General features: G+C 45.0%; 1 protein-coding gene across 2 annotated transcripts; it reads right to left on the bottom strand.

Moving 5' to 3' along the window:
* Positions 1–2,665: 2,665 nt before the first annotated feature.
* ARHGAP22 (Rho GTPase activating protein 22) lies at positions 2,666–443,688 on the bottom strand. Of its 2 annotated transcripts, XM_086921793.1 has the most exons (10): positions 443,359–443,688; positions 328,700–328,902; positions 298,860–298,947; positions 108,199–108,327; positions 99,215–99,422; positions 71,037–71,169; positions 66,682–66,755; positions 63,270–63,391; positions 40,358–41,228; positions 2,666–3,812 (listed from the first exon to the last, which is right to left on the bottom strand). In XM_086921793.1, the coding sequence occupies exons 1-10, from the start codon at positions 443,390–443,392 to the stop codon at positions 3,590–3,592; spliced, it is 2,085 nt and encodes a 694-aa protein (XP_086777919.1). In that variant the 5' UTR covers positions 443,393–443,688; the 3' UTR covers positions 2,666–3,589. The 2 variants fall into 2 exon arrangements, with proteins under 2 accessions (XP_086777919.1, XP_086777921.1); XM_086921795.1 differs by lacking the exons at positions 298,860–298,947; positions 328,700–328,902; positions 443,359–443,688 and adding an exon at positions 170,306–170,694.
* Between the last annotated feature and the right edge of the window lie 133,028 nt (positions 443,689–576,716).

Consider the following 576,716-nt stretch of genomic DNA (forward strand, 5'->3'; position numbering starts at 1 on the left):
AACAAAGGCCTTTATATGTAAACAGGACGTTTTTTGTTCAGGAATGTCTAGTTACATCGTTCTTAGGGATGGGCATGGCAGGTTTTATCTTTTAATGCTGCAATTATGCTGTTGAATTTGGGGTTACGGAGCCTCTGTGGGAAGGAGGGAGTGGATGTTCGGACCGTAGGATGGGTTGCATGGAATGATGCAATAGTGTTGACCAAATTATGTGGCAAGAAAAAAACTAATTATGCGACGTAATGTGGCACAGTTTGTGGTAACTTTACTTCACTATTTTGTCATTTTGACAAGTTAACACTCTCTGGGCAAACGATTCACCTTATTAGAACTAATTTAACACCCAAATAGAACAATAGGTACCTGAGAGGTCAACCAATGCAAAGCCCCGACCAGTGCGTGGGCACCTGTATCACAGTTCAGTGCTTTAATTTGAGCCAGTGGTTTCCGGTGCTCGGCACCAGCACTGAATTTGCGGACACAGCGCTTGCGACAATCCGCCACAAAGTGGTGCTGTCTGGCCAATTTAGGGATGACCACAATAACAGGTAAATATTAATTTTAGTATAAACTAGAAATTACTATTTCCTCCTGCTAAAGCCCTTCTCATAGATTTGGGGGGCCTGAGATAATCCCAACTGGCACACCTGTAAGAGTGTGATGATTAGTAGTTGTGTTGGTACTTTAATTGGCAGCATAGCAGGGGCAATGTGTGGTGCAACCTCCTCTCACTTATGTTTTTTTTTTTACAAATTAAGCACTGGTCACTGCGTTTTTAGTAACTTTGACGCGTTTCTGCTTAGAACAACATGCAGGTTAAGCACCAGATGAATGAAGGATTATGGGGCAAATGCAGCAAATCTATACTTACGTGGAAAACACCGCTGCAACAACGATTCCATTACCCCTGCCATTAATTCACTTACTGGGTAACAGATTTGCAACATACATACATACTCTTTCTTCTATGTGCTTCTATGTACTTTCTTAGGTTCAGAGTTGGATGCTTGGAGTTGTCACATAGCAACTAATCGATTTCACCTACCATAGTTCTTTAATTGAGACTCACACAACATATATATCAATTAATCTGAGGAGATGAACATAATGTAGGAGGAAGAAGGTTCTGACTTGGGCTACGTGGATGGAAGGGATGGTCTACATTTATAGCAGATGAATCTCTATAGCAGATGCATCTCTATAAACAAGAGCATGGTGTACTGGAGGAGTCATGGCCTGGGAAGTCCTCCTCTCCATGAACACTTCAAAAAGGAGGGTTCTCATTCCCACTTTCAGTCGGCAAAATTGACTTTGCATTTCACTGCAAAGGTAGCATTCTCATCTAGGGTCAGAGCTTCTGGTTTCTCTGTCCTTTGCCCACTGTTCGTTGAGTTCTCACCCTCCTTAACCTCTTCGCAGCAGGGGCAATTCCCCCGCTTGGCAGAGGGGCGTGCACAGCGCCCCCGTGCTCATGACGAGCTCAGCTTGTCATGAGGCACAGTGCTTATGTGCTCATGACCAGCTGAGCTCGTCATGACCACACCCGTTCCCGTGGAATGCTCAGCACAGCAGGGGAATTATCCCCACATGTGAGCGATGAGCACCGGAGCACCGTGCCTCATGACGAGCTCAGCTCGTCATGAGCACGGAAAAGGTTAACCTCTCAGAGATGTCATATTCGTCTGCAGTCAGCAGTTGTTCTGTCCAATATGCCTACATTGGCCTTCAGATAGCACACATTTTGCCTTTGGTGTGGCACTGTAGCCCTTTCTGGTGACTTCCCACATTGGTCCAGAGTAGCCACTTTAGCAGATTGAAATCTAACTCCGCTTGGAATGATGCGTTTTAGGTGGGTGCGCTGGTCATATTTTTGATTTGATGGCTTAGAGTTATTACGTGATCTGTGTGTGTGCAATTTTAGGGGCATATTTACGAAAAGAATTCGGAGTGCAGTGCTACAACAAATTGGCAACGCCACGCTCCAACATTGTGTAAACATAGGGATGTGCCATATTCACAAGAATACAGCGCAAAAAAGACTGCCCAGCGCAGGCACCCTGCTGTCATGTTACAAAGGTGCCTGCGATCATTTATGTGCAGGAAGGGACACCTTGCTGCACATACACAATCAATAATGGCAGTTTGCTCGTTCTATATGTACTGCAGAAAATCTGGGGCAGCGTCAAAAAGCAATGGGTGTGTGGTGAAACTCCCATTGAACAACCCTTTGCCGCAGAGCACTGCAGTGGAAAGGGACATATTTACATAGTGGCTTTAAACCACGTTAAGTGGCCACCTTGTAAATATGGAAAATGGCGGTAGGCCACAGGAGTGTAAAAAAAGTGCCGGAGATAGGGGCTTATACATATGCCCCTTGGCGTTTAAGCATTAATGCTAGAGGGATTTTCCCATGAACTTATAGATAGAAATGGTGTTGAGATTATGACAACATTATTTATGCATATAGACAGATGAGATAAAATTGTCGAGTTATTCGCAGTAAAGCTAATGGTAGGATAGGCAATGGTGTCCGAGGTAATGGCAGGACAGGTATCCTTAGACAAAGCTGTGGTTACGGAGCCTTGCCTCACACATAAACCTGTGCATAAGTACCATGTGAAGAGAGGCACAGTGCCGACAAACATCACCCCGCCACAAAAGCAAGCTAGGCCCATCGCCCAGTCGTTTATTATGAATCACGTACAATTGGAATAAGCTACATGATGCTCAGTGCAAATACGGTCAGGGCAACCAGTCCTCAAGAGGGGATATAGCAACAGGGAAACACACTTCATCTTTCATGTCATTCTTGAGGCTAGTTTCTTCCCCATTTATCATGTTTTTCTTCCTCTATGAGTCCATGTTCATCACAATGTCACTGTGCTGTTTGGGAGCAACCAGTGCCGGGTGCATCCTGGTACAGCTCCATTTGGAACACTGCAACGTAGGAAAAAAGATCACTCTGATTGAAGAATGACCACCAGAAAAGGCGATTACAAAAACATTTTCAGATTCCTTGGACATAAAATAATGGGGAAATGAGAGGATGCATCTTAGGAACAGTTAATAAAAAAAATTGAGGATTTTCAACGGGCACATTATACCGATAATGTAAACACGTAACACGCTGTACAAATCTATTCTGTCCATCTTGCCGGCTTCTTTAAATAAAATTAATCTGAATATAAACGAAGGACCGATTTAAAATAATATTGTTAGGCTTTAGAGTTTTCAATGAATTATAAAAAAAAAAAACCATTAGATCAAATGGCTTGCTATCGTCGGATCCAGCCGTGGAAATGCTAAGGTGCATAGAATGCTGGGTCCATGGAAGTCATCCTAACTTCAAAAGACTTTGGAAAATGTAAATTATACTTGGAATGGATTTTTTCCAGGTGTAAACTGAGTTTCGCCTTAGCCTCTGGAGGCCTGTACATTCTCCCTAGAGCATTTTAAGGGAGGTCAGCTTGGAAAGAGTGCCTCATTTTCAACACTTGATGCATAGATTGATAAAGGAATGCTTGGACCAGCCACTCTCCACTCCTCACTTGTCTTGCCCAGGCTTGTCCTTTTCTCATAGACATTGGGCTCAGACGTCCTCTTCCTTTGATCCGAGTGACAGGTTTCCCAGTGTGGCGAAAAACTGCTCCATTTCTCGCTGGAGCAACTGATTGCGTCCTTCAGCGTCCTCTCGCGCACGCTCAGAATTCCGCAGCTTGATCTCCAACATGGCGTACTTTCTCCTTCCTTGGTCCATGTCATCCTCCAGGCGGTTGACTTTGGCTCGCAGCTCTGCACTTGTCTTTTCTAGCCTTGAGGAAGAAGGAAAGATAATAGTTTTTATTATAGAGTATAAAGCACAAAGCTCCAAGGTTCATTGAGATTTATCGAGCCAAGAATAAGTGCCAAATTACCCACGTACAAGGCTAATCAAAGCAAATAGGGACATCTGAGTCTCCATCCTTTTCACCATCAGACACATAGGTACAATTGTTGATCAAGATGACCTCTTGCTACAGTAGGCAGCAAACGGAGCAGTTCATAAAGGGGTATTGTGATCCACTTCTACCATGATCATGCCTTTCGATCCCAAGATCATTGGGATGTCTACATTGTCAACAACAAATGGCCAATGGGGCCATCATCGACTACGTAGAAATAACCATGAGTATGAGTAGAGCTTCCATTCAAATCACATGGCAGAACATTCACAAACACTAAGGGCCTAATTACAAGGTGGTTGGAAAGTCTCTGACTAGACATGGTAGGTTTAAACTTCGAATGCCGCATTAGGATTGCGGCGGTCGGAGTTTAAACCTGCCGGGGAATCCTACTCGGTTTACACAGGCTCAAGGAGCCCGTCGGCCAGTCAGAACTGCACCATAATCCCTCATGGATGGTGAATCCGTCGTGGGGATTATGATGGCACTTTCCAACAGCCTTTTCATGTTGGGCTTTCAGACATGAAAAGGCTGTCAGCAAGTGTTTTCAGCCCCCGAGCAGGGTCCCCTCTCCCTGGGCCTCCATATTTGGGACTCAACGTCCCTGCACCATGTGGTAGGCACCTTGAGGCACCTGCCACACACGGTGCAGAGATGTGTACAAACTTCCATTTTTCAATGGGAGCTTGTGCTGACCACAGTGTCAGCCCGCCCCACAAGCTCCCATTGAAAAATGTAAGTTGGGGACCGCACTATGTTCAGTCGCATCCTAATGGAGAATGTGGAACCACAGACCCATGGTCGGTTGGTTTCTTTCCCTCAATGGTGTCCACCCGACATCATAATTAGGGCCGAAATACAATGTTTTGACAACTTTGTGCTTAAACCTAGACAGGAACCCTGCTGCATCCCTTTGGAGCTTAGGTCTTCAGTTGTTCTTGTTGCCATAGGAGAGATGCACACCAACGTGGATTTGACAGCCCCTCAAGAGACTGAACTTACAATCCGAGTTATCTTTGAAAGGAATTGGTCTTTCTCAGAACCCTGAGAGACCAACACTCTTGTTCATTACACAGAAAAAGTAGCTTTTATATCCTTAACTTCACCGCCCTAAAAATGTTGTTACTCATATGATCTGGCCTCAGGCCTTACTACAGGTTTCTGAGCCTCAAGCCAGCTAGGAGATAGATGTGTGGCTGTTGGAAGGGTGTGAAAATGCAGAGGATGGCCATTCAGGACTGAGTGTCATGTTAGGGGGGTGGGATATTGTTAGGTGTACCTACCCATTTAGAAGCTAAGAGAAAAGTTGCTTACAGTAGTTCTGTTTGCCACACAACAACATAGTAACAGAAAAACATAACACAATGATAGTACTGTTTCTTTGTACTAACAAATAAACTAGGATTTTTTTGAGAAAATCCTGAGGCAGACTAACCAGCAGCCTATTTGCTGCACTGAATGGAAGGTAACACTAGTGTCTTTCCATCCCAAGCTCTGATTTACTTAATCAGAGCATTGATTACAGCAGGGTCAGATCCATGTATTTACATTCCAGCAAACATTAAATTGTGAAGGTGACTCAACCATCCTTTTAGAGCATTTTCTGAAATGGACATTAAAGCTGGACGACAATCCCTTCTAATACATGGGAAAGAAAAATCGTCCAAAGAAGGCTTTTGTACTAATATAATGCAGGCCAAAATTGACATCGGCAAACTCCTACCTCTCTGACAGTTCCGTCTCCCTCGGCCTGTCTGCTCTTACAAATAAAAAATAAAAAAAATCTGAAAGTGAGATGAGAGGAAAGTGGCCCATCAGACAGGAGGTCCTTTGCTTTCACTTTACTGAGACTGGATGGTTCAGCTAGAGCCACTTATCTAAAGAACAAGCTTTAGCAAAGCCAATAGGCTTCACCTATGTAAAACTATTGGCTTTGCCAAAGTCTATGTTGCATAGCAGTGTGGCAAATAGTTCTATTAAAAAAAGGCCTATTAAAGTTATTTAAAAAAAAAAAAACAATATGACACACGGCTAGTGACTTTTCCTTCTTACAGTAGGGGTGGGTAACAGACAACGGGAGAGTAGGGGGGTTGGAAAGAAAAGAGAAGATTAAACAATCAATCAATCAGGTGGCTTGTAAAGTGCGGCTACTCACCGTAACCGTCTTAAGGTGGTTGAGGGAGGGGAATCGATCAGGAGTGTAAGTTAAGAGGCAACGCAGACAACAGGAGGAGGCAACACCGACAACAGGAGTGTGGAAGGAAAGAGGAAACGGTGACAACGGGGACTTGGAGGGTGGAAGGAATGAAGCAACACAGACAACAGGAGGGTGGATGAGGGAGGGAAGATACAAAATGGATAAGTGGGACTGCTGGACTGGGAGAGAAGAAGCAGCACTGACAAGGGGTGTAGGAGGGAAGAAGCAACACAATGAGAAGAAGAATATAAAAAAGAAGGAACAAGACAGGGAGAAGAGGAACAAGAAAAATAGCATCTCAATCAAAGCGTCAACAGTGGAAGGACCCTAATTAACCCTTTGCGTGCGTCAGACGGCCCCCGCCGTCTGACGTTACAGTGGGCATGTGCAAAGGACGGCCGGGGGCCGTCCTGACCAGGCCTAGTCATAAATCACCCGCACCGCGGCGGAATTCCAGCCGCGGTCAACGGGTTAAGATGAAGCAATCAGTACTTGGCCCATGCTCTAGATGAAAGAAGAGGAAGTGGAGCCATCGCGCACTGTCCAGTTTGGAGGCAGCAAGTAGCAAATAATATTAGTAATCAACAAGTCATGACAAGCCCACATATATCCATTCCATTCTTTGCTAATGTTTGTGTAACTCCAAACTGCACTTTTTAATGTAAAATGAATACATTTAAAAGCAGGAACCTGAATGCCCAAAAAAACACAACTTTTGTGTCCTGCCTGCCGTGCTCAGTTCAGAGAGGCTAGGTGTGAGGATATTTGTGTCCAAAATACACACTAGATGAAAAGTGAAGGAACAGCTACGTTTTGTAAACATACATATACATACATTTCTGTATGGGTAACAAATGCACTTAACAAAAATATGCCAATGCGACCTAAACATGAAATGTTTAGGGAGTTTGTTTGGCACTGTTTAAGAGATTCTGAAACAGTCAGCAGTTCCTGAAAACATTGAGTTGCCTTTGTGTTTGGAATCTTTTTTATTGTTTTTATATGAGCCATGCAAAAGACAGGAAATATAGATGTTCTCCTTTCCCAGTACACCCAGTGGGAACTTTGACCGTCAAGTACAAAGACCCTCAAACAGTATCCACTGCAGTCATCCTCCTTTACAGATATGGATCTAGGGTGACCACCCTTACTGGAATGCTATTGGCAGAGGCAAGGTATAGAGGTTTTTATCCATTACTTTAAGTTCACCTGGTCTTCTGGGCAACTGTACTGTTTAAGGGGGCATGAGTGATGTACCACTTGGCCCAAGGTAAGGAGAGAGGGCCCACATGCAAACCACTCTGCTAAGCTTAGTCGAATACTTGGAGTGCCTTCAGCTGAGGAGGTGAAAAACAAGGAGGTCCCAGTTCAGAAATCTACTGAATCCGATAAGACCACCTCACTGTGAATAGTTTAATCTAGCATTCAATTGTTTTGCAGCACATAAGATATCTAATACGGCCATTCACATGTTTTCATCCCCTAAAGTTGTGCCAGTCTAATGCCCAGAATTGCGAGTGCTGGGTCGGTCGGGACTGGGGGCTCTAAAACCCCTTTTATGTGCCCCAGGATCTCCTCCGAGTAGATCTGGATGCCCCTACATGACTACCATAACTTAAGGTAAGGCCATTCTTCTCTCACATCTCCAGCAGGAGGCATAGGTGGATGGAAAAAGGCAGTGCAGGTGTGTTTGCATCATGTGCCACCTGTACATTACCTTATAGGCCGACTGCATGTTGGAGATGCTTCTGTTAACCATGGGAATATCAGACCAGAGGCTTTCCTATACCTCATCTAGAAGCGGATCTTGAAGGTCTCCCTATCAACTCAATTGATCTGGCCATCGTACGATGGGCTTCTTGAGTTGCAGGGCCCAATAGATGTTGTAGGCTAGACCTTTGGTACCTGAATGGGCTCGAATAAGCTTTTGAAAGTGGTTCAGCAGTCTAGTGGCTGTCTTTGAATTAGTAGGGTGGGGAGTGCAGTGCTGACATTGGCAATACTAGAGTCTGTTTGCCAATGCCAAACTAAGGACCTACACTGAGTGAAGGGCTTAGGGCTTTATCTGGCTTTGTGGATAAAGAAAGCCAACATTCCACATTTCCCCTTCTCTTATTGATAAAAGTTTTCCCCTCTCATGCCCGGTGTGAATGTACACTTGTGTTCAGAGATGCAAAAGTGGTCACGGCTCCAATCTCTGCTATAATGTCCCACACCTCCAGGACTGTATTAACTGGGATCAGCAGGAGTGTGTATTGATGGGGCAGGGCTCTTCCTAGAGGGACGACGACCCACAATGACCGACCAACTACTGCCCTGTCCAGGAAGAGCCATTTTTTCTTGCTCTCTCTGACAGTCTATTCAGAGATTATGTGGAGGTGTGCAGCCCAGTGGTACAGGATAAAATCTGGGCAAGCCAGGAACAACCTTTCCCTGGGTGCCCTAAAGATCTTTTTTGAGATTATAGGGTCTTCTGCTCATGAGAGACAAACTCAATTAGGTGGTTTGTAAGGTATACATGTCCTGTGTCAGGATACTCACTAGAGGTGATTGGAAAACATACCGGATCTGTGGCAGTATGGTAATCATGTTTATGTGCCTACCATGATCGGTGTAAGGGCTTCCACCTTCTCAAGTCCACATAAATTTGCTTCTGGAATGGCCAGCCAATTGACTGTTCACCATCTGTTAAACCTAAGCAGTAATGTTAAGTCACAGATATCAAAGAAATATTTCTACCATGGAAATGGGAAATTTGCTTGCAGTTAGGTTTCCATCTCAAGAGAGATCAATAGATTCAAAAGGAATAATTCGGTCTGCTGACTTTACAGCCCAACAATGCTTCAAGTTTCTCTAACTCCAACAGCTGTCCTCAATTGGGGTTCTGTAACAGAGACTAAAAGTACACGGTTATGTGTGACTATTGACCCTGCAGAGACTCAAACCCACATAGTTGCAGATCCCCAGAACCAACCAAATGGTTCACATTATATACAAAGTTGCATCACAAAGATGCTACAATATGTGTGGAAAATCAATCCTACAACCACAAAATTGTTAACTTTTTTGTACAAATGTAAAATAAGTTTAGTTTTCTAAATTAATCAATTAAAAACAATAATATTATTAATATTTTATACTATTTTGTAAATCTATGTGCATTGTACAAAATCAGAAAGGTTACATTTCTTTCCAACTGATTGAATTCTGTACCCGCAAAGATTTTCAAGGAACAGCCCAAAATGTTTTCGCAGCAGTAGTCCACTGCTTCTTTATGGCTAACTGTAATTCCAAGAAAGGATATGCTACTTTTCACAACTTCTTCCTAATCGGTTTCACCATTCTCACCTTCAGAGTAGTAACCTATTCATATACCTTCAACCTTGATTTCCAAGCATCTCCAATTTTTTGCTATTTTAACTAAAATGTATGGGTGGCAGTTTTACAGTGTTTTCAAAGATTCAGTCAATATATCCCCATCATGAGGCAAAACCTTTACACATGGCAAAGATTGGTTCCTTGAAACATATAGCATGGCGGAGGAGAGGTCGTTTCAGGTATAGGTTTTTCATGCATCCAACAGACGTATGTTAACTTCCCCGTTTTACTATCAATACCCCTGCTCCCTTCTATGTTTTATGATCTCTCGCTAGGCAGGGGTCAAATCCAGACTGAAATTGTTCCCTGCCACAATCTCCCCCTCAATGTTTGCCAACATGACACGTATCCTCTCATGAATGAATGATTCCAGAGCTGTGTTCAGGGAACATAGATTGGAAACATAGGGGATATTGTGAGCAGAATGAGAAGGATACTATTGTATTATCCCGACTTGCCCTTTTTGACTTTGATCTTCTTCCACCCATGAGTTTCTTGCATAAGTTTGCCACCCTTGCCCGCTGAAACCCACTATTGATTTGGATTATTGCTATGCTGTATTTTGAACTGATCCCATTGCTGCAGATGTGTCTTGTAGAAACATAACATTAGGTTGTGTTTGCCAAAGCAGTTCAAGAATTTACATCACTTAATAGGGGAGTTTAGGGTCTTTTATGTTAATGGATAATAAATGGAGCGGTTGCTTCATGACTAGTGCTGCTTCCCGGTCCATCAGGAATCTCAGTTGCCACTCCATGTCTACAGCAAGCCTTACCTTGGAAGAACATGGGGAATAATAAAGGACATAGGTCCATTGAACTTAACAACCTAATTCCGGTCTCCACCTGTTGAAGAGGTAGGTAGTTAACTATCTCACTCTTCTCCCGCTCTCATTGGTGGGCCCAGCCAATCAGGGTTGTCCTAAACGGAGGTAGAAATACCACTCCCCCAACCATCAACCAAAAGTCCTGGTCTATGACTTGCCTCCACTCCACTGAGGCATACATGTGCCCTCCCCTTCAACCACCACACAATTCATCATCATGTGTCACAAACTGGAGTCCTCCAGAGGGTTCCCAACATGTACAGTGACTGTAGGTTTAGAGTGGTCTTCTTTTGATCTTACTTACCTGTTGTACCACTTCCTCTCTCACTTTTGCCAAGCTTTTTTTGTGTGTTGCTAAATGTGTCTCTTCCTGGTCTGTACCATCTGTCAAATGGGACAGGAGAAACTGTTGCATTGCGAAGCAGTATTGCTTTTCTGACCCTCCTCATTGTCTCCCAGAACCAAGAGGATTGTTGTTACCATAGGGAGAGCAGGTCAATTTCTTTGCCTTTCCATGAAACTGAAGAAGGAAGAGATGCCCCCCTTGTAGGAGACTTGCTGCTCCTTCATGTGTTCAGTCACCGGTTGGAAGCGTCATCATTTTCAGAATGTTATTGCCGAACAGTGCTTAAAGAGCTGTAGTTAATGGCCTGAAAGGTCACTTTGTCTTTCGGTCTCATTCTCTGCATGATCATATCCTTGTCCTCAAAGTAGTCTACCCTAGTCAGTGAATCCTCGTTGTTTTTCATATTGACTCAGTGGGTGCAATCAAGCTTTGAGGGGTAAGCACCTGGCATACCTTGGACCAAGTGCAGTAGATCTCTCAGGAAGTCTTGGATGTTGTTGCCTTCAGCTGTCATGGGACCCTCCTTAATTCTGAGGTTGTTTCACCAGAAGTGGTTCCTCCTTGCCTTGAAGTTCAATTGTTTTTTCTTCAAGGTATTGGACTCTTGCTCATTGTTGTGCATATTCTTCTGATCTATCATTCACCACTTGCTCACTTTCTCCTAGTTTAGAGACTTCACCTCTTTGAGCTGATCTGGGCTGGTTTTCAGGTCCAATTTGACTGAGCTCACCTGCAAGGCTATTTCTTTCGAGAAATTCTCTAGATATGGTTGGGAGATGACAGAGCAACTGGGGTTTGATGCAATCCTGCATGGGAGCCTCTGCTCTCCTCCATGTTTCTCCTTTCTCTGTGCTGAGTGGGTCCATGTGTTTCACCGTGTATTCTTTCTGCTCTTTACTCCAAATATGCTGCTGCCGTTGCGGTACAAAAGGGGGTGGTGCTGGACGGAGCATATGAACCAATCAAACACTCACACCCAGTCAACAGATCTGGGTTTAATCCATCACCGTTCTTTAGGCCACTCTGCCACCCCAGTTCAGACATGGCTATATGCAAATCAGTCTGACCCTGTGCCTCATGGGAACAGTCCAGCCCGAACTGCCAAGCCATGTCTTCCCTGGACCAAAAACAAGCTTCCGAGGACCGGTTTCTGGCATTCCAGCCGTCTTCAGCCCGGCTTGCTTGAATCCAGTGGTAAAGTGAGCAAGGATTCAAGTCTGAGCAAACCCTGCCAACTTATGGCGAACAAAGCGGTACAAAAGGGGGTGGTGCTGGACGGAGCATATGAATCAATCAAACACTCCCACCCAGTCAACAGATCTGAGTTTAATCCATCACCATTCTTTAGCCCACTCTGTCACCTCAGTTCAGACATGGTCATATGCAAATCAGTCTGACCCTGTGCCTCATGGGAACAGTCCAGCCCGAACTGCCAAGCCATGCATTCCCTGGACCGGAAACAAGCTTCCGAGGACCGGTTTCTGGCATTTCAGCCGTCTTCAGCCTGGCTTGCTTGAATCCAGTGGCAAAGTGAGCAAGGGTCCAAGAGCACACAATTTGGTTTTGAGGAAGTGTTCCAGCATTCACAGTTCCTTATGAGGGCCATGGCTTTTACTGCTCTTAATGGTGTGCTCCACCTACCACACTTCCTTACCACCTTTTGCCAGTTAAGGCCCCCTTTTCAGCAAGAGGAGGGCCTCTGCAATTTCCTTGTTGAGGCCCTACAGCACCTATGTCAAACCCAGCTCCCCACTGCTTGTTTGTTCATAGCAATCCATGCCCCTAATTGCTTGTTGTGTGTTGGGCAAGACTTGACTCGCCAGTAAGCTGCTTCAGGGGACTCTCTAGGCAAAACTCTACCACCCACAGCCTATTAAATGACATGCTCTCACCCTCAGCGTGGCTTTTCTCCAAAATGGCTGTTCCCAAAGCCGTGACTGGGGAACCTCTTCAAACTCTCTCTCCAGCCTGCGAACTACACAGCCTCCTATTTTGTGCACTCACTTCTCTTCCATTCTGTGGTTATCCTGGCGGCCACGCATCAGGCCTATTCGATATGTGGGATTAAGTTCTGTAGTTTTACAGATAGGGGGTGGGGTGCATGCATCCCTCCTAGGCTTTCCGTTCTCCCCACACTTCCAGATTCTTGTCCCTTTCCTGGTTAGGGAGCCAGTCATGTACCTCAATCAAGGCCCCTGGGAGGTCTGACACCAACCAAGCTCCATCTGTGGGCATCTTCACCCAAGTCTTTTATGCTCCCCAAGTTATCTCAGTCAGTGGTTGCTGTGCAATCCCTGACTCGCTCCTGTAGGCCATCTGATAATATGCCCAGCCACAGTAGCCTACATGTGGCTAACTTCACTATTTGGCCAAGTGCGTCCATCTGATCTTTTTGCATTTGCTAAGTGGGAAGGGGATCCCTAGACGCAGGTCCAGTGCCGGGTACGCCACCAAATTCAAATGGACTGGCTGATGAGGGGTGAAACCCTGAAACCGGACCCAAGATGCTTATTTATGGTCCGGTTGGACTGCTCCCATGGGGAACAGGGTCAGGACTGATTTGCATATGGCTGGGTCTAAACTGGAATGGTGTGGCATGCACAAAACAATGGATTTAACCTAGGGGGGTGAATGTTTGATTGACTCAGCATTCCGTCCATCATCTGTTTTTTTAAATATGGCACAGGTCGCTACAGGTCCTCGGTTGGCATGACCCTTAGTTCTCCTATGCATCTAGTGTCCACATCATCAAAATTGCATTCCACCTCCTGAGGGCCTTTCTATAGAGCTTTCTGCGTATGCCAGTCTCCTGGGAGCACTTCTGCCCTCGCTGCACCAGGGGTCGTTCAGAGCCAGGTCCCTCTCTTCTGTATTTTGAGCAAGCCTAGGCAGTCAGGTGTGCCTAACCAGACGGGTGTATGTATAAGGGGGTTTACCCAAACATAGTCACTGGGACCTGGATTCAATAAGTACTAGGAGGAAGGGGTCCCAGTGTGAACATAGAACAATATACACAATTCAAAGAATTAATCGTTAAAACAACAAATTGATCCACAATGTTTTAATTCACAAAGGGATAGAGTGTAGTAATTATACACAACAAAATATCAAACGTATTGGCGGTTATACAGTGCCCCGAGGAGGAAGGGAGGAAGTGATCAAGTGAGGATGAGGAGGTGATAGGTGTGAAGTGACAGTAAAATCAATCAATTGAGCAAAACAATATTGGCAGTTTCATACACAACCAAAAAAGGCCAAAGATTTTGGCAAATTTCATTAAATGAACATACTTCACAAAATACAATTAATGTTTAAATGGTGGCGTGAAGTTGACACGAGAGGAGTAGTTGTCGACGTTTCGACCCTCTTATCAGTGCAGGGAATATTTGCACCATTGCTGCGGGGTCTTCATCAGGACCAAAAAAGGGGGGGGGGGCGGATAACCTAATCAGGGTAGGTAAAAGGAAATGTTGTTACTGGAGGGGTATTAATCCAGCCTCATAAGTAATCACATCGGTAGACGTACATTAATGAGGAGAGCGTTATAAACATTCATAAATCGAATTGTAAGTCAAGTATTATTATGTCAGTACAATCGTAATATTATCCTATTCGTACCCTAGAAGTGAGGGTATCATTAGTAACATAGATTAGACTAATGTGTTGTTAAGTCTGCATTCAAAAGGACATATGAGACATATTGCCCATTGAACGTGAGGCACAGTGGGATCAATTCTCACAAAATTAGAAACAGACCCGAGCGTAAGGGTCAGAGAACTGGCACGTGGGGTGGGGAAGCCATTGAGTCAAGGTAATAGACACACATAGGTGATCAAACAGGGGTACCTGAGATTAGTCGAGGTTGGACTAGATTGACAAGGTTCTGTGAACAGCGAAATTCCTCTAGGATGTGTCTGAAACAGAACACATACATTAAAAAATGTGTACAGCCAAATAATTCAGATCTAGCACAACGGCTGGGGAGGAACAGGCTTACCTGTTGGCAAATGTTATCAATTTGATCGTGATTTGTGGCGTAGCCAGTAGATGGACCTTGCCTGAAAATAGGACAGGCGGACTGATTAATATCAAAACGCGCCAAATGGTTACGTGTTGAACAGCACATTTAAAGATGCGAGCATTCTAAAATCAACAAGCTGTCGCTTACCAGTAAGGTAGACAGTGTGGCCGTGGGTCCGTACCAAGCCGTATTCCTTCCAGATTCGGAAACGCAGGATTGAATCCACAATACTATCTATAATGGGGAAATAGGGAAACCTTTGGGTAATTGTCCAACGTGGGGACTCACAGGTAGGTAAGGCAGGGTGTGAAAGAGGACCACTACTTACTAATGCCGAATGAATCGGGAGTCTCCGTTCGACGACCTAGACGCGAGCCAGGTTTCCTGTTACTGTTATCACCATAGCAATGGTGCCACGTGACGTCTGGGCCGCGTATAGAGCTCGAAAAAAGACTATGAATGTGAATAGAGCTAAGTGCAAGGCTCGTAGTAACCAAGGACGGGTCAACAAACCAGGACCTGGACGATTTCTTAAAGAAATTTATAAAGAGGGCAGGGTGTATAGACCTGTATCTATGTGCAGTTAATGACATAATCGTGTGATTAGTACAAGTCATGTTGTAAAATACAATAAGATCAACACCATAGCTTGTGCAAAATTGCTATATCATAATCTATTACTAAAGTAGAGATGGAGCAGACATGTATTGCCTATTCAGTCTATGGCGTAAAGATCAAGCAAACGCATAGACAATACTTATTTACATGGATATGGCGTACCTCTCAGACATGAGGGTAAAGGCCATTAGACTGGTAAAGGGACTTATAGAAAATATTTATAGAGAAGGCAAGGTGTGTATTATCAATAATGCGAGCACCTGCATCGATGTACAAGCAATGACAATCATATGAATAGTGCAAATGATGTATATAAAAAAACAAAAACAAAAAAAAACCTTGAATAATGTACAATAAATTCAACAACATTACTGTGCTTTTATCATTTTCTATCTCTAGAGTAGAGATAGAGCAGACATGTTATTGCCTGTTCAGTCTATGGCGTAAAGATTAAACGAACGCTTGGACAATATCTATTTACATGGATCTGGCGTACCTCTCAGACATGAGGGTAAAGGCCATTTAGCTGGTAGTATGGTAGACCATCTGATTGATACAAAGGCAGAGGATGTGGTGTGTCTCAAATGAGTGATGTTAATAAATCCACAATTGAGTGTGGTCTCGGGATTTAATACAGGTGGGGACACACTATAATGGGCCTAATATAATGATGAAAAGGACCTCAAGGTAATGTGGCCAGTTGTGAAAAGGAACTGTCATGTTCATTGAGGCCAGTGTCGATTGAATCAAAAAAATAAATCCATTTGAGTTCGCGTGTATTGAGGATATCAGAGATATCCCCCCCACGTGGTCCCAATGTTGCCTTTTCAATTACCACCCATCTCAAGCTTTCTGGGGGATGAGATTTCAGCTTAAAATGGTCCACGAGTGGTGCACCCAGTACCTCACATCGGATCCTACTCATGTGTTGAAGAATCCTCGCTTTTGCCTTTTGTTGAGTTTGTCCAATGTAGATTTTTTGACAAGGGCAAACAATCGCATATATGATGTTATTGGAGTTACAATTACTCAGAGTTTTTAGCTGGATAGTAAGATGATGGTGTTGAAATTCTTTGGTCTGAATTGCGGAGTCACAGGCTTTGCAATGGCCACACTTGAAATGGCCAATAACTGGTGGTAAGACCCACATAGAGCTAATGGTGGGTTGATTGAGTGTGGGTAGAAATGAGCATACCACAAAGTTCTTAATGCTCTTAGCTTTTTTGAACGCATGTAAGGGCATTTAATCTTCTTGCTTTTGGTGTTGAAGGTAGTTACGCAAACAATGCGGTTCTCCAAGGGAAGAATTACTTTCACCCAAAGACAGAAATACTCAACAAGAGAACCGCATTGTCTGCGTAACTACCTTCAACACCAAAAGCAACAAGATTAAACGCACTATTAATCACCATTGGCAATTGATATCAGATGATGTCCAACAACCGGAGACACCCTTACATGCGTTCAAAAAAGCTAAGAGCATTAAGAACTTTGTGGTATGCTCATTTCTACCCACACTCAATCAACCCACCATTAGCTCTATGTGGGACTTACCACTAGTTATTGGCCATTTCAAGTGTGGCCATTGCAAAGCCTGTGACTCCGCAATTCAGACCAAAGAATTTCAACACCATCATCTTACCATCCAGCTAAAAACTCTGAGTAATTGTAACTCCAATAACATCATATATGCCATCGTTTGCCCGTGTCAAAAAATCTACATTGGACAAACTCAACAAAAGGCAAAAAAAGAGGATTCTTCAACACATGAGTAGGATCCGATGTGAGGTACTGGGTGCACCACTCGTGGACCATTTTAAGCTGAAATTTCATCCCCCAGAAAGCTTGAGATGTGTGGTAATTGAAAAGGCAACATTGGGACCACGTGGGGGGGATATCTCTGATATCCTCAATACACGCGAACTCAAATGGATTTATTTTTTTGATTCAATCGACACTGGCCTCAATGAACATGACAGTTCCTTTTCACAACTGGCCACATTACCTTGAGGTCCTTTTCATCATTATATTAGGCCCATCATAGTGTGTCCCCACCTGTATTAAATCCCGAGACCACACTCAATTGTGGATTTATTAACATCACTCATTTGAGACACACCACATCCTCTGCCTTTGTATCAATCAGATGCCCTACCATACTACCAGCTAAATGGCCTTTACCCTCATGTCTGAGAGGTACGCCAGATCCATGTAAATAGATATTGTCCAAGCGTTCGTTTAATCTTTACGCCATAGACTGAACAGGCAATAACATGTCTGCTCTATCTCTACTCTAGTGATAGAATATGATAAAAGCACAGTAATGTTGTTGAATTTATTGTACATTATTCAAGGTTTTTTTTTTTTATATACATCATTTGCACTATTCATATGATTATGTCATTGCTTGTACATCGATGCAGGTGCTCACATTATTGATAATACACACCTTGCCTTCTCTATAAATATTTTCTATAAGTCCCTTTACCAGTCTAATGGCCTTTACCCTCATGTCTGAGAGGTACGCCATATCCATGTAAATAAGTATTGTCTATGCGTTTGCTTGATCTTTACGCCATAGACTGAATAGGCAATACATGTCTGCTCCATCTCTACTTTAGTAATAGATTATGATATAGCAATTTTGCACAAGCTATGGTGTTGATCTTATTGTATTTTACAACATGACTTGTACTAATCACACGATTATGTCATTAACTGCACATCGATACAGGTCTATACACCCTGCCCTCTTTATAAATTTCTTTAAGAAATCGTCCAGGTCCTGGTTTGTTGACCCGTCCTTGGTTACTACGAGCCTTGCACTTAGCTCTATTCACATTCATAGTCTTTTTTCGAGCTCTATACGCGGCCCAGACGTCACGTGACACCATTGCTATGGTGATATCAGTAACAGGGAACCTGGCTCGCGTCTTGGTCGTCGAACGGAGCCTCCCGATTCATTCGGCATTAGTGAGTAGTGGTCCTCTTTCACACCCTGCCTTACCTACCTGTGAGTCCCCACGTTGGACAATTACCCAAAGGTTTCCCTATTTCCCCATTATAGATAGTATTGTGGATTCAATCCCGCGTTTCCGAATCTGGAAGGAATACAGCTTGGTACGGACCCACGGCCACACTGTCTACCTTACTGGTAAGCGACAGCTTGTTGATTTTAGAATGCTCGCATCTTTAAATGTGCTGCTCAACACGTAACCATTTGGCGCGTTTTGATATTAATCAGTCCGCCTGTCCTATTTTCAGGCAAGGTCCATCTACTGGCTACGCCACAAATCGCGATCAAATTGATAACATTTGCCAACAGGTAAGCCTGTTCCTCCCCAGCCGTTGTGCTAGATCTGAATTATTTAGCTGTACACATTTTTTAATGTATGTGTTCTGTTTCAGACACATCCTAGAGGAATTTCGCTGTTCACAGAACCTTGTCAATCTAGTCCAACCTCGACCAATCTCAGGTACCCCTGTTTGATCACCTATGTGTGTCTATTACCTGGACTCAATGGCTTCCCCACCCCACGTGCCAGTTCTCTGACCCTTACGCTCGGGTCTGTTTCTAATTTTGTGAGGATTGATCCCACTGTGCCTCACGTTCAATGGGCAATATGTCTCATATGTCCTTTTGAATGCAGACTTAACAACACATTAGTCTAATCTATGTTACTAATGATACCCTCATTTCTAGGGTTCGAATAGGATAATATTATGATCGTACTGACATAATAATACTTGACTTACAATTCGATTTATGAATGTTTATAACGCTCTCCTCATTAATGTACGTCTACCGATGTGATTACTTATGAGGCTGGATTAATACCCCTCAAGTAACAACATTTCCTTTTACCTACCCTGATTAGGTTATCCGCCCCCCCCCTTTTTTTTGGTCCTGATGAAGACCCCGCAGCAAGGGTGCAACTATTCCCTGCACTGATAAGAGGGTCGAAACGTCGACAACTACTCCTCTCGTGTCAACTTCACGCCACCATTTAAACATTAATTGTATTTTGTGAAGTATGTTCATTTAATGAAATTTGCCAAAATCTTTGGCCTTTTTTGGTTGTGTATGAAACTGCCAATATTGTTTTGCTCGATTGATTGATTTTACTGTCACTTCATACCTATCACCTCCTCATCCTCACTTGATCACTTCCTCCCTTCCTCCTCGGGGAACTGTATAACCGCCAATACATTTGATATTTTGTTGTGTATAATTACTATACTCTATCCCTTTGTGAATTAAAACATTGTGGATCAATTTGTTGTTTTAACGATTAATTCTTTGAGTTGTGTATATTGTTCTAACCAGACGGGTGTCAGCAACCACCAGAGCCTCATCGCAGGCCTCAGCCTCTCTCTTGCTGTGGTCCACAACGTGTCAACTGGTTCTACTTTGTTTGCCACTGTGCACCTGATCCTCCGGTGCTGCTTTCTGGCTCCCGTAGCGGGGGAGGCCACATACAGACACTGATGCTGGGCTTAATTTTATGGACCGGAGAGGACCTGCAAGGAGACACATTCTGCTCCATGCCTGGCTTGGCCAAGGATTTTCTTGAATTAAATAGAGGACATGCTAATGTCACAGACCCTAGTAAACTTTTACATTGCTTACGTTTGTGGCCTGATTGTGCAGCTACAAGTAGCTCCTTTCATATAATCTGAAATACCTTATAAGGCTCGGTCTTCATAGATCATTTGTTTGATAAAGTACAGATTAATTTTAAAACATTTTTCTCATTAGACATCGATATTTTAGCTTTGGTTCCAGTGGCGGCTGGTGACTGCAAAGAGTGATGTGGGGTAAGTCCATACACAGAATTGATCTACACAATTTAGCATAGCAAGCAACCCGATGCCTGATTTTCTCAGGCAAAGTCTGGCTGGGAAGAGAGAATGAACAGAGATGTTCTTTTTTACACAAGTCAGTAGTTTTCTTTTATCGACCTAGAGAGGGTGAAAGGCTGAGTGGAGAACATCTGTCATGTTGGAAGGCCTAATGAATGCATTCGTCCAAAGAGCCTTCAGCCCTGCTAAGAGGAAAGAGGCAAATGGCCAGAGACTGAGCAGATTCCATTCAAACCTTCACCAGTCTTACCACCATATGTTCAATCAATCATCTTGTTTATAGAGCGTGCTACTCATCCGTGAGGCTCTCAAGGCGTATGTTCAACACAATTTCTCATCAACTTACATTCATCCATCTACCCATACTCTCATTCCCCAACTAAACCATATACTCCCACAGACACACTCACCCATTCTGCTCTTCACCCACTCACTCATACTCATTCACGCACTCAATCATACATGCTCATTTAACTACCCTCCCACTCATTCACTTAATTCACATTGCCTTACCCTCTCACTGATATATTCTCAGTTATTTAAATAGGTTATTGAAAGCAGCAGGTTGCATTTCAGTCAACTCATGGTGTTTTAACAAGCTTTCGTCTACCCGCCTTATCATTCTCTCAGTCATCCACTTTGTCACTTACTCAACTACTCACTTAAGATCATTCCCCTACCTAACCACAGTCAAAAATTATTTCATTTTCTCCCACCTTAAATCATTCACTTACTCACTCATATTCACCCATCCACATCAATCTTCCCACTGTCATTCACTGAATTCATATAGCAGGCATCACATTTACCTAACCACACAGCCAACCCCCCACATTCAACGACTCATTGAGTAGCCAGCAATGTCATTAATAAAAAGCTACACTAAGTTGGATTGTTAGTGCTTGTTTTATTCTCCACTGCCACAACAATAAGCACATTTGACCTGCAAGGGAGATAAAAGAACCATATATAGTAGTAACAGTAAAGAGATTTGCACCGACCCCATGGGTGCTGCAGAGGAGACAGCACAGCAGTTCGAAAGGAACAGATTTTTACTTTTTTCTCCAACTTATTTGTGCAGTTTTTTTGAGGCAGCTGCTGACCCGGTCATCTTTCTTGAGAAGATTACGTTAGGTCACACTCATCAGGATTTAATTTTTTACAGTTTTATTTAATACTAAATTGACCCAAAGTGAGGTTCTGTGAATTCTGAACCTGGGTCATAAAGGTCGTCGTATCGTGACGATTTTGGTATCAGCGAACCACAAATGACGAGTGCGGTATGCATGAGTGTTTTCGTCATGTTACACCAATGGATTCACTGTGTATTTGACAATTTCATCCTGAACCCTTGGGTTCCATTTTGTGCACGGCAGTCATTTTGTTGATTGCCCTCACATATGCTTATGACTGTGGCTTAACAAGTCTTTAGGACACATACACCTTAGCTTGAGTTTGTGCTGACTTCTGTTTGACCTGAGTGAACTGACCCTGTTGCCTGAGGCTAAACTTGCTGAGCCAGTTCCTTGTTAGGCAGCTGGTCAGATAAAGATCAAAGAGCAGGACATTGCTGAGTTTATGGTACACGGACACACCCCTCTATCTTACTTCTCATCTGTTTCTGTTCCTTCTTTATGGCCTATTTTATGACATGGGTTGAGGTCCTTTTATTATGGGTTCGTTTGGCCTGTCCGAGCAAGAATGTTGGTTTTTGCCTTGTCATTTCTGGTGGGCTGGACAGCTGAAAGTGGGTTTGTCGTTATGTGATACCTTTGAAATGTCATTACGCGATTGGTCAGTTTGTAAGTAATTGATGCTAGCCAGGAATGTGATTTTTGGCATAAAATACGATGTCTCGCTCCATGAATTTGAGCAGTCTCCTGAGAACATACACCGTGTTGTAATTCTAGGACCTCTGTTACTGGCTGCAGCCAATAAATTTGATCTTTGACGTCACCAAGAAGTATCCCGTGTCTCTGTTTGCGAAGACAGGTGAATCCGAAGACTTTGGGCGTGCCCCTGGCGCCGCTGGGTTTAAAACCCGGTTCTTCAGTTGGCGCTTCCGACGTGGGGCGACTTCAGCGGTACCGGTCGAAGCCTGAAGATCGTGAGGAGCTTCGTGTGAAAATTCTGGAGGGAGGCCTACCACTTCATCGACCCCTGTATGTCGTCGTGGTCCGAAAGTCTTTGCTGCGAAGTTCCCCGCTTTCCGACGGCTACGAAGGACTGCTGCCCTGACTGTCGCCCTGTCTTGGAGCCCTTTGATGATTTGTAAAGCGAGACAATAGACGGGTCTTCTGGTAACGCCATCGACATTTCAGTTAAGTATGAATGGAGCGACTCCCAGTCCTTAGTTTTGTTTTGGTATCCCATCGGGATCGCTTTGATTTGGTACCTGCAGGCCCCAAAGCCGAGGGACTCGTGTATTCACGAGACTATCGTTTTGAGATTTCCCTTGAAGTTTGAAGCTAGACTAGTGAGCGAAGATGCCTGGTCTTAGCAGACTTGGAAAGATATTTTGTTGTGGTTGTAATAGGGATTCCCGATTGGAGGACTCGTGTCCGGTGCCTCCGATTGGAACTCCGACCTATGAGCTCTATTTAAAACATGGCGTGGGCCCTATCACGTATAATGAAGTATGGATTAGGTATACTAGGAAGGATGGTGTCCTACAGTGGCCCCGTTATGGTAGCTTTGAAACAGAGATTTTAGACAATCTCGAAGTTAAACTGTTCAAGAAGAAAGCCCGCCTGGCAATGTTTGACTCTTTCCGCCTATGGCGAAAGGAAGCCAAACAGAAAGAAATTAAGTTAGCGAAGCGAAATAAGCGAGAACGAGGTATGTCAATGGTGCAAGCTGCTATACAGTTTAGGGATAATGAGGAAGAACAAGAAGGCGAACAGATGCTTAGGCAACGTAAACTAGCGGTAGACAAGTGCTATCCAGCTTTGCCACCTCAACAACAAGAAGAGAAGAAAGACCTTGTGAAAGATCCTTTAATGTCGCATCTATTGAATTCGCCACCCCCTTATGTGTAGAGTGCTACAGCACCTACACAAGTTGTAGTTGCGCAACCTACGGTTGCTTTGCCACCTGCGATTCCTCAACAGCCAGCCCCTCTTCCACTGGCTCCTATTGCTTTGGCGCAGCCTTCTCAAGGGCCGCCGATTTTGCTGCCTCCTTCGTCTGCTACTCCTACACCTGTGTTGTCTGTTCCTTCTGTTACTGTTCCGACTTCTGTTTCTTCTCATTCTGCTCCGTCTCCTGTTCTTTTGTCAACTTCTCCTTCTGCTCAACAGAGAATGACTGATGCCGTTGCTGGTCTCTTTTCTCCTTTGTTGGGTTCATTGGGTATATCTCCTGTTGTAGAGCGTAAGTAATTGCGTAGCCAATTGCCTGGTCCTGATGAACGGACAGTGTTAGATCACTTAGCGCGTAAATGGGTTACGTATCCTTCGCACTATGACCTTGAGGGTGTTATGGATGTTTTCCATCAATGGGAAGCACCGAAACAAAGATATGTTTTTGATATGATGTGTTCTTTCTTTCGCGAACAATGGGAAGATGGTGAGGTAGGACAAACTCCGCCTGAGTTGTACCGTGTACGTTCTGAGTTTGCGAAAGGGACTGTTGTGGGTCTTGGAGTTGAGAAAGCAGGTGCGACATTGTTGTCATTTCGGAGTGAATCTCCTTCTCAGCGTCTGTTTGAGCCTGATTCGTCGGTTAGGAGAAAGGCGCGACAATATCCGATGCGAGAGGTTCCTCCAGTTTGGAGACCTGGTGATGCAAATGCTGTTCCGATCATTCCGCCACATTTTCAGCGTGTCTGGGTACACGTTCCATTGAAGCGCGCTGAAGTTTTAGCTCTTAAGCAGACTTCGCCTGATCCGCGTAAAAATCCAGCAGGGTATTATAAGGAGCTATCTCAAACTGCGGATTCATGTATTATGAATCTAGCCGATATAGACATGTTGTTTGGGAATGTTGTTCCACAGCCTATTTGGGGAAAGATTCATCACACGGATCATGCACAGGAATTAGGTGATACATGGAATAATCTTAGAGCTGCAGATGATAGACAAGTAGGTGGTGCTAAACCTGAGGATGTGATTGCTGAACTCCCTGGTAGGATTATTGATTATATGAAGACTTTAATGCCGGCTTTGCGTGTTAATTGGGACAAGTTGTCTGCATGCAAGCAGAAAAAAGACGAAACTGTGTCCGAATTTCACTAGATTTGAAGAGACATTTGTAGACCACAGTGGTCAGGACATGAGTACAGAAGCTGGTCAACGGTTGTTCGTTGACAAATTTGTTCATAATTTGCTTCCAGAATTATGCAATAGGTTGAAGGATTCTGAGAGTGCTTGGCTGTTTCCACGTCAGCACAGATTTTGGCTACTGCCCAGTACTATGAGAATAGGAATAAGGATGAGATAGAGAAAGCGGATAGGAAGACTAATGAATTGAAGACTAAAGTTTTTCTACAGCAAGCTTATCCGCCTCGTAATAATCAGCGCGATTATCAGCAACCTCAGCAATATCAGAGAAACTCGCAAAGGTTCGAGTCTTCTCAACAGCGTTTTCCTATAGGCCCTAATCAGTGAGCGTACTGTAAAGAAGAGGGTCACTTCAAGAATAGTTGTCCGGTTCTGTTACAGCGCACGAATGGTGCCTCTGGTGTGAGAGGTCGAGGTGTTCAGCAAGCTCCTAGAGGTAGAGGACGTGGTGTGTTTTCTCAGAATGCGCGTTCTTTGCCTCCACAGAATTCTATGAATAGCTTTGATCAGCAGAATGGTGCGTCTGGTAGGACGGCACAGTACTATGCGGATGATTATTATGCTGAAGGTGAGAATGTGGATGGTAATGATTGCTAGGACAGCCATGGACAAAGAGAGGGAGTTGTTTCGGTTCCAGTAGATCAGAGTGGACCTTATGTTGAAGTGATTGCATCAGGTGTGTCAGAGCCTTTTCTGTTGGATACTGGTGCTGCGAAGAGTTCTATCATGCACTCTAAACTCCCTGGCGCACCTTTGTCTGGCTTAACGAATGTTTCAGTAGGTTTTTCTGGCGCCCCAGTTAGTAATCCGATTTCTAGTCCTTTGTCTCTTTCTGTTGGACCGTGTGATTTCGAAGCACCCCTTATTTTGACGATGGGTTGTGGTGAGAACTTGTTGGGATTGGATTTGTTGAAAAGATTGTATGCAACGCTTTATTGTTCTCCTTCAGGAGTACAGCTTACATTAGGTAAGAGAGTGATCTCTCCGATGTATTTATCTAAAGATAAACTTCCAGCTGAATTGTCTTCTCTCCCCGATTCTCTTTGGGCTACTGGTCCTAATGACATGGGTCTTTTAGAGATTCCGCCATATGTTGTGACGTTGAAAGCGAATGCTAGATTGCCACGTGTTCCGCAATATCGCATTTCCAGTGATGGTGAAAGAGCACTTTTGGCGATCATCTATGATCTGATTGAGAAAGGTGTGATTGAGGAAATGAGAGGTAATGTGTGCAATAGTCCGGTTTTGCCAGTTCTGAAAAGAACTGATTCTTCACAGCCTCCTGTGTATAGGTTTGTGATCGATCTTCGCGAGGTAAATAAGATCGTTGTTCTGCAATTTCCTGTTGTACCGGATATCACTGCTTTACTGACTTTGATTCCGGTTTCAGCCACGTGGTTTTCGGTGATTGACTTGAAGAATGCTTTCTTCAGCATCCCGATTGCCGTGGAGAGTAGAGATATCTTTGGCTTCTCTTTAGGAGGACAAAGTTTCCGGTTTAAACGCGCTCATCAAGGCTATTGCGAGAGTCCATCGATCTATAGTCAGGCTTTGAAGACACAACTTGATTTGCTGATTTTACCTGATGGTGCTGCTCTTATTCAGTATGTCGACGATCTGTTAGTTGCTGCCGACAATGAAGAGATCTGTAAAGAGGCTACTTTGTCGTTGTTACGTCATTTGTCTGACTTCCATCATAAGGTTTCTCTTTCGAAGTTGCAATATTGTCAACAAGAATTTACCTATTTAGGGCACCTCTTATCAAAGGAGGGAAGGAAACTGACCCCAGAAAGAATTCAGGCAATTGCGAAAATGAGTGTGCCTACGACACAGAGAGAAGTACGTGCTTTTCTAGGTATTACGTCATACTGTAGACAGTGGATCCCTAATTTTTCGTTTCTTGCGAAGCCTTTGATAGCTCTTACTGTTAAGGATACCCCAAATCCTATTCCTTGGACTGACGAATGTCAGGAGAGCTTTTCAGAATTACGAGATGCGTTGTGTTCGGCTCCTGTGTTGGGTACCCCCGACTACAGTAAGCCTTTCACATTGTATGTCCATGAGAGAGAGGGATGTGAATTGTCAGTTTTGACTCAACAATTTGGCGATAAGCAGCGTCCATGTGCTTATTTTTCGTCGACTTTGGATCCGGTAGCTAGAGCATTGCCGAGTTGTTTGAGAGCTACAGCGGCAGCGGCTGTTTCTATTCGACAGTCTGCTGGTTTGGTAATGCACAATACACGGATTGTAATGGTTCCACATGCAGTGGATACCTTGTTGAATCGTACCAAGACACAGCACTTAACTAGTGCTCGGTTGTCGGGTTATGAATTGACCTTGTTAGCGAGTCATGTGCATATAAAGAGATGCAATACGTTGAATCCAGCTGCGTTGTTGCCGATTTCAGTTGAGACAGACGATACTGAACAATATGATTGTTTCCTTAGGACTGAGGAAGAAACGAAAGGGAGGATAGACCTTAGGGATACTCCTCTTCCAGAGTGTGATGGTACCTTATGGGTTGATGGTTCGTGCTTTAAGCTTCCGAATGGTGATACGACTGCGGCATATGCTGTTACGACTTTGCATACGATTGTTGAAGCTGCACGTATCCCACATAATTCAGCACAAGCAGCAGAGTTGATTGCATTGACGAGAGCGTGTGTGTTGGCGAAAGGAAAACGAGTGACTGTGTATACCACTAGCCAGTATGCGTTCGGCGTGGCTCATAGTTTTGGACGTTTGTGGAGAGAGCATGGGTTCCTGACTTCGCACGGAACCAAGATCCAGCATGGTCAGTTGGTGAATGAACTTCTTGAATCTCTTACTTTGCCGTTGCAAGTTGCGATTGTGAAATGCAGTGCGCATAAGAAAGTTACGGATGATGTTGGTCGTGGTAATGCGTTTGCAGATGAAGTTGCGAAAGAAACTGCGAGAGATGTGATGAATTGAATGTATGTTGCGGGTCCTGCGAGATGGGTTCCAGATGGAAGTATGTGTGAAGATACGATTGAGAGTGTGAAATCCATCCAAGCTGAAGCTACAGAGAAAGAGTTGAATAAATGGAGAGAGAGCAAGGGTAAATTGGATTCGAATGGTTGTTGGATTGATTTGTCAGAGCATCAGAGGTGGTTGTTACCCGATGCGTATGTACTTCCAGTGGTTACAATGGCTCATGGATTGGCTCATATTAGCGTGAAAGGGATTTGCAAGTTGTTGGCTCCGGTTTGGCAGAATGTTGGTATTCCTAAGTGTGCAGAGAATCTGGTTAAGAACTGTATGGTGTGTTTGATGTACAATCCTGGTAAGGGAACTCCAACTCCAGCTGGTCATTTTGCTCCTCCAACATATCCGTTTGAGGCTTTGCAGCTAGATTTCATCCACATGGAGAGGTGCAACAACCTGAAGTACATGTTAGTGGTTGTTTGCTCTTTTTCTAGATGGGTGGAAGCCTACCCTTTGAAGGATAACACTGCCTTGTCCACAGTGAAAACCCTTATTAAAGAGTTTTTCCCTAGGTATGGTTTGCCGAGAATGATCTGGAGTGACAATGTGAGTGAATTTGTGGGTCAAGTAATGAAGAGAGTATGTGATGGATTAGGTATTAGGCAGAAGTTCCATGCTGCAAATCACCCCCAATCAGCTGGTCTAGTCGAGTGCTACAATGGCACTCTTAAACTGAAATTAGCCAAAATTCAAGCGAGCTCTGGTTTACAATGGCCAGATGCTTTGCCATTAGCTTTTTTGTCCACTAGAATGACTGTGCATTCACAAATGGGTTTGAGTCCATACGAGGTGGTTTTTGGTCGCCCGGCAAATATTTGGGGACTGCAGCGGCCGACAAAGTTTAGTGAAATAGAACATCCTGTGTTGCTTGACTACCTGTACGAATTGACGGCTAAATTGCGTGTTTTGCATCAACAGGTTCATGATACATTACCACAAGCTTCTGAAGATCCAGGACACGCCATCAAACCTGGATCCTGGGTCCTTGTCAAAAACTTTCAGCGGGCCAAGAACGAGCAGCCCCGCTGGAATGGACCATATCTTGTGTTGTTATCTACCCGTTCTGCAGTACGAGTGCACGGTAAAAAGAACTGGATCCATGGTGTACATTGTAAGAGGGCCCCTTTGCCTCTGCCGTACAACCGGTGGGTCCAGAATGGACTTCCTGATTCTGAGACTGAGACCGTGCCTCGTTTTCTGCCTTTCAGCGATGCCCGTTTGATTGGAACGAACACTGAGCAAGAAAGTGATGATCTTCTTCAAGAAGCTGTGCCTCCATTGAACACTTTGAACACTGTTGAACCTGAGTTACTGTTCCGTGAACAGACATTGCCTGGCAAAGAGCTTTATAATTTGCGACCAAGAGTCGTTGGACTAATAAAATAGATTCTTTCTTTTACTGATTTTTTTGAAGGTTAGCTCTCCTCCGAGGAACTATTTAGATTTTTGTTTTTCGTACCGCCATCCGGGTTCAGCTGTAGGGTCGCGGTTGTCAAGTCTTTGGAGTGCAAGCCGAAGACGTTAGGTCGACGGTTCTGGTTGGTCTAAGGGAGTTGCCCTGGACTGACAGAAGCATTCCTTAGCATAGAACACCCTACCACCGCGAGCAGCAATTAGAGAGTTTTTCGAGATGGAGAGACCTGTTGAAAGAATAAGCTTTAAGAGCAAAATTTGTAAATTGATGAGCCGAAAACGATTTTTAATAATGTGTTTGTTTATGTTGCTTAGCTTAATGATGTTTTTAATTGGATATGTGACATTTTCTTTTCAAATGACGTTCATGCCCACTACGCAACCTATACCTCCTCCTACTGTTTCTTCTCATTCTTTTCAACCTTTGCCTGAACATGAAATTGTTAGAAGACTGGAATTTGCTAATAATTCTTTTGTTCAGCTTCTGCACCAACACCAGCTAGTAATCAACACGACAAATTGTTGGGTTTGTGGCCTTATGCCCCATACTACCGATAAAGGTATTCCTTACCTGGTTTTGCCTTTCAGCTATAATGGTTCTATTTGGGCATACAGAACGATGTTCATTTATGCTCATGGAGTCTATCCCCAAGTTCCGTGACAGATAGTCCGAAGACCAGTGCTCTGGTCAAGGGTATAGTCGACATGATTAGAGGAATTAGTTCCTATGAGACTATCCCGAGAGATGAGACACAAGCATACATTGGTTGGAACGTTACTGGATATGGAGTTAGTCTGAGTGTTAACTAGCGAGCGAAAAGATCCTCTCCGATTTGGATTGTACCCCATCAGGTAATGGCAAGAATCCGAGAGCTCAGTTAGGGAAGAGTGTTTGCACTGAGACGTATGTTTTTGCGTCCCAGACTTCCCCAGAGTTTCTAGCAGCTAAGGGTACCTATTCCATCTGTTACGATAAAGCATACACATGGTTGCCCCCTGACTTCTCGGGCACATGTTTTGTTTCGTTCCTGTTGCCTCCCACTTTCACAGCTGCGGCAGATTACCATAAAATGAGAGTTGCTAGAGGTGTCTTCAGTAAGGAAGATACCGTAGGGCAAGAATTGGGAGATTTCTTTAAGGGTTTTCTGCCGTTCTGGGGACCTATGGCTAACAGCAGGAACACTCGACAGTTGACGAGAGTGGTTGAATCCACCATAGTCGAAACTGCCGGTGCCCTTAGTAACTTGACTTCTGAGTTCCAGTCGGATCGACTTATGACACTTCAGAACAGAGTTGCGTTAGATGTCATACTTGCAGATAAGAGGTGGAGTGTGTAAACTGATTCAATCGAGCTGCTGTGCTTTCATTCCAGACAACACTCCGACAGTCTTCCAAGCCATTTCCAAGCTACATAAGATCTCCGAGTCAGTGCATATGGACGAAGGAGATTGGTCGTTGATGGGATGGTTTTGGGAATTGTTCTCCACTTGAGGTTGGAAGATTCTTATGATCATTGGGATGGTATTAGCTATCCTTTTCCTGTTCTGTCTTTGCGTACAGTGTGCTCCTGCTATATGTGGCCTTTGTGCCACTTCGTGTTCGAGGAGACCTGTCCAGAGAGAGTTACTAAGTACTAGAATGATGCTGCAGCAACATCTTGATGATCTGATGAATATAGACCTGGATTCAGATTAACGTGAGTTTAGGTTATTGCCTATGTAAGGGCAAAAGGAGGGGCTGAGGTTCCGTGAATTCTGAACCTGGGTCATAAAGGTCGTCGTATCGTGACGATTTTGGTATCGGCGAACCGCAAATGACGAGTGCGGTATGCATGAGTGTTTTCGTCATGTTACACCGATGGATTCACTGTGTATTTGACGATTTCGTCCTGAACCCTTGGGTTCCATTTTGTGCATGGCAATCATTTTGTGGATTGCCCTCACATAGGCTTATGACTGTGGCTGAACAAGTCTTTAGGACACATACACCTTAGATTGAGTTTGTGCTGACTTCTGTTTGACCTGAGTGAACTGACCCTGTTGCCCGAGGCTAAACTTGCTGAGCCAGTTCCTTGTTAGACAGCTGGTCAGATAAAGATCAAAGAGCAGGACATTGCTGAGTTTATGGTACACGCACACACCCCTCTATCTTACTTCTCATCTGTTTCTGTTCCTTCTTTATGGCCTATTTTATGACATGGGTTGAGGTCCTTTTTATTATGGGTTCGTTTGGCCTGTCCGAGCAAGAATGTTGGTTTTTGCCTTGTCATTTCTGGTGGGCTGGATGACTGAAAGTGGGTTTGTTGTTATGTGATACCTTTGAAATGTCAGTACGCGATTGGTCAGTTTGTAAGTAATTGATGCTAGCCAGGAATGTGATTTTTGGCATAAAAGACGATGTCTCGCTCCATGAATTTGAGCAGTCTCCTGAGAACATACACCGTGTTGTACTTCTAGGACCTCTGTTACTGGCTGCAGCTAATAAATTTGATCTTTGACGTCAACAAGAAGTATCCCGTGTCTCTGTTTGCCAAGACAGGTGAATCCGAAGACTTTGGGCGTGCCCCTGGCGCAGCTGGGTTTAAAACCCGGTTCTTCAAAAGGCATTTTTTAGCCCTTTACGTGAACACCAGTTACATTACACAAAAGCACATTCGTATTTGTTTTTAAGGCATGGGGTGACTAAGTGATTTGCCCAGAATCACAGGATGTTAAGCTGACCCCAAGACTCTAACCTGGCCCCACAGTTCAACAGTCCTCACACCACACCTTTAATTATATTTCCAAGCGTCACATCTTTTCGTGTGGCACGGTATAAAGTTGAAAACCTGTTTAAAGCCCGTCTAATGTCACTAAACTAAGACGTCCAGAATGCAGGTTTGTAACTCACTGAGAGCACATGTCTGAGGTGAGAAATGTGCATTCATACCTATATAACAAATGTTCTAGGGCCTTTCCCGCTTCACAAAATGAAACTCTACTCAACGAGCGGAGATGCTTGTACTGTCTAACTGTGCATTCCATACCTTATGTGACGCAGCTCCCACATTTATTTCTCATGTTGTGTGTTGCCCCTGCTGCTCAGCAGGTGTTAGTGTGGTGTGAAATGTTGGTGTGGATGATGCTGTGGAATGTTGGGTGAGTGAGGCTGGCAGTTGGAGGATGGGCTGAGCAGCAGGAAGGCTGCCCCTGATGGGACTCTCTGTAACTTTTATCTTGAACCTACTATCTGAATAAAATACCATCATAAGTTTACCTGGAACTGGATTTTCGTTTCATTACAACATTGTGCCAGCTCGCAGTGCAGGATCGGATCACAGGTTCTCTTACATGCGGTGTATGAATGGGCTCATCCTGGCTGTAAAGTTTAACCCATAAAATCTAGAGACTCTTGACACCAAAGACTAACAAAATAGGTTTGTCTGTGGCGTCTTTTGCATACTTCCTGATCCCACCCTTTCACATCTCGTTGCGGGGTGTGGTCAGTGAAGCTTGCTGCTTCACTTCACCCGGTGACGAGATATTAAAGGGTGGGGTAAACTGCTGCTGAGTGGCATGCAAACTTGTAAAGCCCAGGCTTGGAAGCTAAATGCCCGAGGCTGTTTTTATTGGACGCTCTAGAAGAAGGTGGAGAAACTAAAGTGATGTCTCGGCGCTGTGAGGAAAGACCACGGCTGTGCGTGGGTAAGCCCTCCAAGTGCTGAATCAGGCACATTCTCATGAAGGGGCATGCCTGCAACAATACCTACTAATATAACCTTCGTTTTAATTGTGTATATTTACTTAACCTTTTATACAAGGAAGCTCCCCTGCGCCCTTATACAGGATCGGCTGCTGTTTGGTTCTCTGAAGATAAACATTATTTGGCAATGATTAAGACTTGTTTTGAGATATATATATATATATATATATATATATATATATATATATCACTTAAAATGTAAGCCTAAAGCATGTGGTGAAGATCAAAGACGGGAATGTTTATAGACATTTAGGTGCGTCAATCACATTAAAAAATACCTTGCTGCAGAAGGCTTAAATATGAAGGGAGGTACGTAGCCCGTAAATTTTTTTTCACAAATACAATATCATGTCATTAACCCCTTCGATGCGGGGGTAATTCCCCCGCTGTGCTGGGGGGGCGCGCACAGCGCCCGCATGCTCATGACGAGCTCAGCCGCCATGAGGCACGGCACTCCGGTGCTCATGGCGAGCTGAGCTCGTCACAGGTGCGCCCGTTCCCGTGGATTGCTCAGCACAGCAGGGGAATTATCCCCGCGTGTGAGCGTTCCACGGCTCATGACGAGCTGAGCTCGTCATGAGCACCAGAGCGCCGTGCCTCATGCCTCGTCATGAGCATCGATGGTGTTAAAAACCTCTTGGAAGCAGACAATAGCTGAGAGTGCCTTATGTAGCACCTTACGATTTACAACTGAGCAGGATCAGGGGGAAGTATAACTATGCCTAGACGCATGGAACACGCTTCTTTTAAGCACCTCCCCTCCAGGGTTATTTTAAGGATTTTGGGGTTCCTGGGCCAAGCATATTTGGCAGGGGCCTGTTCTGAACAGCTTTGAATTTATGATCCAATTTCAGCTCTTTCATACCCTCTTTGGCCAGGTCACTGAAAGTGCACAGGCACAATCGTCCAAATTGTAAATGCGTGTTTTTAATATTGGAACACAGAGCAGCAGCTCGCTAATATTACTGCAAATAATCTCTGTGGCACCCTCCCATTTCTCACATGTAAGTTCCTGTTATGATCTAAAAGAAACATTGTTAAGGGTATTGCATAAAACAAACGCATGTCTCTGCGAAATGTCTGTAATAGAAGCTTACACATCCCCCATACAGGAAAACGTTATTTATTTTTTTTTTTTTATTTTTTTTTATTGATTCAGTTCAAAACCGACATCTTTTCACATTCAAAACTTCCAGAAAGAAAAAACATTTAACCTATATAGATAAATGAGAAACAATACATTAAATGAATATTACGAAATATAAGACAGTGTTAATGTTACGCTACAGTGAAAACCTTCCTTGATCTAACTTTATACAGACATCACTCATCAACCCCCATATGATCAATCATCGCCTGCCAGACCTTAATCCCCCTTTGCTTTTTCTTAATTGACTTAGTGCAATATAGATTGTACTCCAGATAGAACACATTGTAAAATTTCGCTCTCCACATCTCATAAGCTGGAGCTTCCGGTTTCAGCCACATTGAGGCAATACAGAGGCGAGCCACTGCCGTCGCCATAAATAGCAAGTATCTATACTTGCGATATGATACAAACACATCTAAGTCACTAGATAGGCCAAAGATAATCATTTCCTTGGAAATTATGACATCAACTTTTAGCATACTTGAAAGAAATTGTACAATGCATGTGAAGAATGAGTTTAACACATTACAATCGACAAATATATGAACAATGTCAGCCATATTAGTTTGGCATCTAAAACACTTCCCATTGTAGCTGTTGCCCCACTTTGCCATTTTTGCAGGAGTGTGGTAAAGATTAAATAAAGTTTTGTAGTGCTGAGCACGTAAATTCGCTGATAGCATAATATCGGCCGCAATATTAATAGACTCTTGTAAGGGTACAGAACTCGTAGCAAGCCTCGCCAGCCATTTGGACTCCTGCAGTGCAAGGTCATCATGATGTAATTCAAGTAGATAATTATATATAATCCCGATCCGTGTCGGTCTCTTAAGTATTGTCAATAGACCGTTAGGCAGAATAGATATTGAATTTAAATGTTTAAAAATAAAATCTCGTAACTGTACTTAAAGTACTTAAAGAAATCATTCTGTTGGATTGCATAGGTGTCTTTAAGCTCTTGAAAAGATAGCACTACACCATCTTTAAACAATGATCCAACCATTTTTACGCCTTTTTCCCCCCAGATTTGCATTCTATAATCCCAAAATATAGATGGTAGTAATGCCGGGGAGTCGCATGGAGTATGATAATTAATGCGACGTAACTGCATAATTTTGCTAACTATGCGCCAACTCTTAAAAGCAGTGTACACCAACTTAAATTTTGTTCTCTTGTAATAACTAGGTTCGTAAAAACGAAGAAGCATCTGTCGTGCTTGTGGGCCAAGTAATAAGTAAAAAATATCAGGGTCCTCAAATTGAGGTGGGTCATTTCCATTTACAGCAAACTTTATGTTCTGTAACAAACAAGACAAATAATATAATATAAAGTTAGGAACGGCCCAGCCTCCCCTCAACATAGGAAGTGTCATGAATTTAGATGCCCGACGTGGGGATTTCCATCCCCATATGAATCTTTCAATCGTTGCTTGAAGTTTCCGCACTTCCAAGGGTGGTACCTCAAGTGGTACTGACCTAAAGAAGTACAGCACTTTAGGAAGTATGGACATTTTAAGCACATTGCGTCGTCCCACCATCGATAAGTGTAAACATTCAATTTTTTCTAGTTGTTGTTTTATTGAGCGTATAAGATCAGTCCAGTTGACCATGACCAGATCATAAAGGGATAGTCTAATTTTAATACCAAGGTACTTGGCTTCTGGGGTCACTCGATTATCATTAGAGCATAATCCTGCCGTACATACAATTTGTGTTTTTGAAATATTAAGTTTGTATCCTGCTACCCGGCCAAACTCTTTAGTTATATCTTCAATCTCGGGGGCTGCAGTGTCCGGGTCTGATGTTACAACTGCAATGTCATCTGCATATGCTAACACACGCATGCTACCCCCCGGAAGGATCATAGATGGTATATGTGTTGATGTAGTTAACGCCTGTAGCAGTGGGTCGATGTAAATAGCAAATAAGAGTGGCGAGCAGGGACATCCCTGACGTGTACCACGGCTAATATCTACATACCCTGACAGCTGTCCTGACATAGAAATATGTGCCCTTGGATGCCGATACATAACCTGAATGGCCTGCAGATAGCAAGGTCCAAACCCGAGTTTAGTCATAACGGCCCATAAATACGGCCATGAGACGCGATCGAACGCCTTTTCTGCGTCTAGGAATACTAGACCTATATTCTTATGCGTCGTCTCTGCGTATTCCAAGGCTGCAATGACTCGAGAAACATGATTAGTTGTGCCCCGCCCAGGTAGGAATCCATGCTGTTGGTTGGAAACCAATCCCGGGACCACATAGATCAGCCGGTTCGCTAGAATTTTAGAGTAGACTTTGACATCAACATTAATAAGCGATATAGGTCGATATGAGCCGGGCAGATAAGAAGGCTTGTCTTTTTTCTTAAAAACTGCAATAGTGGCGTCATCCCACGATGGCGGTGGATGTCCTGACTGGGCGGCTATGAATGTCTCCAGCATGTCTTTTTTAATAATTGGAAATAATTTAAGATATAACTCTAATGGCAATTTATCAGGGCCCGAAGCTTTACCCAAAGCTAAGCTTGTAATAGCTGTCTCAAGTTCTAACATCGTAATTGGAGCTTCCAATTCCTCTCTTTGTGTATCCTCCACCGCATGTCCAGGATAACAACTGTTGACAAACTGCTCTATTAGCTCTGGGGATGCATTATCTTGAGTATAGAGCTCAGTATAGAATTCTTGGAAAACTCTCATAATACCTTCAGGTGTCTCTATCCTCAAACCTTGCCTATTTTCAATAGAGGATATATGTTGCATCATCTGTCTTTGTCGCATTCTTTGAGCAAGACATCTCCCTACCGTCTCACCATACTCATACCTTTCAGCCTTATACAATTTATGTTGAGCGGCAATTTTCTGACTCCAGACCCCTGTAATTTTTGCCTTGCATTTTGCCACTTTATCTTGAGTATTACAACAGTCCTGTCCTCTCCTTATATCACCTATCAACTCACATTCTGCATTGGCCAGATCTTGCAATAACTGCTTCATTACTTCTTTTTCCTTACGTTGCATTGCCCAGCCATAACTGCATGTCTCACCACGCAGCCCCGCTTTGAAGCAATCCCATACCATTGCACTTGTTGAGGATCCTCTATTGATATTGAAAAACTGTTGGGACCATTCTAGTATTTGAGAGACATACAGCGTGTCTTCCAAAAGTTTTTTATTAAATGTAAAGAGTCTTTGCATGCGAGGTAGGCTAAGTATTGTCATATCCAACACTACGGGTGCGTGGTCTGATGTAATACGAGGCATTAAGGACATCCGAGCACCTACTAACAAGTCTCGGGTTGAAAAAATATAATCGAGACGAACACATTTTTTATGGGGGGAAGAAAAGAAGGTATAGCCAGGGTCTAGTGGATTTGAAAGTGGCCAGCAGTCTACCAAGCCATGTTGGAGCAGTAATTGTCTCAGCCCCCTGAATACCTTCGGTTTTCTACCCCTATAATCTTTAAAGGTTGGGTCCCACGTATTTATATCCCCATGGATGTTGAAATCTCCCATTACCAACGCGGGGGTGCCCCAGAGTGCTAATTCGACATTCAGAAATTCAAGTATAGCAGGGTCGTCACTGTTTGAGCCATATACATTACATATAGTCACAGGGGTATTCCCTATCACACATTCACAAATTGCCCAGCGGCCCATGTTATCTGCTTTAACTCTTGTAGATACAATACCTGATTGGCGCCCCAGAATAGCAACACCCCGGTTCATAGTAGACTGTTGTGATGCTACTAGAACAGTGTACCCTAATTCGTTCAATACTTTACGGTTTCCCCATGATATGTGTGTCTCTTGGAGACAGATAATGTCTGGTTGTATCAAACGTATTTCGTGCATCACTTTCCTACGTTTTACCACATTATTCAACCCACAGACGTTAAAGGAACATATTCAAAAATTAGTACCAGCCATTTTTTTTACTTAAAATAATGAATAACAGCCATCTCTTAAGTCCAGAGTGTTTCACCTCATATCTCATGTCTTATTGGTCTTGAACTGAAATTTTCTCTTTATTTACCCCCCACCACCGTGAACCCCCCCCCACCCGTCAACCCCCAGAGCGCCCCCTCCCCCACCCCAGTGACCCTCCCCCAACAATGAGGCAGTAGGGCCTATTGCCCCTTGATGTGTGTGAGAGTACCTCCATTGGCTTTGGAGATCGTTATCGAAACTAGAAACAAAGAACCCTGAGATTCCAAAGTATAGGAAAAAAAAAAATAGTCACATGGTAGTCAAGTCTATGTCATCTCAGGGTAATGAGTTCAGATATTCTTTGGCTGAAACTTCCGTTGTGAAAAATCTATTATGCCCTTTATAAATCGTTTTCAAAGTAGCAGGTTGCAGAAGGAACACTTGCACCTCTTTTGCTTGAAATGCAGGAATTAATTGTCGAAGTCGCCACCGGTTCTCAACTGTAGCATGGCAATAATCGGGGCGGACAAAAAATTCCACCCCAAGTCCTGATCTCTTTTTGTCCGGTCGTGCAAGGTCATAAAGAAGCTGTCTAGCCAAGAAATTATTTAAGGAAATCAAAATAGCCCGTGGATATCGAGCGCCTTGGTTTGCCCGTGCTGGTTGTGACCAAAATGGAAAACGATGAGCCCGCTGAATTTCTTGCACCCATTGCCATTCCTTGACCTCAGGAAATGCATCATTAAGTAGGTCTATAGCAAACTGACGCACGTCTTGACCTTCACGACCCTCGGGCACACCCAAAATGCATAAATTATTACGCCGTAGCCTATTTTCTAGGTCAATCAGTTTTGCGTTTACATCAAACTTTTGCGCCTTGATTTCCTTAATCTCGCTTTGGGTTTGGGTCATTTGATCTTCAAGTGTAGAGATACGTCCTTCTGCTTCAATCATTCTATCCGTAAAGTCATTGCAGGTTTTTGCTAAACGGCGAACAGTATTCTGTAGCTTTTTACAGGCGTTATGAGTTTTTTGATGATCCGCTTTGGCCTCTACACGTTGATCAGAAAACGTTATTTAAAACAATCTGTTTAAGAATTATTCAAAGTCATCAGGGAAAGACTGTCTGCAGAACAAAGCTGGCTCTGTCCTGGGGCCCATGAAAGGCTGGAGCCCTGAGACAGAGTGCACTTTGCCCATGCCTTAAAACGTCTCTGTTCCCCTCAGATATCAGCTTGTTCCAATATGTCTTTAGAGAGCTTGTTGTACCTGCCATTGTATAAAGGCCATGTACGAATGTACACCCCTTTTCTGTCTGGCACTTTAGCGTACAGTTAATGCTCACTGTCGAGGAAGTAAGACCGGGGCTAAAGCAAGTGCTTCGTATTAAGTCTGCGAGGGTCGTGTGGTTCCCCTTCATCAAAAACACTGCTTTTCACATGCCTTAACGGTTTACAGTAGAGTGCAGGGGTTGAAGGTGTTAAAAGTGCACAGAGATTTATTACAGTGATTTATGGAAAACCAATGCTTGCTCTTTACCAATGTTTGCAGATGGGGGATGAGACTAATTTTCTATCCTCAAAGTGTAGAAGAGTGGAGGAAGCAAAAATAAGAATATAGTGACACAGGATGAAAACCACGATGAAAAGTAACCAGCAAGTGAGATGAAGGGTCAAGGAATATAGGGTGGTGGAAGAAATATGCATGAGGTGGAATCAGGTTTAGGCTACCGGCCTCTGTATTTGGCTGCCCTTCATTCAGGCGGGCACCTAAGAAAAACTTAAAGAGTGTAAATTAAGGGGAGGGGAGAGTGTGAACCATCTGGCATGGTCAGTGAAATCAGAAAACCTATGAATGGGCAGATGTTAACGTGGGAGGGTGCTGGCTGGCCACCCATCACTTGAATTGTTTTTATAATCAACTGTAAACACAACACACAGAAACATTAACCTAGCGTTGAATCCCATCATGAAAAATATGGCAGCCTGTATTAAGGATCTCAGAATACAGCGTGGCACACATATATAACCAGTTTGTTTCACAGGGTCATCAATTGCAAGATAATCTATGCAATATTTTCTCAACCTAAAGCCATGCTTCAGAATTTGTCAGAATCTCGGTGCTTCTTATCACACTAGATAAATAACAATACCCTGGGATATGTTGTTAGTCGAGTGCAATAAATAGAATCTATTACGAGTTTCTGTGGAATAAAATTCCAATGTTGCTGCTTACCGCCCCAAAATCGGCAGGGTAAGGTAAATAAATAATGTACACTTTTAGTCTGTTAAATTCCGGCAGGTTTGAACTGTCAAAATTTAACGAAGAGTTGGATATTTAATATACTGGATACATTTCAGATGCTGTACACACCACTCAACTAATAATTCCGACCCCTGTAAAGATGGGTTTACTCAACGGTCCGCAAACACCGATCCACTTGTGATCACGGCCTAAGTAGACAAATGCTGATGGAATTATTTTCTCACCTGTACTCCTTCCAACTGTTTCTCATTTGGATGGTTTTGAGAACTACAAACATACTTCCTTATTATGTAAAAAATCACTTTATGTCTTACATTCCAATTACACATAGGAAAATCATTAGGAATTAATAAAATAGTGAATTGTATCTTGTCTTCTTACCTTTGTATCCTGGATTCATACTCGGATCTCTGTCTTTCAAGCTCATTTTTTAACTCCGATACCAGGCCCTGCAGAGCTCGGGAGTAGCGTGCTGGGTCTTTTGTTGCGGTCACTGGGTGGCTTTGTTCAATGCTGCTGTCACTGCTGAAGCACACCTGTAACCTCTCAAAGCTGCTGTCCATGCTTTTCACCTCACTCTGAGACACAGAAGACAGCCCGGGCCAGTCAGCCTTTGTGCCCAGGAAGGCAGAAGAGTCGCTGCCGCGGCAGGCGGGGCAGCTACTGATTGAGTCAGAAATGGAAAGTTCACAAGATGAAGAAGACCACGTGCTGCAGCCCACGCTGTGTGCGCTCAGGGACAGGCTAGAAGAAGGAACATTATCATACGTTGAGAACCTTTGGGATGAGCCAGAGTCTTTAACTCGCTCAACAGATGATGTCCTACGATGTCCCCTCAAAGAGGACAATCCATTCATCAACCAGTTTCCACTAGGCGACAGGCTTGGAATATCCAAGTTGGAGTTGCCAAACTTGGGACTTGGGGATCTTCCCCCTGTTGGTTTAAGAGCACATTTCCAACTTTGCAAAGTTTGCACCTTCTTATTCGGAGTAGTCGCAGACTGAGGCGTGGCTCTGTTGACTGTCCTGGCATTGGCAGCTTCCATGGTAGGAGCTCTAGAGATTAACATATCTGGTTGGTCCGCAACAATGTCTTCAGTTATGGAACTGTCTCTTTCTGAAACCCCATTGATGTGCTGAATCCCAGACCTTGAGTCAATGATGAGTTCTGAGGGATCAGCCCTGGTGGTAGCAAAAATCCGCCTGTGTTCCCGGATCAACACTGTCATCAGGTGCTGAACTTGGGAGGTACCTGCAGTAGAAAGATATGGACATTGAGGTCATATCTGAGCTGACTCTTACAGAAATACATGTCAGTATTGAATTAATATACATAATACAACAGATTACGAGGAAGCTCAGGCAACAAGAGGCGGAGTGATTAAAATAAAGGACATAAATCAAAAAGGTTTCCAGAATAAGGTAAAAGGTAAAAGATAACAAGAAGGAAGAAAACAATGATGGAATTAAAAAGAGTGAAACTGATGGATGGACTAATCTAGGGTAGAAACAAAAATTTGTCAGGAAGAGAAAGTTGAAAGGTGCGAGAGTAAGGAAACTAAGGAACTAGCCCCTAGATGCATCAAGCACCCATTTTGCTATTCCTTATTAGAGAAAAATAAGGATTCGCTAATAAGGAATAGCAAAAGGCTATGCATGAAGAACTTGCTAAAAAAATAGCTATTTCTTAAAATTCCTTAATTGCGACTCGCAAATTGCGAGTCGCAATTAAGGAATACCTCTCAATTCATTCCTATGGACCTAGAGGCCCATAGGAATGAATGGGAAGACAATCTCAATTTGCGATTCTCAATTAGAGAATCGCAAATTGAGATTGCAATTTCAAGGGTGCCAGGGTGTCAAAAGGACACCCTGTTGCACCCCTGAAATTTGCATATGGGTACATCTTGCACACACACACACCCTAAAGGCATGTTTGCGTGTAAAATGGAACTTTGAAAAATATACTTTAGTTCATTTTTCAAAGTTTTTGCCAATTACCATGAAGTTCAACTTCATGGTAATTTGCTCCCCCTATTAGCGAAAATCGCTAATTTTTTAACTTTAATGCATTGCAATTAAGGAATCTTAATTTGAGATTCCTTAAAAGCAATCACTATTTCAGTAATCGCAATTTTGCGATTTCTTAACTTGCGATTTTCTTATTTGGATGATGCATCCCAAATGCAAAAATACAGGTTGCAAAGGGGCAGATTCTGAGAATCTGCCCCTTTGCGAGTGGTTTTTAGCTTGATGCATCTATGCCCCTGTTGCACCCCTGATATCTGTATATGGGTACATCTTGCACACACACATGCCCTAAGGGCATGTTTGTATGTAAAATGGAACTTTGAAAAATGCACTTTAGGGCATTTTTCAAAGTTTTTGCAAATTATCACGAAGTTCAACTTCATGGTAATTTGCTCCCCCTATTAGCGAAATTGCTATTTTTTTTAACTTTAATGCATTGCAATTAAGGAATCTCAATTTGAGATTCCTTAAATGCAATCGCAATTTCAGTAATCGCAATTTTGCGATTTCTTAACTTGCGATTTTTGCATTTGGGGTGATGCATCCCAAATGCAAAAAAACGGTCATAAAGGGGCTGATTCTGAGAATCTGCCCCTTTACGAGCCGTTTTTAGCTTGATGCATCTATGCCTAGGAATATAAAGTATAGATGCTGGGTAGCAGATTCTGAGTCTATCTGAAATACATTGATATAAAGGGCAAAAGAAGTTGAACAAGAAGAAAATAAATCGCCTTGACCTTTCTGTCCTGGTGATAAATCCAAGTTTGAACCCTGCTTAGGAAGATTAAATGAGTGGCTTTGAGGTAGGTAACAGTAAAATATTTTGTTTATTGTGCTACACCACCATAATCTGCACCAGAAATCATGGCATAACAAGTAATTATCATCATTTTGAATATATTGATTTTTAGATGGCTTGCCTGATGCTTGGATAAAAAAATGTCGTGTTAGTTTCCGAACCTCTCGATTTTCTTGTCAAGGTGCTCTGCTCTTGTTTTAAGCTTTTTTAGTAGAAACTCTGTTTCAATTCTAAAAATGTAATTTAAAGAACCTAAGGGGCAAGACCAGACTGCTTTTATGACACTCTGGCATTTTTCCTGTGGGCTGCAGACTAGAGGGCTACTTTCAAATCAGGTTGGGCTTGCATGAGCTACTCATTCCTGACAGCCCAATTCTAGACTCGGCGTCAAGCAGTGAGGGTGGGACATTTTTGCCAGGGTTGATTATTTTATTTTTTTACATATTTTTATTGATTTTGTACAACAATTACCCATTTAAGACAAAGGCGATAAGTCCGCATTCTATTCGTACGAGTCAAGTCTTGTGCATTTAAATCGGTTATATAGCGGATCCCAACAGTGTCCTGAAGGATCTTATACGGTGCACAATTAAAGTTGTTACATTCCATAAGCACAATAGAGTGGGTACATGGCTACAACAATGTGCAGTCTTGCAACTCCCGCTCAACCACCAAAAAACTGCTACTATACAACATTTTAAATTTGCAAATTCAAATCTCACTTTATAATTAACTTAGAAGAACAAACTTCCCCGACCTTTCCTCCTCCCGTGAACTCGGCCGACACTGCCTATAAAGAGTATATTCATAGGCCCATATCATGTTTCTGGGTGCACAGTTGTCTCTGTACGCATTCCTGATTGCACCCCCTATCGTTCTGTAATTGAAAGCACCAACATTGTTGACATGTGTAATGACCCCCATTGGTCCGGGGCCTGGCTAGTTGCAACTATACTTTCTCAGTATGATAGTATGTCAATCACAACATATTCCTCCATTAGTGTGTTCCAAGCCATAGATATTGGTGTTTTTCTCACCCCATGTTCTTCTCTTTGTAGTTCAGCCCCCTCTGCTCTACCCATCTGACCTTTTCCGCATGCCAGTCCTGTAAGGTCGGCGCCCTAGGGGCTTTCCAAAGTGTTGTAATGTTCTTTATAGCTTGGAGAAGCGCAAGATTAGCGACCTTATGTGTTGGATTACCCTTCTTCCCACAGCGCACCAGGCCCAGTATACAATATTCCATTGAATCATTATTGCACACTGGGGCAATGTCCTTTAATATCTGAGATATAGACGCCCAGTAATGCACTAATCTCAGGCAGTCCCATACCATGTGTAGCAGTCCTGTGTTGGGTGTGTGACATCGCTGGCAGGGTCCCTTGTTCCCAGGAACATGGTGCATAGTCTACGTGGAGTCACATAGGCTCTGTACAACAGAATCAATTGGATGAATTTAAATTAGGGGTTTCAAGACACCTTCTTGGGATAACCTATTATGGTGTCCCATTCTTTATCTGTAAAGTCATGGCCCACGTCTCTCACCCATTTGTCACGGAGTGGTTGCAACGAGATCGCTGCTTTGGTACAGATACCCTTTTACCAGGTTGCAACGAGATCGCTGCTTTGGTACGGATACCCTTTTACCAGGGCTGATATTGGTTTCCAGTCCAACTTTGACTATAAGTATATCTGTGTACTTCATTTACAATTTGCTAAACTGCAGCCCTGAATGGAATTATCAGGTATGATGTTAATACACAATAAATGCTCTGATTCGAGCACTTTTGTGTCATGGCCCTAAAAGCCCTTATGTGTGTGACAGAGTCTGTAGGGACAATAAGAGTTTTCTGGTGCAACTTTAATTTGTCAGGCTATGTAATTGTTTTTTTTAATTTCAGGTTCCTCTTATTTTCTATCAAACACATGGTTTCTAAATGCCAGAATCGTATCTCTATAAATTTCAAATAGTATGTGCAGGTGATATTCAATATAATTGGTCTTCCAGTAAATTGCCATCCATTTTACTAAGCATTTATTGCAAACCCACCTTTTATTGTATAGGTTGCACCCTTTGCCAGGCCCCATTTCCTTCTCATAGTGCAGAGCAGAGTTGATTTTGTTCTAGTCATATGTTGCAGACGTTCAGTGTTTGTATAGAGTCTAAATGTTTTTCCCAGCATGCATTCAGATATCTGCTAGGCTGTGAATGGTATACATGCTAAAGTGTTTCTTGAATTACAAAAGTGATCAATTTTATCATTCTCTTGTTGTTCTCAGAGAGATACTTGGTGAGTGGATGTAATTGGCTGCACAATCTGGATGGATCCCGGGCAGAATATTGGGAACAGAAATATTGTGAGAAATAATATTGTGCCAAAAATATCGAGGATCAAAATATCGAGAAGGCAAGTGCAAATAGGCAAGTATAGATTTACGATTCTTAACTCCACATCTATGCACCTTGAAGATATCTATATCGGCAAGGTACATATATGTGAAGTAATATATAGTAAAACCTGGCTTAAATATAGAAACTTACCTTCACGATATTTGTGTCCTCAATATTCCTGACACAATATTTTGATCCACGATATTTCTGTTTCCAATATTCTGTCTAAATACCATTTGGATCTGGTCAAAGCGAGCAAGCCTGCTAGCTGCCCCTCTGACCTTTGTCCACCTCACATATTTAAAAACACTCCACTATCCACCTCAGTGGCCATCCAAGTCGGCACACCCATCAACATCTGATACCAACAGATTTTTTTCCAGAAGACTTAAAAAAGGCACACATACACTCATTATTTAAAAAACCTACTCTGGACAACCAAAACTCCGACAACTACAGACTCAGAGCAAGCAGGACATTCCAAAGCAAAGAAAGAGCAGCCTTCGTCGTCAAGTCATGTTTTATTGAAGACAATTCCATTTTCTCTGACATCCAAACTGGATTCTGTCCAGGAAGAGGCACCAAATCAGCCCAAATCTCTATCATAAATGGACTTAAAAATATTGTAGACCAGAATAGGGTTGAGGCCCTTCTTCTCTTGGACCTTTCAGCTGCCTTTGACACAGTCACAATACTTAAGGAAGCTGGAATAGAGGGCACAGTGCACCTACATAATAGAACAAATATTGTACATACTCCTCCGTTCTCTTCTAAACCATACAGTATTAAAGCAAGAGACCCTCAAGGCTCAATCATCTCACCAATGCTTTTCAACATCAGCATATAATCATTACCACACCTGATCAATGGTTTTGATTTCACCTGCTATAACACCGCAGATGGTACACAGATACTTATGAAATTGAAAAGCCCAAAGGACACTGGAACATCAAAAATCTTCAGTTGCACTCTGGCCAAGCTGCTGACAAGGTGGGAGGAAGACATAGGGGACTTGGAGGAGGGAGAGTAGCCGGAAGCTCTGGCCTCCCGTAGGGGAGGTGAAAATACGCTCCAGATTTTGTTTGGTGCAACTGAAAATTCTTTAGCAGCTATTATGCATGTACTACCCTGGTTAAAATGGGCAAATCGGATCAATCTTAGTGTCCTAGAAGTGTGGTCAGGAAGGCTCATCCTTCATTTGCTGTGAACTTGCCCTGCGTTTTATCATTATTGGGGGAGGGTACTGGCTTGCGTCAATGAAGTAGTGGGAAGTGATCTGGCACTGTCGGCCAAATGCTACTTTCTCAACGCTCGGGCTGAAACCGACCATAATTGCATGAACCGACACTGGCGTATCTTGGGACTGATGGTGGCTAAGTGAAACATAACTTTCATGTGGCGATCCGATTTGAGCCAGAGTTTGGGGGACTGGAAGAGAGACATGAAGTGTTGCATGCTGGCTGAGAGGGTGATATGGGCAGGAGGGGTTTTGTCCTCCAAATAAATAGATTAATATATGGGGTAAGTGGAATGCGTATAGGGGGCACCTCTATGGGCCCCTGAATGGTACTGAAGATTATGTTTTCTAATATTTCTGATGTGGATTTCGCCCGTGATCAGTGTAATTTTGCTGCATTGGTCTAATGTCAATATGTAGTGGTCCGTAAGGGTCTTTCTAAATTGCTGCTGCTGTCTTTATTTTCTGATCTGCAATTTCTACTGTTACCACAGTTTTTGTTTTGATTTTTTTTGTTTAACTGTTCATTAAAAATAACTTTTAAAAAATCCTCCGTTGTCTCTGGGCTGTAGACAGTGGATGACATGGAGCCACCTCATATTGAATTACCCCAAAACCAAAATACTCACCTGTGGTGACTGAAAAACCTACAACCCTGCCTGTGCTTGGCCTCAAGATCTAGAACCACCACCAAAAATATCTAAAGAGGTAAGAAACCTTCAAATTATCGTTAGACGCCAAGCTGTCAATGAACGCGCAAGTGAATAAGGTAGCCAAATCCTTCTTTCTCACAATGAAAACACTGTAATGCATTTTCCTATACCAAAGATTTGGCCTCAAGGTTCAAGCTACCATTTCTCTTGTCTTATCGAAACTGGGCTACGCTAATGGTCTATATCACAACACCTTTATCAACTATAAGAATATTACAGAGAATTCAGAATGCTGCTGCTGGACTACTCATACATGCAAAGACGCAAGCACACATTTCCCCTGACTTCAGGGCCCTGCATGGGTTACCACTTGCCAGACGATCCACCTTCAAGCTGCTTTGAATCTCACACACCACAATACATGGCAAAGGGCCACTCTTTATCAGGAAGAAAATCAACAGATACATACAACAAAGGAACCTACACTTGAGAATGTCTCTCAAAATTCCTACATACAAGAAAAAAAAACAGCCAAACTTTGGGGTTCGCTTCCCACAAATATAAGATCCTCTGACAACAATCTATGTTTCAGAAGATCTGTCAAGAGATAGCTTTTCCCCACATGACAATTATACTCACAACTCAACAGTGCACCACAATAGTATAGTAAGACATGACAAACTATGATTCTCATGATATGGATATGAGGTTGTTGTTTTACATGTGTCATTGTACATTGTTACACGCAGATACAATTATATAAGGGAAACAAATTGTATATTACACCACAAGATGCATGTGTTTATCAGACCATGTCAATATTGTGATGTCTAGGTACATATAAATGCATACATAGAGGGGTTTATGCCTGCTATAAACCTTTAAGAAGTGCATGTATATATAAGTTAATTATAGTTATTTGATACAAAAAAATGCATAATTCACCACAAGATAAATTTTGCACCACAGACCATGAAAATATTGCTGCTTCTATGTACATATGGGCATTTGTATACAGGGGTGCACTTCAGGCACTAAACCTTTACCAAGTGTCATATATGTATGTGTGAGTTCATTTCAGTTTTCTCATGATAAATACTCCCTTCCATCTGTGTACCATCTCGCCTCTTCTTGACTCATCCTAAATCCTTCTGACTACTATCAACTCCGAAACATCCTTCTCAAACTCCCCCCCCCTTAAGCCCATTCACTCAACTAACATGCACACATGACCACTACTTACAAAAACAATTTACTACTTTCCCTTTTCAAATTCAGTCCAATCATTCTAACCCTACTCTAAACACTACCAAACAGGCAAGGAATAAAGAGCACAATCTTAAAACAATTAATGCACAAGGAAAAAAGAGAGCACTCATTACTAATGCACTAAATATTAAACTCTAGTCTATGGTTCCGGAGTAGCGTGCAGCTCGCAACAAAGCACTTCAACACCTCGACAGGGGTAGTAAGCACTATATAAATACAATTTACAATCACAATGTTGATGCATGGAGGACTGTGCAGCGGCGAGGGTAGGGTTTTGATGTCCGTGTGACGGTTGTATGATGGGGCACGCATGGCTAAACCTTGCATGCCTCTACGACACAATCCCGAAAAATGAATAAGTCTTAACAGCGCATTCCTTTAGCACACATGCCTTCACCACACAATTTTGTGGTAAAGGCATGTTTAGTAAATAGATGTGTGGTAAAGATCACACCCCAGCCACTCCTCCTTGAGCCCTAAAACCCAGGCCCACATTCTTAAAACAACCCCATCCCCAAACCCGCCTATACACCCAAAAACCGCCCAAGCCTTGAAAACTGTCCCTTCCCTCTCCAAGCCCTGAACCCTAAAAATCGCCCCATGTCCTAAAACAAGCATTTACAATGCAATGGTCTCGGCATTATTAAAGGTAGAGCTATTGGTACTGTTTATTATTTTTTAAGTTTTTTTCTAAATCATAAATAAATAGCATTGTCTTTTTAATTTGCAATAGCGTAATCGTTAAATAAATGACATTGTCATTCACAATGCTAATAGATTAATCGTTTGCATATGCATGACCTATTGAATTTACATATACATAGCCACGCACACATACACATACAGAGCCACCTAGATCGAGTTGTTCACAGTCACCTACACACACAGAGGCACTTACACAGAGCCCCCCTCACACAGACATTGGCACTTAAACATAGAGTAACCTACCAAAAATGCTATTTACACAGAGTTACATACCTACACAGAGGCACACATTCACACACACATAGTCACACACACAGACAGAGCCACACACAAAGACAGAGCTACACACAGAGCGACACACACAGAGCCACACACACACGACTTGACTTGACCACTATTTACAGTGGCTATCATCTCGTTTTTCCTGCCACCATGTGATATTGCCTCGTCTGGAGACCCTGTGATGGGAGCCGATATCACACGGTGGCACCGTGTGAGCTGGCAGGTATGTTAACCCAGTCCAAATTGGCCAATCCCTTCTCGCTGTACCTCAGCCCCTGATCACTCACACCTTCCCTCTTAGCCTCCTGGCCCATTCTTACTCACCTATTCACCTTGTGATTCGGGTCCCTCGTCACGTGCATCGGTTTTCTTTGCTCACCCCCAGTCCCTTCTCCTTGACCCCAGTAATCACGACCTTGTCAGATCTCATTCTCAGCACTCCCAGAGCCCGCTAACCATTTTATGATCTGCCTTCTTCGTAATAGCCCAGAGTTCACTGTCCGTTTTCTCAAGGGTGCTATGGGCCATGGTACAGGAAATGCCCCATCGCCTTTATTTTGGCTGAACTAGACGAGTGATTTTTGAAGCTACTGCCTGCAAGGAACAACTATCAAATGTGCATCTAAGTTATGTTGGTCTTATTGGCCGACAGCAGTTTTTGTTGAGAGGCAAAAAGGGAGGATAGACCTCGTTTGTTAATGATGGTCTGTGAATTTAATAGGTGCTTTTGGCAATGAGATATCATTACAACCACGGAGTGGACTGCGGGTGTCTACAAAAGGCTGTGATGAGGTCTTCTGGTGGCGCCATCTCAATTTTACAAGTCTCGCCAAAGTTAATCATTTTGAAAACAGAAGTGCAGGTTCATAGGCTCATAATTCTGTGGAACATGAATTGCTAAAGCAAGCGGGTCAAGGAAAGTAAAAGTTTGAGAAACCCTGGTGTAGTGAGCTACTCAAATGACAGGCGGCATCGAACCTGCCCTGTGAGGTGCACTGGGTCACCTTAAGTGCCCATGCCAAAGGCTTCTTTGGAAAGACTTGGCCCCGCAAGGTGTAAATCCTCAAAAACTACTTGCACCGCATGAGCCCATGGAAACAGTCTAGGAGCCCTGCTGAACTACACATCCCAGAGTTCCAGGGTTGCTGCACGCAGCACACCATGACATGCTCGACCAGCAGCGAGGCCGACAGGCCAGCCAATAATAGCCACGGACACAGATTCAGAACTGGTGCCACACAACTCAAATCACTCGTTACTCACCTTGCTCTCACCCCGAGTTACATTATGTTCGCCCATTGTCCTCTTTACACCTATGGCCAGTGCTTAATTCTTGGCACCATACACTCTTCTGCGAAATATAGCAGCATTCAGTTCTAGTTACTCGGTAAATACTCCGTTTTTTTTCTTAGATAGCCCGTTTTCGGCTGTGTGGCGCTGTATGTGTGGCCTGTGTTATTGCCCACCTCAGTGGCATCCAGAAGACTAACTTTAGAGTGGGGAAGTCACCCCCCCCTTGTGGAATCAAATATGCACACCTGGTTTATACATATCTCTAGCAGGCAAGGGAACCTACTGGGTCCACCCGTCCGGCTTATGTCACAAGCCACTTATAACACATTAGATACTTGTTTTTATTATTTATCAACAGCAAGCTATAAGTAACATCAAATGAAATACCACGTCATATGCAGGCATGCTGATACTAACAGAAATGCCCCAGTGCAGTACATGGGATAAACGCTGCACAGCCAACCTTAAAATGTCAGTGTCACAGAGCCCAAGTCGATGCCTGCTTGTCCCCTCTTCCTATTTTAGCACCAAGAGCCAATGAACTTAGTGGTGGGCGCTACATAAAATGCCCAATGTTGTATTTTTTCTTACCAGGTATTGTAGAAGTACTTGGCGCTCTATAGCGACAATACAATACGTTAGGCAGTGTACTGGAATACTGTGCTTAGTATTATCGGAAATCACTTTTCAGCAAAGTGCAAATCGATTTAAACGAGGTAATAAAAAGGCCGGTCTGCTGCATTACATCTCTTTTGTGTTCTAAATCCACTGGGCTCGCTGCCACCCCTCCCCCTTCCCTCAGCTCAGCGCAAGGAAGGGGGGTTCACGGAAGGCATCCCCGCTGCTTCACAGCACCCCCTCCAAGCATCGCGGGACCCCCCACAATCGGTCCTCGCTTTCTAGACACAAACGTGCAGGCATGACTCTATCGCTAACTAATCAGTGGCGTAAAGTGAAAGAATGCCCCCCATCTGCCAAAGGTGAAGAGGGCCCCCCCCCACCCCGAGTCTCCAATATCTCAGAGATATTAGTTGCCCTTGGGCGGAATAACCCTCCCCTTTTGAAGGTTTGCACTCCCACCCCCACACCGCTGAAAGGTTGGGGTCCCCCTGCCACTGACGCGTTAAAATTCCACGAGTGAATTAAAAAAATCGCCGTAGGGCCGTGACAGATGGAGCAGGGAAGTATGCACTACAAAAGCCCCCGTACGAAGGAAATGTGCTGTACATAGCGTGATATACGCTACTAAAAAACAAATATTTGCCACATTGCGTTTATTATCCCAGCTTTCCAACGTAAAATGTGTAAACGCATGTTACCTATTACAAGCCTTAGGGTTACCATTCAGCCAGCCACGCGGGTGAACGGATGGGGCAGCGAACCGCTTTCAAAACCTAAAGATATGTAATGGGTCGGTTAGAAAGGGATTCACAAGAAACACCATACTAAATTCCCTAAAAGGGCACACAATTCAGTACAGCTTATATCTAATGTTTAGCTGGGATTCATGATTTGATAGATTGCGGTGCTCCTTGTAAAGGGTCAGCGGGACATAGACCGCGTGCAACTCTGTGGCTGAACATTGCCTCACCCGACTCCCCGCAGATCGATAAGTAGAAAAATAGCCGAGGGTTGTCTGCAACAGGACACATCGAACGGGACAAACAGCTCACAGGACACAGGAAACACAGAAAGCAAACACAAACAAATCGGACGGGACAAACAGGCTACATCGGACGGGACAAACAGCTCACAGGACACAGGGAAACACAGAAAGCAAACACAAAAAAAGAGAGAATGTAAGCAAAAAAACCAATATGGCCTACCTGCCGGTACTTGCATCACGGAAAAAGTGAGACGATCCTCATGGGAAGACAAAACAAATATTGGCGGACACAACGTTCCAAATTTTTCGGATTGGGGGCGTGTTCTGTGTTCTCAGAATGGGCGTGGCCTAAAAGTGGAAAGAAGAACACCGAACACACCTCCAAATCCGATAAGGATGGAGCCTATTCGGAGGGACAGCTCTCTCCTCCAATGGCTGGCCTCCGTTTAGGAAGCCAGCCAATGGGAGAGTGGCAAAAACAGAGGCGGGACAAATAGTCCACACTAAGAAACATTAAATCTCGGTACTTCCGGTTCGGCAGACCGGATATTACCTCGACCTAAACATCCCGACCCAGCCTCCTATCACTGAGCCCTAAAACTTCCCCCAGCCCTGAAAACTGTCCCTTCTCCACCTGAGCCCAAAAAACTAACCCACTCCTAAAAACGACCCCGACCTCTGCCCCTCTGCCCTGAGCCCTTAAAAAACTACCCCCAGCCCTGAAAACTACCCCGACCCCCTTGACCTGAGCCCTAAAACTCAGCCACCTGCCCTATAAACAACCAGACCCTCCATGAGCCCTAAAAACGACCCCACAACTAATAACTACCCCCAGCCCACAAAACCATGCCCCAGCCCCAATTACCAGACTGTATCCTCTCGTGATTCTTCCTCTTCCTGTGCCCACCCATTTGGGCATCTAGACTGTGCGCTGCTTTAACCATGCACATGCGCGGTTAAGGTAAGCGTGGTTCCGCTGGTGGGGAAACGGCACGCGTGACTCAGCCAGCGTCATAAAGGCTGTTCCCCCCCACGTGACTCTCTGATGCACGCAACTCAAAGCCAGACAAAAACCATCAGAAATTGCAAAACTTCGAACTCGAATTATTTGGTGAATGCAGGCACAGTGCCAGTAAGAGATGCTCTAAACACAAGGGCAGTGGGCAGGGTAGCAGAGAGGTAGAATACATCAGATGAGTCTCGGAGTGATGGAGAAAGCTGAAAGACAGCACTTGAGTAAGGTTGCTGCTACAGCACAAAGCCCAGAGCCGGATTCGAGTGAGGAGGACAGTGAAAGAGTCCAAACATTACACTTAGTGGTTCACAAAACTTCCTGGGACTGGTGTCAGAGGCCTGGGAACAATTGTTTGGAGTGGGGGTGCTGGCCAGTGTTGTCAGCTGTTCAAAAACCCTCTGAAAAATGCTAGGTACGAGGATTAAAAAATTAAACCCAACACAAACTAAGAGTGTAGATTATTGAAATGGTATGTCAATAATGATAAATGACACCTTTCCTTATATAGTGCTTCACACCTCATTTGTTGGCACGAGACCTGCTTTCCTTTTCACAGCCTCAACTCATTCTTAATCTCGAGTCTACATTTGCAACATTTGTAACTGGAAACAGATTAAACTGTGTGCGCATCACACAAAAAAGTCAAATGAATGCATATGTTTTTATCGACCCTTTTTAAAATCTTTGTTTCCATCCTCTACTAAGAAGCCAGTGTACTTGTATTTAAAAATGTGTAAATATTAAAAAGCACTTGGAGAATGTCTTCCTGTTCAATCTATGTCCGCCATGCACTCTGCTCACTTCTGCAGGAATCCTGCCATAACACCACTTAAATTCAAGGTGACCTTATTTTACATGAGGACAATTGTAAACAATGTGCTACATGATAATTTGTGTTGTTGCTGCAGTTTTATATAGCGTGAACTCGACCCGAAGGTATTGGAGTGCTTTACGTGAGCACCAATTACGTTTTACAAGGACACATTCATATTTTGTAGACAAGGGAGGGGAGATTAAATAATTTGCCAAGAATCACAGGATGTTGAGTGGACTCCGGGATTAGAACCTGATTCCCAACTCCGAAGTCGGCAGCTCTGGCCATTACACCACAATATAAATAAGCAGTAGTTTGTCATGAGTTGTCTCTTTGCTCTGCTTAATTATATTTGAAATGTGACTCTCTTCAAAACACAGATAACAAGAAACAGGCACTTTAAAAGTCTGCTTTAATGTGAATTCTTCTTACCAACTTCCTCCTGGTCCCAGCGTCACGGCAGGACATTCTCAGTAACCTTGCAAGTGTAAAGACACTTCAAAGCAGATGTCATGGTAATGAGACCATATGTGGTGCATAATGAATGCTTGTTACAGTTCCGTGCTGTCTTTGACCTCTCAGTCTGACAGGCCTGGTGCCTCTACAACAGTGGGCTCCATGTGATAGCGGACAGGTCTGCACTGTCTCCCTCCTGGTACTCCCCGACTGCTCTGGAGAAGGAGGTGGTCAGTTTAGACTCGTTGGTCGAGCATCACCATCACCGAAGCAATCCAAGGTCAGCCTGAGAAATGTCCCAGATTCACATCAATTGTTCGTGTGTCACGGACTACGACTGCTGGTCTCTCTTTAGACCAGTGCCGTCTTCATGCATGGGCCCACTGGGCAGCTGTCCCAGGGCCCCACGAGTGCAGAGGTCCATAATTAAACACAACATTTTAAGTTAAACATTTTGATTCCTGGGAGTGGTTGTGTCGGCCGGGCCCATGGGGGCCTATATTGCTGTTAAGACGACCCTGTTATGTTATGTTATGTTAAATTAACTTATTGAGCGCGCTAACACCATTAGGTTTCTTGGCGCTATACAGAGGGAGCAGGGAGGAGAGACAGAAGATAACATAACACAGAATGACGGCTAGTAATAAGCTACAGTGAAAAGGTGAGTTTTGAGGGAGGATCTGAATGTGGTGTAGAGGGAGGGCAACCTAAGAGAAAGAGGTAAGGTGTTCCAAAAAGACGGGGCTAAGAAAGAAAACCTGAGGCCACCGTGTTTCTTCCGCTTGAATCTGGGGACAGAAAGTAAGGCCAATTGAGATGACCGAAGAGTGCGGGAGGGAACATAAGGATGAAGCAAAGAAGAAATGAAGGAGGGACCATGACCAGTGAGGGATTTAAAAATGATGCAACCAAGCTTAAAGTTGCAGCGGGCAGAAACCGGAAGCCAGTGGAGACTTTTTAGGAGAGGTTGGACGTGCTGATCTCTAGGTTGATGATAGATCAAGCGGGCAGCTTGATTTTGGATCAGCTGGAGTCTCCTAAGTTGGTATGCAGGAATGCCTACGTAAAGAGCATTTGCGTAGTCAAGCCTAGACATGACTAACGCAAGCAGGGCCAAAGTGAGGGCATCGGTGGTAAGTAGGCGGGAGATTTTGCGTATTTTCCTGAGCTGGAAATGGCTGGAGGAGACTACAGCGCTGATCTGGGGTGTCATAGAAAGGTCGTTGCTTATGACAACTCCCAGACTTTTTGCTGAGTTGACAGGGCAAGGGGGGCTGCCCAGACTGGCAGGCCAAAAGGAAGAGTGCCAGGGATTAGAGGGCCCCCCGACAAGCACCAGCTCAGTCTTGTCGGGGTTAAGTTTCAGATGGTTTGTGCCCATCCAATCGCTGATGAAGCAGAGGGTGTTTTGGAAAGTGGAGATGGATTGGTCACTGGAGTCGATAGTGAAGACCAGTTGAATGTCATCCGCGTAGTTGAACGCGGAGACATTGAATTGGCGGAGGGAACGGATAAGCGGGGCTAGGTATAAATTAAAAAGGAGAGGGGATAAGGAGGATCCCTGCGGGACACCACAGGTCAGCTCGACTTGAGAGGCAGAAAACTGGGACAGTCTGACAGCTTGATGGCGGTGAGTCAGAAAAGAGCGCACCCAATCCAGGGCAGTGCCCTGGATGCCAGCCTCTCTGACACGGTCGACCAAAATATCGTGGTCGACCGTGTCAAAGGCGGCTGACAGGTCTAGAAGAAGCAGGGCCTGACAGGTGTTAGAGTCGGCGCCCCTGCGTAGTTCGTCCATCACAGAGAGGATGACTGCTTCTGTGGAATGCGCAGGTCTGAACCCAGCCTGCTGGGGGTCCAAAACACAAGAGTCCTCAATAAAAGAAGTAAGGGTTTGAGTGACATGGGACTCCAGGACTTTGCTAAGGAAGGGAAGGAAGGAGATAGGGCGATAGTTGCTCATGGTGGACGGGTCAGCCGTGGGTTTTTTCAGGATGGCGACCACCTCTGCCCGTTTGAAGGAACCCGGGACCACCCCCGAGGTTAAAGAGTTGTTTAAGAGGGCTAAAGGGGGGTCCGGGCAGGAAGTAAAAGCTTCTCGCAGGGCAGAGGGGGGGGCAACAGTCGCTAGGGGAGCCAGAAGAAACTTTGAGCAAAAGGGAGAGAAACATCTCTTCTGGAATGAGGGGGAGCTGGGATAGGGTGTGGGTGATGGGGTGAAAGGAAGTGCTGGGGGGGAAAGAAGTGGATGAAACGTGAGCAGAAATGCTGGTTTTGATTTTAACAATTTTGTCCACGAAGAACTGATTCAGGGAGTCACACAGAGGCTGGGAGGGAAGCGGGGCAATGGTGACTCTCGCCGGGTTAGATAATTCCTCAACAATAGAAAAAATGTCTTTAGATTTGTTAGTAGAGTTCAAAATCTTATTGGAGAAATAGCTGGATTTAGCCCGGGCTATAGCAGACTTGTATTCCCTCAGCTGAGAAGAGAAGACAGCTTTTGTCTCGGGAGTATATCCTCGACGCCAGCGTCTTTCGGCCTGGCGGAGACTAAGTTTCAGTGCCTTGAGTTCCTCGGTGAACCACCTATGGGTGTCGTGACTGCGCCGCATCTTAACAGGTTTTAGAGGTGCCACCGAGTCAGCGGCGGAGACAAGCCATTGGATAAGATTATCAGACTGAGAGTCAATGGAAGTGGGGGGTCCCGTAGTAGAAGGGGCTGATGAGCTCAGGAGGGAAGTGAATTTGTTGAGGTCGGCCTTGTTCCAATTACATGCCAGGAAATTAGATTCTCGGGTAATATTGGTCGGGGGAGGCTTAGCAAGGGAGAAAGTGATAAGTAGATGATCTGACCAGGGGCAGGGGAGGACAAGGGGAGTGGCGATGTCTAAAGAAGAAGTCCATACCTGGTCCAAAATATGACCTTTAGCATGTGTGGGTGTATGTATGTGTTGAATACAATTGAGGCCAAGCATAAGGTCGGAAAAGGCGAGAGAACCCGGGGTTTCGTGAGGGTCCGATGGCCAATAATTGAAGTCGCCGAGAACCAAAACATTAGTGTTGTTGATAGTCAGCTGGGAGATGAGCTCCCCAAACTGAACTGAGAAGGTTGGCATGGGTTGAGGGGGACGGTAAACTAGGACACATACAAGAGAGGACCCAGGTTGCTCCAGCCTGAGAGCAAGACAGTCGGTCATAGGAATGCTGGGGATAGGACCCTGCTTTAGACAACTAGGAGAGTAAATGGGTATTTAAGTGGAGGTGCCCAACAGACACACGAGGAGCCGTTATTCCGCACAAGGGGTTTGCTCCTTTATATATTGAGCTCGCTACAGTGACTGTTGTGCATGTGTTAGGCTGCACTACCCCGTCCTTCAGGGTTTCTGGGAGTCCTTCTGTATACATGGTTCTGGTAAATTCATGCATTTCACGTGGAGAAGAATTAATAAATAACCGCGTTTAACTGTCACTGGTTCAGAAGACTGTTTACAATTAAAGCACTCAGCTTGCAGAAGCTATTGTTACAGGCGTTTCAAGTCATTCTCCAAAAGTGTCTCCCTAGTATTGTTTTTTTGGCGGGGAGGGGGATGTCCCGTATCATCAGTGATGCATGTCCAGACCTGACCTCCCAGCAAGGGTGGGGAAGAGAATGCTGGGAAATCAGGCAGCCAATCCACTCTAGGCAAAGCTTGAGGAGGAGAGAGGCTGGCCGTGTACCCTGAGCCCTGGTGAAACATCGCCCTTCCAAGTACAGGTGAAATGAGCTTGTGTGTCCGACTGTCCGTCTTAGAAAAGGGCTGTTGTTCATCTGAACTCAGGAGGCCGTGGCTGAACAGAATGCCAGCTGAAAGGATGATCAGAGCTGAAAATGGGCTTGCAGCTTTTGGTAAGAATGGCATGGGCAACATTAAGCTAACAGTGCCATCAGCTCCTTAACCCCTTACAAGTGTTAGCGAAAGGCTCCTTGTAAGAGGCCAATGACGAGCAAGGCTGCTGAACTGCTAAAGTGCTAGGGGAAGGTGGTGTGTGAAATGTTGTGCCAAGAAGGGATTCGAGTCCACCCCTTACATTTAAAGTGGTTTGTATGCATTTCATGGAACAGGACTTAAAGCATTTTTATGAAGCATTTTTCCATTTGAAAATGGGCCGAATCACAGAATAGGCCCGTTTGCAACCCACATTTTTTTTTTCGGTAGCTGAGTGGAGAGCAGGCACAGGCCCCCAGTGCCTGAGGGAACGTTGAGGAAGGCCACTCCACCCAATCCTGGTGCTTCTCTCATGCTGCTTATCAATATCAGTATTATATTACCTTGGTGCAAAAGCATTGAACAGTCTACCGTCTTCGCTGAGAGCCACTGCTGACTTTTCAACCTTCAGGAAACACCTTAAAACATGGCTTTTTAAGAACTAACTTTTTACTGACCTGCCTACTGTCCGCTCTCAGCGCCAGGACACTCTAGTTTGAGTAGCTGTGCGCTATACCAAATTCATTCATTCATTAATTCATGAGAGAAGCGTCTGGAGTGGTTAAGGGTGTTGGCTCTGAAACCAAGTGCTCCCCGACGAACTGAAGAACACCGAGAAGGACCGGAGAAGGCACACCAGTGGCACACCAGTGGGTAAGCATATATTTTATTTTTAATTTTATGATCCACTGGCAGGCCCTGTGAGAAACTCTCACTGCCTTCAGCCTCAACTCCAAAGCTCTCAGTCGCAGTCTGTGATAAACACTGTTTATAATGAGCCACGATTGAGAGTTTTTGCTTTGACTGACTCTAAAGGCATTCTCACTGTCGCACAGGGCCTGTCGGTGGGTCAAAATGAATTATGTGCTTAGTCCTCCACTTAAACTTGTTACCAGCCGCCACTGGGATACAGGAAAAATTCTAGTATTCAGCCACTGGCATGAGGTTGGAGATTGTCCTTTCAATACAGTCTTGGGAAGGGCTTTGCTCTACAGTATATGAGCGACCATTAATAATCGGTGCAAACCAGTAAACCTAAACTGATAGGTTAGGAGCTGCAGATATTTAACTATTTATTTTAAAGACTTTCAGTCCAGCCAAAAATAAAAGCCTATCAAAAGAAGCAGCTATCAATTTACTTGATGTGTAGCAGATATTACTATATTTCGTTTTCAGGGGCAGAATTTAGATTTTGAGGGCCAATTGGGTTCATGTATTGTTGCAGTAGATTACTTATGCAAAAGGTTGTATGTCACAAAACTGAGTGACAAAACGTCGTTCCACAGTAATATTACATCCAGAATATCAACTACACAATATCTAGAAGGTAAGTATATAAAGGCATTATGATATTCTCGACTCCACATCTAAGTACCATGAGGATATATATTTATCTCTATATTTATTTATTTTTAGCTGAGTGAAAGCCGAATGACATCGCCGTTGGCTTTGTGGAGCCTTTGAAGCAGACTTACTGAGGAGATTATATATATATATATATTACACACATCTTCTAGGTACTTAGATGTGGAGTTAAGAATAGCACATCCATGTTGGTGAAAACATACATGTAATGTAATACAATATACTGTACAATAATGCAGTAGTCGATATTCTGGATATGAGGTTTTGAAAGGGCGATGCCATGCACAGTGGTAAAAGAAAATTAAAATAAGTGGTCAAAGCCCATATAATTTAGCAAAATTGTATGCTTGAATAAGCCATGCTATATTTTAATAATTGATTTGTCTAAGTGTGAATACAGTGGCAGTTGCTCATGTATATTTAACTTGGTACAAACTACAAAACAGCTCTAAATCAAGAGACTAATTCAATCATGAAAATAATTAACAAATGCTACTTCTCAAAGACTACGATCAATGTTAACTAATTCGAGGGCCTAAACTAAGTAAAAACAAAACCAAGAAAAAATTGATCACGCTTGCAAAAGCTGTGTGCAATACTGCTGAGCGATAACACACTATAACTTGAACACAGGATGCACAATTTGGACAGAGATAAAATCTTAGCCCACAGACGTACCACTAGAAGTGGTATAAAAGGCCCATCCTAGAAGCCTAAACTGTGGTGCCGTAGAAACAGAAGTGTCCCCTTCGTCTATGTTATTTTGGGAGAATGAAGCTAGGTCATTGGGAGTGGGGGATGTGATGCAATGGGATGATTGCTAGAATCCACAGCAATGCTCGTTTTCCAGTGTGGTAGGCTTCTCAAAGCTTCATGCACTAAGCAGCCTTCACCTGCAACAAGCCAAAGGTCAAAGGGCCTGCAATGGAAATAATAGAGTTGGAGTCTGGAGACCAAGGTAAAGTCCAGACCACGATGGACCAGCAAGTCATACATGGATCTGGGAAGCCTGGTGTCGACAAGACTCAGTGAATTAAACTACTTAGGGCTGGGGGACCTCTTTATATCTTAAAGTTTCATAAGGCATCTATAGGACGAGAAGGATACAATTAAGACAATCCAAGCTGAATCCACGAAATTTTAAGAAGATGAAACTTACAAATGGAAAGGAAATAAAATAAAGTGGTTGCAACCTAAAAGCATGTGAACATGGCACGGTGGAGATTAGAATTTGAATTTGTAAATATTTAGTTGCAAAATGTACTACTAATAATGATAATGTCCACATTACAATATATTTTAATTATTTGCTGAATATATGACTGATGTTTTGCAGATGAGGTACTGGGAATATAATATGAACCAATCAAAAATAACGTTATACGACATCACCTAGCTGTGAGTCAAATGGAGGTTTGTCACATTATTGTCAATGATGCACACACATTCCATACCTGACGTTTATTCAAAAATACAGAGAATTCTGGGATTTGTAGTACTGATTCAATTCAATGTAGTGTAACACAGAGGAAACAAGGATTTGTAAAAGGAAATTTTCTAGGGCTGGCTGTGTCCCGTTGACATGATGTTATCTGGAACTCCATCTAAGACTTAAGCATGCCCCAAGACCACTGAATGTCAACATCAACTCGGAAAGAAGATCTGAGCCTGCTTCTGTTATTCTCCTTGTCAATCAAATTTCTCAATAAAATTGGGAAGCTACAGTGGCCCCTTTCTTAAAAGCTGAATGTGCCCTAGGCGCAGACTCTAGTGTGTGTGTTTGGCTTTGGCGCAGCAATTTGCATGCATTGGACGATCCATCTGGAAGGGCCTACTTTTCGAAACTGGATTTCCTAGTTGGGGCTTGCTAAAAGCAACAAACAGCTGCTCCTTTTTCTCTACATGGTTCAATATAGTCAATGTAATTCATAAGGGCTTTATTATCCGGTCAGTGTAGAACCAACTACACATCCGACTGTAGTGGGGGGTGGGGGGGTGGGGGCGGGACAAATTGATCGATTGTGGTAGAAAGGAGAAACGATTTTTGGCAGAAAACAAGGGTATGTTCTAGAGACAACCCAATCTTTGTGCACTTGGTAAAACGGATCCTCGACTGTTGAGGCTTGCAGTTCTCTAACGCTCCTGAGAGAAGTAATTACGATGAGGACGAACACTTTCCAGAAAAGGAACTGTACTGGACAAGAACGTAGAAGACCCATAAGTCATGTAAGGAAGGCCTTCTCCAAACCCAAAAGGCTTTACAGGCCACATAAGCACACATGTTGTTGTTCCTTGGGAGGCAGAGGTTACAGACTTGATGCCAGTCCAACTTCAGGTACTTGTCATAGTTGGGGCAAAACCTACAATATGTTTTCTCCATAACCTCCTCCACACAAGTAATTTTCATACAACCTTATCCTGGGATTCCGATATTATACGACTCCGAAACACTAAATGGCTACATGAGACAGTCGTGTGATGAAAGTGGGTATTCCAGCGACTCAGTACTGACGTTTTGAACTTCTGTAGTGCTATGGTACCAGATAACTTGAATATACATCTGAAATAAAAGTTGCAACATCCGCGTCCAACAGAAGATGATAGGAGTGTAGACAGGATATGATATACAGCAGCACATGCTGCAAATATATGTTGCATTATCATCTTTTTCCTCATTATTACCTAAAATTAATAAACGTAATTAATAATGTTCTACACTTCCCTTCTTCATTAGGATTGTCTTCATTTTAATCCTTAATTTTCACAAAATGCATACATATGCAGAGAGGCTTGACTTCTATGGTGCAAGGAGTTCTATTGCATTCCAACTGTAAAGGGCAGGGTCCACCTTTATGGAATATTATGTGGCATCTAAGATCTCTGTATTGGGTGGATAGGGCTTGAGACTATCTCTCACATAAATAGAGCCACTCAGCTAGGGGTATTTGTTTCTAAGTGAGGAGAAATCAGTTTCTTAAGTGGTACAATATTCAGTTGTCAGTGGAGCTGTCCGCTTTGATAAAAGCGTCACCATCATTTTATATTAGGAGAGCGAGGACTATCAAGGTTCTATTTTGAGTCAGGTCTTCCTGCATCCATGTCTGAGATGCTGATTTGATGGTATCACATACCGATGTGGACGCTGGGTGTTGGCCAATTCGGGCTGCTTTTGAATACCAAATAGGTCCCCCTATTTTTAATAACAGTGGAGGAGATTTTTCACATAAAGACCAGAAATTCCCCTAACTTTTCAAAAGCGCAAACATATTCTTTTTATTGAATTGTTCTGATGTGAACATATTTTCTGCTTACTTTATCTCATAAGGTTTATTAACGGTCACGTCTTCAGGTAAAAGAGAGCTAGACAGGACTTCTTGGCTGCATAAGCCATCACTCTGCTCAGAATTGACGTACCTTCCATAATGGTCACTGGATCTTCCATCGCTGGGCGCAGAATGTTCGGCCCAAACACTGTGGCCAGATTTTGAACACTCATTTTGTTCACATTCGAGTGAGACTGAACTTCATCTAGAAATCTGTAAAAGGAGACAATACTGAAATCATTTTTAAGTAACACCAATAAGCTAAGAGTGGACACGTGAATTGGGGTTAGGGGTTCAGTGTTGTCACAATCTGACAACAAAGACACCTATGAGCCCAGAGAAAAAGGAAACCCCATTTGGATGTTAAATCAAACTTGCACTTCCAATGGCTTGCATTGCTCTATATTGTGTGTAAATAAGTGAACTACAAACTTCTCCCACAGTGGTCTATCTGATCCACCAAAGTGCCTTGTGTACCAGGAAGTAACTATACTACCACCAAGGACCTAGCAGAGTTTTGTAAACCACCAGGAGCCATTCTCGTCACTAATGGCTTATCAGAGTTAACAAAACCCTTTCTGTGCTTAAAGAAATCTATTCATGAAAACAAAATGATATGAATGCCATCAGTCTACACACTCATTCTACATTGACTGTACCTTTAGGGTTAAGTCTCTTAATCAAAGAAAGTTTTTTGATCGATTGATTTGCCATCAGTCTACACATGCATACAAGGATTGAAAAGAGGAGAGAGAGCATTGATAAACATGTGTATTGTAGCAGCACAACCTGTCTAAACCGCCAACAGCATTTGCCCGCATCAAGGCCACATGCCTGTAAGCACCACCATTGCAATGCGCATAAAATTACTACCACTGGCCAACAAACATAACCAGAAGACTCCATAAGCATATTGACTGACTGACAGTAATCACCACTTCAGATGGCCAAAAGCAAATCTACATGTCACAACCTCCCACCAACAACCGGCAACAAGATTCAGTCTGGACAACAGCATCTAAAACCTAAAAGGTCTACCACCACTTACCCCCAAAGCAACATCTGTATGCAAGCAACAACAGATGCCCACTAATACAATCACTTACTTACAACCACAACGAACATATATCTCCAGACATCACCTGCAGGCAATACTTGGCTTGTTAGCTCTCAAACCATCCTGAGATCAACTTACAGTACATCGTGAAGAAGAGTTTCTTCGGACTGAAACATGCTTTGGTCTCAGTGTTAGATGATCCTCTGGATTTTCCTGGATGTTGGGCACCCTGACAGCTTTATACTTCTTGACCTTACCCATTCCACAGACATGGCAAATAATGTGGTCTTAAACAACTAGTTGGTGGTGGTCAATCTGCAGCATGTGGCTCCTTCCGTTTCACCTCCATATTGTATAGCCTATCTCTAGGTCTACCTCATTCCTTTCTAAAGTATTGCCTGTCATTTGGTTTCACAGGTGCCCTCCTTTTCCTTCATTCATTTCAACTATATAGTCAACATCTGGCTGGTATATTAAGGTTGTTTGTGGTGGAATATTATTGTATGCTGATGTAACCCAGATAATCGTGCACTTTGATAGAGATTCCTCCTGTCCTGCCCTGTCTGTCTGTCCTGACGATCTGCTCTCAGGACTAAATGAGTAAGAAGCTGCTAATGCTCAATGCCAGCAAGATCAAAGGCCTGGCCTTGGGTCAAGCCAGTCTTCGGAACTTGTGAAAAGATCACACAGGAGTTCAATCTTTCCCAGTGCTCAAAGTTAAAAGCCTTGGATTTCACATTGAGAAACAGCTGAATTTGGATGAACAGGAGAACTCAGTGGTCCTTTCACCTTTCCATCAGAATATGCTTCTGAGAAAGATCCTTCCTTTTGTGTTGCAACATTTGCAAGCTCAAGCTGTGGGAGCAGGATGGCTCCCCAGAAAAGTTTATTTGGATGACTAACTCACACTCCTCTCTAGGATGATCCAGAAACTGCAGGTGGAGCAGATAATGGAGGTCAGGCCTGTGTAGAACTTGTGTAAATGTAATTGTGTGTCTGAGACCTTCTGCAGTCTCCATTGACTCTCAGTGGTACATCAGATTGAATTTAAGGCCCTATGACTCACTCTTCAAGCACTTTTCTGTCATGAGCAGAGCTTTGTTCACTCAAGATTTCATGGTCATGTTCCTCCTCACCCTATGTTGTCCAGAGCACTCCTGTCTTTGCTGCTCTGAACCTTCTGTGCAGGTGCCTTGGCGCAGGGGACTTTTCAGTTGTAACATAGCACCTTCATTTGCTAATTGCCCTTCATCAAATTGTCAATCGCAGACCCTTGTGTAGGACCATTAAAGCGAATTTCTCCGGTGAGCCATTTTCTGTTGTAATTTTTAGTCCTAATGCCAAGATGCCTTCCGGTATATGCTGAGCTATCACACTCACGCATCTACAACCCCAATAGAACCATTTACTCCAAGCACTCAACACCAAAACCAGGTGTTCACAAAGAACATAATTAAGTCATCACCTCCACCGTGGAACTAGAAGTACCACCTTCAAGATGTTCTGCAGTTAGTACAACCAAATGCCTACAAGCATAATAACCACAACCAAGTCCACGTCAACAGGGCTGCCATGTGCCCACATGAACCAGCACCAGCTATCAAAAAATTCCACTGCACAAAGGCCCCATTATCAAGTGCACATACACATCACAACATAAATCACAATGTTCCCAGAAGTGCTACCTCCATGTACATCACCAAAAGACAAGAACACCATACCAAAATACTCCCACACAACAGCACACAGTTGCAGAAGCAACATTCATAATGTTCACTTACACGCAACTCCATTAATTTTCAGGTTCGAAAGTATAATCATTGAAATATGCATTTATATCATCACCCCCTTTGCTCGAATGCACCCAATTCCATTTGTGACACATTCTCCTTGCCTCTGTTCTGCTATTTCTTTAAATTGAATACATTAAAAGCTGAATTTTCCTTATTTTGATATGTAGAACAACAAAATAGTCTACTTTTTCCTTACAAAATTAACCTTAACCGTATTTCACTCTCCAATGCTAAATGGCGCTTACGTGTATACAGTTCTGAAGAGTGTTGAAAACTTTGTATGTTTAATGTTAAAATATAAATTAAAAGAACAATTAAAATCAAAAACAAAATCAGCTTGGTGGCTAGATTGGCTTCACAAATTTCTTTTTAGAATATTCTTTTTAACTGGATTCCCATGCCCCTCTTGTCCTTCACTCTCCCGTCCCATATGACTCCTTTTCTCCTCCCTTGCCCCTCCCACTAAAATGCTAGCCTAAAAGACATGTTTTCCACCTCGCTAGGGTGGCACCTCCTTGATCCTGCTCACAAGTTGGTGTGAATGTTCACCCAGCAGTGATAGTCCCATGTCCTGCTTTAAATTTAAATGTTTAGGAAAGTAATGAGTGAACTGCAGAACACAGTGACCGCGTCAGTGGCCACTCACCACCTACTTGCAGATGTACTTCAGCAGGTTGTAGTTAGCTTGTGGGAGATTGACCACTTGTCTGCCCAGCTCCTGGGTGCCCTGCAAACAGAGAACGAGAAGATGAGAATGATTAAAGGTCCATTTAAGGGTGTGTGGCACAAATGTGACCTGAGAGTGGCTGCACACCCCTGAAGAGAGGAAATCAGCTTGCTTTTATGGTGACTGCACGATACCTAAAGAGAAAGGCTGAGCGTCCTAGAGGACATCTGAACATCCTATTTATAGAAGGATGGTGAGTCCGGAGAGTGCATGAGCAATCGTTCCAATGCGCATCCCAGTCTATTGTGATAGCAGTACCCAATCGACCCATGTCTTTTGTGACTTAAGTACCCACTCTTAAGAATTCTCTTGTGAAATCTGTACTCAACCCTCCACTGATGCCTTTTGTTACATAAAAAGAAATGTTTCTTTGTTCTCTTCTGACAGCAGAATACACTTTGCATGAGTCTCCCCTCGACTTGTAAAATCAGTAGCCAACCTTACCTGATCTGGTTACATCAATGCTCGCTTTTCCCATGCACTCTTTTCCTGCTCCTTGTGACACCAATACCCACTCATTCCTTGGCCCTTGTGACATTAGTACCCTTGCCTTTTATGGCATCAGTAACATCCCTTCACTTGTCCCTTGTAGAAACAGTATCCACTCTTCCTGTGGTAGCATTGTGCAATAGGCTCATATGGAATGTGGTGAGTGAAAGGAGGTATGAAAATATAAGGGATTGAGTTGGACGCAGTTGGAAGGGATTGTATAAGTGGTAGGCTGTTCATTCAATGACTCCTCTTGTGAAACCATTTCTCATTAAAACATTATTCCAACCTACTCAAAAGTGGCGATGACTGGAGCTCTTGGAAGCCATCGCACTTGCAAAAAGCAATTCCTGGGACCTGTGGAAGAGGTGCAATGAAATCAGAGAGCATCCTTCAACACTGAATTGGCGGTTTGGAGCTGGTGGCTGAAATCAGGCTATTTCTTTTTAGAAAACCAAAGGATTTGGTCAATATCTACCACTTGCACAGAGCAGCTGAAATAAACACACTTTGCACCATGCCTGGTGCAGCGCTCCTTGTACTTCGTCCCAAAACTTTGTTCATGTGGCTGCCATTTTAATTTGGACTAAGACATCGTTATCTTACCGTCATCACATTCAATGTCCACCTCAACAGTATGGATAATCCATTGCAGAGGCATTATTCTAGAGAATTGTATGGTGCATGTGATTTTGTGTAGTCTGCCACAATCCTGGTTTTTGTGTTAAGCATTACAAAAAATGTAATTGATTGTTGCATATTTTGTTATCATTTTGAGGATTCAGAAGTTTAAAGCCTCTTGGGGAATGGTTTCAATTTCAAACTTTTCCAAATGACATTAAGCATTACCCTTTGAGCGAAGGTATTTATGTACCTAACTTTGATATGTTCAGCATTGTTCCACCTCATTTATGCTAAATCTAGGGGTACCGCTAATGGACTGGGATGTTTGGCCCATATGTTTTAGGGTATGTAGAGGTGCTGGAAGGGAATGAATGTAGAACCAAAATAAAACGCTATCTTCTTTAAGTAGTTTGATATTTTAGCTTATAGTGGCCTATTAATAAATAATGAATGTTCATACATTTAATACTGCACATATTTGCTACTTCACCTAGGTGAAACTCTACAGTTTTTGCTATTCCCCATTTTTATAGTGACGATTTATACATACGTTTAGATTTACATGTTTCAACCGCCGCTAATCAGGTCACGGGACCGGTCTACAACAGGATTTACAAGTGTAAAGGTACTGCTAGTAGTTTTGCAAATGCAGATGGAGATCTCTGCCACCATGGAGGAAGTATTGGGGAAATAATTAAAGTTTATTATTTAACTTTAGAAGTGTAGTTCGTAAATAGCCATGATCTTACTCTTTTGTGGGTGTGTGTTTGAAATATCATGTTCCAACATAAACCACTCCTTAAATTTCCATAAACCTCTCTCATTAAGAAGTTAGTATTTCCCATTTTCCAGCCACTCCCTCTTGTCCCTCCTACATATACAACTAAAACGCATACCAACATGTGCTGAACTAAGACTTCAGAAACTGTTGTGGAGATCCCTGCACAGTTGGCACAGAAGAGGCGGAAAGGGGGTCTCCACCTATAGGTACGTGAATAGCATTTTGAAGTACGCAAGTAGTACTACTCTATGTACTACAAACAGGGTCAGCCTGGGAACCCAAAGCAGCCCTGTCAAATGTTGTCAGACTAGCCCCTGTACAGTGCATAGTGAGGGCAGCGAGTGAGCCGAACCACTATAAATGGGGGATTCGCCCCCCAAGAAAATTTTGTAAAAAATGGCACATTCCACAACACATTTTTTATTATAAATTTAATTGTACTAGCTTTTAAACATAGTAAATGATGACCTAAGAGTGCACCAAGTTTCAACAATCTTTGTTGGGCCTCTTCAATGATTTTCTCACTATCACCGTCCAACAGTGCCCCTCATCTCTTCATAACCCCTCTCTCACATGTATTTCATTTGTTTTATAGAACATCTCAGACCATTGTAGGGTGTCAGAGCACCTTACATCTCACACACACACACACATACAGAGACAATGAATCATTTGTATGTAAATCAGTGTATAGAAAATGTTACATACGACAAAGTGGACTACAAGGTGTGGGATTCACATTTCACCATACTGGAAGGCATTTTTTAAGAGTTCATGGTCTGGAGAAGCACAAACTCAGATTTCAGAGCATAAGACAGTAATTAGTAAGGGTTGGCTTTACTAATAAGAATGTACTTCTATCTAAACAAACCCATTTTAGAAACATTAGGATATTAAAAGGCTTGGGGGGGGGGGGGGAGAACTTAACTTTCTAACATGTACCATGTAGTTTGCATGCAGCTCTTTGACTTTGATGACACTTCATAGCTCACTTTGCGAGATTATGATTGGAACTTATGAGCGGCACATTAACAAAAGGGCCTTGTGACAAAAGCAGTCACCGATTAAGCTATACACATCCTGTGATCTGCATGGTACACGTCCTTTGCAGCAGGCATATTCAGGCCCGGACTGGCCGTTGCGGGCACCGGGCAATCCCCCGGTCGGCTGCATGGGTGGGGGCCGGTTTTGGGCCCCAGGGGGCCGTTTTTGTTACAGGGCCGTTTTTGCAGCATAGCTGCAAAAACGGCCCTGTAACAAAAAAGGCCAAAACCGGCCTTGGCAATGAGCGCAGTCGCACCCCCAAACCCCCTGGAGGGGGAGGGGGGGCCGGCCGAGCACTTTGCCAGGGCCGGTTTCGGTTCCCAGTCCGGCCCTGGGCATATTAACCCTCTGCACTTCCTTAGAGGAGTCAAAACTGCCACTAGAAAAAACTCCGATCTCTCACCAGCAGGTACATTAATCACCAGAGTTATCTTGACACTTTTATTGTTGCCTGAAAACTACGGGAAATACAAAGAACTCTGTAGTGGGTGCTTTCAAAACTGCTGCACTGCTCTAAAGACGCTCCCAATAACAAAACCGGACCCACACCTTTCCAGGCTCCCTGAGAAACACCTGATGCGTGGTACAGCCAGTCCGGCATTGACTACAAAATACAGTTTGTGAATATGCCTAAAACAGTTTAAGAACTTACTAACCTTAGAGACCCGAGTAAAGTTTAGATTTTCCCATACTTGGTCGGACAAATGGATTTGGGGGATAGAGAAAAGGTTAACTCAATTATAGAGATCCCCATTCAATTTCAAGAATCAAGGTGAAGATGAATCCATTGAGGATTATTCGGCAGCATTGAGATTACATTACATGCTATTTTGACATATACATTCTGACAATGTCTTGAAAGATCAAATCCTCATGAAAACGATCACTAAGATTGCTTAACACTGTTTATGGTTGGGAATAGATTTGCCACTAAAGGCACCATTAATACAGCCAAAAGGGAGGTCGGTAATGCGGGCAGACATCTGCATTTGCTGTCAACATTGTAAATAACAAAGATGAAATGGCGTAAAATACAAAGAATGGCGCGAAGGATTCTGGCAAATGGAAAAGAATGGTATTGTGTGCTGAATGTGAGTGTTAGCCTCATGTAGCAAATTCCAAAGGTTGTCCTGCTATAGGTTAAACATTTGTGCAATGTAGGAAGAGGCACTTTGGAAGGGTATATAAGAGTGGTAGCCGTTTACTATGGCAATCGAAGACACTGCAAAGAGTCTCTCGCCCTAAATTCCAAAAGGTGCATTGTGCATAGGTGAGTTGATGCAATTGATGCTGAAAAAGATAACCCCTTGCAATAAGCAGCCGGGGCAAAGTGAGTCACTGACCTCCTCCTGGTCCTTGGAAAGCAGCTGGGCGCACGAGAGGAAATCTTCATACTTGGTGAAGGGGATGACAGGTTCAGGCAATTCCCGTAGGTACAGCTTCAGGAGGGAGGCTACTGTATGCACATCTGTGGTACTGTAGGCGGGGAAGAGAATAAAGGTGATTCAGAAGGAAAATGGTCAAGGAGGAGCAAGAGAAAGAAGGGCGAGGCAAAGAAAGAAAAGGACATGTGGGGCACAACATTATTGAAAAAAGGAACATGTGGGAGTGAGGGAGACAGACAAATAAAGCATTTTCTTTTTATTATATTGAGCAAAAGTAATATGTCTGTGGACTATTTGGAACATATTCTGCTCTGAGTTGCCTGGTGTGGGAAAGAGCATGGAGCCTGCACATTTTTAGGTTTCTTAAGAAATTAGTCTCATTTGGTTGATTCATTTATGGCAGTAAAGTGTTGAACCCAATGTGAATGAAACGAGGAATATCTCAACAATGGTGGGGTTATCTAAACTTTGATGTCTTTTTAGCTCTGGAATGACAACACAGAAGTCTGCAAGACATATTGCCACCAATTCTTTACAGCATATAGAGTGGGCTTTGGCTATACTCCGAGAAGTATTTATCTTTCACCTCATGGTATTGGCGGCTTCGTGAATCATTACACCTGCTATCAAGTGCTTGCATTTAAGGAATTAGTGACTCTTTTATCATCCTAAAACTTCTCTGAGTCATCTCACGTTAAATTCATAATCTCAAAGATGTATTGCTTGCACAAAGCAATCGGGTTTGGTCTTACACTGAAGCAAGTCTCTATTATAATATTTTTCTCAGAACTCAACATTGCCTGATCCATTAGCTTTGCCAATTGAATTTTTTATTGAATTTACTAATACTGGCGAGGTGGTGAAGCATGTTACGCCTGGCAGCATGATGTTCCCTAACACAGGGTTAGTGGTTAGTCCAGTATTATTGGTGACTCTTCGCTATTGGGACTACTCTTGTGTGGACAAGAAAACCATTCCAAGCATTCACTCCAGTTTCTATGTGATGGACTAAATTAATAGGAGTTAGGACTGTTCATTAGCGGGGAGTATTGATTGAGCTGTTTTCCTTAATTAAAATGCCTAGCTCTCATAAAACCTGAACTCTAGCTAAGCCAAAAATGTTTGACCTTATACTCCATCTTGTTGGTGTATTTCACTGCCAGTGTCCTGTATCAAGAGGATAAACTCGTATTTTTATATCCCAGTACAATAATATTTCAATGTACTTTCCACAGGCAAGACAAGTTTAAATGTTGTACCAGTACAATTGCTCATGTTCAAGGTTGTCACCTAGGTGTCTTAGCAGAATCAAACATAATGTAGCAATATTTATTCTAGTACTTGTAGTGTTTGCAAGAAGCTCCATATTGAGGAATTGTGAGAGACTTTCTAAATGCATTTCTTTGCAACTGTTCAATGGCACTTAATTCTGATTGGTCTGTTTTGTGAGCACCATGTACAACTGTATTGAATGTATGAAATCCTTTGTTCAGAACCCTATAAAAGTGTGCTCTTTTTAGATGTGGCGAGAGGCCTTTTCTTACTGACCCTTGGAGGTGAATTCATGTCAGGTTGCTCTCCCATTCTAGTCTCTGTATTTGTTGACCTGAACATTACAGAGTTCTTTGAGTGAATCTATGCTTTGAGAATTGCACTCGGATTTATTGCTTACCTGATTTTGACCATACTTCTAATTTCTGTATGCCGAAAATTTGAAAATAAACCTTTAAGGTTTAAGACTTCGCTGTCTGTCATTTTTTATAGGACCAAATGGGTTCTCTGCATCTAAATTGAAATTGTCATTTAGTATGCTTTAATGAGATATAGGTTTAGAAAGGAGTACCACAATCTGTAAAGGGATTAACACTGGTCCTGGTTCTTCACTCATGCAAGAGAACTAGGTAGAGCGCAATAACATAATGTGAGCTCATGCACATGGTTGGTGGGATTAATAGAGGAGACAGAACAGATTAGGCATTCTTAGTTGGCCCTAACGAGCACGCAACCAATGACCTGCTGGCCCCCATACAGTGACGGACCCACTCACAGCCTAACACCAGAAGACCTGGTGGTTCCTTCTGTCGCTCTGTGATGCCCCCTCAACTCTTCGATCACTGCCACTGTGTTCTTGCACTGACCTATCCTGCTGGTGAATCTGGAGACGGTTAGTGCCCAATGGTCGTTTACTAATAGTAGATGAATCAGAGAGGATGCCTGTCCTGTGACCAGAGGTCCAGTAGTACAGGACTGAATTCCTGAAGTTTTGATAAATGGAATTTTAGATTCACGATTATCTTGGAGTCGATTATGTGGCTTAACAGACTAAAAGGCTGATGGCCAAAGCATTATTAGGTTGTCTTTTAGGACAGTACATATTAAAGTACAGATTAAACAGTACCCAAACCAAACATGTTGTGAAGAGAGGGTCTATCATCCAGAGCCTCACCGGAGGAGATCTCATGTTCCTGGATGTAAAACCATACCCTAAAACAGCGTGGAGAGTAACGATTAGAGATGCTATGGACAATAAGTGATGTTAACGTAGCATGTTCCCATGTAGCACTATTTGCTGGATATGGTGGAGCCTCAATAGTGCCACCAGTCAGATTCACAATTCTGAGGAGAGTGATTACTTGCTGGATGCTTTGGAAGGGTATTTGCTGGCAAGCACACATGTGATATACTGAAAGTTGTTGTTGAGTGGAAGGGGTACAGCTCTTTACCATACGGTTTGGTAAATACCTGCCGCTCACAGAGGTCACGTGAAGACTTTGAATAGGACATGACCACTATTGTACTTACTTAAACACTTCTGGTTGAATAGGTTTATTTAATACGATGGGTGCAGATGTGCAGGTGTATTGTTTACATTGGTTTGTCCATACGTTAGCGAACTATTCTGAAACTGAATGTGGAGAAGTGTAATAATGCAAGCTCAGCATATATGGTGCTGCTTGTTGGTACTTTGACACAATATTGAAAGATTGTGGGAATAGAGGGGCAAGTCTAATAAATGCCAGTGCAAGTGTGAAAATGGGTAATAAAAAGATACAATCGCCCAGATATACTATGAGGTGTATAGAGTGGATGCTTTCTACAGGGTTAACATTTTTATGAAGATAAATTAAACTGGTTATGGTGGATTTGCAACATATGAATAAACGTAAACAGCTGATATAGAGGTAGGCATTCACACATAAGTCTACAATTTTTGAAAGATTTAGATGTGCATGCTTTGGGTTTTTTATGAAACCCATAAATGCCACAATCAATTTAAACTGTAAACCTAGAAGCAGTTCTACGACTTTTAGCATACCTATGAATGTTGGCAGTTAAAGAACCCAATGATTAATGGGGTATAAATCTGGGTTTCTCGACATCATTGGGCTAAAGATGAAAGTAAGTCTACCTTGGAATGTAAACAAGCATTTGCAATGCAATGGTCTCGGCATCAATAAAGGTAGAGCTATTAGCATTGCTCATGACATTTCTTTTTTTTTTAAATCATAAATAAATGGCATTGTCATTTACATTGCCAATAGCTTAATCTTTAAATAAATGGCATTGTCATTTACAATGCCATTAGCTTAATCGCTCGCAAATGCATGACCTATTGCATTTACACCCACACAGAGCATCCCACACAAAGCCACCCACACACACATACAGAGCCACCCACACAGAGCCACTCACACAGAGTCATTCACATAGAGCCCCTTACACAGAGCCACCCTCACACAGACAGAGCCACCCACACATAGAGCCTCCTACAAAAAAAGCTATCCACACAGAGCCACACACACACAGAGCCACAGAGCCACACACACACACAGCCACACACAGAGCCCCACACACACACACACACAGAGCCCCCCACACACACACAGAGCCACACACACACAGAGCCCCACACACACACAGAGCCCCCCACACACACACAGAGCCCCCCCCCACATGCACAGAGCCCCACACACATGCACAGAGCCCCACACACACGCACAGAGCCCCCCACACACACACACACACAGAGCCCCCCCACACACACAGAGCCCCCCCACACACACAGAGCCCCACACACACACACAGAGCCCCACACACACAGAGCCCCACACACACAGAGCCCCCCACACACATACACAGAGCCCCACACACACAGAGCCCCCCACACACAGAGCCGCCCACACACACAGAGCCCCACACACACACAGAGCCCCCCCCCACACACAGAGCCCCACATACACACACACAGAGCCCCACACACACCCAGAGCCCCACACACACCCAGAGCCCCCCACACACACACACCCAGAGCCCCACACACACACACCCAGAGCCCCACACACACACACCCAGAGCCCCACACACATACACCCAGAGGAGCCCCACACACACCCAGAGCCCCACACACACCCAGAGCCCCACACACACATACCCAGAGCCCCACACATACCCAGAGCCCACACGCACATACCCAGAGCCCCCCCACACACACACACCCAGAGCCACATACACACACACCCAGAGGAAGCACAGCGAGGGGGCAGGGAAGCAAGCACAGCCAGGGGGCAGGGAAGCAAGCACAGCCAGGGGGCAGGGAAGCAAGCACAGCCAGGGGGCAGGGAAGCAAGCACAGCCAGGGGGCAGGGGAGCAAGCACAGCCAGGGGGCAGGGGAGCAAGCACAGCCAGGGGCAGGGGAGCAAGCACAGCCAGGGGGCAGGGGAGCAAGCACAGCCAGGGGGCAGTGGAGCAAGCCCAGGCAGGGGAGCAAGCCCAGCCAGGGGCAGGGAAGCAAGCACAGCGAGGGTGCAGGGAAGCAAGCACAGCGAGGGTGCAGGGAAGCAAGCACAGCGAGGGGGCAGGGAAGCAAGCACAGCGAGGGGGCAGGGGAACCAGGGGAGCAAGCAGAGCCAGGGAGCACACACAGAGCCCCCCCCACACACACAGAGCCACACACACAGAGCCCCCCCCCACACACAGAGCCCCCCCACCCCACACACACAGAGCCCCACACAGAGTCCCACACACACACACACACAGAGCCCCCCACACACATACACAGAGCCCCACACACATCTAGGCTCTCCTGACCCTGAGTTAACTATTGCCCAGAATCTGCGTGCGTCTATGGAATCTAATGAGGAGGAAAGATTAGACCATTTTTCCATATCCCACTCCTTCTTAGCATGATGCATTATATCTTTATATTGTGATCTTAGGGTGTGGATATTAGTTTTGTCTCTCCCATCTTTAAGGGCCCCGATAAGCTCTGTTTTTGCCTTCCTGCATGAGGCGTTGCACCATGTAGATACAGGCACCCTCCGCCTCCTATTGTTGCCCGGCGGGTTGAGAAATTCTGCTAGGCAGGCAACTAGATCCTGATGGACGCGCTGCATATTGTCATTAAAATCTGGTACCAAGGGCTGCGAAATTAAGGAGCCAACTTCCTCAAGAATGGGTATAGCGCACTGTATAATTTCGGCAGTTCATCTCGTGACACAACCAGTTTGTCCCACTTGACTCTGCGCCTATTGTTAGTTATAACCAACCCATCTACTGCTTCCAGGCCAGTTTCCTTTTCATTTTCCCTATCCCATGGGCACTCTATCCTCATACTCAGTGCATTGTGGTCACTGTTCACCCTAGACAGTACCTCAAAATCAATGACCTTTGGCCATAGACATACCTCCTCCAAAATATAGTCCAATCTTGTTTCCTGTCCCCTTTTATAGAATGTACACTTGGACGGAATGTCAGAAGGCATGCGACCATTACAGGCCCTGATGGAATTATTCAGGGTTAGGGTCGTGAGCTGAATGGCCAGAGGGGACCATGACTTTGGGTGTGGGGACTGGCAAGGCGGAACTCCCCAGTGTTCGTCCTCGCCTGTCAGTACTCCCTCGTTTAAGCCATTGAGAGGCTCATAGTGGCAGTTCAGGTCCCCCGCGACCAAGTAATGGATATCCCTGCTAAGAGAGACAAGAAAAGTAGATAGATCTTCTATGGTTTTGAACTCATTTGCCACACTTGTCGGCCGTGAGTAAACATTTACAATAGCAAGTTTGTAGTGGTTGGGCCAGGACAGGAGAACACACTGAATATCATCAGAGTACGTCGGGATAGACTCGCCCGAGCGCCCCAAGTTTAGACCGACCCAGATTGTGAGGCCCCCCGATTTTTTTAACCAGTTATTCAATATGCTCTCTAAAACGGTATCTCCTTCGATAAATAACACGCGCAGATACCGTTCTAAAGTGGCACATTGCATTCACATAACATCTGCCCGGGTGGAAGCCTCGGAGCTACCATTAATTGTGTATTTTTCTTCCATCCATGTCGCAAATGTGAAGTGCTCGGTGCATTGCTTTAACAGCCAAGTGAGTTAATCAGACTAATTATATTTTAAAAAATCTCGGCTGTGGGGTGTTTCTGGTGTTTGACAAAAGCACACTTTGAGCCCCTCCAGCCGGCCCTCTCCTGAGCCCCCTGCGCAGCCTTGCCCGGGTGTTGGGACCTGTGCGCACGGGATCGTGCTTAAAATAAAGCGCTCTGTGCAACAGTGGTGTGCGTATGCGCTACACGTCAAAATAATTTGGGGTTGCTTCCCCCGGCACTTCACGGGGTGTGGGCAGTGTGGGACAGTCTGCAGCTTTGTACTACTATCTAGTTTAGTACTCTGGAGAACATGAACTGATGGGTAGAAACCTACCTCTTGGGAGGACTTGGCCGATCTGGACCTATAAGCGGCCCGAGCCTTTCCGTACCTCAGGGAAGCTGTGTACCCCTAGGCAGCGTTGGCCCCGATAAAGGTCTATGGTCTTGGGACACTTTTAAACTCCTAGACAGTTTTGACACCGGAGGTCCGTGACTCGTGGCAGCTTTGCCATTGACCATGAAGCCACAGGCATGCTGAGGTTCCGTGAATTCTGAACCCGTTTTATAAAGGTCATGGTCTCATTACGAATTCGATAGTAGCGGACCGTAACTAGCGAATGCGGTATGTACGAGTGATTTCGCCATGTTACACCGATGGCTTCACTACGTATTTAGGGATTCTGTTCTGAACCTTCGGGTTTCATTTTGTGCACGGCAGCCATTTTGTGGTTGCCCTCACATAGGCCGATGACTACGGCCGAACGAGTCTTTGGTACACGTACACGTTAACTGACTTCTAGATGACCTGAGCGAACTGACCTCGTTGCCTGAAGCTAACCTTATGTAGCCAGTTCCTTGTCCGGTAGTTGATCGAGATAGAGATCAAAGAACAGGACATTGTTGAGTTATTGCACATGCACACACCCTTGTATCTTACTTCTCATCTGTTTCTGTTCCTTCTTTTATGGCTTATTTATGGTTTGGGTTGTGGTCTTTTATTATGGGTTTGTCCGGCCTGTTCGAGAAAGAATGTTGGGCTTTCCCGTGTAATTGATGGTGGGCTGGACAACTGAAAAGTGGGTTTGTCGTCATGCGATACCTTTTGCAATGTTACCTATGATTGGACAAATCGTAAATAATGGGTGTTTGTTCGGAATGTGATTTTTAGCATAAATGACGATGTCTCGCAATACGAAAATTGAGCAGTCTCTAGCGAACCTACTTGTGTCGTACTTCGTAGACTTCTGTTCCTGGTTGCAGCCAATAAATTTGATCTTTGACGTCACCGAGAAGTATCCCGTGTCTCTGTATTCTAAGACAGGTGAACCTGAAGACTTTGGGCGTGCCCCTGGCGCCGCTGGGTTCTAAAACCCGGTTCTTCAATGCCAGGTCCCCAGGACAGCTTTGAGCCCCTTTTCTGCTCACCCCCTTCAGCAGCTTGAGACCCCCTGTGCTGCTCATCCTCCACTCCTATGCTGTTGGCCCCCTGGGCAGCTTTGCCCTTCTCTGTTATTTGGACACCGCACAGCTTCACCCACCAAGGCAGCAATGCCCCCTCCCTGGAACCCATAAGCCACTTTGAACCCTGTGCAGTTTTAGACCACAGGGTAACTGTGGACCCCTGGGCAGGGTGGCACTGCTGCGCAGAACTTTATGCTTCCAACCCTCTCCTGTGAGTGAGTGCACCCCCTGGAGGATACTGACAGGAAAGAAAGACTCTCGCACATAACCTCTGACCGACGAATATTCCCAAATCCACCAGGGCGCCTTGGTGCCCTCCTCAATCACCCTGGTCCATCCACGTCACAGTGTCTGCACGGAGGTATATAATATGGCAGTTTGCACTCAAAGCTGAGAAGTTGAACAAACACACGTGAGAACAATATCTCCGGCCACTGTCCGATTACAGAAAGAGGGGGAGGGGCCATAAAATATCCATACCCATCAACCATGTGTTAGATAAAGAGATCAAAAATATATGTAAAAGGACTTCATATATATCAATACCCGAGATCAAAGATGTGCCAGACAACATTGAAATACTGCTGCCCCCTACTAACAGGGTATGTATAGGGGCCCAAACAATAGATGCTTCCAAGCTAGGGCTCTGCGAGGAATTAAACAGAGAGAGCAAATATGGGAGCACTCTCCACATTGTGCCTAAAGACACATACACTTTCAACAAAACACAGTAGAAAACCACCTGTGTCCAAATGGGGAAATAAAGAGATCCTACCAGTAATAAAGATCCTCGCAGATCCCGGAAGGAGATTACCACAGTTTCTTCTTCCTAGCAACTTCCAAGGGGCGATAACAAGATATTCCCAGCATTGAGAAATGGGGCGACCTTTATCACAAGTTTCCAAGGTCAACTGTTTCTGGGTGAGGATTTTAATGGATCTAGGAGGCATATACGAACAAATATAAGGTACATTACAGCCTGGATCCTTAACATCGGTCCTAATTCCAGGCATGTAACCTTGTATTTTTTTTTTTTGTTCCTCATCTCAACCATGGCTGGCCCATCAGTACTGTGGACTAGGAAAAGTGTGACTTGAAAAACAGACATGCTGTCTCAGTGCAGGACTGGTAGGGGTCAATCGTTACGAAAAAGCGCCAGGACCCTACAGCCAGGTCAGTTTCACAATAAGTCACAGACCCTTTTGTACTCTTGGGATGGTGCTTGCCATTAGCCAAATTCCACCATTGCTTATACCACACATTGACCTTAATTATGAAGGACAGACATGAATAAGCAAAAGGAGTGCGACATGGCTTCGTAATCATTCGAACTGGGGGAAAAAAAAAAAAAAAAAAAACAGTTTCTAATTATTGAGACCAATCAAGTTTCAACCAAAAAGCTCTTTTTTCTGGTTTACCTCCTCTGGAAAGATCCAATTTCGATATAGAAAGCATGGAGGAACTCCAGTCTTGTAGTGTCGGGGGAGAGGCCTCTTTCCAACGCCTACAAATCTCACGTCGAGCCACCAGAATTGAGTAGAACAAAAGGTTGTTATTTGCACTACGTTTTTTGTCCATTACTCCATAAATTACCAGACTTAGATCTATATTCACAGTGGTGCCTGTAGAGGATGTTAGTTTGTTACTTATTGATTGCCAATAAGATGTTAAATGTGGGCAGTCATGAAACATATGTGCATCAGAGGCTGCAACCTGACCACAACGAGGGCAAGCTACTGGTGTACCTGATGAAAATTTGGACAACCTCTGAGGAGAATAATAAGCCCTGTGAAGGGTAAAGAAGTGGTTTCTTCGCAGCCAGGCTGGTTTAACAATGTCCCATAGAACAATGAAGGATGTCTCCCATAGTTCATTTACATTTACTGCCGGCAATAGAAAACCCCAAAGTTGATCCGGAAGGTAGAATACTCCGTCTATTTCCTCTAAGATTAGGTTGTAAAAGTGGGAAACCTCTTTGGTTTTTAGGGCATTGTCAAGTAAGGAAGATTCTAGTTGACTATTGCCTCCCAATGGTCGTTGTGGACGACGAGTGGGGCCAGATTTTTGTGCAATCGCCCAACTAGAGATCTGAAGGAATTTAAGTCTAGATAGATTGGGGCCTACCTTACTCACTAGATGTTCACAGGAGAGCATTTCCCCCTCAAAAAACAGATCTCCCCAAGTTAAGATCCCAGCATCTTTTAGCGGGCTTATCAATGCATCTTTAGTCCACTCCGGTGGAGCCAGAAGATCCCATATAGGAGAACCGTTAGAATAGTAGCCTATTTTGGTAATGGTTCTAAGATTATACCAGGTTCTTGCTAGGCCTTGCAGTATCTTCAACTTGATTTTCTTAAAAAATGTTGGGTCTCCAAACTTGAATAAGAATCCCGTCTGATTTAAACCTTCACATTTTAGTAGTGTTGAAAACATGAGGCCGATACCCTGATCAGCTGGAGTTTTAAATAATATTCGGGCATGTGTTAGCTGAAATGCCCAGGCATAAATTTGAATATCAGGGCCGGCCAAACCCCCCTTCTCCCTACGACGCCTTAGTTTATTCCAAGAAATTCTTGCTATCTTATTCCTCCATATGAATGAGGTAATGTCACTCTGCATCTTTGCTATCATTTTCTTTTCAAAGTAAAGTGGTAAACTCTTGAGAATAAAGGTCAACTTAGGTAAAATGGACATCTTGACCAAATTTGATCGGCCTAGGAGCGTCAATGGAAGATGTTTCCAAGAATTCATTAAGTTCCTACAGTCTTTGGCTACCAGAGTAAAATTTGTGTGGGCGATCTGGTTGATATCTTTTAAGATTTTTATACCTAAATATCTCATGCTGTCACAGGGTTGTACTGGGAGTGGCGCATTTATGCTGTTCCATGCCATAATCTCAGTCTTTGTGGCATTAATTTCATAGCCAGAGATGTTACCAAATTTTTGTGCCAGATTAATGACTGACGGAAACGTTATGTTGATATCAGATGTTAAGATCATAAGATCATCAGCATATAAGGATACTTTTTTTCCCAATCTCTGTATCTAAATGGAGCGATAATAATATCTTCACGAATCAATTGGGCGAATGGCTCCATATAGATATCAAAAAGTAGGGGCGAAAGCGGACAGCCCTGCCGGGTGCCTCTTGTGATGGTAAAAGGTTCCGACAGCCGTTAACCAAGACCGAGGCTGAAGGTTTGTGATATAATAGTTCCACAGCTCTACGAAAAGCCCGGCCCACCCCGAATTTTTCCAAGGCCCCCCGACAGGCATTTCTAATTAACCCTGTCGAAGGCCTTGGCGGCGTCTAAGGTGAGAATAGCCAAGGGCAGTGATGAATTAGTTGCCTTGTCAATTGCACCTATTAGGTCATAAATTAACTCGTAGAGTTGGCGGCCCTTAACGAAGCCCTTTTGGTTAGGCTGTAAGACTAAGGGAGCTACCTGTCCCAATCGCTTGGCTAGTATAGACGCAAAGATCTTATAATCGGCGTTGAGAACTGAAATTGGACGATATGAGCCACAGGCGGTGGCTACTTTGCCTGGTTTCAAAATTAACGTGATGGAAGCTTTGCTCCATGATGAGGGAGGTAAATCGCCTTCTACCAGTATTTGGTTAAATAGCTTGGTAAGTAAAGAAGCGTTATCTGCTGCAATATATTTATATATCTCAGTCGGAAGGCCATCCGGGCCCGCCGCCTTTCCAGATTTACTGTTTGACATAGCAGATGATACCTCCTCAACCATAATTGGGTGGTCTTATAGATTCGCCTGTTCTTTAGAAAGTACTGGTAGGGAAATTTTGTTGAGCCAGTTTTCTACATCAATAGAGGTGATGTTATTGTCCTCTCTATAAATAGCCTGGAAAAAATCTTTGAAAGCTGACCTTATTTCTGGGTCCGAAGATGCTGTACCAGAATCAGAAATTATAGTGCCGATGTTATTGCGTGTTTGGTCTGTTCTAGACTTCCAGGCTAATAGTTTGCCTGCCCCTTCACCAAATTCAAAATTGGCTAGTTTACTAGATATTCCCAGCATTGACAAATGGGGCGACCTTTATCACACGTTTCCAAGGTCAACTGTCTCTGGGTGAGGATTTTAATGGATCTAGGAGGTATATACGAACAAATATAAGGTACATAACAGCCTGGATCCTTAACATCGGTCCTAATTCCAGGCATGCAACCTTGTAATGAAAAAATGGAGTGCGGAAGGGAGGGCAAAAGCACGGGCCATTATACTAAAGCACGGGGAGCATGGGTAGGCACTCGACACAATAGAGGCAGGCCAAGTAGCGCGTTCTGGGGACTACAATAAGGCGGCATAGCTCAGGCCGAACCAAGAATAGAGACGTCGGTACAGATCTCGGAACAAATCTCAATGAACAGCTAGATATTCACGGAAGCGGAAAGATAGCAGGGAGGCATAATTAAACATAATAAAGGAATGAAGAAGGGAAATAAAACAAATCCTTCAGCATAGTCCCTAGCATTAAATCAAATGCAGGCGCTTGGAGTTCAATGAAGGTGGAAAAGCGTGGTGACAAAAGCGGCTGCCGCCCTAGAAAGACAGTGTATCGGCACGGGCAGCCCAAGCAATTAACACATTTAGATGAGCTCCTGAATAGATGGAACTACCAACATGCTTGTGCATCACTCTGACACCGCAACTAGTACCCAGAACTTACCAGGATTGTCAATTAAATAATTTAGCCAGAGCACCGGCCAGGAATGTCAAAAACGCCAAACGTCCCGCGAATTGTGGTAAATATTTGATTTACCGTCCTAATTTCTATGCAGGTAAGTACTTAAACAAAAATAACTCAATCGGAAAGAAAGACGCAGAGTCCGTGGTGTTAGAGTTCTTAGGGGTTTTATTCCTTAAAAAGGAATGGTTCTCGAACCGGATATCGGGTTCCTGACACCACTGGGGTTCAGGAAGGGATAGAGCATACTTTATTGACAAGACATAACTTTTATACTTAAATCATACAATAGATACCAATACAGGAGGCGTAACAGCTGAGAGAAACAAGATAAAAGCATACACGTGTTAGCAATACGTAATCAAAAAGGCGTGAACTAGGCGTGAACATAGAGGTGTGTGCTAGAAACGTCACATGAAAGTGTCACAAGTAGGTGGGTACATAGCAGAATCTTGCAATGTCAGCAGAAATCTGAGATCTGGATGCGCGCGCAGCTGCATGACGTGTGATTGACGTGGAGCTGGAGGGTGCAGGGGACTTGACATTTACACTAGCGGAAAGAGACAGAAGTCTGGCATGTCAGATCAACTCGTACCTATATCATATCTGATATCTGATGTTTGGGAACCATATTATCTAGAGGGAAAGGTCTCTTGGGCAGAGGCTATTCTATACTGACTGTGAGTGCGTGTATAAGCGTCTACGTGTCTGCATGAGATGCGAGGGGCATGGGCCTACCATGGTAACAGGAGCTATGAATTACTTGCACGGAGACAGTGAGGCCGGGCCCTTTGCTCTGCAGCTGGAAAGATGTTTACTTGAACTAGTAGGCAGGAATGTATTTCTGAGGAGCGGAACAGATAATTCGAAGGTTGAATACAGTCTTGGCAGGCAGCAGGCTGGGCTAAGCGCCGTTAGCCGCACAGGAAGTAAGGCAGGGGTCACGGGTACAGAGGCAGCCCAGGCTGAGGCGTTCAGAGTCAGAAGGCAGGAAAAGGCTTGATGGCAGAATTCAGGGCCTACTTCGCCAGAGCTGAAAAACGTGTAAAGTACACTACATAAAGACGTTGGCAAGGCATACTTAGGAACGGAATATTCAACCCATTCAGGGTGGATCTGAAAGAGGACATGTTAACGTTGGACGCAAATATATTTGCGTCTTCATAGCTGGCACAGGAGGGAAGTTACATGCACTTTAAGCTCGTACATGGAGACGGTGGGGTACACGTTAGGGAACATTTCTTGACCATAAAATTTATATTTCCTCATTCCCTCCTTGTTCCCTACGGACCCTTCATGATATATCGATCCTCATGAATCGATCAGTCTGTTCATGTAACATCATTTGCTCTTCCTTCTTCTTTTCGCGTTTTGAGTGGGAACTTGAATGCGGAATACATGATGTGGCACATAGACCACAAATCGCTGGCCCACATTGTAGGCACAGGCAGCAGCTGAATACTATGAGAAGGGCAATGCCTAGGAAGGATAGGATCTTCCATCCCCAAGCGGTCAACGTTGTCCAGAACCAACCAGACCAAGTCCAGGTGCCTGGATTCTGATGTATCAAACTTGCAATTTTATGAAGACGTGTGATGGCTTTATATACTGTTGGCGCGTTTTCTGGAATGAAAACACAGCAACTCGACCCGATGACCTTACAGGCTCCGCCCCTATCTGCTAGGATGACGTCAATAACAAGACGATTTTGAAGAACAACAACCCGCATGGCAGATTGCTCCTCTGTTAAGTTGCCTAGAGCGGAAGTAGTTTCATTCACTACTGCTTCGAGGGTTCTAGTTAATTTTCGTATCAGTTTACTATTAAAAACAGTACCTAAGTAGGGGAAGAAACCTTTATTGAAGTCTGTGTATTGCTCCCATGCCGTTTCAGTATAGTCGACAATCGGGAGATCTCTTCGGAGTCTAGTAGTTACTAGATTTGTATTTCTGTGATAATCAGGAGGGGCTAGGAAAACAGGTGGCAGAAGGAATGCAATGTAACAGGTATCATCCCAATCTGGAGGTAAGCGTATGTATGCGGTATGGCCACAAACAAAGTAGGAATGGCGAGTAGCTCTAAATGTAGACCTGCCTTGATCACTGAATTCGACCACAGTAGTGCATTTACTATGACCTAAGTGTACTGAACCCTTCTTTCTGACACATAAGTCACCCGTGACTGGTAATACTGACATAGCAGGGAGAACTGGTGCAGCTTCGGATTCAACAGTAAGAATCATGAGGTTAATTGTATAATTACCTAATCCATATACTTCATTTTCTAGATCAGTTCCTATTCTAATGGGAAGTCCCTTCTTGTCGGGATAACAGGCGTTAAGCAGAACTAAGTTCAGATTTCCCCAAACCCAATTTCCTTCGAAAACAGCAATATCAGGATCTAAAGAATTAATTATTCCAAACCATGCTCCACATGAGCCATTGTGAGTGAACGGGTATGGGAAAAGAGGCAGAACTCCCTTGTATTTCTGATAGGGAGGGAGTCGGCCACATATCCAACAGTTTGTAGCATTATTAGTCTGATGGGAGTGATGTAACATACTAATGAATGTGTTGTTGCGCAGCGCAAGTCTGTAAGATAGCTCGTGAGGGGGTAATTCACTAAAAGAATGTTCGGCAGTGACATTGTAAGCAGATTGTTCACGTTTGAAGATAGGGTAATATATAGGCAGCAATATACTGGCCGTAATAATCAAAAGACTTAGAAAAAACATAACCAATAATGTTACTATACAGTGACTACGAAGTGATTTACAATATGCACGTTTCTTGAATTGTCTCTCTCTCTCTCTATCTCGGTCTAGGGGATACATGTCAGAAACTAATTTAACCGATTCACCTAGGGGAGGACTTAAACAATTAAACTGTCTGACTTGCTAGACCGCAATTTCGTTTTATACTCCTCTTGGGGAGTTTTCTCTCTCTTGGGAACTTTAAAGTTACTAGAATCGAGGCAGTCCTTTGAGGGGGTGGAAGAGTCAGTTTCTGGCAACAGTTCATTACATTTTTTAATGTGACTCGTGTGGATCCACCCCTTTCGGCCCTCCACTTTAACTGCCGTCCTCGTGGTCAGAAGGACGATCTTCGGCTCCTTCCAGCGGGGCTCCAGCGGGCTTCTCCTGTCGAAGTTGCGGATCAGTACAGTGTCACCTGGACGGACATCGTGTGGCTTTACATCAGTGTTGTCGGGAAAGGCTGCGGCAACCTGTGAACGACATGATTGGAGTGCAGACATCAAGGAGGCAAGGTAATCTGTCAGCATATTACAATCAACATCGGTTATTTTCTTAGGCATGGGCGTCCCCCACATATTTGGTGGTCGGCCAAAGACCACCTCATACGGGGATAGTCCTGATCTCGAATGGGGGACCATTCTCATATAGAACAGTGCAACTGGCAGGGCGACTATCCAGTCGACCCCTTTCTCTTTACATATTTTCGCAAGGCGTGTTTTCAGTGTCTGGTTGTGTCTTTCTACAAGGCCAGCTGCCTCGGGATGTCGGACGCAATGGAATTTCCACTGGTATCCTAACAGAAGTGAAACCTGCTTCATGAGCTCGGATGAGAATGGCTGTCCGTTATCTGAGTACACGATACGAGGCAAGCCGTACCGTGGGAAGAATTCACGAACCAGCTGCTTGGCAGTGGTCGGGGCAGTGTAATCTGGGACTGGATATGCTTCGGTCCAACGGGAAAGTGCACAAACAACTACGAGGACATACTTGAATCCTCGACAACGGTCCATCTGGATATAATCCATCTGGAGAACTTCAAAAGGGTGATCGGGAGGATGAAATCCACCTTGCTCTACAGGGACGCTTTTACCTGGGTTGAACTGACAACAGATCATGCAAGTACGCACTTTCTGTTTTGCTGCTGCTCGTAAATGTTTGTTGTACCAGAGATTCTGTAAACTGTCTAACATAGCTTTTTCCCCTAGGTGTGCTGGACTATGTGCTGTATTTATTATGACTTGAACCATAGAATCGGGGAGAAACCATGTAGATTTTCCCTTCGTCATCCATCCCTGATCTGTCTGGATCCCTCCTAGTTCAGTCCATTTCTTGATTTCATCTGGAGTAGCATGTGTCTGAATATCGATTACATCTAGTGTGGGATCCCTAACTGTCATACAATGTGTCGGCACTATGATCTTTGTTACATCAGTTGTCTGAGTGTGAGTCAATGCTGTATGTTTTGCTGTTTGGTCTGCCAGGTCGTTACCCTGGGAAATGGAGTCTGTAACTTTAGTATGTGCTTTACACTTCATGATAGATATGCCTGAAGGCAAATGTATTGCTTCTAACAGTGCTTGAATAAGGGGACCGTGTTGAATCTTGGCACCGTGAGAGGTCAAGAAACCTCGTTCTTGCCATAACACTCCGAAGTCGTGTACGACTCCGAAAGCATAACGTGAATCTGTGTATATGTTAACATTTCTGTTCTTGGCTAGTATACAGGCTCGGGTCAGAGCGATAAGCTCTGCTACTTGAGCGGACAGTGTATTAATACGATGTGTTTCTTTGACTTCAGTTTCAGTGGTCACTGCATATGCGGCTACTAATTCTCCTGTGCTTGTTCTCATACATGAACCGTCCACGTAAAGTGTCAGGTCCGGATTAGTCAATGGAACATCTGTTAGGTCTCGTCGGGGCTTTGTTACTGCATTAATGATCTCTATACAATCATGCTGGGCTGAATCTGTCGTAATCGAAGGTAACAATGCTGCAGGATTTAGAAGGTTACAGCGTCTGATTTCTATGTGTGGCTGGAATAACGTTAATTCATAACCTGTCAGTCGTGCTATAGTCAGGTGTTGAGTCTGTGTTCGGTTTAGAAGGACCTCTACAGAATGTGGAACTTGTACTGTCAATGGATGTCCTAATACTATTGAGTCGCTCTGTCTGATTGCTAGGGCTGTCGCTGCAACTGATTTTAAGCACGCAGGGAGTGCCTGGGCTACTGAATCCAATGTACTTGAAAAATAAGCACAAGGCTTATGTGAACCTGCTTGATCTTGAGTGAGGACAGACAATGCTGTACCATCACGTTCTGTAACAAAAAGTGTAAAAGGTTTGCTGTAACATGGTGTTGCTAAAACTGGTGCTTGACATAAAGCTTTCTTTAATTCCTCAAAGGCCTGTGTATGTTCCTGAGTCCAAGGGAGGGCAGTCGAAGTCGCTGCCTCCTGTGTTGTCAACTGAATGAGTGGTTTAGCTAGAAATGCATATTGAGGAATCCATTGTCTGCAGTACGAGGTGAGGCCTATAAAGGCCCGCACTTCCTTTTGTGTCTGGGGTTGTGGCATGTTTACAATTAACTGGATGCGATCAGGAGTGAGCTGTCTCCCCACTTTGGACAGCAAGTGACCCAAGTACACAACTTGCTGAACACAGAATTGTAGCTTCGAAGGGGACACCTTGTGTCCCTTGTCGGCCAGAAAATGTAAAACTGTCAGTGATGCTTGTTCACATTCGGGTTCACTTCGTGCGGTGATCAGCAGATCATCGACGTACTGTAGTAAGGCAGTGTTAACTGGCATTTGGATACAATCAAGTTGTCTTTTCAGTGCTTGGCTATAGATGCTGGGGCTTTCTGTGAATCCTTGAGGTGCGCGTGAAAATTTGAAACTTCGTCCATTTAAACTGAATCCGAAGAGGTATTGGCTCTCTGGATCAATGGGGACACTGAAGAAGGCGTTCTTGAGGTCAATTACAGTAAAGAACGTCGCTTCTGAATCAATAGCAGTCAATAAGGATGAGATGTCGGGAACCACAGGATACTGTGGGACAATGCATTTATTGAGTTCTCGTAAATCAATCACCAGCCGATATACTGGCGGTGCATTGGGATCAGTATGTTTAAGAATCGGAATGATAGGGGAATTACAGATATTGGAGTCGGTTTCTACGACCACTCCTTTGGCAATGAGCTCTTCAATGAGTTCCAGTAAAGCCACTACAGCATCGGGTGGTAACTTGTATTGTCTGATTCGTGGTAAAACAATTCCTGGTTTGAGTGTAACACGGTATGGTATAATGTGCATACAACCTACATCGGTTGGGCCTTGTGCCCACAGGTGTTTCGGTACATTTTTCAATCTGACATCTAATTCTCGTAATACATAGTGACCCTTAAAGTCACGTAGAAAAAGTCTAACTCCTTCCGGAGAACAACATATCACAGCTCCTAGAGTCTTCAACGTTTTGATACCTAGCAAGTTTTCTGGACATGATCTCGTGAGTAACAGGTCTGTAACGCGTGATAATGGACCTACTGCTAGGGGGACTGGTTTCGATACTTCATTTACAATAGGCTGTCCTGAAAAACCAAGGGAAACATTCTGTGAGCCTGAGAGGGGTGCCCCTGGGACTTCATCATGGCTGATTGTTGTGCGGCTTGCCCCTGTGTCAATTAAAAACTTTCTGTCCTTTCCCAATACTTGACTGTGTACATAAGGACCCTCTTGATCTACAGGAATCTCAATAAGAGGCAAGCCAACCTCCCTCTCTAGGCTGTTTCATGTGTATCGCTGATAATCGGGATAATCAGATTGGGCATACTGGTTCATCTGTCGTGAAACTTGCTGCGTCGCGGCAATGGGCTGCGGCAGTGGCTGTGATACCGCTGCGGTCTGTGCTGTATGTGGTGGAGCATGCATAGGCTGTGAATTCTGTGAAGTCTGTTGCTGGACCTGGTCTTGTCTAGGCGGATGCGGTCTTTCTTTAGTTTTACCTGTTGCTATATTGTGTTTCAGGACCGGACATTCATGTACGTAGTGACCTGGCTGTTTGCAATAGTTGCATGTCCCTTTAACGGGAGCTGCTGAATTACCTGTCTGGGTCGCACCCTTTCTCTGACCGTCGGCTGGAACCGACTGTGCCACTAACATTTTCATTTTCGTGTCTTTCATACGTCTCTGTTCGTGATCCTGTTCTTCTCTAATTCTGTTCTGGTGGTATTGTAACATTTGTAACATCTGGGATGGCGTATTTGCTTGCCATGTACTTTCAACTTTATATACACGGTTCTTAACTTGTGTCAGGGAGTTCTCGACTAGTTTTGTTACAAAAAGATGTGGGTATGACTCGCTACCTGGTTTCAGGCCACTATTAATAATGAAACATTTCTCGAATCTTGAATAGAAGTCACTAGTATCTTCATCGTGTTTCTGTTTACAGGCTGAGATTGCGTCCCAGTCTTCCTTTTTAGTTGTCAATAATCTTGGCAAGACCTGTACTATTAAACCTGGTAATGCTTTAGCTTTGTCCCCAAGGCCTAGCCCTGGGGTACGACCTTTTTCCTCGTCTTCTATTTCAGTCCATATAATCTTTTTATCTCCCACCTCCCATTCTTTTTCCTTGAGTTTCTCGTAAATGCCGGTGGGCAGCAGTACTTTTAACAATTTCATAATATCCGTATACGTGTAATCTCCCATGAGTAACATGTCTTTAAGTTCTCGGTGAAAACCTGCAGGGTCTTTATCGTGACAGGGTACTAGTTTCTTCATTTCTAACAATTCTAACTTTGTTAAAGGTGTGTACACAAACACACGTTCCAAGGCGTTATTGGCATTCATAACTGGGTGTACTTCTCGTAAAGGATTCTGCCTGTCAAAATGACACATTTTTCTCTCTGGGGGCGGAGCTGAAACATATTGTGGGCCTAAGAAAGCGTTATATTTGCGTCGTTGTTCTAGAATTATTTGAATTAATCTGGTACTTAGGCCTCTCCATCTATTCATAAGTAGCGCTTCTAATGTATCCGGTAAGGGACCTGGATCAGAATGTTGTTGTCTGTATAACGTGATGAGATGCTGAATCATGTATACACCGGCTAATTTCTGCTCGTCTGGGGAAAGGTTCAGAAATGTCTGTGCGACTGTATCATCATTGTATGTGCTAGGATTGTCAGCCCATAGTACTGCTGACCGGGCTAGTTCTTGTTCATCCATAGAATCGAGTACATGGTACCCCATTCGTTCTTGAAGAATTTTATCGGTGCCTTGAAACAGATATTCAGGAGAACTCGGTTTTGATATGCCAGAGAGAAAAACTCTCTTGCCTTCTGGGCGAATGCCTTTCCTAAGGTAATTTCCCTTACCTACATACGCTATCATTTCTTTAGTCGTGTCTGGTTCTTCAGGTCCGTCCTCCTCGGGGGAGTCATTCCTGTCCCTTTCTTTTTCTTTTTCTTGTTCTTTTTCGTGTATTTCTATTACTGCTTTTCTGATTTTCTTGTACATACTTGCTCTACAATTCAGTTTATCATGTTTTCCCTCGGCTATATTTTGACCCCACTTGTTTAGTGCTTCCATCTCTTCCTGGTTTACTCCAGGCCTGTCTCGTTCTCTTATTAAGCAATTTATAAGGAAACGTAATATACAACCTTGAGTGTCAACTTTCTGGTGAGCCAGGGCCTCTTTAATACTTTCAGGATTTTCCCCAGTCTGGACAAAATGATATATTCTATCTAGGTGTTCAGTCATTCCTGGAAATAACACTAGGTAATCTGCAACTTTTCGTAAGCGTAGCGATGCTAACAACATTCTATCGTCTTTACCGGGTACTGGATCATATCTGCAAATTGGAAGGGGATCTTTAAGCATGTCGAAACGTGGAGTTTGGGGTGTACGTTGCCTCAGTATGTCCCTTAGGTTCAATCTATGTGTTGGCGGCGGAGTCTGGAGACCTCCTGTCGCACCTCCTGAGGCGGAGACTTGAAGATTGTGTGTCTGTGGAGTCGGTATCTGTACCTGAACTTGTCTCCTACTAGGATCAGGCGCAAACGGATTTAGAATATTAATCTTAGATGTGGGAAGTGGTGGAGGTGGAGGAGCAGATGGAGCAGACTGTCGAACGGGTGAACTTTGTTGCGGTGATGACTGGACATTGTCTTGGAGTAGGTTGCCACCTCCGTCACCGTCAGTAGGCGGTGCGTGGGCACGTGGATTGGTGTAAGCGGGAGTTACATCGTCTAGATAGGAAGCAAGGAATATGTCTTTGGTGGTTCTGTGATTTACTTTAGTTGGAACCAATGGTGGCGGCAGATCTTTCGGTATTTCTGAAGTGGCTTTAGGCAGACCCTCGGCCACAAAATACATGCCATTTGCAAGAGTGTTTCGCATGCGGTCTACTTGTTCTGCTTTTACTCGGATCCCTTCATTAACTAATTCGTTTTCTCGGACTTTATCCGACTCTTCTCTATGTCTGTCTTCTTTTCGGAGTGCTTTTTCGGCACGTTTATGTGATTCTTTTCGCCAAAATTCTATGGCGTCTTTCTGAGATTGTCTGGCTTTCTTTTTCCATAGCGCTTCTTCTACCTTCATGATGCACTCGGCATCCCATGTTCCTGTAACGGGCCATCTGTGTCTCTCGTCTAGGTGCTTGGTATAATCGGCCCATAAATCTAGGTACAGTATGGCATCTAAGCCATGCTTATGGTACATAAAATTTCCAGGAGTGTCCCTAGGTGGGATAGGAATCTCTTCCTCTAGTATCCCTTTCCTAGTTCCGATCTGTCTTAATTTATTGAAAAACGGCATCTTGTTACTTGGTACTGGATACTCGATATTTGTTACTTACTCTGAACACAGCTAGTTACACAAAAACACAGTAATCAAACAATCACTCATACCACAAAAAAATTAATTACATGAAAACATTTTGAAACATATGACTACCCACGATAATAGATGTACTGCTAAACAGCACAGATACACTGTTGGAGAACAGTGCAAGAACTTGAATAACTGATGTACTGCTAAACAGCACAGATACACTGTCTAAAACAGTGCAGACCGCGTTTGTGTACCCAAACCCGTCTTTACCGGATACATAATAATGCACCCGTCTAGATACGTCCCAGCAATGGTACTCACCGGGAAGCACGGAACAGAAGGCCTTGGAAAACTCGACTGGACTGGACCGGACTCGGCTCGACTCGACTCGACACGTGGATACTTCGGAAACTGGTGGGCCTCTTGACACCTCGGACCTTGCTTCTTTCGGCTAGGCTCTGGTCGGGATCCTCCGCACTCCTCACCGCCTCGTCTGGGTGCTGATCGCAGTCTCCGTCACCTCCGTGGGCCAGAGGGAGATACAGGAAATCCTGCGGGTACGCGTAATTGTCCGTCTTGACTTATGGCAGGGGGCAAAGGTTGCAACGCACCAACCGGCGCGTGAGGTGGGGGAGGGGTCCCTATTCGGGCGCCAAAATAATGTGGTAAATATTTGATTTACCGTCCTAATTTCTATGCAGGTAAGTACTTAAACAAAAATAACTCAATCGGAAAGAAAGACGCAGAGTCCGTGGTGTTAGAGTTCTTAGGGGTTTTATTCCTTAAAAAGGAATGGTTCTCGAACCGGATATCGGGTTCCTGACACCACTGGGGTTCAGGAAGGGATAGAGCATACTTTATTGACAAGACATAACTTTTATACTTAAATCATACAATAGATACCAATACAGGAGGCGTAACAGCTGAGAGAAACAAGATAAAAGCATACACGTGTTAGCAATACGTAATCAAAAAGGCGTGAACTAGGCGTGAACATAGAGGTGTGTGCTAGAAACGTCACATGAAAGTGTCACAAGTAGGTGGGTACATAGCAGAATCTTGCAATGTCAGCAGAAATCTGAGATCTGGATGCGCGCGCAGCTGCATGACGTGTGATTGACGTGGAGCTGGAGGGTGCAGGGGACTTGACATTTACACTAGCGGAAAGAGACAGAAGTCTGGCATGTCAGATCAACTCGTACCTATATCATATCTGATATCTGATGTTTGGGAACCATATTATCTAGAGGGAAAGGTCTCTTGGGCAGAGGCTATTCTATACTGACTGTGAGTGCGTGTATAAGCGTCTACGTGTCTGCATGAGATGCGAGGGGCATGGGCCTACCATGGTAACAGGAGCTATGAATTACTTGCACGGAGACAGTGAGGCCGGGCCCTTTGCTCTGCAGCTGGAAAGATGTTTACTTGAACTAGTAGGCAGGAATGTATTTCTGAGGAGCGGAACAGATAATTCGAAGGTTGAATACAGTCTTGGCAGGCAGCAGGCTGGGCTAAGCGCCGTTAGCCGCACAGGAAGTAAGGCAGGGGTCACGGGTACAGAGGCAGCCCAGGCTGAGGCGTTCAGAGTCAGAAGGCAGGAAAAGGCTTGATGGCAGAATTCAGGGCCTACTTCGCCAGAGCTGAAAAACGTGTAAAGTACACTACATAAAGACGTTGGCAAGGCATACTTAGGAACGGAATATTCAACCCATTCAGGGTGGATCTGAAAGAGGACATGTTAACGTTGGACGCAAATATATTTGCGTCTTCATAGCTGGCACAGGAGGGAAGTTACATGCACTTTAAGCTCGTACATGGAGACGGTGGGGTACACGTTAGGGAACATTTCTTGACCATAAAATGTATATTTCCTCAGAATGAGGCATCATACTTGTCGATTTTTCAGGCCAATTTTTAAAGGCCAGAACGTATGTCTCAGCACGTCCCCCGGCGTGTACAGAAGCAGGAGGTCGAAAGCGGACTGCTAGGAAGTGGAAATCCGCAGTAAACCGGATAGGCTAACATGGCCATTTTAACGTGGGGCGCCTCACCAGGGGGCTAGGATAAACAACAAGGGTCATTAACAGATGGCGGTGGCTGCCAGGTCAGATTGAAGATGCCGCAGCCATGCATGCCAGAGGGATAGCCCAAGGTTTAAAGGGTGTGTCGGAGGCGTGGAGCACCGGTGTCAGCGCTGTTCTCGCATTTGATTCAGACAGATGGCTCTTTTAAAAGTCAGAATTGGGCAACTTTATCTCAAACCCCAAATAGGCGCGATCAAACATTTAGCATTCTTCACACACACAAGTAACGAGGCACGAAGAACGGCACAAACAGGGGGGCAGAGGCTTACCTAATGTCCTGGTAGACGCTGTTCGAGCAGCAAAATGGCGGCCGCAAGCTTCCAAACATTTTCAGATTCAGGGGCGTGTTCGGCGTTCTAAAAAGGGGCGTGGCTAAAAAGTGGAAAGAACAGCACGAACACGCCCCCGAATCCGAAAGAGATGGAGCTTCTTTCGAGGGACGCCTCTCTCCTCCAATGGCTGGCCTCCGTTTAGGAAGCCAGCCAATGGAGGAGAGACAGAGCAGAGAGGCGGGTTAAACTGCCCTACTGAACATCATTAAATCTCCAACTTCCGGCTGGCAAGCCAGCCTTCGGTCCTCGACCTAAAAATGAAGACAACAGATGACCCTTCTATGCAGTGTCTTTAAAGACAGGGTTTATGGAGCCACATCAAGGGACTATTGCTGATGACAAAAGTCTCCAGATTAATTTACAACCTTCAGCAGCACCTTCTCTCTCTATATCTCTCCATTGTTAGGTGCAGCTGTACCTTTTTTTTCGCGTGCTATGGTTTCTCTTTAGAAAGAAGTCAAAAGGAGGAGAGTGGATGTGACAACTTGGAACCAAACTGATGCCATAAAGGAGTGAAGGGAAGCGGTCTATCATGGTTGTGAATGAAATGTGGTGCTGTTGTCTGTTGATAAAAAGTCACATTTTACTGGACTACGTGTCCATGCTGCACATGAATGTATCTTGCATACCATTAGAAATTGCTCCAGAAGCACAGAAATTCTCATATAAACCTTGGAATCTGGCTATCTATCTTACCTAAGCATGCATCCGTCTATCCACAAATGAGGGTTTGTTTCTTTCTTATCTACCCACAGTGTTTTTTACAAGGGGACTTAATATGGTTTATTTAAACATTACCCTGGATTTAGACATCTGTCTCTTCTAACATATACCCAATACTGCAAAGAGAGATTTTTTTAGTATTTTATACACCTTAAACCAGTCACTTCAGTTACTACTTGGCTTCTAAGGTAACAATTAAACCTGTGCTCCCCTCTAATGGGTGACTTATGGGAGATTTCAGAGTGTGTGAGCGTATTTTCCACATGCAAGCCTACTCAGATATGCAAGCCTTCCCTCATCTCCGGATCTCCCACTCTACTCAAGATCTCGCTCTTATAGCTATGAGTCAAACCCCTTATGTACAGACGACACTTAAAGCTCAGGACCTTTTACTGCATTATAGTATATCTGCGGTTTAGGGTGCACCTCTCTTATCACAGGGATCGTGCCCCTCTACGCCAGGGTCACAGATTTTTAATTTAGAGTCCTACCCTTTCAGATCAGGACCCCATCCTTTAAGCGCAAGAGCACAATGTTGAGTTGAAACTGCCGTGGGATTTTTCTTCATTTACAGTCCTGAGGAGAAATCACTGGCCAGGTCAAGTTGCTAGAAAATCACCTAAGCTTGTAGTTTGCAATTGGTGACACGTTAAGCTATTTCAGACGCACGAAAGACTATTCCCATTTAGGTCATCATTGCAATTGGACAAGTAAACATTTGCAGTAATGACACACTCGGTATGACTGATTTCGGTCAGTATTATCTTAAGAGCCATTACTAGTGAAAACTATGGAAAAGGAAACAAACACGTAGAAATTGGTGTTATTGCACGGATTTCTGCCTGAAATTCCCGAATCCTTTTTTCCAGGTACATGTTCCACCAGATTTGCACTAGTGGTTTTGCGAGAAGTATCTCTTGTGGTATTATCAAAAGTGGTACCACTGCAGGACTCATAATTCTGATTTGGGAGGAAACAAAGAGTTTCTTCCCAAAATGGAATCAAGAGGCCACTCATATTGAGTGAATTCTTGTTTTTGTGCGATTTTGCAAGCACAGCTGATAAATTCCCAATCTCGCATTTTGTCTACGGCTAAGTTTACCAGAGCACTTCAACTCCTGACCTCACCTACATACATTACCTTACACTCTGACAGGGTACATCTTACAAATAAATATTGCCTCCAATATTCCTACTGAATAGATACAATACCTTGAAACTCCATTATACAAGACAGACAAAAACATAATGCAAAATATGTATTCAATGAAGAGGAATTAAAAAAAAGAAACACTTTTCACTCATTTAGTAGGCAAAAAACATTATTTTGTTTCCTAATTTTAACATTCAAGCTACTTAAAAAGAAAAAAATTACAGTTTGAAGCCTCTGCTTCACCCAGCTCTCTTTACAGATTTTCTATCGTTGGTGATATTTACCCCTTAAAGGCGTAATCAGGCGAACGATTCCATTATTTAAAATATGTATAGATTTGTGCTGTACTTAGCTTAATTTCAGTTAAGAAAAAAGGAAATATGATCTATGAAACCCACCTCACAAACAGAAAGGAGAGAATAAGTTATTCAAAAGATACTACTTGATAGCCTAGTAGTGTACAGTTTTGTGCATGTGTACTACACATTCTGGGAGCACGTTCCTCGCCAACATGTTCGATTAACTCATCTTTGCACCAGTCCATGGGTAAACTGCACACTCTCTGGCATGATATATTTAATATTTACTTCCCAGTATACCTTCATGGACTAGTTTTGAGCAGTCAGGCCAATCGGGAAAAATTGTTTTGTTGCTTCAATTGTGTTAAAGTATGGACTCCTGGTAGTCTCCCATAAAATTGTGTAATTCAGAGTCCGCTTTTAGCCACCAGCGCACCTCAGGAACCTCTCTCATGATAACCCTGAGAGATGACCAGCTAATGCTCAAAATGATGAGCTCCCAGGAGCTACCTGTATGAAGACTTAGCTGCATGACAACTGCAGCTCCATGCCACCACATCTACTCTCATTACTTCCAGTTCCTAAACTCTTCTACCTCAAACTCCACACAGTCCCTTTACCTGGGAGGCAGCCTCAACATCCCAATGATCTCTTCACAGACACAGGAGTCTTCAACTTTCCTTGACTTTGGAACATTCTGCACAACAGCACACATATGAAACCCTGTCTTAGAGACAACAAAACAATGAAACCCCTGAAACAATGCAACTCCCCATCACTAAACAGAGTCTAAAAACCTCTACAAACTTTGCTGATCATCCTTGTCAGGCTACATGACACTGGCAACACAGTGAATTGCACCAGCATCACTCCGGCTAAACGGACTCTCCTGCAAACATCTGAGATGTTGTATCCCAGGTGCTCCACCACAAAGATCCACCCCATTGGTTTAGAGTATCACCACTTTTTCTCAGGATCCAACACCCTTAAGTGTGGTATCATCCGACATCTCATCAACACATTACTTCAGGATGTTTTATCTCAATGTGGATGACTCCTCTCGCTCAATGACATTAAAAATGATCTTCTACGGTGCAATGATGCTTCAACGCGTGAACCCCGAATATTCTCCATGCTACAGCAAACACCATTCTCTGTCATGTGCTTGGGAAGAAACCACAGGAGCTTCATTAGCCCCCCAGGCTTTCGTGGGCAAACGAAAGACCCAGGAAGGTCGGTAAGGGCAGCTCTGATACTCTGCCTTAGGCATGGTGTTGATACTCAGAAAAGGAGGACTATCCAAGCCTAGAAAACTCAGCTCCAGTTTCTTGACCCCACTCAAGCAGACAGGACTATCAAGATGGCACCAGGGTTCTAACGCGCCACGAGTTCATGCATCTGCTCCTTGCACGAACAACCACTGACCTGTCGAAGACTGGCTTCTCCCCACGGTCAAATGTGTCTTGTAGGTCTTTCACCAGATTTGTCTGTCCTGGCATCCGAAACAGGCCCTCCTCGGACAGGCCGTGCTCACAGATAAAATCCACGCACTGCTCCACCAGCAGAGGGGCGAGCCGAGGCCCGAACTTCCTCTCGTACCGCACTGTGTCTTCAAGGCGCTGCCCAAAGATGCCTGAGGATAAAAAAAAACACAACGGACTTGGACACGTTTCATTTATAGCCAATATATTAAACAGTGCGCATAGTTTTACATAAAACATTATTTATTTCCCTTTGATTTCAACTAATAAATCCTCAACAAGGTTTAGATAAAAAAGTACCCTTCCAGTTGCTTGCAAATACAAACCAGTGCCTAAAACCAGACAATCCGATTCCTCAATATAGTCCGCCATTTCTAGAACGCTGAAAGGCTGTCATCAGTGGGGGGTGTACAGGATAAATACTCAACATGGGACTATCTTTAAGGTCCACGAGGAATAAGGAGAAGCAAGTGAGAGTGCGGCATCAGTCAGATGTCACAAGCTCTATGCACTTATAATCCATGTTGTGCGATTTTGGCAACGCACGTGTTTTCCTTATGGCTTTTGGTGCTAAACTTCACTCTAGATATGGACCATGCCAGTCACATGCCTCGCATCAACAGTAGATCAGTCGTAGATAAAATCAGGGTATTCTGTTTTGTTTGTGTACACTTATCACTGACCGTGCTCTGCTGGAGACAGCAATCATGAGTAACAGAGACCCTTGTGTGTGCTTGTAGAACAACCCCCGCCCCAAGTGCATAAGGAGCCGACCTGTTCACAGCAGTCCTGACACTGCGCTGAGAAGCACAGCTCTGGTAGGGTACTGTGACATGAGGACAACAGACACTCCCCTGACCCTATACAGAGGCCGGCAGCATCCAGCAATACAGCTCCAGGGATGCAGGTTCTCATTAAAGGGAGTGAGACTGAGTGTTTCCAGCTATTAATGAAGAGAGAAGTGGATCCAGACACTTCAGCTGTAACTGATGAAATCCACGTGCTCCACTTTTGCTGGACGATAAGTGGGGTCTAGCTATTAGTAGGGGTCTAAGAAGGAAACAGGATTCACAGCAGCAGGCCTCCCTCATCAAAGGGGAATTGGACCCAGAGGCTCCAGCATTAGCGGCTGGGAGCACGGGCCCCCTGTGCTTCGTGCTGGAGCAAGGACCCTCTGCTTCAGTTCAAGGCCTGCTAGCACATCAAGCGGAAGAAATGCTCTGCTGGTACCGCTAGACCCACTAATAACAGGGCTCAGCCTGACTAACCACCGATGCCAAACCTGACCCTTATAATAAACCAAGCGTTTACCACCAGAGCAAGGTCAAACTCCAGAGCAAGGCCCAAAGTTCAGAGCAAAGTTTCACTGTGACAAGAAGGTCCAATTGTAGTGCAAGGCTTCACTGGCTGGATTAGAAAAAGAGGAAGGGAGGCGGGCTGTCTGCCAGCACACGGCAAAGTAAGGTATCACTGTCAGAGCAAGGACTCCACTGCTCACCAAAAAGAATGACATCAATACTCTCACTACTAGAGAAAGAATCTTTAGGCCACTGCATGAGCAAGGCACCGATGGACTCCGCTCGGGGGCAATCCATCGATGGACTCCGCTCCAGGGCAAGGCATCGATGGACTCCGCTCCGGGGCAAGGCATCGATGGACTTCGCTCCGGGGCAAGGCATCGATGGACGCCGCTCCGGGGCAAGGCATCGATGGACGCCGCTCCGGGGCAAGGCACCGATGGACTCCGCTCCCGGGCAAGGCACCGATGGACTCCGCTCCCGGGCAAGGCACCGATGGACTCCGCTCCCGGGCAAGGCACCGATGGACTCCGCTCCCGGGCAAGGCACCGATGGACTCCGCTCCCGGGCAAGGCACCGATGGACTCCGCTCCGGGGCAAGGCACCGATGGACTCCGCTCCGGGGCAAGGCACCGATGGACGCCGCTCCGGGGCAAGGCACCGATGGACTCCGCTCCGGGGCAAGGCACCGATGGACTCCGCTCCGGGGCAAGGCACCGATGGACTCCGCTCCGGGGCAAGGCACCGATGGACTCCGCTCCGGGGCAAGGCACCGATGGACTCCGCTCCGGGGCAAGGCACCGATGGACTCCGCTCCGGGGCAAGGCACCGATGGACTCCGCTCCGGGGCAAGGCACCGATGGACTCCGCTCCGGGGCAAGGCACCGATGGACTCCGCTCCGGGGCAAGGCACCGATGGACTCCGCTCCGGGGCAAGGCACCGATGGACTCCGCTCCGGGGCAAGGCACCGATGGACTCCGCTCCGGGGCAAGGCACCGATGGACTCCGCTCCGGGACAAGGCACCGATGGACTCCGCTCCGGGACAAGGCACCGATGGACTCCGCTCCGGGACAAGGCACCGATGGACTCCGCTCCGGGACAAGGCACCGATGGACTCCGCTCTGGGGCAAGGCACCGATGGACGCCGCTCCGGGGCAAGGAATCGATGGACTCAAGGAATCAATGGACTCAAGGAATCGATGAACTCAAGGAATCGATGAACTCAAGGAATCGATGGACTCAAGGAATCGATGGACCCCACTCCATGCAAGGTATTGATGTACTCCGCTCCAGGGCAAGGCATTGATGGACTCCGCTCCATGGCAAGGCATTGATGGACCCCACTCCATGGCAAGGCATCGATAGACTTTGCTACAGGGCAAGGCATCAAGGGACTTCGCTCCAGGGAAAGGCATCAATGGACTTCGCTCCAGGGCAAGGCATCAATGGACTTCGCTCCAGGGCAAGGCATCAATGGACTCCGCACCAGGGCAAGGCATCAATAGACTCCGCTCCGTGGCAAAGCATCAATAGACTCCGCTCCGTGGCAAGGCATCAATAGACTCCGCTCCGGGGCAAGGCATCAATAGACTCCGCTCCGGGGCAAGGCATCAATAGACTCCGCTCCGGGGCAAGGCATCAATAGACTCCGCTCCGTGGCAAGGCATCAATAGACTCCGCTCCGTGGCAAGGCATCAATAGACTCCACTCCGTGGCAAGGCATCAATAGACTCCGCTCCGTGGCAAGGCATCAATAGACTCTGCTCCGTGGCAAGGCATCAATAGACTCCGCTCCGTGGCAAGGCATCAATAGACTCCGTTCCAGTGCAAGGCAGAAATGGTCTCTGAGGCAACTCACTCCCTGTATGTGGCCAAACTACTAGACCAAAGTATTGCTGCTGGAGCATCACTGAGTATGTTATGACCTTGTTACACAGTGCTACAAGGTTTCAAGGATAAGCAAAGTTTTGCAACCAGTTTGCAAGGCACATCAAGCCTTTGCTGCAATATGGAACCTGCCTTCACTGTGTCCAGCAAGGCATCCCTTTCACAGCAAAGTCTTGATACTGGCAGAGCTAAAAGCAGATTAGGAGACCAGAGCAGGCAAGGCTTGTATGGTAGGATTTCGTACCATCTGCAAATAATCAAGCTTTACGAACCAGCCTTCCTCCAGTGTCACATAGGAGGGCATCGAAGACTTTTTTGCAACCCTTGATGGAGAAATATCAAATGGTTTCTCTGAAGCCTATATATCCCGTTGGGTGCGCCACTGGGAACAGGTTTCATGGGTCATTCTCTTTAGGTGAAACAGAGTGGATAACAAGAACTGACGTGTGGATTTTTATGAGAAGTTTTATATTCTACAATAGAACAGGGAATAAAAGATAAGTAGGGACCTGGTTATCTTATTAAAAGAGAACAGGAATGTTATGGACATTGATGGAATAGATCAACCAAAAGAAAGGTAAATTGTGAAAGAAATAATTCATAAAATGTGATTCATAATAGCTCAGCTTCTACAGGGATAGGGCCTCATTTTGAGAGCGACCCACTGGAGCCCCAAATATGTTTGTGAAACTAGAAGCAGGGATCATCTGGTGTCTTTCCAGAGGATTCCACTCCAGTGGCCAGGGATGGATTGCCTGCTGTCTCTCCAGAGGACTCCACTCGAGTGGCCAGGGATGATTTGCCTGCTGTCTCTCCAGAGGACTCCGCTCCAGTAGCCAGTGAGGGATCGCCCGGTGTCTCTACAGAGGACTCCGCGCTAGTGGCTGGTGATGGATCCTACTCATGGTTAAGGGAATTATGTACTTTGAAATCGCAAATGGGCACAGTAGTGCAGAGGTGAAAAGTGGAAGCACTGAGGGTCTTGTGGGAAGTGATGGAAAGTAGGAGTACCAAAAAACTTATCACATACTATGAAGAGACGAACTCAACTCTGCAAAGATAAGGAACAAACCAATAATGACTTCCTTGCATTTCCCTTAAGACTTTCAACTTACTGCATTTCTCATTGCACCACTGATTAGCTCAACCATAGCTCGGCCCGGACGAAAGTTTACTCAGTGACATGCACTGTGCCCTGCCCCGTTCAGTAGTAGCAAAGGACAGGCATAACTGAGGATGCAGTGGGCCCCGCACAACTCTGTGTGCAGGGTACCCCTGCACTGGCTACACTAACGAGATCTAAGCCCCTGGAAAAATGTGACAGAGTCAACAATTTTGGGTGACCTAGAACATTATGTTTTTTCCACCAAAGGATTAAAGTAGCTCCTCAGATGTGTCTCTATGGATCAATTTAGTTATGAGCAGGGCCGGACTGCCCAGTGCAGGCACCGGGCAATCACCTGGTGCGCCGCAAGGGTGGGGTCCTGTTTTGTGCCCCTTGAGGCCGTTTTTGTTACAGGGCCGTTTTGGCAGCACAGCAAAATCGGCCGAAAACCGGCCCAGCAAAAAGCTCGGCAGCACCTCCAACCCCCCCCACCCCCCTCCTCCCCATTCGAGTGGGGAGGGGGGGGCCAGCCGAGCACTTTGCAGGGCCGGTTTTGGTTCCCAGTCGGGCCCTGGTTATGACCACTCTCCTCAAGGTCCTCTTTTGTGTTAGCAATTAAAAGAGGCGGACTGGCCTACAGGGAAATCAGACACTGTCATAGGGGCTGATCAGCCATGTTAATGTGTGGGTCGTTTCTTTTTTTTTTTTACAATTTGTTGGCCTGTTTTATAGTCTGGTGGGCTGAAATTTACTATATGTCGCTCTGATGTTAAACAAACTTTACCTGCAGTAAGCTCACATTGATTAGGTTTTTCTAGCCTTGTAAACCACTTATGCAGCGTGTCTTTACAAGTTCCAAACTGCCCCTACTTCGAACTTGGGACACTTTTTTTTTTTAGCTAACTCATTCACTAATGAGGGCCATTTTATTTTGGTGTTCCAGTCAGACTAGTTAACCATTAAATGGGTGTAGTAATGTGGAGTATTATGTGTGTGGGGTGAAGTTCTCACCATCTAATACGATTACGATACCCCAGATGGTCCTTAGATTCACAATATTTAAATCCTTAGCTCAGTCCTGGTAATGTAATGTAATGTAATGTTTACTTGTAAAGCATCGAGTTGCATTGTACCCTTGCAGGGTAAAGGTGATGCTGGTCCCAGGACCAGTTTATGTAGAGGGTGGCTACAACGGATTTCGTTTTTTAGTTTATTAAAAACAATGTCAGTGTATTCAAATCGTAGGCTCATTAAATAATTAAGCCCAATGTATTCACAGGATTACTTAAACATTAATTGAACAGTTTTTTCAGAAGAAATATATTCAATCTAGTAAAAGTAGAGCAAAAAGAGAAGAAGCACACAGCCAAGAAAAATTATGTTTAAAATAAATTGTATTCGAATAAATCACAGAGAACAAATCATGGGGACAAACAATAGAACAAAACTTTGGATAAAAGTCATGAAAAGCAGTGTATCTATATTTACTAATCAGTTCATAACATTTCATCAGCACTAATATGAACTGATTAGTAAATATAGATACACTGCTTTTCATGACTTATATCCAAAGTTTTGCTCTATTGTTTGTCCCCATGATTTGTTCTCTGATTTATTCGAATACAATTTATTTTAAACAGAACATACCTTTTCTTGGCTGTGTGCTTCTTCTCTTTTTGCTCTACTTTTACTAGATTGAAAATATTTCTTCTAAAAAAAACTGTTCAACTAATGTTTAAGTAATCCTGTGGATACATTGGGCTTAATTATTTAATGAGCCTACGATTTGAATACACTGACATTGTTTTGAATAAACTAAAAAACAAAATCCCTTGTAGCCACCCTCTACATAAACTAGCCATTGCCCAAGCCTACAAGGGTTTATTGGGTTTCCCCACGTCCTTAAGATTGGTCCCAGGACCAAGCGACAACCTTCAGTTTAATTTTACCTGGCCCGTAGAGCCCAGTGAAGAGTTGTCCTGGAAGTCCATGGTGCTGAACGGGAGCAGCTGGAAAGCTGCTTTTAGCACTTTACATGGTGCTGCTGAAAACAAGATTCGAAGACCCCAGAGCAGGGTAGTTGCCGATGTTGGTCGCAGGTGTTCTGGAATGCCCTCTTGATACAGCATCGAATTAACAGGTCGGTTACCGAACTAGCAACCAACAAGTCTTAGTAGCGGGTAAGCTCAGCTGAGATCTACTTCAACAACTGGAGGTCGAACGAAAGACAGAAGCAGCTTGAAACTTCGTGGAAGGCCAGATTACAGTTTGCACTATGCATTAGTCCATCTGGATTTGGCCAATCCCTTAGAGGGCCAGATGCTTCCTGAGTGTCATTTTACCTGCAGTTTGCAGGGGGTTAGTCCCACTAGTCCACAGGAGTCTGAGTTTGCATCTAGCTCTTTTATGAGGGAACTGACCTTTAGCCTAGGAGAACCTCGTTCATACAGTTCCAAGAAGTGTTGTCCCAGGTCCAGAGTATCCTCCTCTTTGTTTGTGCAAGTTTCTGTTGTCGATGCCCCGGGTCCCTTCTGTGTCCCCATTGATGCAAGTGGGATCAGAACTGAGGGTCTGGTGTCAGGGATGTATTTTAAATCCTGGCTTTAGGGACATTAGGGGTGTGGGAGCTAGTAGCCAATGGGCAGCTGGTCCCTGCAGCAAGTCTGCCCCTGAAGTGACTACTTCCATGGTTTAGATCACCTTTTCTACCCAGAACCCTCTATTCTGTCACTTTTACTGATGGCAGGAATCTACTTTTAGTGTGCAGACCAGTCTGCTCACCCTGGAGGTGTGGCTAGCTTTCCGGGGGTGTACACCTTCTTGATTAACTCATTTCCCACCTGCCCGGGTGCAGATGTGCCTGGGGTAGAAGGGAGGGCTTTTTCCTCTTGTGGGTGTCGGCCCGATGCATATCAAAGGTAGGGCAGCCTTTGAGGCTCGCCACCTTAATGTGCCACTTCACTAGCGTGCTTGGGAGGAGGGATGTGTGACGTCCTTCTGCCCATCCTGCCTTTGTTCCTGACTCCTGGGAGGGATCACACTGACTGGCAGGAGGTCAAAATCCTGTTTTGGTGGCAGCTGGCTTAGAAAACACGGGCTTGCCAGCAAGAGCAGAGTGAAAATGGGCCAACCAGGATGGTAACCTCTAAACTAAGGTAGCCACCTGAGTGCCTACCATATCACCCAGGGTATGCGATTCATGTCAGGGGTGAAAAGGTATGTTGTTTGATACCAAAACCTCAAGAATGCCCGGGCGTCAGCCCATGTTATACTATGGACAGGTGACACTTATAGTAGTTTCCAATGGGGAAAGCCATTATAGGGACATATAGGCTTGCACTTATATGTCCTCACTTTTAATACAATGTGACCTGCCTCCTGGGCTCAGAAGGCCATCCTTAGGGGTGCCTGATATATAATAAAAAAATAGTGCATTGGCTGTGCCACACATGGTGAGGGCATAGTAGAGTTCAAGCACTTAGCACTGCTCTTGCAGTCTGCAAGGGCCGGCCAGCTGTCAGTAGTTAACCAGGGTCATTCACAGTAGCACAAGCAGTGCTGCAAGCACCTAGGACCCCTTTGCCACCAATGCCCTGGTTACCTCTGGTAACATATACTACTGAATAGTAAGGGGGTAAAGTCCTTGTCAATTGAGATTGCATAACATAACAGTTTTAGGGAGAGAGCACTGGCACTGGAGCCTGGTTAGCAGGCTTCAGTGCACTGTCAGAGTTGAAAACCAGTATTTAGTAGTCAAAATGGGGGCAAAAAGTGGGGGGAACATCAGCAAAAAGCCCTGCTTTCTTGAACCGGGTGTGGTGGAATGAATCACAATCAAATTATTTAGACATAACTCCTATAAGGGGGGCCGAGTACCAATTGTGGTAGAAGGCCCTCTGTTTTTTTTTATTGTGGTAGTAGAAGTTGTACAAGGCATACTAATAGGAATAGTAAAAACACTCAGCTGAATGTATCCTTTGGTTTTGCATTTTATCACTTAATGAATAAGATTTATAATGCTGTATAGAGAAATGAAGTATAGGAGCTGATTTTAGTACGCATTTTATGCACTGACGCTTTAACAACTTCTTTATGGCAATGTGACCTCTCCCTCCAAGGGTTTGTGATTTTGCTATCCTCTCCTGGGTGTGCCTGCGAGGTTGAATGAGAGGCGATTCTACACAAATAAGCACCTACAAATGTGTTTGATATGTAGTACTCCATCTTCTCAACCATGGTGCAAGACAAGGCTAAGCACCGGTCTGTCGCAAAGCATTTCCTTGGCTTCCAGTCCACAAAATAATGTAATTCAAGACACTTCTGTAAGTCACTAGATATTTCATGGATTTTGCCCCACGCTGGCATTCAACAAATTTCTCAGAGATTTCCCTCATCTCACTTTCTGTTCTTTAATCTGTTTCTCACGAGTGAACCCATGCTTCTGAGAAACCAGGAGATCACCGTTTATCGATTTGAGAACCATCTTTAATTAAGGAACCTTATCAAACCTTGGCTCTTCACCAATGAACTATCTTCATTAGTGCCCTTTAGCACACCTTAACTGTTCTTGTGCCTTGAGGCCACTTAAGTGATGTGTATCATCTCTAGCAAGGATCATGATAAAACATAGAAATACCTCCACCGAAAGGTGCCCAGATGACCCGACGAATGGCTTTCACCCAGTCCTCCATCTCATGCTGCGAATTGGCCATCAGAAGGAAAGCTTCATGGTTGACAGGCATCTTCTCACGATCTGCGGCACCACCTGCAACAAAATAGTAGATATGGCTTCAGGATTGCTGTTCATGAGGAGGAAACAAGAAAGCATGGTGGCCATGTTTGGGAACATCAGAAGACTGCATCTGTCACAAGAAAGCACTCATGGCTCACTGTTAAGGGCTATTAGAAGGCATTGTCTGCAACAGGGTGTTGCGACTATTGTCATGCTGTCATCGGTTAGCAAAATCTACAATAGGGAAGCATGTGCAGTATTAGGAGACAACAAACGGATGACCTGTTTACAGCAAATCAGAGCGATCACCAGTTTTGAAGTCTGCGGGAGCAACATACTACAAAGAAAGAAACAGACATGGTGTCACAGTGTCTCAGCTGAGGTCTAACCTACGTTCATAAAGTACTTAGGGTGTCAGTACCATGGGTTAATCCGGCGGTGGCAATCAATGAAGCCCCAACGGTGCTGGGTGCTTCTTTCTCTCCCTTTATGTATCTCTTTCCAATCAATCAGTTCTCTTTTGCACACGGAAGGCTGTTCATGTGGGCTCCTCTTCTACTTCTGGGAGGCCTAGACACTCACCAGGATGAGGAACCAGCAGAGGTTTCCGGGATTAGAGGATCAAAACTATTCATAGCTCTCCGTATGAAACTACTGGCAGACTTCTCTAGATATAAAAATCATGCAATTCCTTTCATCTTCCCTCATCTGCGACAAGTGCCAATTAAATTTATACATTATCAATATAGTGGAAACCCTATATACATAGCACAGGAGGACATCTTCGCCTCTAAAGACTCCAGCTCGCACCCCATGCTTATAGTAGTTGACCCCTCTTTCACTTTCAACACTCTCTCGAACACTGTTTTTCAACACTCTTTAAGTCTGCACAAATTAATGTCTGAAGTTTCTCAAACTCAATCTGAATAAAAGAGAAATCTTTCTTCTAGTCCACCCAAACAACTGCAAATTTCATAAATGTTGCCTCTCAAAACTACACACTGCTGCCCTCTCCACACCCTGGTCGCAAAGTTAACTCATTGGGCACCTTGCAAGACTCATATTTGCCCATGCCCACACAAATTGAACACACACAAAAACCTTGAGATCTGCTCTACATTCACTGAAAGCAATACACCCTTTCCACTACTTGGAGACGCTCACATTGTTATTCAGTGTATACTGTCATCCTAATGACGCTGTAAAACCATCTCCAGCGACAGCCAAACTCTTTTTTTCATTCAGATCTTTTCAAGAACACATTTGATCACATTTCTAAAGGATTCCATTAGCTTCTGCTAGAAGCGACCACAAACTTCAAGATGACCTCTATGATCTTTAAAGTCCATTGCCTCCAAAATCCTGGGGCCGTATTATGTGTCAGTAAATACAGAAATCCCAATTCGTTAAACTACTGTTGCCAGCCACTCATTAAATCTTATTAAAGTGATGTAAAAAATGTCACAAAGCAGCGCTCACCTTTGTCTTTATTATATATATATATAAAATCTCCTTATGTTTCTTCTTCAGAAAGTAGAAGCAGCATCATGATCCACTTTGAAACAACAAATCTCAACATTTAGCATTTACCACAAAGTGCAAAAATCTGCATTAAACGGCCGACGCGTAGCAGCGTTTCGCTTTCAACTGGACCACAGATTCCAAAAGTACAGAAATTCCTCTTTAGAGAGACACAGTGTAAAAGTACTGTTACTCTTGCTAAAAACAACTAGAATGGTTCCTTAGATGCAATACATCGGTCCACCTCCTCCCATCATTACAATGATGTTTGTTTCACATTACATTTGCTTTCTTTACATTGTTATTGTTTTTTTTCCACTCCTGTCATTGTGCTCAATGTTAAATTATTTTACGTATTCTTTTCTCACGTCTATACTACTCATTCCTTTATAAATTAATACCACAATGCAAAAAAGTCAAAATCCTTCAATGCAATGATTATCGGAGAGGAACCATTTTCCAGAAGACACGTATAAAATGAGTGTAAAGAAGTTTTCTCATGTGTCCTCAAATTAAAGGAAAAGTGATAGGAGATGGCGGCACACGTAGTGTACAATGTTCGTCAAGATAATAAAGTAAACGGATAGTGAGTATTTTAGGGTGCCAGGAAGTGGTCCCTTCCGGCCGGTAGGGACTAGAGCTTGAACGAAAAACCAAGGAGTGCAAGGGTGGCTTGCACTGTTTCCAAGGGCACTCCGGTTGGAGAAAAACTCCTACGTTATATTTTCATCGGTAAATATCATGTAGTTCAAACAAATGTAGTCGTAGTAATCATTCTTGAAAGGTCATTTATTCAGTGGGTCACATATTACATCTTCATAGTGACGCCTTAATGTAACGATTAGTTAAGGTAAACGATTAACCAACATCCAACATCCAAAGATCTATGCATCATCCCTATGCATTTCGGGCTGGGCCCTTCGTCAGGGGATAGCAAGGAATCTGTAAGTAAATGAATTGATGTCAGGAAGGGGAGCTCACAACCACGGGTTAAATAAAAAGTTAAGTATGTTTGAAAAAAATTGTGACATGCATGCGTTAATTGAAGATGGTGGGAGGGGAACAGAGGTGCAAAAAGTAAAAAATAAATAAAAATGTGAATAAAAGTGAACCAATGTCGATCATGCCGTGTTGTCCAAGTTTAGAGAAAACCTCAGGGTGGGTGAGAGATAACCACCGTGTCGTGGGTAAAAACGGAACAGACCTGATAGACCCGAATTCCAATGCGTGCGTGTGGAACTTCTGACAAAAGAGAATACTGGAATCTAAATGGCGAAGTGAACTATCATAGCGAGGCACAAGTAAAACAAATAGCCATGCGAGTGAAGGTAAAGTGGATGTTATCTTACCGATGGGTTAGTGTAGCAACGCGCCAGACGCCGTGTTGCCGAAGGTTAGTAAGCAGCCGAGACTCATGCGGAAGTAAATAACTGCCGTAGAAGTAAACGACGGACTAATGAGTGTGTAAACGGGAGAAAAAGTCATATCGGTGGAAACTCAATCGTGTGCGAAACCTCGTAGAATAAACAGGAAAACATAGTAAACCAATGTTCGGCATGCGCTACAAAAAAAACAGTACAACAGAATATAAGCGTGTGCTTACAAAATACTCGTATTCAAAAGTGGCGGCCATCTTAGAATGGGCTCAATGTGGTATACGTAGATAGAGGTAACATTGCTGATTTAACAATGAAAAGATAAGGAAAGACAGGAAGGTGAAATAAATGGTCAGTAAAAAAAGAAATGACTGGAAATTTAGGTGAAAGAAAAATCAAGGACTAGAGGTTAGAGAAGATTATGCCATAAAAATTATGAACCAAGAGAGAGTAGAGTGTGAAAAAAATCAGGTTAAGACCTAGAACCAAAAAGGTTATGCCATAAAAGTTATGAACCAAGAGAGAGTAGAGTGTAAAAAAATCAGGTTAAGACCTAGAACCAAAAAATTACACCAAGAAACCACATAAACATAAAAGGTAAACGGAGGAGGAGACGTGGGAAGACGAAAATAATAAGCATGTAGCTTCAGACAGGATTAAGGAGAACGTATATATGTTGGGACAACAATAGTCTATAAGAAACAACTGTATTCAAGTCTGTCATTCAGCCCCTTGGGCTGGCAGGCATCAAGTCTCTTAATCCACACTGTTTCCCTTTGAAGTAGTAATTTCTTGTTATCAACGCCTGCTTTCAGTGGGACAACCTCCAAAACAAGGAACTTCAGTTGACTCACATTGTGCTGGTATGAAATGAAGTGAGCAGCCAAAGGTGCCTTTGTTGATTTGTTCCTGATGGTGCTCTTGTGTTCGGTTAAGCGAACTTTAATCTTTCGTTCGGTTTTGCCTACATAAGGCAATCCGCAGGGACATTTTAGTAGATACACTAGATTCGTGGAGTCACAAGTAGCATTGGTTCTCAATTTGATGGCTTTTCCTGATGACGGATGGTTGAAGGTGTTGCCTGGAATTATGTTATGACAATGACTACAATTGTGGCACGGTCTGGTGCCGCAGTAGTTGGTAGACGTGTCAATGGGTTCGGTCTCGAGAATGTTCTTGATATTTCTGGCTCTCTGGTATGCAAAGAGTGGTCTGGTGTTGAAGATGCCCTGAAAGTCTGGTTCAAAGCGAATCATATCCCAACTCTTGAGAATAATGTTTTTGATGGCCTTGCTTCTGGTCGAGTATTTGGAGATGAAAACCGGTCTCTGTTCATCAGTTAGTTTGATATTAGTTCTTAGGAGATCTGCCCGGGCTTTGGTTGCCACTCTGATTTTCGCTGCTTGTAATGTAACCTCAGGATATTTTCTGTCTCTGTACTTCTGTAAAATCTTTTCTTCAGATCTTTCGTAGGCTTCTGGTTCTGAACAGATTCTTTTGGCCCTTAGAAGCTGAGTGTACGGCAGATGTGTTTTAAGTTGTGTGGGATGACAACTGGTAAACATTAAAGCGTTGTTCCTGTCCGTGGCTTTAACAAATAGGTTGGTTATCAATTTGTTATCGTGTAATGTGACCTGGACATCCAGAAATGGCAAACTTTGTGGACTGATGGTGTGAGTAAACTTTATGTGATCATCCAGAGAGTTTATGTATTTCAGAAATTCCAATATTTCATCGGGTTGACCAATCCAAATAAGAAAAATGTCATCTATGTACCTCCATAGGGTAAGAATGTTGTTGATCCATTTGTTGTGACTTAAGATGTGATCTAGTTCCATCCGGTGCATAAACAGGTTGCCAACCTGTTTATGCACCGGATGGAACTAGATCACATCTTAAGTCACAACAAATGGATCAACAACATTCTTACCCTATGGAGGTACATAGATGACATTTTTCTTATTTGGATTGGTCAACCCGATGAAATATTGGAATTTCTGAAATACATAAACTCTCTGGATGATCACATAAAGTTTACTCACACCATCAGTCCACAAAGTTTGCCATTTCTGGATGTCCAGGTCACATTACACGATAACAAATTGATAACCAACCTATTTGTTAAGGCCACGGACAGGAACAACGCTTTAATGTTTACCAGTTGTCATCCCACACCACTTAAAACACATCTGCCGTACACTCAGCTTCTAAGGGCCAAAAGAATCTGTTCAGAACCAGAAGCCTACGAAAGATCTGAAGAAAAGATTTTACAGAAGTACAGAGACAGAAAATATCCTGAGGTTACATTACAAGCAGCGAAAATCCGAGTGGCAACCAAAGCCCGGGCAGATCTCCTAAGAACTAATATCAAACTAACTGATGAACAGAGACCGGTTTTCGTCTCCAAATACTCGACCAGAAGCAAGGCCATCAAAAACATTATTCTCAAGAGTTGGGATATGATTCGCTTTGAACCAGACTTTCAGGGCATCTTCAACACCAGACCACTCTTTGCATACCAGAGAGCCAGAAATATCAAGAACATTCTCGAGACCGAACCCATTGACACGTCTACCAACTACTGCGGCACCAGACCGTGCCACAATTGTAGTCATTGTCATAACATAATTCCAGGCAACACCTTCAACCATCCGTCATCAGGAAAAGCCATCAAATTGAGAACCAATGCTACTTGTGACTCCACGAATCTAGTGTATCTACTAAAATGTCCCTGCGGATTGCCTTATGTAGGCAAAACCGAACGAAAGATTAAAGTTCGCTTAACCGAACACAAGAGCACCATCAGGAACAAATCAACAAAGGCACCTTTGGCTGCTCACTTCATTTCATACCAGCACAATGTGAGTCAACTGAAGTTCCTTGTTTTGGAGGTTGTCCCACTGAAAGCAGGCGTTGATAACAAGAAATTACTACTTCAAAGGGAAACAGTGTGGATTAAGAGACTTGATGCCTGCCAGCCCAAGGGGCTGAATGACAGACTTGAATACAGTTGTTTCTTATAGACTATTGTTGTCCCAACATATATACGTTCTCCTTAATCCTGTCTGAAGCTACATGCTTATTATTTTCGTCTTCCCACGTCTCCTCCTCCGTTTACCTTTTATGTTTATGTGGTTTCTTGGTGTAATTTTTTGGTTCTAGGTCTTAACCTGATTTTTTTACACTCTACTCTCTCTTGGTTCATAACTTTTATGGCATAACCTTTTTGGTTCTAGGTCTTAACCTGATTTTTTTCACACTCTACTCTCTCTTGGTTCATAATTTTTTTGGCATAATCTTCTCTAACCTCTAGTCCTTGATTTTTCTTTCACCTAAATTTCCAGTCATTTCTTTTTTTACTGACCATTTATTTCACCTTCCTGTCTTTCCTTATCTTTTCATTGTTAAATCAGCAATGTTACCTCTATCTACGTATACCACATTGAGCCCATTCTAAGATGGCCGCCACTTTTGAATACGAGTATTTTGTAAGCACACGCTTATATTCTGTTGTACTGTTTTTTTTGTAGCGCATGCCGAACATTGGTTTACTATGTTTTCCTGTTTATTCTACGAGGTTTCGCACACGATTGAGTTTCCACCGATATGACTTTTTCTCCCGTTTACACACTCGTTAGTCCGTCGTTTACTTCTACGGCAGTTATTTACTTCCGCATGAGTCTCGGCTGCTTACTAACCTTCGGCAACACGGCGTCTGGCGCGTTGCTACACTAACCCATCGGTAAGATAACATCCACTTTACCTTCACTCGCATGGCTATTTGTTTTAATTGTGCCTCGCTATGATAGTTCACTTCGCCATTTAGATTCCAGTATTCTCTTTTGTCAGAAGTTCCACACGCACGCATTGGAATTCGGGTCTATCAGGTCTGTTCCGTTTTTACCCACGACACGGTGGTTATCTCTCACCCACCCTGAGGTTTTCTCTAAACTTGGACAACACGGCATGATCGACATTGGTTTACTTTTATTCACATTTTTATTTATTTTTTACTTTTTGCACCTCTGTTCCCCTCCCACCATCTTCAATTAACGCATGCATGTCACAATTTTTTTCAAACATACTTAACTTTTTATTTAACCCGTGGTTGTGAGCTCCCCTTCCTGACATCAATTCATTTACTTACAGATTCCTTGCTATCCCCTGACGAAGGGCCCAGCCCGAAATGCATAGGGATGATGCATAGATCTTTGGATGTTGGATGTTGGTTAATCGTTTACCTTAACTAATCGTTACATTAAGGCGTCACTATGAAGATGTAATATGTGACCCACTGAATAAATGACCTTTCAAGAATGATTACTACGACTACATTTGTTTGAACTACATGATATTTACCGATGAAAATATAACGTAGGAGTTTTTCTCCAACCGGAGTGCCCTTGGAAACAGTGCAAGCCACCCTTGCACTCCTTGGTTTTTCGCTCAAATTAAAGGATCCATCTCCATATCGATTATAGAGGGCAGGGGCTAACACCGGGAAGACAATTTCTTACAACCTCTTTGAATATTTTTCTTCATATCAATTTTTCTTCCTACATCCCAATAAGAGAACTTTTTCCTTATATCAAACACCAACAGATGGTCTTCAACAATACATATTGAAAATGTCAATACAACTCATTTGGCTGTTTGATCTGAAGTCTATGGTTTAATAATCCTAAAGTGCTTCAGCAATATAGTGCAAATGTTAAAGTGCTTTAGAAGGCAAAAATGCTTCCAAATTTTATCTCAGGAGCATGACAATAACGTCTATCAAAATGCCAAATATCATTTTATGTATCCTTTAGCTACCTGATATTGACTGACTGACACCGTACTGACTGACACCGTTCAAATAACAAATCTCATAAAATAGATTAGAGACCTAGATATCAACCACTACAATACCAATCAACTGCAATACCAAATATAACATTTAATTTGTCATCAAAGTTTCCGATATTTCCTGGTCTTATGTATATTTAGCCATTCATCATATTATTTCAGACAACAATTTTGCATACTTCAAAGAAAGTGCCTATATGCTACAGGGCCATATCGGTCCTCACAAATGCAAGACCACATGACCCTAAAGTACTTCAGCAATAAAGTGCAAATGCTAAAGTGTTTAAAACAATAACAAAGTCCAGAACATCTTATTAGAAAATCAAAATTAGACAAAAAAGTGTGCAAAAGGTTTTCCGTTTCTATCGCAATGCTGATCTTTTTTGTATTCATTGATGTTATGGGTCCGAGTGCCATAAAGGGAGAAGAACGTTTTCATTTCACATCTGAAAAAACTCTATTGGCTCCCGCAAGAAGCCACAACAAACTTCAAGCTGACCTGCATGACCTCTAAAGTCCATCATCTCCGAAATCCTCAGTTCATTCCTTCATTTAAGAAAAATATCTGGTAGTAATAGAAACCCCAGATGCCTAGATTGTCTATATTTCTATTTTAGCCTATCAGAAAACTGAGATGGCAGCAGGATCGTCCCCATTTCACGATGTAGAATATACACTTTTTTATACTCCATCAAAACGTGCTACAATGTCTTATATATACATATATTTGCTTTACAATACTAATATTGTAAAGCGGAGGAAGATCCTTCTCCTACCTGGCAGCCAAGACATGGAACTCCCTCCCCACCCACCTATGGCTGACCCTGGATCACCTCTCCTTCAGGAAACAACTCAAGACCTGACTGTTCGAGCAATAGCGACTCTCCCCCCCCCCCCCCCCCCCCTCAGTGCCTTGAGACCCTTACGGGTGAGTAGCGCACTATACAAATTCTTGTAATTGATTGATTGATTGAATATGGGCTTTCAGTTCGCTCATTTTATCCCTTGTTTTTGTTGTAGTGTCATTCCCATTTTTCTTCCGCCTACTACAGTATACAGCATGAGGCAATGGGTCAGCCCACTTCAGCCACTGGCTAACTTCACTCAGTGACAGCATTCTGATCTGTTACATGGAAATCGTCCGCATATTGAGTAGTTCCCTTCAGTGCCTAGGTCTGCTATGGCAATGTGTGGTGTTGGAGACAAAAAACATATTCTTTGCTTTTAGCCATTTGTAATATATGACCGAGGGAACAGCAGCTCCCCAACTTTATAGTTTCGCAAACATCAAGACATTAGCATAAGCTTTGACAAAGTCAAACAGCTGGCAATAAATGAAAGAACTATTGGCTTTGCCAAAGCTTGTTACTGGGTGGTTGTTATTTATTTTTGTTCTTGTTAATGGTTGCTAGAGATTCCCTGCACTTGAATTGTTTTGTTAGTTTTTGTTGTTGTTCATGGTTCAGTGGGGCTCAACGAAAAAGGCAAATCAAATAAATGCTACCTCACTCTCTCTTCAAAAGACTACAACACAGACCTATATCATTCAGCATCATGTTAGATGGTTTACACTTTGTCTCACGCGAGAACACTATGTATTATTAAACTATTCCACATCTGGGTCGTTCCCATCACTTCTGGAATTCCCCAGGGTCCCTCTATACAGCCCATTGGAAGCCACATATATATGAAGTAGCAGGGTTATTTTCCTTTAAGCTTAGTCATTAGGAGAACTATCCTCCACTGGCCACAGCAGGCCTACAAGCAGGAAGGTTATCTGAGCACTCAGATTTAAGACAACAAGACCAGTACCAGCTGGGGCATGATTTACAAGCCATTCAGCGAGAAAGGAAAAGGGGAATAAAAGACATGTGTGCAATGTACCCAGTGAACTGTGAGACCTGATAATATTTGACACCCAAAATAGAAGACATGGGCAAAAATATTTAGAGAATGGTCTGGCGAACATACAAAAGCAGCTTGAAAATACTAGTATGTGCTCTTGTGCACACACCACCCTGTAGAAATTGAATATACACAGATATTTGGACATTTGAGAAACCTATACACAGAGTTTCATTTGGAACTATACATCATGTAAAAACACTGGCTCAGAGGCAACCTGAAGGAAAAGCGAGCAGAATCACAGATACGTAAAATAGTTAGCGTCACCATGTCAACTTTATGGAAGACACCTCGCTGTCTTATTTGAGGTTTTGTGCCTCCCGTCGCCCCTGGTATCGTAAGGTACATTCCCATGAATAATTTGTGATTGTACTCCATTGCTTGGTTTCAGTTAAGAAATAACTTCAGCCACCTCACATCAACATGGTGTAATCCTGTACAATTTTCTTAGGTTCACCTTAAATTCCTGCAGCGATGGTGGACCTGGAGTCAAAGAAATGCAACTCGAAAATAGCAGACGTAGCAGCAAGAGAGACAGTAAACATGGTCTTAAACCAAACATAGCTATTGTGAGCACTTCAGCATAAACCAGATGCACAAACAACTCTGCTTTACTCATATTTAGTTTGCACCTGGGCAATCTAGGTTAAAGTTCAAAGGCACACACCTTAAAAAGTCCAACAAAACAATATGAACCCCTTGGATGGTGACATCACAGAGCTGTAAAACACATTGCCTATGGAGGGCAGATGGCTTTACTGATTAGCAGTTTAGCAGCATTTGCTCACTTCTCTGGGTTGGTCTCCTCAATGGTCAGCCGTGAAGAGACATTCTGAACAGCCAAAATGTCAACTGGGCAGGCTTGGTGGAATTTGCTGGTTCACCCCACGCTATCACTTCTCGCCGGTTTCTGGCCATGTGATTGCTATGGAGCGTACATGAAGCAACTGGATGAAATGCCTACATCCTCCTCAGCTCCTTCCAGCATATGTGAATTCCTGTTGCCTCACCATGGTTAACCCCTTCATCATCTCACCTACTGGCATGTGCAGTGCTCAGCACCCAATCAGTAGCAAGCTTCTTAGAAAATCATGGACAGATTGCCCCAACATAGACTTAGTCATAGTATCGCCTGCTATTGAGCATCCACCCTTACCAGCTCCGCAGGCCAGTCTCTGCTAACACGAATGTTTATCCAGTCAGTCCCAGTCCAATTGAAACCTACTGGTAGAAAAGCTAGACTGTTAAAATGGGAACTTTCTAAATACTGGTGATAAATTGGGAAGTATTGTGTATGCAGTCAACCAGATGCACGCTGGGGAATGCTATTAACAAAGTAACACATCTGTATAAGACTCTCAGTCTCTGCAGGCACACTAACAAATGTATGGCAGATCCTGCCCTATGTCTCCAGGCTTTTCACCAGTGGTGCTGATAAAAGAGGGAACCTAGAAAATGAGGCTTCATTCCCTCGTTTAGTGCATTGGCTAGTAGACCACAGTCCATCTAAAAGCGCCTATATATGCGACCTTTCATGAAATCATCCGGAGGATCACCTCCCAGAGAGCCCATTAACATACACCAATAACAGCCTGACAATCATTGGATACGCTCAGACGATGCATTTACGCTCAAGCATTCACCATCTGCATCACTTCTGAATGACCACAGCACCACAAATAAGAAAGATGGCCACCCTTGTTCATAGGAACCTAAGAATATTCTATCACATAGTCGCTGTCACTAACACACTAATTCTCAAATGAAGGCACCTATGGAAATGCCTCCCATTTGTCTTTACGATTGCACATAATATTGTGGTCTGTTCCCTAGTGGCGCAGGGTTGCACTGATGCCCTCTCTGGAAGCCTTTATCACTTACAGATTTCCAGATTATTCCAGAAATCTTCAGTGATGGGAAGACTTTGCTCTTCCCAGTCCTAACATCCCTGAACCTACGCTCTGAGAGGATAATTATCCAGATAAAGCCCTTTATCTGACACGCAAACATATTCACTTTACCACCTACCCACTAATTGCAAAAGAAAATCTCTCTCTGTACCCTATTAAAACCCTCCAATCCGTTAAATACTTCGAAGGATAAACTACAACTAGCTTCCTCAACATATCTACAACAAAGCCAATACTACCCGCCACCTCTTCATGACACCTGAGGTCTCTGAAAAACCTAGTTTGAGAAGCTAACAATAAGTCTGGCTGCACTAAAACCACATTTAACATGCCAGATCCTAAAACAAATCTGAAAATATGAGCCTTAGGGGAATTTTCCCCACGGACCAGCTGCAGGGCAAATATGTGGCAAGCCATAAGAAGGCAGTAAGTAGGAACAATCACGCAATTATCACCGCCAAATCCTTTCAAGCCAAGGAGGAAGCTCACAGTAGTCTCACCAAGGGCACCTCCTGAAAAGAAGCAGAAGCCAAAGGCATTTGGCACCCTGTGGCAAAAACAACTGAGAGACAAATAGCTCCAAATGGCATCCCACTAGTTGCACCATCACCTAACATCCTACTCCATACAACCACACTCCAGTAATTCCGCCCCAAAATGAGTCCACCTGAATGTCAAATTCCATTCAGCTATTAATATGGACATGAATAATTGGAACAAACTTGACGAGTTTCCTTGAGTAAAATGGTCTAGATGCCACTTTGGCACAAAGGGAACCTTAACTTCCCAGAATACTATACACAATGCATCACAAATTACGGACAGAATAGGAGAGGGGGAAATGGGTCGGATACACTCAAGAAATTCAAACACCAGTAACAATCCTCTCTCAAGACTCCTGAAGCTCTAACAAGCAGACTGCAAATCAACAACAAACTAATGTTGTCAGTAGTTGTGATTACAAGGAATTCCCCACAAGAGGAAGTGCTTCAGTTTCTGACTACACAACAGAATAGGAAACGCTGATTAGCTAATGTAGGGTCATCTCATAGGACGGAATATTGACAAGTGGGTGAGTGCCTGGCATCACTTCAAGAGCCACAGTTTAAGTTGCATTCACTTAAACTCTAAATATTACAAACCTAACTGCTAAAAAAATGACTGGACTAACGTCCACCTAACAGAATTTAAAATCATCCATCTGTATCTGATCACACATATAGCATCACTCCACTCACCAAGAATGATCAAGAGGTACAGAAATTAGAAAAGGGGCAGCTCTGTCCCACTACTTGCTACACACCTGCCCCTGGAACTGACTCAAGACATGGAAGAGCTCAAACACATTTATAATTAAACACTTTCAATAATACTCACAGCACAACAACCCCTCACACCCTTTTAGAATAACAGCCGAATTGTACAGCAGAAAGGGTTGATTTGGTGTTTAGGGACAATGAAGAGAGACTTCAGAAAACAAACGCCTACCATGACTAAAGGCAGTGTACATAAATATGCACCAGGGCAATTCTGGAATCGAAAAGGCGCGCACAGATGATTCTTACAGCAAGCAAATCAGTGAGGCAACTATCCAAGATTCTAAAACACCTGAAGTTCCTGTGTCTTCTCCGAACATTCCTCTACTAGCAAGCAAATTGAGGCACTAAACACCCACCCACAGATTAAACACATCGAAAATATCAGAATAGGTATTGATATCGGCACCACTAGCACTACTGATCCCACAAATTGTTGGCGACATTCAACAAACGCACCAGCCATCTCCACAAACGAATTCTCCATTACCATAAAAAGGATCTTGCATATCCAGGGTGTTCATGAAATGTGAGAACAATGACCTGGGAACAATGAGATTGACAAAAATAGTCCCAGCAAACACACCTTTAGATCGAGTTATCATCCACATCCTCACACTCGGAGAACCTGACACGATATATATGAGTCTGTAAGACACCCAAGTTCCGGAAACTACAATTATTTTCCGATTCGCCAACCACACCCAGGACTCCACCAGTCTAGGCATGTGGTAATCTTTATACAAATCAATTACAATAGCCACATGAGTGCGGTTGGACGTTTGTGGAGAATTACTGTTTATTGGAGACAACATGGAAACAGCATTATTATTCCCTCTTGATCTCCTGGCCACTTATGACATCATTAGGCACTGATTCCAATTGACCACGGGCAAATTATAAACGTGTTCAACTGGTTTACCTCTTTTCGAATCAACAGGCACTCAACTTCTCATGGAAGAATGTAGCAACCTTAACACAAACTATAGACACACAGGGTTCATCAGGGCTGAACAATATACTATGCTCAATACAACATCTGTGTGAACCGCATACATGATCTCCTTGCCAACCATAGAGTTGACTTTTACATATACAGAGACGAGGCACTCCTTCAGAATATCTTATCATAAAAGCAGAGTCTCTGAACTCCTCTGTATTCTCCATTTATAACCTTGTCTATATAATCAATTAGTTGAGCCTCAGCAGCGTGAACAAATCTTATATGGAGGTTCAATGCCCTAAATTTCAGGTTTTAAAAAGATACACTCTGATTTGAACTCGGAGAAACAAATACTTCACTCGGAGCTCCGAGTTTCACAGTGGACTCTATAGGACATTTAGGGTTATTTGAGGAGATAAATGTGCACACAATTACTGAGGTGATCAGTGGACTCAATATTTCCCATTGAATCATCCCCTTCCTTGGGCAAACCAAACATGTATACAGTGGCTGCTCTGTAGCAAATGCAGTAACAAAAAGAGATACATCCTCCCACTTCAACCCTCTCTTTGAGAAATGACACTGGCTCAAAAGCCAAGTTCTAATGCCCAGTATCAAAATGACTAAACCATACAGCGCCAATTCCAAACTATAGTTTAAACCTTTTTGTACGTTAAATAACTTCAATAAAAATATAAATGTATGAATATATTGCTATTGCTTTAAATCTCCCTTGCTTCCTTTCTTTCTCTTCCACAGTCCCACTAACCTCGCCACTAGCTCAGACATTCTCGGACATCCATCTTCCAGATTCCATCTTCCTATGGCAGGCTGTTATTTCAATAATTGCCCTCTTACCTCCACCTTTCATCTCAGGTCACTCGTGTTCCTGTTTCTTGCCTAACCAGCGTACCTGTTTATTTACTTGCTTCACACCTGGTCCTCATCACTCCTGCCCAGTGCTTGAAATGGAAAAATAGAAGTTTAGGCACTCAGTGGCCGAGTACCTGCTTGTTTCTGAGAAGTGATGGTACTCTCCTGTTAAAAGTATTATGTTTTTCTTGAGAAGTGCAGGTACTCTCATACCAAAAATAAGTGCTGGTAGGTACTCAGTACCGAACAGTACTGCTGGGCCTTTTGAAGCACTGCTCCTGCCACCGTATCCTCCTCCCTTCCCATAAATCTTGCACTGGAGAGCTCCACTCCTCTCTCTTGGTAGAACATTCTTGGCCACACTCTCATGGTCTACCTCTCATGCTTTTTAGGGCTCGGCCTACGTCCCACGAAGTGGGCGTGGCCTAAGAGTCCTTTTCTGAGGGCTTCGAAAATCATACCCACCGAATACCAGAAAGCTCGTGATTTTTGCTGTTTTTTTTTGCCAGCTGCATGGCAATTGGCCCTCGCATGCGTGTGTTTTTACAAGAGAGCATGCAATAGGCCATAGGCGTTAGAGTTGCTCCGCCTAGTGCATATTCCGTGCGGACACACGCAGCAGAAGGGCATCAACCGCAATGGATCACACACCGCTAGCTAGCGGTGTGCGATCCATCGTCGTTTTTAGCAGCAGAAGGGCATATTTCTTCAATTACCAGATGTCAGGTCCCGCGGTAATTGAGGACAGATGCTGGGTGCGCGTGCACCACTCTCCAGTTTGTTTTATTTCAGCTGTGTGTGTGCGCATGCTGGCTCCCGGCCAAATCTTGTTTGTGTAGTGGAAAGCTGGGCACGATGACTGCACGGCCACCCCCGTTGCACTCGCCCCAGGCCCCCCTTGCCTACGTAACATTTTTTTCTTGTGCTGGAGAGTCTGTCATTTATTGCAGTATTTTACCCCTACTTGTACTTTGTAATCTTGGCAACCGCCACACATCCCCTTTTCCTCCTGTACTGTACCAATTGCTACCTCTATATTTTCGCTGTCCACTCATCACTTTTCCCATGCGTCGTAGCGTTCCTTTCGTAATTTGTTAATTTGCAATGTTCCCATGTATCAGCTCTGGTCCTATTGTGAAGCGCTCTGACGCCTTCCGGTCAAGTCCGCGCAATCCCTTTTCCTCCTGTACTGTAATATAAAACGCAGCAGCTGCTTTGAAACTTATTACATTTTCATGTAACACCTGCAAGCGCGGCTGAAAGCAATGGGCAGGATGTACCAGTCAGTACGAGAAAAATTATTTGAATGGAACATTGTCATCTAGTGTCTTAGAAAACAGTTATGATATCGAAGAGTTAGTTGTAAGAACTTAACACCCCTGTCCTTATCAATATATGGTACAGAGGTTTGCAAGAGCGCTCTGACGCCTTTCGGCTGTTTATCAGCGTTCCTTTCGTAATTTGTTAACTTGCAATGTTCCCATGTATCAGCTCTGCTCCTATTGTGAAGCGCTTTGACGCCTTCAGGTCAAGTCCGCCCAATCCCTTTTCCTCCTGTACTGTACCGATGGCTATCTCTACATTTTCGCTGTCCACTCTTAGCAATTTTCCCATGCGTCCTAGCGTTCCTTTTGTAATTTGTTCACTTGCAATGTTCCCATGTATCAGCTCTGCTCCTATTGTGAAGCGCTCTGACGCCTTTCGGTCAAGTCAGCGCAATCTAAAACCCATAGAAACCCATTCCGTATCCTAGCTCCCCCACGTTTGTTATTCCTGGGTCTGAGAAGTAATAATCTGAAAGCCACATACAGTTAAATTGGACAAACTGATACTACTAGAAAACTCTTCCCTTTCCTAATTGCAAAATGAGTGTCAGTGCAGAGTGTGTGTAGAGTGAGTGCAGGTGCAGAGTAAGTGCAAAGTGAGTGCAGGTGCAGAGTGAGTGCAAAGTGAGTGCAGGTGCAGAGTGAGTGCAAGTGCAGAATGACTGCAGAGTGAGTGTGACTGCAGAGTGACTGCAGCGTGAGTGTGACTGCAGAGTGACTGCCGGATGACTGCAGAGTGAGTGTGATTGGAGAGTGAGTGTAGAGTGAGTGCAGGTGCAGAGTGAGTGCAGAGTGAGTGCGAGTGCAGAATGACTGCAGAGTGACTGCAGCGTGAGTGTGACTGCAGAGTGACTGCAGCGTGAGCGTGACTGCAGAGTGACTGCAGAGTGAGTGTGACTGGAGAGTGACTGCAGAGTGAGTGTGACTGCAGAGTGCCTGCAGAGTGATTGCAGAGTGAGTGTGACTGCAGAGTGCCTGCAGAGTGATTGCAGAGTGAGTGTGACTGCAGAGTGACAGTGACTGCAGAGTGACAGTGACTGCAGTATGTGAGTGTGCAAGGTAAATAGTGTGTGAGTGTGCAGGTCGAACAGTGTGTAAGTGTGCAGGGTGCACAGTGTGTGAGTGTGCAGGATGAACAGTGTGTGACTATGCAGGGGGAACAGTGTGAGTGTGCAGGGAGAGCAGTGTATGAGTGTGTAGGGGCACTCGGGACTTAGTAACAACCTTGAATTGACAATAGTAACTGCTGTATTTTAATCATTTGTACTGTCATATGGCGTTTTATATTTTTGTAAAGATTTTAATTAATCATATACAAATAAAATATTACCTTACCTTACCGTGTAGGGGCACTGTGTGAGTGTGCAGGAGATGAACACTCAAACTAAGTCCACCACACACATACATAAGACCACACACAAAACACTACACCACACACACCACACACACATACACCACACACCACACACACATACCACACTCACACACACCACACACACACCAGCCTCTCACCACCACACACCACCGCACACTCACCCCCACAGACTCACCCCCACAGACTCACCCCCACAGACTCACCCCCACAGACTCACCCCCACAGACTCACCCCCACAGACTCACCCTCACAGACTCACCCCCACAGACTCACCCTCACAGACTCACCCTCACAGACTCACCCTCACAGACTCACCCCCACAGACTCACCCCCACAGACTCACCCCCACAGACTCACCCCCACAGACTCACCACTACACACTCACCACTACACACACAACCACACACCACCAGCCGTCAGTGCACACTTTCACCAGGCGCAAACACCACCGGCCATCAATGTACGCTTTCATCAAGCACAAACACCACCAGGCGTCAGTGCAGGCTTCCACCACGCACACAACACCAAATGTCAGTGCATGCTTTCACCAAACACACACACACCACTAGCCGTCAGTGCACACTTTCACCAGTCACACACAACACCAGCCGTCAGTGCTTGCTTTCACTAGGCGCACTCGCCACCAGCTGTCAGTGCACCCTTTCACCAAGCACACACACCACCAGTCATCTGTGCACGTTTTTAACAAGCACACACACCACCAGCCATCAGTGCACAATATCTACAGGCACACATCAATTGTTAACGCATCCACAATTAACTATTGTAGCAATCGCAATATGGTGCCCTTTACTTTTAAACATATTCATCTAAAGCGCCGCATGCCACCATTCCTACTATTCTAATCCAACACACTTATTTCCACTACACATCACATGCATACACTCCATAACACATGGCTAAAAGACATTGCCATTTACAATTCCACTAGCTCTAACTTAAAAAATCTGAGACCTATTGCATTTCTAAAGCTTGTTCTCCCTTGTTTCCACTTTTGTCTTACTGCCTTTCCGCTTTTCCTTATACTTTTCCACTGGCTGTTATCAGATAGCTTATTTTACTGTAAAAACTGAAACGCCTTATACTGTACTATGTTATGCATCTTTGTAGATGCAAGGCCTATGCACTTTAGAACCGTTATTATGGTAATTTAAATTCCAATAAAGTCTTTAGAAACCAAACAAAACTGAAAATCCCAGTATACAAAGGGCAAATTTGTCCAGGGAAAGAGGTCAGCAAGTGGGGCTCATCATCTCAGAGAGACCCTTCTGCAGCCCTCTAGTTAGTGGCCCTCCATGCACTTCCACATCCATCCCAGTCAAGTCATACATACTGGACCTGGAACTCACCCTCCCATCTTCATCGATAGCCAGGGCACCTGAAACTCAGGGGGAGAGCAAGTGTGGGTATTATAAGGTGTACTATGAGAGTACCCTCAGAAATGAGAAATTCCTGGGGAATTGGGAACACTGCCAGCCTATATTTTTGTGGTTTGATTTTTCAGGTTTAGAATTTGTTGCACATATACATATTTTAAAAGAATGACTATCCAGTTATCCAGTTCTGCCTGCCTCTCCTCAAATGCTCTTCCTGATTGCGCCTCCCTGATTAAGAGAATCTGTGTCAGTGATAACTTGTGACTCCGTGCATGCACATTTCACCTTCCACTGACTTGAAATCATTAATCTTGCAATTTTCACAGTAATAAAATACAGCAACTGACGCTGCTCATCTGGGTTACCTGCGAAGATATTGGTACCAGCACCAGTTCCGCTGTTTGTATGGCCTGGTTTTTGGTTTGGAGTCTGTTATTGTTTTACCATTCTCTGTAAAGCCGTTTGGTACCCTGTACCGAGGACCTTTAAGATCGCTATTAACAACCTAAATAAACAAGCATTGGTAAAGACAATAGGTCTAACTTGCATTTTAAATCCGGGCTCAAACACTAAACACGCATTGGAAAAAGCCAATAGGTCTCACCTTTGGGACCTTTCGACTTTGCGCCAATGTGTGTGCGCCATGCAGGATAGCATCACCGATACTGCGCCTTGTGGCTGAAGATTTTTTTTATAACGTTTTTGGTCAGTCGCTTACTTTCTATTATTTTTAGTTACCGTTCCGAGCTGGATCAGTAACTGAAAAGGAAAATACTTATTTTTTTTTAAAACGGGTGGAGGGGAAACAAGCATTGGAAATGCAATAGGTCTCGCAGCATTAGAGTTAGTGCTTTTAGAATTGTTTATGGGTTTTTTTGTAAATCTTTAGCATTTTTGTTTCCTGTAGCCAATGCTAAAGAATTAAAAAAAAAAAGCCATAAACATTTCTAAAAGCTCTAACTCAAATGCTCCGAGACCTATTGCACTGTGTGAGGGTGAGGGGTTGAGGGTGAGTGAGGGTGAGGGTGAGTGAGGGTGAGTGAGGGTGAGTGTGAGTGAGGGTGAGTGAGGGTGAGTGTGAGTGAGGGTGAGAGTGGGTGAGGGTGAGTGAGGGTGAGTGATCCTTCGAGGCGAGCACCGGCAGTCTCTCAGCCAGAAGCGCGCACGGTATGAATGCACCACCGAGACAAGGAGTGCTGAGACTAGACTGAGAGAGAGCTAAAGAAAGAAAGAGCGAGAGAGCGTTAGAGAAGGAATGAGAAAACAACGGAGATGGAGAAGAGAGAGAGAAATAAATAGAGAAAGAGCAATAGAAAACGAGAGAGAAAATCACATGAAGACGGAAGAGAGGGAGATGGAGAGAGAGAGAGCGAGAGAGCGCGGGAGAGAGATGACGACAGGAGAAGAAGGAGGGAGAGAGCGCAGGAGACAGAGTGAGGTGAATACGGAAAGAAGGAAATCAGAAGAGTCGGGATGAGAAACAGAACAGCAGGAAGGCAGGAGCGAGAGGCGTGTGGGGAGAGAGCGTGCGAGGGGGAGAGACAACGTTCAGAGTCGAAACAGGGAGTCAGCGAAGATGGTGGAAGAGAGACAGGAATGAAAGAAAGTCCGATAGATGGAGTTCGAGAAGGACATTGAGGATGTGGAGGAGAGAGGGTGGACAGAAAGAGTGAGAAGTTAGTAGGGCAGACATAGAGACAAGGGTCCGACAGGCGATGAGTCAGAAATAGAGAGGGAAATGGAAACTACGGAAAGAGAAAGAAAGATTTTCTTGAGAGGAGAGAGAACGCGGAGGCCGGGATTGGGGATGAGACTGGCGCGTTCATGGAGAGGTGTGAGACAAACAGAGAGGTACAAAGGGATAGTGGAGTGAGAGAGACAGGGAAGAAATACAGATATTTAAGTGTGTGGGAGAGGGGAGACAGAGACTGAGGGAGTAGCAAACAGATAGATAGATAGATAGATAGATAGATAGATAGATAGATAGATAGATAGATAGATAGATAGATAGATAGATAACCAGCGAAAGAGACTGTAAGAAAGAAACAGACGCCCGGAAGTTGTAGGAGCAGAAGTTCATTCAAAACCACGTCCATTTCTGAATGACATTATGAAAATAAGAAATACCTTTAATTGTGTTTTGAGTGATACTGATTCTGGGGCCAGCGCCTGCCTATCAGACTACAAGGGCATGTACAGATGTGAGAGGTGCTGGAGAGAAAGTGTCCCGCCAGTGAGGGGTTAAAGAGACAGACAGAGAGTTCCGCTCATAGAGACTGCCGGCCTGGCCTCCTCGCACTCCATACACCGAAGATTGAGACAGAGCGAGAACGGGGACACGAAGGGGTCTCCCAATCGAATGCTTTTCCATAAGGGTCTTTAGGGAGAGCGGTGGTCGGGAGAAGGAAGGAGGTGGAAGGTGAAGAGACATGATGGCGTATGAGGGATAAACAGGAGCGTGAGGGGGGGAAAGAGTGAGCGAGGGGCTGAAAGAGACCCGAAAGAGGATCGAGAGAAGAGAGAGAGAGGCAGGGAGCGGGTAAGCGAGAGAGTAAAGTAGAGTGTGGGGTGAGAAGAGAAGAGAACAGCCAGGGAGCGTGAGAGAAGGGCGAAGAGAAAGCGAGAAAGTGGTGAACGAGGAAGAAGAGAGGCAAGCAGGTGGAAACAGAGATTGTTAAAGTCGAAGGAGAGAGGGGGAGTAGGACAGATAGTGTGCATGAGAGAGAGAGAGAGAAGAGAGAGAGAGAGAGAGAGACGGGTGAACGAAAAGAGAAGCAAATTGAATTAGATGAAGAAACGAATGATGAAAAGGAAGCCCGGAATAGAAAGAGCAAAGCGAGAGAGGTAGGTGGGTTGTGTGGCAAGAGAGGAATAAAAAAAAGAGGGAGAAAGACGGGTGTGTGAAGAGAGAAAGAAAGGAGACAGAAAGAGAGGGGTAGAGAAAGAGGTGCCCATCACGTGAAATCGTTTCTCTAAACATCTTCCCGGGGCGTCAGGCAGGGGGAGGGAGCGGCGCAGGCATAACTCACATTAGCAGGCAGCAGTCGGATCGTGTGAAGATCAGAGTGAATGAGGCGCGGGAGCCGGAGAGACAGGGGCGGGAAGTGAGACAGCCCACAGTCTGCCCAGGTTGCTGATACACAGCGCTCTCATTCCTCAGCCGACCACAGGAGGACGAGGAGGCAAGAGCTGCTGCTTCCGCCGGGACAGTCCCTGAGAGCCCGAGGCCACCCCGCGCTCACCAGCACCGTCCCCCGGGAGGGGGGGCAGAGGGAGACCGACTGGAGAGCCGCGGTGGGATGCCAGAGCCCTGGGCGGACCGCAGAGGGAGGCGCAGGGGGCGAGCATGATGCCTTGCCTGCTGCCGGCTGCCAGGAGGAGCAGGGAGAGGAGGAAGGCGGCGGCGGAGGAGGAAGAAGAGGTGGAGTGGAAGGGCTCGCCGGGCTGGGGAACCAGCGGCTTAGGCAGCTTCAGCCTGCAGGGCTCGCGGGAGGACGGGCAGCCCGGAGAGCGCTGAGCCCGCCCCGCGCTTCATAGCGCCTGGATCTGTGCACTGGGAACCTCGAGGCGCTGGTCCGTCGCCAGACTCGGAGATACATGATATTTATTCGTTTTTGTTTTTTGTTGGAAGATAAGAGTGAGGATTGTGTTGTGACCTGCGCTGCAAACAAGGACTCCAGATCTGTACAGGTACGTGTTTTATGACAACTCTTGCGAGCACAGTGCCTGGAGCTGACCGAACCTGTTTCATTGCTCCAGGGTCACTTAGGCTGTTCATTCTCCAAACCAGGGCGTGATTGGGGAGGGATGGGGCCTAATGGCCAAAGCTGCCGATTTTAAAAGTGGGGAAAGGACGTTCGAGTCCCGGCGCCGGTTCACCCTCCTGTGATTCTGTGCAAATCACTTCATCTTCTCATGTCTTAAACAAGGCTAGCGGTAGGCAGGCAGGGGAGGAGAGGAGGAGGGGGGAGGAGAGTAGGGGAGGCACGGCCTAGCGGCCGTGCAATCAAGTAGTGAGGGGGCGGAGCTGGGGGAGGCTGTGAGAGAGAGTAGGCAAGGCAGGCGGCTGGGGGCATGTGCACGCGCATTTAAGCTCAATGCGCATGCGCATTGAGCTTAAATTTCTCGTGCACTGCAAGGAATCGCCACGATTCCTTGCAGTGTGGATAAAGAGCGGATAAGTGCCAATACTCTCGCCTTGCTCGATGCGCATGCGCATCGACAGGCGAGACCTAAAAACTGAAGGGGAGCCACACGGGGGCACAAGGTGAGGGGTGGAAGCAACAGGGGGGAGCTGGAAGGGACCGAAGCAATTTAGGGCACTGATGGGGCTGAAGTACAGGGAGAAAGAGCGCCGGAAGCAAAACGGGGGACCATGGCGGGGATTTTAAAGCGGTTGGGGAATAGAACATGGGGCGCAAACACAGGGGCACGGATGGGGGACAAAAGCTAAACGGGGCACATGGGGGGGCGGGAGGGTGGAGAAATATGGGTACGGGGGACAGAAGATACGGAATTACGGTGAGGGGAGATCAAAAGGGTGACAGAGAGAAACGCGATTTACAAAGGTTGTTGCACTGAAAACGTGGTTACTACAGGCCAAACAGATAGACCTACTAAATTAATAAATGTTCAACGTTTGGTAAATAAATAATAATTAAAAAAAAACAGGGAACAGATAGGAGACGTGCAGGCCTGAATTGCGATTACAGCCAGAACCAAGGCATTCCTCACGGCAGCCGAATGCTGCCATGTGAACACATCTGCTGCGTGCCACCCGCTCCCCCTCCCCCCCCCCCCCCCTCAGCAAGGCAGCTGCGGCCACATGTCCTGGCACAAGATCCCCGTCTGAAAGCAGGGCTTGTATTCACACAACTGAAGGCATGTTTGTGCGCGGAAATCTTCTCACTGTTGCGAGGTTTTGCCATTTAATGAGCATTCACAGCAATACAAGTGTTATCAACCTCCCGTGATTTAAAAAGAAATCTTAATATAGGCCTTGTCTGAAAGCATGAAGTCGCAGTGTGGGGTGGGGCCCTCTCACTGACCTCCCCCAGGAGGCCGAGCACCCACACTCTTTCCCTCTCGCCCTACTTACGAGCAGGGAGTGCAGACGTTCTGTTATCTACATTTTTTTTAACTTGTGAAAACATCCAATGATTCACCAGCCCACCAAAAGCTTCTTTATTGCACTATGCCAAAATTAATCGAGGGAGCGACTTCATCTCAAGCTCATTTGATGTGTTTAGGTCAGTTGCAGGTCCCTCACAGGACACCATCAGAAGTGCGGACAAATCTAGGCAGTCAGGAAGCCTCCTGTGAGTTGAGGGAGCCACGGCTGTTTACGGACATGCCCTTACTAAACATGGCGCGGCGTTTGTCTTACTGCAAGGCATGAATGGAAGATTTTTGGAGCAAATGAGGATGTAGCCTAAATACAGTATTGAAAATGTAAATAAAAAAGCGGGTTATATCTCTGACACCAGGCACCAACTACCTCCCGCTAGCCAGCCTTTAAAAACAATGTATAATAATCTAAAAAAAGTCTGCAATTCTTTTATTTAGGAGGTGCATAGAAATGGCAGGGCATGGGTGGAATTGGGAAACCTCTATGAAGAGCTAGAAAGAAGCTGGAAAGCTCGCCAGGTGGGAAGAAACGCTAATCCCACAAAGCAAGGCGAGCAAACCTTTCAAGTGAACCAAGGAAATGATGTTAAACTGTGAGGTTTATTGAGAACATGTTTAAAACGAGAAACAGAAAAAAGCTGTACCATTGAACCAAAAAGTTAGCTCAACATTCATATTTTATTTAGTATCCTTCATTTGACACAACTGAGAATTGAACAAAGAAGAAAAAGTAGCCTTCTAATTAGGTACACGATAAGAGAATAGAGTGTTTACACTGTCATCCAATTGAGGGCAGCAGGTCAAGAGTTGAGGAAAGCCATTCAAAAGCATGGATTAGAAGTCCTGTCTATAACCACTCACATGTTGCATATCACAAGGTTCACATATTTCTTCGTCATGCTTTAGTCTCTTGGTTGATTTTGTCTCCAAGTACAACTGGGGAGAGGAGTTGGCCTAACGCTAGGGCGGTCGACCTCAAATCTGGGTAACCGGGTTCGAGTCTCGGCAAAGATGCGCAACATCCTGTGATTCTGGGCAAATCACTTAATCTCCATGTGGCTAACAAAAAGGAATGTGTCCTCATGTAACGCAACTAGTGCTGTGTATCCGATAACTTTGGGTCAAGTTCCTGCTATATAAAACTCAGTATAAAAAAAAAGAAAAACTGTGAGTTCAAAAAGCATGTTGGTGGCATGCAGCGCAGAGTTAATCAAATGTATTGGCTTATATCTTTAGTTATGCATATGCAGATTTATGACAATTGTCTTGCATTGAAAGTAGCCAAGGAGAAGATCTAGGTAGCTAGGACTTTGCTTACAGTACCTATTTGGTGGACTTATTTCAGAGACACGCTAGTATTAGCTACTAATGCACAGAAACTTGAAATCATTTTGGGAATAAAAGAAAAGATTTAGTTCACCTGAAGTCAAAGCCTCCGATTAGCATATTATATAGTTCAATATTATCCTTCTGCATATGGCAACTTCACACTGGAGTAGATTGATTGTATTGTCCATAGCAACTTCATTGCCAGTGCGCGGTCTAGATTAAAGCGAAAATACTAATCACCAAAGAAAACTCCAAAGAAAATGTGAAGATCATCCTTAAACAACTGCAGTCAAAGTCTTCAAAGGTGTGAACGCTTTAAGACCCTGCATAATGCACACAGTGTCTTTCACAAAAATGGCCAAAATAATTTTCAGAGCAGGTAATCTATACACCGCTTAGGCTGTGTGACAACTTTGTGATGCAAAGTAGAAGTAAGAAGTTTTTGTCAACAGAAGGTCAAGCACAATTGATCACAAGGCCCTCTAAGCTCTCTATTATCAAGGGCTAAATACTGCTTTGAAATAATTAAAATATGTAGCTTTTGGGGACTGTTCTCAAATGGCATTACTTGGCGTTTCGCCAGGCTCTTGCGCTACCTTAGGGAAGGTTCTAAAGCATTATGAATACTAATTTAATGTAACCATGTAATGTACATGTAATCAACTCTATTGGGATGTTTTTCTCAGAAGTGACCCCCTGCGTCAAGCTCTACTCTGTATTTTGTCATGTATGATAATAAAACACAAAGTAGAGAATAACATAAGGAGTCACTGCGGAGGAAAACATCCTGATTGGTACAGCTGGTTAAGACTTTAGGACCATTATAACATACAATCTATGATATTAAACAAATCTTAAAGATTTGACACCAACAACACAAGCAACCCCAATCGATCATTCATCATTCACTAGAGACTTTGAATGGTTCTAAAGGACTAGAGTATGGCAGGTATAGGCTCACCCTATGAAATTGAGAGCAGTGAGATGTTTGGCATTCACTTCCACTCAGACCAACACTAGGAGTGAGAAAATAAAATAACCATGCATGCATAACCATGCATGGAAAATAGAAAATTCATGTACTTTGACAAGTGCAGGCAATAAGATCCAAGACAGCAATTTTTCACAAGGTGAACACTATGCTCCCCAAAACAATAAAATGATTATTTTTCTGATCGACCAGGCACTGAATGTGTTCTAGTTACAATCAGTAAAACATCCACTACAGTGTCACACAAAAATATGGAAAAATACTTTGAACATCACAGGAAGGGCCGCCAGATAGAAAAACACAGATCAAGTTGTGAGTGACAACAGCCATGGAAATGGAATTAAACAACTAATTAATGGTCACTGAAGTCCATGTTGCATTGTTTTAGTATTGAGGGAGACTGATTTATGCAATTTATTAGTGATCGGATACAATAAACATCAAAGCCCATTCAGAATTATAAATCCTGAATATCATTGACCAGTAGTAATCATAGGTGGTAGATGGAGGGAAGGCTCCTACTCTGATCATAGGTAGTCTGATGATGCTTCAGGAGCTGTACTCTCATGAGCGGCAAGTTTCTTGGGCTATGCTAGACTTTTCACATTCACATAATATCCCACATTTTATTTTGTCATACCAAAGAGGGAAATTCAGGTGCTTCTACGTGAACAGTATAGTACCAAATACGAAATATTGACAAAAGAAAGCAACATTACTAAGGGTGAACACAAAGAGGAAGAAAGGGATCAAACACATTTTATCTGAAGGTAAGACTTCTACCTGGAACTATATCAATGGAATGGGAGCTCGCGGCTAAGAAAGCTGCATGTTGACCTAGTTGGATACACGCTTGACAGATTAGAGCACCAGGACTCTGAGTTGAGGGAGTCTTGTTTATGGGGCAAAGTAAGTAGTCAGACTTTCCTTGTGGGTCTAGTAAAAAGCTTGGCACAAACACTTCAAGGCTACGCAACTGACTTTTCTGTCTCCGTCAAAGGAAAGAGAAGAGACTCGTGGAGAAGTTGGGTGATGCATACACTACAGGATGGGTCTTTGGACAGGGATCGCCCAAATCAGAATAAATCCTCTAGTGAATAATGGGGGAGGGGTTGAGTAGTGGCGGTTAAGGAGAAGGAGTTATCAACAACCATCAAAACAGACGAGCATCTCTGGATTTTCAAAGGGAGGAAAACAGGTCAGGTCAGAGAGGGAGGAAGAAAGGGAAGGGAGAGAGACTCCTCCATTTTGAATATAGCTTGAAATGTTAAATCAGACCAAATACACTAGCTTTCCCTGTCAGCACTCAGCACACAGGAATGTGGGATATATGCCTGCACGTACACTCACACATACAATCATATGCATAGCTATGAGAACAAAATAGGATTTAAACCGTTTTGAGGGGCAATGCTGCTACTTGTGATAAATATTATGTGCTAATCTAGGAACTGCTCCTAATGTACAGCATCATCTGTACAGGTCTAGTCAGGGTTTCATTCTCCCATGTACTCCAAGCTTTCGCACAGCAGACATGACAACATTCCATTACATCATCATTCACTTTCACCCTTCTACAGAGCAGCTCACAGATGCAGGGAATGGGGACACACAGTCACACAACTCCCTGATACAATCTGTGACACCCCTCTCCCTCTTCCCCTCACCCAAGAGTCACAGGTTCTAACCCCCTGGTGCAAGGACTCAGCCAATGCACCAATACGAATTAGAAATCCAAGTGGATTGCAACCTATAGACGGCCGGCTGAGTAATACTGTGCAGGAAAGTGTTTCAGGTAAAGATCAGTCCCACAAGATTAGTTCAGGGACACAGTGGAACATCAAAAATTGATTTCTCAATGAATGGCACATTTAAAATAGCACTAAGAAACAGGAGAGATAAAATGTTTATAAAAAAAATCCTAGTCTAATGTACAAAATATGAACAGCAATCACAAAATTGCAAAAAGGAATGCAGCAATGACTGCCATGGTCAGTGACAACAAATATTTCTACCATGGTTAGTGAGTTCTTAACATCCTAACACTGTAAAGCTATTTCTAGGAGCTATGCTAGATTTTAGCTGAAGCAATAAATAGCAAGCCTGTTGTTTGAGTTTCTTAAAATGGAATACACAGCATACCTGCTTATGCTAAGAAAACGCAACTCAGATTTTGCCTATCACAGCTTTGCCCAAGAATGAAAAACACTACCAGTCTTAAGGTCGCTTCTCAGCACCGTTCCTGGTGTCAACCGCGACTGAGGCTGGTTGGCGCTGCAATCCAGCATAACCTCTATCTCGCGTGAAGTCCTCCTTACCTATGGTAAGAAGGACTTCATGCATCTATAGTATCTGATCGCCAATCTTATATTTATAAAACAAAATTGTGTATGCAGATAGCAAAGTAGTAGCAACACTAAACAAATTTGGTGATACATACCTCATGTCAACTCACATGTCGAGCCAATGCTCCCACAACCATAAACAAAAAAATACCAAACACGTCAGCTAATGCAGGGAGCATCCATGATGTTATAGCAGTGTCCATCATTATTAACAATAAAATATGTCAGCTTAGATACTAAACAGACATGATGCCAACATTTCTGCACATCTAAAAACTTCACACTGTAAAAAAAAAAATTTATAAAAGACTCTAAAAGCAAGAAGAGGATAAACATAGCAGAGGCGTAAACACCACAACAATCCTCTTTCATCATGGGGTTTACATGTCAATCCCAAGTTGGCACATTCGAAGCAGAAAAATAATGGTGGAGAGTAGAACTAGACATCATGTAAAACAAAATAAAGCCAAAGATCTCATGTCCAGTAACTTTCCAGAAGACGCTCAACTGCAACAAGATGCTCATGCCAATGCAACAGGAAATACACGCTGTAGCAACACTAAATCTCTCAATTGCAAAAGCAACAAAGAAAAACAAATGTATCTCACTTCTAACCAGTAACACACAACACCTATCACTGTACAAGAACAACTCCACAGATTCGGATCATATAGGTTACTGCATTTACCCTAGCACTCTGGTGAACATATCACAATCAGTAACCACACTCAATGTAGAGGTTGCATGAAACTCCTGTAACGTTTGCCACAACTTGATACTTTTGTTTCACAATGTATAATTTCAGAGGAATAAATTGGGATGAAAAGTAAATTTATGGAATCACGGCAAAATAATTTGTCTCATACTTTTCATGCTGTTAATATAGAAGCTTGTCCTATGGATAGTAGATGCTGTAATTCCTTTGTTTCCTGCTACCTTCCCAAGAACTGCAATCAAATGCATAACCATGCTATCCACATTTCAGGAAGAAAAAGGATGCCAACTACTTCCTACCAGCCAGACAATTTTACATGTACTGTAAATCAAGGGGAAAGTGAACCTCACCAGTCTATAGACCGGAATAGAAGAGATGCGGAGAGCAATGGTGCTGGGAGGAACATACTTAATAGGTTTCAGATGGAACCCTCTACTCTACCCGAAACCCATGGGGCCGACCATACCCCATTTTTTAGTTATAGGTAAGAACCACGTCTATAGCAGAGAACGGTCATGGGCCATAATGAGGCAAGTGAGAGAAGAACCGTAAATTGATATACCTACTAAACATTTTCACTAATAGTTGACGAATATTGGGATCTACTACACACAGTCCTGATGAATGCCATGCACCCACAGAATCATTTTGTCCACCATAAGCGTGGAAGGGTATACTCAGATGCGAGTCCCTTGCTCATTGCACCATCAGGATTCAAGCAAGCTGGGCCGAAGACGGCTGAAATGCCAGAAACCGGTCCCCGGAAGCTTGTTTCCTTCCCAGTATAAGAATTGGCTTGGTAGTCTGGTCTGCCCTGTTCCCATGATGCACTGGGCCAGGGACAGACTAATTTGCATGTAGCCAGGTTCTGAGCTGGGATGGTGCAGTGAGCTAAAAAACGGTGATGGATCAAGCCCTGATCTTTGGACTGGGTAAGAGTGGTCTGCTTAATTCAGACACTCTGTTCATCACCACCCCCTTTTCTGAATCATTTTGTCCACCATAAGCGTGGAAGGGTATACTCAGATGTGAGTCCCTTGCTCATTGCACCATCAGGATTCAAGCAAGCTGGGCCGAAGACGGCTGAAATGCCAGAAACCGGTCCCCGGAAGCTTGTTTCCTTCCCAGTATAAGAATTGGCTTGGTAGTCTGGTCTGCCCTGTTCCCATGATGCACTGGGCCAGGGACAGACTAATTTGCATGTAGCCAGGTTCTGAGCTGGGATGGTGCAGTGAGCTAAAAAACGGTGATGGATCAAGCCCTGATCTTTGGACTGGGTAAGAGTGGTCTGCTTAATTCAGACACTCTGTTCATCACCACCCCATTTTCTGAATCATGCACCAACAGAGGCAACACAAGGCCGAAACATGTCGACCAGATCTTTAGACGTTTAGAACCCATTAATTGTCCTAACAAACTCCGCTAAATTTTTAGTCTTATCCCATCCCTTCTTTTCCAGTAAATCATATTTTTAGGAATAGGAGGTAATTTTGCTTAGGTCACCCAGACCCCACCATTGTCTTACACCCAGACAATGTTCTTCCTGGTGGAGGTTTGATTCGCTAGGTGAACTGAACACTGAAGTGAAGAGACCCGATGATGACACTAACCCCTACATCACATCAATGGAGATAATATGCACTGCTTGAGGTGACAACTAGATTGAGGATCTTTGAGACAATTTCTTTGAAACTCTGGTCAATAGACTGGTGAATTTCGCACCCCCCTTTATTTATATTAGATTTTAATTGGAAGCTGAGTGGACCCTATACTGCTTGTCCCTCCCTCTCCCCTGTTGATTAAAAATGTTACATGTGCACCTCGACCAATGTTCCCTCTAATTATTTTCCTAGTTATTTTCTATGTATATGCAGAAACAGTATGTTTGTATGCACGCTTTTCTCGGCTGTGCTAGTGAGTGTAGTGAGCCATTATGACAGCAATCATGGTAAGAGTGTTATCATGTTTCAGCCCACACGGAAGGCAGCGGAACACTACAGAAATGTCAAGTGACGATAACACACAATATATAGGGCACGATTTAGACTTTGCTGGACAGGTTACTCCATCACAAATGTGACAGATATCTCCCCACCTTACTACATGTGCATTATATCCTATGGCACTTGTAATAAGGTGGTAGAGAAAATCCTCAAGCTTGCAACCTCTCTGCCAAACTCTAAATAAGGCTAATAATTACACAGCTGCGGTTTCTTTATGAGGGCGGGGGAGCGTTGACCCCATTCCGCTGGGATCTGCTGGAAGTGCTAAAAATAAAATGGCAATTAAATGATTTCATTGTCATTTTATTTTCAACCAATGCGCGCCGCAGCCGCCAGCCAACCTCCGAGCAAAGATGGCATGTCCTCTGCTACTGATTGGCAGTAGGAGGACTGGAGTAGGCATGCCCACACATTTCAAAAGTGCGCATGTCACTTTGGCCGGCGGTCTTGTGCGGCCAAAGTGACATGCGCACTTTGGAGTTCTGCACTAAGTTGCCTTAGACAGCTCGGTAGAGAACAAGGACAGGCTTCTAGGACCTGAAGGAGCGTTAGGCCAACCCTCTCGATCCAATCCTGGTGCTGCTATCATGCTCGTCCCACCACTTTGAAAGGACAGCAGCCGCTCCTTTAATTACATTTATGGTTTTAGGCAGGTGGAACTTTGATGGACGAGTGCTACAAATCAGGCATGGGCAAGACGGAAGATTTGTGAAATGTTATTCAGTTAGCATTAGTCAGTTATGATTAGGCGGCCATGTTCTCCAACTACTATTATACAGATGAATGCACAACACTTTAGTGCTAGGATGAGCTCCTGCTTTGTCTATGCATTATTTCCTTTTTTTACCTTCGGTAGTTTAGCTACATGTGTTTTATCATTTTATTAATGTTGAAACAGTATTGAAAATGTGCATTAAACAAATGAAAACTGTGTCTCGAAATTGTGGCAATGAATCATCCAGCAGATGAGACCAAAATGCTCACAAATTAAAGGACAGCACAGGGAGCAATGAAAGGTGGAAAAGGAGGGTCAGTGCACGAAACAGACAATGGCAATGGAAGTGACAGGAACAGGTAAAGAACAGAGTGAATCATAAAAGTTCTTTTCATGAAGGAAGATTTCAAATATGTCAGTTTGAACACTAGTGTACAAATACATTTGTAAGAGGCTTCCTACCCAGGGCGCTGGGTGGTGGATGTGCATTTCTTACTCCTGCCTCTTGCTCAGCCTTGATAGTATGAACATGAGGTGTAAGGTGTGTGTTTTGAGTAGTCAACATTTGCCTGCATGGTAGGCTAGAGCACGAAATACAGCCCAAACATGTCGTCACAAGTTGCGCTTTAACAGCACTTCTATCTTTGCTAATGTTGATAAGGAAAAGTTTGCCTGGCATTCACCCAAGCACGCACCATAGCAGGAACATAGACTTTGACAATGACTAGGCTTGCAAGTCAAACTCAATAATACACACACAATCACCCTACAAAGCCACATTTCTTGCAGCTGGTACAATACTTAAATCCAATGCTCAGTTTGTGAAAGAAAGAGGGCCAGTGCCCGAAGCTGTGCTCAGAAGTCCGCGGCTGGTGCAATTAAATGTGGGACCACTAATTTCAAGTTTGGCAGTCTTAAACCACCTCATGCCTCTTATATCCACTACCAGACACTCCCTGCCCATTTATGTCACTCTTACGGGATTCTGCTTTTTCCCTTTGAGGGGGTTGGCCATCTTTCTTAGTTTCCAATTTGTGTGTTTTCCCCTCTCTTGCGATTGGTAAATATCTGATGCGGAAAAATAAGTGCTGTTGGCTGCCACCAGCAACCACTGTCTGAAGTTAAGCATTGCTTCCTTCTAACTTTCCCCAAAAGCCAAAGACATGCAAATAACACATTTGTGCACAAACAGAAACAAACAACAGAATTTAAACACCCAAACAAAAATTGAAGAATACCTCTGCTAACTTAAAAATAAAAATTACTATACATTCCCACATACACCAATCAAACTTATCACATCTTCATAAAAACTTGCCTATAATGCACTAAAAACATCATGTACTGCATACTCCCTTACATGTACTCACGCTGCATAATAACCCAGAAACAGCCTACTTCGGGAACATCCCCAAGTATCAGATCTCCATCCAAACACATCTCACCTAAATTCTTAAAAAACATATTTGTAAAGAATTGAACTACCCCCTTTGAGATTGGTTAACCACTTTTCGTCCTTTGCCAAATAGGTGTGTCATATCTACAACTGCAAAACAAGCATTTGCAATGCAATAGGTCTCGCATTAGGAAAGTTTGAGCTATTGGTATTGTAAATGACACATTTTTTTATTTATGTTTTGTTTTTGAAAATAGCGAAATTAATAGCTTTGTCATTTACAATGTCAATAGTTATAACTTTTGCAAATTTAACACATATAGCATTTGTAATGCAATATGTGTTGTATTTACGTGACTTACATTTATTGATATTACAAATAACAATGGCTTTAATTGTTTTTAATTAATTAATACTTAACTAAAAGTTATTGTAATTTATAATGGCAATAACTTAAACTTTTGTAAATAACTTTTGTGAAGATTATGTTCAGTGTATTTTATTGTGACGAAAATCCAATAACAGAAGTGAAATATTAACATCTTTTTGTCACATTTGTAATAAAGCTTGAAACATTGAGAGAACATATTTGAACCAGTTGTTGTTGAATGGTTGCACAGATTGATGCTGTGGTGGCACTGAGTGATGTTGTGATGGCGAACGACTGATGCTGTACCGTTCAGTGATGTTGTGGTAGCGCATAGTGATGTTGTGGGGCCCCTGAGTGATGCTGTGGTGGTGCTGTGTGATGCTGTATGCTATGCTATGTTTTGTTTTGCTATCCTTTGTTTTGTTATGCTATGCTATGTTTTGCTATCCCATGCTTTGATTTGTTATGCTATGCTATGATTTGTTATGCTATGCTATGTTTTGTTATGCTATGCTATATTTTGATATGCTATGCTTTGTTTTGCTATGCTTTGTTATGCTATGCTATGTTTTGTTATGCTATGTTTTGTTGTGTTTTATTATGCTATGTTTTTTTTGCTATGCTATGTTTTGTTATGCTATGCTATGCTATGTTTTGCTATGGTATTCTAAGTTTTATTATGCTATGCTATGTTTTGTTTTGCTGTCCTATGCTATGTTTTGTTATGCTATGCTTTGTTGTGCTTTGTTATGCTATGCTTTGTTGTGTTTTGTTATGCTATGTTTTGGTTTGCTATCCTATGCTTTGTTTTGTTATGCTATGCTATGTTTTGCTATACTATGCTTTTTTGTTATGCTATGCTATGCTGTGTTTTGTTATGCTATGCTAGCTTTTGTTATGCTATGCTGGTGAGGGTGTGTGAGGGGGTGTGAGGGGGCGTGAGGGTGAGGGGGCGTGAGGGGGAGGGTGTGTGAGGGTGAGGGTGGGTGTGAGGGGGTGAGGGGGTGTGAGGGTCAGGGTGGGTGAGAGGCTGTGTGAGGGTGGGTGAGAGGCTGTGTGAGGGTGGGTGAGGGTGTGCGAGGGTGGGTGGGGGTGATGGGGAGGGCTGTGAGGGTGAGGGGTGTGAGGGTGAGGGTGTGTGAGGGTGAGGTTGTGAGGGGGTGAGGGTGTAAGAGGGGGTGAGGGGGTGAGGGTGTGAGAGGGTGTGTGAGGGTGAGGGTGTGAGGGGTTGTGAGGGTGAGGGGTTTTGAGGGTGTGAGAGTGAGGGTGTGAGGGTGAGAGGGTATGTGAGGGTGAGAGGGTATCAGAGGGTGAGTGAGGGTGAGAGGGTGAGTGAGGGTTAGAGGGTGGGTGAGGGTGAGGGGGGTGAGGGTGTGTGAGGGCATGAGGGGGTGTGAGGTCAAGGGTGTGTGTGAGGGTGAGGGGGTGTGAGGGAGAGGGGGGTGAGGGGGTGTGAGGGTGAGGGGGTGAGGGGGTGTGAGGGTGAGGGGGTGTGAGGGTTGGTGAGGGTGGGTGAGAGTGTGTGGAGGGTGAGAGGTTGCATGAGGGTGAGAGGGTGGGTGAGAGGGTGAGAGGGTGGGTGAGGGTGGGTGAGAGGGTGAGTGAGGGTGAGGGTGTGTGTGAGGGGGAGGGTGTGTGAGGGTGAGGGAGTGTGAGAGTGAGGGGGTGTGAGGGTGAATGTGTGAGGGAGGGTGAGGGGATGTGAGGGTGAGGGGAAGTGGGGGTGTGGGGGTGAGGGAGGGTGAGGGGGTGTGAGGGTGAGGGTGTGAGGGGGTTTGGTGTGAGGGTGTGAAGGTGAGGGGGTGAGGGTGTGTGAGGGTGGGGGTGTGTCTGGGTGAGGGTGTGTGAGGGTGAGAGGGTCGTGAGGGTGAGTGAGTGGTGTGCCGGTGTGTATAAGGAAATTATTGTGAGAAGATGCTATTGGGTTTCTTTCCAAGAAAATTTAATGATACAAATGTATTGAGTAATGAGAATAAAAGTTGTTGTCTGAATGGATTGGGTTGATTCCATGGACTTGACTCTACGGGCATTGCTAAGTGTTGTGGTATCAAATGAGCATTAGTGCTTCTGTATCCCAGGTACTAGACACAGGATCACAAGTAGTGGTGTGCAAGGCCATGTATTTATGTTCCTGTGAAGTAACCACAGTCCTTGCAAAGAATTACGCGTCCTTCCTGTCGTTTTTACAAGGATAGCTTTCATCTGAAAATCTGCACTTTTGCAAACTTTTGATTTTTTTTTTACCCAAGTGTTATTTGGATGGAGTAACTTAAGAGGAAAAGCTAAGCAAGATAAGCACTCCATACTAAATGCTCACGAGCTCTAGAGCAGAATACTCACAATTAATGCACTTGCCTACAAAATGCTTGCAGGTTACTTGAGCAAAGCAGGACTGCTCCACGAAAAATGGGCAATGGTTTAGGCAAGAAGAGTGTGTGCTTTCTCTAGGCAACCCCACAAGACTGCAGTCACTTAAAACCACTAATCAAAAGTGTTACCACGATCTCCTAAAATAAAACAAAATAAAAGAAAGCAAAACGTGGAAAAATCGGGCTTGGAATTTAATGTGCAAGAAATAAAACTAGAGGGGTGGATTTGTTCTAAGAAAAACTGAGCCGCTCTCTATAAACAAGCTCTTGGCATTGCAGGGGCGCGGGAGCGCATTCCTTTGAAGTCTAAAGCAGGGGGCGGGGGAGCGGATCCCTTTGAAGTCTGATGCCGAGGCTTGTGGTGTGCTTTGTGCATGCGCCTGAATCACATGAACTGTGCTGGGCAGGGGTGTGAGAGCTAAGAGGAGTGCCTGGGCATCCACATTCAAGATAGCGGGGGAGTGCATTCCTTTGAAGTCTGATGTGGGGGCGGGGGAGCGACAGCCTTTGAAGTCTGATTGGGGGGGGAGCGGCAGCCTTTGAAGTGTGATGCCGAGGCACAGACAAATGGTGGTGTGTGATGTGACTGGCGTTGTGCACGCGCCTGTCTCACATGAACTGTGTCTAATCCGCAGCTTGGGTAGACTTTTCGGACTGCTTACTAGAATCTCGCTGAACAATGCTTACGCATTGCTTCAGCGAGACCTAAACAACAGACATGTAACTATTCCACATACCCTACCCTACCCTACTGCAGGTTGCGGGACAAGACACAGAAAAGACACAGAAAAAAGACCAAATTCACGACTATTCTCTGGTGCAAATCGTAGGACAAAGTCAGCGGTTCTACCTTATGTCTACTAAAGCAAGCACAATAAAAACATTCAAATATCCCATTTGAAACAAGCATTGGCATACCCAATAGGTCTCGCCTTTAGGACCTTGTAAGTGTTTATCCAGAGCTATTGGCCATGCTTTTATGTTTAGGCTATGTTGTAGATAAGTGCGGCTTGTGTGTAGCAAAGTTATAGTAAAAAGTATTGTAAGCATTTTGGTTACCTTTTCTATAATTAAGATGATATGTATAACTGAACAACCTCATTAAAAAAAAGAATATAAAAATGTTTAACGCAGTACTATGGCTGGTGAAAAGGGTTACTATATTTTTTGTGGCACAACGAGGGGTAAAGTGGTTTGGACATCATGCTTAAATGTAGCCATGTGTTAAATTTCTAAAATTTACGAGGGCCACTTTGGACAGCTAAAACTGCTCCTGTAAACCTACACAGTGAAACCGATACAGTTTCTTAAAGATATTACAAAGGTGGATAGTCTTAAGGGACGATATAAATGACAGAAAAAGAAAAGTTGGTAAATGAGAAGCTACCAAGTACAATAAAAAATATACCCTTCCCAAGTGAATAAACAGATGTCACAGGTTTGAAATGCTATGGTCACTGCCAAACAAAACACTCTTGTTCACGCAACCATAGTGTTTAGCTGGGCAGTGCAACATCAGGATGCCAGAGAGAGACTAACAGCTCAGAACAGCGGATTGTGAGAAGCCTGGACTCACAGTTTAACCCATGGCACGAACGAATCCTCAGATTTTTCACTCGTGCAAGACATATTTCTGTACGGGCTCCCCTCTAACGTCTCCAGGGAGTTCAACAGACACGTCAATAAAGCTGAACTCGGGGCACACTATGACCCCACACAGCGAGGGTCTTGAATGTTGCCAGGCTAAGAAAGGTGCACATGATTGGCCGGCTCGACATTCTTTTACAGACAACCAGAACTACTCAGCAGTGATAGGCAGTCTGCTGCGCAGCGGTGGGGGAGAGTTGCTGGACAACAGTGATGTCACTGGTGAAGCCACTGTCAAAGCACTGGCTTCCAACCATGTAGAAGCACGCTCCGTATTCACAAGCAAAGAAGAAGTGTGTGCACTCCCAGTCACAGCAAAATACGCAAATATTTTGTATATTGTCGGAGGAGGCGCCCCAATGAGCTCCTAGTTAATGAACAACAGGTGAAGTGTGCTAGGGCTGAGGCGATTTCAGTAATTAGCCTAGGTGTTAAGGGTCCTCCCCTGTTGAGGAGGATGGAAGTCCACAGGAGCAAAGATGAATGTCCCCCACACTTCCAAACAGCAACGACCCAAGTGAGAAGGGATAACTCACTCAAAGTCAGTTGCTACCAAAAAGTGTGGGGGGGAATTTCCCAGGGAGTATACCAACTCTTCCCCAGCAGGGACGTTGTAGCTGCAGTCTCGATGGCAGGAGATGGCTGTAACCAAACATACAATAGGACTAAACTCTCTAGTAATTTGCAGGACTAGTACACAAGTGTTCAATATAGAATTCCACTTACCTCACCAGGTGAGCATCAGAGCATAAGCGAGTAGTCAAAAGTCACGAACCAGGAGGTAGTGAAGGGAACCTGGATGACTACTCAGCAAGGGATACCTCCAAGCAAGAAGGTAAACAATTCCAGTCCTGTTCATAAACTGAAGACTGAGCAGACTGGGCCACCAGAGCAGCAGATGACAGACTCGTACTACTTATGGAGCTAAAGACAAAGTGGCACGGCAACAACTCCCACTTCCGACTCATAAACTAAAGACAGAGCGGAGTGGGTAAACACAGAACACACAACAAGCACAAATACACACACCATGTCCGACTCTTGGAACTTATGACGGAGCGGAGCGGGTGTACACTCAACAAGACAACACACGGAGTACGCACAAAGCATCCAACTCGTAAACTGAAGACAGAGTGGAGCGCGTGGACATATATAAACACAGAAACGCTAATGCCCTTAAAAAGCCTCCGTCCACTCATAAACTGGAGACCGAGTGGAACGGAGCGGAAAGAATGGCCCGAAGACTAACCAATCACCATTAACGGGGCGTAGGGACAGAACAAGTCGCTAAGGCGGAAAGTCGAGCAAGGCACCGGGGAGAACTGAGAAGCGGGAAGGGAGACAGGGAGACTAAGTATCGGGAACAGATTAGGCAGCGAAATTCGGGGTAAAGGGTAGGGAAGAAATACCGGGAATCCAACAGGGAAACAAAGAAAATACCACAGGCTCAGGAATCAGGGAACAAACTTGAACAGGAAGGCAGACAGGAACCAAGAACGCTACGGGAACCTCACAAAGCAGGACGCTGAGTAAAGAGGGGGTGGTCACTAACCAAGCAGTAAGCCAAGCAATGATTCGTGGGTGAGACTCCCTTTTCACTTAATAAGGGAGCGTCTCGAAAGTTTGCCAACACAACCCAGCACGCTGTTTAGGGAATGTCACAAAAGGACTCAACATAGTTCTCATGGAGTTCAATAGGAAATGCTGGAAGGAGAACTCCGATTTAGCCCTGTGGAATCTACGTTGAACACTCGTTTATGAGGTCAAATCCGACCACCCCTAACACTAGGGCAGGGGGCATGTTGCAAGAGAAGCAACAAGAGTACACAGCATGAAATGGTTGCTAATTCAACTGGCCTCACTCAAGGGAGCTGCTCAATGTGCTCCATATGTGAGGCAGTGCCATGCCATGACACACTAAGAACAACCCCGATGACAGTTCAGAACCATCCACTGACTTCACTGGTTCAGGCCTATTTTTGTTCATGAAGGGTATGTTCATCTTATGGGCTAGCTGTATGTCCAGAAAATTTCCAGTCGCTCCTGAGTCTAGGAGTATAGACATGTTATGTCTGTCTTGGTTGGTGATCACGAGGGTAATATTCAATAAGAAATATTTCACTGGTTTAGTCAAGGTCTTTTTGTCTTGTGAGATCTGAAAAAGAGATGTACTTGAAGAATCGATCCCCTCATTCCTCAAGCTTGGTAGTTTTCCTGAACACTGGCTATCTTCCTGGAAGGAACAGAAGGACGACTGGGACATTCTCTAGCATAATGGCCACTCTTGCCACAGTATAAACACAAGTTGTTCTTCCTTCTTCTGGATTTTTCTTCCTCTGAGATAGGGCCTCTCACCCCACCAATCTGCATGGGCTCAGGCATGTCCTTAATCTCTTTCTTGTCGGATCTCTGTACCACCAACTTGGGAAATCCGATGCAAGATTTTTTCCTCTTCTCTCTTGTAGTCGATAATTCAACTTCACCATGAGCTCAATAAATGAAGGACAATCTTCAGGTGGATTTACTATTTGCGCCAGTATATCTTTTAATTCATCAGATAATCCTCTGTAAAATAACGATGTTCTTTTTTTTTCAGGCCAATATGTTTCGGCCAATAACCGGTTGAACTGTGTTATGTATGTGAGGAGATCTTTGGACCCCTGTTTTAGATTAAGCAGGGCATTATCACTGGCTTGCATGTATGCGTGTTTGGAAAAAAGACTTCTAAACTTGTGCTGAAAATCATTGTAATTGTATAACAAGGGATCGTCAGTTTCTACAAGAGGGACTGCCCATTCGGTGGTGTTTCCTCCTAGATAAGAAATAATAAACGCTACCTTTGCGGCATCGTCTGGGAAGGCAGCCCCCTTACACATAAACTGGAGATGACACTGGGTCATGAAACTATTGAACTTCGCACTGTCTCCTGTGAATCTCTCTGGCATAGCCAAGGGAACGGGACTAGGTGTATGGACTGTGACTTGGACAGGAGGTACCATGTTTGATGCATCAGCAGGGGGACTGGCCATGGTTGTTTGCGCAGAAAAACGGGCTGGTTGAATATAATTTCTCTTGGGAACTGTGCCTGACCCACCCACGGCCCCTGTCTCTTGTGCTTGTAAGTGTGTTACTTCCGCCTGTAACTTCATATTTTCTGTGCGGAACATGGCCACTTCCTGTTGTAATTCCGTTAATACTACAGTGATCTCTTCCATTGTAGGGGTGTGTTCAGAGATACCCGTATTCCGGTCTGTATTCATCTTTGCTCAGGTGGAATATATATACATGGGCTTGGCTTTCTGGTATGGGTCCTTCCCTGTTGAGGAGGATGGAAGTCCACAGGAGCAAAGATGAATGTCCCCCACACTTCCAAACAGCAACGACCCAAGTGAGAAGAGATAACTCACTCAAAGTCAGTTGCTCCCAAAAAGTGTGGGGGGCATTTCCCAGGGAGTATACCAACTCTCCCCCAGCAGGGACGTTGTAGCTGCAGTCTCGATGGCAGGAGATGGCTGTAACCAAACATACAATAGGACTAAACTCTCTAGTAATTTTCAGGACTAGTACACAAGTGTTCAATACAGAATTCCACTTACCTCACCAGGTGAGCGTCAGAGCATAAGCGAGTAGTCAAAAGTCACGAACCAGGAGGTAGTGAAGGGAACCTGGATGACTACTCAGCAAGGGATACCTCCAAGCAAGAAGGTAAAGAATTCCAGTCCTGCTCATAAACTGAAGACTGAGCAAGACTGGGCCACCAGAGCAGCAGATGACAGACTCGTACTACTTATGGAGCTAAAGACAAAGTGGCACGGCAACAACTCCCACTTCCGACTCATAAACTAAAGACAGAGCGGAGTGGGTAAACACAGAACACACAACAAGCACAAATACACACACCACGTCCGACTCTTGGAACTTATGACGGAGCGGAGCGGGTGTACACTCAACAAGACAACACACGGAGTACGCACAATGCGTCCAACTCGTAAACTGAAGACAGAGTGGAGCGCGTGGACATGTACAAAAACAGAAACGCTAATGCCCATAGAAAGCCTCCGTCCACTCATAAACTGAGGACCGAGTGGAACGGAGCGGAAAGAATGGCCCGAAGACGAACCAATCACCATTAATGGGGCGTAGGGACAGAACAAGTCGCTAAGGCGGAAAGTCGAGCAAGGCACCGGGGAGAACTGAGAAGAGGGAAGGGAGACAGGGAGACTAAGTATCGGGAACAGATTAGGCAGCGAAATTCGGGGTAAAGGGTAGGGAAGAAATACCGGGAATCCAACAGGGAAACAAAGAAAATACCACGAGCTCAGGAATCAGGGAACAAACTTGAACAGGAAGGCAGACAGGAACCAAGAACACTACGGGAACCTTACAAAGCAGGACGCTGAGTAAAGAGGGGCGTGGTCACTAACCAAGCAGTAAGCCAAGCAATGATTCGTGGGTGAGACTCCCTTTTCACTTACTTAGGGAGCGTCTCGAAAGTTTGCCAACACAACCCAGCACGCTGTTTAGGGAATGTCACAAAAGGACTCAACATAGTTCTCATGGAGTTCAATAGGAAATGCTGTAAGGAGAACTCCGATTTAGCCCTGTGGAATCTACGTTGAACACTCGTTTATGAGGTCAAATCCGACCACCCCTAACACTAGGGCAGGGGGCATGTTGCAAGAGAAGCAACAAGAGTACACAGCATGAAATGGTTGCTAATTCAACTGGCCTCACTCAAGGGAGCTGTTCAATGTGCTCCATATGTGAGGCAGTGCCATGCCATGGCACACTAAGAACACTAAAAGCGCTGCGGCAATACAAGGCTGCTCGCTGCAGCCACGGTAAACGCATAAGGAAGGGAGAGGATGTGGCCTAACGGCTAGAGCGCTCTACATAGAAGCTGGGGAAACCGGGTTCGAGTCTTGGCAGGGACCGTCAACATCCTGTGATCCTGGGAAGGATAACTTAATTTCCCCGTGCCTAACAAAAAAATTAATGCAGCCGTCTGTAACGCAACCGGTGCTCATATAAAGCCTCTGATATCTTTGGGTCAAGTTCGAACTATATCAAAGTCTAAAAAAAAAAATTGGAAGGACGCGTTTCACCAGTGTTTTACAAACCGAGGGAGGTATATCAGGAGAGTGGCAGCAGACGACCAAACTATAAAAGCATGCTGTCTGCAGACATTGCACAGTTGTAGTATAATTTAAACACCATCACATAGGTGTAGTTCTAGGGCAGCACTGGGCCATCTATAGAAGAAACCATCAATAATACCCACATGTTCCCATTGCCATCAATGAGAAAGCAGTTAGTGTGGTAACAGCACACGAAAACTAAAACAGACGCGCGGCCGGGAGACGTGCTCTGTGACAGGGGAGGGGCTGTTAACAGAGGAGGAGCAGAAGGTGAGCTTGCGAGTGGTGCGCATGGCAAAGGAAAGCCATAAAGGAAAGCCAGATGGCGCCTGATCGGGCGGTGAAAGCTGGCGACTTCATGCATGCTCGCACGCGCAAGCGCTAGGCCAGCAAAAGCGTGTGGCAGCACTTTTAAAAGCCACTTACTAAATGTCCCGCAGGACAGCGCATGCGCTGGCTCAGGCGAGACCTAAAAAGGAGCTAGAGTTACAAATCTAAAAAAATTCCAAATTTCTGGAAATATCTGAAGTTTCTTCATTGAATCTTCATAGGCAGAACCTCCTCATTTTTAATATTTGATTTTTTAAACGATCCCACATATCTGCAAATTCAGAACGTTCAAAGATACCAATCACTCGATCCACAAATACACAACATGACTCACTCACCAGTCTATCATTCATTGCAGAATACAGAGCCATAAACCAGACAGTCATTCTCCACCACCATCTCTCACCCATACCCCTTCCACCTTCAACATACACAGAATAAAGTCACTCCAGAACAATCTTCATAACCTTGCACCCCCTTGTCCACCACACAAAAATGCTGCTATTCCAAGGCAACTCCACAGCCCATCCTCCCAATTACAACCAGTCTCCCAACCACATACACATATCCTAAATGATGCTCTCTTAGCCTATTGGACGAGGACAATGGCACCCCAAAAAAATTCAATTTCTGTTCAGCTACTGCGAACACAAACACCAATAGCACACCACCTACAGCCTCTAAGGACAATACTTACTCTCCCACAGAACTAAACTCACACCACCTTGAAAACCGCTCCAGTAAACTGCCTAAGTTATGCTCATTCTATGACCAAAAACAAATACCACATCTATCAATTGACAGGCGCAGAACCGACTTACTCCTCTTAACAGAATCATGGCTATTGAAAGACATGGCTCCAGTATTGCATGGAGCTGTTCCACCACACTACCAAAATGTTACACAAAATTGCATAGGCAAAGACGGGGTGGCTTAGCCATCATATTTAAGGAAGCAACAACTCTCATCTAAGCTGAGGATGTTTCCTTACAAGGTTGTTCGGCCCTCCTCATCAGATGAAACCCCACCTTTTCCTGTACTTTCTCCTTCTTTACAAAACAACACTTATCAAAGGAACATTTCCACACACCTTTCCAGACAAAATTTCAAACCTATTTATCAAATATTCAACCCTATACATCCTTAGTGACCTGAACACATGGTTTGACAAACCTAATATGCCCCATCCCACAACAATCCTCACAGGCCTAAACCTGCTCAACCTACAACACCTCACTCCCAATCCCACACACATTTCAAGACACACCTTAGATGTAATTTTCTGCACCCCAGTTCAGACCTAGTTTCCTTCCACAGGGTTACTCCTGTCACATGGTTAGACCGCCAGCTGGTTGCTTTCCAACACAAACACCACAACTTACCCCAGGAGAACTCAGCTTACTCCCCAACTCCTTATCAACTTTGGACCAAACTGAATTTAGAAGACTGAGAACCCCAGCTTACATCCAACATAGATCTCGACACAATACTCTCAGTTCAAAAACTCTAAGGATGGCTCCATGAAGCTTTTGATATATTAATCCCACAGAAAATATCAAAATGGAAAAAACACTTGGATGAATGCAGATTTAAAAAAGTTTAACAAATTGCAAAGCTTCAAATAGCCTGTCGCAAAACAAACAACCCTCGAAACAAAATATGCCTACATAGATGTATACAAATGTACAAGTCAACAATCAAAAAAAGCTACTTCTCAAGCAGAACTCAAAAAACAAAATTGCTCCATAAAGATTTTTTTAAATACATTCACAATCCAAAATGCACAGAAGGAACCAATCCCATACCTCAGGAATGTTGTCAAAAACTGTCAACGCATTACGCAACCAAAGCATACTTAACATACAAAAACCCAACAGCACTACCCATTTCCCAAAAATCCTCCCACAGGTCAGTTAATTCAGTCTCTGGACTCCTTCAAAGAAATATCACCAACTAAATTTCAGCTTCTTGACAAAGCTAGGAGGCCAACTGGTTGCTCCTTTAGCCCCTTTCCACCTTAAATCTTAAAAAACATTCTTGAACAACTTTAAGGGCCAGACTAATCAGAACACTAATCAAGAACTCCTTAACAACAGGAGTTTTTCCAGAGGACGCAAAAGACATACATACGCTGATTATTAAAGAAAACATACCTGGACTCTCAATACCACAATCATTACAGACCTGCAGTAAGCACACTATTCTAAGGCAAACTTATAGACAGACCAGCCTTCACTCAGATGTCATAATTTACTGAAGAAAACTCTCCAACTTACAAATGGGATTCTGTCCAGGGAGAGGAACTGAATCAGCCCTAAACTCCATGTGGGCCAATCTTAAAAACACAGTGAACCAGAATGGGGTAGCTGTGCTACCTCTCTTGGAACATTCAGCTCCCTTTGACATAGCGGATCATGATACTTTAATCCGAAGACTCAAGGAAGGTGACATAGAGGGTGCCACTCTCATTTGCATCACATCTTATCTACACAATAAAACAAATGTAATCCATACTACTCCATTCTAGTCAAAACGCTGTAGCTCAAACGCATGAGTCCCTCAAGGCTCTTTCATCTCCTCCCTCCTTTTCAACATCTACATGAAATCCTTACCAGAACTGACAAATGTTTTTGAGTTCACCAGCTATAAGTACGCATACAACACACATACACACTCTAAATTGGATAGCTTCAAGACCATTGGAAACTCAAAAATCTTGAGTTGCCCCTGAAATCTTGAGTTGCACCTGAAATGGAAAGCCTCCAAAACTGAAATATTACCTGTGGGGACTGAAAACGTATGACCCTCTCTCCTCTGGACCTGACAATTTATTACCACCACAGAAAATTCCAAGAAAGTAAGAAACCTTGGAATTACCATGAACTCTAAGCTCTCCATGAATACCCAAGTGGATAAGCTATCCAGACCAAGCTTTCTTACCATGAAAATGCTATAACGCATCTTCTCACACCTAGGATTCCCCCACAGGGTCAAATCAACAATCTCTCTTATACTATCAAAACTAGATTACACAATTGGTCCACATCGTGGCTCACTTTATCAACATGACAAGATTACAGTGAATTCAGAACTTTGCTTTTCGACTCTTCCTACATGCAAAGCCGCAACACAATAGCTCCTCTGCGTTGAAGACCCTCCACTGGTCTTCCTTCAAGGTGCTTTGTATAACTCACAAGGCAAGGAATCTCAAAGTACCACCTTTTATCAGGAAGAAAATCACAAAAGACATAAAACAAAGGCACGTATTCTCTACACTGGCACCCTGTCTCAAAATCTCATCATACAAGAAAAACACACGTGGGTCAAGTCAAGTCAGAATAGTCAAGTCAGAATATTTATATAGCGCGCTACATACAATTAATCATTATGGATTATCCAGAGACCAAAAGAACCAATGCAGGGAATTTAGATAGTCTTTGAAAATATGAAGGTTCTCAAAGTATTCTTTAAGCCAAATCAAAAGCGCCAAGGACCCCCTGAACAGCTGCAGATGCTTCAAATCCTTCTCTACTGAAGCAAGTGCTGAGAGAAGGCCCTTCTGAACTGATGCAGGTGCTAAAGGGGAACTCCGCCAAACGTATGCAGATAATCTGGTTGTTCCCCTAGCTTGAGCCTGTGCAGGCTCTGCGAGAACCCATAGACACATATTGGTTTGCTCCAGTGAACCACTGATTTATGTCACATCTACACAGGGCCGGGCTGGTGAACCAAAACCAGCCCTCCCAACAATGCTCAAACCAGCCCCGCTCTTCATTCATCCATTCATCTCTAGCCTTCTTTCCTCTCCCTTGCTCTCTCTCTTCTATACTGAAAGCCCTCTGTCAACTGCAATTAAGTAGACGAGACAAAACTGTAATTACGCCGAGGCAATATACCTAATTCGGGGGTGGGGGCTGCGGTGCACCATTACGCGAAATTCCGATAATTATGTCGGTGGTCCAGTTTGCTGCGGTTCGTAAAAATATAGCGTGCGGGCAAAGGAACAACTCACATGACCAGGACGCGAGTTGTTTGGGGTTATTTTTTATTTTGGACTTTTTGGCAGGAATGATGGATTATCATTTCACACAATTTTCACGAAATTTCATGTAATTAACTGAAAGTTATAACTGAAAGCTAATTAAGCAAACTTTGCACACACCTATAATTAACCTTGGGTAGCTAAGGAAAGTGAAAGGGACACCAGCAGCTGCCCCGGGCTTTCAAAACCAGTCTTTAAGGGCTCGAATCCACTGGGGAAATGCCTGGTGGAATAAATGATCTGTCCGGCCATGCATTCGGGCCAGGGCCCGATTGACTCTCCTGAATAGATCCAGGCGCTCCATGGCCCCTCTGAACTGAGGCAGGGTGCATCAGCAGACACCCTCAGAATAATGCTGCTACTCTGGGGCCTCTATAAATCAATGTCGGTGCTTTCGGCCTATGCAGTAATGTCAGTGCTCTTTGGCACCCTCCGTGTGTTCTGCGGGGCTCTTAACAGATATCAATGCACCGAAGCCTTTTGAAATGATCCCTGTGTTCTGAAATCTCTCTGAACCAAAGCAAGGTTTCTTTGACACGCAATGCTAGCACCCCTCTGGTCTTTTGAGGCTCTGCATGCATTTCAGCAATGCGATCAGAATCACCTCCCAGTCCACGTAAAGGATTTTTGAAAATTCTCAAGAATGTGAAAAATACTCAGGCTGACACAATTAAAATCCATATTAAAGCTTTGAAAAGAGGTGGGTGGAGCGCAACCATACGCAAATTAAGATTGGCCTGCTCCTGGGCGGGGGGGGGGGGGGGGATCTAGAACAAACACGGGGCCACCGACTGGCTTCAGTCTAGCTGGGCCTCATCAAATGAGTGACCAAAGGCCCATACCTGGGGGCATCAGGTTAAAACAACCACTCCACATGGGGAACAACTATATGCAAATCAGTTTGGGTCCACCCCAAAAGCAACATCCCAGTGCAACTGCAAAGTGGTGCTGGGTGGGGTTGGGGGGGGGGGTGCTGGGGGAAGCGGAAGGATGGGGAGAGTCATTGGGAAGTAAAGATCAATGACATGTTGGGCGTTTTTCTCAAGTTTGCCCCGGGCTGCCACCAGGCAAGGCATGGGGAAACACATCACGTGGATACGGTGTTGGAAGGCCCAACTAAGCATGGGCGAATTTTGCGAATCTCGCGTTCGCGAATTTTGCGGATTTGCGAACTCGCAATCCGCAAAATCCGCGAATTCTCGCGAATTTGCGGATTTTTTTTTTTTTGTGTGTTTGCGCGGGTTTCTGCCAGTTCGCGAAGGTTTTGTACAATGTCGCAAATTGCGAACTTACCTGTCGGGTCGCAAGTTTCGCGAACTTGTTGTTTCTACGTGTCCAGCCTGTTTGGGACACTCTTCTTCATCACTGCCACTCTCTGTCACCACTGCCACTCTCTGACTACTCATGCCACCCTCTGGCCCACCCATGCCACCCTCTGTTTCATCACAGCACCCTCTGGTTGTCCAGTCAGTGTACATTATTGTGGCAACGCAAGCACACCTTCCCTGCCTCAAGTGACCTGAATTAATTTGGGGCTGATTAATGTGTCACAGAATATTTTTTTAGCTGGCACCTGCTTCCTTAGTGCTTCCTGATTAGTGAACTTTTGCACTTGCTAAGTGCTTTCATTGTTGCAAAATTAGTTACAACACCTGCCCTGCCCCAACTGACAATAATGAATTAGGGGCTGATTAATGGATTTGAACTGCCAGCCTGGCTCCTGCTTGTCTCCCTTAGCTGTAATTCAGGACCTTTGTGGCATATGTGTAACTATTCTGAGGTTCAGAGCAGGGTCACATAATAGTTGCAACTGGCAACTGAACTCTGGAGGGGCCCCTCAGCAAGCACTACAGGAAATGGCTACTAATGATGAGCCTGAACTTTTGAACCTGGTAAGTAGTTTCAGTTTTGATTAGATCGTATTTCTGCAATTTTGCACTTATTCGCGGGGCGCGAAGTTGTACTGGGAAGCCGCGAACTCACGCGAACAGTGCGAGCAGTGCGAGCAAAATCCGCTGCTCGCGGATTTGCGGATTTTGCGGGAGATTCGCGAATCTCGCGGATTGCGAATTTCCCGAAAATCCGCAAAATCCGCGAGCGAAACGGATTTTCCGCCCACACCTAGGCCCAACCCAAATTTGTCAAGGCAACCAGTTAAGGTTTGGGGTGCTCTGCATAACAGCAGATTCGACGTGGCCTTCATCATTGGTAAAACCAGCATCCGCACCCCACAGCTTTTGAAGGAGGTAAAGGATGTAAGAGGTGGACACAGAGGCCATCTACTTATTTTTGGCAGGTGCCCCATAACCTCCATCCTCTAAATCTAGCTGGTTCTGGTGGCTTAGAGGACTAATGAACCCACTGTATGGGACTGTGCTCGACCTTATGGTAACTGGTTCAAATCTCGACAGGTCCACTCAGCCTCTCATCCTTCTGAGGTCGATCAAATGAGTACCATTGAGTTGGGTAACAAACATTGGTTATTGAGCGCCAAGATACACTCGGGTGAATGTGCGCTTAAAAACTACACGTTATGTTAACTGAGTGGCACAATCTGTTACATTGTTTCAGATTTCATCAGCGAAGGAATTGCAAAAGGACAGCTGATTTGTACTATTTGACTAGATGGCTGACAGGTGAGCTGCGTCTGATACAAATGTCCATCCCAGAGTTCGTAAAAATGATGGGAGAAAGGAAGAAAGTGCTTACCTTTTCTGTTGAGCTTTTAGTTTCAAGTGTTCTATGTTCATATGTAACATGAAAATATGTGGAGACATTTACACTGTAACATAACACACGCAGCACAATTCACTGAGTGCTGACATCAGCGGCACAAGAAAGGAGCGCAATAAATGGTGGTTCCCTCCGTCACTCCACACCACATAAAAGGGATGACTTCTCCCCTCTAACCACAGTGCCCTGGCTGCCTCAACACCCAACAAGTAGCAATTTTAAAGAAGTGGGTTTAGAAGTGACCCAACCACATCAGCATGTTAGCAAATGTGTTAGTGGCTGCTCAGGCTGCTGGGCTGCTGCTCCGGGTGCTAGGAGTGGTGCAGGTTATCATCATCCTATAGGCTGAGACATCAGATAGTCGAGTTGTGTGTCTTGCTATAATAGCAGTCCAGTATGTACATCATATATTCCCATGCCGGTTTCCTCAATGCCTAATGCATTTGGTGAGCAAGTGCTATGGACAAGCTCTCTCATTAGAAGAAGATGCTATCTGTACACTATAATCTTATACATTTCATAGTTAGAATACAATAGTCTGCAAGATAAATAGAATCATACAAAAAGACAAAAGAGTAAATTAATTGCAAAGGGTGAGGTATCACAGCAACTCTTTTACATCCAGCAATGCCAATAAACCCCACAACTTGTAAAAAAAAATATAAAATCTCCTTCCTAACTAGTTTCTATATTTCTTGATATCTTCTTGCCTCTTAAACAAATTAATTGAATTGGCACGAACTCTACTTGACATTCTCTTCATAGTTTACGGGTTGCAGCCCATGTCACAACAATTACAATTATAAAATGATCACTATAAAGTTAAACATACTATTTTTTTTTAAAAAAAATAAAAGTTAAAAGAAATGCACATCACCTATTTCATAGATCAGGATTACAAAATAAACTGTGAATCCAGTGACAGAAAAAGTAACATAAGACTAACTCCAGTCTCCTGCCTTGATGGGTCTCCTAGGCAGCTTGCTACAGACCGACGAATCAGTGGAGTATTCGTTCTATGACAAGGTGCAAGTGCATTATTACTTGTTGTAATGGAAAACAATTTAAAAAGCGGCACTGGCATTTTTTTGCTACGGGTTTTGAGTTTTAGTACAAAGTAATAAAAAATGCAATACAATTTGTCTCCCCAATATCACAATCGCACAGTTAACTAGTAGATGAGTTAGTAAAAAATGTGGACATGTCCCCTCTGGTAGGGTAAACCCCCCGACGGGATTTGAGATGTAAAGTGCGACGTGCCTCCGGGAATACCACATTAAGACAGGCCTCTCACCCCCACATGTGCTTGACAGAAGGTAACAAGCAGTCAAATAGGACTAGTCTGCCTGTGCAATGCGCGCTTTCAATTTTTACTCAAAACTGTAACCTTGACATTAGAGTAGCAACAGTGGTGATGGAGGCTAGGTTGGACCAAAAATAACTGCCCACCCAACCCCCTAAACCAGTCGAATTCCTTTTGGCATAAAGTGCCCATGCATTATTAGAGAGGGTTGTCGGTTATTTCCACTAATGCTTTGATATCAATTCCTGCATGAGGGTTTTTGCTCAATAGGAGCCAGCAATGTGAGCGCTGAATCTGATATTTGGAACATTTCAACCTCCAGATACAGTGGGGTTAGCCGAGTCCCACTCTAAGCTTTAGCAAAGCTCTTTAAAAAGATTCCCTGCTATTTGTAACTGTCCCCTTGACATTCAAGGAGAAGGGTTTTCCTGGGACTTGTAAAAGTAATGGTGGATATTCCCTGTACTGCTGGAAAGCTATCATCCCAAAGCCATCTCATCGCCAGAGGTTTAAATGTTCGCCAAGGCTGCGGCTGTGCGGAATTATCCGAATGTAGTAGCTCTGAAAATGGAGGGCCGAATTCATTCCACCCAAGGAATGATGTGGGGTACACCATGCGTGCTCTAGCAGTGTTGAGAGATTTAGGAAGAAGGGAGAAGTGTGGCTCAATGGTTAGAGCGGCAGACCCTGATGCAGAGGTCTGGCCTGGGACCAGGGTTCAATTCTCCGCCTCAGTGGGTCTTGGGCTCAAAATTCCACGGACCTGATCATTCTCGCCTCGGTGCCTATTCCAATCATGGAGTCCCACTCTGCAACTCTGGGCAATAGCTTGCTTAATCTCCACAATGGCCCCCACAATGCTAGGGATGCCTGGCCTCCACCTTGGGGGTGCCCAGGAGTGGACGCCTCACAGGGAAAGCCAGGATGGGTTCCACAGCGGTATTCGTACAAGCGCCTTGAGACCCTTGCGGGTGAGTAGTGCGCTATACAAGTATCCATTTTTTTTTTTTAGGTTCCGTGACAGTGATAGAGAAGCGATGTTTGGGTGCTGTAGAGGTTACCGGGGTGGGTTACTTGGGTGTTGTGGCGGGAGGAAGGTCAGCTGTTGTGAGGAACCTTTCTGTCTCGTTTGTACATAAAACAAACATTTGCAATGCGACAGGTCTTGCATTTACAAGCGCTATTGGCATTGTAAATGGCAATTCCTTTTATTTATGTGTTGTTTTTAAAACAGATAAATAAAAGGCATTGCCATTTACAATGCCAATAGCTCAAACTCTCGCGAATGCGCCTGTGTTATAAAGATTTTTTTTAAAGTGTTAGGAGAAAGTGCGTCCTGCCTGCAACAGCAGACTGGACAAAGCTGTTTGAGAAAATAGTGCTCGGAGGCTGTAATTAAAGCCTACCAGGTAATAACACACGTAACAGGGGGTGTCCTCATGGGAGGTTTCTAAATGAGACAAGGCGGTAGTAAGGAGGGACCACTAAGCCTATTGATCAATGAAAAGCTACAGTTTCCAGTGGACAATGACACAAGTCAATAAAAAATATGAGAAGAGAGTGGATGGAGCTTAAAGTCCCAGGCGTGACCTGAAAACTGCCTCAGCTGATGGCCAGCTCAGACCCTCATGCCCTCCCATGATGTAAGAAACTTTGTACCTGTAGTGGCTTTGCAGCTTCCAGCCCTGGCACCCTGTTGTCACGTGCTACTGAAGGCCAAAGGGTGACATAAGGACAGTTTTATTTACCCACCACGCATGAAGTGTTCTGCTGGCATCGTAGACCAAAGAAATATTTAGTCAAATGTTCCTAAAATCTTTTTAAATTAAATCGCTGTTGTACAAAGGTGATGCAAACAATCACCTTGGCGATTTTCCCAGATACGGGAAATTGCAGCCTTTGATTCTAAGAATTATAAACCGTATGTTTTAATAGAAAACGAGTCAGTAGCCCATGTCAGATTAAAATGGAACATAACACAGTTGTACACACATTTCTAAGATGGTGCCAGCAATGTCACCTGAGCCTAGGACATATATAAACGCCATATGTTTTATAACTTCCCAACGAGGATTATCCCCAAATGATCTTTACTTCTAATGGGAACAGCCCGGAGTTTCTCGCTTGTGTTCCTCCGTGTAAGGTGCCTCTGTTTAGTTGAAGGGCACTTAGTATTTTCCCTATGAGAACCTATTTGAAAGGACCATCAGTTGCTCCCGCACCCAAACACAAGTCTTCCCTCAGAGATTAAATCTCCTAGCCCTCCATGTGTGCATAGGGGTATTCTAAAGACCTGCGTGAGCAACCTCCCCACTCTTAGTAACCATCACAAAAAGAACCTACGGGTTCGGGCAAGGGTCTGAGGTACAAGTGGACTTTGTTAGCCATGCACTGGAAGGGGATCACTCTTAAGGACGGTTCCCCTCACACACCAGAGGTGTCATGCTTCATCATAGGGGTGCCTCCTCGCGTCAAGAACCTAGTCTAGATCTGAGCAACAACCCCCTCACTGCGAGGGAGGAGCAACGGGACGTAGACTAGTGCTCACATCTCAGGCGAGTGTGAGCAGTGGTAGTGCTCAATCCCAGAGGTTTCTGCCCTGCTTGGTTTCTGATGTTTTGATCTGCGGCCGTGGCCCCCGGGGTGCTAGGGTGATCAGTCTGGACTGTGCAGCCAAGAGAAGTGCCTGTCTGAAGCCATTGTCTGCTTTCAGGGGTAATCCCCATTCTCAAGACAGAAGCACTAGATCACCAGCAGTTTTTAAGTGGATCTGATTATGCAACCAAAAACTACAGCTCCCAGGATGCAATGTAAAGAGCAATCTTTATGCCCTAAGACCTGTATAGACAGGATGCGACACGTTCTAAACACACTGGAGCTAGAGGCGTGAGCATCTGCTTCTAGGCTGAAAGCACAAGTTCTCTAGTTGTTTTTTTTTTATTTTAAAGATGAGCGCCATCAAACCAGTGTCTTTCAAGCAATGCTCAGGCATTCTTGCTCGAATAAGCATTGTCGTGGATGGAAACCAGTGTTGTACTTATTTATTTTATTTATTTATAAAGTTTTATATAGCGCGAACAAGATCCCGAAGGATGTCAGAGCGCTTTACAGAAAGGAGGGAAGGAGGGTAACACATACAATATCGACATTAAGTAGGATAGAGCTCCGATACAGGCTAGTTTCACCCTGCAGGACTCTAATGTTGAGCCAATCCTGTGTTCTAGCTCTCCTCTCTGCCCTGTGCTTGTTGCATCACTGTGCGACAGCAAAATAACCCTAGGAAGAGGGTGATTTCTTCCCGACCTTGGAAGCACTTATCTTGTTTTGGCTTGGCGCGGCTCCTGGTCTGAAGGCTGCATTTCTACATCTGATAGTTTACATGCCTGCACCATCTGGATACGATTCTCTCTTGTTTCCTGCTGTGCCGTTATCTTTGTGTGCCTGTGGTAGGCTCTGCTCTCTCTAGCGCTTGGACCTTTCAGAGCGCTCCCTTCTGTAACCGCTCCACACTCTGTGTTTGACTCTAGGAGCAGCGATATTAATATTCCATCTCTGCTTCTTTATTTTCAGTTCTTAAGTGTCTGGTACTGTCACGTGATCGGTGCGGATGTCAGCCTTGTGTGCGCGGCCTCTTATAGAGTCGAAGTGTGATGCTGGAGTGTGGAAACATGCATGCCTTCTTATGGTGCTAGTAACACCTATGGAACAGACACCATTGTTTTAGGTCAAAGACAATCAGACAGAGCAGCTGTCTGATTTGCTAAATACATCTTGGGGACATCCTAACAGCTTCCCTGGGAATTCATTGTGCCCATTGCTTACCATTGACTTTGTGGTCTGTAACTCACATTCTCAGGCTTTCTATTGGTTGGCTTTATTTGTTTTAGGCTGTCCAGCCTTTTCACACTACCTCTTCCTGTATTTTTCCACAAGTGCAACTTTCTGTAAACAGGCATGTAAATCTTGACCCATTTGTTGTGCATTCAAAGACAGAGGTCAAATGTCAGGCTGAGAGAGCTTGGCACTTACTTTTCTTTCTCTGACTTCAAAGTGAAAGGATTTATGTGACAACTTTTCTGGATACTGGGGGTAGAAAAGGTTTTTTTCTAGCACGCATTTACATGATATGTGGAAGTATTTGTAAACTGTATAGTTTTATTAGTAAAAATGTAACGCTCATTTCAATTGAAAATGTGTTATTTGTAATGGCAGTGTGCTACCACACCATCCATACTCCACTCTACACCATTCCACTCTGCACCACTCCATGCCGCTTCACTGTACTCTGCACCACTCCACGCCACTGCATTGTAATTTGCACCACTCCACTTTACTCCACTCCACTGCACTCTACATCACTCCACACTCTGCCACTGCACTCCACGCCTTTCTGCCATACACTGTACCACCCTACTCTATGCCAGTGAACTCTCAGCCACTCTACTCTAAACCACTGCACTCTTTCATCACTATACTTTACACCACTACAGTCTAGGCCACTCTAGTCTACTCTGCAACACTGCACTCTATGCCAATACACCCTATGCCATTACACTCTGTGTACCACTCAACTCTATGCCAATCCACTGTACACCACTCATTTATTCTATGCCACTTTACTGTATGCCACTATACTGTACTCTGCACTACTCCACTCTATTCTGAAATAATCTACTTTATGCCACTGCACTCTACACCACTGTACTCTGCGCCACCGCACTCTACTCTGCACCGCTGTACTCTACGCTAGTGCACTTTATGCTAATGCTCTCTACAGCACTGCACTTTAAGACACTCTACTCTGCAACACTGCATTCTATACCAATGCACTCTATGCCACTCTACTATGCATCATTCTACTCTGCGCTACTTCATTCTGTAGTACTCCACTCCCTGCTACTGCTACTCTACACCACTCTATTCTGCACAACTGCACTCAAGTATGCAGCACTCTAATGTGTGCCTCTGCATTCTACGCTGCTGAATTCTATGTTGCTGCACTCTACTCCACGACACTCTGCTACATTCTGCACCAGAGATCTTAAAATTGGGAGGGGTGGGGGGTCAGGACCCACTGGGTAGCCCTTTTTTGAACCCGGAGGGGCACAGGCTATGGCCAAGAGAAGCATTATGCTGCTAACAATGCATTAACCAGAATAGTATGTTTGGCAAACATGTGTTTGGATTTTTTAAAAGGGGTAACTGAACTTAACTGCAATGTTTAAATATGTTTAGACATATTTAAACATTGATAATTGGATAGAATAATTGTGAAAACTTCTAGAGTGGCCCGATAACAACTTCTTTTGCTTTTTACATGGGGGGAGGGTGAATTAAAAGGTTTGAAGACCACTGATCATTCAACACCAATGCACTCTGCACCAGTCCAGTCTATGCCAACCCACTGCACTGCACTCTACTCTACCACTACGCTCTACTGTACACCACTGCACTCTACGCCACATCACTGTACTGTATGCCAATGAACTCTAACCACTCTACACCACTGCATTCTCCTAAACTACTCTGTGCCATTCTAATCTGCACTACTGCATTCTATGCAAATGCACTCTACGCCACTGCACTCAACACCCCTCTACTCGGCATGACTTCACTGTACTCTATTTATTTATTAATGTGAATTCTAAGGTGCCCGTATCACCCCCATTGGGGTTTCTCCACGCTGTGACTGCTAGTGACTGACCCTGGGAGATAATTTAGAACAGTGCAATTTTCAGCAACTTTCTGAAGGCCAGGAAGTTGGTACATTGGCGTAGCTGGATTGGGAGTTGGTTCCAGTATCGTGGGGCAAGGTAGGAGAATGCTGTTCCGCCCATGTGGGCTAGTTTGAAGCGCGGAGTATGGAGGAGTCCCTGGTGATCCGACCGCAGGGGTCTGGATGGTATATATCTGACCAGCTTTTTAGTCAGATAGCTAGAACCCATGTTGTTTAGAGATTTGTATACCATCCAGCAGACTTTACATTTTATTCTCTTTTTCACTGGGAGCCAGTGTAGTTTTTGAAGTAAAGGGGTAGATGCGGTTCTGGGGGGGCATTGGTCACCAGGCGTGCCGCAGTGTTTTGGACCACTTGCAGTTTGCTGAGGGAGGATTCCTTTGCAGAGATCAACAGGGCATTGCAATAGTCCTAACGGCTGAGGATTAGGGCCTGAACTAGAGTTTTATGTACAGATGTTGGCAGGAGAGGGAAGACCCTTCAGAGGAGGCCAAGTGTGTGGTAGCATGCCCCGGTTGTGCTGTTCACATGTTCCTCTAATGTAAGTTTTTGGTATAGTTTCACTCCTACATTTTTCACTACCTGTTTAGGGGGGGGGGGCTGATCCTAGTTCCTCAGCCCCCACCAGCTGGGGGATCATCTCAAAGTTGCCTCTCCGGACAGCATCATTTCAGATTTTACTCTGCTCTGCAGCACTCCACTCTATGCCACAGCACTCAATGACACTATATTCTACACCACACCACTGCACTCTACTGTGCAACACTCTTATGTATACCACTACATTCTACGCTGCTGAATTCTATTCCGCTGGACTGTAGGGTGTGTGTGTGTGTGTGGGGGGGGGGGTTTGTTGAAAGTTATATATTGCATTGTTCATTATTGATTACACTGTGGCAGTCTCCTATGGGTGGATTAACCATGTATCAATACTGTGTCAATGTTGAATTAAAACTAGCAGTGCAAAATTCAATAACAAATATTTCAACAAAACACAACATGTGCCTCTCAAGTCTTTCCAAACCCAGGAAAGCGGCAATTCCACCAAGGAAATATTCACCACTGTCAAGGAAATTACCACTCCCTCTGCTCTACCTGCTCCATTGCCCCATCCCAGGATCTCTGGTTTGACCTTTGTGTTACTTCTACGATATATTCTAGCAAAGGTATCTTATTTTCTCCCCACAACCCACTCTAGCTTCGATCGACTTCATTAGTATGCCCCGCCTTTACATCTTCGGGCCAGCCATGTCCAGTCCGACTCATCTACAATGAAAGAGGTATGAGGTCAATGAGTTTTGTTAAATCTGGCTCCCTTTTTGACCTGTGTCCGCACTACATCTTTTCTCTCGGTCATGAACTCCTTGACCCCACACTCACTGCCCTTTTAAAACTATTGCTATTGGCTGCCATTTACCTACTAAATAGAACATGGCACTGTCCTGCCTTAGCTTAAAAAGCATTTTGCTGATCCTATGACCATTTCCAAGTGCAGACCTTACTTTCTTAGTTCTTACCCAGACAAAGGCCTGGAAAAACTAGTCAACCAGCTATTTACTAGCTACCAAGAGCATCACCTTCAACTCGATCCCTCACAATTTGGCTTTAGCGCCAATCATAGCACGGAAGGTGTCCTCGTTATAGCCATGGAAGCCATCTGACTTATCAATGATAAGGGTGTTACTGCTGGTCTTATTCATTTAGATCTTGTGGCGCCTTTCACCGAGAACTGCACATCCCTGAACTCAGGTGCCTTTTCAATTCACTTGTATGTAATTCTGCTCTTCAATAGTTTTGTTCTTTCCTCTCTCACCAGACCCAATCGGTGCGTCTCCCCCTGTCTCAGTTAGATGCTTCCAAACTTTTGTGCACGGTGCCCTGGCGATCTTACATGAGCACCACATTTTTTAATGTTTATATTACACTTCTTGACATTCAGCATTAGATCTCTCGGTACGTTTCATGTTATCTCTTATCTGGATGATACTCAGCTGATCCTCTCTCAGTAGACACAGCAATTACCCAGACTAATGTCATGCACTGAATGTCTGCGGTTGCTGATTGGATGTGCAGTGATTGCCTAAAGCTAAACCGTGAGAAAACAGAGCTTGCACTATTTGGTAGATTTACGTCTCTCTGAACCACTGCATGGTGCCCACCCGCCTACCCCCACCAAGCCTTGACCCTCCCCTCAGCCCTTGGAAATGACCAGAAATCCGAGCATCCTTGCTGATGATAGCCTTCTATGGTAAACCACGTCACTGCGATGTCTGCCTGTTGCTTTAACAGTTTCAAAATGCTCAGAAAAATGTTTAAATGGCTGCCCCCTGAAGGCATGGAAAACAGCGCCCCAAGCACTCATTACAAGTAGACAGGACTACGGAAATTTCCAATAAGTTGGCATTTCTGTAGACTTTATCAACACACTTCAACTGGTCCAGAACAAATTTGGCAGGCTCAAGCTGCCTCCTGGTACCACCGTCAGCGCCCACTTACATAATCTTTATTGGCTGCCTGCCCATAAGCGTTCTCTCTACAAGCTTCTTATTTATATCTACAAAGCACTTCACAACCTTGACCCTTCCACATACTCCTCCGTGTTCCTTACAGACAACTTCGCTCCGCGACTCACCTGCTCACTCGCCGGCTTTGCATATGGCGTGCTAGATGAGGCACGCGCTCCTTTTCCTACCTGGCTCTTAATGCTTGGAAATAGCTTCCTCTCTCTATTGGCTACACTGGAATTCAGAAAGAAACTAAAGTGTGGCTGTTCTAACTACCTTAGTTTTGAACATCCAGGAAATAACTTTCTATTCTGCGCAAAATGCCCTTGCAGGTGAGATTCAGGTGTTACAAATACAAATAACAAAACCCAACCTCTCACATTGAAGGTGGAGGGTACCCACTTACCAGAACAGCGGTAGGATCTTGGGTGCAAAAGCAACGAGAAAATGTGCTCCGGCAGGGGGTCTTAGACAACAAAATCAGATCTCATTGAATGCGATGCCGCCACCAACCAAAAACTGACATTTTACCCAGAACCGATCATCACTGGATGAACCAGACTCTAGACAGGGATGCAAAATCCAGGAACCAATTGCTGTGGTATGCCCAGTCCGCCAACAGTCGTATAGGGCCATGGTAACGCACTACACAAATGCCAAACAGCACAATACAAAAAAAACCAAGTGCGCAGATGTAATAGTGATGTGATACCTTCTTTTGAGGCAGTGATTTTGAAAGACTACCGTAATTGACTACCTATGATTTTGAAAGGTTATCTGCATGGGGAGTGAGGAATTGCTTTTCGGTTATAAAAGATGTCCTAGATGTATACATTTGTGGTATAGCAGTGATGGGTGAGGGTTACCAGCATGCTGTGTCAGGGAATGCAGATGGTGGTCTGTGTGTTGAGGCAACAAAGGTGTATGATTGTTATGTTCTGGACAGTGATGGCAGTGGGTACCCATGGGTGTGGCGTAAGCGAAGGCTTAACAAGAAATGGGGCACCTAATGGCCATGTACATTCGGGTGGTAATAGTGAGGAAGCAGGCTTTCCTCTCTGTTGCATTGAAGTTCGGCTAACCATGCGCTGTGTAGGGCTGCCATCTGTCTGGGATTAAAAAGAACAACTGGAATTTAAGCTAACAGGAAACATCTGCTCTTAAGGACTCTTATACTGTTTTGTCTAGATAAATCTTTGGTGGCTTAGAGGAAACACTATTGCAATTGGGGCCTCTATTAGGCTCCAGTTTAGTGAATATCTTATACAGCGCTGTTCAAGATGAATGATGGTGTAATAGTTAACTGGAAACGCTGTAGGCAGATTTATAAATTTACTGCATTATTTAAGACATTTTGAAATATATTTTTAAAAGAAGGCAACTACGATCATACTTAACCTTATTGTTAGCATAATTAAAAAAAATGTGACAAACGTATTTGCTTTGCATTTTGATATTGTTTTTACAAGTTTAAATATAACTTTTCTCTGGGTTAATTTTAATCGAACCAAACGTAATAATAGCAAAACATGCATTGTTTATGTGTAGAACAAAAACGTGGCAAACCTACTCTAAGGCAGTGGAAAACGTGGGATGCCTTGGTTTTGGTGACCCAGGAAGTAAAGTTAAGGACGTAAAGCTTGCAAGGGCCGTCTAAGCCTAAGGACACAACGTTCCTGTGTGCTGTGGTCATTGACGTCAAATGGTTGGCTGTGTGTTAATCTATTAAGTCCCCTCTGTTGGCCAATTTATTTCCTGTCAACAGGCAAACTGTTTCCAGTCATGGACCTTTCTGCTACAAATCAATTGCTATGAAGTCTGTTGGTCTAATTTGGTCAATGAAAGCAAACAAAGACTACAACACCCAGAATGCGACAGTAAGTCACACAAAAGGCCAGCACTGGAAATTGTGTCTAATTGTCCATAGTCACATAAACTGAGGTGAGCAACACCGAATTGTCTCCGGGCAGCCAAATTTCAATGTCTGGGCTTTGCTTTAAAACAAATCAATGCAGTCTAGATGTTGTAGCACCTAGTCAGCTCAGATACACTTATTAGAACAAAGTCCTTAATAACAATGATTATTAAAGGACATTTCACAATTAAGGTGGAGCGGCGGTGCAATGCACCCAGCCGGTCCATGTTGGCACGTGGGCAGTAGCAGTGACGTTGGAGGCTGCCTGTGCACTACGGGGTTTGACAGGATGGTTTTCATAGTGGGTTCTACTTGGAAGGGATTAGAAGTTTATACGCGCGCTCTCGACGTCATGCGCAAGGTTTCAGCAGCGTGCTGAGGTGAAAGAAGGGGTCAGCTAACCTGTGGCAGAAAGTGAACTGCAGACGCTGTTGTGGGGGGCTGCCGTGCGCGAGGATGACACGCCGGGCAGCACGGTGCAGCTGCGGCTCGCGCTGTGGTGCAGAGGGTTACCTGCTGTCTCCCGCGGCGGGGAGCGGTGACACCAGCAGAGCCCCATGCCTGTCTGCTCCCGCGGGGGCTGGAAGTCTCGCAGCTGTCAGGACCTTCCGACGGAGCACTTCCTCTCCCGTGAGAGCGCTGCGGCCGGTCCAGAGTGCACCTAGCCGGCGGGCGGCATTCTTGGCATCGAGTGCTGCGTCTTCCCCGTGGCTCTTGGCTTCTGTGGCACAGCTGTGGCTAGAAAGAAACCCCCACAGATCGCACTCTGTTTCCAGGAGGCTGTTCGCGGCCAGTGCTGCCCCGGCCGGCCAGTCAATCACAGGGCAACCCCCGCCTTCGCAGCCTTTACCCTTTGGCTGTCTCCCTTTACGAGGTTTGGAGATTATTTAGGAGGCGCCGTCCCTCCTTAAGGTGCCGGCTCTCGCTTTAAGGGACACTTTCCCGCTTTAGGAGGAACGGTCCCGCATTTGGGTATTTTTGCAGACAAAGACCATCTATTGTTCTTCCACAGACAGTTCGTCTTAGTGCATTAAAAGCGATCTATATCTAGCCCGGAACATCGTCAAACCCGAAATGCCCCTCTTTTTTTTTTTAATCTTTCGAAGATGGGAGAGGTTGGCACGTCCCAGTTGGCTCGCCCAGACCCTGCCTGCACCCCGGCTCCTCCAGAGTCACTCTCCGCTCATCGGAAGCAGAGCCCGGGAAGCAGCAGCGTGGGAGCCGGGCGTCTCGCCAAGGACCATGAGCCCTGAAACGAGTTATTTTTAGGTCAAAGTGGAAACACGGGAATAGTTAAACAAAAAAAACGATATATCTCCCGAAGGCATTGCGAGCTCTAACTTCTAAAGAGTTAGTCCAAGAGGCTGGGCAGAACGAGCTCCAGCAGATTCAGACTTACTGGTATACTGGTCCAGAGTTGATCTGCACCAATGCATTCTGGTAGTTGTAGTCCTTGTCTTCACTTAGTACAGCCAGGGCTCTAGACTCAGGCTGCACATGGGGCATATAGCGCTCGTCTGTTAAGGCTGCAGTGCTTTAAATGGGCTGGTACTAACTACCAGCACTTTTTTCTATTTTGAAAGGGAGAGTACCAGCACTTCTCAAGAAAAATCTAATACTTTTAATTCGAGAGTACTAGCACTTCTCAGAAACAATCAGTTACTCTGGTACAGAGTACCTGCACTGTTATTTTTCCATTTCAAGCACTGGTTAAGGGTAAGTACAGCACCCACTGGGTTCAGCAACAGACGTCGGCCCCAAAACCCAGCACCAGAAGTACCACTCCTGCCGCAGAGAGAAAGGCCCCCCTCAAGCGTCGCTCTCCACATGGAGTATTACTCTGAAAAAGCTCTCTGTGCCTCACTTGGTGAGTGCGCTCTCATTAAGCACAGGGCACTGCTCAGAATTCCAACTCTAGAGTGCTGTTTCTCCCTGAATCCATGCATGGGCACCACGCCTGGCAGCCGCCTGGTAAGGGCACTGCCCCTGACTCCTCCTTAGCCCAGTGAGCACTCAAGGGAGGACTTTCACCAGCCAGCAAGGGGCATTTGTTCTGGTCGCACGGGAGCTGCTCTGGAGCCATACACCATGGGGCATTATTGCAGCCTGTGGTCTGCTATGGATTAAACCTGCTTGTATTCTGGTTCAGGGAGGACCTGGCCTGGCAGTTTGGGCTGGAATGTCCCTATTGGAGCAGGGTCAAGACTGATTTGCATATGTGAGTTGAAATGGGGGGAAAAGTAACGATGGACTGGGATGTGTCTCTGAGTAATTATTAGAGGCTGACATTAATTCAAGCATACCGTCCACCACTTTTTGTATACATCAGTGCAATACTTTAAGTGAGCGGGTGTACCTAGACATGGGTCCTGTACTCACTGGAACCAACGTGCACTCAACTGACGAGCCCCAATCAGGATGAAATAGACCTAGTTTGTTTTGTGTTCCAGTTCAGAGAGGGTCTGGCATGGCGATTCGGGCTGGACTGTTGCCATTGAAGCAGGGTCACGTCTGATTTGTATATGGCTGGTTTCAAACTGAAGTGACATGGTGTGCAAAATACCGATAGATTGGGATACAGCCCCAGTAATTACCAGTGGCGGAGATTAATTTAGGTATTCCGCCCATCAACTTTTTGTATACTTAAACAGAGTAATACTCAGTAGAGGCACAGCTTTTAACACACACTCAGCAGTGTGAACATAAGGCTTCAGGGGGTGCCATCGTGGAATCGCACAGCACTTCCAAGACTGTTGGTCCGCATGTGGCACTGCCCCAGACTTCCACTCTGCATGGGCTACCACTACAGATTTTATAGTTCGTGTTTGCTACCATTCTGGACTCAGACTCCACATGATGTACTCAACACAGCGTAGAACACTAGATTCCCATGCATTATAGGAACTGCTCCTGCCTCTGCTTTGAGTACACCTGCACCCTGACTTCAGCGAAGGGTACCACTACCATTTCACACTCGTTGCTACTGCTTCATTGTTTTATTAAGTGTAAGGAGATTTTTTAGGATACACTATGAAAATAAGGTTTCACAAAATCAGGGAGAAAATCTGGACTAAGAGACTGAAACTCAAGTTGAACTGAATCTGGGGTGAAGTTCAGCCCAGTTCTGTGCTGGAGCTCGAGTAAACCTGTAGACTTAGGTGGGTTAAATCAGAGAATACAATAAACTAGCTCTACTGATAACACTGAACTGGGGCTAAAGGATCAGTGAAAACATTGAGTGAATGTAAAAAAAACAGATGAGGTGAATAGAAAGGTAAAGATTGTCTCAGTCTAAGGATACAGGAGGAGTGAATGCTGGCTTACTTAATGTGTGGTACAGTGGTACTCAGTACAAGCATATAGATATACTGAGATCTGAATGTAAGGTTGAGCTTAATATCATGTAAACCAAGATGATGGAGGGAGTGCTGAAACTTTTCAACCACTCTTCCCCAGTCGAGAGATCGTTAGTTTGCTCACTATGCCACCCCAGTTTTGGCCCAGCGGTATGCAAATCAGTCTTGAACCTGTTCCTTATGGGAACGGTCCAGCCCGAACTGCCAGGCCAGGTCCTCTCTGGACCAGAAACAAGCATCCTGGAACTAATTTGGGGGTTTCAGCCAGGCTAGCTTGAATCCAGTGGCACAGCAAGCAAGGGACCCATGTCCGGGCTTACCCTTGTCTCTTAGGGCAAAAATAAAAAACACAACAAGATGATAAATGGATGGCCGGAGAGCTAAAACTTTTCAACCGCTCACCATCAGTTGAGAGATCTGGGTTTAATCCATTGTTCTTTGCTCACTATGCCACCCCAGTTTGGACCCAGCCATATGCAAATCAGTCTTGACCCTGCTCCTCATGGGAACAGTCCAGCCCGAACTGCCAGGCAGGGTCTCACTAATATCATGATGCGGTGGATATGAAACTAGAGCTATACTGAATGTATAGATAAGATATGATGAACCAGAAAAAAAGACTGGACCAGATGAAAAAGCTAACCTAAATGTGTGCGTAAAGCAGGACTGAAGTGAATCTTGTGGTAAAAATGATCAAGGCTGAGAGCGAAGCTGGACTGGTTATGTTGGTAAAACATTACTGAATTGCCAGAAACGGTGACAGAGCCTTCAGTAAAACAGCTCCTGAAGCATGGAACTCCCTGCCCCTCCAGATTAGGACGGAACCTGACTATCTGAGATTCCGCAGACAGCTAAAAACATGGCTCTTTTAGATCTGCCTCTGTCTTGTTTGGGTTGCTGATAGGACTTTCCTCTGAAAGTGCTCTGAGACCTTCGGGTGATTTATGCGCTATACAAATGAAAATAAAGTAAAGTAAAGTAAGTAAAATTGAAGGGAACACATGGACTAAAACGGACAGTAAACCTGGTTTGGATCTAAGGGTAAACTGTTAAATATTATATTACATTCACACCTAGTCTGAGTACACAGGGTGACTGAACCTAAAAATAAACAGCTCTGTTGTCTTAAAGTTGCAGAAAAAAATAAAGTTCGATTTACTCTTAAGTAAGCTAAATTGATTTTTTGGGCAAATCTGAACTGTAAGAGTAAGAGTAACGCAGAGTCGAATCTGAGTGTAAAGGTGAACTAAATCTGAGGAAAGAGCTGTATTTGGGGGAGGAGGTGGGGAGGTGGGGAGGAGGGAAATCCCTGCGCTCATGTATGCGGATGACGCAGTACTCATGGCTCGCACTCCACGTGCCCTGCAGAAACTAGTGGTCAGCTTCGAGAAATTTATGTTGAACCTGGACCTACTAGTAAACTGTAGCAAGACCTTCACAATGAATTGTGGCCTAAAACCAGGTAAATTAATGAAGCGTATCTTCTTAAATAATGTGCCGCTGGATAACACCCCAACCTTTTCTTATTTGGGCATTTTATTCCATGAGTCAGGTTCTTGGACAAGCGCTATTAAGGCTAGAACCCTTTTATTTATGAAAACGATCATGGCTTTACAGAATTTCGTTAGAAAATTGGGCAGGAAACCGATAAAGGAAATGTTAACCATTTATAAAGCTACATGCTTGTCTGTGGCTATGTATGGCTCAGGTCTGTGGGGACATGCAAATGTCGACCAAATCCAGCTGGTAGAGAACAAATTTCTGAGGGGAGTTCTAGCAGTTCCTCAGTGTGCTGCTACATTTAATTGTCACGCTGAACTTGGCCAACCCTACATAACGGATATTATTAGAATTCAACCGATCCTACTGTGGCACAGGGTATGGACTACCAACGAATGTGTTATGAATCGGGCCCTGCTACGTGACACCCTCAGTTTGGACCATGCGGACAGAATGGAATGGCTGGGATATGTTAAGCACTTTTTGACCGAGATTGGTCTACATTCATATTTCTCGGACCCATCCACAATGGACAATATTCCCAGGAAGACATTAAAAACCATCTGCCTGAACCACTTGCTGGATAAGAGGAAGAGAGTCGAAATCTTGAAACCCACAGTACACTCTCACCTTTCTACCCTCTGTGAGACTATTACTGTACAGCCATATTTATCCCTGTCCATGACTAATTATGATCGTTTTCTTTTAACCCGTTTTAGATTTTGTATATATTTTAGATTAGTGTCTTTTCCATCCATGAACTCTTGGAATCACATTTTGCCCGCTTGTCTGTGTGACGGCACGTCACAACAATCTGATATGCATATCCTCTTTTTTTGTAAATTCTATACTGCTATACGTAGGAAAACCATAGTCCCTTTCTTAAAAAACATGAATTTAACCAGATGCCGCCCAGCTTTTTTAGAAGTACAGAAAATGGACACGATTTTAACTGTTACTGTGATTTTAAATTATTTAAAAACTGTTTTTAAATTTAGGAAACAAATTCAAATTGAAACATCCTAGACTCCCTATCGACCTACCTCACTGCACTACTATTTATGAGAAGTAATTATTGTATCTCTTGTAATCATTGTATTTTGTCTATATGTTTGTTACTTTTATGGTTACTCGTTTTTAACCGAATAAAGTTTATTGAACTGAACTGAGCTGTATTTCATTGAAAGAAAAAAGTGGATAAAATATTAGTGTATGTTTGGTTTGCATGTGAAGTTAAACCTTACTTACATTGTAGGACACAATTCTGAATTTGGGAGTAAGGTTGTTTTGAATATGAAGGTAACTCTAAATTTAACATGATGGTAAAGGTAACGTGGATATGATATTTAAATTGAATTGAACCTGAGAGGGTAAATCAAATTACTGAATGGTTACGCTACATGGAATGTTTGGACGGAACCAGACTAAATTTGGTGGCAAAGTAGGGTTTAGCCAGAAGTGAATTTTGGGTGGAATCCATTGGTGGCTGGTAGGGGACGGTGGTGTGGGGGAGAAAAAAATAAAAAAGGCCTGCCTGTGAACGCCGCCGCAGCCTCCCGACCATCCTCTTCTCTCAGAAACGGAAGCACCAGGCTTCGATACTCTCCCAGCCAATCACGACGCTGCCTTTCAGCAGCATTGTGATTGTTCTGAGTGCCGTGGTTCGGTGCTCAGATGGGTGGAGCCTTTGCATGTTCTTCACCCAGGCTGCACAATACAGCCTGTGGAGAACATGCACAGTGCACATGATGATTTGGCCGGCCGGGCCAAAACGTCATGTGCACCTGTGGTGCAGCCACCACTCCTCCCTCTGCTGGCATCACATGAGCCCGCCCCAACATGGAGCTTAAGGTAAACTAAAAATAAAATGATAACGTTCTGTTATCATTTTATTTTTACTTTGATCTGCTCTTAACCCCTTAGCTGCGGCGGCTATTCCGCCGCAGCGCTAAGGGGGAGGCGGGCCACGCGGCGCTCCCGTACTCATGACGGAACCGCTCCGTCACGGCCCTCGAGTGGGCTGTGCATGTGACAGAACGGTGCCGTCATGGCCCCGCCCGCTCTTTAGAACGTCAGCGCAGGCGCGGAATTTGCGCTGCGCAGGCGCGGTGAGCGGTCCGTGACGGAACCGTTCCGTCACCAGCACAGCCCACCCGAGGCTCGTGACGGAACGGTTCCGTCATGAGCATGGAAAGGGTTAAAGCAGTGGGCGATGCTCTCCCGCCTTAGCGGAGGAGCCGCCCCTGGTGGAACCTCAGGGGGAAATAAGATTGAAATTGACGGCACAGGTCAGGCTGGATCTGGGGGTACTGCTGAAGCTTGGGTAAGGGAAGGGACACTAGAATTATGTGATTTGGTGGCCGTGGTGTTTTTATAACATATTTATGGACTTTCCACATTTGCCACATAACCCACCATCTGCTGCATAATCTGCATATTTTAACAAAAACATTGTATCTTCCTCATATGGATCAAAAGTTACTAAAAACATGGCAACTCGCATTCCTGTGCACCGGAAGTCCCTGTTCTCATAGGTAGACTGGTCAGCTTTTAGTTGCTTATTGCTGTTTTGGGGTGTTAAATTGGTACTAATGGGGTGAAATCTGTTATCAGGTATAAAAATTACAAAATAATGGACTACAACTATCACAAAATGTGTCGCACTGTGCCACATAATTTAGTCAACCCTGACGCATAATCTGGTTTTCTTCTGACATATAATTTTATTGGCCATGGGTAAGGGTAACAATTGAATCTGAGGGCAAGGCATTCGAGGTCTTTATCTTGGCTGTGATTGGTCTAAATCTAGAAATGGAGTACTTCCGAAAGAGGGCGTAAAGGGGACCACATTTGCGGGTGTGATATGCAGAGCGCCAACCCAACCTAACTGACCCTAACCCTAAAAGGACCATTCTGAGCTGCCCGTTCATAATCTGTAGAATATAGCGCTGACTTTGGTCTCAACGTTCCTGCGTAACAGCACCACAAAAACATTCAAACTTTAATGTTCAGGTCTTAAAACAGCCGTCAAAGCTCACCGTGAACTCGGCTTGCTCAAACTAAAGAAATGTGTGCAAATGCTTTAAACCGACCTCGGCACAGATAACTCGGCTTGCAGGTTTGATTTGTCAGTTAGATCAGTTGCTGGTGTTTGTGCTTAAGACCGGGCTCGCATTCCAGGAAATTACAGCTGGCGCATGCCCAGCGCCAGAGATCAGCCCCCGTCTGCCTCGTGCTCTGGGACATCCAGGATTCGTTATTTGTCTATACACTTGTAAATTATGAGGACAGACTCCACAGCTGTCGTTTTGCAAAAGGCAGTTCTTATTTGAATAAAACGGCACTGCTTTCTGATTTGCTGATATTTGAATCAGCCAGGGGGCACGTGTCGGAACTGAAAAAGCATCAGTCGTGGGTGCCTTTCTCCTGTTTAACTGCAGTCTACTGTCAACAGAGGCTGGAACAGCATGTCTATTGCACTGGGAAACTGAAGCAGGCGAGGGGAGGCATCACGTCTGATCGTTTCACATTTCTCTCCTCTCTGTACACAGCCATGCACGGTGAAGTTGAACCAAACGGGCAGGGATTAAAGTGGGATGAAAAAACTGGGGAGGGGGTCTCTCAAAGGGGCGTGGCCAATGTAATTAGGTGCGTGGCTTAAAACATGTAAGCTAAAAATATGTGCTTAGCATAGTGTGCCACCCGACTTGTATTTTGCTGTTTCTGTCATCACATCCTTCGCGCAATAACCACTCCACGCATCAGTTTGCGTAAAAGGACATTTATTAGGACAGGCATGACAGCTTACAATAACATAACATTATTAACTTAACAATCCCCCCAACATCCTGCCTTTCAACCGTCATCCACTCACGTGCTCCACCAGCCATTCCCAAATCACACCACAACCTCTTTGCATCTCATTCACTTCCCCTTTCCACTTTCCGACTCCTCGGTCATTTCCATCCATCGCACTCCCGTCTACCACTCTCTCCCATCCTGCGCCTGTAACCCCCTCCCTGTAAGGGTGATTCTGCCCGTCATGGACTCCCCACCCCTCCCAGTTCCCGGAAACGTACCCCTCCCGTGCCATCCTGTCCTAAACTGGCATGTTGCCCAACGTGGCAACTACAACAACACCGCACCAAACTCCCTTTTGCAATGTAGGGTGGGCGGCTGGCAAATCCTAACTCTTCCCTGAGGCACAAGGGACAGGAAAAGGAAGTTGTTCCTCTCCTGTCCCCCTAAAATAGCCTCCTATCTAACCCCTCCCACCCCTGACCTAACCCCCTGACCTAACTTCCGCCTGCCGTGTCCTCGCGCGAACACCCCGGGGGAAGACTAGTCTGCCGACCTGCATTCCCCCGGGGGCCGCATCGCGCAATAACCACTCCACGCATCAGTTTGCGTAAAAGGCCATTTATTAGGACAGGCATGACATCTTACAATAACATAACATTATTAACTTAACAATCCCCCCAACATCCTGCCTTTCAACCGTCATCCACTCACGTGCTCCACCAGCCATTACCAAATCACACCACAACCTCTTTGCATCTCATTCACTCCCCCTTCCCACTTTCCGACTCCTCGGTCATTTCCATCCATCGCACTCTTGTCTACCACTCTCTCCCATCCTGCGCCTGTAACCCCCTCCCTGTAAGGGTGATTCTGCCCGTCATGGACTCCCCACCCCTCCCAGTTCCCGCCACCCAGGGAACCCCCGGAGGGCGGTTACCTGCCCCACCAAGCGTGCACCTTTCAAACTCAGTCCCGCCTACACCAGATTGACTCATTCCATAGACAACTAATCAAGTCCCGCAGCTCCATCAGGTAAAATGCATTTCCCATGTGAGAAAGGTGCACGCCGTCGTCCCTGAAAAGAAGAGGTTGTTCCAGTTGGAGCCCGACATGAGCCAGCACTTTAATCCCCCGATCCGCACAAAAGAGTCTCATAGCCCTGTTTAGTTTCCTGCGGGCCCTTTCCACGGCCGCAGCCTTGAGTGCACCCCTCCAAATCCTCCGTGGCACAAATTCCGTCCACACAATGCAGGCGCCAGCCAGATTGCGCTTCATCACCTCCAAGTCCCTCTGCATCAAATGCAACAGTGACACCCCCGATTGTTTCACCAAGTCCTTTTCCCCCAGGTGGACGATAATCATGTCCGGGCAGCCCAGCCGCGACACTTTCTTTGTCAGCCACGGCAACAGTTCACCCCATCTCATTCCGCTCTTACCCCACCATTGAACTTCATGATGGCTGCTCCTCAGGCCCAGGCTACGGCCGAACCCCTGCCTGTCAGCATACTTCGAAGCCCAATGCACAAAAGAGTGCCCCACGACCCAAGTGACCGTCTTGGCCCCCGGTCCATGAACACAACCTACGAAGAAAAGGATATTAGTACCAAGGCATGACAAGAAAAACGCCAAGCAGCACAGCCGTCCAAGCATTGCGCCCCACGCCCTCACTTGCGCACATAGCGCTCACAGCACCGCGACCTCCAGCGACCAATCCTCCTGATCTCCTCCCACGACCAACCCAAACCCGCCGCCGCCGTAGCCGCCCCAATTCGAAAGGAATGCGTGCCAAACCGAGCCGGATCCCTGCCCAACCTCCTCAAAGCCATCCGTAATACCGCCAATAACTGACCCGACGTCAAACGCTTCCGTGACGCATGTACAAAGATTTCCCCTTCCGTCCTCTGCACTTTCTTCCAAAAACTCAGCCACTCCCGCACCGGACACACGCCTGCACACCCACTCTCAGACAACCAAACCCATTTGCCTCGCCCCATCTGGTCAGTCTTGGACCGCCCCAACCAAATGCCCAATCGCAACCCATCCACACGCAGCTCGGACACCCGAAACGCTCCAAAAAACATCCAGATCATGCATAGGCGAAACAGCGCCACCTCCACCCCGTCATAGCAACAAAAGTCCAATTCCTGCAAAACCATTTTCAATAAGTCAAACGTGACCGCCTCTCTAGGCAACTCCCCCCCACCCAACTCTGCCCGCACCCTCCCCCAACCCTTCAACATTCGGCTCAGCAGATCCGAACTAGCCGGATCAAAACCCAGATACACCATGCAGTAGAAAGACACTCCCGCCAACTTGCCAGCGATCGTTGCCTGCGACAACCCCCTATCCATGCAATCCAACACAAAGTGCACCACCCTCCGTTCGCACTCCTCCTTTGGCAAACTCACCACATCCGTCCCCAGGCCCACAAAATTTCCAAACTCACTCCAAGCCAATCTGTACGCCCGCCTAGTAGACTCCGCCAAAGACCTCTCCACCAGACCAACCACTCTCACTCCCCCCATGCCCAGATACCCTCCGGCACCTTGGTCTTGCAAGCCTCCGCTCCCGGCACCAGCTCCCTGAAGCGCTGCCACTGCGAACGAGCTAACGCATCCGCAATTTCGTTACTTGCGCCAGGCACATGTTGCGCGCGAAACAGCACATTGTAATGCAGACACAGCAGCATGAAGCTTCGCAGCAAGCGCAGCACCCTCAGATCCCTCGCTTTCTGATTGTTCACCAAGTCCACCACCGTCATGTTGTCCACATGAAACAACACAGACCTGTTCTTGAACTCCGGGCCCCAGACCAGCAGTGCCACCAACAAGGGAAAAAACTCCAAGAACGCAATGCTCCTGCCCTGACGCAGCTAGTGACCCGGCCACCGTTCTGCGCACCAGCGACCGTCCCAGAAAATTCCGAAACCAGCCGCCCCCGCCGCGTCCGAGTAGAGTTGAACCTGCCACACCATCCTGTCCCGCACAAAGTCCAAAGACACGCCATTGAAGTCCTCGAGGATAACCAGCCACACCCGTAAGTCTGACCGGACCCCCAGCGTGATCCTGACCCTGTGATGTGGGAGGGCCACGCCCGACATGGCCATGCCGAGCCGCCTACAAAACGTCCTCCCAGCCCTCACCACTCTGCAAGCAAAGTTCAACAACCCCAGCAAATGCTGCACCGACCTCAAATCCAGTTTCTGAACCTTCAGGGCGCCCCTCAAAGCATCTTGCATCTCAGCCACCTTCGTCACCGGTAAACGCGCCTGCCAACTCACCGAATCCAATTCAATACCAAGGAATGTCAGACAACAACTGAGCCCTTCCGTCTTTTCTGGTGCCAACGGCACCCCAAAGTCTTGTGCCAACAACTGAAACTGCTGCAGAGCCCGACCACATTCGCCAGAACGTCCAGTTCTCACAAACAGAAAGTCATCCAAATAGTGAGACACCAGCCGGTGCCCACTGCGGTCCACGAAGGCCCACTGCAAAAAGGAGCTAAAAGTCTCGAAGAGCGCGCAGGAAATTGCACAAACCATCGGCAACACCATGTCCACAAAGATGGCCCCATCAAATTGCATACCCAATAAAGGAAAATCCGCCGGATGAATGGGAAGAAGGTGAAAGGCCGACTTGATGTCACACTTGGCCAACTCAGCCCCCCTCCCGCAGGACCGTACCAACCCAATGGCATCGTCCACCGAAGCGTACAATACTCTAGAGTCCTCCTCAGCAATTAAATCATTCACCAACCCATCTTCCGGCCAAGACAAGTGATGGATCAACCTGTATTCCCCTTTCTCCTTCTTGGGCACCACCCCCAAAGGTGATACAATGAGATCTGATAGTGGCCAATCCGAAAAAGGACCTGCAATCCTGCCCTCCGAAACCTCCTTCTCCAACTTACGCGCCACCACCGCGGCAACTCCTAAGCAGACCGCAAATTCTCAGCCCAACGCCTCTCCCTGGGCCCCTGATAACCAATCCGAAAACCTTCCACAAACCCCCAATACAAACGCAACGCCGCCTCCTTATCAGGGTACCGGGAGAGCCAAGGACCCATGGCCTCCACCCTAACCGGAGTACGGGGCCTTCGGCCCAGGCTGCCACCTACCCTTGGCAAATTTTCACTGCTCTGACGGCGTAGCCAAGGTGGGCACTGCGTGACCGGGTGACGCCCCCCACACTTTGAACACTCATGTTTAAATTTACAAGAGGGGCGGTTGCAGAAACCTTTATTGAACCCCCAGCAGGCCCCTGAAGCGACCAGCTTGTACTGTTGTCCTGCTGAGCCAGACCACACAGGCTGGCTCCCCGGTCCACTTGTAGCTCCCTGGTTACCCGCCCCAGATTGGGCGGGGCGAGGCTGAAAAGACCGATACGTGACCGGAAGACCACTGGCCGTATGGGTAGACGCCGCCGCCTGCGTCGAGGACATCCACTGAATCCAAAGCTCCTGATCCACATCCCCCCACGGCTTGTCAGGGTTAACGCTGACCCTAGCCCTAAACTCCTCGTCGTAGCTCAACCAAGCAAAACCCCCAAAATGAATCTGCGCCTTCCTTATCACATCCATATATTTGAACAAAGCAATAGCCGATCCCCATACTTCTCACAATAGATACTCGCATAAATCAGGAAGGCAGACGTCCAATTCTCCATTGTAACCGGCACCCTCGGCCGCTTGGTCAATTCCCATTCCTCCTCTTTAGACCCTTCTTTCGCCTGAATCTCCCTGTGCAGGAGCTTAAACACATCCACATATTCGTGCCTCCAAATCCTCGCCTTAGTCTTGTCTGACAAATGTGACCCCAGGGGCATCGCCAGCCCCATGTACGGCAACTTTTTTCTCAGCTTCTCCACCCCACTCACTCCCTCCTCCTTCCCTTCCAGGTCTTCCACCTTGTCAGTCTGCGCGCTGGCCGTCGCGACCTGCTTACCCCCACCGGCCTTCACAGGCTCCACACCACCTTGGGCTCCTGCCCGCACAGACCCATCCCCCACCCCCACCCCCACCGACCGGCAGGGCTTCTTTCTCCCCCCAATTCCCCCATCCAACCAGGCGTCCCACCAAGGGCCCTCACCTGACAAAGTTGCAGGAGCCTCCCACTCCTGTCGCCATGCGTCCGCCGGCCTCGACATCCCTCTGGTGGCCCGACTGGCGCCATCCCATGCCTCTTGGAAAGCACCAACCTTGGTCGCTGCCCCTCTGGCCTTACACCCACGTCCAGGCTCACGCAACTCACCCTCTTCCAACTCATCCTCCTCATCCTCATAGTCCAACCATTCATCCTGAACATCCAGCGGCACCACTTCAGTCACGACACTCTTAGCACCCTTCCCTTTCACACCAGGCGTAAATTCACACTCCAACATGGACGGTGCCCGATCTCTAGGTGGAGGGCAGGCCGCCGCGGACCTCCCTGCTTCTTTGTCCCGGCGTTTGGAGGCCGTCTTGCGCCCCGCCGGCCCACCCTGGTCTCTGCCAGCTGACCCTGCTGGCCTGACCCCTCCCCCCCGAGCCGTATGCGCTCGGGGAGGCCCCGGTGCCACCAGGTCTCTGATCCATCAAGGCAGTCCCTGCACTCTCCACCCAGACCCACTGCCCTTGCGCCCCAGGGGCCCCCCTACCTTGGTCACCGGCCGACCCCCCTGCCACGCCCTGGTGCCTGGGCCCCATCACCCTTGGGCACCCCTCCCGCCTTCTCCTCCCTGGTGGCACATAGGCGCTGCCACTCCCTCTCATACTCCTCAATGACACGTCGCTGGTCCCTCGCCCTCTCCTCTTCGGTCATCTGGGCCCACCGGTCGAACATAGATGACTGCCCTGGCTCCCCCAGGCCTCCTTTCCCGGGCAAGGGTGCCGCAGCACCTCCCGCCCCCTGCCCTGCCCCGCCGCGCTGCTGCACCTTCAGGGGGCCCTTGCCCTTGGAACCCTGGGACTTCACCACCCCCTTCCGGCCCCCCGAAAGGTCGACCGGTTGCTCAACGACGGTGAAACTAACCTCCCCCCAGACTCCTCCCCGGACAGCATGAGGGCAAAATCCTCCCCAGCAGCCACCTCTCATTCATCAGAGTCCCCCCCCCCCCACTGCCGTCGCTGCTCTCCCCGTTCCCCGCCAACTGGCTCAAGCTCTTGGACAGCCTGGCCTGCGACGCCAGTGGAGCCTGGCCCTGCACGTACTCCCCAACTGCCAACTCGGGGCCCTTAGCCCCCCCTCCCACGGCCCCCTCCTCCTCCTCCGTGACCACCTCCCCTGCCCCTACCTTGGCAGGGAGACTCAACCTTCTCCCCCCTTTCTTGGGGGCCTCCTGCGGCTTCCTGGCCTTCCCTCTCCTGGGCCCCCCCTCCCGAGACCCAGAAGGCTCATCCATGCAGGCAGCCACCACTGCAGCCACCCCCGCTGATGCTGACCTGGTCGGGCGGGCCATGCCGACCCAAGCCTGGTCCAGGACACCGGGCTGGGGGAGATCTGCCCTCCCAGCCCGGCCAAGTACAAGCAATGCAGCCCTCACCGCCTCAGCGTCAGGGACAGCCATGTGGAAATCGTCAAAAAACGCCCTCCTCGAGATGCGTGAGGTTCGGCACCCGCTCGTTCCGTCCGCAAGATGCGTGACGTATAGCAGCCCATTCGCTCGCCGCCCGAAGCACCTGCGCCGAATTAAGTAAATAAACTCTAAATCACACCCAACCTAATTGCGCAGTATGAAACTAGCCTAATCACCGTCCTGGGGCACCAGAACGACGCACCAATCACTAATTCACACTCCGCCTACCTAGAAAAGCACTCCGCCTAAGCTCAAATCCTAACTCTTCCCTGAGGCACCGGGGACAGTAAAAGGAAGTTGCTCCTCTCCTGTCCCCCTAAAATAGCCTCCTATCTAACCCCTCCCACCCCTGACCTAACTTCCGCCTGCCGTGTCCTCGCGCGAACACCCCGGGGGAAGACTAGTCTGCCGACCTGCATTCCCCCGGGGGCCGCAATATGATATACAGGCCCGGACTGGCTATAGCGGGCACCGGACAATCCGCCGGTGCGCTGCAAGGGTGGGGGCCGGTTTTGAGACCCTGGGGCCGATTTTGTTACAGGGCCGTTTTTGCAGGTGGGGTCCGGCCCTAGCAAAGCGCTCGGCGGCACCTCCAACCTTCCCCCCCCCCCCCCCCCCCCTCCAGTGGGGAGGGGGCGGCGGCCGAGCACTTTGCCAGGGCCGGTTTTGGTTCTCAGTCCGGCCCTGATGATATAACAAGTAACATCATACCTACAACAAGTCAAGACTGCCGGTGCTCAGACCCGGCCCACTTAAAGCCCTGCCTACGGGACAGAGAGGTACAGAAAAGCTGGCCAAGTACCTAGCAGCGGCATGTTTGCATGAATGGTAAAACCATGAAACAAGTACGAGGAGATTTCTAGCGCTAATCCAGCAATTTGTAAATTCTAAAATAATTAAAATGGGAGTAATCTACATTGAAAAATGACTGACTTGTAGGTAAATTAGAGTCTATGTACTACATTGCGTTGTGGGAGGACTGGTGCAACATGTTGGAAATCGCTGCATTTCACTCTGTGGAATTCTGCAGAGTTATAGAAAAGATCAGTCAGATTCTGCGGAATTACGCCAACTGGCGGATAATACGCAGCTCGTGCTGCAATTTAGCAAGAATAGCATGAGTAGTGCTGAAAATCAGCGCAAATGGCAAAACGTGCAGCCATTCAAGAAGATTTTGCTGCAGCTCGAGTGGAAAATCTACTCAAGAGGCAGCAAATCTATGGCACGTGGGCAGGAAGAAGAGAACAATCAGACAAAGCAACAAGCGGCTGCAAAAGCTGGCCTCAAGGGAGACGGGTACCTGTGGGTCCTGACTTATTATTCTCCCCAACTCAAAAGCGATCATCAGTCCGGAGGACAGGAACGAAAAACAGGAAGTAAATAGGGTGGGAGGGATTGTTAGGAGCTAATTGTGCTTGTTTTACTTTGTTTTGATTGTCTTGTGTAAGCGATCCGTATTGGAGGCAGGAAGGCCTCCATGGTTAGTACTGGGAACCAGGGCCGGAGCTAGGCATGGGCAGTGTGGGCAGCTGCCCAGGGCCTCGCACTAAGCCCATCAGCATGGGTCCGCACCGGTGGTGTGTCCTGTTGTTTCCCTAGAAATCAATTTGGAAGAAAGGTGTCTCCTTGCAATTAGCGTCCAGGGGAGGGGCCCGCTCCCTGGACCTCTCAGGGATGGTGTCTGGAGGCCTAGGGGAGGAAGACGCTTCCTCTTGTTTCAATTGCAAGGAGACCCATTCAGGGACACTGCAGGACACCCATTGTCCAGCATATTACTGCCCCCACAGTTTTAACTTTTAGCCCAAGCAATTCTCACACCTATCGGGCTGAGGGTGTGAGAATTGATTTTGGGCTGAAAGTTAAAAACTGTGGGGGCACTAAAATGCTGGCCAATGAGCATCCAGCAGTGTCTCTGAATGGCCTCCTTGCAAGGGATCACTTATGTAAATTAGAGGGGCCTCCCATATTCCCTTTTGGCCCAGGGCCTCGAAAATCCTAGAACCGGCCCTACTGGAAATGGTGGGCACCACCAGAATTAGAAAATCACAGCAGGGGACGACAAATCTCGCTCGTGCTAGTCAGCTCACATGATTCCTGGGTTAGTACTGAGATGAGGAGGACCATACGTGGGGGTAAAGAGAATGCTATTCTAAATCTGTTATGTTATTTAATTGACTCCAAGGTAAAGTATGGCAAAATCTCATCTCATGGTACAGATGGACTGAATCTATACTTAAATTATACCAAATATAGGGTTGTGATGGACTGAATTTAATGTTACAGCTGGTGTTAATCTGGGAGTAATGAGGCACTGAAAAGGGGACATTGTTATTTTGAATTATTTGTTAGTAAATCTGGACTGAACCTTGAGTGGAATCTAGACTAAATCTGAATTTAAATCTACTTTCAGTTTAATACTGAAACTGGACTGCCCTAAAACGTACGTTTTAACTTATGTTGAGACAAAGCTGAATCTGAACTTATCTTGAGACAAAGCTGAATCTGGAGCACAGGTTGAGCAAATATGAGGATAAAACTGGACTTTTACGAAGACAAAGCTGGAATTATTTTGATAAAACAGTTGTGCTTAATTTGATTTAAAAGCCGTTTTGAATCTGACTAATGGACTGAATGTCGGGACAGCTGTAATAGAATTAAAGGTAAAAATGGACAGAATCTAAGAGTAGTTCTTAAAATCTGAGGAAAAATGTCTGTATTGAGTCTAGAGTTAAAGTTCTATTGATTTTAATTGTGTAAAGCAAGAAGGAATCTAAATTTAAAATGGGATTGTTTTGTTAAGTGTTTAAACACTTAGGGGCTAATTTCCGAAATCCACCTGACACGTCTTGGTCCTGGGACCAACCGACCTCTGGTTGGCAGGTCGACCGCCTCATTTGTGACCAAACATTGTTCGGTCTCATTCCTTCATTTCTCTATGGGAGCATACATTGCGGCCGTAAACCAGCCATAATGCATGCTCCCATAGGGAAATGGGAGGTGCTGTTTATCCCTGCACCCTGTGGCAGGCACCTCTCGAGGTGCCTGCCACAGGGTGCAGGGATTAACTGGGGGCACTAAAAGTGCCCCCTCTGGTGCCCCCTCGGGTCCCAACCAGAGGCTGCGCACCCAAGATGGCCCTGCTGGGGCCCCCCAAACACGCTTTTCAACATGATTTCCATGTCGGACAGACCGGCAAGGAAACCATGCCGGAAACTGCGCATCTTAACCCCGAGGGCGAAAAAGGCCTGCCATTTGGGATTACGAGTTGCAGGTTCCAGGAACCCCTGGGAAGACGGCCGGAATGAACGGCCGGTTTAGTTTCCAAACACCAGCATTGTAATGTGGCGGTCACAGAGTAAATTGAGGGGCCGAATACGATGTGGCCCAGAAGGCTCCGACTGTCGGTCGGAACCTTTACGGGCCGCATCGTAATCGGCTCCTTAGTGTAGTGAAGTGGTAGTATAACAGGCATTTGCAATGCAATAGGTTTCGCATTCACGTGAGTTTGAGCTATGGGCATTGTAAATGACAATGCCTTTTATTGATGTTTTTCGGTTTTAAAACATAAATAAAAGGCATTATCATTTAATAGCTTAAACTCTCGCAATTTTGAGACCTATTGCATAACGATAAAGGGCCTACTCAACGGCTTGTTAGATTGTAAATATCAGAGGAAGAGACCGGCCTGCGACATCTTCAAAGTAGTGATAAATAGTGTCATGGAGATGGGCTTTGCCTTTACACTGTGTTAAGTTAGCATGAGCTTATTAGAAGTTTGAACGCCATTTTTCCTTTCTGCTGCTTTTGCACGCGGCACATAATATTATAAATGTTTAGAGTCTAGCAGAATATTTTGCTTCACACAAGAATAATATGTTTTCCTATTGTATCAGCTTTGCTTGGTAAACTATGACTGAACAGTGAGTGCCGAGGCTTTCAAGGTTATTTCAACACAGTGGCTGTTGTTCGGTCTGATCAGCGCACGTCTTAGACATAATACATATGCATATACAGCTGTGGCCACCTCTGATTTTGGCACGTTTAATAATGCCCTGTGCAAAGCATGCACACACAGTTGGAGAACATTTGCATGCAGAGAGCTGGTGTAGAAAATGATGTGATACCTTTCTACTAGGACCAGAGGTATGGGGCCGTCCTTGTAAACCCAAAGAGACCTTCTGTAGATATAATATAATATACTAGCAAGGGAGGGTAAGACTGAGGTGTAATTTAGCCTTCTTCCTTTTAGCATTTTAACATGCTTTTTCTCATTGTATTTTATGGAATAGTAACTATGCGGATAACCTTGTTGCTTATAATATGTTTGCTTGCATTAGCTAAGATACTGCGCATGAGAACACATCACTAGAAATAAATATTTCAAACTTGCACGTGTCTTCCTTTACTCCTCGTTTTGGACTGGTATGATAGTATAACTAAAGAGTGGTTGTGTGTTCCACGTTACCTGAGGTATTCTAAGTTCATGTTCTGGGTTGTCTAATCATTGGGGGTATGGAAGAACCAATGAGGCACTGATTGCTTGTCTGGTAGGGGATTTTGGATACTAAGGTGAGTTTTGGTACACCCTAATTCACTGAGGTTCCAAGTCTCTATGCACAGTTCTGTGTAGGAGCAGAATCCCTGCGACATGGCACCCAACCGTTGGTGGTCTTATTACATGACGCTTGAATAGTGCTTCATTCAGTCCTTAACCCCTTCGCTATTGTTTCCGGATAACAGTGGTGTTGGACAAACCTACCTGTTGTTAAATAGGTCTTTTCAAGCTTGAATCTTTTCAAACGGTTTCCTTTTGAATTACTACCCAGTTGTGCTACATAGATTCTTAATTGTACCACTTTCTTACTGTGTCGTTATGGGTGACGTTGACATACCACAGCATAGTCGCATTGCGGTCCGCAATCATTTGCAGACTTATAACATAGCCATGGAGGGCAAGGCAGTTATCATGGTAGTGAGTGTGGAAGTGGCTTACCCTTTTGAGATTTTTTACTCGTGGGTGACCTTCCCTGCTGTGGACGCAAATACTGGTTTGTTCCACACGTATACTCATACCGCCGTGCCCGCGGAATATGTTCCATATAGGACACAGGAAGTTCCCATTAATGCTTGGCAGCACCGAGTTTGGTTTAATGGCGCCTTACCCCACTCTTTAACAATAACAAGGTTAGGTCCTTTGTCCAATCCAGGCGCTACTTGGCCTGTTTTGGATGGATGTACACCGCATCGTCAAGCAGGAGCGTGTCCCCTTGCAGATCTAAGACGCCTACATACAGTCGCGATCAGCGTTATTAGGTTGTTAGTACAATACATTACCTGCAATCACCGGGGCGGGGCCCCAGGTGTTGCGGCGCTTCCAGTCGTACCGAGCGGAATGAAACTTAGTCCTGTGATGGTTAATGCAGTGATGGGCAAGCTTCCCCAAGATAAGGATGATATGCCTTTCTGGCTTGCCGAGAAATTTAACCAGCTGGAAGCAGTATTTCCTAACACGACTCCTGTTGAAAAACACAGGATTCTAACAATTAGTTTGCCTAAAGACTTGATACCGGAGGCTGGTGACTGTGAGTCCTGGGGTAAGATTTTTGCGGCGGTGTATACGAGATGCTTCGCCACTCCGTCAATTACCGTCCTTCCCTCGTCATTAAACGTGTTCAAGATGAGCAGGGACCTGAGGGAGCGGTTGAATTGGGAATGAGGCTATGCAGCACTTTTGATGTAGATTCTGATCTCGTACTTGCGAATGTCAAGGGAGATGCTGTAAGCTTTCAGGTGTCTAATGCGTTGCAGGCTGTTCCTGATAAACCCCAACAGTTACCGAGAATAATTACGGCTGCTAATAAGACTGTGGGCCGTAATAGTTTGGGTGTCAAGCCTTTCTCTACTAAGGAGAGAAAGCAACTCCAAGGGCAAAAGTCAGAAAGGGACGAACAGCCCTAGGCTAAAAAGCAAAATTGGCAGAAGAACAAAAAACAGGGTAAACAACAACAACAGAAGCAGGGGTCACATCCTGCATCTCCTGTGCCTACGTCTACAGAACGTGTTTATGACTTGCGCGATCGCGCAACGATAAAATCACCTGATCGTTTTCAGGTTTCTGAACAACACTCTCCTCGTTCTTTTCAGGACTCATTGGCCTCATCGACGGGTGGTGGAGGAGGCGGCAGAGGTCGGGATGGCCAGCAGGGACTCGACCAGCCCCGCCTGAAAGACGGTAAAGGCAAGCAGGACGTGTCAACACCGAAAATACCCCAGTTTCAGAAGAAGAAATTTGCCGCTTTAACAGCGAGATATGCCACAGATAGTGAGAACGCAGCTTCGGAATCAGACATGGGTGCTGACGTTGGACAGCGCGGCGGATATTACCTTTGTGCGAGAGGCCCTGCGTCCACTACTGAAGGTGACAGCGACTGACCGATATGTTGTTGTGGAGACAGCTGATACCAGAGTAGCTCCCCCTGATAGACTTTATGAAATAGTCCTTTTAATTGAAGGTGACATACAGCGTACCATAAAAGGGGTATTTTGGGGCACGGAAGGCAAGATGGCCGCCGGCAGGCCATAAGGGATAGTCACACTCTCCCTCTCCTCCTGTGGCTATAATACCTTCAGATCTTCATCGGTGCTGTATCCTGCATTATCTAACCGATATTGATTAATAATGGTTAAGGAGAAAGAATTCTACTAGAGGGATCAACTGCGATGGTAAAGGAGCATGCGACGGCCTCAGTTGTATAAATTAAACCTGAAAGCTCAAGGGTGCATAAGCGGTGCATTTGAAGTTATAGGGACTTTGTACTATTACAGTTCTCCTTGGCAGCATTCTAAGTCGAAAATGGCCCGAAACCTCAGCGGGAGTTGAAAGAGCTGAGAGACTTGATGGGGGAAAAGGAGAAGGAGAACGAAAATGACACTGCAGTGCATAGTGATCCCGGGGCCCCAGCGGAAAACTTGAGAACAAAATCGAGGCTAAAGATGTCGACATGGAAGGATGGTATACTAGTTGCAGAGAAAAGCGACAGAATGCCAGAGAGTATGACCAAAAGGGAGAAAGAAATGGAGAGGAAGGCAAAAGCGCTTCTGATTAAGAAAGGCGCTAAGGATCGGCTCACTGATTCAGAGCCTGTAACAGTGATTGAAACACAAAAAGAGACGGTACTCCGACAACCTACTTTGATCGAAGTTTTCTCTGCAGGAGTAGCATTTCCTCCAAGATCTGCCCAAGATCAGACAACTCTCCCACCACCATCTCTCACCTGTGACACAAGATCGGAGGCACCCGGCAGCAACAACGTCCAGGCAGAGAGCGTCACTGTGAACAGCGAGCAATCAGCAGCGGCTCACTATGTGGATAACCTTGTTGCTTATAATATGTTTGCTTGCATTAGCTAAGATACTGCGCATGAGAACACATCACTAGAAATAAATATTTCAAACTTGAAACGTGTCTTCATCTACTCCTCGTTTTGGAGTAGTATGATAGTATAACGAAAGAGTGGTCATGTGTTCCACGTTACCTGAGGTATTCTAAGTTCATGTTCTGGGTTGTCTAATCATTGGGGGTATGGAAGAACCAATGAGGCACTGATTGCTTGTCTGGTAGGGGATTTTGGATACTAAGGTGAGTTTTGGTACACCCTAATTCACTGAGGTTCCAAGTCTCTATGCACAGTTCTGTGTAAGAGCAGAATCCCTGCGACATGGCGCCCAACCGTTGGTGGTCTTATTACATGACGCTTGAGTAGTGCTTCATTCAGTCCTTAACCCCTTCGCTATTGTTTCCGGATAACAGTGGTGTTGGACAAACCTACCTGTTGTTAAATAGGTCTTTCAAGCTTGAATCTTTTCAAACGGGTTCCTTTTGAATTAGTACCCAGTTGTGCTACATAGATTCTTCATTGTACCACTTTCTTACTGTGTCGTTATGGGTGACGTTGACATACCACAGCATAGTCGCATTGCGGTCCGCAATCATTTGCAGACTTATAACATAGCCCTGGAGGGCATGGCAGTTATCATGGTAGTGAGTGCGGAAGTGGCTTACCCTTTTGAGATTTTTTACTCGTGGGTGACCTTCCCTGCCATTGACGCAAATACTGGCTTGTTCCACACGCATACTCATACCGCTGTGCCCGCGGAATATGTTCCATATAGGACACGCAGGCCACGGCCTCAGCGTCAGGAGCCCAGAGTACGAGCATTCAGGATGTGCTGGCAGAAGGAGCTGCTGTCCTTACTCCTACGGAGAAACAATGCGTTCACCAAGATGATGACCGGCGGTCCCAAGCAGAACAGACCCAGGTACAAGGGCAGGCGCGGGGGGATGGCGAAGATGCAAGGTCATTGCCAGGAAATGAGGTGCTTCTTAAAAAAGGGGTTGCTCAGGAACACGCTCAAATACAAGTACAAGAGCTTATAACTGTAGCATTGACTGAGGCTGCATCTGAGGCAGTATCTTTACGAGCAGTGACAGCGACATCGAGTGGGTTTAATATAACCACACCTACTGAGCTAGGGGCAAGTGGAAATTCTGCAAATATGATCATGGGCGATGAGTTGCCAAGACAAGACATTGGTGGTGTGCCCAACGTGAAGAGCCTTTCTGACCTAGGGGTCCTAAGAGAAGACAAGGCAGATAATGGAGAGGAACATGCTACTGAGGCTTCCTTTGTTCAAGGAATAACTTTGCCAGGCTCACCTAATGATGAATGCTTTTATTCAGTCAATGATGAAGAAGGCGTCTCTGACACGGATGTGGGTTCAGGATTAAGCGAAAGCGGTAAAACTGAATCAGACTCAGATGAGGCCTCCCTTTCACTAGAACACCACACTGGAAACTCAGGGACAGAAACATCAGAACCTGAGTGAGCAACGGTAAAAGGGGCCCCGGGGCGTCGCAAGTCGAATAGCGCCAGGAGGAGGTCACACATGAGAGTTCGTACTACGTTAAGCCCAACACAGAGGGCAGTAGCTCAAAAGCTAGACTGGGACTACTCTGCTCCATCACAGGTTTACCCTGAGGGTTTAGGTCCTGTGCCTCATCAACTTGAACAATCACTTGGTTTTAGCTCTAACCCTGATCCTAATTCTAATCCTAACCCCAACTCTAACTCAAGCGCTAACTTTGATTTTTTAAATCAAATGCAGAGTGAGGCAAGAGCTGAAGGAAGAAGGGCTAGACATGCTAATAAAAACATACAGGGGTCACTGCGAAAGTTCAACAAACTATTCGCAGACATGGCTGGCAGAGTTGCAGAAGTTGAGGATAGAACTGGGAAGTTGGAGGATATGGTTGCGAAGCTCCAGGTAGACAAACAAGACCAGGAAAAAACAACATGGAAACTTGAAGACTTTGAGAACAGGCAAAGGCGAAATAACATAAGATTGCTTGGAGTGGATGAAGGACAGGAGGGGCAAGATGCTCGAGCATTTGTGGTGGAGTTGTTCAGAGGAGCATTCCCTGAAAATACTAAATGGGATTGGGAAAAAGAGGTGCAGCGGGCCCACCGGTTTCCTCTGGTTCAGAAAAATGGGAGTACAATCGGCAAACCAAGGGCAATACTGGTGTACATTGGGAACTTTTTGGCAAGGGAGGAAATAATGAGCAAAGCAAAGCCAGGGGCTAAGAGAGTCTACAAGGATATTACATTTTTTGCCCGGCCAGATTTCTGCCACACCACCGTTGAGAGAAGGTGGTGGATGAGACAATTAATAACTCCCTTCCGAAATGTTGGGTGTGAAGATTACTTGATGTTCCCATCTCGTCTCAAAGTAGGAAGCAATGGGCAGTTTAGGGTGTTCTATTCTGAGATAATGGCTCAGGAGTACCTCTCATCACTGAAGGAGAGCAGGGGCCAGAAAAACCAGTCAATGGCTTTAGCACAAGTCAATCGAAAGGCTTATAAATAAGAGATCTCTAGATAAATACTAGTATAAAAGGGCGATAAAAGATACAAAATCAGGATCAGCACATGAGAAATAGACAATTAAGGAAAGGGGGAGGGGGAAAGAGGCCCTGGGGCCCTGGCTGTCAAACATAGGTCAGGATTGACCTATTTGCCATTAAGGGGGGGACCACAGGGGTGGGTTGTCCGGGGAGGGGGAGGGAGGGACGAAGGGGGACAGGGCACGACAGATAAGAACAAGCACGAGTGATACAGATTTGGTTTGGGAATGGCTTATTATGTTTTGCACACAGAAAAAGATCAAAATAATAATAACTGAACAGAAGTTGGAATCAGATGTAATTGCTATCTGTGAAGGGGAAAGAGAAGGAAAAAGTTTTACTTTTGTTTTTTTGATTATACTGACGGTAATATGTCCAACATTACCTAATGGTAATTAGTATAGTAACTTGGAACGTTAGTGGCCTGAATGATTGTCAGAAAAAGCAAACGATTGCAGTTTCATTAAAGCGGTTGAACGTTGACTTTATGTTGATACAAGAAACTCATATTATGGTTACACAGGGATATCTCTTGGATCAATTAGGCTTTAAGGTATTAGCACACTCAAAACAAGGTTCAAAACACAGAGGGGTTGCTATATTATCTAGGAATAGAAACTTGATTATAAGAAGGAAACTTGAAGAGCAATGGGGTAGGTGGGCACCCATTAAATGTCTCTTGGAGGGAGAGTGGTACACCTTAGGGGTAGTTTATGGCTCAACGGAAGATGACCCGGAGATCCTCGAGTTTTTAGATGTGGAATTAGCCACTTGGGCCCCTCGTGTAATACTGGGGGGGATTTTAATATTAATGGAGTGGAAGGGCTGGGTGCAAGGTCATTTGGGAGATATCAGGGGAGGAAAAAGAGAGTCCACCGAGCACTAGGACAGCTAGTAATTAATAATATGCTTACAGATGTTTGGGGGAAAGTAAGACCTGGGGATAAAGGGTTCACATACTATTCTGCCCCCCATCGGGTGTGTGTGAGACTTGATTACTTTTGTGCCTCTAACTCATTGATCTCTAGGGCTAAAATTGAGAGACTTCCCCGAATATTGAGTGATCACAACCCACTGGTTCTAAAGCTAGATATAACTACTAGGGTTAGCAAGGAGAGATTTCTGGACTTTCGAGTTAGGTCTCCTACGGGATCAAAAGTATATATTGCACTTGACTCGATGGATTAAAAAGTTTTTTTAAATTAATAGGGGGAGCACGACTACAGGGATAGTTTGGGACGCCTTTAAGGCGGTAGCACGTGGGGAAACCTTAAGCTTTAGTACCTATAAATGAAACCTGGAACAGACTAGGAATAGAGATCTGGTGAAGGCAGTGATGGACGCAGAGGAAGAGTTACATCTTTGTGTCGCATCAGGGGCTCCGTTGGATCAGGCCCTCATAAAAATAGCAAAGGTAAAAATGGAAGCTGAAGAAGACATCGCAAATAAAGCAGCTAAGATTTTGTTGACCAGAAGGGAGAGATGCCACGAGTTTAGCGAAACAGTGGGGCGGACCCTAGCCGTACGTACAAGGCAAAAGGCTGCGTCGGGAGAAGTAAGGGAAATCAAAGATTCTGTAGGTAGATTACATACAGATTCAGATGAAATAAGAGAGGTATTTAGGGAATTCTACACCACATTGTATGACGATCAGCAAAAACGAAGCCTGGAGGAAACTGTGAGATATTTAGATGACATCCCAGTGACGCGCTTGACGGAGGTAGAATCGGAAGGATTGGAAAAACTGTTAGATTCAGAAGAGATTAAAATTGCTTTATCAAATCTTCCCTCTGGTAAAGCGTCAGGCCCTGATCAAATTCCAATGGAATTTTAAAAGGTATTCTGGGATGTTCTTTGAGAGGACATGGTAACAACGATGCGGAAGGCACAGGCTGGGGATTCTATACCGGGTTCATGGGGTGGTGCTGATATCGTGATAATTTAAAAAAAGGGAAAGCCAGCCAATGAACCTGGATCGTACTGGCCAATCACGCTTATGAACACCGATACTAAAATATTCTCTAAGGTTCTGGCAACAAGATTTGCTATAGTAATAAGTTCCCTCGTGAGCAGTAACCAGCACGGGTTTATTCCGGGCAGGGGTACGACGCACCACACATGTAAGGTCATTACATTATTTGACACCATGGAGGTAGCAGGAGACCCGATGGCGGTAATGTTGTTAGATGCAGAAAAAGCTTTCGATCGGGTCTCCTGGGACTTTCTGTGGCATATTTTAAAAAGAGCAGGTTTTGGTAATGGTTATATTTAAGCGATTCAGGCATTATATAGAGATCCGAGTGCTGCTATCAGGGTAAATGCAGGTTCAACCCGCACCCTTACAATAAGGAGAGGCACTAGACAGGGTTGTCCGTGCTCCCCGCTTTTATTTGCCATGTACATGGACCCACTGATCCGTAGAATAGAGAGTTGTGAGAATATTCCCCCACTGCTTACGAGTATGGGTCAATGCAAGGTGCTTGCATATGCAGATGACGTGGCAGTAATAACACCTAATCCCACAGAGGCTATAGTACAGGTTGAGATTGAGGCTAAGAGATTCGGTCAAGTCTCAGGATATGCTCTGAACACCAGTAAAACGCAAATAATAAAAAAATGTTTTGTGGAATGCTCTGATCACCGAGTGGTGCAGGCTGGAGTATACCTTATGTAGGAGAGTAGGGTCTGCAATCCTATGGTCACCCCCGATTTTTGCTTTTTGCTTCACTGGTTTACCACTTTCCCTGGCTGTGGGCCTGCTAATCAGACCCACAGCCTAGCTGTGCTCTCTCTAAATTGACAACCATGTACCTTAGGTGCATATCTAATTGGATACTGAGTCACCTTATCAGTCCCTGTACAGTGTACCTTAGGTACCCAGGGCATAGGTGCACCCAGGGCCTACCAGGGGCTGCAGCATGTATTATACCAGCTCTGGTTGGCCATCCAAATCTGACACAACTGGCTGATCAATCAGCTGGGGCAAGGTGGTGTAATCACCCTTTGCTTTAGATATAGTATCCCAAATCTAACCCTAAAATGGACACATATCCTCCTATCAGTCACTTCTATGGCAGGCCTTATCAATCCTGAAGGCAGAATGCTTGGAATTATGTGAGATAGTGCTCTAGCATGAGCTGAGCCTGTCTGCAGCTTTCGGAACCAAGTCCTTTAGCTGTTTCCATGATAACGCTATACCATATACTCTTAAGTGCATTATAATCCTCACGGTTATTGCCTACTTTGGTATAGCATTATCAAAACATGTTGAGTAAGGTGTCATACGAATTGGAATACTACCCCCTTGCCAATTCTGGGAACGGGGGTAGCATTCCACCCTTCTAGAGGGACACGACATGTATGTAACTGTGAACCCTGGTTAAAGTTACCTCGAGCCTCAGCATCACAAAATGGATGCTGCCACCACAGACACAAGTCTGACCTCCTGCTGCTGGGAGTCCTTCCAGCGAGGGAGGCTTGGACAAAGGGTTTCCTGCCTTGGGAGGTGCTAGCACCACCCCAGACAGGATTTTGTGTATTAGGTAGGACAGGGCTGAAAGGAATGAGACATGCCTGGGGCACACAAGGTGTCCCTGTGCATACACCGGTCTAAACCAGTTCCTGGGGCACCCCAGCCCCAGCTCTGGCACAAGACCGGACAAAGGATAGGGGGTGTAACCACCCCCCTTCCTGGTCCCACCCAGAGGAGGGACCTAGTCGTAGTACAGCCCCCTTTCGCTGGATAAAGGTAGGAGCTGGTCCCATTCCAGATTGGATTATCCTGAACAACTTTACAAGAAGAAACTCTGGACTTCGACGTTCTGCTCCATAGAAGACTGAAGAAATCTCCCTTGTGGGCAAGGAGTGTCCACCCTGCACAAGCAGGCACCATCAGCGTCCAGCGGCTTCCCTATGTCGTCTTGCTGCAAGGATCCAGACTTCAGAGCCCGACGAGACCCGGATTCCCAGACCTCTCCGACCTCTACCTACATCTGCAGCACAGCTGAGATCCCTGGGTGCGACGAGACACGTGGGACCGGCCATCTTGAAAGAAGCAGCACTTCGCTCCAGCATGACTTCAGAGGCATCCTCGTCCAAGTGCTTTGGGGACTGAGAAGCCCCGACCCGAGCAGCTCCTGCACCGAAGACCAGCCCTCCAGCATCCACGAGATCTGCGTGGGGCCCTTCTGCCTGTTTGCTGCTCGACGCGTTGTCTGGTCACTTGCCGGCTGGCTAGTGGCCTCCTAGACGACGAATTGCGAAATCTTCACCGCTGGTCTGGTTGCTCCAGACTGGCCCTTGCTCCCTTCCCTTCCAAAAGAGGAGCACCCTTCTGGTCCACTCCAGACGCCGTTTCCACTCACCGTGTGGGTTTCCTTTGCCAAGACCTGTTGACTCTGAATCCGAAGCCCGCACCGCCGACAGCGAGAGCCTGCGTGGGACAGCTCGTGCCTCCATCCTGGTCATCGAAGACACCACCTGGTCCACGTGGCTGCAGAGACAAGCGTCCACCTTCACCTGATCGCGACGATGACATCTGGTTCCACTCCTGGTTCCACTCCAGTCACTGGCTAGTGACTTTGAACATTGTCCCCTCTGCTTTCAGGTTCTTCTCTTCACTGATCCACCCTTGGATCACACCGGACATCTTCCTCCTGACCGCCTGCAGCATCTTTTCTTCCAGGCTCCATAGACTTCAACGGTGGAACCCGACACGACTTGGCACCTATGCACCCGCAGCCCGTGGGTGAGGTAACACGAGCATTTCGGTGCTCAAGGGTAGCTTGACTCTCCTAGTATCCAGTTCCACAGTCATTTTAGTTCTACCTAGTCAGGATTGTCCGTGCTCACCTTTTTCTTGAACTGTACTGTCCATAGACACTGTTACGCATCTCGCGTGTGAGTTCACACTCTGCACACGCGTTCTGTGGGCCTACTATCACCTACCTAGAGTTAGTATAGCGTGGTCCCAGTGATCCTACAGCCTCTGGACAGCTCCATTCCTATTATCGACTTTCACATTCCACTTACTTAGTATATGGTTTGTCGTGCCCCTAGGGCACCATTGTAATTCGTGCAACTTAAACGTATTTTTCCTAAGAGATTGTCATGTGCTTAGCCCTCTGACCTCATAAAGAGTTCAGAGGTGTATGTTAGTTAATAAATACTTGTTTATTTTCATAACAACCTGTGTGGTGTCCTTTCACTTGGTATTCAAGGGGTTATATGTGGTAAAACAGCTGGCTTCACATGCCAAAAGAGTTTAGCCTAAGACTGCTTTGTCCATGCTACCACTAGGATAGCTGGTCTATAAGGTTGACTTTACAACCAATCACCATAAGGGTTGTTTGGACTGATACAAGGTGATCACTAGAACTAGTGAGCATTATATACCAGGCCAACTTCTCACAGGAATCCTCTGATCACCGAGTGGTGCAGGCTGGAGTATACCTAGGAGTAACCATCTCATCTGATTTAGACACCTTAGTGGAGAAAAATATAACACCAATTTTGACTAAAGTTAGGAAAGATTTGGACAGGTTAGAAAATTTACATCTTTCAATTGTAGGACATACCAATATTGTAAAGAGGATGGTTTTACCTAAATTTCTATATATTTTCAGAGCGATTCCACTTCTGTTTGATCTTAAATGGTTTAAGGGATGTGAGCATATGATTAATAGATTTATTTGGGCAAAAGGAAAGACAAGGAGAGCACTTAGGTATATGGCACTGCCCGAGATAGGGGAGGATGGTCCTTGCCGGATTTAAAACTTTACTATTGGGCAGCGGCGCTACAAAATATGGCAGATCTCTTAGGAGGGGCAGAAGCAGAAGGGCAGGACGAGTTCGGCACATTAGCAATATACGGTTTAGTTATGGGAGCAGAAGCAGAGAACCTGTTTTTGAAGTTTACAGATTTTAGTTATTTTAAAAGGACACGATTTAAGACGATTTTGGCAGCTTATACTATCTGGAAAGCATTCGCAAAAAGTTTTGGATTAGGGAAATATAATGCTTATGCTAGGATGTGTGCGAATCCTACTCTCCCTGCAGATATATTTACGGGTTTGGTTTTTGGAGAATGGGGGAGGAAGGGGATATGGATGATTGGTGATATTAGGAATACACAAGGGGTATTACAATTCTCAGAGTTGCAGACAAAGTATGGAATAGACCTGAGACACTTTTTAAAATTTCTACAAGTAAGAAGCTTTATCGAAACAAAGAGGGGGGGGGGGGGTGGCCAGGGTTCGGTAAAATCACAATTATGGATATTATACAAGCAGGCATGGATTGTACGATCACAAGATTATATTCGGAACTGATAAAAGTGAACCAGGATGACACTGACAGGATGGCGGAGAAGTGGGCGAACAAGCTGGTAATAGGAGAGGAATGTTTTCAAATATCGTTAGAGCTGGGGCATAATATCCTATGTTGTGCACCCCTACAGGCGCAGCATTATAAAACTCTATTTCACCTATATTATACCCCTGCAAGAACTGCACAGTGGGGAGGGATTTCAGGAATTAATTGCCCTAGATGTGGAAGTACAGACGCTGATCTAGTCCATATGGTTGCGACATGTACACATTTGCAATCAACTCAAAAAGATATAGAGAGATTTCTTAGCAGTGTGCTTTGCAGTAATATTAGTCTTTCACCCTCGATAATCCTCCTTGGCGTTAATAATAATGATAGGCATATGAAGGGGGGATATCTCATATTCGTCGCAATGGCAGTGTTGAGATTATGTATTGCTTCAGCTTGGTTGGACGTTATACCCCCAACATATCATCATTAATTAGCCAGGTTATTGTCGATATATAATCTGGAGACTGCAATATATGCTAGAAGAGGGAAGAAGGGGAGAAAGTTAGGGGAGCGAATTTGGGATACGATTAGGCAATGGAAAGAGGAATCTAGACCGTGACCTGGATTTATTATTTTTCTTTTCTTTGCTTCCATGTTTTCAAAGAAAGTCCTGCCTGTGATTGTATACCTCCTGCTATCTATATAGCAAGAGGAAAATGTAGAAGGTGCTCTTTATAACCATTATGTGCAAAGTATTTATTTGTTTGATTGTATGAATTCTTTTATTTCAATGTCGTGCCCTATATCGTATAAAAAAAAGGGGGATACAATGTTCAATAAAAATATTTTAAAAAAGAAAAAGGGGGTATTTTGGGAGAATAATACAACTACCTATGCCATTTTGTTAGCGGAGGCTGACTGGCCCCCACCTTTTGTTCTCGCAGCTCCGAGAGCGGAGGAGGTAATCCTCCCTAGTTTCGCGCACACAGTCTCGAAGGAGCATGCGCTGAATTTTGCAGAAGAGTGGGCTAAAGCCCTTGCGCCGGCTCTGTACCATACGCACTGTGGTTTGGATACATTTTCCCCACACCATGAGATTCCCTTACGGTCACTACCACAGACTCAACCTCAATATCCCATCCGACGTGAAGCTAAGGCTTCTATAGCGGAAATCCTTGAACATTTGGAATATCAAGGTGTAGTTGAAACTTGTGTGTTACTGATGAATAACCCACTTTATACTGTGACCAAGCCAGACGGATCTTACCGTTCGGTATTGGACTACCGGCATTTGAACTCGCATTGCCGTACAGAATATCCACCGCTCTGCTCTAGTGGATGGTCTTGTGCGAAAACGGTTTAAAACCCCACTTGACATATCCAAAGTTTTTTTTGCCTACAATTTGGATGGTCTGAGTTCCCAATGGACCAGTTTTACCTGTGGTGGCACACAACGCCAATTCAAACACTTGGCTATGGGCTGTAAAAATATTCCAGGTGTGTTTGCTGCCCGTATAGTCTCTCTCTTGGAGAGAGTTGACTCAGATGCGTGTTTGTATGTGGATTCCATCTATCTCACAGACGACGAAATATGGGCACTCCTGTGTCGCGTTGACCGCATAATTTGTAACTTTGCAGACTTCGGTTACAATTTCAACTTTGCAAAGTCCCACACTTCAGAGTACACAGTGTTGTTCCTGGGCTACGAGCTCAACAATGAAGGTCGAGGATTGGCTCCTCACTTCCTGGAGAAATGCGCACAGTTGCGCGCTCCTACAACTCTGAAAAAATTACAGTCCTTGCTGGGATTTTTAAACTTCGGACGTACCTACATACTCGAATATGCCCAGCGTATCAAGCCTTTGTATGCTTTGATACAACCATATTTTACCAAATCTCGCTGGCTGCCGGAACATTCAGCCATTTTGCAATCTTTGCAGGCTGACCTTCTTGAATCTAAATTCTTACTGACTCGTGATAACCACACCAACCTGGTGATAAGAATCATCCCTGGGGCGGTGGGTTTCACTAACCTTACTTTTAACGAAGGAGACACAGTACATATTACTTACAAGTCACACTTGTACACTTCAGCAGAAATGCGGTTTTCCACTGTGGAAAAAGTTATGACAGCAGTGCAAATGGCGATTCTTAAAGAACATGAACTGTCGCAGGGAAAACGCATGTTGGTTGTTACCCCGTATCCTGCACCAGAGGCAGTGACAAAGGCCAGTGTACCAAATTCTAATGCTTTGCACCCTAGGTGGATACAATGGGCAGCATCTTTGATGTCTCCTGATTTCACCTTCATTTTTGATGCCTCCTTACAGTCACAGGAGTTTTTGCAGTTTGAGTTTGTTCATCCTGCGCCGTTGTATCATTTACACTGATGGTTCAGCGCAAGTTGCGCATGGGTCTAAGCACGCATACATCTCAGCTTGCGCCATTGTGGTGGGTACCATGGTGAATGATGAATACAAGTTCAATGTCGTGCACACGCAGACTTTAGGGGACTGTACCGCACAATTGGCGGAGCTCCGTGCTCTGATGCTTGCATTAGAGTACGCTGATCCTAGTGTGATGACTCTCATTGTGAGTGATTCTTACTACTGTGTCCAGTCTTACAATGAGAACCTGTTCTTTTGGATTCAGAATGATTTTTGTGATTCCAAGGGTAGCACAATAAAACATAAAATTATCTAGGTCCGAGTGGCTGTGCTTAAAGAGCAGTTGTCACTCGTGTATGTAATTCACACTCTTAGTCATCAGCGCGTGGGAGTTCACGCTGTTGGCAATTCTTTGGCCGATGAGGCCGCAAAATCAGCAATATTGACATATTTGGTTGCAGCAGTTACACGTTCCAAGAGTAAGATTGATGATGATATCTTGGCAGCTGTAGCCGCAACTGAGAAAGGAAGTAAATATCCTAAGGGGTTCCCTCGAAGTATTCATACCACTTAAGTGCTGATAAAGTTCCTTATGTGAAAATACCCAACACGGAACGCAGGTAGTAACTGATTACAGCTGCCGATGAGGGTGTTGCGTCTGCGCCTGCGGGCGTTTCGGCTTCTGTATCTCAGTTACAACAACTTTTCTGGTGGCGGCGACTGTACAAACAGACGCGTGATTATGTACTTCAATGTGACATTTGGCAGATTAAACCTTCAACTGCTGCGCATCTGCCCTAGTTGTACATTTCTAATAAACCACTTGGTTGTGTTTATTTAGATCACTGTGGTCCTTTTTCTTCTGATACTGTGTATAAGTACATCTTAGAAGCAGGTGATTCATGCACACGCTTTGTGTGGGTGTGGCCACACCGCAGCACTGATTCATGAACTGTCATAAGAGACTTGCGTGTCTTTGTGGCGATTTTTGCCTGTGGTACCTTCCATTCGGATCAGGGCCTGCTTTTGTCTATAAGGCGTACAAGGATGCCATGGCTTCTGTGGGGGTCCAAGTCAAGTTTTCGTCTCCATACAGACCTGAGGGTAATAGTGTTGTGGAACAAATGAACCGTGATTTAAAGCAGTCTTTGACAGCTAGGGTTACAGGCACTGGCAGGCCCACCTCAATAGCGTGCAGCGTGCCCTTAATAATCTCCGTAGAAGGTCTCTGGGTGGGCGGACCACATACAAAATGCTCTTTGGTGTCAAAATGTTCGTCCCGGACCTTGACGGTCTAGACAAGGTGGCGGTTGCTGCCCCCTTTGACGTAGATGAACATTGTCATGTTTTACAGAATCTACAAGAGACAAGAGACAGTCTTGCAAAGGAACACTTGCCCTTCACATCTGATGATGCGTTGCAGATCCCGGTGGTTGGCTAGCTACCCCAAGTTGGAGAACTGGTTCGTGAGAAGATCGAAAACAAGAAAGAACTTGGTCCCTCGTATCGAGCTCCAGTTCCAGTGCTTGGCGTGAAGAGCACAAGAACAGTCATTTTACCACCACTTCCAGGTCGTAAAGAACAGAGGTACATCTCCATTGACAATGTCAAACTACACAGAGTGGCCGATTCTTCTTAGTATGACTCCGGCAGTCTCATGTCCATCGATTTTGAGAAATTCTGTTTTGGCCCCGGCTTCTAACCCCAGGCCTGATGTTGCTTTCAAGATGCCTGCAGTTTCAAGTCCTTTATTGAGCTTGTTACCTGGTGCTCACCTTGATGAGACTGAATATACTTACCCCACTGACTTATCGATGCCTGATTTGCAAACTTGTTTGGCTACGGAATCCAGATTTTCTTTTGACACTGACTCTCACACATCGAAGACCGCTTCCAAGATTTCTGTTCTGGCAACGTTGTTTAAAAAACATTTTTTGATTCCTCCTGGGACCTACATTTGGTTTGTACTTTTTTTGATTTACCTGTTCATGTCAATTGGCTTTGTGGTGTATTTTTTTCGACTTGTCAACGGACACTATGTCGAGGAGAGAACTTGCATTCGCCATATCAATGGAACATTGGCTCCCCATTCCTCGTCACACAGATTAAAGAGGGACCTGGCTTTTGTTAACATCACTGCTTGGCCTGTCTTAGATGGGATTGTGGGATACTGTTCGATTTCGAATCCATGGCCCACTGAAGTTATAAATGTCCCTAATGTGCTTAGAGATTCTACGGGAGATGTGATTAAACAAAATATACGTTCTGATGATTGGGATGTTCAAGCCGTAGAAGCTTTGTTTTATGATTTGAAATATTATACTGCCTTTGATGCTGAAGATTTGTCTGCTAATTACGGTGATTTATATTGCTACCAACATTTTGGCAATCACTACCTCCATAAAGCTAATACCAGGAGGAACACTGTCAATTATACACAATGGGAACATTGTTCGGCTCCTATACAAGGCAGTTCTGCTTCCTTCTTGAAAAGGTTCACTCATTTTACCGATTTTAATCAGTCAAATCCCAATGCCTTTTATTTTAAAATGACTGAAAAGTCCACATCCAAGGTTAGACTTACCGATACTAAATTATTGTATTCGAAGTTCTTTCTAGACCAGGGGTTCTAAGAGCTGGCAAGTGCAAGGCACTGAGACTTTGCACTGTGCATGCCTCATCCCGAACCATATGTTGTTCTTGAATTCTACAATTTCACTGACAACTTGCTTTGGATTGGCTACTACTAAAAAATTAAATGCTCCTTCTTTTCCTGAATTAGAAGAATATTCCGGTTGGAATAATGTCACTAAAATTTCGATCAGAGAGTTACAAACTCTGTTGCTAAATTCTTCCTTTAACATATCCAGTTTGGATCCCGAGGGTTGGTTGCTCTGGCACAGAAGTGCAGACTCTTGCCAGCATCGTTTTCTGGGTTTGGCTTATGGCTTTACACAGGTCAGGGTGGATCCCCGTTTTGAAAGTGGCCATTCTGTGACTACCTATTCTGTGGGTAAATTGTGTCAAAATTGGCTCAAACATTCCACCTTGGCGTCAGTTAAGCTGCATTTATCTAAACTGTCTGACGATGTTGAGCAGGATGAAGTGTCTGTTTTGTACCATGGTCAAAATCAATTGCGTTCCATTATGCAGTTTGCATAGACTTTGCAAACCTTAAAAGCTGGAAAAGTTCCCTGGCATTGCATGAACACCTCATCATTGTTTGCCCCGTTTAATTTGACTGACAAGCAACGTTTGCTGTCAATGAAAGATGCATCTTTTTCTATGTTACACATTGAGAGGTTGGAACCTTTACCGTTTTCAGTGGCTGAAGCCAACTCAGCAACGTGGCTTATCCACAGGTTAATAACTCTCCCGTTTCAACTGTTCAAGTTCGAGGCATGTATGAAGTACTTAGCCATAGGTAGATATGAGCCTCTTAGCAGTGCTTATCTCCATTAGGCTTGGTCGCTTCCATTTACCTATGGATGCCTTAGGGAGGGTAAGGAAGTTTATTTGAATGGTGAAGAATGCACTGAGATACCAGATCACTCATTGATGTGTAGACAAATCCAATTGCAAGGCTCTTGCAATCCGAATGAGCCAAATTTAGCCTGTTTTTTTAAAGGTAACCCCGGTGCCTGCTATCGTACCCACATTCCCATTACTGGCAAACGGGAGTTATTTACTTTTAAATAATGAGGACTGTTGTGGGTTAGCAGCGGGGATTGCTTATATGTTTACCGTCAGTGAACGTGTGGTTTGCTGTAAAAATGTAATGTATCCTCCTCCGCATGGGAAGCTTGATATTTCCATCTGGCCCAAGATTCCGACCTTGAAAGCAGAGTTCAAGATGAGTCGCATTAGAGCTCTATTGTCCCAGAAAGAAGTTGCCATCACATCTGCTCGTGAGACATTTGTCCTTCACGTGGCAAACACCCGCACAGCAGTGCATGCTTTATTGAATACTGATTTGACCTTGCATTTCAGTGAGTTAATTCCCACTATCTGTAATGCATCCTCCACCACAGGACTGGCACACTTTTTTAAAGTTGTAAGCAGTGGCCTTGTGACTTCTTTTTAAACTATTTTTGGTGTGTTCCAGCATTTTTCATTCTATTTTTCCAGCCTGTTTGGTGGATTTCCTTTACTGCTGGCTCTGGCTGCAGGCGTGCTTTTACTGTTTTGTTTGTTTCAAAATGTATGCACATGCAGTGTTACAAGAAGAGCTGTCACGGCTGGGGCTGCTACGCAACCGAATGCTTGAGTACTATGGAGCGCTGCCTCTTGCTACTTTGAGTGCGGCTTATGGATTATCGTTTCGATTTTCCTATTTTACATTTGTCCAGCCTGTCTTTCATTGCCTGAGTTACGATTTCGACTGGGCCCTGGATTTGTGTCTCTGCAATACGGTGTCTCTCGATACGGATTATGACCAGCTTATGAGCCACTTAGTTGCTCATGAATTGCTTTGTTCTAGTGGAGAGATTATGGCCTTTGCAGCGATGCATGGAGTTCTGGGTCGTTGGAATGTGTTCGCAGCGGCGCAAGATTTCTTGGCAAACAGCTTAATTGAAAGCCCATCGAGTTGTCCTCTGATGGTGCAAGAGGCTCCGGTAATTGAGGAACATGTATGTTCTTTCCCTTTATTAAATTGGATGGCCGAAATATTTTCAGATGAGAACAGTCACTTCTTGTTGGAGGCTGTTGCTGCATATTTTGCATATTTGTTGTTAGAATGAGATGTGTCTTCGTCTCTTTCTTCACTGACCAACGTCACTTATTGGACATCGGATGTTTTTTACTTTTTTATTAATTTCTTTCCCTGTGCAGCCCTATTGACTTCACTATGTCCAATGGCTACAGTTTTTGAGGTTGAACTATTGTCGGACTATATGGTTTTGATTCTAAAACATTTTTTTCCCCCCTTGTGCAAATTTGAGACTGGTTCTGACTATTGTTCTTGAACTCTGCATTCTAAAATTTGCCCCTTCTATTATTTTGTCTTATCTTATCCGTGCTCGGATCAAGAGAGTGTGTCATGGAGATGGACTTTGCCTTTACACTGTGTTAAGTTAGCATGAGCTTATTAGAAGTTTAAACGCCATTTTTCCTGTCTGCTGCTTTTGCACACGGCACATAATATTAAAAATGTTTAGGGTCTAGCAGAATATTTTGCTTCACACGAGAATAATATGTTTTCCTATTGTATCAGCTTTGCTTGGTAATCTATGTCTGAACAGTGAGTGCCGAGGCCTTCAAGGTTATTTCAACACAGTGGCTGTTGTTCGGTCTGATCAGCGCACGTCCTAGACATAACGCATATGCAGCTGTGGCCACCTCTGATTTTGGCGCGTTTAATAATGCACTGCGCAAAGCATGCACACGCAGTTGGAGAACATTCGCATGCAGAGAGCTGGTGTAGAAAATGATGTGATAACTTTCTACTAGGACCAGAGGTATGGGGCCGTCCTTGTAAACCCAAAGAGACATTCTGTAAATATAATATTGTTAGAACCGGCTGCCTCTAGTTGGCAGAGGTATACACTTCTGACAAATAGGGACACACCTTTTCTAGTCAGGGCAAGGGGATCACACCCTTTGATAACCCCTGCTCACCCCCTTGGTAGCTTGGCAGAGCAGACAGGCTTATCTCAGAGGCTGTGTGTTAAGCATTTATGACCACATACAGTAATAAAGTGAATACACTACAAATGGACACGACACAGTAGTATTATAAAAATAAGGATTATTATATAAGGCTTAGCACAAGACCAAATAACGACAAAAATATACCACAATCTTAATAAATACTCTTCTGGGAAGGGAAAACAATAGTTCAAGCGTAGTTTCTTCTTAGCACAAAGTCTTTCGTATCAAAAAGCAACTCTTCTTCTTTAAAACACAGTTCTTGGCAACAATGTAACCCACACGGGAGTCACATGACGTCGAGGCAAAGTTAATCCAAAGGGTTCGGCGTCGACCGCGAGGAGCGCTACGTCGAGCCCGGAGTCGAGCAGACCCCCACAACACAGTACCTTGGAAAAGCGAAGCACGCGATGATCAGCGGCGTCGAGATGTCCGGCGTCGCGTCTCCGGCGTCGATCCGGCCTCGGAGTCGGGGCGACCAGCAGCGGCGTCGACAGATGTCAGGCAGGAGCAGCGCTCACGAGGTGAAGCAGGATACGGCGTCGTCGTCGATGTTGCAAGAGTGAGCAGCGCTCACGGCGTCGAGAGGGCACGAAGTCGATGCGATCAGCAGCGGTGCAGACACGGGGTCCCTTGGAGCTGGAGCCGAACTCACTACTCACTGGCGTTGCTGCTGGCGTCGATCGGGCCCGGCGTCCGGCGTCGAGGAAGCGGGACACTGAAGCCGTTACTCACGATATCGAGCTGGATTCGGCGACGTCCGTCGGCGTCGAGATTGCTGGATTCTTTCAGAGGTGCTGGATTCACAGGTTCCAGCAAACAGCACTTTAAGCAGATGAAGTCCTTTAGCCCTGTGACTTCAACAGGAGACTGGCACTCTTCCAGTCCTTGGAGATTTTCTTAGCAAAGTTTGAGAGTACACACACAGTTCCTCTCTCCTGGTTCCTTGGCAAAAATAAAGAAGCAATGCAGGATTCCCCCCAGCAAACAGCACACTGGCGGAAGGGGTAGGCAAGTCCTTGGATCAGCAGGCTTCTTGTCCTTGGTTTCAGGGTTCCTTGTCAGAAGTGATCTAAAGTCTTGGTTCAGGGGTCCTTCTCTTATACCCCTTTTTGGCTTTGATCCCTTTGTCCATGCAGGGGAATTTCCCAACATCCTGGGTCTGTTGTGGGTGTAGCCAGGCAGAGGCACCTGGCCTATTCACTGAGCAGGGCTGGGTCCTCAGACGCCCAGCAGGAGGTGGAGCCAGCATTGTCACTGGCAGGAGCAGAGCTATCGGCCTCCTGGTAGGAGGTGGGGCCAGGATCGTCCATGGGAGGCACAGAGCCATCAGTCGCCTGGCAGGAGGTGGAGCTAGCATTGTATCAGGCAGGGCAGGCTATCAGAAGATACTCTCCCCCTACTCTCAATGCAAATGTCCCACTCATCCCTCACTGACTCATCAGATCTCTGGAGCCACCCAGCTCCTGTCACACACACACCAAACCAGCAGAAACCAGAAATAGTTAGACAAGAAAATAGCCACTTTCTGAAAGTGCTATTTTCAAACCCAGAGTCCAAAAACCATCCACACCAACGGATGCGTAATTAAACCCCGAGTTCAGGGATACCAAGCTCGACATTGCACCATGCTCCCCGAGCCAGCTAGGATTATAGCATTATTAATCCTGGCAGCCCATTCTAACTAATGGAGAGCAGGCTACCTCGCAATAGTGAAAAACGAATATGGCTATAATTCACTATTAGGACATGCCAACTTGGTCAGGCCTGTCCTAACTTATACTTACAATGCACCCTGCCCGTGGGCCTACCATAGGGGTGACTAACATGAAGTTAAGGGAAGGTTTAGGGACTGGCAAGTAGGTGTACTTGCGCAGTCAGCGTGACAGTGCTACACTGCACGTGGGTCTGGCAATGGCAGACCCTCAGACATACTTTTACTAGGCCGCTCTTGTGGTTGGCACAACATGTGCTGCAAGCCCACGAGCAGCATTTGTATCTACAAGCCCTGGCACTCCTGGTGCACTAGACTAGGGACTGACAGTAAACCAAATAAGCCAAACATGGAATTCAATCAATACAGTAATTTAACATAGGGAGCACTTGCACTGTGGCACTGATCAGCAGTAGCACAGTGCCCAAAGCGATATGCCAGCAAAAACATCGTAAACAGAGGAGGCAAGAAGAAAAATGTGAGGAGAGACTCAAGCCAATGGTGTCAGGTCTAACACGTGTCCCCTACAGCTGAAATGTGGGGAGAACTACCCTTGACCTAGGGAGTCCTCATCACTAAGGCGGAAAAATCTAGACAGACCATCAGCATTGGCGTGATCTGTACCAGGGCGATGCTCCACCGTAAAGTCCATCCCCTGTAGGGAAATGGACCACCTCAACAGTTTTGGATTCTCACCCCTCATCTGCATCAACCATCTGAGGGGCCTGTGGTCTGTCTGAACCCGGAAGTGAGTCCCAAACAGGTAGGGTCTTAGCTTCTTCAGCGCCCAGACCACAGCAAATGCTTCTCGCTCTATCGCACTCCACCTCGTTTCCCTGGGAAGTAACCTCCTGTGATGAAGGCTACAGGTAAGTCTCAGCCCTCTTCATTTACCTGAGCTAGAACAGCCCCCACGCCATGCTCTGAAGCGTCCGTCTGGACAATAAATTCTTTAGAAAAGTCGGGTGCCTGGAGTATAGGTGCTGTGCACATTGCAGCTTTCAGGGTGTCAAAGGCCGTTTGACAGGCTTCAGTCCAGATCACATTTCGTGGCTGCTTCCTGGAAGTCAGCGAAGTCAAGGGGTACACAATGTTACCATAATTCTTGACAAACCTCCTGTAGTAACCCGTGAGACCTAAGAAGGCTCTCACCTGAGTTTGGGTTTTGGGCAGTGCCCAAGCCAGGATGGTATCAATCTTGGGTTGCAGGGGTGCCACCTTGCCGCTCCCTACTTGGTGCCCCAAGTACACCACAGAACCCTGCCCAATCTGGCACTTACTGACTTTGATTGTGAGGCCTGCTCTGCGCAGGGCCAACAACACTTCCTGGAGGTGGCGCAAGTGTTCCTCCCAGCTGGCGCTGAACACTGGGATGTCGTCCAGGTAGGCGGCACTGAAATCCTCCAGTCCAGCCAAGACCTGGTTGACCAACCTCTGGAAGGTGGCAGGGGCATTCTTCATCCCAAAGGGCATCACCCGGAACTGGTATAGCCCATCTGGTGTGGAGAATGCTGACCTCTCTTTTGCCCCATCAGTTAAGGCGATCTGCCAGTACCCAGACGTTAGATCAAACGTGCTAAGGTACCGTGCAGCCCCCAACCGATCTATGAGCTCATCAGCTCGGGGGATGGGGTGCGCGTCAGTCTTGGTGACTGAATTGAGTCCTCGGTAATCCATACAGAACCGAAGTTCTGGTGAAGCACCAGGCGCTGCAGCCTTCGGGACCAAGACCACTGGACTGGCCCAAGGACTGCTTGAGGACTCAACCACCCCTAAGGCAAACATTTTGGAGACCTCCTCCTTAATGTATGCTCTGACCTTGTCAGTCACCCTGTAAGCCTTGTGCTTGACAGGAGTGCTGTCTCCGGTGTCCACATCATGGACACACCAATGAGTGACACCAGGAACCAAGGAAAACAGATCAGGAAATTGCCCCAACAGGTGGCGACAATCTTGCTGCTGCTCAAGGGTCAGTGTGTCAGAGAGGACCCCACCATCCACTGACCCATCTTGCTCTTTTGCAGACAGGAGGTCAGGAAGAGGCTCACTCTCCTCCTCCATTCCAGCATCTGTAGCTAGGAGCATGCCCACTTCGGACCTTTCTAAGTGGGGCTTCAAACGGTTGACATGCAGGACCCTCAAGGGGTTCCTGGGAGATTTCAAGTCCACCAAGTAGGTGACATTGCTCTTCTTCTCCACAACCTTAAACGGTCCAGTCCACCTGTCCTTGAGCACACAAGGTTCCACAGGGGACATGACCCAAACTTCTTGACCAGGCTGAAGTTCAACCAGAGTGGCATTCCAGTCGTACCACCGCTTCATCTCTTCCTGGCTGGCCTCCAGATTTGCCTGAGCAAGATCTCTGAAGCGCCTAGTCTGGTTCCTAAAGGTCAGCATGTAACTGTATACATCCTGGGGAGGTTTCCTGGGAGATTGCTCCCAGCCTTCTTTGACCAGACTCAAAGGTCCTCTTACCGGATGACCATACAAAAGCTCAAAGGGGCTGAACCCTAGAGACTTCTGCGGCACCTCTCGGTAAGCAAACAGCAGGCATGGCAAGAGGACATCCCATTTCCGCCTCATTGGTTCTTCAAGACCCATGATCATGCCTTTAAGGGTCCGGTTGAATCTTTCAACCAGCCCATTACCTTGAGGGTGTTAAGGAGTGGTGAACTTGTAGGTTACCCCACACTCCTTCCACAGAGACTTCATATAGTTGGAAATGAAGTTGGTGCCCCGGTCTGACACCACCTCTCTGGGGAACCCCATTCGGGAGAAAACACCCATCAGTGCCCGTCCCACCACGGGGGCCGTCACTGTTTGGAGAGGGATGGCTTCCGGGTACCGTGTGGCATGGTCCACCAAGACCAGGATGAACCTGTTGCCCAGGGCTGTCTTGGGGTCCAGGGGCCCAACAATGTCAATCCCCACCCGGTCAAAGGGGGTACTGACCACTGGAAAAGGTTGGAGGGGAGCCTTCTGCTTCCTCCCGCTTTTCCCACTTGCCTGGCAAGTGTGACAAGTTTTACAATGGATGTCTACATCCCTTCTCATCTGAGGCCAATAAAAATGGGTGACAGGCCTGTCATAGGTCTTGTCCTGCCCCAGATGTCCAGCTAAAGGAACGTCATGAGCTAAACCCAGTAGGAATGCTCTGAAGCGCTGGGGTACCACCAGCACACGGGCTGACCCAGGCTCAGTAGCCTTAGGCTCGCTATACAGGAGGTTGTTCTCCCAGTAAACAAAATGTGACCCTGACTGATCACCTGAGGTTTGGGCTGAGGCCTGCTGCCTCATACCCACAAGAGAAGGGCACACTTTTTGTTCTGCACAAAATTCCTCCCTGGAGGGACCACCATCCTGCTGCCAGTGGGTCAGCTCGGGCAGATCTCCCAGTTCGGCCACTTGTTCCCCTGTGGGCTCCAGGGCATCCCCCTCAGGGTCGACCTCCTCCTGGACCACGGGAACTATGGAGGCTGGTTTCCCGCACCTCCTGCCTCTTCTCTTCACAGCTGGGTCCTGGGCCATACTTTCAGGCTCCGGGACCCCATCAACACCCTTACTTGCTGTCATGGATCGAGTGGTTGCACACACCCACTCTGGCGCACCCAACATTTTCAAATGTGTCTCCCTCTCCACCTTAGCCCAAGGGGAGTCTTCTAAATCATTGCCCAGGAGACAATCAACAGGCATGGCGGGCCTCACAGCAACCTGAAGAGTACCTGAAACTCCCCCCATTCAAAGGAAACTTGAGCTACCTCACACTCTTTCTGGGAGTTGTCAGCAGCTATCACGGGGTAGAATGTGTGGGGAACCACCTGCTCTCTGGACACCAAGTGACACTTGACAGCTGTCACACTCGCTCCGGTGTCTCTGAGAGCTTCCACTCTATGGCCATTAATGGTCAACCACTGCCTATATTTACTAGTGTTACTAGGCAGAGGGGGTGGAGGGACCATTTGCATGTCTCCTAAAGAGACCAGGGACATCTCTGCGGGACCCCTCCCACCAGGGGCAACCATCTCCTCCCCTCCCAAGGCTACACTCGCCAACTGACGGGGGGGGTGCACGTGGTGGTGCATTAGAATTCTTCATGGGACACTGGGGATCATAATACCGGTGTCCCACCTGTCCACAAACGTAGCAGGTCAGTGGGCCCCTATGAACAGGTTTACCTGTCGGGCCCCTGGCTTCTTCTCAGGGGGAGGCAGGGAACCTTTCCCTTGGTTCCCTTGGGGATTACTTTGGGGCCCTTTCTGGAACTCCTTCTGTTTTCCCTTGTCCCCCCCACTCTTCTGCTGGGGACCCTGCCCACCTTTGGCTGAGTCTCCCACTGGAACCTTGTGGACCATGGTACTGACCCAGCGGTCCGCCTCCTCAGCAAGTTTTCTAGGGTTAGATATCTTGCTATCAATAAGGTGCTGGCGCAGCTCTGGAAAACAGTTATTAGACAAATGCTCCCAAGCAAACAAATCATAAAGAGCTTCATAACTTTCCACTTTGCTGCCCTTTACCCAACCATCCATGGCTCTGCAAAAAAAAGACACATATTCAACCCACGTCGTACCAGGCAACTTCTTACATGCTCTAAAAGCTTGTCTGTACTTTTCTGGGGTTAGGCCATACCTTAACATTAAAGCATCTTTCATATGAGCATAAGACATCCTATCCTCAACAGGCATGTCTAACAGGGTATCTCTCTCCTCATTCACAAAGCGACCACACAACCCCGCTCCCCAATCCTTCTCAGGGACCCGGTGGGCCAACAATGCTAACTCATATGCTTTAAACCATTGACCAATATCTTCATTCTTATGATAATCTTTTATCACATCTTTGGGAAAATAAAACCTACTTTCTGCAGGCACAGATGGGATGCTGCCACCAGAGGGATTCAATTCTAACTTCTTAGCTTGGATCTCCAGCTCCCTCAACCTGGTATCACGCTCCAAAGCTAACTTTTCTCTCTCAAACTCCAACCTTTTGGTCACCAGATCAGCTTCTCTTCTGCCTTTTGCATTTTCTAACTCCAACTGCCCATTTATCTTAAGCCTTGCCATTTCCATGTTGTATTCTCGCTTTCGCCCTTTCTTCTCTTTCTTCAGGGGAAAGACCTTTGGAGGAAACACTGCTACCGGGAGAGGACACAGGCCCATTCACTGGCACCTCCTCATCCCCTTCCCCTGGCGGTACCACCACCGCATCAGAGGGATCTCTGGACTCCAACCAGGCCTCCAGTGCTTTGAGATATTCCTCCTTCGCTGAGATGCCTTTGGTAGGGACTTTAAATTTCTTGCAAAAGGATTTCAGCACCTTCAATTTGTAGACGTTTATCTTTGCTCTATCAAATTCCTCCACAACAACAACAGGGGCAGGTACTCCGGTGTCGCTCATGGTCAAAACTGGCAGTGTTAAAAAAATCAAGCTTCAGAAAAGCGGAGAACAAAAATAGAATCCTTCCAAATTAGATTGTGGCTGCGCTATGGTCTGCTTTCAATATGTAGCGCACACTAATTACTGCACATGGGTCATAAATGCAAGGTTCAAATCCTCTCGCTGCTGCCAATGTTAGAACCGGCTGTCTCTAGTTGGCAGAGGTATACACTTCTGACAAATAGGGACACACCTTTTCTAGTCAGGGCAAGGGGATCACACCCTTTGATAACCCTTTGATAACCTTTCAGATTAATGTTCACGAAGGAATTTCAACTTCATGAGATTTCTTTAAAACGATTTGAGGAGTGAGTGCTGTTATCCAGTAAATCCAGATCAGGATTCTAATTGGCCCCATAATAAACAGGAATCACTAATAAAGAATATAAAATAAGACAGCCTTCTCTACTATCCAGACTGATTTTAAATTAACAATATATCCTGTAGATGAAATCTTTAAGTCAACTCTTTACCAAGAACACATGATATGCTATGGATAGCTTTTGATAAGTAATAAAAGCCCCACTGCCATTAACCTGAAATAATGACCTACGGCTTCATGTGCTTTCGGAAACATTAGACTACTGTTGCATAGAAGATAAGACTACATTGGTGATTATTTTACTCCTCGGTGCCTTTGCAAAATTGTGATACACGTGGCTACTCCAGAAGAAGGCGCTGGTCGCCGAAACGCGCGTAGAGAATTAAATTGTTGATGCCACTTTTTAAATATGTTTTTTGATATAATGTTTTAAATTATGTACTGAATGTTCTCTGTTGAAATTTTGCTGATTAGTTAATAAGAAATTTCGTCTTTTAAAATTATTGCACATTTGTCTATGCCCCCTTTTTTATTTGGTAAATAATAAAAACTTATTTTTGACCTACTTACATCCCTTTCTTTCCCTTTGTTTACTTCAATGAAACAGAAATAGTCTGTAGTTCAAGTGCCTTGGTCGTTACTTTTCACAATATTAATACCTGACCTAGGACTTGTAGTATCTATCTTCTCATGGGGTCCTTGATAATTACACGCAATATATACATTTTGGGGCCCAGACCCCAGAACTTTAGAATACTTCTGGACTCAAAAGCAACCTCTGCCAAGGAGAAGAGCTGGCGAAACTGAAGGAGAAGTTCTGCCCCTTTGCTGTGTGCTGTCTAGAGTTGGCCTGCAGCGGTTGTTTCTGCCAAGAAGATGATAAAGATTTTGCTGTGTGCTGTGTATCCTGCTTGAAGAAGATCTCCAAGGGCTTGAAGTAGAGCTTGCCTCCTGTTCTGAAGCTTCAGGGACACAGAGACTTCACCACCAGGTCCCCTGAACTTCCTTGCTGGGAGTTTTGACCTGCCAAGAGTTGCCTGTTCCTGTTTTGGGCCTCTGGAGGTTGGTCCTGCTGCTGGGAGCTGGGGAAAGAGAACAACTAAAGAAGCGTGACGCATCCGCACCCACACCCGTTTCCAATGCATCGCTGCTGTGCTGCTGAAGAAACAGACTGGAACGCCTGCCCGCGGCTGGAAAATTCGCTGCACACTGAATCTCGTGCACTGATCCTCGAAAGTCCGAGATCACCACACCGATTCCGATGCAGGCCCAGATATGAGATTGCAAGAACCATTGCGTTGCTGGACCGCGGCTGGAGAGATTAACGCAGCACCATTACCCCCACATCGAGAACCGACGCATCCCCGAATCTCCATGCATTGTAACTGGAAGCCAAGTCTACAACAACACCAGGGCCGCAGTAAGAAACCAATGCATCACCTCCCTGCACAGTAAGAAACCAACGCATCACCACCTCTTCAGTAAGGAACCAACAAATCACCTTCCCTGCATGGCAGTAAGGAACCAACGCATCACCTCCCCTGGAGTAAGGAGCCGACGCATCACCTGGTCTGGGCGTAAGGAACCAACGCATCATCTTCCTTGCAGTTTTTTTTTTCATGATTTTGACTCATCCAAGGTACTTTGTGTTGAAAGTGTCACAGCTATAGTTTGCTATGGACAGAACTGTGTTTACCTTCTAAAAGTCATATTTTGATTATTGCATGTTGGATTTTTGTCATTTGGGTCTTGTTTGGTTTAGATAAAGATCTCTTATTTTTCTAAACTGGTGTGGTGTCCATTTATAGTGTTTTTACTATATCACTGTAGGTGTGCACAAACGTTTTACACACTGCCTCTGAGATAAGCCTGTGTGCTCGTGCCATGCTACCAAGGGGGTGAGCAGGGATTATTTTTGAAGTGTATGCCCCTTACCCAGATTAGGAAGAAGGTTTCCCACGTTGACAAAGGTTCAAACATTGCCAACTAGAGACCCATATTTCTAAAATTCATCACATAGTGCTCGCATGGAAAGCAGATTCAACCAAATACCAACTTTTTATAAGGATGAAAGATGGTTGTGCACCCCCAAAGATAAACTGACGTGTATATTTTGTGTAAAGAAAATAGAATGTAGTTGACATCATGCTTCATTGTGAAAGCAAGGTATGGAAGCTCTACATGCTAAGTGCCATAAGAACTGTCTTGAGAACTTTCAAAGCTTTGATAAACAATAACTCATTTTTATATGAATTCCAAACAACACTATTTTTAATCGTATGTTGTTTTGTAGTTTTGTTTCTCTCTGATTGCATAGAAATGTTTATTTTAACAAGAAGGGGCATTTTTTACAATTTGTATGTTTTTTTAAATAGTAATGCATTTCGAGACTGAATATGAGTTGTGTAAAACTAGGGGAAATTGAATACGCTTGGTGAGTACTATTGACCATGGTGCCTTAGTTACAGGGCACAGCAATTGCTTCCTATTGCAAGCTTCAATCCTGCTAACGAGGCATAATATGAAGATGCAATATTTGTTGCCCCTAAATCTGCTTGTTTTGCCTATTTTCTCTGTATTTTCCCCCAATATATTTTGCCAGGATTTTCCTAATGAAATATGTCAAGATGCAATAATTAGCTCACAACTAGTAATTGTGATTCATATCAAATGTGCTGTTTGCTGAGTAATTGGAATTTGCAGCTAGACTAGAGGTCGGACCCATATGTTTAAGCTGAATAGGGAATACTTTTTAGAACTCTTCTTCTCACACATTTTCAAAATGTTATTCCTTTTGGAATTCTTCTAAAGCCTTACATATTGTTGCCTTGATGTTGTCTCTCAACAATGAAGACATGCTCTGAGTCTATTCCAAATTCTTATATTTCACTTCTCATGCTTTTAGGTTGAGCCTCGGCAGCGCATGCGCTGCTCTGTGATGCATGCTGTATTCGAGTAAGGACTTGAAGCCCAGCCCATATTTGTCATTGGGTTGTGCCATTGTCATTCGTAAATGCTGGCTTATGATTTGTTAATAGGCTTGTAAGTCCCTCATTAGTACCGCTTTGTCTTCATTTGTACCCTCCTATGAAGACTGGCCCTTTTACTTCTGTTATTACACGGTATGTCTTATATTGGGGCCGATTATGATCGCGGACGGACTTGCGTCCGTCCGCGATCATTGAGGAGGAGGGGACGTCCGCATGGGCTGCGGAGTCCCCTCCTGTGCGATTAGGATGTGACCGCCAGGGTGGCGGTCACATCCTCTATTTTTAACATTGCGGCGGGTGCGGCTTCAAGCTGCACCCGTGGCAATGTTAAAAATGCACGCATTGCATTTGCATGCAGAAAGAGGCAGGCACCGCGCGGTGCCTGCCGCTTTCTGCATACAAATGCAGGGGGGTACCATAGGTACCCCCCATGTGCACCCCCCACTCCCCCCTTCACCTAGGGGGCCCGCAACGGGCCCCCGCAGTGAAGTTACACATGCTTTTCCACGGCAGAAAATCACCGCGGAAAAGCATGTTTGCAGGCACATACTAATCTGGCGGACGGTGTCTGAGAGACACCGTCACCAGATTAGTGCTTTTCCTCCGCGGTTGTAAGCCAACTGCGGAGGAAAAGCTGCGGACGGAAACCGGGACCCACCAGCCATCCTAATGTGGTGGTGGGTCTTTGGTGGGTCCGCTGCGGATTTTCCGCATCCTCCGGGCCGGCGGTGGCTTCCGCCGGCCCGGAGGATGCGGAAAATCCGCAATCATAATGAGCCCCTTAGTCTGTAAACTCTATTTTCTGAATCTCTGACTAAATATTGATTACAAAAATATCTACCTACAAAAATATTGCAACAAAAATATCGATTACAAAAATATCGGCATGCTATCTCTAACAAGGTAAGTACAAAAATATAGGAAAAAATATATTGATGTCAAAAATATAGTTATTAAAAAAATACTGGTTTTTAAATTAAAAAAATATGTGATATAAATAAAATAATACTTATAAATGCAATCAACATAGTTAAAAATATGTTATAATATTTGAAATTAATAAATAATACATAATTTATTTACAAATAGTAATTAATAATATAAATATAATACATAGTATATACTTCCTTGATACTAACTTTTAACAATAATTTTAATAACTTATAAATAAATAAAAATATTATAAATTACAAATATATGTACACACATAAAATATTAATCACACATACAAATTAATAAAAACGTAAAACACATTAAAAAAGAGTAAGTAAATGTTGGATAGCGTAGGGGTAAAAATTACTATTCCCACTACAGAGAGTGCAACAGTAGGGAAAGTGTTGGATAGCGTAGTGGTAAAAATTACTATTCCCACTCCAAAAAGAGCAACAGTAGGGAAAGCGTTGGATAGCGTAGGGGTAAAAATTACTATTCCCACTCCAGAGAGTGCAACAGTAGGGAAAGCGTTGGATAGCGTAGGAGTAAAAATTACTATTCCCACTCCAGAGAGTGCAACAGTAGGGAGAGTGTTGGATAGCGTAGGAGTAAAAATTACTATTCCCACTCCAGAGAATGCAACAGTAGGGAAAGTGTAGGATAGCGTAGGAGTAAAAATTACTATTCCCACTCCAGAGAGTGCAACATTAGGGAAAGTGTTGGAAAGCGTAGGGGTAACAATTACTATTCCCACTCCAGAGAGTGCAACAGTAGGGAAAGTGTTTGATAGTGTAAGGGTAAAAATTACTATTCCCACTCCAGAGAGTGCAACAGTATGGAAAGTGTTGGATAACATAGGGGTAAAAATTACTATTCCCACTCCAGAGAGTGCAACAGTAAGTAAGTAAGTAAGTAAATCTTTATTGCTCAGTTAATTAAAACCATTGCAAATTTTAGCATATAATACATTAGTTAAATACTGTTATTTAAAAAAATATTTAAAATGAGAATAACTTCGTATAAAAAAGATATATTAGTTACTACAGAAATGTATGCTTCTTTCAGGCTGAGCATAGTATAAAAAATGGAGTAAGTCACTTGTTTTGCCGGGACTGGCTATGTCAAAAAACTTGCATCTGGGTTTAGACCGAACTGTAATATATGATTCGAACGTAAAAAACGTGTTTTCACCAGAGTCTTATTAGTCTGTAGCGATCCCCTAATGTTTTATTATGTGATGATTAGCGTTCTGGAGTCTGTTCAGTGCCCGTATTGAATGGTTGATTCCTGGTCGTAGTCCCTTTCAGTTTTGCCTCTTGGGTTAGAAACATCCAGTATCTGCCCTCTGTCGTTCTTGTTTCTTTTCTGCTTCCTCCAGTAGGGAAAGTGTTGGATAGCGTAGGGGTAAAAATTACTATTCCAACTCCAGAGAGTGCAACAGTAGGGAAAGTGTTGGATAGCGTAGGGGTAAAAATTACTATTCCCACTCTAGAGATTGCAACAGTAGGGAAAGTGTTGGATAGCATAGGGGTAGTAAAAATTACTATTCCAAATCCAGAGAGTGCAACAGTAGGGAAAGTGTTGGATAGCGTAGGGGTAAACATTACTATTCCAACTCCAGAGAGCGCAACAGTAGGGAAAGTATTGGATAGCGTAGAAGGTAAAAATAACAAACTTATAAACAAATTAATAATTTAAAATAATACTAAAATTAATTATTAAATAAATATAAACTATTTACAAATACCAATACATAATTACTAAAAACATTATTAGCAATACATAATTAAGTAAAAATAAATTAATAATAAATACCAATTAATAATAATAAATTACAAACAATAATTAATTAACAATAATATAATTAACAAAACAATCAATTAAAATAAATTATTACTTAATTACATTTAAATTACTTCCCACCCTATTCCCCTATAAACCCATAACCCGCTACAGAACATAATTATCAATTAATTAAAATTAATTACCAATTAATAAAAATGAATTACCAATTAATTAAAATTTATTTATAATTCCTAATAATTAATAATTAATTTACTATAATTAAATTACTTCCCACCCTATTCCCCTATAAACTCAGAACCCACTACGGTACTAAAATACAAAATGTACTTAAATTACATAAATAAAAATTAAATTAATAATAAACACATAATAATATACATAAAAATCATACACAAATCGATATTAGTAACATAGATATTACTAACATCGATATTAAGCATATCGATGTAACTTACCTTCTATGTTATATCCCTTCGATATTTAAACATCAACATTATTGTATGTCGATATTTAAAACTCGATATTTTGTCTGCCTACCCTATTTTCTATAATGAGTTTGTCCTACTGCAAGCACAACATGCTATTCCTGCAACATTCAGCGCCCCATGCGCATTTCCACTTTCCAAGCAGCCCGGGACAATGGCAGCCAATACTTTGAAATGAAATAGGTCTCGCATTTACAAGAGTTTGAGCTATTGGCATTGTAATAGACAATGCCTTTTATTTATGCGTTAATTATGAAAACAGATAAATAAAAGCAGATTGCCTTCAAGGGTTGTGGAAGAGTGGTGTTGTGCATTGCATTAAGCTCTACATTGAAAATATTTTACTGGTAGGTAACTGCTCTAATGTCTGACCACCAATGAGTTTATTTATTTATTTATTTATGCAATTTTATATAGCGCAGACTTTACCCGAAGGTGTCAGAGTGCTTCACAGAAGGACCAATAATGATACACAGGAACAAAATACAAAAGCAAACAATAAGTTACATGGATTAAAAGTGACACTAGTGAGCAACCAAAATACATGAGGTAGTAATCGGTGCATTATAGGAGAAAAAAGTGATAAGGGTGAAGGTTACAAAAACGTATAAAATACAAGTAGAGGTATAATACTGCAATAGAAGGCAGACACTCCAGCACAATAACAAACGTTACGTAGGCTAATGTGGCATTTTTGCAAGTCTCTTACACTTGCACTAACCCTTTGTTTTATTTTTGAGAGAATTGATTTTTTAACGAGGGAAGCCTCCGCATTCATGTCCCTTGTACTCCATATTTGTATACTGGATGTGGCACTCAAGGTATTAAAAGGACTATTATGACAGAAATAATGAGTAGGTAATGCTCTTTTCATTACTGTTTCCACTGCTCTCTGTTCTGGGCTCTATAATTTTTCTCTGGATCAGCTTGTCTGGATCCTCAGTGTAGCGCTATTTGCAGGGTGTTATATCATGTACTGTTATCAGCATTTGTGTAGGAGGTTTTTGCCATCTATATCGCTGCAAAGCTCTTTCTGCTGTAATTTTGTGGGTTTGTTCCCACAATAGCGCGTTCAATGAAAGGTAGAGTTTGTTTTTTTTGTTTTTTTTCTTTCTTTAATAAGAAATTAAGGAGTTCTGAGATACCTCTCGATTTCTTGTGTTTCCAAACAGGGTGAGATCAAGTGGTTTGGTGGGGGAGCCAATTGAAATCAATGGACATCAAACATTTTTAGGGGGTGTTCTCATTGAAGTCTATGGTAGATGTTTTGTTTGTTTAGAGCAGAGATCTTCAAAATGGGGGCAGACCCCCTGGAGGGGCCTTAAGGAGGGGCCTTACGTGATCTCAAGGGGGGGGGGGGGCTGCTCTGACCAAGAGAAGCATCATGCTTTGTTTTAAGTGATAAAACGCGAGTGGCAGTAAGGCACTTTGTAATGGGTGATCACTAACATCTTTTGTCATTTATATTCTGATTGGGAGTATGGGTAAAAGGGGTAGCAGAAGTTAACGCCAATCTTTAAACATATTTAAACATTGCCAATTTAGCAGAATAATTGTGAAAAAATTGTGGGGGGACAGAGACATTTTTTACAGGGGGGGAACGGCATTAAGAAGTTTGAAGATCACTGGTTTAGAGTGTAGATGCGAATCCTGAATATCTAGTAGGAAATATTACTATACCTTAATATCAAAATCAAAATAATGTCAATAAAGTATATATTTTCTATGCCTATCTCCATCTCTATGTACCTTGAAAAACAATATATATATATATATATATATATATATATATATATATATATATATATATATATATATATATATATATATATATATATATATATATATATATATTTATATATATATATATATATATTTTGCAACACCAATTGTCCTGTCGCAGAGGGAGCACGTTTCAGTTGGTGCCAGAGTCGAGACCAGGACAGGGTCTCGTATTGTATCCCACACAAAGAAAAATTACTCTTGGCACTCCGCTTGGTAAATCCAATTAGTTTATTTCACAACTGTAGAGGCCTACGCGTTTCGAACCTGTAGTTCCTTCTCACGGCAGTGAGAAGGAACTACAGGTTCGAAACGCGTAGGCTTCTACAGTTGTGAAATAAACTAATTGGATTTACCATGTGGAATGCCAAGAGTAATTTTTCTTTGTGTAGGATATATATATATATATATATATATATATATATATATATATATATATATATATATACATCCGAATTTTTTCTAATGCCTCCTTCGGCACAAAAATCAAGCCCTCCAGCCGAACGTTTAGAGGAAACCAATTTTAATCAGTAGGCAATTGCATGACCGGTTTCGACCCCATCGGGTCTTAATCATATGCAGCATGGTGGACTCAGGCACGCCGGGTTTAAGTGCATTTTGGTTTCAAACAACAGTAATGAAGGACTGTAGAAGCGGTTGCACATATTAGTTCTTTTAGTGAGTTCGTTTGTCTTTGATCTTTCATGTTTGTAATTTAAAACCCCTTGTCTCTCATGACCTTTCTTATGTTAATCATGGCAATAGTTATATATATATATATATATATATATATATATATATATATATATATATATATATATATATATATATATATATATATATATAATGGAGGTACATAGAGGTGGAGTTAACCCGTTGGCTGCTGCCGTCGGCCAACGTTCGTCGCGTGCACTACCTTGGTAGTGCTGCGCATGTCCGTTGGCCGACGCTGCCCCACCCGTTTTTCAAACATTCAGCACTGGAGCTGAACGTTCGACGCAGCCAACGGGTTAAGAAAAGTAAACATATGTTTCCCATTATTTACAAGTATTTATTTAATATTTTGGTTACTATATTAAGGAATAACAATATTCCCTACGCAATATTCCAGAATACAACTGGAGGATGAATATGAGTCCACACAGGGTGCACCATCCAAATGAGGGCGAGTTGAGGAGTTTGATTCAACTGAATTATGCAGGTAGTAAGTACTACATCCTTACCAACCTTCTTCCTTTACGCCCGCGATATAGAAAAAAAATTCTGTGTTACCAGGGTACCATCCGTTCTGCCCTATCTTTTGATACCTGTCAGTCCAGTGGCACTGATGGGGCACCTATAGCGAGACTGTCGTCCTGCTCTTCCCTATATTGAAGTTTGGGGTGCGGTACATTAGTGACTGTGTTTTCCACGCAGGTCTCCGTATCACGAGTTTCCTTCTACTGGTGCAGTGATACTTTCCCCGAGGTTTCTCTGTATTAGAGGGGTGTATCTGTCAGTGAGTCTCTCTTCAGCTCGCCCCCTTAAAGATGAAGACAATGCTACCAAGGAAGAGTCTTTCTTCAGCGTCCTGCTTAATCCTCTGCATCCAGGAGCATCTTAGGAATTCACTGCCCTCCCCTCTGTAAATATTTCCCATCTGTACACAGAAAGCTGCGAGGCAAGGTCGAGGGCCGCAGGGGCGGAGGACCTCTGTCCCTGATATTCCACGGGCTCCCTCCAGCAGTGTTTTGAAATATTTCAAGGCCCATAAACAGATGTGGCTGCCGCAGGAACAGAAGATACCAGTGTGGAGGAGGACCAGCTGTCCTCTCTCATGCCCTGCGCTCTCTACCTGTCCCCGGTCTCATGCCTTTCCCATTCCCCGGCTGTCTCCTTCCCGAGCAGTCTGCGCGCGCGCTGGGGCTCCTCTCTAGGCTGTCCCCCCTAGGGTGTGCCTGACTGCCTGACTCTGAGCTACAGCCCTTTGTTTCCGAATGCATCTTCTGCAGTCTCCCTACTGATCACTGGGCTGTATCCGTGGAAGGCAACACAGGTAACCTATGCGCATATTTTAGATATATGTCTGAGTGGGCAAGCTGCCCACTCAGATTCATCAATAATATAACATAATAAAACAGCCCAAATGTAATTATAGATCTCAGTGTTTAGGAGATATAACACAACCTTTGGCCAATGTTGTCCAAAGATGAAAGGTTCCTCATCCTGGGTTACTTTCAGAAACAGCCTTTTGCTATGGGCTTTGTTTACAAGGCCCATTTTGTGAGACAAAGCTGCCATTCTTTATGTATTTGGTCTGCCCTTCGCCCTAGCGTCTGCCTGGTCCTGGTTGTGAGGCATGACAACTTGAGCCTAAGAGGCTCAGATTCTGCAATAACACGCCCATAAAGTGAGGACTGCCAAAAATGCCTTGGTCAAAGTGAACAGGAGGCCACTTCCATCAAAAAAGTGATGGTTGTCTTGTGGTAGGGGCTAAGTCCCAATTTTATGTCCAGTTGCTATGGCTTATGAAGAACCAGAAGTTGATGCACGGATGCTGGGAAAGGTGAAGGGGAGAAGATTTAATGCTTAATTGCTCTCCAAATCAATACTTAAAATGGGGGCGATGTTGATTTTGAAAAGGGGTTAGTTAGCGCCAAGATAGTTCAAGTTACCAGGATGGATAAAATAGTTCTGTGATGAAGGTAATCACCCGAGCCATTGGGGGGAAAGGGAATTGTAGAATTCGATGCAGCCAGTTCGCCTTAGCATACGCGGTACTTACAAAGCAATACACAAGAACACAAGGTGGAGGCTATGCTGCTTTTGCGATATGTACACACTATACTTACTGTGTAATTGCATAAGAAAGGGTGTTAGAGGAGAATGCCATATTGTTCCAATAGTGTCCCGCATCATGCTAGACAATAATTTTATTAGGTGAGAATTGTAAACATTGTATAACATGTTGGACAGGAATGTGAATTTCAGGTTGCACAGCATTGTTTCAGGTTTATTGGAAGATTCAATGTGACTTTTTACCCCAATTCTTACCCAGGAGAATTCTGGTATGGATCAGATTAAAGGCGATGGTGCCTTTGTTTAATTGATTGCATGTTCTTCTAAAGTTATATAGAGATTGTTATTTCTTACTGTTTAGTTTAAAATTATAATACTGTGCAAGGACTTTGCAATGATGTCCAAAGATTTGCGAAGAGCCACAAGAAATCATTTTGTCTCAAGAAGACTAATATTCAAATAACAGAGATCCCTCAAATGTATATTTACATTTTTAATATCACTAAAATGGAATATAGTGGCATTATATTTAAATTACAGATTATTGATCGAAATTGTCCTAATGATGGCCAGGAACGGTATAGGAGGCAACTCGAATCAGCAGTCAGAGGGGAGACAGCTTATTATTTATAAGACATTTGAAATGTGGACTTTGAGTGAATATAACAGTTTGTTCTCTAGGCTAAAAGGGCCTCCATTGAGCATTTAGGACTCATTTGACACATCAATGTAAATTGCCAATGAGCATATGTCTACAAGGACTATGCAATATGCTCCACTTGTGATATTGAAATGTTTCTTGTGCTTTTCTATATGTTTTGTATAAAACATGAGGCTTAAAAAGGATTGATTGGTCAATGAATTTACTGCACCTCACGAAATTCTTTACTCTTTCACACATTGATGTAATGGTTGCTTAATAAATAGTCAGTGTCTTAGTAAAAATATTATTTGGGCAGTGAGGGTTAGGACTAGCTCATTAAGAAAGAAAGAAGCTATTGCTCCCCAGGTGAGAATACATGTGTGATAGAACAAGAGAGGCTCATGCCAGCCATCTTGCCACAGAGCATCTCTCCTCCTCCATGGTTACAGAGTTTACCAGGGAGGTTTAGCAGTCTGGGTACGGCACCCAGCGGGTGAAATGCACTTGTACCCCTAGAGACAGTCTGGGTGGAGTGCGCGATCAGGAAGGTATAGGATGGAATGTAATAAGGGTGACAGTCTGGGTGGAGTGCGCGATCAGGAAGGTATAGGATGGAATGTAATAAGGGTGACAGTCTGGGTGGAGTGCGCGATCAGGAAGGTATAGGATGGAATGTAATAAGGGTGACAGTCTGGGTGGAGTGCGCGATCAGGAAGGTATAGGATGGAATGTAATAAGCGTGACAGTCTGGGTGGAGTGCACGACCAGGAAGGTATAGGAATGCAATAAGGGTGACTGGAAACATAATGAGAGGGAAAAGAGAACTTCGTGAAGGGAAAGTGAAAATGATTGACTGGGCTTGTGTGTGTGATATGGAGAGAAAAGGTAGTCGATTAGAAAGCAGGAAGGTGACGATCTGAAAAGCCCAGTATGGAGATCAGTAGAAATGATGTTGATTCAAAGGGACAGAGTATTTCTCTGGGAGATAGGGGATATGTGATTAGGGGGGAAAGATAATTGATTGAGAGGGTTAAAGTAAAACTGATAAGGTGAGAAGGGGAAGTGATGCTAAAGAAAGGAAAATTGTATACACATGATTTCTGCACCAAGTATACTGATAGTTGGAGTCTAAAAGATTACATTTAGGCCAAGAACTGCCACAGCGAAAAGAGGAGCAACTATGGCGGTGGCAAATCAGTTCTTTGGGGCATGTGGGCCATTGTGAATGTGGGTTTGAGCTCTACTTCTAGAACCGTAAATAAATATTTCTGACTGCAGAAAAATGTTAGTAAATCCATTTTGAAGGGTAATGACTCTGACACTGTGTTTATTGTTTTCTTGGATACCTGGTGATCATTTACTGCTTTGCAGTTGTTAATATCTCACTTTCTGTGTGATAACCTGCTCAGAAACCGAAAGAGAGAGAACTGTAAGCTAGGTAAGTTAGATAACCAAAGTGAAGGGAAGGAGGAAAAACTGCAGTACAGGTGTCAATTAAATGTAGCATTCAGACAGAGACCGACCTCCTCTTGTGCATTTTTTTGGAATGTGTTAAATCCATTCTATATTTTTTTAGCAAACCCTGAAAAGAGGTGACCAAAGAAATAAATGTGACTTGTGGGCCTAGATCCTGAACAGTGTTAAGATTATAGGCCTGACATGTGATTGGCAGATTGATTTAGAGTGATTTCACAAGAATGGATCAAAGGATCTGGATAGAAAACTTTTGTATACATAGGGATTAAAGCATAAAGTTGCGAATTGAGCACCATAAAATACCAAGGCACGACATGCAGGTATGTGAGGGGAAATGTTTTGAATACGTGCATACACATTCAAAGAAAAGCTTTAGCTTTCCTTAAGAGAGGTTATGGCTTCTATTATGTCTCAGTGCCAACTTACATTAATACAAACAATCAAAGCTTGGAGTGTGCTGCTGGAATGCAGCCGGCCACGTCGCCTGCGGGGCGACATGAGGGGGGGGGTGGGGGGGGGAAGCATCTCAGTGTTGCTCCCCTGCTAGAATGGAATGGGCAGTGTGTCCCAGTAGGGCCACCATAGGTAAAGTGTGTTCACCCCTCTGTTAATTGCCTCACCGCGTCAGGAATAGGCTTGGTGAAGGATAAGGGGTATATAAGGGGAGTGCTGGCGCTGTGCATAGAGAGGCCTGTGCTGGGTTGGTGAGCACTTCTGTGTCCATTTGAACACCTCTTTGTACTAGTGATCACTGCTGTGAATGCCCAGGGTAGATGCGGGTGAATGGCGTCACTTAGATTTCTTGGTTTGTGCAGGTGAAGAGTGTTGCCTGCACCTTTGCTCTTCTAGTCTGAACTCCCTACCCTCACCAGCCTTCAGAATGCCATCTTCTTCCCGTCGTACAACAAGCCCCACGCCCCCTTACAGAAGCCTGCTTTGTCTCTGCACGTCCAACGTGCACGCGACCTTTTGCCATAGATAGTCCGGTTTTAGCGCATCATCCGCTCTTGGTGCCTTGGGCAACCCTCGGCGGGGCACAGAGAGCGCGTGGCCCTGCACCAGGCGCGCGCCCTTCCTTCTGACACTTTCCTGCCTGTTTGGGCCTGTCCAGGGCAGCTGGGCCGGCCAGGCCTCACACCCCCCCCTGCCCGTTATGTCACACCCGCATTCTTGGGAGCGTTGTTATTGCTTCTTGCATACCACGATGTTTCTTGTTGTTACTCGTGTTATTCTGCCACAGTCAAGACGTGTTGTTTTTTAGCATTCTTATCCTAGCCGACAATAAATATTGGCATTTGCTAGCACCTGGACCACGTGTTCGGACTAATGCTGTTAATTCCATCCTCCCTCCAGTCTCTTCTCCTTTACACCCCTGTTACTTGGCTAACCGAATGTGTGTGACTTCTTGAAACTGGCAGGGGGCAGTATCCTTTCCCATCAGCTCCACTGACTGCGTCACCGAAACCTGGTCTCCGAATTTCACCCGTCATGCAGTTCGTCGAAGTCTTACGAATCCATGCGTGAGTAGATCAGTCCAGAGTAACACCAAGACTATAAGCCAGTCGCTCTTGGGCATGGGAAACCCGAAAGCCCTGCTTCTCTTCCCCCAGCTTTCTTCGTGCTTCCGCTGAGCACTCTCCTCCCTGCAGCCTTCTCGAAGCTTCTTGCTCAGCTCGAGACCAAAATTCCAGTGTCCCTACTTAGTACATTTCAGTCATTGCTTTAACTCAAGCGTCCCAGAAACACTCGCTTATCTGGTAATGGATCACCCAAACATTAATAGTATGCCTATGAGATTTGAATGTGTGCAGTCCTTCATGTTAGCACTATAACATTTATTTTCCGTCTTTCCATTGCCATTTCAAAAAATATGTTTTTGCATGCTCAATTAAAATACAGCCAACAAACAGCTATTACAACCGACAAAGTCAAATACTGCTGAAACAAAACGAAACGAATTAGCGATCAAGCCAACACCACAGGGAAATTCAAATACTGCTGGTATGAAACGTATTAGTGAGCAAGCGAACACTACTGGCAAATTCAAATACTGCTGACATAAAACTTTTGACGTTACCCAGCGCCTGTTCACCATATTGTGCTGCTGGGCACATGTACCATTACTGTTCCTTTTGGGAGGGAGGGCGAGGGGTGAGAGAAAAGTAGACCAAAAATTGTTTGTGTGTGTGTAAAAGGCCGCTTTATTAGGAAACAGGTGCACATTACAAAATACAACCTCGGCAAACGCCTTACAAAACTAAACCTCACTAAATAAATAAATAACTAACCAAACGGGCCCCCAAACCTCCACCCCTACATGTTTGGGCCCTCCCCACAATACATCAATACACATTAACATCATTATACATTACGTCATGAGAAAAACATTACATCATCAATCAACATTACGTCATATATATAAAACATACGTCATCAATAAACTTTATTCATCAAACCACAACTGAATTAACATTTGTCATGTCCCCCGTAATCATCGATCCTGCCTGACCCTGCACTCCTGCAGAATACCCCTTTTAAAACTGAACGGTCAAACCATGACCAACCTGCCCCGGCCCCAGTCCAAGAAAATTCTAACGAAATTACAACCAACAATCCACCTGAAACCGAACTGATACACCACGACCCCGCACAGCACCTGCTCCTAGCGACAAATACAAATACAAGAAACAACCCCTGCACACCGGAAACCCATAAAACAGCCTTTCGAAAAGAAAAATGTTCACCAAAAGTGAGAAAAAACGGGGGAGCGAGGGGGAAGAAAAATACTACAGAAAACAGGGAGGGAGGGTGGGACAAAAAGTTAAAGCACCTAGCCACCAGGTCACCAAACCTAAAATGGTGGCGGTTAGCGGGAACGGTGGAATTTATACTTGGGCTGGCTGGTCCTACTAGACCAGCCCAAAACTAGAACATTCTGGCAACTTCTGGAAATAACCCCTCGCAGCCCTCCCAAACCGCCCGGGGGAGGAGACCTCCCTTCGGTCGGCTCCCTCCCCCAAGCCCCCCTTGGGAGGGAGGGCGAGGGGTGAGAGAAAAGTAGACCAAAAATTGTTTGTGTGTGTGTAAAAGGCCGCTTTATTAGGAAACAGGTGCACATTACAAAATACAACCTCGGCAAACGCCTTACAAAACTAAACCTCACTAAATAAATAAATAACTAACCAAACGGGCCCCCAAACCCCCACCCCTACATGTTTGGGCCCTCCCCACAATACATCAATACACATTAACATCATTATACATTACGTCATGAGAAAAACATTACATCATCAATCAACATTACGTCATATATATAAAACATACGTCATCAATAAACTTTATTCATCAAAGCACAACTGAATTAACATTTGTCATGTCCCCCGTAATCATCGATCCTGCCTGACCCTGCACTCCTGCAGAATACCCCTTTTAAAACTGAACGGTCAAACCATGACCAACCTGCCCCGGCCCCAGTCCAAGAAAATTCTAACGAAATTACAACCAACAATCCACCTGAAACCGAACTGATACACCACGACCCCGCACAGCACCTGCTCCTAGCGACAAATACAAATACAAGAAACAACCCCTGCACACCGGAAACCCATAAAACAGCCTTTCGAAAAGAAAAATGTTCACCAAAAGTGAGAAAAAACGGGGGAGCGAGGGGGAAGAAAAATACTACAGAAAACAGGGAGGGAGGGTGGGACAAAAAGTTAAAGCACCTAGCCACCAGGTCACCAAACCTAAAATGGTGGCGGTTAGCGGGAACGGTGGAATTTATACTTGGGCTGGCTGGTCCTACTAGACCAGCCCAAAACTAGAACATTCTGGCAACTTCTGGAAATAACCCCTCGCAGCCCTCCCAAACCGCCCGGGGGAGGAGACCTCCCTTCGGTCGGCTCCCTCCCCCAAGCCCCCCTTGTGAAGCGCCCTGACACCTTCGGGTAAAGTCCGCGCTATATAAAAACGCATAAATAAACGTGCCTCACACACCTCCTTCTCAACCAGTCTCCTCCCATTCCTATGTTGCTTGTAAGCTTCCAATTTAGATTTGCATTCTTCTTCTTGAGAATGGAGTGCACGGTATGGACTTTGCTTACGAGTGGGGTACTACTGCGGCCCTCAATGTTTCAATCCTCTAAAGATGTAGAGCACTAAGTGGCAGATTTACAAGCCCCTTGCGCCTCTTTTACGCCGCTGTTGCGTCACTTTTGTGACGCAGCAGCGACGCAAAAGATGCAACATAGTGCGGGGTATTTACAACGTGACGCATCTGGGAGATGCGTCACGTTGTAAAGCCCTGCACCAGAAGGAGGCATTTCTGTGCAGGGTGGGGCGTTCCGGCGCAGGAACACCTCCTAAAAGTGGCTGAGTGAAACCTACAAGATTTAACTCAGTCACTTTGAGGTCCATGCTGCGTCAAAACCCTGCGCCTGCTTGAAGCAAGCGTAAGGATTGACGCAGCAATAACAAGATAGGGCCCCCAAGAGCATTGCTTGAGCTGCGTCGCGCATGCGACGCAACTCCAGCGATGCGCCACTTTTACGGCACAGTTGCGTGACGCATCTGTGCCGTTTTTGCCCCATGGTGCGCAGCATTGTAAATGCGGCGCATCCATGGTGGTGGAGGCATGGCGCACAATAAGTGGCGCATCTCTGCTGATATGCAGGGATGCGCAACTTATTGTAAATATGCCCCTAATTATTTAGTTGTAGTCATTGCCGCTGTTGCCAATTCTTTGTCTGTCTTCCCAAGGTTCTCTTCTCCTACCTCTACCTTACCTCTCGAAAACCATTGTTAAGTCTTGTGTATGCGTGCGTCTAAAATCCTAGCCACAAACAGGGTCAGACTGGGGCAGAAAATAGGCCTGGGCATCCAAATAAAAGGGCCCCTATAAATGAATTAGACAACTAAAATTGTGGCCCATGTTTACACATTGAGTCAGTTTAATTTTTTTAAAGACACACTTCATATGTATTCTGCGTGGATTTGAACTTGCTGGAGGCAATATTTTTTTAAATATCTGTAAAATCAACAGTAAAAAAACAGCCCAAAACCATAAAACAGGCCCACAAACAGTGAAAAAATGGAGCACCAACTGACCCGTCTGGAAAGCCCACCATGCACTGCCTGATTCCCTATAGGGCAGTTTGACCCTTGTCACAGATGGGAGTGAGGAGATCCCTTCATGTTCACCCCCTCTAGGCCAAGCCAATTGTATCTGTCCTTCTGAAGCTTGAGAGGAGCAACCAGGGCTTTAAGTGGCCCGGGTCCTGCCGGTGCTCAGCACCAGCAGTTCTAAAAAGCAGGTGCCGAGACAAGTCCCTATCAGGCTCTCCATTTTTGGCCTCACCATCAGGATGAACAATATAAATCTTAATTCTGCAGCAGTGCGACCCTTCACAGACTTTGATGTAACATTAAAGAGACTCATTATAATACTTTTACAGTCTCATCATTTCAGAACGGAAGCATTTTCAACACTATATACAACAAAGCCATAGTTGGTGCTTATTTATCTTACACAACTAATGAGCATCGACAAAGCCAATACTCCTGACTTGTTGTAGGTGTAATGTTACTTGTTGTATTATATCTCTGGATGCAATGACAGAAGCAGCAAAATACCAGTCAGGCGGCCCACAAGGCACAGCAAAGATTTTTAGTTTTGGAGTTTTTAAGCCACACCCTTAATTACATCAACCACGCCCCTTTGAGAGACCCCCCCCCCCCCCCCAAGTTTTTTTATTGCACTGAAAGCCCTGGCAGCAACACTTGAATAAGGACTGTGATCAAGGATGTGTCTGAAGCTGCACACCCCAAATAAAGAGATAGGCTCATGGACCATTCTACTGCATCCTGTGTCCTGCTCTCTGCCACCAAAGTCAGCACCCAGAAACAGCATCTGATTGGTGAGACGTCACATTGTTTTCAATCCACAACCTGACAGTGGCTATTCCCATGGCTGGTTGAATGATGTGGTGCACGTGAAGGAAAGGCACTTTGTATCAAATTTCTTTCAGTCAAGTTTGGGTCTTACTTGAATCTGAATGGACATTGAGTTGAAGGCAGACTCCCATTGAAATCGATATAAGCACACTCCTTTGGGTTATCAACTGTTCACTTGGAAGAGCTCTGCATACATACTTGTGTGGATGAAAGCTAGGACCAGAAACAGGAATCCTGGCTGTCTTCCCTCGAAAGATAGGGACTATAGGTCTCATGAATGAGGAGATTTCACAGCGGCAAACTGAACAGTAGGAAGAAGATTGCCAGATTCATGCACACAATCTGATTAGCCAATCAACTTGGTGCATTGCCAGTTGTTCATTCAGATTCTGATGAGACTAGAGGCCTGAGACGTTACCAAGCTTTTTCTGGGATCTGCTGAGTAATGCTCTTGTGACTGCCACTGCAATACCTGCAATCACCCTTTAGCGGCACTGGCAATCACCCATGACAAGCGCTAAATCATACATGAGGGCGGTATGCCTGACTCACTGCTGAACATGCAGTCAACACAGAACAATTCTGTCCTTGGAGTGAGGGCACATGTTACTCTACTCTACATCAATGCATGTTGCATCATCCCAAGGGATGTTGGTACTGGACCCATAATCCTCTGCACTTCATTGTTGCACCTGCAACCTTCCCTTAGTGGCATTCATCTCTCTCTGAAGGGTAGAGAGTTTGCCCCCTTACCACAGTATCATCCTGCTCCCCCTTGTTGCATGACACCACATGTGATACCCCTCAATTGATGTAGCTAAAAATCCTTAACTGTTGTCTCTCTAGAGTGGGCCAGGATGGAAAAAAGACTAACCAGTGGCAAAAAGGACCCCAGAATGGCACAATGCCAAAACCCAGACTGCCAACCCAAGGAATGGAGTAAGATTTCGAGCAGTGTGACTGTGCTGCACTAGCCCAACACTACGCTTTGGCTATAGACTTAGACAACACTTAAAAAAGGTGTTCTTGCCTTCAACACATGCAGACCATTGCAGATATAGTCGCAGAGGAAATGCGCTACCTAATAATAGTGATTAATGGCTTCCTGAAGTAATTGGACATGTTTTCCTTAATATAAATAAAGTTGTATTCTCGTTTCTAAAGAACAACACTTCTTGAGTATTCTATTTATTGTAAGAGATACTTGCTAGGTGAACCAGACTTTTTATCCCCACCCTCCAAGATGGAACCTTAATTGTGTGACCTTGCCTCTGTCTGCGCGAAATTTATAGGCCAAAGACAGGTACTTGGCAGTTCAGCGAACTTGCAATAATATCTAGAGTTTCTTTTTTACATTTTTTAAATTAATTTCATTAAATAGACCATAGTGTAATAGTGACACGCATATAATACAGATCATATATTATGAGCACTATATATACAGTAATTTGCTTTTAAAAAAAGTACACATAAATGTAAAAAATAGATTAAAATATAGGTTAAAAAGGAGAAATATGGCCGGCCTGTAAAGGTTGTAGGCGACTTGCTGTGTTAAATTGTGTTATTTTTTCCCCATGATACTCATTATGATATTTATATTTACTTGCAATACTATGATGCTGCCAGCCAGAGATTGGTTGTAGGCATGAGGCTGTTTTTCTTTGTAACCTACCTATAAAGGTCTTTTTGAAACTTTAAAAAAAAAGGAGAAATACCCAGATACCTATAAGTTACAGATTAAAAGTGATATCAATATATATCTCATATGACATGTATCCACAAGCATTCAAGCATATTCCAACTACTATATTTTTCATACATAGCTCAGGTCTACTAATATCTAGAATGCTGCTGCTCAGTTGAGCAGGAATTCCAGCACACATTCCAGCACTCCAAGAAATGTGCTTCGCTTTGAATGTGTCAGATGTTAAGTTCTCTTGAGGCCTCCATCTACTCACACAAGTGTTTCAGATAGGCATCCATGTGCCCACCCTCCGCAATCTGCCTTTAACTCCTTATTTGTTCAATTTCTTACCCCATGAGGGGAAGCCCCAGCTTCCTAGATCAGTAACCCATAATTATGTCTATGAAAATGCAACCTTTTCACTTAAGGACCCTTTAGTTTGTCCCAAGCTTTGCTTGGAATGTAAGGGCACCTGTGCCTGTTCAGTTTTGTGCCTTCTCTCTGTCAACCAACCCAAGGTGGGTTCATAGCAGTTTCATTGACACTAGTAGGGGGCATTGTTGATACGTGGGCTCCTGTTGCCCACTTCCTTCTTGATGTTTAGCTTGGGATCCATCTTGCTTCATGTCAGAGGGGGAATGGTCATAGCTTGGGCTCCGCGTGAACTCCACCCATCTTTCAGTTCAATTTGGGGTCCACCTGTGGGTCAGAGGGAGTGAATGTCTGCATGGGCTTGTCGTAGCCCTTCCCTTGTTTGGCTATGAATTGTGGCTGTCTATAATGCACAACCCTGGGGAGATTCCTGGGATGTTCAGCAGCCTTAGCGAACAGGCTGTTTGCCCACATTTCATTTAAGGCTGCATATTTATTTATATATTTATTGATTTACATTTTTCTGTAGTGTGGACAGGATCCTGGAGGATGTCAGAGTGCTTCACAGAGAGGAACAGAAGGGAAATACAATAATAAGTTAACAATCACACTGGTCCAGACGTAAAGCGAGGTACCTATATATAACTTAGGCCCTGATTACAAGCTAAGGAGTTATTTATCACTCCAATATATAACAATACCACAGGTTACTTTACTTATCGGGTGCAATAAATAACACCTATTATGAGTTTATGGGGAAAACATGGGAGTGTTTAACGCACCAAAATCCACATGATACTGTAAATACTGTATGCTTTCCTCTCTGAAATGTCGGCAGGTTTGACCTGCTGAAATGTAACGAAGGTTGAGTTATATAATGCATCCAGTAATTATCAGACACATTAAATACCTTCACTCTCATAATTGCGACCCATGTGTAAACAAGGGTTTCCGTATGGGTCCCACAAAAACGAGGCACTCGTTATAAAGTGCATAGTTGGAAACAGAAGCAAACTTACAGTAGAAGAAAATATACATTTCATGAGCAAATCAGTGGGTACAGATGTTTCTAGCCTGCAGATGGGTTCCAAAGGTATATACAACAGTATGTGGGCCATGTGGGTAATTTTCGTTGGATTCCATTCGAAGAGTGTTGATGCTGCAAGGTTGTCTCCATTAGCATGATGCCGGTGTGCGGGTTGGTGACACCAGGAAAATGGATATCTGTTTTATGTGGTCTTATGGCTCAGTTCAAAGCCTGATTTCAGTTCTGTTCAGTCTCCTCCAGCCTATGAACACAGTGGACACATGTCGAGACTGGACTGCCCAACTGTCTTGCTCAGCAGCAGTCGCTCTCTCTGCGTTTGTCTGCTTTGGAGGGAAAGAGCAGCAGTTTTAGGGTTTAGCAAGAGTGAGTGGGCAGCAGTGGTGTGTGGTGGTACTCGTACCAGTGTGCTTTTGCATCTGCTTAGGAGAAGAACATCTGGATTGGGACTGTGAATGGTGCAGCTCATGGGGTTCTCCAGTGCATCAGCGTTGCTTGAGACAAGAGTGCTGTGGGATGCAAGGTGTAGGCACACAGATCTCCTGCTGTCATCAACCAAGCTTGAAAAAATAATGCATGACAATGCAGGGCACATACACACTAATCTCACATGGCCATCATCACCACATTGAGGGTATGTTGATGGGAGTGCAGGAACAAAGGCCTCGTATGAACATCAGTTCCATTCAGAGGATGGATGCTTGGCAATGCAGGGTGCAAGCACTTGAGTCTCCTACTATCTTCTGTTTGAATGTTCACACACAGTAACTGCAGCAGGAGGACCTCAGGCATTAGTAGCTGCACATGAGAGGATGCATGTCAGGCTAGGTGGCAATATTCAGCTCCCAATCTCGTATGCTTAGCATTTCTGATCTACTCATAACAAGGTTCTGAAGGCTGTGGCTGGCCAGGGTCACCCCTCTTTATGCGTGGCAGCCAATCACCTGGATTCCTTCAGCAATGGCAGGAAAGCTTCTTTCTCATTCCTGGTGGACGAGGATGAAAGCCGCAAATTGTTCCTCTGCTACTTGCCTTCAACTATAGAAGTGCACAGAGCTCCTTGAAGTTAAGCTGTACCCTGGATATGATTCAGGAGGTAATTTATGTCCAGTTCTTGGAGTACACGGTCAAAATACAAGTTTTCTGTTAAATTTAAAGGTGGTAGACAAAAGTTTTGAAGGGAAGCAATGGGCTCTATTTTGCATGAATTGTTTTAATAATATGTCATATTCTTCATCACAAAAAGGTGGCAGTGATGACCTTGTGTATCACTGACCGACCCAAATTACCCCATGCATAAGAAGACCCTTCTCTTGTAGGACTGGACAAAGAGGAGGGAGGTGAATGTGGTGATCTACTTAAATATAAAGAAACTGACAACCCATCCCAACTGGAGTGGAGTTGAGATGGGTTGTCTGAGCCATATTTGCTGCTTTTTTTATCTATCTACCTCAAGATAGACTTGTGTTATTGAGATGTGATATGACATTAGCACAGTTTACAAAACATACTGCACTGTGAGCTCAGGCCCAAACAGTAGAAATATCTTGTTCGTCTGGTGAGGGTGGAGTCCAATCTGCCATATCTAAAAGCCTCTTCAAAAGGTCTCAAATGTCCACGAACTGGCCCTGGCACCATTCAAAGGTACAGTCCAGGCCTCTCATAGCAGACAGATGGAGACAATATTGGGGTTTATCTCAGGCGTGAGAGAGGATTAGTCCTCGATGTTACGCAGTGCTTTCGTCAAAGAGATACCTTAGTTACTTGGAGATCATAAGTTATAATCCTTCTGAGATAGCACATTGAGCTATGAACTTGCCTCAAAGCACTGCATGCAAATTGTAAGGTATGAAATAGAACCTCATTGTTTTTCCTCACTCTTTCGTTATAGTGAGGTTTATAAAAGTGATTGAAACCTGCCACAAAGTATTGTTTTAGGGTTGAATTTTTCCAATGCAAATACTGCATTGCATTGGAAAGTAGCCCTAAAGTAACACCAAGTAGCACTATGCTCAAAGTTGCATAAAGGAGGTGTACTATGGTTGTACATGGACATTCCCACGCACCCACCCATGGATTTTGACACTAATCCCTATCTAATAACTGGTAGAAAGGGATTTGCATAAAATAATGACACCTCCTAGAGGAAGGAATACAATTAGAGAAAAGAGTTTTCTCCAAAGCTTTCCAACTGTGTACGTGTGCTGCACCGTAAAGCACACTCTCAAAGTTGTGAAGTGTTAACCTTTGTCAAAAAATAGAATTTTGTGCTTGAAGAGTACGCTGCATTGCACCGTGGTTACTTTGGTTACTGTGTTGCTTGGAAACGTAGGGCCATATTTATGACCCGGTTTGCGTCGCTCTTGCACCTTGCAACATGGTGCAAGAGTGACACAAGCTTTAAGTCACATTTTTGAAGCTATGCAAAGCCACCTTGCGTGGCTTTCAGTTACTCCAAAAATCTGGAGTAACGCAGCAGAAATCTCTGGGTTGCGCTGCTCTGCCCTGGGGAGTCACTCCTCTGGCATTTTGTTGATGTTCTCGTGTAACTCCCATGGTTTTTGATGAATTCCCAGATTTACAAGGCCTTGTAAACCTGGGAATGCGCAAAAAAGATATGCCTTCCCAGGAGACGCGTAACGAGGAGAGATATCTTTATTTCTTCACGTTAATTTCTCTTTCTCAGTGTGCTGCATTATGCATCACTTATAGATAGAGGAATATGCTTCTCAGGAATGTTTTTGCACAGAAAGGTGCCCCTTCCTGACAAAAATAATCCAGCATGCACTGCAGGCACCCTTCCAAGATGTTGCAAGGGTGCCTGTGTTGGCGCTGGGCTGCCCATCGTGCGCCAGCACATGGGGGAAAGTCAGAAATGCACCATATGCCTTAAATATGGCCTATTCCTGCCCTTTCTCAGTGACGCAGAGCAGCACAGTAAGGTGACTTGCTGTCTTGCACTACACCAGTATTTCGTGAATACGCTCCTTAGTAAATCTGCCACTTCATTTTTTTAGACCAAGCGCTCTTAATATTTAATTCCTACCAGTATGGATGGCATGTGCCTCTAGACCTTGTAGTCCTCACTGCCTCAAGTAACATTTCGTATACATTGATTTACACACTTTATGACTTTGCATTGGGACGAGTAGCACTATAAAATAAATAAATGTGAGAGAGGGGCTAAGGAGAGATGAGGGGCATCATTGGCGGGTGGTAGTGACGGAATCCCCGGAGAAGGAGTGTCTGCCACCAAAGATTTGCTGCTGCCACCAACGCTAAAGCTAGCTCTGAGGCTAAGTCTTGGGACGCTCAGCCCACAGGATAATCCCTGGCCTTTTTCCAGGGCCAGCTAAACCAGTTGCAAGTGGAATCCGCCTCATCTAACACGGGGAACAACTAGAGTGCTGTAACTCAGCTAAGCGACAAGTATTCATCAAAAGTAATGTTTAAAAAACAGGGAATCATAGATGTACTCATACCCCTCATTCCAGGGGAATGCTAAAGAACAAAGACAGAAGCACCACTGGCGAGGTAACTAAAGCAGGAAAGGAGGATAATTAAAATTAACTGACTCATCAAAAGCAGCAAACAAATAAGAAGGTGCCTAGAGAGACAGAAGCATGTGAAAATCTGATCTCATTGAGTGTCTTTGAGATGCACTGCTGCTGAGAATTGCAATTCAGAATTGTTTTTAATATTTGCTGTTTTTCTTTAATACAAGCTTAACGTTTTTTCTGTCCTGGCTTAGTAAATCTCGATTTTATATTAAAGATGTTAAATATCTGACCTAGTCTTCATCACCAATTAAAAATACGTATTGCAAAGACTGGGCTTACCATACAAGAGGTCAGTGTGCTTTCGCCACTAAAACATCTTCTGTCAACAGGGGCTGTGGTACACATACACACCCATTTTCAATCACTTTCACCCACACCCACATGGACCCCAGTCCAACCTTCATCCCAAACCCTCACCCAATGATGAGCGGACAAGTCTGCCCAGGCCTAAGGCTGAATCCTTGAACGGTACAAGGACAATGCTTGGGGAAATATGGAAGTGCAGGTACTCTGTACCAGAGTACCTGCTTGTTTCTGAGAAGTGCCGGTACTCTCCAATTAAACGTATTAGGTCACTCTTGAGAGGTGCTGGTATTCTCCCTCTCAAAATAAACAAGCATTTACAATGCAATAGGTCTTGCAGCATTAAAGTTTGAGTTATTGGCATTGTGTATGACAATGCGTTGCACCAATTTTTTTTCAAACTTTGAATTGGTGTATAAATGAACACCTGGGCTTGGTGGTGCATAGCATGGCGAGAAGGGACAATATGATGTTACGTGGTGTGCTAATATAGCGTGCATAAGTCCTAAATCCGCCTTGGGGCGCTAAGTGACAACAATATGTGGAGGAAAGGAATGACAAGTTTTAGCTATTGGCATTGTAATTGTCCATGCTTTTTATTTAAAATTTAAAAACCAATACATAAATAAAAGGCATTGTCATTTACAATGGCAACAGCTCAAACTTGCATAAATGCGAGATCTATTGCATTGCAAATGCTTGTTTCGAGTTGGGTGAGCTGCGTGTCTCATTAAGCGGGCCAGCCATTATTAGCATGTAAATAAAAAAATTAAAAAACAACGACCCATTCTGCTTCCTTAACATATTTCCGACATTGGACAATGGGAACCACTTTTGTGGCTACGGCCTGCCTCCTTGACATCTGTCCTTTTGGCAAAAATGTCACTCGTGTGCTGAAAGACGCTGTTCAGATCTTCTGCGAGAGTGAGCAGGCATTTTCGTGTACTTATGTGCATCAAACAAAAAAGTCAGTATAAACTGACTTTTTTATGGGTATTTACACGAAATGAATTTTAAAAAATGGGGGAAATCCTAAGGTGTCAATACCATCACGTTTTCAACATCTAAATATCACAACTGCATGCCACAAGTTTTAATCCCGACTGGGTTGAGTCAGACTTTCATCCTTCTGTGCTCGGTGAGCCTTTCATGGTGGCAAACAAACACCATAGGATAAACTGGAGGAGGCACAATATTGGGACTGCCGGGAATGGATAGAGGGGCGTCAAGAAATACAGGAGATCACATTATTGCCAAAATAGTGGGTATCGGGGCGAGACAAGCAGCGCATGGAGTCGGACATGTGGGTCCATTGCTCCGGCGCTGGGCCGTATTTTCCCTGCTCCGGGGCGGCTATTGATGACAGGTTATCATCGCTGAAAGCTGCCAGCGACTGTAGGCCCTGTGGAGATAGGACAGCTTCAATTACTGTACACATGTTCAGAAGTGCATTTGTTTATAAGTCGTTTTGTCGATTTTGGAATTATGCGGACTCTTCATTTTTGGTCAATAATCCAGATAAGTCATATGGAGAATTAAACCAATAAAAGTGAGAGCAATTTTAACCATTTGTGAGAGGAGGGGTAGGAGATTGATGAAGTTTTTTGGAGGGTTTATTTCATGGGGGAAGGACGAGATAAATTCATAAGCTTTTTCTAAAATAATTTTCAGACTCATTAATTCTAAAGAGATTGAGATAATGATCTATATTATCTACATATTGAAGAATGAAAATCTTTTTGCCTCGTAACGAAGCTCCTAGAGGGTCAACATCAAGGCTGAGGAGCATGGATTGATTAATAAAAGAAATAGTACCCATTTTAATTAGACAAAATTGAATATTGTAATGCTATATATCCACAGTAGAAAAATAAAACACCTTTGCTGTTGGTAACAATGGTGCCCAGGAGGATTTTACTACCAGGCTGGTATGAACACATATTTGAAAAGACTATCTGGAATGACAGGAAATGTCATTATACATGTGTTAGTGCAGAGTGTGCTTAGTTAGGATCTAGTGAGAGATTAGGGTGTATAGTGTAGTAAAGCACGGGTGTGTTCAGGTAGGATAAAATGTTGGGTGGGCAAAAACAGATGTGTAAACAATGGTGGTGTGATTTGCAAATATAAGTGTGCGAAAGGCGATGATGAAGTGGAGCAGCTTTGGGGATGGCAAAGGAAAAATGTGGTCACACGGAAAAGAGGGAGTGGGGCAGGGTGGGGTGATACATGAAAGAGAGGAAAGTATTGTAAGGGGGAATATGTGCGGTGGCATTAGGCAGATGTGCGGTGGCAAGACCATTGAAGTGTGTGATGAAGGTGGAACTACTAGTGTGAAGGAAAGGATGCTATGTCAGGAAGACACAAACTCACACAAAGGAAACACACACACTCACACGTACAGTGATTCCATATATTGGAATAAACGTGCAGTACACATGTAGAATGAGACTGTCACAAAAAGGGCAGTACATCATGATTCAATTAGATCAAGTAAATAAAACTATATTCAAGTAAAGGAAGAATGAGTACTGCTTTCCTGGGGCAGACAAAGGAATAATCTAATGTAAGTAGATAAATAGTTTGTGGCACTAGTTCCCCCGACAGAAGGCGAATACGCCTATTTAGCCAATAGCAAACATAATCAGTTGCTTATTTTTAATTATTTCATAGCAAAAACATAAAGGGGCAACAATACCAGATATAAATACCTGCGATTGCTTAAAACAAAATATACACTTTACATTAGACACTTGTTTGCACTAAACGAAAAATGCTGCCATTTTGTGTCGACATTTAGGGATTGTCTTCGACACTGGAATGGAAAGTGCACCAAGCTCAGAGAAAAGAAAAGTCCCTTTATGTGAAAGGCGACATCAAGATGTGTAAAACGAACATAAAATACATTAAATAAAGAAGGCACACATGCCATTGTGCCAACTGCCAAGCCTCTGGGTTTCTGCACGGAGTACAACTGAGAAGTGCACGGAGTACAACTGAGAAGAAAGCGAGACACAGAAAACCGACCAGAACTACCACCTGCGTCTCCAGGTGGCAAGGGTTGTTCTGGAAAAACGATGCAAAATGTGTTGCGAGCCCTTATTAGATTGCTAACAAGGTTATGGACAGTACGATTAAAGACGTTACGGATACAAGGAATTCCTACACCTCAAAACAATGTCAATAGGTTGCATTTTGAGCTGCATGAGCAAAGCTCTTCTGTGCACCAAGTTAGAATAGACTACTTTTGTTTCACGGATCATCTCCTTCTGGAAAATGATCAGACCAACTGACAAATCCACACATTAAACCCAAACACATGTCATACGTCCATTTCAACTGGTATAACCTGGTGCTCCCAGAAAACAGCCTGCAGCAGAGCTGGTTAGATTTGGAGGAGTGAATCTGGTTCCAAAATGCCTGGTTCAACCTGCGTGCCGGGTCATGTAGCTAAAATAAAACACATACAAAAAACGGCAGAAGGTGCATATCCGACATCAATCACCTATTCTACCCAAGAATGAAAGAGAGGCGTTTGCTTCTCGCTGGAGTTTAACAGCTGTAGGATGTGCTTTAGATGAGCAGGTACTGTCTGGTATGGAGTACCTGCACTGGTTTAATTTGAAAGGGAGAGTGCCTGCACTTCTCAACCTGCTGTGATAAATGTAGTGGTAGAGTACTTGCACTTCACAGGTATTCCAACTAGTGAGTGCCTGCACGTGTCAACCTGCTGCGATAAATGTAGTGGTAGAGTACTTGCACTTCACAGGTATTCTAACTAGTGAGTACCTGCACTTCTATATTTCCATAAAAGCACTGGCAGTGGGCACAATAAGCGTGTTAGAAGGGTTCCTGAGCATTATAGATGACTACAGACAAGTGAAAGAACAGGAGCAGGATCACACAGTGCTAACCAATTCTGCATTAACAATGGAGCTGGGAACTACTGCCAATATTACTTTTGCACCAACTGACCAATGGGTGCGGAATGTCAGTTTGGCACCTGTCAGGGTAAAAGTCGAACCACGTTTGGTACAAGATTATGGGACAGCAGTGCACATTTGCCAGGCAGCAGAGAAAAACTGCCGAGCCCTGGTAACTGTGAACACATTACTTACAACAGGTTTTGCTGCAAAAAAATCCCCTAAATTACACGTGCATTACAGGTGGCATTAGAAAAGCAACAGACACTGCAACCGACCAGCACATAGAGTCAGGGTTACTCTAAAAACGACAGATCATTTTAAGCACTGCCTCATTCTATTTAATTTCAGTTGAAGTTGCAGGTTATAAAAGTGTAAAGTCCCCTTGCATTTCAGAGAACAGCCAGCCACTCGGTTTCCGTGTTTAACAATCCTCTTGAAAGATTACAGGTTCAGGCTTTTTTTTCCTCTTGCTAAGCTCAACTATTTTGCAATTTTTTAATCTGAGAACTGATAAATGTACTTTTTCGACAACTGCCTACACAACCATGCATTACAATATAGTTATTTTAGGTTCTTCGGATTAATTGCATTGTTGCTCTAGTAAAACAACATTAAAATGTTGGCCAATAAGGCATAACTCTTACCAGCAGCAGTCCATCAACATCGCTCTCCAATTCCCTTTGTTATCTGGGGCTCAGCGAGTCGTCTCTTAATAAACAGAGGCCATATCAGAAGGGAAGTCCTGCCAGTGAACTAATTTTTGTCTACAATCTAAACAAGGTGGGTGCTACTAGCGACCTGTAGCTCGACCTAAAAAAGCATTATATAGCGCGGACTTTACCTGTGCTCCGACGCTGTGCTCGTCATCAGGGTGACTCATAACGAAACCGACAGCGAACTGTGAGAGGCCTCTTCTGAACCCCATCGGCTAAGTAAACATGCAGTAAGTCGGGTTTTAAAATGAAATAAACTGCGTCTGTTCACTACAGTACACATGCTGTTCTCTTATTTTATTGCTGTGAAGAAGTTAGTCAACTGTTACCGTGGTCTGCGGCTGCAAAAAACTAGGGGACAGAGCTGTAAACATTAGCGATCTTGCGATCAGTCTCTTTCAAGGACTAACAGTGTTTTAGATCGCTGGACAGTTTTGCAGGACATGAGAGAATCCTTCAAAGAACTACACCATTTGAGAGGTCTCTGAGATTAAATAAAATTAACACATAACGCATAGTATGTTAATGAAAGTAAAAATTAAATACAATTCAAACAAGGGTGATTAAATCAGAGCTGGATTCACCTGCTGCTCGAAATGCCTGAGACAAGCAGCTGCGGAGGGAGCGTCCTACGCTGGCTGGAGCTTTCAGCGGGACGGCTCTGCTGCGGCGGGCTCTCTCCTCATTTCAGGTAACAAGCATTGGCGGCCGCAAAAGCATTGGCGGCCGCAAAATGAAATAAATACAAGCAGAAACAAGCGAAGGATAACGACGTGAGCATGCACCTCAGCTGTACGTGAGCATGCACCTCAGCTGTACGGGAGCAAGTCACGCTGTGCGCGTTTCCATGTGCCGTGAGCATGCACATCGGACGTCTAGGGAGCTCGTCATCACCTTCTGCGTCGCCTGCTGTTGCCGAGCCTGAGCCGCTAACCCTGCACACCTGAGGAGGAAAGACCGGCCTCGAGAGCAGCGGGGGACTCCTGAGTCAGCCCGGTGAGTAGGGGGGGGCGTGTAAATACTTTGTTTTTGGTGCATCAGGCTAGCGAGACAGGAGATGGGCACTTCGAGTGTGTGGATGCGCGTGTGTGACTGTGTGTGTGTGCGCGTGAGCCCGTGAGTAGGTTGGGGGGGGTGAGGGTGTGTGTATGCAGTGTGTGTGCCTGCGTGTGTGTATGCAGTGTGTGTGTGCCTGCGTGTGTGTATGCAGAGTGTGTGTGTGTGTGCGCGCAACTGAGAACTGAGAGAGGCATGGCTGACTGAGATCGGAGATGTGCACTGCTCCGGGGGCTGGGCGTGCGCGTTCACGCTGGGATATCGGCGCTCGTCCACCTGTGTAGGTCGCTTCAGAGGCAACTTGGCAGCAATAGGTCTACGAGACCTAAAAAGTGACGGTTCTCAGTACCGGACAGTACAGGCCCATTCAAAGCACTGTAAGGAGACAAGAAAGAATTTGTGAATTCAGGCTGCCATGACAGATCTGCACTCGCACATCCGGTGTTGATGTCATGGATCCACACTGTTCAGTGGAGCATGGCAGAAGATCAAGAACGACCCCTGTAACGTTCTAGTGGTCCGAGGGTCTCGGCTGAGCCCCGGAACCACTTCCATACATTGTTGCACCTTCAGGCCAGGCGTGGCCTGAAGGCTATAAATAAATGGTCGGAGGTCGCTCGAGACTTCCGGTCCTACCAGAGTTGCCCTGTGTCAGTGTCCCCTCATTTATGCTGCAGCGCATTAGGCCTCTGTACAAAGTTAGTCCCTACTTTGCCCAACTCTACATATTACTGAGAAGAAACCTACAACCCCCAGAATCAAATAGGATCAACATTACAAAGGTCTCTAAAGTTTCCACTAGGTATAGTCCCTCTTGCGGTTGATATAGCCTCTCTGATGCTCTTAATCTCCACACGCTGCGACTCTGAATAGTTCACCACATCAAGGATGATTTGAAGATTTGTATGAGCAGCGCTGTCCATTTCTGTTGCTATGTTGTGCAGTATTTCTACAGGAAGTTGGGGGCACTTTCCAAACCGTGGGCCTCATTTATGAAAAGTGGCGCATTGCTGCGTGAAAACAGCGATGCTTCACTTTTCATTGCGCCCTCCTTGCGACACCAATGATGCGTCATATTTACAGTATGACGCATCATTGCGCAAGGAGTTACAGATACGTCAGTATTTTGGACGTATCTGTATGGCGCAAAAGTGACGCATTGCTGGAGTGTGTCACAAAAGTGACACAACTCCAGTAATGTGTCCATTTACATGGGGCAAACCCCATGTGTAAGGGCCTGTGTCAGTCTTACGCCTGCTGTGAGGCAGGCATAAGAAATTGACGCTTTTGCGTCCTAGAAGTGGCGCAGTGAAATCTTATAGATTTCACTGCGTCACTTCTATGACCTTTTCTTGCGTCAGAACGCCCCCCCTGCATACATTATACCTGGCGCAGGTATAATGTAGCGCAGGGGTTTACAAAGTGACGCATCTACCTAGATGCGTCACTTTGTAAATATGGTGCAACAAGGCCCATTTTTTACGCTGCTGGTGCGTCACAAAAAGCGACTCACCAGCGGGGTAAAAGTGGCGCATGGCCTCATAAATGAGGCCTCTTATGTGTAGGCCGAAGTGTATGTGTACTTCATGTTGCAGCACTGGTCTGTGTGTGGCTTCCCCCATGTCTCTGTGGGCATCAGAAGAATGCAGCTGTTATGTGGGACACTGTCTCTGCGGAACACATCTACGCCCCTCCTGGTTTCCATAGCCCGTGGCGTTGCCTGACTGCGCTGCCTGGAATCAGACTGCTCTATAATGCAGGCTCATTTCCACAGCACGCTCCAAACATTTGAGATTGATTCTGAGAGTGTGGGGGTGGCTGGATGCCAGGCTCTCATCTGCTCTGAATGCTGGCTGGGGAGGGGAGTGTTCACTCTCGGATGCCCCGGCCGCTCTAATTGCTCTGGGACTGGGCTTCCTGTGGTGGGAGCCAGGAGGTGTGGGAGCATTAACTGTGATATGAAAAGCTTCCTGCCAGAGTCTGCTAAGGAAAAAAAAGCACAACATTGGCAGGTTAAGGCAGATCCCATGCAATATTCAGCACCCCAGATTACTGCTGCGTCACCATCTCTTAACTCCTATTGAAGGTAATATTTATACTCAGCAGCATTAAAGTCCACCGTAGAGTAAGTCTGGTACGGGAAAGATCAATTACAAGGCAGTCATTACAACGACCTACCTTTACAACGCAACTGTTACAACGCAACTGCCTTTACGTTGCATGCCATTATAATGCACGTCATCACAACGCATGTCACTACCACGCATGCCATTACAACGCAATATAAGGTAAGTAATGGAGATTTGTTTTAGTATTAGGGTGGGTATGGGTTTTGGGGTACATGGGAATAGTCATTTTTACCCCTGCACTATCCAACACTTTCCCTACTGTTGCGCTCACTTGAGTGGGAATAGCAATTTATACCCCTACACTATCCAACACTTACACTGCTGTTGCCCTGAGAGTATTATGCATTGTGATGGTATGCGTTGTAATGGTAGGCATTGTAATGGAATGTGTTGTAATAGTAGTTTTTAAAAATGCGTTGTAATGGCATGCGTTGTAAAAACATGCAATGTAATGGTAGTTGCGATGTAAAGACTGTGTTGTAATTGCATGCGCTGTAATGTCATATATTCTGAGAGACTCTGATGCAACACTGGTAATGCCTTGATTGTTTACAGGTAATCTGGCTAATCCAATTGATGCTCACTGGATCCTGTCTGCCGAATGTGTTGTGGGTCACCTCATGAGACAGGCTCCCTGCTGCCCAGAGCACCTAAGTGCACATGAGGTCTCCAGCCTCTGTGAGACCTCCACGTTTCTGAACTGGTCGCTCATGGATAACCCACCAACACTCCTATCCGTGCATCAACGTCTTTCAAAATGAAGCCCTACGTGCTCACTTCTAACAAGGGCGGCTTGTAAGGATGGAGTTGACTGAGTCAGAGTTAAGAAACACAACATCCTCGTCATACTCCTCATCCAGTTGCTTAAATAAGTCAGGATATCCCTAAACCAGTGGCTAATATTCTTTAATAAAAACCAGAACAGAATTTATTTGGCCTACATGAGTGCTGAAATGGTATGCAGCTCTTCTCACTTCAGTTCCAGCTGAAAATGAGTTTCCGATGCCTTTACCCAACCAGTGGCCGTGCTCTTTGGAGACTGGCCCCGTACACGTGACGTGCCTTCTATCACAGGCTGTAAGATATAAAGGTGTAAGAAATCGTGGATGTCCAGACTTTCCTTCTCTACCTCTCTAGCCCAACACATACAAATCAACACATGCACGATCTTAGAGCCTTTTTAGAGGCCAAGGCACATGTCACACCTTTCTGGAGGAATGGTGGGACTTGAATTAGATCACAGTCCCTGGGACAAAGACTTTCTACCCACACCAGGTTCGCAAGTGGACCCAAGATCAACAATACACCTTCAAGGTAGAAGGAATCTTAGAGGCTGTACTTGTCAGTGATAAACCAATTGGAGCCACAGTCTTCCAATTTACAAGCTGACGGTGGCAGTATCTGGCAGGCAGGGAGAACTGGGGCCCTGAGGAAACGAGGACAAACCAGGGAGTCCCATTCCATTTTTATAACTACCTGCATCCCCACTCATAGAAGGAAGTCTATGGACGTAGTCATGCATTAAGGGCAAATATAACCAGAGATAGGCAGTAACCAGAGATGGAGGGTGGATCTTGCACAGTTAGTCTTGTATCTGATACACATAAATCACGTGTCACCCATCTGTTAATGTGTTCCGTTGATATGGCATTGTTCATGTTGGTAACTGAATCCTTTACACATACTGATGAGGCAAGGAGAACTAGATGTATCACGGATAGTTATTGTTTTCCAGTTTAAGTAATGGGAAGATTCCTACAGGGACCAGTCATTTTGCTATTAGAGACCCCACAAAATAGTTCTAACTTCTGTCCTGATGCATCTGCCATCAGAGCTGCCAGAGGAGGAAGAAGGCTGACCCTACCCTAACCCACCCAACCAAGGAAACATTTCTACCAAAAGTCAAGACTGTAGTGCCTCCTAATTTGATGCAAGACAGAAATCATGGACACTAAGCATTGGAAACCTAAGCTTAGATTTACTAAAGTTTCCACGGCGCCAGGATAACCCCACGGGTGACAAGCAGAGCTCTATAAATACACTTTACTTACACAGTCAATTGCATGTCACTGCTCAATTTTGCACGGCATTTGTGGGCCTTTTTAATGTCAAATAATTCAGCTCGATGCTTTTCATTGCTTCGTGCCACGTGAGAGCCCATGCAAAATGTTAGTATATGACCCTTTTTGGTCTACAGGTATATCAAATTTATCTCTATAGGGTACAAGAGTCCACTGTGGCAAAAATAACTATGTACATTGATGCTTCCTACAATTAAAAGCTTTGTAAAGATAGGGCAACCCAAATAGATCAGAAATGAAACAGGGTGACTGGAAACTAAACGAATCACTGGTTCTACTGGTCAAATACATTTTCAGAAGAATTACAAAATCTTTTTGAGAAATGTAAAAGATAGAGGAACATAAGTCAATAGAATTTTAAAAAGTCCATTGATTAAGCACGGTCTGAGAAAATCCTGTGTTATCACAAAATACAGTTTAGATTTATTGGTACATGTGGTACACCATGAAAGTAGAAGCACACAACAAGCTCTAGGACAGAGGTCATGGAGAAAACAAATGACACATTTTGGTAACAGAAAACACAAAAAAACAAGTCTATGTTCGGGAAACAAACAAGTCGTGTGACCAAAGCAGATGAGTGGGAACGTCACTAAGAGGATCCAAATCATCAACATTTTGGATCTGATTTAGATCTTGGTGGACGAGTTACTCAGTCACAACGGTGACTGACATCTTGTCCGCTGAAAACATAAATCCCATAGGATATCATGAGATTTGATTTTCTGCCGGCAGGATATCCATCACCGTTGTGATGGAGTAACCCATCCGCCAAGATCTAAATCACACCCTTTCTCTTGAAAGATTTTGAACTAATCCCTAATCTCTCTTCAGAGCCAAGGTTCTTGAATATAAAGCCGTGACCTCCAGGAACAAAAAACAGAAGCACCCAACCACTGGCAGAGGAGCTGATAACTGGAAGGAAACAACACACCTTCTGGGAGTATTACCCAGAAGGAAATGGAGCATTATAAAAAATAACAAGCATTTGCAATGCAATAGGTCTTGCAGTTACACGAGTTAAAGCTATTGGCATTGTAAATGACAATGACTTTTGTTTATGTTTTTAAAACGAAAAGGCATTGTCATTTGCAATGTCAATAGCTCAAACTTGCGTGAAGGTGAGACCTATTGCATTGCAAAATCTTGTTTCTTAGGAGCATGCAGTTGCACTGCAGTAAAGGACTATTGTGCTTTTGAGGAGGAGGCACAATATATAGTGCTGCGAGGGCTTGGAGCAGGATGAAGGCGCTATAGAAGTCATAGAAAAGGAAGGTGGGAAAGAGCTCGACTGAAGGAGTGAGTGTGTGGGGGCAACATAGGGAGGGAGAAAGATGAACCAATGTGAGAGAAATTAGAGCGGCTAAGGTTTACATGGGGAAGTCTGGGGGTTATTGTCCTAGTTCGTATCAGTCGATACAACTCACCCAGCAAGCCTGAAAACAATGTCTTTCCAAATAATATGAAAATAATAACAGAAGTATGAGCGTTGCATCATTGAAGACATGTAAACCCTTAGACAGAGCGATCAGCGCCGACAGACAGGGGCCCTCAGCACATGGGGACTGAATCTGAGGCCAGAACCATAACCCGAGTTCCTCAGCCCCCAACTCACTGCCCTCTTCATCATCACCCACAGCAGGGGGGAGGGGCTGCTGCTGCTCTGAGTGACCCCAGCAGAGGCGCCTTGGGCTCGACTGGCAGGTGTCCGCAAAGGTGGGCCCCTTAAAGTTCATTTGAAAGGCGGATGAAACTCCAATTGTGCTCTTTTTTTCTTGAAGATTGGAACATTGCGATTTGTTCCAGAACAGTGCAAAACATATGCCAAAGTCTGATGGCTATTTGCAGATAATTTATTTGTTTGAAAAATGTTTTTACAGGTTGGTTTTTCCCCCAAAAACATGATCTGAAGACTAGAGGGGTGCCCCTCCCGCCAACTTGCAGCTTTCAAGGGTCAAACGGTCTGGCTGGCTCGTTATGACTTCCTTGACCCTATTCATGCTGTAAGTATGTATAAGGGCACATCTGTGAAGGCGGTCTGTATGATGGGTGACACCTTCAGTCAGTCTCTGCTTGGGTGTTTAGCCAGAACATACGCACAGCCCTGCACCTATTACGTGGTGGCCAGAGAATGACTATGCTGAATGCAAGGTTGGTTGTACACGTGGGACACTCAAATGGGGAAAGTCTCCCCCTCCATACATAAGTCCTTTTAATTATGCATGTCGTCTTAATCTGTATTAGTGGCAGTCCTGACCAGACTTACAGGATGTAATGTATCTGGTGCTGGTGGGAGAAAGGGGGTTGGGGGTGTCACGTCTAAGCCAGGTATCATGGCGGCAATTCAAGACAATACATTGACCTGGGACCTACTAACTAAATTACACACATAAATAGAGGCGACCAGTATAAAGAAAGAAAAAAACATGTCCACACCCTCAAAGCGCTCAGACACCCCATGCAGCAGGCGTGGCCCACCTCTACCTGCCCACAGACCAGACACCTCCCACACACACCAGCATGCCAAGACACGCAAGCACAGGAATACAAATACAAGACCTTGATACTGCTGTTCCCCGATTCCTATTCCTAGGCGGGGGACACTTTTGTTACCACCGGTTGGTCCTCTAAGTCGGCCAACTGGTTCCAGTTTTCTTGGCCACAAAAACTTAATTAAACAAGGGGGCTTACCTTTGCGCGATTCACGATGTGTGTCGCCAGCTTCACTACGGCAAAGTTACCCTTGCCGATAGTCTGCTGCAGTTCATAGTATCCGTTTGCTGGCCCACAGGGTGGGTGTGCGGGGGGAGCTGCAGCCATATCTGTTAGTGGGGGGCAGGTGAATGGGGTTCCGTGACAGTCACTAGAGCTGCAGCGGCGGCAGCTCAAACACCAGGGGACAGAGGAGCCGGGAGCGCGGGCACTAGGGGGTTGGCCCACGGGAATAACCATAACATCAACAAAGACGCTCGGAAAGCCGGACCAGCAGAGTGGCTCAACTAATTATCTGCGTACGTAGGAGGGTGGTGAGCGCACACTGCCTCACACTCCAGCACTCAGTTTTCCCACAATGCATCATAATAAATGCAGTGCATGATAACACTTTCTTCGGTGTCAGGCTTTAGTTTTTCACCTTTGTTGGTGCAGCCAGTACTGTGTATCTCTAGACACATGTTTCAGGATAATTGTCCTTCTTCAGTAGAGAGAAACACTTTGTTGGGGGTGCTGGAGATGCTGCCCAAAGTCTTCTCAGGTCCCAGTACCACTAGCTGGGCGGAGGTGCATTAACCAGAGCTCGTCTGCTCGTTAGCTCAAAGGAGCCTTTTCAAGTAATAATCTGCGCACGCTCATATGCGCGTAGGGAGCCCAAGGAACATATTTCAGTCAGGCGCAACGTCATCACCACTTCATGGAAATACGGACAGAGGAGGGGAAAAGCGCGATGGCTTTGGACATAACAAGGGCGGTAACAACAAGCCGTGAGTGTGCACATCGCCGTGAGCGAAAGTGAAAGCGTGGGGAGCGCGAGAACAGACGCTGCTAACGCCGCCGTACACGCTCACAGCTCATGTAGCCAAAAGCGCGTGTTCACAGCGCATGTCTCCAATGTGTTTCCAATGTGTTTTGCGCTTGTGCACCTTTCCTGTCCCACTTCGCTAAGCTACCCAGCAACAATAAGTCTCGCTTACGTGGGCAGCGTATGGCGCTGCATCGGTACGCGAGACCTAAAAATTGGAAACAAAAATTTGCCAAAACAATCCAGGAGAGCCAAACTACAGGAAACTGGTATTTATGTTCTCTTTTAATACAAAAGAAAGGCAGGCTGTACTGAAGGCTTCCTTATATTCAACATCACCCTGTTTGTCTTTTTGTCCTGAAAGGCCACGTGACAAAGCATTCAATACCATCTGTTTTTATTTCTATGCCAAAAGAAGACCAGGCAGCTAAGCATTGATTATTATGGCAATTACTTTTTAGGTTTGTCCTTTGAGATAGTTCTAGATGTCTGACCAGACTATTCAAATCATATATAATAAACATGCAGAGAGGGGCTTTTGGTAAGCAGAATTAATCCATTGGTCCACTCATATACAAAACTGACCAATGGATCACCCCACTTTACCCACTGACTTTGTTAACAATCACATAAAGGTACTTCTTTTCTGTTCAGTGACAAAGCTGGTTAAAATTTCATTTGAATACCAGCTCTTTATTTGCTTGAACTTTGAGGGCTCAGTTTGATGCTAATTTGTTTTCTGCATCCTATCTAAATTTTCTGTTAAAAAGTATTTAAATGACATTGCAGTTGCCTGCGGTTTGAATAATTGATTAGGAGGTGATTCATTCTTGTTCTCGTTCCAAATAACAATATTAAAATGCTTGGCACAATAAAAAGCTTTTTATAAAAAATGTAAAAAAAGTTATATTGCCACATTTTTTACTGCTTTTTAAATTGAAAATCTTTATTGCAATTAATTGCTGTCACGTTTAGGTAGCAACATGTTTTATTTCGGTTTTCATTTCACATTTGGGGCAAATGCATGCACTAAAAAATATGAACTATTGCACCAGCTTGCCACGGCCAGACCCATTGGCTTTGCCAATGCTTGTTTGCTTTATCATGGAAACTAAAGAAGGACTATAATTTGTTATCTAACTTTTAACTGACCTAGAAACATAAGCTGGACTGAAACGAATGAAAGATATCCTTCAATATAGTTCACATTCTGTTTCATTGTCAGGCTTATGTTGTACGTGATAGCACATTAAATGTATTTATTGGCGTTGCCGGTGTATGCTATACAGGAGATGCCAAGGAGCTTTTGTGACCCATTCTATGTGGGTATCTACTACGAGTCCAAAGACAGTGACAACAAGGAAGGAGCATTCTACACCCCACCCTCAGTCTTTACTGCTCCCTTAAATGATGGGGGCCCGCAGAAAATCACAAAGTAGCGGCAAACCCCAATCTATGTTTTCCTGGCTCCAGCATATGTGCCAACCTCGAGAACTAGTGCATCCAATGTAGAGAGCGCATTCTTTTTGCTGATTCAGGATACAGCCCTAATCTGGGCTAGGCGCACCCATGAATGTGCAATGATGCTAACCGGGCCATCCGCCAGATCAGCAATCAAGTCCAAAGTGTGCTCTAAGATGAAACTGGAGGAATATTTTTTTCTTCAGGGTGTTTAGATGCTCTTAGGAACCTTTTATAAACTATATAAACAGTCTCTCTTTCAACATGTACGTTTATCAAGGAACAGAGTAATAAATCATACACTCTGGTGTAAAGCTTGTTGCCAACCGTGCAATAAAAAATACATCCAGTGGTTCTTTATCTCAAATGGACCAGGACAGTGCATCATTTTGCTACCATTGTAATTCAATAAAATAAGGCATTAAGTTACCCTCCTCGTGCTTTTGACCGACAACTTGACACGTGCTTTACCCCTTTTCACAAGAGGAACTAACTGCCTTGTGACCGTTATGAAGGTGCAGTGGCGGCTCCTCCGCTAAGGCAGAGGAGCGTCGCCCTACTGCTTTTCTAAAGTGAAAGACAGAGAAAATAAAATATAATATCTTGCGATATTATCATTTTATTTTCTCCTGCTTCCACCCACAGCTTTGCGTGAGTGGGCAGTGGGAGGGGAGGAGTGGTAGCACCCTCTTAAAGTGCTCAATGACTGCTTGGACGACCCTCTCATGCCGCAAAAAACAGTCCCTTGCACTTCGCATGTTCTCCATGGAGGCTAGCTTACAGTGTACAAGGAGAACATGCCCAGGCCTCCAGTCAGTGTCTGAGAGCCGAAACACAGCACTCAGACCAGTTGACTGAGAGCATGCGTGTGCTTCCTGTGCCCGAGTGAAGGAGGACTTCGGAGTAGAGACGGACGAGGAAGTGTCAAAAGGTGTGTTTTTAATTTTTAATTTAGTTTTTGCACAGTCGCTTCACCCACATCCTCTCCCCTCTCGCGTCCTCTCCCTACCTCATGCGTCTTACCCCCTCCCGCCCCCACCCCCCTACCTTCGAACGGTGATGACCACACCTGTGAAGGTGACCTCTTAATTTGAAAATGTTGTCCACCTTATGTCCTGTACTCTTTCTCATAGGTGTTTCTTCACTTTTGGTTTTGTTTACAATCTCTTCCGATACCATGGCTACCATTTGCAGGGCAGCCAGGTATCACCACAGTAGATAATAACAACTCAGGATGCTGAGATCTTAGCTGATACTCAGCTCATCGCAGTCACAGACCTTCTCAGTTGAATCATGCGTCGTTGCAGCTACATAGGTTTGTGACTGAAATCTTGCCAGCACCACACCAATAACCCAAAATGCACAGAAGGTATCAATTGAATTTATCAAGGTGTTTGTGACACACTGGCAATCATTACACAACTAAAACAAACTTGTTGGAATCTTACTTAGCCAGCAAAAACCCCACAGCCCCACCTTATTTGCAATAGATTCCTCCAGGGGAAGGCTTACATAGTCTCTTTGCTCCTACAAGAACTGTCCCTAATTGAATTTCTGCATTTTGTCAAGACAGCTGACTGCCTCTCTGACCCTTACCCACCTCAAATCCACAAAAGCATTCTTTTAACAACTTCAGTGGCCATCCCAGTCAGTCCACTCATCAACAACTCCTTCATGACATGAGTTTTCCCAGAACACTTAAAAAAGGCATAATTTTGCCCTTTATTTAAGAAAACTACCCTGGACACCTAAGACCCCAACAACTACAGAACTAAAGCAAACCTACCATTCCAGAGCGAACTTTAAAAAAAGCAGCATTAGCCCAGATGTCACAATTTATTGAAAACATTTCCCTACTTTCTGACTTTCAAACTGGATTCAGTTTAGGAAGAGGTACTGAATCCGCCATAATATGAATCTGGGATGACCTAAAAGAAACAATAGACCAGAACGGGGTTGCTGTCCTTCTCTTGGACCTTTCAGTGGGCTTTGACCCAGTTGATCTGAGCAAACTAATATAAAGATTCAAGGGCACAGCTCTAGCTTGAATCACATTGTACCTACACAATAGAACAAATATCATTCATAGGCCTCCCTTCTCCTACATTATGAAAGCAGGAGTCATTCAAGGTGCATTAATCTCACCTCACCCATGCTTTTCAAAATGCTCTGAAATCATTAGTGGAACTAATCAGTGGCTTTCACTTCACCTTCTATAACTATGCAGATGATATGCAGATACTTCTGAAATTGGAAAATCCAAAATCTGGAATTGCCTCTGGGCCTTTGATCAATGGATGACATGGAGTCACCTCAAACTGAATGCATCTAAAACTGAAATACTCAACTGTGGTGAATGGAAAACGTATGACTGTCTCTGCGCCTGGCCTGGTGAGCTAGGACCACCACCCAAAAATATGGGAGGAGGCATGAAATCACGAAATACCAGGGGTGCAAAGCTGTCAATGAATACCTGAGTGGGTAAGGAAGTCAAATCAAGCTTAAACACTGCAACACACCTTCCTGCACCTGGGACTCCCCCATAAGGTCCAAGTGTCAATCGCTCTTGTCCTATAAAAACTGCATTATGCAAATTGTCTATACTATGGCTCACCTTTATAAACTATAAGAAGATTACAGAGAATTCAGTGCTGCCTAACTACTCTTACATGTAAAGACACAAGTATCCATCTCCCTTGCCTCAAGGGACCTCCACTGGTTAGCAGTAGCCAGAAGACCCATCTTCAAGCTGCTTTGTATCACCTACAAATCAATACATGACAAAGGACTACTGTTCTTCAGGAAGAAAATGACTAATTACATACAATAAAGGCACCTCCAGGCATATAAATTATAAGTCTGGGCAGGGTTCCGCTGCGCAAAGTGCAAAAAAAACCCTGTCGCACTATGCGGAGCTCCGCAAGCAGCAGAGTGAGTTAGAAAAAATGCTGTTCGCGGAAAATTTCAAAACCGGCCGTTTGTCAACGCTGTGAAATTATCGCAAATGGCATCATGCACAGCGTAAGCGGGCGCTGCTTCCTTTCTGCTGCTTGAGTAGATTTTCTCCTTGAGCGGCAGCTTTCTGAACCTGAACGGACGGTTTCTCAACGCGAGCGGTCGCGAGCATTGAGAAATCTGTCTATATGCATTGAGAAATCTGACCTTGAGGTTGGTTTCCCTCGCTCGCGCTCGGCAACTTTACGTTGATGAGCGCGAATGAGGAAAAATATCACCAGGAGGTGGATTTTCCATGCTCGCGCTCACCAACTTGAGGTTGACGAGTGTGTGAGAGAAAAAAAACTCTGCTATGCGGAGGGGAATTTTTTTGAGCTCCGCGAGCTCCGTGTAACGCAGATTGCCGAAAACTCCACAAACTCCTTGAGTGGAGCAGAGTTCACCGCCCATACTTAATATATAGTTATAGAGGCAGTATTATCAGTATGTACATATGGTATACAACCTTTAGCACGCATTTTTTACAACGCACTACCATTACAAGGCAGGCATTACCACACATACCATTACAACGCATTGCGCTGGGGGGTGCTCTAGGATAGGGAATACGTTTAATTTTCCATCCAACACCTTCCCTAGTGTCCACGGGGACTGGAGTTGGAATAGAAAATTATACTTACCACTATCCAGCACCTCTAAGTGCTATGCGTTGTAACGGTATTCGTTGTAAATACTGCGTTGTAAAGGTATGCGTGGTAAAAGTATGCATGGTAACGTCATACATCCTGTACATATATAGTGATATGCGGGTCTATACTTCATATACGGATTATATTATTAGCTGTATGTATCTGTGAAGACATACATTTATATATTTTCTATGTCTACATATATTTATATAAAGCAATTTATTTAACGAGTTGAATTACTCCATACATAATAAGGCATTTCATTTCATATATTGCATCATTCAGTATCTCAAGGCATCTAGGAAATATATACAAATATGTATATAAACTATCGAACAAAGTATCACACTCTTTGGATGATGTCATCAGTCAAGTTATTTGAGATGTCATAAATGATGTCATAGAACATGTCATGAGTGATGTCATATGTGGGGTCATAAGCAGTGCATGGCAGGGGTAAATTTCTGGGATTTTGTTGTTGAAAACGTTAATATTGTCACTGACAAATTCACCCAACTAAATATAAAAACATATCTTTTCATCACACCCAACTATAAGGTTACTGGGGATTTCTAGTTTTTTTAAATGTAAAGCAATAGACCCTGCAGTCCACACCCCATACAGCCAACCCCACGCTACGCATGACCTTTGGCCATGAGCACTGGGCGGTTGGCCATAGAGCGAGCACCTATTTAGTCAGCCTGGGCATGACATTTTTACAGAGTTTTTCCCACTGCATGCAGCACGCTGAGTTTTTTCCTCACTCGCCATCTGGTGTTTGCCAATATTAAGTTGTTGAGTGCCAGCCAGGAAAATCTTATTCCAGACCTCCTCCTGGGAAGATTTCTGAACGTGGGTGGTCGCAGATGGCCGCAAACCACTTGTGTTGAGAAAACCTCCGTTCGCATTGAGGAAGCTGTCGCTCAAGAAAAAAATCTACTCCAGCAGCAGAAAGAAGCAGCGCCGTCTTGCGCTGCACATTGTGCCATTCGCACTGATTTTCCAGTGCAGGAGAAACACACAGCGCCAGTATCAGCACGAATGGTGCAATCTAACGCACTCCACCCCTTGTGGAACTCCGTGTAGCGCAGGAGAATTTTTGGGAAACTTTGCTGAGTTACGCTACGCAGACTTCAACAAACTACACCCAGGCCTACTATTTAGCTTCTCACCTATGGGCCTCATGTACGAAGTTGTTTTACAGTTGTGAAGCATGTGATTTTAAAAAACACAGGGTTTGTAACTGCAAAACACATTTTTAAAATGTATTCAAACCCTTTTGCAATTGAGAACATTCTTTCTGGCTACTTAAAGGGCGTGTGTGGTCCATTATGATTCCAAGTAAGAAATCTATCCCTCCTATTTGGTATTCCCAATGAAATGTTTCAATGGTGAGTAACTGCAATGAGGTTGCAAACCACTGATCAGTTACCAACCCCTGAGTTTAGGTGGTAACTGATTTGCAAAGGGCAAGCTGTCACGTGGGACGGGTTCTCCTTGGGGAATCATATCTTCAGCCTTGAGGTGTGTGGGCTTTTCTCCAAGGGAGCACTACCTGGTTCCACTGATGTAGTCCCAAACAGGAAGCATTTTTTTTCAAAGCAGCACATGTCCCTTTATTGGACATTGGCTACTCTTTTAACAAAATAGTTCTCATTTGTATAAGCAAAACAGAGATAGTGGTCTGCAGTCACATGCAGGCATTCATGACAGAAGTTTGCAAACTGTGAACAGCAAAATTACCATTAATTGGGCAGATAATTTTGAGACAACCGGTAAATGTATAAATCGTGATGCAACAAAGTACATAGGTCGCATTACAAATTGCATTCCCATTCGCGAACCAGTCGGTGTGCAAACTGCACATCCCTGCTTTGCAACTAGGAAAACTAAGAACATCAGACCCAAAGTCTCTATCAGGCATCCTCCTGGGTTGATCAGGAAGAGCATTCTTCTCGAGGAAGTCCCCGACCTTTGGAATTCAGGACCATCATGGGGCACAGCTAAGTACAGGAAAGTCCAATATTAATGACATATTATCACTGTTAACATTTGAAAAATAGTCATGACCAAAAAACACAACGTTCAAAATGTCAACAAAAACAGCATATTTAATACATCACTTAATGTACCCAATTTAATTGTAGTTCAGACAGTGTTCTTTTCAACTATTGATCTGCCACCTGCACCCAGTATCGGAAGCGTTGCCCCTCGACTTACTAACTTTGTCACAGACATGTTAATGTATTTTAAGTTGTGGGTCTCAACATGTTGCTTGCATGAAGTCACACATGCAGAGCTTTAAGTGGGCTGGACCCACTAAATAGAAGGTGCTGAGATGGGTCCCTATCGGGCTTTCCTTTTTGCCCTCACCCTCGAGGTGAAGAAAACAAATCTCACCTCTGCAGCAGTCCCACCCTTCACTGCCTTTCAGGTAACTTCAAAGAGACTCGTTATAGTTCTTTCACAGCCTCATCATTTCAGAACAAAAGCATTTTTAATATTATAGTCAACAAAGCCTTAACTGTAGTTGTTGCTTATGTATCTTGTGCAACTAACAGCCATTGACAAAGCCAATAGCCATGGCTTCTTGTAGGTAAACTTACTTGCTGTATTATATGTCTGGATTCAATTACAGAAGCAGGAAAAGATCGGGTGGCACCCTATGCTAAGTACAGATTTTTAGTTTTCGCTTTTTAATTCGATGCCACACCCTTATCTGCATCGGCCACACCCCTTTGAGAGAACCCCCAGTTTTTTCATTCCAGTTAAATCCCTACTCCTATGCATATACCTTTATTTCTGTTCTAGAATTATTACAGAGAAACAATTGATCAAAAGCCAAGTTCTTTACATAAGTAATACTGTTACATAAGACAGGAAATCTTGCACTGTGCATTTCGAAGTACAGATAGGGTGACCAGATGTCCCGAATTTGACCAGACATTCCCTGTTTAAAGGGCATTCTTGTTCTGATCCTGATGCATTTCGGTCACATTGACCTTTTCAAAGGAGGAGTCAGAGGCATCTTGAGGCTGAGAAACAAACTAACCTAATAGCTCCTTCTTAAATGTTTGCCCCTTGGTGGGCACCACGATAGGCTAAATCAATAGAGCATGCTGGTTTACGTAGTTCACTCTCAGTCCCACAATTCTTTCCCTTCAGTGGGCAATGCATGAATAGTCTTGCTTGTTTTCTTTACACCGTAATCCCCGTGCATACTGACTTTCAAGTTGCTGGGGTCCAACACCAAGGTCCAATCCCTGGCGGCTGCCGCTGCACTTGTTGCTTTCACAAACAATTCAAACGGGGTCCGTTTTCTTGCAGTTATGGCGCTCTTTTTCTCGTTGTATATATATATATATGTATACACACACACACACACACACACACACACACACATATATATATATATATATATATATATATATATATATATATATATATATATATATATATATATATATATATATATATACACACACACACACACATACACACAAGTGTGTGTGTGTGTGTGGGGGGGGGGGGTGTATGTGTATATAAAACATATATATATGATCCTGAGACATAATAGGACATTTAGTTCTATTTTCTATGTCTGTGCCAGTCCCAGTTTTCTCCATCTGAAAATCTGGTCACCTTACTAAGTACGGGTCTTCGAGGGAAAATGTCAACAGATGAAGCATCATTAAAAAGCTCGCATAATAAAAGGACTTGCCAAGAGACAGCGACTACACGGACATTCATCATTGCTGCCACTAGAGGACAGCAACACGCAGGAAATGAATTATTCATATTTGCAAATTTGAAAGCGATGTACAAAACATTAAGGGCCCGATGTAGGTAAAATTGATTTACCGATTTCAAATTACCGAATTTTACCGATTCGGTAATTTAAAATCGGTAAATAAATGGGTCCGATATGTAGGTATTCCAGATGTGCTGGAATACCGAATCGGATGAATTCGGTATTTACCGATTCGGTAAATACCGAATCGGTAATGCCCATTCATTCCTATGGGCTTTGAAGCCCATAGGAATGAATGGGCATTACCGATTCGGTATTTACCGAATCGGTAAATACCGAATTTCTCAAGGGTGCAGGGGGTGTCACTTTGACACCCTCTGGCACCCCCAAAACAGGCACGGGTGCAATGTGGCAGGCATACCTGCCCAAAGGGCAGGTCTGCCTGTCACATGGCATAGGTGTGCATGCACACATGTGCATGCACACCGGAATCGGTATTTTACCATCAAATAGGATTTGATGGTAAAATACCGATTCGTTAAGGCTCCTGGGACTCTGAAGAGTCCCACCTACATATGGGTGGCTCCGAATCGGTAAAATTACCGAATCGGTATTTTACCGAATCGGTAACTTTACCGAATCGGTAAAGTTACCGATTCTGTATTTTACAGAATCGGTAACTTTACCGATTCGGTAAAGTTACCGATTCTGTATTTTACAGAATCGGTAACTTTACCGATTCGGTAAAGTTACCGATTCGGTAAAATAGTGCACCTACATGTCAAATCATGTATACCGATCGGTAACGGCCGAAAATACCGATTTTCGGCCGTTACCGACCGACCTACATCGGGCCCTAGATCCTCATGGTTTTAAAAATCCGAGATTCACGGAGAAACCAGGGGATTACCAAGAGGCATGGGACAGTCTGGTTGCTGTGCAAGACAAACTGAAATTGAGCAGACCTTTTACCCAGTGTCCGTGTACTGATTCTTCGTTTATTTTAAAATAATATTCCTCAAAAGCTTAATCATGCTTTCGTGAAAGCAACTATTTCCCCTACACCACACCTTTGAAAATAAATTAAATGTCTCATGAATGTCTGAAAGACAAATCCAACGAACAACCCAGTTTGGGTGATTCTGTTCCTTTAGGCAGGTCAACAAAGTATTATCTTCATTTTATTTGTTCTCTGAAGTTAATGAGAGAGACACACAGCTCTCTAGAAAAAATCCAAATAAATAATTCGAGTATAGTACAAATGGTGCATACATTATACATATTAAAATAAGAGTTTAGGGCCTACCCCGAAGGGTGATGTGTAAGTGTTAAAAAAAGGAAGGTTTAGGTAAGGAGGTTTATTTTACCAGGTCAAAATGGCAATTTAAAGCTACACACACAGGCTGCAACTGCAGACCTCAGACATGTTGTAACAGGCTATTTAAGTGGGTGGCACAATAAGTGCTGCAGGTCTACTAGTAGAATTTGCTTTTTAGCACTGGGCACCTGTAGAACCACTTTACTAGGGGCTCATAATTAAATGTAAATACAATTGGGTGTAATACAATTTTACCATGTTTAAAGGAGAAAACACAGGCACTTTAGCACTGGTTAGCGGAGGTAAGGTGCACGGAGTCCTAAAAGCCAACAAAAATGGGATCAGAAAACAGGAAGGGTGATGTTAAAAGGTTTGGAGGTGACCCTGCAGAGAGGACCAGGCCCAACAGGCATTATTCTACTTTTTGGTCTCACATTCAATATTTACTTTTATTCTGTGGCCTATATGCGATCTAATTTATCTGGAGCATCAAGTAAATGCACCTCTCAGGGTGCATCCTGCAACTTCTACCTTTGAAGATATTAGTTATGAGATGCCTCCAAAGAGTAACAGCCTGATTCATGAAGCAAAATTGCGCTTGCAATAGCTGCGAAAATGCTATTGCGGGCGCAATTTCCCTAATCGGTATTCACCACGATTATAGCGAAATCGCTAACACAGAATTGCGAAATCGCAAAAAGATTCGCAGAATCCCGGCAGTAGACCATTTGCGATTCGGAAATAGCGAGAAATCACAGAATCTGCGAAAAAAATAGCGAAATCGCAATATCATCGCAATCGGGATTCATGAAAAATCGCAATTAGCGAAAAACCCCAAAATCGCAGTTTGCGAGGCGCAAATTAAGGACAACCCAAAGCAGGTGGTAACCATCAAACCCATAGTAAAAAAAAAAATGAAAAACCGTTGGCCAATCAGCAACTGGTGCTGGCCTGACCAAACACACTTAAGGAGAAGCAGCATCAGCATAAGGAGTGTCACAATGCCAGGAATGTACATGGTGGTCAGGCGGCGAAGGCTACAGCGAGCAGCACGGAGGAGACGCAGAATCCAGGAGAGGATATTCCGCCAGCGGGTCACCCTGCTGGGCCAAACCAGAGAGCAAATATACGCAAAGTACCGCCTGAATGAATGGGGCAATGATCATCAAGCTAATTCAGGACCTTGACCCCCTGATGCAGCACCCAACAAGGCGGACCAATGCCGTGCCAACACATGTCCAGGTATTGTGTAGCCTGCACCTCCTGGCCTCCGGGAGCTTCCAGGGGATAGTTGCGGCTGCTGGGGGGATATCCCAGCCCACCATGTCCCGCTGCCTACGGAGTTTCCTTGACGCAATGCTGACCCAGCTACACCACCACATCAAATTTCCAACCAGCCAACAGGATTTGGATGAGACCAAGCTTCAATTCTACAATGTCGCCCATTTCCCACACGTGATAGGATGCATTGACTGTACCCACATCCACATCTGCCCACCAGCTGCAACGGAGTACATGTACCGCAATCGCAAGTCCTACCACTCCCTCAACATCCAGATGGTCTGCAATGCCAAGACATACATCACGGACATAGTGGCACAGTACCCGGGGAGTACACATGACTCATTCATATTCCGGCACAGTGGCCTCCACACACCTCTGGCCAGGGGAGACTTTGGGGAAGGACACCTACTTGGTAAGTACACTTTGCCCACAATGTCACACTGCGATGAAGTAGCTGCGCTGCACAGGCACTCACCATCTGCTCCTCTCATTCAGGTGACAGTGGCTACGCCCTCCGTGAATACCTCCTCACCCCATACCTCAACCCTGCTACACCACAGCAACGGCGTTACAACGTATCACACATACGCACAAGGAATTGCATTGAGAGGACTTTTGGGCTATGAAGAGCAGATTCCGCATACTTCACAAGACAGGTGGGGCCATGTACTACAGTCCTGATGTGTGTTGCCGCATTGTGGCTGTGTGTGCAATACTACACAACATTGCTACCAAGCGCCGGATACCTGTAGACATCTCTGGCAGTGAGTCGGAAGGGGACGACCGGCCACCTGCACATGTGCGCCATGCACGCGGGGAGAACCCAGCTGAAGGCCACAGACGCCGCAACCACATCACAATGAACAGTTTCTAGTGCACCCACTCCACTCACCCAAGAAATCACAATTGCATGCAAATGGAAATAATGACAGGACGACAATGTATGATGCAAGAATAAATATTATTGTTGGATTCACAATAACAGTGTTAAGTTGCCATCCTTCCTATGCAATCAGTATTGCCCCATACTGCTGCGTCCAAAACACAGGGCAGGCTTGTAGTGTCAGCATGTCCCTGTAAAAGTACATGTAACTCAGGTGCGCCTCCGGCGCGCAGCACCCAAGCGCCTCTCCGGCTCCTCGTCTGCCACCGCACGTGACCCTGCAGTGGGCCTGGTGCTACGTCGTAACACCGCAACCTGTGAAGCAGACAGGCGGCTCACACTGGAGGTGCCCTCGCTGGTATAGTCCCCCCCGACATTGCCTGGTAGAGTGGGATGGAGTGCCAGTACGGCAGTGGTGACGTGCTCTAACACTCTGGCCACATCCTCACAGCATTGGATTAGCTGCTGCTGCTGCGCCAGGGACCGTCGCGAGAGCTGGGACGTCGCATTCCCTATCACGTAGTTGGATCTGGTGTATGCGGACAGCCGCGTCAGTAGCTGCCGGTGGCGGCGGCGGGCGGTGTTGCGCTGCGATATTAGCACAGCAGTGTTGGCCTCCATTGCTGCCGTCATGCGGTCCATCCTCTCTGCCACATTTGCCACATTGCGGCCAATATTATGTAGCTGCATTTGTATGGCCCCTTGCCAGCGTGCCTGCAGCTGGTGAATGCGTAGCATCCTACGCTCAATGCTCATGCTCGGCAATCGCACATCCATCCCCCTCCGGCCGCTGCGTGCATTGTTCTGCAGGCGAGCCCTGCCATGCCTGCTCTGCTGGCTGGCCACAGTGGGTGGGCGCTGTGTCACCGCAGTCGCTGGACCAGATGTGCAGGCTCCAGCTGCTGGTGGGGTTGAGGTAGGCAGAGGTGCAGCGCCTGATGGTGGAGGCGCAGATGCTGTGGGCCTGGCTGCAGGGGTAGGTGCTGCGCCTGATGGTGGAGGCGCAGATGCTGTGGGCCTGGCTGCAGGGGTAGGTGCTGCGCCTGATGGTGGAGGCGCAGATGCTGTGGGCCTGGCTGCAGGGGTAGGTGCTGCGCCTGTTGGTGCAGGATGTGTTGGTGACGGCACCTCCTCGGCATCCTCTGGTTGCTCATCGATGAGCAGCCTGTCACTGTCGCTGCTGTCTGCGCCACCTGTGAGGGGAAGTGAAGTTCATTAGTTGCATGTATCTGTCACACGTGCAGTTGCTACATGCATGCTGGATGACATTCCCTGACTGGCTGTGGCATTGCGTACTTTGGGACCTGTCTGGCTGCATTGGGTATACTTGTACATTGTGGGCAGACTACATGTCCCACAATGCTTTAGGGCATTACCTAATGTGCACGGATGGCATGACTTTGGAACATTATGGGAGGCTATAGGGCCATGGCCATTGATAGGGGACAGGGTCGCAAGCGCATGCCACTTACCTTGGCTCTCTTGGGTGGGGCGGGATGAGTCCAATCTGGTGACCCCAATGCACGCCTCAGGCTCCAACGTATCCTCGACGCGGTCCTCCATGGGGGTGTTGGGAGGGACTGTAGGTCCTCCCCCTCCAGTGGCCAGTGCCTCGCCCAGCCTCTCGGCCACCTTCTCCTTGGCACGACCTCGGAGGTCGTACCACCTCTTCTTGAGTTCCTCCAGTGACCTGTGTGCCACGCCCACGGAGTTCACTGTGGCCGCTATCCCGACCCAGATTCGCCGTTTCTCCTGCTCAGGCACCCTCCTTGATTCTCTCCCAAAAAGTTTGGAGTGGTTGTCAACCACCCCTTCAATGAGGTGCTCCAACTCCTGTTCGGAGAATTTCATTTTCCTCTTGCGCCCGGTGTTGCTGGGCCCTGGTACAGCCTCCTCTGCCATTGCTGCAGTGAGATTGGGTGTGGAATAGCAAGTTTGCTGGTGTCCTGGTAGGAGCTGAGTTAGTTGCTGCCTCAAGGTCTGCCTCACTGTTGTGAATGGGGGTGGGAACTGGCTGCTTCCTGGTTGTGATGTCATCACTGTGCTCAAAATGCGACTTCCCGTTTTCCCGATCTCGCGATCTTGCGATCTCGCAATTAGCGATCTCGCAATTTGCGATATCGCTATTTGTGATATCGCAATTCCTACACGGATGTTGCCAAAAATAGCGATTATTCTGCGATTTCCGTGACCCTGCAGTGGGCCTGGTGCTACGTCGTAACACCGCAACCTGTGAAGCAGACAGGCGGCTCACACTTGAGGTGCCCTCGCTGGTATCGTCCCCCCAGACATTGCCTGGTAGAGTGGGATGGAGTGCCAGTACGGCAGTGGTGACGTGCTCTAACACTCTGGCCACATCCTCACAGCATTGGATTAGCTGCTGCTGCTGCGCCAGGGACCGTCGCGAGAGCTGGGACGTCGCATTCCCTATCACGTAGTTGGATCTGGTGTATGCGGACAGCCGCGTCAGTATCTGCCGGTGGCGGCGGCGGGCGGTGTTGCGCTGCGATATTAGCACAGCAGTGTTGGCCTCCATTGCTGCCGTCATGCGGTCCATCCTCTCTGCCACATTTGCCACATTGCGGCCAATATTATGTAGCTGCATTTGTATGGCCCCTTGCCAGCGTGCCTGCAGCTGGTGAATGCGTAGCATCCTACGCTCAATGCTCATGCTCGGCAATCGCACATCCATCCCCCTCCTGCCGCTGCGTGCATTGTTCTGCAGGCGAGCCCTGCCATGCCTGCTCTGCTGGCTGGCCACAGTGGGTGGGCGCTGTGTCACCGCAGTCGCTGGACCAGATGTGGAGGCTCCAGCTGCTGGTTGGGTTGAGGTAGGCAGAGGTGCAGCGCCTGATGGTGGAGGCGCAGATGCTGTGGGCCTGGCTGCAGGGGTAGGTGCTGCACCTGATGGTGGAGGCGCAGATGCTGTGGGCCTGGCTGCAGGGGTAGGTGCTGCGCCTGATGGTGGAGGCGCAGATGCTGTGGGCCTGGCTGCAGGGGTAGGTGCTGCGCCTGTTGGTGCAGGATGTGTTGGTGACGGCACCTCCTCGGCATCCTCTGGTTGCTCATCGATGAGCAGCCTGTCACTGTCGCTGCTGTCTGCGCCACCTGTGAGGGGAAGTGAAGTTCATTAGTTGCATGTATCTGTCACACGTGCAGTTGCTACATGCATGCTGGATGACATTCCCTGACTGGCTGTGGCATTGCGTACTTTGGGACCTGTCTGGCTGCATTGGGGTACTTGTACATTGTGGGCAGACTACATGTCCCACAATGCTTTAGGGCATTACCTAATGTGCACGGATGGCATGACTTTGGAACATTATGGGAGGCTATAGGGCCATGGCCATTGATAGGGGAAAGGGTCGCAAGCGCATGCCACTTACCTTGGCTCTCTTGGGTGGGGCGGGATGAGTCCAATCTGGTGACCCCAATGCACGCCTCAGGCTCCAACGTATCCTCGACGCGGTCCTCCATGGGGGTGTTGGGAGGGACTGTAGGTCCTCCCCCTCCAGTGGCCAGTGCCTCGCCCAGCCTCTCGGCCACCTTCTCCTTGGCACGACCTCGGAGGTCGTACCACCTCTTCTTGAGTTCCTCCAGTGACCTGTGTGCCACGCCCACGGAGTTCACTGTGGCCGCTATCCCGACCCAGATTCGCCGTTTCTCCTGCTCAGGCACCCTCCTTGATTCTCTCCCAAAAAGTTTGGAGTGGTTGTCAACCACCCCTTCAATGAGGTGCTCCAACTCCTGTTCGGAGAATTTAATTTTCCTCTTGCGCCCGGTGTTGCTGGGCCCTGGTACAGCCTCCTCTGCCATTGCTGCAGTGAGATTGGGTGTGGAATAGCAAGTTTGCTGGTGTCCTGGTAGGAGCTGAGTTAGTTGCTGCCTCGAGGTCTGCCTCACTGTTGTGAATGGGGGTGGGAACTGGCTGCTTCCTGGTTGTGATGTCATCACTGTGCTCAAAATGCGACTTCCCGTTTTCCCGATCTCGCGATCTCGCAATTAGCGATCTCGCAATTTGCGATATCGCTATTTGCGATATCGCAATTCCTACACGGATGTTGCCGAAAATAGCGATTATTCTGCGATTTCCGTAACTCGCAAACGCTTTTTGCGGCCGCGTGCGAATCGCATTATTTTATCAGTAAATTTCATGAATACCGATCTGCGATTTCTAAATTGCGATTCGCTGTTAATCGCAATTTGAAAATCGCAGATTTCGGATTTCATGAATCAGGCTGTTAGTGTATTTACAAAAAGTACATGAGAAAAGATGTGTATATTTAGTGCACTACCTTGATATATAATGCTCCTAGGTATACCCATTTTTTATTCTCTTGAATGATCAGTCCTGAATCACGATTAAATCCTTTTGAATAAAACATTTTGGAAACCTAAATAAATTACAGCTGTATTATTTACACTAAGAGGGGCATCTTTTTTCTGGGCTAGGTACCTAGGCAGAAGGGAGCCCTAATTAACAAGTAGTTCTCATTTGAACAAATGTATAAGGAACGCATTGGGACTCATTCACAAACTACATTTTGTAGTGCATTTTGTAGTACTGCAAAATTTAGAACAACATGCTATTTGCAAACGTAGGAGAGGAGTTTATGCCTCTGCCTCTTCTATACATATATGTGCGGAAATCTCCTCCCTGGCTGCACAATCTCCACTCATATAGATATATTTTTTAGCAGTAAATTTGGGATGGCCACAGGGGAGCAAGGACGGGTTTGGGGAGAATCATACAGGATCAGGGAGTTGTTTTGGGAGGGACATCAACCCCACCACAAATAGGTATGCTCACAGCTAATCACAAAATGCACTTCTATAGCTACCACAGCCAAGAAGGACCCAAAACCATATTATAGAACTCCAGTTCAGAGCTTAGTAAGTGTAGCACCACACAAGGACAGCCATTAGTATTGCAACCCACTTCCATAGAAAATAAAGTTAGGAACTTAAAATCAGATCCAAAAGAGAACAGTTTTAAATGAACATATTTCAACAGTTAGACTCCATCCCATTTTTCAAGGGGTGGGGATGTGTAAGCCTTCACTTTTGAGTAACTTTACACTCTGCTTTAGTAATTAGCCATAAGTAGTAAAGTTACTCAAAAGTGTAAGAGTAAATTTACATGTGTAAATAATATAGCCCCATATTTGTTTTGTTGAAACGTTCTGACTAGTTGCAGTAGGCCTTGGGTGATCTACTGATATGTTTCTAATAGGGAGACTGTGTATACAAGAAAATTAAATGCAGCTTCTTACAGCTTCTTACATGTCCCATTTTATTAGAGGCCTCTCTCCATTTAGTGGTAAGTTCACAGAGTGCAGAGTTCCATCCACCTGGTACTGTGCATAGGCTCACGCACGACCTAGAGCCGCCCTTCCTCCAAGCCAAACTTGTCAAGCACTCCAAGCAATAGGGCCAGGGGTTGGCTGTCCCAGGAGCTTCAGGCCTTGTGACTGCTGCAGTGTCCGTTTGTTTGGTTTCTCTTCAATCTTGGGGAGATTGGGCCCCCAGGACAAACTTCAATTTCCATCAGTCCCTAGGGGATGAGGTCCCCAGGGGCAAGAAATTTCTCTGGTCAGGGTGCCCCAAGCACATCTCCCTCCACACCACAAGCAATACAAAAATTGTACTAATGCCTGGGTATTTGAAGGGGGAGGGGGATTTGAGCAAATTGTGGAGCATATTCCTGCCTCGTCCCTGGGGGGACCAGACCTCTTTTTAAGCTTTCTCAAGCCCGTTTGGGTCAATATCCACAATGTTGCTGTTGCTTAACTCACAGAGGTGATCTCTAGCTACCAATAGGGGATTCTGTAGACCCTCTGGCCTCTAAACGTTTTGTTTCTTCATGGAGCTTGGTTTCAATGTTCCTGATGCTGGCCCTCTCCTCAGTCTGGACTCCTGGCACCTGCCTTCACTAGGGGTTTCCTCAGCAGCCCCTCCACCGTCTAACAGTAGAATACCCTCACTGCTGCACTCCCCATGCCCCATCGCATTGACCGTCTTGCATGCCACCTGTGTGTCAGCAGCTAAGTCAGCGGCCCCCTCCTGATGGAGGTCACCCATCTGCAGCAAGTGTCGCCCAAACAGGCCCACCCCTCTACTGTTCATCAGAGGGTGTAAGGGGGTAAGGGGGCCAGTGCCACTGACCCTTAAGAAACCTTCCTAGTCCTCAGATGCCATCTGGAGTCCAAAGGTCCCTAAGTCCTTCCTTGCAGTTGACTCAGTTGGCTTTTCCTTCCAGCTGGCTATTCCTTTGGGTTCGTCCCTCTTGGGTCCAAAAAGTTCACAACAGCCTCTGCCTGGTGCAGGTTCATTCAAATACAGATATCAGAGGCACATTACCAATTACGCCAGGGGACTCCGTACCCCACATATACAATACCAGCAGCTATGACGTATTAATTAATGGTACATTTGAAAGCAGGGGAGTACATTCCATCTGTCCCTCACATTTCACTTCTCTCATTTCTCTACCCCCAGACGTGTCCCCATTCGCAATTGACTCATGCTGGTCATCCCCATCTGGGTCTGAGTTCAGAGCAGCATTGCACAATTCCCGCCACTCAGTAAGGTCTTCCTGCAGTTTGCCGTCCCTACAGTTTCGTTTCATGTGAGTTTCATGTGAACTTCTTCTGCTAAGGTCGTGTATGTCCCTAAGCCATGCTGTTATGTCTGGGCCCCTCTGTCCTATCCAAGTGACAGCACCCTGTATTTAGCTAGTACTAACATGAGTTGTAAAAAGGGGGTTGCCGATGCATTCAAACACAGTGACTAGATTGTTAGGTAACAATACAACAAAAGTATAACAACATAAATGGCAGAAGTAATCCAACAGAACTCCAATGAAGGGTAACTCGTGGAGTCTTTATTGCAGTATACAGCCAGCCTGAGTTGTAGCAGCTTGTAAGCCATTTTTCTCTTCTTGGGTTTCTTGATGTGGCCCAACAAGCATTGCAATGGCTCCACCTCACTACGAAAGCCTGTACTCTCTTTCGCACTCTCCCCATCACCCGATTCTAGAAGTGCTTCACCCTTGGGCATCCCATGCTAAGTGTAAAAAGTCCACCTCCTCCTCATCGCATCGAGGGCACGTGTCAGCTCAGGTCAGAGAGATGCCAAATAGTCTCACCGGTGTTAGGTAGGTGTGGTGCAAATAATTGTAGTGTATCAGTTTAAATCGCGCATTGCAGGACACTGTGTATGTAAGCATGATTATAGCTGCCCAGGTCTTGTCATCCAGGGGCCCAGCTAAATCTGCATCCCAGGCTGCTTTTGTACGAGGAGGAGGGCCAGACAAGTCCATCCCCATTGCTTTCTACAGGAGGGAAATCTGCCTGCACCAAGAGCCGCATGTGAGCAGTACATCCAGGGTGTGAGTTGTTTGCGGTATGTCAGGGTACGTGGGCCAGGTTATCTTTGAGATTTCCATCAGGCTGGTGTAGTGTAGATAGTGCCCTTGTCCTAATGCAAAATCGCCACAGGCCTGCTCATATGTGATGAGTGTTTCATTCGCATAGAGGTCTGCTAAAACTTCGCAGCCTCCCCCCCTCCACACCTGGAAGGACATATGTGAACTCAGTCATTTCCCTGGCGAGTATTCATATAGGACGCTCCCTGTGGAACGGGGCGTGTCGCAGTACCTTCTACACATATTGTTGTCAAATATTTGTGGTGTGGCGAACTCTATAGGGCATATCATCAGAAGCCCCCTGCCCTGCTTCAATGCAACTGGGAGCGTGTTTGGGTGAGCTTGTCCTGCCAGCAATTTTTTCTCCCAATTGTCTCCGTCATGTAACTAACAGGACGCGTGTTATAATTGCGCCGCGTAGTAGTACAGGTCCAGTCGTTGAGGCTCTAAACCCCCGTCCTGGTACCGACGAGTCAATGTGCCCAATGTAAGCAAAATAGCCCTGCACTCTTCCAAAGGTTCAAATACATGTACATGACATTAATTAGACCATATCTACATTGCAAATGGTTTACAGTAAACAGTGGTTTTCCCAAAATGAAAGAAGTTGATAGGATGTTGTGATGTTAAAAATTATTCTTTATTCAAGTCTTGCAAAATTTGAAACGCCTAATGTGCTCTACTGCGCCGACCCACCCACAATAATGACACTTCACAGAGTTCAGTTGCTTAAAAGACCTGAATGGGGACCAAACACAGTGAGTTTTGTAACATATACAGGCAGCAAGGCAGCACCACCATTTTGGAAACTGCAAGTCTGCCCATCAATGAGTGGCAGCAAGTTCCAAAAAGTCACAGAACATGGCAGCGTATCTATGACCCTGTCTACGTTAAGGTGTATCAGCTGGCCGTTGTCAAGTGCCACCTGCATGCCCAACGACCGAAAAAGCACCTGCTCCCATCGTATCCCAAGATTGGGGAGGTTCTTCAGAGGCAGTGTGGCCATGTGTTCCAGGGGGAAGATCAAGGATTTGCGCCGATTACATCGCAACCCAGAGACCTCTACAAAATCCTCTAGACGTTGCAGGAGCTAAGGAAGATGAGGCTATATAAAACAGGGTTTCATCCACATACAAGGAGATTACGTGCAATGTGTCACCTATCCGGTTGCCCTGGTGCAGGGTTTTTTAAGTGGGGGTGGGAACCTCTGGAAGGTAGGCACCTTTGACCAATCCGAGGGAGACAAATCGTCACTCCAACCCTGCCTGAACACTCCTGTACACCCTTCTAGGACATTTAAACATGGCGGCTTGAAGTGATCTGTGGAAAGACAGTCCTCCAGAAATCTCAAATCAAGTGAAGCATTTTTAGGTCTCGCCTAGGCAGCGCGCAAGCGTTGCTTAGGAGATGACCTCTTGGAATCTCTCAGGACTTTTTGGGAAACTTGTGCATGTACTGCACTGTTAACAATGAGCCCTCGTGCATGTGTGGCATTTATCTTGCGGGAGTGAGCAGCAGCACCATCTGTTTGCATTCATCCCGCCCGCTGCTGCTCGCTCCCGTAAGGTAAACGCTGTAGATGGCCAGGGCCACGCTTGTTTCATCATTCCTTCTGTGTGTTTCTCCAATGGACACGTAGTCGGATGATTTATGAATTTTGATCGGGCTTTACTCTGGTGTGGCCACATGATGGCGCCAGCCATCTTCTGATTGTTCTCAGCACAGTCTTCATGTTGCATTACAGACTTGAAAAATTATCAAATTGAAAAGGCCCACCTCTGCTTCTGATTTCTGCCTTCATGGTGTGTAACTTTGTAAATTATGGAAACTGTGCAAAATTCTATGGAAACGTTTGCGAAGATTGTAACGTTTTTCGCTTTGCCACTATAAATACTTGCGCAAGAAAATCATAGCATCTATAAAAATGTGTTTCGCAAAAATCCTAGACATTTTGACCCCTGTGTGGTTGCCGCACCACGACAGGGGCTGGGGCGAGGGCTCCTGCATTTGCCGCCGAGGCCAGCTCGCCCATGTCCAAGGCCAGCCCTGGATGGAATGGTTGTAATTACAACTACTGTCAACAACTGTGAATCATGGTTGTTAAATTCAAAATATGATAAAAACTCTAATAAAGAAATTATTTAAAAAAATAAACAATGCATTATTTGTGAAGATTTGAAATTGTATAGGCAATGTTAATATTGTATAACCAAATGTGTATTAAAGAATGCAAAAGTTTGATTGCATAAGGTTCTTGCAACATCCTTCAGGTGGTGAATGAAATAAATGAAACCCCTAGTTTGAAATAATTCCTACCCTCTAACATTCATAATGTAGAGCATTCCATGCAACCACCCTTAGTAACGTGGGCTTGTATTTCTAGACTTTAATATCCCTACTTCTCTTTTTTTGTAATATCCCAAGGCGGACCTTAAGTGTGCATATTTTGCAGTTAACCTGCTACATTGCGGTTATAATCGCGGTTGTAGCCAATCTCTAGTTTAATAGCCCATGAACTTAATTTTGCAAGAGCCTTTCTTTCTCACCAAGATCTATGTAAGCAATTCAGCCCTGAATGATGACTAATCTTGTTTCTGGTCAACATTTAATAGGGGGAAGAGAACTGTGAGCCTGTGGGTCCCAGCATTGTGACTGAATTGAATATGATAAAAGGATGCTAGTCTTACATGTGTTGAAGAGTCTGGTACAACATTATGTAAACTTATGATGTCATGGGTTATTTTAGAGCCACGGTAGGCTTTTGCCTTGCACCATCACCATAAATTGCCATAAGTAGTTGCTAGATTGCAGTGAATTCCCTCAAAAATAAGTGCATTGTTGTGGGAAAGGGTGCACGCAAATAGCACAATATCATTTTTAAAATTCTTGCACTGCCCTATCTAAATCAGTCCAAAGGGTAACTCCCCAACCCTGCCACCATGTAATCTCTGCAGCAGTATGGAGTGGTCCACGTCTCATGTATCCAGCAAACCCAGTATAGTTAGACGACCTGAATTTAACATGTGTTCAATGTTATCCGATAAATCCAGCAATGTGGTTTTGGTACACTGATCTGGTTGTAACCCCAATAGTCTGGTGATCAGTGGGGTGTAACTATCTAAAGCAGTGGTTCCCAAACTTTTTTGACCTGTGGCTCCCGTGACCTAATTGGCAGTTGGCCGTGGCTCCCCACCATTTTTTACCCGCGCACCGGGTTCCCGCGGCGCACCCTTTGGGAACCACTGGTCTACATGAAGAATCAAGCCTAGACGTGATGAAGGATTCAGAGAGTCGCCATCACTGTCATAAATCTATATTTGCAATCACAAAGATCTTATAAAGTACATCTCAATGCATACATAGAGTAGTATAAAGCACTCCCACTAGAAGTAACCAGGCTAGAGAAAGGCTCAAGGAGCTCTGTGGCGTTACAAGAAGTTTACGTGAGGTGGGATCTGATCATGGGTATCCGCAGAAATGTTTTCGGTGGGGGGGGGGGAGAATTTTTAACTTCATCACCATCCCCCTTGCACCCTTTCCCCCTCTGCCTTACACCCTTCTCCCCCTCCACCTTGCACCCTTCTCTCCCTTCCCCTTGTACCCTTCTCCCCTCTGCCTTGCACCCTTCTCCCCTCTGCCTTGCACCCTTCTCCCCTCTGCCATGTCCCCTTCTCCCCTCTGCCTTGCACCCTTCTCCCCTCTGCCTTACACCCTTATCCCCTTCCACCTTGCACCCTTCTCCCCTTCTCCCTTCCCCTTGTACCCTTCTCCCCCTCCACCTTGCACCCTACTCCCCCTCCACCTTGCACCCTTCTCCCCCTTTCCCTTGTACCCTTCTCCCCTCTGCCTTGCACCCTTCTCCCCTCTGCCTTGCACCCTTCTCCCCTCTGCCTTGCACCGTTCTCCCCTCTGCCTGGCACCCTTCTCCTCTCTGCCTTGCACCCTTCTCCCCTCTGCCTTGCACCCTTCTCCCCTCTGCCTTGCACCCTTCTCCCCTCTGCCTTGCACTCTTCTCCCCTCTGCCTTGCACCCCTCTGCCTTCACCATTCTCCCCACTGCCTTGTACCCTTCTCCTCTCTGCCTTGCACCCTTCTTTTCTCTGGCTGGCACCTTTCTCCCCTCTGCCTTGCACCCTTCTCCCCTCTGCCTTGCACCCTTCTCCCCTCTGCCCTGCACCCTTCTGCCCTCTGCCTTGCACCCTTCTCCCCTCTGCCTTGCACCCTTCTCCCCTCTGCCTTGCACCATTCTCCCCTCACACTCTCCAACAAGCAGCAGTCACGAGTGACGACCCCTCAACAAGGAGTGAGGCAAAGACAGAAGCTGGCAGAGTGCGACTGCATCAGGGCATAAGGCACCCACCCAACACTCTCCACCAGGCCTCTCACCCTGCACGCACCCAATGCTCTCCACCAGGCCCCTGAACCTGCACCCACCCAATGCTCTCCACCAGGCCTCCCACCCTGCACCCACCCACCTAACACTCTCCACCAGGCCCCTGAGCCTCAACCCACCCAATGCTCTCCACCAGGCCCCCCACCCTGCACCCACCCACCCAACGCTCTCCACCAGGCCCCTGACCCCGCACCCACCCACCCAACACTTTCCACCAGGCCCCTGAGCCTGCACCCACCCAATGCTCTCCACCAGGCCCCCCACCCTGCACCCACCCACCCAACGCTCTCCACTAGGCCCCCCACCCTGCACCCACCCACCCAACGCTCTCCACCAGGCCCCTGACCCCGCACCCACCCAACACTCTCCACCAGACCTCTGACCCTGCACCCACCCTATGCTCTCCACCAGGCCCCTAACCCTGAACCCACCCACCCAACGCTCTCCACCAGGACCCTGACCCTGCACTCACCCACCCAACGCTCCCCACCAGGCCTCTCACCCTGCACCCACCCACCCAACGCTCCCCACCAGGCCCCTGACCCACCCACCCAATGGTTTCCACCAGGCCCCTGACCCCACACCCACCCAACGCTCTCCACCAGACCTCTGACCCTTCACCCACCCTACGCTCTCCACCAGGCCCCTGACCCTGCACCCACCCACCCAACGCTCCCCACCAGGCCTCTCACCCTGCACCCACCCACCCAATGCTCCCCACCAGGCCCCTGACCCACCCACCCAACGCTTTCCACCAGGTCCCTGACCCTGTACCCACCCACCCAACACTCCCCACCAGGCCCCTGACCCACCCACCCAATGCTCTCCACAAGGACCTGACCCTGCATCCACCCACCCAATGCTCTCCACCAGGACCCTGATCCTGCACTCACCCACCCAATGGAGGTTAAAGACAGTCATTTTATGCGTATCTGTGCTCCCAGAGAGAACACTGGGATACCGCCACAGGTTTATTAAGCCGCGCACGAACACCCTCTCTCTCTCTCCCAATCATTAAATTATTCCACCATTTAAAGAATCCAAAATATATGTCATCAATAATGTGATTTTTCTGCTTGATAATGGACTTGGTACAACGTTGCACATGAATTTGAAAAAGCCGTCATAATAGGAACGTTCGTGAATGTCATTTGACAGTTGAAAAGTTTTACCCTTTTTATGTGTTTTGGTCGGCTGGATTTTTTTTTTTTTTTTGTTGCAGATTTATATAGCGCAAACTCAACCCGAAGAGCACCAGTCACGTTACACAAGGATACATTCATGTATTCTGTTTTTGTAGGCGCTGGGAGATTAAGTGATTTGCCCTGAATGACACAGGATTCTGAGCTGACGTCGAGGGTCGAACCCGGTTCCCCAGCTCCAAAATTGGCAGCTCGCAGTTTCACTACATTTTGAGGATAATTATATATTTTTTTCAGACCCACATCCTGCACAGCGGCGCGGCGCCCCTGGCTTCCCTTCACGGCACACCAGGGTGCCGCGGCGCACACTTTGGGAACCACAGATGTATTACATAGATATTAAGAGTGTACTCCCTGGACAGGTCCTGAGCATGGGTAGAGGAGGGGAGAAGATGGAGCTTGAGGTCAGAGCTACCACTTTGGAACTGAGGAATCAGGTTTGATTCTGGTTTTGGCTCAACATCCTGTGATCCTGGGCAAATAACGTAATCTCTCCGTATCTAAAAAAGTAACATGTCCTTATGAAATGTCATTGGTGCTCATATAAAGCACTCCAATATGTTTGGGTTGGGTTTGCTCTATATCAAAATTGAGGGGATAAAAATGAAAACATTAGTTTAATTTACTCTTTCAATGCCATTTGCATCTAAATAACCGAAGGTGCTCATGACTCCACAAGGAGCATAACCCCCTCCTGTGCTGCAACACCTTCCTTTCTGCCACTGACCAGCATCTCTTTCACAGCTCATCAGCAGCTGAAAGAGTTGATTGCCTGTTTTTAATGGTTAGAACTGCCAGGCGCCAAAATGCGGGATTATGGGCATCATCTTTTGCCTTTGAGTAAGAAGTGCCTGGATCTGTAGCCGAGTCCTGTGTGCGCTGTTTGTGCACTCTGAACTACTGAAATCTGGCACGTCAACAGGCTGTAAGAAAGTGTCTGGCTTCTGAGAAAATCACAGGTCGCTGGACATACTCAGATTAAGTTGAAGAAAAACCGCAGAATTAGAACTTCGCTTCCAGGTTATCAGTTTGGGTACACAAATAACTGCTGAATGCCGGCTGCACCACCTGTGCCCTGTAGCGCACCCTTCCTGCACCACGTGTGCCCTGTCGTCTGATCCCAGCAAACTTTGTCAGTGAAGAGATAGAGGCCAGTTTCGATAAACAGATGTATAGTACTGAAAGTAGGCCCTGATTCACAAAACCAGAAACAGTGCACCTTTCCCAACTCCTGGGAGAGATGTAATTTGCTACCTTTGTCCTTCAATTATTTTGCAGGGTTTGATTTCTGTAGTATCCGTTTTTCATTGCGCACTTAAACGAACGTTTTATCTGGCGCGTAAATAATTGCCGAGGCATAACCAAACAAAATAATAATTTATGAGGCAGTGCTCCAATATATTCTGTGCTGTCTGGCAAATGTTGCTTTCACCGTGGTCAAGGGTAATAAACGCAAGACAAGACGCACCCAGCTGCAATTCTGGAAAAGGAAACTATGCTTCTCAACACAGCAGAAAAAGACTACTTTTGCATGTGCCATAATGAAGCATCTCAAACAAATAAAGAAGGGCACCAAGCTAATGCAAAACGGCGCAGTAACATTCCACAAACAACTACAATAAATGGTTCAGTGTCAAGGTCACGGGGTCTTGTTTAGAAATAGCAGGCTAGCCATTATATTGCCAACTAAGTATGCAAGGTTGGCACCAATTTTTTGGCACAACTTTGCTTAAATGTATGCCACCCTAATCGATACACGCGCGCAGTGACGGGTATGGTATACAGTTATCATGTGGTGTCTATGATTTAGTCTGTTTTATTTTTTTTCTAATTTCTAATCTGTTTTGGAGTTCCTGATGGCGTACGTGTAACGTAAACAAGCATTTGCAATGCAATAGGTCTCGCAATTTAGAAACTTTGATCTATTTGTATTGTAAATGACAATGCCTTTTTATTTTCGTAGGTGTTTTTTAAACACATAAATAAATGGCATTATCATTCAGGTTTTAATGTCTTTATTTCGATAATAAAATCATAAAAGACAGGAGTAGGAAACATTACAAAACTTGACAAAGAAACTAAAAAAACATATAAAACACTTTTCAAGCTAAAACAGATTATTAAATTTAGTTAATTATACAAGACATATATAAACCCATGACTAAAAAAAGCAAAGCTAAAGTTTCTTTATCATTCACAATGCCAATAGGTCAAAATCTAGCAATCGCGAGACCTATTGCATCGCAAATGCTTGTTTCAACTGTTCTCAAGCTACACGAAGCTCAACAAGACTGCAGTATTTTAAAGGCCACTGAGGGGAATAAGCGCATGAAATATTGGATTTGTGGGAAGCAAGCCACACAAAAAGATAGCTTTATCAGGAGAAATTTTTTGCCAAATTGTTTCTGCTAGAAAATTATTTAGCAAACTTTATTTTTGTAGGCATTTCACTCTTTTGTGATTTGTGCAAAAGCCAAAATGTATGAAGATTTAAACGTTATCATGTGTCAAACATTTTGCAAGCAAAACTATAATTGTGTTCACCACTGCTCATAATATTTAAATGTATTGTCTACGAAGAATGAACAACTCCCAAATTATTAATTCGCTGCAAAAAAATCACATAATCCGAAATTCCATTTAGTAGATTGTAGGTAACAACATTCACAACAACCTGGAGCACTGGAAAGTCCATCTCGTGGGCCCATTTCTTCACCATTTCAAGGAGAGGAGGGTGGAGACAGAGAAAGAGACAGGTGTGTGTACAGATGTTATCCAGTGGTTTATCTGCCGCCAGGTTGTGGTCGAGACCTCTGCTAGGGGCGGAGTGCAGGAAATGTGCAGTCTCAGCAGATGCACCGACCTCATTTCAGCTGCGCAAGGGCACAGGGCTGAGAGAGGGGCAAGGGAGGAAGCCAGAGGGACGTCAGTCTGTCCCCAGCCTCTCCTCCCCCACCCCCCTCCACGGATCAGATACAGGAGGCGAGAGTCAGGCTACTGGTTCTGCCAAGTCAGCAGAGTTCTGCAGCTCGGGGGAGCTGAAGGTAGGCCGGAATGATCAAGGATAAGTACAATGACGTGGCTTGTGACCGGTCATGGAAATTAAGGAAGGACTTGGGGGACAGAGAGAAGGCGAAGGTCGGAGAAAGACAGAAGGGGGAGCTGTACAGAGAGGGGTGATAAAATGACAGAGATGGAAGTATTGAGGATAACTCATGTGTCAAGGGCAAGGTGTACCTTTACTAAAGTAAAACAAGCATTTGCAATGCAATGGTCTCGGCATCATTAAAGGTAGAGCTATTGGCATTGCTCATGACATTTTTTTTTCTTTAAATCAAAAATAAATGGCATTGTCATTAACATTGCCAATACACAGCACTCTGCACTCAACAGCACACAATGCTCTGCACACTCCCTCTGCACTCACTGCTCTGCACACTCACTCTGCACTCACTGCTCTGCACACTCACTCTGCACTCACTGCTCTGCACACTCACTCTGCACTCACTGCTCTGCACACTCACTCTGCACTCACTACTCTGCACACTCACTCTGCACTCACTACTCTGCACACTCACTACTCACTACTCTGCACTCACTACTCACTACTCTGCACTCACTACTCACTACTCTGCACTCACTACTCACTACTCTGCACTCACTACTCACTACTCACTACTCTGCACTCACTACTCTGCACACTCTCTCTGCACTCACTACTCTGCACACTCACTACTCACTACTCTGCACACTCACTCTGCACACTCTCTCTGTACTCACTACTCTGCACACTCACTACTCACTACTCTGCACTCACTACTCACTACTCTGCATTACCACTCTGCACTCACTACTCTGCATTACCACTCTGCACTCACTATGCACTCACTACTCTGCACTCACTACTCTGCACACTCTCTCTGCACTCACTACTCTGCACACTCACTACTTACTACTCTGCACTCACTACTCTGCACTCACTACTCACTACTCTGCACTCACTACTCACTACTCTGCTCTCACTACTCACTACTCTGCACTCACTACTCACTACTCACTACTCACTACTCTGCACACTCTCTCTGCACTCACTACTCTGCATACTCTCTCTGCACTCACTACTCTGCACACTCACTACTCACTACTCTGCACTCACTACTCACTACTCTCCACTCACTACTCACTACTCTGCACTCACTACTCACTACTCTGCACTCACTACTCACTACTCACTACTCACTACTCTGCACTCACTACTCTGCACTCACTACTCTGCACACTCTCTCTGCACTCACTACTCTGCACACTCACTACTCTGCACACTCACTCTGCACTCACTACTCTGCACACTCTCTCTGCACTCACTACTCTGCACACTCTCTCTGCACTCACTACTCTGCACACTCACTACTCACTACTCTGCACTCACTACTCACTACTCTGCATTACCACTCTGCACTCACTACTCACTACTCTGCATTACCACTCTGCACTCACTATGCACTCACTACTCTGCACTCACTACTCTGCACACTCTCTCTGCACTCACTACTCTGCACACTCACTACTCACTACTCTGCACTCACTACTCTGCACTCACTACTCACTACTCTGCACTCACTACTCACTACTCTGCACTCACTACTCTGCACTCTGCACTCACTACTCACTACTCACTACTCACTACTCTGCACTCACTACTCACTACTCACTACTCACTACTCTGCACTCACTACTCTGCACTCACTACTCACTACTCTGCACTCAGCACTCACTACTCTGCACTCAGCACTCACTACTCACTACTCTGCACTCAGCACTCACTACTCACTACTCTGCACTCAGCACTCTGCACTCTGCACTCACTACTCTGCACTCAGCACTCTGCACTCTGCACTCTGCACTCACTACTCTGCACTCACTACTCTGCACTCAGCACTCTGCACTCTGCACTCACTACTCTGCACTCACTACTCTGCACTCACTACTCTGCACTCACTACTCTGTACTCACTACTCTGCACTCACTACTCTGCACTCAGCACTCTGCACTCACTACTCTGCACTCACTACTCTGCACTCACTACTCTGCACTCACTACTCTGCACTCAGCACTCTGCACTCACTACTCTGCACTCACTACTCTGCACTCAGCACTCACTACTCTGCATTACTACTCTGCATTCACTACTCTGCACTCACTACTCTGCACTCACTACTCTGCACTCACTACTCTGCACTCACTACTCTGCACTCACTACTCTGCACTCAGCACTCTGCACTCACTACTCTGCACTCACTACTCTGCACTCACTACTCTGCACTCACTACTCTGCACTCACTACTCTGCACTCAGCACTCTGCACTCAGCACTCTGCACTCACTACTCTGCACTCACTACTCTGCACTCACTACTCTGCACTCACTACTCTGCACTCACTACTCTGCACTCACTACTCTGCATTACTACTCTGCACTCACTACTCTGCACTCACTACTCTGCACTCACTACTCTGCACTCACTACTCTGCACTCAGCACTCACTACTCAGCACTCACTACTCAGCACTCACTACTCTGCACTCACTACTCTGCATTACCACTCTGCACTCATTACTCACTACTCTGCATTACCACTCTGCACTCACTCTGCACTCACTACTCTGCACTCACTACTCTGCACTCACTACTCTGCACTCACTACTCAGCACTCACTACTCTGCACTCAGCACTCACTACTCAGCACTCACTACTCAGTACTCACTACTCTGCACTCACTACTCTGCATTACCACTCTGCACTCATTACTCACTACTCTGCATTACCACTCTGCACTCACTGTGCACTCACTACTCTGCACTCACTACTCTGCACTCACTACTCTGCACTCACTACTCTGCATTACTACTCTGCACTCACTACTCTGCACTCACTACTTGGCACTCACTACTCTGCACTCACTACTCTGCACTCAGCACTCACTACTCAGCACTCACTACTCAGCACTCACTACTCTGCACTCACTACTCTGCATTACCACTCTGCACTCATTACTCACTACTCTGCATTACCACTCTGCACTCACTCTGCACTCACTACTCTGCACTCACTACTCTGCACTCACTACTCTGCACTCACTACTCAGCACTCACTACTCTGCACTCAGCACTCACTACTCAGCACTCACTACTCAGTACTCACTACTCTGCACTCACTACTCTGCATTACCACTCTGCACTCATTACTCACTACTCTGCATTACCACTCTGCACTCACTCTGCACTCACTACTCTGCACTCACTACTCTGCACTCACTACTCTGCAGTCACTACTCTGCACTCTGCACTCTGCACTCACTACTCTGCACTCACTACTCTGCACTCACTACTCTGCACTCACTACTCTGCACTCTGCACTCACTACTCTGCACTCAGCACTTACTACTCTGCACTCACTACTCTGCACTCAGCACTCACTACTCTGCACTCACTACTCTGCACTCACTACTCTGCACTCACTACTCTGCACTCACTACTCTGCACTCAGCACTTACTACTCTGCACTCACTACTCTGCACTCACTACTCTGCACTCACTACTCTGCACTCACTACTCTGCACTCAATACTCTGCACTCACTACTCTGCACTCACTACTCTGCACTCACTACTCTGCACTCACTAGTCTGCACTCACTACTCTGCACTCAGCACTCACTACTCTGCACTCACGACTCTGCACTCACTACTCTGCACTCACTACTCTGCACTCACTACTCTGCACTCACTACTCTGCACTCGCCACTCTGCACTCAGCACTCTGCACTCAGCACTCACTACTCTGCACTCACTACTCTGCACTCACTACTCTGCACTCACTACTCTGCATTACTACTCTGCACTCACTACTCTGCACTCACTACTCTGCACTCACTACTCTGCACTCACTACTCTGCACTCACTACTCTGCACTCACTACTCTGCACTCAGCACTCTGCACTCATTACTCTGCACTCACTACTCTGCACTCACTACTCTGCACTCAGCACTCACTACTCAGCACTCACTACTCAGCACTCACTACTCTGCACTCACTACTCTGCATTACCACTCTGCACTCATTACTCACTACTCTGCATTACCACTCTGCACTCACTCTGCACTCACTACTCTGCACTCACTACTCTGCACTCACTACTCTGCACTCACTACTCTGCACTCAGCACTCTGCACTCACTACTCTGCACTCACTACTCTGCACTCACTACTCTGCACTCACTACTCTGCACTCACTACTCTGCACTCACTACTCTGCACTCTGCACTCACTACTGTGCACTCAGCACTTACTACTCTGCACTCACTACTCTGCACTCAGCACTTACTACTCTGCACTCACTACTCTGCACTCACTACTCACTACTCTGCACTCACTACTCTGCACTCACTACTCTGCACTCACTACTCTGCACTCACTACTCTGTACTCACTACTCTGCACTCACTACTCTGCACTCACTACTCTGCACTCACTACTCTGCACTCACTACTCTGCACTCAGCACTCTGCACTCACTACTCTGCACTCACTACTCTGCACTCAGCACTCACTACTCAGCACTCACTACTCAGCACTCACTACTCAGCACTCACTACTCTGCACTCACTGCTCTGCATTACCACTCTGCACTCATTACTCACTACTCTGCATTACCACTCTGCACTCACTCTGCACTCACTACTCTGCACTCACTACTCTGCACTCACTACTCTGCACTCACTACTCTGCACTCAGCACTCTGCACTCACTACTCTGCACTCACTACTCTGCACTCACTACTCTGCACTCACTACTCTGCACTCACTACTCTGCACTCACTACTCTGCACTCTGCACTCACTACTGTGCACTCAGCACTTACTACTCTGCACTCACTACTCTGCACTCAGCACTTACTACTGTGCACTCACTACTCTGCACTCACTACTCACTACTCTGCACTCACTACTCTGCACTCACTACTCTGCACTCACTACTCTGCACTCACTACTCTGTACTCACTACTCTGCACTCACTACTCTGCACTCACTACTCTGCACTCACTACTCTGCACTCACTACTCTGCACTCAGCACTCTGCACTCACTACTCTGCACTCACTACTCTGCACTCAGCACTCACTACTCAGCACTCACTACTCAGCACTCACTACTCAGCACTCACTACTCTGCACTCACTGCTCTGCATTACCACTCTGCACTCATTACTCACTACTCTGCATTACCACTCTGCACTCACTCTGCACTCACTACTCTGCACTCACTACTCTGCACTCACTACTCTGCACTCTGCACTCTGCACTCAGCACTCTGCACTCAGCACTCTGCACTCAGCACTCTGCACTCACTACTCTGCACTCACTACTCTGCACTCACTACTCTGCATTACTACTCTGCACTCACTTTACAATGATTCTTTAGTATCGCGCCTTCCGCCATATTTTATGGTTATTACTAAGTATGATTCATGCTGCTATGCTCATTCACAAGTTGCAAATACCTTCCTGCAACTGATTACTACTGCAGTGAGCCTGAGAGCTACATTTAATAGGTCTCACCGTTTTCTGCATACTTTTGTGAGAGACTGTTCTATTTCCTTGTCACTATTTCGTTCCATACTTCGTCTTTTGTTTGTAAAATTCTGGTACATTTCCTGTTTGTCTCCAATGCCGTCGTTTTGTTTAGTCTGCAAATTCTTCTTTCAAAGAGATCTTTTAAAAGTTTACATCATAAAAACGTCTCGCAAAACATAATTTCAGGCCGCCTGTCACATTACACAGTAGGAGGCACTTTAAATATAGAATTGAGTATGCCCCCGGAATGCTGCCGAGGCCGCCCCGGAAGTCAGGCACGGTCGCCTGTGACGGGGGCGGGGCCACGTCCAGACCGGAAGAGGAGGCAGGCGGAGTGAAATGCGTCTCGCGCCCGGGGCTCCTGTGAGCGGTGTGGAGCCCCGGGGCCGCGCCAGCAGGAGGTTGGGCGCCGCGTGCTGAGCAGAGTCCCCGACATTGGCCAGGTAAGTACCAAAAGGCTGGGGGGGCTTGGTGCACTTGTGTGTGTGTGTGCGTGTATGCTCGTGTGTGTATGTATGTGTGCGACGGCGGGGGAGGGAGGAGGGGAGGGGGCCCTCGGTGCACTTGTGTGTGTGTGTGCGCGCGCGTGTGTGTGTATGTGTCGGGGGGGTGTCTCTGTATGTATGTATGTGCGTGCGTGCATGGGCGCTTGTGTGTGTGTATGCGCATGCGTGTGTGGTGCTTGCGCTTCCCAGGAGACAGCGCCTGGCCACAGCGCGCGTTCCAGTTACAAATCGCCTCGAAGGATGCGCGTGGGTGACACTGTCTCCTGGGAAGCATAGTCGCTGACAAAAGATCTCGGCGGAGACGCGCTTCCGCGCGTTGACGCCGAGACCTAATAGGGATAGAGTAAGATTGAGAAATAGTGCTTTTGATTCTTGCTTAAGGAGTATGAAACTGACGGTAAAGGGAGCTAAGAAAGTGAATTACTGAATATTTTAAAATGAAAATTATATCCAGAAACATGTCCAAATACACACTTGCTAAGAACACTTCCAATACACAGATACATGTAGGAGGCTGAATCATGCAACATACATATAGGAAGTTGCATGCAAAGATTATAATAGCGCTTAAAACATATATTTTAATTAATTTGGCATAACAGTACAAATAAGGATTTACCTAGAGGCTCTCTGGTAATTTAAGGCGAGAGCGAGAGTAAGACAACTTCTAAAGGCAGAAGACTTCAGCAGAATTAGGGACACTTCTCCTATCTCTGTGAGGAAAAATGGGTATGTATGAAGAGAAGAAAATAAAGTGGTGAAAGGAGGATAATGCACAGGAAGAGGTAGAGAAAAGAGGCTGATCAAGAAAGAAGAGAAGTGTTGGAAAGAGAGGTAAGAGACGGGAGGAGATTGAGAAGAAATAGAAAAGAGGAACGTGGGAAGGAAACACATTTACAGAAAGTTAGGGGCAGAGGGATGTGAATTCAAGGAAAACAGATTCACAGACCCTTTTCTGTACCTAAATGGCGCCCAGGTGTACAGAAAAGCACTTTATAAATTTAAATGCACGTCGTCATTTCCAGAATCATAATTGCTGGGGGGTTACATTCATAAGGGGCATTGTTGTATGAGGAACATCCACAAATATGGCAGAATTGCAGCATTTGCAATTGAAGGGTGATTGCTCAGTTTGAGAATGTTCCTGGATGGGCCTATCTGAAGAAATAAAGGCAATATGTATGATTTTCGAGCTGCAAAATAATGGCCGCAAACTCCTACCAATCATTTCATGACCAGTAATAATTTTTAAGACCACCCTATGTACTAATGGTTCAGTTCTTAAAAATCCGAATTGTGATAGGTCAGAATCTGACCTACCTCATGAATATTAATGACATGCTGAATCCCCCAGGGTTGATTGCTGAGCCCAACCCTGTTCAATATCTACATTGAACTGCTCGCCAACATCTTCAGATCAATTGGCATCTCCATCATATCCTACGCCAATGACATCCAACTCATCCTATCTCTGACCGACAAGTCCACCACCAACAAAACCACATTTTGCTACTGAATGATCAGCAAAGCAGACTAGAGGGGAGCCACGTGCCTAAAACTCAACTCTGACAAGACAGACGTGTTGATCTTCGGAATCAAAAACTCTCTCCGGGACTCCATCTGTTGGCCATCAGAGCTCGGACCCACACCCATACCAACCAACCACACAAAAAGTTGGAATCATTCTTGACGACCAGCTCAACAGGACAGCACAGGCCAACACAGTCAGCTCCTCCTGCTTCAATATACTCTGCATGCTCAGCAGGATCTTTAAGTGGATACCCTGGAACACTAGACGCAATCCCTCATCACAAGCAGATTAGACTACGGCAGTACACTCTATGCCGGGATCTCCAACCATCTCCTTCACCGACTCCAGACCATCCACCCGCTGTAGCAAGACTCATCCTCAACATTCCTTGATGCACACATGTTGGACCACATCTCAGAGAGCTCCACTGGCTTCCCATACATCAATATTACCAATTCAAAATCCTCATACATGCATGTAAGGCACTCTACAACATCGGACCAACATCCTTAACAACTGTCACAATTTCCACCAACCCACCAGTCACCTGCACTCAGCCTGACTCTCACTCGCACACACCCCCTGCATCTACAGAAGCAGAATGGGAGGTCTAGGTTTCTTCTACATCGCACCCAAGATCTAGAACAGCCTCCCTTTACCCATGAGGGCCTCCTCCTCAATTAATGAATTCTGCAAAAAACCTGGCTCTTTGACTAATTCCTTAGGACTGACTTCCATCATCCTCAGTCCTATGCCCACACACCCGCTATAGCGCTTGGATACCCTACCAGGTGTTTAGCTGCACTATACAAATCAACATAACATAACATAGATTGCAAACTGCGACTCACTATGGTTGGAGGTAATGACAGGGATGGTGGCCTGCTGGGGTCAGCAGATCACCATGTCTGTGATTTCTTTTTAGTAAAGCAGATCTTTTTTTAATGCATCCTGTTTTCCTTAATGGAAATGGGTCTGCATTTAAAAAGAAAAATGTCCTGCATCGAAAAAGAAAATTCTACTTTTTTTTTGTTTAAGATTTGTCAGTGGTCCCAGCTCAGCCTTAGACTTGGGAGATTAGCGTGAGGCAGTATCAATTTCATCTAGGATCAGCCCACAGATACATTTTAGTCTCACTGTTTTTCTACTAGATGTTTGGGTGTCTTCTTCCACCTCCATTGTAGTGCATGAGAGATTCCTTCATTTTAATAAATGAGGGACTATTTTGAAGTCAGTGAGCAGCCCAGGAGCTGTGGGCCGCCCATGCTGACAAACACATATGAAAAATTGATGCTGCAGAAAATGAAAACAACCATTTGTTCTGTAGCATCTATTATTGAGATTCTTTTGTTTGTGCATGTTCTCCCGTACACAAAGAAGCACTGTGGAGCCAGTAGCACACTGTACAAATATCAAACCTACTGGCTTTGCCAATGCTTGATTAAATATCCACGCATGTTTGCATGCACAAAAACCTTTCTTTTCAAAGCACTGTCCACCAAAATGGGAGGCTGGGCATATACATCCCAACTTTTTTCGAAGCAAAAATAACTGGCTGCTTTTGGCTGGTGCTGGGTCTGCATGAATGCATTGCCTGTTGGGGTCTTCTTCTAAATCCACCTAAAGTCCTCACCATATAGAATTTCACAAAACAAACACATCTGGTTAAAAAGACTCATGCAGACATTACAATACACTTTCTAAAAATTCATCCTCAATCTAAGGCTAAGGTATTGGATGATTATATCACAAAGTCATTTGTATGTCATAATTATCCATTTGCTGCCTGTCTCTGAATGCAAATTTATTTGCACTTTTTCATTTACAAAACTGGAAATAGAATTTGCAGCTTGCTAGACACCTTGGTCCTTCCCTGAAATGCAAGTCTGACACAGGTTTAAAAAAACTCTTTTTATTAATAAATAAGACATGTTACAGTTATAAGGCAATAGTAAGCAGATTGCCAGCTTTGGTCATTGCAAATAATGGGTCCTAAGAGTGTACATATCATAACAAAGGGTTGATAACATTTAACACGCACTTCCAAATCCCGGCAGTAATATTGTCTCTGACTCTTGGTCGTTCGCAAATTCCCCCCCTGTAAACATTCCATGGCCCACATATTTGCATCCATTTTTTCGGGCACCCTCTGGATTCATAAATGGATTTTTCCGTTACCATGCACCAGTCCATATCATTGGCCCAATCAAAAATATTCTGTGGGCTCTGAGCTCTCCACCACCTTGCAATATTCCGTTTAGCAACCATGAGACCCAGTGTAACCCATAGTCTCTTCTTGGTGTTCAAGTGTCTAGGGTCCCAAATGTTCAATAATGCCAGTTAAATGTTATACTGAATCTGTTTCCCCAATGCCTCCTCCATCCTGCAGACCAACCTTTCCCAATACTCTTGTATCGCTGCACACTCCCAAAGAACGTGGATAAAGGTGCCCTCTTGCCCACATTGTCGCACACAGCCACTATCTCGGGTGTAACCCACACGGACCAGCAAGGGCCATGACAAGTATGACCCATGGAGAAGCTTTAGTTGGACCAGTCAGAGCTGGGAAGAAATGGCCACTTCACGAGGGGAGGCCACCGCCGCCTGCCACTCCTCGTCATCTAAGCTCGCAATATCATGATCCCATTTACTTCTCAAGCGGGTCAGGGAATCTGCCATATTGTTAATAGGCTTTTTTATAGATAAGGGATATGGCTTTTTCGGGTAGTTTGCCATCTAAGATCCTATCTTTGAGTGTGGAGGACTCAGGGAGGGCGCCACCCCATGGGAGATCTGCGTGCAGGGCATGCCTGATTTGAAGATATCGGAAATACTCAGATTTGGCCAGTTCATATTCCTGCTGTAGTCGGGAAAAGGGAACCACTTCGCCTGATTTCCATAGATCCCCCACCTTGGGGATATCAATAAGGTCCCATTTATTGAAGCCCTTCGAGCAAAACAGCCTACCCAACTGTTCACAGTGCCAGAGTGGCGTGGCTTGTGTGAGCTTACCCTCCCAGCCCAAGCTCCTATTCGCCTCTTTCCACACTTTCACAGCATGCCCCGTTGGGCAGGGCAAGGCAGGATTCAAAGATCGTGTATATAACGCGCCCTCAAAACTACCCCCCGGGAGGAGCCACCTGTCGAATCGAAATGCCGGGTCATCTTGCGGTTTATTAATGCATTGGTTGATTGCTGCGAGCTGCGAGGCCCAGTGATACCTCTTAATGTCCGGGATCCCGATGCCCCCATCAAACCATCCCAATGTAACTTTGTGTGTAGCGATGCGGGGGAAGTCTGACGCTGTAAATTTCAATTCAAATCTCTCTACTCCTGTGGCAAACGTATTTTTGTGTGAGGAAAGAACACTCTGATTCTGTAGGGTGAATCTTTTAAAGCTTTTTTTAATGACACCTGAAAAAGAGGTTTAAAAATTAGCGTTTTGTTCGACCTTGGTTTTTTATTTTCAGCCAGTCTAATAAAAGATATCACTATCTTGACTGATTGCATACCAATGGAGAAGTTTCCCGCTCTGTAACCATTTGCAAATGTGTTCTTGTCAGAGACATGAGAAATTGCCATTCCAGGATGACACAACGGAGGACACAATCCCACTCTGATGGGCTTGTTGCGAGAAGGGTTTATTCAAAGGGACAGTTGGGAAGAAAAAAAGGTACATTATCCAATGAGATAAATACCATCTTAGACAGCAGTAGATGTCTGTAGTGTATGCAATAAAGCCTAATTAAACTTTAGAGCCTGAAGTTTGTTTGGAATTGTAAAGGTCTTTTGAAGTTCTTAAGGGCCAGAACATGGAATTCTATCGGGGTTTCTCAGACCAAGAACAAGTTAAGCTGAGTTGTCAGGGTATGGCAGTTACGTCTATTCTTATTTTGGATTAAGCATGTATTTGTAATGCCACTGGCCTGCAAATGTGTGTACTGCAGATTTTTTTTGTGGTATAAATAAGGGTCGGACCCAGATGTGGACCTGACCGCGGCCTCTGTGGGTGGGAGTGTGGTGTGTCCATGTATAGCAAGTGTGACCAGACCCAGATATTAGTACTGGTGTTTGCCAATATGGTGAATGAGGACAAATTGTGGAAAGGAGATTACTGAATTGGTGTGATATAATGGCCTTTAGGGTGTCACACTCATGAAAATCAGATGTACTTTATCTTAACAAGACTGATTTGAAAATGGCTGGGCCCAAAGTGGAATGGTGTGGCAAGCAAAAAAATAATGAATTTAACCCAGACCTGTGACTGAATGTTTGATTTGTTCGGCATTCTTTCCATCATCTGTTCTTTTTGCTTTTATCACTTCTACAGCAGCTGTTGTGAGAACTGTTCGTAATATAACATTTAAAGTATTCACAGTATCAGTAAAGGTTTCCTATTTCCAGGATTTCCTTTGCGAGAATACTCAGCCTTGCTCTATGTATGAATGCTTCCCGCTATGCTTCAACAGAATGCCTCCCATTGGAAATGGACCAATCGTAGTGGCTCTCTTGCTGTCTCTCCAGCTGCTCAGTTGCCCACTCCACAAAACTCGAAACACTACTAGGAACCCCCACACGAGTGCCAGTGGGCCCAGAGGCGCCTGATGTGACATTTGTTTTAATTCAAAGCAGGGATCAAAATCCATGTTCATACCAGTAAGCTCTTGCTTACTGTCCTAAACCTATGGAATAACTATGCTTATTGTCCACTGAAAGTGCGTGTCGCTTCGTTCGTGATATATGGTGCTACATACATAGAATTTCAATACAATAGTAGTTAATGCAGGAATAGTTTCCACAGCCTTCCAGGTTCAGGTTCAAAAACAAGTTTATTTAAACATTTGTCCATAAAACATTCTGAAAAAAAAACACACTTAACAATTAAAACATTAAAAATGACCCTCCTCCTGGCTACTGCCCCAACCCACTACATTTCATAATTAAAATTATGTTTTCCAACTTCAGTGCCCTAACGGCCTAACCAGGGCCAGAGTGGAAACTAAAATCAAACTTGGCAAAAATGTGCAAACCAGGATGAACTACAAAGGTGGTAGAAAGAAGGAGGCCTTTCATGCTTGTGCAACGGTAGCTCAAAAAACTGCCCCCTGGGGAAAAAATACCAAACTAGCCAATCTGGCCCTTTGTAACTCAGTCCCCCACTTGGGACAAATGACAGCAGCATCAGTGGCCATTGGTTAAGCATGCATAGTCGGGTGCCAGTTTGTTTCCAACACATGGCACTCCATTCTTTTCACAAGTATTCATGAGCCTGTGTACGTTGAAGCCATGAGCAAGGAACATAGGGGCTGATTTATAGTTTGGTGGACGGCTTACTCCAGCACAAGTGTGATGGATAGCCTGTGGATGTATGATGTTACAACGCATGCTTTTACCATGCATGCCGTTACAACGCAGTTTTTACAACGCATACCATTACAACCCATAGCGCATTGGGGTGCTGGATAGTGAATAGTTTAATTTACTATTCCAACTCCAGTCCCCGTGGATAGTAGGGAAGGTGTTGGATAGTAAATTAAATCTATTCCCTATCCTAGAGTGCCCCCCAGCGCAATGCGTTGTAATGGTTTGCGTCGTAATGGTTGCGTCGTAATGGTAGCGCGTTGTAAAAGTTTAATTGTAAAGGCTGTTCACCATAGCCTGTTCACTGTATTGCAAGTGCATTAGGATACAGTGACGTAACACAGGCCCCCACAGGCCTTCGCAACCCCAGGCGGTGCGGGGGCCCCAAGTTCAAGGGAGCCCCTCAGCACAGTACTCTGCCCGGAGAGCTCCTTAATGGGTCCGGATGGGGCCCGTCCAAGTAACTTTCTGGGGGGCCCCCTAAAGTTTAGTTAAGCCAGTGTTAGAATATAGTAAATTTGACGAACGGGATATCCTTCATGTTTGTGACGCAGTACCCATCGGCCAAACTCTGAATCAGGCCCATAGATTGCTATGCAACTGCCATCCGACTTCTAAAAAGATATTGAAGACAGACTACACTGCTTGTTAAAACTGAGGTGTGTGTGTGTGTTCTGTGCAATTGGAACCTCTTCTATGCATACCTTTGATGCAGAGTGGAAAAAAAATATGTGTTTGAAGGTATATTTCGCAATTTCAGTTTTATAGAGCGTTTGTTGGCTCTAACACAAGTACTTCTGATAGAACATACAATGATAGCCACACATGGATCCAACTAGCTACAACAAATAAAGATTTCAGCATCAAATATATTAAAAAATGTCAATGTAGAAAACTAAAAAGTATTTTGCAGCCCTGGTGAAAAAATATGAAATCTAAACATTTTCCAGAATAAAATCCTAAATTAGGATGCCAGCCAAGACTACAGCATGCAACAAGAACATGACGTTATGTGTAGCTATTTTTATTGCAAATGTACATGCTAGTCAAAGGCTTCACAGGTCCGGATGACGCAGCTTTGGAAAAAACATCCACCTCTGCCGCAATATGTATCGCATGTGACTGTCATCATGTTGCGTTTTGTCTCAGCTTCTATTTAAAGTTATTCATTCAGGGAAATAAAGGAAATGGAAACCTGGCCAATCATTGGCTATCTCTCGTCACCCATGAAGTTAGTGAGAGAAGACAAGAGAGGGAGTTGTGTGACTCCAGTGCCGTGGGAGTGAAGGGGGTTGAAGGGGAAGAGTAGCATTATTAGGTATAACAATTTCAAGTGATGTAATTTCTTATTACAAGGGATATGAAAACTTGCTGGAAATGTGGCAAGAAAATTAGTGACAAGAATTTATGAGGAAATACATACGCCCAGGTGTAATAACAATAAGTACACGGTCTCCTACCTGGAGCAATCTCGAAGAGGTGCTTTCCAGATTCCTCTGCGTTGGGGATGAGTTCGGTCACTTGGTTCCCTTGTAGCTGGATGCACCCCTATGGAGAAAGAAGCGTGAAACCATGAGCGGGAGAGGAGCTTAGCACACGGGGAGCCAGGGTGCTTCCGGTGGAAGGCCTCCATAGTGAACACAAACCCAGGAGTGAGAGTAGCTTGGCATAGGATAGCAGAAACCAGAATACCGGAAGTGGACCACATCATGGAGTGCCACAACCTTTTACAACAAATATGGATTCCCAGCAGCACAAATACACACGTGCACGCATAGGTACGTGCACAGTAGTGAAGCTTTGTATAAAAAGAACCAGCCCACGTATCTTGGAATGAAGGAAGCTAGTAGAATGAAACAAACTTACTGAGAGAAGGACACTCTTAAAAAGGTAGTTTGTCGCAAAAGGAACCAGGATAGCAACAGGAAAGCACAAGCATCAAGGAGTTCTATGCAATTTGTGAAAGAAACACTAACTGCAGAGGGCCAAGGTTTTTCTTAGGAGCCCGTGATTCGTACTGCTGAATGTCAATGTTGCCAAATACCAAGGCTACCTAGTCTTGATTCACCCCATGCCTCTTTCTTCCACCATCTACACATTCTCTCTTGCTATGTCTCTCTTGCAGGTGTTTTTTAGGTCGAGGCCTACTAGACAGCGCAGCTGTCTGGTTTGCTAAAGAAATCGTGGGTATTTTTTCTAAAGTTGTGCATTCTGCCCGTTGCTTACCATTTGCTTTTTGATTTGTAACTCACATTCCATTTTCTGGCTTTCTATTTGCCGGCTTTATTTGCTTTAGGTTGTCCATTTTGAGTTTGTTCCTTCTGTTGCCCCAACCTTGTTTACTGTATTACAGTGGTCAAATGTCAGTATCTCTCTTCCAGAGAGCTTGATGTTTATTTTTCTTTCTCTGACTTCAAATGTAAGAGGGGGGGTGTAGTTTTTTTTTTCAATTCTGCCCTACTATAATCCACCCAATCTGCCCCACTCCAATCTACTCCACGCCACTCCAATCTACCTACCCTAATCCACCCCAGTCCACTCTTCCCCAATCTACCCCACTCCAATCTACCACAATATATCCCACTCCACTCTACCACAATCTACTCCCCTCCAATCCATCTCACTCCACCCCAATCTATCCCACAACACCCCAATCTCCCCCAATTCAATCTACCCCACTCCAATCTACCACACTAATCTACCTAATTTACCCACTGCGCCCTACTGTAATCTACCAAATCCAACCTACTCCATTCAACCCGAGCCTACCCCAACTCCACCCTACGCCAATCTACCCCACTCCACTCTACCCCATCTACCCCATTCCACTCCACCCCAAACTTCCCCAATCCAATATACCCCACCCCACATTAACCCACTCCATGCCCCTGACTTTTAGCCATGCTGAACAGCCACACTGGTCCACAACATGGCTAAAACCCATTGTCAAAGCCAATGCTCTCGCATACGTGAGCCTATTGGCTTTACAGATGCTTGTTTATTCCTGATTTTTCAATATGTCACTGTTTTCCTTTCTTTCTGGTGCTCCTTTTTCCTTTTTTCCTGCCTTACTCTCTCGCTCTGGGAAAATGTCTGACGATAAAAAGCAAGTCTGGTGCCTACTACCGTCAACCACCAGCACAAATTAAGCACTGCTTGAAGAATGACTCGTAATAAAGAGAGGATCCTAGGTCTGCATGGGAAGATAGAAGGACGAACACAGATACTGAGGGAAATAAACACCCAGGGCCGAGTAAAGGTCAGAGGACTAGGACCCGTGATGTTACTTTTGTAAAGTAACAGGTATTGGATGAGACATCCAAGCTATTTAATCCGTAAAATGCAGCAGATGCCGGCAATCCCGAAAAATGTAATACAATGCTGATCAATTTCAAATACAAGAAGGACCATTTCTAGGAATTTGGAAAGAAAAATATAAAAATCATTGCCTGCCCAGTATAAATTCACTTGCAAAGCATCAAGTCGCTTGTAGAGCGCAACATTAAAAGAGGGCTTGTAACTGGGGTTATCGGAAAGCTCATACCCTCTTTGTCCACCCTGGATATTCAAATAGCGAAAGCATCACTTTTAGGAGCTGTAGCCATGGTTCAATTCAATTAAAGTAATTAGATGAATCCACCTGATAAAAATGATTTGCAGCAGGCCTGCACGCCTAGCAAGATAGTATGTCGGTGACATGGGGCCATCTGGTAACCCTGCACCTATGACTCACTCATAGCGTGGAGTCATCTATCAGCAGTAATATTTCTGCTGTGCCTCAGGGAATCCATTTCTCCGTGCCCTCTGACCCCGCGCAGTAACGCAGCGTAAGTGGCTCTGTACATTTCATGATGATGCGATCCAATGACCGTCCCGCGCCATTATCGATGGCCTCTGCCTACTCTGCACTCTCCTGGTCTGTGCAGCCTCTTCCCTTATTAATGAGGGTTTATAATCCCGCTGGGAGCACGGGGAACGCCAAGAGTTGTTTATTAGCAGGATGCGCAGAGAGGAAACACTGGCAGTGCACAGGCGGCTGTTACTCAGTGAGGAGGGCAGGGGATGTTCAGGTAGTGTTTCCCAAATCAAGCAACAAAGACAGTGCACAGTGGGATATTTCTGCCACGATGCACACCAAGTGCATTCTGGGATTTGTATTACACTAAGAGGCATGGGCAGGTCCAAGTGAGCAACCCATCACTGGGAAACAGTCTGGAAATGGAAACAAGTATACTCTGGAATCAGTGCTTGGAATGGAAAAATAGAAGTGCAGGCACTCTGTATCAGAGTACCTGCTTATTTCTGAGAAGTGCCGGTACTCTGTACCTGCTTATTTCTGAAAAGTGTTGGTACTCTCCAAATAAAAGTATTATGTCACTCTTGAGAAGGGCCGGTAATCTCCCTCTCAAAATAAAAAAGCGCCGATATTCCGTACTGGATAGTACCGGCCCATTTAAAGCACTGTCTGGAATCCCATGAACGTTTGAGGAGCACAGCTTGAGAGGCGCTGCCACGAGGAGTGGAAACAATGACAGTCAGTGCATTATTTTTGGGCAAACTCTGATACCACCGAAATTGTCATCAAGGCAAAATGTATCTCCAACTGAGAGTGTTAAGCAATGTTTTGAGTAAGATAAAAATTAAGGATATGTGGCCTAAGAAGAGTAATTAAGAATCTTTTATAAGAGGTGTGGTCTCTGTAAGTAAGAGTTTGTCCTTATATCGGCTACCTCCTGCTTCTGGTCATCCTCCTCCTGACCCTCATCCTCTACATGATCCATCCGTCTGCACCTCTTCATCATCTTCCAAGTGGAGAAGTGTGGCTCAATGGTTAGAGCGGCAGACCCTGATGCAGAGGTCTGACCCGGTACCAGGGTTCAATACCCGCCTCGGCAGGTCTTGGGCTCAATTTCCTCAGACCTGATAATTCTCGCCTCGGTGCCTATTCTAATCATGGGTCCCACTCTGTGACTCTGGGCAATAGCTTGCTTAATCTCCACAATGGCCGCAACAGCGCTGGGATGCCTGGCTTCACCTTGGGGGTGCCCATAAGTGGACATTTCACAGGGAAAAACCAGGAAGGGTTCCTAAGCGTATACGGACAGCGCAGGGGACACTTCCGTTGGGGGTAGCTGTGTGCTCTACAAATGCTGGCATTTTTCCTCCAGGTCTCTCCCCTTCCTGTTGTTTCTCACCATCCTCCTTCTGGGACTATCTTCTGCTCTTCCTCTTCGTCTTTCTGCTCTCAGTCCTCTCCCTCCTCTCTTGGATTTCTTCCTGACCCTCCTCATACTCCTAGTCTTCTTTAGGGCCCTGCTCTTGTTTCTGCTAGTCCTAATCCCCCTATTTATTGTCCTAGTTCTTGTAGACCCTTGTCATCCCTTACCCCCTTGCCCTCCTCCTCCTGCTGGTTCTCTTCTTGGTCCTCCTCATGGCCATCCTTCTTCTAATTCTACTGCCCAGCCTCCTGGTCCTCCTTTTTCTGTTCCTCAGTCTTTTTCTAGGCACATCTAGGCCTGGACCTGTTCCTGCCCCTCCTTGTCTACTTATCCTAAATCCTTTTGATGCTAGTCCACTTGTTGCCGAGCCCCATTATTTTGGTCATCCTGACCTCCCTGGTCCTGTTTTTCCTGGCACAAGCAATGGCTCATAGTTATGGGCTGCTGAGGTCTCTCCTTTCTGTTTCCTGCTTTTTTTGTATTATACCAATAGTGAATACTTGCTTATTATTTACTATTGGATTAATAATTAAAATGCTGACCTTCAGGTCGTTACTGGAGAAGGGTAAACCCGGAATCACTGGGACCTGGGTGCTAGACAGTATATAGGAAGGGTGGTTCCAGTATTTATAACATCACCAGTGTGTCAGTGATCAAGGCAAATCAAATAAAAATAAACAAGACGAATCAAAATGGGTTTCTTACAAAACAGTGTTATTTAATCACACTGATGTTTGTTCAGAAGATCATTTCAAAAATGGAAAACAACATATTAAGCAATTAAATCCACAATTTGCCTTATTGCAGTGCCAAGGTCAAAGGGGGGGGGGGGTTAGGGGAGTGGTGGTGATGAGGTAGTGGGATAGAGGAGAGTGTAAATCACATTAAATCACAGGCAATAGTCAAGCATATGCCATGAAACATGAATTTAAATACATCAAACAAGTAAAAGTACATAATGTCTGTACTGATATGCCATGTACAATTCAGAACCCTCTATTAAATCAAGTACTGTAGGTTGGACTGGCATCCAGCAGTTGTCGACGTTTCGACCCCTATTAAGCTGTAGGCATGGATGGGCGCCTTACGGGTGGGGTCTTCTTCAGGACAGTGTGTGGGTGGCGTGAGGTAATAGAATGTGGAAGTGAGGGATCTCACATATCAAATGCCGGAGATAAACATGGCACCGAAGGCTCATGGAGGGGAGAGAGCGAAAAGCCACTAGAATCAATTAATTCCAAAACCTGTAGCCAAATGGATCAAAGGCGCAGAAGGGTAGACAAATCCAATAATACAATGACTTCGAGTACCCGAATCAATCAGGGAACCCGCCCAAAATGCAGGACCTCTAGTGATGATGTTGAGCAACTCCATGTCAAGTAACTGGCTCTGTCTGTTAGCTAGTGCAGTTGGATAGAGGTGCTGGTGCCAGCTGTGAGACAGGTTTTCCAGGGCTAGAGATGTCCCAGCCCTGACTTTAGGGGTGTGACACACCTCAGTGCAGCGCCATTAGTGATGCACTGTAGCATCAGCCATACAAGTAACCATTTGCACTTTAGACTGAAGCTCTGTACATGCCTAGAACTGACTGTCAATCATCCTGTCACCTTTTCATTGTAGGGTGAGTGGGTCATGAACCTCTATAACCCACCCCCCATAGTGGTGAGTTAGTAGAGTGTGAAATGTAAAAGAAGGAAGATGAAAGGTGGAACCAGGCATCTCTGGAGTGGTTCCAACTTTCAGTTTGCTGTTTCAGTGCTCAAGGTGGTAGGGAGCTGTGTTCCTTCCCCAAGCGGCCATCCAGCACTAGCAGCTGAAGCTACATAAAAAGTGTGTCAAATGTTTGTGGGTAACAGAGAGAGAGAGTATGTGTTTGTGTGTGAGAGAGAGAGTGAACGAAAATGAGCAAGGGAAAGTGAGTGAATGAGTGAGTGGGTGAGAATTAGCAAGTGTAAGAGAATGTAAGTAGAATGTTGTTGAGAATAAGCGAGTCAGAGTAAGAATAAGTGAGAATAAAAGAGTGAGCCTGTGAGAGTAAGAGAGTGAGTGAGATTAGCAGTGAAAATGAGTGTGTCTGAAAAAATTAGAGTTTGGGAGTGTGAGGAAATATGAGTGCTAGTAAGAGTGGGGAAGTGTGGTTGCAGATGAGCAAAAATGAACATGAGTGAATGAAAGTAAGTCAGCGGGGTGTGATTTTTAAGTGTGTTACTCTTGTCCGTCTACTGTTTGCTCTGACATTGGAGCTAATTCCTGCCATATTATGCACCGTTGGAAGAGTGCCAGCAGTGGCATATTGGTGGTAATTATTGGCATGAGGGGTAACTGGCAAGCTGTCTGAGATTCTTGGCTTATGGCAGGTGCTGTTAATATGGAGGCTCTTGGTATAGGGAGGATATCCACGGTATATGGGGAAGTGGGGGGGGGGGCTCATGACAACATACTGGACCTAACATACTAGAGACAATTTTTAACATATGGGTCACCCATCTGTTGCGCATCCCTGATAAATTGCTGGCTCTCACATTATGGAGGTAACAGTTGACCTATAGAAAGGGCACCTACTGCACATTTTGAAAAACATGGGACCAACTCCTGTAGAACATCATGCTTCATTGGCCTGGCACACCATTAGCAAATATGTGTGAAAGTATGCTTTGAAATGCACGATTTGACCCCACATTTTCCAAACAGTTTCTCTGGGAAGAACCCGTTTGATCCTTCCTAAAAGAAGTTGCATTTGTTCACTTTGCTCGCTGGAATTTGAGGCTGGCATTACTCCTCACCCCTTTTAAAGATGACTAGCCTCCACTGTTTGGCACTGGCCAAATTGACCCCTGACCACCTGGATTTCATTGTTTTTGAACCCACCCCATGTCCAACCCGAACTTCCAAGCCATGTCTTCCCTGGACCGGAAACGAGCATTCTGGGACCGTTTCTGGCTAATCAGCCGTCATCAGCCAAGCTAGCTTGAATCCAGTGCCAAAGTGAGCAAGCAAGGAACCCACGTCTGGGCATACCCTTCCAAATTCGGGTGAACAAAGCAAAACCCAAGGCATGCTATTAAACATAAAGACCATAAGTTGGTACCAGCAAAATCGCCGTCTTTTTGTTTAATTAAGCACGGGTCCGAGTGTCTAGGATTTTGCCTCGGCATTTCCTTTATTATTGTCGGTTTCTGTAACTTCACATGGACTCAAGTGTTTAAAAGTGTACCTTGGCATCCCAGGAAAATTCAAAACGAACCTGTGTTTAAATACACATGGATGTTTTTGGTTTAAACATTACGTTGCTTTTGTGTAGAGTCCCCAGTACCTGATTGCTTAATCTTAATTTGGATCCTTCCATAAATAATGGGACTATTTTTAACACAAAGATTAATTGTTACACATGTGTGCCTAATGCAGAAATATTAATTTATATTGGCATAGAGAAGTATTCTTCATAAAATGGCCTCTTTAGTTTCGTTTATCTTTTTCAATTATCCCAATATAGGGTTTACATATATTCACACCTGCAAATTATAAAGATACCTGGCCGACCTGAAATTTATCCAGGACAGATTCTGTTTACGAGAAGACTGTCTTGCCCTCCTTTTTGGTAAGGTTCTTTATGCATTGGACACTTATTGAATGGAACCTTTAGGGTGGGCAAAAGATTGAATGAGGTGAATAACCCACTGTGTTTTGGGTTGTTTTCGAGCTGGCACATACATTATATGTTTGTAGGTCTTTTGTTTTGGTTGAAGATAACCTCTTGATGCATTTGTGATGGGAACAATTCCTAAGCTCCGACAGTTCCGAATTTTATTCATAATTACGAACAATTCATGTCTGAGGATGGTTTTAGGTTTGTACTTCTGTGTTAATGAGATTAGTCTTACAATGGTATCAAGGACACTTTTTGATTTTAATACTACAGGGATTATTTGGCTTTCCAGTTATCCTATGTACAACACCTATTTCCCTTTAGGATACTGAGGCATTGTGTTCCTGTCTACATTTAAGATTAGATGTGACTCATTTTTTAGACAATCAAGACCTCTTGTATATATTAAAGTATATAATTATATGTGTATGTACTTTGTGGGCTCTGGAAATCAGCCCTAGGACTTGCCTGTTTCCGCTTAGGGACTTTTTTTCTGTTCAACTCCCTCTATTTAACTGTCTTAATAGAAAACGACCGGTAGAGGTCAGTAAACTACCAGAATTGCTTTCTGCTTGTTCAACTGCATCTAATTATTGTCTTGAAAGAAAACGACCAGTAGAGATCAGTAAAATACTAAAATTGCTTTCTGCTGAGGGACTTTCTTTTTTTAATTTTTCTGGGAACTGCCTCTTTTTAACTTTTTTCAAATCTTGTATTTTAAATGATATGATGGCAAAAAAGCACTTATTATATTTTAAAAACAGAGATTTGGACTATTCCATTTCCCGCTGAAAGGCAATATTACTCTCCATGTGTTCCCATACCTGGGGTGTCTCGCAGTTTGGTGCTTACTTTCCCTTCATGTTAAAGAACAGTAGGTGTTTCAGCACCCAGGCTAATGTGCTGCATAGCTAAATACATATAAGGTCCCAAAGGCGAGACTGATTGCATTGCAATTGCTTGTTTCAAAAAGGTAACAATTATTCTTAACCACCCCTTTTGAGTGTGGTGATATAGATGGTTCCCTGATGGTATGGAAGGGATACTGATGAATGGATGTTCATCTCTAACCATGACAGTTGTTGGTCAAGGATGTGATGGTGTATTTGTGCCACAACCATCATTTTATGCCACAGGATATTGGGTCTGGGGGCGTGGCTTGGCGCCCGACGGGGACGGCGGCTCTCATGTGAGCGCTCCCGGTCTGAGGGGGCTCTCGCTTCTAATTTTGCACCAAATATCCCTGCAAGACGGATTTTCAGGCACCGGAGCACACGGACACCAGCAGGCTCCCGTCGGCGGAACGAAATGAGCAGCGGAACGGCCGTTTCTCTCACGTTGTAGCGGACGCGGCTGTGAGATAGTCGCGCCCGCCATCTTAGGTCCTGTCACCGCGGACGGCGGCGCTCCCGTTCGCTACCCATGACAGCCTGCCACGGAGCCCTTCGTGCCTCCAGCTACCTTTGGTGAGCTAATTTATGCATTTTAGCACCATCGCTGGGCAACTTTTTTTCATGGTGCCTTTCCCTCAGTGCATTACATAGACTTTATTTATCCTCTGGCGACCTGGGTGGCCATGTTACCTGGTTGTTGTTTCTTTACCTCAGGCACCCTGCATATATACGCAGCTGCAGCCCACTCTAAATTATAAGAGCGCTTCAGTTCCTCATGCTCTTATTTCAGTGGCTATCTACTACATGAAGCTGTCCTGCGCATTATTTTTACAAGTTCTTTTTTTTTTTTTCTTTTTCTCCACATGCTCTTCCCGCATCTATGATGTTCCTCACCAATTAATTCTCTGCTGCATCGCCATGTACCACTCTTGTATGCCCTAGTGCAGTGCTGTTCTTCCGCTCTCACTCTTAATGTACTGCCTCTTCAAATGACTCGAATGCTGCTCCATTTATCTGTGTAAATCCTTTTTTTTGGGGAAGAATTTGCTTGTTTTCCTCCTCTCAACAACTCCTGCGCACACTTGCAGTTGTCTACAGACCAGCAGAGATTACTACTGAACTTTATTTTCTCTCACCAACAACTCCTTTTTTATGGAAAGAAAGGCAATCTCTCGCACTCCCAAGACTCCACGTCGTGTATTCATCAAGAACTCAAAAGTCTTCTCTGCATTGGCGCACCTCGAGGCCTCTCAAGCGCTCGCCACTCAGATGTCGCAGTCTAGCACGGAGCGGCCTGCCCAGCCACCAGGGAAAGTCACGACGAAACGCCTTAAAAAAGATCCTCCGTCACCAACAGGATCCACCTCGACTGTCTCCATGGAGCTTCTACTGGAAGAAATTTGTGCCCTCAGACCTTTCATGGAGGAAACTAATTCTAAGTTGCAGGTTCTCACCGACAATTGGTCTCAGATGGATGCCAGGGTGACAACAGTAGAAAAGTCTCTGACCTCTCTCCAAGAGTCGTCCTCCAAGGTCTCACACATGCAGTCCCAGATTTCCTCTCTTCATAAGCAGGTTGAAGAGTTGGAGAACCGAAACAGACGCAACAACCTCCGTCTCTACGGCCTGGCAGAGAATTGTGAAGGGACTGACCCCATCGCCTTCTTCAAGTCTTTTTTACCCAAGCTCCTTCATTTGCCTGAGGGTACTACGCTTAATATCCAGCGTGCACATAGACTGTGCCGCCTCCCTTCTACTCCTTCTCCCTCTTCACGGCCGAGAGGTGTCATCATGTACTTCTTAGAGTATACTGACCTTCTCAAAGTCATCTCAGCAGCACGTGCATCACCTCGTCTCCAATGGTCAGGATCCAATCTCTTCTTCGTGCAGGATTATGCCAAAGCTACAGCAAGCCGCCGTAAAGCATTTTTAGACATGAGACCTGAACTTCGCGCTCTTGGAGCCAGATACGGCCTTTTTCATCCTTGCCTGTTCAGAGTCACATACAACAACAAGACCACGACCTACGAGGATCCTGTTCGTCTACGAAGTTTCTTGAACGCTGCACAGTCATCTGACATGGACTTTTCTGGCTCCTCGTCTGCTTTCCCTCCATGAATCTTGTTTTCAGTGACTTCATTGGCTTAACCAAATTATATGTTTCATGTTAGATGTTTGATGTTTTGCTGTTTGCCTTTCATGGGTTTCCCAGCATCCTCAGTTCCTATGTTCCTCTCTTGAACCCTCCCTATCTTTCTGCCATCTGTATTGGATAGACATGTACTCTCTCTTAACGTTGCTGTGTTTTCTTCTTCCTTCATTTTTCTTACTCATGTACGTTTTCCCTCCCTTTCTCTTGCAGGTTTATAATATGTTTGACGTTTCCCCCTCGACCTGCCGGTTCGCTTGCATTGGATGCTTCCTTCCTCTGCCTGGCGCTCCCCTCCCACTCATTTTTCCTCGTCTCCTCTCCCTGGTGATCATTCCTCCCCGCCTCTACCCTCCGTAAGTATGTTTTCCCTTTCTTCCCGAATGTTCACATTCCTCATTGCGATTTTCTCCCTTTCAAGTTCACTAGTTTCCTTTTTTCCACAGGTGTCTTCCTCTCTTATTTCTCGACTACTCTTCTACTATCAATTTCTTCCTATCATTTTTGCTATTTCACGGTCTACCTTCTCATATTTCTTATATCAATTGATTCTATCTTTCTCTCCTTCGCTCTATTTTCTATTTCATCACCTGCTTTTACTCTCTTTTTCCTTACCCCATTTCCTCTTTCCTCATCCTTTGACTCAATGTCGCACTGCACTGACTTTCATTGACTTTCTAATTCTCCTTGGCTTTTTTATTCCTCTGGGTCACTTATGCACTTCCTTTTCTTCCTCTGTTTTATTCCTCTTCTCTGATATGATATGTCTCTGAAGATAATTACATGGAATGTTAAGGGCGTCAATTCTCCTATCAAGCGACAAAGAATTTTATCACATCTTTCTCGTTTGAATGTGGACATTGCTTTTCTGCAAGAAACTCATTTAACTGCTGAAGAATCTGTCAAATTGAAGAGAAGTTGGGTAGGCGATGTCTATTATTCTCCTGGGGACGGTAAACGTAATGGCGTTGCAATTTTGTGTCACAAAGCTCTCTCCCATTCCCTAATTACCCAAGAATCTGATGCCGAAGGACGATGGAAAATACCAAACTCTCTATCAAGAATGTTCCAATTTCTCTCCTCAATGTTTATGCCCCTACTACTGGTGACCCCACTTTCTGGCACTCATTTTCCCAGCACATCACCAGATTTATTGATGATAACTTTATACTGGCGGGAGACTGCAATCAACCCCTAGATCCCTTCCTAGATAGAAACTCCAAAGCACACTTCATCCCTAACAACTCCCACAAATCCTTCTCTCGAGCTATTTCCCAACACAAACTTACTGATGCTTGGCGTCTATGTAATCCGGACCTCCAGGAATTCACTTTCTATTCACCATGTCATCATTCCCAATCCCGAATAGATTACATCTTTGTTACCCACAATATCGCCCAAACTCTCACTAATGCGGAAATTGGTCCAATTCTACTCTCTGACCATGCCCCCACACTAGCTCAATTGGACATCTTACCCAAATCTGTAGGCCCTAAGCGTTGGCGTTTCAATAATTCTCTCCTCTTAGACCCTAAATTTACCACCTCGTTCACCTCCTTCTCTCATGAATTTTTCTCCCTTAACGATAACTCCCCTGTCCCCAAACACACCATTTGGGATGCCTATAAAGCAGCAGCAAGAGATTTCATCATTGGCTTTGTTGCTAAAAAACGTAGAGCTGCTCGCGATTATACCAAGGCTATCCTTCTCGATATTAAGAAATTGGAGCATTCTTATTTTACTTCTCGTTCACAGCAAACTCTAACCGCCCTGGTCAATGCTAAAATGGAATTCAACAAAAAGTCAACGGATGATGCGTCATTGTACTTATTAAAATCTAGTGCCAAGTTCTACGGAGGCAAAAATAAGGCTGGAAAAATTTTAGCCAATTATCTAAAGGTGAAACACAACAAATTAAACATTGAATCAGTCTACGATGTCAATTCGAACCTCAAACACACTGACGCAGAAATTCTCACAGAATTTTGTACGTTCTACAAGACCCTGTACTCATCTGAAACTCAACCTTCTTCCCACTCCCTAGACACATTTTTCTCCTCTATTCATAAACCATCTCACTTTCCAATTGACCTCTCTCACTTAGAAACTGACATATCCCAACAAGAACTACTCAAGGCGCTTCAAACCCTCCAAAAAGACAAGGCCCCCGGACCAGACGGCTTCACAGTAGAATTTTTTCTCCACTTTTCAAAACTCCTTATCCCCAGACTCCACTCCCTTATTGGCACCTTCCTTTCCTTGGGATCCTCCTCAGGCTCTTTTTCAGACGCTCATATTTGCCTTATACCCAAGGAGGGAAAGGATCCTCAGCATTGCAAAAGTTACAGGCCGATCTCTTTAGTTAATATCGACTACAACATTTTTGCGAAATCTCTTGCGGCACGCCTAGACCTTCTTCTTCCAGACCTCTTGGGGGAGGAACAGTCGGGCTTTGTCAAAGGCCGTTTTATAACTGATAACACCAGACTCCTCTTTAACATCCTTTCTACATCTCGCCCTTTAACCCATCCCCTTGCGGCTATTGCCCTGGACGCCGAAAAGGCGTTTGATAGGGTCGAATGGACTTATCTCTTCCATACTCTCCGTTGGTTTGGTTTCGGTCCTGTTTTCATTTCTTTAATTTCACTACTCTATTCTCACCCGCGTGCAGCGGTGTGTGCCAACGGTCAAACATCCTCCTTTTTTGATTTAAAAAGAGGCGTTCGCCAAGGTTGTCCCCTATCTCCCTTTCTCTTCAATCTGGCCTTAGAACCCTTCCTTTCCAAACTCCGTCAAAATCCCTCTATTCATGGTTTTCAACTATCAGACTCCCACATCAAATTAGCCGCTTATGCGGATGACATTTTGCTATTTATCTCTGACCCCTCCGTTTCTATTCCTGCCTTTCTCGCCGAAGTTCACACTTATTCCCAATTATCTGGCTATAAACTCAATAATGATAAATGTGAGATCCTCCCCTTGACTAAATTCACATTCAAACCCGACTTTGCAGTCTCTAATTTCACATGGAAACCTTCGAATATCAAGTATCTTGGAATGCATATTACCCCCACCATCCCGGATACTGTTTCCCTGTGCATGTCCAAATGCATTCAAAAATTAACGGATCTCACTTCTAGGTGGCATCCCCTTTATCTATCCTGGTGGGGTCGCCTTGACACTATTAAAATGATGTTATCTCCCATTGTTCTCTATACCCTCTCTAATATTCCGGTCCCTGTCCCCTCCAAATTTTTCAAAAAGATCAACTCTATTCTAACGTCCTTTCTTTGGAATAAAAAGAAGCCAAGAATGTCCCTAGCACGTCTGATTCGTCCTAAATCAGAAGGTGGAGCTAACTTCCCTGACTTTCCAGCCTACCACAAGGCGTTCCAGTTGAGACAAGCCTCTTTTTGGTTACAGGACCCTGACACCCCTTGTCCTTTATGGATCAAATTTGAACGCCTCCTTCTTTCCCCATTCTCCATTGCTGAATACCTTTCCTTTTCTCGCAAACCCACCTCTATCTCTACTCCGATTCATAAGTTTACCACTAAATTACTCCTCTCTTCCACGCACACACCTCCTACTACCACTGCTGATTTCCTTTCCTCCCCCATATGGCATAACACATCCTTACTCATTCGTGATAGGCCCTTTTTTTGGAAAACTTGGCATACTCGAGGTCTGCAGTGGGTCTCCCAACTTTTTTCTCACTCCTCTTTCTTATCTTTCGACACCCTTCGCTCCCTCTATAACTTACCTACTTCCTTTGCACGCAAATACCAACTGCTTAAAGATACAGTCCTAACGAAATATAACGACCTTTCTCAGTCCTGCCCTCCTCCTGCTCCATCCACCCCCACTATCGAACTTCATTCCTTCTTACACACTACACCAAAAGCTACTGCTATTTACAAATACCTTCACGATGGTAAGATCCCGAGACCCAAATCTAAAGTAGAAGAATCTTGGGAACATGATTTGTCTGTCTCCTGGTCGGTTTCCCTCTGGGACAAAATCTGGACCAAACTTCGCAAATCTTCCAGAGCAGCGACCCTTACTCAGACTTTGTTCTTTGTTTACAATAGACTCCTTTTCACACCCTCTGACCTTCACAAACGTTATCCTGCTACTCCCCACATATGTTGGTCTTGCTCGTCACCACAAGCCAATTTATTTCATATGTTATTTTTATGTACTCATGTGCGTAATTTTTGGCTTCAGGTTTGGGCTCAAATTAATTCAATCTTTCACACCTCTATCCCTTTCTCTCAAACACATGTTTTTATGGGCAGTCTTTCCCCTTGTTGGAATAACATTGATCTAAAACCTCAGATTGTTGACCTATTACTTGCCGCTGCCTTCCAACAAATAACAGTCAACTGGAAAGACTTCTCTAAAATTTCCTTCAAAGCGTGGTGGTTCAATGTATGCCACAACCACAGATTGGACACTGCCCATGTCTTCCCGGCATGTCTGGCTACAAAACGCATGGACTTATGGACTCCCGTTACACTTTATCTAGACTCATGTAGTAAACGCTTGTTTCACCCTCCGCCTCCACAACAGGAAGTTCCTAAACCTCCTTAACTGCCCGATGCGTTCCACTTATCCTTCACTGTATCAACTGTATTTATTACTTCCCAATGTTCTCATGCTTTTCATATTTTATGCTTACCGTATTTTTTCTTTACCTCTTCCCTTTTTCTCACCTTGTACCCAGATCTATTTTATTATAATGTTTGCATTTGTATGATCGTATTACTCTGTTTAGATTCTTACTTTGATATCACGTTGTACTTTGTCTTGACACCTGGTTTACTTTTTTTATTACTCTTAATAAAATTCTCTTGAACTTAAAAGGATATTGGGTCTGCACATATATATGAATATGTTTAAGCAATAAATATTTTTGTGTGTTATTGGTGTCTTTTAACATTGTTTAAAGATTTGATTTACAGATGTATGCTTTAAATGTTGTGTTAACAGGTTTTTATAGATATTAGTTTTGGGAGAGTGAATTGATGTATTTGTCCTGAGAAAGATGGTATATCCCAATTGAGACCACTGAAACGTGTTGATGGATTCTACAATCACAACTCACAGTGTTGGGACAAGTATAATATGTCAGTGAACGTATTCAATGATGCCCAATGACACATTTTGTGAGAGAGTAACTCTTTCTGAATAATTGATTGGAGTTTTTAAGATACTTTGACTCTACTTGGGCTTTTAAACACACTTGACCTATTGTTTTTATTTATATGTGATGTATTGTTGATTATTGTCATTTATATGTGATGTATTATTGATTGTACTCTTTATTTCGTATATGAAGGTATACTGTTGGGTTTCTTCATAATATTTTTATAGATTGTTGTTTCAGTAAACCTTTGGATTCCATCCTGTATATGTGTTTTCATAAAGGACCCCTGGTAGCAAATCTGGTTGAGTGTGTAGACTGGATGTAAGTAGATTGTTTTTTGTGGCCTCAAAAGGGGAATCTTTTGGTACTTTGTAGGTGTACTTTTTGTCTTTGTTCTTCATGCCTCCTTCTTTGCTGGCCATGCAGAGAAGAGAATTTTGTTGCGGCCATTTGTGTGTGTCAATCATAGGTAGCCATTTTCGGCCTGGGCCACAGAGGTAAACTTACACATTTGTGTAAGTTCACTCTTTTTTGGTATGCATATAACTTGATTTTAACAGTATGTTTATGACTGCGAGACTCTGCTGTTGGGGTGGCAAACTCCACACAGCATTTTCAAAGCTTTTGCTAGGTCGGAGAGCCGGACCCGGGGGATGGGGGCCCAAGGTCGTTAGAGGCTCTAGGGGGGCACATGTCCTCTCCCAAGTATAATTATATGTGTCCCTTCTCCTTAAATATTTAATTGCACTAGAGGATGGGGTCCCCAGGGCCTCAATGAAGCTTGGTGAGGGTGACCGCACACCCTTTCTCCTTTCATATTGTGCCGGGCCATGGGGGATGTGGTTTCCAGGGCCAAAACTGAAGCTTGAGGGGGGGAGGGCATGCACCCCACTCCCCTTTATTAAACATTGTGGTTGCAAGTCACCATTTCATTTTTTTAATGTAGTGGTCCCACACTATAATTTTTTTTATTTTGACCTCAGGGGGTGTCCCTCAGGAACCTCCCCTTTAGGGCTAGCAGGTTAGGATATCACTACCCTGCCCCTCATATGGTTTTAATAGCAAAGGCAGGACAGAGAGCTAAGTCCCTGACCCCCTTATGGCTGTCTGCAACATTTTTTTCATGTTGCAGGTAACCAACCTGAATGTTCAGTCCCTCTTGAGCCTTACTTAGGTGGGATCAAGTTAGCCCAAGGGAAAAAAGAACAAGGCCAATCAGAACGCTCTATTTTAATTGGGTTAGAGGGACTCTCGCAAGAGCCCTTCAAATCCAATGGTCTAGATACACATATATTTTTGAACCTTAAGATCTCCAAAACTACTGAACACATTTACACCAAATCACAAAGAGCATGCTTTCTGAACCAAGATCTTGCTTCCAGGCATGACAAAAAAGTGGCAAGAAAATAATGCAAGCATTGGCAAGGCCAATAAGTCTTGCCTATGCAAGAGCTATTTATGTTCTAGCAATGTTGTACACCAGCGTGACTGCTGATCAGCATGGCTAACAGTTTGTGCTGTAGAGGAGAGTGTTGTGGGGCTGAGTATCGTAGAGTGGTAAAGAGTGTCGTAGAGTGGCAAAGTGTGGAGTAGACTGTTGTAGAATGGACTGGAGTGTCCTAGAGTGGAGGGGCACAGAGTGGAGGGTCGTAGGGTGTAATAAAGTGTTGTAGAGTGGAGAGTCGTAGAGTGGCATAGAGTGGAGTAGATTCGTAGAGATGTTGAGTGGTGTTGAGTGGGGTGTGTAGAGTGGAGTGGTGTATAGTGGAATAGAGCAGAGTAAAGTAGAGTGGGGTACAGTAAAATGTGAGAGTGGAGAGGTGTAGAGTGGAGGAAAGTGTCATAGAGTGGAGTCGAGTGGCATAGGGCGGAGTGGTGTAAAGTCGAGTGGTGTAGAGTGGAATGGTGTAAAGTGTCATAGACTGGAATGGTTTAGCATGGATTGGCATAGAGTGGAGTGGAGTGGAGTGTCGTAGAGTAGAGTGTTATAGAGCAGAGTGTCGTAAAGCGTAGTATCGTAAAGTGGAGTGTCGTAGAGGGAGTACCTTAGAGTGGAGTTTGCATGATGTGTTGGTGCACTGCCATTTCACACAACATATTTTCAACTGAAATGACTATTACATTTGCACATAGAGTTTTACTCATAAAACTATACAGCACACAAACTGTAATGTGTAGAAATGACATCACCTAGTGTATTGATTTGTTTTAATCATATTAAAATATTGGTTTTCACCATATTTTTTAATTACAAAAAAATTTGCTTCAAGTGCTTCATTAGTGCTTTTCTAATTCTTATTATATATTTGAAATATTTGCACAGTTCATTTACAGACATTTACATTTTGTTGTGTGCTAGAAAAAAACTTTTATTTCCAAGTACCCGGCAAGATTGTCACATATATCCTCTCAGTTATTTTGAAATAGGATAAAGAAAAGTACACCCCAAGCTGTGTCGGAAGACGGAGCCTCACATTTGACCTATGTCATTGAGCACAGAGCAAATGTGACAACATAAGAACAAAATATAAAGGCCTGTTTACAGAAAGCAAGGACTCCTGGAACACTACAAGGAACTCTGGTGAACAAGCTTTGCCCCAAAGGGTGAGCTAAGACATGCTGAACAACCTAAAGCAAATAAAGCCAGCTAATAGAAATAGAAAACCAGAAAATATGAGCAGCAAACCACAAAACCAATGGTAAGCAATTAGTGGAAGGCATTCACAGGGAAGCTTTCAGAATGCCCACAAGAAGTAGGATTCGACCAAAAATTAGAAAGATGGGCGCAATAGGGATGGACGGGGTTAGATTAGGGAACACAGGTAGGGAAGAACCAGTAGCAGGCTGCAGACAGTGGCCCTTCCTTTTTAAATGGCCATGCATGTGCATCGCACAGCATGCCTTTTTGCATCATCTTTTTTAATGCAAAATGAACTTTGCATCCTATTTTAGTATGAAAGGCAGGGAGACGCATTTCATGTAATTGCGGGTAATCATGCATAATTTCTTGAACATTTTACCTAGTCACGCTAATGTTAATTATACCAATTTTGCCCACGCATAATAAAAATGAGGAGAATGTTATGTTTGGTAGGATTCAGTTCAAGAACATTGTGTCCAGTCCAGGTATAACTATAGTGGTCATGTTGGCTTTCATGCTTGTTAAGACATTACAATGATCATATTGCACGTTGATGATCAGCTAAGTGTCTCATTAAATCAGAGTTACTCAAACTGTGGGGCGCGCCCCCCCCTGGGGGGGCGTGACGCCATCTCAGGGGGGGCGCGCACTCCACCAGCATAAAATTTCACCTTTCATTGTTTCCCACGGCGGCGAGGCAGAGTGGAGCTGCAGGGGCCCTAAGAAGGGGCAAAGACCATCAACACCTCATTAACATGTCAAGACGGGAAACACCCATTACATCGATGTCAAAAGATCGCGGTGCCATCACACCACGACTTTTACATTGCAGTATCGTTTGAATCGCATGCATTAACTATGCATGTGACAACGGCGCGATGCCGTTAACATCGCATGCGATTACAACGCTTACCGCGACTGTCAACTTATTGTAATGCGGTAACTTATTGTAATGCGGTGTCAAATGCCAAACACAAGCACGAGGCTAGGTTCCTGCAGTGTCAACTTATTGTAATGCACAAGAGGTTCCTGCTCTGGTCGAGGCTTTGGAAACATGCAAGCACGGTATGAAAAACAAAACACAAGCACAAGGCTTTGTGAAATAACTATAATTATGCATGAAATAAGTATAATTCTGCATTACATTATTGTGTGCCAAGAGGTTGGTGGTGGATGTATGGGTGATGGGATTGATGGATGGATGGATGCCTGATGGATGGATGGGTGCATGATGGATGCATGGATGGATGATGGATGGGTGGATTTATGGGTGTATGGATGCATGATGTGTGGCTGGTGGATGTATGGGGGGATGGATGGATGGATGGATGGGTGCATGATGGGTGGATGGGTAAATGATGGATGGATGGATGCATGATGGATGGATGGGTGCATGATGGATGCATGGATGGATGATGGATGGGTGGAAGGATGGGTGCATGGATGCATGATGTGTGGGTGGTGGATGTATGGGGGGATGGATGGATGCATGATGGATGGATGGATGATGGATGGATGGATGGATGGATGCATGATGGATGGATGGATGGATGGATGGATGGGGGCATAATGGATTGGTGGATGGGTGGGTGCATGATGGATGGATGGATGGGTGGGTGGATGGATGCATGGATGCTGCGATGCCAAACACAAGCACAAGGCTTTGAAAACATGCAAGTACGGCATGAAAAACTAAACACAAGCACGAGGCTTTGTTCCTGAGGTTCCTGCAATGCCAAACACAAGCACGAGGCTTTGGAAACATGCAAGTACGGCCTGAATAAATGCGGTGAAATAAAAAATGCGGTGAAATAAATGTAACTCTACAGTGCTTCTCAGTGGAGAGCATAGTCTTTGATTGGTACTCATTTTATTGACCACAGAAGTTTCTTTGAGGAGGCTTTGCAAGAATTAAGTGGAGAACCCGTTACAATTTGCACACATTTTATCTTGAAAAATGTAGTTTTGGACTGTGTAGTAAGCCTCTGTCATTTCACCGCACCAACTCGCAAACCTGCAGTTTTCTAAACACTCTTACTGTATTTAACATTATTTGCCAGATATGGACTGGGAAATGCGGATGACGGTTGATTATGTAGAATACCAGGTTCCAGAATTTTTTGTCAAGTGGTGGGGGGGCCGACATCTAAATAAATTCAGCTGTGGGGCTCAACCTAAAAAAGTTTGAATACCTCTGCATTAAAGGTATGTTGGTGTCTTGAAGTTGTTTAGCAAGAAAGCCAGAGATTGTAGGTTAAACCAAACGAGGTGTCATGATGATCTCTGTGGGACTGCCCAGAGCATGGAGTGAAAGTAGATGAGAAGTTTCCCAGTTGCACTAATAGTGTTTTATCAGAGATAAAAACATGAGGTTCAATCCCGGTATTATAGGCCAAAGTGCTATGCTAAGATCTGCTGGTAACCTGCAAGGCATAGGTTAAGTATCTTCCACTGAGTTTTCTTAATATGTTGTTATTCTAAGTTTGTTAAAATGATTTCCTGTAGGTAATAATAAACCTTTATTACTAAGTGAAAAATAAATACTTATTAGTATAATTACACAGACAGATACATTTTACATGTTTAAATGGCATGAAAAGTCCTACACTTCTTACACACGTTTCTTGATAGTGAGAAAATCTGCATCCAGTCCTTAATTTGTTGTATTTTCAACTTTTTAAGTGACAGGCCCTGTGCCTTTGCTTCTTTTGATGGGCGTCTGACCCCGCTGTGATCCTTTGACAGACAAGGACTCAGAGCCTTCCCCATCAAAGGGAACTGCAGATTGTTTTCAGGGGCACTTGGTGAACTAGTTAGGAAATGTGGGGTGCCCCCCTCCGGACGTCGCCTTGTTGTAGGTGCCACAACATAGAACTTGATCCCACACCCTGCACTAGGACATAGTAAGTTTCGCTAGGACTGCGCCGGTCCTGGATCCTGTCCACTAATGACTGCTTGATCTGGAATCCGGTTGGATCTTCCTATAATCCATCAATGTTGTAAAGTGCAGACAATGCTCAGTGAGCTGTAAAGCGCCAAGGAGCATGGATGATGGAGTTAGTCTCTCAACACTGAAGAACACAAACACTGCACAATGATACGCTGCTTGTCTTTGAGGATCACAAATAGTGCACTGTCCGCTGTGCGTCTCTATAGGACAAATGCAGTGCATAATGAGCCGTTCATCACTGAGGAGTGTGTATTCAGAGCACAGGGAGATGTTCATCACTGCTGAGGTGTTGATCACTAAAGACTATGGCCTCCGCACGCTGAACCGTGCATCACTGAGGAGTCGACAAAGCATATCAAGCCCTTCATCACTTGGCCATTGATGAGAACAAAGTGTTTAGCGAGCGTTCACCAATCATGGAGAAAGAGCATGCACAGTGGGATGTTTATCCCACTGTAGAGAAGGTTTATTGTGGGATGATCATGAATGAGTTCCTGGGCAGTGCTCGGGGAGCTGTTCTTGTGAGAAGCAGCATTGGTCAGCTCCTCATTAAGTAAGGATCCAGCACAGCGTACACTTAGCTTCTCTTCATTGGGAAGCGCCAAGAGAACACAGTGAGCTACGTACCTGAGGAGAACAGCCATTGCACTGTCATGAGTTGACTGGAGAAGCAGACAGTGCACTCTGACGTAGTCACTGGCTTATAAATAGAAACAGTTCATATTGAGCCGTTCTCCTACGATGCACAGACCAGCCACAGTGGGATATGCGTTACATGAGAAGCAGGCCCAGTCCGGAGTAAAATGTTCTCCTGAGCAGTAAGGCAGTGCTCAGTGAGTTGTTGATCTTGGGAGCATGAACCGACCTAAGTACGTTGTTCACCAAATGAGCACAAATAGTTCACAGTGAGCTGGTCATGGGATACCAGTGGCTCAGATACCTGTCGTGTTTGAGAATAGGCCTCTAAGTAACCTATTAGTAGATTCTTTATCCGTGGACCCAGGTTGACACACTTACTTCTATGTGGCTGAGATTCCCATAAAACATGCAAGAATGACCTCTGGAAAAAGAACTGGCCAGCGACCTATTCATAGCCAACCATCTTTCACCAGGGCAGGGTCACAGAAAGAAAATGTATCCCAATTGCAGATCTGCAGAGACAAATAATCAACAGCTGTTCTGTTCTGGATTTATTTTCGCCCCCAAACCATCCCAATGTTTCCTTATATTTTAGTTCAAGCTCTGGCTACTAATTTCATGGCAAAACACACAAGATGATGGACGGAATGTTGCACAATGGCAAAACATTCACCCCCAGTCATAGATCTGGGTTTAATACATCGTTATTTTGCTCACCAAACCACCCCAGTTCAGACATGGCCATATGCAAATCAGTCTTGACCCTGTGCCTCATGGGAACAATCCAGCCCGAACTGCCAAGCCATGTCTTCCCTGGACCAGAATCAAGCATCCTAGGACCGGTTTCAGGCTATCAGCCGTCTTCAGCCAGGATAACTTGACTCCAGTGGTGTAGTGAGCATGGGACCCACGTCTGGGCATACCCTTCCCACATAGGGTGAACAGAAAAACACACAAGATGATAGACGGAATGTTGCTTAATGGCAAAACATTCACCCCCAGTCATAGATCTGGGTTTAATCCATCGCTATTTTGCTCACCAAGCCACACCAGTTCAGACATGGCCATATGTAAATCAGTCTTCACCCGGTGGCTCATGGGAACAGTCCAGCCCGAACTGCCAAGCCATGTCTTCCCTGGACCGGAATCAAGCATCCTAGGACCGGTTTATGGCTATCAGCCGTCTTCAGCCAGGATAGCTTGACTCCAGTGGCGTAGTGAGCACGGAACCCACGTCTGGGCATACCCTTCCCACATAGGGTGAACAGCAAAACACACAAGATGATGGATGGAATGTTGCACAATGGCAAAACATTCACCCCCAGTCATAGATCTGGGTTTAATCCATCGTTATTTTGCTCACCAAGCCACCCCAGTTCAGACATGGCCATATGCAAATCAGTCTTGACCCTGTGCCTCATGGGAACAGTCCAGCCCGAACTTCCAAGCCATGTCTTCCCTGGATCGGAATAAAGAATCCTAGGACCGGTTTCTGGCTATCAGCCGTCTTCAGCCAGGATAGCTTGACTCCAGTGGCGTAGTGAGCACGGGACCCACGTCTAGGCATACCCTTCTCACATAGGGTGAACAGTAAAACACACAAGATGATGGACGGAATGTTGCACAATGGCAAAACATTCACCCCCAGTCATAGATTTGGGTTTAATCCATTGTTATTTTGCTCACCAAGCCACCCCAGTTCAGACATGGCCATATGCAAATCAGTCTTGACCCTGTGCCTCATGGGAACAGTCCAGCCCGAACTGCCCAGCCATGTCTTCCCTGGACCGGAATCAAGCATCCTAGGACCGGTTTCTGGCTATCAGCCGTCTTCAGCCAGAATAGCTTGACTCCAGTGGCGTAGTTAGCACAGGACCCACGTCTGGGCATACCCTTCCCACATAGGGTGAACAGCAAAACACACAAGATGATGGACGGAACGTTGCACAATGGCAAAACATTCACCCCCAGTGTTTTTCCAATGTGCAACATTCCGTCCATCATCTTGTATGTTTTGCTGTTCCCCCTAAGTGGGAAGGGTATGCCCAGATGTGGGTTCCGTGCTCACTACACCACTGGAGTCAAACTATCCTGGCTGATGACGGCTGATAGCCAGAAACTGGTCCTAGGATGCTTGATTCCAGTCCAGGGAAGACATGGCTTGGCAGTTCGGGTTGGACTGTTCTCATGAGGCACAAGGTCAAGACTGATTTGCATATGGCCATGTCTGAACTGGGGTGGCGGGGTGAGCAAAATAACGATGGATTAAACCCAGATCTGTGACTGGGGGTGAATGTTTTTCCAATGTGCAACATTCCGTCCATCATTGTGCGTTTTGCTATTAATTTCATGGACCACTGAAAAACCAGTCCCAGTACTCTGTCAGAAGAACCCTTTAGGGTTTCTGGGGGAGGTGAGGCCTTAAATGTGATCTTCTACCATTCCTTAAGGAACTATCCTGCTTCAACTACCTTGCAAAGTGGCAGTTGGTTGGTGGTTGTATTTTTCAGGACACCAATCTTAAGAATACATAATGTGAAGGCTAATTAGCATATGCAATGCACAATGACGTTGCATGTAGTGATGACACCGAAAGTGATGTCACAGTCCTAACGTATCCTTTCCTTAAAAGGAATGGGCCTATTTTACAGTTCAAGTCGAGATACAAAGTGTCCTATAAAGTCTCTCTGAATGCAATGACCCCATACCTGAAATTACATGCATTCTAAAGAAACACAAAGCTTTGCCCATAACCTCTAGAGTTGTACAACTTTGCCTACCTGTAGGGTGTTAAAGTTTCCGGATTTCACTCCGCTTCACCGAGAGTGAAGGTATATCCACAAACCCCCTCTGCATGTCAGGAATCAAGATTTCTTGGTGCAGGATGTCTATTTGCTGGCAGTGGCCTAAGAAAACGTGAGTGGGCCCCACTGCAAGATATGATGAAGGGGCCCCTCACATCAGTAGGGGCTGAAGGTGCCCCCTCCAGGAATGGGTAAGCCTGGGGCCTCCCACACCGCAGGGTTTGCGGGGGCCTTTGTTACACCCAGGCCCGGACTTGCCGTTGTGGGCACCGGGCAATCCCCCGGTGGGCCGCACGGGTGGGGGCCGGTTTGGGGCCCCTGGGGGCCGTTTTTGCAGCATTGCTGTAACAATTCGGCCGAAAACCGGTCCCGGCAAAGAGCTCGGCCACCCCCCCTCCCCCGGACGGAGGGGAGGGGGGGCCAGCCGAGCACTTTGCCAGGGCCAGTTTTGGTTCCCAGTCCGGCCCTGGTTACACCCCTGTTTGGTGGTACATCTGTAGGCACAAAAACCTAAGGTGGCTTGTGCAACTCTCCCTGCATAAATATAAGATCGGGGAGGTGGGAGTAGAGAGCGTTTGGAGGGAGTAGAGGGCTCTGGAGTGCTGCTGCAGAGGGGAGCTCGGACTGAGTACAAAATGAGCATACAAGGGTTAGTTTGTGTGGCAGAGGGTGGTATCAGTTTAGAGATTCAAAGTGTCCACAGTGATGGCAGTCCACCTATCGACCTGCATGCAGCTGAAACTGTTTGCTGATACAGTGAAAGCCTATGAGTTTGCCCTTTTTATTGCAAACTTTGCAATTTGCAAGGCTTGGAAAGTCTGTTTATAAAAGTTGGAAGTTGATGATTGTTTGACTTCAGAGTTTGGCAGACATCTTCACTACGAGCTAGCCAATAAACTACAATATGTGTTTTAACTCCTATCTGAATTATGAGTTTTTTTATAACAATTGTCTGATCAAACCTAACAAAATTCATCTTGGACTAAATGCTGAGATTTACTGGAACATGCAGATTTTGGTGCAGTAAGCATCAAACCATGCCTGCTTTCCCCCAAAACTGGTGATAGGCAGTAATTATCACACCAGATAAATATAGAAGACCTCACGCTGGGTTGCCTTCTGATTGGCTGAGTGCACAAACCATGCATGTTGCGTCTGTGACTACTCAGACCTAGTCCACTATCCAGCTCCACATGCAACCACATATAGAGACCCCTTTGAAACCATTTCAACAGCTATACTAACTTGATCTGTTTGGATTTAAAACCCTCAATGGATCCTGGAGCTGCATCATGGCTCCTAGTCTGGATATGGAAGGAGTGTCCCCTGCCAAACTTGTGGTCACCTCAGATGATACCTGGCTATTCTGCTCTGCTCTGTCCCGAACTGCACCACAGAACGTTAAGATCTGACCAATTTTGACAAAACTACTTATAAATTTAAAATTTGACTCCTGGGAATTGCCACTCCCTTTACACGACAGCAGCAATAGGAGTGCTCTTAGAAACCAGCATAATTTGAAGTGTGAGACTGTTGTCTATGGTTTCAGAATTAGTGTCCATGGGTTTAGGAACCATACCTAGACAAATGATAATCAAGGGACTTTGTCCAACCTTGAAGATAATTAAAAAATATATATATATGTTTTTGCGCTAATGACAACTGAGCACTAGCACAGTGACCCAGAACCTCTTACCAGTAGATCATGAGACATCAGTCCCAGCCGCCAGCATTAACCACTGACTCTAAAAATGGGGCCCATGTGACCTAAGTACCTTCATTTGATGACCACATTCCTTGCATGCTGGATTTATAATTTCATTCACTTTTTATAATAGATCTTTGACTCAGGTTTATGCCAAGAAATTTAGTTCGAAAATAGAAGCAAAAAATAACCGAGAATCATATGAATCTTTCTCTTCTTGTCGTGAACTACAGAGCTCAATAGGGCACTCCTAAGACTTCCCTTTCAGAAAGTCTAAGAATCCTAAGAATCAAGGACCACTCAGATGCTGCTCGTGGTGCTGATTTCTCATTGGTTCACACTGGTTATAGTTTATGAAAGCTGTTTAAATTGTGGATCAAAAAGCAGAACATAACCCTTCTTACCTAACACTGTTTCCATGCCTATTTCTAGGCCAGTTAGGACTAGAGACTTCAAGGTGTATATTAAAGTATTATTGCTCTAACTAACAACCTTCAGAGTACATGCATTTTCAATTTCAGGGTGATGACCAATAGTAGTGTATCTGTCTCAGCCTTCACACCACATCGATGAGCAAAGCATTGACTGCTCAATTAAGGTACCAACCAAGGAGAGTGAAGGCACTGTTGAAAGCCCATCTTTCTTACTCAGACCAAGTTCCTAATACACTGGCGAGTAGGGAATGTATGCAGTCTCAGCTTTAAAAGGGCGAAATGCTCTCTGCAATGATAGGATCTGGGAAAAAGCCTTAAACTATTCAGCTGTGTACAATCACCACTTATGGCTTAGACCATCTGGATGAGTCAAGATTACCTTGGCCAACATCATAGAAGTTCTCCTCACATCACTTGACAATACATTATAGTATTCAATGACCTTCTCATAGATTGAATGGAGTCTGATGGGATCTCAACTGCAAATCCTCTGTATCATGAAACAATTGAACAAAAGTGTTGTTATATGACCTAATGACACTATTATAATTGAATAACAGTTCAAAATATTTTGCATAGGTTTGACACCAACGGTAGATGTGCCCTGCCATAGTCTTCCTTAACCATTGACAAATGTCTTTGAATCTACCATAGATTTGATTAGGAAGCATGGGTCTTGAGCAATCGATATTCAGAGATGAGGACGTACTTGTCTTGGTTGTGTTACCTCAGATGGCCTGGATGGTGAGACGGTCTGCTTCAGTTTTGAAGGCTGGTGTGGCGAGACGAGCTTTCTAGGAACTATATGTGAGGTGACTGGTCACAAAAAATATCACTGGATTACACATTTACCCAGTTAAGAACTTAATCAACCTACAAGAATATATGGAAGGAAAAGCTTTTTTGATCTAAATAAATAAAATACATCATATTTGTTAAGTGAAGGACGTGTAATGAATATAGCAGCAACTGTGTGAAGATGAATTTTTCAGCGCATGCGACTCCATCAGTTACAACAACCTCTAATACAATGGAATACTCTGGACTTACCAACACACATTCCCATGCAAGAAAGCTTTTGAACAGTTCCAAAAAGGTACTAGCTGATTTGCTTATGCTATCTATTGAAATGCGGTTTTACTCATAAAATGTCAACTGTATTAACTCATCTGTGTTGATTTAATTTGCTCTCCAATAGTTCTGAAGCATTTTTGCCAGCTTGTCTCCAATATCACCTCAGCATGAAAGGTTGTCAAGAAGAGCATGTGAGTACATTTGAGGTTCAGTGCAGAAATTACAAGGCTTTATGGGAAAATGGCTCATAGTACTCAAATATTGTTTACAATACATGGCAAAGTGAGATCTGAAGTTTAACTGACCCACACTCATCAGGCTAAAAGCTCCTAAAAGTATGAAGCATAGGTTAAAACAAAATGAATTTACAAGCAGCCATCTGGTATATACGGCATCTCAATCTGGGACCCTGCCTAATCTTCCTTTCTCCAGTAAGGTCCTTAAAACGATGATACTAGCCATTTTAGTGATTGTACTTCGATTACAATCAGATGGACCTAATTTGAATATAAATTAGGATAGTAAGATGACCCTCATAAGCTGGGTTATAATGCATCCTTTTTGCGTTTTAGGTATTATGGATTGTATTTGTAAAGATATCTACACTTTGTGTGCAATATGGACATCAAGTGTGTTGGTTTTAATTTGTCATTTTGCGTTTGTCACCTTTTTCCTTAATCTTTTTGCGTTTTCATTTCTTTTTATTTTTTTCAAGCATAAGAGTGGTTGTATATACACAAGAGCCCTGAAAAAGGGGCAGGATGCTGCGAAACGTGATTGGTCAAGTGTAAAAGATGTGACTAGGATTTGGTCATCTGTTTGATCTGTTTGATCTAACCATTGGATTGGTGCTAACTTGGACTATTCAAATCACATTAAATTAAATAGGATTGGAAGTAACAATCGCATCTCGGATCCGGACATGATGAACTATTGTGATATAGGAGCTGATATTTGACAGGAATGTGTATAACTGCTCAATAGAAATGGAAAATGGAAAACGTAATTTTGTCTAGCCTTATTTACTTTCTTTTGTGAATGATCTGAATGTTGCTCCCCTTTTGTTGTTCTATTAACCATGGTACAGGACAGAGAGGTTACAGATCGAATAGGGCTTGGAGATGAATGAAGAGCTGAGTCATCGGAATAACCTCTTATATTTATTAATACCTGACAACATTTGCCCTTTTGGCATGGTGCCATGGCTTATGTCTTTTCTATTGAACCGTGTTAGTTTAGTGGGTGCACTATGAAGATGACACAATGCTAAACTTTGCTGTCAATCGATCTATTGGTTGGTGGTAGATGATAGTGTCGCATTGAAGATTACCTTCTGCGCCATACGGCTCTGATGGGGAGGGCTCATGAAATCCTAACCAGAGGAATCCAAAGATTTACTCTTGCCTGTCCACAACGATAATGATCTAACGATCTGGGTCTCTTTGAGCTTTTCTAGCTTTAAAAAAAACAAAAAAACACTAAACTCGGAAATTAGGTTTTAGAAAGCGTACCCCTAATGCAAACAGCACTTCCTGAGTTAAAATCGGGCTATGTTTCAGTGTGAATTTAAAAAAAAAGAAATTTGCCTGACTTCCATGGCTCCTGTGATGTACATTGGCCTGTTTGACATACAGATGAATGGTGTAAAGCTACAGCAGAATGTGTGTTTGGTTGCAGCCTACTATGCAAATTCTCTTATTCATTCATTCATTTGTCAATGCTACTCCTGAGCACGGCATTCAGAAGTTACATTCATGCCTTGAATATGTCCTGAAGTCTGTTTTTGCCCCATCCTGATGTTGAATGCCTTGGCCATGTTCTGAACTCCTAAATTGTAGGCTGCTAATTTACTCTCTTAACACAATCTGGTATCCCCTGAGCATGCCTGACCCTCTAATAGTAACCTCAACAGATGTTACAAAGGCGATAGCTGCAACGTCTGACAAACTCCAGAAGCCCCTATGAAGGATTCAATGGGCATGTCCTTGGTTCCCTACCTGTGGTTTGGTTTCATCCTCATCCTTGTAGTAGAAGAGCTGGTCTCCGCGGAGAACAAACCATCGCTGCTGCCAGTTCTTCATGATGTTCCTCTGTTTCTTCAGCCATCCCGACTTAAGTACTCGGTCCATGGGGCTTGGGGAGGGCACACGACTGGAGAAAGAGCTGTTGTGGTCGCCCATCACCAAGCTCTTCGATCGGGCTGCAAACCAAGGAGGAGGAAAAGACAAGCGGTTAGGGGACAGGTGAAAGACACAAAACTCATTTCATTGGGTGCAGATGCTACAATGACAGATTGTGGCAACCCAGGATGTGCTCAATCATCTGTACATTTGTGAACTGGAGTAAATATAGCTAACATATACCTGCTGAAGATAAAACGCCTGCATGTACCAGAAAAACCTTGGTCAATGTGAGCTTGTTTTATAGATCTTGTAGTTGCTCAGCATGCTCTAAAACAACTTCACGATAAAGAATATTTTTATCATGGAGTAGACAGTGTTTCATTTTAATTACCTAATACTAGTTTTACGCAACTACCTCCTATGATCAGCATCGTGAAAGCTTCCAGACAAAGTAGGAAGTGGCTGACCACTACACATGCTGTCTTAGCCAAGCAGAGTTCTGCACATGTACTCTTCCCAGAGAGCTGGGAGCTTTGAGGAAGCCTGTGTAATCGACTGAATCTGTTACAACTGTTATGAAACTGCACATCTTGGGCCCTGGCAGCTATTGAGGTGCCCTACCAATATTATAGTAATATGTAAATCATACCAACCAGTGCCAGGATGGCACCCGCTTCTACTTGAGGCTTATCATCCAGCTACTGCAACCCTTATATCCTGTAGCATATTTTGGGCTGGGCACTGGTACACCATAAGACTTTCCAGTGCACATACACAGTTACAGTCTATAATAGTGCACATGTTGCGTTCTGGTGCACTGTGAATATTTTGCCCAGTTCGCAGCAGCCATTTAAATCTAAAGAGCAATCCGAGGCCCTTGTGCAATCTGTGGTGCCTGTCCGCTCCATAACAGCCTTTAAAGTCTACAATGATATGTGGACTTGGAGCTGTTTTTTTGTGATGTGCTCCATCTAGGTTTGCAACAACGTGGGGGCATTATTACAATAGAATAGAAGAGCGCTGCGTTAAGCTAAAATTGCAAACGCCGCGCGCCGCCATTCTGAAAACGCAGGGATGCGCCCTATTCACAATGATATGGTGCACCCCTGAGTTTTTTCTAGCGCTTGTGATAAATTCAGCAGCCCAGCGCCAACGCAGGCACCCTTGCACCAGAGTGCAGGGTGCCTGCATTAAGGGACTGATTATTTATGTGCAGGAAAGTGTCCCTTCCTGCACAAAAAAAATCACTAATGGTGGTCTGTAACTCCTATGTGTGCTGCATTGTGCAACACACATAGAAGTTGCAAATTGCAATTTTTTTAATGATTGTTTAAAGGTGTCCAATCATTCATGGCGATTTGCTGTTTTTATGTGTGCTGCACAATAAAGCACACATAGAAACAGCAAAACTGAGGAGAAATTAATATTTTCTCCTCTTTTTACCATGGTAAGACCACATTATTTTTGGTCTTAATTTTGGCACTGCCCCATATTTACGCCACCCTTGTAAATAGGGGGCCATGCCAAAATCAATGGGTGTTGCGGCAGAAGGCCAACACAACACCCATTTCCCGCCTCTTTCACGCTAAGTGTAGCATGAAAGGGGCCTTATTTACAAGGCAGCATTAAGCCACTTTAGGTGGCTTAACACAGCCTTGTAAATAAGGCAAAGGGTTTATCGCCACAGGAACGTCACAAAAAGTGAGATTCCTGTGGCGATAAGCCCTTGCAAATATGCCCCATAGTTTTGCAGACTGGTGCTAATTGGGTGTCCTGTCTAGATCACAGCAACCACTTCAGAGTAAATACCACTGAATGAGAAAGGAGTTAAAAGTAGTTGCAAGGATAGCTTGAACTGAGTTAATAGCTTCAGTGACATGGGCACAAGCATCCGAGGCACAGAACAGTAGAATAATAAAAAAAAAAAAATATTTGATAACTTTCTGAATTGTCCCGGATTACAGCCCCGGGGCCCGATGGGATTCCCCCCTGATCTTTTTTGTCACAATCCAGATATATGGGCTAAACTCTTAACCAGGGTTCTAAATGTGGCAGCTTCATCATCTATCCCCACCTCTTGGTCCTCCACCATTATCGTTCCAATCTTTAAGAAGGGAGACAGGATCAGCCCACATTGTTACCATCCTATATTTCTCATAGACGCCACAGTGAAAGTTCTGGTGCAGGTCCTCCTTAATAGGCTGTCAGATACCAATCGAATAATCTTGGAGGTGCAGTATGGGATTCGGGTCGGAAAATCCACCACAGACCAGTGCCTCAACCATTACCTTCTAATGGCAAAATATACACTTGCCAAATCAGGTGCGCTGTTCCTGGGTTTTATGGACCTGACCGCAACTTTTGACAGGGTGAACCGTAGTAAGCTATGGAAATTACTTGGGGATTTGGGTGTTGCTATGGCGATATTTAATGTGTTAATGTCCTTACACTCCAATACCTCTGCCGTAATCAAATACACCCAGAAAGGGAACAGCACTGATCAGCGGGGTCAGGCAAGGTTGTATATTAGCCCCTTTTTTGTTTACATTATATATTAATGACCTAGATGCTTCCCTGACGACCCTTAACCCCTTGCATGCTGATGACTGCCGGGAGCCGTCATGGCACACAGTGCTCGTGTGCTGATGACGGCTCCCGGCCGCCATGACCGCACCCGCGATCGGAATGTGCCGCACAGGCGCAGAATCGCGGCAGCATGCAAGGGGTTAAGGCTGATACTCCCAGGATAGTGGTGAGGCTGGTCCCTGTTCTATTATACATGGACAATGCGGTTCTTCTCTCACGCACACCAAGAGGTTTACAGATCCTTCTGGATGGGTTTATGTCTTTTATGAGTGAGATGGATTTATCACTGAACCTGTCTAAATCTTATGTAATGGAAGTAGGTAAACAGAGTACCAGACATAATTCTTATAATCTTTGTTCACATAACTTAGCTAAAGTTACTGCCTTCTCTTACCTGGCAATAATATTTGATGAGAAACTTAATTTTAAAAACCTACAGGAGGCGAAGTTTACAGAAATGGCAAGATCTACAGAAGCAATTGCAAATTATACCTATACATTAGGAACTTGGTCACTGGAAATAATTTTAAAAGTATTTAACTCTTATTGTATTTCCAAAGCTCTATGTGTCAGTGAGGTTTAGGAGTTCATGGTGGCAAAAAAACTCCAAACTGCAGAAAATAAATATTTAAGTAAGTAAGTCCCACTGAGCACCCCCTCGTATTCCATTCATGAGGCACTAGGGATAAGCACATCACAGACCTGGTTGTGCTTAAACCCATGTTATGATCGGTGAAGATTTGGTCAAATGAGGAGGCAGGATTTAACAGACTTGTAATTCAGGACCTCTTCTCCCTTGACCACACACTCAAAATACTCTGTTTAAAGTATATAAAGGATACCTTCACTGCCCTAGGAAGACCAGATATGTGTACCAGATATGATATCATAAAACTTCAGGATAAGAACATCATCAAAGAGTTGTTTTTAAACTCGCAGCAGCTCACCGCAAGGCACATGAACTCAGAAAACTCTTGGTAAGAGCTCATATCTTGGTAAAGCTGGTGCAAGGTATGGAGCCCTATTTATCAGTTTTATCAAGTAAGCATGAGAAATTTTTAATGACCCGTTTCAGACTGAATCAAATTCACCTTTTACTGGCTTCTCCACCAGGCTTTGTTCCACACACAGTTAATAGAGGTGCATGAGGCTGCGATACCCGTAATTTTTTCTTTTTTTGTAAATATTTCTTGTACCCTAGAAGACCGTATCTTAAAGGGCTTTTAAAAGATCTGGGGTTTGGACAGGTTTTGTTGCCTTACTGTTTTTACAGGTTTTACCTAATGCTCACACACTTTTTGTGTTAGTAACATTTTAAGGTCTGCCGTAAACCTTAAGGCTGAGACGCTGAAGGGGCGACTAATGGTTATTTGCCCTTTGCGTATTTGCACAATGCTTTGCTGCTATAAAAATAACGAATCCCTATTGGTTATTGGAAAAAAAGAGTGTTTTAATCGGCTTTATTGAATTATCTCTTTTTAAACTGCAATGGATTTCTTACTTCTTGATTTTTCTTAAAGGTTTTTAACAACTATGTTTTAAGAATTTTTGTGATATATATTTCAATGGTTTTAATGAACTATGTACAATTTTAAAGTTGCAGGCACAGGAACCCCTGGTCTGTCTCCCTGGGCACAGGTTTAGTGGGTGCTGGATTCCCTTGCGAAGGAAAAAGACTGAACATACATTTCTTCCATGAAGAATAATGCATTATGGGATATGAAGTTTTGGAATGTCAAATACATGGAATATGAATCTTTGAATGTCAAACAAAAGAAATATTCAATCGTTTGGTGTGCATTTAACACATCAAAATGAATAAATAACACTAATCAAGCAACAAAAACACAACAAGTTTTTATTGAACATAGCTGGGAATCCAGCACCCACTAAGCCTGTGCGCAGGGAGACAGACCAGGGGTTCCTGTGTCTGCAACTTTAAGATTGTACATTGTCACACTCCTGAGTGGGGAGTGATTCCCGGGAGCACGGCACACAATTAAAGACAGGAGACAACACAGCGGTGCACGACCACTATGTATAGTTTAATTAACTGTGCAAATAAAAATAAAACTTAAAACTATTGGTTATTGGGGATTTTGTATGTGTTTTTTTGCTTATCAATTTGTGCTTATGGCTCGAGCATTCGTTTAATGTTTTTTAGCTGTCTGTTGGATACTTTGTAAACTAGTATATATGGTTGTACGCAGTTATTACATGGATCTGATGTGCTGAGTCTCTTTCTTTTAAAACTGTTTCTTTATGGCTGTATTTACTGTGGAATAAAGATTGTTGTTATTATTATTATAACCTACTGACTCTGAGAATTTATCAAAAGGAGTTTTCTTAAATTTGGGGACAGAACATTTGAATGGAAAACAATCTTTACTACGCAGTCAAAACACCGCAATAAATTCACAACGCAGCTTTTACAACGCCACTCGTTACCACGACTTGCACTGGAGGGCGCTCTAGACTAAGGAATAGTGTGATTTACTATTCCAACACCTTCCCTACTGTACGTAGGCTGGAGTAGGAATAGTAAATCATACTATTCCTAAGTCCAGCACCCTACAGCGCAAGTCGTGGTAACGACTTGCGTTGTAAAAGTTGCGTTGTGATGCACTGCGATCTTTTGGATCGCGTTGTAACATCATACATCCCATTTGAATCAGTGGCCGTAAAGGAAAGCACAATGTTCTGTAAAACTACTTCATGAATAAATATATAAATTTAAGGTCCTGCTTTTTAGTTTCCTGACAAGATAAGGTGGAGCCACCCCATAAAGAGCTTTGTGCGTTAGGAATACAATTTAAAATCTCATCAGTGTGCGATGAGCAAGAAATTCTGAGACTATCCGAGGCCTGAGATGTGATTTTTATTCCTCTTTCCACCCATTATAAACAATCTGAAAGAGCGTAAACATTATATCAGATAGTTGGGAAGCTAATGTTAAGTTAATTGTAATGTCTGGTTTAGACTTAGTCAGGACAGCCAAATACGTTTTCTTTGGTAGGTCGGAACACCTGCTTCAGTACAAAGTGAAAGCTTGTATTATCCTGTCAATCCAGGGAATAATCTCTAGTTCACCATACATCCAGGTTCTTTACATTTTATTCAGAAGCCTGTGATGCCACAGAATTTGGAAGACATGTATCAATCATTCAATCAAGCATTTGTAAATCGCACTACTCACCCTTGAGGGTATCAAGGCGCTGGGGGGGCTGCTACTGTTCGAACAGGCAGGTCTTGAGGAGTCTCCTGAAGGTCAGCAGGTCCTGGGTCTGTCACAGATGGATGGGGAGGGTGCTCCAGGTCTTGGCGGTGAGGTGGGAGAAAGATCTGCCACTGGGGTCGTTCTGTGGATGCGTGGAACGGTGGTGAGGGCAAGGTCGGCGGAGCAAAGCTGGCAGTTGGGACTATAGAAGGTGAGTCGTTTGTTGAGGAATGTTGGGCTGGCTTCGTGGAGTGCTTTGTGGGTGTGGGTGAGGAGCTTGAAGGTGATACTCTTGTTGACAGGGAGCCAGTGCAGGTCTCTCAGGTCGGCGGTGATGTGGCTGTGGTGGGGCATGTCAAGGAGGAGGCGCGCGGAGGCATTCTGTATGTGTTGGAGTCTTTTCTGGAGTTTGCCCGTGATTCCCGTGTAGAGAGCATTGCCGTAGTCCAGCCTGCTGGTGACGAGAGCCTGGGTGACCGTCCTCCTAGTTTCGGTGGGGATCCATCTTTAGATCTTGCGAAGCATGCGTAGGGTGTTGAAGCAAGAGGAGTAGACAGCGTTGTGAGGTTCCTTAATTTTGATTTCAATTTACATTCAAACTTCATTTTGTGTTGCCTTTGCACAGGCTGCATGATGAGGTTGTGCGATCGGACGATTTTGGCGAGCAGTGTCATGTAGACTTTGAAAAGGGTCGGGCTGAGAGATGATCCTTGGGGTAGCCATAAGTGATCTTGGTGGCTTCGGATTGGAATTGAGGTATGTGTACTCTCTGTGTTCTGTCGGTGAGGAAGGAGGTCAGGGCTTTGATGTGGATCCCTGCGTTGTGGAGACATGTGCGTAGGGTGTGGTGACAGACGGTGTCGAAGGTGGCCGAGAGGTCTAGGAGGATGAGGGCCGTGGTTTCACCGTTGTCCAGCAGGGTCCTGATGTCGTCGGTGGCGGCGATGAGGGCGTTTTCGGTGCTGTGGTTGCTGTGGAATCCGGATTGGGATGAGTCCAGGGTGTTGTTCCCTTCGAGGAAGCGGGTCAGTTGTCTGTTGACGATCTTCTCCATGACTTTTGCCAGGAATGGGAATAGGGAGATGGGTCAGAAGTTCTTGAGGTCTTTTGGGTCCACCTTGGGTTTTTTGATTAGGGCATTGATCTCTGCGTGTTCCAGCTCTCCGGGAAAGTGGCGGTCAGGTCTCCTAGCAGGATGTAGTCTGTGGAGGCCAGGGCGTGCGAGGTGACGATGTCTGTGATGGAGACTCTGAACTTTGGCCGGGGTCTGGGGTGTCTGTAGATGAGTATTCCTTTGAGGGTGGTGTTGGGATCGGTGTGGATCTGGAAGTGCAGGTGCTCGACGGTGCTGAGGGTGCCTTCGGTGTTGGTCAAGATTCTGAGGGTATTTCTGGGGATGATGGCGATTCCTCCTCCCGATCCGTTGGTGCGGTCCCTGTGGATGATCTTGTAGCCATCCAGGATGGCTATGGCAATGTCGGGTGCCGATGAGGGGTTCATCCAGGTCTCCGCCAGGAAAGCGACGTCCGGGGAGGATGAGTCAAGCAGGTCCCAGAGTTCGACGGCGTGTTTGTTGACGGAGCGGGTGTTGAGTAGTATGCATCTGAGGTGGTTGTGGCCTGCCCTGGTGGGAGGGGCAGGTCGTGCTGGTGTTTGCTGGCTGGTGAACCTGCAGTTATGGCAGGTTTAGGGTCTGTGGGTGTGCCTTGGGCGGCCTGGAAGCAGGTAGATGAACGGCCGCGTTGAGCGCGTGGAGGAGGTTGGCGTCATAGCGGTGTCGGGTGTCGTGGCGCTCGTGGGGGCCAGGGGTTCTGGTGCTGGGCGTGGTCCAGGACAGATGGGCACAGACGGGCTTGCCTTAGGTGCGCCTTCGGCAGCAGCTGCCATAAGAAGGGGAGGTGGGAGGGAGGAGTGGCTGGGAGGCAGGAGCAGGGGGCGAATGGGTCAGCGAGGGGGGAGGGCCGCAGGGTACGCAGCGGTGGGACGGTGAATAACGAGAAAAATAAGGAGGCAAGCAATTAGCAGATTACAGAAAAAATGAGGCAGATAACAGCCAAAGGAGAAGGCAATAGCAATAATTAAAACAAGCAGAATACAGCAGATTAACAAGTGAAGTCTGGAGAAAAAAACGGCAGAGAGGCGGGAGGGGGAACAAAGCAGAGTACTGGCGTGAACTCATGCTAGCAGCGAGGGCGGGGGTACGGCACAAACTGGTGGAGCTGTGCAGCACGGGGAGTGACCTGCCTGTGACCGGGGTCAAACTGTCTGATTCTGCAGAGACCACTATTTTCACTTTTTTTGATTCCTTCTCAGCTAGAGATATACCTACCTTTGGATTCAGAAATTAGTCAAAAGCAATACATTGAAAACAAACTCCCTCTCATTTATTCACAGGTTGATCATAGTCCTTGTTCTTCTCTGACTGCCATTTCACCAACTTACCAATGGCCTTCATTATCACCTTTCACACTGCAATAGGTCCCATTACCTTCATGTCACACAGTAAGTGGTCCTTGAAGATAGACACCAAGGACTCACAAAATAGGCAAGTTGGAGCTCTCCTGTGAGATACAGCGCAAGCAACAGGGTGGAAATCAATGTGGCAGACTCCTTTACCTATATTCATATATAGAAACTGTGGCTAGTTTTAGAAGACAGACCATATAGGATTTACAGAATACTTCTGTATACCTAAGAGTCATGTACACTTTCAATCCAAGAGAAAAGAAAGACAAAAATAGACAGCAGCAGCCGGCCTAACTTCTCCAGAAACTACCTGAACCACAGCTACAGTGCCTCAAAACAGGCCCCATGATTCCCTTTCTTCTTTCTCATAAGTCCTTGACATCACAGCAATCGAACTAACGAGAGTCGGCCAATTGCTTATGAGCTCAACTACCCACCCCTATTATGAAAAAAGGAAGAAAAAATATTATGACATAAGGTCTACTCCTAACACCATTAATACATTTTACTGTTTGAAACAATTTAAAACAGTGACTTCCAGGTGACACTTTGAGAGCTAGATAACAACTACATGACCTCTTGCCACACCCTCCTCTCTAAGCACAATCCCCCAAGGCATCAAACTAGGACATTTATCAATCTTTTCCAAACATACCATCCTAGCCACAACCATTTTTAACTATGGTAAATTAATACTACCAGGCAATCAAGATCACCTAATTTGATTTGGCTGCAAATTTGTACAGTGAAATACAACATCCGTTCACTGAGTGTGAGACCCACATCCTCTGTTCCCCAAATCGTTAAAAGTGCAACTAACATCCAAACGGTGCGATTCGCAAAAATCATCCGTTTGTTCCCGCGAAAAGGGCATGTGTGATGCATCAAGGTTCAAGGCACTCGCAATTTGAGAATTCGCAATTATTTGCGATTTCTCAAATTGCGATTTCATTTTAGGAATCGCAATTTGCAATTCCTTAAATGCAATGCAAGAACCACTTTAGAATAGTGATTTCGCTAATAGGGGGCGCAAATTACCATGAAGTTAACCTGGTTGATAATTTGCAAAAAGTGTGAAAAATGCACTTTAGTGCATTTTTCAAAGTTTCATGTTGCGCACACACATGCCCTTGGGGCATGTGTGTGCACAACATGGGTGTACATCATTTTTTCAGGGGTGCACCAGGGTGTCATTTTGACACCCTTGAAATTGCCTGCACAATTTGCGCATGCAATCTCCCTTTCATTCCTATGGGCCAGTAGGCCCATAGGAATGAATGGGGAGCCATTCCTTAATTGCGACTCGCTATTTGCGAGTTGCAATTAAGGGATTCGTAGGAATCGCTATTTCCTCAGCGATTCCTACATTCATAGGAATTTGCGCTTCCTTATTAGCAAATCCTTATTTTTCACTAATAATGAATCGCAAACTGCATGTTTGATGCATGTGCCTGAATGTCATTATTACTTAATTATAGATTACACCCCTTATCTTTTGGCCATCACAAATTCAACATGGTGTAAACAGAGCTTGAGGGATGGAAAGTTGGGTAGCTACCATCTACCTTTATTTAATATCCTGTAGACAAACTTTAAGGTTGTCATTTAAATTCGCATAAAACCGGCTCAGGACCAACTCCTATATGCACCTACCAGCAAAAGTTAATGGATGACAACGAGCTCAGAGGTTTGTTGCCAATCACACATCTCCTGTACTTTCCCCCACCCTGGAAACACACTCAAGTGTACTTTCGTTAAAGGTAGTAGTAAGTACACTTCCAGGGTGGGAAAGTGAGGGAACACCTTGTCTCAATGGAGGATTATTTGAAGGAGGCCTCATTGAAAAAATATATGGTTTTAATGTTCAAAGGCACATACATCTCATATTTGTTGAAGCATATATATTTGTTTATTTAGAGAAAGAGAGAGAGAAGCAGAGAACTCTGTGTAGTTCCCAAGTTTAGGTGGAAAGCAGCTCCTGTGTAGAGCACCCTACAACACCAGCTACATGCTACCTTTAAATGTCTGTTTTTCTAGCTACGTTTTGGAGTTTAGGATTAGCACAGTGCCATCCACATTGAACTAGAAAGGAGCTAATGCTATCCATGCAGAGCAGTAAAATGACAAAAGCCTTTTCCCACTCCAGGCACAATATTACAGCTTTGGATTGGTAAAATGCCACCCAAGCCAACCTGGAATAAATAAAAGCAACCCATGACATGTGTCTCGTTCTAGTTAGGGCTAATCAGAAAGATACAGTTTTATCCAGACACAAGGGAGCACCCAGTACCAGTCAAGACAATACCCTTTCTGGCTTAGAATGCAAAACAGGAAGCCAGTGGCGTAACATAATTTGAGGGGGCCTCCCTGCAGGGAACATGGAGGGGCCCCCTCCTGACTCAATCTGGAGCTCTCCGGCCAAAGTGCGGGGCTGAGGGGGACCCCTGGAGGTTGGGGCCCCCGCACCAGTGTTACGCCCCCGCAGGGAGCAAGAAACTTTGGGTAGTTCCCAAGTTTAGGCAGAGAGCAGCTTCTTTATATGGAGCACCCTACAACACCAGCTAAACTCTGAATCTGTTCATCTCAAATTTCTATTTCTCTAGCAGCGTTTTATACATAGGATTAACACAGTGCCATCACCACGCAATGCTAATTACTCCACACACAGTCATGACAAATTCTATGACATCATTGATAATATCATGCAACACTTGAAATGAAATTATTGATGGAAAAACTATGCATGGCGAAGGCGCAGGTTATAGTTACCTTAGGGCAAGAGCTATAGTTTCTTGAGATGACTATAACTATACCTGCTGAATTTTTATGGTTTTATGAGTGTAAAATCAGAACCAAACTATAACCACCCTGTAATATTTGAATTCTTAGTGAATATATATATATATATATATATATATATATATATATATATATATATATATATATATATATATATATATATATATATATATATATATATATATATATATATATATATATATATTTGTTTTTTTGTTTTATGTGATTTAGGTAGATTTAGGGTGCTTTATTGCCACAATGAAAAGGTCAAATTCAAAGTCCAGGTCTTTTACCACAGTAGAGCACAATTGACGACAGAAATACACTGTTTAAAGCCTCACAGATTTCAGGTAAACATCTCTATGCCCTGGTCATCAACTCTCCCAATTATCACAAATCATCACCATTATGAATATGTGATATTACCTTACAGCTCAAAGTTAGGTCTATATGTACTAAGCACTTTCATTGACTTTGCCTCACCAAGTCAACGCAAGACAATGCATGTGCTTAAGTGATATTTACAAGGCCACGCTAACTGATATTTGAGTGGCCTTGAATCACTTTTCACCAGCAGTGCCTTGTGTTACCTTGCGTTAACCTGCATCCCGGAGGCGTTACATGGGTGGATTAATGGTGTTTCCGTACATCCACCAATGTATTTTGATGCAAAACTAGATTGACCAAAGTCAGTAAATTTTGGTTTGTGTTAAAATGGTTAACCTACCAAACCTTGACAAAAAAGGAGAAATATCTTTATTTCTTTTTGCTTTTTATTATTATTGCTGAGGGAGGGTAGGTACATTATGACCCAATGAAGGCTTAATGTTTCTTGAGTCATGACCTCTCTCACACTCAACAACAGAAAAAATAGCAAAATATATACTGCACATCATCTGTATGTGTGTATATACACACACCCACACATATCAAATAAATAATGAGACATATTATCAAGGGGGTTTATCTCTGCTTTTTTGGCTTTAAAAGCCAAGAAAGCAGAGATAAAATTATCTCCCTATTACCTAGCTGTCGCTAACACCAGTTAGCGACAGCTAGTAGGAGACAGCGACCATCTTGGGCCCCGCTTTGCATGTCAGTGATATTTATCACTAATGACATGCAAAGTGGGCGTGCCAAGATGTTAGCGACTGGAAACAGTCGCTAACATCGCTATCTCCTATTACCATTTTTTGGAGATATTCGCGCTAAGCGCAAATATCTCCAAAAGCTAACACCTGCCCCTGAGCAGTTCTTAGCCATGTTATCCAATGGTAGGTGAATAACATAGCTAAGAGCATTAGCTCAGTAATGCATGAAATCGCTTAGCTTAGCGCGAATATCTCCAAAAGTTGGTAATAGGATATAGCGATGTTAGCGACTGTTTCCAGTCGCTAACATCTTGGCACGCCCACTTTGCATGTCATTAGTGATAAATATCACTGACATGCAAAGCGGGGCCCAAGATGGTCGCTATCTCCTACTAGCTGTTGCTAACTGGTGTTAGCGACAGCTAGGTAATAGGGAGATAATTTTATCTCTGCTTCCTTGGCTTTTAAAGCCAAAAAAGCGGAGATAAACCCCCTTGATAATATGCCCCCCAGTTTTATTTAAGAACAACTACGTGTTAGTATTACCAAGAATCTACAACAGTGTGTCCTACTCAAAACGTTGTGTTTTACAGAAGTCAACCCTCCCACATTGTGTCGGAATCTGAAGGCAACAACAGTATCTAACAGAAATAAATATTTATATAACACTGTGTGTAACAGAAGGCAACATTATAACAATCTCCATTAAAGAGAAGATTGCATAGTATCTAACAGAAACCAACCCTGCAAAGCTGCCAGGAACACCAGACTCAACTGAAACATTTCCAGTCACATCAACAAACACCATCATCAACCTTCCAGTATCAAGGGGAAACAACTTATACATATGTAGTGCCTATGTTGATCATATAGAACTATTAGTATTGTTAAATGGGCAGAGTTTGTATCTATGATACAAAACAACAATTTACACCCACCCTTTACCCTGCTATCCACATACCACGTTCAGTTCTGTGTGAGTGCCATATTGTCCTGTATATCTCATGGTCTTTAAGTGTTTTATACTCACAATTGGGTTTATGGATATAAATGTTTTCATCATCTCTTAGTTTTTCAAAGTCATTGATTTGATGACACAATCTGTAATGCAGTGCTTCCTTGTTTCTTTAAACTTGCTCTAACAGTTTCATTAAAGATTTCGATCATCTTGCACTGCTTACAGAATATGTCTTTCCTGTCTTCCAGGTCCATCTGGATCTACCCACCTACTTCTCTATCCCAAGCATTGCTGCTTGTTCTTTATATGGGAATGTATTGTCTGTTTAGAATTTTTAAATCAGTTATTTATGTTCTGTGATGCATGTATTTGTATGTGAGTTTCTCAAAGATTTCAGCAAGTAAAGAACAAGAGAAGACAAACCTCAGAGCAGAAATGTAGCACTGTAGTAGTATGCAATTTGAGAAATTCAGATTACTGTGACAGAAGAAAGCCGGTTCCACCTCATTGGAATGGTCAGTCAAACCTGCAATAGTGGATATACCTATTTTGCCCCATTAGTCGCCAGATCGGGGCATGCCAAATCTATATGTTAATGTTAATGTTGTATACTTGTAAAGCGCACAGCTGCCCCAGCAAAGGGGCGTCCCGGCGCTGTATACCGCTGGGGAACCCATCCTGACTTTCCCTGTGAGATGGTCCCTCCTGGGCATCTCCAAGGTGAAGACAAGTATCCCTGGCGCTGATGGGGCCGTTAGTAGAGATTAAGCAAGCTATTGCCCAGAGTTGCTGAGTGGGACCCATGGTTTGAGTAGGCACAGAGGCGAGAATTATCGAGTCCACTGACCATGGCCCAAGACCCTGCCGCTTCGGGACTTGAACCCTGGTCCCTGGCCGACCTCTGCTTCCAGGTCTGCCGCCTCTAACCAGTGAGCCACACCACTCCAACTGCAAACATGTTATAAAGTGAACACAGCTGTGGCTGAATTCAAAATGATTAAGAACACCCAATACTATATGCTGTTTCAATTTTACTGGAGAAGAGTAAACGCCATTCCATAACGCATTCAATGATGTACCTTAAATTGAAGGAGCAATAGACAAAGCATATCACAATAGCTGCAACATAAGGAAATATCCAACATAGAAAAGCACATAAAGACCAATGGTACCAAAGCCACTTGGCTAAATCTTGAATGCTAATCCCAGCAAGCAAGATAGTAGCCAAGCCTGGTGGCAAGGGTCTGATAGTTAACCTTGCTGGAGACCAACCCACACCCATGGAATGGTTTCACCGGAGAGAAGGATGCAACGCATATGATGAACAAGTAGTTGAGTGCCTTGTTATCCACCACATTCCAAACAGGCAACTGGAGTGCATCCGACCTCCTGTATCCCACCATTAATAGATTAGATTATTTAACCAGGAGCACCTGATGACTCATAAACGGATATTGTTAGGGGCAAGATGTTTAATTGCTTGGCAGTCATGAATCCTTATATAAAACCCAGGAGTATTATCTGAAGAAGTTAATTTTAGGGGGAACATATTTGGTCACAGATTAAAGTAGTAGCACCAGCTACAAACTATAAATGTACCCTCCAATGACCACGCCACACAGGGAACTTAGTATTACTTGTCTTTATTCTGCTGTGTGTAACTGCGAACTCAACATTCTAAAACAAGCTTTCAAGGCATAGGGCTCTGACACTTACGTCAGAGCTTACGAAGTCCTTTAGGAGCCAAAAGGGTTCAGTTGTAAAATATTGCAAGACACTACACTGGGAACCCCATCTCCCAGGCCCAATTTTCAAATATATGGGAGGATGACGAGTGGCCCCTCTTCCTGAGCCGATATTGGTCCCGGGAACGCCATCCCCTAGTGCAGATCATAATGGTTACCCTGGGACACTGTGGTTTCCTGCCCAGGAGAGTGTGGGCATACTTCTCAGGTAGGGAACAAAAGTTTGCTCTGGTCTGGCAGCAGCAGGTAAAAATGCTGATCCCCCGGGAGGAATCAAAGGAATGGTGCTAACTCCTGTCAATACCCAGTATGGTGTTGGAAGGAAAGGGTAGGGGCGTTGGGGCCATGGGGCTTCCCGCAGTAACCCCAATAAAATTGAGCAATGGATGCCCATGGCTGGATTCGGGAGTGCCCATTTAATAAAACAATGCAGGCTCCAGCCGGCACCCACGATGGGGCCATCCCCCCCGATGGCCCCACCTAAGATTTAAGCTGTGAGTGTTCCAGATGGGCCCTGGGGCACCGACAAACAGTTAAACATAAAGAAAAAATGGATAATAAAGGAGCAGCCAGTCAATATAACTTTATTCAGCATGAGATCATAAAAAATAGGAACATGCCAAAAAAGATAAAAGTGCATTAGTGCAAGAGCAATAAAAAATGACACAATCATTTTTTGTGGGTAATAATGTTAAAATGTAAAACATTTAAAATGATTATTTGGACAACTGTGGATGGTACTCAAAAACAATGTATACAGATTTCAGGCAAGAGTTAAAAGATAATAAATGAAGAAGTGTAATTCATAATACAGGTACTAAAAGCTAACATGCTTTTTAACTCATAGATTTTCTCACTTTTAGGGCTCGACAAACGGTAAAGTAACATAGTACTGACTCAAGACGTAAAATACATGACAAACAGATACTGTGGGAACTGGCACCAAATAAATGCTTAACAGGCTAAAAAAATAACATTCCGGGTTGAGTAGAAAAACCACAGAAAAACATAAAGTGTGCAAATGTTTGTTTACCAATACCATCTCAGGGACAAGGCGTTCAACTGTAAAACCATGAGCTCTGCTGAGGGTAAGCAACCAAAAAATGTAACCATACCTAGTCTGAATCGGGCTAGATAAAACCTATGATCAGAGATGGTTACCCAAAGAAGGTAATGTTTAACTTCCACTTCTCGTTTAAGATCTCTGGGGCATATTATCAAGAACGGCGTTAAAATTATCGCTGGTTTAGCAGCAGAAAACTGCTGCTAAAGTGGCAATAATGGGCTTGATAATACGCCCTGGAGAATTCCAATAGAAGCCCATGTTCACACAGAACATGGGCTTTTATGGGAAATCACAAGGGCATATTATCAAGCCCATTATCGCCACTTTAGCAGCAGTTTTCTGCCGCTAAACCGGCAATAATTTGTAACGCCGTTCTTGATAATATGCCCCTCAATAACATGTTACTGTAGATGAGGAATGCTGTTTAGAGAGTCTCATTCGGGTTCTATGTTGAAAGAACACAGATTTTAAATTGTTTTCTGCACTTCTAGTAATTTCATTTTGAAAGAAAAAGAAATGGGGCAGTCCTAGGTAAGTAAAGGACTTTATAATGTAGAATAACCAAGGGATAGAGGTAGTATGTTCTAACTTTACACAGTCCTCCAATATCTCTTTATAAAACAAAGTAAATGGAGACTCCATATCTTAAGCCACAAGATCAGGGGGGGCAACTAAAACGATGTTTTCAAGATAAGAAAGTCCGGATTCCAGGTGGATAATTAAGCTGGCTGTGCTCCCTGGTATAGCAAGGAGCCTGCACAAGAACTTATTTTCTATTGTTTGCCATAAACCAGGTGATGCGTATCCCCTAACTCCTGCCACATATGTGCCCTCTGATGTGCATTTGGATCTATACAAGATGATTAGCTCTTTAATTGGTTTATTGCCTAGGTTCTTTGAAAATCGCAAAATTTACTCTATTGCCCCCCTCCATCTTGTCAACTCTTTGGGTCAGAAATGTATCTGATCTTAAGTCACATGACAGCAATATCCTAAGATAGTTAAAGTTCTGGACTTTTGCAATGGGGATTCCTGTGATGGTATGGGGGTAAGAAAGAGTCTTTTTGGGCTCTCAAATCATAGCATAAGACATTGTATGGTTGATATTCAAGTTTAGCTCCCTCTTAAAATCATAAACATTTTCTAATAACGACTGAAGACTATTCACAGTTCGAAATAATAGAATGTGTCATCCACATAAAGAAGGACTAGGATGACACGGTTCCCAATCCGGGGTAAAACTTTGTCTCTAGACACCAGTTCGCTCTCTATAGCATTAATGTCAAAAATAAATAAAAAAGGGGCTAAAATACAGCCTGTCTGACACCTTTATTTGAAAGGAAAGAAGGGGCACTATCTTCATTTATGTCAAAATGAACCTGTGTCTTCGTCCCCTGGTGCAATCTTTTCGAAAAGGTCAATCAATGCTGGGTGATCCCAGCTTTCCCCACCATTAACTTGAGCATTTCCCTGTCCACCAGGTCAAAAACGCTGGATAAATCCAGAAATGCCATATGGATCGCCTCAACCTTTGATTGCACGTATTTGCCTGAGATCATGAAGAGGTTAAATGTTTGTTCTACGGTTCCAACTTCTGGCTGAAACCAAATTGCACCCCGGAGAAAAACGCAGTGTCGCTGGCCCATCCCTAAAGAAGGTGAAGAATTACCCTCCCTAGAATTGTAACAATTCAAGAGAGATATGGGTCTGTAACAGAAGGGCAGGTTCGTTTTGCCCTTTTAAAAAATGTGGGACTATTGTGTTTCTTTGGTGTTTTTTAAACTGTTTTTTTATTATTTTTAATTACATTCACAGCAAACACATTGACTTTTATTTTAAGTATCTCATAGCGCAATCAACAGAAGGCATTGTTAACATTTTTGCATATATCCAACATGGTAATGTGAATACCCCGTCCACCCCCGTACTCCCCCGTACTCTGTCTTGGTCCCCTGCCCTCTCTGCATTATCTTATGTTTCCGCTTGTGTTGTCCCTTGCTCCTCCCCCTCTGGGGAGTCCGTAATATCGCATTCAGGGACACCATATTTTTTAAACTTTCTTCTGGCATCCACATGCTTTATCTGTCATGTTTTTACCTGTCATATCTTTATGTTTATGTTTATGGGATTTGTAGCGTGCACAGTTACTCAGAGAGTGTCCTGTCGTGAGCCCAAGTGGAGAAAGACGCAGAGGAATAATTAGCAGACTAGATAAAAAGGAAGGTCTTAAGCCTTCCCTCCTCTTCATTCACGCAGTGTGGGTGGATCAGGTGTCCCCCAGTGTTGTGCTACCTCTTGTTTGGCCACTACCAAACCCATATTTGCTAAGAATAGCTTAGCTCTGGGGAGGTCTATTTCAGTTGGTACTCCTAGTTCTACAAATTTGGGGTTCATGGGTACCGCTTCACCCAGAATGGCGCTATGTTCTTTCGATATGGTGGTCCAGTAATCCTGTATCACTGGGCTCTCCCATAGTGTATGTGCAAAAGTTTACCCCTCATTTTTACATCGGCGGCATTCTGGACTGTCTGCTTTCCCCATTTTGTGTAAACAGCCCCTATCATAATATGCCCTATGTAGTATTTTAAATTGTATTAGGCGGTGACAAGATTTGATGACAACCTCACACGGATGCATCAGCGCAGTCTCCCATTCAAGGTCATCCATGGTTCCAATTTCCAATTCCCAATTTGCCCTCAATTTTATCAAAGTGTCCAGCTTATTATTTATGAGAGTTTTGTAAGTCCACGAGACAGCCTTTTCACAAATGTTTCCCATGAGCAATCTCCCTTCTAGAGGAGATATTCTCTGTGTCAACGTCTTGAGTTCTCCAGGCATGGGTCACTTGTAGATATTTGTAGTATTGGTTCTGGTGTAGCTCATATTCCTTCTGCAGTGTGGCAAAAGTAATAAGTTCCTTTCTCTCTAATATATCCCCTACTTTTGAGATGCCCAAAATCTTACACCTCTTAAAACCACTTAATTTGGCAAATTCGAGCAATTTTGTTCCTTCCCACAATGGTGTTTCTTTTGTTACTCTGTCATTCCATCTCATCTGCCTTTCTGCCCTCTTCCACGCATTTATCCTCACTTGTGTGGCCTCTAGCTGTTAATTAACGCCTCTACCTCCATATAGGTAGTGAGTGTGTGAACGTGTATCAAAATGAGTTCGTTCCAGCGCATATGTAGGGTGATCTCCCTGCAAGTGTTCCCCGTCATTGACGACAATTAAATGTGCCACCCAATAGTATGTCTGGAAGGGATATGACACCATTATTTTGGTTTTGCTGTATGGTATTGAGTGCCATTCTTGTAGTGCGCTGGTGTTCCATAAGAATGTTCTTAGTGTCCCATCTATCTTAGAGAAAAAGAAACCTCTTCGGGGAAGGGGTAGTATGTATTTTGGAGTACATATAATAATTTTGGCAGTGTTATCATTTTATACATAGCCGCTTTCCTGAGGAGTATCAGGGGTAGAGCTTTCCATCTCTCGAAGTCTTCACTGAATTCTGAAATGACTCTATATATGTTATGGCTAAGGCTTTCTATTTTATTTGCAGAGCCATACATACCAAGTATTGGATCCCTTCCTTTTCGATCTTAAGTTGCCCGAGAGTGGCACTTGGGTCAAAACTTTGATTTGCCAGGTATAAACAGGATTTACCCCAAATAATTTTTGTACCCCACATGCTCCCCATATCTCTCGAATGTGTCAAAAATGTATGTCAGGGTATCACTAGGGTTTGTATCATAAATGAGGACATTGTCCACGTAGAGTGATATACGTTTTCCTTTTTCCCTATGTGGGTCTCCTCGAAAGCCAAATATCCCAGGGTGTGCCAGAATTACACAAGCCATGGGCTCTAATATTAGTGCAAAAAGCAGCGGGGATGGGGGCATCGCTGTGTGGTACCTCGACCTATAGGGAACTCTCTTGACACTGTACCATTCACTCGCACTAGGGCAAAGGGTTTTCATATAGGAGATCTATCCATTCCCGAAATTTAGATCCAAAACCAAATTTCTGGAGGGTTAACTTCAGGAAGGGCCAGTGTACCATGTCAAAAGTTTTTTCAGCATCCAATGACAGTATCAAGTGTGGGTCCATTCCATTTTTTGCCACTCCTAGCCATTTATGTAGTCAGCGTAGATTTAGTCTGGTTAACGTTTTGGGCATAAAACCGGCCTGGTCGTGTTGTACTAGGTTGGATAGTCTATGGGCTAAAATGAGGGCCAGGACTTTTGCTTCTAAGTTTAATAGCGATATGGGTCGATATGAGCTACACCTCGTGGGTGTCCTAGCCAACTTGGGGATTACTACTATTGTAGCACTTCTGAGATCATGCGGGAGGGTGCCAGTTATTCTGCTTCTTATAATTTGTGAAAGTCTATTAGATTTTCGTTTGAACGGTTTAGGGCTTTCCCGTTCGCTCTTCACGCACCACGCCTAAGATACCTTTTCCCTACGGAACATAACGTAGACTCGAGGCAGAGCGCCCCACATATCTGAAGCTCTAAAAATCCCTTTCAGCCGTTTCTCCACGCTGTCTAGGTGGGGGCCCCGCAAATATGCATCTGTTTCTAAAGTTCTGCAGGTATACCATTGGGGCCTGAGGCTTTCCCAGGTTTCAGAAGACCTATCGCTTCACTTATGTCCGCTAGTGTAATTTCCTGTTCTAGTGTTTGGGGATCTGTCTTATTAAAGTTAGTTGTGTTGATCTCTGAGAGGTAGTTTTCTATTTGTGGAGCCTTTGCTAGTGGGTGCTCTGCATAGAATGTCTCATAATATCGGGTGAATTTGTTGGTTATGTTGGTGGGTGCATTATACTAATGTCCCCACTCTGAAGCTATTTGTGTTACTCAGCATGCTTCGGTTTCTTTTTTGCTTAGCCACACCAGCAGTCTGCCTGCTTTGTCTCCGGCACCATATAGGTGCTGGTACCTGGCCTGAATTGCTGCCTGCGCCTCTTATTGCGCTAACGCTTGATATTCCTTACGGAGGACTAGCATCGTCTGTAGTTGTGAGGTATCTTCAGGTGTTGACATTTGGCTTTCGATTTGAAGGAATTTTGTTTCTATTTCTTCCATCTCTTCTTTTGCTCTTCTCTATTTGTGTGCAATAATGTTCTGTGACCTTTTCCACAAGACTGTATTATATGCCTCCCAAAGTGTTACTATGGATGCTGCGGAGCTCTGTTTTCTTTAAAGTTCAATTCCAGATCGCAGCTAGTCCGGTCTGTGTCTTCACGACCTCTTGACTAGGCCGCAGCCCATGGGTAGATAGAGCAGTCCGGATGTTCTCCGCCTCTGCTGCCTCCCCACTCACGACTGAGCGGGCTCCTCTGTGCAGGCCCCTTGGACTCGGCAGACCCTCTTGTGGCCTTGTTGTCTCAGGAGTCCCCCAGATTGACACCCGGAGCTGCTATAGAGGTGTTGAAGGACCCAACATGGTGGGCTAGGTTGGATCTCCAGTGTGCCAGGCCCACCTCCACTCACCTCCCCACCACCGATGGGGTCATGCTCTGTGCCTGCCTCGGGGGAAGGAGAGAGTTCATCCGTGTCTTGCAGTGCCCCCGATGTCACCACGTCTCTTTCGCCGGCTGGGGTGTCTCCCGTTCCCGGATCTGTGTACCTCTCACGGGTACCCGGGTGGTGACACCCCACTAGGATATCCCAGTGATGATGTGTCTGGGTTTGAGTGGGGGACCGATGTCTCTCTTCCAGGGGTTCATTGCAATGTTCTGGGTCTCACCCGTTTATGTATCGGGCCCCTCGCCTCACCTTTTCACAGCGGGTGAGGCCCACCGTTGATTGCCGCCATTTGCTTGCTTGGCCTCTCTGTGCTATCGGGTGTAGTGGGCCACAGTTCCTCTGCCTTCCACGAGGGCTCTCCTTCTCGGGTCCTCGGGCCTCTCGGGCCTTCCTGCCATCCCTCGGTCTCAGGGAGCTCCCCTGTCGGGCACCCGCTCCCTCTCTGATGGGGTGGGGTGGGAGACCTATTAAATGTAATTTGGACTGGTCGTCTCTGCGCCTGGCCCCTCTTGCTCACGTCTTTACATCGAATGATGCTGTAGACCCCGCTTCCAGCAGGGGAGGGGGAAGAGAGGAGGTGGCCTGCTGCAATCCGCTGACGCCTCGCTTCACCCCCGACTTCTCCCCTGGTTGGTCCTTCTGGTGTTCCAGGGCCCATCCTCTGCAGAGTTTGGGCTTCCCAACAGCGCCTCTCTCCGGGGGTGGGGGGTTCCAGGCAAAGGCCCAAGTGCATTCCATGCAGGGACCCTGATGGTTCTTCTCCGGGTTCGTCTGTTTGGTGCGGGTGGACCCGTCCATAAACCGCCATGTTGGTTTGCACCATCCCTTGTCTTTCAATTTCAATAAGTCCCCCTTTGAAACTGGATTTCTTATCCTCAGTGGTTTCTCTCCCTTTGTCCCCTTCAACAGGCCTTTGGATTGGTTTCACAAGGCAGGATTTGGATAGGATTAATGTTGGGCCGGAGGAGTACTGGTCGGACACGTTTAGTCCGCCATGCTGCTGGCCACGCCCAGAATTTTAACTATTGTTGAGCCCTTCCAAGAGATGGGAATCTGGCCTTTCACTATGCTGTAAAAACATTTGTTAAGAAGGAAGCCCAAAAACAGGAGTTTTGTTTGAAAACATCAATGTGCACCCCATCTGGCCCTGGGGCCTTTCCTGAGGAAGATTTAAGAATGGCTTAATGTCCAGGTGGCTCTTAAAAATTAAGTTTTCCCCAAATTTTCCATGGTCAATCTTATCTCATATAAGGTGGACGCTCTTTAAATCAGATGGGCAATTCGTCCCTTGAGGTTTTTAGAGGGGACATGAAAAAACCATAACAATAGGATTGTGATCACTTAAAAGCAAAGACACAGTGTCAGAGTAAAGTAGGTGCAGGACTATATGGAAGGAAAGGAAAATAAAATGAATTATGGAGCTTCTTCCTTTACCTGTAAATATGGGACGGGGACAGATTTTCTTAGAAAAATCAGCTCTACAAGGTAAGTTAAACTTCACAATATTTTGGTTCTAGGTGTCCCCGTACAAGATGTGTAAAAAGTGGGACAGATGTAGAACTTTCACTTCACAAGGGCCTCTGTAAGGAGGGAGGAGATGACGAGGTGTGATGCAAATAGCTCAGTGGTAGTGCACAGATCGAATTTGGACCTTTAGTGTCTTTGGGACGATTTTATTACTACCCCACTAATCGTCTTCTGGGAAAGCCCTACACACCAACCCTGCTGACCATGATAATGTCATTAGCAAGTTTCGTCGGACAGCCTGTATTTCTATTGCGTGACCAATGGACAGCCTTATCCTTAAACTAGGCCAGCTTTCTTGTCCTCTGTCTGCTCTGGTGGAACACACGCAAGGATAATGACATATGGTGTAGAATCCGACGGGAGTGGCAAATGGTCCGTGCACTCTTGCATTGGGTCCAAGCCTCCTCGTACGGGGCCTTGCGCTGATGAGTAAACCCCTACTGGCGGGTCTGGCAAGGCATGATTCAGAGTAGATGATGTGAGTGCCTGCGAACTAAGACTTTGGGGCTAGGCAGGCACTGTGGTTTGGAAGCAGCTGGCCACAAGCGGGGATTTGCCTCTTGGGTTGGAACAAGAAGTAGACATGGGCAAAGGATGAAGTTGGTGTAAATTGCCTGGATCTGATTGTAAGGAGGGACTTTGGGTCATTAGCGCTTGGACTTGATCCCCAAGGGACTTGAACTGAGCAGAGATCTCATTCCGAAGCTCCAACAAGGGAGATTCCAAATTTGTAAAAAAGGTTTGCAAACCTCCAATAGGGCAACTTTGATGTGGATAACAATATTAGATTCAAAGCAGAGCGAGGGCTCTCTGAGCTTTGCAGGTGGCTTTTTAGCACATAATGAGCCATTTGGGAACCTGAAGGTTATTGTCACTGATAGGCAGGTTTTTAAAGGAGCATCTAAAGTGACGCAAGGCTTTTGAATGACCACAACAGGGTCTAAAGGTGGTCTGGTCGCAAGTAAGTCCTCCTGGTGTTGGTCAGAGTTACTAGGTGAGGCGCACACATTCACCGCTCGGAGGAACCAGTACAGTCTTTTGAAATAGTAAGCTTTTGTACAATGTCTATGCGGCTTTCCACAATCTCCAGCTCGGAGGAAAGAGTCCCCTTTGCAAAGTTAAGGTAGGTTGCAATTGGGGCTGTGTGGTGGAGCCCTTTAGCCCCTTGGGAACTCATGTCTTCAGTAATCTTTTTCCATATTTTAAATATGAGCAGAAAAACAGGAAGACAAAACTTGCCTTATCCTCAGCAATTCTGTAAAGCTGGAACAAGAAGGGGTTTACCAAACCTCGGGGGAAGAGACGGAGCACAGTTTAGCTTCATACGGCTGCAGATGAGCTTGCTCTTGGCCCAGTCTTGGCCCAGTCTTGGCCCAGGCACAAGCCCCAGTGAGACCCGTGCAGCAGGGTTGAAGAACCTGCTTCATAGACCTACTTGCAGCCACATGTGGAGAAAGCATTTAGAGCTGCCTCCAGGGGCCTGAGGATGTTGAAACCTGGAGTCCCCCACAGCCAACTCAATGCACTGGGCATTCCCGCTCATTTATTATACACTGCTCCGGCAAGGATGCCCTAGTGCTTTTTTTAAATAAATATTTTTGTTGCCGGTGCAGGACAGGGCCACCACCAAACATTTTTTAATGTTGTGCAGCAGCCCTCCAGCAAAAAGAAAACCCAAAAAACCAAACAGTAAGTCTCCTGGGTCATTAAATCCATGACTTCGGGAGAGCTTACCATATTTTTCTAAAGCACTGCTAGCTGGAACTCTATGCTCTTCAGCTGAGGTTCAAGGCCTTCCTGTTGTTTTTATGATTGCATTTTGTGGGATGAAAAAATGTCAACAGAAAGACTCAAAGACATATCAGTTTTATATTCTCTAAATAAAACGTTATTAAACATTTCTTTACCACAATCACTTGTTAAAAATTGCATTGTGTGAAATAGTGAAATACACATTTGAATAACTTTATTGGTGATTATTGGACAAAGAAGATACTTCTGCTTTAAATATGAATACAAAAACAAGGTAATGTATGGAATGCTCTGCCACTGGCAATCGCTCGTTCCCCGACCATGCCACCTAAGTTTGGACCCAGCCATATGTAAATCAGTCTTGACCCTGCTCCTCATGAGAACAGTCCAGTCCGAACTGCCAGGTCCTCCCTGACCCGGAACACAAGCAATCTAGGACTGGTTTCACCCTATTTAGGGCTCTTTAGCCTTGTATAGCTTGGTTACAGTGGAACAGTGAGGACCGGTTCAGAGAGGACATGGCCTGGCAGTTGTTCTGCACTGAACAGGGAGAAACCAGATTGTTAGTGAAAGGATAAGAGTGCACAAAAACAATTGTACTAACAAAGAGTAAAAATATGGACTGTTTTGTGCTTGGAAATGGCCCAGGCAGGATGTCAGAGGTAAATAACTTTACGACATAAAGTGAAGAAAGCCTTTGGGCATATGAGCCTCTGGTTGAGGGGTGTGCAGTGTAGGCCAGGGAGACTGATTAAAGCTTGATGTTGAAAATAACCAATAGCTAAGTAAAAGAACTCTGTTTAGATTTGCTGTATGCAAAGCTAGCATGGATCTATGTTGGACAACCTGCCCTAGTCACTTGTATTTATTTACGAGTGCAATTACAGAAGAAACACTGCTGTAGCTTTTATTTTATGTGAAATATTGACTGAACTCTGAAAAACGTTGTGCTGAACAAATGCCTCTTTTGTATTTCCTAATCTATCACATTTGGGTTCACCTTGGGAAGAGGCTCCTCCTGGTGTAGGGAGTTTCACTTATTGATTGGTTAGATGTCACGATCAATGAGAATGATTGTTTGGTATTGATTGTGAGACTTGACATATTCGTATCCACCTCCTTGGAAACAGCTGGACTCAGACGTCAACATCATGTTGTAACTTGTTGACAGCTCAGCTTCTGTGGAATTGGGAGATCGCTACATTCTTGTAGCAATCTTCTTTGAACTGAGGGAAAATAAATTAAGCAGAGACGAGGAGTCCGAGGTGAAGCATTTATTGCAGACAAGCGCTGGATTAGCCTTTAGGTTCTTATAAGTGCTTAGCCAGGGCTATTGGCTTTGCCAATGTCTTTAATCTATGTTGTAGAGCAGGGTGGCTGCTGTGCAGCACATTGAAAAGTTATAATAAAAAAGGATTCACAGATCTTTAATGCAAAGGTTGGAAAATACGAGGGCAAGACGCGTTTCGGGCTTACAGAGCCCTTGTTCACATGCACTGGCTCAATTAATTCTTTTTGTTTTTATAATGCAGTGAAGCCCGCATCCCCGCCACTTTTCAATCAGGTCACATGAGCATAAAGGTAGAGAAAAGACTCTACAATATAGATGACTAGCTACAATATATGTACTATATGAGTTACATTCACATAAAAAAATAACTTAAGATAATAAATAGACATTTCTTTTTAAGAAAAACATTTACATTTGTAAAGTTTCTTATTTAGTTATTTTGGGATAAATCCCTGTGCAAATATTGTATTATGTGCAAATTAGCGACCTGTAAACAATGGGGGAGCGGGGAAAAGTGAAAGTGCAAATAAAAAATTTTCATTGAATCACAGTCTGCAATTCATGGAGTAACTTGTATTCTGTGCAAAATTACAGTCAGAGAGAAGAGGAAAAGGTGCTGTGAGTGCATGATGATATTGATCTGTGTATATAATGCATAAATGCTGATTTTGATGTTAAAGGAGAATGAATATCTTCCTATATGTCATATTAAAAGCAGGCATAAAAACATTTAATACCAGTATAAATACATCATCATGTAAAAAGATTGGATAAAAAACACCTTGTGTAAAATAAGTGCTAAAAAATCTCACATCTAAAACTCATGAATATATAAGTATAAAAGTGAATACTATGTACAGAGAAGAAGTAGAACGTGATGAAATATGCATAGAAGTGGCTGACAAGGAACTTGACCAGCCACTTACATCAATATATACGAACATGATATTTTATAGGTACAGTGCCTCAGAATAGGTCAACTCCCTAGATCACAGGGAACCTGACATATCTAGGGAGCCAATAAGATGCTGTTTAGGATAACAAATGTTCTTATTTCGGCATTTGATGATAGAGTGAGTTTTTAAAGAAAGTGGCGTAGATCCTCGGTATTATTTAGCCCATTAGGCCATTTGCTGTCGTATTTGAGGATCAAACTCGACTCAAGCCGCCTTAGTTTGAGCTCCCGATTGCCTCCTCTTCTAGGTTTGGGGACAGAAGCCACTACATAGTATGAGAGGCAATTGATGTCTTTATTATGGGTGCTCTCAAAGTGGCGAGCCTCTGGATATGCCTGGTCACTGTGTAAAATAGCTCTAATATGCTGTAAAATACTGACGTGCACTTGCTGTTTTGTACTGCCTATATAATTGAGGCCGCAAGTACACGTCAGGACATACACAGCATATTCGGTTTTGCAGGTGTGGCTACCTTTGATTGGGATATCAACAGTAGAAAAAGGAGTTCTATAATGAGTTTTGTTGACTCCAAACTTGCATGCTCTGCAAGTTGTACATTTGCGAAACCCTGCTGATATTAACCAATTAGGTTTCTGTTGTAATTCTGGGCTGCTTTGATCTAAAACTGCGCCCATGCTTTGTGCCCGCTTGAAAGTAACCAAAGGTTTGTCAGGTAACATACATCCTAAAACAGCATCTGTCTGAACAGTAGGCCAATGTTTGTTAATTATCTGCCTGATTTTATTCTCCTGACTGCTGTAGTCTGTGATGAATCTAGGGCAGTCTACATCATTTATTTCGGTCACATCAGTGACCGCTTTGTTCTTATTTACAGTGTTAGAGAGTAGACTGGCTCTAGAGAGACTTTCAGCTTTGGCCAATGCTTGGTTGAATACATGGTCTGAATACCCACGGGCCTTCATTCGAGCTTTTAACTCAAAGATACATGTTTTAAAATCCTCAACAGTACTGCATATTCTTTTTAACCTTAGGATTTCTCCATAAGGTATGATGTGGATAGTGTGCTTAGGATGAAGGCTAGAGGCATGCAGCGTGGTATTGCCCGCCGTGGCTTTTCTATGTAAGGTAGTTTGAATACGGCTATTATCATCTATGTATATTTTGACATCTGCTTGTTTGGCACTGATGTTAGAAGTAAATTTCAAATTGAGGGGGTTATCATTGATTTCAGCAATGAATAGCTGTGCCTCGTACTCATCCCCTTGCCATACAATAAAAATGTCATCAATATACCGAAGATATTTTACAATTTTCTCCCGTACCCATGTTTGGTGTGTAGCACTGAGGACCCGCTCCTCCCACCAGCCAACGTGTAAACACGCATAGCTGGGGGAGAAGCAGGCCCCCATAGCCACACCTCTTAGTTGTTTGCAGATTTCCTTACCAAATGAAAAATAATTATTGCTTAGACACCATTCAATCAAACCTACTATCACCTTGTTATGTTCGTAAAGATCAGCAGGTCGCTGGCCAAGATAATATGTTATTGCCTTTAAACCATCAAAATGAGCAATGCTGGTGTATAATTGTTCAACGTCGAGAGTAATGAGCAACATGTCGCACTGCCATTCAAAATCCTCTATTTTGGCCAAAAAGTCGGTTGTGTCCCGGACAAAACTGGGGAGATTGCTGACCCAACCTTATAGAAAGAAGTCAATGTACTGGCCCACATTTTCTCCACAACTGTTAATGGCGGAGATGATGGGCCTGCCGGGAATCGGTGATGTCCCTTTGTGAACTTTCGGAATTAAATAGAGACATGGCAGGACTGGATGTTCATTGTACATAAATTTATATTCATCTGCTGAGATGAGGCCTTCTCTGCGATATTTTAGAAGTAGTTTGTGTAGATTGTCATTAGCTTTTAGATACTCTTTATTAGTTGACTTGATGTAACAGGCAGGATCTTGTAATTGCCTTTGTGCCTCTGTAGAGTAATCAGACTTGGGCCAAATGACGATGTTACCCCCTTTATCTGCAGTTTTTATTATAATATTGGGGTTGTCTTTTAATTTCTTCATAAGTTCAAAATATTTGCCTTTTGCACATTGTACTTCTTTTTCTTTTGATTGTTAGTTTTTTTGTACAAGTCTTTGATGTCTGCAATTATACAATCCTGGAAAACATCCACCGCATCTTTTGCCATGATAGGCACAACATCTGATTTGCCTTTGAATGGCGTGATACCCGCACCTTTTTGGATCATATTAATTTTTTCTAGTCTTTTTTGTGTGCTTGTCTCGCCATCATCAGTCATTGGTTGAGAGCTGGTTGCGCCATCTAGATCATGCATATCAAGAAAAAGTGGTACATCAGAGGCTGATAGTTGAGCTGTATTTTTAGTATTGCTAGTATTGGTATTAGCTCAATACCTGTTGCAGATTTCAATTTTTGTAACGCAAAGAATTTCTTCAGTTTTAATTTTCGAATGTAACGATACACATCCACTCTGGTGGGGGCATATCTGAAATTCTGTTCGGGGCAAAAATTAAGACCAAGCATCAGAAGTTGTTGTTCCGCTTTCGTTAGAGTTATGTCTGAAAGATTAACAATGGATCTCCCCATCTCTATTTCTTCTTCTTCCATGATTGGTTTGTTTTTTTGTTGTTCCATCCCCCTTTGTTTGCATTTCCTTCTCCTTTCCCGTCTTTTTTTGTTTCTGCGGGTATTGCTATGTTCTTTTGGCGTGGTCTCAAAGTGCGCAACCTTTCTTCTACTACAAAACCAAGCTCTTCATCTATCTCAAAAATAGGCATTGGGAGACCAGTTGTGGTTAAATCATCGTTTGAGCTAACTGATTCGCTTGACGTAGAAGCGATATCAGAATTAGAACTCCCTGTGACTATAAATATACCAAGAATACATTTTGTACAACGGAACAACCATATTAAAAAAATGAATTAACATAAAAAATGTCTTCTAGTTTTTTTGTCCTTGCAATGCTGGCAACTTCTTCCTGCCTGTTCTAATGGTTGTTTGTTATAGTTTTTTTGTTATGGGGGGACATGAACGACAGGAGGATGGAGATTGGGAAATAGTACCTGAATTACAACACGAGCAGCGGATGGACACTAGGGGAGAATCAACAGAGGCCAGATGCAGAGGGCAGACTGAGGTGGTGCTGAGTGATACCGAGGTGGTGGTGTGCTGAGTGATACGGAGGTGCTGCTTAGGTGATGCTGAATAATACTCGGGTGATGCTGAGGTGGTGGTGTGCTGGTGCAGAGGGGATGTTGAGATGGTGCTGAGTGATGTCGTGGAGCTGAAGTGGTGGTGCTGCACTGGTGCTCAGGTGGTGCTGAGCTGGTGCCCAGGTAGTGCTGAGCTGGTGTTCAGGTGGTGCTGAGTGATGCTGAAGTGCTGCTGCATTGGTGCTGAGTTGCTACTGAAGTGAGGCTGCACTGGTGGTGATGCACTAGTGCTGTGCTGATGCTGAGTTGGTGCTGTGCTGATGTTGAGGTGGTGCTGCAATATTGCTGAGCTAGTGCTGCACTGTTGCTGAGGTGATGCTGTGCTGATGCTGAGTTGAAGCTGGTTGGTGGTAGCACACTGATGAGGAGGTGATGTTGTGCTGATTCCTTGTTGGTGCTGTGTTGATGCCTTGTTGGTGCTGTTGTTGTGCTCAGGCGATGCTGATTGAAACTGAGGTGGCGCTGAGTGATGCTGACGTGGTGCTGAATGATGCTGAGGTGGTGGTGCTGTCCTGGTGCTCAGGTGGTGCTGAGCTGCTGAGCTGGTGCTCAGGTAGCGCTGTGCTGAGGTGATGCTGCACTAATGCTGAGATGGCGCTGCACTGATGCTGAAGTGGTGCTGAGTTGTGATGAATTGCTGCCGAAGTAGGGTTGCACTGGCGTTAAGGTGGGGCTGCACTGGTGCTGAGATGGGACTGTGCTGGAGGTGGTACAAAGATACGGAAGTGGTGCTATGCTGATGCTCAGATGGCGCTTTGCTGATGTTGTGCTGGTGCTGGGCTGAGGTGGTCCTGGGCTGATGCTGAGATGGTGCTGTGCTGATCCTGAGGTAGTTCTGTGCTGATGCTGAGGTGGTGGTGCTCTGATGCTGAGGTGGTGGTGTGGTGGTGTTGAGTGATGCTGAGGAGATGCTGCACTGTGGCTGAGGTGGTGCTGAGTGATACTGAGATGGTGCTGAGGAGGTAGTGTGCTTGTGCAGAGGTGGTACTCAGATGGCACTGAGTGATGCTGAGGTGGTGCTGAATGATGCTGAGGTGGTGAGGTGGTGTTGAGTGATTCTCAGGTGGTGCTCTGCTGGTGCTCAGGTGGTGGTGAGGGATGCTGAGTTGGTGCTGCACTGGTGCTGAGGTGATGCTGCACTAGTGCTCAGGTGGTGCTAATGCTGAAGCGGTGTGCATTGGTTCTGAGTTGCTGGTGAGGTGGTGCTATGCTGGTGGTGGTGCACTGATGCGGAGGTAGTGCTGTGGTGATGCTGAGGTGGTGCTGTGGTGGAGTTGAGTAATGCTGAAGAGAGGTTTTGCTGATGCTGAGGTGGAGATGAGTGATGTTGTAATGGCAGTGAGTGATGCTATGCTTGTGCTGAGTGAAGCTGTCGTGGTGCTGAGTCATGCTGAAGTGGTGGTGCTGTGCTGATGCTCAGGTGGTGCTGAGCTGGTGCTCAGTTGGTGCTGGGTAAAACTGAGGTGGTGCTGTGCTGAGGTGGCTGTGCTCAGGTGGTTCTGTGTTGATGCTGAAGTGGTGCTGGTTTGCTGCTGAGGTGGGGTTACACTGGTGGTGGTACACTGATACAATGTTGATGCTGTGCTGGTGCTGAGGTGGTGTGTTGATGCTGAGGTGGGGCTGATGTGGTGCGGCTCTGGTGCTGAACTAGTGCTGCGCTGGTAGTGAGGTTGTGCTGCACTGGTGCAGAGCAGGTACTATATATTATTTAAGGTTTGGACATTTGAGCTTATGATACCAAAAATATTATAGGACGAAAAACAACATAGCCACCGGCTGAAAAAGCTCCTGTAAAACCAAAGACAGTGGAAAACAAGATAAGGACCTGATTTGCAGCCCTTTGCTGAGCGTGTTTGGAAAGCCAAACCTGCAGAGGCAAAGGAAAAAGCAAAATGATTCATGCAACAGGGTCAGTCTCCAAGGCATGACCTAAAGAACAAAAGGAGGGACAAATGTAAACTATTCCCCAACGAAAATAAAGGAATTTTGAAAGGCACATGAAGGAACGAGTGAAAATGGATGGGTGTGCTAAAAACCCATACAGTAGACACAGCATGTCTAGAGTGACAGCGCATGTGCTGACTAGGCGAGACCTAAAAAAGGGCGCCTCTGTGCAGTATTCAGTTCAGACAGCAAACTCCAGCTCATATCTCTACATTCTAAATGGAACGTTAAGCTAGAGGAGAAAACAGAGCAGACTTGAATTCACAGGACAACAAGGAACAAGAGATACTACAGTTTCTTGCAAATATGAAAAGTAAAAAATAATATGAGAGACCAAAGATTTTCCTTAGAAGACAGCTGCAGGCATTGCTTAATTCTGAGGCTACCATAAAAACCAAGCATTGGCATAGCCAATAGGTCTCGCTTTTGGGACCTTATAAGTATTTAGTTATGCAGCACAATATCCTTGGTGCAACAACATCAACTGTTGCATGGTTTAGCCAAGTACCAGCTGATGTTGTTGCACCAAGGATATTGTGCTGCAAAACTAAATACTTATAAGGTCCCAAAAGCGAGACCTATTGGCTATACCAATGCTAAGAGTACCTTAATTCCCTGATAACCATTCCCTTCATCAAGAGTCTCAGAATTGACCTGAGTCTTCCTCCCTCATGTCATAGCACTGGGCTGTTATGACTTGTATTAAACTTAAAATAGTCAAAAGGTGATAGGAGGAAGGGTGGCAAAAAGTCTTCCCTCATTAAACTTAGCTACTGTAAAATGCCCAGTTCTAACTGACTAGCTTCTATTGGTCGTGCCTGTCTCAGGCTAGTACCAGTTTCTATAGGGCTCCCTCTAACTTCTCTGTTGAAAATTCGACTGCTTCGGACCATATGAATGCAAAATTGTCAGAACAGTGACAACATGGCCTTTTAGGACATTTCTAATGGCATTACTGATATGGATAATCTCTATATAGAGCATTAAATCCCTCAAATACACTCCATGGTCACAAATACATCATGCTGTTTTCTCTACTAGCAAGTGGGGCTATGTTTGTTTCTCTGGACAATGAACACAAATTTGATATTGTGCTCTACTATAGTGCTACGCGCTTTCCAAAATGTGTTGGGGGCCAACCAAAGATCTATATTGTTTCACAAGCTTAAGAATATTTGCAAGTTGGCCAAGTTTGTGTCTATTTTGTGTTCCTTCGCTATACCGTTTTGGAAAAAATAGATACATTTGAGACTATTGGGTATATAATCCATTAGGTTTATGGCCATCAGAAGTTTAAGCAGAATCATCTATGACTTTCGCTAAGCTTCTGGGAACTCAAACATTTAGAGTATGAACAGTAGAGTGGGGTTGGGGAAGCTACATTGTACTTATTAAAATGTCCTGATCTGTGCAACGCAACTGGTGCTATGTAAGTGCTCTGATACCTGATAGAGGGTTAAGTTTGCGCTATATAAAACTCAGTTAAAAAAAACTATGTAGAAATGCTGCTGGCTTTATTTTTTCTGTAAAAGAATGAATATGTAAATGTGGTTCGTGCAGATCCTGAGTTGCTGAATGTTTGCACAGAACGAGCATCCTATTTGCGTTCTGTATATCTGTGTTGGAAAGGTCACTCGGGCTACTTTGGGAAGGAGGCTGCATCTGTTATGACGGGTAATAAACGGAATTCCTGCAGTTTGCATTGCTTTTGACAGGGTCAGATGGTTGGCAATTGTCAAGGAGCAGCTGGGCTGCGCACCTGTCTCGCGTTATTAAATGCGGCGCTAATCTTCCAGGCAAAGGACAGCGACCCTGACGCTAATAACGAGAGATGGTACCGCCGGCACCCGAGACTACAATATTTTAATTTAGAGGAAAATTTACGGCCAACCTGACAGAATATTTGAATTTAGAGGAAGATAAAACAAGTACATGAGAGAATATTTAAATGTCTATGGAGGCTGAGGACACAACGCGTGCAGCGTACCTGAAACAATCTTTGAATGTAGAGAAAAACACAACTCGTACCTGAGAGATTATTTTTTGAATTTAGAGGAAGGCGGAGGACATAACTCGTGCGTGAGACAATTTGTGAATTTGGAGGAAGGCCGTTGAAGTAGACAGCAACGGACACAACAAAAATAAGTTGAAGGCTTGCTTTTCGCCTTCTGGAAAGAAACCAGAGAAGCGCGTGCAAAAGTGAAAGCAGGGCTACGCGGCAGGCCTGAGAGAATATTTTAATTTAGAGGAAGATAAAATGCGTACATGAGAGAAGATTTAAATGTATAGGGAGGCTGAGGACACAACGCGTGTGGCGTACCTGAAACAATCTTTGAATGTAGAAAAAGACAAAAAGTGAAAGTGGTCGCGCCGCCGGAAGGGAGGCAGATGGCAGCTACGTGCGTGCACGCTCGCGATAATGCAAGCGCTAGGCAAGCCAAAGCAGCTTGTGGCAGCACTTTTTGAAGCCCCTACTAAATGTCTTGCAGTGCAGCGCATGCGCTGGCTCTAGCGAGACCTAACAAGGCAGCCTTGTCTTTATTACACCTCATGCCACTTTCTTCCGTTACCCTACACTTCCTGTCTTTATCTCACTCTTGTGAGTTCTTTTTTCATCCCTTCTTCCCCCCTTTGACATTTGTTTCTCATTTTTCTCCTACCCTTTCTTTACCCTTTCTCTGATGCTCAAAGTCTCTTTGAAGAAAACATTTTCTCTGAGCCCAATTAAACTCTAAAACATGTTTATGATGCAAAAAATAGGCAGAAATAGCGATATCTCAGCTAGAAAGACAGACGTTCGCCTCCCAAAGAACATGAGCAATTCATTCTCACACTAGCGCACCTGGGCGCGGACCTGGAATCGAGTTGATCTTTCTTCACTGACCTCCCTGCTTCTGAACTCCTCTCCGACCCTCACTGGCTATCATCCAATTCACAAGCCATCGCTATCAATACCTGGCTGGCTGGAGGCTGCGACTTGGTCGCTCCATTACGTTGTATCTCTATTCGACGACCCAAGGACTCCAACAGGTGGTTCAATGACTACCTAAAGGAACAAAAACTGACCGTAGGGCAAGCTGAGAGGCAGTGGAGAAGAAATGACTGCCCCTTATTAAAAATTAATTATTCCTCATTATTAACAGAGTATAAAAAAGCCATTCTAGCTGCCAAAACCATCTATTTTTCCACAAAAATTCTGACAGCAGAAAATAAATCCAGGGAGATCTTTGGTATAGTCAACGACCTAGCCTATTCTGATAGAGCCTCACCCCAAATTCCTTCCACCCAGCCCCTGTGTGACCAATTAAACTCTTACTTTCTGGACAAGATTGCAACCATCAAGGCTAACATCCCCTCCCCCTCTTCTATTTTTGTTGATCGCCCCCCCCACTGTCCAGTGCCATCTTACCTCAATCCCCCCCCTCACTGAGGAAGTATTCTTGGAGATACTTCCTAAGGTCAAATCGGGTTCTCCGGCAGACACCTGTCCGGCGCGAATCCTACAACAGATCTATTCTACTTGTCCCCAGCCCCCAATTACTTTCCTCAATAGTTCCCTTACCCAGGGAGTTGTGATCCCCGCACTTAAATCAGCCACAATAGTGCCCAATTTTAAAGAAGCCCGGCGCTGACCCGTCCATCTCAGCCAACTATCGCCCCATTTCCCTACTGCCCTTTTTGGGCAAGGTGCTTGAGCGCCATGTCACCTCGGTACTCAGCGCCCACGTAGAAGCAAATGGTGGCTTGGCATCCCGTCAGGCCGGCTTCCGCCCCATGCACTCTACCGAATCCGTCGTGGTGTCGGTCCTGGACAACCTCAGGCAGGGCATGGACCACAACAAACATCAGGCTCTGGTGCTCCTCGACCTCTCCGCCGCCTTTGACACGGTGGACCATACCATCTTGCTCTCACGTGTCAAGGCGGCGGGAATCGAGGGCTCAGCCCTGGTCTGGCTATCGTCCTTCCTGAGGGACCGAACCCAGGCGGTCCGGCTGGGGGATTTCACGACTACTCCACTTCAAGTCACCTGTGGTGTTCCCCAGGGTTCCTCTCTTTCTCCCTTACTATTCAATCTTTACATCTTTCCTTTAATCTTTGCACTTCAGCAGCTGGAGGTCACCGTATATAATTATGCGGATGACCTCCAGCTCATCTTCAACCTCTCTTCTTCTCACCTTTCTGTCTTCAATTTCCAGTATACTATGATTTTCATCAGGGACTGGATGAACCACAACCATCTCAAGCTGAACCCGGACAAAACCGAGTTGGTTCTCACAGGTGGTTCTTCCAGTCCCTGGAACTCTCTCTTCTGGCCCTCTTCTTTTGGTCCTTCCCCCACTCCTTCCTCCACAGTTAAAACCCTGGGCGTCAAAATGAACAACCAACTCACTTTACACTCACAAATCAGTTCTGTTGTTTCTTCCTGCTTCCTCACTCTCCGAACCATTCGCACTGTTTCCCGTTTTTTTTCCCCCAGGCACTCAAACTGATCATGTCCGCGCTGGTGATTTCGCGGCTGGATTATGCCAACGCCCTATACAACGGCATCCCAGCATACAGCCTGCGGAAGCTCCAGATGGTTCAGAACCAATCGGCTCGATTGGTGTACGGTCTCCCGCATTTTCATCACTCAACACCCCTCCTTAAGGAGCTTCATTGGCTTCCTATCAAGGAACGCTCCCTTTTTAAGACCGGCTGTATGGTTTTCCAGGCTCGCCAGGGTACTGCCCCCGCTTTCATTTCTTCTCTGATTAACGAATATGTTCCTGTCAGAGAGCTCCGTTCATCTTCTAAATCCCTCCTGCAAATCCCACGTTTCAAACGTAAAAAGTGGGGAGGAGCCAACTTTTCAACTCTGGCTCCTACCTTTTGGAACTCCCTCCCCGACCACTTACGATTTGCTTCACACTACTCCTCCTTCCGTAAAGATCTAAAGACCTTTTTGTTTAAACAGGCCTTTTCCTTGTAACTTGTCCCGGCTATTTCTCTGCGTCAGACTTCCACTGTCTCGAGTTGCTGGACCTATCTCTATAGCGCCAAGAAACCGTAGGGTGAACGCTACGCTTTACAAATGTTTTAAATTCAAATCTATAATAGCTTTTCTTCAAACAGAGAGTTTATGCAGGAAACATGACAGAAAATGAAAATTTAGATAACAGTACTAAAAGTTGCAGGGTTTTCACAGGGGAAGAGTGCAAAAAAACAACAATTAATATCTTAGACTGTTCTAGCTTAATTGATAATTTTCACTTTGCTGTGCCAAGTAGGAAAATAGGGTGTGTGCACAACAGAGCCGAGAGAACTCAGACATGTTAATATAACATGGCATACGAACTGGCTTTGGGTTAAACAACATGGCTGTTGTTAATTTGGTATTAAAGCATTACAAAACAGCAAAGAAATTCCTAGTCTCCTGAAACCTAAGGCTGGGTTAAAAAAAGAGGGACAGTGCCCATCACTGGTACAGGATATACTCATATTGTGAAAAGCAGAACATGTCTGCACGTCATGGCCATGGTTTTGCGGTGAAGCTGATAGATGAAAACCAACAACACAAACAACTGGACTATAAGACACATGTAAAATAACCTTTAGCACTAAAGCGCAAGTCAGATCCCAGTTTAATGTGATCCCCTCCCCAAACACCTGATTGAAAGAAAACTGAATACAATGGACTGTCATGTTTACATTAGACGTATTATGAAATATGCAATAACAAATGTTTATTTATCTCTGGTAATTTAGGACAACTCAGAGGGTCTCCCTCATGCACACATCCTGCCTCAATGCAGGTAAAGGACTAAATTATAAAAAATGTGCTCTTTCCAAAAGGCATGGCAGCAGCCCATGGGTACAACAACACCACAAGGCCTTCCATCCAAAACCTGGACCCAAGACAATCCACCAGAAGAATTATTTGGTGAGATGGCAGAATTATAATAATACATTTCTTGTGTTTGTTTCATAATATGTTTTGCATTTCTGGAGCTCTGTCTTGTATTGCCCCTTGTCTACGGAGCTAGAGTTGTGCCTCCAGAGTCATTCTAACTTTTATAATATATTTTTTTTCTGCTGGTGGTTCTGCAAATCAAGGAGCAGAAAGAAAGTGTGAATGACATTAACAAATGTTTAAAGGTAGTGTGGCTTCTAGTGCATCCACAATCCAGTGGTTAAAAGATTCAGTGCTAAAATTGATGTCAGAATGAAAAAGATGCATAGAGGTTTTCAAGGACTGATGTGAGGAGATGCTTGTTCAGTTTAGACCAAGGATGTTTAACCTGGGATGAGAATGCTAATTCAGTTCTTCTATCCGCAGAGGGAGGAGGGATCCTTAACAATATTGCTTTGTAGACCAAGCTACCTTGAATATCAAAACAAATTGGACCAGGCTGATGTTGCCAAAGATAAGGTCAATGGTGTGGATGACTTGGTCTGTGGGTTCAGTCACCCCTTTTGGGAGCTCAAGAGCAGAACAAGATTTAATTTGTTTTTGAGGTTCAGCAGCTGGGGATTCACTGTTGTGCATATTGAAATCTGGAAGCAAAATTGAGTTGTTAGTTTCCAAACAAACGGATGGTAGATCTTGAATGGCAGGCATGGTAAAATGTTGTGAAGGAACCAGGGGCCAGTAAATCAGAAGAGCTTTAATAGTACATTTAGGGTTAGGAGTAACATCCAGGGAAAGATATTATGACTCTTCTATCGGGCTGAGAGAAGTGTTTCCAAAACTGTGGTTTGGTCTTATGTCGATTTTTTGGGGGGCGGGGGGTATGTTGTAAAGGTCCAATTGGGGGGGAGGGTTAAGTCAAAATTAGGACAGCGAAAGAAAGAGATATCAGAAACAGAATGGTCATTCAGCCAAGTCTCTGTTATAAAATCAATCTGTAAATTACGGTCTAAATCAAGGATGTTTACTCTTGTGCTGTGTTACCTGATATTGACCTGTATTGTTGTTTAATAGTTCCGTGATGTATCTTTACATGAACCAGTTTGATCCTCATGTTGCGCCATGTTGAAACTGTGTGAACACCAGGGGGGATAGACAGCTTTAAGGGATTCAGTTTAGACTGAGTAAACTGCTACACCTCCCCAGGTGAGGAGTAATGAGAAGAAATATGTTTATTTCCCCTCATTTTTCTCTTTTTCTATGAGTGCTGAATTCTGCTGCACACATAAAAAGAGGAAAATTCCTCAGTGGATTGTGTTTGTGCAGGAAGATGCCCCATGCGGCACAAAAACAATCCTGATTACAATGCAGGCACCCTTGTGCCAAGGTGCAGGGGTGCCTGCATTGGTGCTCAATGTGTGCTGGTGCTGGGAAAAGGCAGGAATGCCCTGTATGTTTTTTAATACGGTGCATCCCTGACCTTACGCTATCACGCGGCTCAGCGCAGCAAGGTGACTTGTTGTGCTGCGGGATTTCTACATAAATATACCCCATGAAATGTATGTAAGAGAGGGGCTATAGAGAGAGGCCTGATGGTAGTGAGGGAATCCGGGGAGGAAGTCATGGGGTGCACCAAAAATGATTGTCGCATTGGGCACCACCCTCGCTAAAGCTGGCCCTGAGTAATAGTGTAGATCGGTGACCAAGTACAACATTCATGATGATGTTTCCTGGGTGAATACATGTTGCTGTCTGCTAGTTTAGAGGCAAGGCAGTAGCTGCCTAATGGTGTCCTTGTAGACTGCATTCTTGATGAATGTTTGTTTGATTGGCTTGAAGTTAATTAAGTAGCTAAGCAACGATGCAATAGACACAACAAAATAAAGCTAACAAGGAAATCTGCAGACATCCTGCATACATGCTTCCAAGTGATGCAAAATGCCAGATCTGCCTGACAACCTACAGAGAAACATCCAACGTGTTACCTTAGACAGAAATTGAAGAGTCCAGCTTTTTAACATTTCCAGACACTGCACATAAGTTAAGTAAAATTGCTCAAGATGAGGCAAACATGGCAATCTTTACAGCCTTATGTGCGAGTATATCCCAGACCTAGAAGAGAGACCAACTTGGCAACCTTAAAAAGACAATTCAGGTGATAGTTTCAAAGATGGAGAGGATTTGACTGGCATGACAACCTTTTAAAATATAATAAACATGAAAGTACCAAGCAGGAGAAGATAAGACTAACTTGAGAAACTTTGTATAAGGAGTGTCCAGCATTATTTTTAGAGGGATGGGTCCTTGTCAAATTTGCAGGATAACATGTGACTATGTAATTGTTTCCAATTAAATTCATTGTATGTAAATAAATCTTATGTGGATATCATTAAAATCTGGCATGGATCCAGCCCTCCTTGAAATAGGCTGGACATCCCTTCTTTCGATGATAAACACATAAAAGAAAATGAAATTATTGCACATATGATCTTCCAAAACAGTTGCTGCTGAGGTGGCAACTGTTGTTGCATCCTACTGAAATACATACATAAGGGCCGATTACGAGTGGTGTGCTACTGCTGCGATCTCGCACAGTCGAGAATTGCTGCCACCCACCTGCCAGATTACAGCTTAAAACTGGTCTGACGGGCAGCGTTGCAGTTCTGCGGCGGTGCCTCTTTCAAATGCACCGCAATGGGACTGCACGATAAGATGCCTGCACGGCATGGACTCGAAAGTTCATGTTGTGCAGGAACTGGTGCGCATGCACATAGGGGGGCCATGTTATGCTCCCTATGTGCATTCACATGCGGAGGAGGCACAGGGGGCCCTGTAGGAGGAACCTCTATGACACCGCCAGAAGAGAGGAAACTTGTAATATTCTTTGCCAGACCGCGGTGTTCCTGCCAAGCATGTTGCAGCCAATGACCACCACAAAACCACCAGGGAACTGCAGTTCTCTGGAGGTGGAAGCAGTTCCATGGTGGTCCGACTGCCCAACTCATAATGGGGTCAGACCACCAATGCGGCAGATGCTGGACTGCCACTGCCACTGCCGCACCCCGGTGAGCCTTTTTATCCTTGAACCGGTAGACTCATAATCAGACCTTTAGTGTTATCAATGGTTAAGATAATGATTAAGACCTCGCATTTTGATGATATCTAGTAATCTAAGTGAACTATAATTGGAAGAGAAGAGGAAGAGAAGAAGAGAAGAGAAGAGAAGAGAAAGAAGAGAAGAGAAGAGAAGAGAAGAGAAGAGAAGAGAAGAGAAAGAGAGAAGAGAAGAGAGGAGAGGAGAGGAGAGGAGAGGAGAGGAGAGAGAGAGAGGAGAAGAGAAGAGAAGAGAGAGAGAAGAGAAGAGAAGAGAAGAGAAGAGAAGAGAAGAGAAGAGAAGAGAAGAGAAGAGAAGAGAAGAGAAGAGAAAGAGAAGAGAAGAGAAGAGAAGAGAAGAGAAGAGAAGAGAGGAAGAGAAGAGAAGAGAAGAGGAAGAGAAGAGAAGAGAAGAGGGGAGGGGAGGGGAGGGGAGGAGAGAGGATGGGAAGGTAGGTGGAGAGGAGGAGAGGACAGGAGAGGGAGGGAAAGGGAGGGGAGGAGAGGAGAGAGAAAGGGAGGGGAGGAGAGGAGAGAGGGGAGGGGGAGGAGAGGAGAGAGGGAGGAGAGGAGAGGAGAGGGAGAGAGAGGAGGAGAGGAGAAGAGAGGAGAGAGGAGAAGAGAGGAGAGGAGAAGAGAGGAGAGGAGAAGAGAGGAGTCTTTACTGAAAGACATCGCAATGAAATCAAAGATCCCAATAAGACTGAGCACGAGGAACAGTGTTTTGCTTGAAATAAAGAGACAATGAAAGCAACGAAATTCCCTGTTCTGGTATATGGTATTTCCACAAGGAAACCATCAGCTTGGTTAGAGCAAAAACAACAATTTCAGGCCTTGCCTGGAGAGAGGGGCTGTGCGAAGGAGGCTGTTGTACAAAGATTAGAAACGCAAAGTGATGTCACTGATTGAACATAAACCAGACACTTGTAATTGCACTCAGCATGAGGATTTTTGAGATACAAAGCACATAAATAACGAGAACAGACACAGGAAGGGTTCCAAACCATCCACTTCTGTTTCGAGAACACACACAATCTACTTCCTTTTTATAGGGTTCACTTCTCGTTGAAATTGGTTTAACAGTGAATTGATGGTGCAAATTCCATTAGTAAGGGAATGATCGTTATCTTGGTGACTCATATGCGTTGTGCTGAATAGTAATTTTATTTTTTTAAATACCTCCATCCACATGTGTATTAAAAAAAAGACTAACATTCAAAGCAATGGGCTACATCATAGCCACCTTGCTGTGTTGATTGCAGATGTATTGTCCTTGAAAACTACAGCCATGGGTTTGGGTGACAGGGCCACGTTGGCTCTAAAATATCGGGCGTGTATACCTTGCGGTATACTCAGAAAGGCATTGTGGAGTACATAAAGCAGTATGCCCGTTGTGTTCTTTTACATACTTTTATGAGCCTTTGTGAATTGTCACCAAAACGTTGAAAATAGGAGTATTCAGGAAATATGGATATACAAACAGAAAAGACTATGGGCCAGATGTAGGTAGCCCATTACCGGTCGGTAAACCCGAAATTCGGTAAATTTCAGGTTTACCGACCAGTATTGAGCCAATTGTGATGTAGGGGAGTATTCGGTAAATAACGAATCGGTATTTACCGATTTGCAGGCAGATGCATCAAAGAAAATACCGGGAGCAAACGGGCAGATTCTCAGAATCTGGCCGTTTGCTCCCAGTATTTTTGCATTTGGGATGCATCATCCCAAATGCAGAAATCGCAATTTAAGGAATCACTAAATAGCGATTCCTTAAATTGCTCTTGCATTTAAGGAATCCCAAAATGAGATTCCTTAAATGCAATGCATGAAACCCAAAAAATTGCGATTTCGCTATTAGGGGTAGCAAATTACCATGAAGTTGAACTCCGTGGTAATTTGCTAAAACTTTGAAAAATGCACTTTTGTGCATTTTTCAAAGTTACATGTTGAGCACACACATGCCCTTAGGGCGTGTGTGTGTGTAACTTTTGTGCACAGGTCCATTTCAGGGGTGCAACAGGGTGTCCTTTGGACACCCTGGCACCCTTGAAATAGCGGAACATTAGCGATTCGGTAATAGCTAATCGCTCCGAATGCCTCAACACACGACTTTCCTTCTACACCCCCCCCCCCCCCCCCCCCCCCCCGCCAGCTACGCTCCTCCAACCAAGCCCTTGCTGCTATACCTCGCATCAACAAAACCACCATGGGAGGAAGATCCTTCTCCTACCTGGCGGCTAAAACCTGGAACTCACTTCCCACCCACCTTCGCCTCACTCAGAACCACCTAGCATTCAGAAAGCAACTTAAAACATGGATATTCGACAAGTAACTCCCCACCCTTCTCCAAGCGCCTTGAGACCTACAAATTAACTGAATTGAATTGAATTGAATTGAGTTGAATAAGGAATGGCTTTCCCATTCATTCCTATGGGCCTAAAGGCCCAAAGGCCCATAGGAATGAATGGGAAAGCCATTCCTTATTAGCGATTAGCTATTACCGAATCGCTAATAAGGAATCTGTAGGAATCGCTAATAACATTGCGATTCCTACATGCATCCCGTTTTGCGAGTCTTTAATAGCGATTCCTTAAAATTCGCTATTAAGGACTCGCAAAACATAACTTTGATGCATCTGCCAGTTGGTATTTACTGAATCATCATTTACTGATTCAGCATTTACCGAATCGGTAAATGACATGTAGGAAGCACTTTAATCAGGGCTGATGTGCTTTAAGGATTCGTTATTTACCACCAACTATTAGTTGGTGGTAAATAACGAATACCTTTGAAAATGCAAATCAGTGCATTTTCAACTGTGCCATGTGGCAGACATACATGCCCTTAGGGCATGTATGTGTGCCACATGTGCACACAAGCACTATTCAGAGTTGCAACAGGGTGTCAATGTGACACCCTGCCACCCTTGACTCTTTCCCTATTTTACCGAATTGGTATTTACCGATTCGGTAATTGACATTCATTCCTATGGGCCACCAGGCCCATAGGAATGAATGGCAATTACCGAATCAGTAAATACCGATTTGGTAAATACCGAATCTTAACGATTCGGTAATTTTTACAGAATATTTAGCTACATAGCATTTACCGATTCGTAAATACCGATTCGGTAAAATTCAGTATTTACGAATCGGTAAATACTATTTACCTACATCTAGCCCTATGTCCTTTTTACACTTTTACTACGAGGAAGCTGGAGGTATTGGGACTGTTTCACAAAGGCACATAACAGTATGTGAAAGAGTATTCCTGTGGAACTACTTCCCATACTCATAAATGCTTTAGTGAATGAGAACTATTGTGATTTATGGCCCTGAGAAGGATATGTACTATGACACTTGTCTGTGACCAGACTGTGTGTTGCCTTTGTAAGGTTACACAGTGAAAGGGGATGGTTTTAGCCTATGTAAAATGCAAAATGCAGTAGCAGCTCCTTATCAGGGCTTAAAGGCACAGCCCTGCTCCTGCCAGGCATCACTTACAGCCCTCTGCTGCTAATGTCTTAACTGACCACTGACAGTGCACAGGTCAGCCCTCTCTGCCCAGTCTCCAGGCTCCTGATGACAGAAGGAGGAGGGGAGCAGAGGCATGATCCAGCTACAGTGTTGTTTAAAAGGCAGTGCTCTGTAGATGGATGTTTGTTTTACATGTGAGGTGAGTCATTCAACTACAATCCACTCATAAAGGAATCGAGCATTTTATTTAGCAGACATACGGCACATGCCTCAGTCAGTACAGTATTTCTGCTACAGTGTAACTGTCAGGGCAACATACATCAGTGTATTCCTCAGGCCAATGAGGAGCCACAAAGTGCAGACCTTGCTGCTCTGACTGACTCGTCATTGGGAATTATGGCGTGATGGATTTCATGTCAAGCTGCACATTCCTCCTCTGTTGCTGCTATGAAGCCTCTGAGTTGCCGACAAAGGAAGCAAGGTAAGTAAAAGAAAATGGTTTCTCTGTGCATGTGTGTGTATGTGTTTGCGAGTGTGTGAGTGAATGCCAGTGAATGTGACTGAGTGAGAGAATGTGGTGAGTGTGTTTAAGAGGGTTAATGAGAGAGAAAGTGAGAATCTGAGTTTGAGAGAGTGCATGAATAAGTGAGTGTGACAGAGTGACTGGAGATTGTGAGAGGGTGCAGATATGAGTCAGGGGTGTAGCTATTAATGGTACAGCAGGGGCAGTTGCACCAGGGCTCAAAGTTAATGAGTGTGAAAAGGTGAGTGAATGTAGGGGTGCTTGTTAGTGAGAGTGAGAACTAATGACCATGAGTTTGTTTGTGCAAGAGCAACAGTGAATGTGAGTGAGTGTGAGTAAGAATGAGTAAGTGAGAGAGAGTGAGTTAAAGACAGTGGGAAAACAGTGAAAGTGAGAGGGAGTGAGTATGAGTGAGAGTGAGAGAGTGTGAGTAAGAGTGCGTTTGTGTATTTTATGACTGTGAGTCTGCCGCTGGCCATGGCATACTCACTATAACTCTTGTCTTTTGGCAGCACTCAGGGTAACATGCTGTCACTCACCCACTGGCATATTGGAGATCATTCTTAGCATAAGGAAACATGGCCGGACTGGGAGCTCAAAGCAGCCCTGGCACCTTTGTCAGACCAGTCCCCATGGGTAGGAGGGGGCACAAGTGTGAAGCACTGCTGCTTTTGTTACTAGGGGCTCATATTGCAGCACTGCTGCCCCCATCACTGCAAAATTGCCCCTCACCTTTCCAGCCCTCCAGGGAAGTGCCTAATGCCTGCTACGGCCAGTCGGGTCCTGTGAAAAAGATACCCAAGACATAATGTATGCCCTGACATACTAGAAGTAATTCTTGGCATGGGGCCCCTGTGGAAAAATACTGGCGCTTGCATACTGGAGGACATTCTTGCCATGGGGCACCCGTGGGAAAAAGCTGGTGCTGGGACATTGTAAGTACTTCTGGGGGCAAGGAAGGCCATACATTGCAAAATGCAAACTTGAAATACTGGAATACTTGACATAAGGGACACCTCTGGCAAAATGATAGCTCTGCCACACTGGAAGCAATTGTTTGCTTTTGAGATGGCAGCCATGGAACATTGCAGCTGATGCTTGGTGGGGGAGGGGGAAGGGGTGAGGTGGGTGGACACAAAAACATGATAAAATGCTGGCTCTGAAATTCTGGAGATAACCTTCGACATGCAGGCCACCCATGACATATGGGAAATATCAATGGCCAAATTCTGGTACTGGAATATTGTGTGTGATCTTTTGCATAATGGCAAGACCAGCATCCTCTGCTGCTGGAAATCTAAAACCATATGAACTTGGGGGTGGTGTGGAGGACCATGACATTTGACATGGTCACGAGTGTGTGACTGAAAAGAGCAAAGCTTGCACAGAATTGTGGATTGCAGACATGGAGTATGGACCTGCAACGGTAGCTTTTGAGTACTCTAATCAGGTTCTTTAACCATGACTGTTATTCTGATTTAGAATTTGGGTGATGAAATGTCTGTCTGATGTGGTGGGTTTACCTCCTCTGTCAATGTAGAAGAGAAACAAAATCTATCAAAAGGAGGAGGATGTTTCTCTGCCTAAATAGTTGTATCTCTTTGGAAGAACCTATTGATCATATAATGTCTGGAGGAAAATCTACCACTTTTTGTTTCTGCTTCTTGAATTCCTGCCATTATATGTGAAAACTAGAACTACACTCTGGGGTTATAGAGTACATTGGTAGTGTCCACATGATCTTTGTTCGTACCAAGTTGCAGATTTTTCCCAACATGTTGGGGATACTCACTGACCATTCTATAAATGTCTGGCAACCTCCAAGTAGCACTATTTCATGCAAGCGATCCGGCCAGACAGTGGCTAATCAATCTCTGTATATTGTGCAGTTTGAAACATTTTCTGCCAGGAGCATCTCTTTACCTTGGCAGATGAGATGCCAGTGCCAGAGGTGTTACTGCCAATGGGATATCTGTTCTTTCTAAAGTTTGAATTGATGCTTTCTCTTCTGGCATGATATTATCATACGTCTACTATTTTCTGACAAATTTATCATTAACAGCCACCTCTAAATCAGGCTCTCCGATTTGTAGGGACTAACTTGAAGGTGTCCGCTTTGATTCCCACGCGTGGGTCTTAGAGTGGTAAACTTTCAACAGGGCTTTGCAGAAGAACATAAAGTGCAGTGCACTGTGAGGACACACTGAGTACATGTCAGTAGCTATCAATGCTGTAGCAGGTGCAGGGCTATTTCGGCCTGTTGGTTTTAGGGGTACCTCATGCCCCTGTTATGCCAGTCTTTTTTTCAGGGGGCATTTCTCTTTCTTGCATTATGGTGCGTGGCACCCTTAATGTCCACCGTCTCTAAAAGTCATTATATGGAAATCAATCTAGTACAATTTGCGTTGCGATGGGAAATGCAGCTTCTCAACTGGCATTACCTTGTGTGTTCTTGAAGAGTGTCCTCCTGCAGAGTTTACGGTGAAGACTGGGGAACTTTAAAGGTAGCAATGTTTGTTGACAGGTAGGTCAAGTAAAATAATGGACAATCAAACAGGAATCAATCAGACCCACTCTGGCACTAGGCAAGCAGTTGACGCTGGTCCTCAATCGTGGACCTTGAGGTAGTTTGCCTTTCATGCCCCTGGGTCTGTCCTATGGCTCTGCAAACTCGGCAAAGTTCCACCCCTTCCACACGTAGCTCTCAGTGATTAAAATGGCGAGCATTTACAGGCTTTTCTGGGAGATATTGTGAGGGTGCTCATGCTTTCACCTGAAGATCAACCAATAAGAGAATTTCCAGCGGAGGGCTTATCTTTTCAAGTAAGAATGTGCTTTAATATACGGGGGAGCTACTTCACCCAACGGTACAAGCAGCGGTCGTGTTTTTGGACGCTACTAAAGCCTTCGACTCGCTAGAATGGCCTTATTTATTCAGGATTCTAAGTAGGATGGGATTCAGTCCACTTTTCATTAATCTAATACGACTGTTGTATACTTCCCCTACAGCAAGAGTACAGGTGAACAGATTATTATCCGAACCCTTTGACATCTCACGAGGCACGAGACAGGGCTGCCCCCTGTCCCCACTACTCTTCGCCATCGTAATGGAGCCCCTTGCTGCAAGGGTCAGACAGCACCACACGGCGAGAAGCATGAGCTTTAGTTCCCGTAGTCTATTAATATCTTTATATGCAGATGACGTTACTCTATACGTCTCAAACCCCACTGAAAACCTTAATCCTCTACTTCGCGAATTTGTTAAATTTGAAGGCCTGGCAGGTGTATCGATCAACTGGGCTAAATCAGTTGCATTCCCACTAACAGATACTACCCCTGAAGTGTGTTCCGACTACCCCCTACGCTGGGAGGCGGACTCTGTTAAATATTTGGGCATTTGGATTAGCCGTAACATACAAGATGTATGGGCCCTTAACTTTGGAAAAGCGGTACTCTGGTTGGAAACCAAAGTGGCTATTTGGAAAGCACTCCCTCAGTCATTGGTTGGGAGAATCGCACTGGCAAAAATGGTGGTATTGCCGAAATTCCTCTACCTATTTGTGAATATCCCAATCCCATTAACGAAACACTTTCACACCTGTCTGCGATCTTCCTTAATATCACTGGTGTGGGCTGGAGGTCAGGCCAGAGTATCATGGGCATTCTTGACACTACCACTTTGGCAGGGGGGACTGGGCGCTCCGGATATGCAGCTTTACGCACTGTGTGCGCAGGCCCAATTTGTCCATTTTTGGGCATATCCTACGCCATACCAACCACACGTTGCAGTGGAAAAAGACTCCGTGGCCCCATTACCTCTGAGTGTAGCCTTATATAGCAAATCACCACGACCCTCCCTGGACATAGATACAGCAAATATGCTTAGGTGGGTGTGGCGAGAACTCAAGAAGAGAGCTCAGCTTCCGCTCCTGTATGCACCGGCTATCCCGTTGAGATGCAACCCTATGCTCCCCTGCCTCGCTGTAAGTGGAGGGGATATCTCTATACGTGGAGCACCATTGCGTACAATTGCTGATTTATACCCGAATGGCACGTTTCAGGACCCCCAATCAGGTGGAGACGACGAGCCCCTGACCTTCAATGATCTTTTTACCTACCATAAGCTGAAAATGTCCTGTAAGGGTTTCTGGGGGCAGTTTCCTGAAGAACCTCCACAATTGCAAGCGCTCTAAAACGTGCTCGCTAGGGCATTCCCCCCAAAACTGGTCTCTAGATTGTATAACAGTATGCAGGAGCAAGCCCCTATTGTGGTACCAACATCCATGCAGGCATGGAATGCGGAACTGGAGGAGCTTTTGAGAGAAGATCAGTGGTCCTTTTGTTGTAAACAACTCACTGAGCTATCACCTAACTATAGACTCCGGCAAATCCATTTCAAGTTCTTACACAGATTTTACCGAACACCAGTATCTCTGCACCGCATGGGACTGAGAGATGACACTAACTGCTGGAAGTGTGGCACCGAGCAGGCTTCTTTCTTGCATGTCGCCTGGAGTTGCCCAAAGCTTGCTGAATATTGGTCCGCCATTTTCTCTGCTATTAATCAGATCCTCCTTAGAGCAGATGACCCTTCCCAGGCACTTGGATTGTTGGGGTATGTAATTGATACTGCACCTAATAATCGTAAACTTCATACCTTACTGCTTCTTTACGCTAGGCGGCAGGTGGCTGTACACTGGGGTCGTAGGGCATTGCCTAAATTTGATGCATGGTTAGCAGACGTTACTTATGGCCATACGCAACTAGATAACTATTGGGAACTCATGCCCTCTGCTTCCCGACCCAGGGACATTTGGGAGCCATTCCTGCGCTGGTCGAGTGCTAGAGCAAGCACCCCCAACTCTGAACAGTCTCCCTCTGGGGTGGCAGGCGATGCTACTAGATAAGAGGATGGACTATTTGGGTCTTTGGCTGCATGTTGAGGCCTTGCTTGCTGTTTGTTATACAGGAATATGTAATTGTGATGTCTCAGTGTTAATTAGGTTTCCGAACACTGTGTGCTCTTCTGTTTATGACTATCTCTGCATATGCCTTGATAAGTAACTGTGTGTCCCCTCGCTAGCTGTATTGGAATACGCCTCATGTCCGGGAAAAATGGCAATGGTTGACTGCAAAGACTGTATATATAATGACTACGTGCATTGATCTACCTCCTATTTACTTACAGCACTGAGTTTTGTTTGTATTGGTTTTGTTCAGTTGTTGCAAGGGGTGGAAATTAGGGGGTAAAACAAGAAAATGTACAAATCCTATGAGCCCTTCATTGCAGTGTAATATCTTGATTTTGCATGCTCTTCAGCAGTGCTAATTACTTATGCAACTGTGATGTAATAAATGTGCAACTTTGAATAAACAAATAAAAAAAATATATATATACGGGGGAGCTCACTCTGAATTCGCCTCCACTACAAAGAGTCATTTCCTACCTGATTTCTCTGCCGGGGCACCGCTGGTGCAGGAGCCGCCACCGCCAAGAGTCACTGGGGACAAAAAATAATCGTGGACGGACGCAGGAGGGGAGGGAAACTACACCTCCCAGCATCCCCTGGGGCGCGCACGCCAGCAGACAGCGCCAGGAGGCGCCTAAAAAGACGCTCGGGTTCCCGTGGCTCGGGAGCTCACTCTGAATTCGCCGCCACTGCCAAGAGTTATTTCCTACCTGATTTTTCCGCCGGGGCACCGCTGGTGCAGGAGCCGCCACCGCCGAGAACATTTTTCTCGTGGACGGATGCCAGAGGGGAGGGAAACTACACCTCCCAGTGTCCCCTGCGGCGCACACGCCAGCAGACAGGTCCAGGAGGCGCCTAAAAGGATGCTCGGGATCCCGCGGCGCGGGTGTGCCCGGGCAAAGCCCGGGCCAAGGGCGGGCCAGTTTGAGCCCGTTCGAGACAGGGAGAGTAAGGCCTTGGATTCTATCGGTGGAAGCATCCTTTCAGTAAGTGGGCCCTAAAATCAATATTTAAACCGACTGTAACAACTTCTTCCCCCAATAATAGTAACTATACTGACTTAATATGACAGCACGTGAGGGAAGAGGGAGGAAAGGTGCGGGAATAGGGTATGTGGCGGGAACCCTTGATCAGTTTATAACCAGGGCCTCATCTGTGCTTGCGCACGAGATTGCCATTATGAAACGACGCCTTTCCATGGACCCGGTGTTTGCAAAACACTCATCTTTGGGGAGCATAATCAATGCGCGCTCCCCAAAAAGACTGTGCCAGCCTGTCATTACTAAGGAACTCCAGTCGGAGAGTGCAGACTCACAGCAAATCCTGACCCCCTCTCTATCTAACAAAGAAGGAGATCCTTTGAATCCCTCCGTACTTCCAGGAAGGACACTGCCGGATCAAACAAAGTCCATAAAGAGCTTTCACAATCCATGGACTCAACACAGGGGGGGCGGCAAGAGAAAAAGAGGAGACAAGCGAGGAGGCACACAGCATAAGGGAAAGAAATCCAAGATCTCTAAGTCAAGCAAACAGAGTGTGTTGTCAAACATGGACACACCAATCATTGAAGCCCCACATGAAACTGTGCCTGCTGTAACTGCCATCAGCATGGAGGACAATATAATTGACTTAGTGGAGCCGGAAGAAGTGCACTGGAAGAAAATAGGTGCCCTTATTTCATCGTCATTGGAGCCACTAATGGATAGACTTTCACTAATAGAAAACAGACTTGAGAAATTGGAAGGACTGATAATGCCCAACTTGGGATGCACTGAGAAGGAGGTAGCAAATGGTGACCGTGTAAACAAGACAGTAGGGGAGGGAGGAAGGGACTCTGCTGCCTGCCCCTGTCTTAGAGTAGCATCAACAATGGGCCCGGCTGCCCACCTCACGGGCCCAGATAATCTAAGGGGAGGTTCAGCGAGCAAAGGAATTACAGTCCCGTTAAACGTACAGATAACAACCCACAGTAATGATAGGGTTAGGGACAAGTATGAGGCAATGAATCTGCGTCCTCACTTAGACCTACCACCCGAATGTACCCCTTATGTTGTTATCTTGACCGGTGTTCCAGAATTGGGAGATGGTAAAACCGAATCTCATGACCAAATTTAAAAAAAGACAACACTCTGGCTAAATTTAAATAGACCATTGCCCCAAGATGTAAGGTGTAAAATTCTCTCAGTAAGAAGAGTCAACTGGGTAGGAGGCAGGACAAAAAACACAGCAGGAGACTGCGTTGTCATTAATTTTAATGACTCCAGGGTGGTGGCCAATGTTTGCTGGTGCCCCTGGATAAACTCACGATCTCTTGTCCAGGCTCGGAATTTAAGATATTTTTATGCTCTACCAGATTGTATACCGAATCTTGAGTGCTGTAATGGTCATAGAACCAGCTTTGGCAAGCCAAGTAGGTCTAGAGGGGGGGGGGGGGGTTGCAGGGGTGAGGAATGATCCCTGGTTTGGTGTATCAGGTGGGGGAAACACACACGTCCAGCAGTTAGTGACAACAAGGGGGGGGGGGTTGGGTTGGCACTACCTCTGTACAACAGATATGCACCACTCCAATGGGGCAGACACCTCAGTGAAGTGGATTGACTTCAGGGAGCAGAATCAGGTAACGAGAATGCCCTGATTGTGGCCTTGACAAACTCAAAACCGCAGGTGGAGGAGCAGGCAAGAAAAGTTATATTGAATACATATCAGCTCGCCCCCTGCAAAACAAGATCTCCCGGAATTGAGGCACCCTAAAGTATTGACAAACTCATCACAGGCCTTTGCCCCGATGTAGATATATTAGGAAGCACCATTGAACTAGTATCCTGGAACGTTGCAGGCCTGGCATCTAAATTTCAGAATCAGGAGTGGCTGGAATATATTAGAAAGTTTCAAATAATGTGCTTCCAGGAAACCTGGGAGGCAGACCACACAAATTTTCACTTAGTCGGGTATAAATCGTTCGGGATACCGGCAAGCAAATCCACGGCCGGAAGAGCGAAGGGAGGACTTTTAATATTTGTAGATGTGTGTTTGGGAGGGAGCTGGGCTGATTTAAAATGGAACTCCGAAGATCTGTTAGGTCTCAGGTTTAAAAATAGGGATTTTATTGTAAACCTGGTGAATTTCTATAATTCAAGAGTTTCCAGAGTGAGAGAGCTTGATGAGAGATTAAGTCGCCTGAAGGAGCAGAAGCAGGGTACAACGGTCCCCATGCTTTTAGTCGCGGGGGATTTTAACTGCCATTTGTGCCCAAATTTGCTACCTATTAAAAAAGACTGGACCTCCTGCAATTCCGAGGAGGGACCGCATTTTGAGCACACACTGGAGGGTAGGGAATTGAGTAGGTTGATGAGTAAACATATGCTCGAACACACAATGGACCCATTGGTTGCTGACCCTAATAAGCGGGTTATCCCCACTTTTAAAGGAAGGGGTTGTAGCCTCTTTATTGATTTTATTTTAGTGTCTCATCTGTTAAAGAAACGGGTACAGGGGTTTTCAATAGAATTGAGTGGCTTTAGTGACCACAATCCCCTAGCACTGTCTCTATTAGCACCAAATGCAAGTAGGATGACCAAGAAAGAGGTGGGTTCAAATGTAGAAAAGATTACTGACCAGGGTAGGCGCTAGAAATGGGCGAGAACTAATGGGAAAGACTTTTATAGATCTTTAGCAAAAGAGGGCGGACTGCTATTAGAGAAATGCTTAGACCTATCAGTGGAAGGGTCACGTTTAGTGGTCCTTTTCGAAGAAATGGGTCAACTAATAGACGCCCTTTTAAAAATAACGGGACAGGGTAGCCTAAAAAGGATCCTAGGTGGTTTGATAAAGTGTGCTCTCTCGCACAGAGAAAGTTGAGAGCTGCTTTGAGATGTAACCCAAGGGACAAACAAAGGGTGATGCAATGCAGGCTAAATTACAAGCAGGAACTAAATCGACGGAAGAAGGCTAAATATACCATCGCTGGTACTGAAGCGGTTTATTTAGCCTCTATGGATCTCACCGCAGCATTTGACTGTGCAAATAGGGAGAAGCAGTGGGATCAACTGAGTAATCTAGGGGCAGATCAGGACCTTATAAAGATCTTAAATGCCCTGCATTGGAACATGACGGCCAATGTAAGGTATAATTTGGAGAGTGGATGTACTGATCCCTTCACTTGCACTAGTGGTGTGTGACAAGGGTGTATTTTGGACCATTTTTGTTTTCTTTGTATATAAATGGTTTAGAACAAGCCCTACTAAGCCTAAATGTGGACTCACCAAGAGTAGGTAGGAGAGCAATCCCAGTCTTACTCTACGCTGACGATGCGGTACTGTTGGCACAAACTCCACGGGGACTACAGACATTGGTCCCCGGAACAAATGATGAATTTATATAACTCCATCTGCTATTCTAAGGTGGCATATGGTGCGGAACTATGGGGGGTTTGCCAATTCTGATAAATTGCAGGTAGAGGAGAATAATACATGAGAAGGCTCCTTAAGGTCCCAAAGGGTGTCCCTGCTCACATTGCCCACGAAGAGCTGGGGTGGCCTTTATAAAGGACAGGATTCAGGTCAGACCCCTGTTAGCATGGCTAAAGATCTGGGATAACCCTGGGGCAGAATTGACCAGGCAAATGATTACGGATTGCCTTGGCAGGGATAGGGGAATGCACATTCCATGGCTGAAGTCTCTTAAGGTCGTTTTTGAAAAAATTGGCTGTAAGGATCTCTTCTCAAACCTGACCGCAGGTGTAGGCAGTGATAAGTCTAGTGTGAAGAAGAGGTTCACAATCTATAAAACTGCCTCCAGAGAGGAGAAGGAATGGGACAAACAGTCAGTCAGAGCCTACGGCTTAGTGAGGTCTTGCGAAGGAATGGAACCGTACCTTGCCCTTATATACAACGCTCAGGACAGATTTTTAATTACACGTTTTAGGCTCAACCTTTTACGTTATTTATTAGCTGATCCGGCAGGTTTTAATAACTACACAGAGCCAAAGGGTCCCTGCGGCTGCGATCAACGATCTCCGCAGGATACCCTTCATTTTGTATTATTATGCCCTTTTTATTCATTGCCCAGGCCCTGTATCTAATTAACTTGTTGAAGAAAATGAAAAGAAAATGAAATTTAGGCATGCTAAGATCGCCCTTTTACACCTACAAATGGCGCAAGACCCCCTGACCCTGCTCTCCATCACAAGTTTTTTAAGGCTCGCACTTAAATTAAGAGAGACAAGAGGATCTGTGGAAAGGAGTGGGGGGTTAGACAGGGGACTAATGAATTGTAATGAATACTTCTGTGCCATTTTTCCTTTTTAATCTTTTGTATAGATGACAAGAATGTGTGTATTATTAGCATTTTTAACTGTACTTTTATGGTGTTTTGTATAATGCCGAATAAAGAAATTTACCTACCTACCTTACCTACAGTAGAACACCATGCTACACACAACGTAAAAAAAATGTATTGCCATTGGGTACTATCTGGACCAGGGCTAAGCCTCTCCCGCTTTTTTTCCTCGCAACGTTTTCCTCTGTCTCCTGGTTCTGGGTACTCCCTCCCTTCTTTATGTGGCCAACAGTAGTAACATTTAGCTCGGTTTTTCTTAACAAAAAGTGCTAAATGCAAAAGAACACACATGGCAAGGAGCTTCTTGCGGTCGCTAAATGTGCTTTTGGGGTAGGAAATTTCCCCAACTTACAACCGGTATTTAGCACTACTTTCTTAGCCTTTTGCACTATGAAACAGAGTTAAATGCAGCAGATTGAGGTCGCTAAATGTGTTGTTGCCAGAAATGCAGTAATGTGTAATTACTGAAATTACTCTGATTACTCTGGTGTGATTGAAATTCTGCCCAGGCCTAATGCACACCTGCAAGAAATGTAGGCTATGGGCCTTAAAACAGTACTTAAGCCCAAATTTCATAACTAGTTTCACTGTCTTGTTTGCATCTGTGTGCACTGGCATTCAGAAATCCCAGTGCAGCCCAAAACCAGTGTGCAGAAAAACCTACAAAATGGGCTCTTTCCAGCACAATGGCTAAATATAAGTTAGCACTGTTGCTGAAGAGAGGGCACAAGCCAAACGTATGGAAGGAAGTTCAAACTGCCTCTCCACGTTTCACTGAAGGTGGATCCCAATCTGCCTTTGGAGGGTTGTCAGATTCCCGCACAATGGAGGTCACAGAACTGTCTGTGCCTCATCCCTAAGGAGACCTGTGGGTGCAATTACTGTGCTCCATCTCTTGGTGGCACACAATGTGTTTCCCAAAGACCTCTTTGCCCGAGTTCATCAATCTGTAATGTTTAACAGGTGCAAAGGCCAATGATTTCTCTGATCTGCATGGGGGATCTCCCACTCTAATGAACAAAACCCCTTTACATTGTGCATGCATAGAATGGACACCAGAGCATGACAGCAGTAATACAACTATTAAAAACTATATTCTGGAGAGCTTGACCCAGCTAGTTCTAGGGCAATTTTATGTCCTAATTAATTAAAATCAAACTTATATAGCTGTGAGCAGTTTCAAATGATAACCAGACCTGTTCAGTGAGGGTGTGGCTCAGGAGAGGGTCTTAGGTAATTCTTGAAAGAGAGAACAGTCAGGTCGTCATAATTGGACATGGAACAGCTCATGATTAGTTTGAACTAAAACAGCACAATACAATGTTTAGAAAATTAAAAATATATAAAAAAAAGACAATGTTTAGAAAATGAGACTGTCAGGATCACAGAATTGTATCTCCAAAGGTGCGACTGAAGAAAGCCTTGGCTTATACTGGAAAGAGCCCGATGGCAGAGGCACATACATTTGAACAAGACTCTTTGGGCTACTAAAGGACAATGCAGCCCCTCAAAGTATTCTGTAGGGGGGGGTGGGCATCATGTTTTGCTGCACCACTGTCATAAGCTCCAGCCTACACCCTCAGACCAGCGACTATCAATGTACTGCATGGATATCATAGATCATGTTAAGGTAAAAGAATGGTTCGGTTCAAAAGTCTTTAAACTGATATCATCTTTTAATAAAGAACCTATCTACTTTCTAGTGGCATTAGGACATCAAGAGTCACAAAGATAGTGCCACATAAATGTGCATACAAAAGTAAGACAGGTTTTTTTTCTTCACTTGAGGAGAGATAGAATTTTATCCTGCACTTCTTTGCTGGCAGAGTCTACAACTGGCAAGTGAACCTAAAGTGGTATTTTTGTTTTTCTTATGAGTGAGATTCTTGGTAGGGCCAGAGGTAAAGCAAAGGGTTTGTTTTGCAATCTTTGTGAAAATATAGACATATTTACAACTTAGCAAAATTAGAAAACTTTTTAAGCTGGTAGATAGTGATGATTCCTACTCTGGCATCTGGTCCTTCCGCTTGCTGTGTACATTTGTTATGTTGTTATGTTATCAGTGTTTTTATAGCACGCTAACCACCCATGAGGGTATCAAGGCAAGCTGTACAAGGTGTGTTAGCCCTCGAGGCTTTCTGGAAAAGTCAGGGGTTCAGCTTCTTGCGAAAGTCAAGAAGAGAGAACGAGGCTCTGATGTGCTGTGGAAGGTCGTTTCAGGTTTTAGGGGCCAGGTACGAGAAGGTGCAGATTCCTGTGTATGCACCGGGTATCTGTTAGTGAAAGACAAGCAGAGACTTTTCTGTCACCCAGTGTTGTTAATAATAATAGATCATATATGTGTATATATATATATATATTGATAAAATGGCAAACCTATAAGGAGTGCATTCCAAGTTCACTGTTAACTCTGTAGTGGGACACTGATCTGGAATTAATGATTCTGGATGTTATCTCCTCATGAGTCTCACAAAGGGATAATGAGTTAAGCTCCTGGAATGAGGAATAACATGCTCTAACCAGAATTAACTGGATCTTTTGCATAGGTTTTCCACTTTTTATAAAGTTTAGTGCAGGTGGTGAATATATGTAGATGGGCCTATGAGAGTGGGGATTTTGAGTGGGTCAGGGAAGTCATCTGTGGGGTTGGTAAATGCTGGAGGGCGGGTGGGGTCCATGCTGTGCATCTACCCACAGCCCCTGCCAATCTCCCAACTGTATTTTCTCTGGAAGCGATCTTGGAATTTTGGCCCCTAAAATAACAGACCACTGAGAGTTGCCTGGAGCAGTTTTCCCCCATGGGATACCTCTCTGAGAATGTTGGAATAGGGACCCCAGTCTGGTGTTAAATAAACATGTAAAATAATGATTGATTGTCATTTAGAAGCCATGTGCTCTATGCCACCTTTAAATACTCGATGCCGGCGTGGCTAGGTGCCAACGAAGAAGGCCACCTTAGTTGAAGTTCTTGAACACTTTCTTCATGTGAATGTGAGATGCTCTTAAATGTCTCTACTTCTCAACAACAGAAATTCTGAGCCTCCATACAGGTTCCACACATACGTGGTCACTTTGAAGACTACTTGCAAGCTTTTATTTTAACCCTCATGGATAGTGGGTGTTTCTCCTCAAGACAGCTGCCATTTTAGTCCTTTGCTATAAGCGCGCTCTCCATTATGCATCATGCCACTCCTAACATCAGCACCTGTATATTCCAACACGCATTTTCAAAAAACCTTTAAAACAGCCACCTTGAGGCGTGAGAAATTCACGTTACATTTAACTTTAATTTCTTTACTATGGCTGCCATTTTGTCAAGATGAACAATGTGTTTTTATTTGAATACCACTGGCAATGATTATAAATGATTACACACTGGAAGCACTTGCACCCTATTTCAGTACATTACTCCTTTCACTTCATAGTGGCTACCATTTCATTGCATTATTTGTCACACTGGGATTGTCCTTGCGATATATCTGACAAATCTCTTCATGATTTGAACTTGGACATTTCGTCACATACTATTTTAGAATAAACTTTCTTTGCAGAGAATTTGCTGTGTTCTTCAATTGCAGACATATTAGAATTTTTCTGTGTGGGATCCAATTTACTCATATGGGCAAAATAATAAAACTTAAATTATCTGATACACCACTCCACATTTTTCTGATCCTTCCCAACAACAAGAGGCAACACCACTCAGACAATATGGAGGATCAAGGCAATATGAGATAGGACTCCACCATTTCCAATATCTCCAAACACAATTTTCCAAATAAACCCTCGGCAAAGTATGCAAACACTTCCCCTAAAAGACCAAAAAGGGATCCTCCTTCTCCCATTCTATCTACTTCATCAGATTCAATGGATTTACTGTTGGAAGAAATTAGAGCTTTGAGACTCAGCATTGAGGAAACTAATAAAAGATTGCAAATCCTGGATGATAACTGGAATCACATGTATCAAAGAGTGACAAAAGTTAAACAGCATGTCAGTGATTTACAACACTCTCTACAACAAGAAATTTGCCTCCTTAAGAAATAGACAAAAGAATTATAGAATAGGAATAGAAGAAATAACCTTTGAATATATGGCCTGCCAGAGGACACTGAGGGCAATGTTCCCATTGCTTTATTTCAATCCTTTATTCTGAAATGCCTGGATATGCCTGATTCAATATCTTAAATGTCCAACGAGCACGTCGATTGGGTCCACAAACCTGCACCTCTACTTTAACTGTTTAACCAAGATGAGTTATTCTTCTTTTATAAGAATACACTGATTTACTCAAAGTAATCCTTGCAGTTAAAAGCAAACAACATATCAACTGCTCTGGCCATAAGATCTATTTCTCCGTAGATTTCTCTAAACCTACTGCTGGTCGCTGAAGGACATTTCGAGATATGAGACCTGCTCTCTGTGCTCTTAATGCTCAAAATGCATTACTTCATCCATGCCTATTCAAAGTAACTTATAAGAATAAAAGTATGACCTATGAAGAGCCTCTAAAACTACAGCAATTCTTAAATAGTTGTAGAAATGATGCTATAGAAATATCACAATCTGCCATTTCTTGAACTTTGATTTCTCCATCTCGAATATTGCATTTCTTTGTTTGAAGTATTTCTCTTATAGTAATGTTTATATCTTTATTTACTCGTAAACAGATGTTTCTTTTTTACAGCAATATATTTCAGTTTCAGTATTATTGCTTTCTTGTGAATATCAATACTACTTCTTTTCTGGTCCTCCTGGAGTGAAGAAGTGCTGTCTAAATGTTGTGGTTTCACCATCCTTGATTGTTTGTGTACACTGTAGGTATGTGTTTGTTTTTTATTTTTTTCTCCTGTCCTCTTGCTTCATTTTTCTACCCTCTTTCTTCTCACCATCTATTCTATCCTCCACTTCCCCTCTCCATGTCATATTTACCTTTATATTATTACTCATGCTCTGTATTTCCCTTTATGCTATCACCTGCATCTTCATGCTCCTTCAATTACTTCTTAACCCCTTCGATGCTCATGACGAGCTCACCTCGTCATGAGGCACAGTGGAGCTGTGCTCATGACGAGCTGAGCTCATCATGACCACACCCATTTACATTAGGGCCCAGCACAGGAGGAGGATAACATCAGCAGCAATCGTGTTAAATATTATCAATGGTATTAGATAGTCTGTATCTATCATATACTGTTTTATCCATATGGTACTCAAGATAAACTCTTGGTATAGCAAGGGGCTTGGCTCGCCTATAAAGATACAAAGGGTTACAGATCATTTACATAAACTTACATTTGCTATTTCTTTTTTACAAGAACCGCATACAAATGTCAATGAATCTGCAAATTCAAACTTAACTGGGTGCGTAATGTTTTCTTCTCTCTTTCTAGTCAGAAAAAAAATTGTGTTATTATTCTTTGTTACAAAAACTAAAAATAGTTCATACAGCCCAGGAAATTGATACAGAAGGAAGATTGATATTTTTACGATTAACAATTCATAATATACCAGTTACATTGGTTAACATTTATGGTCCACCTCAAGCTGGTCAAAATTTTTGGAATCGCATATCCTCTAATCTAATGAACTATGTTGATGAAAACATTATTTTCACTGGAGATTGCAGTCAATTAATGGATCTCTTTCTTGATAGACATGCTAAGGTTAAATACATTCTTGCCACAATGCAAAAACAATTTTTCAAAGCCATCGCCGAACGCTCCTTAAGTAACACTTGGAGGCTTGCCAATCCAGGCAAACAAAAATATATATTCTACTCACTGGTTCATGGTTCCCAAACCAGAATAGATGTTCCTTAGTAAATATTTAAACCAGCAAATAATTCATGCTAACATTGGCCCTATTCTATTCTCAGATTATGTACCACTAACAGTAGATATGGATTTTGTTTCTTCCTCACAAGGGTCCAAAAGATGGAGACTTAATAATACACTTTTATTTGATCATATCTTCACACAATTTTTTCAGTCTTCTGCTAGCTATTTATGTACCCTCAACACTACACTTGACATGCCATTTCATTTAATTTGGTATTCTTCTTTTAAAACAAGAGTCAGAGATTTCATCAAAAGGTGTATTGCTGGGAAAAAAGACTGATCACAGCAAAACTAAATGAAAAACTTTCCTCTATAACACATCTAGAACATCTATATTACACTTATTGGTCTTCACAACATTTGAACGCTCTAGAAATGCAAAATTTTAATTTAAGAAATATTCCTCTGAGAATGCATCTGCTTTTTTACTTAAATCTAGTGCAAGATACTATGGAGGCCCAAATGAAACAGGAACATTACTAGCCAGTTATTTAAAAGTCAAAAATCAACGTATGATGATTGAGTGTTTATACCAAAATGGAAGCATTAACTTGCCAAGACAAATATCACGGTCATTTGATGATACTATCAATCACTTTATACTATAGTGGATCCTAGCCCAGCTAGCAAAGTTTATGAATACTTTTCCTCTATTAATCCCTTGCATGCTGATGACGGCCCCCATCCGTCATGCACTATGGCGCTCGTGTGCTGATGATGGCTGGGGGCCGTCATAAACCCACCCACTCGCGATTTTGCCGCACAGGCGCGGAATCGCGGCAGCATGCAAGGGGTTAATAAACCATTCCCCTCAGATATTCATTTTACATCAGCAGGAAATAATATTTCCATAGACAAATTACCACAGCAATATAGTTATTAAGAAAAGAATAATGTCCCCAGGCTTGATGGCTTCTTAATTGAATTTTATGTCCTCTGCTCTCCATTTTTACTACCAAAACTTCTTACTCCTTTTACTCACTTTGCAAATTTACAAGGTACTTTCCAAGTTGCTCTAATTTGTCCAATACCCAAGGCAGACTGTGATCCTAAATTTTGTAAAACTTATCTACCAATTTAATTAGTTAACACAGCTTATTAAAAATGTTGTCAAAATCATAGCCTTTTGTTTGGAACCTTAGCTTCCTAAATTAATTGTTCAAGAACAGTCGAGTTTTGTTAGAGGTCGCTTTACCTCTTTTCAATAGAATGAACTCGGACTGTATATTTTACTCACTACAAGGGTTTGGTTTTGGCCCCAAATGTATTCTTTTATTTCGCTCCTATTTTCTGGGACCAAAAGGTGTCATTTTTGTTAGTGGCAAAACTTCTACGTTGTTTTCATTACAAAGAGGTGCACAACAAGAATGCCCATTAACACCAGTTCTATTTATATTGGGGCTTTAACCATTTTTTATTAAAACACATCAAAAAGGAAACAAGACATTCTATATAGAGAAAGCCAATTAAAATGATCTGTTTACACAGATGCTATCCTTCTATTTTTTGTCTAATCCTGAAGTTTTACTCTCTCATTTTCTTATGGAGGTCAATTGTTTGCTGCTGTTTCTGGCTATAAATTAAACTCTGACAATTTTTAGCAATTTACTGCAGCTAAAAACAATTTTGTCTAAAGCAAATGTTTGCTATTTCAAATTTTGCTTGAAATCCAAATAAAATAAATATTGGGACCTATGATTTACTAAGTCTAGTGAAGATACTCTCAAACTCAATTTTGATGCTACTTATAATAAACTAAAATCTTTAATTTCTAGATGAAATCCCCTTTTCCTTTCTTGGTGGGCTGGTCTTCAGTCCATAAAGATGAATGTGGCACCAATCATTCTATATGCACTTGCCATGACTCCTGTACGTTTTCCAATTTCGGTAATTAAACAAATGGACTCTCTTCCTTCTCACTTTTTATGAAACAATACAATTTGCATCTTTCATTATCGAAGTCAGAAGTGCCAAAAGATGATGGTGGAGTTAATATTCCAAACTTTATCTTATATCACAAAGCTTACCTATACTGACAGTACTCTTATTAGATCTCTGACCCCGATAACCCTTTCTCCCCTTTATGATGAGATATAGAAAAATCCTTCGTGCTCCCATTTTCTTTCACAGAATTTCTGCACCTCACAAAAAGCCTCTCCACATCTATATAACTGTATATTTAAAGAAATGTCTACACTAGTTCAACCCCTGCCTTTACCTGATCAAATGGCCATACTAACTTTTCTTAATTCACTTATGTGGTTCAATAAATTAATTACAGTGAATCATAAATCCAATTACAGCTACTGTATACCACCTCAAAGGCTACCATCATCTACAAATCATTAAGGAAATCCACTTGTGATGAAGAGCAACAATGAACTGCTTTGGGAACGTGATCTAAATGTCTAATAGTCCCCTTCATTATGGATCCAGATTTGGAGGTAGATATAAAGATCTTCTTTCACTGTTACAGCTACACAAACTCTCTTCTTTACCTATAACAGATTATTAATCACACTAGAGTCCTTGCATACAATGAACTCCTCCCTACAACATAATTGGTGGTCATGTAATGCTCCTTATGCAACTGTGGATTAGCAGAGAGTGAGGAACCCAGTTATACCCTTGAGGGCTTGGGTAATTCAAATGAAAGGGTAGAGAGGCCTTCAAGGGAAATACTTCATAAGAGAGATCAGTTGTTCGATATGTTTGTTGGATAAAATTAAATACCCAATGTATCAATCATATGGTTCAATGTACACAATCAATTTAGGAAACACATAAAAACATGTAAACGTATAAACAACAAAACACAAAGGTGTATCAAAAGAAGAATTTTATCAAAGATTTCATTGAGTCAGCAGTAAATCAAAAAAGCAGGTAAGGAAATGCTGATATGAAAAGCATAGTGGCAGAAAATCAATAATACAGCAAAACCTAGAAAGGACATCTATCTCAAAACAAGAAGTGAATTAAACACTATGGAGATAAGATGTGGGTCGACGTTTCGGTCTCTCTACAACAAAATTATCGAGACCATCTTCAGGACTGTTGTCATTAAAACACTGCTGTGAGCTGTGCTGTAATACAGGAAAAGTTGAATGCGGCTCAAAAATGCTGGTGGTTCAATTCTGGATGGCAGATCGCCTAAAGAGTTAGGTCTCTATGGTATAGAAGATATGGACCAAGGATCCTTTTTAACATATAAAATCTGTGTCCATCGATTTAGAAATCTTGTAGGCAAGCGCAGTTATCCAAAAGTGATTACTGGGCGATTGGACGTATCGTTTACCGTTCTCTTGAGAATGAAAGAGACGAGTCGGAATCAATTCAACCGGGCACACCGTGTGCCCGGTTGATATGATTCCGACTCGTCTCTTTCATTCTCAAGAGAACGGTAAACGATACGTCCAATCGCCCAGTAATCACTTTTGGATAACTGCGCTTGCCTACAAGATTTCTAAATCGATGGACACAGATTTTATATGTTAAAAAGGATCCTTGGTCCATATCTTCTATACCATAGAGACCTAACTCTTTAGGCGATCTGCCATCCAGAATTGAACCACCAGCATTTTTGAGCCGCATTCAACTTTTCTTGTATTACAGCACAGCTCACAGCAGTGTTTTAATGACAACAGTCCTGAAGATGGTCTCGATAATTTTGTTGTAGAGAGACCGAAACGTCGACCCACATCTTATCTCCATAGTGTTTAATTCACTTCTTGTTTTGAGATAGATGTCCTTTCTAGGTTTTGCTGTATTATTGATTTTCTGCCACTATGCTTTTCATATCAGCATTTCCTTACCTGCTTTTTTGATTTACTGCTGACTCAATGAAATCTTTGATAAAATTCTTCTTTTGATACACCTTTGTGTTTTGTTGTTTATACGTTTACATGTTTTTATGTGTTTCCTAAATTGATTGTGTACATTGAACCATATGATTGATACATTGGGTATTTAATTTTATCCAACAAACATATCGAACAACTGATCTCTCTTATGAAGTATTTCCCTTGAAGGCCTCTCTACCCTTTCCTTATGCAACTGTAGCACATTTGCTGTATTATTGTAAAAATATTTCAGATTTTTGGCATAAAGTAAGCATTAAATTAACTGTGCTCTTCAGGTCAATATACTCTTTACTATTACCAATATCTTTTTAGGTAGTTATTGGAACAATTTCAGGCATGTTTCTATCATTGTTCATATAGTTCATCTTTTGATTGCTGTTGCATTCCAACAAATTACGAAACACTGGAAAGATAGTTCTAAAGTTGCTTTTGGGGCCTGATGTATGGAGAATGTTGCAATCATAGATTGTATAGGGCATATAAAGCACACTTGACTCTAACCATCAAACAAGAATTGTTATGGACACCTGTAACTTAATTTCTTTCCAAATTTTCAAAAGACTCGAAAATGCATTCTAAATTCAGTAAACTAATGCCAAAGCCACCTTGATGTATATTGTACAGAAGTGTTCATATTGTTTGTTTATATGGATATGTTATAATAGAATGCATATTTTCTTGCTATCATACTATACACATTTTGGTTAATCAAAGTGTTCGCAATATTTAATGTCACTTCTCTCACACCGTGTTCTCCTTCTCACTCAATTTCTCCTCCTTAACATAGTATACTAATGACTTTGTTCTATGTTACTTTCAAGCTATGCCAATGTTGTTTGTTATGTATATATTATCAATGAACTTCTTTTAAAACAAAAAAAAATACTCAATGCAAGGTTCTTCTTCCTGCTTTGACACCCAATTGTCTGACTGGGGAAAAATCACTTAATCTTTCTAGGGTCAAATAGTAAATATGTAATGCAAATGTGTAAACCTGTACACAATTCCAAATACACTCTTATTAGTGCACAGCACTCTACTCCAAGCTTTGATCGATTATATTCTTCTGCATGCTCTCGCTTAGCTGATGGAGTTCTGACTTTTAATTCCTGCTTAACCAGAAGCTTGGGCGTTGAAGTGATACGTTTTGACCTACTTACGATTCCATAAGATCAACATAAGAGTGCATAGTAAGCAGTTCAACGTTTGAGCTAAATGGGAACAAATACATTATTTGAAAATAGCATGTTTGCAGAATCTGCTGTTTGGATAAACTATAACGTAATAAAATCATGCATTAACACAGTAAGACCTACCAGCTCATTAGGTTAAATCACCCAAGAGCAAAATACCTATTGGCATTATTGGAAAGGATCTTGCATGCACCAGGCATACTTCATTTTATTGAGAGTAAATGTAAAAAATGAGAAACTTGACACAACATAAATGTCAGTTTGATAACTGGAAGAATGAGGACAAAAATTGAATAAAAGAACTTTGATACTTCATTGAATGCAGGCTTTTTTAGACAAAATATAAATTTCAGAAAGACTAAAGCTAACTATTATGCATCTATATGCATCTAAAATTCAGAGAGCACTCAGTTTATGAAGAGAAGTGTTTAGGATTTTTAATTTTCTTCGATCACCAGGTTGTAGCTCCACAGAGCCTGAACCTTCTTAAGCTCTGTGTGATGAACTATCCTTTTTTTATGAGGATAAAATCAGAATGATTTGTTATTCTTTCAAGGGCAAAAGTGTGCTCCTTGCTCAGTCGCTCGGGCCCTGCGACTGATTCCACTTCTCTTTTTGTTCTTCTCAGCTGACTAGATTTGAGTAAATTTTCCTCCCAGAGTTTACTAATCTTCTCACTGAGGTTTTCCTTTGGCTCACCTAGTGACCCATGTCCTTCTAAAGTGTTTCATATAAGTCCTATGGTAGCAACCTCAGCTCTGCTACATCTATACAATCAATAGATGGTCTATGTGACTCTGCCAAATATCAGGAAACAGGCCATGGGAGTTCCTATACTCAAAATGGCATCAGATGATCAATCTATAATGAGTAATTGCTGCTCAAGATCTCTCTTACCCGTCCCACAAGATACTTGAAAAAACTTTGAACAGACACATTTTTCATTACTTTAATCATTTTGATTTATATTACTTAAAAGGCAACCAACTTCTTGAAGCTGCTCAATCTATCTTTCCTTCAGAACATAGTACAGAGACTCTATTGCTATCGGTATTAGATGAATTCAGAATGATGAAGGACGAGGCGAATAAACAGCCTTGGTTTTGTTAGATCTGTCAACTGCATTCAACATGGTCTCCTATTCCATCTTAATATCCCAGTTCATGGAAGCTGGCATCCAAAACAAGGCACTGGATTAGATTGACTAAGATTTTAGTAACAGAACACAAGCAGTGTACTTAAACCATCATTGTTCCAGTTTCAAAGTGCTACATCATGGAATTCCCCAGTAATGTAGAAAGAAATGCTTCAGTATTAGCCAATTGTTTTGTTTGTTTTCATTTTTTCCATTGTGGTTATGTTCAAGAATGCCCCTCTGTATGGTAATGTAAAGTCTATCAAATCATTCAACTGATGACCCTTTAAGTGAGTAGGTTTATGATTCCAACAACAAAACCCAAGTCAGCAATGATTATTTTGAAATGTATCGTTAGGGTTTGTACATGATCCATACAATAAGAACTATCATAATAATAATACATTCTCTGTGGGTAGGGAGGAGATCTGCCCATGTGCTGCACAGAGGTGAGAAGTGGCTCATTGTATCATCCGTGGGGGTGACAGCAGACTCATCTTATCTTGGATCACAGGTTTAGAAAATTCATCCTGCACTTTAACAGCTGCTGAGATGTTTTTTCATACTCTGTGCCCGCATTACAAGTTGGGTGAAATTACGTGGGATAATTGCCAGACATGATAAATACCATTACCCTAGCGTGAAGTATTTGCCACACATTGTAAATCCCTCCTATTCTGAATTTTCAAGTTAAAAATTAGACATAACAGGTAGAACAGATTTTTTTTAACAAACTGAATTCTGGATGTGTTGCTATTTTTCACAGCCTTTTCCCCTGATAACTTGACCTGCTGTAATCTATATGGGGAAAATTGCAAGGATGAGATAATAATGAAACAACTTGTAATTCTAATCCCTGTGCAAACTCTTTCTTTAGCAGACATCAAAATGCAGTCCTCATTTGTAATGATGAAATTAGTATGAGGCCCATGCTAACCTGTCATAATCATAGATGATTCATAAAATCTTTGGTCCGAGACAGAGCAGCTTTTTTGCTGAGTACAGGGAAAGCTATTATGTAGTATTCTGAGACAAAATCTGTGTCAATGCCCAAAATATAACCAGTCACATTCCAGGTCAGACGTCAGCCTACTCCCCATCCTCCTGCTCATAAAACTATTGTTGGATGCATGTTTTCAGCCCATCGTAGTAATCAATGAAAGCTGTCTTCAAAGCCTTCACAGCTCAATCAATGATAGGATCAATACAAAGTCATGGATTCAAATGAGCTGAAAATGTTTCTTAAATCAATAAGAGTAATGAATGAGCTCCATTATTCTGCAATGGCTGCAGAAACACACAGGAACCGATGCAAGCCTGTAGGTACTGTGTAAACATACAAAGAGTTATTGATACAGAAGAAGGTAGGATATATATATATATATATATATATATATATATATATATATATATATATATATATATATATATATATATATATATATATATATATATACTGACGCTTATCTAAAGAAAGGACACATACATTTAGATACATATACAGGCATGAAGAAAGGATATACAGACACAGATACTGATTTGGGCCTGAGGGAAGGATATACTCATACAGATACAGAGATACAGGAAAAATATACTCATACAGATACAGAGATACAGGAAAAATATATACATATGAGTAGTCATTTAAAGTTGCAGAAGGATAAATACAAGTACTGATTCACAACTGCAGGCACTGAATAAACACGTACTCACAGGCACTGATCTGGAGCTAGAACTACTTCAGTTTCATGTGATAATCATGGAGTCTGGAAGCAGCAGTGAGCAATACTAATCTGATGATTTTCCTCTCTGGTCAGAAAGTCCTGTTGAGTGTAGGTAATGCCGAATTAAAACAATAACAACCTCTGAACAAAATAAAATATTCCCATTGAAGGACTAATTTCTGCACTAAGTAATTTGTGCTTAAAATTAGGGATGTTTGAAATTATAATTAGGGGTCGCTGACTACGCCTGCATGGGTGGAGCAAAGTGTGCAATGGCAACGTCACCGGTGACATTTTGTGCTTACAATCAATAAACAAAAAGTGTAATTTCCTTCAAATGACTCAGTGGTCAGACTTCTGAGCTGTCCAGAATGTCCCAATAAGGACTCATTTGAAGCTCCAAGCCCAGTCAGGGCACAAGGAAATCCAACATATTTTCTTGAATGTAACCTTCTTAAACTTGGTGTGCATGGATTACAAGAATGGGTAGTACTCTGACAGGCCAAGGGTAAGGGCCCCATGACATGGGGTCCTTGTGCCAGCCCACTGCATTACAAAGTGTCCATGGAGAGGGCTCCTCTGCTTGGCCAGGTGAAGCAACTGTGACCTGGCACCGGCTCAGAGTTCTAGTTTGCCTTGGGGTGGAAGCCCTAATTTTGGGCTGCATTGTTCAGGCCGCTATGTCATAAAGTGCCTGGGGCAGGTTTCCACAGAGTCCAGGAGGATATCCTGCTTGGACGGGTGAAGAAGGTCTGACTGGGCCCTGGATTAGAGCCCCAGCTGGCTCAGGGCTGGATGCCTCTGTCCCTGGGTTCCATTCTTTAGAAGCTGAATCTCAAAGTTCCAATGACAGGGTACCTCAGGCCCGGGAAGGGTTTCCCTGCTTGGCCGTGTGAAGAAGCTCTGACCGTGCCCTGGGTGTAAGCTCTTGCTGGCACTAAGGTGGAAACACCCCTCCTCTGCTCCATTCTCTCTGGCCGCTGTGCAACAGAGTGCCAGGGATGGGGTCCTGCAGGCGCAGGAGGGCTTTGCCTGCCTGCCCACGTTTAGATGCTCTGACCGGGCCTTGTGTCAGAGCTCCAGCAGGCTCGGGGGTGAGAGCCCTGGGCTCTGTTCTCAAGCCTTCTGTGTCACTTAGAGCCTGGGATGAGATCCCACAAGCCTGGTTTGGACTCCCTGGACTGCCTGGGTTAAGCTCCAGTAGACCAGGGAGTGGAAATCCCCAGCTCTTGGCTTCCCTCCCCAGCCTGTTGTGTCACTTAGAGCCTGTTTCGGGGTCCCGCCAGGAGGGCCCTCTCTGCCTGCCCAGGGTTCCCCCTGCTCGGCCCTTGTCTCCATTTACCGCCCTGCTGTGCATGGCTGCTCTTAGATGGTGGAGAAATTTGGCTGGTTAATTCTGATAACGAACAAGACTCCTCTATGCTAACATGTTACACAACCTCCAGTGTTTGTCGTTCAACTTTTTTTTAGAGGGACACGTGGCATTCATCCACATAAGCTCAACTAGTAACAGGTCTGTGATGCCCTTAGTAAGCCGCTACTAAATGCACTACATTAAATGGATCAGCATGTGTCTGCCCTTCACCACTTTACCAACAGATGCAGGTAACACGCTAAACTCCATTCATGATAGGGATTGAGGATTTCAATTATTTACGATGAACAACGAATGCCCAGTAAGTGTGGGTCATACACCTGATTTGATTATGTCCCTGCCCTTTTTTTAGAGTTGACTAAGGTCTAAAAGTGAACTGGGTTAAGATCTTCGTGAGACAGGTTAGTTTTACCCTACTGATGATGTGTTGTTGCAATAGTAATCCTGCTCGGTACGAGATGAGAGGAACCACAGGTTCAAACATTTGGTGTATGTCATTGGCTGAGGTGCAAAGATGGCAAAGCCACCATCTGTGGTATTATAACTGAATGCATCTGAGTCAGATTGCCGCTGATTGGCCTTGGATAGCCAGACTATGGGCCAGTGGGCAGAGTGGATCGCTTGGAGTCTGGAGTGCAGATGGAAGAGGGCCGCCTCTTCTGCCCTTATTGCACTGCATATTTGTGGGCACACTGTGCTAAATCATTTGCAGATAACCTAATTCTGGGTCAGGGTTTTGTACGTAGCAAAGCAGCTACCTCTCTGTTAGATACTAAAAGTCCTCCTCGGAGCTAAGCTTTTGTTTCTGTCTGTGGACGCCTGTGCCCCCCCACCCATGGCATCCTTATGCCACCCATCAGCGGAAGGGTCAGGATCTCAGCCTATAAGAAGCCACCTCCAACTACATCATGCAGCATGCTGTACAGGGCTCCAGGCAGGGCCACCTTCCTTTCCCGGGGAAGGATTGCGTTGTACCGAAGTCCGGGGCCCCTGCAGGCTGAGCAGCTTTAATAATCTACAGTGAGAGGTGGGCGACGCCAAGACTTTTGCCTGACATGCCCCGATACTGCCAGCCAGGGCTCCACACCTGCTGGGCAGGGTGGCATCACACTGCAGCGGAATCTAGGACTCCTGTCGGGCTGAATTGTACCAGTAATATCCAATAAGAGGTTGGTGAAACCATGGCTTTCACCTAGGAGGGCCATTCCCCTCGGGCCAGTGGTGCCAGCCTGCATGGCAGAGCCTCCTAGCCTGCCAAGGGAACGGTGGTGCACCACCTGGCAGGGTTTGCCAGGATTGAAGATGTCCACCAGTTAGCTTGTCTTTGTATTGGCAAAATAATTTGGACAAGGATAGGGGTGTCAACCCAGTTAACCGCATCCCCAACCAAGCAGGCCTAATTTGAATTACACCCATGACTACTTAAAAATAAAAGTAGGTCACTGTTGAGAAATGCTGATATTGTCCTATTATTAGTATTAGAGCCTTGCCATGAAGTGCTGGTTCTGTTTCTTTAAATATATTGCATCTTTGCTTAAAAGTGGTGGTATTTTATTCCATTAGGAGTATGGAAGTCTTCTGAGGAGTTGTTGCATTTTAGATTTTCTGAGAAGGGTTGCTAGTCTCCTATTATAAGATTAGAATTCTCAAAAATAAGACAAACACAATTTAAAGGCTTAAATCCAACAACGGTTTAATGCTAAATAAAAACCCACACAGCAAAACATCAAATACAATTATCATTTCAACTGACCAAGGCTCTCGCTAGAAAAGGGTCCGTTGGAGCCAAAAGCTAAAATACGTAGAAAATGAGATGAGTATATTTTTAGGGTTTCTCTTACTACAAGTAAATGGGACCTAGTCATGTGACAGAAACTATGTAATGTGCAGGTCGCAGGGTCTTCTTCTCCCCAAGGAATAATAGGCCAGCTCTGAAGAGAGAAGCAATCTTTCAGATGCATAATATTAGCCTCATTATCCTCACAAAATCCTGCATCCACTTGCCAGGTTTAAAAATGAGGTTACGCTGCTAGGAACTGTGCAAGGTAAAACCCAGAACCCTGTGGTTTCTGAACCAACTAGAATCATGAAAATGGGCCAACTTATTCAGGATTACAGGAAGTCTTAAACTAATATAAAACAACTTCTATATTTGATTCATATGGTTGAGAGTTCATGGCGGCTATATGTACAATTATTAATACAACAATATGAGAGAGTATGTCAGCATAATAACAGACAAGATTGTACATTTGTTTTCGCAGAAGCCATGGTACAAAGTACTGGCATCACCCAATTATGAAGCCCTCCTGAGGAGCCTTGGCATTGTTCTATTATAAGTATAGAAGCCCTACCAAGAAGTGCTACCATTGTGCTTTTATGAGTATAGCAGCTCTTCAGAGAAGTGCTTATACTCACCTATAATTAGTGCAGACATTATCCCATGAAGTACTGGTTGTCTTTCTTTAGAATCAAATCTTTTTATTCAGTTTTGATTGCTGAATACAGCATCAACCAAATATCATGATATACACATACCCACCTCAGGTTGTTGAGTGCCATGGACTGGACTGTTGCATAAAGTCTTTTGTGATTGCAGTTGCATTGTCTGACAGCATTAACTTATCTGGAGGTGAGTAAAGCACAACCAGGCCCTGATTATCCTGGGCTTACTTGCCCTTCTTTTGTTCCAACACATCCTTTACTCAAGGTTCTCCTTTTACTCCTATTCTTCGCCATTAGCATATAGCTGCAATGAATTCTGAATTCAGGGCCTGTTCCAACACTCTGGTGCTGGGTCTGTCATTGGGTTGCCGCAAGAGGACCTGCCTTGGCTAGGCACTGTTGCTGGGTTATAATCTACTCCAAGTCCCCAAATGTCTCCAGGCAACCACACCAGGGTGAGCATGCCATCCCTGAAGTCTCCCTGGTGCTTGGCCCAGCTGTACTAAACGCTTGCTGGGCATGGGAACAGCAATCCAAAGACATGCCAGGGGCCCACCCAACATTGCAAAAAGCAAGTCATACCCTCATCTGATGAGTCCACGTAAAGGGACACGGGGGGGACATCTACCTTTGAAGTCTCCAGCTCCAGGCACTTCCAGGAACTACACCCATGGACATCATTTAGGGGTCACCAGGAGTCGATCCTGTGACCCCTGGCTGGCCCCTTGCAACCCCTGGCACTGCCTTTGCGACCCTTAGTTTCAGAGGTGATGAAATCAGTGGCAGGAACGCAGGGGCAGGTTGTCCTTATGGGCATCGGTTAGGGCCCAGCTCTCCCTGTTTTCTGTCAATATTTGTGTACTAATAGTAAATAAGGGTACATTATTCACAATTAGGGTTATAAAAATGGAGTACAAATAGCTAGAAAATTACGTTTCCTGAAAGAAGATATAAGTTTAAAAATGCTTTTAAATGTATATTGTGTGCATGCTTGCAGGTGTCTATGTATTAGTGTATGTGTTTGTGTGCATAAGCAGATTGTGTGTATGCGTGAATATGTGTGTGTGAGTGAAAGCGAAGGTCAAAGGGCATGTGATGTCCCTTACACTACCCCAGGAGTTTTGGTGAATTGACGTCCATGACTTCACCCCTCCGTGCAGCTAACACAGCACTCAGTCCCTCAGTGGGTGCTTACAGCTAGCCTGCAGCATCTTACCTCACAGACACGGGCCTGTGTTTGTATTAGCCTTGCTACCTGTATTCTTCAGCTGTGCATGTCTTTTGCCACATTGATTTCTCGCCCCAGGCTCTCTTCCTTCCATTGGATGACTGACTGCTTCACAAGAGTGTCTTCCTCTGGTCAGCAGTTAAGCATTGTGGCATCTTCAGTTCCCTTCTCCCTCTGGGACCTGTACCACTTCTTCTGGTTGCACCTTCTTGATTGGCATCACCACTGGCGTAACGAAAATTTAGGGGGCCTCCCTGCAAGGTATGTAGAGGGGCCCCCTCCGGGCTCAATTAGGAGCTCTCCGGACAGAGTGCAGTGCCGAGGGGGCCCCCCGCACCGCGGGTGCTGCGGGGGCCTGTGTTACGCCCCTGGGCATCACTCACTCAAACTGAATCCTCATCTCCTCGGCCTACTCCACCAGCCTTGCCAGGGCAACTAACAGAGCCTACACTATCAGACCTGCATCTCTAACTTTATATCCTGTCTCAGCAGAACTATTTAAAATTGGTTTCAGCTCCTGAGGCGCCAGAAAATTGCTGCTCAGGTCTGCTCAGAGGTACTGGTGTTGGATGTTTCTGAGTACAGAAGCGCTTCTGGAAAGGTCTGGTATTGTCCTATTGAGTATAAAAGGCCAGCTGAGAACTGCTTGTTTTTTTCCTTCAAATCTACTTTAGCCTTGCTGAGAATTCTTGATTTTTCAGTTTATGCCCTGCATGAAGGTGAGGCTTTCACTCAGTGGAGAAGCGTTTTTCAATGGTTAGAGCGGCAGACCCTGATGCAGAGATCTGGCCCGGGACTCTTGGACTCAATCCCCCCTAGGACCTGATAATTCTCGCCTTGGTGCCTATTCTAATCATGGGTCCCACTCTGTGACTCTGGACAATAGCTTGCTTAATCTCCACAACGGCCTCAGCAGCGCTTGGATGCCTGGCTTCACCTTGGAGGTGCCCAGGAGTGGACATCTCACAGGAAAGCCAGGAAGGGTTCCACAGTGGTATGAGAACAGCGCTACGAGACCTCTGGGTAGAAGGCACTATATAAATACAAACACATTTACATTTACAACATGCAGAGATTTGTGGGCAGGCCTCAGCTGATGGGTGGGGGGCAATGTTGCCTCTCTTAGAAAAGGGGGACAAACAATTGCCTCAATGGGGATAAATCATTATCTCTGTTGTGGCTATGCAAATTATGCATATTAAATATATGTTATGAATGATATTGTAAGTAAGATTGTGGAGATTTTAGTTGTGACAGCATTCTATCACAACACTGGACATTATGTGGGTCAATTAGTCCCAGTACTGCTGCTATGACCGATAAATATGGATGCTTATGGAGACCTATAGGCCCTAGAGGGATAAATGCAGGCAAGTACTGATCGAGAACTTCAGAAAGTAACGCCATGTTTGGCTTGGCTTTAGAGCCAAAAGGAGCCCAAGCAAAAAAAGTTCAAACGAGCTCTAAACTCTTCCCTCCTCGCGCTCTAGTCCCCCTCTTCTCTCTGTTTCTCCTGAAGCGCCTGCCCTCAGCCACATTCCCTGCGGCAATAACCTGGGAAGTCAGGGGAAAGTGACAAAGGCGTCACCAGCGGGCCCTGCCCTAAAAACGGGCGTCCAGAGGCTCCAACCCACTGGGGAAGTGCCCGGTGTGAAAAACGGAAAGCACCATACAAAAAGATAATCACAGGCCTACACATTGTGCGGTCCTGCGAGCACTAAAGGAAGATGTACACAAGGACCCTGACCAGCGTGAAGAGGAGGGAGAAACCACACACTGATATATGCAGTAGACTCTTTATTTGTTTCTCGGTTTTATTGATTTTCAAAAACTGGGTTAACCGTGGGGGGTGTATGCAACTGTTGATATTCTTTCGGTTTTTTGGCTTTCTCAGCTGTAATTAATCTCATCTGACCCCCTTGCTCTCTCAGCTCCCCTTATACCTCGCTGCTTTACTTCCCGACCTTGCTCTGTCATTGTCTGTCTTCTCTTTCTACACGGTCATTGCTCCTACTTCCCTTGGCCTACTACTTCCTTTGCTCATGAAGACCCCCTTGCTTTCCCCACTCTGTCACTGCCCGTTCTTCTGCCTGCTTCCCGCGCTCTCACTGCTTCTCTTGGCTTCCCTGCACGTTTCAGGTCTCTCGTCCCCCTTCCCCCCCCTCCCTCCCCCACCGCGGTGTAACAAAACTTGGGGAGCCCCCTGCAAAGTACATTGAGCCCCCCAATCCCCCACGCTACGGACCCAGTCAGAACCTCTCGGGCCAGGGGCCTGCCGCCCATGCAGTGTTTGAGGGGCCCCCATGGAGCTCGGGGACCCCTTGGAGGTCGCCCCCCCCCGAATCGCAGGGGCTGTGGGGGCTATTATTACGCCACTGCCCCCACCTCATCGCCCTATATATGCAACCCGCTCTCCCTGCGTCGCTCCCCCCCCCCCCCTCCCCCCCACTCCCTCTCTCTGTCTAAGTGATGGCCCGTTTCAATTAGGGCAAGCGAAATCAATCAGTGAGTTCGACCCGCTCTGAAATGGTGACCGCCAATCAATCAATAGGCAATTTCTTACAATCAATAACCTGTTAAAACCAGGCTTCCAACTTGACAACCTCCCGAGTGAAATGGCAGGAAATTAAAAATGTCTTCTTGGATAAAAACAGAAATTATTATTCTTGAGATGGCAAACATGTGCATTATCTACTAAAACGTTATAAATAAATAAATAAATAAATGTGACTGGGGCTGACAAATGCTTGTGGTGCAGACAGTATATGTGATCATTGAAAAGGCAACTAATTCCAGCTAATGCCTGAAAGTGCCCGGTGCATCCATGCAGTCACTCATCCATCTGCCCATGCGCTCATAACACCTGCTTGAACTCATTCATCTTTTCATCCGACATTTAACTCACACTTGAAATCAGCCTTTTGAACTTCCACAGTACCACACACAGACAAACTTACATATCATTGAAGTTGTACTTTCTTGAATCTGCTGTCAGTTTTTGAGAGGTGTGATGGTGCTTTCTGTAGTAACTTCCACTCTTTGAGGTGTGTGAGAGTGCTAGCAGAGTGATGCGACTGCTGATCTGTTAGGGGGCATGAGAGTGTTTACAGTAGTGTGATTGCTAGCTTATGAGGGATGTCACAGTGGTGTCTGTGGGTTACGTCTGCTGCTCTGTGAGGGGTGTGAGAGTACTGTCAATAGTGAGTTACTGCTACTTTGTGATGGTGTGTGACTGCTGTTGGTAGTGTGAGGCTGCTAGTGTGTCAGGGATGTGAGTGCTGTCTGTGGTGTGTGAGCATTGGTGTGTGGTGGGTTTAATGATGCCTCTGGTGCTGAATGACTGCTACTCTAATGGGTGGGAGTGATGTTGGTAGCCCAGGTGTGCTGGTATGAGGAGGCGAGAATGCTTCTGGTAGTGTGTGACTGTTAGCCAGCGAGACTGCGGCCAGTATTTCAATGGTTGTGCTTTTCAAATATTGGGGTTTAAACAGTTCTACCTGTATTTCCTTTGGGGCCCTGGCTGAAGACATGCTCTGCACTTATTTGATGAGCACTAGGGTGCTTTCGGGTAGACGTGCGCCCTACAAATCCAATCAAATCAAATAGAATCGAATCGAATACTGATGAATGATTCAGACTCTTGAAACAACGCTGAAACAATCATTTTAATGTCCTCTTCCTCCACTTGTGATCCTTGATGGTCTGTTTTACTTAAAATGGATGGTAAAAGATTAGGGTGGGCATTAATGACCCAGGGCTCTATCTATATTCTTGCATTTATTTGTACTTATCTGTGTTTGTAATTGATTGTTTTTGGACTTCCTTACCTGAAACCTTGCATTGTGTCCCCAACCACCCTGCATGGGCCGCTGACCACTTGTTCATCGTGTGCACAACTGGTTGATTTATATAGACATCAATAGGCATCAGTTACAATAGTAAAGAGTCTTATATCCCTCCTCCATGCTCGCATATGCTGATACGCCGCAGCAGAACTCTGCCCCGCCCTCACATGAACAGCACTTCAGCAGGTTCTGGGAGCTGCTCTCCCAGTGCACCACCTCTCAAGCCACTCAGGATCCCCCACATGCACAAATATCCATTAAAATACAGGCCAATCATGTGCAGGGCGGATGTACCATGTTACAACGCATACCGTTACAACTACCTACCATTACAACGCGACCATTACAACGCATACCATTACAACGCATAGCGCTTTGAGGTGCTGGATAGTGGTAAGTATAATTTACTATTCTAACTCCAGTCCCCGTGGACCCTAGGGAAGGTGTTGGATAGTAAATTATACTTATTCCCTATCCTAGAGCGCACCCCAGCGCAATGCGTTGTAATGGTATGCGTTGTAAAAGTCGCGTTGTAATGGTAGTGCGGAGTAAAAGATGCGTTGTAACGGGTGTATACCGTGCAGGGCACATTTGAGGTACAGTGAGCTGGATAGGAACAGCCACCTGACTGGATCACTATAGGAAGTAGGTGCCGAAGACAATATACACAATCATGTGCTGAAGAGTGCCATACTCGCACACTAGATAAACCAGAACCACGGAAAATAGACCCCACCACCACACTGCTGTCATCGCCCAGTGGGGTGGAGGGGTGATGGCTCTGGGGACGCCCATGAGTGCTCAAAACATTTCACAGCATGATCACTGAGCCATTAGAGGCAGAGAGACACCGCAGGGTATGTTATGTTATTTATACTTGTAGAGCACACTGTTACCCTAGGGTGTCCTGGCGCTAAGTGTCAGCTGTTTGGTTTGGGTATCAGCTGTTTGTTCACTGCAGCATGCCCTCCCAACCAGCCCACTTCATGCATGGCTGCGTCAAAACATATGATTGATGTGGCCATCTTAGAAATAGGGAATCTACAGCACTCACAACAAGTTGTACCTAGCCGCGGCCCATGCAGGTAAGAGCGGTGGGGCCGGGTTGGGGTGGGGATTCGACAGACGACCATGAGGGAAAATTAAATAAATAATTACTTTTCCCTCGTCGTCATCTGTCGAAATTCCCTCCACCCGGCCTCACCACTCTTACCAGCACGCTGCGGCTGGTTGTACCAGCCCTGCAGCTTCTCGCACACGCGGCATGATGCACAATTGCTATTTTTCAGCAGCAACCATCACTATTGGAGATGGTGTAGCTTGGACTGCTAGGGCAGAGGGCCCAGGGGAAGATGGATAGTGACAAGGCAGCTTTCTTGTAGGCAGTGGGTAATACCACTGCACTATGAGGGAACTGGTTTGAGGGTCAAATGGCAATCACGTGGGTAGAGGTTTCCAACGGTGACAATTTGGAGTCCTTCACATCTGGAGTGTTGAGGGCTCCTTACTATTGGACCCGGACTGAGGACCAAGTACAATAGTAGCGATACCGGACAGTCCAAGCCGTATTCAGGTAGGTGGGGAGTGTCAGAAACTCAGGAATCTACAAAGCATCCAATAACACTATTATATTAATGTTTTTATTATTAAATAGAAAAAAAACACTTTATTTTACACACAACTATATACAGAACATGACACTAAACATTTATATAGTAAAAACAGATCCCTTTAGCCCCCCAGTGATCTGGAAATTTGACTAAGAGGGTCTTTCAGTGTTAAACAATGAAATGTCTTTTCATATGGTATTTGTTATGGAATACACAATGTAAGCCACTTCATACTCCATTTTTGTCACGGAGTTTTTCATTTAAAACCTATTCCTTTTGTATATGTTATTAAGTTCATAATTTAAAATTACTCCCTATTGCTTTAGTCAGAGATTCCAACATGCAAAATTCCTTCTTATTTCTTTTTCAGAGAGTTTACAATGCAAACCACTTCCTATTCCATTCAGCACTATGTTACACAACATAAAGACCAGTGTATTTGAAACAAAGACAGTGATAAAGTCTCCTTCAGTTATGAAGAATGGAAGTACTTTGTAGGTGGCTATCACTACTGCTGCCAATATAATATCTGCAAAGAACAGCTACAGAGGGGCATAACAAAAGTCCCGGGTTCCGTTACAGGACCTAAACTGAGCACAAAGTATACGCTTTTCCCACTTCTAAGGGCAGTGAAGCAGAGCTGTCAAAGCTTGGTGAGATGGTACTAGTTAGAATCACAGACCCCACAAATCATGCAATAATGCTTACCAAATTGATTTCCATTCAGTGCTATTAGTTCAAATAATACTTTAATTCACACGTATAGAAATAACAAACACAAGTATTCACACTCAAAGCGGGCTAAAACAAGGCTGTGTTCTAGCCCCCAGCCTTTTCAATCTGTATTTATCTGACATAGCTCCATACATAGAAAGACCAGACTGTCACCCCCGAAATTAGCTAATGAGCCGGTTGCAATCCTCCAATACGCGGACGACATAGTCTTGCTGAGCCAAACCCCAGTGGGGTTACAGAGATCAATAAACAATCTGGTATCCTACTTGGACAAGGAACAGCTGGAGCTAAATAAGGAGAAAACAAAAATCGTCCGCCTGGTTGACAGTAGAAAATTAAAGTTCAAATGGATGGTCAACGGGGCTAACGTTGAAGAAAAAAGTTCATATAAATATTTGGGCGTAACAATCGGGCAGGGTACAATTCACAAGGAACATAAACTGGCCCTCAAAGCTAAGGCCCAATCACTGATTTACGGCCACAGATTACTACGGAAAAAATTGGACTGCCCGAACTATTCCCACTTGCTAAAAGTAATGGCTGCCCATATCCAACCTAGTTTGTCCTACGGCCTGGTCCCTTGGTGTGGCAAAGACTCATACCTACAGAATGAGTTACAGTCAAAAATCTACAAAGCTGTTTTTGATCTGCCGAAATGTGCTTCGCCTGCCCAGGTTAGACTGGAATTTGGTCTCCAGCATCAGAAATTCAGGGGATTGAGTAACTTTATAAAATGTTGCCATACTCTTCGTTCCTCTGATTCAGGCAAGCTGAACAGCCTATGCTGGGACGAAATTAAGTCCCAGAGGGAGCAGAAAACTCCAAACTCCTGGGGGAGTTTCCTGAGTACCTTTCTGCTTGAGATGGAACTTGAACCAGCATGGGACAATGCGATGGATAGAGGAGCCTTTAATAAAAAAGAAAATGTTGCGGCCAAAAAGAAATCTCTACTGGAGGCTAAAAGGGCGCTCACCAAGAGGCGGCACGGATGGACAGTCATAAACTCGTACAGGTTCTCAAAGCCACAAGCTTACTTATCTGCCCATTTCAGCTCTTACCTAAAAACATGTTTTTTAAAATTTAGAATGGGCGTGCACGACTCCAAGGACTTATACCCCTCATGGAAGCCAGCTTTTAATTCAGAATCCTGTCAATTATGTGGATTTAAAAAAGAAACCCTAATCCACTTGCTATGTGCCTGTCCAGCCATCCTAAACCAAAGGAGACACTACCTGAAAGCTATTTTTAACAATTTGAACATCCGGTCGAGCAGGCAAGCATTTATACGCTGGTTGGAGGGCTCGTCGTACATCCTAGCTTGCCGACAAGTTTAATTCATGAAACTCGTCCACAGTTTCCTATTGCAAGCTGATGAATGACCAACTATAAATCCATGTAAAATCGCCCCACACCCTTTTCAATGGGGTTGGATATTTAAAATAACAAAAAAAAAAACGTTTTATTATTTGAGTTTTAACACTGTTAAATTACTATTTTTAACAATTGGATTTTATAGACTTGTAATTTTTGTAAGACAAAATAGTGATGCATTTTGATCCTTTTCATTGCATGATAATCTTAGTCGCATGTGCAGAAGTATTCTATTTTTCTAGGGGGGTCTTTGTAATGATTTTAACTAATCAAACAATAAACTTGAACTTGAACTTGTATAGAAATAACAAACATAAAATTACAAAGATACATAATGAAAACCAAACTTCTATATCACCTCCTAAACTAGAAATGTGGATAAGAAGATCTTTCACTGTCAAATATTTCAAAGCCCCTTCATAAGGTTAATGTCATAGTGTTAATAATGTTAAACACCCTTTCAGTAGTAATTGTCACAGTGTTCTCAATGTCAAATCCCTTCTACTCCATTGTAACTGACTTCACATTGTAATTGACAGGAATACCTCAAACACCCAGTATTGTTTCTCAGAAGGTATGACAGCAATCGCTTCTTGGATGATGGAGAATTTTCTCCAGTTGAATGCTGGGAAATCAGAGATCATGCTCTTCGGGGATGCCCTCACACGCTGCTCTCCAGAATGGTGGCCCCTGAGATGGGCACTGCCACCATCCCTAAAACAGTAGTTAAGAACTTGGGCGTCTGTCTAGACCAGAAACTTATCATGAAGATCAGGTGGTGGCCACCGCTGGTTCCTGTTTCCATATGTTGAGCCTTTTGCACAGAGTTTTTCCTCCCTTCCTCTCTGTGTGCGTAAAACGCTCATTCAGGCACTAGTGAGGAGCCATCTGGACTATTGCAATGGCCTTCTGATTGCGGCTAGCGATTCTTCTCTAAATAGACTCCAAGGGTGAGCAGCCTTTACAACGCGGGCATTACCACGCGCTGCTATTACAACGGAAGTCGTTACAACGACTTCCGCTGGAGGGCGCTGTTGGATAGGGAATAGTTTGATTTTCTATTCCAACACCTTCCCTACTGTAACGTGGGCTGCAATTGGAATAGGAAATTAAACTATTCCACTATCCAGCGCTTACAGCGCAAGTTGTTGTAACGACTTGCATTGTAAAAATAGCGTTGTAATGGCACGCGTGGTAATAGCCCGTGTTGTAGTGTCATACAACCGACTCCAAGTGGTACAAAAACTGCTGCCAGTCTTGTTAGGAACTTACCAACTAGAATATCCTCCCTTCCCCTTTTGTGTCAACTCCATGGGCTACCGATACGTAAGAGAGTCAGATTCAAGGTATGTTGCATTGTACATATAGCTTGGAATGGCAGAGGTCCCTGTTATTAAACTGAAAATCATATTCATTACCAGCCAAACAGATCCCTTTGATCAGGAGAAAAATCCCTGCATGTGACTCACCGTTTTAGAGAAGCCCATACAGGTGGCAAAGCCTTCTTCTATTTGGCCCCCCATTACTGGAATCAACTCCCAATACATCTTCGAACATTTTCAGAATATCTTCTTTTTAGAAAACTTATTAAAACAGAACTCTTCTGAGTCTTGGTCTTTTGGTCTGTACAGTCTGCTATGTTCCCCATAGCATGGAGAAACCACTCGGTGATTCAAGCATTTTATAAAATAAATAAATACATGTCACTTCCTACTGTATTTGTCAGGGGGGTGCACAAATTAACTCCCTTTTTTACTGTATTTGATAAAGCATTTGCATCAAGAATGTCTCTATCAGTTATGTGCCATCTAACAAATTCATAGCCTGGCTAACACAACTGCTGCCCAATCAAATGTCCATCAAAAACACAATCAATAAAGGGGTGGAGCTAAAGACCTGGGGCCTCTATACTATTGGATGAGCATTAAATACACCTCTTTGGCACTTGAACTTCAAGCTAATAAGGCAGTGCAGCCCGAGGTTCACCTAAGGAGGTACTCAACCCTCCAAAAGCACACAGTAACACTTAAGTCAATGTCAACAAGCCAATGTCAAGACAGTACCTTTACTTACAAAACATCTAATATACACAATAAAATACTAAGCATAACAGAAATGCAAATGTATGTTATAAAAACAAGCCATCAGTAGTCTTTGGACTAGAGATCTGTTTAAGAAGGTTTCTCAGTGTTTAACAATGCAAAGCTCTACTTATAGTTATGGCCACTGGAATTATGTGATTATGGAGCGACTGTGTTTTTTAGTATGATTGTGGATTTGCAGTATTTGCCACATAATCCACACAGCAAAACGTGTTGTTCTGTATTTGAAGGATCTTTGCAAAGGTTGAATGATCACCTTTTTATTGCTTATTGCTATGTTTAGGTGTTAAACCTGTACTAACGAGGTACAACATTTGTACAGACTGTTAGCAAGTGTAAAAATGACAAAATAATGAAGTAATACTATCACCACAGATGGCGCATTAGATTGTATCATTTGCCTTTTCTTGCCGCATAATTTAGTCAACTCAGCCACATAATTTAGTCCTCCCCGCTGCATATTTCCAGTGGTCCAGCTTATAGTGTTTGTCAAGTCGTTTAAAATGTAAAACAGTTTGGGACCAATTCACAAATGTAATCTGAGACAAAAGTCTAACTTTACAACTTTTAGTATTTACAGAAGTCATTTGCGAGTTGTATTTTTACGTCTGCAGTCGGGCCAGAATCTTCGCACCTGGCCTGCCTCATGTACAAATTTTTTTGGGATGTTGTAAACTGCTGATTTGCAGAATCGGGCCTTTTGCGACCACAAACATATTTTTTTCAATATGTACAAAAGCCAAACTGCAATTCAATATCTTATTATCAACTAATAATTTGGGTTTGTGATTAAGTATTTAGAAGGGGGATGTTCATGGCATCACTTCCAAATGCCAATTTGCAGTGGTATATATACATTTTTTACAAATGAATTACAGTCATAAAACATTACTTTTTTGAGGACACCTTGAAAGTGGTGGTAACCATTTGCAAATGAGAAGTGGTCCCCATAAGATCCCTTTAGCCTTTAAGAATGTTAAATATATATATATATATATATATATATATATATATATATATATATATATATATATATATATATATATATATTTTTTTTTTAAGAACATGTCTGGTCCTACGGACCACTGTCTACTCTTAAAAAATTAAAATTAAAAGTTTGATTTTTCTTTTCTAATGCATCCCATTTTCAATAAGGAAAACGAGATGTATTTCAAAGAAAATGAGTTTTTTTAATGAAAAAGCAATCACAGACATGGTGATCTGACGACCTGAGCAGGCCACCCACCATCTCTGTGATTGCTGTCATTCATACAGGGTTGCAAAATACGACCTACCTCATTAATATTCATTAGGTAGGTCGTATTGTGATCCACTAGTGATTGCTAATTGAGACTCACCAAGTTTTCAGACATTAGAAATAGCAATTTCCTAATGGAAATTCTCTGAAAATCGCAATTTGGAAATCGCTATCCCCAAATTATTTACATCTGGTGAGAATTTAGTAAGGTAGGAATTATCACCTAAACACATTTGTCTTCTTCAGATTTAATCCCACTTCTCATTTCTCTGCAACTTCCATGGAGGAACCAGGGACCTTCCCTCACCAGGTCCAGGAATTTTTCAACCTCACTAACTCTAGTAGGTCACTGGGACCCTACCTACATGGTATTTGCTCCTGATTTCTGAATCAGGCATGTCGATATCAGCGGAAAACTCTGTGCATCCAAGGCACTGGTATCTAATGTTCTGTAACTGCCTCTTCCACAGTCCCAATGCTACTGATACCTCTATCAATTTTAGATTTGAAATTTGTGAGCATGGAAAGTCTGTAAGTAACTATAACATTTTCATATACTTATGAACCTGAATCTCTGTTTCACCTAATCATTACCGCATTTTTCAATTCCAGTTAGAGGGTCCAGAATCTACGTGATGCCAGCACAGAGGTATAGTTTGTGAGTTTAGAACATCTGCCACCTTGTATTGCATTAGTACTCATGGAAGAGGTTCTGGAGGCTTAATTCCCACTTGTGCTTCAGGTTTCCTAGATAGAGCTCATAAATCTTCAGTTTCATTGCATTAAACTTATTAAAACTCCCTATGGGTTGATCCCTTTGCCTCCTAAATCAGCCACATGGCGCCGTTTCCTGTGAACAACTAACAGTTCAGCTATCCATTGGCCGCTTATGTGACATTTTCCTCCAGATCTCTCCCTCTAACTCCTGGTCACTCTGGATGAGGTTGTTTCCTTTGGAAGGGATGTTTTTGCATCTAGAAACGTTCATTCCAGTGGACCATAATGGACTAACATGAGTTATCAGATGAGGTATTGACTCACAGTAAGAACACAAGAAGGAAATAGTATGTTTCAGGGAGGAAATATATGCTTATAAATGGTTATCATATGAGAGAAGGATTCATAAGTTAGCTTTTCCACACCGGGCAGTGAAGGTTGCGCAGTCGGGCTTCGAACTGTCTGATTTTTTGATAGTCCTGATAACACTTAGGTAGGCCTTCCGCTAATTTGATGTGGACTGCTCACCTTAATTTCGATTTGGTTTCAATGACATAATCCCTAGAACCAGCACTAATCTAATGGTGCCCCATGGTTTGCCATGATGGGGACATTGTAACTAGGATATGAGGTTGAAACGTTGACTTTATTGCAAACAGACCGTCCTCTTCCTCAGTTCTCTGAAATGTTACCTGATGTACCAAAATGAATGGACATAGCCCTTATGCAATTCCAAAAGTCTTTTGCTTCATTGTATAGACACATCAATACTTCCCTTCACCATGCGCATCGTATGGTAACTGGAGCAGTGAGCCCCTTATCCTATACAGAATTTTTGTTGTAGATCTGTGGAATAATTAGATTACCTAATTGATGTTCAGTTGATTTCTTCTGCATTATTTGCCTAAGTTTTTAAGGAACTCTTTCTATCACCAATCTGTGATATAATTGAGTACTAAGTGAATCAATGTTTTCCTATACAGTCCATGAACCCAGGCTCCTAAAGGCATATTGGGCTGACCCAGGGCGTTGTGGGATGAAAAAAGTGGAGGTCTCTAAAAGGGGTGTGGCCTATGCAATTACAGGCGTGGCTTAAACAAATGAACTGCATTTCCGTGACTCCTATAGTGGGCCACATAACTGGTATTTTGTTGGCTCTAAGAGCTTTCTGGTATTGCATCCAGGTATCTGATACAACTGACATAAACCTAAATCCAGCCAGGGCTATTGGCTTTGTAAATGATAGCTGTTTAATATAAAGTGCCATGCAAGAGTGATATGCCAAATGGAAAAGCACTACAAAAAAACAACATCCTGGAAATAGCTTGTCATTTTAGGGGGTTGCAAGCAGGGCCAGCTTTAGGGTAGTACGACCGGTGCAGCCGCACTGGGTTCTGACCTCGGTGGGGCGGGGGGCTATGTTTAGCAAAATCTTATGATTGGAGAGATGAGAATCACTTTTGGCTGGTGGTAGTGAGGGAAACCGAGGAGGCAGTGATTGTGCGTTAGGGGCTCCAAAAGTGATTGCCACACCGGCCACCACCAGTACTAAAGCCAACCTTGGTTTCAAGATTAAGTATAGTATGGACAAAAGAAAAAGGAACGTAAATGCCAATATGGATTACCTAAACGCTTTTCACAATAATTCAAAATCGATCATTGTTGTTTACCAGTAAGGTTAAAAGGACAATGATATAGGACCCCATAGGGACCCTTTTCGATGTCTATTTTTAATTACTACCCGGTCAGTGATCCCAATGCACCCGGCCTGTTTAAAGCTCTGGCTGACCTTGTGTTTCTTTACTAGGTTGGTACATATTGGCCAAGGGAGTCTAATGAACTATCACTTCTGATTGATATTAAAACAAGAAATGTGGAAGATGAGGTGGAAGACAGTTCAAATGTTATGTTCTATTCAGAGAGGGTTGTGAGAGGAAACCCCATTTCATGGTTAAAAGTTTCCAATTCTCCTCGTAGGTGCAGGGAGAATGGGTGCCTTTTCTCAAGGAAGCACACAGACGTTGTGAATGTGTCCCACAATCCTTTATTTACTTTTCACACAAGCTCTTGGGTGTTTAATGTTTTCTAATTTACATAAATACCAGACCGTGGACCTCTGGGCCACTGAAGCGCAGCCCAGAAAAAACCCCTGCAAAACGTAGGAAGTTTGTGGAGTGCAAAAACATTGTTATAGACAGACATCTATACATATAGGGGCCTATTATGAAGTCCGCCCGACACCGTCTCGTAAAAGGAGCCAACCAACCTCCAGTCGGCGGTCCTGACTGCCTTATCATGATGCAACCGAACACTATTCGGTCGCATGCTCCCATTCGGCTATGGGAGCTCAGGTTAGTGACATAAACTGGAAGTAACACAAGCTCCCATAGAGGAATGGGAGTCTATGTTCATCCCTGCACCATGCGTCAGGCACATCAGGGTGCCTGCCGCACAGTTCAGGGATGAACAGGGGGGCACCATAGGTGCCCATCTGGCCCCAACCAGGGGCCCTGCTAGGAGCCCCCATCCTCGCTCTCTGACCTGCTTTCCATGTTGGAAAGCCGAACATGGAAAGCCTGCAAGAGACTGAGTATCGTAATCCCAAGGGCCAAAAAGCCTACATGTGGGATTACGGGCCGGCCTCAGACTGGCCGACTGACTCCTTGAGCCCATTGGAAGCAAGCCGGAACGACCGGCCGATTTAGTGTCCGACTGCCAGCACTGTAATGCGGCGGTTGGAAATTAGAATGAGATGCGGCCCTGGAAGGCTTTGACCAACGATCGTAGCCTTTCTGGGCAACATCGTGATCGGCCCCATAATGCTGCAAGCTAAAGTGGTGGAAAATGATCAGGCAAAAAAAGTATCATTGCTATTGTAGGAAGACAGAGACAGATCCATGCAAGAGCAGAGAACCACAGTCTGAAATTGTGTGCTAAATGTATATACATATATGTATCGATGTCTGTCTATAATATGGTTTGGCACTGCACATGTGTATATATATGTATATACACATATCAATCAATCAATCAATTAAGGGTTTGTATAGCACGACTACTCACCCGTAAGGGTCTCAATCCACTGGGCTCTGTAGGGTGCTGGAGTCATCTGAAGAGCCAGGTCTTGAGGTCCTGCCTGAACTGGGGCACAGTATGGCTTACATATATATTTATATAAAACAAGTAAGGTGTAGGAACATAATGAAATATGTACTATCTCGCTGGCAGGACATCTTCGAAGGCCAATAAAGGCAAATTGAGGATCATATCTTTCTACAGTGAATGATCATCAGATGGGACTAAATTCCTACACCAGCAAGGCTAGCCAAAACACTGTGAGCAGCCTTAAAACTGCAAGGAGCAGAGTTATCTTTATTTTGGGGGGTAAAATGTGTCTACAGGACCAGAGTTCTTGGATGAAGGATTTAAGAATAGGCTTTTCTCTCCTAGGGCAAAGGTAAACTGCAGAATCTAGCTGGCTCAATCAACATGCTCTGCTGCCGGGAGCTGGCTTTCAGACAAGCTGATTACGAGTTGTCCAGGTTAGGTTAATACACTTAATGGCTAATGTTGTCTCAGATCAAAGGCCTCTTGCTAAAGGTGAGAGCAGAGATAATGGGGGGGGGGGGCAGTGGTGTAGCTAGCGGTACTGTCACCCGGGGCCGCCCCTAAGTTTGCCGCCCTAGGTGGTGGCAGCCGATGACCAACTTGTTCCGGGGGATGGGGGGGGATAGGGGGGGGATGGACCCGGCGGACGACTTTCTCTCAGAGCCGGGGGGACGCTGCCCCCAAAAACAGTGCTACCTGGGATGGATGTCCCCCCTTCTCCGCCCCCCAAACTCCCCAGCTCCCCAGGCTCCCAGCTACGCCACTGGGGAGGGGGTTGGTAGAAAGGAAAAGACCAGACAGAGGAGATTGAAAGGAAAGTTAACTTGTGGAGACATGTAAAAAGGTGTTTTTTCACTAGGTTCACATGTCAATCTGAGAAGAGCAGGGCTAAGTTTACACAAATTGCTTACCACCAAATCAGCGCCATAGTGCTGTTCTAGCCAAAACAATGGAAGTAGAGTAGGTTTCCTTTAACCACATTATCTCTTTTCACTCTAAATGACATTCACTACTAATGCTAAAAGTGGGAGTTGTCTGGGAAATAATTCTAGAAGGTCAGGAGTAGGGGTGTTTAAAATGTGCATAATTTGCATCATATAATTATGAAATATTACAGAAAATTGCTTGTAATTATATTAAATGCAAATCCAACATTTTACGATATATTTTAGTGCTAAGTGAGTACTCACGTCAATTTATGGCACACGTATACATTTTAACAAAAACACTATGAACATCAACCACTAGCGATCTGTTATTCCTGCAAGTTCACAGTAAAGTTTTACAGTGAATTGTGCGCAATTACACAAAGTGATGTAATGGTGTACTTTCTGGACTTTTGTGTGCCAAACGTAACAGGTAAATCCCCAAACTATGCAAATTACATTAGTGTCATTTACATTTTTGCCAAGAATTACTGTGTTCATTCGATTTTGTCTGAAACTTTTTGTTAATTTACCCTGGCTGCATGCATTTTCCATTCTTCTACTAAAGCTGTTCACACTGTTTAGGCCCCATTCACTGTCAAGATAAGATCTCTTCCCACAGAAAAGGCAAACAGCTTCTAACAGCATGCTTGCTTTTTTTCGAAGCCTAGCGTAAGACTGCGCAGACGTGCGCAGTCTTGCTGGCGAGATTTAGTGTTATCAGGAGGGTTCACTGGCGGGCTTTAAGCCCGGCCCCTGTTTCCCATTGCCTGGCGTCAACGTTCATGCTAAACGGTGGCCAGTCATTGGGAAAGAGCGTCCTCTGATGTACACTTTTCTCTTTTTTGTCCATCCCACTTGGACGGACTGCCCCGACTTACTGCTGGCGTAAAAGGTTTGTTATCTTCTTTATGGGTCCAAATAGATGGCCCCATAAAGAAGATAATAAACCTGTTAGGCCAGCAGGAAGTCCTGCTGAGCCCGTCCAAGTGGGATGGCAGAAAAAGAGAAAATGACGACGTCACCAAAGTGAGCGCTTGTTGTATAGGCAGCCGCTACCCTGGGCTCTCATGTCTATAAAAGAAGACATGTTTTCGGTGTAGATAGGGGCGGCATGCCTCCGAAGACACACAGTGAGCACTGGGGTTCAGTGCTTCGAAGCCACGAGCCATTTTCTCAGGCTCGTTTAACCAATATTATTTAGTTCAGCCTTCTACCCTTCCTGCCACTTTGAAATGAGCCTGACAAGTAGATGGAGCTGCACGGGTGGGGGCATGCTGCTACTCGCAAGTCAGCTTGTTGAAAGGTGACAGCACGCTAGGGTGTGACAGCTAATCAGAGGTGTTATCTTCACACGCCCCGCATTTGCAAGTCCCAGACAGAACTCGCATCCCTCACTGCTTGAAGCCAAACCCACCCAGTGTGCAAGCAAACACCGGGCTGGAGGAGGGGGTCTAAGCTCGTCGTGCTTCGCCCCAGCCGGCCTCAGTCTCTCACTGTGGTTACCCGAGCAGAGGCGATCCGCGCCACTGTGCGTGCACATCCCCGCTGGGCTCAGCATTTCGCTCTGGTACCCGAGAAGAGCTCCTCAACCAGGCTGCGCAGCATCCTCGGTGGCTGGCGAGCCATGATCGTGTGAGAGTATCACAAGTGTGCCCTGGGACCGGCGTACTGCACACCAACCAGGCACTGCATCCTTCTCGATTCCAGAGGCAGACCAAGTCAGTGTGTGTGCACTCCGGCGAGTGCAGCTTCCCCCTCTGATACCCGAGGAAAGGGATGCCGGACTGAGTGTGCATGCGAGCAGAGCTGAGTCCACACTGAGTGTGCGTGCGCTCCGGCTGAGTTGAAGCTTCTCCCTCTGGTACCCGAGAAGAAGGGAGGCCGAACTGAGAGCGCGTGCTCCTTTCCTCGCCGGCTCAGCATCTTCCTCTGGTACCCAAGGAGAAGGGCGTCTCTGAGTGTGCGTGTGCTCCGCCCGTGCCCAGCGTCACCCTAAGAGCACCTCTTACACCTGTCACAACTCCTTCGAGCCCTGCTTGTGCCCGGAGAGTCCTCCGCTGCTTACCTTCATCCTTCTGAGCCCTGGGCAGTGCGATGGACCGCTCTCAGAGGGGTGCCTGCGGTGCTCTGCCCCTCATCCTGCTCTGGACAGATCCCGAGGTCATGTCTTCGCTGTGGTAAGTGCGGTACCCCCTTCTCTTTTTCAAGTGTTATTGGCAGGGTGGCAGTAAGGTCAGCTCTGGCCACATCCAATGTTTCAACTCAACTACTACCTCCAAAATAACACGTTTTGAGGCACAGGTATAATATTGTACTTTTATTTCTGAAACGAGGCGCTAAGTGCACTGCGTTTTAACGCACTGTTGACAGGATGAAAGGACAGTTGAACACCTGGCTAAAGCAGAGTGTGTGAAGTTGCTTGCTGTGCCTGGGTGTGTTGTGTGCACTGTCATCGTGACAGATGTCGAGTGACAGCTCGTGAAGGCTTGCGCCTCCGCCCGCAGGTTAACCTCTTTTGTCACTTGTCTGTTTACGTTACCGCAGTAACCCAGACACACGGGTCCCTTTTTGCAGGTAGATAGTATCCGGAGAGTGTAGGCAAACAGCTCCTCCGTCGCACTGCAGGTAACGAGGCCCCTGCGCGGGCTGGAGAGCCGGCACCCTGGTACCGAGTCCCGGGTCCTGCAGCTGGCGGGGCCTCTCTTTGTAACATTCAACCAGCTGCTCACCTGCTCCAGGGAATTCGCATTATACCAAATGTGGCGTCAGTGCACCTGTAGTGTGAAAGAGTTGTGTGTGTGTCTTCCATCGCCACTGACTGCTCTTCGAAAGGGCCGTGACAGCGAGTAACGTGGCACAGCTGGCCTCTAATGATGTCATGCACATGTTCTGTTCGCAAACATTTCCCTCAAAATATGCCGTAGGTCCCTAACCTGACGCTCTGCAGACACCCGTTTACACTGAACTATAGCTGTGGTAATGAAATCACTTTTGCCCAGCTGCGCTTGGTGTGACGCACGATTCAAGGCACATTCAGTCTCATTATTTCTTCGCCTTGACACTTCTCAGTGTTTTACAAAGTACGGCCATCCTTGGGTTTTTTCAGTTTGTCTTGGATTAATTGTTATTAAAATATACGTCTATTTGGTATTTCGGAGATAAACGTGTACGTGATTTGTCCTCGAACCTTCTGGGGCCATCAGCCATGACGCGCGGATATACTGGAGGTAGAAGGGTGAGGGAACCCAAGCATAGAGTATGTGGTGTCGCACAGCACTCAGCCTGGAACCACAGGCGCTGCTGGAAGACAGTGAGATAGCTCTGCGGGTTTATGCCTGTAGCAGAGATCGGTACTGAACAAAAGTGGCTGTAAAGCTAACTGGTGTAATACCAACATCCCTTGTAACAAGGTCCCTGTGCAGCACTGGGTTCATGTTGTTGCATTCGAAGAACAGCATGCCCACCTCCCTCTGCCTGGGGGCGGCACAGTGAAGCTGCGCCTACATAGTGCTGGCAGCGGCACAATGAAGATGCGCCTATATAGCGCAGGTGGCGGTACAGTGCAGCTGCGCCTACATAGCGCTGGCAGCGGCACAATGAATATGAGCCTATTTAGAACTGGCGGCGGTACAGTGCAGCTGTGCCTACGTAGCGCTGGCGGCGGCACAGTGCAGCTGCGCCTATGTAGCACTGGCTGTACACAAAAGAAGGTTTTGGATCCTACAACTGACCAGCCTGGACCTCAACAATTGCTAAACAGAACAAGATGGCTAGTCAGGATTGTTTTAAGAAAACTTAGGACCCAGACGTTTTGTATTACAAAAAGTTTATTTTCATTTATAATCAAGTTTCATTAGTTCATCCAAATGTCTTCAAAGGAAAATCCTGTCAAAACAGTCAGGTCAAAAACATACAATTGTGTGCGCAATATATACAGATGTACAGACATTCACAGTAAATACTCAAAATTTCACAACACCAAAATGAAACTTAGTACAAAGTAATTACATTCAAAGCCAATTGCAACATAAGAAACATTTACACAAAGCACAATACTACATAAAGGGAGGAACCAGTCCTTTAACTAGAATACCAGTGGACAGGCGGAACTGAAGATGGAATAAGACTGCCTGCCTGTCTCACAACACCTGTGATGGAATATTTTGTAAGATTGCCAGCAAGGGCCCACAACAGTGGTATTGGTTAATCCCTAGCTGCACCCTTCTTTCTTGTCACAGGCTGGGGGTCAACGCGTTTCGAACCGTAGATATTGGAGGTTCTCCTCAGGACAGGGACTTTATTAATGAAGTTATTTTTGAGTCAATAACATCTCTGGGTATTGAAGACACTGTTCGATCTATGTGTACAAATGTTGCGCCTCTAATTATTGACATTCAAAATAAACACACAGTGGATGAAATATTTTCCGCTCTGTTTCGTGGAACCACAAGTACCAGCAACCCCAGTGCCTGCCCCGTGTCCTCCCTCGCTTTCCATGCCTCCAATTGGGTTGCTTGTAAAAAGTACCTGAGCCGGCACGCGTAAGGTACACGCTTGACGTTCGCGACATTGGAAAGGATTGAATCCGTTTACTGCACGAGTAAGTTTGCCCTCTCGTTGCCTTAAGCTAATTTCTTTTGTTAACTATACGTCAATCCCTTTAGCTGTAAACGGTATGTAACTGTTACCACGGATTTTTTAGCACGCAGTACCGTTACCACGGATCCATTACCACGCAGGATCCATTACCACGGATACCTTTACCACGCATTATTTTACAACGCAGGTACTATCACAACGCATACCATTACATCGTAAGTTTAGGTAAGTTAATAGGTAAGTATTGGGGTATTGTGGTATTTTTAGGGTTCAGGGTTGGGTTTGAGTTTTGGGGTATTGGGGTATTTTTAGGTTTTAGAGCTGGGTTTGGGTTTTGGGGTACAGGGGTATTTTTAGGTTTTAGGGCTGGGTTTGGGTTTTGGGGTACAGGGGTATTTTTAGGTTTTAGGACTGGGTTTGGGTTTTGGGGTACAGGGGTATTTTTAGGTTTTAGGGTTGGGTTTGGGTTTTGGGGTACAGGGGTATTTTTAGGTTTTAGGGCTGGGTTTGGGTTTTGGGGTTCAGGGGTATTTTTAGGTTTTAGGGTTGGGTTTGGGTTTTGGGGTACAGGGGTATTTTTAGGTTTTAGGGTTGGGTTTGGGTTTTGGGGTACAGGGGTATTTTTAGGTTTTAGGGCTGGGTTTGGGTTTTGGGGTACAGGGGTATTTTTAGGTTTTAGGGTTGGGTTTGGGTTTTGGGGTACAGGGGTATTTTTAGATTTTAGGGCTGGGTTTGGGTTTTGGGGTACAGGGGTATTTTTAGGTTTTAGGGCTGGGTTTGGGTTTTGGGGTACAGGGGTATTTTTAGGTTTTGGGGTTGGGTTTGGGTTTTGGGGTACAGGGGTATTTTTAGGTTTTAGGGCTGGGTTTGGGGTTTTGGGGTACAGGGGTATTTTTAGGTTTTAGGGTTGGGTTTGGGTTTTGGGGTACAGGGGTATTTTTAGGTTTTAGGGCTGGGTATGGGTTTGGGGGTACAGGGGTATTTTAATATATATTTAAAAAAACTTAAAATTAAAAATATTTTCATTAATATAATTATTTAAAATATAATAATGAATAATTAAATTATATATTACATAAATAATTTTTTAAAATATATATATACTTACCTATACTTACGTTGTAATGGTATGCGTTGTAATAGTATGTGCGTTGTAGTGTATTGCGTTGTAAGGGTATCCGTTGTAACATGACCTGCGTTGTAAAAAATCCGTGGTAATGGTATGCGTGCTAAAAGTACGCGTGGTAACGTCATATATCCGTTGTAAACGTGTATGCTTTCCCTCTCCACAGCTGCTTAACGCGGCAGAGCAACACCCGCTATATCTCCCGGACCCTTCCCGGGTGTAGCCGTCTTCCTGCATTTGTAACTGTGCACAGGTAGGACACGTGTTTTAAATCCCTGTACGATTTCGAGGTCATGTAATTGGTTTGCTGTGGGGCCACCACGCATTACAGAGTTCTCCTTTGTTTCATTCAGCTGACAAAAGAATGTGAGTCGCTCCACTACTTGACCGCGTACCGCTTATGACACCTCTGCAACCCATTACAGGTACGACACGGGCCGATTCCCTTGCAACCTGTCTCCTGTGTCTGTGTTTGAACGGCGACTTTCTATTCAATGGTCCTGATTGCCACCTTACTTGCTTTTTCAGACAACGTCCTTTGATTTGCAGTCAACCTCCACTCCTGCAGCCCTTGTGCTCGTTGTGCAGGTAAATTGCCTTCACTTTCCCTTGTATAGTTAGAGAGGGCACTCACATTGTGGCAATATCAGTTTGACACCATCCCTTAATTTTTTTCCAGAGAAGCTCCTACCCAGTCCCTGTCCTGAGGAGAACCTCCAATATCTACGGTTCGAAACGCGTTGACCCCCCAGCCTGTGACAATAAAGAAGGGTGCAGCTAGGGATTAACCAATTCCACTGTTGTGGGCCCTTGCTGGCAATCTTACAAAATATTCCATCACAGGTGTTGTGAGACAGGCAGGCAGTCTTATTCCATCTTCAGTTCCGCCTGTCCACTGGTATTCTAGTTAAAGGACTGGTTCCTCCCTTTATGTAGTATTGTGCTTTGTGTAAATGTTTCTTATGTTGCAATTGGCTTTGAATGTAATTACTTTTTACTAAGTTTCATTTTGGTGTTGTGAAATTTTGAGTATTTACTGTGAATGTCTGTACATCTGTATATATTGCGCACACAATTGTATGTTTTTGACCTGACGGTTTTGATAGGATTTTCCTTTGAAGACATTTGGATGAACTAATGAAACTTGATTATAAATGAAAATAAACTTTTTGTAATACAAAACGTCTGGGTCACGCAGCACACATGGGCTGTGTGGGTCCTAAATTTTCTTAAAACAATCCTGACTAGCCATCTTGTTCTATATAGCGCTGGCGGCGGTACAGTGCAGATGCGCCTACAAAGTGCAGGCGGTGGCGTAATGAAGCTGCGCCTATGTAGCGCTGGCGGCGGTACAGTGCAGCTGCGCCTACGTGTTGCTAGCGGCGGCACAGTGCAGCTGCGCCTACGTAGCACTGGCGGCGGCACAGTGAAGCTGTGCCTATATAACGCTGGCTATACAAAAGGGGATGATGGACGGAGCGTTTGAGCAAATCAAACACTCACCCCCAGTCAACTGATCTGGGTTTAATCCATCACCATTCTTTAGCTCATTCCGCCACCCCAGTTCAGACATGGCCATATGCAAATCAGTCTGACCCTGTGCATCATGGGAACAGTCCAGCCCGAACTGCCAAACCATGTCTTCCCTGGACTGGAAACAAGAATCGTGGGACCGGTTTCAGGTTCATAACCCTCATCAGCCAGGCTATCTTGAGTCCAGTGGCAAAGTGAGCAAGGGACTCACGTCTGAGCATACCCTGCCAACTTAGGGCGAACAAAGCGATACAAAAGGGGATGATGGACGGAGCGTTTGAGCAAATCAAAAACTCACCCCCAGTCAACTGATCTGGGTTTAATCCATCACCATTCTTTAGCTAACTCCGCCACCCCAGTTCATACATGGCCATATGCAAATCAGTCTGACCCTGTGCCTCATGGGAACAGTCCAGCCCGAACTGCCAAGCCATGTCTTCCCTGGACTGGAAACAAGAATCCTGGGACCGGTTTTGGGTTCATAACCCTCATCAGCCAGGCTATCTTGTGTCCAGTGGCAAAGTGAGCAAGGGACTCACGTCTGAGCATACCCTGCCCACTTAGGGCGAACAAAGCGATACAAAAGGGGATGATGGACGGAGCGTTTGAGCAAATCAAACACTCACCCCCAGTCAACTGATCTGGGTTTAATCCATCACCATTCTTTAGCTCACTCCACCACCCCAGTTCAGACATGGCCATATGCAAATCAGTCTGACCCTTTGCCTCATGGGAACAGTCCAGCCTGAACTGCCAAGCCATGTCTTCCCTGGACCGGAAACAAGCATCCTGGGACCGGTTTCGGGTACATAACTCTCATCGGCCAGGCTATCTTGAGTCCAGTGGCAATGTGAGCAAGGGACTCACGTCTGAGCATACCCTGCCAACTTAGGGCAAACAAAGCGATACAAAAGGGGATGATGGACAGCTTGGCAGTTCAGGCTGGACTGTTCCCATGGGGCACAGGGTCAAGACTGATTTGCATATGGCTGGGTTCAAACTGGAATGGCATGGTGAGCAAAAAAACGATGGATTTAGGCCCAGATCTCTGTACTGGGGTGAATGTATAACATTGTTCTGCATTCTGTCCATCAACTGTTGTTTTTGCATTTGTCACCCCGAGTGGGACGGGTATGCTCAGACGTGAGTCCCGTGCTCTCCATGCCACTGGAATCAAGCTATCCATGCTGATGAGGGCTGAAAGCTCGAAACCGGTCCTTGGATGCTTGTTTCCAGTCCAGGGAGGACCTGGCTTGGCAGTTCGGGCTGGACTGCTCCCATGGGGCACAGGGTGAAGACTTTTGCATATGGTTGGGTTCAAACTGGAATGGCATGGTGAGCAAAAAAACAATGGATTTAGGCCCAGATCTCTGTACTGGGGTGGATGTATGACATTGTTCTGCATTCTGTCCATCAACTGTTGTTTTTGCATTTGTCACCCCGAGTGGGACGGGTATGCTCAGACGTGAGTCCCGTGCTCTCCATGCCCCTGGAATCAAGCTATCCAGGCTGATGAGGGCTGAAAGCCTGAAACCGGTCATTGGATGCTTGTTTCCAGTCCAGGGAGGACCTGGCTTGTCAGTTTGGGCTGGACTGTTGCCATGGGGCACAGGGTGAAGACTGATTTGCATATGGCTGGGTTCAAACTGGAATGTCATGGTGAACAAAAGAACGATGGATTTAGGCCTAGATCTCTGTACTGGGGTGAATGTATGACATTGTTCTGCATTCTGTCCATCAACTGTTGTTTTTGCATTTGTCACCCCGAGTGGGATGGGTATGCTCAGACGTGAGTCCCGTGCTGAACCAATAAATAATAAAGGGGCCCCCTGAAAGAGCAAATGTGGCGGCACAGTGAAGCTGCGCCTATATAATGCTGGTGGCGGCACAGTGATGCTGCGCCTACATGGCGCTGGTGGCAGCAAAGTGAAGCTGCGCCTACATAGCGCTGGTGCTGCTTTCAGCCACCGACCGCTCCTAGACCCGGACAGATGTGCACACAATGTAACGTCACTGACGTTACGCCACTTAGGAGCGAGAATGCACCGCACCATGAATACAGGTTCTGGGTTAGGCGTAAGTAATCCAAGGTTTGCTTACGGGTATTGTGTCACTCCGCGCACATGAAATGCAAAGCAAAACACGTAGCTTTTATACACCACACCCTGAAAATGTAAAATGACCCATATAGTCCCTCCGTCTTGTCATCAAAATTGTTTGTATTGGAAAATCTGACTGTGTCTCTTGAACGGCAGCGAGTTTTTGGGTTTTCGGTGATATGGAGAAAATTAAAAAAATAATAAAAATGCTTCATTATCGTTTTATTTTTCAAGTTTTGCAGCTGCTGAAGCTGGCAGGGGGGGGAGCGACGCTCTTCCGCCATAGCGGAGAAGCTGCTGCTGATAACTAGAATAGTAGCACCTATACAGTGCAATAAACAATGGAAAGGCAAAAGGAAAGTATAAAGAGAAAGCTAAAGCCTATCTATCATAAATGATAGGTTCTAGGCTCTGTGGAAAATGGTCTGCCTGCAACAGAACAGAGATGACAATAAGGGAAGAAGCTGTTACACACACAGAGTCTTGGGAGACACCCAACAGCTCTTATGGAAGAAACGCACCAAGTGGGTCACTGTGATTGAGGCCGCAGGCCTAGGAACTCACTGGTGACCTCTGGTAATGAGAACTAAGATGTCAACATGAAGCCAAGGGAAAGGCGCAAGAGGAACTGGATTCAGAAATAGGACTGTGGAATAGTAGCACTCCGTTCTGAAAACAAGCATTAAATATGCAATAGGTCTCCCCTTTTATTAAGTTAAAGTCATTTGCTTTGCTATACGATACCATTAGCAAAGCAAATGGCTTTAGCTTAATCAAAGGATAGACCCATTGCATTTTCAATGCGTGTTATTATTTAGTTGTGTAAAGCAGATGCTTTAGCCTTAGAACGTTTGTGGCATTTCCTTTTCATGCCTCAGTACCTTACTTTGCACTTTGTAGGCATTATCAGATTGATTTTTTCAACTTAATCTATTTGATTATTATGATCAAATTCTAAATGTTGTAATAAACATTGCATATTATAAATACAGTTAATATACAATACCTATGCTATATTTTACTACTAAACAGTGCAGTTACCTTGCAGACAACATGTTAATGATTTGAATGAAGCAGCAGGTGCAGTAGCACCGGGCCCAAAGGTTGTCAGAACTCCTCTAGACACATAATATTGCTATATTTGACTACTAAGCAGGCAGTCACAATTTCAGTTACCCTGCAGTTAAACGGGACTTGATTTGAACGGTGCAGCAGGTGAAGTGGCACCAGGGCCAAAAGCTCTAGGGACCCCACTAAACCCAGATTATTGCTAACATTTTAAACTATACAGGCACTCACAAGTGAAGTTACCTTGCAGACAACAGGGCCATGATTTGTAAGGTGCAGCGGGTGCAGTGGCACCGGGGCCAAAAGTTGTCAGAACTCCTCTAAACACCAAATATTAGCATATTTTACTACTAAACAGGCAGTCACAAGTGCAGTTATCTGTCAGGCACCAGGGTCATGATTTGAAAGGTGCATCAAGGAGCAGTGGCACCGGGCAAAAATTTGTCAAAACTCCTTTAAACACCTAATATTTTTTTTCTTATTGTATGTTTGTTATTGTGTATGGAAAAATCCACATGAGTAGCGCTGCGACACTCAAGACAGGGAGAGGTTGGTACAAAGAGGATATTTGTAAGTCGCATAAACAGTCTTTCTCTGCTCTGACATGTAATAATAAAAGATTTAAACCATAAACACCTAATATTGCTATATTTCACTACTAAACAGGCAGTCACAATTGCAGTGACCTTGCAATTAAAAGGGGCTTGGTTTAAATGGTGCAGCAGGCGCAGTGGCACTGGGGCTAAAACAACAAATATTGCTAAAAGTTTTAGAGACCCCACTAAACACGGAATATTGCTAAATGTTACTACTAAACAGACAGTCACAAGTGCCGTTATCTAGCAGGCACTGGGACCATGATTTCAATGAAGCTGCAGGTGCAGTGGCACGGGGGCAAAAAGTTGCCAGAACTCTTCTAACATCAAATATTGCTATATTTAACTACTAAATAAGCTGTCACACGTGAGATACCTTGCAGGCACTAGGGCCATGATTTCAATGGTGCAGCAGGTGCAGTGACACCAAGGTTCAAAGCTTTAGGAACCTCTCTAAACACCAAATATTGCAATATTTTACTACTAAACAGTAAATCACAAGTGCAATTACCTTATAGGCAACAGGGCCATGATTTGAATGGTGCAGTGGCACTGAGGCTAAAACAACAAATATTGCTATATTTTACTACTAAACAGGCAGTCACAGATGCAGTTACCATGCAGGCACTAGGGGCATGATTAGAATGGTGCAGCAGCTGCAGTGGCACCGGGCCCATAAGTTGTCTAAACTTCTCTAACCACATAATAATGCTATTACATCAATTAATTCTATTATTTCCCTCTTTCATTTAATTTTTCAAAATGTTGCTATTACCTACCCGCACTATACCACTCGTAACAGCACATTATATTGCCTTTTTGTACATAAACAAGTCACAACACTTTAACAGACTTTCTGTAACTTATATTGTGCAACTACTCAGCAAGCTACAACTTACAACAAAAACAGCTTATTATTAATCACATAGGCGACATCGGATGCATCTACCATGGCCTGTTAACGGTACTGGTCATATCACCAATTCCAATTCTTGCCCTATTTTCATCCTTTTACTCATTGGATACCATTTCTGCCCACACATGTTACCTTATAGATTAAGGAGCTATTCCACTGATAACCCCCTCTTTTTTGGTGTGCAAACACACCATCCCTCTCCTTCATGGCCAAACAGGTGCTGAGTAGCGGCCTACATATTTTAGTCATTATTACAATTATAAGTAAGTCATTTATTTATTTATTTATTTAAGAGTGCTCTATAGCCCTGGCTAAACCTGAGGTCAGAGTCAGAGTCAGAAAAGCTTTATTATCAGTTAAAAACCATAAAAGCACTTGTGTACAATAATTTCTGATAAAAAACATACCATTATACAACACTACTGAACAACAAAATAGCAACAACACTTCTTAAAATATTTTAAACTAAGATGATAAAAACATAGCAACATCCTATGCAGATTAAAATAGAATAAAAAAAGGAAAGGAGATTCAATTCCTGTGCATGATAATATTAAGGTTACCTTCTGTATTAGAGAGATTACGCTCGCGCAGTTAGGGTCAATTGGATATTTTTGATTTTTGCACCTCTTGCGCACCACATAGACAGAAGGTACCTAGAGTTTGCAAACACAGTCAGGGGGAGGTGTCATATTTCAATATTCTAAATACCTCCCTATAGTCCATGAGGCCCCTGGACTTACATAATTGGACGATCCATTTAGCTCTGGCCCTTGAGTAGGAAGGGCAGAAGAGCAGAACGTGCAGATCTGTCTCTACAACACAATCACACCCAGGACAAGCGCTCGATATATAGTGAGCGTTCGACCACTTGTTTGCCACAGCCCGCACTGGTAGTATTCCATGTCTAAATTGGACATATAACTTTTTTGCCAGTGTAGGCTGAATGTCTTCCAGAAATTTCACGAACTGATAAATATCCTTAGCCTCCAGAAAAGTATTGGTCAGCCTACCCAAGGATGGATTTGATAGTGTAAGGTCCATTCGATATTGTTTAAGAGCAGCAGCCAACGACCTCTTAGAGGTCAAGGCGCAGGTTTCCTCAGGATGGAGCCACAAGTCTCCCCTGCCCAATGCGTGGCAGAGCTGCTTAACGTGTTCCAGCCAGGGGATTTTTCTCGTGCCCCTTGTGGACAGAAAGTCCCTTAAGTCCTCCCTATAGCTTAGGAGCTCTGGAGTGGACCAGAGTCGCCTCCAGTACAGTAAGGGGCGATTGGAGATAACCTCCTGAATGGGGACCAAACCCAGATCTAGCCGTAGAGGAGTCAGAGGTGAGCTCTGGGGAAGTCTCAGTAAACGCCTCATGAAACTATTCTCAGTGGTGGTCAGCGAAGTGGCGCTGACGTGGCCCCATAGTTCTACTCCATAGAGCACCCTACCTCTTGCCTGTGCTTTATAAATTTCCACTGGGGACCCCAAATATTTAGATGAGCACTCGTTAAAGACCTTGAGTATACCTCCAGAGGATTGGGCCATCTTCAAGTTTGCCTTAGCCTTATGGGACCCCCATACAATCCTATCGTAAACCTGAGGTTATCAGAGCGCTTTACAACATTGTTAGGCAATATCAGTCAATAATAACACTTTATAAAAGTGTCAGTCAATAATAATACAGTATGATTAAAGTGTTGAACCAATGTAGAGTCCTTGGGGATACATGCGAAGAGTGAATTAGTAATTCCATCTCTCACATACCCTCACCCATCACCTGATCACGCACTACATCCCTAATACAATAATATCACCTTGGTGACCATCACACATGACATCTAAACACTCCCTACATAGACTCAAAACAAAACCAACACCCTGTCAATCAAACTTCCTACACAAGGGAGCTTGCTAACCATCTGCATAAGCCCTTGAGTGCCCCAAATAGAGGTAGGATGCACTATGCAAATGATGCAATACCCTAGAAACAACCAGTCAAGACTGATTGACTAGTAGCGATAAGTGACAGGTTGTTATATTTCTATGTGATTCCAAGCTATTACCATGGAAAATATGTCACAATTATGAATACACAAAGTAGATAAACCAGTCTTAGTCAAAATAAAATCTTATTTGGATAATTGCAGAATATACTGAGTTGAGATCAGTGAGCAGAAAAAAATACAAGATCTATGCCAGCTTCACAGGATCAGCAGGTCTATAAATTGGTGATGCTACTTCTGAGTCAAGAAACTTTTGATTTCATGTTCGAAGGATTTGGAAGAGGGAGTTTTCCTTATGAACAATGAGAGACACTTCTATAGATTCAGGGTTGTGCCAGAGAAGGCCTCTTTCAATCTGTTATGCTGGATGTCTGATTTTAGTCAAGAATGGAGTAAAGGAAATCTGTGGGCGTTCATGGGAAGCACCCAGAGGAAATGACGCCCATACCCTTTGACTTTAATTACATCACAAGAAGTGACATCATTTGAACCTTTCCCCTGATTTTTTCCAGGGAGTCATGTCACTTGACCCTAAACCCACAATAATTGACATAGCTGAACTTCCATATTAACAGCATGTTTAATATAACAGCATAACACAAAATGACTATTTTAGATACCCCCTATACTACGATGCTGACATGGTGTGCCAAGACAATGAAACCTGATGTTCCCCAGGAGTTTGTCTCAAATAAGGTATTGGTGCCCACATATATCAAACATTACTGCCATTGTGCAAAGGCCAGCATTTTGGTATGGGTGCCCCCATATTCCATTGGTGCGCCTTTACATCAAAAAGAAATAAAATTTACCAGTGCCAGAATTTTTGAATTTATACCATCCTTATACCATAAGTGCCCCTTGTGTGAAAAATTACCTCAGTATGACAGGGCTAGCATTTTCTCATGGTTGCCACTTTCCCATATGTCAGCTTGTCCACCTTTCTGCCAAGAATTACCTCCATTGCACTCTTACCAGCATTCTGTCACTGGTGTTCACATGCCAAGAATGTCCTCAAGTGTGGCAGTATTTTTCTACCGATGCCCTAAATGCCATCAATTACCTTGAGTTTTCGGTATCTCTATTTTACCACTGGTGCCCATTATGCCAAGACTTACCCCCACTGTGCCAGTGTGTTGTCATAGGTATCTCCCATGCAAAGAATTGCTGTAAGTATGCACATGTTGTGCCCTGGGCAACTCTATAAGACAATAATTACATTCAGAATTCCACTGCTTACGATAAACTTGCAAGCATGACATAACATTCTTGTTCACATTCACTCACTCACACTCATTGTCAGTTACTCTCACTCTGAAATTCATTCTCACTCACACTCTCTTACACACCCTCAGACTCATGCTTATGCAGTCTCTTTCACTCACTTGCATTCACTCTTAATCTCACTCATACTTAATACCATCCAGGCCCAGGTTTATCTGATGCTTTTGCACAGAGATTCCATCACTTTTGTGGTGCCAACCTGGTGCAAAATGTTAGGGTGGACTTTACTATCCAACGCAAACCAGTATCTGTTTTGGATAGTATCCCGTAGTAATGCAAAGCTATACTATGCTCTGCTTTGCATTATTGCGACGTTCCATAAACGAAAGAGGGTGGACGTGGTGTATTTCTCTGTTTTTCACAAAAACTGCAAGGGCAACTTTGTGGCTTTCGTTACTGCTTAAAGCTAACTTCAATTGAAGCAGAAGATTCATGGTGCAACGCAAGTCCTGATGATGGTCTCTTGGAATGATTATATGAGACCGAAACGTCGACACTAATGACGCTTTTTAGGTCTCGCCTGTCGATGCGCATGCGCATCGAGCTTGCGAGACTATGGGGGCTTAAACAGTCTTTAACTAACTTGCAAGGAATCGTGGCGATTCCTTGCAGTGCCCGTGAAATTCAAGCTCAATGCGCATGCGCATTGAGCTTGAAAGCGCGTGCACATGCCCCCAGCCGCCTGCCTTGCATGTATTTTCGGCGCACTCCTCCCACACCCCCGCTCTGCCCCCTCCCCTGCCTGCCGTGTCGCATTTCGTCACTTCCCTCAGGCGCACTCCAGGCCCCTGCTGCTTTCACACCCTCTCCGCCCCCTCCCCTGCCCGCCGTGTCGCATTTCTCCTCCCCCCTCCCCTTCTCTGCCTTCCCTCCGTCTTGTCTCTTTTGGCCCCCCTCCTCCTCCTACTCTCCTCCCCCCTCCTCCTCCTACTCTCCTCCCCACTCTCTCTCTCCCAGCACAACCTTGCCGCTCAGGTTTGGACCCCCAGAGCGTTTACTTTTTAAAGTAAGTCGCAGATTAGAGCGTTACTTGTTTTTAAAGGAATTTGACGACTGGCTGGCCCTGTGGTGGAATGCTGGCAAGGAGAGATGTGCAATTCTTACCACCCATTCTGTTTCTTTGGCTGGTGGGACAATGAATGCTTCAACAAAGAGAAGTGTTTCTTCAATAATTTCATGTCTCTGCTTTCCTCTTCTCGTCTATCATGGAGTTTGCCCTGAAAATCGCCCCTGAGAAATTTTTCTCTGATCTTACCCGCCGTAAGTGTTGCTTTTACTGCCCCGTAATGTCGTGGATGAGAAAATCCTTTTGTTTAATAACGCAAACTCCTTTTTGGGCAATATTGCTTAATCCCGGGCTCAGCTTGCTTAGCAAGGCATCGCTGATCTAGCGGTCGGGGTCTGTCTCTTGAGAGTGCCCCCGCCGCTCCCCTAATGACATTACTTCTAGTAGGGTTTGTTTAAATAAATCACGGAGCGGGCCCTATCTGCCGCCTAATCCCCTCTGAAAGATTCCACTCCGATGCCAACCTCGCATTGTTTAAACTGCTAATTGTTTCCCGCTCTGAAATTTTCAATACACAGCTGCCGCTCCTGACTGCGGCGCATTAACGCGCGCGATAACACAAGAAGTTAAGTTGCTTATCTGTATTTCGTGATAAGCTACTTAAATTTTACTGTAGTATATTCAAGGCTTCAAACGGACGTTAATGACGGAGGGCTGTTCACTTTATCCGTCACGTAAATTGCATCTCACTTCATTTATTACTACAAGCTGCACGCGCAGGCACTGGGGAGGGGGGTGGTGGGGTGGTTCCCTGACAGTCAGCAGGAAGTAGTGGTATTTTATAAAAGCTTTCAATCCTGGCCTGCTCTGGCAAACTACTGCGCCTTCCTCGCTATATACATTTCTGATAAACCAGTTAACGGACGTTTTTTTCGAACATCAGAGAACTTCATCAATGTTCGTCGAGATGGGAGGGGGCAATTCTCTGAGCATGGGAATGCTTCATAACGTGAGACAAAAGTGCCTGCACGTAAGATTACAATCCTTCTTGCAAGCTGCCAGGCCGTCTTTCTCCTTTTCGTAAAGAGATGGTCATCCGTTAAACTGCATCCGCCCTCATGACGCAGCAAAGCGCGAAGGCTTGAGTAATTAAACATGTGAATGTGAGGCAGTAAAGTTTTACTGTATTTAATGTTACACTTTCTTCAAAGTAGAAACTGGTGCTCGGTAAAGTGCTTTGAACGGAATATATGGTGCTTTTTTGACGCGTCTCTTACGCAATAGGACACGCTCATATTATCCTATCTTCTTTGGGAACATTTTCTTGCTCAAAATAACGGAGTAGCAACCAACGATGAGAATGCTAGCCGGAATAAGTTAACACGGGCACATGACTCAGTGTGCAAAAGATTGTCCCTTCATAAACAGTGGAGTACAGTAACGCAGCAAGCGAGCTACCAAAGAGAAAAGGCCCAGCTCGATAGCGTAATTATTCGAGCATTTTACTTATAAGCTCCACAGAGCGACAACTGTCTTATCTTCTGTGCCTGCACGGCTTTGCAACTAGCGACTGAAAATATCACCTTTAACTTTTGTGTAAATATTGTCAGCCGGGCCACTGTGGACTGTGAAAGTCGTACATCTCTCTGTCAGTGAGTCGGAGATTAGTTGAGTTACTTCAAAGGAGCACTGCAAAACACTGAAAGGGCGATATGCATGTGTAGAAGACGACTGCAACAAGTCACTTGTTTTTCAGTGCTTCTCTCAGCCCCAGGACCGTTCCGTTCTCATTTTAATTCCTTCACTTGCATGATAACCCCTTACGGGCAGCATAAAGTGTCCATTGAACATGTTTATTTTACTTATGTTAGCGCATAATCCGAACGTTATTGCTTTTAGGCGCTAAGGAATCAAGAAGTGACATGTTCATATGGATATTTATGAAGCTAGACATTTTCACCTTCTCAAAACTACTTTTAAAATTTTTTTTTACAATACTTTCAATTATGTTAATATTTCACTTTTGTTCTTGGTTTTTCTTCACAATAAAAAACAGTGAACATAATCTTCACAAAAGTTATTTACAAAACTTAAAGCTATTGACATTAAAAATTAAATTAATTATTAAATATTAAAAAAAAAATCAATTGTTATTTGTAATATCAATACATCTAAGTCACGTAAATACAAAACATGTTGCATTACAAATGCTATAGGTGTCACATTTGCGAAAGTTATAACTATTGGCATTGTAAATGACAAAGCTATTAATTTAGGTATTTTGAAAAACAACACATATATTAAAAAAATCATTTATAAGACCAATAGCTCAAACTTTCCTAATGCGAGACCTATTGCATTTCCAATGCTTGTTTGTATATATTGCTTCCTTTTGAATAAATGCTAAGCAATGTAAAAAGTTGTAAATAAATGTATATATGGCTGATTTGTAAATACTGCCCATATAACGTTAAAAAGTGTCAAAAAAACGTACTGCACATGCTGAGAAAAATGCAGTACAATTTCTGTTGCCTTACATGAATGGATATGTGAAACAATATCTGTACAATACAAAAAAAGTATATGTTTAAAAAGAAAATATATTTTTGATACAAATGTCTCTTGAGCATTGTGATTTCATGTTCACTATTGTGACAAGTTATAAATGATAAGTAGTGTTAAATTATTCCTTCAGGAACACTTGCTGATCTGTTATTGCATTATTTTGGGTCAAGAGATTGTTCCATGGGTAGTACAGGGGTGTTTCCATGCAGGCACCCATGGGTTTTGATGTAAATTCCTTTCTTTAAACATTGTCAAACTGGAATCTGCTCCAAAATCTTACACCTCCTCAAGGCAGGTGTAATGTAGAGAAATGCTTTCATTTCTCCTTGTTTTCCAACTGTATGTGTGTGTGCTGCATTGTATAGCACACATACAAAGTGGAAAAAGCTTTAGAGCATTGTTTGTGTGCTAGAAGGGAGCCCTTCAAGTACAAATCCTATGGTTCAGAGAACTTACACAACCTTGTACTATGGCACGAGGTTGTGTGTGTTGGCGAACAACTGCCAAAAGTTTGGCAGTGCAGGGGGTGAGGAAACGTTAACTATATCTTAGTAGATATGATGTATTTTTCCTTTTACCTTCGACACAGGACAGCACAGCAAATCAGCTGCGACTTTGCCTTGCGTCAAAGGATAGCAAAACTGGGACTCAATCTCACACAGTCTTATTCACCACCTCTTACACATTTTACTTACACACATACTTACACTTACAGACACACTTCCTTACGCATATAGACACACTTGCTCACACATACGCATGCTCGCTCATTTAACCCGTTCCGTGCTCGCTTCGGCTATCACTACCTCCCTGGTGCTGCGCACAACCGTTGGCCAACTCAGCCCTGCCCACCTAATGGAACACCGGCACCGCAGCGGAATTTGCGCCGCGGTAAACGAGTTAGACACAGTCTCACCTGCAAGCACGCATATAGCATACATTTAAAACCATTTTTGCACACCAGAGCTGTCACATAAGGTCCTGTTCCAGATACGTGTGCTCCATTTTAAGTACACCAATATTATTCACTATTAGTATAATGAAAAAAGGGCAGAAAATAAGGAATGCTGAGCCGTCCCTGTGTTCTTGGCACTGATTGTGCCATATCTGAGGTCTTGGGTTCCAACGGGCAAGCCAGGTGTTGCAGCTCAGCTCATGGCAACCACTAAATAACGTCCATGTGGACATATATTGCTGTCCTTTAAAAGGAAAACACGAATCCATTTCTTAACAGTGATATTGCAACCATGACTGTCAAAACATAATCCTTGTCAGCAAGGTAGCCCTGATTACATTTCACATGTTTTACTTAATTTACTGCCCTAATAGTATTTGCTTTTTCCAGGAAGTTGTTTTCTTTAGGTTTTTTTTCATGTACACAGCATATTACTCTTGAATTGTGCGTACTGTGAACCGGGTTGTTTGTAGATGTCTATGTGAATTCAGGTTGTGGTGCTTGTTCATAATGGGCTGTGATTGAGAGCTCTGGAGTTGAGGCTGAAGGCAGGGTGAGGTTATCCCAGAGCCTGCCAGGGAGTCATAAAGCTATTCACAATATATGCTCATCCAATCCCCAGAGCGACGTTGACAGGTGTCACTTGTAATTGTGAGTATATGTCGTGAATGGGGTACAAACCTGTTGAAATATTGACAGGGCAAAAGAAAAACAAATTAAAGTGCTTCCAGGTGAAAGTGTGTGTGGGAATGGTGAAGTGAAGAAGATGCTAGGAAGAACATGCAGAAGGCAAGAGTAAAATGATGGTTGCGGAATGCGTAAGATCTGTGTGAAATAGGAAAATTAAGTATTTCAGGAAGTTGTGTGGTTGAAAGGAGTGTATGTGTATCATGGGGAGGCTGCGGAGGAAAGTGGACTGAGGGGAGAACAGGAGTGAATGCGACACCACTATACTTCCCACTAACAGTCAGATTGGCTCCTTTTAGGTGCATTTTTGTTATTGTGTGACATCTCTGGATGCAATAAGACAGCTCACAAAAAGGCACTTATATACTAGTCAAGTGGTTGTGGTGTCAAGCACACAATTTTAGTTTACATGCTTTAAGTTGTGCTATTAATTTCATAGGCCATGACAAGTGGAAAGGATTCAGCGTTATGTTTCTTTGGCCACTCCCCTTTCAGAGACCCCCTTCACACACTTTTTTCATCTCATTCAAAGCCCAGGGGAAGGTCCAAGTGCACCCTAGGGGGAAAAGAACATGGCGGGCTTTGACTGGGCAAGACATACATGGGTCTCATTGACAGTGGCGGGAGAGGGGGTCTGAGATTTGGGGGCATCCACCTCCCCCTCTTACCTGCCATCTCGGGCAGCAATCGCCAGCCCCCTTCCTCCTGCTCTTCAATCCTCGGTGAGGCTATCGTGGGGCGGATATCTGAGGAATCGCCAGCACCCTTGCTCTTCACTGCGGCCGCCTCGGGGCAGCAAACTCAGGGACCGCCACGGGCGGCCAATGGTCTAGCTACACCACTGCTCATTGAAACGGAGAAGAGGCACCCTGAGGACAACATTTACCCTTACTGCTGGAATAAGAAACCAGTGTCAAGGGAAGCATTTCCTGAGAGGGACAGGGGCCGTAAGAGCAATCCAGGGACGGGGCTGTAGAGGAGGAAGAGAGCAGAGAGGATCTCCATGAAGAGAACAGATGAGATGGAGAGTTGAGCAAAAGGATTGACCAAAGAGAAAAAAAATACAGGGAGGGCCAGGGTGTAGGGTAGGACGGGTCTGGGGAGGTGAAGGTATAAAAAGCCGGTGTGAGATGTCTGAGGCTTGCAAGGAGTCTGCTTTGCAGGACACTGCCCACTCCTCAGCTAGATCCAGAGTAGAGGTCGTTGCGGGCAGTGTCTGAAGAGCTCAACCAGCCCATTCTTTTTTAATTTGCAAAAACAGTCCCCTACCTTTTCTTAAAAGACAACCGTCCAGGACGGTTAATTACAACTATTTGAGATGTCTCCGCTGAAGCTGAAGAGAGGGAGTCTTCCAGTGCTGTGAAGCCATTAGAAGAACAGAGGGCTAAACAAGAAACAAGCTCCTTGCCAGGGTATCTGCTGCCTGAAACAAATGTAAATGTGAGCAATTGGATAATTTTCAAATATAAAGGCTGCTTGGAAGTTGGTATTGCCTTTGATGGAGATCCCTTGAGGCTTTGTGAGGACAAAGTTGTACTCTTTTTGAGGGGTACTGCAAGAGTGTTATCAACTAACCTGTGGAGGGTGCACTTTTAATAGAGAGTTAAGAAAAAAGATTTACACATTCATTTTTATCTTATAGCTAAATCTTTTTGTCCATTTTGTGGCAATCTATCTTATTCTATGTGTAATGCAAGTTTAAAATAATTACTTACATGTTCACTATCCCCAGTGAACATGTAAGTCATTACTTTAGACTTGCATTACACACAGTATGTCACAGGCTGTGACCTCATAACACTAAAAACACATATCACTTGTCCTCACTGCACCAACCAGAATTAAATTCTGTGGGTCTCTGACACAACATACACTTTCTTCCATAGGTATGCAGACGATATGCAACTCTACTTAAAAATCTCCTCCCCGAATATCATTGTCTACTCAAAATTGGCTAACTGAGAACCATCTCCTGCTCAATACCTCCAAAACTGAATTCTTTCTCATCTCTCCTCGGAACTACATCCCTAAGCTAGACCTATGGTTGAATCACCTCACGGCTTTCAACTGCACCGCCCTCATGATACACTCAGCCAAATCTCTCGGAACCACCCTGGACAAGCACCTGAACATGAATAATCATATCAGCAATGTGTGTAGAGGAACAAATCACTTGATGAGAACACTTAGAAATATCAAACCATTCTTTCCACAAACTGATTTCAAACAAGTGGTTCAATCGCTCATATTACTGAGATTAGACTATGGCAGCGCTACCCACTGTGGCCTTCCCAAATACACCTTGGCTCCACTAAGGGCATCTCTGAATGCTGCCGCCAGACTGGTTATAGGTACCAAACAAAATGTGCACATATCCCCAGTCCTAAAATCTCTTAAATGGTTGCCTACGAAGCTCAAATCCAGTTAAAGATTGCCGTTCTAGCGCACAAAGCCCTCTAATTGAAAACGCCCTGGTACCTAGCGCAAACACTTGAACTATCCTGCGGGGGTACAGCCTCTAGAAGCGCTAACCCTTTCCTCCTGAAACTACAAATCTTTAGGAAAAAGAGAACTTGCCAGCGAACCTTCTCCGGCGCCGCCTCAAAGATATGGAACTCTCTTCCATCGGAAATACGCAGAATCTCCTCAACGATTGCTTTCAAACTGGAAGCCAAAAGATTCTTAATGAACACATTCCTTCCTTAATTGGGCTAGGTTCACCTGCTCAAGATCATTGATCCTACAACCATAGGACCATCATTGGATGCTGCTCTTCTTTACCTCATAGTGTGCCCCCTGTTTAGTTCGCTATGTACCTACTTATTGTATTACTCTCCTTTGACCCATGCGTCTTGTAATTATGTGATTATTCTTGCTTTTATTCCTACTTAATGTCGATATTGTATGTGTTACCCTCCTTCCATCCTTTTTGTAAAGCGCTCTGATATCCTTCGGGATCTTGTTTGCGCTATATAAAACTTCATAAATAAATAAATACACAGACTCGAGGTATGCGAGCCAACAAATTAACAGGGAAAGCCAAGCCAGAGCTAAGCCAAGGGTCTGTCTAAGCTCTTAGAGACCACTCAAGAGCCAGTCCTGAAATGATTGCTATATAAACCCTACAACATCAAATAAAATAATACAAGATCTCTTCAGAATTAAAAAAAAGTGTATTTCTATAATATGTAGAAGCTTTGGCATTTACATGTCCCAAAATGATAGCACTTTGCTTAGAAGTGCTTGTTAAAAGTGACCGTTTTTGAACCATTAATGAACTCAGATGCAAGACATCTGTCATGTTAACCCTGGATATGGTCCAGTTTATTACAGAGACACATAGTCTATTAAATCAAACACCGTAGGTTTTTTGTACAACTGGTACTCTGAACTCACTTTCATGCGCAATAATGAAGAAAAAAGGAGTTTTGGTGAAATAAAATATTTTCCTCACTTAAAACATGTTAAGTGGGGAAGACGTGATTTATCCAGGTTATCTGGTTTCACTTTTTAAAAATCAGCCACTAAATGGGTATCTACTTGTCTTTCCGTATTTTAAGGCTTTGTTTTGACCACTTTAGAGAATTTTTCAGCAATTTTTATATAGCACAAACTTGACCCAAAGGCCAAAGGTTTTGAAGCTCTTTACATAAGCACCAGTTACATTACACAAGATCAAGTTCATTTTTTATAGGCACATGGAGAGTACGTGGTTTGCCCAAAATCACAGAATATTGGGTTGACGCGGACACTTGAGCCAGGTTCCCCAGCTCCAAAGCCAGCAGCTTTGGCCATACCGCCACATCCTGGTTGTGGGGAAGATGACAGGCAGAAAGCACATGAAAGTTCAGCTTGTTATGGGCTTGAGGTTCCAACGGGACCTCACCTCGAGCAAAGCCTGAGCCGGGCTTGAGGCTGGCTCGAGCTTTTATTTGCTTGTCCACTTCTAATACAGACAGGTGCAGTGATCACATTAACCAATAGAGGTTTCATAATGTAAAATAGTGCACCTCTCACTGATTAGGTCAGCTTGCATTTTTTTCCATTTAAGGTTTGCGTTATTTTATATGCAGTTAACTGAAAGATGGTGAAAGACCAACAAATTAGTTACAGAATATTTTGTTCTTTTTTAGACACGCCTTTGATCCCGCCCCACACTCACTGACACCACCGCCATTGCACTCACTCAGGATCCACTTACCTCTCCTGACCGGCCTCATCTTGGGACTCAGCATTTTCCCGAGGTTTGCTTTCACCACCTTGGCATCATTCAGCCATCCTGTGCCCTGCTGGCATCATCACTATGTTACCATGTGCCATGACAGGGGAGCTATGCTCCTCCGCCTGTGGTTCCGATAGGAGTATCACTGACCCACCCTGCCTTGCGCTTTGAAGACAGAATCACAGATCCAGGCGCTAGTCGTTCGACTGTTGTATCGTTCGTCTGGGCTGCGACCATGCTCCGTGCTTATGCTCCGATGACAACAGAATTCAACAAGGACCAGGCGCCCCGAAAGCGAGCTCCATGTGCGCTATCAGCAGCATCCCTCAGCCAGCATGGGCACGCTCTGGGCCAGACGCCTCATTCAGCCGCCCCCACCCTCCATGTGCTCCGCAGCGGCTCCTCCTGACACAGCCATTTTCCGTCCAATCCGAGACGGGTTCTATCCCAGGGGATGCCAGACAGAAGCACCACTCGCCGCTCACTTCCAGGAACCCCCGAGAGCCACAGACACCTCCCACTCCATGACCCGGCCCTACACAGTCAGCGCCTCCCACTGACAGGAGCCCCGCGGACCAGCAGCACTCCGGGGGTCACGCACGCACTCGCTGCACGGGGCTGCCTCCTCTGAGTGAGGAGCACGCTGCACAGCACATGACCACCCCCTACAAACGTGAGAGAAATTAATATCTGCGGTTACAACTAAGAGACCCCAATGAAAGTGACGTACAGCTCCTAGAAGCCTCTCTCACGTGTCACCTCGCTCTATGGGTCCCTCTGCACAGCCTTCCATCCTCACTCACTGGAGTTCAAAGCAGTCACTACTCCCTTGAGTTGTCAGAAATCCTCTGAACAAGCACTCTCCCTCACTACCTACCCCCGCCGCACTATCCATCCCTTACACAGACTCTGAGCACCCCCTTCTCAGGCCTAAAAGAGAGGATGTGGCGTAACGGTCAGAGCGGCCGACTTTGGGAGTCTCCGCGTCGGCTCAACATCCTGGGATTGTGGGCAAATAAATCAGTTAATCTCCCCCCCCCCCCCCCCCCCCCCCGCCTACCAAAACCGAATGTGTCCTTGTGTAATGTATCTGGTGCTCACGTGAAACAATCTAATAACTTCGAGTCGAGTTCAAGGCAGCTACATAAAACTGCAAACAAATACAAATAATAAGAGACATTTCCTCGGAGTTGCCACTCCCGCCCCACGGCCGCTTCCTAGAGGCAGCACTGTACTCTGACACCCAGCAGCAGACCTCAACAGACACCCTACCCTTTGCGCGTCTAGACCCCCCTCACAAACACCACTGCATTAAGGCTCAGGGGAGCCCCCCTGCGCACACCTCATTGCACTCTCAGACCCGGGAGAGGCTGGCGTGCAGCGTCCTACTAAATCCACCTCACTGCATTATTTATCCAGCCATGCAATTAATTCCCCTCCAACTCGCCATTAAGTGCCTGAGTAATACTATCTATAAATCACGGGGCACAGGCAGCCTGAGCTGGGCCGGGTGCTCCTCCTAATTGGCCCTGCATCAGGGTTATTAATCTGCCTGCGCAGCGCTGAGGGCGCCCTGGGCCTGCAGCCCCTCCCCGGCCTGCTGGGAAGCTGCTGCCTGTAGACTCTGAGGTGCGGACCAGAGCTCAGGAAAAGAGCCAAGTCATGGCTCGTGCAGGCAGACCTGCGCAGTCCTTAACAAACACCCTTTTACTCCTGGGGCGGTCTCTGTCCAATGGGAAGCATTTCAGAAACAGACTGAAAGAATGAAAGGTAAGTGTTCGCACCTTGAAACCAACTAGCAATAGGTATGCTGTATGACTGTGATTGGTCAATAGTCTAATGACTATGTTTTTATTCCTTCCAAATTACCGAACGGGCGTCAGTGGTATCTGTGAGGCATAAGTGCGTTTGGGGTGTCTACATTCACGACTGGTGCTGGATTTGTGCCCCATTGGTGAAATTATAGTTCGACCACGATCTCCCTCGTGTGGCGTACCCACTGCTGGAAATTGCTGTGGGAGTGCCAACCAAATAGTTGTACAAAAACCGAGTCAAATGGGCATAACCCCATTTTTAGGTCTCGACCTAGCGTACACTCCGCAGCAGTGTTGGCACAGGCCGAGATTTTATGTTAGCACAGAATTGAGGACTTGAACCCGCCCCTTCTTCCATTGGCTAGCTCCATAAATGAAGGCTAGCCATTGGAAGAGATGGTTGTCAATCACTCTTTCCCCGTCACAACGCGATTCGTGGGCGTTTCTGGGTCTTTTTTTAAGTCCCGCCCCTTTTCTCTCCGTCATTCGGAGGTAGGCGTTTACTCATTTCCCCAGACCGCCGCCCGCCGGAAGAAATCGTCCAGAAATCGTCCTCGGGTGAGTGCTTGTTTCCGGGTTTGAGGTGGAGTGGGACGCATCTGCGTGTTGTATTTCTGGCTGGACTGGGGAGAGGGGTGGGCGTGCTGACTGGTCGTGCTGAGAGAAGCCGCACAGGACAGGCTGCCGTGCACTTTTCAGAGCTAAGCACTTGGAGTGAGCGCTTTGGAAAAAATAGCAGCGAGGCTGCTTTTCTTGGAACAATGACCTGATACGTATCCACCATGTGAAGAGCTGCAGCAGGACACATCGCCAACCCCCTGTAGTTCCGTAGTTTGAGGGTCTGAGGTTCGGTGGTTCCGAACCCGTTCAATAAACGTCGTCGGAAATAGACGATTTTGGTGTCAGCGGACCGCAAATCACGTGTGCGGTGTGTACGAGTGTTTTCGCATTAATCGATCAATGAGAACACTACGTATTTAGGGATTTCGTTTGAACCTTCGGGTTCCATTTTTGTGAACGGCAGCCATTTTGTGTGGTTGCCCTCACATAGGCCGATGACTAGGGCCAAGCGAGTTTCTTGGGACACGTACACCTTAGCTGACTTCTGAATGACCTGGCCGAACTGACTCCCTTGCCCGAGGCTGACCTCGCTGAGCCAGTTCCTTGTTAAGCAGCTGGTCAGATAAAGATCAAAGAGCAGGACGTGCCGAAGTTTACAGTAAACTGCACCCACCTTTCTATCTTGCTCTCAATCTGTTTCTGCTCCTTCCTTTACGACATAATCACTGATTTGGGTTAAAGTTTTATGATGGGTTTGTCCGGCCTGATCGAACAGGAAAGTTGAAATTTGCTTGGTCATTTCTGGTGGGCTGGACTAAGGAAAATGGGATTGTCGTCATGCGCTACTTTTGAAATGTCACGATCTGATTGGTTAGTTTGTATGTAATCAATGCTACTTTGGAATGTGATTTTTTGGCATAAAAGACCATGCTTCGCTCATTGAATTTGTGCAGTCTCTAGCCACCCACCCGTGTTGTGCTTCGTAGATCTCTGTTCCTGGTTGCAGCCAATAAACTTGGGTCTTTGACGTCATCAAGAAGCGTCCTGTGTCCCTGTTTGCCAAGGCAGGGGAACTCGAAGGCATTGGGCGTTTTCCCTGGCGCCGCTAGGTTCTAAAACCTGGCCCTTCACCCCTGCCTTCCTGCAGACAAGCAAAGCTCCTTAATGCGGCTTACAGCGAACCCTGCCCTCACACGACAGCGCACAAAGCAAAAAAAAAAGTGACCTTTGTGAACCTTACTTGACATCCGCACTTTCAAAACATGATGCCCGAACTAGGTTTACGTCTTATTTCTCTCCCAGCTCACAGGTTAGGACTTCTGCTTAACTTTTGTCAGGAAATAAGTGCAGGGGTGGGAGTAAAACGCTGAACAAGAATGTTGGCACATTATTTACAGACGTTGCAGATGGCGCGCAAGGTAAATCCCATGGTCGAGAAACGTGTGTGGGATGACGTGCCTTGTTTGCAGTCCTCTGTTTCTAGGCGCGTGTCCGGCTCTGAGTTCTGCTTCCCTTTCGCGACCCCCATCCACAATGTTGAGTTTAGCAACAGGTTATCTTATGCCACGGAGTTAATCAACCTCTGGTAGTATGTTGCTCCTTTCAGCGCCCCACGCCCCCATTACCTCTTGATATTTCCGGCTTACACCAAGCATTGTCTGGTAGTGTTTATTAAGTATGGGCAAATTTTGCGAATCTCGCGTTCGCGAATTTAGCGGATTTGCGAACTCGCAATCCGCAAAATCCGCGAATTCTCGCGAATTTGCAGATTTTTTTTTTTGTGTTCGCAAGTGTTTCTGCCAGTTCGCGAGGATTTGGTACTAGTTCGCAATTGCGAACTTACTTGTCGGCTCGCAACGGTCGCGACTATGTTGTTTCTACGTCTGGTTCATCATCACAGCCTCCCAGCACCCTCTGTTTCACCACTGCCACCCTCTCTTTGACCCATGCCACCCTCTGTTACATCAATGCCACCCTCTGGTTCATCATCACTGTAGAAGATGGGGGGAAAAAGCAAGCCCACCTGCCCTGCTTGAACTGACATGAATTAATTTGGGGTTAGTTTATTAACAACACCTGCCCTGCCCCAACTGACAATAATGAATTAGGGGCTAATTAATGTGTCACTGAATTTGAAGTTCCAGCCTGGCACCTGCTTGTCTGCTCCCTTAGCTGTAAATCAGGACCTTTGTGGCATACAGTTAAGGTCAGAGCAGGGTCACACAATAGTTGCAAGCAGGCAACCGAATTCTGGAGGGCCCCCTCAGGAAGCACTACAGGGAATCGTTACAAATCATGAGGTTGACCTTTTGCACCTGCTCATTGCTTTTGCTTTTGCAAAAATCGTTTTTCGTTTTTTTCGCACTATTTGCGGGGCGCGGCGTCGTGCGAAACCGACCGCGGAAGCCGCCAATTCGTGCGAATGAGCTTTATATTTTTTTGCGGCTTGTTGTTTCGCTCATTTTTTTGCAGTATTCGCGAGCCGCTTGCAGCGCAACACGCGAATTTACCCCAAGGTCTACGGGCGCGGCCATTTTGTTTGCGTGACGGATTTCCGTTTCCGCCCGCTATGTATAATCTCACACAGTAAGCGCATTGCGAGTACAAGTTCGCACGAGATCGCGAGGAAAATCTCGTGCGAACTTACTTTCGCGCTCGTGAACGGACGACTGCCATCTTGTTTTTCATTCATTTCCTGTGTCTGGGCATGGTGTTTAATCCTCTTGCTATCTTTGCCATCCTTTGCTTGTTTTCAGTTTTTTTTTAACGATTTTGCTTCTTATCTATCCCTCTCTTTTCCTAGCTGTATATTTTTGTCTTTTCTGCTATTTTTCTTTACTTTTAAACTACTTTTTTAAACTCTTTTCTTCTTCCCTATCCTATTCCTTCTTAATTTTCTACTTCCTACCTTACCTGCCCAGACCATGGTGAAGCCAGGCGCCGTGAAGCTGCCCAGGCACTTGAGGGCGGCAGCGGCGGCGGGGAGGAGGAGTCCTGGACCCCGTGCCAGGAGTCAGACACCATGCGGTCGATTGAGGGGGGAGCAGGTGATGCGACGGGAGATCTTCAGCCCGGAGGAAGTGGGAGCGCTGGTCTACTTCGTCCTGCGCCGCCTGCCCAGGACCATCGCGGGAGGCGGCAGGATCGCGGCCGGCGGCTACAACATCCGGGAGCGCCGGAAGCGGTGGGAGAAGGTGTGCTGGGCCATATCCCACCTCTACGGGGTCCAGCGCACCTACAGCCAGGTCACCCATCGCTGGACGGACCTCCTGGACCGGGAGCGCGACCTGCTGGACCAGCTCGGCTTGGAGATCCCCGGGCTTGGTGAGTAGTAGTAGCCATTTCATCACTCACTACTATGATGTTTTCTCCTGCTCTGTGTTGTTGTATTGCAAATATTTGTTTTTTACATGGAGCAAGCCAATAATGCCGCTGATGACGATTACATTGTAGTTAAATTATATTTCAAAATCTTCTGTGCATTTCAGGTGCACTGCTCTCCTTCTCAGTGGCGTTGCTACTATGCTTATTTGTTTTCTATTTTGTGGTCTCATTGGCCTGAGTAACTATTATGTCTGAGTGTACTTTACAGAACTGCGTAATGCTAGACACTAGGGGGCAGATTACATTTACAAGCCCCTTGCGCCACGTTTACGTTTCCTTGCGTGACGCAACAGCGGCGTAAACGTGGCGCATCCCTGCGAGTCATTTACAGCATGACGCATCTAGGGAGATGCGTCACGTTATAAAGCCATGGGCCTGCACCACAATGGGTGCTTTCCTAGTACGCAGGGTGGGCGGTCCGGCGTCTGTGCGCCTCGCAAAATTGCCTGCGTGAAATCTACAAGATTTAACGCAGGCACTTCTGCGACGCTGCTACGTCAATTCAATTCCTTATGCCTGCTTGAAGCAGGCGTAAGGACTGACACAGCATGTTAAGTATTGGGTGGCCCTGAGCATTACTGGAGTTGCATTGCATTGGCGACGTGACTCCAGCGATGCGCCGCTCTTACGTGACGAGATGCGTCACGCAAGTGCCTACCCTTGCGCCAGGGCGCGCCGCATTGTAAATGAGGCGCATCTGCCGTGTCGCAAGGGTAGTTTTGCGTGACGCATTTGATCTGGCGCATCTCTGGAGATGCGCCAGAACGCGTAAGTAAGTATGCCCCTAAGGGGCAGAATTGCAATTACCGTCGCATCCCTGCAAAGTAGCAGGGATGCGCCATTAATTGTGCGGCCTGCTACCACCACCAAACATGGTGCGCCGTATTTGCAATGCGGCGCACCATGGGCCCAAAACGTCACCGAAGCTTTACTGCTGGAGTTGCGTCGCAACGATGGCGCAGCTCCAGCAATGCTCTGGGGTACCCTATCTCCCCAATGCTGGGTCAAGCCGTACGTCTGCTTCAAGCAGGTGCAGGGTTTGTGTGACGCATCATTGTCCTAAAGGTGACTGATTGAAATTTTGTAGATTTCCCTTAGCCACTTTTAGGATGTGTTCCAGCGCAGGAATGCCCTCCCTTGCGCCGGAACGCCCCCTGATGGCGCAGGGTTTTATAACGGGATGCATCTCCCAAATGCGTCACGTTGTTATAATATTATACGCCGCACCATGGCGCCCTTTTTTGTTTAGCTGCTGCGTCACAAAAGTCACGCAAGAACGGAGCAAAAGAGCCGCAAGGGGCTTAAATCTGCCCCTTCCTTTGTACCCCTGACAATAAGAAAAATAGTGGCGGTGGATTGATAGTTTGACTATTTAAATGACTGGTAATGTAGCAGGCAACTGTTAGTGTTGTCACTGATCTGACTGAAATCACAATGGAGTTTGTCTGTCACTTTGCGTCTTGCCTGCGGACTGCTGCCTGCCAGTCCTAGGTGAACCTTTCAGTACTTTGTTTAGTGAGTTACGTAACTTTCGAAGTCACAGGTCCGCAAATAAATGAAAACTAACTCTAATCAATATAATTTCGCGGAAATATTTTGTTATTGTTCTTTTGAAATGTTTGATTTGGTTGACATTGACAAGCAACAATCATCCATGTTTTCTGTTCTTTCTTTCATGTTGTACGTCAGCTCCCCCCAGGGGCGAGGGGAGGACACAGGAGCAGCAGGCGGCGGATGCTGTTGAACAGGGCCAGGATCGGGCAGGCGAGGGCTCCTTTGCTGGCCCCAGTAAGTTTTCATTTTAGACTAGTACCTATTTTTCCTAGCGTTCCTCATTTGAGTTTTTTCAAAATCGTCTTTGATCTTCTTGTAGACTGTATCTAAATTCTTATCCTGCCTCTACTATGACTCCCTGTGGTATTACTAGATTATTCTTATTAGTCTGTCTGTGTAGCTAACTAAGATTGCATGGTTGGCGAAACTCCCATTCTAGTCAGCAATAGCTCTATCAACTTAGTGCAGTCCTCTGGGATTGTCCATAATGTCTTTTGAAGTGTTCTATCTGCTTTGAAAATTCCCAACTATAAAATGAGAATGACCACCAAGAAAGAATAAGATACTACCTTTTGGTTTGGATAGGAGGACAATCCATACCACTACAGTGGCGCGGACAATTCTTCTGCAGAAACAGAACTATGGACAATAAATAGTGCATTGCTTATCAATTATAATAGGCGCTGTTAGAGTTTCCACATACCTCTGTGATAACAGACTTTGAACCCCCAATGTCCTTACTGACTGACTACATAGTGTGGCACAGTCATTTACCTCCCGAATTCATCGATCATTGATCCCCAATGATGATTATTATCCAACGTAGCTGAAGAGTACGGAGTCAGAGTCAAGAAGTGTCAGAGGCACGGACTCATGCTTGCAAAAATTGCAAAACCTTTCGCTCAGTCACTCTAGTCACTCTGGACCAAAAAACACAGAGTCTCTCTAAGTTTAAAAGCTTTATTAAAAGTAAACACATTTATTAAAATGAAGTCATAATAAAAAAACGAAACGTTTAACTGAGAATGTAAAAGTGGTTAGTGCTGACGATTAATTGAAGACATTTCTTGTGGTCGAGCCGAGCTCTCACCTTGTTTCAACTTGATCTTGTTGTTAGAAGTCCATCTTCTGTCTGTGTGGAAAAAAATGGTGCGTGTTAAAAAGCCAGCCTTCATCAGTTGTGCCAAAAAGTGCTGCATTACATTGTTTTCACATGTCTTCATTCCTAGACCAAATACTAGTGAGTGGTTTATTCTAACATTCTTAAATGTACTTTGTAGGTGGAACATCTGGTGGCGGGGCCAATGCGGAGGTGGTGGTGCTCGACACGGAGGCGGAGGGCAATTCCTCAGGGGAGGATGCGGCGGTTCCAGTGCCGGCTGTGAGAGTTCAGACGGTGGTGGTGACGGGCAGAGGTAAGCTCTTATATATTCCTTACTTATTGAGATTGAAGACGTGGCTGGGAAGGAAAGAATATGAGATGCATGGCTGGGTGAATGATGAAGCAATGATTGGTGGAAGGACAACAGCCTGGGTGGGTGACACAGAAACTGTATGTGTCCATATGCCTGGATCATGCTACTATCTGACTCTTAGATAGCATATGTGTATCTAGAGCAGGGGTACTCATAGTACGGCCCGCGGGCCGGTGGCGGCCCGGCAAGCCTTCCTTGGCAGTGTGCAGACCTTGCAGATAATCACTGCTCCCCCGGCCCCCACAGAGCAGAGTGGAGATGCAGGGCCACAAAGAGGTGAAATAGAACAAAGCCTCTGCTCTGTGGGGCCGGGCAAGCAGTGATTGTCAGGGTGGAGATGCAGGGGCGCTACAACAAACAAAGCCTCAATAATATGTTAATGGTCTTTTAAAGACCTGTTAAGTACTTTGGTGTGGCTGTCTGTGTGTGCGCGTTGAGGAAGCTGTCTCAGCCCGGGCTGAAGGCTGACACAGACAGACACACACACAGTGAGATGACAGAGGGGGAGGGAGAGGGAGGGCAGGAGGGAGAGAGAGATGGAGAGGGAGGGCAGGAGGGAGAGCATGAGTGAGAGAGATGTATGTAAATGCTGGGTCTGGTGGCTCAGTGGATGAAGGCATCTGCTGCAGGGACCTGTGTGCAACCTCATGGTCACAAGTTTTTGTTTTGCTTTAGCCCCGCCCCCTCTGACTCCGCCCCCACCAGTGCGGCCCTCGGCCACAAACTACACTGTAAATTTAGCCCCTGAGAGAAAGTTTGTGAGTACCCATGATCTAGAGAGAGTAGACGGTCAGTGGATGAACTAAGTGTAACTTTGAAGAGCATGTAACACTGTACCCGCACGTCCGTTCCAGTGTAGGAAAGGCAAGGAAAAGAAGTTTTAATTTTGTCCAAATACTACCATCAATAGTAGCAGTAGTTTGTATTGCAAGCACAGCATAGATCCGGTTATTACGGTGGCCACTCCCTACCTCTCTTAATAAGTTTAGTAGTACTCAGTCATTCATGTGTGGATGTATCACTGGTCACTCAATAAAAAGCAAAGCACCTAAAGTCATCCCATATATAAGCAAAAACATCCCATGTGAAGTGATAGATAATCAGATTATTTATCTTCTTCAATTTTCCATTTCTAGTACTCATTTGCACTGTAGGGTGAAAGTTAAATTAATTAAGCAGTAGCCCTTGTAACAGAGTATTCTCAGTGCCACCCGTAATAGAAAAGTAAGAGCTTCACCACCTGCATGTACTGGGCGGGTACAGTAACGCAACGCAAGTCTAGGTCACTCATCATGGCGTGCGTCTCTTTTTCTCGGGTGCAAGTTTACTGCGCTGGCATTATGCCGGCTTGCAGAAGATAACGTACCAATTTTCCTAAACAAGAGACAAGAAGAAGAATAAGACTGGTGTACTTTCATAGTCGACTCCAGTGGAAGTCCATAGTGCTCGTAGAATTTGTTCCTTAAACTCCCACTAATGTTAGAGCAAGGATGAAGAAGTGTGAGGTTAGATAGATACTGGCCTCAATAGTTATGTAATGCGCTTGCAAGTTGCTAGTTGTACTGCAACACAAATTTCTGCTGAATGATTGAGTTAATCTTAAAGAGCATTGGTTACAGACTATGTCTTTCTTTCTTCATATAGATGCTCCTTCCAAACGAACAAGGAGGAAGGAGCTGGCTAGAGCGGCCCGGCAACGGAGGATCGATGCCACTGTGGCCGAATATCGGCGGCTGGTGGCCCTGGAGGACGAAGAAAGTGTGCAGTCGACCACAACAACGTCGTCTACATCGGCCTCCGTGCCCCCACGGGCTGCCACCCAGCACAGTGGTCCACCCTGACTGAGCCGGGCTGCCAAAGCCAAACACCACCGCCGAGCAGCAAGGACAACAGCTTCCTCTCACAGCCGTTGCACCTGCAAGGCAGTGAAGGCACGCCTGCGCCGCAGTACCCTGATGGTGTCCCGCCTTCAGCAGGAGCTCCACCACTTTTCAAACGTGTTGGAGGGGCTCCGCGTAGAGCACGCCTTGCTCCGCCAGGAGCATGATGCCCTGGCCCAAAAAGTAGACAGCATCCACCCATAGTGTCCCTTGCCCCTTTTTTAGAGACTTTTGGGGGGTGGGAATTGGGAGTTGGGTTTTTGGGGACTTTTGAAGGACAATCGTTGGGGTTAGGGAGGGTCTTGCGGGAGATTGTTTTGTTAGGGATATAAATATACTTTTTCAAACTTTATCTGAGCATACCTGTTTTTTACTGCTTGCCTGGTGGGTGGGGGTTTAACAGTGACTTTGTTTTCCTGAAAGTTTAGTTCCATTTTCTTCCTTTAAGTGTAAATGCCCAAATGTTTTCAACACTAAGTGCCTCTCACAGAGTAAGTGAAGTGAATTCAAGAGTCCTAGGACTTTAGTAGTACTACCGTCAGTCTCTCGTCTCTCCTCCTAATACTCCATTATACCCCCAAACCACCAAACGCTTATCTTACCTGTAATTTGTGTTTGAAAGTAGGGCTAGACCATGGGCTGGCTCCACGGGAAACAGCGAATAAGGTTGGCAATCTTGGTCGGATAAAATTTCCTCATAGCGGTGGTACTAGTGGTGTGACACAGTGGCAGTTGCATGCCTATGAAAAAAAAGAAAATTAAATCTGGTTTGTCCTCCTGAGCAATTCAACGGTACAATAGTCAATATAGCAGGTGACAGAAGTACACTAGAACAGTGTCACATTGTAGCCTAACAAATGGTAAAGTATAACTACTAATTTGGTTGAAGTTCTTTGACATTAGCCATGGGTCTTTGTCAAGCAGAGTAAGAATATATCCTCGGATTTCTTCACCAGCCTGTTGCTATCACCTTATCCTCCCCAGCAAGTGTGTGGATTTATTGCTGTAATTTAGTCACACATCAATCAAAACCACACAGCCCGGGGGAAGAGGGTTAGGGTTTGAAAAATGGATGGGTACGGGGGTTTTTGGGAAAGGTTTTGGGAGACAAGAAAAAATAGCACAGCATGGACAAACAATTGTGAACATAAACAAATCTTTGGGTACAAACCTATCCATCAATCTTTGAAAGTGCATGCACTACTGCATGCATGTCAGTGAAAAGTAAGTAGTACTTTCGACAACTGTGGAAGAAAGAATGCGACAGTACAGGGCGTGTGTGGAATTATTGATAACTATATTCAACATAAGGTCTCTGTTGCCAGATACCTGAGAGCCTTGCTGGTCACTATAAATCCATTCACAACACTCAATGGGGTTGGTCTGGAAGGTATAGTAGATAGAAAAGGAGAAATTGCTCTTTTTCTAGGTGTCCCCTCACTCACCAGCGTTGCCCCTTGGTGACATGCTTCATCATTGGGGCCATCCCAGTCCTCTACGGGCTGGGGCGTGCTACGACTTGCGAATTACGTAGGAGCACTTACAAATGACTATGTGTGGTGCAGATGTGATAGTGGAGTGGACTAAGTGATGTGTTAAGGGATCAATTTAGAAGCAGAGAGAGATCCAAGAAATGCAGTCACAGTCAGAGAAAAACACTAAGGATACTGTATCTGTATGTTGTTGTAGTTGTCCTGTTGAAAGTGGTAAGTAAGTTGCCTGCAGAAAAAAAATCCTCTTATTAGCGGCACTCCTCCATTACAGACGACGCTTCGTCCATCGATGTTGGTCACCAGAAGACACCCTGTAAAAAAAGCACAGCATGGACAAACAATTGAACATAAACAAATCTTTGGGTACAAACCTATCCATCAATCTTTGAAAGTGCATGCACTACTGCATGCATGTCAGTGAAAAGTAAGTAGTACTTTCGACAACTGTGGAAGAAAGAATGCGACAGTACAGGGCGTGTGTGGAAATATTGATAACTATATTCAACATAAGGTCTTTGTAGCCAGATACCTGAGAGCCTTGCTGGTCACTATAAATCCATTCACAACACTCAATGGGGTTGGTCTGGAAGGTATAGTAGATAGAAATGGAGAAATTGCTTTTTTTCTAGGTGTCCCCTCACTCACCAGGGTTGCCCCTTGGTGACATGCTTCATCATTGGGGCCATCCCAGTCCTCTACGGGCTGGGGCGTGCTGCGACTTGCGAATTACGTAGGAGCACTTACAAATGACTATGTGTGGTGCAGATGTGATAGTGGAGTGGACTAAGTGATGTGTTAAGGGATCAATTTAGAATGCAGAGAGAGATCCAAGAAATGCAGTCACAGTCAGAGAAAAACACTAAGGATACTGTATCTGTATGTTGTTGTAGTTGTCCTGTTGAATTTGGTAAGTAAGTTGCATTCAGAAAACAATTCCTCTCATTAGCGGCACTCCTCCATTGCAGCTGACGCTTCGTCCATCAATGTTGGTGACCAGAAGACACCCTGTCCACTGCCTGCCTGATGCTGAATTGTTGCTCGCTAATGTGAAGCCTGACTCCATCCTTTTTTCCCCATTGCAGAGACTGAAACCCGGCCTGTAATTATTCAACGAAAAACAGGAAGTGATATAATATTACAACACCACTGATAAATAAATATAAGGTATGTAGGCTGTGGAGTGCAAAAAGTCACACTTTGATTTTCCTAGTAGACAGTACATTATTTTTGAAAGTGCGTACTCTGTCTGAGTCACCTTTTGAAGGATAAATAAGTAGGGGCAAATTAATGTAGCGGATCTTTCCCCTCAAGGTAGGTGTACTGTAAACTGTGTTTTAGAACAAAATTAGATCTTCCCAGCAGTGCTCCCACGGTCCCAGACCCTTACTAAAGCCAGTCGCAAAAATGTAGAAGACCCCCAATCAAATCTCAAAAAACGAGGCCTAGCAGCAGTTTTAGTGACAAAACGTACTTTGAAAGTAAAAGTAGGCCCAAGTACCCCCTTACCCACCGTGGATTGCATTCAAACCACTTGCAAGCAACCAAGCAAAAGTATCCATAGCCAGCATCGCTCCAAGACTCGAAAACCCCCCCACCCAAACACATGCAATAGAAATACTGCTAACCCTAACGAACCCTAAGTTACGAATAGTGGCAAAGGCTTTCTTTAGCTATGCCAAATCCCCCCTTTCCCACCATGGATTTTCTTCAAATGACTTGCAACCAAAATTACACATTCTCACAAGTGCTCTAAGACCCCAGAACTCAGTTGCAAAAATCTAGAACACCCCGAAACACATGCAATCCTGCTGCTAGGGCTAACCCTAACGAACCCTAAGTTACAAAAAGTGCCAAAAGGCTTCTCCGCAAGGATTTTGTCCCAACCACTTCTACCCGGTATTAGACCTTCCCAGGAATGCCCCAAGACCCGCCAACCCACCCGCCAAGAAGCATAACACCCCCAAACAGGCCAAAAGCTAAATCTCATACTTGCAATATTTCTCGGCCTTCGGTCCAAACGCGCTGCGTAGCTAGGCCATAAGTCGGGGTTGCCACCACGGATTTCCTGAAAAGCAAATGCAATCAAGATTAGAGTGTCCCAGCAGTGCTCCCAGACCCCCGAAACTCACCCACAAACACCAGGAAGCCCCCCTAAGAGCACCTCAAAGGCAAGCAAGTCATCAAAAACACAAAAAAATTTCCGCCTGGGATTTGGTCCAAACCACTTTTATCGGTATTAGAGCTTCCCAGCAATGGCCCCAGTGCCGTCAACCCAGGAGAAAACGAGTAGAAGACCCCCAAACAGCCAAAGAGCAAAAGTACAAAAATGGGGACTTTGTCAGTTTTTCCCAAATTTCCCAAATCACTCCGCGCGCGCTCTGCAGCTAGGCCTTACTCCCCTCTGCCACCATGGATTTGCTTCAAACCTCTTGCAAAGTAAAGTATATATAGCCAGCAGTGCGCCCAGACCCCGAAACCCACCCACAAACACCAGGAAGCCCCCCAAACAGGCCCCCGAAAACGCTACATTGAGCAAAATGTCAGAAATAGCCCAAAAAAAATCGGCCTGGATTTTGTCCCAACCACTTCTACCCGGTATTAGACCTTCCCAGGAATGCCCCAAGACCCGCCAACCCACCCGCCAAGAAGCATAACACCCCCAAACAGGCCAAAAGCAAAATCTCATACTTGCAATATTTCTCGGCCTTCGGTCCAAACGCGCTGCGTAGCTAGGCCATAAGTCGGGGTTGCCACCACGGATTTCCTGAAAAGCAAATGCAATCAAGATTTGAGTGTCCCAGCAGTGCTCCCAGACCCCGAAACTCACCCACAAACACCAGGAAGCCCCCCAAACAGGCCCCCGAAAACGCTACATTGAGCAAAATGTCAGAAATAGCCAAAAAATAATCGGCCTGGATTTTGTCCCAACCACTTCTACCCGGTATTAGACCTTCCCAGGAATGCCCCAAGACCCGCCAATCCACCTGCCTAGAAGCATAACACCCCCAAACAGGCCAAAAGCAAAATCTCATACTTGCAATATTTCTCGGCCTTCGGTCCAAACGCGCTGCGTAGCTAGGCCATAAGTCGGGGTTGCCACCACGGATTTCCTGAAAAGCAAATGCAATCAAGATTAGAGTGTCCCAGCAGTGCTCCCAGACCCCGAAACTCACCCACAAACACCAGGAAGCCCCCCTAAGAGCACCTCAAAGGCAAGCAAGTCATCAAAAACACAAAAAAAATTCCGCCTGGGATTTGGTCCAAACCACTTTTATCCGGTATTAGAGCTTCCCAGCAATGGCCCCAGCGCCGTCAACCCAGGAGAAAACGAGTAGAAGACCCCCAAACAGCCAAAGAGCAAAAGTACAAAAATGGGGACTTTGTCAGTTTTTCCCAAATTTCCCAAATCACTCCGCGCGCGCTCTGCAGCTAGGCCCTAACTCCCCTCTGCCACCATGGATTTGCTTCAAACCTCTTGCAAAGTAAAGTATATATAGCCAGCAGTGCGCCCAGACCCCTAAACCCACCCACAAACACCAGGAAGCCCCCCAAGCAGGCCCCCGAAAACGCTACATTGAGCAAAATGTCAGAAACAGCCAAAAAAAAATCGGCCTGGATTTTGTCCCAACCACTTCTACCCGGTATTAGACCTTCCCAGGAATGCCCCAAGACCCGCCAACCCACCCGCCAAGAAGCATAACACCCCCAAACAGGCCAAAAGCTAAATCTCATACTTGCAATATTTCTCGGCCTTCGGTCCAAACGCGCTGCGTAGCTAGGCCATAAGTCGGGGTTGCCACCACGGATTTCCTGAAAAGCAAATGCAATCAAGATTAGAGTGTCCCAGCAGTGCTCCCAGACCCCGAAACTCACCCACAAACAGACGGAACCCCCCCTAAGAGCACCTCAAAGGCAAGCAAGTCAGCAAAAACACTAAAAAATTTGCGCCTCGGATTTGGTCCAAACCACTTTTATCCGGTATTAGAGCTTCCCAACAATGGTCCCAGAGCCGTCAACTCACCTGCAAAGAGGTAGAACAACACCCCCACAAGTGCTGAGTCTTTCTTCATTGGGCGTAAACCAGCCCTCTGGTTTGATGGAAATAGGAGTCTGGAGGAGGAGGATAGAGGAGCATGTTCTTCTGAACTTGTGAACCTGAGGAATGCAGACTGCGGCAACTTCAAATCAATTAGCAAACCAGTGAAGACAGTTCTGCTGATGGGCTTGTTTTTGTGATTAACTGATTAAAGTTTGAAATATAGTAACTGTGCACAACAAAGAAAGACAGACACACAGGAATAAAAGTGAATAAGGACGAAAAAGAAAGTTATTGATTCGTTGTCTCATTTTCAGGACTCGGTATCACGGTCCAGGAATGAGAATAAGGCTTCGTCATCATACTCTGCGAATTCAGGCAGGGTGAGCTCAGTGTCACCTGACAGAGTAGAAATTCCCTCATCTATGTTGCTGGCCACCTCGTCTTCATCCGGCGCGCTTTCTCGTACTCTGTAATCTGGTGGTATGAGGTGCTGATTCATCTTGATCATTGTTAACCTCTCCACATTTTTGGGCGAGAGGCAGCTCCGTTTGGGAGTTACAATGCCACCAGCAGCACTGAAAACACGTTCAGAAGACACGCTTGCGAGTGGGCAAGACAAGTAGTTTAAAGCCAGGTTGGTGAGCTGTGGCCACAATTCTTTTTTCCCATGCCAATACGCCAATGGGTCAGAATTAACATAGACCTCTGTTGAGTCATTCAGATAGTCCTTCACCATCGACTCAAGGTCCTCATCCAAGGTTCCTCCACTTTGCTTAGCTCTTACTGTGCCTCTGACCTTTTGAGAACCAAACCCACGCAGAGCTAGCCAATCCTCTTCAGCCTCCAATGTTTCTGTTGTGTCTGGTGCAGATGATCGGGTTGCCGGTGTCTTTAACGGCTGAGAGGTCACTTGTGCCACAGCCACAGGTGCAGAAGTGGATTGTTTTGACTGGGGATGGCCTGCTGATGTACTGCCATTTCCTTCAATTTTCAGCCGTTCTCTTTCAAACCTCTTGGCTGACAAGGCTAGCCAATGTTTGTACTTTGGAACATGTTCATCATCAAAAGGAAAGAATGCTTGGCCTGCCAGCGCCTTTTTGTAGCGTGGATCCAGAATAGTAGCGCAAATCTGAGTGGATCTTTTTAAGACGTTCATCACCTTGTAGGAGCTCTAATAATTTCTCAGCCAGAACAAAAGAGTCTTGGTTTTTTACATCTTTTTTTTAAATTTTTGAAAACCTTTATTGTGCACGAAATAAAGAACAAATACCGGCCCACAACCATCCGGCCGGCCACGAACCATCATAGAGCACTAGTGCATGCAATACGGTGACATGGTAATACAGCAGCACATCGGTTATTGAGCATAAATCAAACTGGAGGACGCCACGAGACCATGACATAGGAGTAATGAAGGTTAAGTGTTTAAGTTTTTGTGCAACTATTAAGTTCAGGTCGTGTTGTTCCGTACTAATAAAATAATAAAATAAGAGCAAGGACCGTGCAGGTGGGACATGACATTGGTCACAGTTTCCGGTCAATCCACATCTACGACATGCAAATCCCGACCAGGCAGGATGGCTACACAATTCCCACGCTACAAAGTAGCAATCTCACCAACCCATTCGTATCGCCACCGCCACCCCACACCCAGTATGCCTGAACACGGGCCAAGAGAAAGGAAAAATTATAAAAGAGGCAAAAAATAGGTCCCATAGAAACTAACAAAAATGAAATATAACCCCCCACCCTACACACATGCAGAGGCTATGGCCTACCCCCCCCCCCCAGCAGAGTGTCTGTCGCCCCATAAACCCGAAATACAGCAAGAAGAGAAGAAGAAAGAAAAAAAGGAGAGAGAAAGCAAGAAAATGTGAAGAAAGAAAGAAGGTGAAAATAAATGAAGAAGATCAACACTTGAATATAGGGAGGAAGAAAAGAACAAGCTGATCTACCACTCCCAAAAAGAAGGAGGCGGGGAGGAGCCCACATAATAACAAATCTCCTGAACCCCCAGCCATTTGCAACCCCTACGCCGTTTAGTGTTCCGATCCTGATCTCCCCAGCTAAACAAATACAAGGTCCGCAGCCATCAACCACATCGTCTGTCCCTAAACCATCAGCCCGCAAGAAACAGTCACCCCAGAAAGAAGAAACGAACATGATAAAGCACAATTATTGCGGCTTGAAATGGAGAAGAGACCAGCGCGCAGAACAGGAATACAATCCGAAATGGATAATAGCCACATGTAATACGTAATCAATGCATCCACAGGAGTTTTAGTCCGGGGTCACAACCAGGCAGACAGTCAATACCAGTGAGGGAAGGATCATCAACCCCGTCCCGAACGTTAGAATCACATTAGGCATATCCACAGCTCCAAGGGGGAGAGTCATCTCTTATGGTGCGTCTGAATCGGTTACAAAACAGTCTAATCCCAGTATCCGTCTGCCAGTGAGTCATAACTGCAAGGATAGGCACCTAGCCCTGGCCCGATTTGGGATGGCCCCCAAAACGTACCCTCCGAGGAAAGTCGACCCCTTCTAATACGATGAGACAAAATGGCCCCCAGTAGGAGAAGAAGGGCTCGCGATCACAAAATGGACGTCTCCAGTCCTCACGAAATCCGTCATCCCCAATGAGGGCTAACTCCAGGATAGTCTGATGGCACACTTTGCACAATCTAGAGAACGGAGTCCTCCGAGGAGCGTTAGACAGGAGGGATGGAGGCCACACAGATGGCACCCAAATACGATGCGGTGGGAAATGAAACAAAGTTGCAGTCCTTGGAGGAAGGGGAAACAAGGTAGCAGGAGTAGTGCCGGCGGATGGCAGACTGCGTGCGCCAGTACCGTCAGTAGCTGCCCCTTCATTGTTAGAAGACTGTGCAGACATTGTAATCCCAGCAGCCGGCAGGGAAGGCAAGTCCATGCTTTGCCGGGAGCCGATCCTCCGTTCCCGCCCCAGCTCAAGTAAAATGTAGTCGAGTTTCTCACCCAGTGTGCGGGAGCCAAGTTCCATCGCAGACCGCAGGTCCCAAAGGGCAGCAAGGACGGTTCCGTAGGTAGGAGTGAAATGTGGAGCCACCGTCTCGGAATCATGAGAGGGTTCCCGGGATCCGTGCGCCAGCTCAGTCCGATTCCGGCGGTCGCGGGACGAGGGTAGAGCATCTTCCCCACAATGGAAGGAGCGGAGCACCGCCATCTTGTTAGGGATTCAACAAGGAAGCTGGGGCGGGTGCGACAGTAAAATGCTACAGTCCGAGCCACTGATCGTGCAAAACGAGCTGCAGTCGGCCGTCTTTTGCTGGAAGCATGCGTGGCTTAGTTATGAGGTCGGGGGAAAACCGGACCTGCTCTCCGGTGACGGACAAAGACGGCAATGGAGGCTAGGCAGCACGCCTCCAGCACCGCACAAAGGAACCAAGCACACCGCATGCCCCTTCTTCGCAGTCTTGCGGCAGGCACAGTGTTCGAAGATCACAGCAGGGCGACGCAGTCCGGTCCGTACCCAGGCAGGAGACGGCACTTCCCAGCCGCCGGCACCAATCACTCAGTACGACCGCCCCTCGTCCCTCCCGGTCCGGCGGTGCACAGCGGCTCAAGCTGGGGCCAGAGCCGCGGGACGACCTCGTTGGTAACTCCAGTCACCGGGCAGGTAGAGATCCCGGGAAAACGCGGACAGAGTCAGCGCAACCTGCAGAACACGCCACCTTCAAAATGTACCAGGATAATAGACAGGATATCGACGCGGGGCTCAAGGGCTGGCGGAGCCGAGGGCTTACACGTCTGCCCCGATCGCCATCTTGGCTCCTCCCCTTTTTACATCTTTTTCAAACACAGAACACACCTCCTTCAGTTGGTCCTCCAGCATGTACAACAATGGGATAGCTTTTCCCAAATTACAGTCCTCCTTGCTGACTGCACGCGTGAAGAACTCAAAAGGACGAAGCATGCGTGTCAGGCTTTGAACTATGTTCCATTGCACCGCACCCATCCTCAGGTCCTCCTGAGCTGTACCCTCTGTTAAGAAATATTGATCGAGTACCGTATACTGCTCATACAGACGCTCAAGCATGTAGAAGGTTGAGTTCCAACGTGTTACCACCTCCTGGATGAGGGCTTTCACTGGCATTTGACGTTGATATAGCAGGCTCCTCAGCTGCTTCCGGGCCTTAAAAGAAAGGCTGAAATGGTTGCACATTTTTCGGCAGGTGTCCAATACTCTGTACGCTGCACTGCCTTTATTACCCAAGAATTTTTGGACAACCAGGTTTATACAGTGCGCCAAACACGGTACTCTGAAATAGTCACCCTCCCTCATGGCCTTAACTATATTGGCGCCATTGTCCGTGGAAACATAACCAACCTGGCGTTTTAGTGGGGACAGCCAGTTAAGGACCTTTGTGTTAAAGACATCCAAAATGTTTTCTGCTGTGTGACGTTTCTCCAAACCAAACATGGCTAGTGTTGCATGTTTCCGAGCAGCTTTAAAAACAATGTAGCCCCTGAAAAAGAGACCCAGTGTGCAGTTATGCACATGTAATCAGCGCCTGCGCCACTGGTCCACATGTCTGTTGTCAGATGTATAGTGTGAACAGCACTCTTCTGCAAAGCTGCCCCAATCACCTTCAGAACATCTTCATGTAGTGCTGGAACCGCAACTCGGGCAAAATAGAACCGGCTAGGAACCTTCCATTTAGGGCAGAGCGCTGCCACTAATTCTAGAAAACCAACCCCTTCTACAAAAGAAAAAGGGAGAAGGTCCAGAGCTAGCATTTTAGCCAGCTTAGTGTTATACAGACGCGTCAGTGGGTGGTTGCGTTCATATTGCGCTTCTGTAAACAACATCTTTTTAATGTTGCCCTGGACCAAGGATTTACGGGATGATGATGATATCTTCGACCCAGTTACGCTCGCTGATGAACTTTTCCGCCTTAATGTCTCACTCTCTCCCACACTCTTAGTGTGGCTCACATGGGGTGTGCTGCTGACAGGGGTACTGGGTGTAAGTGAAGTGTTTGAATCGTCTTCTTCCTCCTCGTCATCATCAGATGAAAAATCAACTTTTTCATTACGTGCAATTCGGGCTTCCTTGACCGCCTCTAGGTGTGCAAACCATTGGACAGGGTGCGCTCTCCTAAGATGACCTCTCTGGCCTCCGGTACCATAGTTGGTACCAAACTTACCACGACTAACTCGAAACTTACACATGCTACAAATGGCTACGTTTTCCATTCTTGGGCAAACACTAAAGAAGTCCCAAACTGGAGACTTGAAATGTCTTTGGGGGCCGGAGGAGGCGGCGATACTCGTGGTGGTGGTCCTGCTGCTAATGCCAGATGAAGTGGAGGATGTGGATTGCCGAACTTCAGTACGTTTTGCACTTTCACCACCACTAATTGAGGTCGAGGTGGAAGGAAGTCCCTTCTTGCGAGGAAGAAATATGGAAGCGGTAGGTGTTGGTGTACTAGTTAACTCCAAATCTAATGATTGTTGTGTTTCCATTGACTCCTCGTCGACATCATCATCACGCTCAGCAGCTTCTCGGGATAGGGTCAAAATGTCTCTTTGCTGCATGCCCGCTGGGGCTGCAGTGACCATTATGATGACTGGATCGTCGTCGTGAAGGGCTTCATCAGCAGCAGTATGCGTCACTTCTTGTTGAGCCTCATCACACTCCATAGGTATGAGTTTTTCGACGACCTTCCTTTTACGCTTAGGTATCTTTGTCAGATCATGGTGTGCCTCACTCTCAGGCTGCCGTGGTGGTACCCATTCGTCATCCAGATCATCAGTAGGAGGTGAGCTTGAAGAAGATGTAGACACCCCCCTTGATCTTTTCCTTGCTAGGGATGTGGAAGACAATGAATGATCATCAGGAGGAGTGGCTTCCTCAAATGATACCTCGGTCTGATTGTCAATTTCCTGATGTGCCCCTACTTCGGAACAACTATTGTGGGCACTTGTGACCCTCCATGCACCTCTGCTTGCGCATCTCCTTGCGCTGCCTCTCCTTCCACATGTAATTGGGCTTGTACTACTTGCACATGTTGTTGTTGCGGCTGTGGTTGTTCAACACTTGTCAGATGAGTTACAACAACCTGTGTTGATTCAGGGACGTTGCTGCTACTTTCTTGCGATGAGCCAACATCACTGGTCGATGGTGATTGGAGAAGTACACTGACTGCCTCTGAAGCACTCAAGGGCTTTGACTTAATTTGGGGTGGTGGTGGAGGCACTGAACCCAATGGAGCGGGGGTGCTGCTCCCAGCTTGGTCCCCAGCAGATCCTGCTGCTGCAGGCGTACTTTTTTTTTTGCTCCCAAAAAACGTGGCGGTTGGCACACCAGCCTCCTTGGTAACTTGCTTCTTCTGCTCCTTACTAGCAACTTTCTTGCTAGAGGAGCTACGGAGACCTTTTTTTGGGGCCATCTTCTTCAGAGCAGGTCAGACAGCAGGCCGCAGTTGCACGAATTGTAGAGTTGTCTGAGGCCAGACGTGACGTCGCGTGACGTTATGCTGCACACACACACCGCTGCAGGACTTCTTCCTGGCACTGGTGGTTCTCTTGAGTCTTGTGCACCTAAAAACAATGGAAGACAGAGGAACATCAGTTCAGTTATACACCCCAAAAAAATAAAAAATAAACCAGAAAAATCAGCACAATCCCATTCCATCCATGCCCTCCATGATGTTTAAGTTCAAGACACCCCACAGAAAGACTAGGCCCATGCAAGACTCAATACCCCTGGTGAAAAGGCCACAAGTACAGCCCCAAAAAATGAAAATCACTGAAAAATCAGCACAATCCCATTCCATCCATGCCCTCCATGATGTTTAAATTCAAGACAACCCACAGAAAGACTAGGCCCATGCAACACTCACTACCCCTGGGCATAAAGGTTGAAAAGTAGGCAAAATGGTTGCAGGCCTAACAACAATGCCTACATTCAAAATGGCCACTTGCCTCCCTGCACATGGCCAGGCCCTGTAGCAGCACTCAAAATGGCCCCCAGCCGCATGGCCTGTCCCTCCCCATGAACACCCCCAAAAATCGAAAATCACTGAAAAATCAGCACAATCCCATTCCATCCATGCCCTCCATGATGTTTAAGTTCAAGACACCCCACAGAAAGACTAGGCCCATGCTAGACTCAAATACCCCTAGTGAAAAGGCCACAAGTACAGCCCCCACAAACGAAAATCACTGAAAAATCTGCACAATCCCATTCCATCCATGCCCTCCATGATGTTTAAATTCAAGACACCCCACAGAAAGACTAGGCCCATGCAAGACTCACTACCACTGGGCATAAAGGTTGAAAAGTAGGCAAAATGGTTGCAGGCCTAACAACAATGCCTGCATTCAAAATGGCCACTTGCCTCCCAGCACATGGCCAGGCCCTGTAGCAGCACTCAAAATGGCCCCCAGCCACATGGCCTGTCCCTCCCCATGAACACCCCCAAAAATCGAAAAACACTGAAAAATCAGCACAATCCCATTCCATCCATGCCATCCATGATGTTTAAGTTCAAGACACCCCACAGAAAGACTAGGCCCATGCAAGACTCAATACCCCTGGTGAAAAGGCCACAAGTACAGCCCCAAAAAACGAAAATCACTGAAAAATCAGCACAATCCCTTTCCATCCCTGCCCTCCATGATGTTTAAGTTCAAGACACCCCACAGAAAGACTAGGCCCATGCTAGACTCAAATACCCATAGTGAAAAGGCCACAAGTACAGCCCCCAAAAACGAAAATCACTGAAAAATCTGCACAATCCCATTCCATCCATGCCCTCCATGATGTTTAAATTCAAGACACCCCACAGAAAGATTAGGCCCATGCAAGACTCACTACCCCTGGGCATAAAGGTTGAAAAGTAGGCAAAATGTTTGCAGGCCTAACAACAATGCCTGCATTCAAAATGGCCACTTGCCTCCCAGCACATGGCCAGGCCCTGTAGCAGCACTCAAAATGGCCCCCAGCCACATGGCCTGTCCCTCCCCATGAACACCCCCAAAAATCGAAAAACACTGAAAAATCAGCACAATCCCATTCCGTCCATGCCCTCCATGATGTTTAAGTTCAAGACACCCCACAGAAAGACTAGGCCCATGCAAGACTCAATACCCCTGGTGAAAAGGCCACAAGTACAGCCCCAAAAAACGAAAATCACTGAAAAATCAGCACAATCCCATTCCATCCATGCCCTCCATGATGTTTAAGTTCAAGACACCCCACAGAAAGACTAGGCCCATGCTAGACTCAAATACCCCTAGTGAAAAGGCCACAAGTACAGCCCCCAAAAACGAAAATCACTGAAAAATCTGCACAATCCCATTCCATCTATGCCCTCCATGATGTTTAAATTCAAGACACCCCACAGAAAGACTAGGCCCATGCAAGACTCACTACCCCTGGGCATAAAGGTTGAAAAGTAGGCAAAATGGTTGCAGGCCTAACAACAATGCCTGCATTCAAAATGGCCACTTGCCTCCCAGCACATGGCCAGGCCCCGTAGCAGCACTCAAAATGGCCCCCAGCCACATGGCCTGTCCCTCCCCATGAACACCCCCAAAAATCGAAAAACACTGAAAAATCAGCACAATCCCATTCCATCCATGCCCTCCATGATGTTTAAGTTCAAGACACCCCACAAAAAGACTAGGCCCATGCTAGACTCAATACCCCTGGTGAAAAGGCCACAAGTACAGCCCCAAAAAACTAAAATAACTGAAAAATCAGCACAATCCCATTCCATCCATGCCCTCCATGATGTTTAAGTTCAAGACACCCCACAGAAAGACTAGGCCCATGCTAGACTCAAATACCCCTGGTGAAAAGGCCACAAGTACAGCCCCAAAAAACGAAAATCACTGAAAAATCAGCACAATCCCAATCCATCCATGCCCTCCATGATGTTTAAGTTCAAGACACCCCACAGAAAGACTCAGCCCAACCACCACTGAGTACCCCTGGGCAAAAGGCCCCAAAACAGCCCAAAATTCGAAAATTCCAAAATTGTAGTTGCAGCAACTGTAATGCCCCAAACAAACTTACTTGTAAAATTTCTAATCCAACAGTGATCCAAAGAAAGTCAAAAAGGCCTCAAATCCAAATATCCAGCAGCATCCACAAAAAGTAATCCTTCCAGCTCCAGATCCAAATGAAAAGTGACCAGGAGATGGACAAAGCACTGGGAGGAGCCTGCTGGACAGGAACAGGAAGTTGAAGACTGTGGGGCACTTCCTTCCTCCCACCCCCCTCCCCAAAATGGACTCCTCGCTAAAAAAGTGCAGGCAAATGTCAACCTAAGGAGTTATTCAGATAAAAATCATCATTTCAAGAAGGTTTATGCTGCTTGCTGGTGGATTTCTTGTGCAGAATTGCAAATTTTATATTTTCGCTTGTGCGAGATTGTTGCTGCTCGCCGCATCTCAAATCTCGCAATTGCGAAGTACCGCGAGACGTGATCTCACCGTACTCGCGTTGACAAACTCTCGCTGTGCAAGTTGGCAAGCCGCGATGACGTAATCGCGCTCGCCAAATTCCCGCGGGATCCCGCAGCAAGATCCAAAATGGCGCAGCACTCGCAAAATATCGAGAAAAACAACTCGGCAAACAATGATAAACGCCGCGCGCCGCAAAATTGTATCACCAAGAAAAAAAAAATTCGCTGCGTGCGAATTTGCGGATTTTGCGGGAAATTCGCAAATCTCGCGGATTGCGAATTTACCGAAAATCCGCAAAATCCGCAAGCGTAACGGATTTTCCGCCCATACTTAGTGTTTATGTGCACGCTGTTGCACTCACCTCTCTCTGTTTTACACACTGAACCCCATGTGCAGTAGAAGCACACAGAAAGGCCCAGCTGCAGTGCAAGGCCCTGTGCCTATCCCATATGCAGGGAATGAGGTCTAGTCTGCTGTCTATCCAGGGGCAGAGGGTAACCTGCTGCTCTCCAGCTCTGTAGTTGCCCTCTCTCTTCAAGTTCTTCTTTGTCTGTGACTAGAATTCTTGAATTCAGGCCTTTTCAAATTTTTGACTCACCACCTCTGACAGAAGGCTGGCCCATGCTTTTCCCCATCCTTTCCAGTGAAGTATATCTCTTTGTAACTCTCCAGTCTACATCCCATCTTTTCCCCAGTAATAAAATCAACATTGTGAGTGATTTTTGCCTGAACTGCATCTAGGTTGGGTTATACACTCTTTATATACTCAACAGCTACATAAAACATGGTTTCACATATTTTACTTCCTATGACACCATTTTGCTTTTGAGGGTCAAGCTCGACTGTGCAGTCAATCCACTTTGTGCATGTCAACTGAAGGTAGCCAAAAATATATGAGTTATACATATTGCGACCCACACTGAGTTAGAGACCCACAACATTGTGAAATCCTGTATTTTACCATCAATGAGTTTTAGTGACAGACTGAAAAACTCACTATTACTCACAGCAAAAGATTCTGTTAACTGAGCGACAAGTAGCTTCTTGGAAACAGCTCATCAATGTGTAATGAACAGCCACAGGAATTTAAGCAGAAATAACCAAAGGATGTTGAATTGTAGTGTAATTGCATATATAGAGAGTTTACTACCCCCAATGAGGCGTTGGCGCGAATCATGCTGGGCAGCACTCAAACTTAGTGGTTAGTCCGGTGTTTATTGGTTATTGTTGATTCATAACAAAAATCTTGTGCTCTTAAGGAAATCGTGCATTTATTTACTCTGTTTCTATGTGGTAGATTAAACGAATAGGACTTAAGTGTGATCATTAGTAAGGAGGTATGTGAGTTAATGGAAACGGTGGTGCCAATTATTTATCTGTTTTCAAAACCAACACATAAATAAAAATGTTGTCATTTACAATTCCAATAGCTTTAACTTTTTCAAAGGCGAGACCGTTGCATTGTGAATGCTTGTTTAAATTCAGCTTGAGGTGATGGCAGCCCATGGTGCTAACTACTTCTGGCGCCCATGGATTAGACCAGTCTCTCAGTGTGAATCTACCCAGACCACAATGTATGGTTGCCAGGTTGGTACATGAAGTCAGGATGCCATGTGTCCTAGTTTGGACCTTTCTTTGAGAAACTAATGTTTTTGAGTTACAGTCATCAATCAATCAATCAGTCTTGTATAGTGCGACTGGTCACTCCTGGGGGACTACAGGCACTGGGGTTCTGTGAACCTCAGTGCTTTAAATGGGAAAAATAAGTGCAGGTACTCATTAAAATGACCTAGAGGTGTGGCAAGTGGGCGGGGCTATGGGCGGGGCTATGGTCAAGTTATGATGATACATATTGACTTCTATACCGGTTGCAGCACATATCAAAACACAACAGAACTGCATTTATGTTAACAAAACAGGTTAAATCATTACACAAAGTGAAAGGAAAACAGGATAATAAGTAAAAAATGTCCTTGTTTTGTAATATTTGCAACTTCTTACTGTCATATTGTTATTTGTTGTTGTTTGAGACAATGCTATATATCCTCAAGTGTGCATACACACAAAGAAATAAGCAGAGGTACAGAAAAGCGGCTGAGCTAAGGACTACAGAAGCGCCTTGGCTGTCAGAGACAGCTTCTTCTTGGACAACCTGGTGCCCACCAGCACTAGCAGCCAATGAGCTTACCTTTCATGAGTACTGGTACTCTCCTACGTAGTGGCGAAGGGTCGGTATTGACAGTGATAAAAATAAGAAGTGCCAGTACTCAGTACCTGTGAGTACCGGCCCATTTAAAGCTCTGCTTCAGCCCTTTGCCCTAAGGCCAGGCTCTTCCTTTCTCCTGGTTCAGTGTCTTTGCATCCACATCTACTCTCCTTTCACGATTAACCTCTCATTTCTACCCAGCCTCTAACCTTCTCTCCCTGGTTCTGCCCCTCTTACTGCCACCTCTCACTTACTTTTTCCACAAGTCTCTTACATTTTGTCACTGTTTTTCCCACACTTACCTCGTCTTCTCCCCTCCATGAGGTACCCATACCCTAAATTTGATAACTGGACTGAAATTTGATGTTGTGTATTTCATTGTTTGTGTTGATAGAGCACGCTTCTTTTGAGGCCTGTATTTTGTAAATATTTTTTCCAGTAAATAAAAGCAGTACAAAACGATTTCCAATTTGTGAAAGTGTGTGTGTATGCGTGTGCATGTGTGTGTGTGCATGTGTGTATGACTGTGTGTGTGTGTGTGTGTGTGTGTGAGACTGTGTGCGCGCACGCTCCACCACGCCCTGTAAATTCTGCAGGGCAGCGTTATAAACTGAATTTCAGGCATGTGGTTCATCAATAACTAAACCAATTACTTCAAGAAATACAGCAGATTTGAATTTGTATTAAAATACAATTCCTAAGCCCCCATTTCAAAACTAAACGAATATCTGGAATTATCTGAAAAAAGTGGCAATTCTAACTTAAACTGTCTCCTCACTTTTTTACAATCCTCCCTCCCCCTTCCTTCTATGTTATCTCGGGTTGTCACCTGAGCTCATTTCTGGAGTGCTGCAGCGCTCGGTCCCTGCTATTCATTGCTCTTTGGGCAGGGCTACTTTCGCACCCATGGATCTGTCGCTGTTCTCATGCAAATGCAGCCACACAAAGGAAAGCAACACCTGGGCTGAAAAAAACAAACATAAGAAAACCAGCTTTGGGAAAGATGGACTGGCTTCCTGACCAGTAGCCCGAGGCCAGGCTATTTCATACACCTAACAGAGAGGGGGAGAGGGGAGGGGGTGGGGTGCTAAAGCAATTTCTTATATAATGGTTGTTAAACACCTAATCAACAGTGCGGGGTCTGCCACGACCCTGTCCTGTTAACCACAGCGTTAAGCAAGCCCTCCCCAACCCCTGCATTGTGGGGAATTCTAATGGGCTCTACTAAAAGTTAGCAGCTCTCTGTAAAAGTCTCCTTCATGGGCTCCGTGCGACTGAGAGATCCGAATGCAGAGCAGCATTTGTCCCGCATTGGAGGAGATACCAAACCGTACCCTGCCATGCCATCAATCAGGGTACCGGTACTCTTCCATGACTGGAAAAAGTGCCGGTACGGACGGTTTGGAAATTTTGAAGTGCCAGTACTCAGTACCGGTGAGTACCGGCCCATTTAAAGCACTGGTAAGCCTTGGTCGAAAAGCCATGTCTTGAGCTTCTTCCTGATGTCTTCTGGGGAGGGGGCAGTTTGCTGTGGAGCTCGTTCCAGGACTTGGCGGCGAGGTAGAAGGAACGACCTCTGCAGCGGCTCCGACGGATACGGGGGATATGTGCCAAGGCGAGGGAGGTGGAGTAGAGCTCCCTGGTAGGTCGGTGTAGTATTAAGCGGTGGTTGATGTAGGTCGGTCTGGAGTTGTGGATCGCTTTGTAGGCATGTGACAGATGTTTGAAGAGGCATCTTTTCTGGACAAGGAGCCAGTGCAGGCTTTTGAGGCGGGGTGGCACTGGTTCTTCTGGGGAGGTTGATGATGAATCTTGCTGCAGTGTTCTGGACAGTCTGGAGGCAGTTGAGAATCTGTTTGGGGATTCCAGCATAGAGTGTGTTGGCGTAGTCAAGGTGGCTGGGTGACTGCTTTCCACGTAGCATGCAGAGGGTGTGGAAGCAGGAAGAGGATATGGCATTGACATGTTGCACCATGCTCAGTTGACTGTCCAGAAGGATTCCGAGGTTACGTGCATGGTTGGCGGGGGTTGGTGTGGGGCCGAGCTCGGTGGGCCACCAGGTGTCATCCCAGGGAGAGGGCTTGTTCCCAATGCGAGTACTTATGTTTTGTTCGAGTTAAAGTTTAGGCAGTTGGACTTCATCCAGGTGGCCACGCCGGACATGGTGTTTCGGAGGTTGGATCGAGCGGTGTTGGGGTCTTCTGTGAGGGATAGAATGAGCTGCGTATCGTTGGCATATAAGATGATGTTAAGTCCGTAGGTGCTGACAATGTCTTCGAGCGGTGTTATGAAGGCATTGAAGAGGGTTGGTGTAGGAAAGTAGGATCTACATCTATGGTTACCCCCTCTTTTTGCTTGATGTGATGCTGTATTTGACTACTCTGACTGGGATCCTGACAATCAGGACTGAGTCTATTTTCTTTCCCCCAAAATTGTTGTGTTCAGTACTTGGGTACATCCCAGATTGGATACTGGGGTACCCTTATGAGTCCCTAGTATATGGTACCTACCCACCTCCGCCTCACACAGAACCACCTCTCCTTCAGAAAACAACCTGGATATTCGACAAGTAACGTACCCCCCCTCCCTCGAGCGCCTTGAGACCCTCTGGGTGAGTAGTGCGCTATACAAATTTTGAACTTGACTTGACTTGACTCTCTAGTTGGCACAGGTAGGTACTTGTGACAAATAGGGACCCTTGCCTCTAGTCAGCGTAAGGGGGTACACTCCTAAAATAACCCCTGCTCAACCCCTTGGTAGCTTGGCATGAGCGGACAGGCTTATCTCAGAGGCAGTGTGTAAAGCATTTGTGAACAAATACAGTAATCAAGTGACAACACTACAGATGGACACCACACAGGTTTTATATAAAAAAATAAGTATTCTTTATATAGACTTATCACAAGACGACAAACGACAAACGACAAAATCCACAATATTGTACTTAAAATGGTAGTTTTAGCTTAGTTCTCTTTAGTTCTTAATGCGACACTTTGAGATGCAGCACGCAGGGCAACGAAAGTGTTGCACCGATGTAAAGGCAGCAAAGATCTGGTGCAAAGAAATAAAGACGTCAATTTCTTCATGATGCGGCACACTTCTCCGATGTTGCGAGAAGTCTCGACTCGATGCGTCAGCTGCAGCGGCGACACCCTTGTTCAGGGATGCAACAACAGCGGCTTTGGTGGTGACACTCTTCTCCGACGAGGCGAGACGCTTCCACTCGATCCGACAACTGCAGCGGCAACACCCTTGTTCAGTGATGCGACGACAACAGCTCCAACGGCGGCACGCTTCTCCATGGATGCGAGGCGCTTCTTGTGACGCGGTGCAATGTGACAGCTACAGTTGCAAAAACCTTACCCAGAGATTCAACGGCAGTGGCTACGACGGCGACACACTTCTTCGGGGTTGCGGGACGTTTCTTGAGATGCGGTGCAATGCGTCAGCTACAGCGGCGACATCCTCGATGCAATGGCAGCGGCTGCAACAGCGTCACGCTTCTTCCTCTTGACTCGCGCTTCCAGCTCCTTGCGACACAAAGTCCCTCAGAAGACCCAAAACAGCAGCAGGCACTTCCAAAGAACCCTGGGGAGCTGGGGGTTGAAGGCTGTTGTCCATGAGACTTCAGCAGGAGGCAAGCTCTTTTCTCAAGACCTTGGGGATCCTTCACAAGTTGAATAAGGTGCACACAAAGTCCTTTCTCCTTTTGTTGGCAGCCAGGCAACCAATGCAGGCCAATCCCCCAAGCAGCACTTCAGCTTAGAGATAGTCTCTCCTCAGTTTCTTCAGGTTCCTCTCCTCAGCAAAGGTTTCTTCTTGTAGTCAAAAAGTGATCTAATTTCTTGGGATCAGGCTCCCAATACTTATACCCCCAAATTTGTTTTTTTCCTCTGAGGGCAGAGGGGCCTTTGCCTAGTCCAAACCAGTTCTGGAGCACTCTGTTTACATGACTCCTTCCTTCTTTTCACAGTGCAGGGCAGAAACATCAGACGCCCCACAGGAGGTGGAGCCAGCATTGTGGAGGGAAGGCACAGCCCTGGAGCACTTTGTTAACATGACTCCTTCTCTCCTCTCATAGTGCAGGGCAGAGACATCAGATGCACCACAGGGGGGTGGAGCCGGCATTGTGGAAGGCAGGCACAGCCCTATTTAGGTCCCAGGTGCAACTCCTCCCACCCAACTACATGCAGATCTTTCTATTCACCACTGGGCTGACTCATCCTGTCTCCTGGAATCCCCCAGCCCTGTCACTCAAACTCCAGACAAGGAATACACAACCTAGCAGAGGCAGGCTTGGATAGTTAGACAAGAAAATACCTACTTTCTAAAAGTGTTATTTTCAAACACAAAATGAAAACCAAATTCACTAAAAGATGTATTTTTCATTCTAAGTTCAGGCATACTAAACTCGAATTTCTACCATGTTCCCTTAGTCAGTTAGGGTTATAAAATGTAATCATGTAACTGCCCATTTTGGCCTATGGAGAACAGGTAGCCTTGCAATAGTGAAAAAACGAAAATGGCAGTAATTCACTATTAGGACGCACACACCAGGGCATGTCCTACCTTATACTTACAATGTACCCTGCCCTTGGGCCTACCAGAGGAGTGTCTGATATGAAGAAAATGGAAGGTTTAGGGACTGGCAAGTGGGTGCACTTGCACAGTCAGAATGGCAGTACCAGACTGCACACAGGCTCTGCAATGGCAGGCCTTAGACACACTTTTACAGGCTGCTTCTGTGGGTGGCACAAGCAGTGCTGCAAGCCCACTAGCAGCATTTGGTTTGCAAGCCCTGGGCACACTCAGTGCACTGTAATAGGGTCTGACAAGTAAACTAAATCAGCCAATCATGGAATCACCAATTCATACATTAATTTATAATAGGGAGAGCATATGCACTTTAGCACTGATCAGCAGTGGTAAAGTGCCCAGAGTCATAAAACCAACAAAAACAGGTCAGACAAAATACAGGAGGAAGTCAAAAAGTTCAAGGATAACCCTGCAAAAAGGGCCAAGTCCAACAGTACCCATATACCCAGGGCATAGGTACCCCAGAGGGCTTCCATGGGTTGAAGAATGTATTATGCCACCCATGAGAGACCATTCAAAATGGAACTACAGGCCTGCCATTGTAGCCTATGTAAGTTGGTGCTTGCACCACTTACTAAAGATATAGGTTTACTAAATCTAAGGGTCACTGCATTAAAAACCTATAAGCCACCCCAATATCAGGCCTTTGCAATACTGAAAGCAGGGTGCTTAGTTCTAAGTGAGAAGGTGACCCAGTAGCCTATGTAGTACATTCTCCCAGGGTTGTCAGTGAAGCAGTCATATACTATAAAGAGGAACACTGCGCAATCGCACGATGACCATCTAAAAAACGGCTGCAACGAATCCTATCATGTTTGGTATCAAACATGTTGGAATCATACCCCCACACCATCAACGATGTGGAAGGTATGATTCCAACCACTAGAAGAGCCCTCTGTTGGGCTCTCAGTGTCCCCGGTACCAGCCTTCTAGTCGCGGACAGCACAAAATGGTTGCTGCCGACCAGAGACATATTTCTGCCCTGATGCTACTCAGTCAAGCTCGAGCAGAGGAAGGTAGAACAATAGGCATCCTGTCACAGGGAGGTGTGACCACCTCCCAGACAGGATTGAGTGTATTAGAGCTGGGGGGGTGTGCTTGCCAGCGTCAGAAAGTCTGCATGAGGGCACAAATGGTGTACCTGTTCATAGTCCAGTTCAAACCAGTCCTGGGAGCTGTTGGCTTCCACTCTGGCATGAAACTGGACAAAGGCCATCCCCAGCAGCGAGGAGTAAAGATACCTAGTTATCACTTGTGGCACCACAAAAACATCTTAAAAATTGCTGAAGGGTTTGATTGGTCCTCTCCGTGAGTCCATTGGTTTTTCAGATGAAACCAGAGGGCAAGGCTCTGGTTATCCCTACGGCTGTACAAAACGGTTTCCAAGAATGTGAGACAAAATGAGGTTCTCTATTAGAAATAATTTTTTTCAGACATCAATGAACACTATAAGGGGCATAATTACAGGGGAATGTCGCCACCAGAACGTCGTGCTTAGTGATGTTCTGGTAGCAATATCCCCTTCTCCTTATTTAAAAGTGGCATTACAAGGCTGGGGCAGCACCAAGAACTATGGCCAGGTAAAACCTTTTCTTAGGAAATTATTGTGAATGTCAATCATTATAGCATGACCATCGTATACTTTTGGGCATTATTCACAATCAGAACTATTTCTAGCAGTACTAGGCCCACTCATATTGCTATGATATCACTAGTATGAACACTGTGGACAATTCCTAATATAATTCTGCCCAATTGAGAGAGAGCACCCTTATGAGGTATATGATATAAAGATTATGTACAACCACAACACATAGAACACTTTTTAGTAACACTACAGGCCGGAGCTACTCGGGAGAAACCCAATGTCAAAAGGTATTGTGCTTTTGATACAAATCAGTGTATAAAGTGGTATCGTCGGCCAGTGTTGTGAATCGCAGGTGGCCTCACACAATTGCTCCCCCTTACATACACTCACTTCGTACCACTACGCAGTGTGACAGGTATCAGTCAATGCGTACGTCATGCTTTTACATGCACATGAGCACTAAGCACCCTAATGCAGTGCCACTGGTATACAGCAGGTATATAGCTCACCCTCTGCCTACTCCATGGCCCAAGCCTCTCTCCACCCTCAAGTTCACCCCTACTGTCATATACCCCCAGATAGAATATTACCAGCCCCACCTACGGGACACTGGGCTGCCCGTGGCCAAGGTTACTCTTAGACTGGGTCCTTGGGAAGCAGGTGGGAATATACAACAGTTTTAATTAGTATGCTTCCGAACTGTCTCTGAAGCCCAGTTAATCTCTCTCGTTACTACCTGGTGCCAATATATCTTCAGGAGGGCCAGGTGTGGAGAGGGAAATTGGTGCTCCGTGATGAGGTTCAATAAGAGAATAACAAATTAATGTAGAGTAACACAGGGGATCCTCTCAGTAGTAGGGGGCACCCCGATTGGTACATGATGATCCGAGTCATGCCCAGGTGATCCAGGCATAGTGACTGGTGCAAGCAGGAATGAGTCGCAGCAGGCACTTCAAATTTCAAACACGATGAGTTGTAAAATTCTGCACCTCTTTGGTAAGGAGGCACAATGACCAGTGCACATTGAGTTGGGTTGCACCAGGAAATTCTGGACACACACACAGTGGTGAGTTGCAACTCCGTACCTCTCTTAAATTGAGGCACAACATCCGGTGCACAATGATAGAGGTTTCACCAGACCAGTCCGGCCATACACAACAGGGGCAAGTTCAGCAGAGTAACATGAGATAGAATGAAGCATTACTCTGGGTACCTCGCCACCTCAGTGGATCGCACCCTGTGAATCAGACACCATACACAATGAGCATGCAGTCAGGATCTCACACATGAGAAATGCAACACAATTGACGAAACTGGCTACGCGGGCTCCCGCAACCAGTAAATCCACTCACCACAACTAGACACTTATGAGTGTCGCAGTCCCCACAGTATGGGAACTAAATGCCTCAGATGCGGGCAAGATTTCTGGGGCTCCGTACTTGGCAATCCGGTCTCAGGCACACGTCTTAAGTCCACGCCCACACAATGCTACAAGTTTGGGTTTAGTAGCTGAGGTGGGCACTTGAGAGGGAGCCACTCTCCAGATATCACAGGTAGATGGTGTAGGTCATTCAGGGGATATCTTTGATGTCCCTGAGATCTCGGGGAGAACAGGAGGCCCAATGTCAGGCACTTGGAGTGCACCATTCAGGACGCCACACTTTAGCAGGAGCTCGGCCCATGCTCTCTATTTGGACAGGTATCGTCCATTGGCACAACAGAGACAATGTGCACCACACACTCTAGCTTCTCCGGTCCCATGTCCCCACAAGCGTATCTCATATTTTGCTGGAGCATGGCATTCATAGTTATACTGTCATGTATCTTTGAAATTGGGGTGGTTTAGGGGTTTTCCTTTTGAACCACAGATGTCTCCCCTAAATTGTAGGCCTATCTGCCATGGGACCTTGAAATATAGATCTTAATCTTTAGTGGGGCCATGGTCTGGTCACTAGAGGCTATCTATCAATCTATCCCATTTGGCTCTCAAATGGCAGCTGTCTGCCATTCCCATGGGATGCACATGTTTAATGGCTGTCAATTTTTGGAATGTACAGATGTGCTCTCTCCAACCCCTGGTGCCCACTTGAGCCAGACACCACAGTTCTGAGACTCTTGGAGCTTAAAAATGTCCATATTCTATAAGTATCATCCCTAAGCGAGTTATTCAAACCCCCCCTTTACAAATGGAAAGGGGTTAGCACTGCAAATCCATTGATATGCAACATCATGAGGCTACTCCACTGCAAGCCATCATTGCAGTGCGAATTATTGTTAACCACTTCCCCATATTAACTTATGGGCAGAGCAGGCCTCATAGGTAATGAAAACATGCATAGATATTCCTCACTACCTGGACGCACATCAGCTATTGCGCAACCCAACCTGCGATGGCAGGAGGGGCACATAGTTCCCAGCACCAGTGGTGCCAGTGCACCCGCCTGAGTCCGCAGAGCAGACTGAACATGGGTTTAACCAATATGTGTGCCTGTGCACATGCACTAACCTGCATTGCAGGTGGAACACTCAATCACAGGTAGGCTTGGGTGGTGAACTCCGCTCCATTCACTGAGTTTGCGGAGTTTTCTGCACTCTGTGCTCCTCGAAGCTCACGGAGTGCAGAAAACTCCACTCTGCATAGTGCAGCAGACTTTTTCCCCCGCTCGCGGACAGTAAGTTGGCGAGCGCGACCTGCCGCTCGGGTAGAATTTCTACTGGAGAGGCAGGAAGATCAGTATGAACAGCAGTTTGCACTGCACTCTGCCACTTGCGGTACTCCGCTGAGGTTTTTTGTCATTTCGCGGAGTTCCGCGTATTGAAACTCCACGAACTATGCCCAGGCCTGATCACGGGCACCATAGTTGCGGTTGTGCACTCACTTTGACCTACACTGGCAAACTGCTCATGAATTTACCGACAATAGATACCAGGGTGCACTCAATGGTCTGCAATGACAAATTGGTTTGTGTTTCAGAACATGAAACCAGCTCCATTCCTCAATGCAGATAGGAAGGGAGAGCGCACTTTCACATGGCAAGGACAGGCTGTGCGCATGGCTTGCCCAGGCCAAAGCACCTTTGGTCCCAGTACGCACACACCACCCTGCTTGGTTTAGTCAGATGTGAGTGGACCCCCTCTTGAGTATTTTTGCACTCTCCTGGCCCTCAACAGTGGACCAGGCACCTTGCCGCTAGTACCATGGATGCAAGCGCGCAGCAGGCCTTACCTGAAGTTTAGAGCACTAGGTTTGCAGGTATACGCTCATCAACAGGCAGGCTGGGCACCTATCCGCCTTGCCATAGGTGCCAGGGTGCATCCTCCAGCCTGCCATGGCTGGCGGGGCATGTATCCAAAACAGCAACAGGGACGGTGCTCCCACCTCTATGTGACTTGGTATACCAGCCCATGTTCTGGAGCAGTGCATCAGCACCTCTTCCTAACCTGTGTGCATGCACTTCTCCACGTCTCTAACAGCAAGGATGAGCGGGGTGCCCTTAGGTCACTCAAGAGATTCAGCAACTCCCCGGGAGTATCCAAGGGGATAGTCGAACTCTAAGCCAGGGGAAGGCCCATTGGGGGGTTCCTCCCTACCTGGGCAGCGAACATCGATATGTTCTGGCCAACCTTTTAGCCTACTCCCCCCCACTCCTGGTGCCCGCAGGGAGTTCCAGGCGGGGCCCCCCCCCACTCCAAGTTGGCCAAGGCTTATATGATGCCAACCTAGGCAGGGGCGCAATGGAGCCCCACAGGCCTGCCATGGCAGACCTGAAATAGGGTTGCTGGTTATCCGGTGGGTGGCATACTGAGTTCTACGTCCCACTACTTAGCCGGTGCTGTATGCACCGCAAGTATGTGGTGTACCTGTTTATAGGATGCACGGAGGTACGGCATCAAAACCGCATCTTAGCTGCAGCCCCAGCCCAGTGCCTTACCTCTGCCGTACAGAGGGAAGGTGCCCAGTTTCCTAAGGTTATGCAGAGAGACTCGAAAGCATTTTGGGGGTAATTTCTCCTAAAGAGGCCATGTCCAAAATTGTCTTTCCTACGGAGGAAGGCAGCTCCACAATACTCAATACGCAATACTCAAAGGTTGAAGTAACCCTATTGGTCTTTGGTGGGAGGCTTTAGCTTGAACACACACAAAACTCCTCTGGACATAACTTTCCATATCACAGACAAATGTAGACCACCAAAAGCATTGAGAGACCAGTTCTAGGGTGTTCTTAATATCTCTATGACCATAGGCTTTCAAGTCATGACAGAGTTGAAGGACAGCTTCCTGCAGATTCTTAGTGGCAACATAAAGGGCTGTTCCGTGGAAATACAATCCTTTTTTATGTATTCTATCTTGGTTTAGCATCTTTTTGGCTACATGGACATCCTCCAAGAAAGAAGTTGGACACCTGGATATGATGCAGTCAGGAGGAAGGATCTCTTGAGGACTAGACTCCTCATTGTCAGAGTGTCAACAAGAAAGTGCATCTGCCACATTTAGTTTCACTGGAGAAAAGTCACAAAAAAATCAAATTAAGAAAAAATATGCCCAACGAGCCCAACGACCATTCTGGCATTGCATGGTCTTTAGGCCTTGCAAGTTCCAATAATCGGTTCTGATCTCGAAGGGGCGGTGAGCCGCTAGTAATAAAAGCCTCCACTCTGTGCATGCCTACTTCATAGCCAGTAGCTTACGCTCCAAAATAGAGCAATTCTGCTCGGCTGGCAATAGGAAGCAAGAGTAGTAGAAGACTGGGTGTTCAGAAGAATCGTCTTCTTGCTGTGTGGAAGAACTTCTCCTAAGGCATTTCAGACACATCAGTCTCTACAACAAATGGCTTACTTGGGGCTCGATGTAGTAAAACTGGGGCATGAATAAAGGCCGATTTTAAAACTGTAAAAACGTATTCTGCACGCATGTCCCACCGAAAGCCATTAAGAAGTTGTTGCATCTTTGGAATACAAGTGATCTTGAAGAATATGTGGAGACATTTTTGACAATTTCTTGATAAAAATGGGCAAACTCCAAAAAGTAGATGGTGATGGCCAATTAAGTATTGCAAATATATTTTTGCGACGCAAGGTAACTCCTTCCGGGTTCAATATGTATCCCAAATACTCAACTTCTGAGGCTTCAACAATGCACTTTTCCACTTTTCAAGTAAGATGGTTTCAGCAAGCCTGTGCAATACCACGAAAGTATGATGACAATGGTCGGGGACGCTCTTTGAAAAAAATTATCATATCATCCAAATACACAATGACAAAAATATTTAAATATTTTTAAAAATGCTATCTTTGGAACATCGATCGAGCATCACTTAAACCAAACGGCATTACTCTATACTCAAAATTTCCGAATGGAGTGAATAATGTCGTTTTCCATTTGTCCTCACTCCTGATACCCAATAGGTTATATGCCCCCTTGAGATCTACCTTGGTGAACTCCTTGGAACCCTGCACAGACTCTAAAATATTCTTAATCAAAAGAAGGGAATATCAATCCTTGATGGTGAGTTTTTTCAGGTTCAGGGTCTTAGCCCGTTACATTTTTTCTGTACAAAAACTAGAGGTGCCCCAAAGGGGGAGGAAGATGGAGTAATAAGAACAGTTTCAAGTTTATTATCCAGGTATTGTCACAGGACCCTTTTTCTCTGACTTGGATAAAGAATACAACCTTCTGAACAGCATTTCAGCTCCTGATTTAAATTGATTGCACAGTCATAGGGGTGTTTTGAAGGTATCTGTTTAGAGGTTGAGGAACAAAACACATTTTGAAATGTTTTATTCTGTTCAAGAATAGTAGCCAATGTGAACACAATTGGACTGCTTTCTTTAATGCTACCAGAAATGTTTTACCAATTCTGCTGCAAACCCCAAACATTTCTTCCGGCGAAACATGGAACTTAAAGAAATGGTGCAAGATGCCCAATTAAGGTACGGGTTATGAAGACACAGCTAAGAAAGACCCAGGATGAATGGATTATCAGAAGAGACAATTACATAAAAACTTAATCTTTTATGATGATTGAATATGGTCACCAGAGGTTTGGGAGAGCATTCCACAAGCGCACAAGACACTGAGGGGTTGCATCAACAGTGTGAATGACTTCCTCTTTCACTGGATGCCCTCTAGGACTCTGATGACTCAGTGGCTAGTAAAAATCTAAACAAATTCCTGTAGCCCCAGAATCTAATAAGGCCATTGTCAACACCTTACTCTTGGGACCCAAGTGTAAAGTGATGAAAATATTGTTGTCAGTTTCAGGAAGAAATCTTGATGTTGATATTTGAAGAAGATAATCTGCATCTAATCTCTCCTTCCCCTCCAGAGTTGGATTTAGACATTTCCAGATGACTTGGAAAGACGGACAGCTCAGTCCTTAATTAAATGGCCTCTTTTGCGGCAATGCAAGCATAGTCCCTTTTGGGAATGCCTTTGTCTTTTACCCTCAAACACAGGCCCTCAAATCAACCCAGTCTGCTTTGGCTGCTCTGGGGATTCTGTGATCTTATTTTCTTTATTTTGGAACTGAGAAGACCCTTGTAGCAGAAAATGGACAATGGATATGTTTTCCACATTTCTCCTTCCTTCATTCCTTTAAACAAACTCTATGTGTAGGGAGGTTTTTAAGGCTTCGTTCAAGGTTGTAGGATGAGCGACATGAAGTAGTTCATCCTTAGTTTTTTCTTTTAATCCGCATTCAAACAAGGTAACAAGAGTGCATGCAGTCCATTGTGTTTCTGCAGCCAGCCGTCTAAGATGGGTAACATAAGTCACTACTTCCTGAGAATTCTACTGGACTTCACATAGGGTCTCATCCCCATAAAACTTCAAATTGGGCCGACAGAACATCTTTTGGAGTTTTTCCAAAACTAAAGAATAATCTTCCAAACAAGTGTCAGAAGTGGTTACAGAAGCATTTCCCAAGAAAAACCTTGTCCAAAAAGGCAACTGATCAAATAACCCAACTTGGTTTTATCCGATATAAACTGGGTTGGGCGAAAAAAAAAATGAACCGTCATGATATCCAAAAACTCTTGAATCTTATCCGAATTCTCCTCAAAACATATAGTACTGGCTGGCACCAGAGGCAGATCCAAATAACTTCAAGTCACCAAAGACTGTCGTAAAGTTACATTTTCAATTTACAGGGTGTCTAGCTGGATATTATTTTGTTGGATCATATTATGTAGTTCCTGAATTGGATCCATGGCTCTAGAATAGAGTGGCTCCTGTTGGTATTGCAATCTGTCGATATCTGGTCACAAAGGTTGTATCTTGATTTGGGAGACCATGACTATGAAGGAATGGTGATAGCTCCTGGAAGCCACCCTGATGATTGAGAACTTCTCCCAAGTCTCAGACAAGAGGACCAAACCTATGCAAAAAGGGGACAGCAAGAAGTTACAAGGTAATAATAGAAATTTATACTAGCTAGGGGAGTGCACAGGATACAAGGATGTTGGCAACTGTTGAAGCCTCCCTTAAGTACTGTAAAAGGACCTGGAAGCAAATGGAAATGTCCCTGAAGGTGAGATTCACAATCTAAAATGGGTCAAGCCTAGCTTGAAATACATATAAGGGGTGTCTTCTTGAATTGGGAACCATATAGAAATCCAAAGATGGCCCCAACTGCCCCATGAAGCAGTGAGGGCAACATAAGAAAGGTTAAGAGGCATCCAGCGCCCTCCACAGATTTCCAGAACTGGACTCTCTGGTCCACACTGAACATGAGGGCAACCTCTGCAAGGAGAAAGGTGAGTCCTTGTGCTTCACACACCGCATGGCCATGAAAAAGCTCCTAACATGCTACCTGTGGTACGTGGGGTTTCCAACAGCGTGAGCATAGCCTCCCCAGCCAGTGAAAGGATAAGGGAAAGTGTATTGCCTGCATTCCTGAAACTATAGGGAGGATGGAGACAGGACTTCCCCTAGAAATTATATGAGGACCTTTAAGCAAGGGATGGCTCATTAGCTTTCCTGAGCATTAAAAACTGATGGATGGTAGTGTTGATAACATGAGCAAGTAGATTCTGTTACTAGTGATGAAGTTTCTAGGTAGAGCCTGCTCCTTGCCTTTCCCTGATTGCTATGTCAGAAAGGCTGATGACTGCTAGGCGTGGAGAGTTCACAATTATTGCGCCCATGTTTTGGATTCTCCTGCTTGGACCCAGCTTTATCACTCACTACCTGCTGCAAGATGAGACCCACCGCTTTGCACAAAGGCTGTGTCTGAACTATAGCCAGAAAATTTCATTTTTAGGGAACCACTGAAAACCAATGCCAGGACCTTAGACAGTATATCTACATTGACTGTCTTGAAAATGAGTATAAATGTGGGATACAAGTCATCCCACTTTGGTCCAGCTCCAAATTCATCTTAACAAATGAACAGTGCTCAGCTGTGAGGCTAGGGCAGGCGTCTGCATGACAGCCAGTCTCCCAGAGTCAAGGGGACAGCATCTGAAGTCTGCGCAACTTGCCAGAAGTGTTGTGGGTCTGCCTAGCACCTAGAAGCCTGCCTGCGAGTTTAGAGAGGGAAAGATAGTTCCTAGCCCTGCTAGACTGTCAGGGAGGGGTAACCCAGCAATGTTCCTGACGTGGAGCACTCAGAGGATCTGACTTACATTCTAAGGGAAGCCAATGCCGATTCAAGTCGTGAGGAGTTACCCGGAATGTATGCATAATTCATGTAGCAAAGTATGTGAAGAAATTACAAATTGCAACAACAGTATCCTGTCTAGCACACCTGTAGTGGATTGGAGGGACTTGTATGTAATTGCCCAACATATGGTGTATCCTGCAAGAAACACACTTGCTGCAGAAGCTGAGGACATAATACCTGGCCTAGAGGCTACAACTGCTGAAGACAAGTACCAGCTGACCAAGCATGCTGTGCCATTTGTCTGAGCAGCTTGGATGATTAGCCAAACTGCTGCCCCCACTGGCACAGTGCAAATTGTTTGAGCCTTAGAACAAAACACTGTGCAACTATATCTTGCACTTTCAAGGATAAGTTACCATTGCCAACGTGACCTAAGCCTATGACTTGTTAACTAGCTACACACTGTGGATATCACAGACATCAGAGGAACTGGGAGAGGGATTAGAGTGGGTTTGACACTTGGATGGAGCCCATAGACATGATTGTAGACCCATGTTGCTAAATGCCCATTAATTTGTGTAGCATTTGATTTTAGTGTGACGTTAAAGTACTTCTCTTTCTGTTAAGACAAATACTGGGCTGGACAGTGATTTATTGTGTCTGTTAATTGACTTTTGAGTTCTGAGTTTCTGTAATCCCAAACTACCTCCCTAATGCGACTTTGACTGCTCACCCTCACTACCCTGAGAGTAGTATGGAAAGGTTCTACTTGACACAGTTGGAGAGTCAGAAAATGATGGACCTCAAGACACCAATGGCAAACAATCCTCTTTCTGACCTGTGGCCACACAAAAGGGGTCTCACCATATTTTCACAAATCGGCTCAGTATCTGTTGCTGTGTTTTACATTCCATTGCCCCTTGACACCAAGGATATTTTTATAACCTCATCGCTGCTGCCAACGGCAGTCGCTTGCACTACCTTTGGAGTGCTGCGCACGTCCGTTGGCCGTCGCGGCCCCGCCCACGCAATAGAACGTTCCGCACTTGCACGGAATGTTTGCGCAGTTAAGGAGATAAACACCCCCTATAAAATAAAGTACAGAGGAGCAGAATAAATAACTCATGATAGTACATGTATAATACTGTGCATCTGAGAGTGGATCCTCATCATTTCACTTCCCTGGTGGAGTACCGAGGGAGGGATTATATAGGACCTCTCTGTACAGATGCAATGTGTTGTAGTCTTGTGAGCCCTCACGTCTTGTGCCTGGAATCTTTCACGGTGTTTAACACCCAGCATTTATGTTTTAAGGCAGCGCTATGAGGTTGGAGTAAGCAGCGCATCCTGACTGTGAATTTCAAAATCTTTTATCTCTACACAGCGCGTTTTGGCAGTGGAAGTGAAAGCGTGTCTTGACTGTGGAAGTGATGCGCTTGCAGCGTGTTTTGGCAGCTAAAGAGATTTTTAACTTTTATAATCGAGCCAGCGTTTCTTTCTGTGCTAGCTGACTCACCGTTTTTCTTGTGAGTGACGGTTGGTCTTTGGAGCTCTTTCCAGTTCGCCTGCTTGCCTGGAATGATGACATCATTGGAATTCTTCGTGGTGTTGGTGAAGGTCTCCTTTGACCCTTGTGACGTTTGATTTGAGAAGGGCTACCCCGTCAGCGTCAGCGTCATGTTCAGCTCCTAAGCGTGCCCTATTTCCTTCAGAAAGCGACGCTGAACGACACTGTGGCGGCCATTTTGGCACATTGGGAAGAATCCCTTTGTTGTGCTGAGAACCACGACGTTTAGCATTGAAGTATGCAGATCGCGATGTTTTTGTTTTCCAGTCTGGTTCACGACGTCTATCTGGTCACTTGTCATTTTGTTTTGCTTGCTTGCATGAACTCTGGATTTCGTGGGTTTTCACCTTGTGGGCCAAAGCGAGCCCCTGCCAAAAACTTTATGTGGTGTCATTTCGTGTTGGTTGTGCTGCCTCTGACGCAATTTTGGACATACACTGGATTTAACCTGCATCACCTGGACTATGGATGAATGATTACTTGAATTAGACTTTTGGGCGAAGTGTTGGATTTTCGGGTGAGGTATCGCTCATCTTCACATGGACTGGACTTTCGGGTGAGGTATCGCTCATCTTCAAATGGACTGGACTTTCGGGTGAGGTAAGGAGGCCTTGAAAAAATTTCTCAAACTTAAAAAAACTGCCATGAAAGACCACTTCTCGCTCCAAATTGCAAAGGCAAAAAATTCTTCAAAAACTCTTTTCTCCATTGTCAAAAATTTTATCACCCCTCCGGCTAGGACCACCCAGGTCTCAGCTAGCCAGAAACTTTGCGAAGGACTCTCGAACTTTTTCCTTGAAAAGATCGATAAACTCTGCGTCTCCTTCCCTAAAGAGCCAATGCCTCGGACTCAATCTACCGATCCCCCTAACTCCCCGTCCCTTCATGCTTTCAATAAACTTGTCCAGGAGGATGCTCTTAGACTACTCACTCTCTGCAAGTCTGGCGCACCCACTGACCCCATTCCGGCCAAAACTATGGGGGAACTGGCTCCTCTGCTAGCCGACCCATTCCTCTCCATCTGGAATGCTTCTCTGCACCATGGCTTCTTCCCTACCACCTGGAAGGAAGCCTTGGTGATCCCAATTCTAAAAAAGGCAGACGCCGATCCCACTGTATTCTCCAACTACCGCCCTATATCCCTCCTCCCCAAACCTGCTAAGGTTCTGGAAAAAGCCGTGCAGCTGCAGCTCACGGAATACCTGGAGAACAACCGACTACTGCACGACTCGCAATCTGGGTTTCGGGCAGGATACAGCACGGAGACGGCCCTGCTGGAGGTCTCGGAGACCATTCGAGAGTGCGTGGACAGAGGCGAGGAGGCCATGCTGGTCCTCCTCGACCTGTCCGCGGCATTCGATACGGTATCCCACTCCATCCTCCTCGACCGACTACGACAGATGGGCATTGGCGGCACTGCCATCAGGTGGATCGAGTCCTTCCTCTCTGGAAGAAGTCAAAGGGTGCTGTTGCGGCCCTTCAGATCGGAGAAAAAACCCTTATCTTGCGGTGTGCCACAGGGCTCTGCCCTCAGCCCTCTGTTTTTTAACATATACCTTGCCCCTCTGGCAGGCGTGGTGGAGTCCTATGGAGTCAGGGTGGTCTCTTATGCTGATGACACTCAGCTAGTGTTCTCCTTTAGGGGCCACTCTGACTCCGCGTTCTCCAGCTTCCGCCGGTGTCTTAACAACATCAGTGATTGGATGTCGGAAAACCATCTACGACTCAACGCTGACAAAACAGAGGTGCTGTTTTTTAACCAGAAAAATTCTATCCCCTCCTCCTGGTGGTGGCCTACTGCATTAGATCCCGCCCCTTCTCCGGTCCATTCGGCCCGCAACCTGGGCTTTCACTTCAATGACTCTCTATCCTGTAAAACCCAGATTCAAAAAGTGACATCGGCTTGCTTCCTAAAGCTGCGCATGATCCGGAAAATCCTTCCCTATCTCCCTTTGGATTCCCGCCGGACAGTCACCCACGCTCTCATCACGTCCCATCTGGACTATGCCAATAGTCTCTATGCCGGAGCTCCCCAATACCTGACTGATCGGCTTCAGATTGTCCAGAATGCGGCAGCGAGGCTGATTGGCAACATTTCCTATCGTCAGTCAGTTGCCGCATATCGTAGGGAACTGCACTGGCTTCCGGTGGCTAGCCGAATTCAGTTTAAGATCCTCACTCTGACTCATCGAGCCATCAACGATCGCGGACCTAACTACCTAAAAAAACGAGTTCTAATATCCAGATCCATCAGATCTTTAAGATCCAATGACCTATGCCTCCTGATCTCTCCCCGCTTTAGACTCTCCAGAATGGGCGGCAGAGGATTCAGCGTCATTGCTGCTAAACTTTGGAACTCCCTGCCAGTTGATCTCAGATTCTGCTCCTCTGAATCTGTCTTCCGGGCCAAACTCAAGACCTGGCTCTTTTCCAGACTTTGATCTTCATGTCACATCCCCTGTCTGTTCCCCCCCTTCCCTCTGAGACTCAGGTTCCAGCGCCGGGACACCCCTCCGGGGGTAGCTGCGCGCTTTACAAGCTACATAAAATAAAATAAATAAATATCGCTCATCTATCTTAGACTACGGTGACCACGTTTATTGTTTTAGTTTGTTGTGTTACTACATACCTTGTGATTTTTACATCTGGATGGGGGCATGTTACAGTTGTATGCTTGTTTAACCTTGGGTGGAGTATTTTTTCGGAATGATGTGGTTTTTAGGGAAGACGTCGCGAATCTTCCCGTATTTACAACATTCCTTGTTTGAGACAGCTCACCGGAGCATTAGACATTCTTATTTTTGCTGGTCATTTGTAGTTTGTCTTTTGTTTTCTGGTGTTGTGGTTGGTAAGTGTGTGTGGTGTTTCCTTTGACTCTGGTGGAGTGTCCTTTATTCAGTTGTACGTGTGTGTCATGGGTTTAAAGTTTTCCTTAATTTAGTTTGTCGTGGGTTTTAGTAATCCATATTTTGTTTTCCTTGGGTTTAGTTTCCCAAAATCTGTTTGCCTTAGGTCTAAAGAAAGATGTTTGCCATGGGCATGGCGATTTCCATAATTTTGTTTTCCTTTGGGTGTAGTAATTCCCAAAACTTTTGTTTGCCTTGGGTTTTGTTTTTCCCATGTTATGTTTTCCTTTGGGTGTAGGAATACCCAAAATTTGTTGCCATTGAGTTAGTGTTACTCATAATATGCTTATCTTGAGTTCAAGTGACTCATAAATCGTTTGCTTTGAGTTAGAATAACTCATGATGTGTTTCCCTTGAGTTTTAAGTACTCATTATTGGTTAGTTTTGGATTTACAGTTACCCATAGTTTTTTTTATGTGTGTTGGACCTGTCTTGTGGCGTTTTAGGTACACTGTGTGGTGTGTTGTTTTTGTAAACGCAGTATGTAGTTTTTGATTGTATCTTTTTGACTTGCATTCCTTGTTTTCCTTATTTTTACCAGTGAGTAGGGTGTATTATAGGTTTTTGTAGTGCATCCTCTTTTCTGCCATATGTGTGCTTTACCATCTCTATGCATTTTTTAAGTAAGGGGGTAGGATGCGTAGTATGTTTTATTTCATGGCGTTATCAAGGGGGTAGGATGAGATGTGTGGTATGTTTTATTTCATGCATTTTTCCTCACTCTTATTTGTTGTTTCACTACACTACTTCTTTACATTTGTTTGTTATGGGCTTCACAGCAATCGGAGGTGATGTACCCTTTCTTTTTACTGCATCCTTCTGTGCTCTAACGTGTGTCTAACAGCTTCACACTGTCTGTTTGTTTTTTTCATATTATAATGGGGGAGATGTGTTGTAGTCTTCCTTTTACCTGCTGCACTCTCCTTTCAGTAGTTCTCTGCCTACCTGCTCAGCTTGTGATGAGGTCATGTAGAATGTTGGAGTGTGTTTGTATGAGTGGAGTGTCAGTTGATCTGGATGGCTGAGCAGCCAGGAGGCTGCTCCTGGTGGGGCAACTTAAGGAACATCTAATGGCAATTACTGAAGCATCTAAAGGACTTACCATCTTCCTATAACTTAGAATCTACTTTGTAACTTCAAGAATAAATATACTTAGAGAACTACAAGACCCTGACTGCGCATCATTCTTCATTACAATACAATGGAAATAAACTGAAGAGACACAAACACACACAATGCCCTCTTAGCACTGATGCTTTTCATAGTAAGCAATTTAAATGTTTTTGTTTTTGCATTATTTACACCCTGTGAAGTTAACTTCACTGAAATCATCTACAATTTAGGTACAGCTGCTGGTATTTTGCTATACTATAAACCCAGTTCTGTAATTTTGTCTACTGAAAAATATGAATCATTCGAGCTATATTTCTATAACCAAAGTGTGCATCTTCTTTTATTTTCTCCTTTGACCATTGCATTTGACAAATGACAAGAAACCTCATTATTTTTCTCTTAATTGAAGTGCAATGTGTTCATTTTTTCTTCAAAGCCGATTCAAGTTTGCTGTATAATGTCATGTGGGGTTTGCTATGTGTAGCATACATTCCATGACAATATGATACTATCCAAGGATGCTCTACATAGTAGTGTTATTTCACGAAAGATTCCTGAGAAAAAATGCGAGCAGGTACCGGTAATAATCAATGGCAAATCAGGTGCCAGTCAACCTAGGCTCCCCTCCTTCCTGGGTACTGTGTTTATTTCCTTTACCCTTCCTGGGTACTGTGTTTATTTCCTTTATCATTCCTGGGTACTGTGTTTATTTCCTTTACATTTCTCAGGTGACTTAAACATAATTGTTATAAACCACTCTGCATTGTTTTCACAGGAACACAACCCAAAATAACTACAGGTATCATCTTCAAATTACACACCCAGCAATGTAAACCTGACTAAACAGGCCTGATTCAACAGCAAGATCAAAGGAGACAGATCAATCTGGCTTTTGGATGGCAGCTCAGGATTGCACTGGATCCAAATGAAAGGAATGAACCAAGTATATCAGTTTTTAAGAAAAAAATGAACACGTTGGGACGTAAAAGCACTCTTCATGGTAGTGGATGTGCTCCGCTGTTCTGAGTGCGCCAACTCTACTGATGTCTGGATCACTAATGCAGATTGTTGTCAAAATCAAACACGGATCATGCTTGTGCGCCATGACATAGGCCTGTTTCACAGACTGAGGTCTTGTTCAGCTGGGAGGTGCGCCCATAGCGCTACCCTCATAGTGGTGAAAGGCTACTGTCTGTACCAGGAGTTAAGCAGCATGAGCACAGTGGTGGCTGCATGCCGTATAGCGATCAGTTGAAGTGAACAGGTCCTTTTTCACCAGTGTCACTGGGGTGAGGTCTACAGGCTCACTTATTCAAATTTCCAATAATGTGTGCTTAGTCACTCTTGGCCGGCTTTGGTTGGCTGTGAAGTGCTGTGCAATGCATGTCTGGTGTATATGTGCTGGATGTATATGTACCTACGAACGCTGCAGTACAGTACTGGGCAGTGTGTGTACTCTATGTGCGTGTGCTGGGTGTATGAGTGCCTCTGAGTGGTACAATCAATGAAGGATGTAGTGTTGAGCAACTCGTGCATGTTATGTACATGTGCTGGGTGCATTGGTGCCTGTGAGTGGTACAATACAGGGATAATGCAGTACTGTGCAGTGCGTGCATGGTATATGCATGTACTGGGTGTATATGTGCCTGTGAATTGTACAATACATGGCAGCCCCTGGGTTCCATTTGGGAGACTCAGGGATAGATGGAGAAACATGAGGTACACAAATCCCCCTGGACAGATCTGGGTATTGCTGCATTCCAATAACCTGGGTGGGACATTCTGGAGAAAGAGAGAGCCAGGCTCGCCAGTACACTTCAAAGTATGCTCTTTGATTCATAGAGAGGTCACAAGGAAGTAACCTGGGCACAACTCAGGAAGGGGCTCATAAGAGATTCATAAAGAGTAGGGCTTAGGAACTAGGGTAACCTTTTGAACACATATCAGTGTGGCTGACATCCAGGTCAACCTCTAGTCACTCCCATGGTCGTGTTGTGGGGCTATCAAAGTTGCTCCAGCTTTGACAGACTGCTTTCAGGAGGAAGAGAGGGTGGATGTATGTGTGTGTGTGTTTTGTGTGTGTTGTGTGTGTGCGTTGTTCAGGCTCTAACAACAGATGTGCATCAATCCCAGCCATAGGTAACCTTCCTACTACCACCTCCTTTGAATTCTCCTGTGCTACCTGCTGACTGGTGCAATGGATATTACAATAACTGTTACAAATTATCCCTAAATACTCCTAAGACATCACAGGCATTTGATAAGAGTCACAATTTAGTATTACTGGATGCCCTACCTCCTGCATTGATCTTTCTCTCTGTCTGTCGGGCCAAATTTCACTGTCTGTTCAACTCAAGGGCAGTTTGGAAATCCTTGGCACAAGAACTGCTTTTGTCTCTGGAAAAAAAGAAAGTAGATACCACTGCAAGCACACTCAAACGCCAAGTATCTACTTCTAGGTGTTGACTTTCGGTGGGTGGCAAAATCAAGTCTTGGAGTTGGTGTGTAACTGAATTTCTACTTCAGTCAGCACAGATATTACAATAAATATAATTTTCATGCAGAGGTATTCTTTCACAGAAAAAGAGATTATACTTTTATATTATCAAGTATATGCTCAGTCACATTACGAAATTGTAAGGCACTAACCATTCTCTACTGAAAGTGCATCTACAGTCCTCTCATGACTGTTCTGTGGCTCAGTTTTACGCGCAATACAAGGGGGTCATTTTGGCATTGTAGCCAAGCATAACTACTTGCAAAAATGAATTTGCTTACTGTTCGATACCGGTTTCAAGACTTTTAAAGTAGTCATTGGTTGGCTCCAAAGGATCATGATTGGACCACAGCACTGTTTGTTAGTAGTTGCACTGCCGTCCGACCACTAGCCACTGGCCAAGTGGGGAGCATAGCACTGACCCGATGGAAGGATCAGACAAGCTAGAGATGAGCCCACATAAATTGAAGGGAAACAGTATTCAAATCAGTCTGTTTAACCGCATCGCTGCGGCGGCTTTTCCCGCTGTGTGCGGCAAATTTGAAAAAGCCGCGTTACATGACGAGCTGAGCTCGTCATCAGCAGCGAAGAGGTTAAGAACAGAGCTTCCTCTATGAGGGGGCCCCCTGAAAGGCTGGGGCCCTGGGCCAGAGCCCAATTTCCCCATGCCTAAAGAGTCTCTGCAGACTCGATGAAGGATCAGACAAGCTAGAGATGGGCCCACCTGTCGCAGCTTGCTGTTGGATGGTCAAACAGGAGGAAGGTGCTTTAGCTGGAAGAGTAAATGTCAGTTCATGGCCTCGCACTTTCTTCGTTTTGGAAGAAGCTTAGCAATGTGTGTTGCACTGAGGAAAGCAAAAAGGGATTTGTGCAATGTTTGAATTAATCTCAACCATTTGTAATTACTTTGGGGGTCTTACCCATTAAGCTGCTTGAGACATCGACTAGCCATATTCAGGTCAGTTCTGCTCCAGTGCAAACAGTTCAGCCCTAATTGCCCCACCAGGTCTCCGCCATGTGGAACACAATCAACCATAGACCAGTTTCAACCTGTTTAGGCCTCATCATTGAGGTATCGTTTCTATGGCGCAGTGAACATGGGACTCACATCTGAGTATGGTCATGGCACATAGGGTGTGGTACTGGTACTGAGGAAAATAAAAAGATGATTGGCGGTACGTTTTAATGATTCTTAAACAGTGGCTATTACTCAGGCCCCACTCCACCCCATGATTTATTTGCCCCCTATACCACTCTAGACAGAAACCAGCCACATGCAAATCAGCCTTTATCATGCTCCAATCGGAATAGTCCAGCCAGCACGGCCAGACCAGGTATCTCCCAGAGGTCAACACAAAACACCTGAGGGTGCAAGGTGTGATACCATGGCTCCCACAGACTTTGAGCACAGAGAACTCTGTGGCAAATAGACAGTGCTGGATATGCTCTGATTCTTTATAACAGGTTAAAGAAGAAAGGAAATGACACAAAGGTGCTGAATGCAGTATTTTGTGAATTTCACAAAATGCTAAATTAACCTTTATCTGGGCCTAGTGGAGACGGTCCAGAGATTTGCAGGATGTGGTACATGTTATTCTGGAAAACATTGGTCCCTAATACCCAATCAGTCCATAAACCTATATCCAAATGGTACAGAAGTCAAAAATTAAAACAGCATTAAAAACAGCAACACAGTGGGTGCTTAGTACAGAAACATGCTCGGTGCTCTCCTATAAGTGATACATACAAGTGATAAATCGTGATCAGTTTATGTATCAATTGAACAAGATTTGCATGGCCTGTTAATAGAGTCCATAGGGTCCGTGTTCAAAGTTAGTTTGTTTTGATCCCCGTGAGAATCTTAGGATCATCATTACGGCTCGAGAGGATAGAGGAAAAAATAATAGTATGAAGTCTATTACTCCCTTGACAGCATGTGCAAATCACACATGAAGGGGGACCCGTGGGCCCAGATCACATGAAGCTAGGAAGTAATGGTCAGTGGTCTCTTTCTCCCTAGAGGACAATCAATGGAGCAGCCTATACAGTCACTTGTGAGCATACGGTTGGAGCGATGCAAAGCCCAGAATTGCGATGGTTGATTGGGGAGCAGATGATCCGCTCCACAAAATGTGTGTCTTCTTGGATCAGAATCAGGCCAAGAGTGTATAGAGCACATGGGCATACATGATGGACAGGCAGGCAACAGGGGTAGAGCAGATACAAACTGTAGAAGTAGTACCCGCGTTGTAATGGCATGCGTGGTATTAGTATGTGATGTAATTACACATATTCACTGTAGACAGACTATACTTTATGGTTGTCATGGACAAGTAGTGAAGTGAAGGAAGGGGGGGACACATCAATCTCTTGGCCTCTGTTAGAACTGTGTCAAATACAAAGTGCAACCATGCTAGCAACATCCCCATAGCAACTAGTTTCAGGTGCAACTACACTCCTGGGTTTGTCTATTAAAACTCATGGTCTGATTCAATTCTTGGCGGAGATGGAAATCCATCCCACCGGCATCATCATTCCATCCACGCCAAGACTATTATCCACCCACCCAATTTAAATTCATGCAATGTTTGCAAAAGCTAAGACTACTCTTTGTCCACTGTAGTCAAACTCTTCCGATGGCCAGTCAGAGTAAGGGCCATTAAAAGTTTTAGCTATATGTCTGCCCATCTAATTTATCTGGGCAGACAAATTGCTGTATTTCAGTGCCTGTCACCGGTAGGAAAAAAAACTGGCAGAGAGAAGACTATCATGCAAGGGGGGCACTGTTTTTGTTGTTGTTTTTTTTAAACCCGCTTTGGGATTTTCTTTTCTAAAATAAAAACAATACTTAGCAAATTTGGAGCACGGCTCCATCATGTTGACGGAGCTGTACCACCAAATTACCATGCATTGACAGGATCCTCTGTGATGACAGTTGCTGCCAATGCTAGAAATGTCCACTGGACCGGTGGACATTTCTAAATGTGGCTGTCGACATCCCCGCCAGGGAGATGGAGTACATTACCCAATTGCCCCCGCGGAGGACGGGTTGACTGCCGAAATTTAAATCATTCCCTCAGTAATTTTTCTCCAGCCGCACAAAGGATAGGAGGTGGATATAGGGCAAGCAGCAACTCTCCACTCTAAGATATAGGCAGTCTAGCCATGTATTGTTAGCTTTTTTGTGTTGGTGCTGCTTAAGCCAGGGCACAGAAGCGCCTACTGCAATTGGATTTGGGTGCCCCACAAACAAATAATGGTCTCATCTTCTTCCTTCATGATTAGTATTTAAGTCAGGCACTTGGCTATAGTACAAATTCTAGATGGAGGGAGAAATGAGACTTGTTTTATGCAAGAGGGGAGACAGCAAGCTCTAACCATGACAAGCAAAATGGAGCTCGCTGCAGCCTAAATACTTCATACATGCAGTGAGACTTATAAAACAGGTACCTAACCTCACAGGCTCCTGAGCACCCTCAAATATGCTATACTCAGATAATCAGGGCCATGAAAATGTGGCCAGTTATGAACTACATCAGCGATTTACTGGGGATGAGAAGCAGTAATTAGTTTCCACACAGGGATATAGGAAAAATTGACCATGCCCCTTTACTATAATCGTTTGCCATCCACTGTTAGTAGGCTTATAGACTGGTCATGGGTGTGATAGCCACCTACATTAAAATTCATGCCACTCTGTGTGAGCTGCAGTGACCTAACAGTGTCTAGCACTCCAATGTTGAACAACACACCATAATCATGAGAAGCACTTGTCAGGGGACTCATGACACTAGTGTGCTGCACAAGAGTACATACCATATCCGTCAGTATGATAAAATGTGGAGCAGGTTGTCACATGAATTCTAAGCAAGGGACTTTTGACCATGCTTCCATTTTAAGAATACCTTGAAAACTTGGTTCTTTCAGGGCACCTACTCCTTTTACCAATTTTCATTCTGACCAAGAGTACCTGCTATTTTTAATCTCCATTTCAGAGTACAATACGTCATGCTATCTTAAATCATCTTTTATGGATTTATGAACCTAGCAGTTTTGTATCTGTCAAGGCATCTGCGTTGTGTCTGTCACTGGCACTAAGCCTCAGCCATGGTTGTTGAGGTTGTTTGCCCTGTTGTCCTGAGGTCCATCCTACCATGGCTCTGCAAACCGGGCCAACTACATGCCTTTCTGTACTTGACTCTCAGGGAAGCGAGGGCGAGCAGTCACTTTCAGGGATGTAGTGTGGGCAGCTCAAGATCAGGGCTCAACAATCAGCCAAAGGACAGGGTGCTTTTTTCACACAATAAAGCAATATACCTTGCTGCGCTGTGCTGCTAAAAGGGGGAGGGCATGAATGTGTCATATCTATCAAGATTTGGTGCATTCCTGTTCTCTCCTTGTGCTGGCTTGTCAGTGAGGCCTAGCACCAACATAGGCACCCTGGCGCAGTGGTGCAAGGGTGCCTGCCTTACAGGCAGGATTGTTTTTGTGCAGGAAAGGACACCTTGTTTCACGACAACAATTCTTAGAGGCATTTTCCTCCAAGTGCGCACTGTTAGAAAGCGGAAACAACGAGGAGTAATAAAGTTATGCCTCCTCATTGGACCTCTGTCAGGAAGGCAACTAATGCTGACATTTTCCCAGGTCTACTAGTGTTGGTTAACTGGGATTGCTTCAGAATACATGGATAGATGCGTGGGAACCCCCACACTCCACCCATGCAAAGCCTTCCTGGCACAGTGTAATGCAAGGCAGCGGCTTGCGCTAACTTGCGCTGCGGCAAATGTACCAAGCGACCCAGGGCTATGCATGGTGCTTGTGCACTGCATGGTAAATCTCATTCTAGGTTTTGCATTACCCTTCGTCGCCTTCCACATCCACATTTTTTTTGTAAAGCGCGAACCATCACCCGTTAGGGTCTCTAGGCGCTGGGGGCCGTCGGGAAGATTAAGCAAGCTATTGCCCAGAGTCACATGGTGCTGGGCTAATCTGCCGCCGGCCCCGGGGATCGAACCGTGATCCCCAGATTCAGTCACCCTGGCCGCGGCGCCACACCTCTCCCCTTCGTGGTGAAAGGGCAACGCAAAACCTTGATAAATCTGGGCCCTAATAACTTGATATCACTCCAGCACCCGCTGCCTCAGATCTTCATTTGGAGCACTTCGTGATACTGATCTGTTTCATTCTCTGAGTGTTTTACTTATTGTTTTTCCAGCGCCTTCCACGCTGCCCAGTTTCTTAATTCCGTTCCTCTCCCTAGGCTCCTCCTGTTTTGGATTTTTCACATGTACCGAAAGCATTTTTTTCCCGAGATGAGCCATGTTTACATTACATGCTACTTTTAATTCCTTTACCATCTCTCACCAGATGCCTTGTCTCTTTTTTCAGTGCCTTGAAGCTTTTCGCAAATAAGTAATCGCTCTGATTTCGACAGTAGTGTAAAACTCCCAGGCAGATCACCAACATTCTAATAGAAACATCTCATGAACATTCCATTAGTGGTAGAGAAGGATTGCATTGAGAATACCAAAATACCACAAGTAGCTTGCATCTTCTCTATCTATATCTGTTTTGTGATGACAGGCTTTCTCTATTTTTGTCTTTGTGTGATTTTAGCACATTTTTGGACTCTTAACAAACCTTTCAGTCCTGGTGCGGATTCCATTACCCACTTAAGGGTTCAAAACGTCGACTTTTGTTACGGATCCTATTTGCATTATTTATTTTTTGTAATGGGCCCTTGTGTTCTTGTTTTGGATATGCACTTTTGATCACTATTATTACGTGTCATCTAAAAGAGAGCACCAAGCATGTTCTGTCACCTTCACCCAATGCACCATTAATAATAAGTTAGATTTTCCTTTTTCATATGTTTTATTTTCTTACAAATAAACAACCATTCAGTATTGAAGATTTCTAATATTGTTTGGTGGTTAGGGACCACTGTTCTGATAACTATGACTACCCAAGGTCCCTGACGACTCTAGGGATCCCATTTTTAGGTCTCGCCTGTCGATGCGCATGCGCATCGAGCAAGCAAGACTATGGGGGCTTATCCACTCTTTATCCAACTTGCAAGGAATCGTGGCGATTCCTTGCAGTGCCCGTGACTTTTAAGCTCAATGCGCATGCGCATTGAGCTTAAAAGCGCGTGCACATGCCCCAGCCGCCTGCCTTGCCTACTCTCCCGCCCCCTCACTTCTTGATTGCACGGCCGCTAGGCCGTGCCTCCTCTACTCTCCTCCTCCTACTCTCCTCCCCTCGCCGTCGGTTCCCGCACTCCTCCCACACCCGGCCGTGCCTCCCCTACTCTCCTCCTCCTACTCTCCTCCCCTCGCCGTCTGTTCCCGCACTCCTCCCACACCCCCGCTCCGCCCCCTCCCCTGCCTGCCATGTCGCGTCGATGTAGATCGCTCTGACATCTTCCGGTAAAATTCGCGCTATATAAACTCGTATAATTAAAATAATATAAATAAAATAAAAATTTCTGCGAGCAGCCACTTCAGGATATCCCTCCACAGTGCAAGGCGCCTGTTGCGGATCTGCCCGCTCTTGAGGCCTGAGACGGCTGGCTATTCCCTGGCGTTGTTGTTGGCTGGCGGATGGGGTAGATGTTTCTTGGCCTGACTCCCCCCCCCGCTCCGCCCCCTCCCCTGCCTGCCATCTGCTCAGCAGCCCCGCATGCCTTCCCCAGCAGCACCGCACACACGCCCCTCCCCCGCTGTCCCCGGAGCAGCGCGCACACACCCGCCCCCTCCCCCGGTGACATGTCTCTCGCTGCCTCTGTTTGTGTTGGTGCAGCGAGAAATGTTCTGTCACAATCCCGGGAAATATCACCACCTCCGGGGATTCAGGCATTATGTGTTGCAAAGCAATGGCAGATTTGAAACAGCTGTGCTTGAGTTTAATAATTATTTTCTGTACATCAGGGTCCAAATGTACGAAGCATTTGTGATTCGATAATTGTCTGCAAATAGGTTAGCGACTCTTAAAAAGTAAGTTTGGAATGTACCAATCCAGCGTGGTTTTCGGTTCTAGTCACAAAAATATCAAATCTTACAAACTTGCTATCTTTGCGACTGAAATGAGCGTTTAATTGTTACCGATTACCAAGTTGACCTTCTCATTTTGGAATGTACTATTAGGTGCTATCTGCGAACTGTGGCAAAAACATCTTTTGGCGCCCACAAATTAGCATCACGTGAAAGCAGGTGGTGACCAGTGCACATGGCAAAAGGGTAGGAAACTTTGCCTTTTTATTTTCACAATGGCTGCAATCTGTATGCTTTGGCAAGGAGCAAAGATACGTCTTGACACCTCTGCGCAGTCTCTCGTGCTCCTTCTTTCCTTCCGCTACGCCACACCCCCTCACTATACCATGCCATTGCACCTACTCCTCTACCCCCATATCTGCCTACGTCTCACTTCTTCCACGTCATCACTTCCCCAGCCCTCCCTTTGCCCCTTCTCACCACCTTAAAGCATCTTCAGATCAGATGCACACTCTAAAGTGTGCACACACCCTTTTCATGCCCTGTCCTCCCTCTCCTCGTGTACCCTCTAGAGCGGCACTCTCTTTTAATGCTCTTTCTTTCTTCTCATCACTTCTCTTTGCCCCCCCCCATTTCTTACAATATCCCTCCCTTGAGCCCCCTCCCTCACTTTCTTTTCTTCCCTTCTTACGCATCCACATTTCATTCTTTTCTCTCTTCCCTCTGCGCCTTACGGCCTTCCTCTTCTCCCCTCCACTATTAATTCTCTCGGAAGCCCTTTCTCTCCTTTTTCCTATGCTCGCTCCCCCACCCTTCTCCCGCACTTCACTTCTCCAGCCTCCGTCTCATCCTCTCATCCTTATCTCATTGTTTTCGACCCCTCCGCCGTCGTCTCATCTGTATCTCGTTCTCTTCTCCGCTCTCGCCTCATTTTCTTCATTTTCTCTCCCTCTGCGTACCCGTCCTCATCTCCTTCTATTCTCCCCACCCCTCTTTCTTATCTTCTGATTTTTTCTCGCCTTGCAGCGCCCTCCTTCACTTTTCCCTCGTAAAACCGTTCTCTTCTCCGCATCTCTTATTTTCCGTCCCCACTGCCATATACTTATCTCCTCTCCATCCTCCCTTCCCAACTCTTTCTGGCCTCACCCCGACCTCGCACCTTATTTCCTTCAGGACAGTCTGGATGCTTCACAGCTCCTCTGGCCTCTCTACCCCCCCAACCCTCCTCATCTCTTTCTTGCCCCCTCTCCAGCCTCCCTCTCCCCCCACCCCGCCCCTCGTGTCTTTCTTACCCCCTCTCCTCTGTCTTCCCCCCTCCTCCTCGTCTCTTTCTTGCCTCTCTCCTCTCCAGCCTCCCTCTCCTCTAGGCATGTCATTTTTTCTAATACTGCTACATTTATTATTAAATAGCAATTTCGAAAAGCTAATTGCTTGCATATGCTGGGACTTTTTCAACTCGACTAAACTGGCGCACGATCCACCTGTGGGTCACACAACCCACTGTTTGGGAAATGCTGGTTTGGCTGCATGCTGCTTAATCCCTGTGTACTTTGATGCACACTGCTCGTGTTATGTGTACTGTCGGAACTATTAATGCATGCTGCTTCAGTTGTGCATAGGCTGTGTGTTCTTTAGGTGCACGGTGCTCATGTTCTGTGTGAACCGTCTCTGCATTTGATACATGCTGTTTCGGTTTTGTATGGGCTGTGTTTGTTTTTGGTGCACGCTGCTCTGACTGTGTGCACTGTCCACCACATCCACCATCATCTCCACCATCACCTCCACATCCTCCACATCCACAGTCACATCCACCACCACCACATCCACCACCACCGCATCCACCACCACCGCATGCACCACCACCACCACTTCATCCACCACTTCATCCACCACCACATCCACTACAACCACCACCCCATCCACCACCGCATCCACCACCGCATCCACCACCGCATCCACCACCGCATCCACCACCGCATCCACCACCACATCCACCACCACCATCACATCCACCATCACATCCACCACCACATCCACCACCACCATCACATCCACCACCACATCCATCATGAAATCCACCGCCACATCCACCACCGCCACATCCACCACCACCACATCCACCACCACATCCACCACCACCACCACATCCACCACCACCACCACATCCACCACCACCACCACATCCACCACCACTTCCACCGCATCCACCACCACCACATCCACCACCACATACACCACCAGGTGCAAATGCAATGTTCTTGGATTTTCGTCACAATAAAATACACTGAACATAATCTTCACAAAATTAAATTACAAACGTTTAAGCTATTGCCATTTATAAATTACAATAAATTTTCTTTAAGTATTAAATATTTACAAAATTAAAAGCCATTGTTATTTGCAATATCAATACATCTAAGTCACGTAAAGACAACACACATTGCATTACAAATGCTATAGGTGTCACATTTGCGAAAGTTAAAACTATTGACATTGTAACTGACAAAGCTATTACTTTTGCTATTTTCAAAACCAACACATAAATAAAAAAAGTGTCATTTACAATACCAATTGCTCAAATTTTCCTAATGCGAGACCTATTGCATTTCCAATGCTTGTATGTTTCTTAGTGCTAGATGCAAAGGGCAGAGCAGTTGAAGCCTAACTTGTGCCAATGGACACAGCAAGCTTTTCATAGCACAACTTGGGCCAATGTACAGGGCGAGGCAGTTTCAGGCCAACTTGAACTGATGCACACATATATGCACTCTTTTGAGGTTATTTAGCTGAACCATGGAGAGACTGCTCGACTTACTATCACATAGAGGCCCCCTGAATTTACTCCAGGCAGTTTACTTCCTCTGGGTACTCCTCAGACCAGGAGTACTCTAGAGATCTCCTCCTGGCTAGTCTCTCATCCTGCAGGCTCAGGCAGACTACATTCCTTCCGCAGGAGGCAAGCTTCCAGGTGCTAAGCAGACCCTCAGCTCCTCCTGCAGAAAGTGCAGAATGTAGGCGATATCTCCTCCTTTCCAGGAAACTGGCTATCAGGCAGACAGCAGCCCTGGTCACTCAGCAGCCTTTTGATTACTACTCCGTGTAGCGCTCCTTTCCTTTGTAGCACTCGTTTCCTTGGTCATGAAGAACTTTGAAATGGAACACATTGTGGTTCTTTGGACCTGACTTTTATAGACATTTTCTAAACAGGAACTTTGGATCCACAATTTCAAACTTCTGAACTAGTTTGGGGTGGTTCTCTTTCAAGAGCCCTTCTCAAGCTGTTCTCCAGACACAGCTTTTGTGTAAAGTGAAGCTTCTCAAAGGAGGTGGCTTTGGGGCTGCTTCAAACCAGTACTTCCCACACCAAGGTAGAACCAAGTGTGTGAGTTCTGTACCTGGGTGTCATTAGCCTTCCAAGAAGCACTAATCAGGGACAGATAAAAGCGCAGACGAACCAGAAACTTCCTTGCCTTGGACAGCAAACTGCAGTCCCACCCCTTGCCACTACCATCAAGCAAATGGCAGTGCGCAGGAAGATCTAATCAGCAACCCATTACCAACAAAGTCTTCAGTGAATTTCTAAAGGGAGCCCCGTCTCCATCTTCCTCACTTCTGTGTCTGCAACTCCACTCTCCAGACACATGAATGAAGGCAGCACAGTTCCACTCTCTAGGGAAGCTGTTCCCACCCTCCATCTTGTGACATGCTAAACCAGGGGTATCTAAAATGCATCCCACTGGTTTAAATGCTAACACCCATACACACAGGGACTCTTACTTCCACACATGTACCACACAAATACCATACATGCACACTCAGTTGACACACATTTATACAATATATCAGCACATAGTTCTGGATTTCACATGATAATAGGACTTTAGCCAAGATTGGCCAGTAGGCCACACTTTCACAGACAGAGATAAAAAGGTCTGGTCAAGTGCAAGATCATACAATGCTACCACTACCGGTTTTTGTGCTAAACCCAGGGCAATGACAATAGTCCTCTGTCAAACCTGAGGGTATGCTTTATGTGCCCCTTCAGGTCACTAGGCAAGGCCTGGACCTCGCATTGTCAGTTATAGATGTAGGCCTCTGTGCGCATGCTAGCCTAGGGTGACTGCAGGGCTAAAACAAAAATCAGGATACTAGATCCACCAGCAGTCAGACACCCAGGGCAGGGCTACATGCTAGATCACCATGCAGGGAACATTACCGTCCGAACATTATTGCAGAAGCTACTTCTCAGAAGTTAAATCAAATGTGGAATATTTGGTGGCGAAAAACAAAAATAAAGTTGTATGTGGGAGCAATTCCGTTTGAACCACATCTCAATGTTGCAAGACAGTCTTGTAATCACTAAGGAAGTGTTCCTCGTTGGCTTGTGATATCAAATACTTCCATATTTAGGTAGCATCTACACCTAATTTATTTGATGTCAAATTGGAAGAAATAGCTTTTTAAAACTCATGGTTGTACATATTTGTTAGTGTGTTTTTTAGTATTTTCTTTATTCATATGCTTTCAAATGGTTGTTGAAATTAATTTGTACTTCTTGAAGGCTTTCTGGATTTGGATGGGATTGTTCTGCTCAAATACCCCAGCAATGCATCACGTTTGAGATCCTCAGACTTAAAATATATGCTACAAGTAGAGTTATACTAGCTAATCAAAATACTTCTTATTAGTTTGCAAGCAATTCTTTTTAACTAAGAGTAGTGATGAGAAGTTTTGTTGCACAAGGCTTGATGAATAGTAGCAGGTAAACTAACATGTAATTGTTAAGGCAGGAGAAGCACAGATAGATCTTAAGGAATGGGGAAAATGGTCTGTATTTCTAGCATGTTGGAATATGTTAAGTATTTTACTGTTAATGGGTGAGTTTTTTGACTGCTTAAATGGAAAATGTTATAGTCGTCGATGTTTGATCCAACAATTGCTCTAGCAATGTTGACTTGGAATAAGTACATATTTAGAGATTTGTTTTTCCCCATAATTTATAACACTAACGATGAAATACGGCAGAGCACTAGCTTGGCATAATCTGTTTTGGGGTATGTCACTTCTAATTCTCTTTTGCTTCGTGGAAGGACGCTAGGATCCCATATATCATGTTGTGTCTTTAGTTAATATGTGATAGGTGCAGTCCAGACCATGAGGTGGATTTCATCAAGTGATAATGGACGGATGGTTATTGTCATAAAGTTGGCTTCCCGCCTTGCACGACAGATGCAATGCATCAAGGATCCTTGAGTTGCCCACATTACTCCTGCAACAGGAGGTCAGAACCTTTACTGTACTTCAAATCAGAAAACATCAAGCATTGGCCAAGACAATAGGTTTAGCATTTGCAAGCTGGTGTGATTTTTTTGCTGCAAGCAAATGCTAGGAAAATAAACAAGCATTTACAATGCAATGGTTTCGCCTTTGCAAAAGTTAGAGCTGGCGGGACAAAGCCACATACTGTTCTAACATAAGATTTCACCTGCGCGAACGCTGCTGCGTAGCGGACGCCAGGCGAAACCTAAAAAGGTTATGGAAAAGGAACTTGTTTCTATGTACCTTTCTACAAACAACATACAATGGCAAATCGTGTCCCCTAAATCACTCCTTTCTGTCACTTTCCGATGACAGCGAGGTTCAGCTGTTTACTTACAGTACATTGATGGGCTCCTAGAAGTGTGAATTGCAAACAACATAGAACAAGCCATAGTTGCAGCTTATTTATCTTAAGCAACTAATAACCATTGACAAAGCCAATAGTCCTTACTTGTTGTAGGTATGATGTTACTTGTTGTATCACATATCTGGATGCCTTGACAGAAACAACAAAATACAAGCCGGGCGGCAAACTATGCTAAACACAGATTTTTAGCATAAGTGTTTTAAAGCCACGTCCCTAATTACACTGGCCACGCCCCTTTGAGAGCTCCCCCAGTTTTTTCATCCCACTAAAGCCCTGACTGTGGCATTGTACAACCATTTTGGTAGTCTAGGCCAGGGTCTTACCTTCCAAACGTGTCCACTGCAGAGTCCGATACCAGTGGTTCTCGTGAGACTACAGCACAATATGGGAAAGACCACAGCTGGGTACATTCCACTATCCCTGTATGACCGCAGTACCAGGATCTAAAGGCGAGCAGCACCATGGCCTGAGGAGCCGGGAGAACGCACACACACTGGGCTGGACTCTGGAATTACTGCATTTCTAGGAAGCCACCGGGCTCACAAAAAACCTGTAAGGCTATGAACACTGCAGCTGTCAGGGTGATTTTTGGAAGATGTCACCGCTGGCGTACCTCCTTTAGACCACGGTGTTCAGAGTAAGCATAAGCTACTCTGACATGCGTTCCGTAGTGCGCATGCTCAGATGTCCTCCACTACTGCTGAGTAGGTGTCACTTCCCCTGCCTCTCAACCACCTGCATCAAGTTCCCTTGGTAACACGGCCCTACGGGACACTGCCTCGACCGGGCCAGAGTGCCATATGGAAGTCAGTGCTCGACAAGAGCTTGTGCAGTTCTGAAAATGTTGTCCTCCCTGGTACGGTGCCTCGTGCCTTAGGGTACTGGCTTCTTTACTTTGTGTTCAGTCTGTGGTTCTCCAGCTGCCTTCTTCTGGTTTGTTAGTCTAATTTGTCCATACTGAGTGCCCAGCTAATGAGGCGTCAATTGTTTGTTTTTCATTGCACCCGTTTTGCTCTCACCGCCCCTCTGCCCTAAACGTGCACTAAAATACCAGCTCTGGTCCAGTAGCTCCTTGACTTGCTTTGATTAACTTTTCTCTTGAGGAGTAGCAGGCCCGCAAGTGGGGCTAATAAAATGGCTGCTCTATATTCAGTGTTTACTGCCTGGGCCACCACTGCATAGCAAGCTGCCGTAGAGAGCCGCAGTCGCCACCAGCCGCCCCGCCGCTTGCGCTGTGTTGTCAGCTGTTGAGCCTCGCCGGGGGTGCCTCTGCCTCTGCTACTCGGAGAGCCCCGCTGGGGGCCTGCCTCTGCCGCCACCATGAGCCGCGAAGAGCCGCGGGAGTCTCACAGAGTGAAGCCGGCATTGTGAGTACGGTGAACAGCCCCCGCCCCCCCTGCCGCTGCGCGGTCAGCTGGTGAGGCCTGCCTCTGCCTTCGCTTGCGCTGTGGGCCCTGCACCACACAATAAAATTACCACCGGTGAATGCGAACAAAATGTACGTGCACCTCACTCAGAGAGCTCTGCTGAAACTCTGATGTACCAGAGAGTAAACAGAGGGGCGAATTCACAAAAGAATCTGAAATCCAGCAGAGTTAGGAACACGCCAGGATCTGCAAAGATTCAAAATTATTTTAAAATTCTCAAAAACCATTAGACCTACTTTCGGGCCGCGTACCCCTGTTTCCACCAACCTTCTGTTTATCGGTACGAGTTGCGCACATGATTTGCGCGTTTTTCTTATAAGTTGCACATGGAAAGCACATTTCCCTGTGAATAAATACTTCCACCAACTCAGAAACAAATGCCAGCGTGCGCAGCACTTTATCATGCACTTGCTCCACTTTAGAGTGTATGATTAGCTGTGAAATTAGGATCGAAAAAAGAATTGCATATGTTAGAGAACTCTCACAAAGTGATGTCTTTTCAGTTTCCCCTGCTTGGACGAGGGCACCCCCTCCTTTCCTGATGATCGGTTAAGACACCGGAAAAGTCCTCCAATTTGACAGATCTTCCGCTCTCTGAGTCTGGAGCCTTTCTTCAATCCAGATTCCGCCAACGGGGGTCTCGGAATTCCCGGGGCAAGAATAAGTTTTGCTAGATGCTTCCAGGAGGTGCAGTGCGTTGTTTTGATTCGTCGCACGCGCTCTCTCAAAATGCTAATCTATTTCTGTCCTGGCTGCCTCTGGTCCTCGTGGTGAGCGGATTTATACCGGACCGTCGCCGGGTGACGGGCAACATCTCGGGCATCACATCCTGAGAGGATTTCATCGCCATGGCAACCGAGCGCTGAATAAATACTTCGGCAACCTAAGGATACAGGTGACGCGGAGGCACTAGAACAAGTATACAAAGTCTTGTACATAAGGGGAAATATTCACCCACGGATGCATTAGTATAGGGATCTAGTCACTGACACACAAGACCTCCGACCAATCAAAACATTTACAGGCAGGGCCGCTATGGTACAGATTTACACACTGGTGCATTAGTTCAAAGACTGGCCCATTAACCAGAAGTCTTGCTCACCAGCTCACTTGTGCGAATATTCCCTCGCCTTACCACTAACGTGAACCTTTACACATCGGTCTACTAGTGGAAGGTTCACACTATAGCATTTCAAATGCATTAATTTACGCCCACACATTAGTGCAATTATTCAAACAGTAGCATATTCATGACGGTATTTACACCCCAAACTTTAGCACAAGGAATCACATACTAACAAACTAATTAAAAGATTCAGAGAGCATCGTTCTGAACCAAGGCACCACCACACACCAGCATGCAAATACCAGTACATTCGTGCAAGGATTCACACATCAGTGTGTTATGTTTCAGTGTCAGCGCTGTTACAGTGAGGTAAAAGTCGGCCATTGTTAGACGCTGTTATGTATCTCACTATTATGCAGGTGTGTAAATCGAGCGCCAATGTGCTGTTGTCTGAATCCTTTCACTACAGTGTGGGTGTCAGTCTTTAAACTGGCGTCATTGCGTGTGAAGCATAGAACTATTGCAGGGCACAAGTCCTAAACAAGTCAGGTCCCGGGCCGCGCTGTGATTGGCTGACATCACGGGGGGTGTCCCGGGCCGGCAGCCAATCACAGCGCGGCCCGGTAATGACGTCACGGGGGTGTCCCGGGCCGGCAGCCAATCGCAGCGCGGCCCGGGACAAAGGGGCGGGGCTTAAAAAAAGCACCAGAAACACCCCCGAATCGCGTTTTCAAGAGAAAGCGCGATTGACAGCCTCTGTCTCCCAATGGCTAGCCTCCATTTATGGAGCTAGCCAATGAGAGGCAGAGGCGGTGCCGACATCCCTACTGAAAACAAAAGTTTTCGAACTGGGAGGGGCACTGACGTGCCCCTCGCCAGGTCGAAACCTAAAAAGGGAAAACAATTAAACGTGGCTGATGCCTACACATGGTGGTCATATGCTTGCTATAAAATATTTAAATGAAAAAAATGAACAATTGGATATTAAATTAATAGAACATTATGGGTGTTTCTAATCAGGCAGGTAGGTGTGTGTATAACAGTTATAGCAATTATTTTAGTTTAATGCATATCACAGGCAAAGTAGGAATCTTATTTAAACAAAGACACAGTTCTATTGACTTTGAACTAAACGTTTGAAATAAAAAAAGATAAAGAATGGGCACAAAAAAGCATTGACAAAGTATTGACCCAACATTACTGTCACTGGTGTGAACTTGGTTTTAGGTGGTAAATGCAAGCAAAATGTGAATGAGAGTTGAATAGCCTGTGGATAAAGAGAGCTGAACAAAATCCCTGTATGTGAATATATTACACCATGGAAGTCGCCACTGTGTAGTTATAGTTAGATCAGAGTTTACATAGAAGGATCGTTAATAATTTTGTAGCCATTTGACAAATCTGAATGAATCTTTTCAAAGAAAAAGTTCAACCACCTGGGCTGCTTCTTGGGAAGTTTCTCATCAATTCATCAAGCGGGGGCCAATAAAAAGGGAAGTCCCAATAGTGGGATTTCTTTTGTTAAATTCCATAGGAACCTTTGCTCTCCAATATAGAAAAATCAACTGAATGAAATGACACCAAATTTGGACAAAAATAGAACTTTACTAGGAAAGCATGCTTTTTGTGATTTGGTTTAAATCCGTCCATCTGTTTTCAAGAAGTTACCATTGAACGAGGGCCTCTGTTGGGCATAAAAGGGTTAATGCTCTGAAAAAGTTAGACATACCTTGACGGTTGGTTCCTCGCGACTCATGCAATACTCAGAAACACAAATATAGGCCATTCCAATTGGCCAGGAGATCTTTTTTCCCACTGGTCCTTCAGGTACTGCAATACTGGTAGTGGTACCGCAGTACATATGAATCTTTGGTGCAGGCTTTTGGCCAATCCTCGTTGTGCATATGGGTTTGGCTGTTCCTGGTGGGGGCGGGGGTCCTCCGACCAACCCCTGCTACACATGGCTGAAGGGTGTGTGCTACTGAGGTTGTCGCTACTCGGGGGTTTGTTGCAGATTTCCTGAGGGGGCTGCCTGTATGTTTAACTTTTAATTATAATGAAAAAACCCAAAAAAGGCTAAGCACAATGAGGGTTGGCTGAACCTGGTGGGTTGTATGCAGGTTCTTGTCAAAGGTCAGGCCCTGCAGTGAACCTCGAAAGCCCATGGCTGAAAGTCATGCACAGTGGGGGTTGACCCTCTGCAGTGGATGTCTGCTTCTCAGAGATTTGGGTGCAAGGCCTGGCTAAAGGCAAGGACCTGCAGCCCACCCACCCAGTGCATTACAGAAGGCCAGACGCAGAAGTGTTGGTCATGCTGCTGTGGGATGGGTGCAAGGCTTAGCCACAGGCCAGGCCCTCTGGCCAACAACTGTCATGCTCAACCAAGGGTCATGTGTATCAGGAATGGCTGGGCCGCAGTGGCCATCTCCCTCAATGCATGTCCAATGGTTTGCACATTCGAAGCTGCCCACTCCTTAGGGCACAGGTCATCTAAGGACTTGGCCATATGCTCAATTTTGAAAATGGACATAACCCCCAAGAAAAAGCTGTGTGCTGTGCAGACTTTGGCTGCTACTGTAGGCTTGTGTGCAGGGCCTCACCAATCCCAGGGTGATGGGCACCAAAGTGGATTGAATGCCGTGCCCCCTGTGTTGCACAGCCGAAGGTTGTGTGCAGTGAAGATTGGCAGCTTCCAGCAAATTGGGCTTGACCACAGGCCTGGCCATAAGGCTGATGGGATTATGTCATTTGAATTGTCATCAGTGAAGTCATCAATGAAGTCATTTAACTTGTCATGAGTGATGTATTATGTGGCCGTATAAGCAGTGCATGGATGACAGGGGTGCACAATATATATATATAACACCAGCAATTTATTCTTCACATCCAGTGTCAGTATGGTATCGGCCCAATTTCTGGATGTCCAGATAGACATTGAAGGAACCAATGTCATTACTTCTTTGCACCGCAAACCCACTGCTGGCAACAGTATATTACATGCCAGCAGTGGACATCCTCGCCATGTAATCGAGAGTATACCCTTGGGCGAACTTTTGCGGTTGAAAAGAATATGTAGCAACACTGAAAAATTTGAACAGGGAACCAGTCAGATGATGACCCGTTTGAAAGCTAGAGGGTACAGCAAAACAACGCTGTCTAAAGCACTGCTTCAGGCTAAAGAAAGATCTAGGGAATCATTGTTAATGCCCAGGCCTGTGGAGGATAAAACCCAAGAGCAGCCCCCCAGATTAATTATCACCTATAGTCAGCAGCACAAACAGATTAAATCTATTATCAACAAGCACTGGTCGATTCTTAAGACTGACGGTGTTTTGTGTTCAAGAGTCCTTGACAAACCTATTGTCACCTTCAAAAGAGCCTATAGCATGCACAGTAGACTTGTAAGATCTAGTCCGGAACTAGCCATAGACAGCAACTGGCTAAACAGAAAAGGTTTCTACAAATGTAGTTCCTGCCGTGCATGCAAATTTGGACAAAATATGACCCGTTATGTCAATCCCTTTTCGGGGGGCAAGATTCTGATTAAAGGCAACTACAACTGCCGTACGGAGTTTGCTGTGTATGTTATGGTGTGCGCCTGCGGCCTCTGCTACGTTGGCAGCACGAGGTCGCAGGTGCACGTCAGGATTTTGCAGCACCTCCGGGCGATTGTGAACCACGACCAAGCCTACCCCGTGGCACGGCATTTCAACACAGTACATGACAGGGACCTGTCATGTTTGAGTTACTACGTCATTGATGCAGTGCCACCATTAAAAAGAGGAGGAGACAGGGACAAAGCTCTAAGAAAGTTGGAAACCCAATATATTGTAGCGTTGGACAGTAAACAGCCTTATGGGCTCAACGCTACGGAAGATCTTCACAACTTTCTGTAAACTCTGGTTTCTGTCCTCCGTGTGCATTTCTTTTGCGTCCCTTGTGGTCAAGTTTACATTTGTGGATTTGAGAGGAGCAGTACCCCACTCCCGAATTACTGCAATAATCACTATGATTAACTTATCCAGCCAGACACTACTACATTTCAGGCGTGTAATATGAAATTAGCACATTTGAATTAGTAAGTAAAGTGTCGTATTAAATGGAATCTTTTATCTCTCTTCTTGTATACTTTGTACATAGGTTGTATAGTATTTTTATATCAGTATCCTTTATTTTTACGTTGGGTTATTTCCAGGGTTTTCCTCACAGTTTTTTTCCTCATTCACAATTTAGCACATGTACATAAAATAATAGCACTGTTACTTTGCTGGAGGAAGAATATCATTATTTCTTCTGTTTCATTAGTATGTACAGTGTATATAGTATTAATATTTATGATGTTTATAAATTCAAGGATTTTTGATTCATCAATTAATATTTAGTACATCAGCTGGGGGTTTTCATGGTTTAGTTCCATTTCACTTAGACTTTAATGTCACATGATTGTTGTACTGGCAGGTTGAATTAAATTGTACAAGTCTGATGTTGATAATGATATTTTTTCGTTACTGGTTACTCTGCATTCATGCAGTAAGGATATTGCACTAGTCACTTTATTAACAGCGAACCTGTTATGCATTCATGCAGGAACGATAAATAGATATCAGTAACAGCACCAGTCACTTTATCAGTCGCATGGCTTTTTATGCATTCATGCAGTTATGATAATTTTTGTTTACATAAACATGTTGTTTGTGCAACAGCAAATCAATGGAAGCAATCAATGTTTTTATATGCCATATTTCAGCATTATAAAATCGTAATATTGTATATAATGAAAACTAACGATATACAAAGCATTGTTTCAGGCAGAAGATTATTGCTTTTTTAAACAGAAAAAGTTTATATCAGTCTGTTTTTTATTCCATTACGACGCAGATACCTTTTCCATGCCTATGTTTTAAACTATTCAGAAAAGGGGGTGGTGATGAACAGAGTGTCTGAATTAAGCAGACCACTCTTACCCAGTCCAAAGATCAGGGCTTGATCCATCACCGTTATTTATCTCACTGCACCATCCCAGCTCAGAACCTGGCTATATGCAAATCAGTCTGTCCCTGGCCCAGTGCATCATGGGAACAGGGCAGACTAAACTACCAAGCCAATTCTTCACCAGAAAGGAGACAAGCTACCGGGGACCGGTTTCTGGCATTTCAGCCCTCGTCGGCCCGGCTTGCTTGAATCCTGATGGTGCAGTGAGAAAGGGACTCATGTCTGAGTATACCCTGCGACACCTATAGTGGCCAAAAACGATTCAGAAAAGGGGGTGGTGATGAACAGAGTGTCTGAATTAAGCACACCACTCTTACCCAGTCCAAAGATCAGGGCTTGATCCATCACCGTTATTTATCTCACTGCACCATCCCAGCTCAGAACCTGGCTATATGCAAATCAGTCTGTCCCTGGCCCAGTGCATCATTGGAACAGGGCAGACTAAACTACCAAGCCAATTCTTCACCAGAAAGGAGACAAGCTACCGGGGACCGGTTTCTGGCATTTCAGCCGTCGTCGGCCCGGCTTGCTTGAATCCTGATGGTGCAGTGAGAAAGGGACTCATGTCTGAGTATACGCTGCCACACCTATAGTGGCCAAAAACGATTCAGAAAAGGGGGTGGTGATGAACAGAGTGTCTGAATTAAGCAGACCACTCTTACCCAGTCCAAAGATCAGGGCTTGATCCATCACCGTTATTTATCTCATTGCACCATCAGGATTCAAGCAAGCCGGGCCGAAGACGGCTGAAATGCCAGAAACCGGTCCCCGGTAGCTTGTTTCCTTCCCAGTATAAGAATTGGCTTGGTAGTTTGGTCTGCCCTGTTCCCATGATGCACTGGGCCAGGGTCAGACTAATTTGCATATAGCCGAGTTCTGAGCTGGGATGGTGCAGTGAGCTAAAAACGGTGATGGATCAAGCCCTGATCTTTGGACTGGGTAAGAGTGGTCTGCTTAATTCAGACACTCTGTTCATCACCACCCCCTTTTCTGAATCATTTTTGTCCACCATAAGCGTGGAAGGGTATACTCAGATGTGAGTCCCTAGCTCATTGCACCATCAGGATTCAAGCAAGCCGGGCTGAAGACAGCTGAAATGACAGAAACCGGTCCCCGGTATCTTGTTTCCTTCCCAGTATAAGAATTGGCTTGGTAGTTTGGTCTGCCCTGTTCCCATGATGCACTGGGCCAGGGTCAAACTAATTTGCATATAGCCAAGTTCTGAGCTGGGATGGTGCAGTGAGCTAAAAAACGGTGATGGATCAAGCCCTGATCTTTGGACTGGGTAAGAGTGGTCTGCTTAATTCAGACACTCTGTTCATCACCACCCCCTTTTCTGAATCATTTATGTTTTAAACTAATCATGTGATGCACTTTTGGGGGTGTGGCCCATAGAAGGGGTCAGGGAAAACGAGCATTTAAAAATGAAAGGCTGACTTATCCATTGGTGTGAGATCAAGAGTACTAGTTACTCGAAACGCGTCGCCAGGAAGGTATTAAATAAAGCAACATCTTGCCTGAAGCCGTGGGGTCTGTCTCCTTCTTTCGCCGCGCCGTTGGTGTGGAGGTCAGAGGATTCTTTCTTTAAATATATATATATATATATAAGCTAATATGAGGCAAACATGGCACACATGAAGATAAACAGAAAGTGAAACAACATGTAGAGTATACAAATCAAGAATAAATAAATATGGAAAAAGCTATTCACAACCAGTAATTAGGAAGATGATGTTGGAAGACAAATAGTTACCAAACAAAAATAACATGATGAATTGCAGAGACAGGTGCATGTCAAAGGTTGTGACCCTCAATATTAAATTGGCCAAAACATGTCATACAAGTAGATAAAAATAATAGTGAAAACAATATGTGAGATATACACATAAAATAGATTAATAGGGGCAAAAGCTGTACAAATTAAATAGTTTGTAGGAGGATGTACAGGAAAAGGATAAATATTACTGACAAAAAGTAAAATGGTGAGATTGGAGAATAAGTGCAGGTCCCAAGTTATAATCCCCAGTAATAATTGAGGAGGTGAGTTTTTAGGTCGTTTTTGAAGCTGAAGTAGGAGGGGTTACATCTCAGGCTTTTTGGGAGGGCATTCCAGATGATAGGGGTATTACCAGAGAAGGAGCGTGATTGTGTGGACTTCTTTTTATGCAGTGGTGGGATAAGAAGGAGGGTGTTGGTGCTTCTCAGAGGTCGTGTGGTGCCTGCAATTAGGAGTTTCTTGGAGAGGTACTCTGGAGTGTTTTGGTGGAGGGCTTGATGAGTGATGCAAGCAGTTTTGTAGGCTGATCTACCTTCTATAGGGAGCCATTTAAGAGATTTGAGATCTGGGGAGATATGGTCGAATCGTTTGCAGGCAGTGATGAGCCTGGCTGCAAGGTTGAGCATAGCTTTGATTGGAGCAAAGTAGACCTTGGGGATTCCGTTGATGATGGCGTTACCATACTCTATACGTGAAAGGACAAGTGATTGAACTACAAGTTTAAAGTCACCGGTAGGTATAAAAGGTTTGATTTTTTTGAGGTGACGGAGAGTGCAGAGGGCTTCTTTAGCGAAGTTTTTGATATGGACGTTAAGGGTTAGTGTGTTGTCGATAGAAATACCAAGAGATTTGACGGAGTTGGACAGGGTGAGTGAGCAATTGAGTGCGTTGAGGTCAGATATCCAGGATTGAACGGGAAGAGGGTTATTTTTAGGGGAGAAGAGAATGATTTCGGTTTTGTTAGGGTTAAGTTTTAGATGATTGGAATAGAGCCAGGTTTGGATCTTGGTGAGAGTGTTGTTCAGGTGTAGGATGTCAGCGTGATTTTTAATCTTGTAATAGATTTGGGTTTCATCGGCATAGAGGTGGTAGTTAATGAGTGCTTGTTTAAGAATGACAGTGAGTGGTTCCATAAAGAGGTTAAATAGGGAGGGAGATAGAATAGACCCTGGGGGACTCCAAGAGAGACTGGAGTGGAGTTAGAGAAACAGATTTGAATTTTGATTTGTTGAGTTCGATGTTGTAGGTAGGAGACAAACCATTTGTAGGCAGTGCCATTAAGGCAGAAGCAGGTGTTAAGCACTTTAAGTAGGACTGAATGGTTGACTGTATCGAACGCAGCAGAGAGATCAAGAAGGATAAGAAGACAGGTCTCGCCATTATCAAGTGAGTGGTGGATGTCATCAATGACATTGAGCATTGCTGTTTCGGTGCTGCAGCCTTTCCTGAAGCCTGATTAAAAGGGGTCGAGCAGGTTGACATTTTCGATATGTTTATCTAGTTGTAATAGGACGCATTTTTCCAGGACCTTTGAGAGAAGGGGGAGGTTAGTGATGGGGCGGAGGTTGTTTAGGTCGTTGGGGTCAGCTTTGGGGTTCTTGATTATGGGAGAGATTTGTCCAAGTTGAAGGGAGTTGGGGACACAGCCAGGGGAGAGAAATGTGTTGATGATTGTAGTCCAGTATGGGGTGATGATATGTTTAAGGGCAGGGACAAGGTTAGATGGTAAATGGTCTTTTGTGTGGGAGGACGGTTTAAGATTACCAATTATTTTAAGGACTTCTAGCTCAGTAATGGGAGGAAGTTGGATAAGGAGGCATTGTTCTTTAATTGTGAGTTAAGGGAGTTGGATTCCGGAGATATGGTAGGGGATAGGTGTGGGGAGTGGTTAGTGGAGGGTGAGGGAGTAGTCAGGTGATTAGAGTCGCTGGGGAGTGGCAGAATAGTGGGCAAACGAGAGAAGGGGTCAACTGGTCGAGGGGATGTGGAGAAGGCATTAGAGGTGAGGGCAGGATTGCAAATTGGGAATTAGAGGGGAGCTTCGTGGGAAGGAAGGATTGATCAATTTTGGCTATCTTTTCCGAGAAGAAGTGGGAAATTTCTTCACATCTGGCTGAGGAGGCGATCAAAATTGGAGATGCGGGGGAAGTTTGGTTTCGAATGATTTTTGAAGAGTTCCCTCGGTCTATTTTTGGCACGATCAAGTTGAGTGTGGAAAGAAGATGCCTTTTCATTGAAGATGTGTTTTTTTACTTGGATCTAGCACGTCTGAGGAGTGCAAGATGGGAGGGAGAAGGATGGTGTCTCCAGTTTCTTTCCGACAATCTGAGTGACCGTCTCTCGTTATTAAGTTCGGTATTAAACCAAGAGTTGGAGTTGGTGTTTCTTTGGCATTTGAGTTTAGGCGGGGCTAGTTGGTCAAGGATATCGGTGACAGAATAGTTAAAGTGTTCAGTGAGCTCATTGGCATTTTGTGATGAGGGAATGAGAAGAAGTTGAGCTTGGAGTTTAGATTCAAGAACACCCGGGGGATACGTTTCAGATTTCTCATCAATTTCTTAGGTCTATTAAGTTTGGAGGTGGGGAGATTCGCAGTGGTAGCAATGTTGAACAATATAAGGTGATGGTCAGACCAGTCAATGGGGATGATGTTGGTCACGGAGGCCAGATCTTCGTTAGAGAGAATAGCGTCAAGGATGGCTCCTTTAGTGTGGGTCGGGGACAGGCATATTTGTTTGAGTTCATTGATTTCAAGTAGATTAGTGAGGAGGGAGATGGTGGGGTCATCGGTATCATTCCAATGGAGGTTCAGATCCCCAAGAAAGAGATTATTTGAGTTTGATAGAGAGGATTGTGTCAGGAGCTCAGATAAGTCCTCTATGAAGTGCAGAGGGGGCTTCAGGGGGGGCGATAAATATTGTGTAGACAAATTGGCTGGGAGTTTTGAGTTGTCAGTTCAGCTTCCAGGTATTCGCAGGAGTAGTCAGAGTTGCTGACAAGGGATAGCTGAAGTTCATTTTTTAAAATAATTGCTAGACCACCCCCAACTCTGCCAGGTCTATCTTTTCTAAGAATAGAGTATCCTGGGGGAGAGAGTAGGTCAAGTATGCTCATTGAGTAGTCATTGAGCCAGGTTTCTGTGAGCAATGCAATGTCAATTTATTCACTCAGAATAGTTTCTGCAATTTCTGTGGCATGCTGGACTGCGGAACGACAGTTGACAAGCATACATGTAAGAAGTGAGGGGTTGAATATGTTCGGTGTGCAAGAGTGGATTGAAGTGAGTTGGGGCGGAGGTCTGGGGAAATGGGGAGGGAGGGGATTCTGTTCATCCCAAGGATAACAGGGATGTGGGAGTAGGGGGTGGAGGATTTGTGGTTGGTGAGCTAGGAAGGTAAGAGTTGCATAAATCGGAGAGGTCAGATGGGGAGAGATAGTTCGAGGTGCGGTGAGGTTTATGTAGACGGTAGCGGAGAGGAGTTGATCTCCAATGATTTTGTTTGGTGTTAGGGATTTGTTTTGGGGGTGGAGGGGGATTTTATGGTGAGGGAGGGCATTGGCATTGAGATAGATAAAGTCTTTCCTGAATTGTGAAAGTTTGGTAGTTAACTTAGATAGAAATAGTTCAATATTGTGTAGTCTCTGTACAATTATGGTGAGGGGAGGTACCGTGGGTGTATTGTTTGGGTTGGTTGCAGAGGGTATATTGATGTGTGCGGTGGAAGATAGGGTAGTGGGTGTTGAGTGAGGAGGGACAGGGCTGTTAGGTGTGAGGGGTTTGTTAATCAAGTTGGAAAGGTCAAGTTCAGTGTTGTGTAGGCTCGTCGCAATTGGATGAAGGGGGTAGTAAAGGGGCATGGGCGGGGGTGGGACATGGCCTGGGTTAGTTTTTGAGGTTGGACTGATGTGTGAGGGGGAGAAAGGGTAGTTAGAGTGGATTGAGGGGTGATGTGGCTGTTAGGTGAGAGGGGTTTGGTAACCAAGTTAGATAGGTTGATACAGGAGGATGAACCGGGAGGTACTGAGGGGGAATGGGAGGGGGGAAGGAAAATAACTGGTGGTAGGGAAAGGTCTGCATTGGTTGCAGTGGATGGCCTAATGTGTGAGGGGGAGAAAGGGTTGAGGGAGTGGAGTGGGGATGTCAGGGTTGTTAGGTGTGAGGGGTTGGGCTAGTTTAGACAGGAGGTTAAGAACTTCAGGAGAAGTAATAACTGGGGGTAGAGAAAGGTCTGAGTTAATTGCAGTGGGTGGCGTAATGTGTGAGGGGGGAGATTGAGTATAGGGAGTGGAGTGGGAGATGTCAGGGCTGTTAGGTGTGAGGGGTTGGGCTAGTTTAGACAGGGGGTTAAGAACTTCAGGAGAAGTGGTCAGAGCAGATAAAAGAGCATAGAGCGAGTGGAGAGCAAATGTGTTGGGGTGAAGGGGTTGAGTATTTATCAAGGGTTGGGATAAGGGGTTAGGAGGTGGAGTTTGGAAGGTATGGGGGGGGCAGGATAGAGGGGATGGGGAGGAGGAGAGGGTGTTCAGGATGTGGATGAGGATGGTGGTGGGAAGTTGTGATAGGGGATTGAAGGGAAGGGGCGGTGGAGTATGTGGGTGTTTTGGAAGGGGGGAAAAGTTAGGGTGTCAGGAAGAAGAGGGCTCATGGGGGGGAATGATAGATAGAGGGCAGGGATTGGGGGCTATCGTTTTTAGTGGAGCAGTCCGAGAAGTGTGAGTTCTGGGAGTTAGGGGGAGAGAGGGAATTAGGGAGGGGATGAGAAATAGGTAAAGGTGATAGGGGGGAGCCGTTTATTGTAGAGAGGTCCAGTGAGGGTAATGATGAAGTTGTTTGTTGGAGGATAGTGTTTGCTGAATGGTTTAGAGTGGATGTGGAGCTAGGGGGAGGGGGGAGGGGGAGGTTGGAGGGGGGTTATTCAGTTGGGGAGGAGTGCTGTTAGGCACAGAGTGGTCAAGGAGGAGGGACATAGTGCTGAAGTGGTGTTCAAAGATGGACAGGTGAGAAACCGTGGCATGTATGAGAATGTTCCCAGTTTTGAAGATGGAGATATCAATATCACCCTGAAAGGCTGGGGAGGGAGTGGTAGATAATTTGAGTCCATATGGTATTTTAGTTGATTCAGATATTAGGAGGTGTTGTAGGAAGATGCTTTTCCATTTGGAAGGGCGTTTGGAGTAAAAGATGTAGTTGGTTATAATGGAGGAGGTGAGCCTGAGGTAGTTATCAGCAATGAGTTTTTCAGGGTTACGGATAAGGAGTTTATGTTTGAAATTTTTCTTTGCATGTTTGGAGAGGGTAGGGGATAGAGAATGGTCCATGAGTTGGGGCCATGTTTGGAGAGAGTATGGTCCAGGGGGTGATGGTCACTGCTGTGGGGAGGCATGTTGGGAGTGGAGAGCGTGGCGGGAGGGAGGTTAAGGAAAAATGGGGGACGAGCAGGAGAAAATAGGTAAAATTAGATAAACAAATTACATCGACAAGATTGAGCAAATCAGATAGATAAGTAATCGGTAAAAATGGAGATCGGTATCATAGCAGCAAAACTTGCAATCCAATAGTTTAACAATTGGTAAGACAACAATAATGCTTGCGATGGGGTGGAATAACTAAGTTGGAGATATCAAAAGTAGAGATGGGATATTGGAAGTGAGAGTAATAGAGTAAAGAACATAGAAAGGGTTGGAGGGACATTTAATGATTAGAGATGGCAAAATTTGAGATGGAATACCGGAAGAGAGGGTCCTACATGAGCATAACTTGCGAGGGTGAGGAACGTCAGAATTAGAAAGGGAAATGCAAGAATGTGTAAATCAAGGAAGAAGATTATTATAGAAAGGGTGAAGAGAAACGCAGGTATGAAATAAGTTTAGCAATGGGGTCAAATAAGATTTATAAAAAACAGGTACATGACATATATAGATACATCAGATACATCGGCGTACAGCTGAGAGAATTCCCTCCAGATTTCGGTCTTAGTCAGTCTCTGTAAGGAAGTACCGACAAGAGGATAACGAAAATGGCACCTTCCAATTTCCTTGCAGATCGGTGGGAAGCGATTCTGCGAAGTGCGCTCTATTAAGTTTGCACAACCGGGAAAAGTTGACCAAAAAGTAACTTACTGCGGCATCACCAACAGCGTCACACTGACCAAAAAGTCACTTACAGCAGCATCACCAAAAGCGTCACTTACCCCAGAATCCAATGGCCCAAGACAAAAACATTCAGTCGGAGAGCTGCTATGGTCTCAAGAGCAATCTTGAGGCCCAGTAGCTGGCTGTGGACCTCGTCGGACCAATACAAGCTTGCAAAGGAGGAAAAGAGGGACTGATGTAGGCGTACCATGGAATCCACACAACTCCGCTGGGACTCACAGATCTTTGGCGTTCTCACTTTTTTAATTACATGAGGCAGGCTGGAGTTGTCTCAAGGCCAGGCCTAACCAATGAACGCTCTGTGGGGGGCATATTCATAACGGCATGATGGAACGTGGTGTTAGGCCACAATTGATAACGCCGTGCTCTAACACTCTGAAAAAGCAGGTATGCGCCATATTTACAATAATATGGCACGCCCCTGTGTTTCCCTGGTGCTGGTGTTAAGTTTAAGTGCCTATCGCCAATGCAGGGACCCTTGCACCATAGTGCCTGGGTGAATCTGTTGCAGGGAATTATTGCTCATGTGCAGGAAGGTGTACATTGTGCAGCACATGTAGAATTTGCAACTCGTCATTATCTCATGATTGTTTATGTGCAGGGAGGGACACTTTCCTGCACATGAACAGTCACTACTGGCGATTTGCTCGCACTATGTGTGCGGTAGAATGCAGTACACATAGCAACAGCAAAAACGAGGAGAACTAATAATTTTTCCTTGGTGTGCCAGTTTAAGACCAGGTGTTCCCTGGTCTTATTTTTGGGGCTGCCACATACTTACGCCAGCTGTGTACATAGGGGGCAGCGTAAAACAGCAATGGGTGTTGTGGCTGAACGCACACTCCCATACCCATTGCCCACCCCTGTCATGCTAAGTGCTACATGAATAGAGGCATTATTTACAAGGCAGCATTAAGCCACATTAAGTGGCTGAAAGCTGCCTTGAAAATAAGGCGAAGGGGTTAACGCCACCAGAACGTCAAAAAAGTGGCGTCTGGTGGCGATAACCCCTTGTAAATATGCCCCTGTGTTACTCTAAAATCAATGTATTCTTTTTGTCTCAAATGTAAACACATGAATCTCTGACCAAGTAACCACTCCGTCTAAACACGACAAATACATCTATAAGTGTTATCGGCCTGCTTCCTATGCAGATGGACACACCGAGAGACGTTTAGTCTGTTCCTACTTGATAAGGCTTGAAGGTCAGGCAGGAATTTCTGGTCGAACAGCTGCAATTGATATCTTCTCCTGTGTGTCTGCAGGGCCTAGGGGTATATGACTCACGGGTGACCTCTAGTGTTAACCTTCCTGGAACAAAATGTGCATCAGTTTTAAGAGAATCTTACACTCCATTTGTGTATCTTCCATACAGGGCCAGACTGGGAAGTGAAACTGTCCCTAGCAAACTGCTCGGCCGGCCTCTCTGAGGTGGAGGAGGGGGTGCAGGCGAACTGTTTGCTAGGGCCAGTTTCGGCTGATTTTGTTACAGGGGGTCGCTATTGCTGGCCTCCGGTAACAAAAAACGGCCTTCCAGGGGCCCACATCCGCCCCCACCCTGGTGGACCACCGGGTAAATGTCTGGTGCCTGCTACGGCCAGCAGGGGTGTAACACAGGCCCCCAAATCCCCCGAAATGCGGGGGGTAGCTGCAGGGGGCACCCCCAGCAGAGTTCTCTCGTCCAAAAGCCCCCGATAAAATTCGGGAGATGGTGAGGTCATCGGTATCATTCCAATGGAGGTTCAGATCCCCAAGAAAGAGATTATTTGAGTTTGATAGAGAGGATTGTGTCAGGAGCTCAGATAAGTCCTCTATGAAGTGCTGGGGGGCTTCAGGGGGGCGATAAATATTGTGTAGACAAATTGTCTGGGAGTTTTGAGTTGTCAGTTCAGCTTCCAGGTATTCGCAGGAGAAGTCAGAGTTGCTGACAAGGGATAGCTGAAGTTCATTTTTTAAAATAATGGCTAGACGACCCCCAACTCTGCCAGGTCTATCTTTTCTAAGAGTAACCCGGGGGAGAGAGTAGGTCAAGTATGCTTTTTGAGTGGTCATTGAGCCAGGTTTCTGTGAGGAATGCAATGTCAATTTATTCACTCAGAAAAGTTTCTGCAACACCCATGTCCACTGATGCATTTCCATATTTACGAGAAATCGTAAACCTGGAAATGCGTCATTTTGCTGCGCCACCATAGGGGGGGCGTAGCCAAGAGAAACGAGGAGAAATGTTTTCATTTCTCCTCGTTTTTTCCTCTTTCAATGCCTGCTGCATTCTACAGCACGCATTGAAAGAGGAAAAGGCCTGCAGTGATTGCTTTTGTGCACGAAGGGGCCCTTCCTTCAAAAAAGCAATCTCCCCATGGTACAGGCAGCTGTTTCTGTGCCAGCGCAGGGGAGAGCACAGAAATGTGACATATCATTGTAGTTTGTACAGAGCGTAAGTGCTGCAGCATGGCGCAGCCAAAGGGCTTGCGGTGCTGCACTGCGGCACTTTCCTGTAGATATGCCCGTAGTTCTCCTGAGCATGTTGTTCTTCCCGAAGAACCCGTGCAATCTTCAATGCACACAATCTGAGAGCAAGACATGGTAGAGTGGAGAATATAGTTATGGGGAGTTGGAATAAGTCTGTCTGTGAGTGCACATACATTAAATAAACCAGAACTGCAATGCAGCAACATTACCTCTCTCTTGTCTCTTTCTTCTCTCCAGCTCTACTGAACAGCACTATCCTTGGCCCCTTTTCCCCAAGAAGCACCATGAAACAAATGTCGTGTACCTCACAATGGAGCACAGATAAAACATATTTACCGGTAAATCGATTACAAAGGTAACCAAAGCAAAAGAGAATTGCTTGCATTTAAAAGAAATTAAAAATAACATTTGAATCCTGTGAACAAGCCCTTTTTTTATATTTGTATGTATTTTTTGCTGCTTCATATACCGGAAACTTGACAAGGGGAATGTGAGCGTCTTACGTGAGCACCAGATTACATTACACAAAGTCAAATCCATTACTTCGTTATTGAGTGGTACCAAGGTCAATGATCGGACCTGTTATCTGAGTCGAGCATTATTGGCGCAGTAGATGGTGTATCACATGGGTTATTTACACATCATTGGCAGACATCTTAGTCTTGTTTGTCAGCAACTATTGTGTACTAACCTGTCGCTAAATTTCAGTTCTGTGCCACGTTTGAGCACCTGGCTCTAATTGCGTGATTTGAGCGTATTCTCTAACAGTACTGTGGCAGATTTCATGAGCTGAAAATTGATCTCACCCACGCACACACATAATTTAAGTAGCATTTAAAAGTATTCTTTCTGAAGAAATAACATTGCTCAATTTGAGCCGGAGGTTTCCGGTGCTTAGCACCGGCACTTAATTGTCAGCACCAGCACTTGTGACAGCTTGCCACAAGGTGGCGCTATCTAGTTAATTTAAAGATGACCACAACAACAGTTAATTATTAATGCTATATTAATTATACATCACTATTACCTGCCGCCCAAGCCATTCTTATAGCTTTGGAGGCCGAATTGTCAGACTTGTAGGAGTGTGATAATTAATAGTTGTGTTGTTGCTATCATTGGCAGCACAGCATGGCAATATGTGGTGGAACCTGCAGTGGGCTTCTGACAAGAGCTCTGGCACTTATTTCTTTTGACAAATTAAGCACTGCACTCAATTCATACATTTCTCTGAGTAAGCCTTTTCCTTAGAGGAGCATATTGCTGCTTGTGGAATCTGGTGTAAGTAGGTGAAGCAGTTTCTTCTGTGCAAGTGAGCAAATAAATATCACCTGTACCTCAAGTTTTTTTATGGAAGCTTCAGGGAGTGTGAGTTGCACATGCAATGTTGTCATCAGAGTCAAGTGGAACTTCTTTTGAACAGATTCAAGCAGAGCTGTTACTGCCTGACTGTAGGTTTAATGAGGAGAAGTTGAAGAGTGTCATTATGTTCCCGGAGTGAAGAAGGGATGAATGGAATATGAAAAAATCTTAAACATTCCTGAGGAGACAAACACAGTACAGGAGTCACCAAGATTTACTGAAAGATCAGTCCCAGGACCGGAGGTCACCAGATGTCCTCCAGGGTAAAGTTTACAAGATTCTTTCAAAATAACGTCTTCAGAGAAAAGTTTGGTTCCTCTAAATATTCTCAAGCTGAGGCAAAAACACTACAAAATTCCCTAAAGATGTAAGCCAGACATTGGGGAGTGAAAACACACATAAAGCAAAGGAAAAGCGGGTTACCATTTAGCCTCAATGAAGTGAAAGGTTGAAGGAAAATGGCCGACAGGCTGCTTGTGACAATGCTTATGGGCTGTGAATATACACTCCGCGAGAGAGAGGCGAAATAAACCAAGGCATATCCTCCTTGTAATAACAGAAGTACATGCAGCTGAGGTTTTTATTGAAATGTTACTGATATACCCTACAAGAACCTTAAAAGCTTTTTGAGAAATCACCTCACCCACAACTTATCGTAGCACGCTTAATTCATAGGTGATTTCCCACACCTAGGTAGGTGTAGACTATCTTGGTGAACTCAACCGTTGCTGGGAGTGGTTTGGAGAAAGGAATGTTGGATTATGCCACCGATCCAGATAAGTGTTAAAAATAACTTGAGGTAAACCCAAGGCAATATCCTTAATTATCGGGTACCTCAGATATGGTTAAAAAGTCATATATTTTGGATATTTGATGAGGTATAATTATTAATCTATTCAGCAACCTAAGCCAAAATGTTTCGGCCTGTCAGAAAGCCCATTCAGGCCTTTGGCCTTCGTCAAGGCTCCAATATTCCCTGCCTATCTACTCACTCATGCCATGAACACATCATGAGGCCTAATGTTCTCATACTTTGCTTGTTTTCTCCTTTTTGACACCCTTATATAGGGGTGAAAGGAAACAACTATGACTGAGAGGCACAATGATGATGAATAGCTTTGGCTGTAGCAGTGCAGGCTTCACTTATACTCCAAGACTCCTGCTAGGAGGGCTCTGGGATTCTCCCCAGCGAAAATGTTGGAATAAATGGGTCATTTGTCATACAGATTGGCTCAAAAAGCCAATGATGTGCCAAGCCAATTTAGCCTGACACCACTCAGGTGTTGGAGTGGGACCCACTTTTTCAAGGTGTGCAGTGGTTGCCGCCTGTATGTCAACGGCCAGACCCTCTATAAAACAGGTGAATCCCTTTTGCTAAGAATTATGTAAAGTTTGACAATGCCAGACGTTTGCCAAGAATTTTCACCATTTACTTACAATCACCCATTTTACTTGCCAATTTGCCAGGCAGGCACATCTTGAACTTACCTCTACTACGCCACCATCAGTCACCTGGTGCCGAACCAGGCATTTGAACCCTGGTTGTTTAACTTGAAGTCAGGAATGTATCCACTGGACCACACTGGTTTCCACACCAGTAGCCTATCAAATCGTCCCTATATCATGGTCATCCTTTTCATGAGCAATGGAAACCACAAGCAATGACACAAGAGCCTGTATGTTGCTAATAGCTACTACTGCAAGGCTCTAGACCATCAATGAGCTATAGCACAATGGTAAGTCTTGTAACTCTAGTAGCACAGACTTTCATTGGACAAGGATTTGAATCCTACCAATGCTGTCAAGGTATCCCAAGGTGGAACATTTTCAAACAGTGATTTTATTTTCCTTTTCCAAGTTTATGTTCACTTGGAAAAACAAAGGAGGAAAGTGGCCACTATTTTTACACTTGTGCATCAGAATAATAAATCTCTTCCCTCCTGACCCTCCCCCAACTTCCTTCTTCTCAAGTGGGTGCAATAGGGACAAACTGGGGTGTGTAGTGGGCAAAAGGACGATGGATTTGACCCAGATCTTTAGACTGGGGGAGAATGTTAAAGCCTTATCTTTCTTTATCAATCTATTCCTTCTTTTTACTTTAAAGTTGGTGTATTGTAGAGCACAAATGTGGCCTGGGGGGTAGAACTGAGCACAAGAATTCAAGAAAGTTGCTACGCTGATAGTAAAATAGGTTGGATGGTGGTCAGTTTTTAATTTTGGTGTGAGACGATCTCTCAAATCAGGGCTTGGGGTGCTGTGAGATTGGCTAAGAATAAAGATCAGGTATGAGCTCTGGCTAATGAAATGATGGTTAAAGTTTGAGGCAAGTGGAACTCCCTTCATTAGGTGCAATAAAAAGCTAAAACAGTTGTTTTTTTCAAGAGGAAGAAAAGAGAAAAGTCAGGTCTTTGCTTCAGAAGGTCTGCATCATGCCTGCTATAGCAGGCGAAGGAATGAAGTAACACAGAAAGGCGCTGGGGCTTTGAACACCCCCTTTCTTCGTTTGAAGGAAGCCCTTGAATGCCCTCAAACGCCCTCAAGCACCCAAATTCTGTATAGAGGATGAGTGCAGGCAATTTGGGAGCCTGCTAAATGAGGGTGACGTCCCCATGTGCGGCATTCAAGTGGCAAAATCCTTAGTTTAAGATAGGAAGGCTGCTTTTGAATTTGACTGAAGACCATCTGTTGGAAGCTGTCTCCCGGTGCAACCAGTGACCGTCTCAGAAGAAAGTAAGCATGGAAGGACATTATTTGCATAGTACAGCCCTCTTTTCAGTCCCATTATTATACTGCGGTTGCCGTGTAGCGTTACTAGAGGGCAGCAGTACGAACATAGGAGCACACCAAGGCTTTTCTTCTGCATGCTGACATACCTCTTGTTCATGTTTGTCTTGCAGGGCCTAAGGAGTGGAGGACTGCGATGACTGAGTGAATGAGTAACGAGGAATGGCTGGCCTGTATTTGTGGGGAAGGGGGAATGTTTGGAAGGTAAACAGCATGATAAAAGTGTCAAAGCATACTAGTCTGCTGAGTGATTGACTGAGTGTGTCACCTGTCTCATTGAAGGGACATGTGAGAGAGGAACAGCAGCTATATATTCTTCAGGTGGGAGAGGAAGCACAGATGAATAGTTCCCTCAAATATATACACTTACACTTAGCCTCCCTTTCTGTTGTTTCCCACACCCACATTCCTGTTTCTTTAACACCACACCCCCTCCTGCCATCCCTTCATGTTGCTTTCCTCCCACAGAGTTTTTTTTTCTCATCTAGACATGCTGCAGCTGGGTTGCTGGACAACATGCCTAAAAAGCATGGACAAAGCCAATAGGTCCCACATGAAAGCCCTATTGTCATTGGTGATTCTTGTTGGAATCGTCTGGCAAGTGGCCCGGTAGCATTGAGGAGGAAAAGTGAAAAAAAAGCATGTGAAAAACTGATGCTTAAGAAAGGAAAACAGCTAATTTTCTCTGTACCGTTAATTTTTCTGATGCTTCAGTCTGATCTTGCTCCCCACTGCTGCGAGGAAAGAAAAATTTGCAAAGGCTCTAAATTTGACACTTGTACGGCATGCACATGTCCGATCCACACACCATACAAATGTCAAGATTTCCTACGGCTTTTTTAACATGTGACCTCCATGTAACACCCTGTTTTTCATGAAAGAACAGGCTGATTGCTCGGATAAACAGCTACACAGCTTGTCTTTTATCTTTGAAAGTTTCACTTGCTTAGCCAGGATAAAGGTAATTTGAGGTAAAAAACTCCCCGGGAGCTCTAAAAATTGGTTGGTTTAGAGATCTTAAGGCTACTCTCTCATCTTTGGGCCTCTCTGAGCTGTGGTTGTCGCCTGAGACAGCCTCTTTTCCATCTAAAAAAGAGCTCAAAGAGTGCTATTGGGCCTGGGTGATGCACAATACCTTTTTAAAAACAAGCCCAAGTAGTCTCTCAGGTCTATTTTTGGTGCATAAAGATCTCCCTAGGTTAGAAAACTACTGGGAGATCATTACTAAACCCCTGGATCGGAAACTCTTTTTCCAATTCAGATGTGGTACACTCCCCACTGGGGACTTTACCACCAAGTGGGGAAAAGCTAGTCAGGGGTCTTGTGCAAAATGTCAAGGGTTAGGGGAAAGTCTATCTCACATGCTGTTTGTGTGTCCCCAATACTCAGCCCCCAGATCCAAGTGGCTAAAACCTGTCTGTAGCCAACTAGGCACACGCTCGTCTGCTGAGGCCCTGAGATTGTTAAAAACAAATTTGGATCCGATCATTGTGGTGGGGGTAGCAAAGTTCCTAGGCTGGGCCTGGATTATTAGAAGTAGGTTTTTTAATCTAAATTAGCTGAGATTGTTTTATCCTGTATTACTGTGGTAATCAGCATTTGTATTTTTTTAAATCTTGTATACATTTGTAAGAAGCTATTCGATGCCAACGATTTAATACTGATTTTATATATGTTATTGTGCTATTTTGTATTTATGTCTTTTATGATGAATTAATCGAATAAAGACTTCTTGAACTGAACTGATATGCTCCTCCGAGCAGAGTCAGTCCAAGGTAATTTTAATCAGAGTATCTGCTCTATCTCACCACAAAGGTCAGTTTAATCAAAGTGTCTGCGCAATATCAAGACTCTGTTTCAGACAAAGGAGAGCTTTTCCGCAAGATTTTACTGGTGTCAGGTTACATTTCAGTGCCACCCTAAGTGGGAAGGGTATGCCCAGACGTGGGTCGAATGCTCACTACACCACTGGATTCAAGCAAGCCTGGCTGACGAAGGGCGATGCCCTGAACCGGTCCCAGGATGCTTCTTTCAGGTCCAGAGAGGACCTGGCTTGAAAGTTCAGGTGGACTGTTTCCATAAGGAACAGGGTCAAGACTGATTTGCATATGGCTGGGTCCAAAATGGGGTGGTGTGGTGAGCAAAAGAATGATGGATTAAACCCAGATCCTTGTGACTGGGGTGAAAGTTTGCGTTGTCCAGCATTCCGTCCTTCAATTGCTTCTTTTGCATACGTCGCCCTAGGTGGGAAGGGTATGCCCAGACGTGGGTCCCGTCCTCACTACATCACTGGATTCAAGCAAGCCTGGCTGACGAAGGGCGATGGCTTGAAACTGGTCCCAGAATGCCTGTTTCCGGTCCAGGGAGGACCTAGCTCGGCAGTTGAGGCTGGACTGTTCTCATAAGGAACAGGGTCAAGACTGATTTGCATATGGCTGGGTCAAAACTTGGGTGGTGTGGTGAGCAAAAGGATGATGGATTAAACCTAGATCCTTGTGACTGGGGTGAATGTTTGCGTTGTCCATCATTCGGTCCATCAATTGTTTCTTTTGCATATGTCACCCTAAGTGGAAACGGTGTGCACAGACGTGGGTCCCGTGCTCACTACACCACTGGATTCAAGCTAGTCTGGTTGATGAAGGGGGATGCCCTGAAACCGGTCCCAGGATGCTTGTTTCCGGTCCAAGGAGGACCTGGCTTGGCAGTTCGGGCTCAACTGTTCCCATAAGAAACAGGGTCCAGACTGATTTTCATATGGCTGGGTCCAAATTGGGGTGGTGTGGTGAGCAAAAGAATGATGGATTAAACCCAGATCCTTGTGACTGGAGTGAATGTTTGCATTGTACAGGATTCCGTCTATCAATTGTTTCTTTTGCATATGTCACCCTAAGTGGGAAGGGTATACCCAGATGTGGGTCCCGTGCTCACTACACCACTGGATTCAAGCTAGCCTGGCTGAGGAAGGGTGATGCCCTGAAACCGGTCCCAGGATGCTTATTTCGGGTCCAGTGATGTCCTGGCTTGGCAGTTCAGGTTGGACTGTTCCCATAAGGAACAGGGTCAAGACTGATTTGCAAAAGGCTGGGTCCATTCTGAGGTGGTGTGGTGAACAAAAGAATGAGGGGTTAAACCCAGATCCTTGTGACTGGGGTGAATGTTTGCATTGTCCAGCATTCCGTCCATCAACTGTTACTTTTGCATATGCCACCCTAAGCGGGATGGGTATGCCCAGACCTGGGTACCGTGCTCACTACACCACTGGATTCCAGCTAGCCTGGCTAATGAATGGTGATGCTGTGAAACCGGTCCCAGGATGCTTAGTTCCGGTCCAGGGAGGACCTGGCTTGGCAGTTCGGGCTGGACTGTTTCCGTAAGGAACAGGGTCAAGACTGATTTGCATATGGCTGGGGTGGTGTGGTGAGCAAAGGAATGATGGATTAAACCCAAATCCTTGTAACTGGGTGAATGTTTGCATTGTCCAGCATTCCGACAATCAATTGTTTCTTTTGCATACATTGCAGTGAAGTCAGATGTTGCAATGCATTCTGTAACCTTTGGCAGCAGGCCAAGTCTGCTGAATCATCAGAGTCAGAGTGGGACATAAAATAGGCCTAGGCACCAAGAAAAAAGTGGCCCCTTTAGTGAACAAGATAGCTAAAAAAAAGTTGCATACATTTGCAAATCAGAACAGTTTTAAACTTGTGAAGACACACTAAATGGGTATTTTCCAAGACATGGGAGACTGCATGAATTTGTGTTTGCTGCAAGCAATGTCTGTGGTAATAGCAGGGAAATCAACATCAAAAACCTGCCCACCTGTCCATAAAACAGGCCTAGAAACTGCTAAAAAAAAAACACCCAACACCCTGATCTGTCAGACTAGCCTATTGGGCACTACCTGATTGCCCATAGGACAGTCCGACCCTGCTCATCAGAGTGGTGCATAGGATACACAAGCTTCTGTGGTGTAACATGTTTAATGAAAAATAATATGGCACTAAAATACACAGGATCCACAGCTCTGTAATGCCATGCATGCTCAGTGTACAAATGCAAAAACAACAGTTGATGGACAGAATGCAGAACAATGTCATACATTCACTAAATTCATAATGTTTTTGCTCACCATGCCATGATTCCAGTTTGAACCAAGCCATATGCAAATCAGTCTTGACCCGGTGCCTCATGGAAACAGTCCACCCCGAACTGCCAGGCCAGGTCTAAGCCATATCATCAGGAGCAGACTGTGTAGGTAAGACCGGTGGGGAGGTGGGACGAGGTGGGGGGAGGGACTCGACAGACGACAATGAGGGAATATTAATTACTTATTTAATTTTCCCTAGTCATCGTCTGTGGAGTCCTCCCCTCCCCCCAACCACGCCCCACCGGTTGTGCCTGCACGTGCCGCTCCTGCATATCATATACACACACTTCCAAAGATAAATTACAATAATAATAACAATTACACTAATTATCCTAACTTGCTTTCCATATGAAAATTCTTATCACAATATTGCCATTTATGGGTGCTGTAAAAAACTGTTACTACTATTACCCACTTCACAGACACTCAGTTTAATTATCTTGTAAGTCTGAAATCCTGAGTTGGCCCTACTATTTCTGACCTTGCCATATACAATTAACATAGACACACACCAGCAGGTGCATGCCCACTTACACAAATGGATATCAGAAGTTAAGTTGTGTAGCAATCTTGCCTGTGCACTTTCGAAGGCCACTTGGCATTTACATTGTGTAGGTGGGATACCAAAGCCCTTCACAGTGTATGCTCCACAAACACAGCCCATGACTTCCTACATGTTGCATGTCAGCTGCATCTGAATCGATGCCTCAAGGGTGAGAACTGTTACAATGCGGATTTTCTTTAAAAGTAGCACCTTTCATTTTTTCCAAATAAGACCTACAGGCTTTGTATGTGGTACATGTCTGTTGCAGTGGTCAATTTGTAAAATAAATAAGTGCCGGGCTCTTGTCAGGAGGCACCTTGCACCAGTCCATTCCTCCTGTTAGCGCCGCCTAACACAGAATGAACTACTAACTATGAAAGTAGGGGAGAGGATGTGGTGGCCAGAGCTGCAGACTTCAGAGCTAGGGACCCAGGTTCAAATCTCGACATGGCTCAACTCCCTGTGATTCTGGGCAAATGATTTAATCCCCCCATAAAAAAAGATGTTCTTAACTGATGCTCATGAAAAGCGCCAGTGTTGATGATTAAGTGCCGGTGCTGAGCACCTGAAACCACCGGCTCAAATTAATCACTGGACTCTACCGCCTCTTGAGGCAACACAAGCACTATTAAATGTACAAAAAGTGCTATTATGTATCACAAAAGTGTTTTCCTATGACCAAACAGTGACATCATATGTAGAACCCCTATGATAGCAGAGACTATAATGTATCTGTATATGATTACAGTGATGGTCACGAAGCAAGTGCCAGTGGGCACAGATGCTGTGTTGGTAGTGCTTGTGAGGAAGTGTCACTAAACTTGGTCCCGGATTTCAGCAGGTTCCCCGGGTTCGTAGACAATGGAAAGTTTGCCCTTTTCTGCAGAAGTGCTGCATTGGACCAAACAGAGACATGCTAATAAATATTAATAGATTGCTAGTTTGTGCTCGGATACTGTTTGTATGTTTACATCAAAGTGGCGGTCGAGGGAGGCGACTGACAACCAGACATTTATAAATACCCAAGTGTGCCTGTCCAGTTCTGTTCTGCTGGGTTAGTTGGAACTTCAGGGGGTTGAAGCAACCCTTGTACTAAAGGTCAAAAAAAGAAACCTATTTTTTCTTTTTATTTTATGCTTGTAGGGTTACACTGTTGTTTTTCACATGTGAATATTAATCATATCATTCTTCAAGTTTCTAAACATCGTGGGAGACTGTTCGGAGAAAACGGATTTCCCTGAGGAAGGGTTTCAACCCGAAATTCATTGGGATGATTGAAATGCTAGCATGAAAAAGTCTAGACTATGAAGTTGACTTGAAGAATGATATGATTAATATTCACATGTGAAAAACAACATTTTGACCCTCCAAGCATAAAACAAAAAGAAGAAAGGAATTTCTTTTGGATAACGCGAAAGAAACTCTTTTGAACTTTATTTGAACTTTATAGCAATGTTTGCTTCAACTCCCTGGAGTGCAACGCGGGGACACAAAGTAGGGCCTGCATAGTGCCTTTTGTCTAGTATCTTGTTTTACTCCACCAGGCCAGAGAGAGATACCCACGTACACCCAAACAGGAGCACCGAATTACACTAATTCACACCGATTTGATTGATGAGTGTGCCTCACCACTTCACAATTTAATTTAGTTTGAACTTCATCATACCATAAGGTGGGATTGGAATATAAGTTATAAGGCATTGGGGCACAGAAATATTGCTTGAAACAGTTGTACCCTTTTAGAGCAAGGGCCTGGAAACTTAAATGTATCCACACCTTGTATAATGCATAAAGTGTACTTATGGATAATATGACATGTAAGGGACTTGTCTGAAATGCTGGAAGGTATTCATAGCGTTTTTACACGAGATCCACCTCATACAGACAGATCTGGAAAGTCAAAATACTTCTCGTTTGCTAGCAGGACCTTGATATGGGTAGCCACTGGGATCGCTCATTCAGCAGGCAGTGAAGGTGAAGACACTGTAAAATGCGGTAGACTAGAGGGTGCTCCTCTGATCATTTCCAGCTTGTATACTCCTAACACAGAGCAGATCCAGTTTCTTGACACCTCGATACCCCCTCATGGTTAAATGCAGAGAAACAAAGTGAGCTGGAGATTATTATACATTTTTAAATTTTGATCACAATGGGTCCTCTGCCCTGCTACCAGGAACACAGAGTGATTATGCATCATAAAAACGTCTGTATTGGATAAAGGAAGGGTAGTTGGTGAACATTTATCATAGAACATACCCAGAGGAAAGATAATATTCTTATTTTTTCCTGCATTACTTACACATGAGATTTGATAAACTTCTTGGAATGGGAGGGACTGCAAAATTAAGGATAAACACTCAGTACCTGCCCCATAGTGAGTCTGATAACAATCAGGGGGAGGCAGCCCCGACAGTATCACTATGCCTCCTACAAACTGAACTGCTATATGATCCAACCTCTCACACAATTGTGACAGAACATTGGGCTTTACTTTGAAAGAAATGAGTGTATAGCATCAAGTAAAGCATTCAAATGGGATACTTTTAAAGCTGTCATATGGGGAGTTTGGATCAAGATTACAAATGGTATAAAACAACTTTTGACCAAGAGATAAAGGTGCTGCATATGAGGATAAACACTTTGGAACAGATGTCGGTCAATAACCAATAATTTCTAGTTGAACTGATGCTAGAATGAAATGTTCGGTGATGGTTGAAAAATGGTCTATTGTAAATTACAATGATTATATGGTCGGGCGTCATAAAGGAGGTTGCTGGCCAGGCTGGTATGATCAGACATGAACAGAAAACTAAAATGAGCAATGAGCTCAGAAGTGGTAGTGATGTAGAGCTCGCAGACTAAAATAAGCAGAGTCTTTGTTCATTATTGTTGGAGCTTATATTATCCATGCTCACTGGTTAATATAGCCAAGATTACTGAGTATTTAGACTTTGTTCCACTAAGGAGGCTGTCCCCCCATTAGGGAGCACATATGAATGGGTCAAATGAACTACCTACAAGGGGCCGTACTAGAGTTGCCCAATGGAAAAACACTGGGTATATACGGGTTTTCACTATAATTCTTATGCTCCATTTAAAGCAAAGTTTGTTCTGAGATTAGTGAAATGTACCCAGAGGGTTTATAAAAGAGGTATTTTCCTGTGTCAAATAGGGAATCTCTCTTAGTGGTCTTACTGAAAATAGGCAAGGGTCCAGTGCATGTGAAAACCTACAGGCTGCTATCTCTGCAACACACAGAGAATAAGATCCTGGTGAAAAGTTTTGCAAATAGAGCATTTGAGGCTGTAGGGACCCTGATCTAAATGAGTTTATCCCTGATCGTAATACCCATTAAATATTTGTTGCCTTTTTTGTTTTATGGTTTGAGTGTTGCAGGCGAACCCCCCACTGGTGATAACCTCCCTTGATATTGAAAAGTTGTTATACATTGTACTGTGGCCATACTTGTTTGCTGTCCTGGTGGAGATTGGCTTCCAAGATAATATGTTGCAATGGATCTGCGTATTATATACACTGCGATTAATGTGGACTTGTGCAGGACTCCGTTTCTAAACAATGGCCCATCGGTAGAGAAACTAGGCAGGCCTGGCCCTTATCCCCTGTACTCTTTCATTAGTGATGGAACCTCCAGTGGTCCTGCTACAAATAAACAGCAAAACACACAAGATGATGGACGGAATGTTGCACTTTGGCAAAACATTCACCCCCAGTCACAGATCTGGGTTTAATCCATTGATATTTTGCTCACCACGCCACCCCAATTCAGACATGGCCATATGCAAATCAGTCTTGACCCTGTGCCTCATGGGTACAATCCAGCCAGAACTGCCAAGCCATGTCTTCCCTGTACTGGAATCAAGCATCCTAGGACCGGCTTCTGGCTATCAGCCATCATCAGCCAGGACAGCTTGACTCCTGTGGCGTAGTGAGCACGGGACCCACGTCGGGCATACCCTTCCCACATAGGGCGAAAAGCAAAACACACAAGATGATGGACGAATGTTGCACTTTGGCAAATCATTCACCCCCAGTCACTGATCTGGGTTAAATTCATTGTTATTTTGCTCACCACACCACCCCAGTTCAGACACGGCCATATGCAAATCAGTCTTGACCCTGTGCCTCATGGGTACAGTCCAGCCCGAACTGCCAAGCCATGTCTTCCCTGGACCGGAATCAAGCATCCTAGGACTGTTTTCTGGCTATCAGCCGCCATCAGCCAGGAATGATAGCTTGACTCCAGTGGCGTAGTGAGCACGGGACCCACGTCTGGGCATACCCTTCCCACATAGGGCGAACAGCAAAACACACAAGATGATGGACGGAATGTTGCACTTTGGCAAAACATTCACCCACAGTCACAGATCTGGGTTTAATCCATTGTTCTTTTGCTCACCACACCACCCCAGTTCAGACATAGTCATATGCAATCACTCTTAACCCTGTGCCTCATGGGTACAGTCCAGCCCGAACTGCCAAGCCATGTCTTCCCTGGACCGGAATCAAGCATCCTAGGACCGGTTTCTGGCTATCAGCCGTCATCAGCCAGGATGGCTTGACTCCAGTGGTGTAGTGAGCATGGGACCCACATCTGGGCATACCCTTCCCGCATAGGGCGAACAGCACAACACACAAGATGATGGACGGAATGTTGCACATTGGCAAAAGATTCACCCCCAGTCACAGATCTGGGTTTAATCCATCGTTATTTTGCTCTCCACGCCACCCCGGTGCAGACATGGCCATATGCAAATCAGTCTTGACCCTGTGCCTCATGGGTACAGTCCAGCCCAAACTGCCAAGCCATGTCTTCCCTGGACCGGAATCAAGCATCCTAGGACCGGTTTCTGGCTATCAGCTGTCATCACACAGGGTGGCTTTTCCTGTCCTTGTAAATATGGAGCAGTAATATGCGTCACCAGTACGTCACAAAAAGTGACGTACTGGTGGTGCAGGGGGCTTGTAAATCTGCCCCTGGTTCTACCAGCTTGGGACTTAATGTGCTGCCCCCCTCATTCACCTCTTCTACTGCTCTCAGCTCTCTACCTCACATACATCCTCATCTTTCTTTGATCTGTATTATCTTAACCTAACTCTTCCTTTACCTCTGATCGAATAGTCTCCTATCACCTCCCTCTTCCCAAACCCATTCACACACACTTCCATCTTTACTCTATCTTCTGCTGTTCCTCCCCTCAATTTAGATCTTCATGGCTACCTTCTGTCTGCAAAGTTTGACTCCTCTTTTCTCCCACCCACCAGTCCCCGTCTGTTTCTCTGCACACTTCACTTTTTACTCTTATTGCATTCTTCCCTCACTCTTATTGTTTGAAATTGTCTCTGGTACTAAATAATTCATTTCTCTCCTTCATTCTTCCTTCATTCTCCCTATATTACTTCATTCTAATTTCTCCTATCTTTCTGTACCCTTGCTCTCCCCGTCTCTCTGCCGTCACCTTTTTTTTCACTCTATAACTAGGTAAAATTTCCTTCTCACCTTATTCTAGGTTCTCGCCTGATGCCTTGCACATCGCTCTCGACTCCTCTTCTCTTTCACACTTTTACTCATCTTTAAAGTCTGCTCACCCAATAAGTTTGAACTGTGCTCTAACCTCATCTTTTTTTACCCTATCTCTCTTATCCCATCTCTCTGCCATTTTCTTTTTCTACTTTTTTCCCACATTCATCAGCCCTCAATTTCCTCATTTTTCTCACCTCTTCCCTCTGTATTCTCTTTCTCCTTTATCCGTTTAGCCAGTTGTATTACTTACCCTCACCCTAACACCCTAACATTGTATTTCTTGTCTCTTATCATATTACTTAGTTTTTCCCTTTTCTCTCTTTCTGACTCACTTCTCTCCATCTCTTACACCCTATCATTTTATACGCTTCCTCTCTCCCACCTTGTCAGTTTCCTCTGACTCTTACACCCTGTCACTCTATTCTTTTTCTTTCAGGCTAACACCACACTCTCTGTCTCTTGTCCTATCACTATGTGCCCTTCTCTTCCTTCCCCTTCACTCTGTTCCCTCCTCCCTCATCTTTCTGATCCTCTCTTTTTTAATCATCACTCTTTCACCCCGCTGTCGTGTAGTTCCTAGGACCCCCCTGGACTTGCATGTTTTGGATGACCTAAACTGATGGCTTGGTGTGCAGACATACTCTGGACACCCCCAAAGGATGAGTCAGCCATTAGACCAGCTAGCTCTACAGTGCCACTACCACCCCCTGTGTTCTACAGCAGTGTGGGTAGTTTCTGCCAACCACTGAACACGACAACCCTGATTACTCAGGTATCGTGGAATACCATACGGTATCTTTCGCTCAGTCACTCATGCTTACTTTTCTCAGGATACACATAGAATGACGATTGGAACGGTTTCAATAATTATTTATTGATCAAGTGTTAGTCTAGTATGAAACATATTTGCTGCGACAATCAAAAGACTGGCGCAGACAAATGTGAACGCTAGCACCAATATCGTAAATAGTAAATACATTTGTACCATAGTGCTAATAAGATGAGTAAAAGCTGATTATATGAGACAATAGCATTGGCCTACTCCTACGATGCATAGCCTACCTAAATGTACCCAGCCTAGATATGTAGGTGAAGCATGTGTATGTATGTGCTAGGATGTATCCTAATGGAGTCAAGAATGCCCTGGGAAAGTGCTAACCCCTCACCTGATGGTTCCGAGTGAAGGACTCCATCTCTGCTTTGAGGATGGCACCCTGCAAGGGATGTCAGGCCTCTGCCGGTTGAAGGATCGGCCTGCAGAGTCTCGGTCCAGCCTCATGCACAGCTTGCTGTTGGCCATGGATGAAAAAAGTGGTGACCTCTATACAGAATAAATCTTCCGTGCCTGGGGACATTTTTATGAACATCAGGTACAGGGATTAAGACAGGGTACCGAGAGCCTGGTGTCAAAGAGACAGAAGTAAACTACTAGGTAAAAGGTCACCTGTGCAGGACCGTTACGTTGTGTGGATGGGACAAAATGTATGTAATTGGTATGTATATGATGGGACAATCCTAAAGGACATGACACCACCTTCTTTCTGACACACATTGCCGTCAGCTATCATACTTAAATATATTTGTTTCTAACCTCACTCATCATAAATGAAAGTCCGGATTATATCATTTGTGAGCATTTATTGGAAAAACACATGTTGCCGACTGAGCAAATGCAGAGAGCATCAAGTTTCTATCTTTGAATGCACTCGTATTTTCATTGTGCAAACACAGCTGTGAAGCATGGTTGACTTTCTACTAGATTGTGTACATCAAGGTGGGATTACCCAAATGTATTTTATACACAAGTAGGCACGGGGAGATTAAATGATTTGCCCAGAATCACACAATGTTGAGCCTAGCATTGAGGCTTAAATTCTAAACTGGGCCCCATGCTCCAAAGGTCCATGAGCCCAAACATCAAAACTTTGATGCATGCTATTTCGACACAAAGAACCATAAAAAAGTCAAAACAAGGCAACACGCCTCTCCTTTCTATGCACCCAGGACCTTGAACAACATCTCTGAATCCATCAGAATCATACCAACTCTGCTCCAATTGGGGAAAGTCAGAGATGCACCCCTTTGAAAAGCAATACAGCACAATGCACTCACAGTATACTACTGTGCCCAGAATCAAGCTACATTCCAATCAGATGTGTATTGAAGTCTTACCTTTGGCCCTGTACAGGCTATGCTGCCTTTTAACTGGGTGTGTGGTATACGAAAAAAACATGCATTCATACATGCATATGTTCCATAAATGTAATGCCATAAAGTCAAAAGTTGCTACTGCTCCACCTCATACTTAATCCTGACTGACATGGGAGGCCTGAAAAGGGTTCGGGTCAAAGTCAGCCTAGTCCTGAGCCTGTGTGCTTCTTTATCTCACTCGAACAGTGCTCCCTTTTTTGCTCTCTGCTGCATGTGATAACTGCCTGCTCTCTCTCCTACCCACGCTCATCATACTTACAGGTAGAGTCAAATATTCACTGCTCTGAGGCAGAACACTTCTTCGTGTCACTTGCTAGCTTGATTGGATGACTGATGCTGCAGTCATCCAATCACAAAGGTACTCTGCTCAAGAGAAGCAGCAAATCTTCCTCCTTATAGTCAATTGACCCTGAAAGAACTTCAGCTTCAGAATTCTTCAAGTGAATGCTGCTTCTCTCCTTAGCGTATCTCGAGCCAGTGCTATTGCTTTCATTATCTTGTTTCACCCCATTCCAAAAAGAGTAGCAGGACTGGCTTTAGCGCTAGTGGCGCCCAGTGCAACAATATATTTTGGTGCCCTTACCATCCATGGTGGAGGCGGTGACAGGCATACAGGTAGATGCAACTTCTTGTAATACTTTGTAGCCATCTCTAACTGACTTCATGCAGGCATGGACGTTTGCCGTAGGAACCGAGGACAAAGGCACTGGACCATTGAAAGACCTCTCACTATTGGCCGCTGACAATACATTCATCTGTTTTTGCAATGCTAGCTGTTTTCGGTATAGTATGTGTTCCTAGCTGGAGATGTTCTCATTCCATGCATCCCTACCCTGACATGCCTCTTTGGCACCTTGCTGTGCTAGCCTGACTTTCCATAAGCTACTGATTACTGTGATTTATTTGCTTTCCTTACGCTTTGTGAGAAGATGTTCTGTTTTTTATACTGATCATAGCTACAGCTGTGATTCTCTCCTTCTCACCTGCACAGACAGTTGCTACTGCATTTATCCGGAGAACTCGGCTCAGCCTCCAGAACTTCCCTTTCTGGGGAGTTCGAACTTCCTCTTAGTTATCTGACTTTGCTCCAAAATCTACTTGCTCTTTTCCATAAGAAACTCTTTGTGGGTTCTTGTTGGGATAGAATGGGTCCTTAAGTTTAGAATAGGGACAATACTCTGAATGGAACACACTGTTTTCATTTCTCTGGGCTTGTTCCAGACAATCTTACTTCTTATTATTTCTGTAATCGATTTGCCACTAATTTGAATATAAAGAAAAGCAATTCTATATAATCTACTAAGATTAGAAAATACATTTTTAAAACTTCACCAACCCTCTACTTATTGACTGAACATCAAATGCAATTAATAATGTCATTGTTGTCAAAAGCTCTATTTCAAAACAGTGGCAAAGATTAATCTACTGTGAATAGCGTAAAACTTCCAGGTTCTCTAAGTAAGTTTTAAGGTGACATCATTTCTGGAAATGTTTACCAGGTTTCTGTGCTTGCAATAACATTGGCCATTTCTGGCTCTTCAACCAACAGCATATTGCATTGTTGAACTTGTAGTTTTGATTTTAACTCTTTCGTTATGGGCTAAAAATCCCAGAATGCGAGTGCTATTAGCCAAATTGCCAGCATTGGCCCTTGTAAGCTACGTTTATGAATTATATAAAGACATTGAGTCTATTTTTTTTAAAATGCTTGTTTTATACATAAAATCAAAAGTACCAAAAGTAAACTACTCACATAGTTTTTGAGGGTTCATTCTTTCTTTCAGATCATGTATTAAAGCAAGCATTGGCAATGCAAATTGTTTTATCTTTTGCAGCAGCAGCAGCTGCTACCGGACTCGTTTATGGGGGCGGGGGCAGGGGCATTTCCGAAGAACTTAAAAAAAAAAAACACTTACCTGCAATGGCCGGCAGGCGCCTCCCCTCTATCATCTTCTTCCTGCTCCGGTACTCCAGCAGGATACAGGAAGCAGCAGGAAGCATCTGGCTCCCAGGCTCCACTGACCAATCACAATGCTGCAAATGAGGCGTTGTAATTGGTCTGAGCACCGTGGAGAGGCACTCAGCCAGGGAATGGAGGCCTGGGCATGTTTTCCATGCAGGCTGTAATGCAGCCTGAATGAAGAATATAGGAAGTGCGCCTGACTGTTTTGGGCGGCCCGACAGGGCTAACCTAACAGTCATGTGCACTTAGAAGTGGGCAAACCACTCCTCCCCTGCTCCTCTGTCCTCGGAGAAGCCCCGCCCCACACAGAAAGCTGCAGCAGAAGAAGGACACATGAAATGATAATAATGCGAGTTATTATCGTTTTATGTTTCCTGCTGCGGAGCAGTGGGGCGATGCTCCTTCGCCTTAATGGAGGAGCTGCCACTGATATTTTGTGTAGCATAAAGCTTCATACCTAGTGTCTCAAAACACTAATGTTACAACATGGACAGAAACCTTCCCAATCCCAAAAATAGATAAAGGACAGGAGGCATCTGCAGAAGGTACATCACATGATACTCTCACACACGGACACGTACAACTCATGTCACCAACACACTCAAGAAGGCATGAAAGGAGTTAAGGGAGTAGTGTGCACTCTCCCTTAACAGATGTTACCACACAACAAGTTCAAAACTCCTGGACAAAACAACCAAACCTCTATTGGAATTACATACATTCATGTACTCCTATAGGATGATGAAACCTCGCCTATCCAGTGGGATATGCTTTTGGTATGGTTTATCTCTGCGTTTCACATCTAGCGTCCGAAAGTATCTGAAAGTGCTATTCTTCACTGTTTGTACAATCTCCTAGTTATGGTTTCTCTAGTTTGGGTGAGGTTATGTCCCTTGTGTCAACACCCAGTTTGCCTTTTGTTAAGCATCAGAAATAAATTAAAATATGTGTGGATGAGCTGAAAATAACTTTTACTTGCTCTCTTACCTACCATAAGATTAAAAACAGGCGGGTGATCAATGGACCTTACTTCTCTTTTTCTTCAACTCTTTTTGGGGTGATGTGCATAGCCACTATGGGGTGAGGGATAGTTCTCAGGACTATAGCTATCTGATATTGAATATTGTGAAACATCCCTGGATATTAGGGCATGTAATTATGTGCACTCAATATATCTGTTTGTTTTTTCGCAATATGGAGTAACAGCGCTGGAAACACTCGTTCTTTACAGTACAAGTAGAAGTTGGGCAGAAATACTGCAAACTTTCCTCTTTCATAGGCCAGGTAGCCATGCCAGCAGCAGTGCAAGCTTTTCCCATTTCAGGATAGGTACAAATCTGGCAGCAGCAGCCGTGCAGGAGTTCGTTTCTTACCAGTGACGTAACAAAACCTCAGGTGGCCCCCCTGCAAGGTAAGGTGAGGGGGCCCCCATTACCCATCCCCTAACTGCCTTGCTGCTTCTGAGTGTTTTATTTGTTTGAGGCTGGCCAGCCCACGGGTGCCCCCTTTGAAGTGAATGGTATGTGCCACCCACACCATGGGGGCTGCGGGGCCTCCCTTATGTCCCTGTTCCTTTCAGAACAGGTAGAGCAAGTCAGTGCAAATAAATCTTTCCTCTCCTTCGGAAGGCAACCAATGCTTCTTCCATTCCCCACAGAGTAGATCCAGCAGGACAGCCTAGCACAAGGATTCATAGATCACAAAGCATGTACAGTTGTGGCCTGTAGGTTGCTTCAGTCACTGAGAGCAATGTATAGGTGGAGAAATGAATGAATATGCGAAATCAGACACCATTGCCACTTAGGTGATGTGCCAGGTCAACATCCAGCATGTTCTACTGCTCTCACTCAGAGATCTGATTTTGCTGTTGATTCTTTGGTTTTCCGTGTATGCAGAAATGGTTCTTTTTTGGAGCAACCCAGACACTACCCAAGGTAACAGTGCCCTGGACAGACGCACAGTTGCCAAACTCTCTGACAACGTGTTGAATGCGCGTGCACCAGGCACTGTGCAATCCCTACCTCGGTGCTGCACCTGTTCAAAATACTGAGGGCTGCCACTGGTCAACACACGTTATACTGGGTACATCCTACAGTGCTGGGGTATTTGGTACACTCCACACTGGCTAACCTTGACATCTGCCTTCCTAAAACCCCACACGTCTTATTGTAAGAACTGCTGTCATACAGTCCATATCCTTCTGGGGCATCCGGCACGTTACAATCAGCAAACGTAAAATAACATCTGTTCTGGCGGCTCCCAACGCATGCTCGCCTCCCCCCACCCTTTGATTAAATGAATTTGTCCAGAATAAAGGCTTCGATCGAGCAGAGACTTGTCTCTAGACAGTGCGTCACAGTGTGCTGACATAAACCACAGAGCGCCAATAAAGAAAGCAGATGTAATTGTGGTTACTGACCTCACTTCCGGGCGTCTTCCTCTAGTGTGGAGCAAGGGTCGATATAAGGAAGTTGATTTAACAGCGCTCTCTGGGACTGTGGCTTGAATCAAAACCAGACCTTTTCGTGGTTTTCTCACTGCTCTGCTCAGACATCTGGTTTTACAATGTTCATGTTCCTAAGTGATAAAATGGCTAGCAAATGACTCTGCAAATACTCAAGCATGACGCGTGCTGGTATGATAGCTGCAAAAGTCACAAGTGTTTCTTCTATATTCATTTGTAGGTGTCTCCCACGACGTGCCAACCTGCGCCCTCATTCTGAGTCAGAGAGCACGGTATGCCTGGTATTACCACCTGCCATGATATGCAAACACAGGGCCTGGTTTTACCAGCTGCGAATAAGCACCCAGTAAAATACCTGTAGGTTTGGAACAGTCAGAACGTACAGGCGTTGGCAGACCCTTACTCAACCACGTCCTACAACACAAGTGGGGTGTAGAGCACTCCAACTTAACATACCCAGAGCTAGCCATCACCATGACACCCTCACAGCTCCAAACCCTGTGAGAGTAATCAAAAATGTATCCAGTATTCCTGGGTCAACATAGTTATTCCCCATTCTGAGAACATAAACCTATAGCCTTTGAGTTTTAGGAGGAGATGCTGGCTGCAATTGATCATTTGTCCCAGTACCTCCCCTCTCTAAACTCAGGTAACTCGTACTGAAGCCACTGTACAAGCTCTCCGGATGCAGAGATGCTAATTCAATACTCCTGTTGTCACTGATACCAGGTGTCTTGTTAACTCCAGGATACAGAATTAACAGGTTCTCTGGTTTGAACTACAGGAATTTCCTGAGTAATGAGGAATTACTGGGGGAGTCACTAATATCGGGTCTGATTTCCCCCTTAATTTCTCATTCTCTCCCTCATTTTCCCTGGATAAACTCTGTGGACCGCATAATTCATAATAAGGCCTATAAAAGGGTTATAGGAAGGGCCACTGGAATTATGCATTAGGAGAGGACTAAATTATGTCACAGGGCTGACTAAATTACATGGTAGGAAAATGAAAATATTGCAGCACATTTTTTTATTGTATTACCTCATTATTTTGTCATATTGATAGATGTTAACACTACATGGGTACAGGGTTTACCTCATTAGTACTAACCAGACACCCAAAAAGAGCAAGTAGCAACAGAAAGGTGACCAGTCAACCGATGTAAAGGGCCTATCAATGTAGAGTCAAGACGGATTTGCATATGGCTGGGTCTGAACTGGGGTGGTGAAGTGAGCTAAAGAACGATGATGGATTTAACCCAGATGAGTGACTGGGGGTGAGTGTCTGAAAAGTTTCAGTGCTTCGTCCATCATCTCCATGTGTTTGCTTTATTAATGCACAGCAGCAATGTTGTTGCATTTTTAGTCACTTTTGATTAATCAGAGCTAGAAGCAATGTTTGGGGGTAAAATCTGCAGATAATGCTGTAGGTGATGAATTCTGAAGCAAATGTGGCTAATCTATAACTGCAATAAAATACAGCGGCTGCAAAATTGCATAATTCCAGTGGCCTTGTTATATGCCACTTCAGGAATTCTGGGTTTCTCATAATGAGCCCATATAGAAATACTGTATTGGCGCTTTGGCTCAAAAGGAGGACGGATTGTGAGTTGAGTCTGAATTAATCACAATACATGGCTACTCCGAAATAGACCTAGCCGCTCATTTTTATGGGTGCGTGACCCCATGCAAATGAGGAAACTCTTTCCTGCTCTGTACTAGAGCCGTCGAGCGGTGCAAGGAACTTGCACCACATTGAGGTAGAACTCAGTCAGTGTGCCCCCTGAAGGCAACCCTTCAAAGGTGGGACTAAGGTTCCAGTAACTCCCCCAGATACCTCACCATGTAGCTACGTGCAGTCTTTTCCTCCACCTACCTGCAGGGCAATCTCTGTACCACTTTGTTTCACAGGCTGGGTGCCACCTGCAAATGAAAAACAGGCTGACTGCTCCAAACAGCTGTTCTGATGTTCACTAATTCACTACCTCCTGCACTGGTGCCAATTTTCACATTGGGCAAAGCACATTCATTGTGGTAGGACACACTGACCTGATCTGCACACAGTGCACCTAAATAAATGAGTACCGAATTGCACACCAGGGCAGTGCTCCTGATCAGTAATATGGTCCTGCATAACCAAGAGTGCAGATTCGGTCCCAAAATATGTTTTTGCACATTTTAAGAGGTTGTAAATAACTGTCCAAATGACCCCTTTACAATCCATCTTCAAAAATTTGACCTCAGAGGAGTGTCCTGTGCCTCCAGGCATCAGCCCCCACTGAATCACGTGCTGTGCTTGCACGCTGATGCATATGCAGCTTCCCAGAAGTTATTGCAAGGCTTGGGGCTAAAGCAAAGCAAGGCCCCTTTGACACTTCTCCCTTTTGCAGGTGGTATAAATACCTGTCTCAAAGTGTCTGTGAAGAGAAAACATGGCGTCTTTTTCGGCTTGTTTATGGGAGAGCGCACATTTACATTTGCCTCTGCATTTTTTCAATAAGATGCAGATTCATCCAATAATTTGGAGTGGGTGAGCACATTTAGCTGTTATGAGCAGCAAACTATTTATATGTTGTACTGGATTAACCCCTCCCCTGCTGATGACGGAACCGCTCCGTCATCAGCTACGGTTGGGGTGTGCTGATGACGGAGCGGTTCCGTCATGGCCCGGCCGCCGCGTCTGCGCGGCGCTGATTTCGCGCCTGCGCGGCAGTTGTATTGAGTGGGGCGGGTCATTACGAAACCGCTCCGTCACCAGCACAGCTCAACCGCGGCTGGTGACGGAGCGGTTCTGTCACCAGCATGCGGCCGCCGCGCGGCCACCCCGCCCTGTTAGCGCTGCGGCGGAATAGCCGCTGCAGCGAAAGGGTTAAGCTAACCGAATATTACTGCCATTTTGAATATCTCATTTACACCTTTTAAGGCGAAGAGGCCTGCAAATATCCTTTGCATGTCATGTTTTCCTCCCACTGCAGATGCTGTGTTGTTCCAGAGGCCTTCCACTAATTCGTAAATAGTCATTTTGTTGTGCATTAAGGGACTGATAGTGAGGTTTCTATCTGAAGAAGGGGAAGATTGCAGGATGGGAGACTCGTGGGGAGAGCTGGCTGTATCTGATAGTCTGTACAGTGTATCAATTCAAGGACATAGCCATGCATGGACCATAGAAATAACATGAAAACAAGGGAATTTACCAGCTCCCAGAGCACAGAAGGAGACAATTGGCTCTTAAGAATTGGAACAAGCTGACCTATTCTTCCTTAAAAAAGATTAGGTATTTTCCTAAATGGAACACACTATCTGAATATTCTGTATTCTTTACGTAATTTTAATTGCTATCATGTTCTATTTTATGCAAAAATGCTGGCTTTTTGACAATTTAAATTTGAAACGATAATACTTAAGATTTAAAATCTTATTATCAATGACTGACTAAATTTGTTTATAAAATCTTTTAAACTTACTTCAGTTCACTTTGTCATTTCCTGTGGAGCTCACTTGGTCCTTCACTGTTCATGCAAATGTATGTACATTATTGCTCCTAATTTTCTCTCCTTGTCAACTGCAAAGAATCCATACGACCAGTGGTGGGGTTTCTATGACGAACATACCAGGCGTTTGAGGCTGAAGAACCACCGCTCCATCAGATACATTTCCAGGAAGGACTATAGCGCCTCTAAAAGTGCGGGGCTTGTGGCATAATGACCCCTCACACTCTGCCAACACCTCTGTGGCAGCCCTTTGAAGGTCTCAAGGCTTGGATTAGAGTATTGTATTGTATTGTATGTGGTTTTTGTATAGCGCATGCTGTCACCCTGCGGGTATCCTGGCGCTTTTTGATTTAAACCATCAACCTCAGATGAAAAGGAGGTGAGCACAGTGATACACTAGCAGGTCGAAAAGAGCCAGGTTTTCAGACTACCTTTGAAGCTCATGAGGGACTCACTCCGTCTGATACTCAACGGAAGTTCATTCCAGAGGCGCGCCGCAACCACCCGGAAGGCCCTGCCCCCCAGCCTGGACCTCTTAAATCTTGGTACTTCCAGCAGGCCAGCTCCCACCGAGCGGAGCTGTCTCTGTGGCCGGTACCAGGAGAAGCAGCCCTGCAATGGCCATAAGTCGTGTATTGCTTTGAATACCAGGCGCAAAGATTTAAACAGTACCCTCTCTTTGACCGGCAGCCAATGCAGGTCGCGTAAGGCTTGGGCTGATGAGGCTGATGAGTTGGGTGGCAACAGACTATGCTCTGGCGGAGGAAAAACTAAGGGCCTGATTTAGAGTTTGGCAGATAGGTTACTCCGCCATAAGTGTGACGGATATCCCGTCCACTGTCTTCAATTGCCATATGATATAATGCCCTTTAACCCTTTCCGTGCTGCGAACGTCCAACGGTCGTCGCGTGCACTACCTCGCTAGTGCTGCGCACGACCGTTGGACGTCCGAATCCCGTTAGCGCGATCGAACGTCCGCACTGGGGCGGAATGTTCGACGCGCTAAACGGGTTAATACAGTGGCCAGGTATCCATCATGTTTTGTGACAGAACCTGTACACCGAATTCTACATCAACCCCTAAATCTTGATGTATATCTGCCTGCAGGATTGGATTCCCCAAAGAGATTAGTATGGTGGAGGAAATCCCTCAGTTGGATTCTCCTCCACAGTAAATTTTACAATTCCACCTAACTCTAAATCAGTTATTTACGCGTTCTGTGCTAACTTTTTGAGCTTTGTGCAGGATTTTTAATTATTCCAGACACAATGCAGGGCTGCAGAACACAGACAGGACACCAAGCGTGTGACACATAATTCGGTGTTAATGTGCTCCTATAGCATTTCATCATCATCATCATAAAACCTTTATTTCGGCCTATATGGCCATAAAAGCACAATAAAAATACAATATAATACATACAGCTCATACAGGACATCCATTGAGCTACATGAGGTCAGTTAGTACATAAATAAAATAGAATGCTAATCCAGTTTTTAGATTAGCGAGATTGGATACCCTAACCACAATTATAGGATACCTAATAAACTTGTGCCATTACACGTGCAACTGGTGGCCTTTACATTAGCCATCAATAGAGATCAGTAAAGTGCATGTGCATAGACAGTGGGGTTGCTTTAGCAAAGAATCATCTTTGCTCAAATGTGAATCTCATTAAAAAATACATATGCAAACCTTTAAACAGCGTAGTGGTGGTTGCAATATTTAAATCGTTTCTAAGCAGGGGCATACCCATTGCAATAATCCTATGTAATTCAATGGAACCGCTAAATTATCATATAATTCCTAAAAAGGAGAAAGTGCACGTGCAAAGCTTCAACGGAGTGGAAGTTTTTGTTTCAAATTTGAACCACACATTCTAAAAATGTGTATACAAAACTAGGATGATACAAAGAGCAGTTCAATTACGAAGAGGAACCAAGATATTTTTAAAACTATGATGGTAATCCACAACTGCAAGCATTCTCAACACAAATAACTAGTAAAAATGGTACAATTTAAAAAACAACGATTGATGGATGGAGCACTTAACTTAAAATAATATTAAACAAAGTAATCATCAGTTGATTTCATTCATTACAAAAAGAGAGAGCGGAGCCCAATTTACGTAATGGATGAGAAATAGCTAGGCAGGCCTATGAGTTCCTATTTCGGATAGCTCTACGGGCACACCACATGGCGAATAGAAAGCGTGAGATAGAGAACACAATGGGCATATTGGTATCATATTTAAATAACCTAAAAACCTTGCTACAATGTCTGGACCCCAAGTTTCTACAAAGCTATAACAGCCAACGGATCCTTACCCTCCTATAGCCTTGACAAACAAAATAATACATGTATTTCAGTCTCATCTGCATTCTCACAAGCTGGACAAATCAGACTGGGAGAGCCCACCTACCTATTAGTAAATGTACGCAGCAGGAGTACCCTGTGTCTGAATTGCAGGTATGGCTTCTTGGCGAGGAGTGGCTGGATGTCGCCCAGGACCAATTCTAGCCTGTATTGATCTTTTGCCTCCAGGAACCTATGGGTCAATCGGCCAGACGTAGACCTCCTCTGTAGCTGGGCGAGTTTATGTTCTCTATAACTTTCTATTAGGACCTTTCTAGAGGTCACATGGCAGGTTTCTTCTGCATTATTCGACATGATATCCCTCCCCATGGCCTCACAGATATTCCTAATATGTGCCAACCATGGCAGTTTTCCCGCACCTTGGAGGCCCATAACTTCGCTCCACTCATCCCTTTATAAAACTAATTTGGGAGTGCTCCACAGAAGTCACCAAAATAAATGAGGTCTGAGAGCTACTTCTTCTGCAATGGATCTAATCCCGAGGTCCATTCTAGGAGATGTTAATGGGGAGCTAGATGGAAGACCCATAAGCTGCCTAACTAAGAATTTCTCAGTATGCAGTAGGGAGCCTGATGAACAAAGATCCCAGATTTCAGCTCCATATAACGCAGCACCCCTCTCCTGTACTTTATAAATTTCCACCGCTGGGCCAACCAATTTGTAGGAACAACACCTATATACCTTTGAGATGCCCCCGCTATCTGGGCCAACTTCAAATTTGCTTTCTTTATTTGTGCTCCTCAGTCCATTTTCTCAGTAAGTGTAATCCCAGGGTACTCAAAAATGGATACCCACTCCAATGGCCTTCCATCTAAACGGGGGTTTGGGCGGGTACTATTATTCATATTAAATACCATATACTTCGTTTTTTGGAGATTGTTCTCCAACCCCTGATTTCTACAGAAGACATTAAAGATGTTGAGGACCCTCTGAATTCCCATAGGGGATTTTTAGAGCAAGAGGGTGTCGTCTGTGAACATCATTGCTGGTGATTTTACGGTTCGCTGGTCTGGGGCATCACTGTCCTTCCCAGCAATCAAAGACTCAATTAGGCCATTGATAAAAATAGAGAAGAGGGTCAGGGCCAGGACACAGCCATGGTGAACTCCTCTCTCTACTGGCAAAGGGGCTTAGAGTTCACCATTTTTACCATACCTAATTTGTGCAAAGTTGCCTTCGGGTAGTCGTTTCAACTGGTGACAAAGATACTCAGGGACTCCCATGTCCAGTAGAATTGCCCATAGTTTATCCTTTGGAACCAGATCAAATGCGGATTTGAGGTCCACCAATATTAAATAGAGGCTACCATCCTCTATGCACATGGTTTTCCAATATAATAATTGCAACCTAAAGATTTGATAGGTTTAGAGATCTTAGCTCTAAACCCGGCTTGGAGGGGGGTAAGAACATTATGCTCCTCCATCCAGGTCTGTAGCCACCCCAGCAATACACAGACAAATATATTCTGGCTTACATCTTTGAGGCTAATAGGGCGGTAGTTGGCAGGTATAAGCGGGGAGCCCGTTTTAAATATTGGAATGATTTCAGCCCCAGCCCAGGTGGTAGGAATCGCCATACCCTTTAAGATGGCATTAAACAAAGACGTCAAATTAGGGGCCCAAACGGTGGACTCAGAATGGCAGAGGTCCCCAGGGATCTTGTCCAGCCCTGGTGTCTTAGCTGGTGTTATCTTGCTCAATGCATCAGTGATCGCTTTAAGGGAGAACAAAGGGATGGCTAGAGAAGTTGACTCTAGGGGGATAGGAGTGTTAGGTACCAGCCCATCATCATCCTCTACCCTTAGGTATAGGGATTCAACGTGTGCTCTCCATACATCCTCCCCAACATTGGGTTTAATAGCCGATCTAGCAGTATTTCCAATAAATGACAACACAAACTCCTAACATAATATATTAGACACAACACATCAAACTGACCCAACACTGTACAGGATTAAAAGGTAAATGACTATCAGAGTGCCCACAACAACACTCACATACATCATTAACCCACTCCAACATTCAACAAAGCAGATCTAAACTGAAGCCATAATACCCACCTAGCACAGTTCAGCCAGGTCAGCGAATGGCTAAAAGGTTTCCTCAGAACCACCAACTACCCCAAGCAGATACAATACACCTCTTGGCTACACAACGGACTCCCAACACATCTAATTGTCAACAGAAAACATAACTATTTGCACACTGACTCCTATATCATTCCAACACACAAACACCACCAGACTCTAGTCTGAGTTGAAATCCTTATAACGACTGTAAGAAGACATCAAAGTCCATTGTTACAGCAATGACACACCAACGGCAAAATGCATCCCATAGGAAGTACATATAAAATAACATACTCTAAAAAAAATTAGAACATTTGCTTGAAGGGAAAATTGAGTAATATTTTGTTAGCTCTTTTTTGCCAGGTTCTCAAAAGTAGTTTGTATTGTTTTGCTTTAGACATCAGCCATGACCGGAAGTCACTGGGCCACATGGTGTGGTGTAAATAAAGAAGACAGACTATCCTAACTGTGTGTTGAAGACATGGAAAATGTGACCAAGATATTTTTCACTGGTGGTGGAGGAATCATGATATTGATCATCTACTTTCTACTGCTTAATCTGTCTCTAAGTACGAGGACAAGATTTTAATTAATCCTGATTTTTTCTGAAGTGTTGTGAAGGTGGGCACATGAGTGGTTCACATGCACAGGTGCGCCTGCTCCGCCCACTGTCCTTTACACATATGTTTGTTAATCCTCCTGCACCTTTGTAGTGGGGGTTAGTATTACTGGTGTAATTACTCACAAATCTGTATATATCTCAACAAGCGCTGAAGCATTTGCTACTGCTATTCACTCTTTTCCCTCAGTGGCATATGGCATGACTCAGTGCTTAATTTATAAAACAAAAAATTAGTTGAGGACCCGCAGTTGTTCTTAGGAGGCTGCTGCTCACTTGTCCCACTTGCACTGCCCACCAACAAAATTGGCAATGCCCACCACCTACTTAGGGAATGCCAAAGCCAGACTGTAGCCAACATGTAGAGTGAGCAAGACAGTTTTCCACAAGTGGGCTTGGTGGGGGCTGCCCCCCTTGAATTTTTTCCCTTGGCGCATTTTATATTTCACGAACCGTCTAATTCCTTCACACCCCCCCCCCATTAATTACAATTAGCACATATCTATCTACTGTCTTCTACACTTGCAAAGAGAGGCCAAGAAATGTATGAGAATGTAGTAAGAACACCTTTGTAACACAGTAACTGGCACTATGACAAACCTGGAGTGCTTTCAGCCTCAACTCTTGAGCTTTAAATTGTACCATCACAAGCACCCATGCAGTTAATGGAGTCACCTTGAAAACTAGAGGCAACTCAGTTTGCATTGTGCATTATACAAGATCCATATCTGACATGAAAAAACAAAAATCTCTCTCTCTCAAACGATAGGGTCCCGGTCCCTGAAATCGAGTTCTGCTGGGGCGCTAATGGCATCCACCGGCACAAATTAACTACTGTAACCACAATATCAGTGACATTAACCAAAATCATTCTTTCTCAAAGCTCTAAGTAGAACTGCTTGTTTTTTTTAACACATAAAGTAATCTAGGATTCATATCACTAGAGGGAGAAAGGACAGTTGTGTCCCTGTCCTCCCTCCAGATGATTTGTCCCCTAGGACCAAAACCTTGAAGTAGAGGGCCGAGCCTATTCATGATATTACATATAGGGGGCAAAAGAATACATCTTAAATATTCAGGAGTAAGCAAGCATGTAGAACCGGAAGCTCTGCAGGTGTTCAGCAATAGTTACAGCAGGAATAATTCAAGTCCTGGTTTTGAGTATTATTATTATTTCTTTCAAGGACACAAAATTGGCCCCAAGCCTGTTTCGAAAGTTGAATAATTACCTTTGTGGAAATTACGTGAAATGTTCCAAGAATTACACAAAAGTCTGCGTTATTGTGCAAAATGCCGATGACGCATTTTGCTCTACTTTTTGCAAGGATGCATTTTGCACTTAAAAACAGACCAAAATTGTACATGCCACGCATACAAGTTGTTTGGGTTCAGTTCTTTCTGGTGGTCTCCATGCTCCCGCAATTGCACCTAAATTAAATCTCAATTATGGGCGTGCAGCAATAGTGTAAGTTTGGGCATTTCACACAACAATTGCTAAATGTTTGAAATTATGCAATATCAGTGCCAAATTAATAAATCAGTATCACAAAGTCTGTCTGTGACTATCTGGCTGTCAGCATGTGTATACCACAGCTGGTAGGAGACGTACAAAAGGAGAGAAGAACCGGAAGGAGTGACGGAGGAACAGGGAAAACAAGCTCTTGGCATTGCTGTGGGGGGGGCAGGGCGGAAGCGCATTGGCGGGGGAGCAGCAGCCTTTGATGTGCGAGCGAGTGGGAGGGAACACCATATGAGGTGTGATTAAGAAGTGAGCTCAAGCGCGCGCTGGGGAAGCGTCGCGCTTCAGTAAGTCACATGCATTGGGGACAATCCTCGCTGGTTTCAAGAGCTGTTTTGCCCACTATAATCTCGCAGAACAACGCATGCGCGTTGGTTCAGCGAGAACTAATGAACCATATGCAATTCAATTCATCCCCAAATCTTGGAAGGGTTCGCGGGATTATGAGAGACAGAGACAGAGCGAGACAGAAAGAGAGCGAGACAGGGTGAGAGAGAGAACGCAAGGGAGATAGAAAGGGAGAAAGGGACAGCGAGAGAAGCTACCGTAAGAGATGTAAAGATAAGATAGCACTCTAAAGTGTATCACCATGACATCAGTCATCGGGCTAGGTGGTCCTTCTGTGGAAGGAGCTTCTTTGGTCATGCCCGAGATGTCACTCTTTAGAATGAGTGAACAAAGAATACACGCTTTGGGTCAAAAGCAGGAGGAAGGTGAAGGAAAGAAGGCCATCCAATGTCCTTGAAACATACTGTACTATTTTGCTTCTAGGATGCTACTACATACCGAAACTTAAATAGTCAGATTAGATTCCTTGGGCAGTCCATGATTGCTGATTTCAAAGCACAGTACTCTATTCCCAGGAGCCATGAACACTACGATACCAGGGTTAATATCAGAAGAATCTTAATCATCAACTATATATTTGTATTTATTTTTGTAATTTTTTATAGCGCGGACATGGCCGAAGGCATCAAAGCGCTCAACAGCAGTAGCATCATTCAAGGGTACTGCAAGTTACAGTTACAATAGTGATGTTCAGACACATTGACTCGGAAGCTGCGACCAGGACAAATGCAGCCGTTGGACGAGGGACGGTTCAAGCATTGATTAAGATGGAGAGGACACACAACGAAGGTAGTTTGTCTCCTGGATAGAGTACTTAGGTAGGGTCGAGGGTGATTAACTCAGGTGTCTGTCAATTAGGAAGAGGTGATGTCCTTTTTAAAGGTGGCTATGCAAGTTGTTAGGCGAACTACACTATGCATTCTCCTTTTCAATGTACCAGTTACTGTAAATATCGTTATTATGCATATATATGTTTTTGAAACTTTTGTTTGCTTGTCCAGTCCCCTTGGGCGTAGCCGCGATTCTGCGCCTGTGCGGGTGATTTGGAGAGTGGGCGGGTTCATGATGGCCCCCAGCCGTCATCAGCACACGCCCACCAGCCGTCATCAGCATGGAAGGGGTTAAATCAACTTCATTGTATGCTTCCATCATTACAGTTGCTTATCTACTGTGTGATGGATGCTATGTAAAGCATTCCTCGTCAAATGATGCTGATGATGCTTGCATGCTGATGCATATGGGTACATTAAATTTGATATAATCATTTTCAAGATGCTGCTGCTTTACTTTGGGTTTGGTGGCAGAGAGATCACAATGCTGAAAAAGCATTTATGTTACTTTACATGATGGAACACAATTTTAATCAGAGCTGAACTGGTTAAGCTCTAAAGCACAGGCAGAAGGCATGTGTGACACTGTGATACAGAAAGGGCTCAAAGGATTGAAGTGTTGGAAGGGTGCCAGGGTTTCTAACCAGAAATGCACTATTGCCACTCTTCTGTGCTGCCTGCGTCCTCCGTCTGTGAGCCATGGCAAACGCAGGAGGTCACCCCCCTCCCTCCCCTCCGGAACATTCAGAATATGCAAATGACTTCTTCAGCAGTTGTTCTCTAACATCTCCAGCCTATCCCGAAGGACCACCTCCTCCCTCTTGAGAGTCATTGTGTCAGCTTTTTCTGTTCCAGATAGTCCCTTAATTCTCCAACTCTGTTCTCCAAAGTATCTGTTCTTTTATTTAGGAAGCCGATTTTTTTCTCCAACGACTTGCAAAATTTCCTGATCTCACCTTGATTGGCTTCCGACACTGAGAACCCCTTTTTGATGTCCTCAAAAAGGGTGGAAAAGAGAACCTCCTGAGAAGCTTCTGAAGCCCCCCTTGTTTCATGAGCTTTAGAGACTTTATCCATCTCTGCGCTACACCTAGCTTCCATACCTTGAGATGCCAAGGCCTTCTGCCCTTCAGTATCCTTTCCTTTATCCGGGACCTCTGTTGGAGTACTTCCAGTAGTTAAAGTTTGAAAGTTGATACTGTAGGCAAGGGACTGCTGGAGGCCTCTATCCTCTCCAAAATGGGTCTTAATTCAGGCTGACCTGCTGACCCCCTTCTGAGGGCCTCACCCTGCTTTATGACGTCTAGAACAAGGGGCTGTACTTCAAAACATGACCTTAGTGAGGGGGTAATCTTGACATTAAAATCATGGGGATTACTTTTACCTCTGCCTGTCTTTATGCTCTTGCCCTTGATCTCGCACCGCTGAAAGGTAGAACAGCTACTGTCTGTGTCTGCAAAGGTGGTCCTACCTTTTCCCTGGCACTTACCACTACTTCCTATAGCAGATTTCTCCTCGGGGGGCTGCTTGATTCTTTTGCCTTCCAATTTTTATTTTACTGGGCCCTGAGTAGCCCCTCCACGTCTTTTATCTCTCCTTATTCCATTGATTTGGAGCGCGTTGCCTGAACTTGCCCGTACCAACTAGGCCCTCTGTACCTGCTTCTGCAGCTGTGGCCGCGAGGGAGACCACAGAGGGTCGTTGCAACCTGAATTCAGGTCCTCGCTGATCTCCCCTCCAATGGCAGCCTTCTCCAGAGTGATGGGAGCTCGACCAGTGCTGCCAGTGCCACTGCTGACCTGGAGGAGTCCGCGAGCCCCTGCTCTCCGGCCCCTCCTCAGCTCCAGGGCGCTGAAACTCCAAAGCACATCCCCCACGAAAAACGCAGCCGAGCAAAATAGGAAAGTGGGTTTGATTGGCACGCTCAGAAAGGCTCCAACACGGGTGGGACGGACAGGTAAGACGTGTCTCAGCTTCACCTACTCATTAGGCGCAGGACGCGAGTGCCTCCGAGGGGGCAAGCAGCTGCTCAGCTAGTGGCTGCAGGGCTTTAAGTGGGATGAAAAAACGGGGGGGGGGTCTCTCAAAGGGGCGTGGCCAGTGTAATTAGGGGCGTGGCTTTAAATCACTTATGCAAAAAATCTGTGCTTAGCATAGTGTGCCGCCTGACTTGTAATTTGCTGTTTCCGTCATTGCATCCAGATATTTGATACAAGTAACATCATACCTACAATGAGTAAGTAATATTGGCTTTGTCAATGGTTATTAGTTGCATAAGATAAATAAGCTGCAACTATGACTTGTATATAATATTGACAAAGCTTCCAATTAAATCCTTGGTGAACCTACCACAATGTTGCTGCTCCTGAGTTTCAGAAAGAGAAGGGAAATCCAGAAAGAAAATGACTCTTAAAGGATTTCCCTTCCCCTACAACGCTCCCCTGGCATGACGTCATGCTGTAACTTCTCTACTACTGAGAAGTGAGCAGTGTGAGCAGCGCACATCCATGTGCCTGGTGCTGTCTCGAAACGGGTCTCTATCAGGCTTTGTTTTGAGCCATGGCACTTTTTTCCGGACTGCAGTGACAGCAAACAGCGGTCATTGCAGTCTGGGGAAAAAAACGGGCTGCCTGTGTCAGGGCTCAAAACAGAGCCCGATAGAGACCCGTTTCGAGGCCCCCAGAAAAAAACTGCCGGTGCTCAGACCCCTTGAGGCCCGGCCCACTTAATGCCCTGAGTGGCTGCCATGTCCTACCACCCGTGGGAGACAGATTTCTTATTACATATACCAACTGACTAGCTGAGAACTCAATCTAAGCTAGCTGATGGTACTACTCAGCTATGTTTATTTGATCCTTACCCTGTAGAGGAGGTGTGTTGTGATGACCTTGCTTCTAGCTAAGTGCAGAGTCCCTATGTGGTGGGGGGGGGGGGGTGGTGGGGGGCATACAGATCCCCCAAAAATGACTGGCTGACAAACATTATTTTCTGTAACTGACAATCAGAAATATATACAACACTACAGCCAGGCACCTCTAGATACAAGAATATTTGGGATCCCCTACGATCCTACCTGCTACAGGATAAAGGCCAGAATACAGTTGACGAGAGGCTTAAAAAAATCAGCTTTCATAAGGGTTCAGATCAGAACCAAGACCATGGTGGCGGGACTGGGAAATCTGGAGAGATCATTCTAGGTCTGATATAAATGACAATCAATGAAACACTCTATATTGAAGTCCTGATAAAAACACAATATATACAGGGAGCTTGGCATTTACTTTTTTTTCTCGGACTTCAAAGTGGGAGGATTTATGTGACAATCATGCTGGCCCCTGGGGGAGTGCTTGAGGATTGCTGTACAACTATTTTTTTTCTAGCACACAACAAAATGTAAGCATATGTAAATGAACGGTGCAGATATTTCAGAATATATCAGAATTAGTAAAGCACAAATGTAGCATATTTGGGAATTCTGAAGTATGGTGGAAACAAATATTTTAATACAATCAAATTCAAATTTCAAATCTTTATTTCGATCGAGTGATCATTAAAGATATACAGTAAACACATCATTTAAAATTCCAAAACGTCAATATTTCATTTGTGTTATATACATAAGTTTTTAAAAAAGAATGTTAAAACAAGGGTGACAGTGTAACAAGGGAAAGGGATTTTTAAGAATCTCCTGCCATCTTTATGTAACGGGTTCGGGCATTCCACATTGCTGTTAAAAATTTGGCTAGGGCGAGCACAGTTGGCGGGGATAAGTCTGTCTTTAGAACTCTGAATGCAGGGAAGAATGTTCTAAATCCCAGGTTTTTAAGCAGAGGGACGAGCCAAAATTGCCTGCTTTTTTGGTAAGCTCGACAGAAAAAGATGACATGTACTTCGTTCTCCTTAGTATGGGCACAAGCAGGGCACATCTCTGTGGGGGACCGACCAGGCCATGCTTTGGTGAAAGACATTAGAGGAAGGGTCCCATACCTCCATTGCAGGAATAGTGTTCTTGTTAAAACAGGAGTCATTCCATCCAAAACACTTTCAAGGTTGTATGAGTCTTTAGTTGTAATAAAACGATGTGTCAGAGATCCCTCTCATGCACTTTCAAGGACTCGGAAAAGCATTTTATCATAATATGCTCTAGAGAGCGCTTTCCTTGGAATCCTAGTGCCTGTGCTTTCTGGATGTGACCACAGTTCAGGTATTCCGAGGGTCTCACATGTTCTCTTGATGTAATTTAATCAGGGGGTCTTTGTGGCATTAGGTAGGGATAAAAATTACTGGAGCTCAGATCTATAGGAGGTGAGATCTTGGCTACTCCAGATGCGACGCCAGAATGTTAAGGGTTTGAGCCCTACTTCCTCCGTAATGGGCCTCAAACCCAGGTCCAATCTAAGGGGCAGGAGTGGGGTACCTGGTGGGAGAGCGGTCAGCTGCCTTAGGAATTTATTTTCCGTGGTCAGCAAGTTGGAGGATGAGGTGTAGCCCCACATCTCTCCCCCTTAGGTTACTCCCCCCTTGCCTGGGCTTTATATATTTGGATAGCGGGGGTCAGAGGGTGGTAAGTTGACTTAGTCACGATTCTCATGATTTCACCCACCTTCTGGGCCAACTTCATGTTCGCTTTAATCTGGTGAGCCCCCACGTAAGGTTTTGGTTTAGAGTTATCCCCAAATACTCTATTGTAAGAACCCTTTCCAAACGTACTGTGCCAAGCAAAGGGTTTGGGCGCTTTGAGGACTTGGGATTTAAGATCATGAATTTTTTTTTTTGCTGGTTAATTTCAAGACTCCTTTCTGGTCAGAACTCCAGGAAACCATCAAGCACCCTCTGTATGCCCATCAGGGTTTTAGACAGCAGCAGGGTGTCGTCCGCAAACATAATTGCGGGCACCCTGCTGCCAGTCAGTTTTGGGGCATCAGTATTGGCAATCCCGGTCAGGTGTGCGATTACCCCGTTCACGAAGAGGCAGAACAAGGTCGGTGCAAGCACACAACCCTGTCTCACCGCTCTGCGAACGGGGAATCTTTCAGTTAGTTTGCCACTTCTCCCTCACCTGACCCTTGCGAAGTTGTTATGGTGTAGTTTTATCAAGATTGCAAGGATGTCTTTCGGGGCGCCTAGCTCTGCCATTACCTCCCACAGTTTTGATCTTGGCACTAAATCGAAGGCAGCACGTAGGTCCATGAAGACTGTGTACAAGGTGCCGCCCTCGATAAGTGCAGTCCTCCAGTACATGAGGTTTAATCTGAATATTTGGTCGATTGTAGAGACCCCCCTCCTAAATCCTGCCTGATATGGACTAAGAGTGTCCGTTTCCTCCAACCAGTTCTGCAACCGATCCAATATTAGCCTACCGGAGAGCTTCTGTGAAACATCGATAAGGCTTATTGGACGGTAGTTGGCTGGGAGCGGAGGGGATCCCTTTTTAAATATTGGGACCACCTCTGCACCCAGTCAAGTATCGGGGACCTCCATACCCTTGAGAACCGCATTAAATATCAGCAGGAGATACGGTGCCCATATCCCTGGTTCCTGCTTTTAAAGATCTCCTGGGACCCCATCCAGCCCTGGTGCTTTTCCTCCTGCCAACCCAGCAATTGCAGCGCAGAATTCTTTTTCCGTGAAGGGTTCACCCTCCTGGTTACTCGGAATAGTGCAATGGAGGGTGCTCTGAAACGCATCCTCCATTGCGTATAGGGATTGATAGTGCTCCTGCCATATGCCAGGGGCAATATTGGGTTCGATTGCAGAGGGGAGGTTTTCTGACCCGTGATTGACCAGCCGCCAAAATTTGCGAGAATCTTTAGCGGCTAGTGCCCCAGAGAGGTCCTCCCAGTGTTTTTGGTCCCATTCGGCCTTAGCATTTGTCAGCAATGTCTTATAGGCCCATCTTTTGGCGTGTATCATCTCCCGGCATCCACGCGCCTTTATTGCGAGTAGGAGTTCTCGTTTTGAGTCCCGGCATGTGGCATTGTACCAGGACTTTTTCTGTGTCTCATTAGTTTTACCTGCTCCTTTGACAAATAGGTCTAACTCCAGGGTATTTATTAGATCTTCGTGGGTTAGCCCTAATTGCTCTCTTTTTTCCCCGTTATCTAATTCATTTGCAAAAGCAAATGCCTTTTCGAGCACTGGAGTGATTCTGGCATAGAGCCTAGGTAACTTGACGCCACTTGTGGCCAGTTTCCCCCACCTCACTCTCCTCCTATTATTCTCCAGGAGTAAGCCTGTGATTTCATTATCTTTGTTCAGTCCCGTGTCCTCGATTCCTGGCATGGCATATTCAAGTTCGAGGGCATTATGGTCACTGTCCTCTCTATCCAGTACCCTAAAATCAATAATTTGTGACCAACATGACAATTGGACTAGGACATAGTCAAGTCTGGATTCGCTTCCGAATTTATTAAAAGTGCATTTGCTTGGGTTATCTGTTTTTGTACGCCAGTTACATGCTCTTAGACCGTGGTTAAGGGTCAGTGCGGTTATCTGGAGTGCAAGGGGAGTCCAGGCTCTTGGTGCACTCTGCATCACTCCATGCCACTCTAACCTATTCTGCACCACTGCACTCTACACCACTCTACTCAACGCTGCTGCACTTTATACCCTTCTACTCTACACCTCTACACTCTACCCTGCAGCACTCCACCGTACACCACTTCACTCTACTTTGAAACAATCTACTCTACGCCACTGCAGTCTACACCACTTCACTCTGCTCTGCACAAATCTACTCTACACCACTGCAGTCTACACCACTCTACTCAATCTCACTGCACTTTATGCCAATGCACTCTACACCACTGTACTTTATGTCATTTCACTCTAGACCACTCTAGGACACTCAGCTCTATGATACTCCACTCTATGATGCTTTACTCCATTAAACTCTGCTCCACTCTATGCCTCTCCACTCTATGCTGCTCTACAACACTCCTCCGCTCTATGCAACTCCCTCTATGCCACTCCATGCTACTTTACTCCACTCTAGTCTATAACAATATACCTCACTCTACTCCATGCCACTCCACTCTATGCCACCCTACTGTGCGCCAACTCTACAACACTCTGAACCACACTACACAACACCCTTTACGCCACTCCACTCTACACCACTTCTTGACACTCTATGCTACTCCACTCTATGCCACTCTGTTAAAATCTAGTTTGCGACATCAACATTATCGGCGCCATCTTGTCCCTTTTCAGGCTCATATGTGCGCGTAAGTAGCAGCCATTTTAAATGTCATGGCCTCTCTGCCCACTGCAGATAGCCAGCGCGTCTTTCTCTCTCTCCCTTTAACCTCGCAAGCATCCCCCGCACGCTGACAGCCCCCGCTCTCACATGCTTGGGCCATAAACCTCCCTTTCAGCGCGACCCTGCCTCGGAGCCACATCCCGTACCCAGCCAACACCTCCCTCCATCCCTTTCATGATCATACATCCTTTGATGAACCCCTCCCTTTTTCCTCTATTCCCGATTGTCCTGCTCGTTCCCAGGCCACCACCTGGCCCTACGGATGCATACAGTAGGAAGCTTCCCTCTTCAAAGGATCTACAACTGAGCAAAGCCCCCACCCCATGAGATCCGATCAACCGCACACATTCCGGGAACCAGCGGAATGTCCAGCAGCGCGACAGTCATCACCTACTGAGATCGGGGTGGGGACTAATGAGGTACTGGGTTTTCTTGGAACCAATATTAATACAAAAACCCAGCGGTGTCAGGGCAACACCCAAAGACCCCGAATTCCCCTGTCTTGGCAAACAAGACACGGGATACTTCTCGATGACGTCAAAGACCAAAGTTTAATGGTTGCAACCAGGGACAGAGGTCTACGAAGTACACACGGGTAGTTCGAAAGAGACTGCACTATCTCAGTGAACGAAACTCGGTCTTTTATGCCGAAAATTACGCTTCTGGCAACATCACAATTTACCCCCCGCTGTAATCTGTCGTGCCTATTTTTCTCCCCACTGATTGATTGATTGTCCGAACATTGATTGTTCGAAGTTGGTTCTTTGAGATATTATCTGTTTGCAAATAACGTAGAATAGAAATATTCTGTCTAGTCTTTGCAAGCAGTGAAGGATAGGTAGTGCGGACCTTTGTCCCCCGTTGTAATCTGTCATGCCTATCTTCTCCCCACTGATTGGTAGTTGGTTCAGCCCGGATCGCTTATTAGAGATGAACCATCCAGCTCCACTGGAAGGCACCCCTAATAAGGACATGTTCATGAAGCATGGACTAGTCGCTATAGCCTATAGCAAGCTATGGCACAAATATACAAAAAAGGATCAGGAAAGTCAGTGGCCACTGATAGGATCCTTCAATGAAGAAAAGATAAACGTGCTGGAAACAGCCCTTCGAAACAATAAGACAATGCCCACTATGCTTGATAGTCTCGGCATGTGGCGCAAAGAAGCAGAACAACGGAAAAAGAGAAACGAAGTCAGATTAGAGAAAGAGCTACGAAAAGCAGCTCACTTAGCTGCCAGAAAGTTAGAGGAAGAGATTAAGGAAAGAGAGGAAGCCAAGCAGAAGCAAGAGTCTTAAACATCTAGCCAGTGTCCAGTTAGAACACCCTCTACGCTCTACCCCGAGTTACCCTCAAAGCAGCGAGCAAACGATGATCTATTACTAGGTCCTCCGATCATCTACATGCCCCCTCCATATGCCCCTTCCCAACCCTTAGCACAGCATCCGCAGCCCCCAAGCACAGATGAGAATAGTGCCAGGGCCTCGGTCCTCATGGCCTCCGCGCCGGCAGAACCCCTTGTACTCAGCGCAGCGCAAGCAGCAGCATTAGACAACCCTGAGACCCGAAAGAAAGATTCCACTAGAATGAGCAGGTTGAGCAAGGATGAGCGAGCAGGGATCGATAAGATAGTAAAGACACTGGTGGAACGAAAGGAGAGCGAGGAGTACGTAATGGATATGTACAATTCATATGCCGATAGCAACAGACGACATTTTGTCGTGCGATTTTGTTACCACACCCTAAATGCTTATGAGGACCGATACCGAGACAAAGGTCCCGAGAACCTAACGACTCTGTATAGAAAAGTTGACATTGGGGATGAGGGCGAGTGTGACGTGACGGACCTCTTCACGTGTACGCTTGAAGTTTTCCGCCACCTCACTGAACAGAGGATGGAAGCTAAAACGACGACTCCTGTAGCGACCAAACCTCAAATAGAACAAACTAATGCAATGATGCCTATAAGGGAGGCCACTCCTTACTGGGTTCCCCCACGAGGACAGGGAACACATGATGACGTTAACCATCAAGATGCGAGAGGGAGGGTAGTGTACAACTGGGTCTACCAACCATGGGATCGACAAGATATCCTAGCGTTCCAAAAATCCCTGCCCGATTTACGAAAAAAAAACACTGACTTTTACACTGAATTAGGCACAGCCCTAGGTTCAACGATTATGACCCTAGCTGACATCGATTTGTTTTTCGGGTTATGTCTGCCAGCTGATGTGTGGAAGCAAATCCGGAAAGTCGACCACCTTGAGCTGTTCGGACATACCTGGTCACTACTCGGTGGCATAGACAGACAACGAGAGCCTGGACAGAAACCTTTGAAATCCATTTTAGAACTCCCAGACAAGATCGTGCAGAAACTAAAAACCCTGATCCCAGAAAAGAAGGTGGACTGGTCGATAGTAACGGCCTGCCGCCAGAAACCCCAGGAAGACGTATCAGAATACTTCTCCCGGTTTGAAACGGTGTTTTCCGATTACAGTGGCCAGGACATGACCACTGCAACCGGACTTCATCTGTTTGTCCAGAACTATGTTAAAGGTCTGTCACAGGAGGTCTCTCCGAAACTAGAGGCTAACGAAAGTAGTTGGGCGGCTTCCAAGCCTGCGGCTATCCTTCAGATGGCCCAGTATTACGAGCATCAGAAGAACAAGAATGATAGAAAAAGGACCTGCAGGAAAGGGTGATGATCGCGCAGTTGCAGGGGGTGACTATAGGAAGAGAGCAGTACAAGGGAAATTACCAATTGAATGCTCCTAGAAACCCACCCACTAAAGACCGTACACCCGCACCCTATGCTGGACGTAAAGACATTGGCGAGAACCAATGTGCATTTTGCAAGGGATTTGGCCATTGTAAATCCCAGTGTCCTGTTCTGTTAGAGATGAACAAGAATAGGGACACAAGAGACGTAGCGGGTGGGCCGAGAAATAGAGGACAGGGACGAGGGTCCACGAACGACGCCAACAACGACAGGCCAGGCAGACCGAACACCTTTGACCGTCCCCGACAGAACCAGTACCAACAGTTTGACTGCGACGACACCCACGACTTCGCATAGGACTGCCAAGGGCAAGGGAGGGATCCAGTCGAGCTCTATGTTGACCAGCTAGGTCCTTATGTCACCGCTAAGGTCCTGGAAACGAAGTCTCCATTTCTGGTAGACACTGGCGCAACACGTAGTGCGTTATCTAAACAACTGATTCCAAGGGCACCCTTGTCTGGCTCACTTGTAACATCAATAGGTTTCGATGGAATGCCCTCCACTAATCCCTTGTCTACACCGATCTCCTTTGACTTAGAAAATAATACCACTGACACGACGTTTTTGCTTTCATCCAACACCCCCGATGTCATTATGGGGCTTGACTTACTGAAGCATTTCCGAGCTACAATTAGGTGTTCGCAAGATGGAGTTCGAGTCTTTTTGTATGATAACCAGACTCTGCTCAGACTTTGTCCCAGCCGGCACATGTTTTCCATCACTGACGCTGACTTGTCCCTGCTTGACACTCTACCTCCATATCTGTGGGCCAAAACTGACTAGGACGTAGGACGCATGATGATCGACCCAGTGCACATAACTGTTCGACAAGACGCAATACTCCCGAAATTTCCACAATATCGGATATCGCCTGAGGGCGAGAAGGCATTGGTAAAGATTATCCAGTTCCTGATAGATGCAGGAGTGGTAGAGGAAGTAGTTAGCAATGTTTGCAACAGCCCTTTCCTACCCATTATAAAGAAGCAAGGTGAGGGAGATGAGAAAGCATACCGCTTCATCATCGACCTACGAGAGGTCAGCAAAGTAGTTGTACCCCAGTACCCCGTAGTCTCAGACATCACCACCATTCTGACTCTGATTCCTTCCACGGCCACCACATTCACTGTCATCGACCTCAAGAACGCTTTCTTCTCTATCCCCATCCACCCAGACAGCCGATACCTCTTTGGCTTCACCATAAAAGCCCGCTCATATAGATTCTGTCGAGCACCCCAAGGCTACACTGAAAGTCCCAGCATCTATAGCCAGGCCCTCAAGACACAACTAGACGCAGTCCAGTTACCGGATGGAGTGGTGTTAATACAGTATGTCGATGATATTCTTTTGGCGGCCGACACCACTCCACTTGCAGTCACAGCCACCATCCAACTCCTGCACTTCCTTGCGGAAAATGGCCACAAGGTCTCCAAAAAGAAGTTGCAATTCTGCCAACCCCAGGTCACTTATCTAGGCCACCTCTTGTCCAAAGACGGGAGAAAGCTTACACCCGATCGAATTCAGACCATTCTCGAAACCCCTGTCCCTAAAACCCAGAAACAAGTCCGCTCCCTGCTAGGCCTCACCTCCTTCTGCCGACAGTGGTTGACAAATTTCAGCCTCATTGTAAAACCGCTGCTTTCCCTGCTGGCTAAAGATGTCCCCTTCCCGCTCCCTTGGACCCCTGAATGCCAATCCTCCTTCAAAGAACTATGAGATGCCCTCTGCTCAGCCCCGTCCTAGGAACCCCCAATTACACAATGCCCTTCTCCCTCTACACTCACGAAAGGGAGGGGTGCACTTTGTCTGTCCTGACTCAGTCCATCGGCCCCAATCAACGCCCATGTGCCTACTTCTCTGCCACTCTTGACCCTGTAGCCAGAACTTTGCCTGCCTGCCTTCGAGCTGTAGCTGCCGCTGCTATCTCTATCCGACAAAGTGAGGGGATCGTACTCTCGAACTCCCTCACTGTGTTAGCACCCCATACGATCGACACCCTCCTGAACCAGACTAAGACACAACATCTGACTAGTGCACGACTGACTGGGTACGAACTGACTCTGCTTGCACCCCACATCACATTGAAAAGATGTACCACACTGAATCCGGCCACTCTGTTGCCCCTACCTGAGAACGATCCCAATGTGTCCCCTATACATGACTGTGTGACCCTCACGGACGAACAGACTAGGAGTTGGGTTGACCTCCGAGACACTGCCTTCCCAGACCCTGATGGAGAGCTGTGGGTGGATGGCTCTTGCATCAAACTCCCCGACGGCACCACCTCAGCTGCTTATGCTGTTACCACAGCCCGAACTTTAGTAGAGACCGCCCGCATCACACAACGCTCTGCACAGGCAGCAGAACTGATTGCCCTCACAAGAGCATGTATCCTAGCAGCAGGAACCACAGCAAACATTTACACCGACAGCCAGTATGCCTTCGGGGTGGTTCATCATATTGGGCTCCTATGGAAGGAGAGGGGATTCCTGACCTCACATGGCACACCCATCTTACACGGAGATCTAGTCTCCGCTCTGACTGAAGCGGTCCTCCTTCCCAAGCAACTTGCAGTAATCAAATGCCAGGCACACAGAAAGGTGACAGACATCATTGGGAAGGGGAATGCACTGGCCGACATCACTGCTCGGACCACAGCCGAGAATGGGACGACGACACGCATGTACGTGACTAGGTCACAATCAGACAAATGGACGGATGCTAGGGAGACTATTAGAGACATCCAGATGGCCAGCTCACCACAAGAATTGACTAAATGGGCACAGGTGGGATTGAAAGACAATGAAGGCTGCTGGCGGACAAAGGACACGAACAAATGGTTGATACCCAACTCATACCTGATCCCCATACTGACCATGGCACACTCCCCAGCACACATAGGATCTACCCCTATGGCCGAACTTGTCTCCAAGGTTTGGCACAATGACAAGATTACAGATTCAGCCAAACGTCTGGTCCAACAATGTCTGATATGCCTGCAACACAACCCTGGGAAAGGAACTGTAGTACCCCGGGGAGGGTTTGGGGTCCCCAATAATTCATTTGAAGTCCTACAGATGGACTACATCCAACTTGAAGGCCTGAAATATCTACATGTTGTCGTGTGCGTATTTAGCAAGTGGGTGGAAGCCTATCCAACACGTGACAACACTGCTATTGCCACTGCAAATGTACTACTGAAAGAATTCTTCCCTCGCTACGGCCTTTGTCGAATTTTGTGGAGCGACAATGGCCCCCACTTCGTAGCTGAGGTTATCCAACTCATCTTGAAAGGGTTGGGTGTGAAACAAAAATTTCATACAGTCTTCCACCCCCAATCTGCTGGACTAGTTGAGCGACATAACGCCACACTGAAGCTCAAACTAGCTAAGATAGTGGCTACCACGGGACTGAAATGGCCAGACGCCCTCCCACTGGCATTGCTATCAATGCGTTCCACCCCCACCAAACACCATTTGACCCCTTACAAAGTTGTTTTCGACCGACCAATGAGCATTTGGTCCGCACCGAAACCGACATCCATTCACGACGTCCCGGACGTCCTAATGTCTGACTATTTGTACAATCTGACTAAGACACTGTCTGTTATCCATCAACAGGTGCTGCATGCCATTCCTGATGCTTCAGGGGGCCCGGACACGACATCCAACCCAGTGACTTTGTGCTAGTCAGGAACTTGCAGCGTGCAAAGAGTCTGGAACCCCGGTGGACGGGCCCCTGGCAAGTCTTGATCACCACCCGTATACAGCTCTTCAATTGGAAGGAAAGCGGAACTGGCTACATGCGCACCACTGCAAAAATATCTCCTCAACCCTGACGACGACCGAAGACGTGGCCACCCAAGAAGAGCTCCTGAACAAGGATCGACCATCTCTGAGCTGTTACCCTGACAAAGAGACGCTTGAACTGGCAGAATTCCCCGATCCCACTGTGCCATCCAGAGAAGGGTATAAGCTGCGATGAAAGGAGGGAGCTTCGGTTAAGCAGACCACTGACTAAGTTACAATTCTCAGAGCGGTGGCCTAACACTACTAAGGCTACCAGGAGAGAAGCCAAACGAAGTTTGTGGTTCTGCCTGCTACCGAGCCCCTTGAAGGTGATGGAAGCGCTCGATATGAAAATGATGGAAACACCCGACACGGACATCCGAAGACCCACTACAGAAACCCAAAGACTGACAAAATACACAGCTCAAAAACTATTGCTCTCTTTATCGCCCTTCTCTTTTGCCTCCTCCTCATGACCACCCTCTGGATCGTGGAAGAGAGCGCACCAGCTCATAAGACATTTCTAACCACTGCACAGCCTACCACAATGAAAGAACACTACCTGGTCTCTCTTTCACCACAACTCCGAGAAAGACGTAAGGAGTTTTGGAACAACTCCTTCGTGCAGTTGCTTCACCAACACAACCTTGCCGCCAATGCCACAAACTGCTGAATCTGTGGGTTGTTACCCCACGCCACCGGACATTCCATCCCCTTCATTCCTTCACCTTTCTCTGTTCACGGTTCCTGTCTCGCTTGGCTGATTCTCCTGCAAGAGAGTTACAGAGATAATGCCACTTCCAGCAGAACTATGGCACACTTTTATCATGGGGTCTGGCAGAACAAAACAGGGAGAACTGCTGCCCCCTTTTGCCCTCTGACATCCAACAACTCTATTCATATGGACATCCCTGCCAAAGAACGGATTGAGATGCAGGTGTTCAACAACCCAGCCAGACCCACCTTCTCCTACCTCCGGAAACGAACAGCTGCCACCCTGACTGTGGCCCTATCTATCGTCAATGTCTCGGGTCTTGTATGCATCGAAGGCCCTGGGACACAGCTGGTAGGCCACAGCGCTTGCCGCATTACCAGAACTTTGGACTCAACTGATCCACCCTCTTTTGTCACTTCTCTGAATATGTACTTTGTTTGTGGTACGAAAGCCTACACTTGGCTCCCCAAAGGCTGGGGGGTACCTGTTACATTGCCTTCATCCTTCCTCCGACCTATGTGGCTCCAGCAAACCACCACCGACAAAAGCGAGCAAAAGACATTGAGCAAGCCAACTCCACCGGAGCACAGTTTCTGGACGCAATAAAGGGACTTGTTCCACTCTGGGGTCCGATAGCGAACAGCCGTGCCATCGGACACTTGACCCAGGCAGTTGAAACAACAATGAACATTACAGCTGGCATCCTCACAAACAATACAGCCGAGCTTCAGGCGGTCCGCCTGGTGGCTCTTCAGAACCACCTTGTTCTAGATGTGGTTCTAGCGGATCGTGGAGGAGCATGCCATATCATTGGGTCCAGCTGTTGCACCTACATACCGGACAATTCGGCCTCAGTGTACAAAGCCATCAAACACCTCCACAGACTTTCCTCAGAAGTTCATCAGGAACAAGAAGAATGGTCGCTTGGGAGTTGGTTTTGGAGCACCGTAAAAGACTGGGGGTGGAGGTTGTTTATGATCATATTAATACAGATTGTTGTAATATGTGGATTCTGCCTGGGTGTTCAATGCTTGCCACCCCTGTGCTCACTTTGCGCTAACTGTATCTGCCCCAAGACTTTGGACTTTGAAGCCGAACGCATGAGAGCTATGTACGAAGTAGAAGTCCGAAAAGTAATGGGGATAGAAATAGATTGACAAGCTGGCTAGATATGTTGAAAAGGGAAGACTTTTAAAATCTAGTTTGCGACATCAACATTATCGACTGTGGATGGGCTGTGTAGGCGTGGTTGTGGTATGCTGGCTACCTTCCTTCACATTATATGGGAATGTCCGGAAGTAGTGTTTTTCTGGAATCGAGTGCATGCGGTGATGGGTGAAGTGACGGGTTTTGAGTTATTGCCTGAGGCCAGACGCTGCCTGTTGAATATTTGGGAGCCGAATGACTGCACTGCTGCTCAGACTCAATGGGTCACACTGGGTCACATGATTGCAAAACGAGACATAGCTCAATTGTGGGGATCTCAGAGGGCACCATCAGTCTCAACTTGGAAAGAAAACATGGACTGGTCCATGTTTAGAGAAAAAATTGTGTTTGTCTCCCGTGGTAGGCCCAAGAAATGGGGAAGGATCTGGGGTCAATGGAATTCGTACCATGGAGAGATCTGCACTCCCCCCTTCATTGAAGCTCCTGATATTCCTCACTTCCCTTGACTGTGCGTTTCAGATTCTTAGCTTCCCGTTGTAGGTGATGTATCGTTTTGCTCTCGGCCCCCCCCCTCTCCAGGATCTCTCCTCTTTCATAGCATTGCTTATTAATCATTTGTCTCCCCTGCCGTATGAGTCAGTCACTTCATTGCACGGTGCCGCCTCGATCTTTTTTGTGTTCAGTTTTTGTTCTTTATTTATAAAAAATATAAAATGTAAAACCTTTCACTTATCCTCTTGTTGCCACAGGCTTTCCATTATATCGTGACTTTTCGCTGCCGGGCCCTCAGGTTGTCAGCTGATGAGCTGTGTATTATTGTGCTACTGGTGTTGCGTGCAACTGACCAGCCTCCGTGGTTGTAGGTCTGTAACTGTACTTTCTTTTTACAAAATAAAGGTTTAAAAAAAAAAAAAACATTATCAGCCCCATCGTGTCCCTTTTCAGGCTCATATGTGCGCGTAAGTAGCAGCCATTTTGAATGTCATGGCCTCTCTGCCCACTACCGATAGCCAGCGCATCTTTCTCTCTCTCCCTTTAACCTCGCAAGCATCCCCCGCACGCTGACAGCCCCCGCTCTCACATGCTTGGGCCATAAACCTCCCTTTCAGCGCGGCCCTGCCTCGGAGCCACATCCCGTACCCAGCCAACACCTCCCTCCATCCCTTTCATGATCATACATCCTTTGATGACCCCCCCCCCCCCTATTTCCTCTGTGCCCGATTGTCCTGCTCGTTCCCAGGCCACCACCTGGCCCTACGGATGCAGTTTATTGCCCCTATACAGTAGGAAGCTTCCCTCTTCAAAGGATCTACAACTGATCAAAGCCCCCACCCCATGAGATCCGATCAACCGCACACATTCCGGGAACCGGCGGAATGTCCAGCAGCGCGACAGTCATCACCTACTGAGATCGGGGTGGGACTTCTAATGTACATGTGTGTGGGAACGGGCTTGAAGCGGGGATTCCGAGGATGTCTTTCCGTACTTCAAAGTATTTGCAGGAATGTGCCACATGTAATAAACTGTAATGAAGACCATAAACCTGTGTATAAGAGGCCAGGCCTCAGAGATGCTGTTAGAGCACCTCGAGAAGATACCCTGTTGTCTGATTTGACGTGTTCTGCTCCGTCGGAATAAACTCCTGTTTCCTGCCTTCCAGTTTCCAGCGCCTGCCTCTTTGTTTGATAATCTCGAATGGTATGAGAGGCGGCTAATGCCGGGCAATACTTAAAGGTTATCGGTGGATATCGGCCCTACCTTTCCACAATTCAACTCTACTCCACTCTACGCCACTTAACTCATCTCCACCCTATGCCCTTTCACTCTACGACACTCTACTCCCTCCATGACACTCCTGGGCACTCCAACACACTCAACTCTACACCACGCCAATCCATAACACCCCACTCTACTCCACTTTATGGCACTCCACGCCACTCTCCTTTACCCCTCTAAGTTTTAGCCATGCTGATCTGCAGCCTTGCTGATGTACAACATGGCTAAGCTCTTACACAGGCGAGACATATTGGTTTTGCCTGTGCTTGTTTTCCTTGTTCCTGTAGTGCCAGGATCCCTGAAATCTTGGGCATTATGTGCCCCCTATAAAACTATCATTGATTCATTCATTCTGAAATTGTTGAGCAGCCGCAAGGAGCTACACTGATTACAGTGCTTATAAATAGCTTCCAGAAATGTATGATTAAGTATGCAACATATATAAAGCGAAAAGACCTTCACTGTGCTTACTATTCAGCCTTTACTTTTTAGAACGTTGATGACGCTTTGAACATAATTAGTTTCTGATACTAAAAAAACACAGCACTTTTTCCTTTAAGACTCATCAAAATATGTTGACAATGTCACTGGTTTGTAAACTTTCAAGAGGTTTTTATCCTTAAATTGCCGTGGAGCGTGTGGGGTTATTATTTTGCTAGCAATAAGTCCTCTTATAAATGATACAGTGCATTATATGCACCTTTGGCCTGTCACCCACGTGTTTTAAGGTAAAGACTGTAGGGTTGTTGACATGGCAGTGAGTAACTCGCCCATGTAGAGTTAACAAGGGTAAGCCACTGGTCTTGTGAATAAGCACTTTGTTCAAACCAGCTGCTGGCAATCTCCCTTGGCATCAAACTGCCAAACGGATGAGGTTTTTTATTTTTTTTATTTAAGCTGTACAGTTGTACTGACGCCTGGGCAGTTGTTATTTATTTATTTACTTGTTGTTTAGTTTCTAAAGAGCTGTCATGTGTCAGTTCCCTCAGAGCGTTGGAAATTGCTGTGAAACGGGGAAGTTGGAGTTTGATTGGGTAAAGTAGGATTTTTTTTCCAGCGTTCATCATTTGCGACTAATGATCTGAAGTTCTGTTTCAAAGTGAGTTTGAAAATTCAGTTTTCAGATGCTTTCCGAACCCCAGTTAGTTTAGTCTGGCTCCCAGGTTTGGTTTAAGGGGCCCTCCACAAGCTGGGGCCCTGGGTGTTGCAGCCACTGGAAAGCTTGGTTCTTATGTGCAGTTCCTGGACTTCGATGAATGGGGAGCTGGTTTCTTCAGATACTTTGGGGTTTTGTCTGAGTAGACTTGGAGATAGCATAGGCAGGGACGGACAGGCCTTTCATTCCACCGGGCATTTCCCCAGTGGGCTTTGGATATTGGAGGCCGATTTTGGAAGTCCGGGGGAACTCCTGGCGCCTCTGTCACTTTCTTGAGGTCACTGAGGTTAATTGCAGATGGAATGTAGAGGGAAAGTGATCAGAGAGAGAAGAAAGAAGGAGAGAGAGTACGAATGGATGGTTGGAAAGAGAGATATTGCGAGGACACGAAGGCCGAGGGGCTGGTCTGAGCATTTGTGCCAGTGCTGCTTGTGGTTATCCAGTCTTTAGGACAGAAGACTTTAACTTTGACCAATGCGTCTAAAGAAATCCAGTTGAGCGCTTTGGGGGCTGGTCTGATGTGCACACACATTCAACGATTCAAGCACTTTCTGCCCACCTGGTTTTGTTACCTTTGCAGCCTGCCAACCAGTGGCGTAGCAAGGGGAAGGGGGCGGACCGCCCCGGGCTGCATGAGTTTTGAGGGTAGCCGCTCCTACCTTCAGCCGATGTGGGGGCGGTGACGGCCGCAGGTCTACCTACGCCACTGCTGCCAATGATCTGCCAGTGGTCAGTTAAGGGTAGCGAGAGGATTTTTTGGAATGAAGGGAACTGCATGATGGTGGCCTGGAATCTCTGACAGAATATCGAGAGACAGGATATCGGCAGACAAAATATCGACGCTGGAATATCGAAGGCAAGTATATCGACACCCTATCTACAACATGGTAAGTACAAAAATATCGAAACTAAAATATCGATGTTAAAAATATCGTCATTAAAAATATCGGGGTTTTTTTGTTATTAAAAAAAGAAATACAAAGTAAATAATACTTTTATATAATTTAAATTTATGTAAAAATATTTTAGAATGTTTAAAATGAATAAATAATACATATTTAATGTTAAACATTTAATTAACATTAAACATACAATATGTAATATATATGTATTTAATTATAATATTTATTATTTTTTTAA

The sequence above is a fragment of the Lissotriton vulgaris genome, chromosome 5, assembly GCF_964263255.1.
Source record: "Lissotriton vulgaris chromosome 5, aLisVul1.2, whole genome shotgun sequence".
NCBI classification, from domain to species: domain Eukaryota; kingdom Metazoa; phylum Chordata; class Amphibia; order Caudata; family Salamandridae; genus Lissotriton; species Lissotriton vulgaris.

Bases quoted from the DNA above. Each gene is read 5' to 3' on its own strand.
- ARHGAP22 (XM_086921793.1), bottom strand. From the start codon at position 443,392: ATGCTGAGTCCCAAGATGAGGCCGGTCAGGAGAG. The intron at 298,948-328,699 runs GTAGGGAACCAA...CTTTCTCCATAG, and splicing joins AGGATGAAACCAAACCACAG to GGGTGCATCCAGCTACAAGG. The intron at 3,813-40,357 runs GTAAGAAGACAA...TTCTTCCTCAAG, and splicing joins TATGAATCCAGGATACAAAG to GCTAGAAAAGACAAGTGCAG.